The following is a 484,216-nucleotide window of genomic DNA, read 5'->3' as shown; positions in this document are numbered from 1 at the left end:
ACTCCACCTTGAACACTTAGGCTGTGGCTCTGTTCAAATCTGGCCCTGTCCTCCAGGTTGCCCCAGCATCTCAGAAATTCCTAGCCTTGCCATTTCTGTTCCTTCTCTCCAGGTAACCTTCCTCCAGCTCTCCCCAGCCTTCCTGATTGATCTCTAGTCTCCTTGACGCCTGTGTCTCCACCTTAGCGGGCCTTCTCCCTAAGGAAAGGCCTTGGTCACGTCAGCAGGGGGGCTGGGTGTGGACGACCTATGAGGTGTTTGTTGACTGAGTGGTATTTCTGCCCTTCTCGAAAAGGTGAAGCCAAAAGAATACATCACAATAGCTCAGAACTTAGGTGAGTCAGTTCAAGGCTTTGTTTGCTGTCTCCACTAGTGCAAAATGCCAGTCAGCCAGGAGACTTCTCAAGGAGGTGGTGACGTCAGGACAGGGACCCTTTAGGCAGAAGGGTGCCAGTCAGTGCCGGAGCAACCAGGGGGTGGGAAGGTGACTTTTCACACCAAAGTGTCCTGGCTCTGAATGTCTCAGATGGCCAGGGCGAGGGATAGCAGAGCTGGTGGCTTCTGAATATTTCCCCAGGTTGTGTAGAGAAAAAAGATTCAAGAGTTAGGTCGGGTGAGTGTGTGCTGGGAGTGTGCCCCCACTCGAGCCAGAAGATAGAGAGGAAATCATTTGCTGAAGGGCACCCCTCCAGGCAAATATGGGCTGCTGATGGGCTCTCTGAGTGATGTAAACATTCAGGCTCCTCAAGCCTTCCTACTCCACTCTGGGGAGGCCTGGAGACTTCACAGATGCAGAGCTGTGATTGATACCATGCGCTTGATGGCGGCTGGAGAAGTGCATGAACCGGATCAAGCAGGGAATCATGGAGATTCTTGGCCTGGGAGCAGACACGAAGGGGTAGAGAGGGGGAGGAAGAGAGAGGGCAGCTTCCCTCACAGGCCCCTCATTCACACTGTTCCTTCAGTACCCAACCCCATCATGGCATGCGGGGGAGACGACTCAGAGGTATGGCTAGCAGATTTCGAAGGGCTTGAGGCTTTGGAGCCAAAGGGGAAAAAAACTGGGGAGAGAATTGGTGAGGAGTGTAGCAAGCAGAGTGCTGAGGGGAGGGGTATAAGAGTGGGGAGAAGGAAAACAGCCCGTCGGTGGTTCTCTTTCTCTTCTTCCTCATCTTCTCCTTCACCACAAGCTGAGATCAAAGGTGATATTTTTTACAGCAACTGAAATAGAAAACCGCTGGATGCGCGGTGGGAGGCGAGTGACCAGGACACAGGCTCCTTTATGCTGCCTGTGGCCGGAGTAAGCATCCTGCCCTCTTGCCGCAGGGAGAGGGGGACAGTGTGGCAGTGACCATCCCAGCTTGGATTCAGGGAATCAGGAATAAAACAGGAATGAACCCAAGGTGTGGACTGCAGTTAGTAATGGTGGTGGCATCACAACCTAGCACCTTCCACCCATGCAACCATCTTTGTCATAGTGTTGCATGGTCTGCCATTGCGGATGTCATGTGCAAGGCCTTGAGTTGTCCAGACACAGCCCTGGAGGAAGGATTGCTAGTGGCCCCTGTTTTATGGAAGAGCCCAGCCCAGCATACAAGGGGGAAACAACCTAAGTTCTGTCCTACAAGGAGTTGGGAAGAAATTCAGAATTAGGTGCTGTGGACTCCTCAACACCCTTCACGCTCGCTGTCATCTCCCATGGCCTACTCATGCACCAAATTATCCCCATTAGCACAGCCAAGTCCCCTAGAGCAGCAGGTCCCCAGACAGCAGCATTACCTGGAACTGCATAGTCTCAGGTCCCAATCCAGACTAATAAGCAGAAATGCCGGGAGTGGAACCCAGGTCTCCAGACTTCAACAACCTGCCCCAGGGGTCCAACTGGAAGCTGAAGTTGAGACTCTGGTGCTGCACTGCCTCAGTTTCTACAAGGTTAAGCATAATAGTGGCTAACACACGGACTGGTTGTGAACTTGGGCCAGGCATCCTTTTAGCCCTATACAAATATTAACTCAGAGGACCACACAGATGACCTCGTGAGAAATTAAGGGGATGGAGGTGCACAGAGGCAGAGGAACACAGCAGGTTTGCACAGCTAAAAAGTGGGTTCTGGAGTCTGAGCTCTTCCCAGTTGAGTGGGACAAAGCCCCCAGTGGTGGGTCACAGTCTGGGCATGGCTGAGAAAGTGGCGTTGCAGGTGGCATTACCTCACCTGTGAGTGGGCTGATGACCCCTGCCAGGTCTCTGAGATCTGCTGCTTTGTCAAGACTGAGGCATGAGTCAGCTACAACCCCAGCCTCAGCGTCTGGAACCCCGGGAATGACAGCCCCGCCCTTCTCAAAGCACCATCCTGGGCTTTTGAAATGTCTTACTTTCTATAGGACACAGAGTGGGCTGTTGCGGGAGCCGGAACTCTCTCCAAACCTCTGTTTCTTCTCCTATAAACAGAAGGATGGTAGCTGTAGATCCACAGGAACAGTGACGTCTGTCACACCCATAGGTGCGCAGATCGGCAGACAGGCAAGTCAACCACCCCTCCTCCTCTCTGTCTTCTGGTCTCTTGGGGAAAATGCCAACTCCAGGTCCAGAAAAGTTCAAAAGAAAAAACCAAGCTGCTCAATGAGCCAAGTGCATTTGGCCTCCAGCCCCCTTGCTCTTCTTCCCACCTTCTGGGCGCTGAGGCTCCAGGGAGGTTTTGGGGGTTAAAACAGAGGCGCCTGCTGTGTCCCAGCAGGAACTTGGTTACCTGTGTTGGAAAGCACCGGCCCTACCACACTGTACCACACCTCACCACACCACAGCTCGCTGGCCAGGCCAGGCCAGGCTTCTGCAATCAGCGCTGTGTTTAATACAGGCTGTGTCCAGGCTGAGAACATCTGAAGCTCGTTAGCCGCCGGCTCCCTGGGGGCTGACCCCCACTTGGCTTGGCGAGAATTACCCCCAGTCAGAGATGGCGAAGGATGCAAACGAAGACCAGGTGAGGGGTGCCACGAAGGTGGGGGGTGAGGCGCATCTCCAGAGGGGCCTCTGGGGACGCAGGGGTAGGGAGGAGCACAGGAGGCTGCGGGGGAGAACCCCAGACCTGGCCCAGTTCCAGCCTATCGTGGCTCACCAGCTATACAGCCTGGGAGCAGGAGTTGGGTACTGTCTCTGGGCCTCAGTGGCCCCTTGTGTTCATCACTGGAAGAGGAGTAAGCAAGGTGTACACACAGGATTTGGCATTCTGAATTTTTGGGAGCCCCTGAGGTCTAGCTTAGTACCCCTGGGAGGTAAGCAATAGGGGGGAAGTCAGAGGGAGAGAGCCATGATTCCATTCAGCCCTGGATGTCATAGGGAAGCCAAGAGGGGAAGGCCAGGAATTGACCACATTGCTCAGAATTGTCAGCTTGGGGTTTTCGGTGCCTGAGTATGGCACAGATGATCAAGCTGGTCAGAGGCAGGGCAGACATGAACGGAACCTTCCAGAAGGAGGGCTTCCAGCAGGGTACATGATCCAGGAGCCAATGGCTTCTCTTCAGGACCCACACCCTACCCTTCTCTGCCATAGACCACAGCCAACTTTCAGTGAGGACATTTTTATTATCGTGCCAGGGTGGGTTTTAAATGCTGTGTCCACAAAACCAACTAACCTTTTCTCGGGGTGGCAGGTCCTGGTGACTGACAAGTGTGACTGGAGTGTGGCCCCCACCGGCAGTCATGACACTGGTCTCCCCCAGCGCCTCACGGGTCAGGCAGGCTGGTCCCAACATTACCCTGACCTCAGGCAGCCCCACCCCAGCCCTGTTCCCTCTTGGGACCCACATCTCTGAGAAGCTATGGCCTGGTGAGCCTGGACTCTGAGATTCACACACCCTGGTGACACAAGCTCCTCACAGAGACCCGCTGAGGGCCCCGGGGAGGGGGGTACACATCTCCCAGACGGTACAGCTGGCCTTTGGGGCTAAGGGCATGCCTTGGTGTTGCTCTGGATGCCCTGCTCCTCAGTTGCTGCCTTCTGTCTTTAGACAGGTGAGGGTCCCTCAAGCACAGGCTGCTGTGTGTCTCGGAACTGGGGAGTCTTTGATTCATTGAACTTCCAAGACATCTTCCTCTGATGATGGACACAGTCAAAGCAGGACCACTCTAAACAGACCGCCACAATCAAACACTTGATCATTGTCAAATATGAAAACTAACCAGAGGACAGTAGGAAATACAGACGGTTGTAAATATGAAAACATGCCTTTGGTTAGTTTTCCTGAGACCCCCCCCCACTTCCCCTATCCTTTCTTGCTCCATCCCTCCCCCCACAGATCTAAACCGCCCCCTCTCAACCCCAGCCATAATCAATAGCTCCCCTTTCTTTGCTAACAGCTGTTCCCTGAGGACCAATCCTTGACAGCAGATCCTGGAAGACTACCTTAGACCTGATTCTGGGAAGGTCTGGTGTCTTCAGGAACAGCAGAGTTTCCGCCCAAACGGAACTGTTTACATGCAAGACATTATAAGAAATACTCCTGGCTGCTAATCCAAAGACTGTGTCCAGGCCCCCTGCCTGTTCTGTGGATTGGCTGTGTGACCCTGCTCCTTCCTGAGCCTGTTTCATCAATTGTAAAGAATTGGGCTCGATCAGGTGGTTTCTGCCTAGCCAGTTCCAGTCGCTCAGCCTTGGCTTCTCAAGTAAGACTTACAGTCCGGAGACAGGGCTGTCCTCCTGCTCTGAGGTTTGCCTGCGGGCAGGGTATCACACCACTCTGGAGAGGCTCAGACCAGAGTGCCTGTGATGTATATCAGGTCTACATAGAGCCCCAGGAAGGCAGCCATCCAGGACCTGTGGATACAGTGTGAGGTATCTTGAGGCAGCTCCTGCTGCCCTGCACCTGGCTTCTTCCTGGCTCAGGGGTCTGGGCCCAGGCTTGCTGATAGAGTCGCCATCGGCTGCATGCTCACAAGCTCTGGAGATGAGTGGACCCTGGCCCAGTCATCCATACGAGTGTCAGTAATGTTTCCCAGAGGGCCTTGGGGCTCATGTGGCGCTCACAAAGCCAAAGCTGTTTAAAAAATGAGCAATGCTTTTTTTTTCTTTTTTCCATTTTGGCTGAGATGTGGAATGTAAGCTAAATCACTGCAGGAATTTACACAGAAAATGAACAGGCTGGAGCCAATACCCCAAGAAACCTCTAGTTCCTGGGGTCCTAATCACAATGGCAAAATCCAGAAGTTTGTCCCCTCCTTTCTTCAAACCACCCTGACTCTATTCCAGTTTCTTCTAACAATGCCAAGGTTAGGGAAAATGGTGGCCTTTAGGGTCCAGGCAGGCTCTCTCACCTCAGCTAATACCCATAAAACAAGCATAATAGTTCAACAGAACTCTGCCCCGAGACAGCACAATACCAGCGAAATATTCATCCATTCAACACTATTTACCAAACACCTTCTCTCTCCCAGGCATTGTCAAGAAGCCTCGGAACTAGAATGCGATGGAGGAGACAGAGAATAGGCCAATCATGAAGGTGTCTCTAAGGCTGCTGTTACAAAAAACCAGAGATTAATAAGGAGGCTTAATGTACTCATGATCTTAATGCCCAAGAAATGATGGTAGCCACGTCTAGTCAGCTTCTGATGAGGGCTTTGTGTTTTATCTATTGATGGTGAAGAAATGGAAATACCAAGTGGGCACGTGCAGAAGGAAGCGTGAGACAGGGCCGAGGGTGGGCTGACTTATCATCCAGCTTGAAGAGATCTAACGCCCTCTTGTGAGAACTGTTCTAATTTATTAGGAAAAACATACATCTGTTTATGAAGGTGGTGACCCACCTCCTGGTGGCCTTCCCTATCAATATCATTGCAGTGGGAATCAGCCCTCTGACAGGCCCCTTTGTAGGGCACATTATGCTCCAATACATCGGGTAGACTGTGTTCTGGGCTGTGAATGAAATTCCATCTGGAGGAGGGGTGGGGGACAGCCAGAGGGACAGTCAGGGGAACATCCAGAAGGACAGCCAGAGGGACAGTCAGGGGGACAGTATGAGGGACAGCCAGAGGGACAGTCAGGGTAACAGTCAGAGGAACAGTCAGGGGGACAGTCAGGGGGACAGTCAGGGTGACAGTCAGAGGAACAGTCAGGTGGACAGTCAGAGGGACAGTCAGGGTGACAGTCAGGGTGACAGTCAGGGGGACAGTCAGAGGGACAGTCAGAGGAACAGTCAGGGGGACAGTCAGAGGGACAGTCAGGGGGACAGTCAGAGGGACAGTCAGAGGGACAGTCAGGGTGACAGTCAGGGTGACAGTCAGAGGAACAGTCAGGGGGACAGTCAGAGGGACAGTCAGAGGAACAGTCAGGGGGACAGTCAGAGGGACAGTCAGAGGAACAGTCAGGGTGACAGTCAGGGGGACAGTCAGGGGGACAGTCAGAGGGACAGTCAGGGGGACAGTCAGAGGGCAGTCAGGGGGACAGTCAGGGTGACAGTCAGAGGAACAGTCAGGTGGACAGTCAGAGGGACAGTCAGGGTGACAGTCAGGGTGACAGTCAGAGGAACAGTCAGGGGGACAGTCAGAGGGACAGTCAGAGGAACAGTCAGGGGGACAGTCAGAGGGACAGTCAGAGGAACAGTCAGGGTGACAGTCAGAGGGACAGTCAGAGGAACAGTCAGGGGGACAGTCAGAGGAACAGTCAGGGGGACAGTCAGTGGGACAGTCAGGGTGACAGTCAGGGGGACAGTCAGAGGGACAGTCAGGGTGACAGTCAGGGGGACAGTCAGGGGGACAGTCAGAGGGACAGTCAGAGGGACAGTCAGAGGGACAGTCAGGGGGACAGTCAGTGGGACAGTCAGGGGGACAGTCAGGGGGACAGTCAGAGGGCAGTCAGAGGGACAGCCAGAGGGACAGTCAGGGGGACAGTCAGAGGGACAGTCAGGGGGACAGTCAGGGGGACAGTCAGGGGGACAGTCAGGGGGACAGTCAGAGGGCAGTCAGAGGGACAGTCAGGGGGACAGTCAGAGGACCTGACTGATGGATCAGACAATCACACCCATCTAGTTGACCCCACTCAGCAGCCTGCACTAGACACTTCTCATGGCCAGGGTACGGCACAGAGTGTGCCTGTCAATGGAGCCTGTGCCCTCTGAACATCACGGACGGGGTGTCGGAGGCCTTTGCTCTAACTTTGTTGCTGACTAACCAGCCAGTTTGAGACCCAGGGAAAGGCCTGCTCTTCTTTGGGCTCAGTTTCCCTCTCATTTAGATGATAGAAAGGATTTCTGTACAACTCTGAATAAGCTTCAGTGAATTATACACTTAACAAATTTTTTTTTCTTTTTGAAGACAGGGCTTCATGTATTTCAAACTGGTCTCCAGCTGGCTACAGAACCAAGGATGACCTTGAACTTTTGATCTTCTTGCCTTTACCTCTTAAGTGCTGGGATTACAGGTTTGCAGTGCTGGGGCTTAAACCCAGGGCTTAATGTAGCCTAGGTAAGTATTCCACCAAGTGAGCTACATCCCAGCCTGCCCCTCCATTTTTTTTTTAACGTGATTGATTGGAGAAGATGGCCTAGAAGGAGGTTGATATTTGGGGTACCTCCGGCTCCCTGGGGCAGCCTCTGAGGAAGGTTCCTGACGCCCAGTGTTCCTCTAGTTCTGACTCCAGTGATTGACCACAGCTGTTCCTGGTGTTACAGCAGCTCATACAACCCAACCTGGGTCCTGATGCAAGCCCAAGTGGGGGCCAGAAACAGGAAGGCAGGGTCTTGAGCTCTTCCTAAACGTCTCAGAGTCTGTGGAAGTGATCAGAAGTTCTCATTGCACTTAGAGATTGCTTTGGTAGGACCAGCCTTCTCTCCTTCCTTCCCTGTATACAAAAAAACCAAAGAGCACAGGACAGGCACACCACTGTGGGTCCAGGAACCCAGGGAGGTCGTATAGTAGTTTATGTACTAAGACCTTGGAGCCCGATGACCTGCACAGGATAGTGGCAAGTGACTCCCAGCCTGCCCTTAATATGAAACAATGACACCATCAGTGGGGTGTGTGTGGCGTTGAGATCAGCACCCTGCTGTGCGGAGAAAGCACACAATGATCTGTCATTCATTGATCTTTCCTCGTTGTTAGCACTGTAAGCATGTACCAATCACACTTTGCTGATTACCCAATATTTACATGGAAAAAGAATATTTGAGCTGGTCGGTGGTGGCACATGCCTTTAATCCCAGGAGGCCAGCCTGGTCTACAGAGCAAGTTCCTAGACAGCCATGACTGTTACACAGAGAAACCCTGTCTCGGAAAAACAAAAACAATTTGAATAAACATTTCTCCAAAGAAGATATAGAAACAGCCAATTATCATATAGATTGTGGCTCATTTGCATTTGTCATTGGGGAAATGCAAATCAGAACCACAGCGCAGAGCTGGGAAGTGGCTCTGTTGTTGAGTGCCTGGTTGGTATTCACACAACAGTCCTGAGTTTGATCCCTAAACTCAGGGAACTCAGTACTTGGGAAGTGGAGGCCGGGAGGATCAGAAGTCCAAGGTCATTTTTGGCTCTGTGTTGAGGCTAGCTTGGCCTCCAGATGGCTCTGTCTCAGAATACAGTTTAAAAAGCAACGAGATTCCTCTTTACACTAAGACGGCTATAATAAAAACAACAGAAAACAGCAAGCTTTGTCAAGGCTGCTGAGAAACTGGATCTCTCATGCATTGCTGATAGAAATGTGAAAAAAGACTGGCAACTTTCCCAAAGTCCTGCAGAGTTACCGTATCATCTAGCAATTCCATTCCTAGGTACATACACCAAAGAACTGAAGACATATATCTCCTACAGATGTTTGCACATGAACGTCCATAGCGACATTATCTGTAATGGCCCAGAAGGGGAAACAGTCCAGGTGCCCACTCAGCTGCTGAATGGATAAACAGAAGGCAGGGTATCCGTGCGGTGGAGTGTGGCAGAGTGACATCCATCACATGAAGAAATGGAATGTCCACATGCGTGGCTACGTGGGGAAATTACAACATGAGCTCGAAGTGTCCAAAGGAGAAAAATCTGTAAAGTTTTTGTTTCAAAGAAAATAATGCTTTTAAGAGTTTGGGATGGTGAGTCGTGTTGGGGAATTGCTACTAACAGAAGTGGGGGGTTTCAGAGGGTGGTGGGTGGAAGTGGAGATGAGGAGGTCGTGCATCAGTTTTTAACGGTTGTTGTATAGGTCTTGGGGAATCTTTAGCACACCAAGACTGGTGCCATCAAGTTAAAGAGAGGCAATTACAGTCCAGAGAGTGAGCAGCAACTTGAACCCAGAACTGCCCACACCCATCTCCACCTCCGACCATCAGTTCCTAGAGAATTGGATCCTTTGTTCGTCCCATGGCTCCTGTAGGGAGAGCCCAGCCTCGGGCACACATAGAGTCTCAGGCAGGACTGCACCCACGGACAGAAGACAGAGACCCTCATTGGGTGAGACCCAGGGAGTGAGATCCGGGGAAATGCTCAGGACCTCCAATGAGCTCCCTTCCCCACCTGGTTCTTCTCTTCCTCCTGCCTTCTCTGCTTCACCTGGGAGGAAGTGCTAAGCTGAACACTTCTCCCAGATTCACTTGCGCTACCCCAGGTAGATTGCTCAGTGTGTTCCTTCTGGGTCACATACTCCTCCTAGACCAGTTACATAGTTAGAAAGATAGAATTTTCTAGAAAACCTGGCCTTCTGTCAGGGTCCTGGGCTCTGAGGCTGGCACTTCTCCTCAGACCAACACTCAGAAGATGAGGGTGGGTAGGAGGTAAGGGTACCTTTGTCAACAGAAACAAGAGGAAGGCACACAATCCGCCACCTCTTGCCCTGGGTATTGAGGGCACTGCCGATTACCCTACCAACCAGAGAAGAAGGTAGTTATGGTGTTTTGGAGGGCAAGGGATCTGGGCTTAAGATCCAGGGTTTTTTGTTTTTTGTTTTTGCTTTCTGGCTGGGTGCAAGTGAGCAATAGCTCTTGAGCCTGTTTTCTGAACTGCAAAATAAAATTGATTTCCATAGAGTTGAAAACAGTGGAGGTTGGTGGGTGGTGGTGGCACACGTTAATCCCAGTACTCAGGAGGCAGAGGCAGGCAGATCTCCGTGAGTCTGAGGCCAGTCTGGTCTACAAAGTGAGTTCTGGAACAGCCAGAACTGTTACACAGAGAAATCCTGACTTGAGAGAGAGAGAGAAAGAGGGGGGGGGGGAGGTAATAAGATAGAGCACCAACCCACCCACAGTCTGGTGAAGAAGAGGGCATGGCTAAAGGCCATGACTACTTATGCTGTGTGTGGGGGGGTCATATTCAGTCACAGGTGAGAAGCTGGGGATTCTGGGAAAATGCTTCAGACAATGGGAGCTTCCCGGTGATAGCAGCGAGTGGAACTACCTGCCTGTCCTGAGCTCAGCGCCGTTTCTTCTCTGTGGGTTCCAAAAATGAAGTTGATTGCTGACAGCCCAGTGCCTCCCCAACCTACTGGGTGACCGGTCTGGCAATCTGCCCTTTCTGAGCTCGGTGCCCCCTCAGCCAGCGAGAGTTGCTGAGTGGCAACCCACGGCTCTTACTCATTTAAGGCCCCTGTGAATTTGACAGTATCACCGCCTCACCCCAGATAGCCTCTGTTTTGCAGAGGGACCAAGCAGCCCTCACCATAGTTACACACATCTGGTTTTTTGTAAGGCTGTGAGCTGGGCATGGGTCCTCACAGATGATTGGCCTATTCTTGTTTTCAATGTGTCTATGGACTGCCTGAACCAGGCTCAGTGCAGCTGATTGCCCCTGTGACCTAAGCACATCACTGCAACCCCCTGGAGCTCCATGAACCCCAACTGTAAGGAACAGGATTATACCTGAGAGCAAGAGCCTGAGGCTAGGCCCACAGCCCTGAAGGAGAGGCCCAACCCCCATGCTTGAGCTACATCTGGTGACATCACCCCACCTCCTCCTGTTTCCCCAGCAACTGGGGTGCCGGTGGAGGATCCCCAGAGGCCCAGACCGTCTGGATTTCCCTGCATACAACTGTGCCTCATCCACATTTGCACAATTAAATTGTCAATCTAGGTTAAGTGCTGTCTGCTGATGGCTGTCAGCCTCTCTCTGGCTCAAATCACCGAGTCCTGGGCGAATGTCTTGGCCAATCCTCAGTTCTAGGGACAGAGAGGGTGGGAGTGAGAGGCAGGAAGCCTAGATTCCAGCCCAGCTAAAGTCACGCATCTGCCGCTGGTCTAGGGCACGTCACTTCTCCTGCCTGGGCCTGCGTCTCCCCATCTTAAGAACGGGACTAATCGTGTCTACCTAGCGCTCATTCCTCTCAAAGCAGCCTGAAGGCTCACATGGGGCCTGTAACTGTGGCAGAGTTCAGAAACTGTGAACTCCCAGGACGGTGGAGGCACACGCTTCTTCCCAGCACTTGGGAGGCAGAGCAGGCAGACCTCTGAGTTGGAGGACAGCTTGGTCTACAGAGTGAGTTCAAGGACAGTCAGGGATACACAGAGAAACCCTGTTTCAAAACAAAACAAAAAACAAAACAAAAAAAGAAAAAGTTAAGGTTAGCCCACACTCTAATCTACCCTTCCCCACCATGTAGGTAAGGTTAGCTCACACTCTCATCTACCCTTTCCCCACCATGTAGGTAAGGTTAGCCCACATTCTGATCTATTGGTCTATCCTGCTCTCTGGCTGCATTTTTGACTTACCCATTTCTTCCCATCAGGAAGCCTAAATATACAGAGTAAAGGCACCAGGCTAGAAGGCCAAGAGCCTGCTTCCCACAAGTGTGGCCATCTGTACCAGCTGTCCCATGCCTTCCCCACGAACAAGACTCTCGGACCTGCCTGCCCCAGACCAGAGGCCAGCTGTACCTGACCTTGCCCCTCTGTCTGGAGACCTCCCTGTCTCCTGTGGCTGGCCCAGCCCCACAAGCCTGGTGACAGAAGGACTCCCACTCCTCTTCAGACAGACTGGCAGCTTGAGCTATGGATTCGCCCTTCCCTGACACCATGCTTCCTCATCTTGTCTGTAACTCCCCCACCCCCCGATGACCACCCCTCTCCCACTAGCCCGCTGACAGCTCCTCTCCCACCTACACATAAACCAGCAAGTTTCCCATCTGGAATAGTTTATGTACCTGGCAGAAGAGGAACTTGCCTTTATCAGGGAGCTGCTACAGCCCCGCATTTCACATCTATCATCTTGCCTAGGCCCTATTACACCCCTAGGTGGTAAAATTCATTCCCATTTTCCAGCTGAGACCCAAGACTCAGGCACAAGGGTGAGTCATACAGAGACAGCTGGCGTGGCTGAAGTTCAGAACATGGCAGAGCCCCCCGGGCTTAGGCCCTAGTGAACATACTGGTTGTGTGGAGATTGAGGCACATGACCATGTAAATACTTGCTGTTAGCAAAATTGTGCTACTTTGCCAAGGTCAGAGATCCCTGTGATGCCCCAATGGTGTCCCATTGTAAAGGGGATCCTAGGAAGAGAGCCAGCATCTTCAGCACTTACAGGGTTTGCTCTAGAAGGGATGAGGGTCCTCTTGCAGACAGAGCTATCCTATAATAGTAGAGATTGCACTGAACAATGGAAGGTGGGGGATCCTGCCTCTGGGATTTGTGAGCAAGGCTGCCTGAGGGATGTTCACTCTTTCACGTGGCACTGTGGAGGAACTGATCCTGTCTGACTCTGATGTCACACAGGGATGCAGCAGGGGCTGAGACAAAGGCTCCGCTTATCCCACGTCCCATGTCCCTCTCGGACTTCTGACCACCTTAGGGCTATGAGAGTGGCTCTCTTCTGAGATGCTGAGACTGGGAAGTAATATTACTTAATAATTACATATTTTGGCTTGCTCACTCTGTGTGTGTGTGTGTGTGCACACAGAGGCCACTACGTGTCACTCTGCCCTGTTCCTTTGCGTCAGGGTCTCTCATTTGACCCTAGGCTGGCAGCCAGCAAATCTCAGCAATCCTCCTGTCTCAGTTCCCGACAGCTGAGTTAGAGGCGCACACTACCCACCCGGCTTTATACACGGATGCTGAGGATTTGAACTCATATCCTTAATCCTCTTACCCGCTGCACTATCTTCAGCCTTATCTTTTCATCCTTAGCGTGTTCACCTCATGCAGCCCAGTGCCCACCCCGTCCCTGGGAGCTGAGAGGGAACTTTCTAGGACTTGAGGCCTGACAGAACTCCAGCTTGCCTTGGTCACACTAGACAGTCACGGGCCAGCCCAGATCAAGGGTGGAAGGACAGACTTCTCCTGTGGCAGGGTGTGTAAGTCAGCCTTCTCGTGGCTGTGGTAGCTGAGAAAACAATGTCAGGGAGGAGAGGCTTCCTTCAGCTCAGTCCCTCTAGCTTCGTACCTCTGCTCTGTATCTTTAAGTTGGTCCCAGGTTGCGACACTGGCTCGCATTCCAAGGAGGGGAATAGAAGCTGGATGACAGAAGAAACTGCACCCAGATGCATGCCTGGTGGCTCCCTGCTCCTTGGTTCTCTTCTGGTCCTTCCCAGCATCCTCTTCCTGGCTGTTAGGAAACATGACCCAAGCAGTCAACCAGCCCCTTCTCTGGGACTGACACAGAATCAGGAGAGGAAAGGCTTCTACCTGGGGCTGTCACAGCAAGGGCCAGGCTGAAGTTGGGTGGCTTCAGTGAACAGAATGAAGATACATCTCTTCCTCCAGGCCACTGGCTGCTCCTGCAGTGGCCCAAGTCCCTTGCAGGTGCACTAGCTGAAGTTCGGTTTCTCTCCTGGAGTTTACAGAGGCCTGAGAAACACTAGGGCCACTCAACAATGGGAACTGAAGGCAGCCTTTCAGAAGTGACGCCTCAGCAGACATGACCTGTGGTGTTTCCTTATGTGCACCCAGGAAAGCAACCTCTCCCCACCCTCTCCCTGGGTGCTGTAGAATAACAACACCTCCCCTGCGGCCCTGAAGGAGGAGGAGGAGGGGGAGGACAGGCCCCTCCCAGGCGGTGAGCAGAACCAGGTTTGCCGGTCTCTTGCACAACCTCTCTGCAGGCCTGGGGCTTGGTGGGCTCACATGCAGAGAGCCACGGCTGCCTCTGAGACCGAGAACAGGCCTGGGAGGTGCGTGCAGTGGCTCACACACAGTAAAGGCATATACAAGCCCTTTCTATCCATTATCCTCCAGAAGCTTTAGGGGGAGCTGGTGCTGCGTTTCCTGTTGTGCAAATGATGAAGGCAAGGAACTTGGTGGCTGAACCACTTCCTCAGAGTCCCCAGTGGGCAAGCAGAGGAAAGTGTGAGCCCTAGGCCTCGGGGCTTTGGCGACACAATGGTTACTTAGTAGCCGCCCTTTGCCTAGGGTTTAGCCTCCAGGCATGCTAAGCCTAGGGCAGGTGGCAGCCAGACTAGACCCTTCTGCTCAAACTTATGCTCCTTCGTCCCCAGACAAACCTTTCTCAATTCAGCAGAGACGAGACTGTCAGCAAGGCAGAGCAGGACACCTCTACGTCCCTCTGGAAAATGATAGTGAAGGTTTCTGTCAGTTTCATCTAGGGTTAAGATTAGGAATCCCTGGGATCAGGAGAGAGAGAGAGAGAGACAGTAGCCGCAATGTAAGCTTTCCTTCCTCCCTCCATCCCTCTTTCTTCTCTTCCCTCCCTCCCTCCCCTCTTTTGCTATAGATCAGGATTAGGACTTGGGTTCTTGGGCCAGAGGACTCTGGAGGTTACCTAGCTCAACTCTCACCCACGGATGGGGCTCAGAGAGAGCAAGTTGTTTATCTTAGAGCAAACCAGTCCTGAGTTCACTGAAACTAGCTCTCCTGGCACTTAACTGGGGGTTCCTGGAAGCAGCCATCTGACCCCCACCATCCCCACCAAGACTTTAGCCTTCAGGGAAGGAAGCAGAAGTGAGTAGAGAGGGCCAGCAGTGGCAGGGGTTCAGCATGACAGAAAGAGCTACAGTTAGTGCCTCCCTGGGTAAGGCACATGCAGGGTGGGGCTGGAAAAGTGTGAGCAGAAGGAAGCCCTCTGAAATGCTATCTTGACCTACTAGATAGCTAGTATCTCCCTGGTGACTGAGAGGGCAGGGTGAGGGAGTGCTCCCAGCAGCAAGAGTGTGATAATACCTTGTCCTGCTCTGCCTTGGGCAGTCTTGTTCCCACTGGATCAGAGCTCAAGCCCTAGGTGTCCAGCACAGGCCTGGCAGAGAAGGACTCTTGGGGAAAGTTAGACAGAGAAGGGGATGGAAAGAGTAGATAAAAAGTTAATGGGCACTGAAGATGATAAGCAACCTTCTCCCAACGAGAGCCAACGGAGCCTCTTTGAGAATGCTCCTTATTTTAGTGATGGGAGACTGGGGAGCAGAGGGGGCAGGCTGGGTCCAGATCCTTCTGATTCTCAATTCAAGCCTTTGGCATCTTTGCCTTATCATTTCTTCATCCCACCTAGAGCAAAATGTCCCACCTGAGCTGTGCCCTGTTCTCCACCCACCAGGTAGAGATGGCACAGTTAGGAGGGGCCACAGCGAGGCCATGGGAGTCCTAGAATTGACTCCTGGCCTTCTTTAGTCCCGGGGAGTCCAGAGAGTCTACCTACCCCTCCCACCTGCTTACCCCAGGCCCTGCTATATTGAACCTGGGCAGGGGATATCTGGGTCTGGCATTAGCTCCAGGCTTTCCAGCAACTTCTTTTTGAGCCTTAGCTTTCTAGTCTGGGGTGTTAATCCTGACTAGCGAGTATAGATGGTTTTGGGGGGTTCTATTATTCCTGTCTTATGGGCAAGACAGATAAGTACGGTGACATTTAAACAACTTACTCAAGGTCACACAGCTCAAAACAGAACCAGGGAAATCCTGCTAGAACCCCAAATCTATCTTGCTGTCCTTCATCTTACAACAGGTACCCCCTCTGCAGCTCAGTTTAGCCTCAAATCCTCAGTGATCCACAGGTGTGTTCCGGTTACAGGTGTGAGCTCCAGGGTTGGAATGGAATCCCAGATCTATACTGTGATTCCTAATTAGTCTCCGTTTCTATCTCAGCTGGAAGCCCCAAGATATCACGGCAGAAGTTTGGGGACTGTTGATTTGCCTCTCGGAGCAGACAGAGACCACCTGGACCAGCTCTGACTGTGACCTCTCTGGTGGCGCTGGGGGGGGGGGCACGGGCTCTTGAGCCCTTGGAGGCCTTTGTCTCCAGCCTTCCAAGAGGAACTGCCTTACTCTCCCCCCAGCACCTGAACATCCAATCCAAAGCCCCCACTGCCATTCCACTGTCTTTAAAATGGGACTGACCCAGTGCCCTGAGCTGATTGATGAAGAAGCCCCAAGATTGTGTTCTTGTGTTCGTAGACTTCTTGTTTGTATATGTAGTGTGTGTGTGTGTGTGTGTGTGTGTGTTTGCTGTTGCATGCCTGGGAACTGTATACGTATTCTCACTGTGTGTGGAAACTTGAATGTTTGTGCATGAACGGTTTGAGGGCAGTCTGTGTTGAGTGCCTATCTAATGGCATGTATATGACTACCCCACACTACTGGGCTACTGAGCAAGTGGACATGGGATATGTACAGGTATTTCCTGAGAGTATGTTTGTAGCCATTGTGATGGTTTGCCCCAGCCCAGTGTGCAAGAGGGGCTATTGGACTAGGAGGTTTCAGGGCCATTATGGATTGTGGGCACCCCATACACACCTTTGGGCGTGTGTTTGGGTATGCATGTGTGTTACCCCGGTGAAACCTGTGAACAGCACTTCATTTGCAGCTGCAAAGAATAGGAAAAGTCTAACAGACAGCTTGGAGACAGGGTTACATCTCAGGGGAAGTCCTCTCCAGTGCCCTTTAGTTTCTGAAACCTGGTCCTCCGCTGGGATCCAGCCCCTACGGACCGCTGGGTGGAGTTGCCCACAAGACTCCCCTGCAATCAAGCCGGAGTCTAAGTCGACTTGGAGTCTGTTTACAATGTGCCTCACATAGCAGAGCCCCAGCACCTCCTAGAAGCGAGAGCCCATCTGAGCTGCCTAGAAAGTTGGCCCCACGAACCTTTCAGGATCAGGGCTACGACAGAAGCACAGGACCCCCAACTCCTACTGCAAGTAAGAACGCTTTGAGACACCGGGCTCTGCACTGTGACCCAAGATAGACCCTCTGGCTGGTTTAGGCTTTCGAGGTGGGCCTTCCGCGCGCCCCGGCGCTCCGCTGGCACACAGCAGGCACGCTTTCAACACTGCCTGTGGAGAGCAAGTTCCCTTCCATACTGCAATAGGGTGCGAAGTGTCCCGGAGCGCCGGGCGGGCGCCGCGGGTCCGAGGCGTCATATGGACCCCGCCCCCGTCCCGCGCGAGCCACCGGGTGGGGATTCGGCGCGCTGACGTGGGCGGATCAAAGCGGCAGTCCGCGCCTTATAAAGCGCTTGGACCCGCGGGCGGCGCAGATCGTGGAAGGAAAGGGGAGAGCTCCGTAAATCCGTGAGCGCAGGCCGGAGAGACGAGCCTAGCCGAGAGCAGTCGACTTCAGCGCCCGAGTGCCAAGATCCCTTGCGCCCTGCTGTGCGGCGTCTGGCAGAGACTGTCCTTGCCGCTCCCTCAGGCCGGGGCCGCATTCCCAGTTCCCGAGGGCGGCCGGGAGAGCCACGAGAGTACCCCGAAGGTGAGCAGTGGCTATGGGGTGGGACCCGCTAGGGTAGGGAGAGGGGCGCCTGAACGCAAGAGACCTCCCTATTGGGCACCTACTCCTGGGGAAGCAAACCAAAGTGGCCTTCGTTGCTCTTTCCCTCACCTCTCTTGCAGCGTTCCGAGTAACTCCCCTTGGCGGAGCACAGCTGATGGAATGACTCGGGGACCAGGGGACTGGGGGGGGGGTCACCGGATGGGTTGGTTGCACGGTTCCTTCAGTTTTCCCCCAGCTCTTTCGATTTGTCCCCCATCCCAGGACTCGGTCCCCTCCCTCGCAGTCTGCGGGTTGATGAGGTCACGCCGGAGCCATCCCGGGGGTGGGGGATTTGGATACTGCGACAGAGGGTGTGTGTGAGGAGGCGGGGGGGGGGGAGGGAATAAAAGACCGAGAAGTCCGCAGCTCCCACCAGTGCCGGAGGTGGGGCTCTCCGGGTGGTAAGAAGGGCACCTAGAGGCAACTGGGAAGGGGTGGGGTGAATTTGTTTACCGACCTAAGCTCCAGGTTGGGGGGTAGTGAGGAGAGTCCTGCCTCAGCTCCGCGCCACATCTGGAGCCGCTCCCGCTCCGAACATCTGGCTGAGTTCCACCAGCCCCATATCTTCCACCCGTGGCACTGAGGTGCCTCCATGTCCCTCACGGTCTTTGGGAACGCAGGATCCGGCTCCAGCGGGTGGCAAGAGTTCCACGCTCTCCCTTTTCTACTTTCCAAACACCGCGTCTCCGCGGTGACCTGGCGCAACATAGATGATCCTGACAGAATCTCGGCTGAGTTTAAAGCCGGGTCTCACGCAGCCACGCAGGTAACCTTGAAGCTGTGGCTCGGAGTCCCTGTCTCACCCTTTCCGTTTTTAGAGCTTCGCGGCCAGGCTTCCGGAGCGGCCCGCTTGAGCGTTATACTGGTGCGGAGATTGTCCCGGCGCACAGCACCAAATCCTGGGCCAGTATGGCACATTGGGGTTGGGAAAGGTTTGGCAAATCCTCGCCGGTTAGGCCAAGAGGGGAGGCTACCTAAAGTGAAATTTCTAGAGCTTTCAACCGCTCCAAGCCTTAGGACCACCTGTTGGCGGCCAGGGCTAAAGTGCTTTTGGTGTCCAGTGTTTGCACAACCCCGGGAGGCTTGTTCCTCCGACTGCTGCAAGCTAAGTAGCTTGGACTTTTTGTCCAAGAAGAAAAAGAAAGGATTACTCTCTCTTTATCTATAAGCACCGCTGTTTTCCGCGGGCCCTTTACGAGACTGTCCCCAACGCAGGCTAGGAGCCCAAGCTGAAGTAAGAGGTTGCGTAGTCTGTTTCAGGGCTAACCAAAACAAGTCTTATGAGATAACCAGGGCCAAGAGGGAAGTCACTCTACACTTCATCCAAGACGGGAACATTAGAACCCAGGAAAAGGAGGGGACTTGCCCGAAGTCCCACTGTGTGAGGCCGGGGCAGAGCTTTCGTCGAACCCAGGTTTAGCGCCCCCTGGCGGGCCGGGGACTCCCCAAGTCGAATGCGCTCTGACCCTCAGGGCGCAAGCTGAGAGGGTGACCCAGCGGTTCGCATTGCTGGCCTGGACCTTCTTAGGCAGGACAAGAATAATGTCAGGACCCAGAGGCCCAGGCCCAAAGGTGCTTCCTCAGCAAAGCGTCGTGGTGGCGGAGGAAGTCTAGGGCCGCTGGAGCTGCTGGCAAGAGCAGGGAGTAGCTGGAGGCCTGGGTACCTGTCTGCTGTGCGATCAGGGTCACCCCTCCGCTCACTAGGAGAGTTGAGCTGGACACTGATTCCCCGCTGTAAGTCCTTGAGCTTCCTTCTGAGACCAGCCCTTGCCCTTCGCTTGCCACTCAGGAATTCTGGGCGCCTTCGGCGATCCCACATTTACGGAGGTAACAAAGAGACAACGACTGGGGTTTTGAGGCCCCCCTCCCCCCGCTCCGCCGCGATCCTGCAGATACTTTTCTGGTTTGGGGAAGTGTGTAAACTTTCAATAGTGAGGGAAAGATTTGGATACCGAAGAGATGGGAGGAGTCGGACTATAGCAAAAATTCCCCTGAGATCCCAACCTAGACTCGTTTGTGCCAAGCACTTCGGACCTGGGGGACTCTGTGGAGGACGGGAGAGGGAAAGTGTTTCAAGGTTTTTTACTTGGATTCCTCTTGATACTGCCAGAAGGCCCCAGAAAACTATGACGTCTCAAATCCCAGCGTGTGTGTGTGCGCGTGCGCGCGCGCTCACACATGTACGAAACACATACATGTGCACAGGCTACACAGGTATGCGTTATAGTGGACACAGGCAGAGAGGGTAGACGAAGATCAGGAAGCTGAAAAAAAATTCTTTGTTTTTATAAAAGGAAAAACTAAGGCTGGGGTGGTTGAGGGTTTGCCCAACCTCACAGAGTCAGATGAGAACCGCTCTTCCCTGTTCCAGCGACCTCCCCGCCAGCACCTCCCCCAAGTCTGGCACCTCCTTCTTCAGACTCCGTGGACCCTTTAGGGAGGAATCCCTTTGTCTTTGCTCCTTGGAAGGGGAGAGGGGCTGTGCATATTCGGGGCGAACGCCAGGTGTTGGTAAATTTGGAAGAAGCCGGGAAGGGAGTTAATGAGGTGAGAATGATGAGGAGGGCAAGCCTCAGAAAGCAGCTCCGCAGTCTTTAAGCGGGCGGGGTAGCGGCTCCTCCGCGGCCCTAGCTCGCCGCCTGGCGGTCCCAAGCAACCTCTTGCAGGCCTGGAGCTTCCCTGCTCCGCTAAGGAGCTCTGGGGCTACTACCTAGTCCGCTCAAGTGGGATGTCCAAAGGGGCGCTTCAGCCTCTCCAGATCCTTCAGTGTGTAAAGGGCATCCACCACCGTTCCATTTTTCCAATTTCCCTTTCCCATACTGAAAAGTAGGTGCCAAGAGAAGACAAATCTTCTGTTTTCTCCCTAACCTGACCCGCGAGGCACAGGTAGACGAGATAGCTGAACAGTCCAGCATTAGCCGGGCCGTTTTTCCCATTTCTGGACTCCGGTTTCCTCGATTGAGATGAAGGGGCTGATAATACTGATCCCAGGACTAGGAGGAGCAAAGGCGATCACACTAGGAGACTTCTCTGCAAAAGGGAAACTTGGGATGAAACATAGAATCACTAAAGCTGCAATAACTAATAATCAGTATCGTGGATTCCAATAGCCTAAATCCCTTCTCGAATCAGCTCCTTGGCCCTGCTCCCTCGTTCCTCTTTTTGCTGGGTCTCTTCCGTCAGTTTGTCTGTGTGCGTCTTGGGTGGGTGTCGCCTGCGGCTTGTGGTCCTCTCCAGGTTCTCTTCTGGGTCTCCCCCAGCACCTCCGTTCTGCGGCACCCTGTCCTTCCTGGGAGGTATAGCCCTGGACCCGGCCTGGGAGACACGCCCTCGGCCGCGCTCGGTTCTCACCTAATCCGAGCCTGACGCCGGCGGGTCTCGCGCGGTACGGGGCGGGAGCGGACGCCTACTTCGCTCGGCCTTCCCGGCCCGACCCCTCCTTTGTAATTTGAATAAAACGCCTCCCCGCCAGCGCACAGCCTTAACCCGCCGCCCCACTCTTCCCGACTGCAGGCGGCGTGCGCGCAGGACCGGCAGTGGTAGCCTGCAGACGGCGGACTTCGCAGCGGCTCCCTCAGGGTGCGACCCCCGAGAGCAGCGGGCGCGCGCGACGATGAGGGCGCGGCCGCAGGTCTGCGAGGCTCTGCTCTTCGCCCTGGCGTTCCACACTGGCGTGTGCTATGGCATCAAGTGGCTGTAAGTAGGACCCTGCCTTCACTCCAAAGGGCCATGGGGAGAGCGGCTGGAGAGGCTGGGTGAGCGCACCAAAATCTGCGAGGCTAAATTGGCTTGGATGTCGGGGACCACTGATTCTTAAGCTTTGGCCACCTCCTTTGTGAAATACTGTTCTTACTCTCTCTGGGCTTGCGAAGTGGATGAGGGGATTTTCTCATCCAGGCCAGGCTTGTGCAAAGGCCAGAAAAAGGACTTCGGAAAAATTCTCTCCAAGGGGCACAATCCAGAGGGTCTGCTCAGTGCAGAACGCAAGGGGCAGCCCAGGATCGCCAGCCCCCTGATAAGTCTGCAAAGACACTTTTGACCCCTTCACCTGGGCGACCTTGGGGGGGGGGAGTGTCATTCCAGCTCTACCTCCTGGGGCCTCGGTGTACTCGTCCGTCAGAAGGATAGTTAGTACTGGCTCTCTGGTATCAGAATGGGGGCTCCCTGGCGAGCTCCTGAACCGCCAGAGGCTGTAAATATACGCGCAGGGTGTCCTGTCGGGATTAATGGTCGCTGGAGGCAATTTCCCCCTTGGTTTCCCTGTGAAGCGGCTGCTTCTCCTGTGGTGCCTGCTAGAGGCAGCGGAGAAAGAGTGGGGTTGAGGGAAGAGCAGTCCCTTCCCGAAAGAGCTGCCCCTGGGCTGGGAGAGATAAACCCCAACTGTAAATAACTTTCCAAGCGCTTTAGGAGTGGGGGCTTGAGAGTTCAGAAGGGGGGCTGCCTGCTTGGGTTACCCACGTGGGTTACAGAGATTTCCCACGGCTTGCCACTTTCAGGCACAGAAGTGGGGAGTTCTGCACGTGGGTGGTGTGGAGGAGACTCCCAGAGGACAGAGCCAGGGTGGTGAGGGTCTAGAACGGATGGATGTGTTAAGTCTCTCCTTGCTTGGGTCATGTGTAGGGAGCCTGCAGAAAAAAACAAGGGGTGGATTATGACTCCTGAAAAGAGTCCATGGATTAGCTGAAAGAGAGGACACTGGACCTTTGGAAAAACAGTCTTGAGGTCACCGGTCCAACCCCTTCTTGTGCTGAGTTATTGATTAAATAATTCAAGAGGAATCCCATCCTCATGTCTTCTGGTTTTCAGGAGAGGTGGTCTGGCCTGTGGGTCTCCCCCCACCTGCTCCTGCTGCTCTTGGGCACCCTTACTCATTCTTGCCTCAGGCAGGACACAAGTCAGTAAGCGCACCACCACTGTTTTTCAGACCAGGAGGTGAGGGAGAATAGGAAGGCATTTGCTGAAAGGTGCAAGGGTCTTACTTCATGGCTGAGAACCAGACCTGGGTGACTCATTTTGCTCATAAAGCAGTGCCCTGGGGCCACTGCTCTTGTCCCTCTTTCCCTGTCCTACAAAGAGAATACTGAGGTTCAGTCCCAAGCTGGCATGTGCTGGGTGGGATGGGTGGTTGGCTGGGAGCACATGCAGCTTAGCTCCACCCCAAAGTCTAAGCCCTGACACAATGGGACCGTGTCCCCAGGGAGGACTTGATGGGCAGCGATGGAATGTGAAGAAGGTGTCCCAGGAGGAGAGCATGGACAGAGGCAGGAGCATCCCCTGATCCTTCTTGCTGGGGTTGCAGGGGTAGGGGCACAGTGCCTTGCAGGCAATGGTCCTGTCACCGCTCTGAGAGCTGTGGGCCTCCGTCGGATTTGTTAGCGCTCCTTGAGAGGAGTTGGTTCACAATAAGGAAGTGAAGGGCTGGAGAGGCTAAGTAACTGCCACAAGGGTCACGTGCTGGTTCTCGGTGACGATGAGATCAGAGCCCCGGCAGAGGGCTCAGGAGGCTAAACTTTGATAATGGTTGATAATTGCTGGAGCTGGAAGATAGGGAAGGAAGGACTTGGGAGGAGAGGAGAAGCTTAAGGCTGGGTGGTACAGACCAGTAGTCTCGGCTACTGAAGAAGCTGAGGCAGGAGAATCACAGATTCAACACCTACCTGGGCTACAGATGAGTTCAAAGCCACCCTGAGCAATGGAGACTCTGTCTTAAAATTTATCAACAAGGGCCTGTGAGACCCGGGATTCTCCCCCTCAGGGAAATAGTATGCATCAACAATTGTTCACACAGATGCAGTCTTGCTATGTGCTGTGTGCTGATTTCCACAAACCCACAATTGGTTTCCATCTCCCAACCTGTGCTGTGTGTTCAGTTTCCCTGAGCAGGAGGAGAGGAAGACCTTCGAGGTTCTTTTTGTTTGTTTGTTTGGTTTTTGGATTTTCGAGACAGGGTTTCTTTGTAGCTTTGGAGCCTGTCCTGGAACTAGTTCTTGTAGACTAGCCTGGCCTCAGACTCAAAGAGATCCGCCTGCCTCTGCCTCCCGAGTGCTGGAATTAAAGGCGTGCACCACCACCACCCAGGCCCTTGGAGGTTCTTAAACAGTTTCATAGTGGATGAAGAGCAGAGCAGGGCTTTGAGTTGGGCTGTTGGTAGAAGGAAGTCTCAGGGCCGTTGTGCAGTGGGGGTGGGGACTCCAAGGGCCAGCTGTCCTAGGGACCATGTGCTTGGTCTTGGAAAGTGACTTGGAGATGAAAGGGACATTTGACACAGGAACTGAAACCAGATGTGGCTCAGTGACCTGAGGTGCCCACCTGGTGGGCTTCTGGGATGGACAGCATAAACAGGTGGTATGGGGGAGAGGGGAGCAGGGTCAGAACCTGACTGCCTAGAGACACAGTGAGAGCCTCGAGGGAGGGCACTACCAAAGCCAGAGGTGGAGCAAATCATGGTGAGTCCAGTGTGTGTGTGGGGGGGAGCAGGTGTGAGCCTTTCGCCCCCTCTGGGGGAGGAGGGGGAGGAAAGACCCCTGGAGGCTGTCCTCAGAGCAGCTGACTGCACTGAACCTGCTACTCAGCAAGGGTGGGTCGTCTCTAGGAAGAGCCTGAAGAGGCTCTAGAAGGCACACAGCTGCTATGAAGTGGGGTAGAGAGTACCAGCCTTGGAATCCTTCTGTCAGGCAGACCTTGGGCAAGACTTCAGCCTCTCTGTGCCTCGGCTCTTCAGCTCTGACCTGGGCTGTTGGAGTCCTGGCCTGGAGTCTGTGACGTCTAGCTTCTAGCTGGGCTCTGCCTCTGTTGTTGCACACTGAAGGGGACAAGTCCAGCTCTCTCTCCTATGGGTAGGCAGTCCTTGAAAGCTCCTTTCCACTCTGGTTAGCAAGTATCTGAGCACGGCAACCAGTCAGGGCCCTCCTTAAGGGAGGACGGTCCAGTGAATACGGGGTGGAGCAGGGGCCTCTGCAAGGCAGGATTGGATCTCTAGTTTATAGGCTTCCTGCTCTTCATCCAATGCCCTTGACCCATCTGTGAAACAGGAAAGGAGCTGGCCTTGTTCATCAAGCCACTAAGCTCCTAAATTTCTAGGAGGAAGCCAGTCTCCTAGGGACTGATAACTTCAACCTCAACCTAACCAGGCATCCTAAAAAACTCTGGTTCTTAGACCTAACACATCACAGAGGAGTTCCAACATGTCACCAAGGGAAAAGCTTCCCAAGGCCATCCCCGGGAGCCAGATAGAAGCACCGAGAAAGGCTGACCTTGCTTAGTTGGCCTAGACATTTTTCCTGCTTCATGGTTAACAGTCTGGGATGTGGTCCAGGACAGCACAAAGCCTAGTAGCATGTGGGTTAAATAGGTTTAGGGAATAGGTTCTCCCACCTTCCTGGGGTCAGCAGGGTCCACAGAAACATAACCAAAGGACTACTTTCTCTGGCTAACTCTGAGAACCCTGAGGCAGGCCCTATCATTTTCTGAGTGAAGTTTTTGATGTCAGGCCTTGGACTGTGGCTCACAAGGAACTTCCCAGCTGTAGCCCTGGAAAACGCCCTCACCCACAGAACTGTAGGCACTGAATACTATAAACTGGGAAACTGAGGCTGGGCACTGGCAGTGACTTGCCTGGGTCACATGGTTAATAAGTAGCCTAGCCAGAGCTTAAAGCCAGAGAACCCCAACTCCTGATTGAGAGAAGTCCCTCCCAACCCATGGCATAGACTCCCCAGTGAACTCTCGGTTCCCTCTTGTCCCCTCCTGCATCCTCTCCCCCCACCTCCCCACTGCAGATAAACTGAAATGTTTCCAATTAGAGCTGTTCTGAACCAGACCTGCCTGCGAGCTGTCCACGGTGGCTCCCCCGCCTTTGCCTTAGTCCTGATTGCCTCCCCAAGGGGGCTCACTTACCCAGGTCATTACCGCTAATCAGAGGACTCCTGGGAAGCCCTCGCAATGCTTGGGGGTGGAGCAGTAGGTGTATCACTGTACCAGCTGCTCCTGGGGGTCCCATGGATGCCCGTGTCCCTCTGTCCCCAACAGTGGTCTGGCTACACTCTACCTGCCCCCTGGAAAGAGTTTCAAAGTATCCTGCTGAGTTAGCCCTCTGGGAGATACCCTCACAGATAAAATACTGTTAGCCTGGTGTGGGTTAGGCAAATGCCTGGGACTTCAGAGGGAAGGGGGAGCTAGGGAAGCAGAGTCCCCCAGATTCTCCCACTAGTTAGCCCCAGGTACTGGGGAGCACTGGGCCTGAGAGAAGCTTCAACCCTCAGGAGCTGCCTGCACTGCTCAGCAGGAAGGGCTCCATCACACCCCATTTCTTGGCTGGCACCCTACTTTTAGGTGAGCCTAGGGTAAAGCCAAGACAGCCATGGGGCTTGCATGGGCTGTGTGCCCCTGGCCCGTGGAAACCTTCCATTTCAACCATAGAAAACACAGAAGACCCAGCAAGTGAGTAGGGAGAATGGAGTTGTTGGTCACACCCACCCAGGCCCTGACAGCTTGTTAGGAAGCAGGCAAGCCTTGCTGGCCAGGTTGGGAAAGCTGGACTTCTGGGCTGTGGACACTGCTCCTCAGCAGATCCACACAGGGACCATTTGCCTCTATAGTCTGAGCCCACACAGGCGGACTTCACAGGTGATACCACCTGGCCAAATGGATCTGCTTAGGCCAGGAAGCCATTGTTTCCTCTCGATGGTTTGGACTGGTGTGGGCCAGGGTCAAAGGGAAGGACATGGCTTAGGACACTCACCTCTGATCTTAGGCTAGGCAAGGCTTCCTAACCACAAATGCCAGGCCTTCTGCCCTCAGGGGTCTACTTCCTGTGTCTATATTCTGTGTCTGTATGGAGTGGGAGCAGAGGGAGTTATATGGTGGGTGGAGTGTGGCAGACAGGCAGAAAGAAACCAACTTATCAAAAATTACCTCATTTGGCCTTCGCCAGGATTTTGTGGCTGTTCAAAAAGGAAGAGCGGTACACTCTCGTCTGCCAACATGGAGGAAACCCAGTCTCTTCAGTCCTTCGGATCTAAGATTCCCTTGGCAATGAGCTGAGGCTACCAAGTCTAGGATCACAGGCATGTGTCGCTATGCCTGACAGGAGCACGTTATCTTATTTAAGGCTCCCTGTTTTCTTTTGAAGTAGAAATGATCATTACTGCAGTTGAGGGCCGTGAGGCCCAAAGAGGTCAGGTGATTTGCCCAAGTCACACAGTAGGGCCTCAAGCTTATGCCTTTCCCTAGGCCGTCTAGGAGCTGGGGCATCTGGGGCCTTTCTGTGTCATTGCTAATGGGCCCTTGGACTAAATGTTCCCCAAGACCAGAGGGGAACAGTGATCCTTGACTGTCTGGACTAGGTATTGAATTTTCTAAATTCTGGATTGCCATAAACTTCAGTGTCCTTGAGTTGTTGATGGGCAATCCTTTGCACGGGTGTGGACTTTACAACAGTGATCAATGGTGGTAGAATCACACGCGGTAATGGTGTAAAGCTCTTAGCGCACGGTGTACAATAGCGTAAGGGTCTAATTAATAGCACGTGTAATTATTACGAGACTCCAGCCCTGGTTCTGGCACACAGCTACCGGTGCTGAACGAATGGAAGGAGCTTAGTAACTCATGGCCAGGAGGTCTGAGGCAGTGGCTGGAAGTGTTTTGCAGACTACAGATGTGTCTGTTCCTAAGACAATTATACGATTCAGGCAGGATAAAGGATGTGATTCTGTGTTAGGATTAGGGTGTAAGGCCCAGAGAGAGATAGTGTCCCGCCCAAACGGCAGGTGGTTGGGCTAGGGCAGGCAAACCGTTGCTCTGCCACGTGACTCTTGGCAAAAATGATTCTGAGTCTGTTCACGGGGAGGACTGACCTGCGGACCAAACACCTCTCACACCCTGTCTTTCTTCCATTTGGTGGTTTTCGGGGTATGCAGAGCACTGTCCAAGACGCCAGCAGCCCTCGCGCTCAACCAGACACAACACTGCAAGCAGCTGGAGGGCCTGGTGTCTGCGCAGGTGCAACTCTGCCGCAGCAACCTGGAGCTCATGCGCACCATCGTGCACGCGGCGCGGGAGGCCATGAAGGCCTGCCGCAGGGCCTTCGCCGACATGCGCTGGAACTGCTCCTCCATCGAGCTCGCCCCCAACTACCTGCTTGACCTGGAGAGAGGTATGGGCTGTGGGGCGCCGCGCTGCTGTGGCGGGAGGATCCCGGTGGAAGCTCTGTGTGTTTGGATAGGTGCATGGATTCATGGGTGGACGGATGAGCGACAAGATGGATGGTTACACAGATGGATAAGCCATGGCTGGGCAGACGCTTGAGCGGATGAGTCATTCGTAGATATGGGTTTCAGGCACGAACTGGGGAATGGATAAATATTAATGAGTGAATATATCAGCACATGCATTGGCCCGAATAACACTTCGGGACACACGTGTGCTATAATGCACGGATGAAGGAAGGATATTGCCGTAGACCACACCAAGGTGGCTCCTTGCTGTGCTGAAAGCCATGTCCATATGAGGAGACTGGTGCATAGCCCACCCCTGGGCAGGCAGGTGAACACAGGCAAACCTGGTTGGCAGGAACTGCTTTGATGCTCCAAGTAGTCCGGGCAGCAGCAGATAGCTTTGAAGCAGGCTTCCAGGAGGGAACCTGAGTGCACACGGGCTGAGTGGATACCCCACACAACCACTTTGTCAAGCATCCAGGCATTGCGGGGTCTCAGATGGCAGATGGCAGTCCCCCCCCCCAAGATGTCAGAACACCAGGGAAGGCTTGTCAGGTGGGCTCTACAGTTAACGCAACTGAGGTTCTGTAGGGGTGGTAACTGCTAGTTATGAGACAGGGCCAGGATTCAGATGTGGGGCCAGGATGGCCTGGAATGGAGTGGGACCCCAGTAGCTCTATGCTCATTCCTGGGGCTCTGTCACAGTGTCCTTGTCCTGCATACTGGCTGCCTTCAAACGATGGAAATGTCCTGTCTTCCAGCCGTGCGTAGCGCCCAGACTGTAATCCTGCACTTGAGAGACTGTGGCAGTAAAATAGCTCCAAGGCAGCCTGGGCTACATACTGTTACATTGTTCCAGAAGCCTCCAGTCTGTGAATGAGTTCTTGGCAGGGCTATGCTGTCTCCCTGGGTCCCGGGAAGCTCCAGGGGGCTGTGGGTATTCTGCAGTACCTCAACCTACAGCTGTGACAACCAGCTCACGTGTCATATGGTGCCCCCCATCTGTGTCTGTGTACCTCCAGTTCCCTCCTGCTCTGAGGACACATGACCGGGATGGCCTCATCTTAGCAGTGAAATTCCCTCGCAAAGACTGGGTTTCTAAATAGGCTCTTAGTCCTGAATTCCCACCAGGGCTCAGGGGGCTGAGGTTCTTGCTGATGTAAAGCACCCTGTGACTAGCAGAATAGTAGCCCTTGCAAGTCCGTCTCCTGCGCTGTTCTGGGGACAGCTGGGTCCCTCTGTGTTGCCCTCTGTACGGGTGGAGTAAGATGACCTCAGGCCAAGGTCTGGCCTCCTCCTGACGTCCAGCCCGGCTAACCCTCACCTCTCCCACAGGTACCCGGGAGTCAGCCTTCGTGTATGCCCTGTCGGCCGCCACCATCAGCCACACCATCGCCCGGGCCTGCACCTCTGGCGACCTGCCCGGCTGCTCCTGCGGCCCTGTCCCAGGTGAGCCACCCGGGCCCGGGAACCGCTGGGGAGGATGTGCGGACAACCTCAGCTACGGGCTCCTCATGGGGGCCAAGTTTTCCGATGCTCCTATGAAGGTGAAAAAAACGGGATCCCAAGCCAATAAACTGATGCGTCTACACAACAGTGAAGTGGGGAGACAGGTAACCACCCCCCACCCGCCCCAGAGGGTGTGCCTGGGCCACTGGCTGGAGAAGGGCCCCGCCCCCATGGTGGGCCCCATGAGGGTGTGGGAGAGGGGATGGGCTGGGACCCTGCCGCTCTCCCCTCTCTAGAGCTTGGGCTCGCCTGCCCCTTCTCCTCTCTGGGGTGCTCCAAGCAGAGGGAACAATGAGCTGGGAGCCCAGAGCTCTGAGTTCTGCCCTTGGTACTGGCCCTGACTTCCTGAAGGGTGACTTACTTCCTCTCTGGCCTTGTTCCTTCCCAGCTATAAAGCCGTGACAGGGTGGGTCCTCCTGCTAGTTCCTCAGCCTTCCCTGAGGACAGGGAGGGGGCTGGACCACAGACTTTACACTACACCCCCTCTTTGTAGTGGGGAGGGGGATTCCACGCTGCCTTGAGAGCATGGGTTCCCCAGCATCTGTTACCAGTGTCTCCCTGTTTCTTGCTTGCAACCCAAAAGGCTGGGCGAGTGTAGGAATGAACAAACCAAATTAAACTTTTACACGCATGTGTATGTGTGTGCGAGTGAGAGTATGACTTGGGGGAGCTGGTTCTCTCCCACTGGGTTCTAGGGATCCAGCTCAGGTCATCAGGGTCCGTGGCAATCACCTTTACTTCTGAATGATAAACTTCACACCAATCTGTGGTCTGAACATGTGCTCCCTGCTCTATTCTTTCTCTCCTGGGATCCCAGAACAACTCCCAGAAGGTTCGGTTGTCCCTTTCTCACTGATAGGGGAAGGCCCCAGGAAGAGTGTCCTATGTAGCAGAAGGAATCTCTCACATGGTTTAGCCCTGGTGGCTCAGCCAGAAACACGTGGCCTGAGGAAGTGGAATCTGTGCAAACCCACCCACCTTCACCTGTCCCTGGTGACTCTTGAATGTCCAGGCTGTCCTTGGACAGTCAGGGAAAACTGAGGTCAGATCACACTAGCCAGGAGCTCCTGCCTCCCAGCCCTGGGACTGGCCCCATTGTGGGAACCCAGAGAGCTTTTACCTAGCTCCACTGATACTCTGTGGTAACCTCAGCCTCCAGCTGGGTTGCTCTCCGCACCCCCTGCCCCCATGCCGGAACTCCAGTGTGGTGCAAGAGGATACTTAGTTTCCATCTCAGGACACATCAGGCCTGTTCTTGGAGCCACCTGCTAAAGGCGAATGCTGTTCCCTGTAGTCCAGAGCTGTGTGAGAATTTAAATGACATCAGGACCAGGCAATTTAGCACCTGCCCCTGAGTGTCCACACCTTTCCAGACCGGATTCAAGAAACCGAGCTTCAGCGCTCTGTCCCTGGTGCTTGTGTCTCCTTCTTCTCCCTCCTAGGTGTCTAGCAAGTTCCAGATTTTATACCTAGTGTGCTTCCTCAGTCCCCATTTCCTGTTGCCATGATAAGGATGATCCCTTGACTTTGCCTAGCTCCCCACCAACTCACTGACTGACTGAGGGACTGCAGCAAGGCCAAGCCAATCTTCACCTCAGTTTCCTCAACCATGTGATGCAGGGTGTGAATATAGGTGACCCATGACCCTTGCAGGACAAGGGAGAGGGAAGTGTCCTGTGAGCAGGGGTTTGAAGGGCCAAACAGAAGGGTCCTTAGAAGGTGTTTGACCTCTGACCCTCAGACACCAACAGGAAAATGAGGCCCAGGGAAGACTTGGGGGGAAGAGTCATTTCTCAGACCAGGGCTGGATCCTGCCTACGGGCCTGGCCCAGGGGTTTCCAGTTTCCCCCACAGCTCTGATTTAAACTGCATGTTCAGAGCCAATATTGATTTAAACTGTTATAACCCACACACCCCTTGGTACAGCTCATTTAACCCTTACCACACTCAACCAGGGAGCAGCAGCCTGCCAGCTTCAGACTTCAGAGCAGAGAGGCTGGGTGACGGCAGAGGGTCACCTGGCAGCCATGGGTGGGTCCAGAAAGAGGTGCACCCCCATACTGTCTCCTTCCTGTCTCCCCAATCCTTCCCCAGCTGCCTTCCTTCTTGCTCTTCTTGCTGCTCTTCAGGCAAGCCTCTAGTAAGTCCTGGTTTTGTGGGAGAGAGAAGGCGTGGAACAATTGAACGTCAGCTATTGGAATCACTGTCAGATGCAGGTTCAAATCCCAGCCCCGCAATCTTCTAACTGCAAACTTGGGGGTCGGGCGCAGCATATTCACGCCTTCCTGTTTAGGACAGGGCAAAAAGTGGGTCTCCCGGGTGGGCTGCGGCAGCTGTGTTAGGACATTTGTGCTGAGTGTCTATCTGCGAATACCACTCTTCCTGCCTGCCCCTCTTAGCTGCCCTGGAGTAGAAGCATGACCCCCCACCCCCCACCCTTTAGTGCCAAATGCTCCATCCCTTGAGGATCCAGTGGGACATGAACTCCCAAGAACCCACAGTCATGAAGTGGGGGGACCAGAGCCCTGACAGGCCAGGGAGGGGTTCTGGCCATCCTGCCGATACCCTGCCTGTCCGCAGGCTCTGCGTGCCTCCCTGGAAACCAAGTGTAAGTGTCATGGGGTGTCTGGCTCCTGCTCCATCCGCACCTGTTGGAAGGGGCTGCAAGAACTGCGGGATGTGGCTGCTGACCTCAAGACCCGCTACCTATCGGCCACAAAGGTGGTGCACCGGCCGATGGGCACCCGCAAGCACCTGGTGCCCAAGGACCTGGACATCAGGCCCGTGAAGGACTCAGAACTGGTGTATCTACAGAGCTCCCCTGACTTCTGTATGAAGAATGAGAAGGTGGGATCCCACGGGACCCAAGACAGGTAGGTGCCCTGTCACCTACACACACACCGCACTCAGGGCTGGGCCGAGCACAGTGGTGACTCAGCTGGCCACTGGAGAGTGGAGTCCTTGCCCAGTGTGGGGAGGAGGTTCCAGGGAGACTGAGGGGACTCTGGGATAGAGGCTGATGCCCCCACCTTCTCCCTAGACAGGAAGTAGCAGCGGGAAGTATGATAGGGACTAGGAAGAGCTGCCCAACATGAAACAGGAGCTCAGGAGATGTCACAGGGACAGGTGAGGGATAAATGCCCCTCCTGTTCATTGGACAAAGGAGGAACTGAGAGGCACAAGGAGAGATGCTGGCAGCCGAGGAAGTACCCAAAGCAGAACAGATGAGCTGTTCCCTGATAAGTGCCCACCCCTCAGACTCTAGTCCTCCCGTGTCCCCTGGGGACTACATAGGTTGGGCCTGAGGTCCACATAGCTGGCCCAACCCTGGCTCTGGATAGGGAGACAGGAAAGACAAGAAAGGGGCCCATGACCTACTGTGTGCCGGGTGGGGCTGTTAAGGAGCTAGGTGGCTGCTTTCACAAAGATGGTTCCTGGAAACCTAGGGAAGAAAGTTCTGTGATCAGATGCACCTGGGCAGCTCTCTGGCCATCCCCAAAGCTTGAGGGAGCCTCAGCTAAGGATTTGATTAAACTAAGTTTCCCAGAGGTACAGGGCCGGGGAACTCTTTTATTAAGGAGCCGTTCATAGCATTCCACGAAGCTGGTGCTCACAAGGTTAGGGAAATACGGAGCAGAGAGCGGGTGTCTGGGAACGTGTCTGGCACATAGTTGGTGCCCGGCCAGCTTCTACTTCCTCCACAGCCCACGGTCTTGCCTGTGAGAGGGGAGGGCTGGTTTGGGGCTCTGTCCCCACGGGCCGGGGCTCTGTGAGGAAGAGGCCCAGGCTCCCATCTGGAGGCCAGATTGAGGGGGTGGGCAGAGTGGAGGTGGAGTGGGTCAGGCAAAGGAGACAGGAAGGAACGCGAGTCGGCTTTGAAGCGGCAGGGTGGGTGTGAGTGGCTGAGAAGGGGAGTTGAATCTGTAACACACAGGGGCTGGGCACAGGGCCCTAGAGGACATGGAGTGAGCAGAGAATCGCAGAAGACTCTCCCCATAGGCTGTGGGTTAGCACCCTGTCTCCTCAGCGCTCTGCTGCTCTGTCCCCAGCTGTATCCCTCAGACACAGTCCCTCCTCAGCGTTCGCCCAAGGGACAGTTCACCTGAATAGATGTCCCTTTATCAGGCAGGTGGATGGCAGCAGGGAGACCTTCCTGGCTCCTCACCTCCTGCCATAGCTTAGGGGAGGAGGCTGAGCAGCGGCCTTGGCACCGGTGTTAAGAGAGAGAACTTTTGCTTGTCCCTCATTGCAGTGAGAGCAGCTGCTGCCATGCATTGCATCTGCTCCACAAACAGAAGGATGTGGAATGCCTCAGAGGTGTCACTGCCACTGCGGGCTCCCTTGGACACCTGCATGCCTGGACTCAGCAGACCCAAGTGCCCAGCCCGGCTGGCCTCCTGGGCTGTTTTCAGTGTTGCAGAATGTCTCCTGAGTTTTTTGATTGTGAAAAATGACACCTCCATTACAGCTTAATTAAAGATTAATTACAAAGGGAGGGGTCTGGGGAGGAGGTGCAGTTGATAAGGTACCTACCTGCCTTGTAAGATTGAGGATCAGCCTGGCGGTGGTGGCACACGCCTTCAATCCCAGCACTTGGGAGGAGAGACAGGCCGGTCTCTGTGAGTTTGAGGCCAGCCTGGTCAGTCTACAGAACTGGTTCCAGGACAGACAACCAGAGCTGTCACACAGAGAAACCCTCTCTTGAACCTCCCCTTGCCCGCCACAGATGAGGATCTGAGTTTATGTCCCTACCACCTGCATGATGGCATAAATCTAGAACCCTAACGGTGAGGTGAGGGCAGGGATAGGAAGGTGCCCCGGAACTCACTGGCCAGTCTTGCCAAGTGGATCCCTGAGCTCTGGGTTCAGTGAGGGACTCTTTCTCAATAGGTAGGTAGGTAGGTAGATAGGTAGATAGATAGACAGACATTCAATGTGGACCTCTGCCTCCAAATAAATGCATGCACACATTTGTGCACATGGACCATTACTACATAAATACCACATACACACATTTTTCTAAGGATTAAATATGAAGTCAGGATTAATAGATACTGATTTGAGAGTTCTTCTGGTATTTAGAAGAAGAAAAAAAAAGGACACCAGACAACTCAGGAAATAAAACAATTCCATCAGAACTTATTGTAAACACAGGGAAGTTAGGGGAGGAGCAAAGCCTCGGTTTCCCCCCAGATTGATCCCCCTTCTTGCAGGGCTGGGCCAGCTACAATGGCGAGGGTGCAGGCTGCTTGGCAGGGAGAGGCAGGTGCTGGTGGTAAGGGTGCTCACTAACCTCTCACTCCCACTCCCAGGCAGTGCAACAAAACCTCCAATGGCAGTGACAGCTGCGACCTCATGTGCTGCGGGCGCGGCTACAACCCCTACACGGACCGCGTGGTGGAGCGGTGTCACTGCAAGTACCACTGGTGTTGCTACGTCACCTGCCGCAGGTGTGAACGCACGGTGGAGCGCTACGTGTGCAAGTGAGGCTGCACGCTCCGCCCCTGTGGAGGGGCGCTGTTCCCCCACGAGGACCCACTGAAGGGCCTGGAGACCCTGTGGACTTCCCTGCTGATCCCAGATGCCAGGCATGGGAGGAGGCTTGTGCTGGGACTCCACTTGGAAGCCACCGGGAACAGGAGGCCTGGTAGCCCTGGGAGGGCTGGGGCATCAAAGGAAACCGATAGGATTAAAAATAACCTGGCAGCTTGGGGCCCGAGTGCCCACATGTTGCCTTCCAGGCTGCTCTAAGAAGCCAGGGCAGGGATGGGTAGGACTGTGTGCGTTTGACCTTTCAAGGTCAGGAAGACCAGCCTCCCAGAATGTTCTTTGGGACCCTGTGCCCACCACATGGAACCACTAACTGGGTTGTAAATTTTTATTTTTCTTTCCCCTCTCCTTTGGGATGTGGGAGTTACAGAAATATTTATAAAATATAACTTTTTCTTTGGGGTGGCTCACTTCAATTCCTCTTTATATATTATATATAAAATATATATATGATGGTTATATTTTAAACAACTGTGTGCAATGAATGCTGAGCAAGCCCCAGCCTGCCCCCCAAATCTCTAGCTCCTGGTCTGGCGGGGGGACTCTCCAGTTTCTAGACAAGGCGGCCTCCCATTGATGTCTCAACCCCACCCGGTCCCCGGACCTGGTCCTGGCCTATCTCCCTGTCTGTGATCTGTTGGTCAAGGGTGAGGACAGACGTCTTGAAACATAAACCCAGTTGGCAGTGTCTTTATTCCTCAGGGACATTCTTAATACCACAGCACGGCCGTTGGCCTTGCTTTTAGACCCATTAAGCTGGCTGCAAGAAAAGCCACCCTGGGAAGCTGGGACCTTAGCGAGGTAGCCCTGGTGGGTTTTCAGTGGGACCCCAGATAGTGGCTAGGAACTAGGCAACCAAGAAGGAGGCAGATCACTGGATCCCGGAGGGCTCCTTACCCCAGGCTTGGGGTTGAATCCTGCTGGATCCATTCAGCAGGGGGTGGGGCTTCATTTGGGTTACAGCAGCCCTGGCGTTTACTGTGTTCAGAGATATAGAACTCTGTACCCGTGGGTTTGGGAGTAAAACCTTCCATCATGCTCTGGATAGCCTGTTTGTAGCATCCTGAGTCAGGGGTGGTCATCGTAGACTCTGAACCCCTGTGCTGAACAGCTTAGACCTGTGTGGGAGGCTGGCTAGAGTCTCCGGAGACAGGCCTGGGGAGAGACAAGACGGCGGGGAGGAAACAGGAACTTTCCAAGAGAGAGAGATTACTTTGTGGGAAAGGAGAGAATGGACAGATAAGGCCCTGTAGAAAGGTGGCTCAGGCCAAAGCAACCACACCATGTGGGGCCCGGCCCAGCCCCAAATATTGCTGCTGTGTTCTGCCACAGACCAGTGAACACAGACCAGGCTCTGGACAGGAGTCCAGATGCAAGAGAAGCCAGATGTTGTACAAAGAGATCTGGCTTCACCCAGCATCCTGCTTACCCTCTTGTGTTGTGACTCCAGGCAACCTTTGGCCCTCTATGGGTTTCTGCAGCTGTTGTCTCTACTTTCTTTCTTCTTTTTTTTTTTTTTTGGTTTTTCGAGACAGGGTTTCTCTGTGGCTTTGGAGCCTGTCCTGGAACTAGCTCTGTAGACCAGGCTGGTCTCGAACTCACAGAGATCCGCCTGCCTCTGCCTCCCGAGTGCTGGGATTAAAGGCGTGCGCCACCACCGCCCGGCCTTGTCTCTACTTTCATAACTATTCTGTGGCATAGGGTCCACCACCTCTGTTTTATTCATGAGCAATCAGGCTCATAAAAGGAAAAAATAATGTGGTTTAAAGTCATGGTATACCCGTGGAAAAGTCAGGATTCAGACTCTGCTGAGCGGGGCTTGGAGGGAGGGAGAGAACAATCCAGGACTGAACAGTTTGGATGTCTGTGGCTTTACTGCCAGGCTTTCTCCAAATGAACTACTACCTGGCTGTCCCTGACTGTCCCCCAGGCCACTGCCCACCTGCAGAGATGGCTGTAGGCAGAATCATACTTTTAGCCAGTCCCCTTGCTCACATGACTATATCAGGATCCTCTCCCCAGGTTGGTGGCTGCGAAGGATGCTCTCTCTTTTTCAGTCCCTAGGTCTCCATTGCCTCATCCGCCTAGGCCTCAGGGTTAAAGTTAGGGGTGACTGAGGGAAGAGGAGCAGGGGAAAGGGGCTTGTTCACATCCACGAAGCCGATGGGGAGGGGCCTGTGGTCCAACGCTCCTGGGCAAGGGACAGAGGACATTAAGCCCCAAATGTTTATTTTATGTCCCCACTGCCTTCGCCTCCCTAAGAGTGTGCTGGGCTCAGGAGGACTGAAGAGCAAGGGGCAGGCTGGGAGGTACAGGCTGTAGACAGCAGAGTCTGTGAACTTGAAGGTTTCCTCCCAGCTCTAAGATTCACAGTCAGGGGCGTCTCCTTGACTCTGGGCCTCTTCTTGGAACCAGCCCAGGATACAGGGATGCTGATTCTCACTTTCTCCACCAGGGGCATACAGTTTGTCTTGTGCCAGCCTCACTCACGCCTCCTGCCCCAAGCCCTCTTCTCACTCCAGGGCCAGTCAATCCATCTAGCCCAAGCAGGCAGCCACCTCATGCAGACCCCATGCATGAACTCCAGAACTTACCAATGAGGATATCAGCATGGCTGCGCCAACAAGGCCCATGTCGCTGCAGCCAGGAGGACACGGGGCAGGCGTGGACCGGGGAACACCTGGACAGTGAGTGAAGGTCTCTTCAGGAGACAGGCTCGGGGACTTCATGTTTACGGAGACTCCAGCTCTGTGCCGTTCCCTGGAGGCCCGCAGAGTGGCTCTGCTCTCTGTGACAGCTGGTACTTGCTGACTACACTGAGACCGAGTCTCTGCCTTACCCGTGATGAGTCTTGAGCCCAGACTCCATTTCCAGGTTGTCTCGTCTCTATGAGGGTCTCCCGTAATACACACCTCAGGGCCCCTGTGCTCCTTAGACCGTGGACAGTGACCAATTGAACTCTGAGGATAGCATCTTGCCCACTAGAGTCTCCCAGACCCACTCCAGGCCAGAGGACACCAGTGAGGGTCAGGGCAGAGGCTGGAGTTCTTGTCTAGACTGGATGTGTGTCGCCTCCCTGATGCGGTTTACCTGGTGTTTGGAGACTTCCACGCCTCTCCTTTGAAGGGCAGTTTATAGATGAGAGACCAGAGATCCTTTCTCCACCAGAATCCCTTTGGTATTGGTCAAGGGAGGTTCAATTCTGCCAAGCCTTGCCACCTTGTCCACAGGGCTTCAGTCTCCTATGCTCCTGGTGAGTATGGGCAGTGAGGTCCCCTCTGGGGACCAGGGCCATTGAGGGATTGAAGCGGAATTAGAGGCTGGAATCCAGCATCCTTTGCCCTGGGACTCAGTATCTGGGGCCTGGACCCTTGAAACAGGACATATGTTCTAGGAGAAGCTCCCAAAGGAGGTGTGACTGGAAGGTTCTAGAAGAATTACACTCGCAGCCAGGCATGGTGACACAGGCCTGTAATCCAAGAACCTTGGGAGGTAGAGGGATGAAGATTGAGTCTGAGCATAGCATCATAGTAAGATTTTATCTCAAAAGGCCAAAGCAAGGCCAGTGAGATGCTTCAGCAGGTAAACATCCTTGCTGTGCAGAACCAGAACTTTCAGTTTGACTTCTAGAGAGAGAACTGGCAAGAATTGTCCTCTGACCTCCACACACGTCCTGTGGTATGTCAACATATGTACATGTATCATGTATATACATCTGCACAAGTGCACACATGTATACACCTAATAACAAATAAACAATAGATTAAACAACTCCCCTCCCCAAATTCCTGTCTATACACAAACTTTCCAAATCTTAGCACCTGATATCTGGGGATATGGATGCCCTGACAGAGTCACCTTCATTGGAACTGGGACCCCACAGTGACGGTGCCCCGTAATCACCTCTTCCAGAGCACTCTCTGTGTCCTAGGCTCTACCCAAGCTGGTGACTTATCGGTCAACCCATCACTGCAGAAACAAGACTCTCAGAGCCAGGCACAGACTCAGTTCTGCCCTATCATGTCTGGATGACCTCTGCCACTTTCTGTGACCCTTATGTGTAAAATGAGGACCTCCACATCCCACATCCCGCCTCTGAATTGAGGGAAGAAGCCAAGAATTTGGGTGAGCAAACCAGAGACCAAGCCTTGAGTGACAGCGTGGGATCATGGAGCCAGGATCTGCATTCTGGACTATTTGGAAAGCCCCACCCATTGGTCTTGTGACTCCCTGTCCTTTGGGTGCTGGAGACCCGTTCCCTGCGAGAGCCCTTGCCACAGTGACTTGTTTTTTTATTATGGAGGGAAGAGGGGAAAGGAGCCTAGCTGCATCTGGGTACTTTCACATGAGCCTGGTCCTCCTGTAACACTTCCTGGGGGCATCCTCTCAATGTCACTCACTGGAGGTCAGCTGTGCAGCAAGTGTCCTCAGAAGACAGAGTCAATACAAAGAGCAGGATGACATCTTGGGAGGTCTGCCCAGACCTGCTTCCAACTCCATTCTACAGATGAGGAAATGGAACCAGAGGGTAATGGCTGCCTCAGGACCTCTGCTGGGCTTGTGAAAGAGCAAGGAGGTTATATGCCATCAATCACAATACCCTCTGTGGTGGCCTCAGGGAGGCAGGACTTCCTCTTCCCCATCCAGCACCCGGCCAGGGTGATGGACAACTAGGGTATGAGCAGCCCAAATATTTAGTCTATACAGAAAGAAGCAAGGCTCAGATCCTGGCCCAGTGTCCCCAATCAGGCCCTGTGCCAAGAGTCATAGCACAAAGATCTGTGTATGGTCTCCTGTGCTGTGTCCCAGGGCCCAATCACATACTGTTAGGTGCCCAAATGCCATCCTCTGTAATGCCTGTGAATTAAGGGTGTCTTTTTCATCTCCCCCAAATAATAATAATTAGCTCAGATGCACAGGGGTATAGTTTCATGGGACCACCATATTCTGAGGTGCCCCAAATCTCTGAGAGGCCAACACTGTAGGCTGTTCTATGTGGGAAGCCAGGAGTCCGGGGGTCAGCACAAAGGAGATTAGAAAGGTACCCAACTCACACAGCTCCTTGCTTCCTCTCCCCTCTACCAAGGAGCAATGAGATAAGTCAGTCTTAGAATTTGACACTGACAATTTTCCATCGACTTCCAGGCGCCTGTGTTAGGGTTTCCTCATAAGCCTTTCTTTTATATTATCAGCAAAGCCAGTCATGACGCACACACCTTCCAGCACTCGGGAAGTTGATGCAGGGGACTATCCTTGACCACACAGGGCCTGTGAAGCCAGCCTGGGCTACATGAGACCCTGTCTCAAAAATTAACAATAGCAAAAATCTCAACTAAACTCCTCCTAGTTTTTAACCGTGCTAGAGTGGCTCTTTGGTATTTTTTTCAGTCTGTCTTTTTTCTGTTCGTGCCACTATACTAGCTGCATACCTACACTGCCCTCTTTCAGGCCCTCTCTGTCTGCTCCTGATGGGTCTGGCTGGCCTACATCTCCAGCCATGCCTGGTCTGGGTAGTGGCCGCACTCCACCTGGCCTACTCTAACCCCTATCTGGGTGCCACACTGGATGAGCGTCCCTGGCTCCAGGCTGTCTTACAGCTTCCCTCTTTTCCCTTGTCATGGCACTGTACGGAAGGTTCCTGGCAACGAGGCAAGCCCTCTCATCCCCAGGCCCCTCCCCTCGGACTTGGGGAAGGGCAGAGCAAGCAAATCTGGAAGGCTCGCAGTGTGCGTGCTCGCGCGGGCACGTTAACAGGTGGCCAAAGAGGTTTGATAAAAGCAGCTCGGGTGGCCCGGAATGCTGACGGAAGATGAAGTAGGCTTCTGGAGAGACATTCCAGGGGGAGGCAGCGTTTGGGCAGAGTTGGTATAGAGTGGTTTTGGGTTCGTGGTACCTGACAGGGAGCCAAGGCAGGGAGACGCCATGGTGAGTGGGCGGGCTGCAGTTGAAGTCCCCAGAGTGAACAGGGCGCACCTGGGGGATTTCATAGAGTGAAACCCTATGCCCTGAGCCAAGGGCATAGTGCAGGCTGCTTCGTGCCACGCTCTGAGCACCTGGCATCTAACTTCTCTTTTGATCTAGTGGCAATTCTGTGGTCTGGGCCCGATTTCCAGACCCATTTCAAAGGCAGCAGAGGCCCAAAGAGGGAAGGGACCCGGCCAAGGTCACCCAGTCGGGGACCTCTCCCTTTCTCCTGGGCCTGTGGCAAGTTAGCACCCTGGAGGAGGGGACGCTCCCTAAGACTGCCTATTTTCTTTAGCCTCAGTCAGAATCTGCCCATAAATCACTCTGACACTTGACGAGAGGGGCGGAGATAGGCAACACCACCTCCACGGGTGAGCCATTCCCAGGCCCCTGCACTCCAGTGAGCCTGTGGTTCTTGGCTCTGGACACCGGCTGTCCAACCCTGGTCTTCAAATGCTGAGCTTAGAAATAAATACCAGGGAAGACATGTTTTCCCTGGGCTGGAAGGGGGACTCAGGAGAAAGGAAGACAGCCTCCTCCCCCGGTGGGAGGCCCTGGCTACCAGCTGAAGGCTAGGAAGGCCCAGTGCTATCCAGAAGCCCTGGCCTGTGGGAGGAAGTGTGGAGGTCCCGGATGGCCCGAAGCTTCTCTTTGGTGCGCTTGCCACCAGCTGAGCGATGGCTCTGGTTAGTTCAAGAGTGAAACCCTAAGGAGGGAAAACACCCTTCCCCCTAGGCCTAACTGCCCCTCAACCTAGATCATGGAGGATAGAAACTAGGTTCTTTTCACCCAAAGTGGCTGGGGCCTGCTTGGAGAAGGCCTTGGGGCCTTCTAGGATCCCTAGAAGACACACCTTGGGGTTCAGGGTCATTTACAGAGCTCACCTGGGCTGGGAGGTGTCACGGTGCTGCACCCTGCACTCCAGAAGTCGCTCTCAACTTGACAGGTTAGACCTCAGCGCGACCTAGCCTCTGTTAAGTCCTGGAGCATAGCCCCAGACCCTGGCATCCATCCCAGCCCCCGTGGCCTGGGAGTTGCATTGCTCTGGACTCCAAATCCCATCATGCCAGCATTCCCCGGGGAGGGGTCAGGACCACGCCCATGGGGTATTTAAGTGGGTTCCCAGAGGAGAAACACATGGTTCTGGGTTTGCATGGGCTCCCCACTTTCCTGTCTCCCCACCATGCGCTTGGCCACCCGAGAGCGCCGTATTTAATAAAACGATGGGCATTTAGATTTGGTTTGATCTGGCCTAATTGGATTTCTTTGTACTGACGGAGCTGCCCTTCTTAGCAATTTTTTCCTCACAGCCACCTCTCATCCTCCTGGCTCCCCCACACCCCACCATTGTGAAACTTCTCCCTTTGCTCAGGTTGAACCCTCTACCCAGCTCTGACTCCATGCCCAGGCTTGTCCACAGGCTCCGCTTGCACCTTGCCTTGTGGCTTGGTCCCTGGTTCCAGAATGTAGGTCACACGATATGACAGAGGACAGCGTGGGCACATCATGGCTTCTGGGGGTCCAAGCTGGCCAGACCAACCTCCCATCCTCCAGGCCCAGCGTCTCCATCCTGTAACTACACCAAGGTTGTCATGGGAGAATTGTTCTACAAGGTTCACCCTGGGCTTCAGGACACTTGTCATTGGCCATATCTATAGGGTGCAGGGGGCCGCACCTCTCCTGAAGTCTCTCTGCTTTCCTTTCATCATGGCAGCCCACGTTACTCGGCAGGCAGCTGAGGGGCAGAGTCAGGAAGACGTACGTGGTGAGGCAGGTCCTTGGCACCAACAGGGATCCTGATGACCCAGCAGGGGTAAGGATCAAGGGTGGTAAGGTGAGCAGAAATGGGAAGTAGGGGTTCATGAGTGGGCTGGCAAGGGGCCACGCCCCCCCACAAGACCTCTCCTAGGCCCCTAATAGACCCCATGGAAGCTGCTTGACAAGACTTCTTGCCTAATTATCAAATTGTTCCCAGATCCCCTCCCGCAGCCTGACCCTCCGACAGAGCTAGTCAGCAAGCAGAGTGCCGATCCCATCTCCGAAAGAGCTTTGTCCTTGGCCCCACGCTCGGGGACAGCGTGAGGCTGAGCCCTTGGCTGGGTCCCCCAGCTCCTGCTTTCTTCCATCCCCACAGGGACACGGGGAATTAGTGTGTGCTGATGCCTCAGAAGCCACCGTCCCTGCCACGCCCTGATCAGACTCTGGGAGCCAGATTGGCTCGCCTCGACAGAGAGTGGGCACAGTCTGCCCTAGCCCTTATTTGACCTCAGTTCCTTTACCTCTGCGAATCCTTTCTGCTCTCTCCCTTACATGAATTCCCACCTCAGCTCAGTCTGTGTCTAACACTGGCTCTTCCTAATCACCCTGCAGAGAGATGGGAGCATCTTGCTACAGTCACAGCCTAGGGCCTTGAACTACAGAGCTGAGGCTTTGCCTTGAAGTGGCCTGCTCAGGACCCAAGGGAGTCAAGGGACAGATAAAGCAGGGACTTCCCAGGATCCTCTGTGAGCCTAGAAGAGTCAGCCATTTCTTCAGCCCCACATAAGGCTTCCTGGTGCATATGCATACTCTTGAACACACACACACACACACACACACGACCCAGTGGGGTAGCGGGGAGCTGACATCTGCAGGACAGGTGTGACCCAGCTGTGCTTGGAAGGGGCCCTGCCTAGAGACCCCCAGGGAGACGAGGGCAGCCAAAGGTTTTCCGAGGTTCTCACAGCCCCTCCCGGTGGCCACACCATGAGCCAGCAGCTTGTCAGCCCCTCTTCTGTTTCCAGATGGGAAGTAGGGATCTGGGCAGGCAAGGACTGGGTGGGGTTGGGGGCGGGGAATCACACAATTTTGGGGACAGCTGGACTCCCTACCCAACCCTGGTGGCCTGAGCCAGGACTCTCCCAACATGCAGAAGGGAGAGGAAGAGAAGGGCCCAGCAGCCCAACAAGACCTGCAGGCTGGGGAGGCTGACCCAGCTCTGCAGGAGGACACGTGGCCTCTAGATTGCTGTCCCACAAGAGTGGGGCCTGGTCTACTGTGAGTGGGCGGAGTTCCCGTTCCTGAGGCTGCCGGGAGTGTGGCAGGGTCCTCAGCGGTCCTGCTAGGTGTGGCTTTTCTGCCACTCTGTTCTGCACGGTGGGACTTCCAGAGTGGAGCGCCCCCTCTGGAGTCTCAGATAAATGCCCCTGGCCCCCACTGTGCCATCCTCTTAAGCCTAGAAGTGTCTGTGTGGATGGAGGGGAATCCAGGTTCGCGCTCAGAAAGAGTCGCCAAAGACTGTGCCTCTCCAAGCCTCATTGGCTCCACCTGCAGGCTCCATAGCCCCAGCCTCACAAGAACTGGGCTGGATTAGGCTGGATTGGACCAGGTGTTCCAGAGCCTGCCTGCACGAGGGCCTTCTAGAGGTGGTGCAGCTAAGGAAATGGCGGGGGTGGGGGTGGGGGAGGCCAGAAGGGCTGAGTGTGGGCAGGGGACCCAAACAACCTGGTGACAGTTGTGGGTGGATGGGGTGGAGAGAACTTCAGACATGGAGCAGGACCCCTGGGCCTGTGCAAGGGACCTGGGTTTTCCCAGTAAGACCCCAGTGTCCCTGAAGGCTCTGGCTCTGGTTCCAGGCGGCAGCAGATCAAAAGGCTGGGCGGGGAAGGCTAACAGCTGAGCTGCCCCCAGCTGATGGCCAGGCCTTGGGAAAGGAGCCCAGGAGAGGCCTGAGGAGGAAGCTGGAATGGCAGCTGCTGGTCCAGCCAGATACACCTCTTGTGTGCTGGACTCCAGTAGGGTTTTGCCCTCATCGAGCCGACACCCGAAGATCCATTTTACACACGACACCAAGCCCTAAGGGCTCTTCTGTCTGTGAGTTCTGCCTCTCTTCTGTCTGCATGTCCTGCCTCTATCCCTAAACACAGCAGAGATGTGAACCTAGGGGAAACTTCCAGATTTATTAGGGAGAAAGACTAGAAAGGGGTGTGAGTGAATATCCAGGGATGGTCTCGGTCAGCTCAGAGGGCACCCTGCCAGCTCAGCCTTCCCTGAGGTGTCTGGCCTCTGTCTTTCCGTCTGTGAAATGGGTAGGTCAAGGGGCCATCCAGCTCTGAAGTGGGAGGCACTGATGGACTTCCAGAAAAGAGATCCTCCTCTCTGATTTAACAAGTGCCTGTTTTGTTGGAGCTGATCAAACCCAGACGGAGGTGGAGCCGCCTCAGCAAAGCGCAGGGTCTGAAGCAGCCAAGAATTCATCCCTCCTTGTTCCGGTGAGTAGCTGGGCTCCTGTGGGATTTGCAGGGCGGGAAGGAGACTCAAGCCCAGGCCTCCGGGTGCACCACCTGGCCAGCCCGCGGGAGTGGAGGAGCTGGGACGCCATCCTCAGTATGTGCTTAGGGGTGAGGGCTCTGGCACAGATGCCAGCTGGACCCATTACCCACCTTCACGTAGTCAGCAAACCGTCAGAGAGCTCACAGAGCCGGCAGCCCTCCCCGCTTTCCCAGAGCTTTCGGGGTCACCACCTGTTCTTCTGTATGCCCTCCTAGTTTATAAACCAAGGAAATGCTGACCCCACGAGGTGACTTGGGTCAGGTGCACAGCTGCCTTCTCTCAGTTCTATGATGAGTGCCCTGCACACACACATCCACACACGTGCACACATGCACATCACATACACATAAACACCATGCACACACATGCACACACACATGTGCACAAGTACATATACACGCATGCACATCACATACACATGAACACACATGCACACACAAACACAAATACACGCATGTGCCCATACACATGCACACATACACAAACATGCACACATGTATGTACACACAAGTACATACACAAAGACTTATACCCATACACGCATGCACACACAAGGAGTCCCACCTGCCCCATCTTCCCACATTCTCACACCCCCTCTCCTCTTGAATTCCCACTTGACTTATCCACGCTGCATTTGAGCTCTCGAGGGCTAACATATGGCCAGGCAGGCCCGAGGGGCCTCTGGGACATGTACAACACTGCCTGTCTTGATGAGCTCTGGCTAGGTGGGACACATGACATCGTTCCCACCCCCAGGAGGCCATGTGTCCTCCATATGTCCACAGAACCCAGGCTGGGGACTAGGAGACTCTTCCTGAGCCAGACTTGGAAAAACAGGAAACTGAGGTCCCCTCATCACTCGGCCTCCTCTGAAGTCCTGTGCCCTGTGATTCTTGTGGACAGTCAGCCTGAACTGTGCCTCCCGTGCACACACACCTGGCTCCTGCCACGCCAGTCTCTTGCATTTCCAGCCCCCTTCCTCCAAGAGGGGACTCCTAGTGCCCCTACCCTGGGTAGATGGAATTCCTGGAGATGAACTTGTAGTCATAGCGACCTTAGAAATACGGGCACCGGGGATGGAGATGGCTCTGTGGGTGAAGTACTTGAACACAATCATGACCTGAGCTCAGATCCCTGGATCCGTGGTGCAGTATGCAATAGCTCTTGGATCTGTCCTCAGCACCCTTGCTGGGAGAAGGGAGGCAGCCAGGAGAACCCCCAGACACTTGCTAGTGGCTGACATAGTGGTCACAGAACCCTGCCTCAAACAGGGTGGAAGGTGAGGCCTATCGCTCAGATTGTCCTCTGAACACTACGTGTGTGGCACATGCCCAACGCAATACCTGCAGGTGCATGCCCACCCATGCATGACATAAACAACACCCACAAAAGACTTTTAAAACTGGGGGCCAGCAGCACCTTGTGGCACCAGGCGGTCAGCCTCTATTTATAGGGTGAGGTGTGGAAGAGAGAGACAGACAGAATGGTTCCTGTCCTGTGAAGATATGCAGATCTAAAGAGGAGAAGGCAGTGGAGTGGGCTTGCCACCTAGGGCCATGGTGATGATCTGGCTTGGGCTGCTGCTGGAGAAATGGTCCTGCCCCCCTGGCCTGCCATGTGGTGGTGTGAGTGAGAGAAAGATGCCCTCCTCCCCTTGCTACCTGCAGCAGGTGGCAGAGCTGACCCTGCCCCTCACCAACTGCAGCACTAAGCAGATCAGGCCCTGCACCTCACCTGGGCAGCACAGAGAAATGGACCCTATTGACAGGGGTGCGGATGAGCCAGCCCTGAGAATGTGACTGGTCCTACCTCTCATCTGTCATATGGTGGTGTAACTGAGGGGAAGATGCTCACCCCTGCGGCTCACCACCTGTGGCAGGTGGGAGAGCTGGCCCTGGTGCTGTGGATCCAAGGATGTGAGCTAGCCCAGCGGTGCTGGGGAGCTCACCCTGGTGGTGGGGATGAGGGAGAGCTGGTGGGCTGATCATCCCCAGCAACCACCAACACCAGAACCAGGGCTACAAACTGGCCTACTGTAACATGAGTGGGCCTGCTTGTTGGGGTTTCTGTCCTGCCCGGTACCCCACAGCCGGCAAGCCCCAAAGAAAATCACACAGAGATCTCTATAAGTTATAAAGCTGATTGGCCCATTAGCTCAGGCTACTTATTAGCTCTTGTAACTTATATTAACCCATTGTTCTTATCTATGTTAGCCATGTGGCTCAGTACCTTTTTCAGTGGGGCAGATCACATCCTGCTGCTTCGATGATCTGGTCAGCAGTGGGAGGAAGAGAGAACTTCTGCCTGCGACTAACCTTCTACCTGTTTTGCTGGGGACTTTCGAGTCCCCTGCCATGTGCACATGCATGCGTGTGTGTGTGTGTGTGTGTGTGTGTGTGTGTGTAAAACCTTGGGCTTGAGCCGAGTGAGTTCAGCATCCGTGGGGACTGAGTGGAGCCCTCTTTCTCTTGGTCCCTCAAAGTCATCAGCTCAGTAAGGAGTCAGAATGCCACCTCTAGTCACTAGCCCCAACCCTTCCCCCACCTCCTCCAGGATCCCAGTCAGACTGAGGACGATTCACAGAGCACCAAGGCCTGCCAGGGTGCTTGGGTGTGGGACTCTGGGGTTCCTTGAAATGCTGCAGGCCCCAGTGCCCCTCCCATCTGGCTGGACTGGAGCAAGGCCAGGGCTGCCTGCTGGAGATGAAAAGGCCATGGGCTCTGGGGCGGGGTTGGGAGAGTGGGGTCTGTCACCCGCCAGGCAGTGAGATGAGCGGAGTCTAAATAAATCACTGACGGAACGGGACGGAGAATTCCTTGAACAGACATCTGAGGTTATGGACGGAGGGGAGCAGGGAAAGGAGCTTCGGGTGAGTGGCCACGCAACCCCCTCATTCTCATGCACTGCTCAGCCCTCTCCCACTTCAGGGCCGGTGATTGTCTGGGGGGAGGAGGCTCAGTTGGGGGACCCTCTACTCAGGGGCCCCTTGATCCTTGCATGAGAAACTCTGACAACCCGCGTGGGTCTGAGGGGAGGGAGGTGTTGAAAGCTGTATCCTGCTCCGGGCTGGGCGTGAGCCAGAGATAATATCACAGAGCCGGGGAGCAGCGGATGGTCTCCCAGTACCCTCACTCAGCCTGGGACAGAGGGGCAGCAGAGGCCAGTCCTGGCCTGCGAGGTGGCAGGCAGGACAGAACAGAGACAACCAGGTCAGGAGAGGAGCAACAGGAGGCTGGAGTTCGGATGTCACTCACATCATTCTTCCTCTCTCTGGTGCCTTTCTGAGTCTGTTTCTACGTCTTGGAAATGGAATGCAAGAGACCACAGTCATATCTCAGGGCTTCCAGGGCCTGCCCTGGGTGGTGCCGTTCCTGCTTTAGTGGCGGCTCCAGGAGCAGGGCTTGGCAGCTGCTGGGTAAATGCATAGATGGATGGGTGGGTGGGTGGGTGGGAGGGTGGGTGGACAGACAGGTGGTTAGGTGGGTAGATGATGGGTGGATGGATGGATGGATGGATGGGTAGGTGGGTGGATAGGTGGGTGAATGGGTGGGTGGGTGGACAGACAGGTGGTTAGGTGGGTAGATGATGGGTGGATGGATGGATGGATGGATGGGTGGGTGGGTGGGTAGGTGGGTGGATAGGTGGGTGAATGGGTGGGTGGGTGGGTGGACAGACAGGTGGTTAGGTGGGTAGATGATGGATGGATGGATGGATGGATGGTTGGATGGATGGATGGATGGACGGATGGATGGATGGACAGATGGATGGGTAGGTGGGTGGATAGGTGGGTGAATGGGTGGGTGGGTGGGTGGGTGGACAGACAGGTGGTTAGGTGGGTAGATGGATTGGATGGATGGATGGATGGATGGATGGACAGATGGATGGGTAGGTGGGTGGATAGGTGGGTGAATGGGTGGGTGGGTGGGTGGACAGACAGGTGGTTAGGTGGGTAGATGGATTGGATAGATGGATGGATGGATGGATGGATGGTTGGATGGATGGATGGATGGATGGATGGATGGATGGTTGGATGGACAGATGGATGGGTAGGTGGGTGGATAGGTGGGTGAATGGGTGGGTGGGTGGACAGACAGGTGGTTAGGTGGATGGATGGATGGATGGATGGATGGATGGATGGATGGTTGGATGGATGGATGGATGGATGGATGGATGGATGGATGGATGGATGGATGGTAGAGGCTGCAATCCAAGCATGAGGGAGACTAGATCCCCAGAGGAGAGAAAGAGATCCATTCACTCAGTCCACAGAGAACCTACTGAAACCCACATCTCACTGTTTACAAAGGGGCCTCAAGGACCCCTCCCCCCAAGATAGGGTCTTGTGTCCCCTGTGACAGATGAGGAAACAAGAAAGGTCTCAGCACTAGGCAGCCTCCCGGAGCCAGTGTGACCGCTGGTCCAAAGGCCCAGGCACCATCAGCCTGGCATAATTGGTGATGGTGCATACGAATCCAGGGAGGATAGGCACAGATGCCAGAACACAGCCAGAACCAGGATGTGGGTATCTGGTCTACCTGACCCTGCCCAGGTTCTGTGTGCAGGCTATGACACCAAGGCTTGACCATGCCAAGGGTCTGGGCATGCTTGGTGCCTGAGGGAGCCGGTCCTGTCTGCAGGTTCTCGTCCCAGCTCATTTTGCTTCACCACCCCTCATGAAGAGTATGTGTATGGGGTGGGGGAGGGGGTCATGTTGCTCCCAATCTCTGTGCAAGGAAAAGTTCCCTTGCTCTGGGAGCCATAGCGTCTAGCATGTTTCCAGGCTCATCAACCCCTAAGCACACACTCAGACTTTGGATTCCCTGCCAGACCCAAAGCCCCTCGAGGCTCCCTGGCTCCCTACAAGGTATGGGAAAACATTTTCACCACCTGGGGTCTTTGACTGTGCACCCCTTCCTCTCAGCCAGGGTTTCCTCATTTGTAGAGATGCACCTTGGAGGATGTGGGTGTATTGAGAGTCAAAGCAAAAGAGAGAAACGTTCATCCTCTGCCAGCTTCCGGATGCTGTTCAGAATACAAATGAAGTAGGAGAAGGGGCCAGGTGGGCTGCCTAGGCCCACGCAGCGCACTGGGGATCTTCCCGTGTAAATCCTCTCCTCCAAGAAGACAGCCGTGGTGTGTGTGACCTGGGCCAGTGAGTGGGAGCCTCCGCAGGGAGACTGCCTGGAATCTACCCTGTGGAGACACAGCGGCCGGAACACTGGCCACAGGACACCTTCTCTGCCTGCGGGAAGTCTGGAGGGAGAGAATGGAATGGAGGCAGAATGGGATGAGCACGTTAGGTTCACCCTGCCTGCTCCTGGCCATTATTGCTAGGGAGAATGAGGTCTAGCCAGGAGCAGAGAGCGTGGCCCTGACCTGGTGCCTTCTATATTTGAGGTGGGAATTTTTTTTTTTTTCGAGACATGGTTTCTCTGTGGTTTTGAAGCCTGTCCTGGAACTAGCTCTTGTAGACCAGGCTGGTCTCGAACTCACAGAGATCCGCCTGCCTCTGCCTCCCGAGTACTGGGATTAAAGGCGTGCGCCACCACCGCCCTGCCCGAGGTGGGGATTTTGTGATACCTTAGGATGGTACTTTCCCCTCCCCCCACAGGAAGCCTCTAAATAAGGCTTTCTCAGGAAAAGAGGCTTGGCTATGGCACCCCCATGGTTCCAACAGGGGACATCTTAGCATCAGGACACTGCCCCACCCACAGTCCCCATAGCTCTGGTGAATGCCCTGTGCCTGTGAGCACCCATAGGCATCCTCCCTGCTGTGTCTGAAGTTTGTCTATTGACTTCCCAGCTTTGTTTTACCTGCAGGCAATGGGGAGCCATGGAGGGTGCTGAGTAGGGAGCAGCTGGGGGCAGGGAGAAGCTGAGTTGGTGGAGGCCTTCAGCAACTTTCCTTAGGAGCCAATGGCCTTGCGCTTCAGGCCCCTCACACCATGGGATGCCTTTCCAGACAGAGGGACAGGGTGGATACTAGTGGTGGGTTTCCATGATTAGGTCTCAGGAAACTGCAGAACAACACCTTCCTCCAGATTGCTTCAGACCCCATCCTCTGGGGAAGCCATTACAGCTTTGGGGCCCAGTGAGGAGAAGCACAGTATAGCTGTCTTCTCGTCTGGGGTCAGAAGATACATTAATGTGGCTACAGTCACTTGCATGTCCAGGTCTGTCATGGTTGCCCACAATGGTGAGGAACGGCTCATGAATATCCCCCCTTTGAGTTTGAGCTTGTAGATTCCCATCTTGAAGCATCAAGCATGTCCTCCAGATCCTGGCTGGCGGTGGCCACAGGTGGTCTGTGGTGTGCTCACAATGCCTGAACTGGAGAGAGTCGGGCATCACCTGAGCAAAAATGTCCACCATCTGACTGAGTCAACTCCAAGGGGAAGATTTGTTCTTATGGGTGTGAGCTCAGTTTGGAACTGTCCTCCACCACAGACCTGTTCAGTGAAGCATCAGGGTTAATAGGAAATCATTCACTGGATTCTTGTGTTGTTGATATAGCAGTTCTACAGATAACAAGTCTTGTCTCTTAAGCGGCCTCTAGAGTCCATTCCCAGGCATCCTGACATTGTCCTGACGCAGTGTCTCTGCCATAGATGAACAGTGGGCACATTTTTCCTCGACAAGGGCACTCCACATTGTATACGTTAGGGCCTCACAAACTCTACTGCCCTGGTCAACCCAAGAGGATGCCTACTAGCCTTGCTTACTTGGACCTACAGACCTTTCTCTGGCAGCAGATTTTGCGAGCGTTGCCATGGAGGCCCCCAGCCCAGGCAGCCCTAGGCTTGGCTGTCTTCTGGGAGCCTCTGATTATGTGCTTTCCACGGCCTCACACCTCCTCTCAGGTCTCCCCGTGCTGGGGGAGCACTTCTGCCGGCAGTCCTGAGGCAGGGAGGGGACGGGAGAGCAAGGCCTCAGAGGGAGCAGATGTGCTGCCCTAGGCCTCTGCAGCTGGATTGCACGTGGCCATGAAGTCCCCCTGGGTGGACGGTCTGGAGGAAATGAGCCCAGCAAGGCTGCAGTGAGTGTCTCTAGGTGGGGAGGGTAGGCCCAGCAGACTCTCATCCAGTCTTATTCAGCTTCAGCCAGCTCACCTACCCTCTGTGCTCAGCCCCTCTCAGGGTGAGAGAAAGCTTGAGAGGAGCCAACCTTTGCCTCTTGAGACTTCTTCCCATCCAGCTCCTGAGTGCATTCTGGGTCACGCAGGACAACTTATCAAAGGAAAACTGAACTCCTGTTCATCCTTCACGCCCCATACTCTGCTGATCTCTGAGGTTCCCTACTCCCCACTTCCACTCAAGAGCTCTGGGACTCCCACACATAGAGGGTAGCTGTCCACTCATGAGCTCTTTGGTTGGTACTCAAGGACTATGCAGCAGAGGGTGGTCACTGAGGCTGGGCACAGGGACATTTCCTAACTGCTTGCCTCCTGTGAGCATGCCTGGCCAATGGTGGCACAAGCTCAAGTCACATTTCCCAATTTCTCTGCCTGCCATCCCCTGACTAGACATTTAGACCCAGTCCTCTGATCTGAGTCTTCGTTGTTAGCGATCCCTTTTCTCAAGAGAATATCCTTCTTTTCCCTTTGAGATATGGCTTGCTATGTTGCCCAGGCTGGTGAACTCCTAGGTGCAGGTAATCCTCTTGCCTTGGCCTCCCTAAGTAGTTAGAACAATGGGTGCCTCTACCCTTTTCTCAAGATTTTTCAGTTCCTGGCTCTCAGGTCATTCCTTCTTGGTCCCCTGGGAGTCCTTCTCTCCCATCTTCTGCTCATCTCTGAAGGATGCTCGTGGCTCAGTTTGAACTGCATCTCTGAATCCCATCATCCACCAACAGTCTCTCCCAGGAACTGCTGTCTGCACCTCTAAGCGGCTGTCAGTGTTACTGGAAATTCTGGGTAGTGTTGGCAGAGACACCACATTTTCCCAGGGAAATCTGGGTCCCCTTTTGGGGTCCTGAGTCTTGTTAGTAAAATAATTTAAAAATGCCCTCCAAAAGGAAGCTTGAGGACAATTTTATTAGCGTCTAAGAGAAAAGCTCCAGTGGGGCAAGCCGCGAGTCTTGGCAGCTGCCCAGAGGAGGAGGAAGGAAAAGAGAAAGAGAAAAGGCCATACAATTTGAATTAAGCCAGCCTGGAGGATAGCCACATGGCAGACAAGCAGCCACATGGTAGGGAGGAGAACTTTAGTGCAAGGACAGAACAGAGCACCAGAGAAAGCGTACTTTGGCCCCAGTGAGCATCGGAAAGAATAAGGGAAAACTAGTCTTTCTGAGTTCTGACCCAGAGAAGCTGGCACGCACCAGCTCTCTGGAGAGACTACATCGAGGGCAGAATTCTGGGAAGGAAAGGTCCAGTATCTCATTGATCTCATCTCTTCTCTTTAGCGTGGCTTACAGCAGACCCACATTCCTGAGGGGTGGTCCTTGGTCAGGTGGTTGACCCGCCCACCTGAATGAACTGTTTAGTGTTTTGGGGAGCTTGCAATGCTGGGTCTCCCTCCACCCAGGCCAGAGAAACAGCTTTCCCTAGTGGGCTGCCCAGAGCTCTGAGCAAGACTGCTGTACTCACAGGCACGTGTACCCCGCTTTCCCTCTGCTCTCCAGGCCCCACTTGTCTCCATCCCAGTCTAAAGAGCTGGCCCATGATAGCTCCCTGTCTACCTCAGTATCCCCTACCTACTCTCCCCTTTCCTTACTCTTCCTTAGTTTTTCATATTATTTGAGTTAAGGTCTCACATAGCCCACACTTGTCTTGAACTTGCTACGTACCCAAGGATGACCTAGAACTCCTGATCCTCCTGTCTCCACTTCCCAAGTGCTGCAATTGCAGGTGAATGCCACCACATCTGGCTTGTATTTTCCTAAAAAACAAACACCAAAGTTGTATTGAGGGTTTTATGAAGGTTAGTCCATACAGAACAAACCGTGTCCACTGAAAACATGTGTCTGTTGTTCTAGAACTAGCTCTTGCTTGTGTTAGTCCTGTCTACCTCTACCTTTGGACCGGAACACATCCTCCACTTTCTGGGGTAAGATCACGACTGTTGATGTGAATGAAAATGGGTCTCTCCAGGAATCCCAGGCTGGCCTCCAGATTCAGACCCTCTGCCTCTCTGCAGAGGTTACAATGTGTGTCCTTAAAATATTTATATGCATGTTATATGCATATAGAAGTATATTTTATTAGAGGCAGTGAATTGTGTTAGGTAACATCTAGGGACGTTGCAGTAATGGGCTTGCATTTCTTCCCAGTTCTTGGTGTTATCAACATCCAATATTCTCACATACAGATTGTCAAGCAGTGTGGATGCATGCACACATGCACATATACATCTGCACATACACGCACACACACCTACACATACATGCACACACATGCACAATTGCTTGCATAGGATCACAGAGGCACACAGAAGCTGGTGCCTACTGACATCAGTCCCAGGCCTTTTTAGATCTTCAGTCTTTCAGCCTGAAGAGCCTCCTTTAGTTTTGGGGTTTTTTGTTTGTTTTTTGTCCTGCAGAATATTCTCAGCACATTGGGTGTTGCCCAACATCTTGTGTTCCCCTTATTTGGAGACACAAGCCTTGGCTTTTAACTGCACCACCTACCGCAGCATCAGGCTCCTTTTGTTAATGGCTGTTATCAAGATGTCTCGCTATCTTCACCTTTTATCAGTTTGGATCGATTTTCTTTCTGTTTATCCTGATTAATATGTGCTGGGTTCTTAGTTTTTCAAGTCTGTCTTTTTGAAAATAGCTTTAGGAAGCTTTGGGCCAGTGTGAAAACAGCCTTTTTTGCCCTTACCTCTGCGCTGCCTCTCCAATTACACTCACTTTGGAACTTTTGATACTATCTTCTGGTGTCCAGGGTTTTGTTTGCATCTGATTACATAGTATTGGTGCTGACCTGTCTCTGGTGTCCAGGGCTCTGTTTGCGTCTTGGTTACACAGTATCAGTGCTGACCCGTCTCTGGTGTCCAGGGCTCTGTTTGAGTCTGGTTACATAGTATCGGTGCTGACCTGTCTTCAATGTCCCCATCTGTATTTTTCTGCCTTCTGTATTTTACTGTTTATCCTAATTGGGGACTTTTCAATTCAGTTACTTTTAACATCTTTATAGTTTCCATTCTGCTTTCACGGACATATACATGTTCATGTTGTTCTGTTGAGAATTCCTTTTTCTTCAGTCAATACAATTACTCCCTCCTTTATGTCTCTCGTCATATTTTTCTTTTTATCATGCTTGTAAACCTTCTTTGATGTCTTTATTGTCAAGTTCAACATGTATGTCTGCTCCAGGGCGGTGTCTCCTTGTTTTTCCTATTTCTTTCCAGTTTGAGTTCTAGATATTGTAATAGTCCTCCCCCTTCCTTTTCTCTCTCTCCTCCCCATTTCCTCTCCCTTCTTTCGCGTGCTGATGACCGGTGTGGAGAGACTCAGGCCACAGTCCCGGTCTCCGGAGCAACAGCAGTGACTGGCCTATGGCTTCAGTGCTCACTGCTCTGGTGTGGCTCTGAGAGTCTCCCTGAACTCCTGGAATTTGGTTGTCGACCCAGGGCTTGGGAAATTTATGTTCAGAATCTGGGGCTCACATCTCCAGGGCCCCCTTGATCCTGGGCACACTCTCCCGCATCACCTGCTGTTCCCAACCTGGCTGCCTGCCCTCTGACCCCTGCTCCTAGAGCCGAACACAGGCACACAGGGCGGGAAACTCACCGACTTTAGAAAAGAGGCATCTGGCTTTTTTGTTCCCCAGTCTAGGCCACACCGCCTCAAGGTGGCTGCTCAGGTGCCTGTTTTTGTCATCCGGCCCTTCACATTTGGCTGAGGATTTGGGTCTTAGGCCTAAATCGGCTCTCATCCCCCTCAGTCCCCCTTCCACAACCTAAAGGGTGAGGGCTGTACTTTTCACTTACTCCAGGCTTGGGGAGGGGTTACCTTTTAGTAGCAGATTTCCAAGAACAGACTTTCCTTGACTTCTATATTTTAAAATATTTCAGTCTTTCAATAATTTGTATTAAAAATATTTATCCCGGTTTTATAACTGATGTGTACCAAGGGGTCCCTGGAATAGCTACAGCCCACCTCAATGAAGATGGCTTTCCCATGGTGGTCTTTTTAAAATACATCCTCGAGTGAGTCATGGTCACTGCTTAAGACCCTCCGAAGGTTTCCAACCACAGCGACACCAAGTACAGGGTCACTAGCAAGAGCCACGCCACAATCCACAAGTAAAGCACAGACTCCGGCCTTGGTTTGGCAGTGCTGCTGGTGGACGAAGTCCAAGCTCCGTTCATGCCAGACAGCAAGCGCTTTGCCACTGAGCCATATCCCCGCGCCGAGATTCTTTTAAGACTGAAAATCTCCTGTCCACCCCTAAGTTATTTTTGTTTGCCATATTGCCTAAATAAGGGGATGCCAGGACTACATCCTTTTCTTTACCACTCTTCCTGGGACCTGGCACGCACTAAAGCCAGAAACAGAGGGGGCAGCTGGGAACGGGCCAAGTGAAGTGAGGCAGAGCCTCTCTTGGCACAAGGCTGCCTGCCTGGCTCGGCTGAGAACATCAGCGGGATTTGAAGCCCCTTTCCTTCTGCTTGATCCTCCTCAGATGTGTGCGTGTGTGTGCTGGGGGTGTCTCCAGGGTGATGACTGTGATGACAAGTGCCAGGGGAGAGGGTCTGCCAGGCAGGGTCTACCCAGAGGGCACCCAAGGATCTAGACCCAAAGCCGGTCCAGGCTGCTGGCCTTTCCCTCTGGCTAGGAGGTGGGGGCGACGCAGCGGCCATCTGCAAGGAGGGGCTGTTCTGTATTACTGGGCCGTGCCTCATTTTCACTCTCAAACTTTTTTTAAAAAAAATCCTAAATACAAACTAAAGTGTATAACTCTTCTACAACCATAAAAAGCCAAGCAGGCTCATAAATTAAACCACAGGAGTAATACTGCAATTAAAGTCATATCAACAATATTAATGTAATGTGCTGGGTGATGTTTCACTGAAACCAAACCTTCCTCCTTCCCGTGACTCTGGCATCCCCTTGGCTGGGGGCTCATCAGCCTTCCGCAGCCTACGCAGGCGCACCAGGCGCCACGGGCAGGTCTTCTCCTTTGAACTCCCGGATTCCATTGTTTGGGCGGCAGCCCTGACATCATTCCTACTTCACCCAACAGGAATGTTTCATCCCGTGGCCTGTGGCTTGTGTCAGGCCCCTGCTTTGTCCCTGTTGTGGCAGTGAGAGCCACCCCAGGACCAAGTGAAGAACAATCCCGGGAATTGAGGCTCTAGAGGATCTCCAAAGCCAAGTGTGCACTGTAAGGCCCCGCTTCGTGGAACAAAAAAGGGATGTGGGATCTCTGAGCACACGGGGCCTGGGGGAAGGCTTTGTGTGGAGAGGAGAATAAAATGAAAAGGAAAAGAGAGGAGAGGAAGGGACAGGAGGGGGAAGGAGAGAGGAGAGGAGGGGAGGGGAGGGGAGGGGAGGGGAGGGGAGGGGAGGAGAGGAGAGGAGAGGAGAGGAGGGGAGGGGAGAGGAGGGGTGCCACACACTGTGCCCCTGTGTCTGCATTTGGTGCACTAGATCTCAGTTTGCGAGCTTCGGGCAAGGGGGCTGGAGGTTAAAATACACAGACACACACAGACAGACAGACAGCGACATGGGTCACCCTTGAATTCCCCAAGAATGCCCCCTTTATTGTGTTCAGGGACAGATTATATAGAGATAGCTACGCCCCAGCCAAACCCACCAGAAACCACTCTCCTGCCATCAGGAACTCCTGAAGGTCTCGTGCTCAGAGCAGCTGTAGGCACTCAGATCAGGGGATTACAAGAAATTCAGCATCTGGGGTCTCACTGCTCCCAACGGGGGGGGGGGGGGGAGGGGAGGAGAGAGGAGAGGAGGGGGAAGGGAGGAGAGGAGGGGAAAGGAGGGGCAATAGAGGGGTGAGGAGTTGGGAGGGGAGAGAGCAGTGGAGAGGGGAGAGGAGGGGAGGGAAGGGAAGGGGAGAGAGGCTGTTAGGGAGCTAGGAAAATGTTCTCACCTCTGAAGAGGAAGCAGAAGTTTGCACAGCTGCAGGTTTGAAAGTGAAGCTGGACCCCTGAGTCAAAGGACTGGTGGAGTCTGAGAAGTCACCTTCCATGTCCTTGTCCCCTTCTGGGCCCTAACCAGGAACCTGCTTGTCCAGGAGAAATATGCAAGCCCCTGTGGGAGACCCTGCCCAGCATGTAAACCAAGAGTCAGCACACACAGCAGTGAGGCCATGGGAGACTGGGAAGTGGCCACAAGGGCCTGAGGGCCTTGGTGAGGGAAAAGCACAGAACCCCACCCCCAATCCCCATAGAAGAAAGGCAGCACCAGCCACCCAAGGGAGTCTGCCATGGGCAGGCAGAACAGAGGGGTTCTTGCCAGAAACCTTGTACCTGGGCTGAGTGGGTGAGGCCTGGGTGACTGACCTAGGGAGGAGATGCCTGAGCCCTGCAGAAGCAAGCTGCTGGGGCACCTCTCGCCCTGGAGTTCCAGTTTTTCCGTGATAAATACCTCTCAGACTCACTCACACCTTCCTTGTTCACCTTCCTTCTTCCTCACGGAGGACAGCGTGAAGTCAGGAGTCGCTGGCCTGGGCTCTGGCACTTGAGTCCCCAGGCTACCAGAGCTGATAAAGAATATTATTGCTACACTCTGAGGGATGATTGGTCATTTGCTCAGGGCCAGACCAACAGAGGGCACCCAACCAGCCCTGAAGGAATGGATGGATGGATGGATGGATGGATGGATGGATGGATGGATGGATGGATGAATGCGGCTGTGGCTGCAGCTCTGAGGAAGAGAAAGGCCCCACAGTTTCTGGTTTGGAGTCCTTGCTGTGTCATTTGAGTTCTGTGAACTTGGTTAAAGCCAGCTTTCCTGGGCCTCGTCTGTGACCTGGGGGACTCAGCCTTCTTCTCCAGATCCATCAGGTTTTCTGGACTTTTACATAAGGGACTTGCCTCCTGGGAGCTCAGGGTGTGCTGAGTGTGTGTGTGGTATGTGGTGTATATGTGTGTGGTGTGTGTATGTGTATGAGTGCATGTGGTGTGTATATGTGTGGCGTGTGTTTGTGTGTGTGGTTGGGTGGTGTAGTGTGCCTGTGTACCAGATATACCTGCCAGTGTCTCTGAATGTTGAAAGTCAGGAGTTGGCATCAGGTGACTTCCTTATGCTCTCTATCTTGAGACAGGTTTCTCATAAAGCCTATGGAGTCCGCAGACACCTTTGGGGTACTCCTCCCATGCAGTTCTCAGACACCCTCAGGGTACTCCCCCAAATCAGGCCCATCCCAGGCTGTCTGCTTTTTGCAATCAGATGTATGCAGAGTGTGTGATGTGTGTGCGTGAATACAGGTCCTTGAATATCATGCCACATGTATGAGAAATCAGAGAGCAGCTTTCAAGGGTTGGTTTTCCTACCGTGGGATCCAGGGATCGAGTTCAGGTCACCAGGCGGGTGCAGCAAGTGCTTTGACCCCCCTGAGCCATCTTGCCAGCCCATCCACCTTGCTTTTTGGGGCAGTGTCTTTCACTGGCTTTGGACCAGGAGCCCTGCCTGCCTCCCCAGTGCTGGCACAAGCGCACCTCTGGTTTTGTGACAGGTTCTGAGGCTTGAACTCAGTCCCTGTCCTGTGTCCTGAGCATTTTCTCCACCACCATCTCCCCAGTTCCTGAGGCAACTTTGAAAAAGTCAGTACTAATTTTGTACATTTAAAATAAGATCTTGTTTGAAGGACTTTAACTGGATGGCAGGGTAGTGACTGTTCTAGTGTCTACAAACCTTGTTCAGAGGCAGGCTGCCCGCCAATTCCTAAGTTCTAGGGACTTGTGCTTCTGCGATGGATCTGTCTGGAGTAACAGATACTGTCAACTTGGCATGCTATCTTATCCCACAGGGGTCAGGCTGTGGGCCATGCCCACGAGGGGTCATCTAGCTTAGGTTAACTAGGTAGGGGCCCCACCAGCTGTGGGTGGCACCAATTCACTGAATAAAAGGAGTTGAGCATTGACACTCCCCTTTCTGATTGTGGAGTCACGTGACCAGCTACTGCTAGTGCCCGCAGCGATGATGTCTCGGCCATGATGGCCGAGTGCTGGAACTGTGAGCCAGAGTAACCCTTCTCCCTTCAGTGGCTTTTGTCACGATGGTGAGAAAGAGAACAGATCCATCCATGCTGAGTGTTTTCCAAGCGCCTCTGGACTTCCGCCCGCCTTGTGCCCTCCATCTATAACGTGACCACATATAACCTGGACCGCATCTCCATCAGTCACCACAGGGAATTTTTAGCGAATTGCTCACGTAGCTGTAACTCTCGCTGGAGGATGTGGCAGAGACGAGAACTTAGCAACCCTTGTTCGCTTTCCTTAGCTCAGTGCCACACACGAGTGTAGGGCGGGTTTGAGAATCAGTGAGTGACTGGTTGATTGCGTAAGAACAGGTTTTCGGAGTTAACTCAGCTTCGGTATGAAATTCAAAACGGGAGAAATCGCATATACTTTTAACTTTCAGGATAAATACGACTCCCATTTTATTTTATAAATACAGATGCTGAGTTTCCCTCCAATTACCAACAGACTGGCTTCACATGCCATTTATTATTGGTGGTGGTTTAAAACTTATTTAAATAACAAGTTAGGTCAGGATAAATGGCTGCCATTAGAACTGCTAAAAAGTACAGCTGGGTACAATCTTCCAACACTAATATTCTGAGGGCAAAATAAACCTCTGTAATTTGTAATGTGGTTAAGGGGAAATGGAGAGAGAAAACACAATCAAATATTCATTGTGTAATCTGTACAGGCTGTTAGAACTGTCTCAACCACGTGAAAGCTGAAGGGGCTCTTCGCCGTTCAGAAAGGGGTAGCAGCAAACCTGTCGTTCCCATTTCTGCCTCATAAGCAAATTTTGTTACGCTTTTTAGTGATGCACAAGGCTAATTAAAAGACCAGTAGGAGAGATCATCTGGGAATTTGGCCCTGGCCACTTTAAACAAAGGCAAAACACACCGTAGCTGCTGCAGGCTCCGCCCAGGTCACAGCAAGTATCAAAGGATGCTCACCCTGGCCTCAAGCTGACCAGCCCTGCAGACATCACTGACAGCGCGGGTTCTGCTAAAGGTTTGGGCAGAACCCGTCGGGCTAGAGCCGTGTGGACCCATGCAAGGGCATGGCTCCAGAGGAAGTCACTTCAGAGTCCACACTTAGGATGTTCAGAAGGGCAGAGACTGATGGTCTCTGTGCTGCTTTACAGGCTCAGGGGCAGGACAATAGACTGTGCCCAGATGCACTGGCATGAGGCCTCAGGTACATCCCAGCCCTAGGAGGTCACTGATCACCTGGCACTCACTGACCTTCCCACACCTCTACCTGCAGGAACCCACAGCATCTCTGTATCTAGGATGGCGAAGCCCTCCACCCACTCTGACTCTAAAGCCAATGAGAGGACCCTGTGTAGAAGCCTCACCCCCACAAGTGGAATAACGGACTTCTCAGACCAAGCAAAGATTTCCGATTGCAGGACAGCTGTCTGCTGTGCAGTAAGTCTGTGTGTTAGCTGTCTAGAGAAATCATGGCACGAATTAGTCCATCCGGCAGCACAGCTGCCAACTAAAGCTGTGGCCTAGGGACGCTCGGCTATAAAATGGACACAATTATGGGACTCGTGAGTTAAGGAACTATGTGGGACATCACTACTGGGGAATAAATACAGCTGGGAAGTATGTGTCGCTTTTCATAGCATGCAAACTCAAATGAAATCAGCATCGGCTCAGTAATGGTTCAGGCTAGCCTTGTCAGGATGTAACATGAAGAGATTCAAGTTTAGAGGGGGAAAATGACCCCCCCCATCCCCCAAACCCAAGCTCAACCAAACCAAACCAAACCAAAACTGGGGGTGGGGGAAGATCAGGTCAAGTGAAGCAAATTCAATTTTTATTCTATACAATACATGGATATATGGATAAATTTTTCTTTAAGAGCTTGCAACCCTGAGGCAATGTCTGTGGGTACATAATGTGTAATGTGTAATGCAACAGTAAAATGGAATCAGAATGACAATGGATTTCAAAAACATAATTTAACATTGTGAAATTGCACATTGTCTTTGCTTCATCCAGTCTCTCAGCTGCCTCGCCCCTGCAAACTGGACGTCCTGACTCCACGTAACGTCATGTATGATGGCTTCCTGCCGACTGAAACATACTAAGTTAACCTGGGGTTTACATCTAGGGGTCTTTATCTGGGGAGTGTATTGCTAGAGGTTTGCCCAATTTTGGACCACGGCATCTGCCCAAATAAAAACTTTGGCCCCAAAGGAAGCTGGCTGCCCCCTGCCTGTGGTGACCTTGAGGTTTCTGAGGGTCCCCCGGGATCCACCATGGGAAAGTTTTGCATTAGGACATGGCACACTGGACAGGACAGAGCGCCGTGTCCGCTGGTTTGGACTAGCAAATCTACTGCCCCAGCTTTCAGGGTGCGTGAGCCATCTTGAGAAAGCAGGGCCAGTGGGGTCTGCAGGCTGACTGCGGCAGTCAGGGAGGAGGGTCCTGGACAAGGACCCCCACACCGTGGGCCTCTCAGGAAGTGGAAGCTGCAGAAAGCTGTTTCTGAATATTCTGTTTTTCAAAGTTTTCCGAACAATGGCGAGGACAAATGCTTCTGAGAAACTAAAGGAGAGTTCATTCTACTACATACGTATTATCATCTTCCTTTTGGGGGAAACACCCGTGTGTAAATAAAGCGCAGACAGATGCCTGTAAGATGACTGGAGCTGTAAGCGAGAGGGTGACCCTCACCTGGAAACCACCACCAGGCCTGGACAGCAAATCTCAGAGACTGGCCCCACGGTACCCAGTGATCCCAGAGTCAGCCTTTCTGAGGAATGTCCTCCACTGATCCCCAGTGTCCAGAGTTACTAAATAGGTCAAGTGCAGCTTGGGCCTGGGGGAGGGCGGGGGCTCTGCCCAGGTCCCACCGTCTACCCCTCTCCTCACTTATCGGAACTCCTGCGTGGCCGGCGGAAGCTGGACACGTTTTCACTGAGGGCGTAGATCCTCCGGGAGAACTCCTCAAACTCTCCCAGCACCTGCTCATCACACTCCACCGCCACGGCGCTGTCCACGGGGATGCAGCTGAGTGCTTCCAGCTGGTCGCCTGAGGTGAAGCCTGTGGCTTCCAGCCCGATGATTTCCTCTGCTTGTTCCACTGCACAGCAGAGCTCAGCTGAGGGGGCAGGGAGGCAGGGGCCTGGCAGCAGGGCACCAGAGCCAGCCTGCTCGCTGGGCAGTGCTGTCCCATTCACAGCCAGGTGCCCGGGTAGGGCTTCCCCTTGCTGGCTGGAGTCCGAATTTCCATGGTCTCCACTTACACTGTTGCCCAGAACTACTCCTGTTTTCTTATTTTCTTTGGAGAAGTCCAGGGACGTATCCAAGGAGGAGGACAGCGGTGTGACCTTCCTCTCAGAGTCTCCCACGGTGGGCACGGCCACCCCGGGCTGTGTCAGTGCCGAATTGTAGCTGGGAGGAGGGGTTTTGTATTGGAGTCTCTCATTCTCTGAGCTGGCCCGTTTTCGATGTCCTTTGTCGGGTGAAGGGATACTCCCAGAGAAGCCTACATCTGCACCCCCAAACATGGAGCTCTGTCTCTTTGGAACAGGGATGGCACTGGAGGTGTGATGTCTGTCACTAGAAGACAAGTGAAAAAGAGAAGTTACTTTAGAACTCAGCTTAGATCTTCGGGGACCAGAGACATAATTTAGCATATTAGTAACTGCATATTTTAGATTTGAGATAAAAACAAAAACAAATCCCCAAACAGGATTAGATCATTATCAGTCTATGATGGTATTTGTTATAGGGTTTACAGCAAGAAACACCAGAGAACGCTTCAGGGATACAGATTTATTCAATGTATTTAAGACAGGAATGCCCAAGGTAGGAGAAGCGACAGAAACCACGTCAGTTGGGGAAAAGCTGAAGGCTATGGGCTGACTGCATCTGCGGAGAAACTCATTTCTGCGCGAACAGTGCTGGGCCCTAGCGCTCTCTGTTCTATCCGACGGCCGAGCAGGGTGAGTTTCCCAGGGCAGCCTGCTGATGGATGGTCTTTCCGACATCCACTACTTATCTCCTGGTACAGAGAACCACACGGAGAGCATCAAGGGAACCCATTACCATGGGAAACGGGTTCTCTTTCACAAGGCAGGCCACAGACATCTTCATACTACGTGGTCTTCAGTGCCTTCTCTGAGCCAGGAATAATAACCGCTGTCCAGCCACACACAACCTTAGTTTCTGAATTAATTTCACATGTATCATTTCACTCGGGCCTCGCAAACGCATTGCCAAGTAGAGTAAGTTCGAAATAATAAGTAACCATCAGTTAGTGGCCTAGAGCACCAGAGCCCGAGGCACGGGTGCAACTCTGCCAGCAAAGCCTGCAGGGAGTGCTGACTGCAGCTCGCGATGGGACCGTGCTAGTGGGATTAGCTTCAGCACAACTTCCTCGATGGCAGCACAGTGCGCCTGACTTTTGTCCGCAGCCACCAGGCAGGACTGAAACCACGTACCAACTGGCCGCTACCTATCTAGGTCTGCGGCAGGAGAGACAGAAATGGGAGGGCTCTGCCTCCAGGGAGCTTCCGAACTTGCAGAAGGGCATTTACAATGACTCCGGCAACATTTTCAAATTACATGTCAGCTAAGTTCTGACGAAGAACAAGGGAGCTACGGCGCTTCCGGTGTCCACAGACAGGCCTGCAGCTGCCTGCCGCTCATTCTCTGGGTTACGCTATGGTCTCTCATTCTCCGTAAAAGGCATCACGAGGCATCTCTCCATAGACCCGGCACATGGCACTTGGCCACAGCACGGTGTCAGTGAGCTTCATAACAAGAACAGGTTCCTGAGCTACACACCAACTGAGCAAGTGGACCAGCAAATGACTGTTTCTAGTTCTTACGACAAGACACAAAATCTGCTGGCCTCTGTCTAGATTTTCCGTCACTATGATGTCAAACCCACAGCGACTGGCTGAGCTGTATTTTGGCCAACCTTGTTTTCCTCTGTAAATAACCCTGCAGGCTGGCCAGGTAAGCACATCTAAACAGACCCAGCATCCTCGGGCTGTCGCCTCGGCATGGACAAGCCCAGGAGAGCAGAGAGCTGTAGGGCAGGTCACTGAGTGTAACCAGAAGCCGGGCACTTCACGGCTCTTGAGTGTGAAAGGTGAGGACCCTGATAGCCCTGTGTGTGGCTCTGGCATCGCCCCTCACTTTCTGCTCTGCTGACAGAGGAGACGAGGAATCAGAGACACACCACCCTTACCACGGGGCAAAGGGATTTCAGTGCCCTCACCTGTGCTTACACTCCCCAACAGCTCTCCTTGGTTTTACACAACAGGAAGATATGATTTCCCTCCCACCAGCTACACAGGGAAGGGAGCAATACTTTCCTAAACATCCATCAGTTACCTTCTTGGCCCCTGAACCCCGTGCCTCTGCCAGAGGAGCAAGTCAGGCCGGTGAGCGGGTTGTGCACCTGCCCTGGACTCAGTCTGACCCACAGCCCACACTGACCATTACATTCCAAATTCTCCTAACCCTGTCTGCATCCTAAGGCAGGTACAGCCCAGGCCAAATGCCACTGCTGAGACCTCCTCAGTAACCCAGACTCAAAGCCTGGCCGTTTACCCTCATCTCTCGAACAGATTCTAAGGCCTCCCAGGGCAGCCATAGTGACATTCTTCTCTAGGTCACTCAGGTATCGATGGGAGCTCAGGAAATGGGAGTGTCTGATATAAACGGGAGAATTATCAAAAAACATGCTCTCTTATAAATGGTAAGGGGATGAGGCCAGATGAAACACGTGGGCAGTCTTAGCACTAGGGTGGCCGAGGCAGGAGGGTCATCAGTTCAAGGTCAGCTTCAGAGACACAGTGGACCCTGTCAGTTACTCCTGACACCCAGCGAGGAGGTGTACCTACCTAGAGCTCTTGTCTCTTCCCTCTTAGGGTTGAGCTATGTGAGATGAAAAACCTTGAAAGATTTTAATATTAAGAGCTTTTATATAATTTTAAAATGCAGAAAAAAGGCATCTCTTGCTGACTAGGCTACCGATATGAACTGCATTGCTAGGTGGTGACAGACGGAAGAGCCTGCAGGGATTGCAGGGCCACTGGCACAGGGCGGGAGCTGCTCTGTGTTCCTCCTGTGGCCGCAGGACTCTGCTGACCAGTGTCTCTGCTCTTCTAAGCTGATTACTAAGGACTGTGTGCAGTGTGCACGTGAGTACACACATGGAGGCCACGTGACATTTTGTTGCGTGATCTCTGGGTGCTGAATTGCTGAAGTTCACAAACATGATATGCTTTATATGTGAACTTTGCAATGTTAATTTTAGCCGCTTGGAATAGCTAAGGTATTAAATAATGGCATTAAAATTATAATTAACTATGCATGCATTTTCAATTATCACAGTAATTTATACTCATATGAAAACAACATAAATATAAACTACATAAAAAACCCTATCATATTATTACCCATCAAGTAACTACTATTAAGTTTGGATGCTTTTCTTCCAGATTTCAATTTTATGTTTAATTAAAAAACCCACAATTTTGTGGTATATGCATAATTCTGTTTCCTGTTGTCATGTGTTATTAAAACCTCTGGGCGAGCAGCATCTTAAAAGGCTGCTTTAATGAATGAAATGTTGTAATTTATTTAATTATTCCCTCATTTTTAGGATGTTTCTAAACTTTTACTGTTAGAAAACCACCAGCTGTTGGTTATCTCTTAGAACAATGATCTGAGCTCGATCCTGGGATTCACAGGGTGGGGGTGGGCGACCAACCTAGGAAACTTGCCTAGTAAATACATACAAGCAAAAATGTCAAGGAACAGAAAGGCCAGTGATCGACTGACAGTACTGATGCTCGGGTCTGAGGTTTTACTAAAGGTTTCTTCTGTCTGCGTATAGCCTTGCTTCATGATAACTTCATCTGACTGAAGAGGCTGAAATTCACATTTACTAATTGGAACCAATTTTCAAATGCTATTGACAGTTTGCTTCTCAAGTGAAAGTTGTAAATTATATGAGCTGTGTTTAAAAAAGAATTTCTACACCTCTCTCTCTCTCTCTCTCTCTCTCTCTCTCTCTCTCTCTCTCTCTCTCTCTCTCACACACACACACACACACACACACACACACACACACACCCCACCACCAAGTGGCTTGAGGATATAGTTCAGTGATGGGAATATTCAAGTTCAACTGCAGTGTTGCCAATGAAAGGGAGGAAACAGGGTAGCTTTCCCTGACATCCAGCCCCTGCTCAGGGACGGTGTGTTCCTTACTGGGGGCAGAGGCGGAAGTTCAGGCTGCCTGAGTCCATTGCTTCTCTTTAGTCCCGAGCCCTGAAAGAGTGAATCTTCTAGCTTGCTATAGGTTCAGACTGGAAACACTGTATCTAGGGTTTAAGGTTACAATTATAAAGAATTTATTTAAAACAAAACCCCACAACAGCTCCAAGCTATCCTAACTGCAGATTTATTGGACATTGTTTAGTGGAGAAAGAGAGAGATACTGCTAAACAACCTAATTACATCACGGGCAGCTAAATGACCTAACACCAAACACTTGCTGTTTGACAGAAAGGACTTCAAAGGTCAAGCATCAGCAGGGCAACAGGCCAAGTGGCTTGGAGTTGAAAGGTCAAAGAGGACAGCTGGGTTAGGTTTGGATTCTACCACTCTCTAGGTGAAGGTGGTTGCTGTCTATCTGATTCCGGGAGCCCTCATCTACCTAGTCAGCCTCCCTGCTCTTTGCAGCTCTATCTAAAGACTTCTCTGGAGAAAGACATTCAAAGGCCTGAACTCCACTCCCAGTCTGGCTTGATTATCTCTTTATTCGGAGTTACAAGTTCCCCATTTATTAGTTATATGACCGGGGCAGTTTTTTCCTTTGCATGATAGATCATCTGACCTTGCTTAAGACTAAATAAAGTAACATACTTAAAATCCTTGGCAAAGCTGGGGGTGGTAGTGCGTGCCTGTCACCCAGCCCTTGGGAGGTGGAGGCAGAAGGATCAGGCTGCACAGCAAATTTGATACTCTGTCTCAAGAAACTCCCAACAAAAACAAAACAAAAACCAATGAAACAAGGCATCAAGGCAAAGGTAAGACAGTTCGAGAAGAAGAATCAAGGAATGAAATTTGCCTGCTAGGGATGAGCAGTTTCTTCCCTCTTGAAGTATGGGGTGGGGAAACCTTTGAATAAAACAGAAATGCTTAAAATGCCCTATTCAGATGATCTACCAACTGCGTATGAACCATAAGAATGACCCAGAAACCTCTGAGGTCTACATTCCAATTGTCCCCGAACCCCTGAAGCATAGTTTTTTCTCCATGTATTAGCTCTGTATTGGCTCCTTTCTCTGTCTTGGCTCGCGGGACCTTAAAATCTCTGCTGCTGCCGAAGTGCCTGCATTTGCTCTGGTTCCCCGAAGAGGATTGAGACTCAGGGGAGCCTGCTCACGACTTTTCTTCCTAGAGCTCCACGCACCGCACCGTCAGGCATCCACACACCAATCACGTGCAGAAGTCGTACAGAACGTGGGGCGGGGGAGAGAACCATGAAAAGGTGTCACATCGAGAGAGTCCATGAAGCTGGGCCGGTTTCATTTAAACATAATGAATCCTATTCCCTTTCAGATTCACCAAGCGATGTTTATCTGTCAGTGCAGGCTGAGGGGTGGGTGTGGGGGCTCTCGCTGTGGAGTAGTGGGGAAGGGCGCGGCTCTCAGCCTCAGGTAAGTTTTCCCGTCTCTGCAAATGTCTCCTCTGAGGGACATTATCAGATCACAGCTGGTCAAAACACTAAATCCTGATGGTCAGGATCCCAGCCAAAATCTACAGCTACAACTCAGAGGAATAGGGATACAGAGAGAGAGAGAGAGGGAGAGAGAGAAAGAGAGAAAGGGGGGAGGGAAGAGGAGGGGAGGGGAGAGGAGGAGAGGTGAGAGAGAGAGGGCTTTTAGATAACACTGGATCTTCTTTCTCTCCCTCGCAGGCCTGACCTCATGGCTCTACCTAGCGGTGTTTAGGTTGGTGTTTGGCCATCAGGCTGTTTGAAGCTCCAGGCACCGCTCTGCGCCAATATCATGTCAACTGTGCTAAAAAGCAATAATCGTTTCTCACCTTCTTAAAAATTACTGCTAAAATAATGCAGAGCAATGACGGGGCTGTGCTCGGCGCCAAAAGCAGGTTGCCAAGGCGAAGCTGAGGTAGGATTACGTCTTTTGGCAGCTAAGAAATTATGACATAAAGTTAGTTTAAAACAAAACAAAACAACCTCCATAAATTAGACTACTATTCTCTTTTCAAAATTTAGCCAGCGGTGGGATTTATCTTTCCCCTTTCCCTCTCTCTGATCAAGTGGAAGCCAAATTTAACAGCTAGATCTTATCTCCCAGGAGAGAGTGGGGTTAACAGTATTAAGCAGGGTCTCCTGGCCACAGGCGAGGGATCTAAGGGCCTCTCACCATTACCAGATAAGTAAGTGCTTAATCTTTGCCCCGAAGTTAACAAAAAACTCCAAACAAAATAAAAATAGAAACAATCTTGGGCCCAAAGCACGGGCTGAAATGTGTGCCCGTGGCCACCGTTCCCCTGGGCCCTGTGTGGAAGGATTCCTGCCAAAGTCTGACGAAAATAAGCAAACAGTGTAAAAAGGTGAAGCTGAACAAGGAGCCTCAGAAGGCTTTAACCGAGCAGTGATGCACTGGGAGAAGACAGAGTCCCACAGGCAAATGGCAAGAGGTGACCAGGGCCCAGGGTGTACTGGGAGGAGCCCCAGTGTAGGTCAGAGACATGGCAGGGAGCCTCCTGCCCGAGCTCCTCCTCAAAAATGAACTCCTGGGATGGGAAAAACAAAGAGATGATCCATGGGGCCACGGGGAGGTCCTGGACGGGTCAAGCCAGCTCCATCATCCATCAGCGTTCACATTAGGAAATTAGGACACATTAATAACACACTGAAATCTCAGTCGGGCAGCGGACATGGGGGACTATAAAATGGTTCTGTAGAAACAGACACGGCTCATCTTGATGTCACTTATGTGGCGTGCAAGTAACGTCCTATAAGAGAACATGGGAAGAGGTTCAGGAATGACAGCTGGGGACCCCGTGCAGTGTCTGGGAATAGTAAGCTGTTTATACTGAAAACGAGGAGGGAAACCCTCTACCACTTGCCAGGGAAGCCAGGGGAACAACAATCTCACAGAAGAAGCCGGCAGGGAAATTAAAGCCCTGGCCCGAGAGTGTTCTCAGAATTTAAAACCAGGCTTGGAAAGAAGCTAAAGGAAGCGTGAGGCTCCTGAGGCCAATGACAGAAACTGTGAGATGAAGTCTTTGAAAGATACTCTAGCGCTGAGCTACCATCAAGTTACTAATAAACTCTGACACAAACTAACCATGGGATTCAGCTGCATGTTACTTTAAGAGAAAACCAGATGGCTCTGCCACCACTTGGGCAGAACCCCCTGAGTCACAGTTGCCCCCCAGTGAATCACTGCTCCAGAGCAGACGGTAGACTCGAGGATTCTGTCCTGTGGGGTCCACTGCGCTACTAAAGGGGTGGGGCACATGCTTAGCAGCGGGACGGTTCATTTACTCCCCCCTCCTCCAGTAAACACCGAACATCTATCTCTACACACAGGCAAAGTGCTAGGCTTGGGATCTAACAGCAGAGGAAGCCACACTTGCTGCTCTTATGGGGCTAGACATGCACCACAGAACCCAAGACACAAATGCAAAACCTCAGATATGTACCATGTGGGTGTGAACACAGGCTAAGAATTTGTGACAGAGAAATGACCCAAAAAAGACCAAGGTCTCCAGGACGAGTAGAGTTCTTTACCAGCTGTAGGACAGGCCAATGTGCATATTCATGTGTGTGTATATGTATTTGTGTGTACGTACATGCATGCCCGTGCACCACGTGTGTGCCTTGGGCCCTCAGAGGCAGAAGACAGCACCGGATCTCCTGGGGCTGTAGTTACAGACGACTGATCTGGGAAAATGCTCTGGAGCTGCAGTTGGAAAGCAGGAAGGGCCCAGGGTGCCTGCTGAGAGGCTGTGGGCTGTGCCTGCTGAAGACGGAGGCTGCTGGAGTAAGCCTGCAGAGGATGTCTATGAGAACAAGGTGAGAAAAAAGGGGGCCCAGTCTTCACCTTTGGGAGCAGAACTCTGGTTTCTCATCCTTTTGTTCTGGGTGTACCTGGGACCAAACCCAGGGCCTCGTGTGGGGAAGGCAAGCTCTGCACTCTAGGTTTTAGTATCCAGGTGAAGAGGAAGAGCCTACAGATGCCAGCAGGGGTGCAGTCTGCAGGACGAGCAGATGCAGCGAACAGTAATGACAGGATCCCTTTTCCGGAGCAACAGATGGACGACCCCGTGTGGTGCACACTGTATTGTGAACGCAGCAAATGGCTGTGCTGGGTGAGGGTTAAAGCTGGGCTCTATACCCGCTGTTCCCACCTTGGCTTTGAAGGCTGGGCCATCCTTAAGTTAGTTCGCCCACAGACCCTCAACTTCCCCATTTTAAGTAGTGAGAGTATCATCTGCCTGGATCCCAGGGGTGTTGGAAGACAGTGGATGAGTTCCTGGGGTAGTGACAGCATCTGGTATTGGATCAGCCAACAAGGACTCACTAACCGGAGAATCACTGGATGAGCGGCATAGAGAATGGTCTTTACAGAAGCCCCGAAGTTGACAGTCTTGGAATTGTATTCTAAGCTGAGCTTAAACCCAAGGATTAAAGATCAGTGGTCAATGTTGGCTTGGGTCAGCAAAGAGCTTACCACTAAGCCTTTTTGAAATATCCTGTAATTATGAGCTCTGGAGACGGCTACCTGCCAGTCCTTGTTAGCACGTGTTAGAAGAGGAGGCCTCCTGAAATGTAGTGACCTTTAAATTGGCTTTTCTGCGAATTTTTTCCCCACTCACCTGAGCACAACCACCCTCCAAAATCCAACTCAAGTGCCACCTCCTCTCTAGCCATGCCCATCAGAACCATCTCCTGACCACACCCTGGTGGCAGGTTCCTATTGTTACCAAGTTTTCTGCAGAGGAGAGAAAAGAATAACCACAGCACCGCAGTGTGTGCCAAGCACATTTTCATAAGAAGGAAGCTGGCTGGGAGCTTTGATAGGAGAGGCACCTGGGAGGATGTTACTAAGGGAGAGAAGGGAAGGAAGCAAACATGAGAATGAGAACATAAATATAGTCATGTGTGCATGTATGCGTGCGCATGTGTGTGTGTGTAGGGGGCTAGAAAGAAAGGGAAGGGTAACATGTCATCTGTGTGTGTCCCAGCTGAGGAGCCAGGCCTTATGTAAGGGACCTAGCATCCAGTTTCCTGAACTCCAACCTTCTCCTCTGCGATTTATCACTGTACTGAGTGACTTGTACCTGGGACTTTCAATACTCCTTGGTTGATCTGAGGTACGGCAAGTCTAAGGCATGCTAGACTTAGAAGGCTTCTTGTGAAGAAAAGCAAGGTAAAATATCTTATTTTTAATCTATCTAAGGGGCTGGAGTGATGGCTCAGGGGTTAAGAGCACTTGTTGCTCTTGCCTTTGGTTCCTGTGGCTTAGAACTGCCTGCAACTCCAGCTCTGGGAATCTAGCTCCCTCTTCTGGCCTCTGCAGGAACCTGAACATGTGGTGCACATATAAATGTTCAGACACACACACACACACACAAATCTTTTAAAAATAACTCTAATGAGGATATGTTGTATTATTTTAGCTAATCTGGATTTTATTTGCATTAAATCAAATACATTAAATATTAACTTACCCGCTTCCTTTCTCCCTGCTAAAATGTGGCTGCCAGAGAACCCGTGCATTCATTCATCACTCAAGCTACGGACGGACCAAGTCCTGACACGGGGGGGGGGGGGGGGGGGGAGGGCCGGGAAGACTGGCTGCCACCACAACGTCTTCATCTCTGCCTTTCCTGGCTACTTTTTATAGCTTCTAAGTTTTATTGAGTAGATATTGCTTTATAATCAAAGGAGGAAACAGAAATTAGACAGGGCATTAAGAGCAAACATCTTCAGTCTGGATCAGCTCACGGGAGGAGAAAAAGCAGTCGGCAAGCGAAGACGTCTGTCCGAGCACAAAGGATGTCAGACAGCTGTTCTCCATCCCGACCGAAGACAGAAGAAAGCGGAAGTGGGTGTTAACCGCAGGAGGGGGGCTGTAAGTTAAATATAGGGAAGAATTTCCTGAAGTGAGGGTGTTTAAACTCTGGAATGAGTTATGGAAGGAGCCTGTCCCCCAAGGTCTTTTAAAGTTCCACAGATGCCCGTATACCTTGTGTGTTCCTGTCTAGAGACAGGGATGGCCGTCAGGCTCCTTCTGAGTAGATAACTCCAGTAAAACTTTCTTTTTCATTCACTTTCAGCCAGGTCCCGCTCTTTGTGTTAGGATGCCAGCCCAGAGCCACACTCTCAAAAGCATGTGACACTTAAGTATTACTCTTGAGACTTCAAAGACAATGTCATTTGATCTAAATTTAAAGACTATCATCAGCTAGCTGTGTTTTGTTTGTTCCTCGGAGGTCACCTGCCAGAGTCCAGTTCTGAATTTGGAATAAGCATGACTAAGAGAAGGGATGAGGGGAGATGTGTTTGTAGAAATGTGAGACTTTTAAACATTCTTACTACTGTGGCATCGATGAGATTTAAAGTGCACTGCTTGCTTACTACGCCCACACAGTAGACAATTTATTGTAATTTTACCGAAATATCTTTTCCTAAGTGTGCCAAACCTAAAGTCAGCCTGGTAGTGCAAACCTGTCACCCCAGCACCTGGAGAGGGGTGAGGCAGGAGATCAAGAGTTTAAGGATGGGGGGGCTAGAGAGATGGCTCAGAGGTTAAGAGCATTGCCTGCTTTTCCAAAGGTCCTGAGTTCAATTCCCGGCAACCACATGGTGGCTCACAACCATCTGTAATAAGGTCTGGTGCCCATTTCTGGCCTGCAGACATAAACACAGACAGAACACTGTATACATAATACATAAATAAAAAAAAAAGAGTTTAAGGACAGGTTGGGCCACACCAGACCTCCTGAGAGCAGGCACCCATATGCTAAAGATCCTAGGTAACCATCTTTTCCCTATTACTTCTAATTAAAGCAGCCAAGCTCTCGATTTTCTACACATGCAAAGGAAAGCAAGATAGCAGCACATGGGAGGCAGAGGCAGGAGGATTGCTGCTAGTTCAAGAGTAGACTACCACCCCTGAGGGAAAAGGAAAGAAAGAGTGGATAAAAAGGATCAGGGAGGATGGAGATCGGGGAGGATGGGGAGCAGGGAGTATGCGGAACAGGGAAGATGGGGGTCAGGGAGGATGGGGGGCAGGGAGGATGAAGATCAGGGAGGATGAGGAGCAGGGAGGATGGGAGCAGGAAGGATGAGGATCATGGAAGATGAAGATCGGAGAGGATGGGGAGCAGGGAGGGTGAGGAGCAGGGAGGATGAGGATCATGGAAGATGAAGATCGGAGAGGATGGGGAGCAGGAAGGGTGAGGAGCAGGGAGGATGAGGAGCAGGGAGGATGAGGATCAGGGAGGATGAGGAGCAAGGCAGCAAGGATGTGGAGAGTCATCAGTGAAGGGAAGAGGCCTCTACCATTAATCTCAGGCTCCGAGTCACAGCCACAGCCAGTGAAGGCTGAGTGAGGATGTCCTGCAGGACATGCCCTTCGAGACATTTAATCCAGCTGCTTTGGATTCAAAGCTAAAGCAATGTGAACCAGGCCCAGGCAGAACAAACTTTGCTTTTAAATTGCCTTCATCTCTTGAACAGGAGACACTCGGTGAATTGTCAAATGCAATGGAATCTACTTACTCCATTGTTGCTTCTTTTGTTTTGTTTTCTTCCAGACAGGGTTTCTCTGTGTAGCCCTGACTGTCCTGGGATCTCTTTGCAGTTCAGAGTGGCCTCAAATTCACAGAGATCCACCTGCCTCTGCCTCCCAGGTGCTGGGATTAAAGGCGTGCGCCACCACAGCCCAGCCACTCCCTTCTTAAGATTTCCTTTTATTTATGTGTGAGTGAGTGAGTGAGTGAGTGAGTGAGTGAGTGAGTGTGCCAGTCCCCTGGAGCTGGCGCCAACAGGCCGTTGTGGGCTGCCCAGTGTGCTGGGAACCGAACTTGGATCCCCTGATACAGCAGCGAGTGCTCCTAACTGCTAAGTCATCCCTCTAGCCCAACTTATTGTTTTCTATAGTTCTTTTTGGCTTATAACCGACATAGCTCATTGGTTTTACACACCTATGTTGGGGAAGCAGGGCTGGTGCTATTAATGCCATTAGAAATAACTCATTCTTAAAAATATTTATGAAATTTAAGTGATACAGCAGAAACTGACACCGGATCTTGAGAGGGGTCCTCTCTGTTGTATCACATTGTGTCACATGGAGACGACAGAGAACTTATGCTTTATGAGCAGTAAAAATTAAATTTAGAGTAAGAATTTCCTTGAATAAAGCAGGACAGACAGCTGAGACCACATTTCTGTCTTAAGAACCACAGCGCTGGGGGCTGGAGAGATGGCTCAGTGGTTAAGAGCACTGACTGCTCTTCTAGAGGTCCTGAGTTCAATTCCCAGCAACCACATGGTGGCTTATAGCCATCTATAATGAGACCTGGTGCCCCCTTCTGGCTTGTGGGCACACATGGAAGGAATGCTGCACACATAATAAATAAATAAATAAATAAATAAATAAATAAATAAATAAATATTTTTTTTTTAAAAAAAAAAGAACCACAGCGCTCACGAGATGAAGGCTACAGGTGAGTGTATCTGAGTCCGCACCCTGTGCCTCCTCCCGTTTCCTAACTGCAGAACAGGACTGGATGCTTGGATTTCGGGGTAAAAATTCCCACAGTTTTGGCCAAGCTTTATGAGGTGCCTGGGTCAGCTTCCACCAGAACACTGCCTGCTTTGCCCTGTATCTTTCTAGAAGACTCTAGATCAGCCCCTGGTGGGGTGTATCTTTTAGGGAGATACTCTCGGGAAGCTAACGGGTGTCCGGACAATGGTGACACGGTGTCGGGGGCTGGAGAGGCCTGGGGAACGTGAGAGGGAGATAGTGAATACTTCTATACCACCGGTGTTCAAGAGAGTAAGCCATTAACACAAGAACTACATGCACACCTGTTTGTAAGATAAACATGGACTTTCGGAAAAATAAAACACATCAAAGAATGAATAGCTTTTAAAAACGGCAGCCATGATGATGAGCCGCTTGGTCGTTGTACATACTAACCGCTAAGTCAGGTGGCAGGCTAGGCGCACCTGTGCTAAAATCCGGATGGTACCAGCATCAGCCGGGTCCTGCCACCCTCAGTCTTGTTCAGAGACTGAAGTCAGAGGTATTACTTAGTACACGCTCAGGAACAGCCGACGCTCTTCCAGCTGAACTGCATCACAGTGGCTTAGACCACGCCTCCCATAGCCTAGTCCTTCTGTGTTCTAGGCCTAGCAATGCCAGCTCCCCATGGAAGGTCCACGCTCCTCAGAGCAGCCAGTGAAGGAGTTCCTGCCAGGTCAGACAACTTAGTCTCTTCCTTAGAGCATCTTATACTTTTATTTTTGACTGTTTATTTTCTGTTCCTGTTTCATCACCTTGATTAGTACGTGGCGAGAATGCAGTTGTGGGTGTGGGTCCCATGAAGAGGACAGACGTGGCCTTACATTCACCGCTTTGTGCCAGGCTGACCCACAGGCAAGACAGATGCAGACACCAGCGCCATACTGCTCACAAGCCCTCTGGATGAGATTTGGTGACCCTTGCCCCACATCGGCCATGCCTGGTGGAGCGCCACCTCCATCTGTTGGAGCATCTGGTCAGGGAAGGGGTGGGCTGTTCTGGGTGGCAGGAGCTGGTTAAAGTGAACCAGTGTGGGCAGACATGTGCGGTGTGTGTTATGTCGGCTGAGATGGGTGGAGGGCTGGGGAAATATATATACAGGGCCCTGACCGCAGGCATCTCTGCAGCTCTGTGCTGGGTAAGCCACCAGCAGCTGGTGGGCACATTCCTCCCTGACCAAACTCAGCCCTCGAGGCAACACTGACCGTGTCCATCAACTTGAGTCCTGGACCACTTTGGAGTCGGTAGGAAAGGAGTTGAAAGGAAACACGGATGGTATCTAGGCACCAGTGACTTTAACCAAAGTATTTGGGAGTCCAAACCCAGTGAGAACCATGTCCGTGCAGCTGTGTGCGTGAAGATGAAAGGGCTCATGTCAGGACTGGTCAGGCAGTCCCAAACAGTAACATGTAACAGTTCAGAATTCTGTAATAGACAGGGAAAAGTCACCTCATTAAGAGAGCCTTCATCACTGCCCTTTCCTCACAAACAAAACAAGCTGTCCTGTAACTTGGACGCTTCCCCGGGGATGTTTCCTTTCCTAAACGATGCCCGTCTCCCCTAGGACGGGCTGAGTTTGTTTGGCCTTTGCCCTGAGGAGCATGAGCTGGGGGTCGGGTGTGGGAGCCCCCAGTCTACAGAGGCTGAAGCAGCTGGTTCTGGCTTTGTTTAGGTTTGCAGAGCCTGGCCTCCTGTGGTGGTCTGGACTTGGAACCCCGAGGAAGCATTTTGAGAATAGCGGCGCATTCTTCATGAGGGAATCAGAGAGTGGCCGTTACCATGCATGTGCTAATGCGCTGGCATGGCCGACACCGACGGGCACTGCGTCTCTTATTGCTCTAGGTTCATGGGTCAGTGGCACTCACAGTCGTTTCATTTCTCTGTCTTAGAACGGAGAGCCACTGAAAAGACAGTATTGTAAGAGTGGAAGGGCGGCCAAGCAGCAGGAGGAGGGACTGACATAAATATTTCAGGTAGATGACCTGCAGGTATCCCAGAAGGTCTGAATATCCACAGTGACAATTATTTGCTGTTTGCCCGCTCCCTCTTCCCGTCCAGCTCTGTTTTCTGAGACAGAGTTTCTCTGCAGACCAGGCTGGCTCTAAGCTCAGTGATCCACTGCCTCTGTGCTGGGATGGTGAGAAAGATTTCTTCCAGCTTTTGTTTCTAATGTATTCTTTTCCTTAAAAGCATGAGCTCTCAAGCTGGGCAACGGTGAAGCACGCCTTTAATCCCAGCACTGGGGAGGCAGAGCAGGTGGATCTCTGAGTTCAAGGCCAGCGTGGTCTGCAGAGTAAATTCCAGGACAGCCAGGGCTACACAGAGAGATCCTGTCTAAAAAAGAATATCAACAATAAAAAGGCAGGAGCTCTCTCATCGTCTAGTGTCTTCTGGTCTTAAATGGATGTGCACTGTAGCCGAGCGGTCTGTTCTCCACAGTGAAACTGTTGTGGTTATGAAAACGGTTCCTTTTGAGGAGCAGGGATGGTGCATTCTGGACAGGATGGAAGTAAATGGGACAACCAGGGCCATCAGCAAGGCACATCAGGCAGAGGAGCTGGGGCATCTGACGGAGGGAAGCTGGGAGAGAAAGGGATGCACTCCTCCCAGGAAGGCAAGGGTTGCAGCAAAGTCGGGGGCTGCGTGCATGCCCAACAGGTAACCCAGGACGGTGACCTGCGGGACAGAGCTCGGCAGGCCCCTAGCTGGATACAGGGAAGGTTGGCGCAAGGATAGAAGATGGAGTCAGACAGAGCAGAGAGAGTTTAAGGAGAAACTGAACATAAACACGGTAGAACACAGTCCCGTAATCGTTAGAGACATCAAACCGGTACTCCCTCAGTGAACGGAACCCACCGGGCTTTTGCTCATTTCTGTCAGACGGTTGAAACATGGATGAGCCCTATCCCATGTGAACTGAAGATGAGAGAAAGGTCGCCATTCTATTCTGTGAGGTTGTTACGGCCTCATCATGTCTGACTATGTGACAACCGAAGTCAGACAAGGAGGTTTTCTTCTTTTCCTTTCTTCTTTGTTTTGAACAAAAATTTGTCTTTTTAAAAAAATAGCATTTAAGATAGCATTTCATTTATTCGGGCTGGCCTCAAACTCACTAAGGACAAATTTGAACTAAATCCTGGCCTGCCACCATCTCTCAAGAACTGGGATTACAGGCATGAGCCTTCACACCGGCATGAGATACCATCTTTACAATTAATAAGGCTCAGTATCATTAAGCAACTACAGGACTCAATCAAAATTCTACGTCAAGATTCTGAGTTGGGCCTGGCGTTGTACAGTCCCCTCACTCACACTCTCTCACTGTGATTTAGGATCAGAATCTGTGTAATCTTGGCTCAGCATTCCCTCGATCCTGCCGGGGAGTAAGCTGACGGCTCTCTGCAGTGTGCTAAGGGCCTCCTCTGTAGGAGAGCTGCGGCTCTTCAGATCCAATGCTCAGGGTAAGCTTAAGTTTGAATGATGTCTTTGCAAACCCTTTTTATTACGGATCTAAAGCCACTTTTTCCAAGAGGCTTTATCAGTAATAAAACTGACATTCTGATTGCATTAGCCTGTCTCTTGTATCCTCTCTCTCAAATGGTTCCAAATGTCGAGGGAGACGAGGGTGCCGTTTTGTGTGCATCCTCAAGCCATAAGCAGACGCACAGCAATTACATCTTATAATAATTAAGGCGGAGGTATGGGTCTCTGGAGAGAAGTGAAAGGGCGAGGCAGGACAGGCGGTGTGGAAGTGGATGGCTGGGAACCCAGGAGTGGTGGGGCTATAGCAGAAGAGCCCCTGCTGCAAGGGATCCAGATTCCGTCCGAGTTTAAGAAGGAGCTGACACTTCTGGTGAAGAATCAGGTAGGGCTGCGGCTGCCTCCTTCCCTGCTGCTGTAGGTGACCGGCACTTGGGTTAGGTGTCACCTCAATTATATGCCCTGAAGGCAGAGATGGAGCACCACACGACCCTCCTGAGGAGGCAGGGACACACAGACATGTGCAGGCACTTTTGTCACCACAGGTATTGCTATTGTATTGTATTGTATTGATTAAACCTTGATCCTTTCCCTGTATCTGGGCACTGAGGTCAGCATCAAGCTTTGATGGCCATTTTCATATTCAGAGTAGAATTCTTTCATCAGCTGAGCACTTGCCCAAGATGACTTCTTCTTAAAGAAAGAAGTCTGGCTAGGCGGTGGTGGTGGCGCACGCCTTTAATTCCAGCACTTGGGAGGCAGAGGCAGGTGGATCTCTGGGAGTTCGAGGCCAGCCTAGTCTACAAGAGCTAGTTCCAGGACAGGCTCCAAAACCTGAGAAACCCTGTCTCCAAAAACAAAAAAAAACAAAAAAAACAAAACAAAAAAAAAAACCAAAAAAAGAAAAGATGTCTGAAACATGGGACCAGAACGAAGGCCAGAGATCAGCCAGAGATGCTATTCTCTCATTACCCTCAAGGCCTTCTTCACGGCCCAGGAGAGATGAGGTCAGTACTACGCTTTCCATCTCAGGCCTTACGCCATCCTTGCAGCAAACCGGTGAGATGAGCGGGCGAGGATCAACAATGAGGAAATCAAGTTTCAGAGACGCCAGACTCTAAACCCACGCACTGTCCAAGAACATCTGGCTCAGCCTGAGCTCCTTCCAGGAGACCAGCCAGTGCCAGTCGTCACCTTGGGGCCTGAGTTCCACTGACAGGATCTGGTAAGGTATCACCTGCTGTTCCAGGACTCAAACTTTAGGATCCCCAGACGCACGAGCCCAGTTTCCATTGACTCAGGCCACTTTAATGCTGAGACTTTACGCGACAGCCTGCCCTCGTGGGCCAGCACACAGTGACAAAAGGCACATTTTAGTAGCATCCTTGGGCTCAGATTCTAATTCTAGCCGCTGGCCTTGATGCTCATCTCAAGGCCCCATTAATCCCAGCTGAATTCTCTTATTGCTTTGCCTTTCCCCCAGAGGGTGCTCTACTGCCTGAGCCAGAGTGGAGCTTAGGTTACAAGCAGACAGGGCTGCCTGTTCTCTTCTTCAGGCGTCTCACTGCAGAAGAAAGCTCAGCAGGTGGGGGCAGAGCCATGTGGGCGTCAGACAGAAATACTCACCACCTGACCATGAGTCCGTGCTCCATGAAGTTTTTCAGGTTAGGAAGGGTTTGCCTCAAGTCTGGAGTCCCCAGGCCATGCTGGTATCTCAGCTGCAACAGGAAGAGAACAGGATTTTAATTTAAGTGTACGACGACTGTCCCAGCCGCACAGAGGGACAACATGGTTCTTCACGTGCACCTTCGACTTGAACACGTGGCCAACCTGCGTCTTGGTCTGGTCTTTTCCATTCCTAGACCTCTGTGAGCTTTCCTTATGCTATTGATACACCTCACCAGGAGTATTTAAGCTAGAAGAGATTCACTTATTTTTTTTTTTATGTGTATGACTGTGTTGCCTGTGTGTGTGCACCACATGTGGCCTAGAGCCCAGAGGCCAGAAGAGCGCGTAGGATCTTTTGGAACTGGAGTTACAGGAGGTTACGGGCTACCATGTAGGCGCCAGAAACTGAACCTGGGTCTTCTGCGAGAGCAGTAGCGCTGCTAAGCATAGAACCGCCTGCAGTTTTGTGTATATGTGGTGTCTTGTGTGTATGTTTGCACAGAACCTGCAGTTCTGTGTATATGTGGTGTGTCTGTGTGTATGTTTGCACAGAACCGCCTGCAGCTCTGTGTATATGTGGTGTGTCTGTGTGTATGTTGGCGTGCATAAGTATAAGCCCGAGGAAGCTAGGAGAGGCGCTGGGGTCCTCTGGAGCTGGAGTGGTTAGGGAGCCACCAGACACAGTGCTAGGAACCAAACCCTGGTCTCTGCTAGGGCACTCCACACTCTTCCCACTGAGCCCCTCTCCAGCCCCTCAGAGATTTTAAATCACATGTACTTATGTCATTTTCACAGGGGCTCTGGGTTTCTCTACAGCATTCACCGTGTCTTGTGTGTGAATGGGGGGGGGGCTGCTGAGTTTTGGCCTTAGTTTTATCCAAAGATAAAAGAATGAAAAATAAAGTGAATTTAAGAGTTAAGTAAGACTTTGTTACCAAAAAGATTAATTGAACACACAAGCATCTAGCACTCAGTTGATTTTTCGGAGTTTACTCTTTGGGACTGAGATGATAAAGGGAGAATCACAAAACACAGGTGAGCATCTAGGATGTTCTGAATGAACACACATCAAGTCGGGAGGCAGACGTCTATGGTGTGAGAGCTGGAAAGTGCCTGGCTATTATTTAAGCTAGTGGTAAATTTCTCCGGACCACAGGTTCATCAGGGCAGACAACACTAGTCTGGGCCTGTTTTTCACAAGTCTTTCTGTTCCATCCGCTCTGACGGCTAGGGAGAAAATTGGTAACAGCTCTTGAGAGGCCACAGGAAAATATTCTCTCCCTTTCAAACTTAGTTTGGTGACCCAAATCACCTCCTAAGATTTGCTAGCCTTGAATTATAAGATCTACTCCATATTAAATGACATCATCCCTTATATTAATATAAAAGCATTTTTTCCACACATTGATAAAAGCAAAATGGCTGATATCCCAATATGACATTCCTGAATTCATTGTTTCAATAAAAAGTGAAATTGTTTACACATGGCATAAAAATTTCACCTGTGATTCATACTGAAAAATATTAAATATTAAAAAAAAAAGCCCATGTGCACTAGCAGGAAACTGTCTCTGGGCCAGCACACAGTCAGCTGCCTGCTCAGGCTTCACAATGGGGTTGAGTTGAGACCACAGTGAAAGTTTCTAAAGTATGATTTCCAGAGCGGGGGTGGGGAACGAGACTCCAGTGAGGCCTTAACCATTTGTTACGTTGCACTACCGAGTGAGCTAGCAGGGTTTGGGGAGAACACTGGACTGTGAGCTAGCAGGATTCGGGGAGAAGACTGGACTGTGAGCTATCAGGGTTCGGGGAGAAGACTGGACTGTGAGCTAGCAGGGTTCGGGGAGAAGACTGGACTGTGAGCTAGCAGGATTCGGGGAGAAGACTGGACTGTGAGCTAGCAGGGTTCGGGGAGAAGACTGGACTGTGAGACAGATAGCAGGGTTCGGGGAGAAGACTGGACTGTGAGCTAGCAGGGTTCGGGGAGAACACTGGACTGTGAGACAGATAGCAGGGTTCGGGGAGAACACTGGACTGCCTTCCCAGCCTCGTGAATGAAGAAATCGAGGCTGACAAAGGCACCTGGCCTCTCAGCTGCTCTGCACGGCCTCCTGATTACAGCTCTGGGTTCCACCCGCCACGCTCGTGCTCAGTTCTCAGCAGAGAGAACTAAGGAGACTGTCTGTGCTGTGGTTCTGACAGTTGAGAGCTCTCCCAGCACCACATAAACTGGGTGTGGAGGCAGAGGCCTGTGATTCCAGCACTCAGGAGGCTGATGCAGGAGGACCAGAAAGAAGCTGAGGGTCATCTTGGGCTATATACAGAGTTTAGGGTTAGCCTGGGGTACACGAGACCCTGTCTTAAGAAAAAAATGTTCCTATCATATGTATTTCTGACAGGGATTCCCCTCATAATGCTGTGAATATGTTTTTATTACCATTGGTTAATAAGGAAGCTGCTTTGGGCTATGGCAGGGTAGAATATAGCACGGCAGAAAATCCAAGCATGAGGGAAGAAGGTGGAGTCAGGGAGACGCCAAGTAGTCCCTGAAGGAGAAAGATGCCAGAGCATCGCCGGTAAACCACAACCTCATTGTGATACACAGATGAGTAGAAATGGGTTAATTTGAGATGTAAAAGCTGGCTAGGAATACACCTCAGCCACTGGCCAACCAGTGTTGTAATTGATATAGTCTCTGTGTGATTATTCGGGTCTGGGTGGCCAGAAAACAGAAGGACAGTCTCTATTTACAGTTTCTATTTAAATTCAGGGTTTAATAATAAAATGCTGGGAGGACCTCAGAAACCTAAAGCACCACTGTCACCATGAGCCAATACCAACGCCTGCTCTCCAGGGACGGCCTCGGAAACCTGAAGCACCACAAGTTTGCCATGAGCCAATACCAGCGCCTGCTCTTTGGGAACAACCGCTTTCGGCTGCTCCTTCCTAAACTGCACCTTCAGCAGCACCCACCATGCTCCAGCTGTGAACGATGAGAACCCAGCCACTTCTCATTCACACAATCTTACCCACTTTCACTGCATCAGGAACTCGACTCTCCATCCACCCCACATGCTTTCCTCATACTGTCTTCAGTACAGTCAGTATCATTTTTATTATTATTGGAAACAAGGTCTTATGTAGCCCAGGTTGGCCTGAAACATGCTATGTAGTCAAGGCTGGCCTTGAATCCCCGAATTTCCTGCTCCCACCTCCCATGTGTTTGATTGCAGGCATTGCCACCATACTTGATTTCAGTATCCCACTGTTCTTAAATCAAGATTCAAAGTTGAGCCAGGCGGTCGTGGCACACAATCCCAGCACTTGGGAGGCAGAGGCATGTGGATTTCTGTGAGTTCAAGGCCAGCCTGGTCTACAGGAGCTAGTACAGGACAGGCTCCAAAGCTACCTGCTGAACTTACTATGCTTCCACAAATAATGCTCAGTTCCTTTCTCATTGCTTGTTTGAAATAAATAAGGGGCCTTTTTTTTCTGCTTGCTGAATTTGTAAGTGTACCTATCAATACATGCTCACACCGTGAAGAAACCTTAGCTCTTTCCCCATCTGACTAAGCACACCATGTCCATCCATTAAGTCCCTCCCCCCGATCCCCAGGTGTATTTTCTGGTGAGTCAGTTCACTTACTGGAGTTGCAGTTTTCTTCTGTATAAAGTGGGGATGTTTCTTGCCTCAAAGCACGCAGTGGGTCAAAGCCAGTGTCTGGCCCAGGCAAGTACCCAAGCAAACAGTCTTACTATTATTAATATGCACACACATTCTTTCTGTTTGAGCACCACTGCACCTACCACTGGGTTAAAACCCGCTCAGTAATGGCTTATTACTTTAACTAATTAGAAGGGAATTGGCAAAGGAAGAAATGAGTTACTTCCCATCAAAGGGCAAAATCTCAAGCATTAAGCTCGTATTTCAAATGCTAATTTTGGCTCTGACTGGAGAGGCAGTGGTGGAAGCACGCATGTTAATGGCTTCATGACAGCAACGCGGGAGTGGGTGACCGACACACGATGTGGGGGTTAGGCACCTGAGTGACAGCTCCAGCATGGCTCTGTGGCTAAGTGCAAACTTCCTCCCGGGTTGAGCTGGTCAAACATTTACAAGCTTTTAAAATTTCATGTTCTTTAACAAGTCACCCTGGTAAGGTACCATCAAAACAGGAAAGGGAAAGGGAAAGGGAAAGGGAAAGGAAAGGAAAGGAAAGGAAAGGAAAGGGAAGGGAAGGGAAGGGAAGGAAAGGAAAGGAAAGGAAAAGAAAAGGGCAAAGTCGGAAAGACGGCACGGAGAGAGACCTGGGCTTACTAAGCTCCGGATGTCTGGTTCAGCCGCTCACTCATCAGCACACCTGGGCGAGCCGTCTTGAGAACCACACACTTAGAACCCTCCTTACCATGTAAGCCCTCCAGTAAGTTATGGAACCAAGAGGACCAACAGCATCCTTCTGGTCTACCGTGGAGACTGATGAGCGTGGACAGTTCTTGGGTGTCTACTTGACTACATCTGGTAATAAAACCCGAGCTGTTGGCTACACCTCTAAGAGATTTTTCTTGCTTGGAGCATTTGAAGCTGGAAGATCCACCTTAAATCTGGGCTCCACCTCACTCTTGCTGATAAATTCATTTCTTCTCTGGTATTAGAGCCTTCTGACATATACTGAAGCCCATCTGAGACATCCAGTCTCTTGGGCCAAACAGCTATTCAATTCTTAGATTCTGTTGGGAGGGAGCCATTGCTGAAATAGCAGGACCACAGCCTGTAAAGCCAATCTAATAAGTTCCGTGTGTGTGTGTGTGTGTGTGTGTGTGTGTGTGTGAGAGAGAGAGAGAGAGAGAGAGAGAGAGAGTGTGAGTGTGTGTGTAGAGGGAGAGAGAGAACCTAGAGAGCCCTGATTATACACAATCTGATTACAGAGGATGGAGCCTGCCTCACAGGGTAAGCACTGGAGAGGCACAGGCAGGAGAACCAGCAGTTCAAGGGAGAGATCAGGAGATCAAGCCACCAAAACGCTCCATTCCTGTTTCCTCTCCTTGCCCCAGCTCCACCAAAGGCCACCATCACTGACCGCCATCACCCCCTGCACCCAGATACTTCCACCTCTCTTCCTATTGGGGAGGGGAAGGACAAGGGACCCAGGCCCCTCCTTCCCAAATTGCTTTGAGTCTAACCACCTCAAATTCGGCTCTGAAATAAACACCTTTCATAGCAGCCTCTTCCTGTACCACCACCCAGAGGCTGGGAAGTTCATAAATAAAATTTTGGTTTCAATTAATCTGAAGTTCAGTTTCCTTGGATTGGTCTAGGACGCTCCACGGAAGCAATTAAATTGCTCTGCAATTCAGTGGTGGGCAATAAGGATGAAAAGTGCATGCAGATAATAAAGTAGATGGGAAGTAGGCAGCGATGGTGCAGTTTCTCGGGGTGAATTAATTACAGCACTGTCTAGGAGCACAAGAAACTGGAGCAAAGGGTACATTTGGACTGCAACACCAACTACAGCCGTGCCAAGTTCCAGGAACCATTTTCTTCCCCCAAAATAAAGTACGCCGTCTCATCCCAAGGCCCATCAGGTGGCTGTTTTACCAAGTGAGGCAGTTGACCTCGATGTTAGAGCTCATGGGGCTTGGGGTAAACTGGTTTGCACAGCATGGCGAGTGTAGCCTCATCAGCAGGTCCAGAGACGGACTTAGAAGACAGAGCAAGAGTGCATCTCTATCAGTGAGTGTTCGGCTGAGTGGAGACGTTGGTTTTCACATCCAAGCATTCAATTTGAGTTTTAATTTTTAAACACAATTTTCCGAGGTCAAGAAAGACTCTGGGGGTTTAGGAACCATTTTGTCATTTAGGTTTTGGCAGAAGAGACGTTCACTTTAGACAACTTGTGTATATACACACACACACACACACACAAGTACACTCATCCACACAAGGCCACTTATTGCGTGGCATATTAGTTCCATATGGAGTCTAAGCAGAGCTGCATGATGTTTGATACAAACCGTCTGTTACCGTGAGGGAATGTGGATTAATATGTGGCTTCAATAAAGGTTACTAAGACATCAACACTTTCGTGATGGGATTACAATGAACATGACTACAAAGAGAACTGGTCTGCAGGAACTGAAAAGCGAGAAATTAAAAATGTACATATGCATCAAAGACTTAGCTTTAGAGTTCTGGCTTATGTAGTTAAAATCTCTGCAGGATTGGTTCCTAATATTTCAACTCAGGATGAAAAACTAGGGTCCCACTGACTTGAAAAGAGCTAGATTATGAGCTTTAAAAAAGGGCACTACCATGTCCAAACCTGCCCTTCTCGAAGAAAACACGACTCATTCAGAGATATGGAAAGGCTACTTTGAGAGTTCTTGGCATGAGCAACCACACTGTTTCTTAGAGTGAGTCTTGACAACATACATCTCCAAGGAAAAGCATAAAAACTTGATTATGAGCCTCTGGTTGCAAGAACAACCTAAATACTTTCCCAAGCCCATCTATAAACACATGCCAGTCTTGTCCAGGATAGATGGGCTGTAATGTAAACACTGGACACGGCCAGGCCTGCCACCCCGAGTTCTGAAGCCTCAGCATCCAGTTTAACAGCTCCACAGAGCTCCAGACACTCTACAAGGCACACACACGGTCGACGGCCCTCAGAACACGGATTAATATGAGAGCGAAACAGTACTGAAAACACCTCCCCACCTGCTTCCATCACCCCAAGGGAGGAGAGGTCCCAGCAGACCCCAGGGCAGGGGGAGGCCAAGCCTCTGGGTTCTAACTGCAGGCTTGTCTCTTGGCACTGCAATGCTTTGCTATTTTTCCATCCTTAGAGAGGGTAGGACCTCAAGTGCCCCTAGTGACCTAGCCCTGTGCAACCTCATAAGCCGTCCCCTACTCTCTGAGGGGGTGCCTGTGGACCCTATATGTCTCCTGGGGGTTAATCAGAGCTGCTCTGATCTTAAGATGGCCACAGCCATGTCATGGCCAGAGGACCCCACAACAAGCCGAGTCTCCATCACTGGCAGGCAGCCAATTCAACTTATGAGGACCAGCAATTAACATCGGAGTGGACAAGCAAAGCACACATGTGGAAGCAGCTGTAAGCAGTTTAATTAATCCCCTTCAAAGGAAGGCCATGCGCTAATAAAGGGTAACCAGAACCGTGCAGAATCCACGGGTGTGCCTGCCCACGCAGTCCAGCGGGCCCAGCCTTTACTCTGCCCCCAGTGCTGACAGACAGCACACCCTGATTTCACTCATGACCTGTTCTACCTTGATCTCTGACCCAATCAGATCCAACTCAGCATTCCTGCCTCTTGTTGATGCAATCTGGCAGCATTTGGAACTGCATATTAGATCAAAATTGCATTAGACTGTAACAGAAACCATTTTCCAGAATGTTGCAGGACAGTCACAGGGAATAATAATAGTAGTAGTAGTAAATGCAGCCTTTAGTGTTCACCTCTCTCATTATGACTGAGATCTGCACAGGCTGTTGCCCGTGGGAGGAGTTTATGTTTTCAGTTTCCAGCGATCCACTGGATGGCTGTGCCCCCAACTGCTTCCTTCTCTACACCAGCTGATGGCTACTTAGTTGTCTCTCTGTTTTGTATATTAAGTAAGTGTTTTAAGGGGGCTGGAGAGATGGCTCAGTGGGTTAAGAGCACTGGCAGTTCTTCCAGAGGACCTGGGTTCAATTCCCAGCACCCACATGGCAGCTCACAACTGTCTCTAACTCCAGTTCTAGGGGATATAATATCTCTATACCAATGCACATAAAATAAAGTTAAATAAATTATTTAAAAAAAGTAAGCGCTTTAAATATTTGGATACAGTTTTCGGTTGGATTTGCAGTTTTGTCTCCCTTGTAACAGTATCTGGGAGTGGAATTGCTATTCCAAGGGCAAATATAGGGTTAAATTCCTTTTAAAGATATACAAGTTTCTGAAAGAAGTCAACAATGTTACATTCTCTGCATTAGAGCATTATTGCTTGGGTGGCTTTGCTCACTGTCTGCAGTTGACATTGTCAGTGTGAAGACTTTTAGCGATTCTGGGGCTGGGAGAAGCCAGTGCAAAATGCAGGGTACTTCCCTAGCATGTGCAAGGTCCTAGACTCAGTCCCCGGTTCTAAATAAATAACCTACCCAGGAGACCGTGCGGCAGTGTCCCTGCTGACTAGTAGTGAGCATTTTTTTTTTTTGAGTGCTTGTTTGTCACTGTGTTTCCTCTGGCCCACCTTCATTTCCATTAGCTGAACACCTAAGACCCCACTGGTTAATCTTAATCCTTCCAGTTAGGAGCCCTGTTCAATACCACTGCTATCTAATCCAGTTACAACAGATCATGTTGATCTCAATAAACACTATCCTATACTTAATGGGGATCATCCACAGGAAGAAAGATAGAAGGTATAGAAAAATGAAAATATTACCATATATTCAGGGATCCCTTCGGAAGCAGAATGGTGGCTCTAGCCCCTAACCCAAGTGTGGCAAGACCCTGGCCCCTATCAGCAAACAGATGACTCTAAATTTCAGAGTTTCACTGGAAGAAAAAATGAACTCAGGCCTGGAGAGATGGCTCAGCTGGTGAAGTGTTTGCCACACAAGCACCTAAGGATTGAGTTTGACTTCAGCACCCATGCAGAAGCCTGGGCACGGTGGGTTGCACATGTATTCCCTGAGCTGGGGAAGCAGAGGCAGGAAGATTCCTGGGGCTTGCTGGCCGGCCAGTCAGACTGAATTGGTGAGCTTCAGGCCTGGGAGAGACTGCTTCAAAAATTAATAGGAAAGGAAAGAAGACACCAGACATCAATCTCTGGCATTTCATGTACGTACATGCACATATACAAATTACTTTAAAAAATTTATTATTATAAATTTAGGCACATAGGAGTAGCAGCACTTTCTAAATGATCTAGTAGCCACAAATACCATACCTGATCATTAATAGCAATTACTCAATCTAGTAACTATTGAGCAGTCTGTGTGTGGTGATGGTAATGAAGGCAGAAATATGTGTGTGCATAAGTGCTTATGAACACACACATATGTAGCAGGGGAAATTGGAGATAATTTGAGATTCAGAGACAGAGTTAAACTGTAGGGCTTGAATTTGCATCCCAAGTCTGTGAACCCCGCCATTTTGATTCCTAACCACCTGAGAGTAGCGATGCTTACAGACATCTTGATTCATTCTCAACCTGTTGCATGCAGCCTGAGGGTTTACATGTGCAGTTCTGTTAGTCACCAAAACAACCACACAGGATCGGTGGTGTGAATTCGGATCTAAAGCTAAGGGCACTACCCGCCATCTCCCAGGAGCAGGTGTGGGAGGTTGCCATTTGAATCCAGCTCGAGAGCTGGACACGGCACTGTTTAAATATTTACATGCTGGTGAGGAAAGATTCTCTCCGCTTGCTCCTCATTTAGCAGCAGCACTTACAGAGGAGACCACCAGTTCTCATCAAAGCAACGTTCCCAACAGTTGTGTTTCTGCTCAGACATATTTACATCATTAATTCCCATGGCATCTTTATTGTTCTTCTCATTTTCAAACCTCCTCCAGTTTTGTTTTTAAGAGAATCTGGTAATCAAGTGCTTTAAAGGCGACAGCATTCTCTGGAATACACTTTTCTTTTATTAATACATTTTCTCCTCTAAGAAAGGTTAATTTTGTTATGATACAGCTCCTTTATGTCTTTCGAGTTGTTTCACGGAAGTTCAATGACTTCACGCGTGCCCACTGTTTAGTCTCTGACTGACCCTAAATAAACAGAGCTTCAGGAACACCCGGACCAGCGGAGAGCATTGTCACTGCTCTCCTGGCTTGTTTTGGAATAATGAGTCATTGTGTGATCTAACACAACTCATTGGATATACACTTGTATTGGCCGGCTTCCTTTCAGTATAGTGAAATTCCTGAGGCAATTAATATATACAGAAAGAGGAGCTGTTTTGGCTCATGGTTTCGGAGGTTCTGGTCTGGGCTCCCCTGTCTTGGGCGTCTGGCGAGGTAACACATCATGGCGGAAGCGTGGTATAAACAAGGGCAGGACGAGGAAGACATGGTGTCCCATCATCTTCTTCAAGAACTAGCCCTCAGTGATGTTCCGCAAGAATCCACTCTCTTTAATGGTTCCCCCGCCACCAGAGGGCATCACTTAGGACCAGTGGGGGATACCCCCACGAGAGGCTAGCAGTCCTGAATGGAAGACCCGAAAAGGGATGATCATAAAATGACCATCATAAATACTCCCCAGAAAGAGATTACCCATCAAGGGAGTGACAGTTACATAAGGGAAGCTAACTTCCTTCTTTATTTGAGTTTGAAGTGGACGATAGCAGGCATAATTTTAAAATGGTCCTATCTCCTTTATTCTCCAGTGTTATTTTATGTTTACCGCAAATGGAGCTATCATTGGGTCTAATCTAATCACAAACCTTCAGAAACATTTTCCTCCCCACCCACCAGGTGGGGGACAGCAAAAGAGAAAGGAAATTGGAGGTGAGAGAAGGGTCCGATGGGACATTTCTGGCCAGAAGATGAGAAGTCACATGAGAAAAAAGATGGCCCCCGGCTGACAGCCAGCAAGAAAATGGTAACCTTAGACCTGCAGCTGAAGGGAGATGCACTCTGCCAACAATTTAAACAAGTCACAAGTGGGTAATTCCCAAGAACATCCCGCAAGAGCAAGCTGGTCCAACACCTTGATTTTGGCCCTGAGAGACCCTGAGCAGACTTCTGACCCACGCACTGTGAGATAATGCAGGCAGGTGAGATTCCATCTGTGCCTCTCTCACCACGAGGCCAGGCCTGAGCAGCTGCTGACAGATAGCGTTCAGATGCAGAACGGCCAGGTGAGAACATCTGTGTGACTCTATCCAGCACCTCACGTCTCCACGCCTCTGCCATGTGCCAGGAACCATGCGCACGCGGCTCCAGGGAAGCATGGCGGGCTGTGGTCCAATTATCCAATTACTCAGTGGCTCGTTTAGGTGTGTGTGTGGGGAAGCACTAGGGAATATCCCACTCACCTCATTGGTTTCCTAAAAGCTCTTGATAGTTTTGTTAGGGTAAGATTCAGATGTTCAAAAGTTCAGAGGATACAGGTCGGGTAACTCAAAACACATGAACAAGACAGATCCGTGGTAGCGACAGAACAGTACGGGATCTAGTTCTATACTGGGGAGGCACAACGTGGACACGCTTCTAAAAATTTCTGAGCATAATAGTCACAGTCCAAATATCATAACATGGGAGGCAGAGGCAGATGGATAGAAATCAGCATTATCCCTGGCTACAGAGTGAATTTGAGGTCAACCTGAGTCACACAAGACTGCTTCAGAAAACAAACAAATAAACACCAAGACAAAAATCAGTGTAAATGAGACAGAGGTATTCTATACTAGTCCACACTAAATAGGACTGATTTATTAGGTAAGAGACAAAGAGAGATACAAACTAGAATACAGGCAAAGTAATTTTTTTACAAATACATAAATATAAATCTGAAAATCCAAACATCAAAAACTGTAAGACAGTTACACACACACACACACACGCGGCGTGGGGTGCAGTAAAACTACCAATGCACTTTACTGCTAAATGTCCGGGGCCCCATGCAGGGTTGTCAAGCACAGGGGTGAAGTGCACTTTCCCTCCTCCCCGCTGAGATGAGATCCTGTGGGAAAAGCTTTCGTGAGGCTCAGGACTGAGCTATCACAGGACCCAAGGCGAGTAGTTAGTGGCACTGGAATCTGACCACTGGGAGGCAAGGAGCGAATGTGAGCTCTGTGTCTGGGCTACCGGGCAAGGAACTGTTTTTGCTGAATTTCACACAAAAAAGCAGGACTGCAAACATTTTCTTAATAAAAAAAATTCACTGAAATGGGCTGGCAGGTGAGAACCTAATTTTCTTTTTAAACATCACTCTCTGGTACTATTAATTTTTGGAAAAACTATGATACTAAGCTGCTAATTGAATCTATTAGTGGTTCCAAGGACTATGCCAAGGTTATTAAATAATGTGATCTTCTACCTTCAAATTACCACTTTGACATTAATTTCCCAGCTAACTCCCCACATTTCTGACTCAACAATAATATAATTAAAAGCCAGTTCAGCTGGTGGCTCTAATCCCAGGATGTGAGAGGCTGAGGCAGGACTGTCAGTTTGAGACAGACCTGAGCTACACTGAGAGACTTTTTTCTTAAATAAAAAATAAATAAATAAATAAAAAATAAAAAAAATAAAAACAAAACCAAAACCAACCAACCAAACAAACAAAAACCTAAAAATACAGTTCATGTGAAATAGCACAGACGTTTTAAAACCCAAAGGGCCCTGAAGTTGGTCTTCTGGATCCCCTGCCCCAGCCTGGCTTCTGCCCCCACAGAATGTACTCAGCAACACCTGCCCCTACCGTCATGGTGGGGCTTGAGATATAACACAGTCTGCGAGTGGCAAGAACCCCACAGATGCTAATTCTCCTCCCTCCCCTCAGTGGTCCTAAGAACACGACTGCGGCCCCAGATTAACCACTAACACCATACTTTTCTGGTTCACTCTTCACCCGTCTCTTTTCCTAAGACTCAATGTTCCTATTTGGGGGTCTTAACTGGATAAGGAATGTCTACAAAGTCGAGATGTGCTAACGGGGTCGGCTGAAGCGAGGGCATAGAAAAATGGGGTTCACAGTGGCAGGGTCACACCCTGCAGGAGTTAACTCTTTAGGGCCCAAGTTTACCAGTAACATAACCATTTCGTGAGTATCAAAGGGAACCAGCCTGGCTAGGACACTATCCTTCCCGTTCTACCTGTGGAGGTGCAGGGCGAGGGTAGCCTGACTGTATCCGTTCAGCCAGCAGATATTGAACCCTTTTTGTCGAAGGCCATGGGCTGTTACAAATATACACACAAAAAAGGCAGCTCCTGCTTTGAGAGTCATCATAACGTAAAGGAAACGCGACTTGAAAGTCAGAAACATGGTATATTAAAACATCACAACCGAGGACAGTACTCAAGCACAGAGATGCGACCCCTAACTAAATCTCGGGGGACAGGGAGGTCTGGAGAACACTGACAGCCTGCCGGGCCGAGCAGGCAATCAAGTCAGCAGGAGGGAGGGAAGCAGTGACAGGAGCTGGTGTGAGTGTGTAGATGCCTAGGGGAGAGAGAGAGAGAGAAGTTGGGACACTCCAGGCCTGGGGTGGAGGAGGGAGAGCGCGAGAGCCATGTGCCCTGCTGGAGGAGCAGCAGACTTTAACAGGGCTCCAAATTCCGAGTGTCCCAAAGGGGCTGGTGTGTCAGACAACAGTGACGGGTGTGCAGAGGAAGACAAACAAGACAGCCTCAAGAAAGGAGGGTGAATTTTATACAAAAAAGGAAAAGAGATGGAGTGGAGACACAGAGAAAAACTCCCGTCCCCCCACTCACCCACACACCACTTTCTTACTCTTGTGAACTTCCAGGAGACAATTCTCCAGTGGAAGGAGACTGCAGGGGCAAAGAGCAAAAGGGGACAGCTCTATGGCTGCCCAGTGGAGAGCTGGGAGTGTGGTAGACACTGGCCTACCCTGCCCGGAGGTATCTTAGGCTCCATGCCCCCGAGGGACACTGGCCTACCCCGCCTGGAGGTGTCTTAGGCTCCGTGCCCCTGAGGGACACTGGCCTACCCTGCCTGGAGGTGTCTTAAGTTCCATATCCCTGAGGGACATTGGCCTACCCTGCCGGGAGGTGCCTTAAGCTCCAATGCCCGAGGGCAGCGACTGAGGCTTCCTGCAGGTGGAGACAGTTCCAGTGTCCTCAGCAGGACAGGAGAGGGCCTGCCTGGGAATAAGCCTGTGGGACCATCTCTCCTGAGCAGAGTCTGGGGCCAGGGTTACAGGGCCGTGCCATAAGGAGCCTGGCCAAGCTCAGCTCCCTTACAAGGACAGCTTTGCCCCCATTGGCCCTTTGGTTTGATGGCTCCACGGAACAGGACCTATTTCCTACGTCTCTGTTCACAGTCATTGGCTTTCGGCGAGGAACTTACAGACTTAATTCATGCCCACTGCCAGGCAGTTCTACCTGTTAAAAATATTACTTCTCTGGTGAGCTAAACATTTTCCCTTTTTGATTTCTAAATATTAACCCAGAGCCTCAGCCAGGTTTGATTTCACTCCTCTTGGACAAGCTTCCAAATAGGAAGATGGTGGCTATCTCCTTCCCTTGGATATTCTTTACTTATGTTTTAAATTAGTTGCATAATGACAGATTTAACATATATTTCTGGGCTTATCAATAACTTCCATTACAGTTTTACTCTGTATCAGAGAAAGTTTTCGTGAAGCCACGGTGACATAAAGGTCAACAGAGAAGGGGTCCTTGATTCCCTGGCCGCTCTGTGTTTCGTCTACGAACACAGCTGCCTGGTGCCAGCACTGTCCCAGCCCGAGTCACTGCCAGCCCTGGGATGGGCCTCGCCTTTGACTCCTCACAGTTATGCCTACACCATACTGTTCCTTCAGCTTCCAAGAGCCTCCCAGTTCCTTCCAGCCCTGGCTGCAAGGGGCTGATGTGTGGGATCTCCTCGAAGTCCTCTCGTTTGGGACCCTGCTCTACAATGCTGTCTGGCACTGGGGTTTAGACAGGGAAGATCATGAGTGTGCAGCCCTCGGGGTGCAAAGGAAGAGAGAGCAGGTTTCCTTCCGCTCTTGTGTCTGTAAAGACACTGCCAGCCGGAACGGCCCTCACCAAGCCTGAACATCACGACAGCACCTGGTGGTTAGACTACCCAGGCTATGACGTTTTCCCCAACACACACAGGATGATCTACAAAATCTTTGTCTTGTAGATTGCAGTTCAAACCTTGCACACTGACATGGTTTTCCTGACCGAATGAACCAGTGGGAACAGCACAAACAACTGAACGACCAGCCTCCAGACACCAAGCTCTTGCCCTCCTTTCATACGGCGTGAAGTCATCGAGGTTTCTTATGTTTGCCTTAGAGACGACAGCACTGAGGTTGAGAAGGTATACAATGACCAATAAGAAGCCAAGACGATATTCAAACCCTGGCCTGCCTACTTCAGGCCGTGACTGTCTAACATTGTCATGGCCCCCATGCTAGGTCCTTTCTTTACAGCAAGCAAACCATGATGGATTAAACCATCACAGAAGGACTAAATACGCTCCAATATGAAGAACATATTCCCCTCAGTTTCCTGTGTAGACTGTCTTAGAAGGTAGTGTATTTCTCGTCCATTAGGACGTTAGGAGGAAGTGCAGAGACTGTTTCTTGGAGATTGCTACTGTCTAGTACCCAACCAAAAAACAAAACAAAACAAAACCCCCAAAACCCAACAACAAAAAACAAACAAAAAATGTTGCAGGCTTAAAGGCGGATAGGCAAGCATTAACTAACGTAGCAGACTTGAAAACACTGAATTTGAAACCAAGAGGCAATCTGAGCTGTCCCTCAATAATCTCAAAGGGTTCAGGAATCGGTGGCTCTGGGTATTTTGTGGGAACACTCATCTGGGTTTATGTGTACATGGTCATGTATGTGTGTGCGTGTGCAAGCAGAGGCCAGAGGTCAATGCTGATCACCTTCCTTAGTCACTACCTTACTTATTGTTCTGAGACAGGGTCTCTCATTGAACCTGGAGCTACTGATGAGGATGGACTTGCTGGCCAATGACCCAGGGCTGCCTCTGTCTTCTCCCCCAGCACTGGCTTATAGACTCAGACTGCTGTGCCTGCCTTTTTATGTGGATTCTGAGGATCCAAACTCCAGGTCTCATGCACGTACAACAAGTGCTTCACCCACTGAATCCCCCCACTTCCTCCACTCCTCTCTTCCCTCCTTCCCTCCCTCCCTCCCTCCCTCCCTCCCTTCTCCTTCTTTCCAGGCATGTTTTGAAATGGCAGCCTAATTGGATTAACAACAGAAGGTCGGCTAAAAGCCAGTCATACAGTCATACCCCTGAATCTGAGCTCAGTCTCCTGTATTGACACACTAGCATTTTCTTCTCTGGAGCGGGAAACACCAGGCACAACTGAAGACAAAGGTCTTGTACCAGCACCGAGACCACTGAGCCTCGCACATCAAGTGTGGAGATTCTGGTCTCCTCTCCCACTCCACTCCCACCACACAAGCAATGGCCTGTGCTTCACACTTCACAGGATGGCAAGAGGGCCCCTGACACGCTAAGAGGAAAGAGCACAGAGAAAGACATTAGCTGCTCTTTTAGATAAAGAGCCGAGCTAAATCGCCCTATAGTGAGCCTCACAATTGAGAAACCCGCCTATGCTTTCAGCGCTTCCTACACAAATGACACACTAAGACCAAGACTAAAACCAAAACCAAAACAAACCACAATAACAGCAAAAGGCCTGGGGCTTTAGACTGGTAGTGGGAGCTCACGGCTTTAATCCCAGCACCTGGGACCGAGGAAGGTGGAATCTGTGAATTTGAGGCCAGCCTGGTCTACAGAGCTGAGTTCCAGAATAGCCAGGACTCCACAGAGAAACTCTGTCTTGAAAACAAAACAAAAACAATTACCCCTAAAACAAAACAAAACAAAACAACCCCCCTCCAAAAACAAGAACAACTTAAATAATCTCTAGTATGTTAATGTAGGTAAGAGGAAATATAAATACTACACACATGGAACAAAAGGATATTAGCTAGAGAGAAAAAGGTCATAGCGTCATTAAACTAAGGAAAGCAGAAATGAAAAACACAAGGGCATAAACCAGGGGTAAAGCAAGAGCTAGTGTGATGGGCAGGAGGAAAGAGGGGCTTAGGGGACCGTCGTCTAGGAAACTGGGTGCTGAAGAACTCAAGGATGCGTCCCAGAACTTAAGGACTTGAGTTTTCTGGCCACAGGATCACTGAACAAACAACCATAAGAGATAAAAGTAAGGCACACACACGTCTCTGGACTAAAACAGACCTGGTGAAGTAGTCAAGGGAGTTGCTACACCCACCCAACTCTGAAAAGGGAAAACAGGACAATTACCCCTGCCAATCTTCAGGAGTGCTGTCAGGATCAAATCAAATAACAACACAGGAAGATCTATCCAGAAAGCATCCTGAGCCTCATTTAACGGCCATGCGAGCTGCTTCACTTTCTGAGCTTTAAGGGGCTCATCTGTAAAGCGGGGTGATTCTACCCATTATGGGTGCTGCGAGGACTGAAGCTATGTCTGACACACGGCTCTCATGCTATGACCTACGGCACCACGTCCACACACGGGTCTCATGCCATTATCTACGACAGCATCTTTGCTGCCCACGTCAGTTTTTGGAATACTGATTCGCTCACAGAGGACACGAGGCAGACGGGGTCCCGCTAAGTCAGAATCCCTAAGAAGAATAAGCAAAAACAGATTGAGAAACAACCCCGCTACAAAGTGAGCATCAATTTTAAAACCATACCTGTCAGCTGAAGTATTTCCCAGGAAGCTCACCAAGGAATTCACCCAGAATATGCCTGACTTTCTCACTGGTTATTTCTGTGTACTAGGCATATTAATAAGCATACACACCAAAGGGTGTGTAAGTGTGCACGCATGCACAGGGAGAAACATTAGAACCCACTAAGGAAAAATAAATCTCTCACACATGAAAATGAAGGAACTGCAGGGGCAGCACATTGAGAACGAGGTTGAGGCCGTGGGATATACAAGCCAATAATTTATGTTAGGGCTTCACAAAATGTAGGCACTAGGAAAGGAACCAAAATAAGTCAAATTACATCAATGAAAAGGTATGAGAAACCGGGCTGCCCTAGCTGGGATGCAGTTCCTTGCTGGAAACAGCGATGCCTGGGCTTCAGGAAGCTCTGTGACAATGAAAACAGAACCGTTCATCACGGCCGAGAGTCACGGCCATGGTGAGCAGTGCGCCCACGCCTGCTGCCATGCATGCAGTCTTGTGGGTTTCTGCTTTGTTTTTAAATTTTTTGGGAGAAAGCAAGTTCAGATCATTTCTAAACTAGCAATTTGTCTGTCTAGATTTTGTTAAGCCTGTTATGGTTACGATAAAATATGATCTTTCATATTAAATCACTTCTGACCTTGGGAAAATATTGCTTTATATTAACTGGCTCTTGGGACCCTTTAATTTTATGAACATGCACTTTAGTTTTTAAGAGTACGAAAGCAAAACTGGATATTCCTGGTCTACTACATCATGTTAACAAGCTAGCATGGATCTGGGAACACACAGAAATAAAACACAGCAAATCTCCATTGAATTAGTCTCAAACAGGAAGGGATGCTGACAATTAAACACAAAATATAGCCAGCGCTTCAAATCCCTGCATGAGGGACTGTGCCAAGCAGCTTCCTGGATTCACAGCTCCCTGCCCAAGGTCATCCCAGGGAAGAAAGTCACAAAGTGAAGGAAATTCCAGCACCCACTTTAGGGCAGGAGCCGGCCCTTTCCTGGCTGTGCGGTGACAAGTATTTCTGGAATAAGTGACGAAAAGAACGAAAACCATGTAGGCTCGTAGATCAAACAAGGGCACTCAAGGTTCAAAACGCCGCGTCTTAGATAGCAGCGGTAATGGGGTCACAGTCTTCGTTACAGAGACACAGCCAGGCGGCACGTCACCTTTGTGTGACTTAAGCAGGTTGCACTCTCGTCTTCTAGTCCTTTCTGGTCCTCTAGAAAGCCCAGGCAGAGCTGATGTGGCTGGGCACAACCAAGGGCTCAAGGAGGCACGCGGTGTCTGGCACACGGCAGGAGCTCCTGAGATGCAGAGTGAGCGGAGCCACGGAAAACAGGACAGATCTGCCGACTCTGAGGTGCGATCACGGGCCCCGATCCGAAGGATGATAAAGGCACCAGGGTCTTTCCTCGGGGACAGACCTGACACCTCACAACACAGAGGGCTTTGCCCTGCAAACACCCTCCAGGAGCCCCTCAGGCCATAAAAAGAAAAGTTGGTTTTGAAAATGATTCGCTTCTGCTTTTCTATTGCCACTGGAGAGTCACTCTCAAAGTAGCACTAAGAGCAAACGAGGAGCTGTGACAAACATCAAACATGGTGCGTCCTCACTGACAGTGCCCTCTATGAACAAAAAAAAAAGCAGTGCCTACTGATGCGGAGTAGATTCCTAATCCGACTGCAGCCCGAGAAGAAGCATCTGTGTGGACCGCAGATGGCATGCTGGCCACCTCAGAGTCACCTCTGCCTTGACCGTGTGCTCTTGGTTAGCTAAAACTAACCACGGGCTAGTGGAAAGTGGGTAGAGAGGGTAATTAATATTTATTATGACTATGTTCTAATGATTTACATGTTTTATTTATATACTTCACTTGATATCTTATTGATATATATCCTCATATTTCATATGACCCTGTGTTGACTGTATTTACCACTCTGGACCAAGTTTCAGAGAGCTTCTACACTGATATAAAGGGAACCATGAGCGTGGAAGCCAAGGTGTGCATCCTTCAGACCACCCATTACAGGACACACAATTGGTTGAAGGTCCCCGCTACAAATTCTGGATCCGTCCTGTGCTCCAGCACCCCAGCCAATGACTGTGTGGCAGAGATGCTAAATAAGACCCATGGTATGCGGGCATGCTCCAATGGGCAGGAGCTTGAGGGCTTCCTGTCAGTGTGGATGGATCTTTTTCAGAGCTGAATCACAGTCCAAAATTCCTCCTAATTAGTCCCCCTCCCTCCTCCTTTCCGTTTCTGTCTTTCCCACTCCCTTCTAATACACTGTTTTGCTGTCTAATCCACTCTTGGAATCTGCTCCTTGTTGGACCCTATACAGTCAGTGATGTGAATGCTAGTATCCTGTGTAAGGTTACTGGGAGGGGGAGAACACCAATAGAGAGCCACCCTACACTGAGTCTAAGACGCATTTCACAGTGGGAAGCCTGACACAAAGAGCAAATTCAAAAGGCATTCCGACCTAACGTCCTCCTTCTGCACCTGGGATAACACGCAGGGGTGAATGTATAATGAGCTGGAAGGAGGGAGGGGCATGCAGAGCTGTGGCTCCCCGGTACGATGCAGCTATGTAAGCTGTGAATATGTTTTATTACCATTGGTTAATGAATAAAGCTATTTCAGCTAGTGGCTTAGCAGAGCAAAGCCAGGAGGATAATCTGAACACACACACACACACACACACACACACACACACACACACACAGAGCGCAGGCACGCAGATTAGTAGAAATGGGTTAACTGAAGATATAAGAGTTAGCCAGGAATATGCTTCAGTCATTGACCAAACGGTACTGTAAGTAATGGAGTTTCTGTGTGATTACTTAGATCTGAATGGCTGGGAAACAAAAGAGCAGTCTCCACCAACAACTAACTTCCTAGCCTCTGAACTATTTGCTTTCTTTAAAAAAAAAGTAAGGATTATTAATTCTTATTTTATGTGTATATGTATTTGCCTACATGTGTGTATGTGCACAGCATATGTGCCTGGTATTCAAAGAGGCCATAAGAGGCTGTGGGATCTCCTGGAACTGGAGTTACAGATGGTTGTGAGCTGCCACGTGGGTGCTGGGAACTGAACCTGGGTCCTCAGGAGCCACAAGTGCACTGACCCACCGAGCCATCTCCGTGGCCTCTGAGCCACCCAGCCATCTCCGTGGCCTCTGAGCCACCGAGCCATCTCCGTGGCCTCTGAGCCACCCAGCCATCTCCGTGGCCTCTGACCCACCCAGCCATCTCCGCGGCCTCTGACCCACCCAGCCATCTCCGCGGCCTCTGACCCACCCAGCCATCTCCGTGGCCTCTGACCCACCCAACCATCTCCGTGGCCTCTGACCCACCCAGCCATCTCCGTGGCCTCTGACCCACCCAGCCATCTCTGTGGCCTCTGACCCACCCAGCCATCTCTGCGGCCTCTGACCCACCCAGCCATCTCCGCGGCCTCTGACCCACCCAGCCATCTCCGTGGCCTCTGACCCACCCAGCCATCTCCGTGGCCTCTGACCCACCCAGCCATCTCTGCAGCCTATGCACTATTTTTCATAAGAAAAAACTTTCGTATCACTCTGCCAAGACCCAGAACCTAGTACGGTGTATTCAATGAGTACTATCTGGCTTGTGTGTCCAAAAAGTACACAAACCTCGGTATATATGCTGAGTTTCAGTTTAAAATTAGAAAAGGAAGACACATCTTATAAAGTGTAGGGAAACTAGGGTAACACGTTTTGTTTGGAAAATGATTATACAAAAGTTATGAATTAACTTTTAAAATAAACAAAGTGAAGTACATCCTAATGACTGTGTTTCAGACGGGGCAGGGAATAAAAAGCGTAATGATGTCTCCCTTCTCCCAGCGACATTGCTCTAAAATACCTTAGACCACGACTAAAAGCCCTACATCCTCCTCGACTCTTATACTCGGCGATTAATGCCGCCTCTATGGAAATAAATAAAAACGCCCTGATGGACGACGGGAAGTGCATTAGTGTCCATGTTATCGCGCCTGGTATGAATGTAATGGGCATCTTAATAAGGAGATATAAACTCATGTCACTGATTAGAAAATGCGTCCAGTCACAGCCCTTCACATCCTCGGTGGGGCCTGACGGCCTTGTCGGGGCGGAATTACTATAAAGCAGATGATAAATTAGGGCGAGGGGCAGAGGGACACATAAATGAGCCTCGGAGACAAAGCAATTACATTCCAGGACAACTCACAAGGCAGCCCTGTCAGTTCCAAACAGGCCTGCCAACCTGGACAAGCCCGCCGCTCCGAACAGGCTGGGGCTGAGCTATTTGGATAGCTGGGCCATGGGCTTCCTTCGTCGTAATAACCCGAAAGTCACATTTACATGTTTTAGTCTTTTTTAATCTCCTAAATATCATGCAGTGATGTTCATCAGAGTTAAGACACAGGCACATTCCGCCTGGATGACGTCACGTCATCCTCGGGGGAACTTGTCATTACGAGAGCTTATTAAAAGAAAACAAAGCTTCACAAGTCTTTCGGAAGAATCCGAAGTGACATTACAAATGAAATCCAAAAAAAAATTTTTTTTGGCTTAGTTATACAAAGTAATTTCCTTCTTGTGGTTAGGTTGGCGGTCAGAGTTCAGCCATCTTTGGATAGAGTGACCGCCGCAATTAGTCTATGGATGGCACAGACACAGGTTCTCCCACTCGCTTCTAATGAGCTTTGATTTCAGTGCTCAGCACAGGGGATTGACCTGTACTCAGCAAATGCCCACAGATTTACCGCCGGCCTTTTGGGAAATCCCACACACTTGTAGGAATGTTGGAAGGAAAGACATCTGTCTAAAACCAGCCTGCTCGTCTGTGGAGAACTTATTACATGTCCTCAGGATGCCCACAAGCACTGTTTCCTACATCTCTTTCCATAATATAAAGGGGAAAATTCCAGAAATATTCCACACAGATTTCCTTCAGTCAATTTTTAAAATTTCTTCTCCATGAAAAATCAGTCCAAGCCTGCTTCCACATCTGAAAATGAACTAATAACATGGGAATATTTTATGATGACCAGGTCTATAGAACACACATAAAAACCCACTCTGCCTACATATACACTATATATACACTATTGCAACCATTAAAAGCAGATATGCTAATCTGTGATGCTAAGTAAACAAAGGGCTCTCCTTGACAATAAAACGATGCTTTCTGTCACGGTCGATGAAGTCTTCAGAGGCGACAAGCACTCACCTGGCACAGTGCTCCACGCTCCCCGGCACAGTGCTCCACGCACCCAGGCACATTGCTCCATGCCCCACGGCACAGTGCTCCACGCACCCCGGCACAGTGCTCCATGCTCCACGCACCCCGGCACAGTGCTCCACGCTCCACGCACCCCGGCACAGTGCTCCACGCTCCACGCACCCCGGCACAGTGCTCCACGCTCCACGCACCCCGGCACAGTGGTCCACGCCCCCCGGCACAGTGCTCCATGCCCCATGGCACAGTGCTCCACGCACCCCGGCACAGTGGTCCACGCACCCCGGCACAGTGTGCTCCACGCACCCCGGCACAGTGCTCCACGCTCCACGCACCCCGGCACAGTGGTCCACGCCCCCCGGCACAGTGCTCCATGCCCCATGGCACAGTGCTCCACGCACCCCGGCACAGTGGTCCACGCACCCCGGCACAGTGTGCTCCACGCACCCAGGCACAGTGTGCTCCACGCACCCCGGCACAGTGCTCCACGCACCCCGGCACAGTGTGCTCCACGCACCCAGGCACAGTGTGCTCCACGCACCCCGGCACAGTGCTCCACGCACCCCGGCACAGTGTGCTCCACGCACCCAGGCACAGTGTGCTCCACGCACCCCGGCACAGTGCTCCACGCACCCCGGCACAGTGGTCCACGCACCCCGGCACAGTGTGCTCCACGCACCCAGGCACAGTGTGCTCCACGCACCCCGGCACAGTGCTCCACGCACCCCGGCACAGTGCTCCATGCATCCTGGCACAGTGCTCCATGCACCCCGGCACTGCTGTCACATGCAGAAGCACACCACACCCGACATGCAGGTGCAAGGACCGGGACAATAAAACGCGGTGCAGTCACAGCTCAGTCTACAGACAGAAGTTTCTGGGTTCCATGGGGTCCCCAGGAGTCCCTTTCCCACTAGCAACAGAGCCACGATTTGGTGCATAGTTTCCATTGCTAAACAATACTGTTGACCTTTGTCTGGTTTTGAGCTGTGTGTGGACAGGACAGCACCGTGGGGATCTCTTACTACCACCCCACCCACCCTGGAACTCAGCGTTCGATAGTGGACTCTGTCCTCGTCTTTGCCATGGTTTCATGGTGGCAAGGTCCTCCGTATGTAAACACACTGTGATTAATGATGGACATGTTACTGACAGATTTCAGCTGGTCTCCAGCCTTTGGCTAATGTGCACACTGCTGCTATAAACACTCTCATATACAGATGTTCAGCTTCACTGGATGGTGCCAAATTCTTTCTCTTTTTGAGATGGGGGTCTCATGTATCTCAGGTTGGATTCAAACTTGCTACGTTAGCCAAGGAGAAACCAGAACTTATGATTCTTCTGCCTCCATCCCTTGAGTGCTGGGGTTACAGACATGTTCCAAAGCTAGCACATCAGTGGTTAGCAACGATATCCATGTGGTATACAGGTATGTTCACAGGTAAAACATTCATATATGTATTTTTGAAGCATAACCTCTGTGTGTGTGTGCGCGCGCACGTGTGTGTGTGCATGTGCATATGTGCATGCATCTGTGTGTGCATTTGCGTGTGTGTGCACACGCGTGTTTTAAAATCACATATGAGCTCCGAGAACAGACTGAAGGCGTAGCGGAGCAGCCCTGACCGAGGAAATGAAGACGGTATTTATTACTTCAGTCTCCTTGTCAGGGCACAATCCTGGGCTTAGAAAGACCAGCTCAGGGGTCACCCCGAGGAAGAGGCAGGCTGGCTCAGAGAAGCAGTTAGCTGCAACTCTGAGGTGAGAGTACGCCTGGAGCTCGAGGCCCTAGGCTGCCCGGGAACAAGACAGGACTGTCAGCTGTAGAGACAGACGGCTTTGGAGCAGCTCGGAAGAAGAGGAAGAGACCATGGTGCAACAGAGGCCGTGAGCCCCATCACATAAAAACAAGGAAGAAAAGTGACAGTGCCGACCAGGAAGTGAACCTGGCCTCCTTATTTGCCCAGCCACAGACTCCGCCTCAAACGGACTCAGCCCAGACAATCGTGCTCTGCTTCAGAAGGCAGGAAAAGCTAACAAATCCTAAAGATGCAGGGCAACCTCTTTAAAGCAGGAGTCTGTATCTCCTGCCGTATCTGTCCTGATGCTGGAAGCCACATAGCAGTGAGGGATGCAGAAAAAAGTCCCTACCAAGTATTTTCACCATTTTGAGAATGTCAAAAAAAAGTCAGTAGGCCTCAGTTTTAACCCAAAGAAACTATGGCTAGTTTTATATGACCACATACTGTTACCCAAGTGTGCTCAAGCCCAATCATCTCTGCTGTCTAAGATGAGTGTAATCTACAAAGCCCGATCTCCACCCCCCAGTGCCCATCTTAGCTTATGTTTCCATCAATGTGAACAACACGAAGCAATTGGTAGCTTTCGTTTCAGTAGCTTGAATACATACATTTTTCCTTCCCCTGAGGTGGGTGTCAGTTGTTAGGTAGCCCAGGCTAGCCTCAAGTTCACAGCTCTCCCGCCTCAGTCTCCTGGACATCAAATTCTCATGCTGGAAATCTCAACTCTGGTCCTCACACGTGAGAAGCAAGAGCTTTACTAACACTGTAAACAGTCTCTCCAGCCCAGCGTCTCATCTTCTTGCTCCTCCCTCCCTCCTTTCTCACAGCACTCTACAGTCTAGACTGACCTGAAACTTATGATCCAGCCCAGGCTGACCTTGAACTTATGACAGTCCTGTTTAGCCTCCCAAGTGCTGGCATCACAGGTATGAGCTACTATACTTGGCCTATATATTTATTCTTACATATAAGGTTGATATTACAGTGAAAGGATGAAGGAATACTGAAAATGACCCTAATTTCCACCAATAGGGAAGCTGTTAAATTCACTGTGGTCCATTGTACTATAGAACAACCTCCATATACTTACCAACAGAAACTGTATTTACAGTATAGTTAAATAGAAAAAAAGCAGGAAGTACAACATACTGAACAATCAAAAACTGTTTATTTAAAACTGTATCTATTTTAACTATGTACCCTGGGCACCACGGGTGCCAACCCAGGAATATCAGGAGTTTGAGACCGGTCCGATCTACACAGGTATGAGCCATGTCTCCACTTTTGAACAACAGAAACTCTGTATCAGACTGCTTGGGTTGGGCATCCATTTTTAGCTGTTATTCTATAAGCTATACATTTCCCACAAAGCACTGCTTTAATGATATCCCCCGCTTTTCCCCACCTTAAGTGGAGCCTTGCACATAGCCCAGGCTTGCCCTGAAGTCTCTACCCTGCTGTCTCATCCTTGGGAATGCTGGGATGATTACAGGAGTAGGCTGCTGTGCCCAGCTAAGTGCTTAGCCATTCAGCTATGCTGCCTTTCTATTACTCAATCTTAATCTATTTTTTTTGGCTGTTTACTTGCTAAATTTACATTAATAAGGATACTAATTTTATTCTCATTGGAAACTCAAGCTTATAAATTTCCAAATATCTTATGTCTAAGCTATGCTGGTCAGTTTGATGCCAACTAAAATCAGACCAAATTCATTTTTCATATGGCTCACGATTCATTTCATAAGACTCAATCAATCACAAAGAATCCAGCCAGGATCCTTCTTTATTTCCTTTCCGCTGAGATGCATTCCCTGCATAGCTCCCTCCCAGCAGATGTCACACGTGGTGGTGCTTTGAAAAGCCAGCCCTGCAGACTAAGAAGCTAAAATGAGTCTTGTAGAACTAGGACAGAGGAAGGAGAGGAGTCACAGATGAGAAGCCTAGCAAGATGCTGGACGTACCCCTCAGCTCCCAACCACGGGAAGAAAGCGAGGGCTATGCGACATGCCCAGTGCTGCCAGCTAGGAAGAAACCAGCGAGCATGGGCCCTGCTCAGAGTGTTCACCTAGTAGCTCTGTGGCTGAGCGATGTGAGTACGATAATGCCAATGCTGGTTGGGCTTCTGTGATCAACAGAGGAGACGGGATGTGTGAATCGGTGCTGCGTCCGGAAATAAGCGATATGAGGAGAGTTATAGTTCTGCTTTTCTAATTACAGAAGATGTTCCTGGTATGGGTTTCTCGTTTCAGTTTAAAGCTGGAAACAAAGTCCAGTGATGTAAAGTCTTATCGGTGTATCATCATTCTCCATACTTGAAGAATATGGTAATTACAGCCAAAATAATATTTGAAATGTCTAGGAAATTGCTTAATAAATGATGATAGTTCTTTTAAAAGTTAACATGTGAGTGGATAAACATTCAACCAATCATTTAAAGCACAAAACATGCAATCAACCTCTCTAAGTTCAAAATAAAAATCTTAGAGAGCCATATATATCTTTCTGTCAAAAAAATCTTCACTTAATATATATTCCCTGTATTTAAATACATATTCACTATGCATGTGTGCACCCGCATGGCCAGACAAAGAGGAAGGGAGGAAGGGAGGAAGTGCTGGGATTAAAGACGTGGGATCCCAACTTCTGGGATCACCTTTGTGTGAGCTCTGTTTCTCTTTTAGAACCAACAGAGATCTCTGCCTCTGTCTGCTGAGTTTAAAGGTGTGTGGGATTAAAGGTGTGTGCTACCACTCCCTGGCCAGCCTCTAGTGACTTAGCTCTGCACTCTGATCTTCTAGCAAGCTTTATTTGTTAAAACACAAACAAAATATCACTACAGTTCACAGCAGCAATATTATAATAAACAAAAGGTCAAAACCATTCAAATGAGTATCAGCTCATGAACCTAAGTATGGTTCACCTCTGTATGTCTTATAATAGGCAAAATGACTTGCCAATATAAAGAACATCTGATTCATGGTTCCAGCATGTTATGCTAAGCAAAAAAAGCCTGTCACAAAATACCCCAAATTTTATAATTCCATCAAGTAATGTCCAGAACAGTCAAATCCACAGAACAGAAAGTGAAAGGGGCTTTGGGAAATGGGTATAGGGTTTCTTTTGGGGAATAAAAACAAGGTCCTAAATTGACTGTGTTCGAAGGAACATTATTTGCCAAATATTAAAGGATGGTGAGGGCCGGGGAGAGGCTCAGTGGGTGAAGGGCTGGCTGTGCAAGCAGGAGGACATGTGTTCAGATCTCCACGTAAGAAGTGGGTGTGGCTGTGTGCGCCTGTAACCTCAGTGTTTAGGGAAGGCGGAGACGGAGGATCCTTGGGGCTTGTTGACCAGCGGTATAAAATAAGTGATGAGCTTTCCAGGATCACAGGGAGACTCTGTCTCAAACAACAGGAAGGAGATTAGTAGAGGAAAACATGCAGCATTGACTTTTGGCCGCCACATGTGTGTGAAACGGGTCGCTACATCAACACGTATGTGTGTGTACACCAAGCTACTGGGTTTTATGCTTTCCATGGGTGAACTGTAAGGCATGTCAATTACATCTTAGTAAAGTCTTTTTAAGAATTTTAAATATGAGCTTTCACTACATTATTGCCAAATTTTTGTTGGCAGCATGGGGGAACATTTTGACTAAGAAAATACTCTTGGAGGGCTAGGGACTGCAGCTCACGGTGGTGTGCTCGGGGAGCACGTGTGAGGTCCCATGTTCAATCCCCAGCACTAGTGGGGAAAAAGAAAGAGCAACCTTTGGAATGTGTATTCCTAATTCCCAGGAGACTCACAAAATTAAATGCATCTCTCCCTGTGTCGTATATATTGAACTGTATGTTGGAGAGGCGTGCACAGATTTAAGTCACCAATATGCAGGCTGATCCCGGCCAGCCATGTACTGTGGGCACCAGTGAGTGCTAGAGAAAGACCATGACCTCACAGGACACGGCTTGTTTAAAAGGAGAGGGTACTTCCACTTTCTATAAAGTCTATAAATTCGTGGGGACAGGAAGGGACAGAGTAACAGGGACAGCCGTGAGACCCCAGGCGAGCACACGTATGGCTGTAATGAGCACCAGTCCAAAGGTTTTAATTGTTGTTTTACTTAACCCTTGGCACAGAGATAATGGTCTATGCGGAATCCACAGAATGGCCTGAATTTTAAAAAAGGAACAATCGCCATCAAGCTAGTGGAAATACTTAATCTGGAACAATGTGACAGGTTTGTGAAGCTAGAGAAATTGCTGCACGGGCAGTTCCAGATCTCTAACCAGATATGAGATGGCTATAGGGTTGAAATCACATCAAAGTCCTTACAGCCAACTGAACCTAAGTCATCATGGATGTTTGTAAAGTGTATCCCTTAGGTCCTCAGTCCCTCAGCTTTTGGGGAGGAAAGAAGAGGGCCTGGTTTTAAAACAGCCAAAGAGATGGTGTAGAGTCCACAGGGGGCTGCCGAGCCGCTGTGTGCACCGGAACTCACGTGGGTAGGTCTGGTCTCACACCAGGCTTGACGTCTGGGGGCTGATACACGCATCTTGTCCCATTAGAGAATGAGCAGCTGAGGGCTTTCACAGGAAGTCCGCATGGCCGCAGTGTCTCGGACAGCGATTCAAAGGCTTTGGTCTCCTTTACACTCTGAAAATCAGTGAGGACTCCCAAAGACCTTTTGCTTATGTGGGCCACATCTATGCTAGCATTTGATATATTGGAAATGAGATTAAATAAGCCTTAACTATTAATTCATTAAAAAATAACAGGAGCTAGAGAGATGGCTCAGCAATTAGCAGCACTGCTGATCCCACAGAGGACCTGGGCTCAGTTCAGGCAGCTCACAACTGCAGCTCCAGCTCCGGGCACCTGATACTCTTCAGCCTCCATGTGTGCAAGGTTTACACGCACATACACATAAAAATAAATTTTAAAGAAACAATGAAATCTATTACTTTAAGTGAAAACAACTGAAGTTTGATTTTTCTGCATTCATTTTCTTACCATGTTGCTCTGTAAGAAAATCTGGCCTTTCCTAGATCTACAGCTAGAAGATAGAGGCTATCTAACAACCTTCAAAGACCTGGAGGTAATTTATGAGAAACACCGAGCCTTGTAAAAGCGGTCCACAATCTTAGACACTGTGGTTCTTTAATTGGTCTTTCTTGCTGTTGAAGGATCCTGATCCGTGCATGACTTCATATGTAAGGGCCATTTTGAAAACTTAGCTTATAGAGCATATATGTGTCCTATATAATACCTGAAAAAACAGCTGTTAGGACTGGAAAGCTGCCAGTCTTGGTGGCAAACGCAGGTCTTTTGCTGCTGCTGCTGCTGTTGAAGGCAGGGTCTTGCTATCCAGCCTCCCATGTGCTATCACGAATGTGTGCCGCCATGCCTGGCTCTGAAATGCTAATCTTTTATTCAAAATCTTGAGTTTTATCATCAGTTCATTTCCTTTAAGGGCAGGCCCACTTCATTCATTTTTGAGAAAATGTTTGTCAAATACCCAAAGTCTGAAGGACTGCTCTCCGATGCCAGAGGCTGCTGCGTGAGAAAGTGTCAGTTCAGTCGGCAACTCAAGTGCCTCTCGTGATCCTCGGCCCACACAGAGCGAGCCATGCAGGGCCCCTTCCCGTGACACAGACTATCAGGAAGGCGCATGGGGATTTTACATATCCAGCACACTCTACTGCCTCACCATGGGCATTCTTTTAAAAACTATTTTGTTTTGGAAAGACAGCTCAGCAGTTGGGAGCACTGGCTGCTCTTCAGAGGACCCAGGTTCAATTCCCAGTGCCCGCATGGTAGCTCATAACTATTTGTACCTCCAGTTCCAAAAACCCTGATGCCCTTTTCTGGCTTCCAGGGGCACGCGCATGGTATACAAGGAACACGTGTGTAAGTGCGCACATGAGTGTGGAGACCTGCAATTGATGTTAGGTGTCAGTAGCTTCCACTTGACTTCCTGTGGTGGGATCTCCTGGACAGTTTATTTAGCTAGCCAGTTTGCACAGGGGATCTAGCCTCTGCCGCCCGAGTGCTGGGATTACAGGCAGTGGCCATGCCGGGCTGGCTTTTATGTGGTTTCTGAGGTCCTCACACTTGTACAGCGTGGTATGAGCAGTAACACACACTATCCTATCCTTTATACCACACTGGCCAGTGTTCTGCAAGTGAACAAGGAGCTGGGCTTTCTCCCTGTCCCTGCCTTATGTGGAGCCGCTGTCCTCAAAGCCTCTGAGACACGGAGAGACCAGATGTTTGTTTCTGTCATCCAGAAGCATCTGTCATCCAGAAGCATCTTTTTCCATCACCTTCTTTTGGATTTGTTTTGTTTTTTTGGGAAAGGGTCTCTTGTAGCTCAGGCCTGGAACTCTCTCCTGCCTCTACCTCCCCAGTGTGGAGAAGAGAATCAGAAGTTCAAGGTTATCTCCAGCAACACACGGAGTTTGAGGCCACCCTGTTTCAATGTACCCCCAACAGCAACATCCAAAAATACAGTTCCAGGGGCTGGAGAGAATGGCTCAGTGGTTAAGAGCATTGCCTGCTCTTCCAAAGGTTCTGAGTTCAATTCCCGGCAACCACATGGTGGCTCACAACCATCTGTAATGAGGTCTGGTGCCCTCTTCTGGCCTGTAGACATACACACAAATATTGTATACATAATAAATAAATAAATATTTAAAAAAAAACAAAAAAACAAAAATACAGTTCCAGAAACCAGATTTTAACCTCCCTAATACAACCGAATAAAAGTGAGTACAGCCACAAGTTATTTCCTGAACCCCACCGTCCTCCCAGTTTGGAAGGGGAACTGGACACATTTCTGCTAGCTTCTGATCCTTCCCCGTTCACTTCCTGCTTCCGTGTGCTCCTGTGCCTCCCATATCAACTTCTTAACTGCTGGGCCGTCTCTCCAGCCCCTTTATCAGCTTCTAAGTGTGACTTCCACTGCATGTCCCCTTCTTTTCAGCTCTGTATCTTCTTCCTGTTAACCTCACCTGGTTCCATAGATCTAAACAATGCACCCAGGTTTCTTTCCCCAGATTTCCATCATAGCACTGATTACAGCAATGGATTCCAACCCATGTATCCCTTTGTCCTCTTAATGAACCTATCCTGATTTCTAAAAAGCAACTCGGACTTAACTCCCAAAGCAGATTTGCTTCCTTCATCTCTGAACTCCTCCTTTTAAAATAAATAGCATTAATTCTCGTACATAAGACCTAGACCACATTCTTGGTAATTTCTTTCTCCCTTAATTCCCGTAGTCAGTCTATGAATTCATCCCCCACATGGTATCTCCAGTCCTCTCTTCGTTTGTACCTAGCCTGCTGACCAGCAGAGTATGAATGAACAAATGCCTCGTCCCTTGTTTCCATGTGAGTTCAGAACTAGGCTGAGGCTTTCCTTGTGCCCCCTAAAGGCTCCCCTGTTCTGTGGTCCCCTATGTTTTTTGAAGTGAGGAGTTTATTGAGAGAAGGGTAAAGAGGGAAGAGAGAGGGACAGGGAAGGGGGAGCAGAGACCCGCTCGCCTCTTCAGAAGAACACTTACGATCCAGCCACACGCACCTTTTCTTTTCCCAGCCCTGGCCTTTGTCCCTGCTGTGGCCATGGCCTTACGGAACTTCCCGTCCCTTATTCTTAGCACAGCTGGTTTCTCAGCCATCATCCAGGCCTTAGCGCAACAACTACTTCCTCAATAAGGCTTACTTGGCAGCCTTGTCGAAAGCAGGTCCCTCTCAAGTTATTTTCTATTATGTTACTTAATTAATCTCTAGCACGTTACTTACTACAGTCTGAAATGCTTTTATTTACCGTATGCCTTTCCCCATTCAACTAGAAGTCAAATGAAGCAAGAATCTTTGTTTCTTGGTAGTAGTGGGCGTGGAACCCGGAGCCTTGAAACTTATTAGGCATGAGCTCCATGAACTGAGCTACACCCCCAGGCACAGACACCTCATTTTAAAATAATTAATGCTAATTATACTATGCTTGGGAGTGTTCATGGAATTTTTTTTTTTTAGATTTGTTACTAGCTCCAGCTGGCCTGGAACTTACTATGTGGTCCAAGCTGGTCTTGAGTTCACAGCGATCCTCCTGTCTCAGTCTCCCTAGCGTGAGGATTCCAGGCACGGGCTGCAAAGCAGGACTCAGGCCTGAGCATCTCCTGCTGCCCGACAGCAAAGGCTGTCTGCTACTGGGGGCACTGGCTCTGGACAGACGTGAGCGGCCGCTGCTGCCATAGACATTGTGCTGTACTGACAGCACACGCACACCTCAGACTGCGGTGGCATGCAGAGGGCAAGCGGGCTGGCTGGGCTCTCTGCTCTTCCCATGGTATTTCAGGGTTCTGCTTGAAGGCCTGTGCTTTCAGAACCCGGGCTGGCCTGATCCCAAATCCTGAAGTAACAAATATTACTAAGTTCTGTCATTTCCTCCCCCAGAAAAGTGGTTTTACTACGACTTCTGGTTGTGGTGAAAGGTCCTATTGACTATTCAAACCCTCAACCACGGTACGGATGCGGCATTAAATGACTTCACTCCTTTTCTCTGGCACTTTAACACATGCCAGCCCTTTCATCCACCTCCACTAACGTGGCCTGTAAATCACAGAGGTGGGGCTGTCTTAATGGCAGGGCTTGTTCACATCTCTAGAGATGGGGTAGAAGTGGGACTGGCCAAGAAGACAGATTCTTCTTTGACAACATGCGTTACAGTATCCAGATAATCCTTCCAAGGCTACACACACTGGATGGCTGTGAGACTGGCTTACGAACCACAGTTATTAATAGCTTTATTACAAATCGGAACGTGGAAAAGTGATGCCAGGAAGGTGAAACAAAAAGAAATTTTCCCAAATTTCTTGGGGCCACAAATTTACTAAGTTTCTTTCGTGTGCTTAAAAGTAGCTTCCTGCACAATATTTCAAAGCTACAGAAGTCTGTCTGGAAGAAACAAAAAGACACCAGGGAGCAAGCGACCATCTCCTAGGGCAGACAAGCTATTGCCTGCCCCTAAAGAACACAAAGCTGAACACACAACCACCACAGCTAGGCCACTTCTCACGCAGATGAGAACATTGGTTGACATGCACTGGGGTCTGGGCTTGGTTAGGAAGTCAGGGGCTACTTGGGAAGAGCTCCGAAGTGCTCCCTTTGTGAGCTGAAGCAGGGCGCTGACTTGCATGTTTCCGCTGCCGCACACAGGCAGCCTCCACTTGGCCTTCCAGCTGGGCTACTCTTAGTGTCTCTGTATACCACTTTCCATTTCTGCTGGGAACAAGACATGCCCGTGCAGTCTTGAGTTTGACGCTGATGTATATTTATGAGAGATTATTTATTTATTTATTTATTTATTTATTAGATCCCGGTGCTGCAGCAGGGCAGGCTGCACCTGGAAGCTTCCAATTCTAGTGCCTATACGCACAGGGCAAGACCCAGCAGCAGAAACACAGGGCAGGAGAGAACCTCTGAACTCAGACTAGAAATTCGTTCTTTTAAACAGCACTGCTTTTACTGCCAGACAAACCGTATGCTCTCTCCGTACGTACGTACGTGTGTATGCTCTCGCTCTCCGTACATACGCTCTCTCTGTACGTACGTGTGTACGCTCTCTCCGCTCTAGCTGAGCGCCCTGGACAAGCTGGTGGATTCGCGTATTTACTAATTTACTTCGTCTTCCTTGCTGTGACACCAGTGTGGTGCTTTGGGACTAGACCGGCACGCCAGTGCATGGTCTTTTCCATGGAATGACAGAACTATGACAGACGTGTGTGAGCCAGACAGCCTTGATACTAAAGTCCTGCTTATTTGACAGAAATACCTTTCTGCTGAAAACGGAGGGAGGAAAAGCATCAATGGTGGGAAGAAGGGCCTGAGGGGAGGCGAGCCACGGGCAGAGCCTGTGTGTGTGGCCGCTCGCCCTAGCATGAAGGTGAGGGTGAAGGCGGTGTGATCCCGAGCGTGTGGAGCTTGGGCTAGGAAGCAAGTGGTTAATGCAGTGTGGCAAACTAGAAACGGGATCCAATTTCAGACAAGGATAACGATCTTCATAAAAAGCACATTTCAAAAAACCCAACATTAAACTCAAGTTGTTGTGGAGAAGGAAAACGAAGATAACGCATATGGAAGAATAATTCCAGTCTGATCGGCTTTTAGACTCATATGGAGGAAAGGCCACTGAGGCTCGTAAAAGCGAAGCATCGCAAAACTTATTACTTCTGTAAAATGCAAAGGTCTGAGGGCCCAGCTGACAATGTCTTTAAGGAAGAGTGAACTATGGCTACTCCACCACGTGGTGCTGCAATCCGATGGTGTCCAAAGGCGAGGAAAGCACCCAAGCAGGCCTTCCTCTGCAGCTGAAAAATTCGTGGAACGCCGACCTCTTGGCGTAGAGCCAACTGCACTAAAGAAATGCTATGGATTGCTTTCGGGAAAACACAGACTCAGGCATCTGGTGCCCATCCTACGGTCTGAGGACAGACACGACGCGATGGGACGCTGAAGCAGCCACAAGAATCCAAGATGGGTTGGAAAGAACACAGGCTTGGTCTTTCCCCTCGGGCCCCGGATAATGAGGTGAGGAGACCATTATGGACTTGCCAAAAGCACTAAACTTTTACTTCATAAACAATAACACAAAACGAGTCCCCAGAAGTGGTCTAAGAGTAGAAAGCTATTAGCAATCAAGCAGCAGAGCCAAGGGATTATTCAGACCACACATTCAAGCCCAGGCCTTCCAGGAGGAACTTAGAAAAGGGTGGCTACAGTCAGAGATGGATTCCAACACAGACCCACTGAGTCTCCGAACTCAGGCTAACATCACAGAATAAGACAATGGCCGACAAACAGCACTGCTCTGTAACTGTTGGCTGAGGTGGGTGATTATGGAGAGAGGGTTAACAATGGAGCCAGAGAAATGAGAGGTCACTTACCTGGGCTATGTTCTTGTTCAGAAGGTAGACGCCGTAATCAAACTGCAGCTTCTCCCCTCCCTTCGGATACAGTGGAAACCTAAGGAAGGTAAACAAAGATGAGAAAGTCTCAAGAACAGGTACAATGACCTGCACACTGTTGATGGAAGCAGAAGGTTCGTAGGCGCAGCACAAACATTTTGTGATTGAACTTAACCACGGACTTGGATATGGTCGCTGCAATCTACTACTGTTGTAAGGGACAACAGCTGCCAATTTTTCATGGAGACACTGACCACAAAACAGGGATGCGGACACCAGTGACCCACACCTCCAAGGAGCTGAGCCTCTGCTTCCTGTTAAGGGCCAGGATCGCATCAGCCCACGACACAGATCCTCCAGGCATTCTTCCTAATACCTTGGCCTTGACATTTCAACTTCTAGAGCTAAATGGGAAAGGAAGATTTAGGGGAAACATCAAACTTAAGAGCAATATACAAGGTTGTTTCTCTTAAGATGTCCAGTCAAAATTAATGCCAAGGATGAGTCCAAGTTTATCTAAAATGCATCCCTATTGCAAGGCCAGCTATTTGGAATCGATGTGGGTGTGGCAATGTATTCATGCCTTGAGCTCTCAGGGATGAATGCATGTTGTGACCCATCTCACGGAGGCAACGAGGCATGGGCTTGGGAGCTCAAGATGGGGCGTTATTTGAGGGGAAGTCTTTCTCTCGCGAGTCTTCCCCGTGCACATTAGGAAGAAGTCAATGCACTTGCAGCTGTTTGCTCTCCCTTCCTGGCTCTCAAGATAAAGCCTAAGTGTGATGATCTGAAACAGAGTTCCCTGCAGAAAGATCAGGCACCAGTACTTGCTGTTTTTTCTTAACAGCAGCCATGCTATCTCATGAAAACTCAGAGTGGTTTGAATTTGTATTGCCCCGATGGCCAAGGGTGTTTGGCATTGTTTTAAACGTCTATTAGCCATTTCTAAATATTTTTTTTTTTTTTTTTGCCTTTTCAAGACAGGGTTTCTCTGTGGTTTTGGAGCCTGTCCTGGAACTAGCTTTTGTAGACCAGGCTGGTCTCGAACTCAGAGATCCGCCTGCTTCTGCCTCCCAAGTGTTGGGATTAAAGGCGTGCGCCACCACCGCCCAGCCTCTAAATCATTTTTGAGACTACCTGTTTATTAGCCCATTTTTCTACATTGCTGATAAAACTACAAATGCCCTAGCCACTACGGAACTATGGAGGATCTCAAGAAACTACATGTGCAACTGCCATTCTGGGTACATATCTGACCACCGTTAAGCCAGCACACCACAGACATGCTTCCACATCCATGTTTACTGCAGCACCACCACGACAGCCAGTGACGGGATCAGCCTAGGCGTCGGCCAGATGAACAGATAAAGAAAATCTGGTGTATGCACACGATGGGACTTTCTTCGGCCACCAAGAACAACAACATTATGCTACTTTCAGGAGAATGACTAGGACAGGAAATCACTATATTAAATTAGATAATCTAGGTACAGAAAGACAAATATCACCTCTCTGTCCATCTGTCATCCGTGACGAATAGCACGAAAGAAGAAAGGAGACTGAGGGGAGAAGGGAAGGGATGGATGGCTAGAGGAAGGAGGGGGATAAATGCGGTCAAAGTTCAGGATGTATCTGAACCCCAACACGGCAGACAATGAATATATACCAATTAAGAAGAGACCAACCACAACTCAGAGCCATGAAGCCAAAGACATCTCGCTTGGTTGTGCAATTTGGAGTCCTCTCAAGAATAACAGGACCACAGTGAAACGAAGGGCGTGGAGTAATTACTAACTTTCACTTTGATTGTCCCAACTGCCTAAAGAAAAAAAGCATTTAAAAAAAAAGCCTGGAGGGGATAATATTTTCACGTAAAATAAAAGAAGGAAGCGCAATGTAAAAGCTTGCTATTACATTCTCAAGAGCTATGGTTTCATAGGCTCTAAAAGGTAAATCTGGTGTTCTGTAAAATCATAGGCACTGGGGAGTGAGAAGGTCGTGAACTAAAACTGTACTAAAGGAAACCAAATGTTTTAGACACCCATCAAGAACGCGGCACTTGGCATTTAACTGCGACAGTAAAACAGAAACTAGAACGTGTGAGGATCCCCAGGAGAGAGGGATAAAAAGGACAGCGAAGGCAGGATGAGCAAGGCAACACCAGTTTTGTTAGTTTTGTTTCTGCAAGGTGCCTGGGAACCCTTCACACACGGTCTAGGGTGCAAGGAAACTCCCTATTTGTAGACATAACAATGAGGTCTTTAGAGGAAACTCTCCGCTGTAGGGTTTTCTATGAGCTTCCCCACGCGGGTAGCCTCTCGGAAGAGGTCTCCCAACCCAAAGTTATCCATCTCTGCTTTCAAGTTATAAATCCAGGAACTCATACACATTAGAGTGAACTGAGCTCAGCGCATGCTGAGAACCAAACCTCTACATTGGTGAAAGCTGGGTCTCACAGTATTTGACTTTATTAAGACTGCGCTGGGACTCTGTGGAAAGACCCACAGGTGTGTGTGTCACAGGAAAAGCCAGAGTGACTAGAGCCAAAGGCTGGAGTAGGGCGACTTGGAGAACGGACAGAGTTCACGTTTCATTCTCCTTCTACGTTCTTAGTGGGCCGCTTCACACGGAGCACTGTGTTTATAACTGTCACGGTCGTCTCCTGCTGCGGAGGCACATGGGTTTCTGAACCTCCTCAGCAACCTAGAAGGGTGACATCCACGGAGAACCACCAAGCCCGTCACCATCAGGGCATAAGATAGGAACCAAAGGGATTTCTACCCCAATTATATTTGTGAGCCAGGACTGCTTAGATGGGAACTCAGCCATTCAGACACAATCAGAAAAGCATCCTTAATAGCACCAAAGGACTTATTATGGGGGAATATCACAGCCAGCGTGGTGGAGCACACCTGTGAACCCAGCGTCTAGGAGGATTGCAAGTTCAAGGTCAGCATGGACTACATATCAAGACTTGCCTTAAAAAACCCAACCAAACAAACAAAAAACAGAAAGGAGAGGATAGCATTAAAAAACTGTACCACAAAGCAATACTTACTATTAATAAATTCAATGTGAATTATTAATACCACGCACAACTAAATAGCCAATATTAATTTTACAACTTATATGCATTTCCAAGTTCTATTAGGTTTGCCCCTACTGCACACAGTGAAAAATCATGGGAGCAGAAAGCAATGAACACAGCATGTGTGGAATTCATCCATCTGAGGTCACTGCCACTGCGGCCCAGTGGAGGAGGAGGTGGCTTCAGTACGGGAGCATCGCTTTGCAAGCCTAACTTTGTCTCCTATGCCTGGTCTCACCACTTTGAGGGATCAAATCATTCTAGCCCAGCCTTTCCCCGGTGACCTCAGTTTGTAATTTTGGTTGATCCATGTCTCTTAGTTCAAGGCTAGCTCTCACAGGATAGACACTGGCTCTTTGGCTGAAAAACTGACCTAAAACTTACTACAAAGCTCAGGCTGGCCTCAAACTCATGGCAATCCTCCTGATCAGCCTCCTGAGTATTAAGATTATAGGCATGAGCTTATATAAGGGGTGGACATCTTAGAGATAGGCTTGATTTTGCTCTTCTTTTGCCTTCACTAATAGACACCAAACAAATATTTTTTGAATTAAAGGAACAGATCATATGTGAAAATGATCTGGAGCTCATTATACAGACATTTCAAAATGAGGGCAAACTTGTGACAGGACTCCCCAGATGCTAATGTGACCCCAGTGGGATTAGCAGCGAGGCTAAACCTGGGGATGGACGTGCAAGTGACAACCACTTGACTTTGCAACAGTGTCACCATTATTTCAAAGAAACCCATGTCTTGGTCACCTATTTAGCAAGTGGAAGAGACATGACCTCATTTCTCGGTCGTCAGGGATAAATGCAGCATTCTCCCTTCTCTGTGTCCGTCAGAGGCACACCCAGGATGACTGATCAGGAGAACGTCAGCCAGCTGAGAGCAAGGCTGGAAGGACCAGGGGTGTTCATCTCGGAGGACAGAGCATCAGCCCCTTCACAGACACACAGTGCAAGGTCTGCTCTGTGTGGCTTCGGCCATCGGGGAGTGAAGTGCAAGCTGATTTGATCTCACCACAGCCATACAAAAATCATAAAAACCCTGGGTACAGGTGACCAGTCATAAACGGGGAACATAGAAAGGACAGAGGGTAGAACACTGGCCACCCAAAAAGTAGGTCTGGATCCCAATTCCCAGAACTTGTGAGTGTGGCCTCATTTGGGAAAGGGGTCCCCAAATATTAAAGGATCTCAGGATGAGATCACCTTTGATTATCCGGGTGGGCCTCAATCCAGCAGGCGTGCTCACACGGGTAATGGCAGAGGAGAAATCACGTGACTTTACAGCCATAGCCAGGAAATGTCTAGAAGCTTGGAAATGGGAAAAAAGGTGGGTGGCCCTACTGACACCTCAGTCTTGGACTTGGGATACATTTCTGGTCTTTTAAGCCATCATGTTTGTGGTAACTGATGAAAGCCCCAGAAACCATGGAAGGAAACACCGACTTCCACCAACGGAAGCTCTGAAACCTGCGAGTGTGGGTCTGAATGCAGAACCAGTTCATTTCCCTTCAGAAACCCAGAACGCATTCATTTCAAAACTACAACACAGAAGGGGAACTGGACAGGCATTGTGAGGGCTGGAATGCAGACCTACTGAGCGCTGCCTGGCAGGGACCTGAAAGGAATCTGCGTTTGGTCTGATGTAGAGCCCTACACCTCCTGCAGCAAGCTCATACGTACATAAAACACCACCCACAGAGCCAGGTATGAAGGCATACATGTCTGTAACTGGAGGTTTCTGTCTTGCCCCCAGGATCCGAATAACACTCTGAGGCTTAATATTAATTACAAACTGTTTTTGTGGACTATTAGGCTCAGGCTTATTATTAACTAGCTTTTACAAATAAATTAACCCATTTCTATTACTCTATTTTAACCACGAAGCTTGTGGCTTATTACCTCACATCTTGCTTCTCCAGAAGCAGCTGCTGGCGTCTCCCTGACTCTGCCTTCTTTCTCCCTGTCTCTCTGCTTGGATTTCCTGCCTGGCTCTATGCTGCCTGGCTATTGGCCAAATCACCTTCTTAATTAAAAAATGGTACTAAAACATATTCACAGCATACTGAGGGGAATCACAAACATCTTTATTCCAAGTAACCAAGGGAAAAGCAGCCTTGGGTTCAAGGCAAACCTCAGCTACTTAGAGAGACTCTTTTTCTTAAAAACAAAACAAAAAACAACATAGAGACATAATACATGAAGACTATGTGATACTAGCCTTAGGAAAATATTTTTAAAGTGATTTTTTGAAACTTTCTTGATTAAAAACATTATTATAAGCACGTACTTCTCTCAACACCAGCAATTTTTCTCTTTTGTAAACAAAGAACTCTAGATTGGGGCCAGTTTCTTGTTCCCATTCTCAGACTCACACCCAGCTTAGGTGACACAGTTGGAGGCTGAGCTACCGTGGGAACTGCTTCTGCACTCTTATTGTGCTTGTTAAGATCACACCTGTCCACTGTGTTTGTAGAAAGCATGACAACATTTAATATATTCTGAGGACATGACTTACCTCATGTGAAACAGTCTTCTGTCTATATTAGCGTTTCATCACAACTTTTCTCCTGGGCTTAAAGTGACATTTGATTCAAGTAAGTCTGACCTTACTTGAGAATTACCTGGGTGATGGGGCCATGGTGTGCCAGGGCACGCATTTAGGGGTAGGAAGAACCGTCCACTGTGGGTGGCACCATTCCCTGGCTGGGATCTTGGACTGTGTAAGTGAAGGAGTTTGAGAGACTAGACAGTCTTTTCTGTTATATCCAACTTTTAAAAACCTAATGGACTGCCTCAACTCATTTTGGTAGGCCAGTGACACAGAGAGTAATTGGCATCTCAGAAAAAAAGGACAAAGAAAAGTAGGTAAAGTAAAATTGGAGTAACAGCCCAAGAATATAAAGCTATTTTTTTAAAATTAATTTTTATTTTATTTTATGTGTATGCATGCTTTTGTCTGCTTGTATGTCTATGCTACCATGTGCAAGTCTGGTTTCCACAGAGGCCAGAAGAGGGAGTTATAGTCCTTGGAAATGGAATTAAAGAAGGTTGTGAGCTGCCATGTGGGTGCTGGGAATTAAACCTGGGTCACCTGGAAGAGCAGTGAATGCCTTTAACCACAGAGCCATCTCTCCAGGCTCAAAGCTCACTTTTAAAAAGAGATTTTGAAAGATTTATTTTCCCAAACAAGTCTTCTTAAGCGAACTACAATAATTTTGGGTCAATTCTGGCATACTTGGGCTAGTCCCTTGCATTGATTCCTGTGGAGGACAGGTAGTGACACTGGGAAGACCCCTTGGTGGATGCTAGCAGCCCTTGGTCGGCTTTGCTGAATCCTGAGGCTATAAGGACTTTGAGCAAACAACAATAATTACTACTAATAATCAAAACATAGGACTAAGACCAATTATAACAAATACTCTAGGGGAAAGAAAGGAAAAATGCCACCTGTATACCGCTATTAGAGCCTTCCTCCATTATTAGAAAGAGAACTGACCTAATGTTAAAACTACAGAGATCCACATTAAATTGGAGATCCATAGATCTATACATTGTAGCTAGAAGACATAGGCAAAGTAACAACTTGTCAATAACAAGGGATTGTTCACTTTCTAAGGCTAAGCAGAGAGCATGAGGCCTCCCCAGCTTTGCAACATGACTGATGCCTTTCTTGCCTGTGACACTGAGCTGAGGCCCTAGAGAACCTGCAGAGGTTCTGATTTTCTATGTGTTTTTTCCTCTGTCATCCCAGACAGTGTCAAGTCATTCTGAACACCGATTAAAATGACCTTTAGAGGGGCCTTAAGACCACCAAATAAAGCCATTCTTCCCGCAAGTGGGCAGATTGGAGCCGTCAGGCTTACTCATCAGCTTTAACACTGTTGACGAAAGCACAGAAGGGTACGATGACCCAAGGATCAGTAGTGCCAGGAGTGCACAATCATGGAAAAGTTTTAACCTGGTCTTATAGGAGGTTTAGGGGAAAATATATTAAATGGTAACAAAAGTAACCAGAAAAATTCAAAATATTAGGGCCTCTACTGGGAAAGTTGTGCATTATATTTCAAGAAAAAATGGGAGGGAAAGTAAAGGAGAGAAACATTAAATGAAAGCAGACTTAAGATGTGGAGCAACTGAAGGCATACATTGTAACACACACTGTGATACACTGTAATAAAAAAACTGAAGGCATACATTGTAACACGCACTGTGACACACTGTAATAAACTGAAGGCATACATTGTAACATGCGCTGTGATACACTGTAATAAACTGAAGGCATACATTGTAACACGCGCTGTGATACACTGTAATAGACTGAAGGCATACATTGTAACACATGCTGTGATACACTGTAATAAACTGAAGGCATACATTGTAACACACGCTGTGATACACTGTAATAGACTGAAGGCATACATTGTAACATGTGCCGTGATACACTGTAATACAATGGAAGGCATACATTGTAACACATGCTGTGATACACTGTAATACAATGGAAGGCATACATTGTAACACGCACTGTGATACACTGTAATAGACTGAAGGCATACATTGTAATACACTGTGGAGAAAGGCCTATTATAAAGCTAGACACAAGCACACAATGTTGAACTCTAAAGATGAATTTTACAACTGTAACCAAACGGGAAACATGTGCACATAAAAGCTGTGTAAAGAAATGTGCCCAGCAACTTGTTCACAATGTTGAAAAACAAGGATTGACAGTCATCATTAAGGTGTGGACAAACAGGCCTATTCACACAATGAAATACTACAAAAGGAAATGTGCTACCACTATACACAACAGTGTGGATGAAGCCACAAACATATCAAGTGAAAGAAGCCTTACACAAAAGGGTTCATATTGCAATCTGTGGCTGACTAATGGCTGTCTGGGGGACTGTGAAAGGCAGTGATTTATGGGAGGCAGGGGATGCTTCTGGGGAGATTTAATGTTCTGTATCTGAATAGGAATTGGATTGCACAGATATTTACATCTAAGGATCTCAGAGATAGTTCATTTAATATATGTGCATTTCACAGTATCCAAGTTATACCTCAAAAGAAAAAGAAGTAAAAGAAGTGGCCCTGTAGTAAACCACTTGCACAAGGTGGAGCAACGATGGAATGCATGGTGGCATCAGAATGAACAGACTGACAGGTAAGCAGTGGGATGGATAAGCGTGAAAGTTAATAACAGAGTAGATACAGCAAAATGTGAGCTCCAGGTGGACTGATGTCCACATAAAAAGTCTTTCAACTTTTGTGTATAATCAGTCATTTTTGTAAAAAATAATTATGGGATAAAGTATACATAAAGTGATAAATCTTTAGATAGAGGCAAATGACAAGAGAAAAATTTAAATATGACAGAGAATGGATTTCCAAACTTTGGATTTTACTTCTGTCAGTAATAAACTGAATGAATTATGCCTGCTGACATTGCTTCACAGAAGGAGGAGAGCAAGCCACTGACTCCCACCCACACATTCTGACCATTCCCTCCAGCACCTCCTAGTCACTTGGATGCAATGCTAGAGTACACGGTGGGGGTGTCATCTACTCTGGGGTGACACTTTCCTGTGGTGCAACTGCTTTGGGGTCCCCATGCTCCTGTAAGTAGCCCCTGACCATTCTCTGTAAGTTAGTCTAATAAATGCATCATTTCGCAAAAAGAAACTGAACTTGTACTCCATTGATATACATAAGTAGTATATATTCTAGTGTCATGACTCATGAGCATGGGCTATTGCACCAATACAAGATCAATACAAATTAGAAATTCATGGTAATATGAAAGTGGAAATGCTTTTATAACAAGAAATATAAAGACTCCTTTGGTTTTGAACTTGGAGAAATCAACCTTACAAAAAAGGTCATGGAATGATTAGAGAAATATGAGCTAATAGTTATTTGATAACACTAATGAACTTGTTTTTTTTTTAAATCTATGATGGTGGCAAAATATTGTATTAGAAACTTATTTTTTAGACTAGAGACAGGCTGAAGTATTTATGAATAAAATGTTACAATAACCAGGGTTTATTTAAAAATAATTCACTGTGATAGAGAAAGAATACAGATAAAAAAGATTAATGATTGTACCTAATTATTACAGCTGGGCTTAAGGGTATGTTATACCATTTCCCCTACGTTTGTCTATGTGCTTAAGGTTTTCCATAGTAAAAGTTAACTCAAAAGAAAACAATAACCCTTCAGTTCACTGTGTGTCATCTGTTTCTCATTTGAGTCCATTTCCTTCAGCCATAATACATGCTCTGGGAAGATACAGATTTTTATCTGTGTTGCTTATTATATTTCTAGTATTTAGGTTGCTTTTCTAAAGTTGAGAAATTCAATAAATGCTGTTGAAAAATGAAATCATCAAAATCCAATTATACCATGATTATCACTTGTTAACTATATTTTAGTCTTTCTTCCATATTTCACAGTTAGGATCCTGATCATGCATTGGACATCTTTATCTAAACGTCCCATAAACATGTCAGATCCTCCATGTTCAAAACTGAGCGTTAACTGATCCTAGAGGCATGAGGTAATGGCTTTTCTTCTCCATCCCTGTAGTGCCCTGTGAACAGTTACTCCCAAACTGTAGGATGAAATACGTATTCTTGCCTCCCTTCATATGGAGAACAGAGCTCTCTTGCAGAACCCAGTATGCAAATCTTGCTCTAACTCTTGCCAACATGAACGAAATCAGCTTTTTGATAATTCTTCTCCCCTTGTCTAGTGGGTCAACGAACCTCACTTAAAAGCTGACAAGTTAAAAACAATGCCTAAGTGTTTGAAAAGAGCAAGTTATAGAGGAAAAGGAAAGAAAATATAGAGGGGCTACTGCAGTACACCCAGAGAAAGGTTTGAGGCATCATGGCGGCTGCAGAAGGAGGGAAGTGGCTCACACCTCCTATGTTGAGGATGAGGCCAACACGATTTGCTGACAGACTTTATATGAGGTAACAGACAGAATGGAGGTGCTCCCCCATGCGAGTTTAGAGGACACTGGAGTGAAAGCTGGAGGCTTTATGGGGGTGTTGGGTAGCTCTGGGAATGAGGTAAGGACACGAGGCAGAACACAGATTAATATAAGTTATATAAATTAATATAAATTTAAATTACAAGAGCTAGCTGAGAACAAGTCCCAGCTAAGGCCGAGCATTCATAAATTAAGCCTCCCTGTTGTTATTTGCGAGCTAGGGGTCCGGGCGGAAGTAATGTTACAAGCTCAGTTGAGCTCAGTGAAGGACTGTAAGCCACAAGCCAAATGCACTTTCTTCCCCAGGTGTCCTTTGTTTTTACCACTGCACCAGAAAACAAACTGGGCCATGTTGGGTGTCAGGTAAAATGCTGGTGGGCAGACAGATGGGAAGCGGAGAGTCCAGGGGAGAGACAGCCACTGCTCACTTAGCCGTGCCAGGTTATTCTATGTGTAATCCGTAAAACGTTGGAGTCAAGAGACTACCTGAGAGGGGAAGGGAGGATGCAGGAGCTGAAGACAGGAATGCCCAGTCAGGGGAATGTAAAAGCAACCAGCAAAGTTGGAGAGGGGATGCCTGAGAAGGGACAGGCAGGTGAAGACAGACATGTCAGACATGACCCTGGAGACCGTGAGATCACAGTCTGACCTAGGAGGAACAAGTGCCGTAAGGGCCTGGGGAATACCAGGGACCATGTTGCCCCTCTACCTCCTTTGAGTGAAGAAGGAAAATCTAAAATGTGAAGAATTGTATGTGCCATTAGACACAGATGTGCTATGGTAGGAATTGTATGTGCTATTAGAGAGACAGATGTGCTGTGACGGGGAGAAGACACAACCCCAAACTTTTAAAGAAGAGATCAGTGATGAGCGGGCTTAAACCAGGAGCCAGGGCTAAGCAAGACCCTTTGACAGAGTTCTACTAAAAAGAGAATGAATTTCAGAGAAACCAAATTCCACACAATTTCATAAGGCTAAAAATACCCCATCCTCAAAATAACTTGGTGAAAGTGGCAGGGCTGGGGAAACTGTTAACGAACTCAATATCAATTTTCTTATAGAAGCAAGCCTCCCAGACTCCACGCCCCTCTTAGAACCTGAAAAATTGTCCAAGGCAAAGTTCAGTGAACAGAACATAATTAAAGGATGGAAAACCTGTCTTTTTTAATAGTCGGTTTTGTAAAACAAAATTTCTGCCAAGCGAATCAGAAATCACATTCCACAACGTTAACAGCTACCTTGCATTTGCCTAGACTTAGCTGCACCTGTTTCCCACAAAATCTGTACATGCTAAGAAAAATAAAAAAAGAAACTCGACAATTAAAGCATGCAAGGTACATAAACACCCAGCAACACCAGAAGACATTTCCATCTGGAACAGAAACCCAGGAGAAAAGTCATTCAGCATTTTCAGTGGCGAAGACAACCCTTCCCAATGCTGTCTGCAACGCGGGTTTGTTTGTTAAACAGCTCAAGCCTCCTAACACACGTTCACCTCGAGTCAGTTCCTTACACGGTGCTGGTAACACAACAGGGGCTTAATCCCCAGTATGAAAACTATTTCTCCAATCCCTTTTTTAAGAGGGAAAAGGAGAACGACAGAGAAGGCTCTGCGCCAGGGAGGAGCCGGTCCCAGCCTTACTTTGTCACTGGAGCGAGGGCACTCTGCTCCAAGTCGGCAACATGAACTCACGCTTCCAGATCTATGAGGCTCCAACAACAAATCCAGAGTCAAAGCCAGCACTCGGTGCCATTGCCTCCATCAGGACCAGCTTCCTTTCCCAGCTCCTGCCCCCTACAGATGCTGTGGGTGCCTCAAGGAGACAGCCCATATTTTATTCATTTTATTGCTCCTGCATTACGAGGTGTTTTCATGCACTTGGTATGTTTTAGCCTATACTTCAGTTGTTCACACAAATGTCTTGTCTCCTTAATCGGTAGAATATAATTTCTTTAAGGACATGGCTGGTTAAGCTTAAGTTCTCAGTGGGTGCTTAATGTACTCATCTAAACAAATGATAGACTGAACGCATTAGACAAACACCAACCGAGAAAAATCTAGACAATTACAGCCTGTAAATTCAAAACAAGCCGTGAGGGTCAGAAGATTTTAAGATTCGGAAAAATTTTCATCATTCATTCTTTAATACTCCTTTAGACAACCAACCTTGTTTTTACATAACACACACAGCACTTCTCTAGGACACTAGCTCTTCAGCATACACACACACACACACACACACACACTGCTGAGGGGCAGTAGCAGTGAAACTCAGCACACACTAGCACCCGCAATCCTCATCTCTCCCCACATCCGATGGTGGTCACCTGGGTCCCCGTTTGCCTGCACAAAGCCCAGTATAATTCCCAATTCAGCACCTTTCACATGTTAGTATAATTCACTTGTGGATTCCTTGAATCTTACATAGGATTGTATACCGTGAGCCACAGTCTTCCCAAGACTATCACCCGGTTTCTTGGGCCCCATGTTGGGAACACATTTTGTTTGTGTAAGGAGGGAGAGAATGTATGGATGAGGGAGGGCAGGGACGTTAGCCCACAACTAACCCCTAAAACTCTCCTCGCTGTTTTGTGTTTCCCTTTCCAGTAGAAATCTTATTTAGGATTTTTGTAACGATTCTGGAGATGTTCCTTCCTCACAAACCAGATGCTCACGCACACAACGGTCAGTAGAGTCATCGACTGATGTCTGATAAGCTGGCACTCCGAAAACCACCGACTCTTAACTTTTATGACAACATTTTGGGTTTAGGGCTAAATCAAAGAGGCAGAAATTGTCAGCACCAATAACCGTGGCCTCATTAAAGTCCTGAGAACAATACTCACACGCCATTACTTTCCAGACTTATGTAAATAAAAGGGAATAAAAGATTTGGAGATAAGTGCATAGAACTCCAGTAAATCAAGTTTTCAATAACTGTCCATAAATCTGTTAACTACTTAAGTTCTGAAGGCTAATTTTAGGTCATCTATCACAGAGGCTAAATACCTTTACCTACTTTCAGGACGTCAAAGCTCAAATTTATACACATAAGTTAGTGGACATGTTTTCCAAGGGCATATGCTGTCTAGGAACCTGTATGTATTTGAGAAAGACGTATTTCAATGAGGAAAATGAAAAAAGTAATCACTTCAGCTCATCATCTTGTGCAGTTTCTGAGCACAGAAAGGCCATTCAGAGTTCCCCAGTCACGTGATGAGCGTTACAGGCGAGGAAGCTGTGAGGATGCCTGCCTGACGTAACCGGTGTAAACACACAGGCTGTTGGAATCAGCTCCCCTTTAATTAGCGGTGGGATCTGCCCAGTTCTGACCAGTCATTTGGAGCTGACCTCTGACAAGTCCTTACAAGCCATCGAAATCTCATTTGATTTTATAGCCTCATATTTGTTATTGGGCTAATCTTTACCTGTTCTACATCACACAACAGCTCAAGTATTTGAACGGCCCAGCAATAAATTTCCATGGTCCCCCTGGGTCAGTCAGATGTTAGCTGTTAAGTAAAGCTAAAAGGATCTATGCTTCATAAATTTTCTTCAGGGTCCACATTTGCTCTTATAGGCGAGGCTTTCAAGCCCAAACATCTTTATAGCTATGTGCAGTGATTTATTAACTCCGCCTTGTTTTATCCAGAAAGATCAATCACATATGTATCAATAAGCCGGTGTGCTAGGGCTGCCTTTTATGGCACATATAACCACCTGCCTTTGATACAAGCTCCAAGCTGGAGCTTTGGTAAGAGATCGCTGGATTTGAACTACCTTCACCTGTTTCTAATTTGGTACAAAACATATGGTTTAGCTCTGTTCGCTAGCTCTAAGCCAGTTTTTCCTCTTTTGGACCCAGCCATACGAAAGAAAACAAATCCGAGGTACAAACCCCTCCATTTGAGGATGTTGCACACGCACACGCGCACACACACACCAAGTGATCTGCGCAACTGCTCTGAGCAGAATTTCCCACAAATAATAGAGCGAAGGATACTTTGGAATGTGAAATTATTACATTTCTTTGAAAAAAATTACACAACTCTTGAAAATTCTAAGTCATGTTCAAACTGAAAATGACTACTTTATCTCAGTTCCTCAAAAACAGAAAACAGCTATATTTTGCTGCCTGTGTGGCCAGGAGAAGGTGGGGGAATTTACACTGGGCCAGGTGAAACTAAGGCTTGCTTTTCCCTTCCCTCATGCCTCTCTAAATTAGACCAAAAGTTTGGACGGCAGGGAGCCAGCGGAGAGAGTACAACAACCTAACCCAGCATGGTAAAGTCAATAACAAAATTAAGAGTGTCTGGGTGCGAGGGCAGGAGAAAATCCCCAGGAAAAAGTGACTAATAGACACGTCTAGTGGAGCAGAAGTCAGCTCCGCCTCCTGCAGCTCCAGCCGTGGAGACTCAACCCTGGCCACGGTGAGCAGGGTATTCCAGATTCAGATCCTCCTCGTCTCTTCTGCAGCCCTTGCAGTCCCGAGTCAGAAGGGAGCTGCCTCTCCTGGCCAGTGTTGGCACATCACGTGGCAGCAGGCACTCATACCAGGCTTTGTTTTACGATCACACATTTACTAGGCTGTCTGGTGCCAGGTAAATGCTCATCCAACAATTTATATTAGTTTACCAACAAACTAATGAAATCATAAAACACTTAAAAAGCCATGCTTACTTGTACAAACATGACATATGTTCGTGGCTTTAAAAGTAGGAGCATTTTACAAGCCTGGTTAGATAAAAATTCGTTTGTATGTTTACTAGCTAAAATACAGGAACTCTATCCTCAGTTCCTAGATTCCAGCACCAATAACTCTCAACACTTCAATCCCCACCCTGGGTTGTACTCTATTGTTTGTAATTAATACCCTTCTAGTCCTGTTTGACTGAATGGCTTGGGAATGCTCCAAATGGGATGGGGGGCTCACTTCTTCCCCACACGCCCGCACGTCCCTTACAAACAACCACCACACTATTATAGCCATGAAGAGATTATTTTTGAGCCAAGGCACACAATGGTATGATTACTGCATGCTTCTCTTAAAGTTGGCTTCCATGAGTTCATTGGCACCTACCTAGGTTTATAGATTTCCTTTCATTTATCTTACGTTTATCTGTGTGTCTAGCTTCTTTCCAGACCTGAACGTGGTGAAATTCCCGTCTTGCTGTGATTAGAACCTTCAGTGCTCTCCTGGCTCCCTTTCTGCTGAGCCCTCCATTCCCTGGCCCTGCCGGTCCCGGGGAGCCGAGATGCTGTGCCCCTGACCCTCAGACCCCCCACCCTGCAGCACTGGGCTCTCTCCTCTTACTCAGTTCATGCCCTTGTGCTAACAAAGTCCACCTTCCAGGAGGTTCCTAGGAGAGATGTGGAGGTAGCTTCGGTCTTGCTTTGTAGTTCTGTTGAAGGAACAAAGGTCTAGCCCCTCTTTATAGGGCCCCAGGATAGAACAAAGCACAACTCTACCAAAGCTCTCTTATGGACCAGTGAGTTTACTGGCTTTAATAAGCCTCGGCGTCCCCAGAGCTGCCACACACTTGGAAAGCCTCAACCAGCACGGATGACATAGGCGGGGCCTTAGACATTTCCGAGGGTAAATTATCTCTACAGCCTAGATTTATCCGTCAAATTAATCACCACCCCAATGTACAGGTAGTGTGTATTGGGCGGGCGTTAGTTTTCAGACACATGTTGTCCACTGAGCAAAACTGCTGTCTCCATCAGAAGTGCTGGACCGACTCAAAACAGGTGACCCTCGAGGTCAGGCCCATTGAGCTCCTTCTCTTTGAGGGGTCACTGCCCCCCACCAGAGGTTCCAGCTGATCCCTTCTGCACCTCACTGCCAGCTATAGGCAACTCTGCCCCAATTGCATGTGGTATCATGGTCCTGGGAAATGCCAGAACACAGACTGTGGAGGTTAATTAAATGAAGAGAGTAGACTTTTCTTCTGTGCACACTTCTGTACACTCACTAAGTACAGTGTTTGGTTATTTATCACAGAACTAATGCTCCTTTAAATCCAGTACCCAAATCAAAAACAAAAACAAAACAACAACAACAACAACAAAAAACCGAAGTAGTGCCAGCACGCAGGTCAATGTAAAATTTCTACCAAAAGTACTCAGCAGAACTCTCTAGAACTCAATTCCCGAGTCAACTATTGGGGCAGGGGCAGAGTCACCAGGACTGGAACAAAGCCAGCTGCTGCCACCCACGGTGCCCCCATAGCTGCAGCTTTGAACACCCGAATCCCCGTGGATGTCACCTCAGGTGCTTCTGTGGGTCATGAGGCATGCACACACATCGTTCTGTGATTTACCTCCTCATTCGTGGTCTTCTGAGAATGTTTCAGATAGCAACATCTAGTCCAATCCTCTGACCTCCCAATTAGCATTTCATGGTTAGTCTATGTCTAGCTAGGACGACTCAAAGTTCTGAGTGATTGCATTGCTCTTAAAATTCATAGCTCTAGAATATAATACTACACCTGTTCACAGATTCTGGGTCACTTTGGCTAGGCTGGAAACCAACGTTCAGATGGATCCAGGTTAGTTGAGCAAAGACAACTGTAGAAGGCCGTGGGGATTGGACACAGTAGGACACAGGCTGCTGAGAGATTTGCTCTCTACGTCCCTGTTCTGCATGTAGCTCTCTCCTGCTGACTAGCAGATGCCATGCGGGTTCCTGTGGTCTCCACCTGATTTCCTCTGCGGTTCCACTCTGTGCTGGAGGGATCTACCTGCCTTCCTGGTCTCCACCTGATTTCCTCTGCGGTTCCACTCGCGCTGGAGGGATCTACCCTTCCAAACCGTGGACTGAACTGACCGTCCGCACCAGGGCTTCCACAGGGAGGGGGAGCGGTTCTTCACCAGCCCTCCGACTCCGCCTTTAGAATTTCTACCTCTGCAGCTCCCACAGCTGCACAGAACCATATTTCCATGATAAATCCGAGTACAGCAACAATTACATTGACTCTATTGTCCTGACTAAAATGTAGTTGATTTAATACCTTTGGTAATTTTCTGACAGAGCCATTCATTGCCACAACTATTTGTTCCTCCTCTCTCTTCCCCCTTTCCTACTTAGGTGCTCAAACTTTTATTCATACAAACAGAGGGAAGCTCTCTCCTGTCTGGTTTTGGATTAAACACGCAGGTGTCCTCTAAATTTTGAGCACTGTATCCCTGATATACTTTCACATAGCTGTTGGCCAGACTTCCTATGGTTGTACTAATGTGTATAGAGCTTGCTGGGAATTTGCTATTTTACACAAACCTGGCCTGCAACTTGTGGTAATCCTCCTGTCTCGGCCTCTAGAGGAGGGATTATGGTCATGTGCCGCCACTCAGTCACTTATCATTCTTAATGTCAAATGGCCTCCACCAACCGACTCTGACGGTCACCTTTTGTCTCTCCGCTTGCAAACGCAGGTTCGTGACTTTGCTCGCTGCAGATCTGGCTTTGCCGCTGTACTCGCCAGCCTCACAGGCCACGGCTGCTCTGCCTGGTGGATCGCCGATGGCATTTGATAATGCACGAGGAAAACAGGATTCCAATCCCTGTAGAGGATGACTTCAAATGCGGCTTAGAGGGAAGTGTCAGAGCGCTAACAACTCAGAGGGGTGTACGGCACATGTCGAGTGCGGCCGCTCTTCTGGGTCACACACCCACAGTTCTCTGTTTATTTCATGAACTCTCACTCGAATTTTATGAATGTTATTTCCTCTGTTATCTTCTGAGAATTCTCAATATCCTTTCTTCAGTCTTTTTTTAGAGTTCTGTTATTTCTGTCTCCGCGCTGCACGGATTCTCCTGCGCTCTAGCCCGTTCCCCATAGGCCTTGGTTTCCTCTCTGCGGTTTTATGCTTACTCCCTCCAGACAAGGAGGTGACGCTGGGTTGGACTGCCCCTAACTCACTGCCCTACAACGCTGCTCACAACAGCATCAGTGATGCGGGGTCAGATGACTCAGGAGTTTGTGGCCGCAGAAGAGGCCCTGCCCACCAGCATGTTCCCTTGCGCCCAGTCGGAGGCAGGCTGTCCCCAGCTGAGAACCACTGCTGTACTGGTACTCTGCAGTGGATTGGTGCACAGGATGGCACTTGACACCACCGGAATTCGGCTTCCTTCCCCCATCACAGGCTGAAAAGCAGATGACCTTTAGCTTTGCCCTGTCGGGGAAGCATGACCCCAGCTCTTCACCTAACAAAGGTGACTGGGCTCTGCTCACCTCATGTGTGGTTTGGTGACTGCTAGGTTTCCTCCGCTGTTCTCTCAAAAGATCAAACTCCCAGGCCCAGTGCCGTGGGGGACTGAATCTCCCTACACCCCTATGCTGGGATTGAACCCGGAAACCTCAAACACACTACACAAGTGCCCTGTCACTGAGAGGCATCACGGCCAGCTTATCTTACATGCTTCTTCACAATTTTCTCTCCATTACTGTCTACACAGAGGTAGAACCTGGGTGGGAGGGATTCTTTCAGTGAGAGGTAGCCAGTCTGCATCCTCTCCGAAAGGACCATCGTCCTCTCAGACCCTGAGGAAAAGAACATGCCATTACCACATTGTTTAACCAACTTAGGAACCTCTCATTTTGCAATTTATGCAGAAACCACAAAATAATAAAACAAATTCTTGCATCTTTCAGAAGAAATACCACCCGTCAAGTTCACTGCCGGGAGATGACTTCTAAAAGGCTTTTAGTGACAAAATTTCTAGGCGGGAAATGACAAAATCCTCAAAAATAAATAAATAAATAAATCCTAAAAAAAAGGATAAGTCAATAAATAAATTTCTAGGCTGGAAATGACAAAATCCTCAAAAATAAATATGACACTGTGGAATATTTTGCAAGAGAAGCTGCCTGGATAAATTCATGTCATCCAAACATTTAAAAAGCTCAAGCAGAGGTGTCAATCAAACTGCAAGAGAGCTGCCACTTCTCGTTAGCTTACAAAACTTATGTTTGTACAAATTAAAATAATAAAATGCTTCAGCTGCTTATTGGTGCATTTAATTAAGTTCCAACAGTGAGTTCCTACAGTTAGCACTTCTAATATTTCATCACTAGGCTCTCCAGTCTGTAAGCCTGGGAGCCATCATTTATAGTAATGGGAGTTACTAACAAGCATCATGGGAAGAATTAATTCTTTTCTAAGTCTTTAAAAAAGGTTTCTATTAATATGAGTAACACTCAACATTCTAGGCATTATTAACACCAGTGTTGGCTCAAAAGGAAATATGGAGACCTGCTACTATAAATTTAAAACCAATCCAGAAGCTAAAAGGCATATGAAAAATGTATGAGTTATGAGCAAAACTAGCCATCCACATCAGCACCATGCTCAGTGAGGGGAGGGAGAAGCTATGCCCAAGAAATGTGGGGCCTCGGCCCATGGAGGCCTCAAAATAAATAAAGCAAACAATGATGCACAGAGATGGAGGTTCTGAAGAGGTCGGTACGGATATCAGCCACGCCACTGCGTGTTAGAAGTCAGTACAGATGATATCAGCCACGCCACTGCGTGTTAGAAGTCAGTACAGATGATATCAGCCACGCCACTGCGTGTTAGAAGAGGTCGGTACGTATCAGCCACGCCACTGCGTGTTAGAAGGGGTCAGTACAGATGATATCAGCCACGCCACTGCGTGTTAGAAGAGGTCGGTACATATCAGCCACGCCACTGTGTGTGAGTCTCTGGGGAAAGCAGAGATGACCCAGGGACCACCTGCTTAAACATCCACACCACACCAGCAGTTGGTGTTCGCACACACATACATTCTGTGACAGTGGGATGTCAGGAGAGGATGTGTGTAGATTTATCTGCATTTGTTAAATTGCTCTCTCAAATACATGAAAACGTCATTACCAATGGACTGTTATCTCTCCTCCACATGCTCATTAAATTTGGCTTTAAAAAGACACTCTAGTTTTTGTCAGTTTGAGAGATATACAACAATGTTTTGTGGTTTGAAAACTATTATATTTATTTATTTGTGTGTGGGGCACATGTGTCTCTCATCATAAGGCCCTGGGGATCCAGTCAGATTCTCAGATCTTGGGGCAAGTGCCATCTTGCTGGCCTCTCCTGGGCTTAGTCTGCATTTTCTTGCTTACCAGTGTGGTTATTTTTCTTATAATATTAGATGCTGAAGGTTTGTTTTGCTATAATACCTACTTAAACACCACGTCCATATTTCACTAGGCTATTTGCTCTTATTACTTTTATGTAAAGATATGAAAAAAAATACATTCTGGAGCCAAGAGGACGGCTCAGTGGGCAAAGTGTTTGCCTCACAAGTGGGAGAACAGGAGTTTGCATCATAAAGGCAGGGGCGGTGCCCTCTGCAACCCCAGCACTGCTACAATGCGATGGGGGCGGTGACAGGACAGTAAAAGAGAAGATCTCTACCTGCAGTTTTCCTCTAACCTCCACACCAGGGCTGTAGCCAGACGCTGGGGCCTATGCACGCCCCCACAGCCATGCTGAGAGACAGACAGACAGACAGAGGGACGGACGGACGGACGGACACACACACACACACACACACACAACACATATTCCGGGCAGACCTTGGGTTACTCTGTGGGTTTAAAGTATTTCTCTTGATCTGTGGCTTGCTTTTTCATTCTGTTTTGTTTTGTTTATAAGCAAGCTGCTTTTCCTCTTAAATGCAATTAAACTTAAGGAATCTTTCTCATGGTATGGGCTGTTTCTGTGGTTGACTTAAGAAATCCTTTCTGGATTCAAAGTCAAGGAATTTTTAATTCTAAACACCTGAATCTCATTTTTACTGAAATAAAACAAGTTCAACTGGCAAGGAGCAAGACCATAACTACTGCGTGGAGTTGGCAAAGGCACAGCCATGAACCGACTACTGTGGACCTACAGTGGCCCTATTGTGGCCCTACTGTGGACCTACACTCTGCATGGACGCTATTGTGCTGCTGCTGACACTTCTTGGAGGCTGTGATCTTTGGTTTCTCAGGAGTGAACAGGAGCTGGATGGATAAAGCAAACGTTCAGAGAATGAATCTCCCCTAAGTTGTCTCTGAGACTGAAGGAGGAGAGCATGGATTCTCTGTAAGAACACACACAGCTTTTATCCTTTAAAAGCCAGGAGGAGCTGGGTGTAGTGATACACAGCACTCAGGGACTACATTGCATGACCTTATCTCAAAAAAAGAAAAAGAGACAAGAAAAAACTGAAAACTACTATCACACCACAACTCAAACATAGCTGATTTCTGTTAGGTACAGACAGGAGCAACTGTATGTTTAAATAAAGTTATGTTTATTATAAGCAATGTGATCCAAAATCAATATGTGTGTGTGTGTGTGTGTATATATATATATATATATGATATTTTGACTAAATTTACTAACTACTAAGGCTTAGTTTGAGTAAATTATTAACTATACAAGCTTCCTTTGAAGAGAATTGGAATTCTTGCTTCAAGACTAAATTAAAAATGTTTTCTTTCATCTACACCTAAAAGAAAACACCTGAGCAACTTCCAAAAGTCACTCACCAGACAGGGATGCAGAGCCCGCAGCAGCTGTTCTGGGCAGTGTGCCTGCCCTTTGGTGCCCTCTAGCCTTTGCTGGACTTCTAACCACTGCCAGAGACACTGGCTCGCATGTCTAGGGACCACTCTCTCAAGCATGCTTTTGCTGACTCTTTCCAGTCTGGCTCTGTGCTGGCATCAGCCCCTTCTGCACCAAGAATGGAAGTCTGCAGACCCAAGTGCTGCTGTATGGCACGGCTCATCTGCTAATTGAGATGTCCACTTAGTGACTCAGGGGCAGGCAGCACAGACCGTCCTGGACAGTGGCTCTCATCACAGAGAGGCCATCTATGGAGAACAGCACCTTGCTCAGGACTGACGTTCTTTGTTTGTTGTTGTTGTTGTTGTTTTCTAGACCACAGTTGCTGAGGAATATTAAAACTGCAGAACTTGAGAGAGCAGATAAAGAACAGCAACTGTAGGCTCTCCAAGACTACTCCACAGAGCACCGACTGCAGACGCTGGCTTTAGTGTCCTCGCTGCCCCATTCTTTGCTAAAAACATCAAATGCCTAAGAATGAGAGGAAACAAGAGCACGTCTCAGATGATCCTTGCCAGAGCCCACAGCACCTATTTGTCGTAGGATAATATGAAAGATTCAAAGGCCAGCCCATGGTACAACACCTCACTGCTTGCTACTCTGGGGCCACCTGTGACAAACATGATGTCATGCATTGTAATAATGTAACATGATTTCACTTATACCACAGCCCACCAGTCACTAAAGACATTATCCCTCCGTCCATCTCCCCTCGGAGACTTTCTGAACCTCTATTACGATCTGAATATATTGCAAACCGAGAAGCCGGAGTTCAGGTCGGGGCCACATGTCGTCGTCATCTGGTTTTCCTTTCAGTCCCCCTGTCCCTTCACATTACTGAACTTTAATTTAGCTGGATGCAGAAAACTGAGATGACAAAAATACTCAAGAAGACTTCCTCATCCAGATAATAACATCAGCACTGCTAAAACACACTTCATTAAAAGCGACGCACACGATAGACTTCCAAGTGTCAGCAATGAAACAGCCACGCCATTTCTTCTGGCTCCTGATGCACATTTCCCTCTCAGCGGAATGCCAGATCTTCACAAGGTGTTCATTTCCTGTCTCACCCAGCCACCACCTTCTGCATTTTTATTGTGCTGATCTCTCCTGCCTGCATTTCCATGGGGATTTCTCATTTTAAACATTCTTTGCTCTCATTCCCAACACAACACGCTTGGCGGTGCGGCCAAGACCTGGGATCACAGCAAGAGCAGAAGTGAACAGCTTGCTGTGGTCCTCAGGGACTCCATGAAATAACCGTTGTCCTGGCGATAACATCTCGACTTAAGACTGTGGCCCACAGTGCGCAGGGTCAGGTTACCTAATAGCATTTGCAAAACTGAACATCCCTTTATTCCCCCGAACTCAACTTAAAAAAAAAAAAGAAGTTTACTTTTTGAATGTCAATACAAGAATCTCAGCGTGAAATGGAAGTAGTTTAATACTTAGAAAAATATAGTTCCTACACTGTGAATATTTCAGACAAGAATAAAACAAGACAAGTGAGACCAGGCACAGTGGTACAAAATGTGACCCCAGAATTTATAAGACAGGCTGGAGGACTGAAAGTCTGATACGAGCCAGGACCTCCATACCTGCCAAAGGGGCTGCAAGGAAAAGACTAAGGACTTGGGGACACGTGTGGTGAGCCCTTTCACACTCTGGGTCACAGAACAAAGTGCTAGACCTCAGAGTAAAACATCTCTCCACCTTCATGAGAACCAGGCCCTGGGCAATAAGTATAAACTCGGCTCAGTATCATCTGAGTTTGGAGGCATCACAATTTCTCTGTTCTTAGAAATCCAGTTCCTAAAAGAAAGCAGACTCCACCAGGTAAAGAGGGAATTCCTGGGATTTGGGTGCTCCAAAAGGAATACACTTAAGTATAAAACAAAACAAACAAACAAACAAATCAAGGAAACGTGAAGAACAGCACTCACATGTCCTGGGTTCTAACAACCCCACTAGAAAAACCCTAGCTTCCCATCTTTTAGAGATCCTCAAAGTCCTTTCGTAGATGTGCCTGTTTCAAAAGTACCTGCCAATAATACCACCCCATTTCTCCAACTGAAAACAAAGCAAAGAAAAAAAGTAATGATGAAGGATACAATTTCTTTCAAAACAACTTCAAAAATTTGCATTTTAGTCCCAGGGAAGGAAGACATCCTGCAGCTGAACCTTCGTGACAGTCCTTCTGGTTCTGTGCCGAGTCTGGTGTGCCGTGCACAGCCACAGTGTGAGCAAGGCACCTCTCCAGAGCCATGCTTCTAACTGGCCAGAGAGGGAGCGTGGGTTTCCCTCCCCCACAGTGTATGAAGGACTGTGAGCTCCACTATCTCACACGCCACAGCGCGCAGAGGCAGGCAATCCGAAAGGGCAGCAGCGGAGAATCCGAGGCCTCCGGTACATTAACTATAATATGTACAATGAGTCATCCAATTCCTATTTTCCATCTCCCATGAAGGCCTGATTTCAGTTAATACCTTGGGGAAAGGTTCATATCAAGCTGACAGATAGGCAGGAAGTAAGCTGTGTCTAACCTGCTTTCTCAGTGCCTGGGATAGAGTAACCATTAGCTAACAGGTTGATTCAATCAGCGTGCATAGTCAATAAATTTATTTCTGCATCTATGAGGCTCCAAAAATGACTTGAAGGATTTTCTAAAACATCATAAAATCACCCTGAATGTTTAATAGATTACAAAAACCTAAACATCAACTCTAAAATGCACCATTAACTGAGGTAGTACTAAGTAGATACATAACCCAACATTCTACAAATTATAAGATGCAATTTACCTTTAGTGACATTAAAATGCCAAAAATGTATACATTTAGTCAACAATAACACAATGGGTTCCAGAAAAGGCAAAGCAGTAGATAACAAAGTACATTCACGAAAATGCAATGGCTGTGGCTCTCCTGGCAACACAATCGACTGAAGTCTGGTGGCCACCAGAGAACTGTTAAGTTGACCATATGCTCAGCTGTCCCTTCACAAATTAAAGCACACAGCGGAACGTCCTCAAGGGGCTCACAGAGATGCTCTTTGCAGCACCCCAGGTAAGACAGGACAGGAGGATGCGAAAAATAGACAGGATAAACAACTACTTGGAAATATTCCAAAAATTAGGAAAAGAAATTTTTATTAAGAGACCACTCAAAATAAATAAGGCACAAATGCACAAACAGTAAATCCCAGGAAATAAGTATTCACCAAAAAAGTACATAGCTTATCTAAAGAAAGAATACTGAACATTCCTCTAAGAGCCCTTCTTCAAGCTTCCAAAATGATTCACCCATATAATTCACGTTAAGTCAGATTATTATATAGCAATTTGATAAAATCTGGAGGGACATCTACTTTCAATAATATAGATACAATAATATAGATACAAGAGGGCAGAGGGAGCCGTGCTTGGTGAGATGAGGGACCTTATTGGCAGGCAAAGATGCCCACTGTTAAGTCCAGGAACTGGAAGTTGATACCCAGGGCCCTTATGGAAAGAACCGACTCCCAAATTGTTATCTGACCTTCACGTGAACATCATGGAACACAGGCACACATGTAGGTGTAATACACACACATGCATGTACACGATGCAATAAATAAATGTAAGCAGAAAAAAAGAGACTTTTAAGGTACTCTTTTTCAAGTACATATCTGGTCATGGTCATCTCTCTTGCTTAATATACAACAGAGATCCCTTCATTCCTTGTAAGTGATGCTTTTCATCACTACATTAGATGATGTCAGAGAAAACAGTGGAGGGGATTACTTGAAGGGCCTGACTCTTTAAAAAAGAAAAAAAATCACTAAAAAATTAAGCAAAAATATCAAAACTCTGGAAAATAGTCTGGTTTCCACCAGCCAAATGAACACTGCCATCAGGCAGGAAGAGGGGAGTGGGAAGGAAGTAAAGCCAATTTTACCCTACAAAAACTGGCTTATCCCGACTTGCCTAAGGGCTGCCAGTAGGACTCAGAACTCAGTGCTTAGAAGCAGCAAAGTCATCAAATCAGTTGAAAGGCAAACAACGTGTGCACAACCACTGGAGAAAAACCCAGGGCAGCGTCTCAGTGTGCCGAGGACTAACGTACAGGCAACTGCTGTAACTTGTGAGGACATGAAGTTTTCCTATATCCCAGGATAGCCAAGGATGACCCTGAACTGCTGACATTCTTACCTGTACCTTCTTGAGTGAGGGTCTTACAACAGCAACAACAACGAATCCCAACTCTACCAGGGCCAAACTAGCAAAGAAGCTCAGTGAGTAAGGGCGCCTGCTGCCTGCTCATGGCCTGATAAGCTGAGATTGATCCCTGGGATATCCCTCCCTCCCCCACTCCACTGCTGTCAAGGTAGAAGAAAAGAATTGACATAAAAATTGCCCTTTGTGGCTGAAGAGATGGCTACATGGTTAAGAACTCCGACTTCTATTCCAGAGGACCCGAGTTCAACCCTCATCACCCACAAGACAGCTCACAACTGTCTGTAACTCCAGTCCCAGTGGACTCTGGCACCCTCTTTTGGCCCTCTCAGGTACTAAATATGCATGGTTCCCAGCCATCAATCCAGGCACACCCATACACATGAAATAAAAAAATTTAAGAAATTGTCCTTTGACTTTGACGTGCAAACCATGGCACACAAAATAAATATAATTTAAAAATGTTTTTTAAAAGTGGAAAAGATAGTCCAGGCAGATGATAATTAAAAGAGAAGTAGGAGTTACCAAATTAAAAGCATAAAAAGTAGTTGTTGAGTAAAAAAAGTTGTAAGTGGGCAGATGGGTCATTATATACATCATATATATACAGTCAGTCCATATACATCATATATACAGCCAGTCCATAAATGGTCGATGACATCTAGACACATATACAGTGTACTACAGCAATGCAAACTGCAAGAAGCTAATACAGACAGAATGGAGAAAAGATGAAGCCGTTCTTTCTCCAAAGGGTTGAATGCTCAGACTAAATCTGCAGTAATGTGCAGGACATCCAGGTAGAATGTGAATAAACACACAGGAGCCTTGACGGCACTACAAGCAACCAGACTCAACAGACAATGCAGTGTGCGTACACACAAACACAAACACACATACATGCACACAGACACACACACATGCCTTAAAGATAAGGCATTTCAAAGCATGTTCTTCTTTAGTATATGTGAAACACTCCAAGATAAGTCACAAAATAACTGGTCACCATATAGTCACCATAAGTCACAAAATAACTGGTCACCATGGGATAAAAGTTGTAGAAGGAAAATAAAAAAAATCGAAAATAAGTACATAAAATCAAATAGCATTTCCTTAACTTATGAGTTAATGAAAAAAAAAATCACAAGAGAAATCAGAAAACACGCTGAGACGACACAAAACACAGCATACAAAATAAATGTAGAAATTAATAAATGCCAACACTGTTATTAAAATATCAATATAATTTTACATTAAGTAAACTAAAAAAAGAAGACAACAATAAACCACCCAGTGTTATAGAATATTATTTTAAGATGTGTTCTATTTGCTTATGCAGTGGAAATTTGTTTAATTATGCAAAGATGTGTTGCATTCCTTTATGTTGTATTTGTTTAACTCTGTGAAGCTGTGTTACTTTGCCAGTCTAAACACCTGGTTGGTCTAATAAAGAGATGAACAGCCAATAGCAAGGCAGGAGCAAGGATAGGTGGGGCTGGAAGATAGATAAATAGGAGGAAATCTGGGAGGACAGATCTAGGAGCAGGAGAAGGAGGAGTCCAGGGGCCACAGAGTAGGAAGCTGAGAAAGCTATATAGGATAGAGATAAAAGCAGAGAGGCAAAAATAGATGGGATAATTTAAGAAAACAAGACAAGCTAAGGCTGGGCATTTTTAAGTAATAATAAGTCTCCATGTATATGGGAGCTGGGTGGCGGGCCCCCCCAAAAAAGCCAAAGAATAAAAACAAAAACAAACATAATGAAGGACATTATAAAGAGTTCAGATTATAGAGTATACAAACCAATCAAATGAAGCATATTTGATAGATAGTTCTCTAAAAAGACGACAAAACCTTTAAACTATGATAAATCAGATATAAAACTAGAGGCAACAACACAGACCTCACAGAAGTAAAATGATGACAAAAACAGTATAAGCAGCCAACTGCACCAAAACATCAGACTGACAGCCGGGATGATGTGGGTACAGCCTAGACACACAGCCAACTGTACCAAGAATTCAGACGGACAGCGGGAAGATGCGGTTACAGGCTAGACACACAGCCAACTGCACCAAGAATTCAGACGGAGAGCCGGGATGATGTGGGTACAGCCTAGACACACAGCCAACTGCACCAAGGAACCAGGCAGACAGCCGGGATGATGTGGGTACAGCTTAGACACACAGCTGAGTCACAGAATAACTGCAGAGAACTGGAACAGGTGCACAATAAGAAACTTCTCAGTGACTTAGAAACCTCTTTTAAATAAAAGCTCAAGACCAGACAGCTTCACTGGTGAATTCAAACAAATATTTAAGACAGGATTAACAGAAACCTTCAAACTTTCCAAAAGTTTGAGTGGGGATCAATTCCTTCCTCATTTTAGGTCAGGTTACTCTGATTCAAAAGCCAGATGCACATTAACAAACAGAAAAGGAGAGGCTCACAAGTGCAGGTGTAAAAACTGCGCACAGAGTTCAGCGAGCTGAATCTAAGAGCATGTTCAAAGGGATTCTCGCGGGAACGCAGCCGGTGCCATGCAGCCCGAGTGTTGCACAGCGCACTAAGAGCAGAAGCCACGCAGCCCCTTGGCTGTCCCTTCTCGGCAGAACTTCCTGGGCATGGCTGGGGACACTCCTGAAGAAGCACGGGGCTCCTAGGCTGGAGACAGATGCCTTTCCCGCTGTCTCTCATTGCTCTGTTGAAGCTCTCGCAGGAACAATTAGGTAAGAAGAACAAGACAAAACAAAAAGCATCCAAGTTGGAAGGAATTCAGACTTTTTCTGTTCACAGACACGGACCGATATATAGAGAACTGAAACAATCTGCGAGAGAAATGAGGAAAACAATATAATATACCGAAATATATTTAGCCAAGGGCATGCAAGACTTGTGTATTGAAAACTATAGAACACTGCCAAGAGGAACTGAAAAGGACCTGGGTAAAGGCAAGCTCTTACTATTATTAATTGCCAATAAGATGTCAATACTTATCAATAACATGCCATCCTGCTCTGACCCATGGATTCTATACAATCCCCTTCCAAATCAAAGCGGCTTCTTTCTTTGGGGTTGGCAAGCCAGACTCTCCCATTCCTGGGGAATTGCAAAGGGCTTCAAATAGCCAAAACAGTATTGCAACGGAAAACATTTGGAGTTCTTTCCCCTCAAAACTGCAAACATTATTATGGTCCCGGCATAAACACAGATGTGTAGACAACTGGAATAGAAATAAGGGTCTAGAAATAATCCATGGCCAGTTGATTGTTTTTGCAATAAGGATGCCAAGGCCATTCAAGGGAGAAAGAACAGCTTTTCAACACACTATAAATTAAAAAAAAAATACTACAAAATGGAAGAAACAGTTACCTATAAAAATTAAAATTACAATACTAGTATAGAAAAAGAGAGGATAAATCTTTATGACCTTGGACCAAATGATGGGTTTCAGATTTGACCCGAAAAGCTGAAACAACAGAAAAACTGAACTTTATCAGGGCTAAAAGCCTTCTGTGCACCAAGGGAACTAAGAGGGCTGAGAAGCAATGGTTTTAATTGCTTCCTCTTTGCTCATTGATGGAAATTCTCACCCTAGCACTGTAGCGATGGTTAAATATGCAATATCTCATCCCGGACTGATGGGCCTAAGAACAGGTTATCAGACACGTGTGCTCACACCACCAAGGAAGAGGACACTGCACACCATGGCTAAGGGTTGCATTCAGGAAAAAAAAAAGTGAACAGTCAGAACGTTGAGGTGTGACTATGCCAGAAATGTAACCCCAATTCAACAGTGTTGGGAGGTGGAGCCTCTTCTTAAAGGGTGGTGGGGTCAGAAGGACTCTGTTGTCATGAATAGAGTAAAGCTATGGGCCTCGACAGGAGGAATCTGGTTTCTTTACATGGCTTCCATCCCTCCCCCTACACGTGAACATGACTTGCTCCTGTCTGGAGGGTGCAGCAAGAGGGACAGGCTTAGCCTCAGGGACAGAGACCATGTCAGGACCCTGAGCCTGAGCTTCCCGGCCTTCGGAGGCACAAGATGTTGGGAGCAGTGAGACCCCAGATCCTGAATTTCTTGTAATCCCCTGATCTGAGTGCCTACAGCTGCTCTGAGCACGAGACCTTCAGGAGTTCCTGATGGCAGGAGAGTGGTTTCTGGTGGGTTTGGCTGGGCCGTGGCTATCTCTATATAATCTGCCCCTGAACACAATAAAGGGGGCATTCTTGGGGAATTCAAGGATGACCCGTGTCGCTGTCTCTTTGTCTGTGTGTGTCTGTGTATTTTAACCTCCAGCCCCCTTGCCCGAAGCTCGCGAACTGGGTGCCAGCGCACAGAGCGCAGACACGGGGCGCGGTGCGTGGCAACGAGACACAAATATCTTGTTTATAAATCTCCCAGTACGTGTGCATGCCTGCACACAAGTGCACACACACACTGCTATAATAGCACAAACAGATTAGACATGGGTCTGTTTAGGCACACAAACACACCGAAGACGGAGGTGAACCCTGGCTGCTAAGTAGGATGTACACAAAGCTTTGCGACTTGAACAACAAAAACAACAACCTAATGAGAAAATGGGCAAAAGATAAGGAGATAAACACATGGTCACTGAGCGTAAGAAAAGACAATGAAAACCACGAGGGTGCTCTTCCCGTCTGGAAACACAGAATGGCGCAGCTGCCACGGACAACCCTTTGGCGTTCCTCTCAGAGATAAACAGGCTTCAGCTCTGAGTAGATATCCACGGCGACACTATTCACAGAGCCACGGGTAGAAATAACCCAGATGTCCATCAAGAGGTGAATGAAGAAACAAGATGTTCTATACACACTTGACAGAAAATTATTGGATCATAAAATGGATGAAGTACGACTGAGCTTCAGCATGGACACATATTGAAGACATTATGCTAACTGAAAGAAGCCAGGAAGAAAAAGGTCACATGCTGTATGGTCCACTTCTATAAAATATCCAGAACAGGAGAATCCACAGCGACAGGAACAGACTGACGGCTGCCAGGGACTGAGGACAGCCAGGGGTTAGGCGAAACTGTTTAATGGGCACAGGATTTTATTTGGGGTTTCAGAAGTATAGAGGTGCTAGGTGTACAATGGTGAAAATGTACTAAAATTACATTGAACACTTAAAATTTTAGATTTTTGTGTTACGTGAATTGCAAATTGATTTTTAAAAAATATCTAAGAAAGGAAAACAATGCCCTGCTCCCTTTGTCAAATGTATACATTGCAGGCTCTCACTCGGTTCTCATGCTTTATAAACGCAAAGCATACTTGGGCTCAAGTCAATCACAACATACTTAGTCAAGCGCTCCTTAGCTGAGAGCCATTGTTCTTCCAGACATACAATCATCCCTTACTATCTGAGGGAGACTGCTGCCCACCCCTTCATGGTTGCCAGAACCCGTGAGTCTCGAGTCCCTTATGTAAACGGCATGGCATGTGCATACAGCCTACGCATACTCTCTGTATGACTTAAAGTATTTCTTTTTTTTTAAATGTTTATTTATTTATTTTGTATACAATATTCTGTCTGTGTGTATACCTCATTACAGATGGTTGTGAGCCACCATGTGGTTGCTGGGAATTGAACTCAGGACCTTTGGAAGAGCAGGCAATGCTCTTAACCACTGAGCCATCTCTCCAACCCCTTAAAGTATTTCTAAGTTGCTTCTAAGCCCTACTATATGACGACAACTGCGTGCCCTCGTAACTGCCCTGCTGCACAAAAGAACAGAATGGGTACTCAACACCTGCAAACAAACAGTCAGAGCAACACTGTTGGCGTCTAACAGCTGTTATGCTGGGGCTGGCGAGATGGCTTAGCAGTTGGGGGCACACGCTGCTCTAGCCCATGGGTGGGGAACTCACATGTACGGATGGAATGCACAGATGCCAAGGGCTGGCCGCACCGCTAAGCAATCCCCCGTCGGTGCCCTCTCAGCACAGCCGGCTTTACCTCCGAAGACAGTGACGTTAAACTGCTTCCAAGAACCCCAGTATACTTAGCAAGGTCTAATTTTTCATGCCATGGAAATGAGATCTTCCCAATCTAGGACAGTGGTTCTCAATCCCATTCCACATCAGAACCACTACTCAACTGTGAGTGTGCTTCCAATAGAGTCAGGCTCTCCAGGACGGGGTTGGAAATCCAGGGGTCAAAAGCTCAGTTTTCAAGACTCTCAAATGACTTTAATGTACAGTCAGAATAGAGAATAGCTCAGCTAGAATATTTCATATCCCCATTCCCTGTCTGGTCACTGGTGCCTTAACTTCCTTCTGTTCCTCCTCTCCCCTGCCCTCCCCTTTCTTGCCCTGACCCCACCTCACAGACATGGGGGCTGCTGGGATTACAGTTCACAGAGCAGATTTGTCTCTGGTGTTTTCTAAATGCCAATTATTTATGTTGGAAAGTAGTATCTTTCTAGAAATTAAGCCATTTGACTGGAATTTCTAATGTATTAGCTTAAAGTTGCCTGCAGCATCCCCTTACTCTCCAGTGCCGGTGGACACATTTGTGCTGGTCCTCCTTTGTCCATTCCCCAAACTGTGATTCCATCTCCTCTCCTCTTTCTAAATCCATCCTTCCAGGGCCCTGGGCACTGTTCTGCTGTTCGAAGACTAGGCCTTCTGCCTGCTCTGCACCCTCCCCCCCCCCCCCACCCCGCACAGCTGATGTCCACCTTCCATGTTGTTTCCTGGGCTTTTGCTAACTGGTCTTCAGCTGTTCACTTGAGACTTAGATAATTTACTTTCAAATACATTTTCTGGTGCAGGTACTTAGGATATAAATTTCCTTGAGCCCAGATATAGCTCTATTCCACCAACTTTAAAAAACAATATTCTCATTATCATTATGATTCCATTTAAATTTTATACTTTCCTTATGGTTTCTTCTTTTACCTGTAGGTTATTTAAAACTTGTTTGTAATGCTAGGGGTCAAACCAAAACCACAACACACATTAGCCAGGCACTTTCCCACTAAGTAATACTGCCTGCCACAGCTGGCTTGTTTTGGACAGTCTCGCCATGTTGCGAGGTGTGCTTGACAAAAGTTCCAGGTCATATAGAAACTGTCCTCAATGAGAAGACACTTCTCATCCAATGTCCTCACCATTTCAACCACGTTTCCAATCAGCTTATACCCAAAACAAACAAGAAAGACACTTACTCTCGCTCCTTTTCCGTCAGCTTGTCATTGATATTATCTTTGATGGTTGATCTGGATCCCTTATGAATTATGGGATATCTGAGGGGTACTTGTAGGAAAAAGGAAATCATGGAGACCAAATGTGCTGTGTAACCAAGGGCAACGGCAATGCTTCCATCATCTTTTGCTGTAAATTAAAAAAACAGAGGCAATTAAAACAACCATTTACCTTACAAATGTAGCTCTGAGGAGATCTTATGCAAACACATGATAAATAAAACATTAGTCACTTATCTAAAATATTGAATTTATGCAAATCTAAACACATTACCAAGGCTTGAAATTTCGCCTACTAATTATTCTTAAAGCTATCTCCCAGTGTTTAGTGTGTTGAGGTCAACATGTAATACACATCTTACGCAAGAGTTCTCAGTGTGCCCGAATAGCCATTACTTTCCTTTTGTCCATTTTAAAGTGGGGAATTAATACTCGAGTCTATCACATAATGTAACACCATCAGCTCGACAGTAACAAAGACAGGGTCCAAGTGGACAACTTAGTCAAAACCACACTGGTAAAACCCGTAAGCCATAGAGGGAGAGGGAAGACTGCTTCTATGCCTCAAAAGACGCTGCTCTCCAAATATCCCAAGTCTGAAGTTGTGGCTGAGCCTGGGATGTCTTCCTGGTGGCTGAACTCTGCCTCCTGCTTTCTAGAAAGAGACTGAAACATTCCGAGGAGCAGAAGGATTGGCCTTGAGAAGAAACTCCTTTGGAGGGGAGAGGGGGTACAAGACTTACAGGGGCTCACACTCCGCAACACAGACACTACCCGTTACGGATCTAACACTCCCTTCCTATATGACAAGGTAGGAATGGAGTCGAAAATTTTAAGAAAGCAACAAAAAGCCTTTTAATGAGCCTCCCAAAGAAGTCAAATGTAAACCGCTAATGGTCAGTACCTCAGCATCTAATGCTTCTCATATTACCAAAGGACAATGGTAAGAAAAGTTACATTTGCATATTTCTGATTACATCCACATCTTTCTTAAGAGAGCAAAGACCCGATTGCGCATCACCTCCCAACAGTGGGCAAAACCAAAAGGCATCTTGAAGAGAATTGCACGACAGAAATGAAAATAAATCCAAAGGAATAGCAGACGGTAGAGTCAGGTAACACTGACCTTCCGTTCAGTCCGTCCACGCTCGGCATGGCGGCCACGATACTCCCCGCTCTCCCTATTAAACACCCTATGAAGTTTCCCGTTCCAAGCCATCGCACACCTCCAGCCTCACGGTTAAACACTGTGGTGTTGGGTTTCCAATATTGAAGCTTTACACTAAAAGGCATTTTAAAAGGACTGCGGGTGGAGCCTTACAGGGCCCAGGAGGATCTCAATGCCCTCCAAAGGAAACCCCTGCCTGGTAGGGAAGCCACCGCAGAGCCCCCAGTGGGAACATGTAAGATCATGTGGTTAATTGCGGCAATCGCAGGTCATGCAACCTCAGATGTCACATTTTGTTGCCAGTCATTTCAGCTGAAAACTGAAAGGTTTGGGGCTGGAGAGATGGCTCAGAGGTTAAGAGCATTGCCTGCTCTTCCAAAGGTCCTGAGTTCAATTCCCAGCAACCACATGGTGGCTCACAACCATCTGTAATGGAGTCTGGTGCCCTCTTCTGGCCTGCAGGCATACACACAGACAGAATATTGTATACATAATAAATAAATATTAAAAAAAAAAAAACTGAAAGGTTTAAGGTTCTCACCATTCTGAGATCTGCCAAAGCCAAACCTCTGAGGTCTGCTTTCCTGGCAGGTATTAATGATGTCCGCCACACCTAACAGAGGGGAGTATAGGTTTCCTAGGCGGCTCTGGGCAGTAGACAGGGTTGTGAATGATAGCTCTGCTGGTGCAGAGTCAGAGGGAGAGGGGCAGGTTCTGGAGCAATGGGAGGAACTGTAAGACTTAGGTATGTGAGCGGATACTAATGCAACAGGGCTCGAGGAGCTTGAGAGCAACTGAAAAACCCACAGTTCCCACATAATAGGTATTTCTGAGTTGTTTTTAAAATGTAGGACCCCATTCAAAGCCGGAGCTTTTGTGTAATTTTTATGATTAAAAAATGCACAAATATATACCAGCTACACAAACATGAATCAATTCAGTGTTCCTTTGAGCCATATGCTGAACAAACTGTTCGTGTTTCAATGCATCTGCACAGTGAGATCTCAAAGCTCTTCCCATCCTGCCTTCCCAAGCCCTGAGGCGTCTGTTAGGGAACCAAGCACCCCTTGATCCAGGAAGGACACAACAGTCAAGACTCTAATCACTGCCACGGCGTCCATGGAATCATTCCATGTTCTCAATGAGACGCTGTTTGACATATGGACTCTCCTTCCCAGGAAATCATGCCTGCATGAGGGACACAGACACAGAGGACATCTGGGTCCCATTACCACAAAAGGTTCTCGTGTTATAGATTACTTAAGAACACTCAAGCACAAACATTGGGGTTTTTTGTTTTCTGCTCCGCACGTGTCTAAGTCAATGGAACTCAGATGAACGTTCTTTCTGGACACCGTCCTCCCACTGTGCTCAGCGCTCTCTGGCATGCTCTAACCACCACTTTCCCACTCGGGGAAGCATAAATAGTGGGCCCCTTGGTGGAGTTTCGCAAACATGGCTGACCCGTGCAGTGTTAATCCCTGTCTAGCAGAGAGGCTCTAACATCGTGAGAAAATCAGCGGGAAGCCCCTTCCCTAGAACCTCTCCTAGAATGCACACTGGGTCTTTAAAGGCTTGGGAGGTCGTTATTCAAAGACCAGGGAGAAAATGACATCAGGACAGGAATAGAGGCCCTTAGGTTCAGGCAGATCAGATCGGTGCTGTCTTCAGCTTTGCCAGCAGCTGAGTCCTTAGACGGAAATTTTTAAAATTTTTTGACACTGCAATTCTCTCTCTCTCTCTCTCTCTCTCTCTCTCTCTCTCTCTCTCTCTCTCTCTCTCTCTCTCTCTAACAAACAATATGCCCAAGGCAATTCTTTGTCCCCAGAGGAGTCTCATGGAACTAAAGCAGCAATATCAAACACCACTGCACTTCTTTGCAATTTTTGAAACAAAGTCTCATGTAGTGGAAGCTAGCTTTGAACTCCTGCTCTTCCTGCCTCCGAGTGTTGGGATTACAGGTACTCGATCAATATTTGTTGATGTTACTGCATTTCCAACACCCGACCTAAATCACCCTCTTACCCTCTTTTCAACAGGGACATGAGTTGTTTCTGAAGACAGCTCATGCATTCTCTGGTTCTCTCAAGTGGTTACCTGATCCCCCACGTTGAGTCTCTAACCACTTCTTGCCTAGCCTGGTTACATATCTGATGCCCACAACAGGCCAGATCAATGACTTAATCCCCTCCATATCCCTTTGACACCTGCAATAGTAGATAACGAGGGGCATCTGTGTTGTTATACCACAGAAGTGTCCTGTAGAATGCAAACATAATACTACCGTACGTCCCTCGGGGGACACAGGGTGGACTGAAGAGGACCTTAGGCTAAAATTAAATGTTTGTTTCATCTTATCTCCCATTTCACTCTTCGGTGACTTCACTAGGGGCTACTGCGCACTTTTAAAGGACTGGAGAGTGTATTTGGCTTTGCTGAGCATTCTAAGCGTAGATAGCTGTGGAAGCCATGAGAAACACGGCACTTCAAAGAAAATCAAAATAGAACCGAGTCCCTTGCTGAGCTCCCATCAGGGAATTCCCTACTCAGCCCCGTGCAGGCCACAGCCCCTCAGAAGCCCTTGAGGCATTGGCCATATACTGGGAATGAAACAAACTGCCCCCAGCACCCTCAGGGCCCTGCTGGCCTCTCCTCCTCTCTAAGCCTCTTCCCTTGGTGCCAATAAAGACCTGATCTTCTCTCCTTCCTTCCTCTCCCATTTGCAAGAATTTCCAATTATGTTTACTGAGGACTTCCTACATGAAAAGCTCTTTCAAATATCATCTCATTCAATTGTCCCGAGGAATTGGCAATGCAAATGATCCAAGGGAGATACAAGCTCAGAGGGCACATGATTCCCTAAAATAGCAGTCTTCTCTCCATACTCCAGTGCCGAGGTTGTCAAGGGTGCCAAGGCCCTTCCAGCACGACCTCCGATCTTTGAACTTAAGCCCTCTCCAGCTATAGCCTAGTTAGTTTTCACTTTCATATTGTGTATTAAGTGTTGCTCCTTAGAGCGGTCTCCTACAAATATTTAAGGAAGCTTCCTTCCCTGTCTGACACACACTGCCTTGTTAAGTTTCTGGTTATTAATTACATCCTTATTGACTGGCTGTTTCCTTCAGCAGGCTGTAGGCTCTATGAAAGGACAGAACATGCTTGCTGTCCTTATTAATTAATGTGTATTAATGTATTCATTCCAATAATTACACCCTCAGGACTCAGCACAGTGTCTGGCATATAGGTACTTAGTAAATGTATTTTTAATTGTTATTTTATTTATGCGTATGGGTGCCCTGCCTGCATGTATCTGCTCATCATGTTCATGTCTGATGCTATGGAGCTGTTGGATCACCGTGAACTGGGGTGAGGCAGAGGGCTGTGAGCTGCCATGTTGGGAATGCAACCCGAATCTTCTGGAAGAGCAGCCAGTGCTGTTAGCTGCTAAGCCATCCCTCTAGCTCCCAGCAAATATCTTTTTAGTGAGCGGGGAAAACAGTGCACCATGAGCTTTAGGACGTCACAACTTTGCCCAGGACGAACACCAATGCACGTGTAGGAGAAACCTACCCAGATGCTCGAGGGTCCGTGTGCCTGGGGGCGCCTACCCGGATGCTGGAGGGTCAGTGTGCCTACTGGGGGACCTACCCGGATGCTGGAGGGTCAGTGTACCTGAGGAGGGGACCTACCCGGATGCTCGAGGGTCAGTGTACCTGAGGAGGGGACCTACCCGGATGCTGGAGGGTCAGTGTACCTGAGGAGGGGGACCTACCCGGATGCTCGAGGGTCAGTGTACCTGGAGGGGGACCTAACCGGATGCTCGAGGGTCAGTGTACCTGAGGAGGGGACCTACCCGGATGCTCGAGGGTCAGTGTACCTGGAGGGGGACCTACCCGGATGCTCGAGGGTCAGTGTGCCTAGGGGACCTACCCGGCAATGTCACTAACACTATCCTCAGGCTTCCTTTGCTTTCACAAGCATTAAAGATAAATCAAGACATGGTTACAGAAGGGAGCCAGAACTGGGACGGCGATTTCCCATCTCCTGGGTATCACCGTCCTGACATCAGGTCCCAGCTACCCATGTGTCCTGTGGGTGAATGGGAGACTCATTAAACCCCAGTGGAGGCTATGACCACGACAGCAATGTTCTCTAAAGGGGGTGGAAGCACCCCTGATGAGTGCTAAACACCCTCTCCCTCAGTTCCGGGATGTCCGGCTGGCCTTGGGAGCACTCTGCAAAGCTTACTGGGAGAACTGCAAGCAGCGTTTAGGCTATGGGGGGAAAGTATCAGTTTGCTAACAACGACAACGGTCTTGTGGGTTGGGGAGATGGTTCAATGGGTGAATAAGGTGTTTGCTGTGAAAACATGTGTTTGCACACTCACTGACACACACACAGTGTGCATGTATGTATGTATACATATATACATATGTGTGTGTATATGTATATATGTGTGGTATATTTTCTTTGGTGTTATTTGTACAGAAACTAGAAAACAGAAAAGATTTTAAAACATAGGAACTATTTTGAATCTGAATTCTGTAATCCCTCTAATGTAAAAATGAGAAGTGAGTATTCAACAAATTAAAGCTATGTTAACAGAAATACCACAAGATACAATTTCAAGTAGTTTTCAGAATGGAAATGGCATGATTATAAACAACAGAATGGTGCCTGCTCTGACTCTGCCCCTAGTTACACACAGATTCTCATAAAGACTAACTAGGACCAGGAAATTACTAGCCCGATATCTGAAGACCATTGAGTTTGTTTTTTTTTTTGTTTTTTTTTTTTTTTTTAATTTCAAAACAGGACTCAATAATTATTTGTTCCAGGATTAGGCTAAATATTTTGTTACATTTCCTACCGGGAACCAGATTCTATGAACTTCTAACGGGAAGAGACAGAAACTCTAAATTCCCCTTTGGACAAAGTATCCATTATCAAAATAACTCTATTCCAACACACATCACATACACCCAATCTTCAGAAGTAAAAAAGAAACAAAATACCTTGGAAGTCCTCAGAATTAGGCAACTTGACACCACATACAAAATAATCCTTATGCTCATTCTGTGAATTTAATCAAAGAACGAAATTAATTCATTGTTCTAAAAAGCAAAGAAGCCACTAAGTCAAATCTAGAGTTCAGCAGGGCCAGTGTCACCGTCTAAACGCAGAGCAGCGTGGGAACCGCTTGGACTGAGCAGGACACACGGCAACTGTCACACCACTTTCCTGCATTTCGTTACGCTTGACATTTTCATAGTAACAGCACATGTGCATACTCCAAAGAAAACGGCACGTGAAAGTAACATCATAAAATGTCTTCCTGCCAGGTATGGCGGAGCGTGTCTGTAATCCTAACGCTTGGGACAAAAAAGCAGGAAGACGCAAAGGTCATTCCTGGCTGCACAGCATGAGTGAAGAAGCCTGAATTACATGATGGCCATTTTAAAAAATAAGAAAAAGAAACATTCTCACTAACTCATATCTACTGCATAAATAATAACAAGATTTCAAATTCTATTGTTTTTTTCCAATGAAATCTAGTCTATAAAATAGATTACCATTAACAAAGACACTGTCGAATTTAGCAGACTTGGTTTTCTAAATAATAACCCTAATTAGTCTTATTTCACTACCATATTTTATATTGACTTTTGAAAATCACAGTTACCTCCGGGATACCATAACAAACACCAGTGCACATGGGTCACTTGGCAACCATGTTTCAGAGCGGAGCACACACATCAGAAGGCTCGTGGTGAAACAGTGGATAACTAGCTAAATGAAAAGGTGCTGAAGGGACCAGAAATAACTCGGCATTCTTTGTGTAGATGAAAAATCCTTTCCATCAATGTGATAAGCTGAAATATAAAACAATCGAACTATGGAATCTGAGGCCAGCTGTGTGTGTGAGAGGAAGAGAGGCCAAAGGTCAGCTCTGGGAGGTGTTCCTCAAGATGGCCGTCTGTCAACAGGACCTGGGGATAGCCAATTGGGTAGACTGGCTGGCCGTTGAGTCTTAATGTTCTCCTAAACCACGAGAGAGCACATGGAACAATAGCTTGTCAGGAATTTGGAACTTACCAGATCAATAGGGTAAATGTAAGAGAGCTCAGAGAGTAGCTGCCTGCACCGGATCGTCAGCTGAGCGTTAGTCTTCAGAAAGAGTTCTCTAGTGAGGAAAAAGGAAAAGTACATTCACTTATTTCTACCTAGTTAATACGGAGAAGATTAAATGGTCTGTTGTTGGCCAGAGGATTTCAGTAGTGGAGGCAAGAATGACAGACACCCCGAGTCCCGAGCCATTTCCAACACTGCCAACTATGTTAACTTTCTACGGCGGGCTCTGTGTGTGCCCAGCACTGTGTCAAGAGCTGTAAAGGATACGACAACTAAACACCCATGCCTTGAGCGCCCACCACTGCACACCAGAAGCACTGCACATGTGTGTTCAATTATTCCACCAACCATAGTAGGCTATCACTACACTCACTTCTAAGAAGGAAGCAAGATTCGGAGTAAACATTTAATGACCAGCAACTTAGTGAAGCTGATTTGATTTCAGGATTTGATCTACTTGGCATTTCCTTCAAAAAGAAAGGAAGGATCCTTTCACAGCTGCACGTCATAGCTGTCTCAAGAAACACCCTGCTGGGATATAAGAAAAATAATAAAATAAACTAACAGCTGAGCAAAAACCCCAAGGCATCAGACTCTGCAAATGTAGTCAACACAAAACATCCGCGGATGATGTTTCCTGCCTGTCTTAAAAACTTAGAAACAAAAGGCATTGAACAGACTGCAGGTGAGAGCAGAGGGGAGGCCAGGATGCTGCCAAGGGCCTCTGTATACTGGCTGGTGTGTGGACTTTGCTCCAATTTCTAGTCAAGAGCACCCAACTCCTCTGAAAGTTTCTGAATGATGATAATCTCATCAAGGTAATGAGGTGAGCCAGGGTAGACATCCCAAGGACAGAGCTGGTTCACTACAAAGCCCAAGCAGTAGAGGGTGAGTTTTCAGCTGCACTCTCCCCTCCTCCCATGAAGGTGCTGGATGGGCTGCAGAGCAATCCCTGCATCACTCCTGAAGGACACGGTCTGGTGCGTTCCAGGTAGGGATGGGCCTGGAGGACGGCAAGCCCAGCGAGAAGTCAGAGCCTCCTCCACCTGGCTGTCTACTTGAATTCTTGGCAACCCTTATGATAAACCGGTAAACAGTGTTTGCCTGAGTCTGTGAGGCCCTGGAGTAAATTGTCAATAAACTGAACTAAAGGATGAGTTTGTGGGAATCACTATTTATAGCTGGCTGGTGGCAAACACAGGCCACCATCTGGGGTTTGTGAAGGTTATCTCCTCACAAGTGTTAGTCTGGAGGAACTGTCAGGAGGTATCCAGGCAGTGCCAGAACTGAATTAAACCACAAGACACACAATTCTGCTTGATGGGAAAATCTGGGGTCAAAAGTATTGTGAAGTCTCCTGTCTGAAGAGTCCTTAATAACTTGATGGCTCTGCCAGCGAACTGGACAGAGCGCGTCTCAGAACCCAGCTTTCCTGTCTGCACGCTGGGGAATAGAACAGATATTCTCTCTTTTGTTGTAGGTCTAAGATTCTTGAGTCCTCCACTGCTAAAGTTCCTCAAAGGAAACTCTGACACGATAGAACCTGCCACAGGAGTGAGAAAAGGGTTGAGAAAGCCCAGGGGTGACCCTGAGCTATGGGCAGGGCAGCTAGTGTGAGGGGAAAATAAAACCAGCTACAGCTGTACAATGCCGGTTTGTCAGAGGGGATTTGAAAATTCAGCAAAGAATCACCATATTGGGAAGAGGAAAATACAGGACAAAAATGATATTTTAAGAGAAAAGCCCAAATAATAGCAGCATCGGGGCGGGGGGGGGGTAGGGAGTGGGGGAGGCTGGAAAGTTGGAGAGGCGGCAATTAGAGAAACATTCTAGGTATTGTTGAGGTAATCAAATGCAATACCAAGAAGCAGAAGCCACTGAAAGGGCATGGAAGGCTAGAGATGCTGTAAGTGGCAGTGCTGTGGCCTGGGCATGGAGAAACTGTGTTCGAGGCTTAGGCGCTAGTGTAGTACAAACATACAGTCAGTATTCACAGTATCTGTGGAGTTCCTGAACGGGGTGCTGAGACACACGGACACACAGGATGTAAGTCAGTAGCAGCCTTTTAAGACGCTGCTATTCGTAATGTCCCTGTACCGTAACACTCAGAGAAGCTGTGCTCAGCTGCGTTTACCTTTTCGCGGTGCACTCCTTCCTCAGCTCGCCCAGGGATTCCTTCTGATGCTGGAGCTTGCCATGCTCAGTCGAAAACGCGCTTCCTATAGGGGCGAAGGACAGAGACAACAATGGCAAATGAAACACTGCAGACACGATGCTCAGCCACATCCGCCCACGCAGAGCTCGACCTCACTGCGGACATGATGCTCAGCCACATCAGCACACTCAGAGCTCAGCCTCACTGCGGACGTGATGCTCAGCCACATCCGCCCACGCAGAGCTCGACCTCACTGCGGACACGACACTCAGCCTCACTGCGGACACGGTGCTCAGCCACATCCGCACACGCAGAGCTCAGCCTCACTGCGGACACGACACTCAGCCTCACTGCGGACGTGATGCTCTGCCACATCCATCCACGCAGAGCTCGACCTCACTGAGGACACAACACTCAGCCTCACTGCGGACACGGTGCTCAGCCACATCTGCCCACGCAGAGCTCGACCTCACTGCGGACACGACACTCAGCCACATCCGCACACGCAGAGCTCAGCCTCACTGCGGACCTGATGCTCAGCCACATCCGCCCACGCAAAGCTCGACCTCACTGCGGACGACACAGCCTCACTGCGGACACGGTGCTCAGCCACATCCACCTACGCAGAGCTCAGCCTCACTGCGGACGTGATGCTCAGCCACATCCGCACACACAGAGCTCAGCTCAGCCACGTCGGCCCAGGCAGAGCTCGGCCTCTGTCCTGGCTGTGAAGGGGGTAGCGAGTTAACCGGCAAAGGGACATCGGTGCAGAGGGTTTTGAGATGGGTTAACCAGACGAACTGCTATGGGCTCAGTCGACAGTGGTCCAGTCTCTAGCAGAAGCCAAGCAGCAGGACTCAGACTCTGCCCATGAGGTTCTGGACATTGACCAAGAAACCTTTATGAGACTTTCAAACTTCAGACTTCACTCCTGAAAGACGGGGTAACTCATTTTCAACCACAAACTTGACATAACATTCTTGAGAATATAAAACGCAGAACAGGAAAGTTACCTGTATTTTGACTGCTACACTACAGTTCATATAAGCAGTTTTATGAACCTTCATCTTGCTTGTATATATTTTAGTGAAAATCACAGGGCACAGGAAATGTGCATTCTGATCTTTCCACATTATGTCACAAGTGTTTTTACATGGTGACAGCTTGAGGTTATGGCTGTATAAAAACTCACCTTTATAGATGTGTTTGTAGCACGATTATACATTTTTATCTCACAGGTTCATACTTGAATCCTATTACAAAACATTTCATTTCCTCTTGGTTCTTGCTTTAGTATGTTAATGACTGGTGTGGGTTCATATGCCTGAATTCTGTGACTATATCGAGTGTCTGAAGCTCAGTCTTGTGATAATAAAATCCTTTCCCACCCTCCACTCTAAGAAAATGAGCACTGGTATTCTTGACAGCCCAGGCCTGATTACATCTCCAGGTCCTCTGGCTCCTGACACACTAAGCTGTGCATTTGTCAAAGGACTTTGCTTCATCAACTGTGATGCGGTAAGAAGAACAACTGAACTCTTCTGCATGCCTGCCCACCTAGGGAAGATCAGAGAACGGGCCGACTTGGACCTTAGCACAAAATCCACACTTAAGCAGCATTTGTTTGTTAATTTAACCAAGGACTCCAGTCATGCTAGACAAATGCGGGACCACAAAACCAAACCCCTGGCCCTAAGCAATTTATACCCAAGGGTTCTCTAAGCTCCTTTTTCTTCTCTTTCAACTATAAAGACAATAAATGGAAGACTAAGTAAGACCCCAAACTTAATCAAGGAACCCCAGTCATCTTCAGAAGCTAAATATCCTTCCTGAAACTTTCATCTTAATGATTTTAAACGACATTAGGTTCACACTCACCACCCACATATGTTAATGATCAAGTGGCCCTAGATTTAGACAGAGGACTCTCTGCGTCCTTGCTGTGGTGCCATTGTGACGGGCTGTCCCATCCTGCTTGGACTTTATCGTTGCTTTACTGCATAGGACCTGTAGTGACGCCTGATTCCTGATGCTGGTCACCTGTGCCTTCTCTCTTTGTACTTTGTTGTTCTGGATACTAGCTAATAAGATAATCAACTAATGAACTGAGACAGGGTCTCACTGTGTTGCGTTGAACTCACAGAGATCCTCCTGCCTCTGCCTCCTATGTGCTGGGATTAAAGGCGTGCATCACTATACCCAGCCTCCGTTTAAATATCCTAACAACCTCTCCAAATAACTGACTTTAGTTTCGCTGACACGCTGTGCTCATTTTCCGCTTGTGAATTTCTGTCCTTTACCAGTGCCTTCCCTCTGTCTAAAATGGGCTCAGCTTGTCTTCCTTCTCCTTGCTTAGGTTATTGATTTGAGGCCTTTCCTCTTCTTTTTAAATAGAGGTGTCAGATTTTCCTCTAAGCTTTTTTTTTGTTATTTTACATATTCCTTTAACATTCATGTTATATCTTCACTCAGTTCAAAATGCTCCCTGATTTGCCTCAGCGTTTCTTCTTTCTGACCCGTGGCTTGTAGTACATGCGTTGCATAATACCTAAGTTTTTGGAATTTTCCAGATATCTTTCTGACAGCAATTTATAGTTTATTTTTACTTTGCTGAGAAAACTACTCTGTGATTTTAATAATCTTATATTTGTGTCTTTCTTAGTGCCAGATAATATTTTTAGATTTCTTGGTTGATATGACAAAAACCACAAAGCCAGTGTGCTTGTATTCAAGAGAAATAGTTCTGCTGGGTTATTGATTCCTGGAGAGATGGAATAAACACCTCCTTACCCCAGACAGGACAACAAAGACAGACCAAGCAAATGATTTTACAGAAGTCTAGTTTGGGAAGACTTAGAGAAGCACGGGCAACTTCTGTGCAGATACACCACTCAAGAAAATGTCTCGCTCCTCCAACAACCATTAAAGGGTTACATCCTTAGGAAGGGGCGGGGCCTCCTGTGACAAGGACTCTGGCTCCTGAACCTCTAAGGGGCACCAAAGAGGGAACGTACGTGAGAGTCTCTGGGAAGTCACAGCTGTTCTGACTCCATATGGCATGGAGGACAGAGTTCCACAACAGGAATGTTAAGGTCGTTTATTTTGACCCATTTTCTCCCTGTGTTCGATCAGTAACTCAAAGATGTGTTTCACTTTCTATCTTCAATTGTGCCTGCTCATTTGTCTTTCAGGAACACGAGGGTTTTATCTGTCCCTAGAATTGCAGGGTTTTTGGCTCTTCTCCTAAGGGCGTACAGCTGCTGTTCATACAAAGGGATCCTGCCACGTCCTCAGTCTTCCTGTGACTATCACACAAGCCCAAACCCGGCCAGGAACAAGGGATAAAAGCTTCAGCTGAATTCTTCTACAGAGCCCCCGATGTCTCCCGTGTTCTGTCTGTGGTGAGCAGCATGGCTTCCTGCTTGTCTCTGAACACACCTGGATTTCAGCTGCCTGAGATTGTAGTTCTCTGATGATGTAAGAAAAGCAGTGACTTTGAGCATTGTCTCCTTTTTGTTGGCTTAGACATCAAACTCCTCTCTTCTGTTCTAGGCTGGCACAGGGTGGCCCCGTCCTGAGTACAGCCGTCTTTCCTGTGTTACTTTGGTGCTGACCTGACACAGGGTGGCCCTGCCCTGAGCAGAGTCATCTTTCCTGCTTCCTCTGAGTGCACAGTCACTTTCACCTCCACTCTTCCTGACCAGTATTCAAATGCTTATTCCATTGAACCAAACAAGGTCAAGAATTCATTACATATGGAAAGCAGTGAAAATAAATTGTTATCAAACGTTCCTTCCACAGGCCCACCTCCCTGCTACTGCCCTTCTCAACTCCTACTGATTATGCCTGGGAACTGCAAGTTTAAAATCCCAGAGGGCTCTCTGCTAGGAAGCCAGAACGCAGCCCTTCCATCTCTATCTGGGTAGCATTTTTCCTCTACTTTATTTATCCAAATGGACTTCTCTATGCTGGATCTTTGAGGACTGTTTTGTTCCCACCATGGCTATGGATTTATCCCTTATGTCTTTATCACTTCTATCAATGGGTGTTTGGAAGAGAATGAAAAAAATGATTCATTTGCCATTCCACAAACTACCTTCAGAACTGTCTCCCCATCTAGGCGTATACCAACGTTCCACCCTGCGGAGATGGAGCCTCTGTGCAATGGAACACAGGCAAGCGCTATGGTTTTAACAACCAAATGTCACTGTTGGTGCCTATAAATTTGACAGCCAAAGAATATGAACATTGCTTCCATCAAGAAAACAAAACACAGCTTCTTCAGGCTTTCTTTCACCCAGAGAATTTGGTCTCAGATTGGCCACTGGCCAGCTCCTGTCAAAGTCAGAGTTAAAACCAATAAACTATCATTTGAGTTTTACATGTGATGTCAGATGACTAAAATCAATATTCTTGGACTGCGAAAGTTCTCTCCCCACCAAGCCATATTTTCTGTACCAGAACTAGGATGCTGTCCTTTTCATAGATTAAAATTTCCTCCCTTTAAGGAACTGTTCCCTTGAAGCTGGGACGGGAAGCAACTGGTTGCTTTTATACTTCTACACAACTGTTCTGACTGATGCGGGCAACACTCACTTTAGGTCTTAGAACGGAAGCTTCGACTTTGGGGTTTTGACTCTTTGGAGAGCCCACATGATATATCTAACTAAAATATTACTTATGCTACACTCAAGCCTCTAGACAAGTCTGGACTTTGTCTAGGCTAAACAACCAGCACAAGCTTTCAGAGTGTTGGAATTACAAATATCACCACTCACCCAACAAAGTCTTAAATAGGGATGGTTTCACTTTCCCCCAACATTTGGACGCTCTGTGCATACCCCATGAAGGCCCAAGGGGGTAAGCAAAGCTACACAGCTCGCTTGAAATATTGCCTAAAATAACCACAAAGCACAAGGAGGTGCCTTGCCTCGCAAGCCTAGCTTGATTCTCTATTTTGCTTTCACACTTCTGGAGAAGACCAGTCCCTGTAATTCTCAAGCTTTTCTTCCCTAGCTCTAATAATTGGATAGTGACCTCACCTCACAGGCTAGAGAAACACTAGGATATTGTGGAATTCTGGTCATCAGTAATATGTAAGCAAACTGCCCATGCTGTAATTTTCTCAGCTTTGTCTCATTCATGGAAAAAGGAAATACTTCCAAGTCAACTCTGAACTCCTTTAAATTCAACTCCACCTTACACCAACACATCACTGGGTTCTACCTCACACCAATGCATCAAGGCACCCCCAGTTCCTCACACCAATGCATCACTGTGCTCCTTCCACTAATGGTATCTGAGTGATCTGAGTGATTGAACAAAGGTGCTCACACTGCACCCACACATGCCCACACATGCCATACCGAGCTTGTCTTGTGTCCCTTACATGCCTCGTGATCATTATTTTACTTCAACACTAAACTATCTTATTACAATGTGTTATTACTAAGTGGCACTTCCTGAAATTTGGGGGGAGCAAGTGGAAAAACTAGTAAACCAAAATATAATTCTGTCAGGTGTTTTATTTCTTTATATAAGTATCTTTACCCTTTTTATAATTCATTTGAGACAATACCAGAATAAATTGCCATAAGTATATTTAATAGTCTTGAAAGTAAGACCTGAAGCTTGCTTTGTGTCTGTGATGTGTCTTCTTCACTCCCCATCCAGAAGCTGTCTGGTTTCTACTGCCTCTTGGAAGCTGAGTACAACACCAACAGTTCCGAGGAAGACGATGCTAAGTCGGGCATTAGGAGCCGGCAAGATAGTGCCATGGGAAAATGCACTTGCTTCACAAGTCTCAAGACCTGCCTGGTTTTTTTTTTTTTTTTTTTTTAAAGATTTATTTATTAAATACAAGTGTTCTGCTTGCATGTACACCTGCATGACAGAAGAGGGCACCAGATTTCAGTACAGATGATTGTGAGCCACCATGTGGTTGCTGGGACTAGAACTCAGGACCTCTGGAGGAACAGTCACTGCTCTTAACCTCTGAGCCATCTCTCCAGCCCCAACCTGCCTGAGTTTGATTCATGAAACTCATGAAAAAAACTGTATGTGGAGGCAGGCATTTGTAATCCTAGCACTCCTTGGCTGAGATGGAGCTCAAGACAGGAGAATCACATTATCAGTACTACTGGCAGCACGCCTGCGAGGCACTCATACGGCCCCAGGTACGATCACAACCAACTCGGGGAAAAGCAGCCTCCTCCTACAAATACTGGAGAACTACACTCTTGGAAAACATCTAGTCGTAAGAGATCTGAACACCTTTCCTTAAGAACAGGGTTCCATGTTTCTTTCTGAACCTCGTTCCCAGCAGCCCGACTTTGGTAAAATGTTGGATCTATAAAGATGTACGGACTGAGTCGGACGAGAGACCTTGCCAGCAGCATAGCAGTTACTGAGAGAATTACTTGGCTTGACTCCCTAACAGGGAAACCAACTACTCATATCTTTCTGGAATAAATAAATATGCACATTAACAAACATCAGTTTTGAAGAGATCTACTCATGGCTCAGCTGAAAGCTGCTGCAGGCAAGTTGAGAACCCCTGCCTTTGAGGTGCAGGGGCTAATTAGGCCCTCAGGAGTTAAAATCACTTGGAAAGCCAACAGCAGGAACAGAAACTCTATCTCATCTCTTTCTATCATCTTGCAACGGATTTTTATCACCAAAATCAGGCAGATAGAACAGGCACTTGGTGTGTTCAAATCGTCCACACAAGTGAATCCTCATGGCTCTGTTCTATGTGGCCATGTACTGAACAGAAGATGCAGAAGCAATTCCTTTAGGGCTATCAGAAGAATAAGCAGCAAAATCAAGATCAAATATCAAACATTCCTGACCTTGTCCCCTCACCAGGCTCTCAGGCTCAGACTTGTAAGTATGTGTCTGCCTACTAAGTATGGCCTTGGTGAGCAAGAGTACCCCCAAAGTTTATCAAGACTTGGTCACTGTCTGTATCCAGCTACAGTCCAGTGCTTTACCATAGAATCAACATTAGATCCTAACTTCCTGATGCCTCGGTGTTAAAATCAACGGGTCTGATGCATCATGACAAAGAACTGTCATTATTCTGTCTTTGTAGGATCTACCTGCCTCTGCCTCTCGAGTGCTGGGATTAAAGGCTTGAGTCACCACTGCCCAAGTAAACTGAATCATTAAAAATTATTTTATTATTTGGTATGCACGGGTATTTTGCCTGCATGTATGTCTGTGTATAACATGTGTACCTTATACCCATGAAGGTCAAAAATGGGTGTTGAATTCCCCCGGAATGGAATTATGGATGGTTGTGAATCACTCTGTGGGTGCTGAGAATCAAACTCAGGTCCTCTGAAAGAGCAGTCAATGCTCTTAATCACTGAGTCGTCTCTCCTGTCAAAATTTCTTTTGAACATAATATAAAAATCAGTATCACTTTAAAGAAAAGCCAATTATAAATACCATCAGCAAATAGGAAATAAAAATCAAACAGAACTACACTAGTCTTATAAGGCACAGAGAACAGGATTAACTTCAGTTACACAGAGACCCAGCATTACAGTATGTTGTGAAGAAGATCTAACAAACAATGGCACATGGGATTTCTTGGGGTGGGAGACAAAACCTTGAGATTCCATTTCCCACAATTCTCCATATAATATAGTCCAGCCCCATTAAATTCCTAGCAAGGCTTTCTGTTTTGTCTAGAAATTCCTATGAAAATGCAAACAATCAAGATGATTTGGAAGGAAAACAACTAAATTGAGGAACTTCAACAAACAACAAACACCAGGAAAATAAAAATCTACAGAAGTGAGAGGTATTAGAATGGGCTGGAGCAGAGGGCCCTGCACAGATCTGGAGCAGGCGACCCTGACCTAACTCACACCAAAGTGAACAGGGTGCACAGTGGGTTTCCGAGGAACAGGACACTAATATTAACCATGGGCATACAACCGATTCCAGACGAGCTGATGGTGTGAATGTGGACACTAAAACCGTAAAGAGTTCTGAAGAACACACAGAAGGCCAGTGTTTCTTAAACCAGGCCCTGAAGCCTCAAACATAGACTTGAAGAATGAACGAGGCCGCGAGCTAAGGGTGGGGACCATGCTCCAGCTGCACATGCCGAAGACAGTCCCTTCATCCATAAAGAACAGCCAAAAGACATCAACTGACACCTTACCAAAGACTCATCTAAAGTGTGTACAATAGCACTGCAAGAACGGAACCCAAAACTTCAAGGGCAAACCCTACACACCTCATGAAGACCAAATGTGCACACAGACCAGGACGCAGGGCAAAGATGGAGTCAGGCAAATAAAAAGCTCTTTTGGAAAAGCTTTAAACACCATTTACTAGACCTGAAGAGAGGTAGCCAAACTACGATCCTGTGATTTACTCCTCATTTTCTAGCCAACTGAAATGCATTTTTATCTCCATTAAGAAACACGTGCTAGAACACACATGGAAGGGATAATTGTAATAGTCTCAAACTGGAGACTACCAACAGTGAAAGCAAATAAATAAATAAATAAATATGTATTTGCATAATGGCTTCAAGAGTCAATTATAGTTACAGGAAGGCAAGGATGACTCTAACAAACACATTGAAAAGCTAGCACACAAAGGTGTACATATGATTTCTATAAAGTGTATAATTAGGTAAAACCAGTCTCTGGTCTCATAAGTAAAGGTTCCTGGTTAGTGTGGTTGGAATCATGGAGGATGGTGGGAAGCACCAGAGCATGCCACAGGGTTGCCAGTCTTTAGTAATGGTTATATATAAAGATTGGTACGTGAACCGGGCAGGGGTGGCACCTGCCAAGATGTGTATTTGAACCTATGGAAAGAAGGAACATGGAGCCCAGAGGGAGGCTACTCACCCGTGTCCTGGAGAGCCACTTGCTGCTTCTGCAGGAAGGCCACCTCCCGGCCCAGGGCTTTCTTCTGTCTTTCCAGTTCGTTTCGAAGCACCAAAATTTTTAACCGCAGACATTCGCTTTCTTTTTTCTAGGTAAGTAAAATCACAGGAAAATTTATGGATATAAAGAAAGTCACAGCTATAACTGTACATCCACCATGCTTCAAACCAATAGCGGCCAAATACTCACTAACCTACAGATCTTTGTGTAATTATCAGCAGCCATGACTTAAAGACAGAAGTAAGGAAGCACAAGTAGAAACGAACCTTGTCTAGGAACTCAAATCTCTAGTGGAAGTAAGAAGCAGAGGGAACATTAACAGTGTTGGGAACACGAGCTAAACACACAAGCAGACAAAGATCACACAAAATACCAGGCAGTCAGATCTAATGGTGTAATAGAATGATGCATCACAGTCAAATGATATTTATTCCAGAGGTGCAGGCTGGTTGTCATTCAAACACATCACAATAGCAAGCTAAGGAAGAACGGCATCTGATATCAATGTGTACAGATAATATGCATACCACACACACATGCACGCATATATGTGCATGCAGGTGTGCAAAAGGGGACAATATCTTCTCTGGAACTGCTTTCACTTACAAATCTGCCATCCTGACTGAACAATGAAGGTAGTTTTTTTCCCTGCTCACACAAACATGCACTATTAGGACGTATCTTTGCTGGTCTCCATTACATGGTATCAATAATATACTTTTCATGATTTTCCATAATATGAATATTAATCAAATTGTAATTTGGCCATGCCTGGTAAATTGCTGTCTTTTCCAAAAGTATGACAAAGCTAATTATGAGTATAATAGAAAAATACACTTATTTAATAAACTAAAATTAACAAAATGTGGAATAAGCTGCTTGAAATTCTCAAAGGAAGACCTTGATGGATTTATAGACAATAAAGAAAACTGGAACTGAGTGAGAGGCATGGTGATATGACCCTATAGAAGCAAGTGCCAAAGCAAACAAACAAACAAACAAACAAACGGTTCTGGGTTTTGTGTTGAAAGCATTCTGTGGCAATCCTTTCTCACCCAGAGTGCTCTCTCCTCATCCCTGAAATAACCACTCTAAACAGATGGCACGAAAATCCACTAGCAACACACAGGCCAAGACAACAGAACAAAACCTTATTTCCTAACCATTACATTAGGCTTGAAAGATGAGGAAATATGCCCTTAAAAACAATGCCCTAAGTAATTTTTCGAGCAGTACAAACATGTGAGGGACCTACTACACAGTTTCAGCTGCTTTCTACTAACTTAGATGTCTATTATGTTTTGCCAAAACACCATGAAAACAAAGACCCAAAGATCAAGGGTGTTCTAAAACACGGAAGAGACTAAGTACCCACTTTTCACCCATTTTTTTGGTGAAAAAGCAAAATGTAGTGTGTACGTGGAATATTCTATTTGAAAAAGGGAGGAACCCTGGCACACACAATGACGTGGAAAAATCTTTAAGATTATTATGTTAAATGAAACGAACAAGGTGTAAGCAGCCCCTCTAAGTCGACTCCATTTCTGTGAGGGGATGCAGCTCAGCGGCAGAGCACATGCCGACTGCAGGCAAGGCCCTGGGTTCATCGCCAGCAGGAGTCGGGTGGTAAGGAACGAGAAGGAATGTGAACCCCAGACAGCAAGGTGGCAGGGCGTGGGAGCGAAGAGGACGGGAGTCAGTACTAAACAGCTATGAAAGCTTTGGTGACAGGTGGTAGGCGTGACTGCACAACACTATGGATGTATTAATACCAATAAACTATACATTTAAAAATGACTGAACGGGGCTGGAGAGATGGCTCAGCGGTTAATAACACTGACTGCTCTTCCAGAGGACCTGGCACCAGTTCCCAACACTCACATGGCAGCTCACAACTCTCTGTAAATCCAGTTCCAGGAGACCCAACACTGCTGGCAAAAACACCAATGCACATAAAATAAAAATAAAATATAGGGCTGGGGAGATGGTTCAAAGGTTAAGAGCGCTGGCTGCTCTTCCAGAGGCCCTGAGTTCAATTCCCAGTAACCACGTGGGTGGCTCACAACCATCAATAATGAGATCTGATGACTTCTTCTTCTGGCCTGCAGGTATGCATGCTGGCAGAATACTGTATACTTAATAAATAAATCTTTAAAATATATATGAATTAAAAAAGAAAGGAAGGGAGGGAAGGAAAGAGAGAGAAAGAGACAGAGAGAGGGAGAGAGAGAGTGGCTGATAAGCTGGCTCAGAGCCTAAGGCGCTGGCTGCTGAGCCTCGCGACAGGCGCTCAACTCCTGGAACTCACGTGGTAGGAGAGAATTCACTCCACAAACCTGTTTGGCCTCCATGTGAGTACCATGGCACATGAACAAACAAACAAATAAATAAATGGATTTTTTTAAATCACTGAGATTAGAAATGTTTTATAATTGAAATTAAAGAATTATTTGGGGGGAAAAAAGGAGCCCAGTAGGGTTTTCTTTAGTGATTAGTAGGGTTTTCTTTAGTGATCAGAAGTCTTGGGTCCTCTGACATCACTGAGGGGAAAATAAATAAACTCTTCAGAAGTTTACTTGGGCAGAGAGAGGAAGAGGGGGGAAGCATTTTTTAAGTAAACACGATGTGGCTAGTGGAGGTAACTTGCTCTGTTCCCGGGTGCACACTCAAACTGGGGATGTTTTCTTTTTTCAAAGTACAAAACTTACAAGTTAATCTAAATACAAAGTTAACATGAGGAGGCGTGAGCGCAGCGTGTTTGTGCTATGGCCCATGTGAGGATGCTGGCTCACGTACAGAAAGAGATCCATTAGCTCAAACCAGGATTGCTGGCTCTCGTTTCTGAGGAGTAAACAAACCCTGCCCGTGTGCATGGCTCTGCTTCCTTGTTCATACTTCAAAGGAGAGCTGATTGCAGCTCTTAGCACAACATAAGTACCTTCTACCGGGGGCTGCACTCCACTCAGCTCTGCCATGCACGTACAGCTAATGTCACACATCCACCCCGATGATCTATCACCTTTAATTAGACTTCGTCCACCTCTCAGAAATCACAGACATGCACGTTTGCAAGCACACATTCCTACTTAACGGGTCTTTAAAAGAAAATCATGGGAAACATTAAACAATCATTTAAAAATGGCAGCTTGATCTATAAATAATATATTAACACAAGCAAGTATTTTCTCATAGATCACACCGGAGCTGAAACTCCTCAGACATAAGTTCCGAAACGACCGTCCTGGGATTATGAAGGTTTAAAACACTGAGCGGTTGGGGCCCCTTCCATGGTCATGTTCCTCCATGTATGGCGCACGTGACCGTCTACTTGGGTGCTGCAAAGGACTCACCACCAAACTGTGATATGTATTTGTGTGTGCGCCCACGCGTGCACAAGCCAGAGCACCCGTGTCACGGTCAGAGAACATCGTTGGGAGTCAGCTCTCTCCCTGCCATCTCTGAACTCGGCTCGTCGGGTGTGGTGGCCTGTGTCTTCACCCAGCGAGCCACCTCATCATCTCTTATTAGCAAGAACTCAGTTTGATAAAGATGCAGTCAAAAAAACAAAACAAAAACTCCCCTTTTCTATTTTAAAAAAAAAGCACTAATTTCTCATAAAAATCTGCTATACTAACATAGATTTGCTACTGGCACTTTAAAATTAATTAGAAAAATCTTTCTAATTTCCCAGGTTTGACTTCTAACATAATTAATAGTACAGCCTAAATTCTTAGAGATTATCACAATTAACATATTTAAGGATCCTAAGAGCAAAACATTTGAGAAATTAGTGATTAGAGCATGTTTTATCTTATCCGTAGTCAGCGCCAGCAACTGGAAGTAATTAACAATCTAGAAAATGTCTCAGAACTGTGGAAGTTAACAAATTGCTTCCAAATGTCACTTACAGGTTGTTTTTCTTCCATCTACGAGTGGATCATTAAGAGAGAATGCTTCCTCAGAACATATTTAACCCAATTTATTAATTCCATAGACTCAGTAGCATTATCAGTCCTAGGACTCAGGTATGGGCAGAAGATTAAATTATGATAAGAGTTGAGCTTCTAAATAAGAATAAGTGCCTACAAACTAGTCTTGTAATGAATCGAATGTATGAAGAAACCGCACATTTCTTGAGTGGTCCAGGGCATGCTGCTCTGAAGAGTCCACGTCCGGATTAGGCACACGACACACGCAGGCAATCTCCTCTTTATTCTGTGGCTTTGCCCTGAAAGCCCTGGAAGTGGCTCTAGAGGCCAGCAGGATGGCAGAATCGGGGAAGACAGAAAATAGGTACCCCCAAATTCTGTTCAAATCAATGAACTCTCAGACTAACCCCAAAGGCACATGTGTGTAGATGAATACAAAACTGCTCATGGTCGAGAATGAAAAATTAAGCTGGAATGAGAGCCATGAAGGCTGGAGGCACAGCAGTTTGAGTTAAAGCGAGTGGACTACGCGCTAAAATACATCCTCCAAAGCCAAGTCTCCAGGTCACACTCAGAATGTCCGGGGTGGACTATGCACTAAAATACATCCTCCAAAGCCAAGTCTCCAGGTCACACTCAGAATGTCCGGGGTGGTGTGCAATATTGCTCAATCCATGAAGGGTCAGAGAATGTGACTCACTCTCTAGGAGAGAAGATCAATATGGGCGACCACAAGCCAGCGAAGGTGTTATAAGAACCAGATAAACACTCAAAGCCACTCAGGAATACGCTCAGATGGAAAGCAAACCACTCTAATCACGGATAAAAAAAAGATAAAATCTAGTGGAGAGCTAGAGATTAGTGAGAGGTCTAGGAGGTTTCTGTGTCTAGTCAAGATGTGACTGGGGACAAAAGGAAAACGAGCGGTGGCTATGCAAGGCCGCCCTGCCCTGTACCAGAGCCTCACTCGTCTCAGTGTCCCCAGATCAAACCTAACACGACACAAAACGCCACAAACTGTCATCAGTTCAGGGCTACTTTGGAAATGCAAGAGTAATATATGCTTAGATTCAAGCAACAGTATTGCAAAAAATATTAAAATTTGAAGCTAAAACAATGTAGCTTGCTCTATTAACAACCATGATTGCTTCATCTTATGCAGAAAACCATGTAAGCCATTCATGAGTTAAACTAGGAAGATAAATCCCGAGCCAGTGCAGGCCATTGCTGATGTCAGACCTGATGAAGCTAGAACAGCATTCTTCTCGCAGGGCCTGACTTCCTCCTCTAGCCGGGCTTTCTGGGTTGCACTCCCACACCTGGCTGAACCTGCCATGCTGCCTTGAGCTTGCCCGAACTCTAGCAAAGGAGCCTGAAGGTATGATTGAGAGAGTTAAAGGAAAGTCTGCATAAAACATAATCGTCACATTCACAGGCTGGGGACCTCCACATTGTTCAGAGGGAAACTCCACAAATCCTTGTGAAAATTCCAACAGGCTCTCTGGTAAAAACTGAAAAACTAGCTATAAAACTCATTCAGCAAAATAAAGAACCGTGTGTGTGTGTGTGTGTGTGCGCGCGCGCGCACACGTGAGAGAGAGAGAGTGTGTGAGTATTTGCCCTGCCTGGCTTTTCTGATGAACCTACAGTCATGGCAGCTCGGTGCCGAGGAAGATAGGCCAACAGGTCCATGAGATGGAGACGAAACAGATGCACACACACGCGCATGTGGTCAGCTGACTTTAGACAAACATGTCAGGGTAATTAATGGGGGGAGGAAAAGCTGCTCACCAAGTACTGTTCTGTCAACCGAACATCAGTTTGGGGGAATGTTTTACTCTTTCTTCATTAAGTTAAAAAAAATAATAACTTGAAATGGATCACAGATCTAAACACAAAGCCCAAACTCTAAAACTTCTAGAAAAAAAAAACAGCAGAAAATTCCTGTAATCTTGAATTACACAAAAGATTTTTATAAAGACCAGAGGAAAGACATAAAACATAAAGAAAAAAATACATCAGACGACTCATTTGGAAAAGTGTTCGCCATGCAAACATGAATGCCTGAGTTCAACCCCCTGAACTCATGTGAAACCTAGACCAGCTGGGCATGACGACCAGCACAAGCCTGCAGCCGCAGCGCTGGGGAGGCAGAGGCGGGTGAGCTCTGTGAGTCTGAGGCCAGCCTGCTCTACAGAGCAGTTCCAGGCCAGTCAGGGCTACACAGAGAAACCCTGTGTCAAAACCAAAAAACCCAAACCAAGGTCCAGGGTCCTGAACCTGAGGGGGTTCTCTGGCTTCCACTGCGCATCCAACACACACATACATAGGCACACACACACAGAGACACGCACACACCCACAAACACACAAACATATATACAAATACAGTAGATTTCAATCAACTTTAAGAACAACAACAAAGCGCAGGCTGGAGAGATGGCTCCATAGTTAAGAATGCTTCCTGCTCTTGCAGAGGACCTGGGTTAGGTTCTTGATACCCACACATCAGATGGTTCACAACTACCTGGAACTTCAGTCCAGGGGATCCAAAGCCCCTTCCTGACCTCTAGTGGCACCAGACATGTATGTGGTGTATACACACACACACACACACACACACACACACACACACACACACAGAGGCAAAACATTCATATCATAAAGGAAAAAATAAATAATCTTTAAAACAAATTGGTTTTTTGAGACAGGGTTTCTCTGTGGTTTTGGAGCCTGTCCTGGAACTAGCTCTTGTAGACCAGGCTGGTCTCGAACTCACAGAGATCCGCCTGCCTCTGCCTCCCGAGTGCTGGGATTAAAGGCGTGTGCCACCACCGCCCGGCTAACAAATTGTTTTCTTAAAAGAAAAAAATGCAAGCCTCAGACTTAAAGAACATTTTCCTGAAATACATATCAGGAAAAGAACTTGTAAATAGAAATAAATATACATCACATATATTATTAATAAGCACTGGAAAGACAGCTCAGCACTCAGTGCTGGATGCTCTTCCGGAAGAGCCAAGGTTGATTCTCTACACTCACATGGCGGGTCAGTTTCATGTAACTCCAATTCTATGGATCTCATGCCTTCTTCCGTTTTCCGTGGGCAACAGGCACACATGCAGTGTGTAGACACATGCAGGCGAAAAACATTTAGAAATAAATAAACAAACAAAACCCTCCAAGTAAGGCTGAAAAAAATTCTAATTAAAATTGGAAAAGAGTACTGCATGTCTTCTCTCATCAGCAAAAGCCAAAAATAAAAACAATGTAGCAGATGGCCCTAAAGAAGAACGAAGGGGGGAGGGGACTAGGAGGGGCATTTGGGAGGGCAGATATGATGAAAGCATGATACATGTATATGTGGAAATGTCACCGTGAAGTCCATTAATATAGAGATCTAATACACATTAGTAATTAAAATAACAAAACAAATGGAAAAAGAAATCGGAACCGCTTTACACATCTTTACACATATGCCAAGACTTAACAGATAAATACATTGTACTTAATGAGAGCCAGGTTTCTCACTATCAGAAAAAGATACTGCAAATAAACAAAATGAAGGAGAAAGCCAGAATAAACTCTGTGGCATTAGAACTGAAAACATTATTATGAACTCGTGTTTATTTTCCTACAGATAGGTATACATTCATACAGAGATAGCCACATCCACTGAGAGGGCGTTAAAAGCAAGAAGCACACCCAGTGACCAGATCTCGTTTCTAAATACCGTCAGCCAACCTAAAGAGCAGCATTCTGGTGAGAGATGGCTGATGCCAGGGCTAAGACAGGGCAAACACAGAGCACCACAGAGGAAAGAACACCAAACGATAGCAAAAGAGAGTATTTATCATTTATCTATCTCAGGCTGGCCTTGATCTCACTAAGTGGCGTAGGCCTGCAACTGCACACACATACATTCCACCAACACAGAAGAGATATTAAGAAAAACAAAATGCAGACCAATATTCCCCCTGAAAATAAAAACAAAACATTCTCTAAATTTTTAAACAAATTGAACACAGAAAAAGGCTAAAAATAATTTATTATGACCATGAGGATATCCCCGGGAATACAAAGTAGGGCTAACATTCTAAACTCAACCAATGTGCTCTAGCATAGAGCCACAACAAAACAAAACACTTAGAAGACATACAGTCACCGCAACAAAAGCAGCTAACAGACCCCAGACATAATGTCAAAGGCCACCGTGGTGGCATCAGACATTTCCTAGGAAATACAATTAAAAGCCAGTGCTCATGTTCGGCATGGATGTAAGGTGAGAAATTTCCAAATCTCTGCAAGACATCGACTGTAAACTCTGTATCTTACTTAAGGCTAATTGGGAAGAGGTCTGAAAAGGATGACTGCTTGATTTCAGCATCGAATACGCCTTTCACTGTGCCTCCGCTTGGGCTAACATGAAGAGTGAGTCTTATGTACTAAAAATAGTTGGGAAGGAGCAAAAGGACATGGACCAATTTACAAAGGAAGGTAACCGTACTTCTCCTATGCCACAAGTAAACTTATGGTTTATAACGAGGCACCGTGTTGGATCCATTCCTTTTCTATTTTAACTTTTATTGATGTATATATCTGAGTGTCTCTGTGTGTATGTATGCCACATGTACAAGTATGTACAAGTGCACGTGGAGGCCAGAAGAGGGTATCAGTCCCCTAGAGCTTGAGCTATAGACAGTTGTGGGTCTCCCCATGTGGCAGCTGGAGTCAACCCTGGAAGAGAATCAAGCACTCTAACTGATGAGTCTAATGGATCCGTTCTTAAATTCAATAAACACTTAATACTTACTTCACATTTACCATGAGCAAACATTTGCCTAGATTCTGGGAATCAAATGGGAGGGGAGGTTGGGTAGGAAGGAAGAAGGGAGGGAGGGGGGGAGGGAGGGAGACTGAAGGAAGAGGGAGAAGTAGGAGGGGGGTTCCTAAGCCTCACAGAGTTTAGAGAGACAAAAACATATTAAAATAGATATCATGCTACATGGTAATAAATATTACAGAGAAAAACCACGCAGGGGAGGGAACTGTACTGGGGTGTGATTTTCAGTGGGGTTATTAGGGGACTAGGTGGCTTCTAGGTTCACTTCCAGTTCAAAACTCCCTTGACTTCCTTCTGTGCAAACTCGGCAGCGTAAAAACACGGAGTGACCCTGTGAACCCGACCTTGGTAAACTCGCACATTCTATCACCTTGCCCCGTGTGTCACCACTTATATTTTAGAAAAACAGGATTAAGCATACATGTTTCCACACTGAGACAAAGCACACGCCACCACTCAATGACACAAGTCATTTCCCAGTCTTGCCTGGGAGAGAAAAGTAAGAAAAATAAGACCTAGCAAGTTCTCCCCAGGCAAGGGTCTTAAAAATGCAGTGTTTTTGTGCAGTGCAGAAAGGATTAAAACCTGATACTTTTTCCTCCCCCTACAATATACTCATGGCCTGGAATTTAGTCTTTTATTGATCCTAAGTTATAACACAAGAGACAGCTGTTTCTCTAGCATGGAGGAGTTCCCACAGGCAAAGAAGAAACAAGCAGCTAGTACAGGTATGTGGGGACCACCAGACACCTACTGTGTGTCAGGCACAGCACAAGTGCATGTATGGACAGCCAATATCAGCAAATTCCCACAGACTGAACACACACTATCAGCTCAATTCCCAGGAGAGAGAACTGCATAGGTGCCTGCACACACGCTCCCGCCCCCCCCCCCCGCCCCCGTAACTCCATGGACACGTGACTGTGTGGTCCTGGGACAGAACTGCATAGGTGCCTGCACACATGCCCCCCGTAACTCCATGGACACGTGACTGTGTGGTCCTAGGAGAGAGAACTGCATAGGTGCCTGCACACACGCCCCCCGCCTAACTCCACAGACACGTGACTGTGTGGTCCTGGGACAGAACTGCATAGGTGCCTGTATACATGACCCCCGTAACTCCATGGATACGTGACTGTGTGGTCCTAGGAGAGAGAACTGCATAGGTGCCTGCACACACGCCCCCCGCCTAACTCCACAGACACGTGACTGTGTGGTCCTAGGACAGAATTGCATAGGTGCCTGCATACATGACCCCCGTAACTCCATGGATACGTGACTGTGTGGTCCTAGGAGCGAGAACTGCATAGGTGCCTGCACACACGCCCCCCCGTAACTCCACGGACACGTGACTGTGTGGTCCTAGGAGAGAGAACTGCATAGGTGCCTGCACACACGCCCCCTCAACTCCAGGGGCACGTGACTGTGTAACAGGTGCCTTTCGATGAGCGTGCGATTGACAGCAGGAAGAGGCTGTGTATGTGAGATAATAGTTCCTGTGGGCAAAAGATTACTGTGACTTCATGGCCATTTGTGGGTTTTAAGTGTCTTTGTAACCCTGGTACATAGAAACTACGCAGAGTCACACGGATTCATCTGAAGCAAAGTGTAACTTAGTGCTCACACTGGGCTCACAGAGACAGAAGTCATTCCAAAGCGGTCACTCTCCCCCTCCTGAGGGAGAGTATAAAACAGCATCAGACTTTATGAACATCTGTAATCCAGCCAGCTGGACTGAGGTTATGATTTCTTTGGAATGCCTCACCAAACCCACATTTCTCTAAAGGTAAACATTGCTCACAAATGGGTCTCGCTGGGTGGTGGTGGCTCACAACTTTAATCCCAGCACTTGGGAGGCAGAGTCAGGTGGATCTCTGTGAGTTCGAGGATAGCCTGGTCTACAAGAGTTAGTTCCAGGACAGTCTCTAAAGCTACAGAGAAACCTTGTCTCGAAAAACCAAAAACCAGAAGCAAACAAACAAAAACGCACAAATGGGTCTCTTATATTTGATCCCATTAATTTAAAAATCCCATCTTTTAAAAGTGAATTAATCCTGGGTGAATATAATCAAAGTACAAATTAAATTTTAAGAAACTGTCTCCACTTTAAACCCAGCATTACGCATATATACCACTGAAATGGGTTTTCGTGTTTATTTATTTAGTATTTGTGAGTGCGTGTGTCATGGGAGTCAGAGGACACTGTGTAGGAATAGACTCATTCCTTCTGACAAATGAATCCCAAGGACCACACTCGAGTCGCTAGGCTTGGGGGCAGGTTTCTTAGTGGCTGAGCCACAGGCATAGACCCAAACGCTTACTTTCGGGAAATGAGTCCCTGATGCCCCACCCCGTGCTGGCAGCTCAGCTATTTTTCACTCACTATACAGTTCGTGTTTAGAGTTCACATTTATAAGACGTTAATAAAATAGTCTGCTAGTCGTCCTCCAAGTAATTATACATAATCTCAAGTTTCATCTAACAGAACACGGCAGGTTTACCTTACGCTATTAGCAGATGGGAACTTTTACTTCTAATATTTAAAATACACCAGCAGTCATCTCAATGCAACATTATTAGCGTCATTGTAGGCACTGTCTAGAGATTTTCCCCAAGAATAATATGATAATCACTTGAAGAAAACAAGGAGTTTGAACAGGTAGTTATGTAAAAACCTACCAGCTCATTGCTTGTCGATGTGAGTCTTAGTTTTTCTTCAATTTCCTTTCCAATTCTCTGAACAGTTACCTGAGTCTGTTTAATTGCACACTGGGCTCTATGAAGCCTAGAAATACAAGTGGTAGAAAAATGTAAGTGAGGTAATTACGAAGTCTAAACACAGAGAGTCACAGACATGAATTATAAATCTCCTAGGATAAATAGAACCAATCCTGAACAAACCAATTATTTTTAGATTCAAACATATAATGAAGCAACAGGAATTATAAGTCCTAAAATAACAGTGCTCTGAATGTCTACCTCTCTGCTACAACATAGCTAGGGCAAAGGACTCCAGGGGTTTAGATCACTTTAGAAAATGATCGGGCTGAAGGGCTGAGTAGACGGCTTAGTCAGAAAGGAGTCTGTTGCTCAACACGAAGACCCAAGTTCAATTCCCAGCACCCCTGAAAAAGATGGACAAGGCAGCACAAGCTTGTGATCTCACTGCTGGGAAGTAGAGACATGGGGATTCATGGGGCTTACTTTATATAAATTTATATAATTTATATAAAGGGTACAAAATCTAGAAATAACAGACCAATCTTAAATCTGTCAGATATCAAGATTTTCTATAACTGCGTGATCAAGGAAATATGCTCCTAACAAAAAGATAAAAAATAGATCAATAACCAGGTACTCTATACACACAGATGTTTTAACCAGGTACTCCTCTATACAGACAGATGTTTTAACCAGGTACTCCTCTATACAGACAGATGTTTTAACCAGGTACTCTATACACACAGATGTTTGGTTGGCAGAGGCAAGATGGCTTGAGCCCAGGATTTTGAGAAAAGTGGTGAGAGAGTAGTGAAACTCCGTCTCAGAAACAAACGAGGGGCTGGAAAGATGGCTTAGTGGTGAAGGACACTTGTTTTACAAAGGACCCAGGTTTGGTTGCCAGAATCCACAAAGTAGCTACAGCCATCTATAATTCCAATTCCAGAGGATCCAATGTCCTCTTCTGGTCTCCATGGGCACCAGGCACACGTGTGATGCACATACATACATGCATGCATACATACATATACACAAAGGTACATACATACATATATATAGAAGCATACATACACGCATGCATACATACATACATAGATAGATAGTCAGGAATGTCTGTTCACCTAGAGATGCCATGAGGAAAATGAAAATGTGTTCTCCAAACTGGGAGAAAACAGCAGAACCAAAGGACTGCGGGGCGGGGGGGGGGGGTGACATGCCAGAGGAAAGACAGACTCTTCCACACTGGTGTTGGGAGCTGGATATCCCCATAAAGGAGAATGGGGTGCTGGGAGCTGGAGAATGGAATTAGACCCCTCTCACTCTGAAAAAAACCAATTCAATGTGGATCAAAGACTTTAAGTCCTAAAATTCTGAAATTACTAGAGAAAACAAACAAAAATACTTCAGGATATAGGCACAGGCAACTTCAAGATGCAGGCAGAGGCAAAGACACTCTGCAACGACTCCAGGAGCTCAATGGGTCGGCCAACGGTGAGACAAAGCAAAGTTAAAAAGCTGCAGGACACAGCCAGCATCCGCAGGATGACGGCAGCCTACAGCCGGGAAAATCACAGTCTACCGCTGAATTAAGTCCCCATGCTGTCGAGTTTTTTTCTTTAATATGCTGTAGGTATGGATCCCATCAGCATTAAGATTTTCCCGGCTCTATTGGCTGCCTTCATCCTGTGGATGCTCACTTTGGTCCTCAATTCCAAAATAAAATAAAATAAAACAACTCCAAATTAAACACCAGTTTATTTGTTCAACGAATGGGCAAATGAACTGAATAGACAATTCTCAAAAGAAAAAATAACCAATCACCAATAAATACACACACAAAAAGTGTGTGCTCAGGAACACTGATGGTAACACAGTCTTACATCATGTGTGTGTGTGTGTGTGCTCAGGAACACTGATGGTAACACGGTCTTGCATCGTGTATGTGTGTGCTCAGGAACACTGATGGTAACACGATCTTACATCATGTATGTGTGTGCTCAGGAACACTGATGGTAACACGGTCTTACATGGTGTATGTGTGTGCTCAGGAACACTGATGGTAACACGGTCTTACATCGTGTATGTGTGTGCTCAGGAACACTGATGGTAACACGGTCTTACATCATGTGTGTGTGTGTGCTCAGGAACACTGATGGTAACACGATCTTACATCATGTGTGTGTGTGTGCTCAGGAACACTGATGGTAACATTGTCTTACATGGTGTGTGTGTGTGCTCAGGAACACTAATACTTGCATAGGCACTTCTACAGAAACCTGGACGAGGCAAGGGAAGGTCTTTGTGATACGGTACCCTTTCCATCCACAGCCTTGTCTCCCTATGTCTTCAGATTCAGAAGTACTGACCCACTGGCAGTTACCTGGACATGATCTTCCACTTCTTATCTCTGTCCCCTCACAGGTAAGTGAAGGCTTACCCTGCTAAGAGGCAGCTCAGCCACAGCCTCTGTGCTGCTGGCCTTCCTCAGCAGCTCTTTCTGAGAGGCACGAATACTCACTCATCTCACGCACATTCTAGAAGCTTCACACAGAGTGTGGTACAACAGAGGCTCTCAATGACTTTAGTTGCTAATTGTCCAGCGTTTATGAATAACATAAGCACATTCATGAGACTGGATATTTTGATTGATAGAGTAGGAGATTAACTGAAATATCACTGTTTCCTACATTTATAAGTTCAAAATAGTTTATCAAGGAAAACTACAGGCAGCGGACATAAGCAGTTTTTATAAAAACAATGGGCATCACCAACCCAGAGAGACGCCAACAAAGAGCGGCTACTTAGGGGGTGCCTGGAACTCCACTGGTACTATACAAACAACCTTGTCAATGGTAAAGACTTTAAAAATAAAAATGATTCATGACCATAATTAATGTATGACTTCAACTATTTGGCTCACACTAGCCCAGACGCTTTCTGATCTTACCTTAGGGGCTTAAAACCCACAGACAGAGTCACATTTCCTCCCGTCTTCAGTGTTATCCAAATAGACCCTCAGAGCCCTGCCACATCAAGACAGGGCTCATAACAGCCCCCTTTCAAATCCACTGGAGAATAAACGTTTCAAGTGTTTAGGCTTTTCAAAACAACAAGGCACATCCTGACCCTCCTGGAATGAGGAGGGGAAGGCCCGACAAGAGAAGAAACAACTGCCTGAAGACAGGGATGCTTCTGGAGTTCATGCCGATGAGAAGCATCTATAGAGAACCACACTTGCAGTCACCTGGGTGACTGGTCAAGGTCAGTCCTCCCGGCTGAGGTAAACTCAGCACCATGCACACTAGGAGACGAGACAAAGCAGCTACCTCACAGTCACCCTTGTGATGGAGGACAGACGTGCCTCGTCACCTGATGTTATAAACTGAGTTTAATGAAAGTTTTTATGAATATGAAGACATACATCGAATAAAAAATTGTATACCCAATAGATACTTATAAATATTGAGAACAACAATCAGATTTTCACTGAGACTTGAGAAGGCGTTTTGGTCTACTTAATGCGGCATGTGAACTGCTATATGCAAGTCTGAGAGGAATAGTGGCACCCAGGACTTCCAGGGAGGCAGTGCAGCGTGATGCCCTGCAGCCCGTGGGGAGGGATGAAGTGGGAGAAGGAAAGGTGGGGGCGACCTGAGGCTAGAAGGAAGACAGACATGACTGAGGCAAAGAAATGCCACAGCACTCCTTAGCATGTACGATTAATACATGTTAGTGATTATAAAGAAATAGAAAGCTCTGCCTTCTCACAGCAAGGTGAATGGGGTGGAGGCGGGAAACAAGAAGGCTGGCGCGTGGTTAGAGCGACCACCTGAGCAAGACAGGCGCTGTCCTGAGTGAAGCTCTGGTTTGTGCACATTAACTGTGTGCCCTAAAGGCTGACATGACAGAAAGCTCGGTCCTTGGGGTGGTGGCACTGGGAGGTAACAGAGACTTGAAAAAGTGAGGTCTAGGAGGCATCATTGGAAATGTGCTGTCAAGTGGTCCTTCCGATTCTCAGGACGAAGCCATTAAAAAAGGGACACCAGCCAGACACAGCCCACTCTGATTTAAGCCATGGTCCTTTCACAGATCCTGCACCCACTGCCATCCACCATGGGCATTACAGCCTGTGCTTGCTGTGTGGGTTCCAGAACTGCGGGCTAAGAAAGGCTCTGCTTCATGATGGCCCAGCGGCAATAGTAGCACACCATGAGGAGAATACCTCTCTGGAGATGATTTAGGCATCTGGAGGACTTAAGGGAGGGTCACAAGTAACTTCATATCAATAGGTTTAATTAGATCAAATAGTCAACCTGCCCTCAAACCCCTAGTTTCTTTATCTAAAGAAATAGAAAATATAAACCATTACTACCTGTTTAATTAGACTTAGGGGCTGGAGAGATGGCTCAGAGGTTAAGAGAGTGGCTGCTCTTCCAGAAGTCCCAAGTTCAATTCCCAGCAACCACATGGTGAATCACAATGATCTATAGTGGGATCTGATGCCCTCTTTTTGCATAGTCATACATGTAGACAGAGTACTCATATACATAAAAATAAATAAATCTTAATAAAATAGATATAATTAGAACCTTCTCAGGTTGGGAATACAGCTCAGTGGTAGTATTTGACAAGGACCTGTGAAGCCCTGCTTCAACTCATTGCACTACAAACATCAAAACAAAATCCTTGTCTGCTTACCCAAACCAAGCTCAGAGGCTTGCTGCTAAAATACTAGATGTATTAAGAATCTTTCAGAGACAAAGTATTTCAATTTGCCTAACAACACAAGTGTTGCAAAATATTTGTTTAACTATGCAAAGAAGTGCTGTATTTAACTATGTAAAGATGTGTTACATTTGTTTAACTATGTAAAGATGTGTTACATTTGTTTACGTTGTAGAATATTTACCTATATAAAGATGTGTTTCATTTGATTAACTATGTAAAGATGTGTTACATTTGTTTACGTTGTAGAATATTTTTTAACTATATAAAGATGTGTTTCATTTGATTAACTATGTAAAGATGTGTTACATTTGTTTACGTTGTAGAATATTTTTTAACTATATAAAGATGTGTTTCATTTGATTAACTATGTAAAGATGTGTTACATTTGTTTATGTTGTAGATTGCTTTTTAACTATATAAAGAAGTGCTGTATTTGTTTAACTATATAAAGATGTGTTACATTTGTTTATGTTGTAGAATATTTTTTAACTATGTAAAGATGTGTTACATTTGTTTATGTTGTAGAATGCTTTTTAACTACATAAAGATGTGTTGCCTTTGTTTAATTAAGTGAAGATGTGCTGCTGTTTTACTTTGCCTGCCTAGGGCACCTGATTGGTCTAATAAAAAGGTGGATGGCCAATAGCAAAGGAGGTATAGACTGAACTTTTGGGAAATGAGAGTAAGTAGGTGGCAGGGTTTAGGCTCAAAGAAAAAAAGCAGAAAGGAGACATCAGGGAGACACAGGGGCCAGACAGACATGGAGAAAGTAGGAAAGTAGGACCTACAGAATAAAAGAATGTTTTTTTTTTAAAAAAAGGAAAAATAAATAGAAACAGATTAATTAAGTTAAAAGAGTTAGTGGGACAAGCTTCAGCTAAAGCCGAGCATTCATGATTAATAAAAAGCTTTCTTGTCTTTATTTGGGAGCTGGTTAGTGGTCCAAAGAAAGTTCCAACTACACATAAGAGTAACACTGAAAACAAAACACAGCAGGACCATCACAAAAAACCTGAACGGTATAATAATGGTCTGCTGCTGCAGTTAGACTGAAGACCAGAAAGAGAGCAGGGCAAGACATCCATAGTTAGATTTTATTCAACACAGCCCTTGAAGTCTGAAGCAAACAAAGCAACCGAGAACAGGGCATGAAACCAAAAGAGGAAGTACTGGAGACAGGGAAGAGAAGGAGGAGATACAAAAGTAACGAAGGATTGGTGTGGTCGAAGTGTGTGCGTACACGTATGCACACAGACATAATGAAACCCTTACTTTGCAAAGTCAACACAAGCTAATTTTAAAAAGGAAAAAAGTCATAGCAACAGAAAGTAAAAATCAAAAGTATGTATTGGAAATACTACGGCTGTGAACATAGAAAATCAAAAGAGATCTATAACCCAACTCTACTAGAAATAACTTTAATCAAGTCTAAGATTCCAGAATAAATTTTATAAACTAATTGCTGCTTATATATATTATCAACAAGTAACTAAGAATAAATAGAATGAAGGATGTCAAGGATTTCAACGCAGAGACCGTAAATTGTTGCTGAGATAGTAAAGCAGAGGAAAACTGGATACATGTGGAATGAGAGCTCAGACTGTGAGTGACGACCTCCCTACCTGATCTGCAGTGGCCAAGCAACTGCAGTCAGAACCTCTGAAGCTTTGATCTGATTGTTTTCAATAAAAAATTACTGTCTCTATTTCCTTTGGAAATTGAGAGGTTCATTCTAAAAGAAATGATACAGAAACGCAAGAGAGCTAGAGTAGCCATGGAAACGTTGAAGAACTGACATTGAGGGCTTATGCTACCAGACCATGGCACCTACACAAAGCCACAGAAAGGCAGTTGCAGTCACGTGAGCCTGTCCAAACACATCAGTGAAGCACAATGCAGATTATAAAAACAGACCTTTACTCTATAACGTATCTTTAACAAGAAAAAGAAAACCCCTGTCAGTAAATGGCCCTGAAATAAGATCTGGTTGTAGGGCATTTTCTTAATTAGTGATTGATACGAGAGGGCCAGCCCATTGTGGGTGGTGTCATCCCTGGGCTACCAGAAAACAGGCTGAGCAAGCTGTGCGGAGCAAGCAAGCAGCAGCACCCTCTCCATGGTCTCTGCTCCTGCCTCCAGGTTCCTGCCCTGTTTGGGTTCCTGTCCTGAATCCCTTCAGTGGTGGGGCACGATGTGGAAGTGGGGTTTCATCACAGCAACAGTAATCCAAACTAAGACCCCGAGCACCATAGTTCACAGCTGTCCCTATTCTCACTCCCCCCCCTGCCATTAGTCACCATTATCAGCTTAGATAACTTTATTCCTACTTTCATAGCGTATATACTAGCATGTTTTTATGTTTCTATATGAAATCTAGAAACTACAATGACAGATAGCATATAAATGCTTCTCTCCAATCGAATCCACTTTTCTCTTTATGATTGAAAACAATCCCATTGTATACATATATTTTCTTCAACCATCCCTCCGTTGCTGGGCACCCAGGCTGGCACCATAACTTGGCGACTGTGAGCAGCCGTCTCCATGATGTGCTGACTCAGACCTCTGGGCGAATGGGTCATATGGAAGGCCTACTTTCAGTGCCTTCCACGGGGGCTGGACTAGTACATTTCTGCCAGCAGTGTCTAGGATTCTCTTTTGCTGCCGTCCTTGCCGACACACTGTGAACTGTTTTCTTAATGACTGTCTTTCTGACTGGGGTGGCGTGGAATTTTGGTGGTTTTGATTTGCATTTTTAGATGTCTAGAGAAGCTGAACATTTTTATCTTGTATTTATTGGCCAGTTGTATTTCATCTTTCAAGAATTGTCTGTTAATTTCACTAGCCCGTTTATTATTGATTGGGTTGTTTTTAATTCTTGCTAGTTTTCTGACTTCTTTGTATATTCTGGCAAGATGCTGTGTTACTTTTCTGTTGCTGTAAGGCACTCCATGACAAAAGGTAGCTCCATACAGAAGAAGGGGTTTATTTTGCTTTACTATTCCAGAGGGCGAGTCTGTAATGAGCAGGGGAAGCATGGTGGCAGGCAGCCAGAGCAGGAAGCTGAGGCATCACTGCCCCCCTCCCTCAAACACGCACAAAAGCTGAAGAACTGGAAGAGCCAGCAATCAACAAGCTCAGCCAGGAGTGGGGATGCCCATGTCCGAGGGGCTGCAGAGGATGGGGACTTACGGAACAATTAAGGAATCTGTGTTGTGATTGGAATGGTGACAGCACAGGTGGATGTTTTTCACATCACAGGAGGAGCCAAGACTCTGGTGATGCCACTGTGTGGGACGGGGGCATAAGAAGAGTCACTTGGACGGTTTTACTTGAGACTCAGATACCCTGTGCCACATCTATAGCAGTGTGGCTTTGACCGGGGATAAAAATGTGGCAATCATTAGCACACAGATGCTAATAATGTTATGAAGCATTACAACATTTCATAACATCATAACATGGGCAGAATGAGTGAGATCACCCTGTAAGACAGTGAGAATGAGCGAGTGAGAGAGAGCAGAGCCTACAACAGATTTCAGAGGAACATCAATATTGGGGGAATTAGAAAAGAAGAAATAAAAACCTGCCAAAACACAAAAATCCAAAGTGAGACTATGCAGAGACCCAGGACAGCTGCAGGAGTTGATGTCACGGCAGTTAGAGACAGAATGTCTCTGGGAAGCAGTGACCACTGTCTCAGAATCTAGGAGCCTGAGGTCTGGGCAGTGTCAGCAAATTTTGCAATAAGGGACTGATTTAAAACATCATTTCTACCCTGTTTGCTCTAAACCCACAGCCGTCATCATCCTCTTCCCCCAGCTAACAGCCACCCCATACTTCATGTGCTGGGCTACTCACTGTGGCTCACCTGTCCTAATCGCCTCCAGGGCCACCCTTACGCCGTATCCATGGATCCTTCCTGGCATCACCTGTATCACCAGTCGGCAATGCTCCTGGCAAATAACCCAAGACCTCAGGCTTTCCAACCAGCAACCGTCTAGACTCCAGGTTTCTCCTCTCAGAGGCCAGGAGAATTTAAGGTTCCCATTTAGACAGCAATTACAGAAGCTTTGACGCCTGCCTGGGATTCACTATACATGGACTTCTAGACACATTAGCCTGCCCACTGGTAACTAGACAGGTTATAGCCTATAAATTTTCTACATTAAATGTAAATCTCAGGATCTATTTACAACCTGCTGCATCTTCCACAGCAGTCGGGAACCACCACGCTACGGGACTGACAACCAGCAACCCCGCACTGCCCAGGGCCTGCTCTCCCCCATATTCCCCCAAACCTCCCCCAGCCTGCTGCTCAGTGCTCTAAGCTGCATCACCCTGTTTTCTCTCCCACTTACCATTCGCTCAGTGCTAATAAAAGCCTTTTCTCTTTCTGAAATCCAACGTCCTCCATCCAAATGGAACACTGCCGCCCAACTGTTCAAAACACGCATTTGAACAGTAGCCAACAGAAACCACAATGAAATGAGGCTCAAGAGATGCTTGAGGTCTTTGTGGATCAATAATCAGGACCAACAGGAAGAAAAAAGCCCTGTTCTAGAACTAAGTGATCATAGGTTCTAAAAATCTATGATTAGATGTTACCTTTTGATCAAAGGTAACCTGTCTATTTAAAAACAGATTAAAGTCATGTGTGGTGGTACTTGCCTCTAATTCCAGGAATTAGGTAAAGGAACCTGGAGATACAACGAAGGTCCCCGTTGATTATGACTTAATCAAAAAGGAGGTTATCCAGGTGCGACACACTGAATCTTGTCTGCTCAAATCCACTGCTGAGGTGGTAAATCCCCAGGTAAATGCACCAGAGATGAGGCATTTAGGCACTAAGGTTAAATGAATCCTACAGGACTGGTGCCCCTAGAACTGTCCCTCTCCATTCGCACACAGGACAAAGGCTACGGGAGGACACGGAGAGAAAGCAGCCATCTGCAGGCCAGGGAAGGAGCCTGCCCCAACACTATGTGGGCACTCTGATCTCAGACTTCCTGCTTTCAGATCTATGAGAAAACACATTTCTGCTGAAGCCACCCAGTCTCCGGAATCTTGCGGCAGCCCACGCTAGTACTCTGGCTAGGTCTGGCCTCATGAGGTAAGTTCTCAAGTGGCTGGCCCTTCCAGAAAGAAGGGGCTGAAAGAAAGACAGCACCTATGGGGCAGGGTACCTGGCAGGGAACTACAGCAGCCTCTCTGCAGTTGATAGTAGCCCCAGATGACAGCCAGCCAGAACAGGGGCCTGAGTCTTACAATCACAAAGAGGTGAACTGTGCCAGCAACCACACGAGCCTAAATAAGGACAAGAGGACACAGCTGACAGTCACCCGAGACCATCACCTGCACATCATGGTGCAATCACTTGTTCACTGGCTTTGTCCAGCACAGGCCTGCAGAGTCAACGCTAACCTACATCCTGTCATTGCTGCTATCCCGACCATCTCTGTCATGTCGGTACGCATGGGACTTTAAGAATACGGCTTCAGCAAGTATCAGTTCCCTTCCCTCCCATCTCGCTGCTGAGACCCTCACTGCACTGCAGAACAAGTCACTGCAGACTGTTGGATCCCTATTAATTCTGGTTTTCTCGGGTCCTATGAAATACAAACTGACATGTTTAGTTATGCTTTCTTACAATGTGTCAAGCATTAAAGAATGCCTGGAAAACTACCTTGGGATCATTTTTAAAAGTCAGCAGAGCAGAAAGGCCTTAACATTCTCATTCTGGATTCGGCATGTCTACGGATGTAACTGGACCTTTTCTAACAACTCGGACCTCACTGATCAACACTGACTGGTTAGTGACTAAAGGTTCTGCGTGCCTCTTCCAATAAAGCTGTTGGGGTCGCAGAGTTGGCTGGGGTTACCACACTTGCAGAGTGATAGAGTTTGATTCCTAGCACTCATGTTGGGCGGCTCATGGCACCAGAAACTCTAGTTCTGGGAAATCTGACGCCCTCTTCTGGCTTCCATGAGCACTTCACACACATGCTCCAAACCACACACAATTTGAAATAAAATACATAAACAAACAGATGAATAGGGCTGTTATCCGCATGGCACGCCCCCGTCTTATCCCAATTACATTCCATCTTGACATTTAGGGTGGGTTGAATACATCTTCCACCTTTCCAATGCTCAGAGAGCTTCACAATTATACGCTGACTCTGTTACGCATACAATCACCTCATCTACAACTTGTATCCCACTGCATTAGCCTAGCAAGTCTTCCTGGTTCAAGTGCTTACACTGTAATACACCTGAAAGGAAGAACACATCTGTTCACCATTATATCACCCCCAGCGTACTGCATTTTCCAACATGAGGTACTCAACGAACACTTCGCTGGTAAGTAGTGAAATGAGTAGACATGCTGAACAGAACTAGATCAAAACCAGAACCCTACACCATGTTATTAAAGACTTCCTTCCAGGCTGACGGTGAATCACTACGTGGTTATCAACATAGTGTCTCTGTCATTGAGCTCATACGTCTTCATCTTGCTGACAAAGCTATCACCACAACCCCTAGTCAAGCACACACTGGAGTTATGCATACGTACAAGTCTAGTTATCCTTTCAAAGCAAATACATCAGTCTGAGATAACGTGTTCTTGGAAAAGGCTTGCCTAAGAGCGGCAAGACTCAAGCTGAAATTTGAAAAAAGGGCACTCAGAACTCTGGCTGCTGTGTGCAAGGAACAGCCTCAGGGGAGATTAGGAATCTCTTCTCAAAGTCATTAAAAGAGCAGAGTGTCCTGCACATTCAGAACAGAAAGTAGGTGATGGACTAGAACAAAAGTATGTGGAGCTCTTTGCAGAGGGACAGCCCGGGAAGAGACCAGAGCATCACTGCTGTGCACTTGGTACGTCCAGAAATCATCCGCATCGCTACAGCACATACAGCAGACTCGGACTCATGGGAGGCCCTCAAACACTTGAAGAGTTTATTAAGTATTATTCCCCCAAACCAGGAATCTACCCTAAAGCCTTCTACATTCCTCTGTCTAGACCACTCACATAGTTGAAAACGCAGTCTCATGGTGATGGCATCAAATGAAACACAATGCTTGTGCTACATGGTAAATTAATGTGCTTTCATTGCGAAGTGGCCGGTAGCACTGTGGGTGGGAAGGCTCTACCTTCCGGATGGTCGGTTGTGTGAAAGCATGTGCTAATGAGGATGTCAGGTCTAAAGAAGATGTGCTCCCAGAACTGGTAACAAGAATGATGGGGCAACGGTTACAGAACAATAATCAAGTCTCCGCATCTCCAATTTACAACTCAAATAACTCATTTCAGGCAACAACCACCACACTTGGCCTAAGAATGGGCTAAATCATTCCCAGATTTGTTCCTAATACCATCCATGTGCATTTTAGCAAGTTTAATTTAAAATGTATTCATTGCACAATAAACACACTGGAGGAAGTACACAGACGAGAACGTCGGGACTGGCGATGAGAAGAGGAACAGACCGCAGATATGGACAAACCTTCAACTAAAGGAATGCAGACAGCTTTGTGCCAGTAAGTTTTAACTTATGATCCTCTAGTAAAATATAAATGAGCAAACTTTCTCAAAAATGGCTGGAAAACCTGAAAAGATCAATAATCAGAAAGAATTATGAAGAGCCACCGGAGCGGAGAAGGGGCTCAGATGGCCCTGATGTGTGTCCTTCTGAAACACTGGACTGTGGTAGCACAAGGAGGCGGACCCTTAGGCAGGGCTTAGGACAGGAGGGCTCCGCCCTTATGAATTAATCCATGATCACAGGAATGGGATCATTATAAAAGGTTGAATTTGGCCTTCTTTTCCCCCTCTGTTCCTCTCTTTGCCCTTCTCTGTGTGATGCATGCACAAGCGTGCAAACACACACACACACACACACACACGTTTCATGTGTTAGAATGTGTGTCATGTTGCATGTGGGTGCCCATGATGGCCAGGAGAAGGCACTGGACCCCTGATGCTGGAGTTATAAGTGATTGTGAGCTGCAGAATATGGGTCCTAGGAAATGAACTCAGGGCCTCTGGATGAGTAGAAAAATTCTCTTAACTGATAAGCCACCTCTCCAGAAGCAGCCAGGAAACCTACCATATGCTAGTACCTTGATCCTGGAAATTCCAGGACGCCAGTCTCTGGAATTATGAGAAATAACTTTCTGTTTGTTACAAGTTGCTAAGTCATGGATGCTCTGTTAGGGCAACCCTAAGAAACTAAGAAAACTGGGGCCAGGAAGGGAGTACCGCTGTAACATACAACTAAATATGAAAAAACTGGGGCAGGGGCGGGGTACCGCTATGGGGTACCGCTATAACATATAACCAAATGTGAGACAGCAACTTTGGAACTGGATAACAAAAGGATTTGTAGGAATAAGCTGGAAAAGACTGAGATGGATATGAAGGCAAGATTAACATTTTTGTGAATGCTCAGAAAGGAGGTGTACTAGGAGGAGCATCTGAATTCCCCTGGTGTTTAAGTGGCTGTGACCAGAATGTTGAGGGGATTGACTGTGAATGCAACAGACAACCCCATGCCAATGGGTCGCACAGGCGAGTCTTAGGAACCCTCAGGTGGGAATGCAGGTACAAGGCAACAGACACCGGAGGAACAAGCACCCTTGTTATGAATGGTAGGAATGGCTGAATTGCATCCGCGTGTTCAGTGTGCAGGAGTGCAGCGTGCAGGAGTGCAACATGGGACAGGATTTGCTAAAATGCCTGGTGAAAGACGCATCCAAGAAGGGGAGCATTCCAGTTGATGTGTGATTTCCTTTAACTGCATTGTAAAATGTAAAAGGAAATAAATGATTTTAGAAACAAAGACTTAGAAAAATCCTCAGCCTGGCCAAAATGTTCAGCAGAGATCACCAAGGATACAGTCAAGTAACTGATAAGGAGAGCAGCACGGATACGGGACGCTTGGTGCCAGTCATCAGGCTAACGAGAGAATGACCTCTGAGGGCATGTCCAAGAATGCATCCACTCATCAAGCCACAGCCGAGTGGAACGAGAGTCCCCGCCAGGGCAATGTCGTGTGGACTTGTGGGGGTGGAGCTGCCCTCAAGACTCTAGAATCATAAAGTTGTCAAAGTGAGACCTCAATTTATGGGGCCCGTTTTATGAGGTGAGCCAGGCAAAGTCATAGAAGTTGTTGGGGACCCAATTGCCAGCCAGGAGGCAACACATGGAGTAAAAACGACCATTTACAGCCAAAGGACTCAGAGCTGTTGGACTGCCGGGTACGGGACTCACTGGGGACCTGATGCCCCTTCTCTCCTCCCCCGGTTGGAAGGATGTATCTATCCCATGGCTGTCCCACCAATGAACTTCAGAAGCAGATGACTTGCTAGAGGAAGTCTGCCTTGGAACTGATCTAATTAGATGAAGCTCTGGAATCTGGAGTTGATGCTGGAATAATGAGCTAAGACTTTTGAGACCCTTGGGATGGACTGAGTGTGTTTTGCATGTGACAAACATGCAGTTTGGAGAACCAAGGGATAACGGACTGAATGTCTGCCTCAGAGTGGACAAAGACAAGCGGTGAGGCCCACACCTACATCTAAATTATATAAACGGTCTCAGATCATGGGAACGTAGACAGCATCTCAACTCACTTTACGGTAGCACAATCCGTACCAGTTTCGATTTGCACAGGAATGCACATAGGACACAGAACTATGTGTGAACCTCACTTATAGAGAACTGCAAAATAGTAAGAAGGCAGCACATCTAACCTGATGTACGAAAGGGGGAGAATCACAGCAAGCAAAATTTATCCCAGGAATACAAGAGTAGTTTAAATTTAATTAAGCTTGCGTAAATGATACTTTAAACTGGCCTGGAAAACTTAAGACTTCTCAGCCTCCATGTAGGAAATCTGACTACCCTGAGAACACCATGTGAGGGGGCTCACGCTAGCCATGTGGAAAGTCAGACATGCAGCCAGCCCCCGCTGCTCAGGAGTAACGTGAGCGAAGGCCGAGTGAGGCTCGTCTGATGGGGCCGCAGCTCTCACCGCGAGTGACACAGCTAAGCTCAAGTCATCCCACAGGACTGGGCGGGACCAGGATAAGAGGGCTGTGTTGTTATTTTTTATATTATTATTTTTCTTGAGAAAGTTCCACGGGGTACCCCAGGCTTGTTACCCAAGAAAATTTGCATTTTGACCCACCTTACACACCCCAAAGTGCAATGAAAGCCACTGTGCTCAGGCCCGGTGTGAATCTATGTGGTCCCAGCAATTCAGGAAGCTAAAGCAAGACTGCTTAGACCGGGGAGTTCTAGCCCGGCCTGGGCATCGTAGCAAGACCGGGTCTCTTTAAAAAAAAAAAAGAATAACAAAACCCCACAAAATGATGGCAACAACAGGAGGGAAAAATCATGAGTCCAAAAAGCAACTATTAGACTAAATTTAGCAAAGTAACGGTAAGCGGCCAACATGCATCATCCCAGATGCCTTTGGTATCAACATCTCAGCTGGTGAAGAGATGGCACACGTGTAGCACAGATTTTAATTTCATTGTGGCAATAGAGCTTCATTACGGATAATTTGACTTAGTTTTGGCTCCTGGCCACAGGTTGTGTCTTCGACCCTGGATAAATAGCTCACAGACCTGAATCTCTGCTCACGAGAGAGAAGGTGAGAGAAGAATGATGGTGCTCGTCCCTAAAATGCCACTTGGATCACACGGCTTCAAGACGCACTGCTGACTGCCGTGCTCTGCCTGTCCTGCCCCCTCAACCTGCTGCCTCCCCTCCCCCACGGCTTCTTCATGAACACTCCACTGTAACTGACCTCTTATCCCCGACCTCCAAACTCCCCTCCTAATCCCAGTTTTCTGCATCAACTGCCCCCAAAACTTCCCAAGTCCCATGGCTTCACTTTTTTCTAATTCTGTATTAATGCACACAAGACTACAGCTAATGAGTATTTCATATGCCGTTTTATTCAAATAAGCACGCGGCCTGAAAAGCCCAGCACTCACTCTTGACTCTTTTGTCATCTGCACCTGTCCCTCACTGCGCTGAAAAACAACCGCACAGTTAGCAACGCCGGACGACTTTAAAAATCACATTGAAACTTATTTACGTCGTATTTTCATTACCTGGACTTCATAAGAAGAGCATTTGAAAAGGAAATGACTGAATCTGGCTAAGTCCTAACAAAAGCAGTGGTGTTGAACCGTGGAGAAAAGACTGGATTTGTGAGCTGCAGAGATACTTGTCCCAGCATGAGGTCACTGCTGTGTGGGGCTGGTGAAAAGCTGCTCCACCACCACCACCACCACCACCACCACACCACTGTGCCTGGCCAGGGGCAGAGGAGTCTACCTTGGGGATAAGAAGCAAAGAAGACAGATGCACTGCATTCAGTGAGACCAACTTTACGGTCCAAGATAGAAAACTCAGACTCACTGCACAGATACAGCTGAAAGAAAGAGAGAATAAAGCGAGATCTGAGATTGACATTAACCAGGAATGGAAACGGGAAACACACCCAGCAGTTGGATGTTCTTTTGCTGACCTGTGGCTGGTACTCCAGCTATTCCAATCACCTTGCATTATGAGTACGCAGTAGTAATACAAGTAAAAGGGTCCATGGCGGCATTTCCACACATGCATCTAAGTGCGTAGATGGGACTGCCCTTCTGCGTCCCTAAGTCCCTTCTACTTTAACTTTCTCCCCATCCCCAAGATACCACACATGAGAGAAAACACAGTAATTCTCATTGTGAGACTCACCTATTTCATTCAACATGAGGTTCTCCAATTCCACCCAAATGCTTGCAAACAATCTAATTTCATTTTTCATATAATTGAATAAAACTGTGTTGTGCATAAATGCCACATTTTCTATCACACTCATCCACTCATAGACACCGAGGTTGAGTCCGTGACTGGGCTTCGGGCTTCTGTTCTGTACCGTTTGAGACAGGTTTCACACAGTCCAGGAGGCTCTCTAACCCTCCTCACTTAGTCAAGGATCGCCTTTTTCCACCTCCGAAGAGCTAGGATTAGAGGCACCTCCTACCATTTTCAGCACAACTATTATAAAAGGTTACTGTGAGGGCTAAATATTTCAAGGCAGCTATAATTTTAATCACTTGGTTTCTGCTTGCTCAAATACCAGCAATGATTCTAATTCTTACTAGTCACGCCTTCTGCTCAGTACATGTATCCCAGCAAGAACAGTCACTATTGCAAACACATTGGGGAGCTGCCCACTCAACATGCACCCCAGTCCCTGAAGGCCCCCACTGGAAGCTGTCATGTGATATTTAAGGATGATTGAAACTGGTGTGAGCCAGATCTTTTTGCGAGTTAGCTGAGTAAGCACGCGGGAAGACCTTTAACAGGTAAGGGAATGTAGTCACAGGTAAAGCTTCCATTTTCTGCTGTTAGCTCTTAGAATAAGGTAGGAACAGAGCCTCGTGTCAACTAAAGTCACTTTCAAGATAAAAAAATCTGCTGGGAGCTACTTTAGACTCCTTTAATTCAAGCTCTTACCTAACTATGGAAACAGAACCCCAGATAGAGTAAATGATTGGCCCAATGTTTCAAAGCTAATTCAGTTAGGGGGCGGGGCAAGCACTCCTTCCACAAGTTACCTTGCTGTACTCTTTGTCCCACCAGCACGCGACATTCAGCTAAGCACGTGGTCTTATGACTGGTAGAAGAGAATCTGAAACGTTCTCAGGGAACCTCCTACTGCCAATGCACGTGATTACGTTTGCTCATTTTAGTTTTGGGTGTAGTGTTTCAGAACCGGCTTAACAAATTTCTCCAGTTGGCCCACTATCTGAAGAAAGTGAGCGGGCCCAGAATTCCTTCTATTTTGGCAGTTCTGCCGTAGTTTTCACTGGACATGGATCAAAATGACTACAGTGTCTCCACAGACAAGTTCCTACCAACACGCTGTATGCACAGCTCTTGAAGTCTGTTCCAAAATGAAACCACCACACTCTCCTTTCTCTCCCTGTTCATCCCATCGGCTGAGATCATTCCTAGCCTATTCTCAAGCGCCTTGTAAGCCTTTTGATCACTGATAAGACGGAAAAAAAAATCTAACAAGGGAAAGAATTCAGACCAGTCTTGTGACTCCAGTTCCAGAGTTTCTGACACTCTCAGACAAGTATACATGCAGGCAAAACACCAGTGAACATAAAGTAAAATTTAAAAAAATAAATAAATTATATATATATTTAAAAAATAACTCAGACTGCATGCAGAGGAAGTTTCCTGAGCTATATGTACGTATATGTGTGAGTGTGTCTCCCCTGCCCACTCCTGTGTGTGTGTGTGTGTGTGTGTGTGTGTGTGTACGCGCAGGGGGCTACAGAAGTATATTTTGCTGCAGCGGGAAAAAAAATAGTCAAATGGAAGCCAAAGGATCCAAGTCAAACTTTAGTTCTCCCAATTCAGGATCTGTGCTCTAAAGGGTCCAGGCTCTGAGCTCTCCATGGAAAGGAACCGACCGTATGGCTCTAACACCCTCCACCATCCCTGCTCCACAAAGTGAGCTAGAACTTGAATCCAGCCAAGGAGGCAAAGGGAATGCTACAGGGAGGGCAAAGAAAGGGCCACAGCCTCCACAAAAGAACACTGCAAAGAAAGGTCACATGACACCCTGAATGCAGCAAAATGCTCCTCAGACATCAAAATGTTGAAGGTCAGCATAATTTACTCTATGGGCAAAACAAAAGGGGACATATTTAATTTCTACCTGAAATAACATGAAGTTCTTAATTTTTTTTAATGTTTTCATGAACTAAGAAACACAGAAAACAATGGCTCTGGCTCTTTATGACTTTACTCTTTTAAAAAAGAGTAATTGATACTGAGAGTTGGGAATCACATGACGGGAGCCCTATTACCCCAGCTCACGGCCTAGAGGAAGTTTCCAGGCTAGGACCCAGTGAGGAGGAGTCGACAGAACTAGGAGGTCTTTCTGGATGGAAGTGAGGCAGGAGCCCAGAGGACACAGGTACTATGAGTCCACAGCACACTGCACTGGAGACAGAGCTGCACACTGCACTGGATGGAAACGGAACTGTGCACTGCACTGGATGGAGACAGAGCCATGCACTGCACTGGAGATGAAGCTGCACACTGAGGAAATGTCCCAGTGCCAGAAAGAGACTATGTCAAAGGACCAGCAGAGACAACCAGTACAGATTTCTCCAAGAACAGCACCTGCTAGCTACCCCTAACCCTAGGCTTTCCAGGACCTTGGCTCCAGAAACAGGTAAGACTGGTTAGGTTAGATCTTACCCCAGATGCTGCCCTGGCCCAAGCTAATGAAGCCTAAAAGAAGAAGGCAAGCAGCAAGTGACATAACTATGTCTCGGAATAAAGCTCAAAACCCTTTATGGGAATGTAAAACAGCAAATAGTGTAGTAAGATTGATGACAGATGCCTGGAGTTCAACAGAAAATTATCACATGTACAAAGATGCAGAAAAATACAAGATAAGGAGCAAAATCATTCCACTGAAAATGACTCACAACTGATGGAGGCAGTTAGGGTACTGGACAGGCCTGACAGTTACCACCACGAAAATGTGTTGTTCGTATGCAGGGACCTGATTTATCAAGTCACAGAGGCTGGGAACGGGAGGCAGAGTTGTTGAGAAAAACAGACAGACTTCTTTTCTGAGGGATAAAGGCTTCTTTTTATTGTTCTTTCTGTTGCCGGTTTTATTTTATTCTTTTCCTGTTCTGTTTCACTCCTTTCTCCTTCCTGAGGACTTCCCTCTCACTGCTGCCTTCTACCTACTTTATTGTCTCCCTTACAGCTTATAGACCCAGCAGAATCTTCCAAGCAGTATAAAGATGACAATGCAGTTATACTATTTTTAAATGAATGACTACAATGAACACAAGTAAAAGGCAGCATGTCCCCACTACCTTTACATAATTAAACAACTTATGTATTACAGGTGAAAATGAATTATTCCCAAGGACCCACAAGCAACGTGTTATAGATTAACAAAGTGAAGGCAAGCAAAGTATTTTTCTCAGTCGGTTTTTTTATTGCAAGGCTGCATTTTGCAATTACAAAGAAAGGAACCAATCACTTTTTTTTAATCTCAAAAGGTAATCTTATTAAAATCTTAAAAGAATCACAAACCTAAACTTTTACATATGAAAAATAGTCAGTCGTTTCTACTTTAAGTCCTCAGGGTGCATACCCAGTCAGCAACAGTTTTGTATTCAATCAATCAGGAACCGGAGGGCGGAAGCAAGCGGACACAGGCATTAACCACCACAGAAAGGGGCATCAGTGGCTGCCGTTGTTCTTGTTCCCTGCCCTCAACCAGTCCCTCACGCAACCATGAAAAGTGTGCCTTTCTAAACTTTACATTGTCACCCAAGATTTTCTACCTTAAAGTCATTAACAGAAACATCTTAACCTAGCCTTACTAACAATCTACCTGTCTACATTCTTTCTAACGGTGGAGGCTGAATCCTCAATCTACTCCAGCAGCAATGCCTGCAAAAAGTCAATCCCTATTATTGTAAAAGCAGTAACGTGACCCAGGGAGGGGTTGGCAACCCCCTGAGTTTCAACATGACCATGAACCCAACAACAGGAACCATTCTCAGCAACAGCACGAGGTCCTCTTGTAGTCCTCCGGGTTTGCCTCTCCGAGGCTCACTCAGGCTTTGCTGACCGCCCAGTCATGCTTCTTTCATGAGTTCCAGTGCAGCCAACTGGTCCCCTCGTGCGGCCCTTGACACTCAGGAACTTAGAGTAGATCAACAGGGGAAAATCTGAAAGACCCCAATTGAACTTTCTTTCTTGGTGCTGGGAATTGAAGTTTATTTAGGGCTTTGCACATACTAGTTAAGTACTTCGTCCCACAACAACCTCTGCCCTTGTTTGAAGCAGATTTTAACCACGTGACCCAGGCTAGCTTAGAATTTACAATTGACCTCCCCAGGACTCTACTACAGGCACCTCCAATTACATCTGATTTCCAGTTTTGATCTTCTAAGAGATAAAAAACACAATGTCTTAAATCAGAGGCAAAGTCTGTCTGTCTGTCTGTCTGTCTGTCTGTCTCTCTCTCTCTCTCTCTCTCTCTCTCTCTCTCTCTCTCACACACACACACATGAAAACACTGTACCAAGGGACATCATAATCAAATTGCTTTCCATAGTTAAAAAAAATAAGCAAACTTAAAATAAGCCTGATAAAAGGTTTGAAACATAGAAAGAAGAATATATTAAGATGATTGGGCAATAGTGGCGCACGCCTTTAATCCCAGCAATCAGGAGGTAGGGTCAAGTGGAGCTCTTTCTAGGCCAGCCCAGTCTCCAGAATGAGTTCTAGGACAGTCAAGGCTATACAGTGAAACTTTGTCTCGCAAAACAAACAAAAACAAAACAAAAATCAAAAAGATGATTGAAAAATGAAAAAAAAAACTTTTAAAGAATTAAAATACAAAAAAAAAAAAGAAGAACTTAACCTAGATTCTATGCCCAGCAAAAATATCCTTCAAAACGAGGATGGTGTAGACATATTTTCAACAATGAAACAAAATCTTTAAAGAATTAAAAAGCAGAAACCAAAAGCTTAACCTAGATTCTATGTCCAGCAAAAATATCCTTCAAAATGAGGATGATGCAGACAAGCTTGCAGACATACTGAGTTTTCAATGACCAACTGAAACGTACCACAAAGACTGCAAAGGGAAACATTTCAGACATGAGGAAAATGATTCCAGATGGAGCTGTGTCCCTGAACGTGAGAACGAAAAGCATAAGCAGGGGTAAGGATGTGGAAGACACGACCTCTGCCAGCCTCAGTCTCAGAGCCGGGACTCCGTCAATGCGGTCCCACAGACCGTAACCGAACTGGAGACTTCTTATTGCCAAGGGACACCCTGCTACCTTGATGTTGTAGTATAATTCATGGGTGTTAATCGGGATGCTGGCCTTAAAAACAAACCCAATGCATTGTCTGTTGTACAGGAACAAACAGCACATAGAGTTACAGACAGCATGAACACCCAACTGTCATCACCAACTGGCCATCGCTGGTTCCCGCGCTCACTTTAAGAGTACACACGGGCTTACAAAAGAGTTGAGGACAGAACAGTATGCTGAGTTATGCTGGCAGCAGATCCATACACCTCACCATGTCCTGTGCATGTGGTGTGTGCGCACAGCACAACTGACTCATGCCGTGTACATTTGTGTAATATGTGATGAGTTCACAATGATGAAATCACCCGCCAACGCACAACGCGCTCCTCGGTTCATACCCACTCTGCTAAATAACGTGTGACTGCACTTACACCTCTCCCGACGTGGATCAACCACCAACAGCAACACTACTAAGTGTGCATAGGTATTCTGAGGTTTGTAACGAGGCAAAAAGTAACCGGAGTCCTGGCTTTCCGTCACTGTGACAAAACACCTGAGATGATCAAGTTCTGGAGCAGAAAGGCTCGTTTTGGAGAACCTGGGCCTCTGGAGCGGAATTACACCATGGTGGAGGCCCACAAGAGAAGAGGGTGTCACCTCATGAAAATTACAAATAAAAACGACTCTATCAACCTCTTCCACAGACATGTACATGGTGTGTTTACATACATGTAGGTAAAACACTCATTCACAGAAAATAAGTAATTCTTAGAAGAAAAATGAGTTTACTGGAAAGGGATCCCATTGAACATCAGGGACACACATACTCTGCATCACGAGAAATGTCAGGAAAACGTGAATCCTTTCCCCTCCCCCATTTTTTGCTCCTTGCTGAATGATTTAGTAGGAAAGTAAAATTCCACGCAGCACTGGTGATATGGGAGGGTGGGACCCTGGCACAGGCTGCAATGGCGCAGGGACGGGCACAAGGAGTCCAGCTGAAGAGGGCAGTAGCAACCACAGTGATGCAGAGTCTGGGAGGATGAGGCCACGTCTACGTGGTGTAAGACATGGCGGCGCCACCGAGGCTGACCATACACATGAGGAACTGACTCAGTAATGAGTGCAGTCGGGCAGGCGGAGGAGCTCCATGTGGGAGGACGGGTCATAAACACAAAGAGTGAAACAAAGACCCTCAAATAACTTCTGGAGGGCGTTATACTGGAACCAGAGATACCTGTACAAATTCAGTTTTCAACATAAGTAGATGGTGAGAAGGGCATGTGATATAAACATACAGGCATGGCTGTGCATGTCTCTATGTGTGTAGGGACATGGGAACAGAGGTAGACCAGGAGTAAAAATACAAAGGCCCGGATCCTAATTTCTTTCTTTTTCTGGTGTTTTGAGACACAGGTTTCTCTGTGTAACTCTGGCTGTCCTGGAATTCGATCTGCAGACCAGGCTGGCCCTGAACTCTGCTGGGATTAAAGGCTTGCACCCCCACTGCCTGGCTTCCAGATCCTAATTTCTAAACGGCACTAAGGCAAACTGATGCTCCTCAATGACAGGTTCCAATGTGGGACAAAGGGAAGCCCACTGCGCAGCCACAGCGTCAGGCACTGAGGAGGTAGAAGGGGGCTTGAGCATCGCAGCGCTGGTTACAGCACACACTGCTAGCCACAGGCTCAGAGTCTGCCTGTCAGCGCTGACACAAATAAACAGACTAGATATTTTCTCATAGTGGAATGTCAACTGATAAAAAGAGATGAAAGAATTAGAAAACAATCATTTGACAGTCATCATATAATAATTCAGCCAACATAAATGTGTGCCGAAACCAGTGGGTAGAATTTTGATGGAAATGATCTAAAAATATCTCCCCACAAAACTGAAAAGTCAAGGAGGTTAGCTTCACAGACGAGAAAGATGGCAGCCGTCACTGTGATCAAATGTTCCCACACGAGAACGTCTATTACGGGACAAATTGAAGTGTGCATTAGACAGGATTGACTCAGTGATCTATTATGACTTAAAATACTTATAGTCATCATGAGGAAACATCAAACAAGACTACAGGGCATTGTACAATAACTGACCTAATGGCTGACGGAAGAACTGTTTCAGACTGACAGAATAAAGAGACACAACAGTTAGTGAGTGGCCCGCGATGGAATCCCTTTGTTATGAAGGACACGGAGACAGATGGAGACACTTGAGACTTGACTTGCACAGATGGATTAGGTGTCAGTGATGCGTGAATGGGAACTTCCTGATTTCCATGGCTTCACCATGGTTATCTAGGAGAATGCTCTTGCTTGTAGACACTGCACTGATGCCATTGGCAGAGCTGGGAGGGACAGGGGCAGAGCTCTTGATACTATTTCTGCAACACTTCCATAAATTTAAAAATAATTCAAAAGAAAAATATAAAATGCTCAAGAAACCAACTGGGACACCAAGACTGCAGAATCTCAATCCAAACTTCCTGAAGACTGCACACCCACCAACAGCTAGAGAGAGACAGCACACCCACCAACAGCTAGAGAGAGACAGCACCCACCAACAGCTAGAGAGACAACACACCCACCAACAGCTAGAGAGAGACAGCACACCTACCAACAGCTAGAGAGACAGCACACCCACCAACAGCTAGAGACAGCACACCCACCAACAGCTAGAGAGAGACAGCACCCACCAACGGCTGGTGGAACACAGCACACCCACCAACAGCTAGAGAGAGAATGCACACCCACCAACAGCTAGAGGAAGACAGCACATCCACCAATGGCTGGTGGAGGTCCATTCATGCAACGTCATCCAGTGATATCACCGAGCAGGACTTATTTGTGAAGATCAGGTGTCTCCCAGTGATAATTCATAAAGTAACTCTCTTAGTTAGAACTTCTATTGCTGCGGCGAAACACCATGACCAAAAAGCAAGTTGAGGAGGAAGAGTTTATTTGGCTCACGCTTCAGCACTGCTGTTCATCACTGAAGGAAGTTAGGACAGGAACTCAAGCAGGGCAGGATCTTGGAGGCGGGAGTGAATGCAAAGGCCATGAAGGGGAACTGCTTACTGGCTTGCTTCTCATGGCTTGCTCAGCCCACCTTCTTATAGAATCCAGGACCAGCAACCCCGGAATGGCACCACCCACCATGGGTTGGCCCTCCCCGATTGGTCACTAGATGAGAACATGCCTCACAGCTGGATCTCAAGGAGGCATTTCCTCAGCTGGGTCTTCTTCCTCTGATGACTCCATAGCTTGTGTCAAATTGACACACAAACCACCCAGTACAGTGACTAATTTGAGAATGAATTTCAATGCCAGCTCTATCACTAAATTGTGATATATAAGCCACTGAGGACTTGGATCAGCACGATTTCTAGACTACTCAAGAGCCAACAGTTTCTAAGCCTAGCCTGAATGTTTTCCCTGTTAGTGACATAAAATGGCCAACTGTATACTGGCTTATTAACACTATTTAGAGAAGGAGAGTGGTGTATGAGGACTAGACACAGAGGCAGGCAATCTACATGGGTTCTGCTAAATAAAGGAGGCAATATCCTACTTCAATTTTCAAGCAAAACATACACACTTGGAATTCACATATCCAAACATGAGAAGCAGTCTTTGTCCCTTATCAATAAACAAATGAATAAAAACATAGCCAAAAAAATCTATTCAGGGGCTGGAGAGATGGCTCAGTGGTCAGGAGTATGGACTGCTCTTGCAGAGGACCCATGCTGGGGAGTTTACAACAACGTGAAGCTCCAGCACCAAGGGGATCCCATGCCTCTGGCCTCCATGGGCATCTGCACTCATATATCCAGCATGCATGTACGCATGCATGCATGCATGCGCATGTACACACATACACAGGTACATGCATAAAGGCAAACACGCATGCACACACATGCACAGGCATACAATATACATAACTAAAAATTTTAAATCTTTTAAAAAGTCTATCTTTTGTTGCAGTCCCTGGTCTGGGCTCTTTGGAAGCTGCTCTGGAGTCAGTGCATCAACATTTACTGTCGACAACGCAAGGGGCAGGGGGTCCCCGGGGCACTATTTCCACTGCGTGTACAGACAAGACAATGGTTGATTACAATATTATCGAGTGTAAAATTACTTTTAAAACTTGATTGTGTAAAACGCATGACTTTGAACAAGACGGAAGCTGAGGGAGAGACAGCGGGAGGAAGGTAAACTCACTGAATTCCTCGTCCCTGTGCTCCAAGCCGAGAGCACATTATCTAAAGTTCATTTGTCAAATAACAGAAACAGAGAAACTGGCGTCAAGTTTTCCAGATAACCACCATAAGTCAAAACAGAAGGAGTTAAAGGTGGCTGCCGCTAAGGGGTAGAAATGGGGCAAAGTGGGGGAGGGCAGGACAGGAGTCTCCATCTTTTTATTTTAGAGTCTGATTTTTTAAAAATGGTATACTATGAGTCCACTTTAATTTTTAGGGGGCAGGAGGGTGGTTTACCATTGTCTCCAGGAAGTTCCTGAGACCACCTTGGGCCTCTTCACTGCCCTGTGCGTGCGGCTTGGCTGTGAGGAAGGCCGGCATCTCATCTACACAGGAGCCAGCACAACTGCCATAATCTCTGCTCAGGGGATGAACAACACACGAAGGCCGGTGACAATCAAACTGCTCGCACCCATCAATCTTGACTTAGATAGAGGTATCGAGAGATGGGAAAATTAGAAAACAGACCTCAACTTCATCTGTGCTGCAACAAATACAACTCACAAAAATTCATTTAAAAGGAAACTTTTGATGAGAACCCACAAAAGTTTCAAAAGAAAAAAGTTGAAGGAAAACAGTGTCTTTCCCATTTGCTTCCTATCAGAGAGCCTGCGCCATCTCCTCAGCAGAGTGCAGGGCTGTAGCATGCAGGCTGACCTGCAGATGCCGGCATGCAATTTGCCTTGAAGGGCCTGGGCACATACCGTGCCTTTGGCGGGGAGAGAACACCATGCCTTGCCAGGGTATCTTTCAGACTAGTGAGTTTACTTATGTGTAAACGATGTTTCAAGTCTATTCAAATGACTCCACAAAGTAATTCCACATGACAACTTCTTTCTCCCATCAAAATCTACTTAAATTAAAAGGAAAACTGTGGCTGAAAAGCAAGCACTGAGAAGTCACGGTTTCCAAGGATACGGGACAGCTTCGTGTTGAGGCTTCAAAACTGGCAAGCCTGACAGAGTGTGGGTGAAAGGATGTGTTCTGAGAGTAATTATGCCAGTCGCTTTCTCTGTGTTCTCTGTATAAACAGTTCCGTAACAATGGTTTATGACTCGAGGGATCGGTAAGCAAGAAATTTGCTTTCAGCCTTGGAAACGCATTGTCTGAAGTCAGCTATTCACCCGCTGCAGGGTTCAGCTCTGAAGCCTGAAGAAGTGTTAGGATCACACAGCTCACAGCTCTCTGATCAAATCAACAACAACCAACTGGAGCTGTGCTGCAGTCTGAGCAGATGCAAGCACAGAGGGCACTGGACCTGTGCATCCCGGCAGAAAGAGCATGAGGCAGAGAGGAGACCTCGAGCTTTGGGAGGGACTCAGAGAATACTATTGAAGCTTGTGTAGCCAGGAGACTTCCCTGGGTGTCCCTGAGCCTCACACCTAACGTATAGAATTGCCGAAGGGGATAAAAGGGACACTGAAGCGCGTACAGAGCTTAATCTTTAAACACAACAATTCAAAATGGTGAACACCTACAGCCCCAGCTAACTGACAGACTCAGGCAAGAGATCCCTTAAGACTAGGAGACCTAGAATGAGACCAGATTTAAAAACAGAAGTAACCATTACCAAAGCACTAATGCAGCCAGCCCTAACCATTACCAAAGGACTAACGCAGCTAGCCCTAACCATTACCAAAGGACTAATGCAGCCAGGCCTGGAGGTGCACACCTTTAATCCTAGCACTCCAGAGGCAAAGGCAGGCAGATAACTGTGAGTTCAAGGCCAGCCTGGTCTACCATGTATCCAACACATCCAAGGCTATAGAGAGACCTTTTTGTGTCCAGCACATAGCAGGCTTGTAAAGACAAAAAGGTACAAAGAGTGAAGAAAGACCCTCGCAGACTTCATAGAGCAGAGGCATCCGGAGGCCTTGCCATCTTCTTGCTGCTTCCTGGCTCACTCTTCTGATCTTTGCACTGCCTGATAAGATCCCAGTTGTTTTGTGTGTGCCTACTGTATGGCAAGGAGTAAAACTGGTCCCCGTGCTCACAGAGGCTAACTGAATGGAGAATTCCATCACTGCGCGTGACTGCTCACTACTGAACTGGATGCTCCTGGAACACCAGTAAAGCTCAACTCTGGTGTGTCTGTGGGGCCAGTCCCAGAAAGAAATCCCCAACAGGGAAGACCCTGAACGTGAGTGGCACCATCCCACACCCTGGAATACACTGGAGAAAGGAGAGAATGCCTGTTAGCACAGAACATCATGTCTTTGCTTCCTGCTACCAAGAGCTTTGCTCCTCCAAGCAACCACTGTCGCCATGCCTCCCCTTGTGCTTACAGTAATGGAGTCAGTGGTCATGGACTGACACCTCTGAACCCCATAAGCCAAAATAAATCTTCCTACCCTTCAACAGTTTCTCCCAGTTATTTGATCGCAGCAATGGAAAAACTAACACAGAAGATTAGTCCTGGGAGCAGGGACACCGCTGTGACTAAGCCCTGATCACATCATGCTTTCAGCCTTTAGAACTGGTTTGCAGGAAAGGCTTAGGTAAGTGAGCAAGCACAGATGCTGCTGCAAGCAGAACTTTCAGGCTGGGATTTCACAGGGATTTCAGATGGGAACAGGACTCCTGGGAACCGAACTCGAGGACATTCAATATTATATTGTTAGAAGACCCTGGCTACATTTTTTCAGGGACTGAGACTTTTAGGCTAAACTGAAGAGTAACAGACTAATAAGGCAAGGGAAATACAGTCAGTTCATCATTCAGGTTTTGGCATTGCCATGACTACCAGATTTACTCAAGTTTATAGTGAGAACTGAGAGCAAAAAGCAGAGCAAAAGGATTTGAAAACCTTGCAGCTTGTCGATAAAGAGAGTTGGGACTGAGGAAGGTTAGGACCACTGAAAAGAAGTCATATTGCATGTGGACATTAGGAACAATGCCTTAACAACGTTTGAGAATTTGACAAAATCCTGTAGACAGGATGAAACTATGTTAGCTAATTTGGAAAGACTCTGAAGGCTAGGAGCACTTAGCATATGCGAGGCCCTAGCTTTAATCCCCATAACCAAAAACTAAAACAACTTCACTTTGAATAGACTGTTGCTGTCATGAGGCCAGCTAGCCATCTAGAAATGGCTGTGTCCAGCCACCCAGGCACTGCTGCAGCCATGGTGAAAGGGGTCTAGGCTACTCTTCAAACTGGCAACCAATGCAGATTTCATCATTACATACCTCGCCATGTATCCATATAGAATAAGAGGCTAAGAAGCTCAGAGAGAGGCTTGCTTCTAGACTTCAGAGGAAGACCTAGGAGATCAGATGGAATGTGGCAGGCTGAGGAGTCCCAAGGGAGCGATGTGTGAAGCTGTAGGAGTGACGCTAAGAAATCAGAGATGAGAGGGACACGGAACGTCAGCTGAGGAAGGCTGCAGGTAATGGTAAAGACATTTTAAGAGCATGGCTTTGAGCACTGCAAGCCTTTGGGAATTCCTATCACATCATTGTGCCTCAAATGCTGGACATGAAGCTGCAGGATTCACTGACTGCTGTGCTGGCTGGCTATCTGCCTTGCTTTGGTCCAATCCTGCCTTGTCTTAATGTTTTCCTATCCTTCCATTCCAGGATGGGAACACATACACCATGCCACTATACCCTGGATGCATGTGACTTGTCTTCTTTTTTCACAACACATCATAGCTAATCATGATCACGAGTCACGAGGAAACTTTGGACTCAGAGCTTCCGAACAATGCAAAAGCTATTAAAGATATAGGGGCCTTTGGAGATAAACTGATGCCTTTTGTGCTAAGATATGGGTATGAGTCATTTGGAGGCAGAACACTATGATTTAAGGAGATGTTTGGGATGTACCTTGACAAGGGGAGGACCTGAGATCATCCTGACTGTCAGTTCGATTCAATTTAGATGCTCCTACGGGATTAGTAAAGCAAACCTGGGTGTCCCGGAAGGAAGGCGTTTCCAGGAAGGATTAAATGAGAGGGTACACACCCTAAACGTGGATGGCACTATGCCACAGGCTTCAGGTAGAGATAATGAAAGCCGCCTCCCCTACAACCTCCTCTTCCAGCCAGAATAAGGTGAAAAGCTTCCTCGACAGCTCCCACGTCATGATGTGCCCTCCCGCAGGCCCCCGGTGATGCTGTACACAGTGGCTACAGCTGGAACTAGAACCAAAATACATTTTTCTCCCTCTGGCTACTTGTCTTTTGTCTACTTGTATTTTGTCAAGGAAAAAGAAAGACTAACACACCACTTGTAAAGTGATGCTTCCCCTCCTTCCTCTTCCTCAAAAGGATAAACTCCAAAGTAATAGAGCAAGCTGAGATCAAGAGTTAAATATAGGGCAAAGCAGGAGGCGCCATGAGGCTTAAGCCCACCTATTTACTCAGACTCCTTCCAGAGTCCCACTGGCCAAATGTGCCCTGGGGTGGGTCCTCATGAAGCAGGGCTCTCTGCTCTTTTGCTTGGGGAGAGCTTCCTGGAACAAAATGGAAAGACTGATGGCAGGAACCTAACGAAACAATGTTGCTGAACCTAATGAAACAATGTCGCTGAACCTAATGAAACAATGTTGGCGAACCTAATGAAACAATGTTGCCGAACCCAATGAAACAATGTTGCTGAGCCTAATGAAACAATGTTGCCGAACCTAATGAAACAATGTTGCTGAACCTAATGAAACAATGTTGCTAATGACACCGAATTTCACATAACCTACCAGTATTCTTTTTCTAGATTACTGGACCCTAATCCTTGGGGGGGAAAAAGAGGGACATTTGAATGATGGGATAATAGCTGGAGTTGTTCTTGAAACAAACCAAACTCCTTCCCACCCCAGGGGCTTTGATACCTGTGATCTCTCCTCTCTGGAATGATCTTCCTCCAGATACCCACTAGCTTTCTGCCTTATCTTTCTTAAGTCTTTTTTGTTCAAATTATTTTTTTCTCGGTGCAGTACTCCTTGACCTGAAACACCTCACCCAACAATCTGCACACCCCACCCTCTGCCCTAGTTTTGCTTCTCATCAGTGCCCACCATAGGAAAAATAAAAACTACCCCAAAGTTGTTTGCTTGGTTCTTAATTTCCCACTGGAATGTAACCTCGGTGAAGACAGGCAGGATCTGGTACACCTCAGGCATCGGTATGTGCAAGACTCGCTCTCAGGGACACATACCTCTGCTGTAACTTTTGGCTTCCAAGTTGTATTCCTTCAGAAGGAGCTCAAAAAAAATCTACAAATGTGAGCATGGAGGAAGAAAGAAAGAAAATCAAACCATAAGCCTTTGGCTCTGGCCCAGTGCCACTGTTGGTCACTGCTGGGTCAATTCCCAATTCTGGATCTCAGTTTCCTGAGACCTAAAGATGAGAGGGGGAAGAGGGAGAAGAAGGGAGAGGGAGGGAGTGGAAGGAACATGGAGGGAGGGAGAGGGATGAGGAGGGGCCCTTTGTGCAGAATAAATAGCATAGAGCACGTGACTTTCCTGGAAGAGAGTGCTTGCTCAACAGATGTGTATTTTATTGTTATCCAATATCAATATTAATAAAGTTATTAATCAAATAACTACGTAGAGACAGCAAGTATACCCCCCAAGTTGTTCCTTCTCCGGGCTAAATGTCCTTTATTCCAACTAGTCCTTAAAGGCTTTGAAGCAGCCATGATGCTGGCCACCTCCCCTGGCTTTTTATCATCAAAGTAAACCACCACTCTAGCAGATATTCCAATGTGATGTGATGAAGTCCAAACAGCCATTACCCCCTGATATAGACAATACATTCTCACTAATGCACCGTAACACAATCTTAGCTCCTTCTTCAATGCTGCTGAGTCAGCTGCTTGGCTCCCACCGAAGTCTTCGTGAACTCGAGGCTCCAGATACCAGCTCCACTCTGAGGCTCAAATCGGACTCTGTCACTAGAATCAAAGAATCTCAGGAAAAGAACACCAGTGCTAATGTGGAACACCAGTTTTACCTCCACAGGGAATGAAAGGAGGAGGAGCTGGAGATTAACCGGGGGAGAGCACTGGGGGATCACAGTATCAGATCACCCCACAGTGGCATGGAAGGACAAAAACACGCAACAACAAAATACAAAGGAAGACACATGGTCCTAGGGACGCCATGGCACGTGCCAGCAAAGCCCACTTTGAAAGTCTCCGTGGCACCAAGGTTCGGATGTACCACCAAAGACATTTCACTCAGGAGCGCTGCTGGAAGGAGAGGTGTGTCAGGAGAACTAAACGGAGAACCCAACAGGAAAGTCTTCGCTATCTGCCCTGCAGGCTCTCTGTGACTTCCTACCTGAATAACTTGGGACCCACATGCTCAGCTTTTCTGACCTTGAGAAAAATAAATAAATAAATAAATAAATAAATAAATAAATAAATAAATAAATAAAATAATAAGCAGAAACTAAAGAGATGGCTTAGCTTCTGCTCTTGCAAAAGACCTAGGTTTGGTTCCCAGCACCCACATGGCACCTCACAACAGTCTGTAACTCTAGTTCCAGGATTTCCGATGCTCTTGTCTGGCATCCTTGGGCAACCAGGTATGCACATAGTATACATACAGGCATTCACACAGATTTAAAAATGAAAAACAAAAGAATTAAAAATAAAAGTACGCAAAAAATTTAGCACTGAATATTGTTCATATTCTTGCTCGGATACTACTTTCCTTCCTTGACCCCTACATAGGCCTTTTGCAGGAAAAGAAAGAATTCTGATATGTCTAGAACATAAAACATTTAGAAATGATTACTAGCTTTCAATGAATGAAGAGACTGTTTGCTTGCTAGACCTGTTAATCTGTTCTCTAGCATCTAAGTCCCCGAAGTAGAACTTGGCTTCTCATGTTAATAGAGTGTTTCCAGCCATAAAGAGCCAATTGCAGGAACAAGTTTATTAGGAACTCACTGTCAACAGATAACATGTTAAGCTGATTTTCTTCAAAGGTGAAGCATTCGCCTTAGGAACATAAGGTGGTAGCAAGGCCACTGTGATGTCCTGATGCGCACAGGGGATTAAGTCTTCCACGAACTCTGATACATTCTCTTAATAAAACTGGATGTGAAAATCAAGTCATGGGCGGGGTGGTGTTTAATGGTAACTGGTTATTTTTGTTGGCACAGACACGAGGTGAAATCACTAACCTTTGGAAAGCTGCCTTAGAACATGCCTGGCACAGTGAGAATGGTCTTACAAGGCAGCCGTGAGGGGTGAGATGGAGAAGCCTTAATTCGCAGTGACATCTTAAACAAAGTCGCCTTAGTCAAGTGACCCTATGGACCCAAGCCCGGGCAGGCGCACTGGGGCAGGCGGAGACAGAGAGCTTCTCGGGCAGAGGACTCTCCACGACTTAACTGCTCCCCAACGATGTTCTTCAGCTCTTCCCGCTGATCTTCATCTTCACACCACATTAGTAACATTTGGAAACTAACTTTTATGCTGAGCCAAGAAGCCTTCACAGGGCTTTGGAACGACTCATGATTAACCCTCTGTGTTCCCACTTTCTATGAACATCCCATAGAGATCCTCTTGCCTCAGTTGTCCGAGTGCTGGCATTACAGGTAGACACTGCCATGGTCTCCAGGTGTATCCTCTCATATCCTTTAAGGACAATGTGTATCTAAGAAAACCAAGAGAGGACTTTCCTCAGAAAACAAGAAGCCACACCTGGCAATGCATGCATGTCAGGAAAAGGTTGGGAGGGGGATGAATAAGAAGATGAGTGATTGGCTATAGTAACTGAGAATCAGATTTTCTTAAAATTATAGCTTTTCCCTAAGGTAGCAATATGCACACAAGAACAGAAATGAAAGTTATAGTTAAAATAGGTATATTTTCATGCAAATGAGTGGCTATTTTATATAAAATAAAATATACAAAATTCTCTAACATACTTAAGAGCAAATTTAATACAAAGCCAAATGATCACATGAAGAAAAAAACCACAAAATGTTACTGAAGAAATGAAATATGAGCAAAAGGGGGCAAGATAAAGACATAACTTAGATAGGAATACTAACACAAGAACGATAGTTCTCCCAAAGTTAATATGAAAATTCAATTAATCAAAAATTTCCATTAAGGGAGCTGGAGAGATGGCTCAGCAGTTAAGAGCACCAACTGCTCTTCCAGAGGACCTGAGCTCAGTTCCCAGCACCCGCATGTCAGCTCACAACTGCTTGTAACTCAGCCTCCAGGGGATCCAACGCCCTCACACAAACACACATGCAGGACAAGCAAGCACCAGTGCACATAAAGTAAAAATAAATAAATAATTGAAAGAAACCCCACTCCTAAGATTCTAACACACAGAAATAAAATATCTAAAACTACGAGTGTGTGTCTGTTATGTCACACACACACACACACACACACACACACACTCAGCACTGCGGACACTGGCAGAGCAAACATTAACAAACCAGAATCAGGGCAAACATAGTAAATGTCTACCCAAGGTGGTGCGTGTTCCACTGTGTCCACTGGTGACCCTTACAGGCTCCAGGGGGTCATTCCAATCCAACGGTCACACAGATAATCCTGGTTATACTTTATAAAACAAAACAAAGTCACAAACAGGGGAAAGGGTCTGGGTAAGGAACAGGAGGAGATCAGAGAACAAGGAAAAGCAGCCAGAAAGCACTCTATAGAACAGGCACTGTCAAAACACAAAGATAATTTTATTTTTTTATTTTTTGGTTTTTCAAGACAGAGTTTCTCTGTAGCTCTGGAGCCTGTCCTGGAACTCGCTCTGTAGACTAGGCTGGCCTTGAACTCACAGAGTTTCTCCTGCCTCTGCCTCCCCAGTGCTGGGTTTAAAGGCGTGTGCCACCACCGCCCAGCTAAAAAAGCTGATTTTAAAAAGCAAACAACTAAAATAAAAATACAAACTCACAGGGGAAGACTCAACTAAAACAGCACACCCATCTACAAAATTATACTTAAATATCTATTGTCTTAAGTAGTTGAAATGGTAGCTTAAAGAAACTCTGTAAATGTTTCATTTCTTGATCCTTGGGTTGCAAAAAAAAGTTTCATTTTAAGTACATGTAAAAATAAAGAAAGGGATAACAGTGGAATAAATGTGGTTCAGCTCCACCCGGGATGATTATTAAGTCGTTAAAGAATGAATTGGGGGAGTTTGCATATGCAGCGTGGACTAAGAACACCAGGATGCAGAATCAGAGCTGTACAGACTTTCCATTCCAATTGTGTAAATCGGTAATTAAAACCATACTCACACACGATAAAATGGCATGCACACCAAGAGCATGGGAAAAACACAGACAGCTAAAGATGAGACTTGGGCTGCCGACAGTGCCGTGTGACTAGAGATCAGACGTGTTCCGAGTCTGGGTGGTTTTCTGGCAAGGAATGGGAAACGGGAGCTTAAAAGCCAAAGAGCAAAGGGGGAATCACTTAAAATCACACTGATATTAATTAAAATTTTATTTCTACAATATGTGTTCCTTTAAGAATACACATACAAGCACAGAAAATCTCTATTATGTAGAGAGAAAAGGAAAAAAATTAAAAATAAAATATGTAATTAGACATAAATACAAATTGTGTTTTACCTACGCTTGCATAGAATACCAAAACCTTATATTCTGACTGAGAATCTTTCTAAAACTTACCCTGTGCCTCTGCTCCCCCACTGTTCTTTTCCACTGGTGACTTAGCAGCCATGGGGCCTGATGGGAAAATGCACACATACTGGAACCTGGCCGATGGCTATCAAGCCGGCTTTAGCACTCAGCCAGGGACCTGATAAGCCTTTCCACTGTGGATCCCAACACAGATGCCATTAGTACAATGCCTTGAGTCAAGGATACAGGATGGAGATGAGGGCGCTGAGGGAGGGAGGAAGCCCTCTGTGTTTCTGTGTCTGCCTTCCTAACGGATGAAGTGGGGCCTCTCCCCGCCCCCATCCCTTTTCCATGATATTGTAAAGCAAGATTCTTTAAGAATCTTAATACAACCCCTCCATTCTCTGCCAGCTGACTTGACGTTAGCACAGAGACCCCGGAGAAGAGGCTCATCTCTGCCTTGGGCAGAGAAGCATGACTTTTACTGCATCGACTTTGTGGCATGTGGAGCTCTGAACTGTCTGTGGCTGTCACTGTCCCCCAGAGACGACAGCCTGATGAGAGAAAGGAAACAAGGCTTCCCCACCTAAAAGCTGAGAGTCATGTCCGCATTTAAGGACCGACTCCTATGCTCTTGCCCCACGTTCTCTGAGACTACTCGCAGAACAACTTCTATTGGACGGCTGGTCACTTCTGAAACAGAGTTTAGAGTGAAAAGAGTTCTCCAAGGAGGGAAGGGAACTTATCTCTAGAGGGCGAACGAAGGCCTTTCAGAAAACCATACAGAAAAGGGAAAGGTTACAAGTCATGGATTTCTGAAAACTCATGGGATGGTACAGGGCAGAGAGAGGAGGGGCAGTGCGGCCCTGGGTCTGAAGAGACTTTTAACACTCGCCTTGGCCTCTGTAGCCTGGAGAGCCTGAGAGCCACTCAGGAGAAACAACATTTACATCCAGGGATTGATGAAGGGTGAGGAACGAGGATAAGATACTAGAATGGCCTGGGAGAAGGTGAAGTACGTCGTAACAGGTGAGAGACCATGTGGCTGAAAGTGGAACCTAGGACAGGAATGGGAAGGTCTGAGGGAGGCAGGTGAGGGAGATGGGCAGAGGAGCTGGTAGCAGGTGGGAGAGAATCAACCAAAACTGTGAATAAAATGTCATAATGAAGCCTGCTGGTCTGTGTGCTGAGACAGTCTTCATATGTGGTACCCGTGTGTCGGGGCTGATACAACGATCAATCGAACACAGAGCTCCCGGTGTGGGGCTGCTGAGAAGGAGTGAAGGCTACCTCGAGCTCAGTACATGCTCCATAAATGACAGCTGTTAATCACAGATGAGCAGGGCACTGGAAATAAGATAATCGTTCCAAGGAGGTGTGTTCTCAGTGGCCTTTGAACACCACAGTGAGTATGAACTTCATCCTGCACATAATGGCTCAAAGTGACAGAAAGGGTGCACCCGTTGACAGACGGCTCTGGCAGGACGTGGCAGGGACCGGTACTGAAGTCGCTGGGAACTGCAAAGCGGTAAGACAGACTGCCGGCAAAGCTGGGGTCTGATCCCGAACACCTGAGTCTGAAGAGAGGCTCTCACACGAACCAGCTCTGTGACCGTGGGTAAGCTACTAACTGCCTTGTGTTTCAACTTCCTCATCTATGAAACAGGCAAAAGAGCAGATTTTACCACATAAGTGACATCGTATGGAAAAAGGGTTGGACCATCATCCTCGGTGCTGGGCCAGGCGAAGTGGTGCGCACCTTTAACTCTGGCATATCTGGCCCGGTTCTCTTTAAGATGTATTTTACGCCTGTGTGCCCGAACATGTGCGTGCATATGCATGCATGCGTGTGTGTGTGTGCGCGCGCGCGCGCGCGCGCACGTGTGTGTGCACGTACCATGTGTGTAGGAGCCCATGAAGGTCAAAAGTGGAACTGGATTTCCTAGAACTGAGTTACAGAAGATGGTTGGCCATGAGCCACCTTGTGGGTGCCGGAAACGAAACCTAGGTCCTCTGCAAGAGCAGTAAGTGATCTTAACCACTGAGCCATCTCCGACCACAGCACTTTCAGTACCAGGGCCGGGCCGGGGACCACAGTCTCACTGCGGCTCTGCCTATATTAACCTGGGAAAGGCAGCGCATTTCCAAGGTGGAAGGACACAGACTGAGTAGGCAGAAAGGCTGCCACACTACAATACAGTTCCCTCTAGAATGGGTGCAGGGACGGGGACGAGGAAGAGCAGCAGGATTAGAAGTGATTCTTCTTCCCTTACTGCAGTATCATCCCATGTCTATCCCACGGCGACATTAGGGTTAGAATTCTAGACAGTACACCTCACCAGACCCCCTCACCATAAATCCTCTCCTCTCTTATAACCATTCAGTAACTCACGACCACCGCCAAAATACAACAAAGGCAACAACAGCAACAAATCCAGCGCCCCCATGCTCCTGAAACCAGAAAGGCTAGATTTAGACAACTCCTTATTTAACAGCACGTCATAACACCGATTATGCCACCAAAGCACTCCTGCCCGTTTGCTCCCCCCAAATTGGAAAGTAAATGACATTTCAAATGTCAAAGAACAACATTGACACCTTGTGGCGAACATCCCAAAGCACGAAACACAAGCGCAAAGGGGCTAATTGTCTGTTTACTGCCACACCCAGCACGGAAGGAATCTGGAAGATGCCTCCTGCAGGGTGGAGATAACTAGCCTAGGGTCTCCGGAGTGAGCACTGTAGCTGCTTTCCCACCAAACCATATGAAACTCCCACCGTAAGTATGTAGCTTCAGTGCCCGCCCTGGTCTACGTGTTTCAAAGTCCTAACTCACTAAGATTCTCTAGTTTACAATGACACTCACAAGCAAATGTATAAAGAAACTATGCATCCTAGAAGCATAACAATATAGTGAAAGATAGACTTTTTTTTTAATTTTGAGAAAAGGTCTCACTATATAGTGCAGGCTGGCCTGAAACTCACTATGTAGCCTCAACCGTGAAACCACCTTACCTCAGTGTTAGCAAGTGTGTCCCGCTACACCTCCCAGTCAGTACAAGTTATTAATGAGACTATACTCCTAAAAAGCAGAATCAGAAGACTCGCTCTGGAGCTAAGGCTAGTAACGAACACAGGCACTGTGGGTGTTGCTGTTGTTGGAGACAGAGTCTCACGTAGCCCAGGCTGGCCTTGAATTTGACAGGTAGCCGAAGATGATTGTAAATTCCAGATCCATCTGCCTGCCCCTCCTAAGTGGCAGGATTACAGGCGCATACCACCATGCCCAGCTGTGGCTATGTTTTTAAATTATAGACCAAGTAACAAACATGTTATAAATCAAGAAGAACCAGGAAAAGAAAATATATTTTTAAAAATATCCCATTCAGGAACAATGTTAACTGAGTAAAGAAAAGAACAAAGAAAAGCAGTCTGAGAGAGACGCAAGTTTCCCAGCAAGCATTCCACATCAACCACAGCAAAAAGCTACGGGGAGAGCGATGCTTTCAATAAAGCACTGGCTGCCCACTGCTGTCTGAAAGAACTTGTACAACGTTCAGGAACTGTGGTAAGCACAACTGAGGAGTTCCTGGGTGCAGGGCGACTCACTCAGTTCAGGTGGGTAATTGGTTGATAAACAGACATTTAATCTAGCTCAGAAAAGCTGGATCTTGGACCTGAAGAAGGGTTTGGTGGGTACAGGAGGATCCTCGTGAAGTCTGGGTGCAGCTAACAGCACCGTAACCAGGACTGGGGATGGACACAGAGGACCCAGGAGCTTACTGACCAACCAGCCCAGCAGAGGTACAGGCTACAGTGAGAAACCCTGTCTGGAGCAAGCAAGTCAGGAGGGAAGTGACAAAGTAAAGCCTCCAATGCCTTCCTCTGCCCTGTGTGTGTGCATACCCATCCTGCACGCACGCATGCACGCGTGCGCACACACACACAAAATGTGATACACCACCACACCCCGTGTACACATGAAAGTGAGCCTGTGTTGTTATGAAGCAATGAGTTGCCATAATCGTGATAGGAAACACTTGTAAATTATACAAGCTACATACATAGCATATACACTTAGTAACACACTTCCTCCATCACAAGATCCAGAGGGGTTAAATGAGCTGGAGTCAATAGGGACGTCAGAGGTACCGGGGCTTGAACTCTGGACCTCGTGCACACAGGCAAGTGCTTTTCCACTGGGATATCTATGCCTGCAGCCCCACTCACACTCCCTGTGGTGTCGTATCTCTTTATTCCTGTTCTCTGCGATAACCTAGAGCCCTTGGCACCCTTTAAGGTGTCCTCTTTCCCTGTCGCACTATGCCAAACGCCTTCCTTTCCTATGGTTTGGGATTTGCTTTTCTCCGGTAAGATCACACAGTCTCATACTTAAAAAATACTCTCTTGCTATCATTTTACTGAGAAAAACAGGTCAGGAAATGTTAGCAGTTTATTGACATTTCAACCCTTTCTGAACACTCTATTAACACTCATGGTGTCCCCAATTCAACAGACTCAGAATGATGTCTGGTCAATTGGTAAAAAAAAAAAAAAGCAGGCAAATTGAAGACAACTCTCAGACACGAGTCAAACGTCAACATATGTGGTTGCTCTAGAGACATAGTCCCTGAAGAGTAATGGGACTAAGTTCTGTGTTGTCGAACAGAAGACTCGAGGCTCACAAAGGAAGGCCCCTTGCACGGTGTTTATAAAACAAGCATGCATTCTTTGAGAACCCTTCTGGACTCTTCCACCAGAAAAATCTATAGAGGATATGTAATGGTCTAAAATTTATGATGTGTTAGATAAACATTAGAAAAAACCCTACCCAAATCAAATTTCAATGAGCAGTCTTGAGTTGAGTGCGCAAGGGCTGAGTGTCACCGCTCACTGTGCCCCCCTGGGAAATGTTCCTGATCATCTACCACATGTGAAGCAAAATTTTTCAATCTTCCAAAATTAATCCCAAACATTTTACATACAGACATCTGTATACATTCAGAGAGCCGAGGTATTTAAGCCTCTGACCCTAGATTCTCCAAAGCTCCTTCGGCCTGTCATACAGGATCCTTTTAAAATGATGAGCAAGCCAACCGCCTAAGCCATGCCTAGGGCTGCTGGTGGCTTCTCCTGGGGAAGGGACGGTTGGTAAGTTCCTGGCATGTCCTTACTCTGCAGCTTCTAGGACAGACCAACGAGTACCACGGTCTCTGTTTTAAGATCCTCCAGCTTCCAACTGCTCTAACCCACTGCCCAGTGAGAGGAAATGGCTTTTTAAAGACTCTGCCAAGGAGATAAACCTAAGTCACCGGAGCTACAGAATTTATGGAGCTTTCACTAAAATATGCTAAGCCTGAGTAACGGCTTCTGGAGCTCTGACACACCCACCACAGACGTACAAAGAGGGAGATCCATCCACATCCTGGAGGCTCTAGGAGTTTCTTACCGCAGCAGAGAAAAGACGTCATAGGAATTGCGGACACAGTTCTGATCCACCTGAAGGAGGTTCTTCTGTACGTGGGAATGACCCTGAAAGACAGTGAAGAAAGTGAACAGAAAGAAGCGAAACCTATGCGCAGATCAACCATAGTGGCCTTTGGACATGGCTTACGAAAGACCGGGTCCGCTTAAAATGTCAGAGACTTCCCGAAGTTTAGTGTGGTCTCCGTGGAGCCGCTGTCGGACCTTTCAGACAAGTGCATTCAGAATAATTCTCCCTCACTGTGCTCACAGAAAGGAACAGTTCCAGCTGGGGATTATGATCAGTTTCCCAGGGACAACTGAGAAGTCCTTCAGTACATTGTGTGACTGCCCAAGGGTGTGCTATTCTTTCCACGAGGCTGAGCCCCAACAGGACTCGGAAAGATAAGAAACAAGAGTTCCAGCCAGGCGGTGGTGGCGCACGCCTTTAATCCCAGCACTCGGGAGGCAGAGGCGGGCGGATCTCTGTGAGTTCGAGACCAGCCTGGTCTACAAGAGCTAGTTCCAGGACAGGCTCCAAAACCACAGAGAAACCCTGCCTTGAAAAACCAAAAAAAAAAAAAAAAAGAAACAAGAGTTCCCACCCATGCCAGCACTGCGGTTTCTAACAAGAATATAACACAATACATAGGAACAAGGCAGGTGTCTCTGCTACTCAAGGAAGGCAGTATAAATGGTAGGTAATGAGGACACAGGCAGCAGCTGTAGCTATTGGTGCCCAGCAATGTGTGAAGCCCTGGTTCCTTCAGCAGCCCCCATAAAAGAGAGGGAGTGGTATACGTGTAACCATCACTTGGGAGGTAGAGGCAGGAGGATCAGAAGTTCAAGGTCATCCTTAGCTACAGAGCCGTTTGGGGCTAGCCTGAGCTTCCTGTGACCCTGACTCATAAGACATTCTGGACTATCAGGATTCTATCTCAAGCCCTCAATATACCAGATCTGTGATTGTCACCTAAACCTCAGTCGACTGTTTTCTCTGCATGTAACACAGAAATGACAGTAATACAGATCTCATAAATGTACAGGAAAGGTTAATATCCACAAAGTGAGAGACACACAGCCAACACTAAGTAACTGCTATAATAAATACTGGCAGAGACTGGGGAGTGAGTTAGTTAGTGTAGCCACTATGGAATTCCAGGTGGAGGTTTCTAGAAAAAGTAAAAATTTGTAGGAATGTAAGAACTACCAAAAGTGATTCAAGATGAAAAAGAAAAAATCTAAGCAGACTTCACACATAAAGAAGGGAAATCAATAACCATAAGACTAACAGGAGAAATAAAGATAAAAGTTTAAAAGTGGGGATGTAGAAGACTTGACGAGTAATCCTAGAATTACCGAAATAAGAACGACAATAACAAGGGCAATCCAGCTCCAAGTCTTAAGAGAAGAAAGGAGAGGGGAGGGCAAGGGGAGAAAGAAGAGGGTTGGAGGGACTTCTTAAGCCACTACGAGATCACTGCAAAGCTCACATCAAAGCCAAACAAAGCATAAGAAAACCAAAGACTATTTATAAATATACACACTGCAATCCTCCACAAAATATTAGCAAAACTAATCTAGTGGCAAATTAAGATGATTACTTCATGCACTCTGGCAAGTGTTTCTGGATATATCCCCAAAAGAAAGCAAGGATTTGAATCTAAGATTTGTGTATCTGTGGGCATAGTAGCCTTATTCACAATTGCCAATGAGTGGAAACAGCCCAGCAGTCCACAGACAGAGGAAAAGACAAACAAAATGTGGGCTATTCATATACTTAGCCTTGAATGAGAGAGAGAGAAAATCAAGCACATGATCCAACCCAAGTTCTAGCCAGAACAATTAGGCAGGAAATACAAAGTATACCCAAATTGGACCAAAATAAAATGGAAAAAAAATCTCCTGTTCTGGATGCTGTCAAGGCAGAAACAATACCTGAATCCATCCACAGATTCAATGCTTTCTATCAAAATCCCATCTGCTGTCTCTACAGACAGGGGAAAGCCAACTTTAGTTCACGCGGAATCAGAGGGAGCTGACAAATATGGAAAAGAGAACAAAGCAGACTCACATTTTCTGATTCCAAATGTACTGAAAGGCAACGGCAAGCAAACCAAGATGGTACAAGCAGAAGGGAGGCCAAAGGAAGGAAAGAAACTGAACTGAGAACGTAGAGATTAAAGCCACGTATCTGTGACCAACTCTCACAGTGTATCTACAGCAAGGTGCCAGGGTATTCCAGGGGAAACAAGCTCTTCGTAAACAGTGTCGAAACAACTGGATGGTGAGGAGCAAGAAGAAGACGCACCCACCCTAACAGCCAAGAGTAAAATTACCCCAAAATTAACTACAACCTTAATAATAAAGCTAGAGACCTTAAAACTAATAGAATCTTATCTATGGCAGCCAAAGTATGACCCACAAAAGAAATAAATTGGAATTTACTAAAATTTAAAACTTTATATATGATATTAACAATCCAGAGAACAGTAGAAAAGATTTCAGATATAGTTAATTAAAAGTTTAATATCCAAAATTGGTTACAATTTAACAACAACAACAACAACAAAAAATCCAACTGAATGTTAAAGTGGGCAAAGAACTGGAGGACGGATTTCTACAAAGAAAAGATACCAAAGGCCAACAGGCACACGAGGGGCACTTGCTTGGCAGTACTGATTCTAGAGAAAAGCAAAGAAAACTACAGTGAAAGGTTACTTCAGCCACAGCAGGAGGGCTATCACAGTACAGTATAGTACAGTACAGTATAGTATGGTATGGCATAGTACAGTACAGTATAGTATAGCACAGTACAGTATAGTACAGTACAGTATAGAACAATACAATATAGTATAGTACAGTACCGTACAGTGCAGCACCGTACAGTATAGTACAGTACAGCACAGTATAGTATGGTATGGTACAGTACAGTATAGTATAGTACAGCAAGTATAGTACAGTACAATACAGTATAGTACAGTACAGTGCAGCACAGTACAGTATAGTACAGTACAGCACAGTATAGTATGGCATAGTACAGTACAGTATAGTACAGTGCAGTACAGCACAGTACAATACAGTATAGTACAGTACAGTACAGCACAGTACAGTACAGTATGGTATGGCATAGTACACTACAGTACAGTATAGTACAGCACAGTACAGTATAGTAAAGTATAGCACAGTACAGTACAGTATAGTACAGTATAGCACAGTACAGTATAGTATAGTAAGTACTGTACAGTACAGTATAGTGCCGTATAGTATGGTACAGTACAGTATAGTATAGCACAGTGCAGTATAGCACAGTACAGTATAGTACCGTATAGTACGGTACAGTATAGTATGGTACAGTACAGTATAGTACAGTATAGTATAGTAGCCACATAGGACGGCTATCACAGTATAGTATAGTAGCCACATAGGACAGCTAACACCTAATATATAGTATAGTATATACTATAATTAGTATAATAATAATAGTATAATAATAATCAACAGCTTATGTTGGCAAGAGCAGAAAAATCATAACCCTTACAGACCAATGTTGTTGCCATGGAAAACAAAAATTCAGAGATGCCTCAAAAAGTTAAAGCCTAGAATTAGAGGATACCAACACAACACCTTTACTCCCAAGATCTGACCTAAGAAAACGGAACATTGGCACTCGAACAAGGAAGGATTAACCCTCAAATGTTATGACAGCACCAACAGTCAAAAGACAGAACAACACAAAGGCTCATCCAGGCCTAATGGATAAAGTAAGTGTGGTTCATCCTCAGAAGAATTGACTGCTGTTATATGTAATATGAAAACAACATACACTATGTGCAAATATAAAAACACTAAATGAAAGATGCTAGACACTAAAGTTACACACAGTAACTGTAAAATGAGACACCTCCGGGAAACGCGAATGAGACACGAATGATTGTGAACACATGCATGAGCGAGAGTCCCGTTCCACAGTCAGCTCTGCCGCCTGAAAGCTGCTGTGGGAAACGTTCGTGTCTGTCGCAGCCCAGCGACGAGGAGCTATTCTTAGCCCCACTTTAGAGCAGAGGAAACTGAGACACAGGAGGATTAAGGGGAAGAGCCACGCAGTCTGGCTCGCGGCCCCTGCTCTTAAGGGGCTAAACTTGATGATCTCCCAGACCTTTTCCGATTCTAAAATTCTCAGTCTGTGTACATTTAAAGCAGCTTAAGGACATTGTGAAGCCCTTTGGTTTCAGCCCCCACTTAGCAATTAACATTCCTCCAATGCGCTAAGAGCCTCACTCTGAACGACATCTAACCGGACCAGCTGTGTGATCCTCCTGGCTCCGGGGAGGGTTTTACTGGACAGGAATGGCTCATCGGTATCTGGTTATCTGTGGGAGATACTGTCAAGTGCCAAAGAGCCCAGGGAAGATTTGCGTGCCACTCAAAACTCTTCTGAAACCAGGCTTAAGGGTGGTTTTTCCACAGAGGGAATTGCTGTCGGCCTGGTGAGGGCCTGGTAATCTGTTAGGGAAACAGACAATTCTACATCTCCAGCGAGTAGCGAGCCCAGCAGACCAGGTGTATTTCTTGACTAGCCGTTGGCAAACTTCTTCCATAAAGGGTCAGAGGGTATTTTTGAATCTGGGAATACAGCAAAGTGGTAAATGAGGCCCTGAGTTTGATCCCCAGGGCTGAGGCAGGGGGTTGAGGAGGATGACTAAAACTCAGATAGTTTCCAGCTTTGTGCAGACACCTGCCTCTTCATTCTCTCCTCCTGCAAATTCTTGACAATGTAAAAACAAATCATTGCTGGTTACAGACCACGTACAAGGGCACCTTGAAAAACACTGAGACATTTTATCTCTCCTTAGCATCCTTACAACTACAAAAGCAATACAGGAATAACTGACTTGCTGAGCATAGCAGCACACACCTTTAATCCCAGCACCTGAGCAGGTGAATCTCTGTGAGTTCAAGGCCAGCCGGGTCTAAACAGTAAGTTCCAGGACAGCTAGTGCTACATAATAAAACACTGTCTTGAAAAAAAAAAAATAGGCACATTAAAAAAAAATTTTTAAAAAAAAGAAAAAATTCACTTGGTAGAATAACTACTTGTAATGCCAATCAGGTTACATACACATTTATTTATTTCACTTACTAAACACCTACTAGACAAAGAACATTGGGCTTGTTTCTCACCACCCTCAGAAAGTACATATGTCAGTTATAGGCCCAAGTGAAATGAATAAATACAGGGGTCATAAGACTAACTTAAGGCCAAAAGGAGCTACACAGGCATTCTGAAGTGTCGAGGATCCCATCGAGCAAGCACAGAACAGAGGCTGAGGGGGTGGCCATATTTGGGGTTGGTTAAATGGTCCTGAAAAGCTGATGGCAGAGGAGGGAAGCCCCACCTGGGCTGACAGCGGGAGTCACAAGCTGCATCCAGGGAAAATCTGTTCGGCTTCAGCAACACGGAAACTGTTCAGAACCCTAAAGATGAAGACAGTGGGCAACACGGCTGAGTGAGGAGTGGGGAGTCCTGATCCCAGGCCAGAAACGAGACAACCAATGGGCAGCAAGGCTCAGGAGGGTCTCCAAGACGGCCGTGTGACTGTCAGAGCTGCATAGAGAGGTTACTCGAATGTGATGACTGGGGGAGGTGGAATACCCAGCTACCAGCTTGTTGGCTATTATAAAAGTCCAGGGGGCCAGGGAGATGGTTCAGAAAGTAACACGGAGAACGAGGAAGATACTTGACCTCTGCCGAGATAGATGCGATTTTTCTCAGTCTAAACTTGACTAGCACTTGAAAGCACATCAGTGTCCACGTATAGGTGCTGTAGACTCAGCAAGAAGTCAGTGTCCACGTATAGGTACTGTAGACTCAGCAAGAAGTCAGTGTCCATGTATAGGTACTGTAGACTCAGCAAGAAGTCAGTGTCCACGTATAGGTACTGTAGACTCAGCATGTAGTGATTTTAGGAGTAAGCATGTTTGTATACAAACACAAATGTGTACATATGCCACACAGAGACACACAAAAATACACACATCCCATATGTATTGTGAATTCTGACCCCAATAGCGGCAGCAGTGAAAGGGTGGGGAGGGAGAGGGCAGGAGAGGGGAGCCTTCTCTGCTCTCAGAAGCTAGGGTGGAGCACAATGCGGGAAATCAGATCAGAGAAGGGAAAACGTGCACACAGGGGAGAAGACCTGATTGAATCAGAACCAGGGGGAGGCACCAGTCTCTGAGCCACCCAAGAACCTGACCAAAATCCAGCTGGCCAGAAAGGGAGACTTGGGCAAGACTTGAGCAGGATAAAACAGGCTAGAGCTGAGCTCCTAGCGCCAGGTCAGGGGCTCACAACCGTCTGTAACTCCAGCTGGGGAAATCCAATCCCTCTTCTTGCTTCCAGGGTCACCCACAAACACAAATGCATGCTTGTGCGTGCACACACACACACACACACACACAAGAAACAAATAAACTTTTTTTAAAAATTCAGATACCATGTGTCAAGGAGAACAAAGTCCAGTGGAGTCTGAAGACAAGCACAAGAGCTTCATTGCGGGTCTGTCCAGCATGAGCACAAGTGTTCCGCACACTGACTTCCTGTGGCCAGTGAGCTTCAGACAGGTCTGTCCAGTGTGAGCATGAATGTGCCGCACACTGGCTTCCCGTGGCAAGTGAGCTCTGCACAGCCGGGCCTCACCTAACTGCATGGAATAAGAGATCAGATGGGTAAGCTGGTGACTTGCCCCACGGATGGGGAAGCGATCTTTCTGCAGCACAGTGTGCATGTGGCCGGGTATCTGCTGGATCCACAGACAGTCTGTGTCCCATGTGCACATTTGCATGGACGCTAATACGCTTTCAAGTGCTGGCCAAGTTGAAACTGAGGAAAACTGCAAGTGTCCCTGCTAAGCGTCTGCAGGACGCGGACTCCTTCTGCCTGCGTTCTGATGAAGCCCAGATGCTAAGCTGCTAAAGCAGAGGGGGGACCTCTTCTCAGACACTGCGCTCAATATGGACATTCCCCTGCCTCCAATTTGGCCACAGTTTCAGACATGCTTTTCCTCTCTCTCTCTCTCTCTCTCTCTCTCTCTCTCTCTCTCTCTCTCTCTCGTGAGAAGTGCTGTGCAAGAGGGACAGCATTGTGAGCAAAGATACGAGAATCCTAAAATAAAAAATACTACTTTTCAAAGAACCTTCAGAGCAACAAGGAAGAGACTCTTGTTCTGGGGGAACTTTCAAAGTAAAAGTCACCATGTAAATACTGTCACGGAGACAGCAGACTAAGAGCCTCGGGAGCTGCTCTGTGCAGAAGGACAGAGGGACCCTACTAGGGAGGTGGTCCCTTGAGTGCGATGTCTGTGTTACAGCAGAGCGGAGTGGAGACAGAGGTGTGACTCTAGTGAGCTTCATTCACTGATGGAAAATGTGCACCAGGCAGGGAAAACACTAAATCCTGAGACCATAAAAGTGACACAGAGGTGCCTGCCAGACAAGCCTGAGGACTCGAGTCAGTTTCTTCTGGGAACATAAAAGCCAGGCACAACTGTGTGTCTGCAACTCGTTGTAGGGTGCAGAGGTAGGAGGATCATTGCCAGCCTAGCCAAATCAATGGGTTCTGGGTTCAGAGAGAGAGTCTGTGTTTGATGATGATGGTGATGGTGGTGATGGTGATGGTGATGGTGGTGATGATGATGATGGTGGTGATGGTGATGATGGTGGTGGTGATGGTGATGATGATGATGGTGATGATGATGGTGGTGGTGATGGTGATGATGGTGATGATGATGATGGTGGTGATGATGGTGATGATGATGGTGGTGATGATGGTGATGATATGATGGTGATGATGATGGTGGTGGTGATGGTGATGATGATGATGGTGATGATGGTGATGATGATGATGGTGATGATGGTGGTGGTGATGGTGATGATGATGATGGTGATGATGGTGGTAGTGATAGTGATGATGGTGATGGTGATGATGGTGGTGGTGATGGTGATGATGATGATGGTGATGATGGTGGTGGTGATGGTGATGATGATGATGGTGATGATGGTGATGATGATGATGGTGATGATGATGGTGGTGGTGATGGTAATGATGATGATGATGGTGATGATGGTGGTGGTGATGGTGATGATGATGATGGTGATGATGGTGGTAGTGATAGTGATGATGGTGATGGTGATGATGGTGGTGATGGTGGTGGTGATGGTGATGATGGTAGTGGTGATGGTGACGGTGGTGAATGATGGTGATGGTGGTGACACTGGTGATGGTGATAATGATGGTGGTGATGGTGAATGATGATGCAGAGAGCAGTGAAACAAGTTAGTCACTGACCCCAGCTTCCATACCCATACATGGGCGTGAGCACACACATACACACACACATACACACATGCACGCGCACACACACACACACAACCTCAGCTGCAAAGGAGCACATGCCTTAAAGGAAAAGAGAGCACACACAAAACGAAACCTACTGCAACCTGAGAGAAGCCAGCAAAAGTGACGGGCGGAAGAGAAGGCAACAGTGTTAGCGAGCTCACTGGCATCATTGGTCAGACGAAGAGCCGGGGTAAGGGGGCCACCAGCTTGTTGAAGAGCTTAAACTACACTGAGTCATTCCAAATCTAATCTTAAAGGGAATAGCAAAACAAGCCCCGGGACTTTAAACAAACAAAATGCTAAGCTCTGAGTCCCTGGGAGGACAAACCTCAAGCTGTTTCTGTTTATTTCTCAAGAATCTAAGACATCTCAAGGAAGAATCACACTTGGCTCTCCCTCTCCTGGCGTTAGGATTCTCAAAAGCTCAAAAACTGTGCTAAGAAGACAAGGGCCTCCAAACTCGTAGCAGGAAACGTGGCGTTTTCCCAGGTTATGTTCTGGCTTCAGGGAAGGCAGAGGATGGGGACCACACTGCAGCAGAGGATTTATAAATATAAATTACCGGATAAGACTGTTTTCCAAACATCTGTCAAAAAAGTTAATTTGATCCAAGAGAAAGGGGGAGTAGGAGAGCCAGAGGGAAGCCAAGCACAGTGCCTGATGGGTGTGACTTTAGTGGATCTGGGTGGATCCGCAGCATGAGCTCCCGTGTGCCTCCTCTTCAATAACACCTCAGTTTGTCCAGCAAGGCCCTGGCCTGAGCGTTCGCCTCCCCGTTCTCACACGGCACAGCCGGTGTGAGACGTGGGACTCTGGCACACTATCTGAGTGGAGGGGCGCGCAGATGCCACGTGGCCCAGTTCAGAAGCAGTGGTTTCTGACTGACTGAGTTAGACCAGAGCTCAAGCGGAGAGCCTGCTGCCCAACTACCGGCTGTGGAATCCTGAGTTCGCAGTTTAATGTTTTCTCCCAAGGCACTCTGCTCAGGCACTGGAGACGGCTGTCTCATGAAGCTGCTCCAGATTAAATGAAAATATGTACAGTGTCTGGTATAATGTCCGACATTACAGGTAGTCAAGGATGGTTCAGAAACAAGCTTACCCCAGGTCTACATCAGCTCAGATACCACGACAGGTTAGAATAACACAGGCAGCAAACAAACAGCCCTGAGGATCTGGCCAGTCTATATTTTTTCTACTGGGGGGTAGGAAGAAGTGATGACTGAGTAGAACATGCTGTTCCAACTTTTGGGGAACAGAGGTTCAGCAGGTAAGAACACTTACTGCTCTTTCAGAGGACCCAGGTTCAATTCCCAGTACCCACATGGTAGCTCATAACCATCTATAACTCAAGTTCCAAGTGGTGCAATCACATGTAAGACATTCATATACAAAAAAGAAAAAGAAAACTTTTGCAGCTTTCCAAAGACCTGAGCAGAAATGATCCACTGCTCGGCTCCGTGTCACTCAAACACTGGCCGAGCTCGAGACCAGACCCTGACTTCTAAGTGCTCTACTGCGTGCTGCTGGGTGGGCTGTGCTCGGCCATGACGGCCAACAACAAACCTCTACCGTTCAACTTCTCCATCCCAGGTGCCAGTTACGTGAAAACCTCTTCACTTACAGGTTCCAGCACCCCCTCGTGAGGAACACCGCCATTCCCTTTTCATGGTGACAGGCATAATGAAGAAAATAAAAAGACACTAACTCATCCTGTTATCCAGGCTTCTCTCCCTTACGGATGCTGCTTACTGCATGCTTGGCAAACGCATGCTCTGGTCCTAGTGTTAGCTGTGTTCTCTAGACAAGGAAGACAGACCCGCCTCCAAAGGCTTCTGAGGAGAAAACCTGCGCAGAGGAGGCTAAGATGCAGAGTAAACCAAGTCACTGAACCTCCGTGCTGCAAAGGCAAATAACCCAATCGAGCAGCCCCGCCCACCTCTGCAGCCGGTGCAAAGATGGAGCAAAACTGCTCTAAATCTGTAGAGACTGAAGAGATGTGGAAGTATATAGTGATTCTATTACATTACCTATAGATGTGCTAACCACATACAATGACAGCCGGGTCAGTTATCATTATAGAACAGACTCACTTGCATGGAGGCCAAAAGGCTCTCTGTGACCCAGTTATTAAAAAGTAAGGGCATCGGGCTAGATAATTCTAATGTTTTTTGCTTTTTTAAAAAAAGACAGGATCTTAGATGTAGCCCATGCTGGCTTTAAACTTGAGTTCTTCCTGCCTCAGCTTCCCAACACTGGGATGCTGCCATGCCTGGCTCCCGGCTGAGACCAGGGTGCATGCCGCCATGCCTGGCTCCATGCTGAGACCAGGGTGCACACGACCACGCCCGGCTCTCTGCTGAGACCAGGGTGCACGCCGCCATGCCCAGCTCCCTGCTGAGACCAGGGTGCACGCCGCCATGCCCGGCTCCCTGCTGAGACCAGGGTGCACACGGCTGTGCCCGGCTCCCTGCTGAGACTAGGGTGCACGCCACCATGCCCAGCTCCCTGGGGCAAACTAGGATTTCTTGACTTTTGAGATGAGGCACCCAGAACTAAGAGAGGCTACGTGATTTGTGAAACAAACACTATTGGGGAACACAGCTGGGATTACAAATCAGGGATCCTACATTTCAAAGGTGGCATGCCTTTAAAAAATGTAAAATTGATTTGCACAGGCCTCAATACAGATCTTGTTTTAGCCTTAGCCCCTCAATGCCAGCTTCAACACCTACTCGAGATGGCCTTTTAGGCGTCTACATTTGTGAAACTCATCAGTAAGTTGCTATTTCAATCTATGTTTCTTTCATTTGAAAAATATTGCTCCTTTTCACTTGAATTCCATTCTGTTCCAATTTTCTTTTCACGAAAGTGAGAAAGCAGCGCCACCTACTGGACTCCTACGGATATTGCTTCTGCAATTTTCAGTACGAGGGGAAAATAATCCCATAGTCTCAATTTTTTGCAATTTGTCAAGGTCAGATAATACCTGGGTAAAACTCAATGCCAAAAGTTACACTTAGTGGGTGGAGAGAGTACCACCCTCCCAAGATTTTAACTTCTAATACTATGGTAGACCTAAGTGAAGCTGTTGCTTGCATTCGTTGACACAGCATGCCTGGCATGGAAGAGGAACACCATGCTGATCAGAAGAGGGGGGCACGCCCATCATGGAGTTTAGAGCCTGGTGAGAGTCAGGTCCCACTCCCATGCCAGTCATGTCACAGACATGGTCATGTGTAATCCCAGTCAGCTGAGGACTGAAGTACAGACAGTTTCCTATGTATACACATGTGAAAGCAAACCCAGTTTTCCCCCAGGAAGCAGCAGTCAGCGTGGTGAAATCCACAGAAGTACGGCTCTGAAGCCGGTGTTCTCATGCCACCCATGGCGGTAGGCGGTAGTCTCCCGATAGAACGGCTGCCAAGAGGAAACCCAGGCCTGGGGAGCACACACTCAGGGAAACCCTGCATGGGCATCTCAAAGGCTGCACCAGGGAGCAGACCTGCACACACTCAGGGAAACCCTGCATGGGCATCTCAAAGGCTGCACCAGGGGAGTAGACCTGCATACACTACAGGGAAGCCCTGCATGAGCATCTCAAAGGCTGCACACACATTGGCCAAGAGCCTTTTCTATTTCCCACTATCCCCAAAGCCATGCAGCAGCCTCTCTCCCACCACTCAACACTCAAGGAACCACAGTGTTCTCAGAGACGCCAGACTTTAAAGGTCTTCAATGATTTGCTGGCCTCATCTGCAGAACCCAAGCAGCTCAGCATGGAGAACAATATTTTCATCAGTGCGGTGCAGCCGGGGTCTGAAATACATACTGTCTTGCCTCTTTAACTTAAAACATGAACGTCTGCTCATCTTTGCTTTACATTTTTTTAATCTCTCAACACTTAGTTTAATGCTTGGGTGGTGAACAGAGAGATGGAGGGGAGAATCACTTTTACGATGATAAAGATTTTAATTATCATTTACTCAAAGATCTCTTCGTGTTGCTTTAAACAGTCGCGTGCCACACGCTTGCCAAACACATTAAGTTTTACCACACAACACTATCAGGAACAAAGTAGTACTCAAAAATGCCAGCAGAAGATTAAGCAAGGGATGGAACACAGGGTCACAGCTCATAGTTTGTGGTTTTCAAAGACGTTCCCTGAGGGAGCTGCCATGCTCTGGGAGGGAGAGTGGATGTCAGTGCACAGACAGTAGAGACTGCGCTGGGGTCCCAGAAACTCTGGTCCTGAAGGCTCAGCCGTTCACAAAGGCCTGTCATCTTAGCAGGTAATTGTTTCAAATGGAAACACAGTCACTCTGCTGTGGACTCTCTATCGCCCCCATATTACCACCACCACCAAGCCAACAAAGCCTTAATTTTTCTTTCCAGTCCTCCTTGTCCCCTTTGCTAATGAGAAACTTCTAGTATTTGAATGTGTGCACGTGGGTTTCAAGTCCGCCTTTTTTACTTATTTGTTTTGAGACTGTATCTCACGTTGCTCAGGCTGTCCTCAAACTCCCTATTTAGCTTGGAACTCCTTTTGGATCTTCTTGCCTCTGCTTCCCACCATGCCTGACTGGAATTCAAATTCTTCTACCAAATCACACAGCTTTTTACTATGTCTAGCCTCCTGTCAAACAAACTGATGGCCTCGGAGACTCTCAACCTGTCACCACCGTGACATTTCACCCCCTCTGGGGAAGCAGCAGTTGTTGAAATTTTTTATTCAGTCCACTGAGAACTGATTATTTCAAAGACCATAACTTAAAATGTCACAATGATGTCTAAATTGTTTAAAATCTTTTTAGGTTTCCCCTCTACACACCCACAAACTGACGGCAGACTGTTCTTAGCGCAAAGGCTACATCAGAAGTAACAACAGTCTGGTTTGACTTGGGCGGTGGGGGGGGAGGGGTTGCTATTTGTTTTGTTTTTTGAAAAACCCTGTTTAGCTTGGGCTATCCTAGATCTGACTCTGCAGACCAGGCTGGCCTTTAGCTCCACCTACCTTGCCCCCTCCCCACCTCGAACTAGGACTACAGGCGTGTGTCACCACTGCCCAGCTCTGGTTTGATTGCTATTATACCTTACTGTGGTGGTTAACCTGCACTGCCAACTTGATTGGAACCTGCCTCCACCTCTCGAGTGCCGGGATTAAAGGTGTGTCATTATGACCAGTGTAACACGGTTTCTTAGGCTTACTGAGAACGATGAAGCATATACCTGAAGCACTTTAAGTAAACCATTCCATTTCTACAAAAGTCACCAATCTTGTTTTGGACGGAGAGCAGGAGTGGGGCTTGAGCCCAGGGCTCCCAGCGCGGTAGGTAAGCCCCACACTGCTGAGCAACACCCCCAGCCAACTAGCCTCCCCGGGAGGCCTTAAACTCACACTCAACCAGGGCAGGACCCAACCCTGTGACCCTCCTCCTGCTGCAGCCTTCTAAGTGGCCAGGATTACAAGCCTCTGACACCTTGTCCAGCTCACCACTCTTTCTTAATCCCCAAGGAATTAAGCAGAAGAAAAGAAAACAGTTAGCTTAGGTTTCCTTCAAGAGAACATAATCGGGATTTAGGGATGATTACTGGGAGGGGTTGCAGGTCAGACAAAGCAAGTTCTCGGTCGAAAAGGCTTTCGCCCTAAGTCCCCAAACAGGCTCACGGTGACACTTGAAACAAGCTTCTGTGTGCACAGACCTCCCCAGGAGATCATCTTCCCAGGTGCAAGGCACCTACACGAAGCAAAGCTCAGGCCATTGGGAGAATCCTCTTACCTTATGTTCAAACGGTGCACCGTAGTAGCCGTCGTTGAGCCCAAAAATGATTTCGTTTTGGTTGCGAGCATGAATCTAAGGAAGGAGGGAAACACACTAATTAGTTCTTATTGCAGAGGGCAGGGCAGGACAGCTGTAACTTCACCTGTTCCCATGCTGAAAAACAGACTGGCTAGACCTAAACAAAGGAGAGCAAAGAAACCAGCGCTTGAGCAGAGGTCAGGTGAGCTAAGAGTGGAGCAGAGGCCAGGTGAGAGACAGACAGTGGGGCAGGGGACAGGTGACAGACAGACAGTGGGGCAGGGGACAGGTGAGAGACAGACAGACAGTGGGGCAGGGGACAGGTGACAGACAGACAGTGGGGCAGGGGACAGGTGAGAGACAGACAGTGGGGCAGGGGACAGGTGACAGACAGACAGTGGGGCAGGGGACAGGTGAGAGTCAGGTTTTTGTAACTCAGATGTAACACTGTAAGTAACTTAAGTAGACACAGTACCACAAGCCTTGTTTTGTTGCTGGCCTGGTTCTGTTACCAGGCTCTGGCTAGACCACAGCTCCCTGTATAGACCAGGCAGAATGCCAGTTTGTGGCCTTCCTCCTGCCTGCTCCTCCTGAGTGCTGGGATTAGACACATGTCACCTTGCCTGGCAAGTAACTTTTTTTTCATTGCACAAATTTAATTACTTTTTTCTTTTCTATTAATATCCATTATAACTGAAAATGTAGAGAGAAGAGAGTCAATAGAAAAGTTATTGACAAGTTAATTTGTAGAGGACAACCCTTGAAAGCTCACTCTGAAACTTACCTGTTGACCCAAGTACTTCAGCCCATCCAAGTACACTTTCCACTCTATCAGCAGCTGGTAGGCGTCGTCCTTTCCACCCCAAATCTTCACCACAAAGCAAGACACAGATGTATCCAGGCGGTCTGGCATTATTCCAAAGTCAAGACTCCTCCACGTTGGATTCTGCAGATGGAAGTTAAGACACACTGTAGATGGGAGTTAAGACTCTAGCTTCTTTACAAGAGTTTTGATTAGATGGCATATCATTTTGTTTTTTAAAATCCATAAGGCCTGGAGAGGTGACTCAGTGGTTGAGAGCAATTCTGCTCTTCCAGGACCCAAGTCTGACACAGCACCTATGAGGCAACACACAACAGCCTGCAACTCTAATTCCAGGGCATCTGGCGCCCCCTTCTGGCCTCTGCCAGCACCAGACACACAAGTGCTATGCAGACATACTTGCAGACAAAACACCCATATACTCAAAAAACTAAAAGCTGGCAGGATAGGATGACTCAGTTGGTAAGAGCATTTGCCCCAAGCCCCCAGAGCCCACATGAAGAAGGACAAGAGTCAGCTCCTGCAAGCTGTCCTTTGGCTTCTGAACCTGGCGTGCTCAGACCCCTGCTCGCTGGCATATACAAAATAAAAGTTCGTTTTAAAGACAAAAGGTATCGTAGACAGATAACCCTGCAACTAAGTACAGAGACAATGGCACCTCCGGATTTATCGGCTCTTCGTTCTCACTGACATGGTTTCCTGTGAAACCGTCTCTCATTTATTCAACACAACGCATGACACCAACACAGTGTACAGGGACACACAACTGGTCAACATGCAAGGAATAAGAGTATGCGGAGCTCTCAGCTGGGACAACCGTAGGACAGCCCCTACCTCCAAGGACAACCGTAGGACAGCCCCTACCTCCAAGGACAACCGTAAGACAACCGTAGGACACCCCCTACCTCCAAGGACAACCGTAGGACAACCACCGTAGGACACCCCCTACCTCCAAGGACAACCGTAGGACAGCCCCTACCTCCAAGGACAACCGTAGGACAGCCCCTACCTCCAAGGACAACCGTAGGACAGCCCCTACCTCCAAGGACAACCGTAGGACAGCCCCTACCTCCAAGGACAACCGTAAGACAACCGTAGGACACCCCCTACCTCCAAGGACAACCGTAGGACAACCGTAGGACACCCCCTACCTCCAAGGACAACTGTAAGACAACCGTAGGACACCCCCTACCTCCAAGGACAACCGTAGGACAACCGTAGGACACCCCCTACCTCCAAGGACAACCGTAGGACAGCCCCTACCTCCAAGGACAACCGTAGGACACCCCCTACCTCCAAGGACAACCGTAGGACAGCCCCTACCTCCAAGGCTCAGGAATTGTCAAGGAAGAAGGGGGGGTGGATTGTAAGAGCCAAAGGTAGTGGACATCAGTACTGCCCAACATGTCAGGGCCGCTGCACAGGTGAACTCGCAGCGCTGGGACTACATGCACTAGACTGCACAGGATCAAGCTGGCCAAAATGCCAGCACAGATGGGGGGAGCGGGGAGATGCCAAGTTCCTCCCCCAGCTGAGGACAGGGAAGGAACTGGAGGAGAGGTAAAGAGGTGGGGCGGTCAAACTACGGTACGTGCACGCGTGAAACTCACAAACCATGAAAAGGGGGCAGATAGAAACAACGCCCACAGGACTCCAATTTAAATCTCCACTTAGAACAGCTGTTTCACTGGAGATACAGTCCAACAGCGCAGTGATTGCCTGGCAATGGCCCTGGGTTCAGTTCCCAGGGCCACATACACTGGAATTGTGGCAAGTCCAGTGACAGAATTGTGCTGAAGGTTACACAGCAGCGTGGAAGAGACAACCAACTCTAAGAAGCAGGGAAGACATTCACACTTGTGGGAGCTTTGAATGCACAAATAGAATCTGCAGAATAAAGTCGGGAATTCAAGGTAACGAGAACGTGATACACCAGGGCTCAAAGGTGTGAGGCAGCAGGTGTGGGCAGGGAATCACGAGCGACTGCCCAGGAGTGGCAGGCCCCGGCTGGAGAGACTCGGGGACACAAGGAAGGCCTGCAGGCCCGTGCTGCTGGTGAGGTGCCCAGGCTTCTCCTCACCGGGACGCACTCACTACCACCCTGCCTAAGTTTCATCAAGTCCTGCCAGGTGACAGTGTTTCGGGTTTTGTAACTGAAGACTCTGAGGCAGTGGACTGTGGGATTTCGCGGTGCAGCCCTAGTTATGCACCTCCTACCGCACGAGGCTTCGCTCTTAACTGACTGGGAGCTAAATGGCTACCCCTGCCAGTCCACCGCCTGTGGTCTGCTGACCGCTGACCGATGCTAACTGCAGCCCACACTTCTAGTATCGCCTCTGCAGAGCTCAGTGGTCGGCCAGTGATTGCTGAGACTTGTGTTCAAACGCCTCAAGCCAGTCAGCCCTGCCAACAGAATGGTGATTACAAAGAGACCACTGAGTGACGGGAGGGACAGCAGACTAAAGTAACCTTACAGATAAGCCAGGGAGGAGCTGGTCCTCGAGTTGCCTCAGCTCATCTAGAGCTTGAGACTCTGCAGGAGAGTTCTGGGATAACTCTAGTTCTGGAGCCTGAGACTATGCTCATGCTTCCCTCTGTTCCCCTCCCATACCCTCCCCTCTGCTCCCCCATCCTCCCCTCTGCTCCCCCATCCTCCCCTCTGCTCCCCATCCTCCCCTCTGCTCCCCTATCCTCCCCTCTGGTCCCCCATTCTCCCCTCTGGTCCCCTATCCTCCCCTCTGCTCCCCCATTCTCCCCTCTGCTCCCCTATCCTCCCCTCTAGTCCCCCATTCTCCCCTCTGCTCCCCCATCCTCCCCTCTGCTCCCCTCAGTCATTACCCTGACAACCACTATCAGCTGTGGTCCACGTACTCTGACCATTGCACCTGGTTTAATCTACACAGGCCACAGCACAAAGTAGGAAGAGCCGTGTGACAAACAAACTAGGGTGTCTCCTAGTTTATGTATTCTAGAAATATCAGAACTAAAAAAAGGACCTTTTAACCCGAGAGTCAAACACAGGTTTTGAAATGAGGAAGCAGAGGCCTCTGGGCAGAGCCCTTCTCGGTTAACACTTCTAGACCGCTAGACTTCAGGTCAAGCCCTTCTCCTGCAGGGGTGCTCCCAGTGCTTGCCCCCTAACTGCCAGCCCTACACAGACCCTCTGGAAAGCTGGGGAGTTTCTGCTACTGTTTCCCCCTCTTAGTGGCCTGGAGACACAGCCAGGATTCAAAGATTTGCTGAACAAACTAAACAATACATTACATTCCAGGTACTATGCTAAGGAGGTCCTCATCAGTTTGAGGCCCCCAAAAAAACAATCTACTACAGAGGAAGGCACAGGTTAGGGCTCCCTCATTTTCTTATCCGATGTGCACCGTGTTTTCTAAACAGGGAATAAGAACGACCCTGCTCACTCGCTTCTGGTAAAACTTTCACTGGGAAGGGGCAGGGTGAGCAGTGGTTCCCTAATGTCCATGTTCATGCTTCCTTGGGAACCTGGGGCCCAGCACACAGCACCAGGCCTCCTCAAAGGCTACGGTTTCTCCAGAGCGTTTCATGTCTCCTGCCATCCTAGTGCCAAGTCCCTACTAGCGATGTGAGCACACATTTCGACTCCTCTAACTCCAGAACCCGGGGTAAAGTAGGTAACAGGAGGAGAAGATGATGCCTGTCAGCCGTGGTCACAGCTGGAGGCCGGCCTCCATCTGAATCCTCCTGGTGTCTGCTGGGGAGTTCACAGTCGCGCCCTTTCTGAGACATAAGGACCTGCCTTGTCAGTCTAACCCTTCCTATTAGCCCTAAAAAATGTATGCCTGGTACCATTGTTACCACCTAGGGAGTTGCTGTGTCTGTGTGATATATAAACTGGGATGGGAAGAACAGCCAGGAACATCAAAAGGGGAACATCAAGGGAGCATAGAAGAATACGTGGGCCATGATAAAAAAGACTTACGTGAGTTAATTTATTTACCCCCTCAGATATCGTTAGCCAGTTTTCGCCTGCTATAGCGATTCTTCTGAATCCTGAGAGGCGTAAGGGGGTTAATGCCCCAACAAAAGCCTTGGTAACACACCAGAGAAACGCATTCTTCTTTTCAACAGAGATGAGCTTTAGATTCAGTGAATCGCGGCATGCACCAACAGTCTCACAAATATGTGGAACAAAGCAGAGCAGGCCACGTATGGGCTGAGCCACGTATGGGCTGAGCCATGTAGGGGCTGAGCTAGGCAGAGGTGCTCTTCTGTAGGAAGCCAGGAAAGGGGAGCTGTCCTCTTTGGGGTGTGTTAGTGACCGGAGGAGACACAGGAGGAAACAACTGTGTTCCTCTTCTTTTTGGTTTTTATTTGTGTGTGTATGTGGGGCCGGGTGTTGCTCTTTGTTTGAGACAGGGTGTTTCTGTGTACCCTTGACTGTAGATCAGGCTGACCTCTGCCTCCGGAGCGCTGGCATTAGCGTGCACCACCAGGCTCACTTCTTTGTTTGTTTGCATGTTTGTTTGTTTGTATAACAGTATCTCACCACTCTCACAGTCACCTTGAACTCAGAGACTTACTGGCATCAGCCTCCCAAGTGCCAGAATTAAAATTGGTGTACCACCACACCTGGCATAAAAGTAATGAAAAAAAAATTTTTTTTTTGGTTTTGTTTTATTTATAAGATTTTTAAATGGGAAAAAAAATCAACATCTTCTTTGCCTACTGTGATGTCAGTCCAAAGCCTGAAGGGCAGGAGCTGGCTTACACCGCCTGAAAAGGCAACCACATAACTCCCTACGAGACCACATCACAATAAACACATACATCATTCCAAATTCTCCCTACCCGTATGACAAGGTGCTAGAAAAAGCATGAAGTAACCACCTTCCCCCAAAGTGAAAATGGAGACTGAGCAGAGGCACCTGAGGGGCCAGGCTGCATGGTGGGGAGGGTTTGATACGGAGCATCCTCAAATGCAGCATCTAAACAAAGACTGTCAATCTTCCCAACAGCCCTTCCTCTGTATGAGGAATCTCCACGCTGGTACATGCAGACACAGACAGATACAGCCCTTCCTCTATAGGAGAAATTCCCACGCTGGTACATGCAGACACAGACAGATACAGCCCTTCCTCTGTATAAAGAATCCCCACACTGGTACATGCAGACACAGACAGATACAGCCCTTCCTCTGTACGAGGAATCCCCACGCTGGTACATGCAGACACAGACAGATACAGCCCTTCCTCTGTACGAGGAATCCCCACGCTGGTACATGAAGACACAGACAGATACAGCCTGCCACCCATTCACATTGCCTGGATCCAGACGATCTTTAAATGTTTACGAAACATACATACCAGCCCGATGGCCAGGTAAAGCAGACTGTTCAAGTAGTTACATCAGCTGACTTAATCAATCTCCACTAAATATCAGGATTTATAGTCTTAAGAGTTCACTACTTTTTATCAAAGTTTAAAAATCAAAAGTCATTTTCAGCTATGCGTAGTGGTGCATGCTTTTAATCCCAGCACTCCTGAGACAGAGGCAGGTCGATCTCTCTTAGTTTGAGGCCAGCCTGGTCTACAGAATGAGTTCCAAGACAGCGAGACCTACACAGAGAAATCCTGTCTCAAAACAAACGAACAAACACAAACAAAAAACCCAATTAACAAAAAAAAATCATTATGTATTACCAGCATGCATTTCTCTATCATTGTTTGATATCAAGATACACAGCCACAAGAAACTCAACTAAAAATGCATAAAAGCTGTACCAATTTCTTTAAAATCATGCACAAGATGTCTTACTAGAACTTATACTGACAGCGCAACTCAGGCTTCCTACCCAGCTCTGGGATGACATACCACGAGCAGCCTTGTTCTGTGCACTGAGATGGACCACACTGCAGCCTTGCTCTGTGCACTGAGATGGACCACACTGCAGCCTTCCTCTGTGCACTGAGATGGACCACACCGCAGCCTTGTTCTCTGCACTGAGATGGACCACACCGCAGCCTTCACTGCATCTTCTACCTGCCTTGCACTGTGACTGCATGTGCCAACCAGCTCAGTCTCCCGCCCACCCGTGCAGACCAGAGGAAGCTGGAAACCCCTGATGAAGGCGCAGTTTAACTCAGGGTCACACTTCTGACGTGAGCAACATACAGGCAGCTCAAGTGTTAATTTATTCAGCCACTGAATAAATTTATTCAGGTGACTTGGAATGGGTCCCTGGGGCCAGGAACTCATAAAGAGGCATTTATACAGCGCAGCTCCCTCCTCAACTGAAAACAACTCTAGTCACAAATCCAGTGATTGTTCTGGTAAGCTGGGCCTCGTGTTTTCTCTACAAACACATGCTCTAAGCTTTGTTTATGCAACAGCAAGGCTCACTGGTGAAAGTCATGCTGAGGGACAGGATGTGGGAGGCGTGGTTACAGCCTCGGACCTTCAGTTTTATGTGTCATGGACTGTGCAGCTAACATCGAGTTCCTGGCCTGTTTCCTCACTAAGGAACAGGAATACACCTAACTTTGACGCGTTGGCTTCAGTGAGAAATAATGCATAGAACACAGCTAACCCGCTCTGAGATCACAGACGGCAGGTCACAGTGACACCTCGTTATTAAGGAAACCCAAACGCCCATCAGTTCTGTGGATAAATCAACTCCAGGGCATCCAGCTGGCCTTTCCCACTCCTTCTTCAGCCGCTTCGGTCATTACCTACCCTGATGAGCTATCAGTCACAGTAAGGACGCAGCCTCCACTTGAACCAAAAATCAGTAACAACAGAAATACTAATAACTTGGGGGAGGGGTGTCTAGCTGAAGCCAAAGGTAATTAAAGCAGAATTGCCACCCTTAGCTGTTATCGGCTGAAGGAATGTGACAAAGAAACCTGATTCTGATGTATAACCTGGAGACACATTCCTATCCCTCCCCTGTCCGTCTTCCTCCCCCTCCCTCCTGCCCCTCCCTCCCACCTCCACTGTTTGTTTCCTTTGTTTGTTTGAGGGAAACAGGGATGGGGGAGGATGAGAGCAAGGGAGAATGAGAATCAATGAAGTCCTAACGTATTTAACCACCAGGTGGCGGTCTTCAAGCACACCTTTACAAGCAGCACTAACTGTTGGCGCTAAATAGTCTAAGTTTAGAATAGCTGCCTCAATAGCAAAAGAAAAAAATTCTGGTATAGGATTTCTATCAACATTTGAATTTTTAAAACTATCAAGTGTTCACAATAACGTAATCAGAATTCTCATAAAAATGTAGTGAGTATAAATGAAACCACAATATTGTAAAGGCAGCTAGAAGCTTTAGTCAATTGTGAGCAAGTTCACAGGCCTGCACACTGACACAGACTCCAGAGAAAGAAATGCACGCTCCACTAGAGGTGCCCAGAACACTTACAGGACCAAACTAGAAGCCAAATATGGTCACCAACAGGGGGAAAAATGGATTACCTATTACATTCATTCAGTAGAATACACACAAACAAATCAAATTCAGCACACAGGGTCAGCCAATCGGGGCAACCAAGTTGGCAGATGAACTCCAGTCATTAGGGCTTTTACTACAATATTTCATTCATATGAAATTCAAAAACAGGTAAAAATATCAAGACTACTGTGCATACACACACACACACTTTAAACTGAAACCTTTCCAAACAGAAAAGGTGGGACGCTTGGTTCTTGGTTGTTTTGCTTTTGTTTTTTGGTGACAGGTTCTCATGGTCCCGCCCCTTCCTCCCACACCCTGGGATTACGGGCAGGTGCACCACGCCCAGGCAGGCCCTTCAGCTGTCTCACAGAACAAAACTTTTATCCCCAAGAAATAAGGTCCTATATACAAAGCCATGAGGTATTTTTGAATTTTGCCAAAATAAATACAGAATCAAAAATAGTCAGGCCCTTTATAAGTGGAAATGATACAATTAAAGTTTTCAACATTACAGTAGAATTCAGCAACGACTGCACAACTGAGCAGATCCACCCGTGTGCCGTAACATGGGAACTGGGTCTCAGCTTACAGCGCCCCCACTTCCTGAAACGGGTACAGGCTGTGTCACACGCACCTGTCAGAAAGCAAACTTACCAAGGAATTCTTAATCACTTCACTTCTATAAAATTCTGAAAAAAAAAGAAGAAAAGGAACAATAAGTGATAATGAAAGAAAAGAGGTCATTAAACCCTGCAGAACTCTGAAAATGCATTCTAGTACAGCAGCTGAAGCACCTTGAGGGGATCTAACCCTCTATTCTTTTTTTTTTTAAGTTTTGTTTTGTTTTTTGGCTTTTTGAGATAGGGTTTCTCTGTGTAACCCTGACTGTCCTGGAATTTGCTTTATAAACCAGGCTGGCCTTGAACTCAGAGACCCTCCCTCTGACTCACCAGTTCTGGGATTAAAGGTGTGTGCTGCCACCACCCGGTGGTATTTTTTTGTTTGTTTTTTTGGTGGGGGAGGTTGGAGGGCTCTCTATTATCTTTATCAATAAAGATAAAAATAGGAACAAAGATTAAATGGAAGTGAAAACATTGGTGAAGCAGATTACAAATTTTTCAGATTTTTCCATAATTCAGCACATTCTTATTTAAACTCTTAAAAATTCAAATTTTCTTCCATGTCTTTCCACATGTACACAGTAAGTAGGTGCATACATGTGTCTCGTCATGTGGGGGTCTGAGGCTGAGGTCATGAGTATCTGCTGTTCTCTTTGAGGCAGGACGACATCTCAAGCTCCAAGCCCCTTCACACAGCTAGTGTGGCCCGCCAGCTTGCCCTGGAAATTCCACCTCTGCCTTCTGAGGCTGGATTATGAGGTAGATGGCCACACTCACCCGGATCCACAGGGGTCACAGGGATTCAAATTCCAGTTCCCGCCCACCTGTGCAGCAAGTACTTGGGCTGCTGAGCCATCTCTCCAGCCCCCTCCTCAAGCATCTGTCTCTGCGCAGACGGAGCCAGAAACCCAGCAACCCGAGCTTGACTGTCTCTAACGCTCCATCGCTTCGACTTCCTCAGGTCCAGTCTGTTTAGAGAACTACAGTTCTTCTCTGAGCACTACAATTTCATGATTCCACAAACCTTCATCCATATCAGTAAATGTAACAAAACCCAAAAGCAAAATAAAAATAGCTGGAGGTTCTGACGGGCATTCCCAACAACCTCCAGCAGTCCACAGCCACCTGGCAGAGTCGCCTCCTGCCACTGCCAGGGCACAGCCGGACTCCTGGGCTCCCTGCTGTCGCACTCCACTGGGACGTGACACACGGACAAACGCTCGTTTCTGCTAACTGAAATGTATGCCTTGCACCTCCTACTTGTAACTGGAGGCCAGTAATAACGGTGTCTGTATCCAACAACCACCATCTCCTTGTCCCTGGCACAGCGGCAAACACTGGACAGATTTTGCTTTTATGAATGAACAATGACATGCCCAGGTGCTCACGTGAAGGGTGCTTCGGGGGACAGAAAAGTGAACCTCTTCCAGCAGGCTCTTGTTGTTAAGGCAGTTCTTTCTTTCTTTTTGCTTTTGTTTTGTTTTTTAATATTTTATTTATTTATTTATTGTGTATACAGTGTTCTGTCTGTGTGTATGCCTGCAGGCCAGAAGAGGGCACCAGATCCCATTACAGATGGTTGTGAGCCACCATGTGGTTGCTGGGAATTGAACTCAGGACCTTTGGAAGAGCAGGCAATGCTCTTAACCACTGAGCCATCTCTCCAGCCCCTTTGCTTTTGTTTTTGTTTTGTTTTGGGTGGTTTTTAGAGGACAGGGTTTGTAATATCAATCATTGTCTCATTGCACCCAGGAGATAACAGGGTTGTTATAACACGCAAATAAAATACCAGATTAAAAATGCCTTGAGTCAGAATAAACTTCCACTCATTTTATTCTTTCCATTGAATAAAGACATATGCCAAGGAAATCCTCAAAGGGTCCTATGACCACATGAGCCACTGAAATCAAGAGCTTTTCCAGATAACCATACCTAAAGGACCAGACAGCCATGCCCACACCTAAAGGACCAGCAATGAAGAGACTGGCAAACCCAGGGCTCGAGGCGCATGCTGGCTGTTATGCCACATTCCTTTGTTCAATAAAAGTTTCAAGTGCCTCAACCTCACGTATAACAGAAGAAATACAAGTTTAACCCACACTGCAAAACTATTTCCACCTCCCAGACGGCAGACTCAATAGCTCACAGTCTATTGATAAGGTTGTAGGGGGAAAGACACACAAAACAATTCCCACCAAGTACAATTTCGCAATACCTGCCAAAACAACAACAACAACAACAAAAAACCCTTCTCCATGTCCCAAGAACACTCCCTAGAATTTACCCGAAAGGCTAACACCGAAGAGTGTACTTGTAAAGTTAGCAGATGCAGCGTTATGTACAAGAGACTGGAACGTCCAGTCCATCACAGACATCCTCTAGGCCACGCTGAGTGAGCACCGCTAAAAGCACAGACTCAGACACACTTGGTATCTGTGCAAGGAACCTGCTGGGAATGGAGTAAGGAGGTCTTACAAGCAGGAAACAGATCACAACAGTCACCAGGGCAGACTGGAAAGGAGGATGACGGATGTAGTGAAATCTGAACCAGACTATATTACCTACCCCCAAAAATCTAAGTTGAAAACAAATGGGGGAAGGGGAGGAGGGCTGTGCCCAGCATCCTTCAGAGTATTAGAGACAGAGCGGTTAAAGTGATCTAAAAATGTGTCTCTGTGGCACTTATGTCTACAGGAAGGAGAAACATTAACTAAACATACCAATGTCAGGTGATCTTAAATAACTATGGGGAAGAATTAAGGGGACCAGTCAGAATGTGTACAAGGGTCAGTCGGCAATGAAGGAGAGTGTGTGGAGCAAAGGCCAACAGGAATGTGGAAGGGCTTGTCAGGGAGGCACCTGGAGGAGGGTGTTCAGGCCAAAGTGCAAAATGTTCCTTACAGGGACGGAAAGGACAGAGACTGTCAGTGTGGCTGGAACAAAGAGAGCAGAAGGAGGACCAGACCTTCAGGGATAGACCCTCACGAGCAGTAGTGAGTTCTGAGGATCTTGGCCTTTTCAGAATGAGCTAAGAAACCACGAGAGCACTTTTTCCTCTTTTTGGTTTTTTTGAGACAGGGTTTCCCTGTATAGGCCTGGCTGTCCTGGAACTCACTCTGTAGGCCAGGCTGGACTCAGAGATCCGCCTGCCTCTGCCTCCCGCGTACTGGGATTAAAGGCGTGTGCCACGGCCCAGCCCCATGAGGGCATTTTTTGGAAATGGATCACATGATCTTCCTTTTGAACTGTGTCTGGGCTGAAGCTGGGCTGGGAGGGAGGGCATGGGCAGAGGTCATCAGGAGAGTACTTCTGCCACTCAGGCAAGGAAGGACGGTGATACAGGGACAAAAAGGTCCCCAGGAAAGCATCTGCTGAAAAGTGGATGTGGCGATTGAGAGGAAGAAGACAACCCAGGAGGACTCCTGGGTTTTAGCCCAGGGAAGGGAGTGGTCATTTTCTCAGAGAAAAACAAAGGTCAGTAGGCCAGCACATCTGAGACTCCATCTTGAAAACACCAGATTGAAGTCACCTACTGACTCCAAAGGGGACATAGCAGGCAGTTGGATGAAGGATATGACCTCAGAGGAAAGGTCATCAGAGGATGGAGCTGGAGTGAGCTCGCAGGAACTACACAGAGCTCTACCCTGATATAACCATGTGAGCTGGTATTCCAGAGAGGAAGGGCACTTAACACTTCACAGGTGAGAAAACAATGGTGGTGGAAACCAATGAGAGGGGCTGGAGAGGTGGCGCAGCCGCTAAGAGCACGCACCGCTGCTGCAGGAGTGGAGCTCAGCTCCAGCACCAATCGGGTTACTTACAACACTTCAGCTCCAAGAGATCTGACACCTTCTTCCAGCCTCTCAGACACCGATACTACCAGGTACACATCCCCAGACAGACACACAGACAATATACACAATTTTAAGATAATGAATCTTTAAAGACAAACAAACAAACCCTCTCACTGGGTATGGTGGCTCATACCTGCACTCAAAACACTTGTGAGGCCGGGCGGTGTGGCGCACGCCTTTAATCCCAGCACTCGGGAGGCAGAGGCAGGCGGATCTCTGGGAGTTTGAGGTCAGCCTGGTCTACAAGAGCTAGTTCCAGGCCAGGCTCCAAAGCTACAGAGAAACCCTGTCTCGAAAAACCAAAAAAAAAAAAAAAAAAACACTTGTGAGTCCAAGGCAGAACTACCGGGAATTTGAGGGACACCTTGGGTTCACAGTAAGTTCTAGGTCAGCCTGTGCTACAGAGAGAGAGAGACCTTGTCTCAAAAGTAAAATAAAATAAAATTACAAATATGAAACTTCCAAGTTAAGAGGGAGCAGGATTAGAACTGAGGCTTTGTTCTGAACGTACGTTATCTTCTCAGGATCTACTATGAATTCAGGCGAGATAAAGAGCAGTCGAGAAAGGGGATGAAACAGACAATGCAGGTGGCTTAGGAAGAAGAGCCAGTTGGTCGTTTCTCATGGTTATTCTGCACCAAAGGCCGAATAAGGACCATGAACTATTGATGACTGTCATGACAGATCCAACCAGATAAGGTAACATTAGCTAGAATTACTAGAAAGTCCACCCCCCCAGTTCCTACGATGAGAGTCACAAAAGCCCAGAAAACTCGGCTACAGTTCATTTCTTCATGACCAGCTGAAGCAGAAAGATGTCTCAGAAGCCGTCAGTAGCTCACAGGAGGAAATAGGGACCACCCAAGGGGTTTCTGAGGCAGTGGAAGGCTCCCATTGCAGACTGGGGCCTTGTACTGGTACTGCCATCCCGTTTGTAGCGATGATCTTTTCATTGGTAACCTAGGAGAGCCTAAGGACTTTCAAAAGACTGTAGTCACCGGGTCAGGGGTGGCAGTAGACACCTTTAATCCCAGCACTTGAGAGGCAGAAGCAGGCAGATCTCTGTGAGTTCAGGGCCAGCTTGATGAATGCAGTGAGCTCTAAGTCAGCCAGGAGCTGGAGGGACGGAGAGAGAGAGAGAGCGAGAGAGCGAGAGAGTAATCGGAGCCAGAAGAGACAAAAGACAAAAGAGCAAACACAGTCATTTTGTACATCATGTACTCAGTACTGCTCTTGGCCTATCAAACATTAGCGGATAGGTCTTGAAAATCAAGACTAAAACAGAGCCATAAGGCATCACACTGTCTCTCAGGAACTTACTAGAAATCTGACAGCAAAATCCATAACACGGGCAACCTCGAAAGTGCAGTGTTTACTACTTCTGCCGCCACTGGTGCAGGATCACAGTCACCAGTCAGTCCCGTGGCTGCTCTGTTTACAAACCAGTATAACAAGCCGGGCGGTGGTGGCGCACGCCTTTAATCCCAGCACTCGGGAGGCAGAGGCAGGCGGATCTCTGTGAGTTCAAGACCAGCCTGGTCTACAGAGCTAGTTCCAGGACAGGCTCCAAAGCCACAGAGAAACCCTGTCTCGAAAAAACAAAAACAAAAACAAAAAAAAAAAAACAAACCAGTATAACACTGCAATTCCAACAATAATGGCCCCCATTTTCTAAATCCCCAGAACGCACTAAGTACATTCATTATTGGCATCACAGTTGACCCTAGAGCCAGGACACAGACGTTCTAAGGTATCCGAAGTGCCCTCATCTGGCTTCCAAAGTAGTGCACAGAAAGCCATGCAGGGAAAACGCACAGGCAAGTAAAATAAAAATGAGTCTTTAAAAAAAGGAAAAAGATGACCAAGGACTGATTATATAGACACTCATCAAAAACTAAAAGTACTTGCCAGGTGGTGGTGACGCATGCCTTTAGTCCCAGCACTTGGGAAGAAGAGGCGGGTGGATCTCTGAGTTCGTGGCCTGCCTGGTCTACAGAGTGAATTCCAGGATGGATAAGGCTACATAGAGAAACCAGGACTCAGCGGGGAAAATATTCAACTGGGCCTGGTAGCACAGGCCTACGATTCCAGTCACTCGGAGACCAAAGCAAGAGAAGCAGAAGCTCAAACCCTGATTAGGTATGAAGCAAATTCAAGGGCAGCCTACACAACCTAGAAAGACCCTGTCCCAACATCAGCAGTGATGAGCGGGCACAGAGCGCACAGAACAGGAGCTAAGCACTGTATTCTGGTCCCAGTACCACACATGGGAGTTAAAATGCTCCAGCGCAGTCACATAGTGCAGTAAAGAACCAAAGGTATTAAGGTCTACGAAAAATGCTTTTCCCTAACTGCTGCCCTCTGCTTTCTGGGTACACAGGGAGACTGCATTTCCACTTCCCTCTTCACCTAAAAAGTATAATCCAACTGGTCCGTGGCCAGCATAAATGTGATGTATACATGTGAGTATAGCAACCATTTGCACTTCAAATCTCTCTCAAATAATCCTTCTCTTTCTTGTCTGCCAGAGACCACATAGACAGGAGCGTGGCATTGAGACCAAGAGAGCTAGGTCGGTACCAAGGCAGGGGTTGGCGAAAACTCATAAAGAGAACCCATTTAGCATGCCAAGTTCACCACAGTAACTACGGTAAGCCCCGAGGTCCGTGGTATTCGTCATGACAACAGTAATCGTTCAGGTTAACAGCCACTTTAAGATATGCAATGGTTAGGATGAAAAATAAGAATACAGGCTGGCTGTAGTGGCACCTGTGGGGAAGAGCACTGGCTGCTCTTGCAGAGGACCAGGTTCGATTCCCAGCACCCACACTGTGGTTTACAATCATCTGTAACTCCAGTTCCAGGGATCCGATACCATCTTCTCACCTCAAAGGGCACCAAACATACATGTGGAATGCATACATACATGCAGGTCAAATGCTCACACATAAAATAAAATCAATAAACCTAATTTTAAAAACTGAATTGGAAGAAACCGAGCCATTCTGAAAATGACTCCATATACATAAATCTCAGTATAAGAAGATACCAACTTGGTTACATAAACTTGGTCCCTGGAAAGGGCCATATTTTAAAGAAATATAAAATCAGTATGAGATAATGGACTCCCATCATTTGTTTTAAATGCTAAGGACTACAATAGCAACATTCATAAAGGGGAAACAAACTTACCTAGCAACCAGAATAGTAACAGTAACATTAGAAAGGGGAGACAAACTTACCAACTGACAGTCTAGTCCCAGAGAACTGCCCACAGGCCATGTCTCTCTCTAACAGACATCACCTACTTGAGATGTTTTCATAAAGCATAGCTGGAGAGAGAGAGGCACTACAAACCACTCCTGTTACAACAGAGCAATGTGGCGACCACCAAGTCCTTACCTTTACAAATCTTCTCATTATTACACAGATGTAGGGTGAAGTAGGTATCGAGGAGCTGGTGGCCATTTTTGTTGACGATATTCCGAGCAGCAATGTTCCGGAGATGCCGAAGACGCCGCTAAAACAGAACCACAGTGAAGAGGCATTCAGCTTTGCAGTGCTCTACACTTTGAAAGCATCCATAAATAAGTAAGTAAGTAAATAAATAAATAAACAAGTAAATGGCACGGGACAGGTCGCCCCAGGCACTGCTTGCATACATAACCCGTCTCTTATTGTGCCTCATCGTGTCCTCCGCCGTACAGGAAGCATACCTTCTCTTCTCACTTAGCGGGCAGTCACAAGCACGGAATGGAAATAGACATGAAATAATTTAGTTCTGTGTGCAACGGGGACCAAAGATCAATGGTGTCTTCCTCAGCCACTTCTTCACCTGATCTCTCCCTGAACCTGGGGCTCACTGATTCAGCCTGATGGACTGGTTGGCGAGCTCTGGGGATCTGTCTGTCTCCACCTCTCCAGAGCTGGACCACAGGAGCATAACCACCACAGGGGCATTCCACCGTACCTAGCTTTCTGTATGGCTGCTGGGAACCTAGACCCAGGACCTCATGCTAGGGTAGCAAGAGCTTTACCAACTGGAAAGGCACACAAACTATGTAAGTGAAATCCATCTGCAGGAGTTCATATCCTTGGAACATAAACTAAACGGAGACTTGGTTTTTCCCCACGGGCTTCAGGTAGTCATGACAAGCATATGCCCCTGTCGCTCAGCCTAGATGCCAGATCACTTGTACAACTACAAGAAGCCAGAAGAAGAAGAAGAAAATCTAAAGCAGTAACTCGCTGGTTGTTCCAGTCAACAGCCCCCTAGATAGCAGCCAGGCAGTTTCTATTTGCTAATCAAGGCTGATGTCCTTCAGTGTCACTAAACAAGATGCCTGAATTATGTGGAGTCCCATGTCGGGAACACAAAAGCTCTGCAAGCAGAACTCTGGTTTGTAAACTACAGAAGACAAGCTGAAGAGCTAGCCCGATCACAGCATACTGGCAGAGCCAGGCACGGGGCACACACCTGCAATCCCAGCACTTGGGAGACAAGAGACAGGATCACCCCGTGTCCAATCTAGACTACTAGCCAGGGCTACATCTGAAGACAGTTTCTCAAAAGAAAAGAAAAACAATGCCCGTGCTGAAGCCTGGGCGTATCATGTTTGCCCTTCAGAGCGAGTTCTCTTAGAGACTTAACAGAGACCAGCATGATGGCCCAGTGGATAGAGCGCTTGTTGAACAAGTCTGACAGCCTGAGACCAGTGCCCAGGACTCACATGAAGGGAGGAGGGAACAAACTCCACAAAGCGGTCCCCCGACCCTGACGTGCCCACACACATCAGACACACACACACACACATCAGACACACACACACACATCAGACACACACATACACGCACACACATCAGACACACACACACGCACATCAGACACACACACCAAACACACACACACCAGACACACACAATAATGAATTAATGTTTAATAGGCACCTAGCATTCAGTGTTAAATGCGCTTCACACCTCCCTTCCGGCTGACAGCCCATTCTCCTAAGGAACATCCATGTTCAGCTATGCAGGAAATCAGCTGAGAGGACCTAGAACTTTTGTCCATTCCCACGCCAGCCAAGTGTTTTTCTCCCTGTGTACAGTCTACAGTTCCTCGAGAAAGAAGACCCTTGTCTAGCAAGCCTCCCTATACTTAAGTATGAAAAACTCCAAATGTGTTTATGAATGTCTCCAGGGCTCATGCTTACCAGCAGCCTGACGTCCTTTCCTTTCATGCCCTAGAGTACAGCCCACTCCCTGCTACCTGTTTCATTAACTCCTTCACTCAAAGCTTTTAAATGGGAGGTAGTGGAATGGCTCAGTGGGTAGAGGAGCTTGCCACCACGTCCGATGACCTGAGTTCAATCCCAGGAACCTGCATGATGAGAAGAGAGAACCAACCATCTAAAGTTCTCTTCTGACTTCTGCAGATGTGTGCATATTAGTGCATGCGCGTGCATAACACATCTTCTGTAGCAACAATCACATGACATTTGCTGCATGGCTGCCAATGAAAAACACTGCCCAAACTTCACAATAAAGTGTATACACTCCATCATTGTCTGTGAAGCTTCTGCAGTCTGACCTCTTCCAGGACCAGCCAGAAGACATGCAGGGGGCTGGGGATGTAGTTCAGGGACAGAGTGCTTGTCTGGCGTGTCTCGTTCAATTCCCAGCACTCAAAGGATAAATAGTCGGGGCTGGAGGGGATGACTCAGCCTACTCCTCTGGCCCTGAAGCTCAGAAGGGTAAGGACTGGAGATCTGGCTGCCGCTCTGCATCACAGGGCAGCCGGAGAAGGAAGGGAGGGACAGAAGAATCCAGACTGAGATTCAGTTCCACAGCACATTGGCTCTGGAATGATCTTATCAACAAGAAGCAATTACAACCCTATGAATTCACAGTAATTTCATCCCTATGAGTCAGGCAAAGACCACAGGTTTGGAAAGGGCTTAGTACGATAACTGTTAACTAATTTATCGAGGGCTGGGCCCGTAGCTCGGTGGTACAGCACCTACTGGCCTAACACATCCACTCCCAACACAAGGTCCACAATTACATCTCCAACTCTGCAGACAAAAAGACAGTTTGTCTTTTAATCCCACAGTGTACTTAGTAGCAAAGTACAAAGAAATAATTTGATTTTGTTTGGTTTGGTCTGGTCTGGTTTTGAGCCGAGGTTATGTTGAACAGGTAGGTCTCCAACCCCAGGGGGCTCGGGAGATTCTCCTGCTTCAGTCGCAGCTCTGAGACGGCAGTCGCAAGCCACCACCAAGCCAGCTCTGAGAAACGCTTTTCCACACCCCCATTTCTGTTGGGCAAGCACCAGCACAGCACACAGGGCTTTACAGTCAGTCAGGTCACACCTTAGACTTACAGAAACCCAGAGCCACTTCAGTAGCGACAGAACTCAACTGGGCTCCTCTGTCCCTCCCCTGCGCCATCTTTCCCTTCCTGGTCCTGGGGTGTTCTGGCTTCTCAGGTGTAACGGGGCCCAAAGGAACTGAGGCATCACCATCGTGTGCCTCATCACTGACGGAGACTCACCCAGGGAGGCTGAGAACCAACCCCTTTCCTGCACTCTTGTAAAAGTCAAAGGACTGCGGGTCTTAGATATAATTACTCACAAATCCATCCCATGGGCCATTTCGATGGCTTGCATTATGGTTTGGAAATGAAGTGCCACCAAAGAGATACATGTAGTTAGTGAAGGCTTGGTCCCCAGCTAGTGCTGTATTCTAAGTGTTCTGGGGACTTTAGGAGGTACAGCCTGGAAGTACGCCACATCCTCGGGGTGTTTTATCCCTGTATCCGTCCAGTCTGTCACGAGGTGAACAGCTTCTGCCGCACACCGCTGCAGCCATAAGCATGGTCAGCCGTGGGTGCAATGGCGTCGAGAACTGTGGACTAAAACTTCTGAGTCCAATGCATCTTCCCTCCCTCTCGGTCTCCTGTCAGGCTGGACACAGTGGCCAGAGTCTAAGTGGGGACAAGCAGGAGTTTGAGGCCAGCCCTGTACCAGAAGGAGCAGGAGGAAGAAGGACAGAGGACAATTAGAATGTCCCACTAGATACTGTATCACAGCAACAAAATGTCTAACACGGTTCTCAAGTCATCACTGAGCTATTTCCAGAACAAACTTAAATCCAATGTGTTTAGTTTACAAGAGCCAGTACAGACCAACAGTACACACCACAATCGCTAATGCAAGGCCCAGCAAAGGGGAGGCAAAGGCTACGAAAAGGCAGGCCGTGGGAAAAGAAATAAGCCGTCAATGAACACACAAACAAAATGCACAATTATGACCATCATTAAACATATGAAAACCAAATGCTCCCCAAGGTGGCAGACTAGTTTCCAAACGTAGCTCTTGGGTGCACCGTGGCCATGCTCTCCTGAATACAGTGTGACGTTGCTACACCACAATGAAGAAGCATACCGTGTGTTCCCAGCAGCCGTCACGCGTGGCAGGTCTGTCACTGTGGCCCAAAGGATGCTCCATGATATGATGGCATGAAATCATAAACAGAGTATGGCCTCCCCCCTCAGCTTGGGATACTCGTCCTAGGAATCCCATGACCGCACAGCACAGGGGACAAGCAGCTGCATAGAGGGAACCTCACTGCGTTCTCAGCCCCAGCTGATCCCAGGAGGCAGCCAGACCCACAGCCTCTGACCCTCCAAAAGTGACGCCCAGCAGACACAAGTTGTTTTCACAAAGCCCTGGCCAGACTGCCGATTTAGCAGCAAAATCAATGGTTGAAGCCACTAATTTCTTTGGGTGTCACACAGCAGTGGGTGACTAGAGAGCTCTGGCTGAGCCGGCCTTTCAGCCTCTGTCAGGGTCAACACAAGTAAGATTAGCAGCAAGGACTGCTTAGTGATCACCAAAATTTTCCAGTACTGTTTAAAAAGCAAAAATTCAATAAACATGCTCAAATGGTAATATATCCATAACAGAAAACATATTACCATTTTAAAAAGGTCACTTAAGTATGGGTATGAAATGCCAAGGGGGGAAAATGTTAACTATTCATAGAAAGGAATACAATTATATTCCCTGAGTACCAGAGATCAGGGGTCTGAAGACTTAAAAGGGTCTCGGCGTGACTTCTAAGCTTTCCGGGCACGTCGGCCGCTGAAGGTTTCTTTCCAGCCTGCTCACAGCCCTTTAAGGACATAAATGCCAATCTCAGCTCGTGGACTGATAGAAAAGCCACCGCGGGCGTGCTGGCTGCTAGCACAGACCTTATGAGGTTTCTCCACAGTGTCTGCATTAGAAATGCCTTCTCATTCTCTGTCCGCATTCAGCACTCCCAGCTGCATTGCCTTCTTGGTTCAGGCGTTTATTCTCCACCTGGAACCATGCTCACTGGCAGGTAAGGCAAGGGCTAAGACCCAGGTATGCTCAGGTAAAGTTGGGTTCCTGTTCGTTCGTTTTAACTTTATGGAAGAAAATGAAACTTTGAATAAAATTTGTTTCTTACATTTCCAAAGAAGGCAAAGACACTCAATCACTGAGGCAGGATGTGAGCTATCAAGTCAGACCCTTCATTCAAAACCAGGGAAGCCCCTTGGGCACTGCGGCAATTTCCACCTGAGTCCCACCTGAAGGACCCCTGGGGAAATTCTGAGAGGTGAATGCTTTAGAGACCTCCAGCCCTAAGCAAGCAGTGCCAAGAGTCAGTCTCACAGACTTAACCCAACTACATATCGGCCATGAAACACAAGCCAGTTCCGCTGGTGCCTGAGCACTTTCACTGGCACAGATGGATCACACAGCTTCTCAACTAGAAACTTTAACCTTAACTCTGCTTTCAAATCAGCCCGAGAATTAGTTTGATGACGTCATTTTCTGAGCACTGATAAATCGTGAAACAGGCTTCGCCACGGCTAAGCCTCTGAAGGTCGGGTGTTTCTGTGCTTTCTTACTCCTCAAACCTGCCTTTCTCTTCCATTTGCCCTCCTCTGGAATAAAGTTGTACATGCAGACAGAGCACTCAAATACATAAAATAAATAAATAAATCTTAAAAAAAAAAAAAGAAGGGGGCTGGAGAGATGGCTCAGCGGTTAAGAGTATTGCCTGCTCTTTCTTTCAAAGGTCCTGAGTTCAATTCCCAGCAACCACATGGTGGCTCACAACCATCTGTAATAAGGTCTGTTGCCCTCTTCTGGCCTTCAGGCATACATGCAGACAGAATATTGTATACATAATAAATAAATAAATAAATAAATATTTTTTTTAAAAAAAAACACTACGTAGACCAGGATAGCCTCAAACTCATAGAAATCAACCTGCCTCTGTCTCCCAAGTGCTGGGATTAAGGGCGTGCGCCACCATGCCTGGCTCACTATACATCTTGAAAAGCTACAAGACAATTTTTGATGTCATAAAGAATACACACAAGTGTACTTACATCAAAACATCACACAGTACCCCATAAATATGTACAACTTTTATGTTTTTGCTAAAATATTTTTCTTTAATTTTTTTAAGCATCAATTTAAAAATACTGAAATGAGCTGGGTGTGGTGGTGCATGCCTTTAATGCCAGCACTTGGAAGGCAGAGGCAGGTGGATCTGTGAGTTCAATGCCAGCCTGGTAATTAAAAAAAAGAAAAAAAGTACCCAAAGAAACTTCTTAAGTTCAAAGATCTAGGAAAGGCACAAAATTAACTTAGCTGCAATAAGAGAAAAATAAGGTACTACATAAAAATGCTTTAGAGGTCAGGAAGACACTCAGTGGGTAAACTGAGTCACATATCCTGACAAACTGAGTTTCATCCCTAGGACCTTCAGAGGAAGGAGAAAACCAATACCCCAGAGTGGTTCGCTAACCTCCACTCATGTGCTGTAGCATGCTTATATCTGTACACTACACCACTACAACGCACATGTGTGCATGCACACACACACATACACACACACACACACACACGATAAAAAGCAAATAAAATTTAAGAAGTTTTTAAAAGGCGTACAGAGATTTTTAGTGCTTTAAAATTATACATGGCAGCGGAACACAGCAACTCACCCATCATCCCAACACAGAAGAGGCCAATCTGGGCTACACCCTGAGTTCAAGGCCAGCCTAGGCTATAGAGTGAGACTCTGTCTCAAAAAACACAAGGCAAACTTTGTGATAAAATGGCCAACTGCAAAGCAAAAGGAAGAAAATAACCTGAGGAAAATATTTAAACTCAAGCAACCAAAGCAATTTCACAGTTCCCAAGAAAATCCCAGCTACTGGGGAGGAACATGAATAGATAATCCGAAGAGTACTCAAACATGGAAATAACCTTGTGCACAAAACCAATGTAATGAAACTCTGGTGGAAGGAGCTAATATTCTGAGGCGAGGCAGGCACTCTGCAGACGGCAGCACACCTGGCAGAAGCCGTCCACCAACGCCGACCTGGCCATCTCTGGGCAACAGATGTGCATACCTTCTACATAGCTCTACTTCCCCATGCGGGGTTGGGGGCAGACAAGGTCTCACGCTGGCCTTGGACTCACTCTGCAGTCCAGGCGTCCCTCAAACCCTTGACCCTCCTGCCTCTACCAAGTAAAGTTTAGATCTGGGGTGCTCTTTCAGGTCTAGGTTTGTCCCCCAGAGTAATGCTGTAAGAGGCCGCGCGGGGCGGGGCAAGCAGAATCACTGGAGGTGTGACCCCAGGGCCTCCCCTTCCTCTTTGGCATCCTGCTGAGGGAGAAGTGACTCTCTGCTGCAGGAAGTGCTCCCTGCCATAATCGGCAGCACCCACCACAGGACCAAAGCCACCTAACCACAGACTGAGATCTCAAAATCCGTGACCCAAAATATTCCACTCTCTGTAACCTGATTATCTTAGGTACGTTGCAGTAACGTGAAGCTAACTAGTGAAAATATAACCAAGTATAGTTCGTACCAGCGGAAAACTGCAAAGAACTTTAACTGTATCCACCGGTAGCTAAGTTGGAGATCCTAGAGGGAAAAAGATAGCACGCACGGCCATGAAGAACATGAAGGACATGAAGGAATCCGTGGTGGTGCTGGAACAATGGTCGAGATGTGTTAGTCTCTCAATAGTCCACACCATCACTGTGCTGCTATGTGTGTTTCACAGAGAGAAAGGATTTCAATGATACAATTCCTGGAGAGGCTTAGGTATAAATGGTAACATCATTTGCCCCAGGAGAGAACACAGGGGTGGGGTGACTGGGCACTGTATTCTTTTATACGCATTTTACATGAGAAAGCATAGGAATTTATTCCCTACTTTTAAATGAAAAATAAATTCATACTTATAAAAAAACAGACGTCTGTGGTGGCCAATCCCTGCACGAGGGCGACTCAGTGGGAGGAGCCTAACTGCAACCAGTGACCCTGCACTCGAGGGTTGTTCTACATTCTCCAGTCAGCAAACCACTGGCCGCTTCCCTTCCATCTGTGTACCTGTGCTGGCTACTGGGGGAGAAGGCAAGGGCTGTGAGAGCTCTCTGCGAAAACGGTGAAGAAATTTACAAAGATGAGCTGATGGGTCCATGGAAAGGGGCGTGGCTATCGGTGGGAAAGGTAACCGGACCTAGGATTAACAGAAAGAGGCAGATTCAGGATTCATCTCCACAAAGACAAGAAAGGAGAATAAAACAAGGGTCTGATGCGGAAACGGTCAACGAAGAGAATCCCAGAACTGCGGGGCTGAGGTCCCTGAAGGTCACCTGAGCCCTCATCACCTGGGAACACAGTCCTATCACGGCACTGACCCCCAGAACCCTATTTTAACCAGATCCCCGGCACTTCAAATGCTTATTTTCATGGAAGCACAGATTTCCAGCAGACTCATTTTGTAATGAGAAAGTTGGGACTGAAGTAAAGGGAATACTCACATTCGCATTGTCAGTAAGAAGCAAAAGTGAAACTGGGCCACAGGCCTGATCCTTTGGATGGGTGCACCAAGCTTGCCTCCCAGACACCCTGCTTCAAAACCGAGGCCTCTTGGCCTTTCAGGTCTCCTGTGTAACCCAGCTGTAACCAGCCATGCTCAGCACTGTCTCCTCAGCATGATGGGCATCTGCTCTTCCCTTGACGTCTGTCACTCACTACCTCAAAGCTCCCGTCACACCAGGAAAAGCAGCTTCCCTCTCCTGCCTATGCATCAGCTTCATCTTCTGAAATCAGACGTCCGGCTGCAAACACAATGACAATTTCTTACCAAGGTTCACGGCACTGAGATACATGGAACTTGAACATGCTGTTCCCGGGCATAGGCTAAGCAACGTTCTAAGCCAGAACTTTGATTTCTTTACTTTCTGTGAAACAAACCCACACTCCTTTGTGTAGCGAGGTCCTCTTACTCCTCCCATTCTGGTCAAGCTTCACTAAAAGTCTGAAGGCGCCAAAGCTCAAGTGGAATCTTCAGTTTCCAAGCCCTCAGCACCCACAAACACTCTCATCTTTCAAAGCTCCCCTTGCATGCCACAGCCAAAAAATAAAAAAAACCAGAATAGTTTAGAGTCTCCTAACTACTCAGGATTCGTTAGCAACGCCTCTGAATACCACCACTACAAGAAGCAACTGAAAACCCCGAGTACTAGGATTACAGGTGTGCACCACATGACAAAGATGAGGTGTTGTGGTTGGTTGGTTACTTCTCTCTTTTTTCTCTCCTTCCTTCTACTGCTTGGAATGAAAATCCAGAGCCGCGTTGACAGTTATAAAGGCAAAGCCTGTATTCTTTATTTAAAAAAAAATAATAAGTTGACTAAATGTAATTAATACCTGGACAGCAGCTGGATGCTGACCTGAAGGGGGACCAGAGACCAGGTCTAAAGCATCTCCAAACGCCTGTGTGTTCATGGCTATGTCCCCCATTTACACCACTGGGAAGCAGAATGACCTGTAGGGGCTGAGATCTAGTGGGAATCAGGCCGTGTGCCCCTGGAAGAAAGGTGGGATGGCAGCTCCTTCCTCCCCTATTTCATATCCCAATCAAAGATGGGCAGTTTTCTGCTGCTGTGCTCAAGCCCAGACTGGTTCACCATAAGGGCAAAATAATGAGGCTAACCAATCTCGGACTGGAACCTCCAAATCTTCAAGGCAAACCTTTTCTCTTCATGAATTGATTATTTGGGGGAGGGAGGGTTGTTTGTTTTTTCTTTTAGCAGAAAGCTAATACAAGAGGAAAAGTTCTGTTAAAGGTCATTCAATCAGACAACTAGATAGGAATATGAGGCCCAGAAGCTTCCACACAAAAGACAGAGGCAGAGCCGGGCGGTGGTGGTGCACGCCTTTACGCTCAGCACTCAGGAGGCAGAGGCAGGCGGATCTCTGAGTTCAAGACCAGCCTGGTCTACAGAGGGAGTTCCAGGACAGCTCCAGCCCAACCTCTGACCTACAAAGGGACAGAAGGGCTAGAGACTGGGGCAGTCATCGTGACCGCTTAATAGGCATGCCTGTATAACAGAATTATTGTGAAGCCCTAAGTACAGGAGGTTCTGAACTGAACACACACTCGGGTCACACCCAGACCCTTCTCCAAACCTTATTCTGTGATTCTCTCCATGTGGAGCTCTTGTGCTGCAGGCTGTAATGGTGAGCTGGTTTGTAGAGTTTCAACAAACAGCTGAAACCATGGAGAGGGAGATGGGAGCTCCCTGATTACAAGGGCCCATGACTTGAAGCTACAGTCTGAAGCAGAAATCTTGTAAGAATCAATCCCCAGCTTCCAGAATCTAAGACTAACTCCAGGTAGACAGCTTCAGAACTGAGCCAAAGAACCAGGGAAATCAGCAACTATAGCTCAGTAGGGGTCAGCGGAGCAAAACCCCTTAGTTCCATCCCAGTAATACAATCATTCGATCGACAATGAAGTTTAACACCTAGACACAGTGGCAAAGGCCTGTCTGTAATCTTTGCACTAGGATGACTGAGACACGAGGACTTACAGGAATCTGAGGCCACCTTAAACTACACAGTAAGTTCCAGGTCAACAAGATGGTTCTTCCCGTGGAGGCTGACAACCCAAGTCCAATCCCCTCAGGACCCAACCGGTGGAAGAGGAGAACAGATCCTGAAAGTGGTCCTATGACCACCACATATGCACACAAAATAAATAAATACGCAACTAGAAAATATTTCTAAAAAAGAATAATTCTGCAATTCTACAAATCTAAGAACAAATTAATCTCTCCAGAGTAGCAGAGGCAGCTGGCTCTTCTATTGTCCGGAAAATCCTCCACACAGAATAAACTCCATTTAGTCACTTCGTGGAAAGAAGCCCAAAATGCCTTCCTGTGAGTGCAATCACACAGCCTACCCTCGGCCTCTCATGAACGCCCACACCCGCCTGCCCACCACGCCTGAGCCTACGAAGGAACCTGGCAGGTTCCTCGTGCACCTTTAACAGTGACAATGTTTCCAGGATTCTTCTCTTTTCAAAGGAGATGAAACTGTAAAAGCTCCTTGTGAGTCTAAACTACAGCATTTTCATCTCCAAGACTTTTGAAAGGTTTCTCAAGATTAGCTCTCATACAAAGAATGTTTGGAATTGAGGAAGGAAATAATCCATATCCTCTCCAAGGCAGTCAGGCCGACGGAATCAAAATGTCCAGTTTCAGGACCAGTGCTAGAGCAGTCAGAGACAGCACTTCACAAATACCTACCCAGGACACGGCCAACTGGTGGTCAGTCTTTCCTACCCAGTGCTCAGAACTGATTTCAACACTGGCTAGTGTAAACACACTCAACTCTTTAGAGCTCAGAGTCAATCGCTTAGTCACTAAATGTCCAGTCATGGTAAAAGTCACCAAGTTTTTCATAGAAAAACATAAATTAGGATTCCCGTTTCTTTTATTTGCTCTCTTTTTCCTTACTCAGGAACCCATGGACCACCAAAGGTAGACACTAGTTTCAGCTTCCTGATGTATCTTGTTATTTTAAAAGGTCTGGTCACATCTTTTAGAATATTCTAAACACCATAACGGGAGAGAAAATGCTACCATTTTCACGGATGGAACAGCAAGTGCTGGGTTCCAATGTTCGGATTCCGGGATATTCATCTCAGCCTCGACAAACACTGTGCACCCACAGCCATCGGCACTAAATATTACACAGCGCCAAGCTGCTGGCACAGGGGAAACCGCAGCCACCAGATGTTTGCCGTTTCCGAAACTTCAGGAGGTGGAGAGTTCACTGCTCCCAAGAACTTTCAGAAAAGGACAGACTGGGTAAAGCCAGACACAAAACAGGAAGAGCAGCCCTGGAGTCCAGGGGAGGGGCAGGGGCAGAATCTCAGTGTTCAGCCCTGCCCTTAAAGGAAAGTCTAAAGCAATGCCACCATCCCATTTTGGTTCCAGCCTAATGTCACCAAAGCTGAGGGACACTACGTTAAAGTCTAAAAAGAAGTTAAACAAATTCTCAGCACACACGTTCCTGCCCAGGCGACCCCGGGTGCTGAAGATCAGGAGCTCCTACAGATCGTCCACAGAGAACCCGAGATCTCCAGAGCACGCTCACGGCAAATATTTCACCTCTGAGAACTTCAGGGTTTGGTCTTTGGGTTTTTTTTTTTTTTTTAAATCTGTAAAATTCCATTATTCCAAAACTTGAGTCCCGGCCTCAGAGTCACATGGAAAACAGTGTTAACTACAGATTTTAAAAGACCACTATCATTTTAGATACAATCAAAAAGTAAGTAAATAAACGACTCTGGGAACACAGGACAGAAGCAACGTCATGAAACCTAAAGTATACAACCCATATTTTAAAATATATGTCTTTAATTTTTCTAAAGTAATTCAAAGTCTCTAGCTGTACACATCCCAGGACACTGGAAATGACCATTATCTGTTTGTCACAGCAGATGTCTTGGCTTTCAGGTAGAATTACCACGGTGTATTAAAAATACACATCTGGCTGGGCAGTGAGTGGTGACACACACCTTTTTAATCCCGCATTCGGGAGGCAGGAGGCCGATGGATCTCCGTGTGTTCAATGCCAGCCTGGTCAACACAGAGAGAGTCCCAGAAAAGCCAGCGCTACACAGAGAAACCTGTCTCAAAAACAAACAACTGTGGCCCATTCTGCTGCACACACCTTTGATCCCAAGACTTGGGAGGCAGAGATAGCTGAGTCTCTATGTTTTCTTTTCTTTTTCTTTTTTTTTCCCCCTTCGGTTTTTGAGACAGGGTTTCTCTGTCCTGTAACTAGCTCTTGTAGACCAGGCTGGCCTTGAACTCACCTGCCTCTGCTTCCCCAGAGCTGGGATTAAAGGGGTGCACCACCACCAGCTTGAGTTTAAGGCCAGCCTGGTCTACACAGTAACTCCCAGGACAGCCAGGGCTACACAGATGGACGCTGTCTCAAAAATAAACACAAAAGTAAGATGCACACTTAGAAACTGTGAAGATATAAATTTTGTCATCTCAGCGCTCGCTGCAGCCCCGACTTTCAATTCTGTTCTATTCCCAGTCACTTTCACTTCTGGATTTTCTACCCAAGAACTAAGAACTGTGATTCTGAGAAGAAATCTTTACATAAACACAAGTAAGAAAATAGCTTTCCCCTTCACAGAAAAGCTAAACATTTTCTCAGGAAGAACAAAAAATAACAGCAAACAAAATAGGAACTTAAATTCTTGATGGCATTCTGTCATATAAAACAGTGACTTGAAGATGTGACATCGGAAGTTCCCAAAGTTTCCTCGTGGTTTGGTTACAAGAGCCAACCCTGCTCAGAAGTTCCCGTGCTTTCATTTTACAGACACAACTATAGATTGCAGTTCCTTGCTTCGGTCAAGAGGTTTGATAAATATTTAGGAAATGAATAATGCTACAGGGCAGAGCATTGTGCTGCAAAAGGCATCTTTCCCCAGTAAGATCCAGCTTTCCCCTGTGACGACCCTGGCCTTACCAACACAACAGACTGGGAAAAAAAAAAAAAAAGAAAGAAAACAAAATGTAGCCGGGCGGTGGTGGCGCACGCCTTTAATCCCAGCACTTGGGAGGCAGAGGCAGGCGGATCTCTGTGAGTTCGAGACCAGCCTGGTCTACAAGAGCTAGTTCCAGGACAGGCTCCAAAACCACAGAGAAACCCTGTCTCGAAAAACCAAAAAAAAAAAAAAAATAAAAATAAAGTCACCTAAGACCTCTCTAGGCATGGTGGTGCATGCCTTTAATCCCAGCATACAGGAGGCAGAGGCAGGCGGATCTCTGTGAGTTCGAGGCCAGTCGAACAGAGCAGGTTCCAGAACAACAGAAGATATACACAGAAACCCTGTCTCCAAAAGGAAAAAGAAAAAGAAAGAAGGGAGGAAGGAAGGGAAAGAGAGAGGGAGGGAAGGAGGGAGTGGGGTAAGGAGGGAGAGAGAGAAAGTCAGTCACTTAGCCCTCAGGTTCCTCGTCTGTAAAAGTGTATCACTAGAAATAATTTATGTAGATACCCTGTTCCCAAGGAAGTGGGGGAACAAATCCCCACTCTTTAAGTGTGATCTTCACAGAGCAACTTGGTCCCAAGGAGCCGATTAGGGAAGAGTGGGACAGGGTGAGTGGATGTACCAACCAGGCTTTCGATTTTGGACATCAACCAGCTCCCAAATCATGATACAGAGACTTCTTAGTAATGAATATTTGCCCTAGCATTTAAAATAACTGATTTCTCTTTATCTACCTTTTGCCTTGGGGTTTCTTATTTTTCTGTGCATCTTACTTTCCTGCTGTCTCTAAGTCTGGCTGGCTGGTGTTTGCCTGGCTTCTGTCCCTGGGCGTCTTCCTCGTTTTCCCCTCTCTTCTTCCTCTGTTTTTTTGTTTGTTTGTTTTTGATTCTGATTTTTTGAGACAGGTTTGATCCAGCCCTAGCTGTCCTGGAACTAGCTCTAGTAGACCAGGCTGACCTTGAACTCACAGAGATCCACCTGCCTCTGCCTCCCAAGTTCTGAGATTAAAGGCATGCACCACCACTGCCCAGCTTCCTCTCATTCTTCTTGAGCCTAGATTTCTCCTTCTGCTTATTCTCTCTGCCTAGCTACTGGCCATTCAGCTCTTTATTAGACCAATCAGGTGCCTTAGGCAGGCAAGGTGAAACACATCCTTACATAGTTAAACAAATGCGTCATAAACAAGCATAAAAACCACACCTTTACACATTGGAAGTAATATTTCACAGCATAAACAAATACAACACATTTTTGCCTAGTTAAAATCATATTCCACAACAAACAGGCTTCCAACAGGGTGTTCTGGTGAGCACTACCTGCTGTGTGGTGATGACAATGCCTATGGGGAGCACTACCTGCTGTGTGGTGATGCCAATGCCTACGGGGGGCACTACCTGCTGTGTGGTGATGCCAATGCCTATGAGGAGCACTGCCTGCTGTATGGCGATGGCAGTGCCTATGGGGAGCACTGCCTGCTGTGTGGCGATGCCAGTGCCTATGGGGAGCACTGCCTGCTGTGTGGCGATGCCAGTGCCTATGGGGAGCACTGCCTGCTGTGTGCTGATGCCAGTGCCTATGAGGAGCACTGCCTGCTGTGTGCTGATGCACAGTAAACACTCATCTTGGTCTTCAGTCCCCAGAACTTTACCTCCTAATTTCCCCAGCAAAGGGTACAAGGGGAAATCTTTCTTTCCGGCTCAGGCATTTGTTCCTGGTTCCTCACACAGCAATCTCCTGGGAGCGCCCTCTGGTCTAGTTAAGTGATGCTGGCTCCGCTCCAGGGTAGCTAGAACTATCAGCCCCACTCATCTCAGGAAAGGAGCTGGCCATTGAGTTAATCATCAAAAGTCTCTACACAATGATCTCAGAAACCCTGAGGGTGAGCACCCCCACTTCCCCACACAGCTCTCTTCCATCTGGCTGCTCCCCATCTCCTCCACAATGAACCAGTAAACCAAAAGGTTTTCCTGGCCTTGGGAGGCCAGAAGTTCTGGAAAGCCCGGGATTGAGATAGGCATCTGAAGGGTATGGGGGCAGGGCTGAGCCTTTAATCTGTGAACTCCAGGTAGCTGGCATCACAAATTAATTATAGGTCACACTGCTGGTACCCACTGGAGAACTACACGGTTCTGGAAGAAGTCCCCACTGTGAAAAACAATTCATATTAATGTCAGCACAGAAACATCCTACAAAATATGTGACCAGTACTCAAAACAGTCAAGGGCATCAAGAAAAAAAAAGGGTTCGGAAGATGTAACTGTAAAAAGTGTAAGACTGTCACAGCTGAAAGGAAGCAGGACAATTAAATGCCACGCGGTATTTACGCACAGAAGATAGGCAGGTGAACAGCAAGGATCATGCTACCATGAAGACGGAACCCTGGAAACATTACGCTGAGGGAGATCAGGCAGACACAAAAGCACAAACACGAAGAATTCATGTACCCACAGAACCCAGATGGTCAAATTCATAGAAAGTAGAAGAGAGTTTTGCCACAAAAGGGCGAGTGTGGAGGAAAACGGAGAGCTAGCTGTGTCCTGGGTGTGCAGGCTCTGCCTGGGAGAATGAAAAAGTTCCAAGAGGCGACAGCGGTACCACACGAAACATGTTCTTGATGGTATTCAACTCCTTACCTAAAAATACTAAAATGGAGCCAGGCGGTGATGGAGCACACCTTTAATCCCAGCACTCAGGAGGCAGAGGTGGGCAGATCTCTCTGAGTTCGAGGCCAGCCTGGTCTACAAGAGCTAGTTCCAGGACAGGCTCCAAAGCTACAGAGAACCCTGTCTAGAAAAAAAAAAAAAGAATATTAAAATGGAGGGCTGGACGGATGGCTCAGAGATTAAGAGCATTGACTGTTCCTGCAGAAGACCCAGGTTCAATTCCCAGCACCCACATGGCAGCTCACAACCACCTACAACTCCCTTTTCAGGATGCTCTGCAAGTACCAGACACACCTGGGACGCACAAACATTCAAGCAAAATACTCACATGCATAAAATAAACCTAAAATATTTCTAAAATATATTTTTTTAAGTTCAAGGTCCCACTCACACGCATAAAATAAACCTAAAATATTTCTAAAATATATATTTTTTTAAGTTCAAGGTCCCTCTGGGCCTCAGACGAAGTTAATGCAAGCTTGGGCTATTTAATGAGACCTTGTCTCAAAAACAAACAAACAAAAAATAGAGAAAAGAGCTGGGTGTGTGGTGCACGCCTTTAATCCTGCATCCTGGGGAAACAGAAGCAGGTAAATATGTGAGTTCCAGGCCAACCAGAACTATACAGGAAGACCCTGTTTCAAAAAAAAAAAAAAGTAGAGAAAGGGTTGAGGCTATAATTCGGTGACAGACGACAGAGGAGTAGCTCAGCATGTGTGAGGTCCTGGCTTCAATTCCAGGTCTTCGATGACAACAATGGTACAAGTAGGGGAGATGGTGGGCAAGCACTGCCCAAGGAGTGAGAGGGCTTGAGTTCAGATCCCCAGGACCAACACAAAGCAAGGCTCGGTTACAAAATGCAGGCATCTAGCCCACCGTAAGCCTCAGGAAAACAAGGCGGAAACCAACACCAGAGGCTGTCCTCTGACCCCTAGTTTCATGCTCCCTAAAATGCAGAAGCAGAAACACACACTAAGATAAAATTAATAATAATAACAGTAATAATAATAATAAAGGCTAATAGCTCTAACTCACTTCTCTCAAAATCAAAAACAAAGAAAGTAAAAAGGAGTCTTCAAGACAATAAAAACCATAAGCAAAACAATTAGAAAAGTGGCCGGGCGGTAATGGCGCACGCCTTTAACCCCAGCACTCGTGAGGCAGAGGCAGGTGGATCTCTGTGAGTTCGAGGCCAGCCTGGTCTACAGAGTGAGTTCCAGGACAGCCAGGACTACTACACAGGGAATCCCTGTCTTGAAAAACCAAAAACAATTAGAAAAATGAATGCTAAGGACATGAACATGAGCTTCACAGAGGAAATTCAAGTAGCAAAATATGTAAATATATTAAAACTCAGAAAGCTGGGCAGGAAAACTGAGACCATGTGCTTACCATACTGTCTAATATGCAATAAAGGAAAACCAACAGCAGAAGAAATGTACATTTAAATACCAAATACATACATATGTATATGTACTGTGTACATATATATGTGTATGCACACGTATATGGTTTGACTCAATAAACTCAGGTTAGAAATATCCAAAGTTAGCAAAAATAAAGAGAAACTGGTTCTATTACAATGATATGAGTGTAAACAGAAAGATTCCTGTAGGTTTAAAAAGAGAGAGAGAGCGCCAGGAGTGGTAGCTTACGCCTTTAATCTTATCAGTAGCAGCAAATTAATCTCTGTGAGTCTGAGCTCAGTCTGATCTAAGTAGTGAGCACCAGGCAAGTCAAACATATAAGCAAACACACTACCTATCCTGTGTTTTCACTGAGCTAACTTCATCCTACGGACATCACGTGTACTCCGAGATCCTTCCGCACGGCCACGCCGTGCAGTGGAATAGAGAAGTTCTGGAAAGAGTCCCAAAACCCTACAACAGTGAGGGATGGGTGATGTCACACACCTGCTATCCTAGCACTCAGGAGCCTCAGGCAAGAGTTCCGCAGAACGTAAACTAAGACCCTGTCTCAAAAGAAGGGGCAGTGTCCCGGGGACGACACAGGAGTGGTCCATTGGCCTCCACACACTTGTGCGCCCATATGCACACAAACACACGTATATGTAGACGGATGAAAAATGTGGGTGATACACATATATATGGAAGACCATGCAAGAAAAAGTCTAATAGCTAAATTCTGTAATATTTTTAAATAAAAATGTGTAGGCCAATTAGGAACACTCAATCTTAAATTTTCCATTTAAACAAAGAAACCAAAGCCTCATGTGAGATTACGTGTTCATGTGTATTTATAAATGCATTTTCTAAGACTCTGTATCTTTTATGAATTCCTTTAAGTGTTTTATATTCTTCATTTTTTAATTAATTGTTTTTATTTTCAAGTGCACTGGTGTTTTGCCTACGTGTATGTAGGGAACTGTAGTTACAGACAGGTGTGAGCCACCACATGGGTGCTGAGAATTAAACCTGTCCTCTGGAAGAGCAGTCAGTGCTAACTACTGAACCATCTCTATTTTTAATTTTTATTTTATGTGCATTGGTGTTTTGCCTGCATGTATGTCTGTATGAGGGTATCAAGCCTCTGGAACTGGGGTTACAAACAATAAGCTGGCATGCGGAATTGAACCCAGATCCTCTGGAAGAGCAGCCAGTGCTCTTAGCTGCTGAGCCTTCTCTCCAGCCCCTTTTATAAATTCCTAAAGGAACATGTGACCTCCAAAAGGGTAATCACTAAAAGCCTCTAAAAATGTCTACATTCCAAGTATCTGAGAATGTGGCTGGGGAACTTTGGAGGAGAAAAGAAATTCTCTCAGTTAAGCATAATATTAAGGACACATTAATTTAAAGGTCTCTGCCAAAATAAGGGAGCAGGGCTGGAGAGATGGCTCAGTGGTTAAGCGTACTGACTGCTCTTCCAGAGGACCCTGGTTCAATTCCCAGCACCCACATGGCAGTTAGCAACTGTCTGTAATTCCAAGATCTGACAGACCTCACACAGACATACATATAGGCAAAACAACAATGCCTATAAAATAAAAAAATAAATTATATTTTAAAAATTATCTTAAGACTCCTAAATCCAAGTATGTACAGTTCGCTCCTCCTTGGCTGAGCCTATACCGATTCACTGAAACATGACAAACATCAACCAGAAATAAAAGAGCAGCACATCTTCAAAGTGTGTGACCACAGCTTCTCGCTTAAATAACAGTTAAACAGAGAGGACCTAGAAGCAAAGGAGACTAAAGCTCTAAGGTACGGTCACGTTAGAGCCAATGAACAGCCAATGAACGGGTGAGTGAACAGCGGCTAGACTCAACCGTGAAAAGAAAGGTTCCAGATTAGATATGTAAATTAAAATAAAACAAACTAGGCTTGGTGGCTGGGTGGCACAAGCCTGCAGTTCCAGTCAGGTGTAGTCGTGTGTTCTTGTAATCCCAGCCTCTTGGGAGGCAGAGGCAAGCATGGTGAGTTCAAGGCCAACCTAGTCTGCAGGGTGAATCTCAGGTTAAGGGCTGTGCAGTGAGATCCTGCTAAAAAATTTTTAAATTAAAATAAGAAAAGGTAAACTATGTATGTCTTATACATAATTCTGTGGGCTCTTCTAGGCAAACTCAAATCTCTTCTAGAAGCAGCTAAGGTCAACCCTATTGGAACTTGTGTTATATAGTAAATTAATATATCAGTCAACAAAATGCTTATGTTAAAAAATATTTATTTCGGCCAGACGGTGGTGGCGCACGCCGTTAATCCCAGCACTAGAAAGGCAGAGGCAGGCAGAGTTCGAGGCCAGCCTGGTCTACAGAGCTAGTTCCAGGACAGTCTCCAAAGATACAGAGAAACTCTGTCTCGAAAAAAAAAATGTTTTCCAAAACATGAATAATTTTGATCTAGAAAGCTAAATTAAAATCAACCACAGAATGAATGTGCTTTTGTTATATATGTTGCCTAACAGTTAGGACGACACTCCCAGGAAACCGTAAAGAGCATGCCAAGCTCATGCCACATTCAGCTGCAAACTTAGGCCACTAGTAGCAACCCAGAAGCCCGACAAACACATGAATTGAGTCCATGGACAGTTTGCTTGGATTATTCCCCCGAGTGTTAAACTGTGAACAACATTATTCACAGACAGAGCAGGCTTTATGCAGTAAATGATGATTTCTCTACTCCAACCCTACACGTTCTCATAGTTCCCCTAGACTAAGCCCATCTAGACCCCGAACTCCCAGCACCCCCTCGAAATCCAACTCCCACACATAGAAAAATTCACACTTGATGCCCAATCCACATACAACTCTCTTCAGCCACACTCTCAAAATGTAATCCAAACCACCTTCCAACTCTTAATATTCTCCACAAAGTCCCTGCCCAACCGCACCACAAAACCAGGGCACATGCCTTCTGATCTTTTAAGCCCTCTCCCACCACAGAGCCTTGCTTCCAGCAATTAATGATGTTTCCCTACTGGCAGGGCACCAGGCTGCGGGGGCTGGCAGTGTGGAGGGGTGTGCAACCTTTCCCTTCCTTTACGTTCCGATCCACTTCATGCCTGTCCCTCTCTAGCCTCTGCGCTCTAGTGTAGCTCCTTCCTGTCTCGGGCAAGGATGGAAAGTTACAGGAAGGGGCTAAGGAAGCTTGCTCTGTCCTGTGGACGGTGGTGGAGTCGCTGCTCAAGCCTCAAGCAAACTATGCCCGGTGCAAGGGCTGCAGTCAGACGCTGACTGAGGAAACCCAGCCCCACGATTAACAGGAAGGCAGTGGACAAGCCTGTTTCTAGAACTGAAAAATCGGGATGATAAAAACAGCTGTCTCACGGAGTTGTGAGGATTCAATGAGCACTTTGCACAGACCTAGCGCGGTAACCTCTCCGTGACTGACAGTTTCTCCCGGTCCTCTTCAGTGCTAAGGTCCCTGAACAGTCTCACCCATGAAGGACTGCGGGAGGGCAGTAGAAGACATACTCTATAGATAGGCGGGTGTCATCAAGAATTTTGTCGGATCCCCAAAGTCAGTGTTCTCTCGTCCTCCTTACACCCCTGCAACCTAAGATCCAAGATATGAATACATACTTCAGATCCTCCGTCCAGGCGCTCCCCCAAGAGAGTGAAGTGTGCCATGAGGATATGAGACTTGGGAAAGAAACCCCGACGTCCCAAATACCTTCCTCAGGAGGAGCAGAAAGAAGCACCCCATAACGCTAAGAATAAGTGCAGAAAAACCGACTCCTGGGCGCTGGAGCGAAAGGAAAAGCACGGCGTCGGCCGGCAGGGCGCAGGTCTCCCCGGCGCCTTCCCAGAGGGATGCGAAGGTCTGAGCGCGGGAACGCCCGGCTCCCCCAGCCCAGGACGCGGGGTCCTCCTCCTGTCAGCCCTCCTCAGTCCCGCGAGCCCAGCCGACCTCCTCTCCCGGCCTTCTCCGCCCCCCCGGCTCGCGGCCGCCTCACCTGCTGGGACGGCAGCTCCACATGCAGGGCCCGCGCGGGGGCACCGGGCGGCAGCGCGGCGGACGGGCCCGGGGGTGGCAGGGGCACCGGGCCCCCGAGAGAAGCACAGGAGCTCATCTGGACCCCGGGGCCGCCGAGCGGCCAGGAGGGCAGTCCTCCAGCATCCGCCGCAGCCTCCGGAGCCGCTATCCGCCGAGCCCCTGCAGCCTAGAAACGAACCACCCGAGAGCCCCGGCAGCTCGGCGCCCGGACTAGACACCGCCGCTGGCTAAGGAAGAGCCATATTACCGCAGTGCAACCCCTCTACCCGGCCCGGAGCTGGCGTGCTCATTGGTTCCGTCCCTGAGAGGGCGGGACCCGGTGGCGGCCAAGGGACGTGCTATTGGACAACGAGTCCGTCCGTCGCGGGCTCGATGGCTAGGGGCGGAGGGACTCTGTGATGGCCTCAATTGCGTCTGTCAAACCCGGGCGAAACCTGAGGCGGTCCTTCTCTTTGCCTCTGTCTAATTGGTCCCTTCCCTCTGGAGAGGTGGGGTCTCCTAAGAGAGCCTCCTAGGCCATTGCTCTAGAGCGCTGTCAGTTGTCGCTGAAAGAGGGACGGCGTCTCGATTAGGTAGAGTGCGCGCCTGGGCTCCGGTGTCACGTGCAGAAGTCTGGAGAGTCACCTGATTAGTGAGAGTCAATCTTCTAAAACCACTTCCGCCCTAACCTAGTTGCCATGGTAACAGGGCCTCCCGCGGAGGGCGGGGACCAGCTTGGCACCAAGGAGTCAGGGATGGATGGTCTGTCTTGCCCGAGTGTTCGCATCCACTTACCAAAAGGCCGTGCGTTATGGTTGAGAAGGGAGCCGCCACCGTGAGAGCACGGAGACCGGAGATCCATCGAGCAGCTCTTCAACGATCGACTCAGACCCACAAATCCACGCCCCTTCTAGCTTCTAGTACTAGTAAGCTTAGCCACGACGTGTGCCAGCCACTCAGAAGGCTGTCTCACCTCCGCGGGTGGGTTGCTTACGCTCTGCCTAAAAAGACTTTTACTGCTGGTGACTAAAGCTTGCTTAGCCATCATATTTCTGCTGTGGCAGGAGTCCTTTCTTCAGAAAGACTTCGCTCACCTCTCTGGGACTCCGAATTAGGGACCTTGCCTCGACCACCGTCCAGTTGATTCTATTGTGTTGTCTTTGTTTTGTGGGGGTGAGGGCGGCTGAGACACGGCGAGCCTGGTACTCAACATGTAGCTCAGTCTGCCTCAGCTCCCCATCCCAGTGCTGGGATTACAAGTGTGTGCCACTACACCAACCTCCACTTTGTCTTTTAATAGGCATTTACCACAAACTGCCACTTTGCCTCTCTGAACAAACACGCACGCGTGAATTCCTCAACCAGAGGACCTTGTCTGATTCCTCCCTGGATCCACATTGCCTGCATAGAGTAAGGAAATGAACGTGACGGTACAGCTCAGGCACCCTCTCTTTCCTGAGGGCTGCTTTGATCCTGGGAGCAGCTACAGCCGTTGCGTCTATAAGTAGCTCTGACTCATTCATTTTGCAGAATATTGATTTCCCCCTCCCCTTAGAGTGTGAATTTCTCCACCACCTGGACCGATATAGCAGAAAGAACACAGTGTTCAGAGCAGAGAGGCAGACACAACAGGAAGCAGGCAGTTTGGGATTCTGACGGCCACCTTCGAGCGATGTCGCTGAGCAGGTCAGCTCCCAGTCTCTCATTTATCCATCTGTAGAATAATAATAGTGTCATTGTGGGTGCTAGATAGGCCAATGTATGTGCCCATGAACCTTAGGGTATAATAGATGGGTTTAGAATCTTTTACTGGCCGGGCGGTGGTGGCACACGCCTTTAATCCCAGCTCTTGGGATGCAGAGGCAGGTGGATCTCTGTAAGTTTGAGGCCAGCCTGGTCTACAAGAGTTAGTTCCAAGACAGTGCTGTTACACAGAGAAACCCTGTCTCAAAAAATAAATTAAAAAAAAATTTTTTTTACTGGGTGGGAGGGCGTATAAGTGCAGTGGTTGAGTAGATGCTTGGTATTCACAGGCCTTGGGTTCAATTCTTAGCACCATTATTAAAAGTTGATGTGTGTATTACACGTAGGCATGTGCCCAGGTGTGCATGCACTTGTGTGTGTGCATGAAGAGGTCAGAGTTCAATCTCCAGTATTGTTCATCAGGAACCATCTCCCATGTTTTGAGACAGGGTCCCTCACTAGCCTGAAACCTACCAAGTAGGGCAAGGATGGCCGGTCAGTATCCTCCTGTCTCTGCCTCCCCAGCCCTGGGATTAAAGGTATGCACTGCCATGCTCAGCATTTTTATTAAGATACTGGTGCTAGACCTCGGGCTTTACCAACTGAGCTATCTCCACAGCACGTCCCCCGCTTCTTAAAATAGAAGGCAAGCGTATTAACTTTCAGGGGAAGACGAATTGCAGAATTGCATCTGAGCTGCTTCGATGCCGGTCTCCTGTTTTGAGACATTGAGCAGTTCCTCATGGTCGGAGCCCCACTGTAGGGTCAGGTGTCTGTTGAGAAATGAGTTATTGGGAAATTCCAAATTGTACCTAGCTCAACCCACACAGTGCCAAGACCCAGTGGAATTTCACAGAAAACATATTTCTGTTTCTGAGCTGTGCTTGTTTGCCAAGGCTGCCGTATCAAATTACCACAAACTCGGAGGCTGAAAGCAACAGAAATGTATTCTCCCACAGTTTGGGGTGTCGTTCCTCCTTGCTCTTCCAGCGTCTGTTGGCTCTCAGACTTCCCTGGCTGCATAATCCCAGTCTTTGTCTCCTCCTGGCCCTCTTCCCCTTCTTCCGGTGTCTTCTTTCTCTTATCAAGACATTGACATTGAGTTTAGATGCCCTGTCCAGACTGCATCTTGAGATTCTTCCTTCAGTGGCATCTGCAGAGCCAGGCAGTGTGGCTTATGCAACACTCAGATGGTTGCCATGAGTGGACCACACAGTGAGTTCCAGGCCAGCTACATGGGCTATAGAATAAGACCTTATCTCAAAAACTAAAAGAGAAAAGGAAGGAGAAAAGAGAAGAAAATAAATATATATGTAACTAACTTTTCCCAAATATGGTTATGATCACAGGTTCAAATGATTTGACTATCTGGGCTGTCGTTCAGCCTACAACAAAAGTAACAAGAGTCTGTGGTCCAACAAGCTGGCTCAGCAGGTAAAGGTGCTTGCTGCCAAGCCTGAGGATCTGAGTTCCATCCCTGGAACCCACCTGGCAGAGGGAGAGACCTCATCCCCGTAAGTTGTCCCCTGACTCGCGGGAGCCCACCTGCAGCACGTAGGAGCCCACACACATAAACATCAATACGTACATATAAATGTACAAAAAAAAAAAATGGGCCCACAGAGGGAACACAGAAACACTTCGTCTTCCTTCGGGGCTCCCTTCTGTCAGCTACTTTTGTTGCTTGATTCACTCAAACACGCCCAGAGACCTCCTCCGCTAGGTCCCAGGAAATCAGACCCTCACCGAGCCAGCTCCTTGGAGAAGGGTCCAATAAGCGAAGAGTCACGACCTGAGCTAGTACTAGTTTGTACCTAGTGCTGAATGAAACCCAAGGACAGTGGCGCCCAGACAGACGTCGCAGTGGTGGGGACAGCTAATCCAGGGTTCTGAAGAAGCAATGAGAGCGGAGGAGAGCATTTCCGCAAAGGCCATCTTCCCACAATCCTTCACGGGGTTCAGCGCCTCACAGGCTGCGTGCTGGATACCGGAAGTGCCTTCCTCAAATGCAATACCCTTCTCAGACTTCTCAGCCCGCATCACTCAAGCCCCAGAGGGAAACTCAGCTTGCAAAGTATTAAAGAAAATGAATCTCAGTCATGGCGGATACTACCTCGGAAACAGCACGTGTTCAAGAAACACGTCCGGTAATTATTTTCATATATGCCGTTTTATTCTGAAACACTTTGTCTTCTTTGGAACTTTGCAATGTGACCATTTCAACATGGAAAATCGTTCAAATTGCTTGGAATTATCGTGGTATTTATATAGCCCTGTGTGTGTTTCCCAGGGAAACATGCAACCAAGTCAGTGATTCTCAATCTTCCCAATGCCGTGACCCCTTACTACAGCTATGTCGTGGTGACTTCATAGCTGCAATTTTGCCAGTGTTGTGAATCATAATGTGGATATCCTGATCTAAGTGGCCAAGTCCAGCCTACCTGCCAGGGCAGGAAAGTTAAAGGTCAGGGGGTAACAACGTGACTGACTCTTCGGAGGCCAGAGGGGAAACTTTGAAAGCATGGGGTCTTAGTTACCCTTCTATCGCTGTGATAAAACACCATGACCAAATCAACTTACCAAGGAAAGCATTGAATCGGGCTTATGGTTTCAAAGGGTTCGAGTCCATGGCGGCAAAGCAAAGGAACAGCTGAGAGGTTATGTCTTGATTCACAACCAGAGTCAGAGAGAGAAACAGCAGGGACACGGTCTTTCCAAACCTCAAAGCCTGCCCCTAGTGACACACCTCCTCCAGCAAAGTCACACTTCCTGTTCCTTCCCATACAGTTCCAACAGCTGGGGACCAAATATTCAGATGTATGAGCCTATGGAAACCATTCTCACTCAACCCAAACTCAGTCAAATTAAATGTATCACCTCCTCTGCATGCCCTCATGGCTGCCTGGCATGTCTTAACAGGTTTATCCATGTGTCCAGCTATGCTGGGTAGGGTGAGTTAGTCACCTTCGCTCTGGGTTTTCCCTCTGGGTCCCCAGCACCCAGACAGAGGGAGGCGTCACAAGCATCGCTGAGCAGATGACGAAATGGATGGAGAAGGTTGAGTGTTGGGTTTGCGCAGGGGCGTCGTGCATTAGCTATGGATGGAGGCTTGAGTGTTGGGATCACGTGAGGGCCTCGTGCATTAGCTATGGATGGAGGCTTGAGTGTTGGGTTCACGCAGGGGCTTCTTGCGTTAGCTATGGATGGAGGCTTGAGTGTTGGGCTCGCGCAGGGGCTTCGTGCGTTAGCTATGGATGGAGGCTTGAGTGTTGGGATCGCGCTGGACCTCGTGCGTGTTAGCACCTCATTATGTCAGAACACCTGAAGACAGCCGGTTCAACACAAGTCAGGGGTTATTTTGCCCCGTTTCAGCCCCGTTGCTTTGGGCCCACAGCAGCCGCAGTGCATCTGTTGGACCCTAGAGTCCAAACACTGAGGAGGAGTCGTCCCCAGAGACCATCTCACACACCACAGCCGATGCAAAAGCATGAGGATTTTATTAATTCTGTCATGACAGGGTCCCCCAGCATTCGGGAAGCTGAGAGACCCCAAATAGATGGCACAGGCTACTTTTAAAGGGGCCACAGAAGCAAGGGGGTTGTTCTTTGACTATTTTGATTGGCTTATTCGAAAGGGCTATTACCAATAATTGACTGGAGAGCTGTTGGCAGATCAGGTGAGGTAAGAGGTCATTTTGACCCCGTTTCCCAGGCGACCGAATCAAAACATACGTATATGGGTAATTGTTCAGGAACTGAGTACATGCGAGTGTAGCTGTTAGGTCCTTGGTTCCCAGGGGAGGAGGGGAAGCACTATGGCACAGAGGCTGAGAGGATTCAGAATTGTCAAAATGGCTTCAGAATTGTCTTAAAGTCTTACACTTCAAGACAGGTGTGTGCGGCAGAGGAAGCCTGTTCTCTTTGCGACAGTCAAGACACAAAGAAGGGGAACTGAGAAAGGACAGGGTAACCAAATCTGCGTCAAGAGTGTATCTACAGTGGGCTAACTTCCCTCACTAGGTCCTGCCTCCTTACCACCTCCCAAAAAACCCAAATGAGCTGCCCTCAACACGTGGGCCTCTGGGGTTTCAGATCCAAACTGTAACACCTCCATGTCACCCCCAAATGGAACAGACCAGAGAGAAGAAATAAATTGTCACACAGAGAGCAGACCCCAGCAGAGACTCGGGCTGGCTACAGTTCCATGGTCATAAATGTGCTGACGTGTGCCCAGGAGCTTAGGGACATGTGGCAAGCCACCACACTGCAAGCATGTAGAAGCCCAGTGCAGATCTAGCAAGAGGTATCCAGAGAAAATATTCCTTAGGAATGGCCTTTGGCGGTAAGGCCTGAAGGGCACAGAGGCGTCGTTTGTACAAAGGCTGGAGAGAGCAAGGGGAAGGGTAGAGACTGAAGGAACCGGATCACTGGCTTGAAGAAGGGGCACGGACCACAGAACCAAAAGGGAGGCCAGGTGCAGTGGGTGGGGAGCACTCAGCACTGAGGAGTGGAAGAAGGGGAGGAGTCAGTTCTTTGTTTTTCAAGATAGAGTTTCTCTGTATAACAGCCCTGGCTGTCCTAGAACTTGCTTTGTAGATCAGGCAGGCCTTGAACTCACAGAGATCTGCCTGCCTCTACCTCCCGAGTGCTGGGATTAAAGGCGTGTGCTACAACGAGCCCGGCTGGGAGCTCAGTTTCTAAAGCAGTCTGACTTTATTACAAACTCTACATTCTACTTAATACACTGGGTTTCTTTTCATTTTCCGACACGCTCCCATACATCGGTTGCCTGTGATTGTTGCTGTGCTTCAAAGGCAGAATTAACAAAATCACAGCTACCGTTTTCTGGATAGGGCCCATGGGCTGAGCCCCAGGGTGAGCATTTTCAGCTATCTGTCAGCTCTCTCAGTATTGCATTACTCAGGAGTACAGATAAATTAATTTAAAGGTGCAGAAGCTGAGACCCTGTAAGTCACGTGACAGGGTGGTGCTGATGGTATCTGCCATGTCTTAGGTGCAGCACAACCTCAGTAGTCTACGATATTTGGAGTGAAGAAGAAAATAATTTAATTTTCAGAACTGTGGGGAAATGGGGGGCGCCTTTTAGAAATATGGGTGATTTGCCCCTAATGGTAATGTTTCAAGTGCCTAGAAACCAAGAGCGATCGGTCCTCTGGAGAAAGAGGAAACAGGCAGTGAATGCTGATTGGCTGTGTGATGGAGATTCCTTGGCCCCTCTCCACCAACTTTCCCAGTGATATATTCCAGATAGTGGCTAAGTTTCTGCCGAGTCCTCCATTTAATCTGTAGCTGCTAGCTTAGAATAGAAGCCAGGTGAGCGTCAAAACATAAGGCAGGCTGCCTTGCTATCTTTGCATTGGAACCAACGTCAGCGCCCCCTTGTGGCCATGGGAAGAATCGTGGAAACGACACTCCTCAGTAGGCTAAGGCAAACCTTCCCAACATTCACCCAGGGTCCCCCAGCTCTAGCTGAAGATCAGGCTGGCTCAGCTCTGGACACACTGTTGCTAGATGGTCCTGGGCAAGGAAACCCTTTATGCACACTGAGGTAGCTGAGTTTCACTAATAGGAAATGTAATCCTTAAGAACATTCTGGGGTAGCCAAGGTTACAGCCAGGGCTTAGCCTGGAGCCAGAGGCTTCTATATCTCTTGTCGGGTTGGCTGCACACTGGGACTGGTACTAGAAATCTAGTGTGGGCCTGAGGCTCTCACCAGAAAACAGGCCTTGCCACCACCAGAAGGAAATGGCTGGCTTCTGGCCTGAGCTTTCATGTTCTTGAGGACTGTGTGGTATAACAGAAGTCAGCAGGGGCTTCCTCTGTCCTCTCTGCCACCTGGAAACTGTAGAAATGACCTGCCTGTCCGCAACCCCTGGATCCTGAAAAGCAACAAAACAGCGTGGGGTCTCCCCATCTTTGTGCTGGCTGCTCGGCCTGCCTCCCTCCCCCGGCAAACCTCTGCTGAGGCCCAGCTTAGCCACTGCATTTTCAAGGACTCCAGGTTGGGCTACAGGGTCCTCTGCAGCCCACCAGGCCTTCGGGCAGAGGGGATGCCCTGAGGCTGGGGGATGGCAAATGAGCAGTCAGGAGGTGGGAATGAGGTCTGTGGTCTAATGGCAGGACCTCTGGCTGCTGAGAAGCCCCCAACTGAAGGAACAAGGTCACCTATTCTGAGACCTGTAACCACGGAGTGACGTCAGGCCTGATTTCCACCTTTGTAGCTTAGCTGAGAGTAAGCACAGGGAACTGTCTGAAGAGTTCGTGAAGACCCTTCCAGCTCTGCTGTTCTAGAACGTGACCACACACAGTGGTAACATGCAACAAGGCTACCTGGCCCTTGCCTCTCGGCGTTCCCCTCCTCACCTCCAATGAAAGTGAGACTAGAAAGACATTATTCTCTGTGACAGAGTTGTGGCTTATCTTGTTCTCTGCACACTGGCTCCTCTTACTGCTACACCTGAGCAGTGAGTGTACCTGTGGAAAGGTGTACAGGGCAAGGATCTGCAAATGGCCTTCTGTCAAGTCAGTGGGGGGGGGGGGTCTTGCCGTCACCTACATGAACGAGGAAAGTGGATCTCTTCATCAGACTGAGATGCTTTTAGCCCTGGCCAACACTACCAAGACCTGGACTGTGGCCTTGGCAGGGACGGTAATCAGAGGTCCCAGTGTCTGCTTTAGGATGGTAGGGGCAAATGCTTGAAGTCATTACTATTTTCTTTTTCAAAAAAATTATATGTATGGGTATTTTGCTTGTGTGTGTCTGTTACACAGCTTGTGTGCCTTAGGCCCACAACTCTCCTAAGACAGGAGTTACAGTTGTAAGCATCCATGTGGATAATTCAAAATCGAACAAAGGCCTAAGCAGCCAAGGCCCTTAACCATTGAGCCATTCTCCAGAGCTCTAGTCATTTGATTTTGAACACAGTTGTTACACAGTCAGTAAAGGCCCAAGTCTAATGGAATCCGCAGAAAGTGGGCACTGCAGTGTGCCCTGTGCAGTAGGACAGATAGTGTGTGAGTGCATAATTGAACAACGACTCACAGGTAGTTCTTGTTTCCATTTATTAATCTAGGAATATACAAAAGTGTGACATGGCACAACAATCTCATGGAAAGAAAACAGAATACACAGGAGGGGGGTGGCTCTCTTCCCAATGCCTCAGGAAGGCACACACGTGAGGCTTGGGTACGGGGCCTCCTGTCCTGGACCCAGTGTGCTACACCGAAAGCCAGGCCCCTTTTTGAACAGAAGAGAGACCCTTCCTCACACCAGACTTGGGGTGTGGCTCAGGAGAGCTCAGGTGGCTAAGAGAACATGCTCCAAGCCATGGCTGAGCTGTGCTGAATCTATGGTGCCAGCCTTCAGAGTAAAACCAGCCAACAACAGTGAGATAACCCGAGACAGTACCTGTGGGACATCCTTGTCCCTAGCACAGTATACAGGAGGCCAGCATAGGCTCAGATTGGAGAAAGGGGTAGGGTGAGGAGCAGAGAAGAGACTCCAGATGCTATCTGCCACCTTCCCCAAAGGGGGCCAACTCTGTTCTCTGCATCCTCCCCTTGGCAAGAAGAACCAGACCTTCAGTCACATGTGGGGTGGTGGGAATGGAGATGTTTGCTAAACATGGCCTCTGCCTCTTGAGAATCCCTAGAGCAAAGAGGATTATCTAAGTGGCCAAGTCATAAGGATTGTCCTTCCCCAGTTCAGCAGGGCCAGGTGTCTGTTGTTTGGGGAACCCTAGAGGGGGTGGATAAGAAACCATCAAGGCCCAGAAATGTCAGCCACCACCTTGTGCAGGACATACTAGACGTGAGAACTTAAAATACTGACTCGCCCCTTCTTACAAAAGATCTAACATGGCAATGGTTTAACAAATTATAATTTCTTTTAAATAACCCACAGACACCCATGACGCTTTCAAATTTACAGAGCAAAATGCACTTGAGAACTTGGTAGAAAAGGATTTGCAGTCGCTCCTTCCAGGAGCTGGACCCCACGGGCTGGGTCAGTTCACCTCCAGCACCTCCGTCTCCGGAAGGCCAAATTTGGTCTTGTGATTGTCAAAGAGCTTCACCAGGGCCTCCATGTACATGGTGTGGTACATGTCGATGTCCTTCTGGGTTGGGTACTCCAGCTTGGGGACGGTGATGGGCTCACCCACTGCAGAGAAGGGCAGAGCTCTGGTCAGCAAATGTCACTGAGTATCCCATCCCTGGATGCCCAGGGTGATGGGAGCCTGTGCTCCATGGTGACCATGTCCCTTGGTCCAGTTGAGAATACTAAGGCATGGCAGCATGGCAAAGACCCCACCCAAGACTGTGGCCTCTGACTTGGGGGACCCAGCTCCACACTCTGCTAAGTTCCAATGTGAGGTGTAAGACCAAGCACAGGGCTTTGCTTTTGCTTATCCAGGACAAACTCTGCCCCTAGGAGTCTCAGTTTCCCCATCTGCCACCGGGAATATCTCACAGACCTTTTCTAAGGATTCTAGGAAGATCAGAACATGCATGAGCAGCTGGTAAAGGCGTGTAGAGGGGAGAACACCCTCCTACATCTATGCTTTGCTTTATTTTCTCATCCTGCTTCATGTTCAAGGCCAGCCCATACCACAGTCCCACCAGCACTGTTCTGAGCTTTCTGCCAGACACACACACCCAGCTCCACTGCCACCCTTCCAGTCCAGGGTACTAATGGCCTTCAGCCTGGCCTCCTGCACTTGGTCCGTTCTAATCCTTTACCTTCTCCCTACCTAGCAGCCCCAGGGATCATTTAAGTTTATACATAAACATAGTTCTCATTCCTCATCAAAAAAACTCTTAGAAGCAGGCAGAGATGATTGCAGAAAGCCACAACCGGTCGAAATTTGATCCTGGGACGCTCAGCCCTGACTAACACATCTACAACGTAACCCCCATGTATAAGGCTCAGGGAACATCTCAGAAGAGACAGGCTGTAAGACTGTACAAGCCAGAGGATCAGGAGTCTGCTGAGGGATTCTGTCTCCTGAAAACACAGAGAAGCTACAACCATGATACTTCAACAATATGGCTGCCTGAACAAGACTTTTATTTTATTTTGAGACAGGGTCTCACTATGTAGCCCTAGCTGGCCTGGAACTGGCTGTATAGACCAACTGACCTCAAACTTGCAGCAATCCTCCTGTCTCTGCCTTCCACACTGGGATTACAGGTTTGTGTGACTATACCTGGCTCTTCCTCCCATCAGCCAGCAGTCTAAGAGCTGTCTTCTGCACAGACCCTCTCTGAAGAGCAGAGGAGCACATCATCCCTACAGCACCCTTGTTACAGCCACGCGGTCTCCGTGGCAACATTCTCCTAACAGGTTTGTATTCACCACTGTGTGGCTCATTGCAATAGCTCAACCTCCACCCCCCCCCCCATCACTCCCTCCAGTACCCAACTCCAGATCCTTAGGACAAGGTCTCGTTTGAGCCAGGTGACCATGTAGGCTAGGGACTCACCAACAGTGGTGATGGGCTTGGAGTAGGGCACCAGCCCCCAGGTGTCAGAGGAGAAGAGGCCTCGGCCATGGAAGATGCACGGGGCGAAACCAATATACTTCTGGAACTTCTTCTGGACCCAGCGGCCCCAGGAGCCTTCCTCAAAGATCACCTGCTTGTACACCTCATTCTCTCCAAAGGAATAGGTGGGAACCAGATCAGCTCTGCAAGAGAGAGGCCCAGATTAGCCAGACACCAGTCACTGGGCCTGGCCCTGCTGTTTGTCTGTCCAGCGGAACCCAATCCCTCTCAGCCAGATTCAACTCATCTCACAGCCGAGCACACTATCTGCTCTGCCCCTCCTATCATTGGTCTGGTCTGACTTGACAGCAGACTGTAGAAAAACCTCTCCTGAACCCCGGGGAGATCCTGGGACACAGTGAGAGCTCTGTCCACGGCTGTGCTCCAAGACTCATGGAACATGGCGGCGGATAGAACTCTCTCCCTGCCCTCAATGACTTGGACTACCGTGTTGTTGCCGTTCATCTCTCTCACAAAAGTCCATCGTTCTAGGACCCTACTCCAAGGTCTCCCAGAGTTGAGATGTGGGAGAAAAGCAGCTTGGCTCCAGACTCCAGTTCTGCCCCCAGAGCATCCCCTGCAGTGGGAAGAGGGCACTCAAGTCTCCTCACCCGCTAGGAAGTCTAAAGGAGCCTAGAAGGTAGATTTGCTTCTCAAGCAGATACGTCCCCTGGTTTGCTAGAAATACCAGGATTCCAAGCTGCCAGCACTCTCCAATAGGCAAGTTTTCCCTGATACTTCAAGTGATGCCATTTTCCTCCTGGTCTCTTGCTCCCTTTGGCTGTGTGTGTGTGTCCCCATGCACATGCATACACATGCTGAGGACTGAACCCAGGGTTCACACAAATCAAATATTTGCTCTACCACTGAGTCTCACATCTCTGACCCCGTAAGTGGTAAGTCTTCTCATATGTTCTAAATATAAGCCTGGCCTCTCAGTGATTTGCAAGTGCCCAGAGACAGGTTACACACATCTTTGCACTGCCCACACTTGGACAAGTGAAGCCATGCAGCGTGGACTCCAACCTCTTTCATTGCCTTCCTGAGTTCTGGGCACCCCCTCCAAACACCTATTGTTGGGCATCTGGGCATGGGCATTGTTCTGGAGATGCGTGTGCAGGCACTTACCCATGGCGCAGGGCCAGTTTTACAAAGCCTTTGCGGTTTCGCAGGGTGACTGCGTTCTTGCCAGGCATGGAACTCAGGGACTCGGCTGCACCTCCCACCACGATGATGATAGCATTGCCACTCCCGTTCTTTGAAAGCAAGTAGTCTATGGTGTCTCGGTTGACAGGGCAGATGCCTGGGTGAGGGGTATTCACAATCAGGACTGCTCACGGATGCATTCCCTGCCCTTATATACCACCAAGAGTAAAATAAAAACCGCTATAGACAGTCCCAGACCTGTTACCCTCTTAGAAGATACATGATCCTTTCTCCCTAAGCAATTCATTTCTTCTAAATTCAGTTTACTTATCGATAAAATGTGGGCAATGGTATGAAAGCCAAGCTGGTGGGGACCGTGGGTGGGCAGACACGGACAATCGGCAGCACAGTGGCTGGTATCTAGAGGTGGGAGGAGGTCCTTGAGGTGCCATCCACGGCGAATCCAGACCTAGCGTATCTACTGCAGGCTGTCTCTACCTGCACGGGACCAGCACCTCATGGGAAGGGCACTCCAGTTCCGTCCATCGCTTTGCTCAATGGGGAGGCGCAGGTCTTGACAGGAGAGCCCAGCAGGAGCAGCTGAAGTGGACTCTCACCTCCAGACATCAAGTACTCCCGAAGGACAGGCATCCGGAAGTTGCCAGCCAACGTGGCCAAGTAGGGCCTTATGCCGGGAAACTTCTTGCTAACTTCGGTTGCCTCCGTGCTGAAGTTGCAGAAGGCACCCAGGCCCATGATGCCATGGGGATGGTACCCAAAGATATAGTTCCTGGTGGTCAGCAGGTTGTGCGTCTTCACCAGCTATGAGAAAACGTGTGTTAGAACCGGCTGGGAGAGGAGGATGCCCACCAGGGGGGAAGGAACCTGAAGTTTCACGCCCTGATGTGCTGGGAGCCCAAAAGGCTGCACTGACTTTCCAAGCCTGTCCTCAGACCCTAGCCAGTGGCTGGCAGCTGCTGGGCTAGGAGTCCCTGGCTGGATGCTCGTCGTCTTCTTTCCCAGCCAAACACAGTCCAAACCTACTAATTCATGCTCAACCAGACCTCTGCCTTCCTGCTCCTAGGCTTTTTACCACAGTGACTCCCCTAAAACCCACACCCAAGCTGGACCTTCAGCCTTCAGTGGGTACAGTCTAGATTCTGAGTTTGGCAAGGAGAGCCATGGCTTCAGGTCTCCCACTAAGATTTTCATCGTCACTGCATCCTGCAGAATCCTCAGCAGCTCAGAGGACGAGCCCACACAGCCCACCTCCCACCTCTTTATAGTCTAGTGTGGACAAAAGGATGGTATAGCCGGACCAATACAAAATTTTTGCCAAGCAGCTAGGCTCAGCTCAGGTTCTCAAACAGGCAGGCAGGGCTGTGTGGCTGTGGCAGCTGGGTGATCTGAACTTCCTACTGTCAACAAAGCTGTCCTGTTGATAACTGGCTTCCTGAGGGTCCACCACCTGCCCTGAGGCTGGCTAAGTACCTGCAAAACCCCAAGCAAGAAGCACAATGGGGACGGAGTGCTGGGAGGGAGGGAGAAGGGGGGTTTCTATCCTGGAACTCACACTGAGGACCAGGCTGGCCTCAAACTCACAGAAATCCACCTGCCTCTGCCTCCCAAGTGCTGGGATTAAAGGCATGTGCCACCACTACCAGAATTCTTAAGTATAGGAAAGTTTAAAAAAAAAAGTCTGCATTCACTTTTTCATTCTATAGAAATAAACCACTTGGTCCTTTTCCTACTTAAACAGAAACAGGCCTTTCTTTAAAAAAAAAAAAAAAAAAAAAAAAAAAAAAAAAAAAACACATAAGCTCCAGGACAGGCTCCACAGCTACAGAGAAACCGTCTCGAAAAACCAAAAAAAAAAAAAAAAAAATCATAAAATTCCAGATTACTCTAGTCTATGTAGTGAGTTCCAGGCAAGCCAGAGCTACACAATGAGATCCTGTCAATAATCATAATATCAAAACATCCCCAAGAATGAGGCCGCAGCGTCAGTGCTGTTTCTAGGAATATGTCCTGTCTAGCTTATCATGGTCCTCGGTACCACTCTCCTCAAAGCTGCACACCCATCCGTGCCACTGTCAATCCACATGACAGCGCTCACTCGGATCCTGACTGACAGACTCCTAGAATGATGCTTTAGTAAAAAGCATCTCTATTCATATTTCCAACAGTTTTGTTTTGTTTTGTTTTTGTAAAATAAACTTCCAGAAGTGCAGTTCCTGAGTTGAGTAGCCTGCCCTGCCTCAAAGAGCGGCATTCACAGCCTCCCGCCTAAGTGCTTGCAGGTACCCATCCCTGCACCGGCACTGGCACAGAGTCCCTAACTACTGGACGAATATTAAAAGACCACATTTTCCTTTACTCCAATATAGGAACTCTTGGGTGAGTAAAGGGTCCTTCTGCTCAGTTGGAGAAGAAGATTGTTGCTGATAGCAGGGTAAGATGGAGGAGCGGGAGGACGGAACGGGGCATGCGGTGCAGTACTAGCTCTGCGGCTGCAGTGTAAATGTGAACAAGCCTCCCTGGTGTCACACCCCTGGTGTATATGACACTTGTACTTTTCTCACTTTGCCTTTGGCAAGCAGGTTAACGCTGTCTGGAAAACAACTCTCAGCTGCCCACCAAATAACCAGGGAACGGCAGTGGGCTCCGCCAGGGCCGAGGTGGAGAGTGAGAGACCCCTGAGGAGCACGGCGCATGAACCGTACAAGGCTGCAGCTGTGCTCTGTCTGCCCAGCTGGCTCTCTGTGAATTAAGGCACTGAGGGAGGAGCTGGGCAACTGGTACTGGGTTAGAAACTCTCTGGAGCAAAAGTACAGACTGGACGGGAGCCCCCTGACTATCTAGGTTGTTTCCGAGGGAAGTCACAGTGAGCCAACTCCACAAGGCCACTCCGGTTTCACTTCTCCCTGGACACTGTGAGAGCGATATGTCACCTCTTAGGAACCTAACTAGCTCTTTAAATATTTCCCTCCCTCCCCAAGACTTTTATCTGATGGGACACTGTACAGGTTAATGGCCCCAGGCAGTACCATTAGAGTCATTTGTCGTTGCTTTGATCCGTCTTCACGACACTACTCTTCCCAACTGGACAGAATGTCCACTCTGCGGGGAGGGCGAAGGTCACTGCTGCTGACTGTTCTGTTGACATGCCTGCTGGGTGGCAAAGTCCCAGCCCAGTGGTGTTCAGGCCGTGCTGGTAAGCGTCAGCCTAGGCATATTCCTGGCAGGTCACTCCCCACATCCTGCTCCCAGGCCAGGCTTATTCTACTCCTAGCCCCGTACAGAGAAACACCCAGTTCCAGAGAACAGCAGTAGCTTGCCTAGGCAGGGCATGGCAGCACAGTGTCTTGTGAACCAGGCACAGTCCCTCTTCTCTGGGCCTCAGTCTACGTATCTATGAAATCAGACAAGCTGGACAGATGGCCGATTTGAAGCCCAGAGAGCCTTTCCTAATCTCCAAAGGTCTTGCCTACCCTTCAGGGAGAGGAACCCCAGGACATGGGCCACTTCTGTTATAGATGACCGTAGTTCAGTAGCTGCTGAAGGAGCCAGCCCTACCACTCCAAAAAGGGATGCCCTCTGGGTCAGCTAGATGACTTTGGAGAAGGGAGCTCCAGTAAGAGAAATGGAGATGGGTACACAGGTCTAGCTAGAGATCTCGATGACAGAACCCACGGTAGGACCTCAGGAAAAAGGGGTGGAGCAGGCAGGTCACACAGCTCTCAGGCACAGATTATTAGACCTGTCATCAAGGGCAAGGGGCAGAGCCTGCCACTCAGGGTGGGGCCGAGGAACCTCACTGGGCATCTCACAGATGTCTGCCCTGCGCCTCAACAGAACAGAGATAGTGAGAACACAGGGCTCGGCTGGTTTTTTTTTTTTTAAGGTTTATTCATTTATTTATTTGAGGCAGAGTTATATAGCTCTGGAACTATGTATGTAGCCTGGAACTTTGCTATGTAGGCCAGGTTGGCCTTAAACACAGAAATCCAGCTGCCTTTGCCTAAGATTAAAGGTATGTGCCACCACACCCCACTAGATTTATTTTCATTTTACATGTATGGGTGTTTTACACACATGTATGTCTGTACACCATGTATGTGCAGTGCTCTCAAAGGCCAGAAGAAGGCACTGGATCCTCTGGAACTGGAGTTATAGACGGTTATTAGCTGCCATGTAGGTGCTGGGATTTGAACCTAGGTTCTCTGGAAGAGCAGCCAGACACCTTAACCATTGAGCCATCTCTCCAGTCCATCATTTGGGTCTTTTGAAAGGGTAAAGATCGGTAAAACAGCTGAATGCTTAGATCTCAGCAGCCGTCGCTTGCTGGGAGAGGGGAGCTACCAGCCTGCAGGAGGCTTCCTGAAGGCACAGTGGCAGAAGACACAGCACCTGGGGCAGAGAGACAAAGCCAGGCAGACCCAGGAGCATCTCCCATTTGCAGCGGAGACAAATGGTGCTCAGTAGAGCTGAGAAAGCCATACAGAGAGTGAGAGGGAATATAGTCAATTCATTAGGCTGACCGTAAGCCCAGGGCTAACGTTCCGTCACCCATGCCCTAGCGAAGAGCCCAGCACTAGACAGACCCCCAAATGGCAGGTGGTTAAACGGAACAGCAGAGCCAGCTCTTAAACCCTGGTTCCAACAGTCAAGCAAGTTTGGGAAGAGAGATCTGGGGCCAAGTCCCTCCCCAAGGAATGGGCAGTAGTTAGGAATCGGGGAGGACCCTGGGCTGCATGTCAGAGGGCCTGGCACCGCTGCCATGGCCTCGCTGGACATCTCGAGCAAGGCTTTGGCCCTCTGGGGAGGGAAGCCTAACTGCAGGGGACAGGAAAGTCATAGGAATGCAGGCAGTAGGCAGAGTTTGTGCACAGCCTAGGCCACTCCCACAACACAGGGCAGGGGAGGAATGCGGGGCCACCTGACCACCCAGGCAGCTCGCCTGGTGTCAAGGACTGACTCACAACATCGAGCACACCAGTCTGCGTCATGCATGGACACTTTCACACGGACACACTGCCCCCGTTTTCAGTGCTGTCACGGTTCATATCTCCATCTACTCCTGTCCTCCCAGGGCAGCACACCACGTCTTTACCTGGATGGGAAAGTAGTCTCGGAAATAGCGCCACACGGCCCAGTTCCGCACCCACTGCGATCTCCTGCCACCTTCCAGGAAACAAAGCACAGTGTTGGGAAGGAGTAGGCGGGAGGGGCATTTGAGCAATGCAGGCGAGACACAGCCAGTGTGAACCCCCCAGGGAGGTGTCTGTCAGCCCACACAGCGTTTCTGCACCTGCCCAGTGTGCCCCTTCCCACATACATTCCCTCTGCCCTCCCTAATGAAGGGTGAGCTCCTGTGAAGACACCCCAAACGGCGCCCAGCCCAGCACCCAGGAGGAGGGGCTGCAGCCCAGCAGAGGGAGGAACACAAGCAGCAGACCCAGAGAGTTTACCTTTCTTGGGCGTGTTCCAGTCAAAGGCCAGCCAGGTGAAGTAGAGCACAGCTAACAGCCAGCAGTCGGTGCAGAAGGTGTACATGAGAATAACACTGCAAGCCACTCCTGGGGGAGGGGAGACAAGAGGTCAGGCTCCCAGTCCTCCCGGCTGAGGCATGGCTTCCCCAGCACTAACCTAGGCAGAGGTCCAGACGCCCAGGCACTGGGAGAGATTCATGGGTGGCTCAAGGAGGAGAAGCAGGGCCAAGGGGCACAGGTGGGTCCTAGAGCTAGGGACACCTGGGCTTGAGCTGGCTAACACGGGGAGACTTCCGCTTCTTGTGAAGCAATTCCTGATGTCTCCTCTTGCGTGATCCCTTTGAGTCACTAAAGCATTGACTTTTCTGTTTTAGAAAACTTACTTGTCAGGACTGACTTGCCCAAGCTAACCCAGCAGGACAGAGGAGAGACAGGGTTCAAACTCAGCCTTGGAAGCAAGACCAGAGGTGAGAAATCTCAGATTGTCACCGTGGGGTTAGGGTGGGGTAAAAGGGGGTTATCTGTCACAGGAGGGCTGTCCCCAGGCAGCCCCGGAGCAGAGACAGGGCCCAGCAGGCCCCCCCTCCTCAAACACTTAGAAAGACTCTCCTGGGACACCTATTTGTGGTAACTGTCCTTGGGGCCAGCTGGCTGACCATAAGGCTGCATGGCCTGGCCCCAGAGGGAAGGAGAGCCAGCATCTCATGGTCCACCCCTAGATACGCTCACCAGGGCATCTCTTTCCATTTTCATCCAGCCTTCCAGCCCCCTCAGATCCTTGTCCCCTCCACAGGTTTATGAGTATCAAATCACCTGACCACACAATCCGAATTCTCCACACTGGAGGACTCATCTCTCACCCTGGCATTAGACCCAACTGGGGAGGGGGCAAGGACTCAGGCTCTACAGAACTTTCCAAACACAGTGCTGAGCCTGTTTCAGAAGGTGACCATGGAAAAAGTCCAGATGCAGATCTCCATGGGCTTGAGAGCAAGGAAACCGTGGTCCTCGCCATCCTCAGCCTCACTCCTGAGCTGGCCTTCCCCTGGGACAGCTAGAACTGAGCTACAGTTACCAGACAACAGCAAAACGTTTCCTAAGACAATGTAGCAGTGTACATACACCGGAGTTGAGTCTTGGGGAGCATCTGCACCCCCACACAGCCTGCTGAAGATAGTGTGGGTTCCTAAGGCAGCTGGAAAAACAGTCCTGATCATATTTAGGCTGTATACACTGCTCCAACACTTTGCCCCAGGCCCTTCCCTGGTCCTAGAAGACCATTCCAGCCCCAGCCTCCACAGGTGTCCAAGCAAAGACTCACTGCATTCCAGGTAGGCCAGGCAAGGCCCATGGTGTTCAGAGGAATGATGTGTGAATATTCTAAAGACCCTGCTGCCATCAGGGAGCCCAAACCCCAGTGCTGGAAGGCTGGTTACCATGGGGAGGAGGTATCCATACGTACCTGCCCTGTCTGCATAGCTAAGACAGAGCAGTGAGTGACAGAAGCCCAAAGTCCTGGCCCTACACAACTGGGGGGCTGCCCCTGTCCTCTCAAATGTGCATTTTCTCTCACCACCCTCTCTCCTGTCCAACAGAGCTCAGTCCCTGAGTCCCTGAGAACCTTTGGAGCTAGAACAAGGTGAGATTACTCTCCAGCCCCAGCCACCAATATAGTTTTTTTTTTAAGTCAAAGAAACAAAAAACAAAACAAACAAACGAAAAACAGAGCTGCCTGCTGGGTGTGGTAGCACATAGCACTCTGGAGGCAGAGGCAGGTGGATCTCTGTGATGGGAGGCCAGCCTGGTCTACATACATACAGACACAGGCCAATGAGGGCTACACAGTGAGCCCCTATATCAAAAAACCTCTTAGAGGGTTGGGCAGGACAACCACCCCATAAAATGCCTTCCTTCTGGGAAACCTACAACAGCTCCCTGCCCTCCATTCTCAGGTAATGAGGTTGACACCCACCAATGCCCTGGGCCCTGGACATGCAAGCACAGTGATTGAAACAGCCTGCTTGTTCCATGCAGAGAACGCTCGGGACTACCTGCATGCATCCCTTCCTGTTCCTGGGGCCACAAGCAGCTCACAACTGCAGAGCTCTGGCCCCAGGCTGGTGGTACAGGGAAAGGTGTGGGCATTCTTCAGTAGGAGCCACAGCAGTGGGGCTGTGGAGAGCAGGGACAGGACGAAGCAGACTCGGGGACGGGCCCTGCCACATCCTGGCCATTATGCATACCCAAGCCTTTACTTTCTTACAGAGTGTTGGGAAGATAAAATGACGTGATGTTGGAATTTAACACATGGTCAGGAACACTGTTAAGGGTCTATGGATTTGTATGGAGGAGCAAAGTGACATTCAAATTTTCTACTAGAACCATGTGGAGATTCAGCATTTCCTTCATTGAGGGACAAACCACGGGAATATTAGCAAAGCCTGCTGACATGGTAGCAAGAGATGGCAAAGGTGTTTTCATACTGCATTATTGCAGCCTCGCAATCTTGAAGACACTTCATTACTTAAGGTTAATATTTATTACAGTTGCTGATACTTCCTAAACAACATAATAAAAAAGCAAACATTACTAAGTGTCCAACTGGGTTTCAAAGGTTACATATTTATTTTCCAGCATTATTAGATAGATCCTTAAAAACCCCAGTGTACTTCATATTATACGATTAAAAGCACAAAGAAGGCCCACAGCTTTCACCAGAATTCTAGAGGGCTACAAGGCACATCAGAAAAACAAAACAAAAAACTGTTTAATGTGAATGGTATCCATAGCAATCTTTGCAATACAGAGTAAGCCTGTGCCAGCAGGTTTGGGACACAGTGAGAGGGAGCGGCTGGGACTGCTCATGTAGTAATTACAACAGCTTAAGCAGGGCTGATACCTGCCCAGGTCTAGCTCCCACCTACATGTTGGAAAGACACGCTGGGCCAGTTTCTGGGCTGTGGCTGGGCCTCACAGATCATTAACCTACAGCTTGGGGCCAGCCCTGTCACATGCTATATGACCTAGGATTGCACAAGTTACTCAGTGTCCCACAGCCAAGCTCTGACCCACTAAGGCAAGGTAAGTATTGACTTCTGGTGCAGATAGGTACAATAGGAACTGGCAAAGCAGGCTAGACAGAGGACCAAGAGGCTGGGGGTCGCTGCGTTCTTATCTTGGTCTCTCTTATTTTCTTCTCCTATAACCCCAGACAAGGCTCTGAACCCACTAGGTTCTTACTTCCCGACTGAACAAAGATAAGGTTATATAGCTTCTTTACCCTGGTATTCTAATCAGGGACCAAATGCAAGCCACACTCAGGGTTGGAGATCTAAGGGAGCCAATTTAACTATCTGCCCCCAAACCATTATTTCATCATCTTTCTGAGGCTGTATGACCCTGTAAGAATCTGAGGATAGCTACAGCCTTATAGCGATGAAAATGTATGCATGGCCTTGCATTTAATTTTAAGAGTTCAATGAATCCCCCAAAGCCCACCTTGGACTCTGTCCACTAATTCGGGACCCTCATGGTAAGGGAATGCACTGGGCTTTGACTCAAACTCTGACTTTCTGTTTAATGGGTGTCATGGTCAGCCACTGAACCTCTGAATTTCCATTTCCTCTTCCTTGAGTTTAAGAAAAGACACTCCAAGGGCCTCACATAACATGGGATTTGTTCCTTTTGTTCTCAATAGGGCCTCAGAGGCTCCATGCCTGCCTCAAAGACAGCTGCTCGCACTACCATGTGGATGTCTGCTGAGCTCCCACTGTCCTGGGCAGCGTGAAGAGTGAGTGGCTGGGGACCTGACCACAAGTGCTAGACACATGGATTCTGTCTGTATTCATGTGCTCAGAGACTAACCTGTGCTGAGGTTATAAGGCCTGGGAAGGAAGAGAAGGTCCCAGGAGAGCAGTGTCTATGTAAAGTCAGAAAGTCAGAGCTTGTCTGGAGTTGGTCTCAAGCCTGACTTCAGCAAAGTAGACACCTGCCTGCTCTTTGCCAGTAGACAAGGAGGCAGTTAGAAGCGTGCATCCTACAGACCCAGATTCAAGTTAACTTTGGGCAAGTTAATCTGCAAAATGAAGCCACAATATATCGCCCATGAATTCATCAAGGTTTCTGGCATGTCTACTGGTAGAATACTTGACCACGGGCCCCAAAGATGGAAGTAAATGGAAAGAGGCTGGGGAGAAGCTGATCACTGTGTCACCCCACCTCCACTCACCCCTGCCACAGCTGTGCTTACCTAGCACCAGGAAGGACAGGACCCACTGTAGAACTGAGATGACCTGGAGCTGCTTTTCCACCTTGGACCTGTTGAGCCAGGAGACAGAAAAGATGTCTTGGAGGGCCGAGAGGATGCTGGAGCCAGTGCCTGCAGAAGAAGATGTCGGTCTATAATATACTATAAACCTGTCCTCCAGTGTCCTCCAGACACCCCAACACAACCAGCCTCCCCCAAAAGCCTTCCTAGACAGGTGAATGCGGGCCACAGACTCGGAAGTAACTAAACCCTCACTCTGCCGCCTAATTTTTCCTAAAGCTGCTTTACAGCATAAGAGCCATAAAACTATGGCTTCCCTGTATCACCAGTTCTACATATAAGACAAGGTAACAGCCAAGCGGTAGTGGTGCATGCCTTTAATCCCAGCACTCAGGAGGCAGAGGCAGGCGGATCTCTGTGAGTTCGAGGCCAACCTGGTCTACAAGAGCTAGTTCCATGACAGGCTCCAAAGCCACAAAGAAACCTTGTCTTGAAAAACCAAGAAAAAAAAAAAAAAAGACAAGGCAACATGACAGCGGGGAATCTCAGAGCTAGTCCTGGGTTTGGGCCATAGGGAGGCCAGTTTTCTCCCATCTCCAGTGCCCAAACACATGTATTCCTTTATCTGATCTAGGACAAATATTTAATCTTTGCTACCTGAGGCCAAGGACAGAAGTTCAACCTCCCATTTGCAATGTTCTGTTTTGATTTTTGTCCAAGTGCCCTTTGAGCCTCCCGATCCCTGCCCCACTCCCTTTCTCCTGGACACCTCTTTCCATGAATCTGTTCGCCCTCCAACAACCAGGCTCACACCAAGCCCGCTGAAGACAGATTCACCTTCACTGTAGCACCAAGCTTGGGGCTGAGGGAGGACCCAGAGGCATCTCACTTCTCCTAAAGTGGGGGTTATGTACCCCAGACTGCAGATAGGACCCCAAGCTAGTGGTTGGAACAGTGTTTAGGGAAAGGTCCACAGGACACGGGGAGGCACCTGAGGTACGTATGTTTGCTGCTAAGCAAGTGCCAAGACCGGAAATCAGGACAAAATGTGCTCAACAAGTTGGCTTGATCTGTGCCCCCAGGACTCTAATAGCTGACAGTGTGACCATGAGGCCTGGTGCCTACAAGGGAGCTGGCAGTAGGGAAGAGCACAGGGCGAGACCCCAGACCACTCATTTCAGCCTTAGACTAAAAAGCAGAGGCCACTTCACACCCCAGCTCTGCTGAGCCCAACCATGTCCGTGTTCAGCACATCTCTGAGCTCCTATTGTGCGTCACCCCAACATTCCTTCCTACCACCCACTGATGAAGGCCCAGAACAGAAGACTCCCTCAATCTTGACCTTGAGGGTCTCCTGACCGTTCACCCCAGCTTACAAGCTAGGAGAAGGGAGAAAGGAGTCTAGGGGTCACATTTGAGCCTCTGCTTTCTGTCAAAGTTGGCAGCAGCAAGGTCACAGTCTAGTTCAGAAAGGGATATACAACCTCTCAGCTCAACGCCCGTGACTGAGTAGGAAATGGCAGACTTCAGGGGACAAACCAGTCCTTTCACCTCTCTGACCTAATAAACCAAGAGAGAGCTTGGCACTGCCCTCTTGGTTCCCCTCACTATGTGACCCCAGGGAGTAGCATGCACAGGAACCAATGCTCACGATCATCACATACTGGGTACTCAATCACACCAATGCTCTACAGGAACGGTGGGACGAAGACACAAAAACAAGACTGGATCCTGCAGCCACTCCAGAGGGTTGGCGAACTGCTCTCTTCGTAACTCTGTGATCTCAGACCCTTTTCCTCCACCAGGCATGTTCCTTAGGAATCATCCTGAGCCCTAGAGGGACATGCATTATAGTATGACCAAGGTTACCAGGTAAAAAAAAGAACCCAGTATTCCAGCCTGGTGGTGGCGGCACACGCATTTAATCCCAGCACTTGGGAGACAGAGGCCGGCGGATTTCTGTGAGTTCGAGGCCAGCATGGTCTACAGAGCGAGTTCCAGGACAGGCTCCAAAGCTATAAGAAACCCTGTCTTGGGGAAAAGAAAAAAGAAACAAACAAAAGCCAAGATTCTTGCTTCTGCTCGGGACTCCTCCTCTTTTGACACAGAGGCTAATAAATGCCAAGGACTCTGACCATTATGTGCAGAGAGTTCAAGGGTGGACCATACTCAGGGCCTGGTGTGCATGTCCACCAGCTGAGCCTAGACAAATACATTTGTCACAACCAAACCTTTAAGATATAGCCTAGACTCCCGACTAAAGGCTGGTTGGCTACATCACTGTCAGCAACAATGACCATGAGGGTTAAGCATAGGTGCCCCCAAATAAATAAATAAAAGCATAGGTGCCCACTGGCAGGTTAGGTGCTCCACTGGGCAGACTAGGTGCTCCACTGGGCAGACTAGGTGCTCACTGGGAAGACTAGGTGCTCCACTGGGCAGGCTAGGTGCTCCACTGGCAGGCTAGGTACTCACTGGGCAGACTAGGTGCTCCACTGGGCAGACTAGGTGCTCACTGGGAAGACTAGGTGCTCCACTGGGCAGGCTAGGTGCTCACTGGGCAGGTTAGGTGCTCTACTGGGCAGGCTAGGTGCTCCACTGGGCAGCCTAGGTGCTCCATTGGGCAGACTGGGTGCTCACTGGGCAGGCTAGGTGCTCCACTGGGCAGGCTAGGTGCTCCACTGGGAAGACTAGGTACTCCACTGGGCAGGCTAGGTACTCCACTGGGCAGGCTAGGTACTCCACTGGGCAGGCTAGGTGCTCCACTGGTAAAGCCTTCTGCTAGGCAGGAAATGAGTGCAGACACTAGCTGGCTTCTCTGTTAGGAGTCCCACCGCTACCGGAGGTAGACCCTCAGGCTGCAGTTTGGAGGAGTGTTTAAGGAAAGGCACACAGGACACAGGCATCTGGAGCCTGCTGGGAAGTGAGGCCCCAAGCTAAGGCCTGAACCCCTCGTCCTACGCTGGCAGACTGTGCTTTTCAGTCAGCACAGCCAACTATAGACGGTACGGTCTTCGGGGAGGCATGCAGAAACTCCTTGCTGGTCATATGCCTTACCCCAAACTGAGAAAAAACTAAGCATTTTTTTCTCCAAAATAACCCAAGTCCCCCATCTTATTAACTTACAAGTAGATAGGGTTAGAGAGTAATACCCCATTTTCCCCCTAATATTCATCCTATCATACAGACAAAACCAAGGGCCTGGGAGACTCCCCAAGTCCATACCCAAGCAGGCCAGAACCCATTCTGTCTTCCTCCTGCCTCACTAGGCCAACCACCTGCTGCCTGCCCTGCCAGTCCAACAGGAATGCAGTCCAGGGAGGACCAGCTGCATTTCTGCAGGAGGAACCACAGATCCAGGAAAGACTGGGGAGGACAGCAGCACCACGTAGCTCAGATCCACTCCCACATGACTGCTGGTCCTCTCAAGTCCAAGTTCTGCGGGGAACCAAAGGGCCTAGGAGACAGTGATTGCTCCTGCTTTGACACTTCCCCAGTGCAGAGGGCAGCTCAGGCTACAGCAGAGACACTATCTCTCCTTCCCTGGGGACCACCCTAGCCTGAAGCCACCAGCTTTCTTGCCACCCCAGGGAGCTTTTCTGTCTGACACTCCCCGCATATGCAAACTACACAGTTCAAGTTGATTGTCGCCTGAGGCCAGCCCAGTTCTGCTCCAGGTCTGGGTCCCCAGAGCTCTGATAGGGCCTGGCTGGTAAAGGGGAAAGGCATTAGACAGACTTGCTGAGAAAGGAAAACCGAAGTCAGGCCCTTAGGACTCCTTCCATTCTGGGGAGAGCAGTAAGAATGAAGCTTTGACCCTTCTGACCACTGTCCAGGCACAGAATCCTGGGTGTTCATCATCTTCACCCCATTCTGATGTCGCTCCAGGGCCTCTCAGAGTGTGGACTTAAACCTGCCCTAGTCCTGGTCTCCAAGTCCCTCCCCTCTGCTGTCATTCAGAGGGTAGGCCAGGTATAGCTTCATTTTCTTTATGTTTTGTTTTCTATTGATTAGTTTTGGTGGTGTTGAGTCTCATGCAGCCCAGGATGGCCTCAAACTTGCAGTTCTGCTGTGGCCCTCCTGAGTGCTGAATCACAGGCATGTTGCACCATGGCCACAGGAGCAGGCTTCCTAAAGAACAGGTAGGGGCAGCAGCAGGCCTTCAGGCTCTAGTCCCAACTGTGCCCCAACTCCTGTGTCAACTTGGCCAAGTGACTTCCTTCTCAGGGGTTCAGTTTCCCCATCTCTAACATGGAATGAGTTAGATCACACAGTTCATGGTCCCTAGCGTCTACCTCCTGGCCAGAATCTGAGCCCTAAAATTCAACAGCTTGCAGCAGCCCTGGGACAATCACCTGGGGAACTAGGAAGTGAGGGTTCCCTCGCATATCCCCAGGGCATAATCAGCTATGCTACCTGGTTGTCAGCACCTCCTCTACTCCAGCTTGGTTGGCAGAAGTCCAGCTGGTGAGGAAGCTACAACCAAATGCCGCCACCTCCACTCCCAACCTGTTTGACTCCTGGGTAGGGCGGCAGAGAGTCTTAGCATCCAGCCAAGCCCAGCTTCCTCATCCCTCAAGCCTTCCTGGGCCCACCCACTCTCTCATACATCACCAGTCCCACTGAGTCCCAGGTATAGCTATCTGGCAACCCCCACCCCTTGAATGGTAACTTGTGAGTACCAAGACTGGAGCAGATTTATTCATCTGTGTGTTGAATCTCACACAGGGTTGGGGTCGAGAGGGCTCTAGAGGTTTGCCGTACATCTGGGCAAATCCCACAGCGCCAGCCCAGAGAAGGCTGAATGCTCAAGTCGCACTGGGCTGCTTTTGGCCAAGCCAGCCCTGCTATGGAAACGCTGAAGCCTTTCCTGCCTTCTCTCAGTACACGTTCTCTGACACTTGCAGGTTCTGCCTTTCATTTGAAGACATCATTTTCCACAGAAGTGATGAGGCCTATATAGGGCAGAACAAAAAGACTAATCCTATGCAGCGAAGACTCACACAGGAGGCTGATCTGTGTGTTCAAATCCTTGTGTTACTCCGTGTCTGGAGGACAGAGGAAAGGGGAACACATCAGAGAGGCCCAGAGCAGGTTCCTTACCACTCTATGCCAGGCCACTTTTCTCATGGTGTTCCTTAGAAGGGCAGGCAAGGCAAGGAGGAAATGAAGGCATGGCGAGACCTCGCTGGTTAGGGTATAGGAAGCCATCACTCAAGGCAGGTACTTGGACCCCAAGTCCCTTCACCACTTAAACAATGCCATGTTACAGAGGGCTGGTCCTAACTACACACGGTAGTCCACACCCAAAACAGATAACACCTGCATGAGATAACACCTGGATGCCTGTTCTGCCCACACCAAGTCCCACTGTCATGGGACAGTTCTGTGCAGACTGGCTATGCAATGGTGAACTCCACCCACATGTGCCTATACCTGAGCTTCTGTTGTGAGGTCATGTGAGCTCACAGTGGACTCAACACAATCTCATAATCTCAGGGCCCAAGACGGGAGTGGTGAGGGCTGTGTTAGAATCTCCTTGTTCAGTATCTAATATCAGAGTAACCAAGGAGGCCACTCCCCAAGGCTGATGGAAAACAGTTTCCTGGCTTTCTCTCACCCTTGCCTAAGAATGGCAGAGTCTGAATCTAAGCCCCCAGTTCTGGGAAAAGGGCCAGCTCTGCCCCATGATGCGACCTGGGATGTGATTAAACCTCTCTGAGCATAAAAACAACCTCAGGGAGGAGGGAGGTTAGAAAAGAGTAAATGAGGAAATATTTGGAAGCCTGATGGATAAAGGTAACTGCTACCAAACCTAACGAACTGAGTTCAATCCCCGGGACCCACAGGGTGGAAGGAGAGAACCAACTCCTTCAGGCTGTGCTCTGACCTCCAGACAGGGACTGTATGTAGTGTGTGTGGTGTGTGTGTGTGTGTGTGTGTGTGTGTGTGTGTGTAAAAAAAGAACTGTTTTTAATGTGTGTAAGGTGCACATGGCCAGTGAGGTGAGGCTGTTGTTGCTTTCACCTCCCCAGAGGAGAGGGTATAATAGTGAGCAGGCGTGCGTGCATTAGGTGTGACAAGGGTGTGCATTGGGGGAAAGGTACAGAATGTGCTGTTCAGGGCTCTGAAGGCAGGCGTGGAAGGTGAGCAGAGACTGTAGGTGGTGGAACTGCCACAACAAAGAAGGAGTTCCCCACAAGGCAGGGTCAAAGCACATGACCAACAACTCAGAAATGGGGGAGGGGCATCGAACTACCCCAAAGAGGCTGAAAACAGAGAACCAGCTCTTCAAAGTGGCCCGACATAAAACCCAAAGCACAAGCACTTAGAAGGAGCCGCCAGGAAGGGAAGGTGTTGGTGGGGGCAGGAGTCGGGAGCGAATGCAGGAAATCATGCCCCCCACCTGTCTGGAAGCTCAGATACTGCTGAGAGAGAGAATGTGATTATCAGGTGGAGACCAGAGCTATAAAGGAGAAGAATTTGAGGCAATGAGTCAGAGCCAGGGGCAGAGAGTCCCCATCCACACAGTGAGAATCACGTGGCCCACAAAGCAGGCGGGAAGCCTCTGCACGGCCTGCGTGGCTTCTCCGCCACCTCCACGACATCATCTGTGGAGGGACTGCACCCAGGAGGGGTCCAAAGAACAGGAGCCAGGAGAACTCTCCTCTAACACACAGAAAGTGTGGCTCGGATGAGTCATTGCCTGTGCAAGCCTCAGTTTCCTTGCCTGTACAATGGGGCTAATTCCTACCTCTCCAGATGCTGAGGGAACTGAGATAATGTTTAGGCAAGAGCCCCATAAAAAGCGAGGATCTGTCTGAGTGGCAGGTAATTATCAAGCAAGCCTCAGTGTCCTCCCGCTGTCTTAAAGCAACACAAACCCTGGGTCTAATGCTTCTTGCAAATTGTCACCCTGCTTGGGACCCAGTGTCCTCTTTAGTGATAGGTCCCTGTGGGGAAAATCCAGTCAGAGCTGGACCAGCTATTAGGTCTGGAAAGAGTCAGAGAGCAGAGGCATGAAGGCCCCTGGGGCTCTCCAGCAGGATGGCATCCTGCCCACATTCCCAGACCCCAAGGATGCCACATCTGGGTCATCTGGACGGAAGCTTTGCCTTGGTTTGCAGAGTGAGGAAGCTACCCCTCAAGTCACTCGGGCACAAGCTGCATGGTTATGAGGAGCTGACGGTCAAGACACCCAGCCAAGTGCCAAGTGATGTGCTTCTTTGAGGCCAGAGGTGAACTAGCTGTCTTCTGGACCGCCTCAGGCAGGTACTTTCAGCCAGAGTCCACACGTGTGACGGTGACAGGGCCAGATGTGGTAGAATGCACAACCCTGGAAGGCCATGCCTGCCGTCTCCAGGGCTGGGCTGTCAATCCAAACCTCATGGGGCCTCTCCTGACCCAGCCTGCAGTGCCGCCAAGAATGGTTCTCACTTCTGAGTCTGGTCAGGTATTTAGCACACACAGAGGAACCCTGTCAGCCACTAGCCTGTCCACCTTCCCCCTGGGAAGAGTTCCTGTGCCCAGTTCAGGATGGAGTGGCCATGCCCGACAGGCTGTCTCTCACTTCTCCATCCATTTCCCATTTCATTATGGGAGGTATGTATTAATTTGCGGGAACTATGCCTCACTCTGGGTTCCTAGGCCCATACAAAGAACAAGTGCCTAGTCTACACCTGCATGCTTGAAGGCACCATGATGAATGAAAAGGGCATGGACAATAGAAGTCAGCTGACCTGGGCCAATGGGTCAAAGGAAGTATCATAGGGAAACAGGAAAGGTCTCCTCTGAGTGCAAGGGTGGGCTAAAGCCAGGGACAACACAGATGGTTCTGGAGAGAAACGTACTTCCAAAGTACCCCGAACCAAGGTGGAAGCTTCCCAGTCTCTACCTCCCTTCTGCTTCTCAGGCACCTACCAGAGGCTAGTAGTTCTTGGAGCACCCACCCCAGACACAACAGGGGACACAAGGCCATGAATTAGACACAGAAGGCTGAGCGGTCCAGGAATAGAGGGATTCCCCCAGCCTCTCCTGGGAACAGGCTATCAGATGAGGGATGGGCCCAATAAGAGGAAGGCAGAGGCCCTACAAACAGCATCTACAAAGGGAAAGGGCACATAAGTTGGAAGATTTAGGTGCAAACATCTGGCCAAACTGCAACAGAGACTGAATCTGAAAGAACAGAAAGGAAGACAGAAGGACTGGGAGGCCATGAAATGCTGCCTCCACCCGCAACACCAGGAAGAGTCAGCCAATAACCCATCCTTCCAACTTTAGACAGGGCAGTGGTCAGTCATGTACCTGGTCCCAAACACCCTGGTGAGTTCTTTCCCAGAAACATGAAGTCTCCTTTTGAGGGCTCTCATGGGAATTATATGTCCTAATATAATGCCTATAGCGACATGCGGCCGGAAAGGGAGGACAAACCATTACAGATGCTTGCGAAAGTACCTGGCCTTGCCACCAAATCCTGCATTTCAGGATCCTGCTACAGGTCTCCGTAGATTTTCTGGGACCTTTCCTGCTCTAAGGTCTCTGATTCCCCAGCGCTAAATTAAGGGGTAAGGACACAGCAGATGAGGGCTGAGGTCTTGCCAATTTAGACCTTCTGTGCTCTACTACAATTCACTAATGGCTTCTTGATCTGCAAATGATCCTTCGAATGGGAACATTGGCGCCTACAAGGGTTATCCCAGGGGTTCGGGGATTAACGTATTTAGCTTTCATTAGATACGGTAGAGTCTTGGGAGGGAAAGACAAAAGGGTAGGTCTTTTAGGATGCCAGGTTCCCAGCTCCTAACCAGAACCAGGACATGAGTGCTTGAAGACCCCAGTGGCCTGCTTTCTCCACCCCCCACTTTCAGACCTAGCACATTCAGGAATACTGGAGTAGGAGGGGCTGCCATGGCAACACCACCAGCTTGCATGTGCGTCACCAAGGAGTCCCCACAACAGGCCCTTATGGCAATCCATAAGTTCCTCTGGGGCACTTACCTGGGCCCCAAAGAGGATGCAAGCCCCATTTCTGGTAAGAATGAGGGAAAAGAGCAGGCCAGGCCTGGCAACACTCTCCAGGTGGCCTGGAAGGGACCAAAGGGACCCACCCAGCAAGTCGTCCTTCCTGCACTGAGGATCCGAGGCATGGTGGGAAGCAACGCAGCAGAACAAGGTTCCTGCGCTGGCTTGGAATGACAATCTGCTAATGAGAACAGACCCCAATGCTTCCTGCTCCTGGGGTTGGCACACGAGTCGCCAGGCTCAGCACCATGATGGGGGAAATACTTGTGCCACAACCCTGTCCATTTCACACATGAAGGGACTCGGAATCAGCAAGAGACAATGGCTTGTGAGTGCGGCTACACAGACCTTCAGTGGTAGAATAAGGACTACACATACCTAGGTCTGCCTTCCAGTCCCAAATCCCCCAAGGAGCTGACACTAGCTCATGAACATCTGCCTATCCCAGGCTCCTCTCCTGGGACTCCTAAGTCTTCCAAGGCAGATGCAGATTAATCCCACAGGTCAGGACACAACATCCTCTGTCTCATTTGTCTTTACTGAGAGGATTATGCTGGGACTGCAGCCCAGGCTAGCCCCTCCACTGGGACTGCAGCTCAGGCTGGCCCCTCCACTGGGACTGCAGCCTAGGCTGGCCCCTCAAAGATCACAGTCAGACTGTATTTTCTACCTAAACTTGTGTCTCTTTATATTATTCCTTATGCCTAGGACGTCTTTTTAAAATTTACTGCACGTGCGTGGTGGGGGCGTCCAAGGACAACTTTTGGGAATCCTAACCTTCCACGATGGGTGAAAGGCATTGAACTGGTGAGGTGATCAGGTGTCAAGGCAATACGTTTACCCCCTGGGCCATCTCACCGGTCCTACTTCTTATCTGCCTTGCTGATGCCATTTCATCCTTCACAAGTCAGACTGAGCATCCTCTCCTCTGCTAGGAAGCCTTCCCTCATCCCAAGGCGACTTAGTTCCCTATCCTCCATACCCAGTTCCTCCTCTCCTCCTGGTTACTGCTCAGCCCCCTCTGCACACCATCTCAATGTGTGCATACCCCTCTGGTCTCGCTTCCTTAAAGTCAGGTCTGCTGGCCGACACAAAAGAGGAGCTCAGCTACTCGATCTGAACCACTCCTGAGGGGAACCTGCTCCAGGAACAAGTCTTCAGCTACTCCATTTTCAGGAAGTAAGGTAGAATCTTGATGATGAGGCCAAGGAAGTAGGCCACTTAGGATACCAGGTTCCCAACATCCTGGAGTTACAACTCTGACTATAACATGACCACTAAGGTTCTCTGTCTATGGTGTTAAGACTTCCTGTATGACTTACAGATTAAAAAAGGGGCTCACTCACAAATCAGTTACCAAACACATCCCATTCACCTTAACTCAAACCCTCAGATGTTAATTTTGAGATGTCTGAATCTTTCCTGTTGCTTTTGTTTGCTTGAGATGGTTTTTCTGTGTATAGCCTTGGTTAACCTGGAACTTGGAGATCCACCTGCCTCTGCCTAAGTGCTGGGATTAAAGGCGTGCACCACTACACCTGGCTTTGAATCTATTTCAAAAATAGGAAAATAAAGTCTCCAGTGGCTGTGAACCCTTCACATCTCAGAGAAAAAAAAGGCAGGGCAGGAATCCTGGCTTTGGCCTTCTATAGTCTGGAACCACATGGGGGATCATGGTTCACCTGCTTCCACCCACTTGGCACTTAGCCCCCAAGCCAAGCTCATAATCAGACTGGGTCTCGAGGACACTTAACACATATGGGCAAAGAGACCTGGGGAAAGCTAAGGAATTCACTGAAGCTAAAGACAGGGCTTCCTGCCCAGAGGACCTGGCAAGTCCTACTAATGATTCACTCACTCAGCAAATATCTACAGGGTTCCCACTACCTGACAGCACTGTGCTGGGCACTGGCAACACAAGGCTCAGGAAGACAAACGAGGCCCCGGCTCCCAAGGGCTGAAAATAACTCAAACAGTAAGTGCATGTCACAACTAGGTAATGATAAGGTCTACAGAAGGAAAAGATCTGGGACTAGAGGATGGGGTGACGAGATCTACGAAGGGAGAGCAAGTGCAGAGACCCTGAGAGAGAACTCAATGGTGGACTATGATGGAGGGACAGAAAGACCACCAGCACATGGCATGGTGACCAGGAGGTTATCAGGTGGTGGGTATCCTGGCAGCCTCATAAATCTGAGGTTTGAAGTCCAGGGGACGGGGAGGAGGGCAGTTCATTTAGTCAGACAAAGTTATGTGGGCTATTGGTAACCCTATCCACCAAGTTTAGGGGAGTTCCCTCGAAAAACTTGGGGAGGAGATACCATGCCCGTCATGGAGTTAAGAAGCAATCAGCACTCATTTGGCAACTGCAAGGCACACATGCTGGTTAGCGCTCAGTGTTGCTGTCCCCACACCTCTAGCATGAGGAGGCTGATAGGCACCCATGGAGACAGAGCCGGGTTCTAGCAAGTCTTTCACGTCCCTGGACTAGTTCTTCTGGGAACCTGGGTTTCTCATCTGTGCTGTGGTGGTTGGGCCAGATCCAGCACCAATGGGTTTTAACTCAAGTACATGCTGCTGAATTTAGGAGCAGAAGGGTGGAGGTGGGGCAGAGTTTCCACACTTGCCACTGAGTCACCTGCTAATAAAGCATTATACTTGGTTCTCCTTTCCAAGCTTAGACGAGCCTTTGGCACAGAGCTAACTCAAAAAAGTAGTCTCTGTAGCTGGGGGGACAGCCACGCAGAACTGAGGGAGGAGGGACAAGAGAGAGGTCACAGGACTTTGTCAGACGATTGCCAACCCTCAGTTCCAGAGTTACCCCCAACAATCTGACTCCACCTAGCATATTCCCAGGGATGGGAGCTCCATCTCCACCATCCAGGCTACGAAGTCATCAACAACTGTTGGGATTCTTCTATCAAAACCCGGACTGTGACTCCACCTCTGTCCTAGGCTTTGGGGGCCACACAATGTACCAGCTCAGAACTACACTTCACTGCTTCATGCTGGGTCCTGGACAGAACCCTAAGAATAGCCACAAGCATTCAAGGACTCTACCACAAAAAGCTCCCCATCCAAGGGCAAACAAAGCAGGGACGTACATGGATTTAACTATGACTTCCAAATCACAGTCCAAGCCTGTCTTTCAGAGATTAGAAAATACCACAAGCCAGGAGTAGTGGTGCATGCCTCTAATCCCAGCACTCAGGAGACAAGCAGAGGGGCCTCTGAGTTCAGGCCAGACTGGTTTACAGAGTGAGTTTCAGGTCAGCCAGCAATGCACAGAGACACCCTGTCTTGAAAAACCAAAGGGGGAAAAAAGTACCAAAAACTCCCTCTGTTGCAACAAAGGCATACCACCCAAGCTTCAACCAAACAACAGTCGCCAAGTTATCTATGTAGTCACTCACCCATCATGGAATTTCCCTTCACAGAATCCATGCCCTCCTTCCTTGAAGACTGCCACTAACAGGGTGTTCAGTGGGAACTGATCGTCTGAGGCAAACTAGGCCACTAGGGAGTGTCTTCAAGGACCAAGGAGGTAGAGAGGCCTCTCAGAGATGTCAAGATAACAAAATTTGCTTGGGCACCCTCCCCTACCCCACCTAGTCTTTCACCAAAGATCCCAGAGAGCTAAACTGACTAGCTTGCATTTCATATTGGTCTTTGTTACAATCTATGAGGCAATTACACCCACATTTTATCCATTGTATTTTCAAGGTTGGACAACAACACGGGGAACTCTTCTGCTAGGATACTAAAGACCTGCTCAAAAATCATCCGGTGGGGAGTACAAACCTCCCCGAGTTTAAAAAAAAAAAAATGTGAAAAACATAGTTACTAGGCTTCCTGCCCCTGGAAGACAGAGGAGAGTCCAGGAAGGATATCTCCACAGGGACCACCATGGATGGCAGACCCATGACCCTGCAATGAAAACACTTAAAAGCATGCACGTGAGCAAGTCACTTCCTTCCCCATTAAGAAGGATTCTGAGAGAAGATGCTATACTGGTTCATGGGGCAGCACAAATGCTTGCCCCTGGGATGAGACCATTTCGGTACTCCTCCAGGGGTGGATAACCACAGCAACAGTCAACGGGACTAATGCTGGTGTCACTGGAATTCCAGCATGGGTTACCTCGGTTTTGACAAATGGCAAGAGATACTCATGATTTATTGTTAAGACAAAACTGGATTTAGAACTGTTATCTATAGCATGGTCTTGACTATGGACTAATAGAAGTAACCACCAGATGGCTGGTTTACCGTTTTTCTTTCTGATCACTTGTACTTTTCAATTTCCAGTTTCCCATGAACTGGAACTTGCCCTGTAGACCAGGCTGGCCTCCAACTCAATAGCTCTGACTGCCTCTGTCTTCGGGGTGCCCCACCAACTGCCCTGCTAAGGAAACCTTGAGTAGCATTTCTTCCTCCTCAGTTTCTCCAAGTACAGCTAGGGAGTGTGGGATGCTTTGCCTTGTATGGGGAAAGCTGTGGTGTGAATCTTAATTCTGCCCCCGGTTCACTGAAAGTCTCAGTTCTCCCTTGAAGGCGTACCTTCAAGAAGAAAACCAAACCAGTAGATATCTGAGTTCGAGGCCAGCCTAGTCAACAAAGTGAGCTCCAGGACAGCTAGAGCTACACACAGAGAAATGCTATCTCAAAAAAAAAAAAAAAAAAAAAAAAACCAACAACAACAAAAAAAAACCAGGGTCTCCCACCCCACTTCTAAATATGTCAGACTCAGGGCTGTTGCTGTTGAGTGGGTGCCACAGTCTGGGTTGCCACACATAAGCCGGGACAGAGGACAGTTGGGGCACACCTGTTCCAGGCAGGCATGTTCTCCATCCAGTGGCTGTTTCAGGGGATTGCAAAACCCTTACACCCTACCCCATCCAGTTTCTCCCAGCCAAATCCTGTTCCACCTTGTGAGAAGGAAGAATAACTGGGGGCTGAAGAGTAAAATATCACTAATAACAGGGGAGAGTGGGTGGTGTCGCCCTCATCAGCTGGGGGATGGGAAGTGATGTAACACATGTTGCAATATTGGTGAGCCACCAGGATGGAGAATGAACCCAGGTTTGACTAGAATACCAGGCTGCCTGGCTCAAACCGGTAACCCTCATCCCAGGCAGAAATGACAGGATGCAGAGTTGGGTTCCCCTAACGAGAAGCCAGTCGTGGTGGCACACACCTGCAGTCCCAGCCCTCGGGATGCGGAGACAGGATTCCGAGCTGGAAGCCATCCTGGGCTACTAGGTGAGATCTTTTTAAAAACTGGAAGTAGTTGTCTGGGACGCCAACCTGAAGTGGCTAACCCGTCCAGTACAGGGCAGCACTGCTAGCCAGAGTCCCTTCCTGAAAATCATCGTTGCTGTGGAAAGCTCCCAGGGTGACTGACACTCACCCCATCGCCCAGACCCCTCGCGTGACAGGGCAGATCCTCCATTCTTGTTCTCGCTGCGGGCAGCTTCGGCCCGACGCTCACCCCGCAGGACTCCGGAGTAGGCGGCGATGAGGGTCTTCATGCTGAAGTCGGTGCACGTCACGGCCGTGCAGAAAGCCGCCTCACGCCGCGCCCCTGGCCCATGCCCCGGCCGCCGGGGCCAGGGCTTCGCGCTGAGCTCGGGGAGCCGGGGAGCAGCGCCAAGGCCGTGGCGGCGACCGCACGAGAGCCGAGGCAGGCAGCCGCTGCCACCCCAGTTAAGCCTAGAAGCCAGCGAAGCGCGGCCACGGCGCTTAGCGCCGCCGAGCGCGCACTTTATAACCTCACAACGGGGCGGGTCGTGACGCAAGAGGGCGGGACTTAAGGTTCCGCCCCGGACCGTACCATGTTCTCGCAGGGGATAAATCTCCCGCGGCTAGGCTATGTGCAAATCCCGGGAAAGAGCCATGGCCTAACCGGTGTTGAACAGAGTTTAGCAAGTAAGGCAGAGGGAACTAGAGTTCTGATGCATGAAAGCACGCCTGCTTGCTCCAGAGACCACCTTGTCTTCTTCCTTCTTCCTCCCTTGCAGACATTGGTACCGTCCAGCAGCTGGAATGTGGGCCGGGAAGTTGAGCACGTGCGGTACGACTGCCAGCGTGCGTGTGCCTGTGTTCTTCCTTGGCTACGCTTGCCTTTAGTTGCAGTTGGGCAGGCTTCTCCTGTGGTCAGTAGTGTTGGGATTTGTTCGGTTACAGCTGGGCTTCACAAATCACTACCCCCCCCCCCCCCAAGCGCCCTGCCCTTCCTTTTATCAGGAAGAACCTGGAGCGGTGGAGTCTGCCGCTTGTAATTCTAGCAGTTGGTGGGGGTAGGGGGACGTGTTGAGACAAGGAGGATCGTGAGAGATCCAGAGTTTGAAGTCAGCCTGGGCTACAAAGTGAGACCCTGTCTCAAAACACAAGGCACAGAGGCAATACTGTGGAACATAGTGATGCTCTTCAAACCCAGTCCCAGTCCGCTTTTCCTCAACTTCAGGGGTTTTTGTTTACTTCTTGTTGGTTTTTTTGTTTGTTTTGTTTTTTACTTTTTTGAGACAGGGTTTCTCTACGTAGCCCTGGCTGTCCTGGAGGACAGGCTGGCCTTGAACGCAAAAGATCCACCTGCCTTTGCTTCTGGAACACTTGGACGAAAGGCAGATTGCTTGGATTAAAGGCGTGCGCCACCGTACTCGGTTTTCACTTCAGTTTTCCTGTCTGTAAGACGGGAACAAACAGATGCTTTGAGAACTAAGGGGGTGAGGGATGAAGGGCAGTTAGCTATCTACTGGCGTTTAAGGTTAGGAACTCTTTCCATCGCCCACAACTGAGTGGGAGTTTTGCAGAAGGAGGGTGTGAGGGCAAGCAGAAGGCCGGGTGTGATGTCTGAACAGTCAGCGTGTCAGGAGAACTCAAGACAACTGCATAGGATGAGGCTGCAGTAACATGGTAATATAGTAATAGGGGCTGGAGCTTGGTCCTTGAGAGTCCTGTCTCTCCAGACATTGGGGTGGGAATGGGTTCTTGGGAGAGAACCGTAATAAAGAAAATGACCACAGTGAGGTGAATTCTAGGAGCCCTCTTACAGAGTGTGAGAAATAGACAAGAGGGCACACAGAAATAAACCATAGGAGGGTTGGGTGGGGTGTGGCTCAGCATTGGGTTGCATACCTAAGGCCTGGGGTACAGGGCCTTTTGGTGGGGGAGTGGAAAAGAAAGGTGAAGTTTTTGGTTTTTTGGGGGGGGGGGTTCTCTTTCTTTCTTTCTTTCTTTTTTTTTTTTTTTTTTTTTTTTTTTTTTTTTTTTTTTTTTGAAACAGGGGTTTCTCTGTTGTTTTGGAGCCTGTCCTGGAACTAGCTCTTGTAGACCAGGCTGGCCTCAAACTCACAGAGATCCGTCTGCCTCTGACTCCCGAGTGCTGGGATTAAAGACGTGCTCCACTGCCAGGCAGAAAGGTGAGTTCCAACTGGAGTGCGAAGCATGCTAGGAGTCTCAGTCCCCAGGCACGTGACAAATGCCCTTAGTGAAACATAGAATCACTTGCATTTGTTTAACTCCTTCAAAGACTTGGTGGGTGGGTGGGATAGGAATCTCATTGAGACAATACTACCAAACCCTGAGAACTGAGTCTACCAGAAGCAGAAGGAAAATACCCCGGGGCAGAAGGATCATGGTGTGAGGATTTCTCTGCAGTAGAGCTGGGTCCTTTTAGGGAATGGGAAGGCTAGTGGGCTAGCATGTCCTTGGGAGACTCGAGATCAATGTATGCTATGTGACATCTGTGAGGAGAGAGGGCAGGAATGTATTTGGGGGACAAAGAAGAGTTCAGCTATACGGGGTTATTGGAGGCAAGCCTCCTTCCTGCTGGTTGTCTAGCACACATGAGCCTCTGGGTTCAGAGCCTAGCAACACACACCATCTCGTGTTGGCATGGAAGACCCCAGATCTAGAGCGTATGCCTGCTCTAGAGTGTTTTCTGTGGAGGAGACCTTATAATGGACAATGGCTCGCTCGCTCACCTCTGATGCTGTCTAATTGACAGAGATTAAGCTGGCTATAAGCCCGAGGTGTGATCTGTCCTCTATCAGCAAGAGTTCTTGGGTAAGTCACTAGTTTGTTCACCACAGAGTGGAGGTGGGAAGCCAGGCGTGGTTGTGAACACTTGTTATAATTCAAGCACTTTGCAGGTGGGGAGGGAGCCTCCTCCAGGAGTTCAAGGTTATCCTTGACTACCTTGGGAGTTGGAAGTTAGCCTGAGCTACAGGAGACCTTGTCTCAAAAAAGAAATAGGAGGGAGGGAAGGAGGAAGACAGAAAGAAAGAGGTGACATTTCCCATCTTACTGATATACTTACCTACTTATGGATCAACTAAAATAATATGGGAAGGGTGTTGCCATTATCCAATGCGAGTAAGATACCATTATCTTAATAACAAATGGCAAGACTTTGGGTAAACAAGGCCCATTGGAAACATTCAGATTCCAAGTTCGTGGACTTCAGCATTTTTCTGTGCACCCTCTCTGGGCCAGGTACTGATTGGAACACACAGAATCAGACCTAGTCCCTGCCTTTGTGGAGACTGAAAAAGAGCTGAGACCAGTGGTCAGAGGATGGCCAGGCTGTGGTGCTTGGAAAAGCGAAGGCCAGGCCAAGGTCAGCCCTTCCCTCCTGGCTGCTGCTGGCTGTCTCCATCGAGCTTGGAATCTGCCCAAGCTCAGGAGCCCTTGGTCTGTGCCCGTTGTGGGCCTGACTTAGCCAAGAGGCTCAGTGAGCAGTGGATTAGTCAGGAGGTGGTAAATGAGAGAGAAGGCAATATTGCTGCTGGAGGTGAGGTGAGTCTGGTTCTTTTGATCAGAAAGGAAGGGCAGCTATTCAGAAGTTCCAGCCTGAGCAGAGAACTGGGAGTGGGACCCTGGTGTGGCTAGAGAAAGAATATAGCTGGCAAAAATAAGAAGGTAGGAAGTGAATCTGAAAAACTGACAACAGATACCAAATCTGGGAGACCTCATAGTTCATCACGGGAGTCTGGCTTCATCCTGTGCAGGATAGAGCAAGGGGAGAGTGTGAGGTCCCGGCTAAGATAATAGGCTAGTCAGATAGTTGAGCTAGGAGTGTATTGGTGGGAAGCTGGGAAACAGGGCCATAAAATCTAGTCCCTAATACCAGGTGTTGCCGGTGCACGCCTTTAATCTCAGCATTAAGGAAGCAGAGGTGGGTGATCTCTGTAGGCCAGGCTGGTCTGCAGAATGAACTCCAGGACTACACAGAGCAACCCTGTCTTGAAAAAGAAATCTAGGCTGGGAGGTGGTGGCACACGCCTTTAATCCCAGCACACAGGAGGCAGAGGCAGGCGGATCTCTGTGAGTTCGAGGCCAGCCTGGCCTACAAGAGCTAGTTCTAGGACAGGCTCCAAGAGCTACAGAGAAACCCTGTCTCAAAAAACCAAAAAAAAAGAAAAAGAAAAAAAGAAAAAAGAAAGAAAGAAAATAAAAGAAATCTAATCCCTAGTTTAGACCCTTCATATGTGGGAATATGTACCAAGGGCTACAGAGGAAGTCTAAGAATCCCCTTATCCAGTTTCTATGCCTATCCCCTCTGCTTATGTGCTCTGGTTCAGATTGGATTTGGATGAAAAAATCACACCCACTGTTAGAACATTAAAAGGAGACATTGTGAGTCTGGAGAGATGACTCGGCAGGTAAGAGTATCAGCTGATCCTCCAGAGGATGCAGGTTAAATTCCCCGCATCTGCATGACAGCTCACGATTGCTCCTAACTCCAGTCCCAGGGAAGCAGACCCTCTCTCCTGGCCTCAGTAGTTGCCAGGCATGTACGTGGTGGATAGACATGCATGAAGGCAAACATCCGTACACATAAAATTAAACATTGAGAGAACATCGGCTTGGATTTTTTCCTCTGTAGGACGGTGGGTGTTGGGGTTCACAGCGGTTATTGGCTTCTGGTTTCCTGTCCACACATCGAAACACCCCTAGAATTTTGTGATCACCTGCCTGCTCTTCACAAGGGCAAACAGGTCAGCTATGAGATGTGTTCTAGACCCGTGTCTCCTTCTTTGTCACACTTCCTGGCTCATGAACACTTTGAACAACCAGAGACAGGTCAAGTCACACATCCAAGAAGGGCTTTACTAAGTGTGCAGTCTGAATGCTCCATGCAGCCACTAATGTCAGGTTGCTATTAGGTTGGTTCCTCCTCCTGCCACTGCTTGGACAGCTTTTCTCTGCGTAACACCCCTGGTTGTCCTGGAACTTGATCTGTAGATCAGGCTGACCTTGCACTCCCAGAAATCTGCCTGCCTCTGCCTCCCAAGTGCTGGGATTAAAGGTGTGTGCCACCACTGCCCGGCAGGTTGCTATTGGGCACTGTGTACATGCCCTTGTGTTTCTGTGGATCTGTGTACAGACTGGATGGAAACCGTACTCCCTCGATCACACAGAAGAAGGCAATAAGTGGGAGTTTATGGAGAAGAGAGGATGCCTGCCCTGCAGGCACAGAAAGAAAGAAAACATTTGCTAAGCACCCTGTTTTGTGCTAGGGCCCCAGCCGATGGGATCCTGTCCATTCTCACAACCGCTGCAAGAGTGATTAGCACTCAGCTCTGCGATTGAGGGCCAGAGAGGTAAAGAGAATTGCTCAGTGCTGCCCAGTAAATGTACACAGGCAGAATCTCCCTAATGAAAGATCAGAAATGCTTCTGGTTCCTAGCATTTCAGACAAGGGGTGCAAGCTGGAATTCACACCCCAGCCTCTCTAGCCTACAACCCACATGCCTTTCCTGCTCTCCCGGCCCAGCTCCCTGGAAGAGGACCCACCTTGAACACAGAACTCTTGGGTGAAAGGCTTCATCACCCATCACTCCCTTTAAGCATCTCCCACAACCTGTGAGGTTGGTCATTCCTATTTTGTAGTTTAAAAAACTAAATAAATGTCAGGGAAATGATGGATGTCGGGGACTGGGTTGGATTTAAATCAGTCTCACACCCATGGCTAGGGCCTTTGAGGTTCAACTCAGGACGGGCTCGCCTCGCTTGCAGAGAGAAGGAGGGCAGAGGTTTGGGCAAGGGGAAGGCAGCCTGGCATGGCTCACTGGCTCAGAACTCACCCATGTCCTTCTCGAGGCAGGAATTTGCCAGCTGGAGCTGCTATGTGGCAGGGCTGCACCCTCCTGGGTTTCCTTCCTCCCATTTCTAAGCCCTTCACTGTCCTTCTAGTAGATATCCCTACATGCCACTTGGTCATTAGGGGCCAGAGAGAGCGTGGTATCCATTCCCAGGTTATAGAATGTGGACTTTGTCCTCAGAGCAATGAGGAGCCATGGAGGGTTTTCAGCAAAAGTGATGCATGCTCATTTCTATGCTCTGAAAGATCACTAACAAGAACACCTTTAACCATCACCTTTATGGCATTCTTCCTGATCACCTCTGCCTCAGATTCCCTGCAGGGAACGGCCTACTCAAATTGGGTAATTTGAGGGAAGTTTAATACAAAGACTGTTTTCAAAGAAGTGGGCATGGATATGGGAGGTTTTCTCCAAAGCTATTAACATTTAAGGCCCATGGACAGGCACACCAAAAGGAGAAAGCCCTACAGAGGGGGAGCTGAGGGGAGAAGGCTGCCCAATAGGAGCTGGGGGCAAAGATGACCCATGGTAACCTGGCAGGGTTATTCTTTGCCCTTCCCTTCCTCCTCCAAGGCTAATGTCGGGGCTTCTTTCTATCCAGAGACTGATACTAGCCCCTTGGGGTCAGCATGCTATGTTTAAATAACCAGGCTAGCTAAAGATAAAACAATTGTATTTTATTTATTATAAGGAGAAAACTCACGAAACGGGAAACAAGAAATCCAAGTACAACAATGTCCCGTGGGAAAAGGTGCAGAGAGAGAGAGAGAGGGAGGGAGGGAGAGAGAGAGAGAGAGAGAGAGAGAGAGAGAGAGAGAGAGAGAGAGAGAGCGCGAGCACCTGGAGGTGCACACCTTTTACCCTGGTCCCAGCGAAGCCACGCCTTAACTAAGACCCACCTCTTAAAGATGGTTGGCTAACAAGGTTCCCCATCAATGCTGAGCACCTGGGATAGTGGAGATTAGGGCTGAGAGAAAAGGGTAGGTGTGCCACACATGGCGCTAGGAAGACCCTGTCCCCTCCTGTGTCCTTCATCAGACCTATAACATCCAATGCCTACATATTTATCTTCTCCCATGGAGAGCCTTCCATGAGGCAGAGGTACTGGTGATCTTTGCACAAAGGGACTTGGGTGATGTTGGTGGTAGGACTGGGGGAGGATGGAGGAGTGAATAATGGTGACATAGACAAAATGAAGTAGTATAAGGACCAAGAAGGGTGTTTTGAGGTATGACAAGGCTGGGAATCTCTAAGACTCAGTAACGTGTAGAGGGCAGAAGAAGGGAAGGGGCTACATGAAGGAGGCTCTGGGTTTCAAACCCAAGCCAAGAGCACACACTCCCTTAGCAAGCTCAGCAGTGGTCTGTGGCCCCTGTCTTGTGCCACAGGTCTGTCTGACAGCAGAGTAAGTAGCCCAGAGCTGATTCCCCTCGGGAAACAGCATCAAAGTAGCTCCAGGCCCCTTTTTAGAATACTCTGTTGCAATGTGTACAGAGAGCCCCCTTGCATCATTCTGTCTGCAACAGTCTTACTCAACTTGCCCAAGGCCTTTTCCCCACAGCCAAGGGGGTGGAAGACTTACACATGGTACAGAGAAGTCATGGTGCATGGGGTGGAAGATTTACACACATTACAGAGAAATCACGGTGCACGGGGTGGAAGATTTACACACATTACAGAGAAATCACGGTGCACGGGGTGGAAGATTTACACACATTACAGAGAAGTCACAGTGCACGCACTTTTCATCTGCCCTGCTAACTCACCTTGTCTGAGACCTTCCAGTAAGCTCAGATCCTAAGGAAGCTGCAGATACGTAGCTTGTTCCTGCTCTCCTGTTACTCTTGCCTTTCTGTACCCAGTCTGCCCATGGTTCCCAGTAATCCTTCTGCCACACCCTCCTTTGTTCTGAGATCACAGACATCAACCATTCTACCTGATTTATTTTGTATTTTTAAGATAGGGTGTCACAGTGTAGCTCAGGCTGGTCTCAAACCCACGCTGATATTTCTACTTTGGCCTCTCAAGTACCGGGATGTCCCTTTGTGCCTGGCAGCCCCAGCTCTTTACCACTGAAATCCTCGCTTCAAGTGCAGCTATATTCAGAAGTCCAAGAGGTGACATGGGTAACAGGGACCGTCTAGCTTAGAAAGGGTGACCCCAGAGTTCTATATGGTCACCCCCCACAATAAATGTTTAACTCTCTTGCCTGTGCCTTCAAGGGATCTGGGAAGCACTATTTGAAAACATGGGCCAGGGACATGGTGAAGGCAGATGGCGAACCCTGTGTGCCTACACAAGGCAGGTGTGATTCTAAAGCCCACAGTACCAAGTAGGAACTCAGGACGGGCCATCCGATTATTTTTATGGTAGTTCTGAGTATTCTCCAATGAAAATGCTTCCAATTTATACACACCCAGACCTTCACCAGGGTTGCCCCCTGCAAAAAACAAACAAAACCCTGCCCTTGCCCTATGTTCATGTTGCTGTTCTCACCTCAGTTTTCCTCGGTTCCTGTTCACTGGAAGTAAGGACAGCCCCCTGAGGGGCTGAAGTAAGGCATGACATTACAAACACAGGGCCTAACACAGGGCCTGGTGCACAGCTCTTGACAGTGACCCCCACAGAAAGAACGTAGTTGAAGAATGAAGAGGGACCTACAGGAACAGGACTTCCTGCCTGTAGATGCAGCAACATGTTCTAAGGGTTCTACTCAAACATGACAGACACAAAAATGGGGGAAATGTCCAGGGAAGCCACTAAGATCAAAGGAGACCAGAAATGTCAGAAACGCTTCCCTCAACCTGTAAGAGGATCACTACTCACAAAGGAAAACACAATGAGGGAGGCCTGGAAAGAGCTGATACTCTCACAACAGCCTTAGGAAGAAACTGAACTCCATTCACAACAGCCTCAGGACTTGTTCCCCAAACAAAGCCTCCTCGGTAGATTAAGTTCTGGGCTGCCCAGAGTCGCAGAGACGTGGGCAAGACCCGCCCTGCTGGCAACGCAACTCAAACCCGCAAACCTGCAACCCAGGGAAGCACCTCTGCGCATGGATGGCGTAAACACATGGAGGAAGTTAGAGATGCCAGTAAAAGGTAGGGAGGGGTGGCCTGGGAAACTGATACGTTGTGGAGGAGGGCCAAATTGAGCCAGTCTCTGTGTTCCCATGATTACTGCCACACTGTACTGTTTACCAGTACAGTGATACTGTAGGGTACCACTTTTAGGGTACATCACAATCATCCTTAAATTGGGCTGGGGGGGGGTTTGTTTCCGTTGATAAAGTACTTGTCATGCAAGCCCAAAGACTCAGCATCTACATAAAAAGTCAGGAATGTGGGGGCGGGTGTTTGTAATCTCAACACTGGGGAGGCAGAGACAAGAGGCCTGCTGGAGCTCTCTGGTCAGCCAGTCGGGTCAAATCAGTGGACTCCAGGCAAATTAAACACATCATTAAGCTTAGGTTTTCAGTGAGGGACTTTGTCAAATAACAGCAAAAGCCAAAATAAGGTGAAGAGCAGTTCTTCTGACAGCAACTTCTGGCTTCCCCCATACACACACACAATACCCACCTGTCCCCACATAACGCGGCACACCCCACCAAGTGGCTGGGCCCACTCCTAGAGTTTTTGGTTGTGTGGCTCTGAGTTGGGAACCCTTAGTGTGTTCTAACAACTTCCCAGGAATTGCTCCTGCTGATTTTGCTGGGCACCCTGTGAGAACAACTCCCTGAACTGTGCAGACTAGGAGACTATAGTGGAACATGGACTTGCTCTGTGATATCTTGTCCCAGGAAGCTGGTGACAGATCTTGTGTTTAGCCTGCCCTGAAATCCACTCCCAGCACTACTAAATAAATAAGCAAACAAATGTTCTACTGGTGTGCTGAGGACCCTACCCAGAGGTCTGTCATCTTCGGGGGAAAGTCATTCAGCTGCAGAAGCAAAGGGAGCCTGGAGGTGGTGACCTGCCCAAAAAAAGTACAACAGATGAAATCCTGGGCCCAGCACAAGATCCAGTAGAAGGTGGACATAAGCAAACATTCGTTGAATTGTTTAAGCATGAAGGATGCATCTTATCCATCTCATTGTCCACTTCAGCAATCATGTATTTTCCATGGACTGGGACCATGCCGTTTTAAATCTCACAGGACTTAGACCAGCTGATGCCATTTATCCCCTGATGTATATTCAGTCGCTCACTCACTACCAGGTTCTTTGCCAAGTTCTTTATGTGACCTTGGGAGGAAAAAGACTCCACCTCTGCCATCCTGAAGCTTCTAAAGCTCAAAGTCAAGTAGAAAGCAAGGTGTAGAGTCTGCAGTGGAGTCATCTGGGAAGACTCCTCTAGGGACGAGCTAGGGACTTACAAATTCAGATCTAACCTTGTGCTGGGCACACCAAGTGCGCATCCTGTCCTGTGACCCTCACCACAGCTTTGATGGTTTGAATTTACAACCTTAGAGTGGGGCCAGGACTGGGGCTTAGAGAGAGACTGGTTAGACAAGAAGCCCGACTTGCTTAGTCCTGGTTAGTCCAAGGCTAAGTAAGGGCTTTGCTTGCATCCTGGCACTGACTGGGGAGAGATGAGAGAATAAAGGGAGGGTTGGGGAGAAGGATTTGGGGATTTTTACAACACTGCTGTTGGGCAATCCCCAGAATTAAGTCTGCCACTATAGCTGTAACTTCTTGTGTACCTGATATTGAGAAATAGGTCCAGATCCAAGATAAACTCAGGGGAATTTGAACTCAGTTAGCTAGCCCAGTTTGTTCTCTGCCATGTCAACCTCACCCCACTTGGGACCAGAGGTTTCTTGTCCATAGAAATGGACACATTGTATCCTTCCCCTCCCTCTTGACCTGCCTCAAATTCACTGTTATACAAGGAGCAGTTGTGGAAGGAATGGCCTGACTATTCCACTCCACTAGGATATATAATCTAAAATATCAAACACACTGCTACACAGCTGTTCATAACAGGCACTTGCTATTCTGTTACTCTCCGTTGGAGCTGTGATGGTAACTTTTTATTTCTTTTGTTTGTGTGTGTATTTTATTTTAAAAGGAATGGTTTATTTGGCTACAATGGCAGGTTGCAGTTCATCATAGCAGGGAAGGCAAAGCTGAAACTTAGAGCAGCTAGTCGCATCCACGTCAGGGGGAGAGAGAGAGAGAGAAAGAGAGAAAGAGAGAGAGAGAGAGAGAGAGAGAGAGAGAGAGAGAGAGAGAGAGAGAGAGAGGAGAGATGCATACATGCCTTCACTCAGCTGGCGTTAGCTATTTTAAACAGCCCAGGAAACAACCCTAGGTAAATTGTGATGTCACTAATATACTTTCTGGAACCAGTTTAGAAGGAATTTTAAGGAAAAATGTATAGTCAGTTTTGTTATCCAGATGTTTGAACCTTAGAAGGAGATACTTAGGTGAATGTGGAGCAGAAAGGAAACATCAGTCTTCGCTTGAATATGACTTTCAGCATAAGCAAATTAGCCCCATCACTGATGAAGGGAGCTGGCATTTCTAAAAGCCTGTATTAATTTCAGTTTGTAAAGTTCATACTGGAACAAAGACAGGAGCATAAACAACATGAAAATGTCCTCATCATTGGGTATGGAAAGATAAAGCATATATATTCAATGTTCTGTATCTTTTTTATTGTGTCTTAAATTATTAGTTTCTCAATGTAACTGAAGTATCTTAAATGTCGTTAGATACCAATAACTATACACATTGCTTAACTACACAGTGTTGCTTCTAGATTGCTTCTTTTTTCTTGGCGTGAAAGATCTATTATATTAGCTCAAACCATAATGTGAAGGCCTTAATTTGATTTCTGGATTAATTCTATCGGAAAGCAATAACTATTTTTTAGTTCTTCACTCCATTTTTTTCCTTGATGAGCCTCGTAGGCCATTCTCCTAGGCCGGTCTCCTAGACTAGACTCATTTTTTTCACCTGCTTTCAATTTCATTTACTACTACTTTTACCTTAATGCCTTTCTTCGGCTGGCCTTGGCTATAATTTGCTTTTTTTCTTCGTTTTATTGATGGCAAGCCTTTCTTGCTCTTTTGGTTTGTGTGTTGTTGTTGTTGTTGTTGTTATTGTTGTTTTGAGACAGAGTCTCACTACATAGCTCTGGCTGTCCTGGAACTCACTCTGCAGACCAGGCTGACCTCAGACTCACAGAGATTCATCTGCTCTGCCTACCACGTGCTGGAATTAATGTAAGCATCTAATCCTCTCTAAAAACCTCTCTAATTATATCCCAGAAATTTTGATATGTTATGTTTACATTTTCACTCAATGGAAAATATTTAAATCTTTTCTTTGTAACTTTTTCTCTGAGCTTGTTTATTCAGAATGTGTTGTTTCCAGACGTTTGGGGAGGGACATTCAGCTTCATGTCTACTCGCTTAATTCCATTTTGGTTATAAGACATAATTTGTATGACTTTAATTTTAAAATGCTTGTTGAGAATTATTTTTTTAGGCAGAATCCTGATATATCTGTCTTGCCAAGTCTCCCTCCACCCCCACAGCAAACTGTTCTTTCAATTCAAGAACGGAGAGAAAATGGGAAGCCTTCAGTATGGGTTTGTGTATTTTTTCTTTCAACTCTATCAGGCTTTCCTTATTTTAAAGATCGGTTATTAAACTCTACATATTTAGGGTTGTTTTGACTTCTTGATACATTAGCTCTTTGTTATTACACATTACACCCTTTTTAGTCCCAATACTATTATTTGAAACCTTCTTTGTCTGATATTAATATAACTGCCTAATTTACATGTGGTCATGTGCTTGAGTAATTTTTTATATATAAATGAATGTAACACATTTCATTTTATTTTATTTTATTTTTTTTGGTTTTTTGAGACAGGGTTTCTCTGTAGCTTTTGGAGCCTTCCTGAAACTAGCTCTTGTAGACCAGGCTGGCCTCGAACTCACAGAGATCCGCCTGCCTCTGCCTCCCAAGTGCTGGGATTAAATGCATGCGCCACCACCTCCTGGCAGAGTTAATATTTTTATAATACAGCTTTTTTCCATTTTGCTCTGAACCTACCAAAAGTGGAATTCCCATAGACAGACTATACAGTTGTATCTTAAAAAAAAAATCCACCTGAACTCAGCCTTCCGTTGCTGGCATCACCCCTAGAAGACAAGTTTAAATCCACCCCTTCACTTGCTGTTGTATGATTTCCCTATGCAATTTTTAAAATCTTTTTTCCCCCTCTGTTCACACCTCCTTTTAGATTAGTCTTTTGTTCTTATGCCTTTCTGTTCCACTGCTGGGTTATTAGTTTTACCTCTTTAAAATGTTTAAGGCCAGCCTGGTTCTACAGCTGCTCCGGAGGCAAAGCCTGAGATGTCACGAGTTCAAAGACCGTTTGGGTTACAGAGAGCGTTTAGGGCCAGCTTGGGTAACACGGTGAGACCCTAACTCACAGTGGAAAGCTTGCCTAGTTTGCATGGTTGATCCCCAGTACCAACAGTAGAAGTAAGAGTTAATCTACGGTTTACACCGTGCAGCTTAAGCTATTAGTCTACCTGATGAGTAATAAGGTACAGTTTAGGATAAGCTATTTCCATTTCCTCCTTCCTCTCCTTTGTACTATGTTCTTGCATACTTCTACAGATACAATAAACGCTGCAATGTCACTATAACTTTTGGTTTAGTAGCTACCCCCTACCCCCGCCTTTTTTTCAGTGCTAGAGATCAGACCTAAGGCTTCACATATCCCAAGTAAGGGCTAAGCTACGAGGTGATTTAAAATGAAAAAATTATGGGTCTTCTTTCCACTGCTGTGACGAATATCTGGAACTGAATAATTTATTACAAAATATAGGTTTGTCTTGGTTAGTGACTCTGGATTCTGGAGAGTCCGGTATCAAGTGCCCACAGTAAGTGAGGGCTACATGCGGTCTCAAGGCATGATGGAAACTAGAACTGTAGCCAAGTGTGTTCTAAAGACATAATTCATCCCCAAAAGGAGGAGGTCCATCCATGAGAGCTCCACCTCCATAGCCCAGACACAGTCCAACGTTGTTGCATTGAGGAGTTGCAGCTCCAGATTGAATTTGGGAGGCAGGGATCCCTTGAGCAATAGCAATGGTCTTTTTTTTTTTTTTTGGTGTTTTTGTTTGTTTGTTTCATTTTTTTTTTAAAGATTTATTTATTTATTATGTATACAGTATTCTTAGTATTCTGCATGTATGCCTGCAGGCCAGAAGAGGGCGCCAGACCTCTTTACAGATGGTTGTGAGCCACCATGTGGTTGCTGGGAACTGAACTCAGGACCTTTGGAAGAGCAAGCAGTGCTCTTAACCACTGAGCCATCTCTCCAGCCCTTGTTTCATTTTTTTTCAAGACAAACTTTCTCTGTAGCTTTGGATCCTGTCCTAGAACTAGCTCTTGTAGACCAGGCTGGCCTCGACCTCATAGAGATCCACCTGCCTCTGCCTCCCGAGTGCTGGGATTAAATGTGTGTGCCACTACCACCCGGCTAGTAATGGTCTTTTATATTTACTTTCTTTTTGTTTTATTTTAGAGCTGGCAGCAGTCTCATTTCTTTGTGTAATTCTAGATTTCCATCTGCTGTCGTACATACATACACTTAACCTTTATCTTCCAAAGTGGTGTCACTGTCACCATTTTGAGACAGGGTCTCTCTGCGTAGCCCTGTCTGTCCTGGACTCGATATGTCGACCAGGCTGGTCTCCAATTTAAAGAGATGCTTCTGCCTCTGCCTCCTGAATGCTGGGATTAAAAGCGTATACCACCATGCATGGCTCAAACTCTTTTTCTTAGCCAGCCTTTTGGAATGACCTTTTCCCTGGAGTGGGGTTGTGGGATGACTGCTTCCTTGTATTGAAGATGTCACTCTGTTGTGTGTTCTGGCTTGCGAACATCTGGCAAGAGCCTGGAGTCAATATTGTCTTTGTTCTTGTGTATGTAACTTTCCCCCTGTGGTTACTTTTTAACCTGTACTTTTATTTTTGTCTTTGGCAATTTGACTACACACACACACACACACACATTATCTTTTGGGAGGTTCTGCTAGTGTTCTTGGGTCTGTGATTTGTTGTCTTTCATTGAATTTGGAAAATTCTCAGCTATTATCTCCTTTTTGGTTTGTTTGTTTTGTATTTTTTTTTTTTTTTTTTTGGATTTTCGAGACAGGGTTTCTCTGTAGTTTTTGGTGCCTGTCCTGGAACTAGCTCTTGTAGACCAGGCTGGCCTCGAACTCACAGAGATCTGCCTGCCTCTGCCTCCTGTGTGCTGGGATTAAAGGCATGCGCCACCACCGCCCAGCTTGTTTTGTATTTTTAAGACAGGGTTTCTCTGTGTAACCCTAGCTGTCCTGGAACTCATTTTGTAGACCAGGCTGGCCTCAAACTCACAGAGATCAGCCTGTCTCTGCTTCCCGAGTGCTGGGATTAAAGGCCTGTGCCACCACTGCCTGGCTAGCTATTATCTCCTTGAATATGGTCTCTCACTCCCTCCTGGGGCTCCCACTTCATGTATATTTGGACTGTTTTCTATTGCCCCACAGCTTTAGATACGTTTTCTCCCCTCCCATACATGGTCCTATTTCTCTTTGTCTTTGGGTGTAACTATTGCTATAGTGAATGTTCAGTTTCTTTCCTTAGCTGTCTCCAGTCTGCTGGTGAATGCTTCTTCCCTCTTTTTATATTTATATGTTAACTTATAAGTGCATACGGAAGAGCACTTGTGTGGAGGCCAGGGGAGAAAGCCTGCAAGGAGTTGGCTCTGTCTCCTCACCATGTGGGTTCCAGGAGTTGAACCCAGGTCGTCACACCCACTAAGTTCCTTCACCCACTAAGCCATCTGTCAGCCCACTACTTCTTTGATATATTATTTACTTCTAGCGTTTCATTTAATCATTTTTATGAACAGATTTTGTGTCTCTGTAAATTCCCCATAAGCTCATACGGGACAATTATGGTTTATCCTAGAATCATTCACGTTTAACCAGAGTTAACTTTTTATCTTACAGCTCTGACCCCCCTCCATTTGCTCTTTGTCTGACTATCTGGTTTTGCTGTACTTTATTTCTTGACAATGGGACGATTTATCCCTCCCCTTCTTCTTCTTCTTCTTCTTCTTCTTCTTCTTCTTCTTCTTCTTCTTCTTCTTCTTCTTCTTCTTCTTCCTCTTCCTCTTCCTCTTCCTCTTCCTCTTCCTCTTCTCCGCCTCCGCCTCCTCCTCCTCCTTCTTCTTGAGACAAGTTTCTCTGTAGCTTTAGAGCCTGTCCTGGAACTCACTCTGTAACCCAGGCTGACCTCAAACTCAGAGATCCACCTGCCTCTGCCTCCCAAGTGTTAGGATTAAAGGTGTGCACCACCACTGCCCCCCATGACCTCTTCTTGATGGAATGCCAAGCATCATGTACAGAACAGGAAGTAAAGCTGAGGTAAGCAGAATTTATGCCTGGAAATGGGCACTGCTGCCCCTTTTCTCAGACAGGACACAGGGACCGGAGTCACCCAGTCAGCTCTGGGCCGAGTCCATCGCTGTGTACCAGCCTACTCATTACAGTGTGGTAGCTGTTACCTTATGCTGAGGATGACCTCAGGGGATGTCTTGGTCTCCCCTACACACACACACACACACACACACACACACACCGTTTTGTGATTATTGCACTGTTAAAATCACCCAGTTCCATGGATTTTTATTATGTCACAGATTCGTTCAATCATCACGGGCTATTTTTAGAACATTTCATCACAGGGGAGAAACCCCAAACCCTACCGTTGCCAGGAACTGAAGGTAAGGACAAATCGCAGAAGAGTTTCTGTTTGTGGATTTTAAAATTCCAGGATTGGACCCAGCGTTCCTAGTGCAACAATGACTGTCGCTCACACTACTCCAGAGGCTTTCTGTGGTCAGTGTGCGGTTCCATCCATTGTACCATAATGCTTGAGCCAGAGAGAGAGAGAGAGAGAGAGAGGAGAACCCATCCATCTTTCTCTCTCACTCATTCCTCCCAACCCTGAACAAGAAGCTCTGTACACCCTACTCTCGGTTTTTTCTAGTTCTGGACATTTTCATGTCAGTCAAATCACATAATCTTGGGTGCCTCTCTCACCACGATCCGCCCACTTTAAATCACGTATGGAGCCGGGCTTCTTTTCATGATCCCATTATTTGGTGTTGTGGGTACTACCTCTTTTTAGCTGTCCGTCAGCAGATAGACATTTAGTTTCTGTCTACCTCTGGGTTACCATGAAAAACGCGGTTGTGAACATCTGCGCAAGAGATTTTAAGTGGATGTAGGCTCACTTTCCTTGCTACACGTGTGTCGTGTAGCAATTTCCTTCCAGTCAAAACAATCCGGCCTTGAAGGAGACTCCTTAAGACTCAGGAAGAAGACAACGCACAAGGCTCAGGAAGGCCCTAGAACCTTCCAGACTCACAAGGTCTCTTCCTTCCCTGGGTTTACAGAGAGACCCAGGACTGAACCCAGGGCATCACACATGCTAGCTAAGCACTCTGCCCCTGAACTACACCTCCAGCCTCCTTTTTACTTTCTAAATTTGAAACAGGGGTCTCACAAAGTTGGCCAGCTGATCCTCAAACTCCCCGGCCTCTTGCTTCTACCTCCTAAGTTACTGGGATGACAGGCCTGTGTCCCTAGACTGGCTGAGACTCACAATGTTTTCACGTCCTGTTTTTAAAATGAAGATGTGTTGATTTTTATTTTATGTGTATGAGCCTTTTCTTGCATGTATTTCTGTGTACTACATGTATGCTTGGTGCCCATAGAGACCAGAAGAGGATGTCGGATCCTTTGGAACTGGAATTATGGATGGCTGTGAGCTTCCAGGTGCTAGGAATACAACTCTGATCAGATGGAGAAGCCATCTTAACCACTGAGCTATCCCTACAGCCCCATGTCTTCACATCCCTGGCAATACTCCCTGACTTTCTGACTGGAGGCATGGAGTTGGTGTGAGTGCTGTCTGATTGTGCTTTTGATTTGTATTTCCCTGGTGAGCCATAGTGTTTTGTTTCTTTTTGTGTGGTTATTGGCCATTTGTTCATCTTCTTTAGAAAAAAAAAGTCTATTTAAAACTTTTTGTTTTATATTTGTTTATTTGTTTGAGACAGGATCTCACTATGTAGCTGTGGCTAGCCTGAGAATCACTATTTAGATCCCGCTGACCTTGAACTCATAGTCCAACTGCCTGACTCCTAAATTTCTGGGATTACACCATGTTCAGACTAGGCCATTTTTAATTAACTAATTTATTCAACTGAGTACCTTTTAATTATTGAATTCTTCATAGTTTTCATCCCAGCCCTTTAGCACCCGAGAGAACTACTTAAAAAGAATGGATTTGTTTTCACTCACGCCCAGCCCCGAATAAGCTTCCTTTACTGCCGTGGGCCTGTGACGAGGCAGACCGTCATGGTGGAAAGGACACGCTCTAGGGAAACTTGCTTATTTCATGGTGGTTAGGAAGCAGTGAACAGACAGGAAAGGGCTGAGATGCACCTTCCAAAAGCTAACCCCTTCCTCAGACCAGGTTCTTCCTTCCACTGTTCTGCTACTTATTAACAGTTCAAGATCTGGATCTCCCGGGACTGGGGAGGTAGCTCAGTTGGTAGATGCTTGCCTAGCATGGCGAGCGTCCTGGGTTTGATCCCCAGTACTACATAAACGGAGCATGTTGGCATAGACCTATAACCGTCAGACTCAGTGGAGGTCATCCTTGGGTGTCTGAGATGTCGGCTCAAAAAGAATTTAATCTACCAATGAATTAAAGCATCACTTGCCAAAGGTCTCCCATCAATTTATCTACTCACAGCCCTGCTTGGCCAGCTTCCTAAGCACCTCTCAACCCATTGAAGCTGTTGGTCAAAATGGACCATGGTAACCGCCTTTGGAATTGGCCAGCAATGTCTTTTCAAGCGCAGGAGTGTCTAGTTTTGATGCAGTCTTGCTAAGAGCTCACACTCTACGCTAGGTTTTCCATAACTGTGCCGTCACGACAGCACCCCACTTCACTTCTGTTCTTATTCAGTGGTGAACTGCTGTGGCCCAGTGGATCTGTGATAGAGTCATGATAGACACAGGGGGCTCTCTGTTAAGTGGATCAAGCTGGATCTTGGGCAGGACTGGCTTCATCTACTCAGTCTTGAAATCGGGGCTTTCTTAAAGAATTAAATTTTTTGTTTGTTTGGTTGGTTTTTCGAGACAGGGTTTCTCTGTAGCTTTGGAACCTGTCCTGGAACTAGCTCTTGTAGACCAGGCTGGCCTCGACCTCACAGAGATTCGCCTGCCCCTGCCTCCTGAGTGCTAAGATTAAAGGTGTGTGCCACCACTACCCAGCTAAGAGCACTAAACATTAAATTCAAGGCTAGGCCATACTATAGAGTGAGTTCAAGCCAGCCTGGAGCGCTTAGTGGGTTCCAGTCCCAAAGTAAAGTCAAAAGACTGGGGAGCATCTCGGGGGTAGAACGCCTATCTAACATGTACGGGGTTCTAGTTCCCATTCCTAGTGTTATATAGTGAAGGGGAAAAAAGCAGAGAAGGGGGAACGGAGGAAACAGGACCACGGAGCAGAGAAAAAGAAAAGGACGGCACCCCAGTAGGACTCTCCTAGTTGTACACCTGTGAGAACCCCTGCTGGCATGACCTCGGGGGTCCCCCTCAGCCTCCTGAGCTGTGTGGTGCAGCCCCATGGTGAGTACTCAGCACGGGCTCCGGAAAATCGGGTGCCTGGTGTGAATCTACCCTTACCGTATCCTGTAGTGCGGTCTAGCCCAGGCAAGTTATGTCACCTTTCTGTGTCGTGGTGATTTCATCTGTCCTCCTAGAGATGGTGTGAAGATTAAATAGGACCAGGGAAGACTCAAACATAAAGTCTTGGCAAGTCACCATGGCGGCTCCCTGCTGCTTCAGTAGTCTTAGTCGCTGAAGTAAAGGTATCCAATCTCCCTTGCTGAATGGCCTGCAGCACTAGCTACTAGAGGCCCCATGGCTTTTGTTTTGTTTGTTTTGGTGAGAAGATCTGGTAGGGCCAGGTAATGAAGTGACTCACTTGGGAAGAAGAAGGCAGGCCTGTTTGCTTTGTGACCTCTGGCCCAGTCCCTGCTGCCTCTGGACCATACTGTCTGTCTGTATTGTGGAGGTCAACCAGCAAGCAATCTGGGGCTGTTTGAATCTGTGTCAAGGAGCAGGCGAAGGGGCATCAAGGACATCTTTGGAGCGGTCAGGCACAGAGATGGTGGTAGCCTGTTTAAAAAACTCCCACAAATTACCATCCATAGAATGTGGAAGCCAGAGCCCCGTCTCCACCGGGCACCCCAATTGTCAGAGCTGAACCATACTCATAATTCAGTTTCACTGGGACAAGGGTGTGTGAGTAATGTGTTACTAATTCCTACTTGACTTGAAGGAGGGGGAGAAATCAATCCAACATCACAAAACTCCCGTGGAGTTGGGTTGGACCCCTAATCTGAGCTCCCAAGGCGCTGTTCTTCCCCGACATCCAGAGAACATGGTGCCCGTTGCCCAGATCTCTCTAGCAGCTGTGCCTTACTTGGCTAGGTGCTAACTCAGCAGAGAGGGATGGGGGCTCCATTATTCTGACTCCAGTCAGGAAAACCTTTGGGGTGAAGAGGCAATGGGATCTTATATTGCTATTTCTTGGTTCTGTGAGCCTGAATGGGGGTGAAGGACCAGAGGAGGTTTGTTGAATGACTAAATTTATCATACGTATTTATCTATATATGTATAGATATATACATGCATATATGTATATGTGTATCTATATGTGTATATGTATAGATATGTATAGATATGCATTGGTTTTTCAAGACAGGGTTTCTCTGTATAATAGTCCTAGCTGTCCTAGAACTAGCTCTTATAACTCAGGCTGGCCTTGAGCTCACAGAGATCTGCCTGCCTCTGCCTCCCAAGTGCTGGGATTAAAGGCATGCACTACCACTGTCCGGCTATCTTTTATATTTTTTAAAGCTCATTGACTCTTAAATCTTGAGAGCTGGTGATAACTCAGAGTCTCTCCTGAGTTCTAGGTATCAAGCATATAGGAGATGATCAACAAATAATTTTCTTTCTAACTTTTTGTGTATTTGTTTATTTGGTTGGTTGGTTTTGGTTTTTTTTTGTTTTGTTTTGTTTTGTTTGTTTTTTTTCTAGACAAGACCTTACTATGTACTCTTGGCTGTCCTGAAACTCACTACGTAGATCAGAGTGGCCTTGAACTCAGAGATCTGCTGGGATTAACCTCACCTGGTTTCAGTAAGTATTTATAAAAATATCACACACACACACATACACACACACAAGCAAAAACAAAAAATAAACAAACAAAAAAAACCAAACAGTCTTAGTGGTGCATGCATTTAATCCTAGCACTCAGGAGGCAGAGGCGGCAGATGGATCTCTAAGTTCAAGACCAGCCTGGTCTACAGAGTGAGTTACTGGACAGCTGGAGCTACATAGTGAGATCCTGTTTCAAAAAACAAAAACAAAACAAACAACAACCAAACCCAATTCTCTCATGAATGAGGAAAGCAGAAACTATGGGAAGGTGGTCTCAGTGGTTAAGAACACCTGCCGCTCTTCCAGAGGACCTGGGTTTGAGTCTCACCCACATGGCAGCTCACAGATGTCTTCAATTCCAGTTCCAGGGGATTCCATACCCTCTTCAGACCTCCTTGGACACCTGTCAAACACGTGGTACACGCAAGCAAAACACTCCAACATGTAAAATAAAATATTGAAAAAGAAGAAACAAGGGTGATGGAGAGAATGGGAAACTGCTGCCCGGTGGATGGTGGACCCAAGTTCCTGGACAACGCTAAGGTTTATGTTGCCAGTCCATTGCCATAATTAAAGACGGAAAAGTGAGATAGCTTGGTGGGTAAGGGAGCTTACCCCCGAGGTAAACTTCAGAACTCACTGGTGGAGGGGCACAGCTGACGTGTTCTGATCTTCACAAGCACACTTTGGCGTGCAGCCCCACCCCAGACACACCCACCCACCCACTGTAAATAATTATAATAAGAGATCGAGAAGAGGAATCTTATCAAAATCAATACATTTCTACCTTGAAGAAACAAAATGAAACATGACCCTGTCTGGATGAGGGCTGTCAGGGAAATAGGGGAAAGGTGAACCCTGCATGACTTCTGTTCACCTCAGCAACTAGAGGAAAACAGGGTTGGGCTGTGCCAGTCAGTGGACGCTGCAGACATGCCCACCCCAACCCCAGCGAGCTCACCTTGTTAGAGGCCAGGCAGGTCGACCAGGAAGGGAAAACCCTTTAAGACTAGTTTCCACTCGTGTGTCCTTTATGCAGTGTCCTTGGACTGTCACAGAGCCTGGGAGCCATGTCAAGTCAGTGAGGCCACAGGACAGAGTCAGTTATACAACCTCGGTTCATACCAAGAGCAAAAATAGCCACCAGATCTCCAAGTTCACAGTGTGCCAGGGACCTGCCAAGTGTTCTCTGGGCTGTATCCCACTCAATCCTCACCAGAGCCCGTGAGGTCTCTGCTGTGGGGGTCTTCATTGACAGATGAGGAAACTAAGTCGCAGGCTGGGTAAGTAATTGGTTCAGCTGTTCAAAGAGCCATGGGCAGGGGCTGTGGAAGTGAGGCTCGAGTCTCTTGTTTTGAGACAGAGGCACATGTAGCCCCTGGCGACCTTGATCTTCTGACCCTCCTGCCGTCCTCCAAGCTCTGGGAGTAAATGCATGAACCACCATGCTACGTTGTAGGCACTGGACATGAAACCTAAGGCCCCAGGCAAGACAGACACACACTCGGCCACACTCCCAGCCTGAGACTCGAGTCTTGTGCTCTGAAATCTGTGCCTCGCCACGTTTTCCTCCTGCCATTCTGCTCACAAGAGGCTGGCATGTTCCAGGGAATCGGCTGATGCTCTTAAAGCCACTCAGCCACTGGTGGGAGAGCAAAAGCTGAAATTCAAGCCTCTGCTTTCTAGAGTAGTGGCCTTCCATCTAGCAAGGCCCTCCTGGGAGTGAGGAGTTCAAAACTTCATCACCCAGAGTCCTTCAGCCTTCTTGGTAGCCATCTTGACAGCACTGTGGTGAAGATGCCTGCAGAGAAATTCTCAACTGATTTACCCAAGCCCTCTTGTTTTTCCAAGATAGGGCTTCTCTCTCTCTCTCTCTCTCAATCTCTCTCTCTCTCTCTCTCTCTCTCTCTCTCTCTCTCTCTCTTTCTCTCCCTCCCTCCCTCCCTCCCTTCTTCTTCCTTCCTTCCTTTCTCTTTTGGTGCTTCAAGACAGGGTTTCTCTGTTTAACCCTGGCCAACCTCAAACTCAGACATTCACCTGCCTCTGCCTCACAAGTGCTGGGATTATAGGCATGCGCCAACATGTCCAGCTTGTTTTTTGAGTCAAGGGTGTCTCTGTGTAGACCTGAATGTCCTGGAACTTGCTTGGTAAGTTTCAGGGTGGTTTTGAACTCAGAAATCTGCCTGCCTCTCCCTTCTGAGTGTTGGGATAAAAGGCATGTGCCACCATGCCTGGCTAAGGGACCACCCCAGTTCTGGGGGACCCCAGCTGGATCGGGAACCTTCCAAGCCCAGGGTTTTGGGGGATTGTGACCAGGATGGCCTCAGCCCTGCAGAGGAGGTGAAAGTGGGGCATACAGTGCTCAGCTGGCAGCGAGGGTCTCTAAAACCTCGCACCGATTTTGTACTTCATGTCCTTTTTGTGCAGCCCGTTGTTGGAGTCTGGGTAAGTTCTAGGCCCCTTGCTCCTGGCTTATCCAAGCAGACTGCTAAGGCGAGGAGTCCCTCGTGAGACCAGCTAACTGAGGGAATGCCCTGGCTAGCCATAGGCATGGTGGTATATGCCTATAATCCCAGCATTGCAGGGCAAAGGCAGGAAGGTCACCAGTGTCAGCCAACATGGGCTACATGGAAAGACCCTGTGACAAATAGGGCAAACAAAACAATGGAAAAGGAAATCCCTGAGAAGAACCCAGAATGGTGCCGGGAAAGCAGAGCAGGACAGGGGAGGGCAGGGCAGGAGAAGACGCTAAGCAGAATGGTTACTGAGCAAGGCCCAGAGCCTCAGTCTAACCCCAAAGGGGACCCTGGAATGTGGCGTGTGCCCTAGAATTCGTTCCAGCTTAAGTGAGACAGCAGCTTTTTTCCTTCTTGGCTGGAAGTCACCAGGCCTTTGCCATATCCTGAGTATCAAAAGTGCCTTCAGTGGTCCCAGTAAGCCAAAGAGATCAGCAGGATTGGACACATAGAACTGAATATTTAGCAATCGAAAAAGAAGTCTGAAGGTTGGGGATGTAAATTTTAGTGGCAGAACATTTGCCTGGCATGCTTAGGACCCTGGGCTTAACCTCCAGCACCGTAGAATTCCAAAAAGGGCTCGAGGGAGTCTGCTGGAACATGCCAACATTCCCTGCACCACCCAGAGATTCACCCTTGACACTTCAGGGTTCTAGTCCCTACTAACAGCACTGGGCTAGAAAATGGGATCCTCGAACATGGTGTTGAGTTGGAACACTGGGGAGGGGCACAGGGCCATTGGAGCCCCCCAAAGAACCAGTTTAACGGTTTGGAGAAACTAAGGGAACCCTACTGTTACTCATGCATAGCCATGCACACTCCTATTCCTAAGGTAGAGGAACACACTGAAGTGTGCACACTAGTGTGCAGAGACATGCACCAGACGCCTGCCCACTCAACGTGTATGCTTGTGCACACAGCAACTCTTGCCGAAGCGTCCACAGACCCGAGTACATGTTTGAACCCACGTACCCTTAGGCTAACATCTCACTTCAGAAGCCTGGACAGCCAAGGTCCTTTCCATTCCTGATTCCTGAAGTTGCGGGTGGTGGTTGGATAATATGGGACAGGTGGTAGCAGGCAGTATCCAGACCAGAGTCAGTTGCACAAGGTCACAGAGGATCGACCTTTGACTCCGATGACCCTGATCACGCCATTCGCAGGACCTGGGCTCGTGTTAGTCTGGGGTTGCCTGTGAGGGCTGACAAAAGTTGTCTGGAAGCTCAGCTGATGACACTATGGCCACACAAGGCTCCGTTTCCACCTTTGACCCAGGCTTGAGAGTCAGCAAAGGACACTCTATTCCTACTGATACCCAGGCCCAGCCCTTGCCCGCCCCTTACTCAAGTAGCAAGGGAGAGCGGGAGCCTTGTCATTGATGAGCAAAGCCATCGGTGCAGAATTGGATCAGCTGGCATTGAGGACCTCCCAGTCTAGCAGAGGCCACAGGCATTCAAAGAGTGATCACTGGGAATGGCAGGAAGCAGGTCAGCAGAGGCGCCTAAGGAGGGAAGTGGAGCTGGGGAAGCGTTCCAGAGGCAGGGCATGTTTTCAATGACCTGGAAGACCAAGAAGACTTGGCATCAGGTGGAAAATGTGTCTTAGGCAGAGGGGGAAACTTGTGCAAGGTGCTGGGGAAGATCCCCCGAAGAAGACATCCATCCTGACTGAAGGGGAGGGTGGAGTAAGGACAACCATGGCCCTGGGCATCCAGAGGGTGCTGCAGGACTCAGGCACGTTTGTTGCAGGGGACCGGTGACACCGAATAGCACCAGAAAGCAAATCAGCTTTTGGCTCTGCCATGGGAGGAAGACACAGGATGGCTTGGGTCAAGCTGGTCAAAGGGGGAGCTAGGGACTACTGGGCAAACTGACTGCCACATGGTCATGGAGGCTTCACAGGGCAACAGGGCATAGTGGGGGTGTTCTAGCAGGCAGAACAAAGGAATGCATTCCCGCCAAAATGTGACTGACTAAACTCTAAGTAAATAATCAAGTATAATTTTGTTTATTAGAGGTCGACAAATAAAATGGAATTCTCTGGTTTTGTTATTGCGTGTGTGTGTGTGTGAGAGAGAGAGAGAGAGAATGTGTGTACACATGAGTACACATGTGCGCACACAAGCATGTGTGTGTGTGAGAGAGAGATGATGTGTGTACACACATGTGCACACACAGGCATGTGAGTAGACACCGAAGGACAGCTCTCAGAAGTCCTCACTTTCCACTGTGGGTTCAGAGGATCAAACTCGGGTCATCAGGCTTGGACCGCAAACTCATCTACCTGCTAAGCCATCCTACTGGCCCTGGAGTTCTCTGTTAAAGAATGACATTCCCCTTAAGTTGGGCTCAAAGTCCTAGTTCCTGTCACCAGACTGACTGCAAGCCCTCGTTGATAACCCCTTTTCGCTCACAGTCATTCCAGAGCGGGTTGTCATTTGTTAACCCTGGCCTAGACTCGTGGCAGCTTGGGGACTCGGTGTGAAACAAGGGGACTCTTCCCTCTGCTCGTCACCCTGAAGCCATCTTGCCTGTATCATTGCCATTTCCACCATTACTAAGCATTACTCAGTTCCTGGGTGGTACCGAGACTGGCTAGAGAAAGACACTAGACGTATGAGCGTCCTGTGATGGTGACCTCTCTGGGCACGACTAACTCCGATGCGCTTCTTGAGTTGCTTTATATGCCATTATCTGGACAACGACGTCCTTGAGATTACCCTGAGAGCTGTGGGCAGCACTGAGATTTGAACTGGGGACTCAGAATTCCGTTCCCAGTTCTTTGAGCAGCCATTATGACCTAACATGGATGCCTACGATTGTGTGGGGATGGAATATGTTGAGGGGAGTGCCAGGTCTCCTGTGCCCGAGAGAGGGGAGTCTCGGGCTCCCATCTTCCCCTTTAACTAGCCCAGTGACTGATCAACTTGTCTAATTTGTGTAACTTCCTTAATGAGTCTAAGGCTCACACAGGCAGAATGAATAACTTGCATGGCGTTATAGTAAGCTAAAATATGATACCAAATGCCAATCCTAGACCCTGTAAATTGTGAATGCTTATTTTGTGTGGCAAGAAAGAAAAGTCTGTAGATACATGATTTTATTAAGGATTTGGTATGAGATTACCCTGACCTATCAGGATGGGTTTCCAATTCTGTCACTTGTGTCCCTTACAGATGAGATTTTTCTACCTGGGTTGTGGCGGCACATACCCTTAATCCCAGCACTCAGGAGGCAGAAGCAGGGGGATCTCTGAGCTCAATTCCAAATTGGTGTACAGAATGAATTCCAAGACAGCCAGGACCACACAGAGAAAGTGTCTCAAAAAACAAAGACAAAAGAACAAATGGGAAGAATTTTTATAGAAACGGAAGGCCAGAGGTGACATGCTGGCCGAGGCAGAGAGAGCTGAAGTTAGGATTACTGCTACGGAAGATGCAGAAAGGCCAGAAGCCAAGGAACACAGCTTCAGAAGATGATGAAGGAAGGCAAAGAGTCAACCCTCTAAGGCCTTGAGGGAAGGGGGCCTCCTGGAAACTCACACAAGTGACACTACAACCACCAGCTTCCGACTTCCACTCCACAGACCTGTTTTGTTCTGTCATGGTACGGTGCTGGAATTGAACCCAGACCCAGCAAATGTTAGACGAGCTCTACCACGGAACTACCCCACAGCTAATATGTGTTGAAATATAGAGTGGCGGCAGGGCTGTGTCCCCAGTATCCAGCCGCCCACATGGCTAGCTTATGTCCCGAAATAATTACATGGAAACTGTATTTTTTTAAACATTGTCTGGCCCATTAGTTTTGGCCTCTTATTGGCTAGCTCTTACATATTGATTTAACCCATTTTTAATATTTTGTGTAGCCCACGAGCTGGCTTATCAGGAAAGATCTTAACCTGTGTCTGTCTGGAGAGAGAGAATCATGGCGACCCCCGACTCGGCTTTTTTTTCCCAGCATCCTGTCTGTTTACTCCACCCACCTAAGGGCTGGCCTATAAATGGGCCTAGGCAGTTTTTTTATTATTTAACCAATGACCTTCCTCCATCAAATATGTGATGGGTTTTTCTTTTGGGGGGTTTTATTTTATTTGCTCATTTTGTGTATGTATATATGCACAGGCCACAGCTCACCTGAGGAGCTCAGAGGACAATTCTGGAGTTAGTTCCCCCCTCCTGTCATACAAGTCCTGGGGATCAAACTCAGGCAAGCTCTTTTACTCACTGAGCCATCTGCCTAGCCCCAGTCTAGGCTCCTCCACGCCCCACCTACACCACACCGAGACTCAGCTCCTCTGTGTAACCCTGGTTGTCCTGGAACTCGCTCTGTAGACCAAGCTGGCCTCAAACTCACAGAGATTCACCTGCCTCTGCCTCCCGAGTGCTGGGATTAAAGGTGTGCGCCACTACTGCCCAGCTAGTGTCTGGTATTTCAAATGACCAAGCTTGAGGTTATTTGCTGAAACAGCCCAGAAAAATAACACAGCATCCCATAGCAATGTTTTAGAATGTAAGTGAACTAATAATTTTAAAATAATTTTAGGTTTACAGAAAAGTAGTCAATACTAAACAGAAGGTTCCTACATACCTTCACCCTATTATTACATTTTACATTATTATATTTTAGTCACATGTACAGAGCCAAGACTGGTCCGTTATTATTATTGACTAAACGCCATACGTTAGTGATTGATTTTTCTGATGATTTCTATCTGCCCGGGACCTCCTGCAGTGTTGGGAGCAGTGAGATCCCAGATCCTGAATTTCTTGTAAACAACTTGTTTTCCCCTGATCTGAGTGCCTACAGCTGCTCTGAGCACGAGACCTTCAGGAGTTCCTGATGGCAGAGGAGTGGTTTCTGGTGGGTTTGGCTGGGGCGTGGCTATCTCTATATAATCTGCCCCTGAAAAGGGGGCATTCTTGGGGAATTCAAGGATGACCCGTGTCGCTGTCTCTGTGTGTCTGTGTATTTTAACCTCCAGCCCCCTTGCCGGAAGCTCGCGAACTGGGTGCCAGCGCACAGAGCGCAGACACGGGGGCGCGGTACATGACACTGCGGGATGTTCCATCTTCTCAATCTCCTCTTACACAGGAAAACTTCATTTGTCTAACTTTTTTTTCCTCGAGATTACACAGGGGTTACGAGGCTTAGGAGGAAGACCACGGTCATCCCGACATATCAAAGGAACATGCTATCAGCGTGGCTTATCACGGATCACATTAGCCATAGTCACCTGCTCAAGCTAGTGCCTGCCAGGATTTTCCATATGAAGTCACTTCCTGGGCCTCCCCACACCCAGCTCTTCGAATGTCCTACCTTCGGAAGCAGGTGTTACATCACTTCAGTTCAACTGGGAGAGCTGAGCTCCATTTCCTTAAGGGAAGCACAGCCATGCAGTATTGGGAGGGGGTCTTTCTGAAAGGGTGACTTGCCTCTTCCTCCTTGATTCTTTATGGTGTGTTTATCAGCATGTGTTCAAGGATGTCTTGGTTATACTTCAGGTTGGCATCCCAATGCTATGGTATTATTTTCTTCTGCAAATTGTCCCTGCCATGGCCTTCTGCAAATTGTCCCTGCCATGGCCACTAAATCTTCCCATTTGGCTCCTGTGTAAGATGGCTATCAGTGTGTGTGTGTGTGTGTGTGTGTGTGTGTGTGTGGAGGGGGGGTTATTGCTGTTTATTTGAATGTTTGTTTTTTTCTTCTTTGGTTGGTTCTGAGTTGGTCTTGATTTTCCGGCACTCCAAGATGCCCCAGCCTTAGGATCTGCCATTTCTTCAAGTCTCTCAAGAATCTCCTTCCTTTTCGTTGATTAATTTATTAATGCATTGATTGCATGTGTGCGTGTGAAACTATGTGTGACAATAACAATACACATATGGACGGCAGAGGTAAGCTTGTGTGAGTAGGTTTTCTCCCTCCACATGTGGACACCAAGTGCCCTTATCCACTGTGCCATCACAATGGCCCTAGAACAGCCCTTCTTTAGAGAATGGTATTAGGAACTAAAACCTGGGCTCAGGGCATGCTAGCTGCTAGTGGGTGCTGTTGCTTCTAGGCTCTCTCAGAAGCCAGAGCTGGGCAGCCCACCTGTGTGTGCTAGCCTGTGTATACACCAGTATTTTATTTTCTGTATCTGTCCATTCGAAGTGGTGAGAAAATACGATGAGTTCACATTGACTTGTCTCCTGACTGCATGAATCATTCCTTCTCCAACACTGAGAAAACTGGTTCCCGGTGACCACTTAGATGTTTGTTCCCATCTAGACTCCCAGCAGTTTCAGATACCGGGAACTTGCACCCCTGGAGGAACTCAGCATCCCCAGACACAGTGGAGGCTTGTGTCCTTTCCATTCGGATGTTAGCCCTGCAGCCTCTCCTCCATGTCCTAAGTTCTAGGGTTGCTTAAGTCTGCTCGGTCCCTAATTTCCCTACTCTGGTGACGTTTTAACATGAGATGATAAATATGTTATTAAATAACTTCTGAAACAACTCTATCATCACCACAGTCCTGGGAATCACCAAATTTAAAGCACATTTCTGTTTGTTTGCTTTTGAGACGACCTCAAACTTCTGATCCTACTGCTTCTACTTCCCAACTGTTGGGCTTGTGGATGCGAGCCATCAACCTGACTCCAATAGTTGTTCTAGTTGGTTTTCTATTGCTGCGATCAACACCATGACCAAAAGCAACTTGGGGAGGAAAGGGTTTATTTGGCTCATAAGCTCCGCTCACCATCAATCAAGGTAGGGAGGCGAGCAGGAGCAGAGTCAGGAACCATGGAGGAAGGCCGATTCTTGACTTACTTTCCATGGCTTACTCAGACTGATTTCTTCTTCAACCCAGGACTACCTGCTCAGGGATGGCACTGCCCATGGTGAGCTAGTCCCTCCACATCAACCATTAATCAAGAAAACACCCCGCAGATTTGCCTACAGGACAACCTGATGGGGGCAGTTCTTCAGTTGTGTTTCCGTCTTCCTAGATGACTCTGTTTTGCGGCAGGCTGGCAAAAACTCGCACAATAATTTAAATGTTGACACTTTTATTTGTCTGTTTGTTTTATGTGTTTATGTGTATGTGCATTCTTGTTTGTGCGTGTGTTGCATGTGCCTGTGCACGTGGCAGTCATGTGATGTCTGGTCTCTTCATCTGTCACTCTCTGCCTTAGCTTTTGAGACTGGGCATCTCACTGAACCTGGAGTTCAACATGTCTGACCAGCGAGCCCCAAGGGTTTGCTCATCTCTACCTGCCCCCATAGTGCTGGGGTTCCAGGTGGCCATTACCCCAGCTTTATATACGTGTTAGGGATCCAAACTATAGTCCTTGTGCTTTCTGGCGGATGCAAATCCTATTCCTTTTTTCAATTCAAAAACTTAAGGCAGTAGTGGTGCATACCTATAACCCCAGCACTCAGGAGGCAGAGGCAGGCTGATCCCTAGCCAGCCACGGAAGCACAGGCATGTAATTCCAGTACTAAAAGGCTAAAGAAGAAGTGAAAGTTTGAGGCAGCCAGGGCTACATAAGCAGGGGCTGCCTGCAGCGGAAGTCTTCCATTTTGTGGGTTCGTGTTTGTTCACTCTCCGCTGAAGATGAGCCTGGATGTACCCGGTACCAGCTTAGCCTGAAAGGAAAAGTTCTGGTGGGCTTTGTGTAGTGGGGAAAGGAAGCCACAGAAGCTAAGAAACACTCAGACACGGTCTGTGAGAAGCACCAATTCACACATCTGTCAAAGTCATGCTTGGAGTTCTGCAAGAAGGTTGAGTATTCCCCAGATTATCTATCTGTGGACAGCCATGACAGGTAAAGGCAGCAGGACTTGGGGGACACGGGGTGTCGACTAAGCATGAGCAGGGTGGGGTCTTTAATAAACATCTGTGTGATGGCACACACCTTTAATCCCGGCAAGCCAGCCAGGGCTACATAGTGAGACCCCATCTCTAAACAACAACGAAAACAAACAAAGAAAACTATAGATGCTCAGCTCAACCCATTCTATCTGCCCAGGTAGCCTGGTCCAGGCCCCACACCAGCTCCAGCGTCTTCCTGGTCACCTTCAACTTTATGAAGGAATTCCTGCCTCCCTAACACTGGGGTTCTATAGGACAGCCAGCAAGGAAGAGCTGGGGACTGGGTCTCCTGGGGCTAATACTTTCAATTGCAGTCCCGGGCCCATTGTGAGGGCTTGAAAGAAGTTTGCTGAACACAGACCTACCCCTCAAACACCCTCTTCAAGGTCTCACCCTTGCATTCTGACTGTATCCTTGGCCAGTATCCCCACAGGGTCCCTCCTGTTTGTCTTTGCTCAGTTAGCAGAGTGACAACCCTCCTGCCTCCTTCTGGGTCTTAAGAAAGCAGAGCCCCCAGGGTGGGGGGATGAGCCTTGACTCATATTGCAGGCTCTACCGTGCCAACTGACCCCTGGCCTATTTGCCACCCCTGTTCAGTCATCATAAAGCCGTATCAGACAGGCTGGGCCTGGGCAAGCCCTTTGCCCATCTGGGTGACGATGTCTGAGAACTTCTCCCAGGTCAAAGGGCATCCTGATTCCAGAAGAGACTCTAGGCTGTCCCCATCATTTCAGGACTTCTGACCTTCTGGTATCATGCTGATAAATCTTGTGTGTGTTTGCATGTGTGTTGAGGTGGAGGAGAGACTGCCTTCCTCCACAGAGTGGGGCACCCCAAGGGAGTCCCTGGGAGGGCCAGGTGTGGGACATGAAAAGTGGTACTTGAGAGCCGGGCGATGGTGGCGCATGCCTTTAATCCCAGCACTTGGGAGGCAGAGGCAGGCGGATCTCTGTGAGTTCGAGACCAGCCTGGTTTACAGAGCTAGTTCCAGGACAGGCTCCAAAGCCACAGAGAAACCCTGTCTCAAAAAAAAAAAAAAAAAAAAAAGTGGTACTTCAGCCCATTGTATGCGTGGAGTTAGGGACTCCAACTGCTGAAACCAATATTCTCCATCTCAGAGGCTCAGTCCATGCAAGGCAGCCTTTAAGCTGGACACACAAAGCCCTCCTCTGAGCTCAGGGCTCCACGCTTCTCCTTGCGTGTGCTGCCGGTGTCCGTAACATAGGGATTCTCAGGTCATGTGAAAGAGGGCAAGTCCTCTTCCTTCAGTCCTTCTCCTGTTTCCATCCTGGCAGTTTCAAGTCTAAAGGCCAACCTGCCCTCCATGCCAGCCAGACCGGGGGTCACGGTTATCACTCCCGTTCCCAACCTTTGCTCAGATCTACTCCACCCATCTTCAGGCTTTCCTCCTTGGTGAACTGTCTGTCCTGGATTTCCGTGTTTTCCAGGCAGGCTGCCTCGTGCCACGGCACAGGGGGCAGAAAAGCCTACCTAAATATCTGAGGACTCATTTGAGGACTCACTCCCTTACAGTGGTAGCTATGGCTCCTTCTTGTCCTCCCACCCTAGACGGAGTGTGAACAGAATGACTCACACCTCACCAACAGGCTGAGGCAGCGTAGACTCATGTGACTCAGGTCATAAAGGCAGGTGGCCCCTCTTTCCCCACTCACTGGCTCTAGGAGAGGCCCCATCTCTGACGGCCCACGGAGAGGCCCAGACCCACTTGGTAAGGGACAGAGAGGCTCTTATCAGTCATGTGAGTGAGGGTACCAGCCCAGCCTAGCCAGGAGCCTTGTTGCCACTCGGGAGGGCCCCTGAGCCACAGTACTCCCCTGTGCCTACCCTCAGCAATTTGGAGTCAGCAGAAGTGTGACTTAAAGCACATAACTTTTTTTTCAATCTTTTTTTTTCCAAGACAAATTTTCTCTTTGTAGCCCTGGCTGTCCTGGAACTAATTCTGTAGATCAGAATCTGGACTGCAATGCACAGAGCTTCACCTGCCTCTTCCTCCCAAGTGCTGGCATTAGAGGCATGCATCACCATCGTCCAGCAAACAAATAACTTGCAAAATAATTTGTTATGGGCCACAATAGGTAACAATCTTGACCACCTCCAAATATATATATAAATATATATATAAAACCCAGAATGCAATATCGGCCAATGTGTCATCTTCACTTAAGTGGATTGCTGAGGTACTCTAGACTGTGTGTGTGTGTGTGTGTGTTGTGTGTGTGTGTCTGTGTGTCTGTGTATCTGTCTTTGTGTAGATATTAAGCATGGGTATAGGTTCTCAGAGGTCCTCAAACTCTTGATAGAAAAGTCCCCTCATGTATTGGTAACCATGACCCTTTTCTGCTTCAAAACTAAAGTTCCATTCTGACTCAGGGAAGAAGGCAGAGAAGCGTAGACTGAGGGATGGCACAGGGGGTGACTCGGGGACAGAAGGTATCTAAGACAGGAATAAGCACGGCACACCCTGAAGTGCAGTACAGGGTGCAGAGGTTAAGCTGAGCCTAGCCAGGCTTGGGGGCAGATGACAAGGGGCCTCGCAGGCCGAGAGAAGAGAGACGTAGATGAGGACCTCAGAAACTTGGGTTTTATTTGAGAGAGTGGACTCATGTCCTGTCTGTGGTACCTAGTGTCCCCCTGGTGCTGAGAGCTGTGGCAAAGGAAGCCAGAGGATGCAGGAAAGCTCCGGGAGACCAGAGGACACGCTTGTCCCCCACGGGCACTGGGGAAGCTTGCTGGATTAGACGATCGCGCTGAAGGACGAGGAAGCATTATCAGGCAGCAGGGAGGTGATTCTAGACCTAGGGAAGCATCCTAGCCTGAGAAACAGCTCAGGTGAGATCACGGAGGTGGCTGAGAGTGTGGTCACGGTGTCCTTGTGACAGACGCTTAGGGCCAAGGACGAAGGTACACACCAAGGACTAGAGGGCGTGAAGAGCAGCAAGCTGACACTGGGCTTTAAGCTGGGCATCATCTGTTTTCCACTGACCCCTCCAAGCTTTGCTCCCAGGCTGCAGCTCACCTACCTGGATGCAGCCACAGGTCAGCCTCCTCTGAACTTGGGCACCAGAGACTCAGCAGGCATTTGAAGGAGGAGAGAGATGATTCCTACTTTTGTCTGACAAGTCTCTCAAAGCTGCCTGTGTCCTGGCCATCTTGGCTCGGGGACTTGATACCTCCATTTGTTTTGTGCTTCTAGGCCACTGGGTGGTGACATCGTCTGGTGACGGCTGTTGCTTACAGCACCACTCATTGTGGTTCTCAATACCTATGGGTACCTCAAGATGTTGTATCTTTTTTTTTTTTTAATGGAAGAATGGAGGCTTTTTTTTTCGAGTCAGTGTCTTGCAGCCCAGGCTGACCTTTTAATTATTTTAAATTGATTTATTTTTATTTTACACACATTGGTATTTTGCCATGGGTGTTAGGTTCCTTGGAACTGGAATTAAAGACAGTTGTGAGCTGCCATGTGGGTACTGGGAATTGAACTCAGGTTCTCTGGAAGAGTAATCAGTGCTCTTAACTACTGAGCCATCTCTCCAGCCCAAGACACTGTATCTTTAGCACAACTTCCCCAGATTGTCCTCTGGTTCCCACTGAGACCAAGACTAACATGAATCGCCTGGCACAATTTAATGTCATGGAAGGATTTTGAGTCGGGGAGAATAGCATCAGAGGGAGGGAGGGAGGGAGGGAGACAGGTCAGAGACACCAGGTCGACCGGGCAGAAAAGGGGAGAGGGCGTTCCACCATAGGTTTTTACTTTTAAAACTTTGTAGAGAGTGTACAGAGATGGACACCAGCACTCTCCAGCACCTTTGGTGTTAGGACAGCCCTCCTCTTCACACTCAGGTGGAGCCTATTTCTGAGTCTCGACCTTGTGACCATTTAGAGGCCTGGCGTGCGGTAGAATTGGCACTGCAGTCCGGGTAGTCTGGAACTCTCTTTCCTTTGGAATCCAGTCAACACTAAGGCAGTCAGGATAAAGCTGGGCCCTGTACCCTGCCATCACACCCCAGCCTCTCATGACCCAGAACTGGGAGAAATAAAAGGTCCTTGGTGGCTCTAACTCACTGGTAGGTAGCTGCTGGTGGACTCCTAATCCCCATCTTCTTTGCCGTCTTGCCCTTTCTTTGAGGCCCTTCCCACGGCCACTTCCTCAAATCTTCCTTGGACCTGAAGACAGTGTTCCCTTCTCTGAATCCTCTGCCTTCGGTTCCGAATGATGCTGTAAAACAATCCCACACCAGTTCAGAATTATTGATTATAAAAAGGGTTAGTTATTTAAGGGGAAAAACTTACAGATCGCCATCCTAAACAACAGTTCTCTAAGCACAAACAGGAAACAGAGTCTAGCAGCTGGAACGGGAGCCAGAAACAAGAGAGCAGACAGACAGACAGACAGACACACACACACACACACACACACACACACATGGTTCCTGCTGCTTTTTAAACTATAAGAGACCACCCCCAAAAGGGCTGGTATCTGAAAGGCTATTGACTGAAGGAGCAGAATGTCCTCCCACAGCATTTGGATGTGATTATTTTATTTTTTTAAAATATTTATTTATTTATTATGTATACAATATTCTGTCTGTATGCCTGACGGCCAGAAGAGGGCACCAGACCTCTTTACAGATGGTTGTGAGTCACCATGTGGTTGCTGGGAATTGAACTCAGGACCCTTGGAAGAGCAGGCAATGCTCTTAACCACTGAGTCATCTCTCCAGCCCCTGGATGTGATTATTTTATTTTGAGACAGAATCTCTCTACATAGCCCTGGTTATCCTGAATCCACTCTGTAGACCAGGCTGGCCTCAAACTCACTCACAGAAATCCACCTGCCTCTGCCTCCCACGTGCTGGAATTAAAGGCGTACACTGCCACACCCTGCTTGAGTCTAGTCCCACACCATCCCTTCTCAATCCCAGGTGCTGAGTGCCCATGTCACCGAACTCTTTATTTCTGTGTACCGTGCAGCCTGCCACGGAGGGCGTGGTATGACTCCATGGCTTGGGAACTGCTCACAACTTTTGTGTCAGATGCTAACATTGAGCTTTAGAGGTAGATGATTTACCTATGGTCACTGGAGATAGGTGGGGCTGGGATCCCAGTGGAAACTTTTCCAGTGATTATAGAAACTGCACCTACATGGAAGGGTTCTGCTTCCCGTTACAGAGGAGGGGCAGTCAGGCATTTTTCCAATCCAGCCATGCTCTGGGTTCTCCTGCAGGAGTAGTATCTCCAACCCAGGAAGCCAGGGTTGTCCTGGCCACAGTATGGCCTTACCGGGAGACACACATCCACCCATGCCATCACCTCTGACTTCCAATGTTCTGGTCTTCCCACAGGCATGTCCCTTCCTACTTGTTTCCAAGGTGAAAAACTCAGGGTGACCAGTCAGGAAAAAGGATACTACAGATACTACAACCTGTTGACCCAGCTTCTGAGGTGAGATCGGGGACACGGGACAAGGCTGGGAGCTCAAGCTGAGACTCCAGTTAATCCCATTGGTTGGGAGAAAGAAAGAGAAGGGAGATAAAACAGAATTGTTTCATTTATTGAAGTAACGTGTATGAAGCTGCCCTTTTGTGCCAAGACGGGCTGGAATTAGTTTTAATGCATGAGGAAGAGGCTCCCAGGTCATCATGGCTGGGGAAACTGAGACTCAGAAGGATAGCAAGGAGCCCTACCCTTGATCATAGCCAAGTGGCTAAGGAGGACTGGGCTCCTTTGATATCGATGTCACAGCTTGGAGGACGCAGAGTCTGGAAAAAACATAGGGTGGGTGCCAGGGCATAGTTGGCTACACCTCCTCCAGCTCAGAGTGGAAGAAGGGACATCCAGGGAGCAGGATGAGGGACAAGTACAGGGGAGGCCTGGCATGCTGGCTTCTCTTTCACCGTCTCTTGAGAGTGGGTGAAGAAGAATTTTGTTCTCTTTTGCCCCTGCTTGCCCTTTGGTCCTGTTTGAGTGACATTACAACCATGGGTAAAGACCTCAGAAATCATTCTCTGCTTGCTTCCTTCTCATCATCCTACTGATGGGCTGAAAGGCCAAGCAAGGACAGGGAGACTTCAGAACTTCAGCTGTAGGCACAAATCCTCTTCCATCCGGCCAGCTGTGGCTGGGGTCATATGAATCCGGGCTGACTGTGAAAGTCCCCTCTCATCACAGCTCTCCTGCTGGTTCTCAGATGCAGCTGTCCTCCAGCTTGAGGTTCTTAGCAGAACTCCAGATGTTGGTCAGCGGGAACATTGAACTTGAGTTTGTGTTCCTCAAAGAGCTTGCATAGTTCATTGATGTAGTGCTGGTGAAGCTGGTTCACCTCCATCTCTGAGGGCTGTGGTGTCTTCTGCACCTCGATGGGCTTCCCCACTGCAAGGAACAGAGGAGGACAGGGGCCAAGAGTGAGCACCGCTGCAGTCTCAGGAGCCCCGGGAGCAAGGTTCACCCCGTGGTCACCCTACGAGGGGTCCCACTCCTATCCCCTCCTCCCGTGATTTCAGATTCCAGATCTCCCACTCTCCCCACTTCCCCTCACTCCACGTGTGTGTTTAAGTGTAAATTCATAAGCACGCATATGCATGTGGAGGTCAGAGGTTAACCTCCGGGTACTGTTTCTCAGATGCCATCAACCATGTTTATGGACACTCAAGTCTTTCATTGGCCTGGGACTAATTGGTTAGGCTAGCCTGGCATCTAGTGAACCCTAGGGATCCTTCTGTCTCTACTTCCTAAGTGCTGGGATTAAAACATGGGCCATCCCATTCAGATTTTTTTATAGGTACTGGGTAGTTTCTCTAGCTTGCATTTCACCAACTGAGGTATCTCCCCAGCCCTCAAGTATTGAATTCTAAAGTTTTAAGACAAATCAACTCCCAGACTCTCGGTAACCTAGTAGCCAGCTTCCAATATGCTGGGCAATAGGCATTCCCTTTATTTGTGTTCTCTCCCTTAGCCCCAGGCAAACAAAACCTGTCATTATCCCTACTTGACAGGGGATACAATGAGGCTCAGAGGAGTAATTTATCCAAGTAACCAGGCGTAAGCAGCACTAGGTTTTAAACGCTGGGGGTGCACACCTCCTCCGGGGTATGTGATTCTGAGAATTCAACATTAGAGGTGTCTACACTTCTGGAATTGGGGTGGGGTGTCTCAGCCTTCCTTCACTGCCTTATGCACTGAGTGCAAAGCACCCTGGTCATAGGGAAGAATCAGGAAGAGGCTGGGAAAGCAGTGCACTCTCCTCTTGGAAATATCTCCAGAGGCAGCAACAACATTCAGATACACGAGGTCGTTGCCATACAACCCAGCAAGGCCTCAATGCAAGGATTACCAAACCTGTGCTCAACTCACAAATGGGAGGGTGGCTGGGGTTGAAGCGAACAGAGTTCTCTCTACAAATGTCAAATGAGAATCCAAGAACACAAAAGAGATACGCAAACAGCTGAAAACCTTTGCTAAGTCTAGACACCGAAGCTCATGTTACCTTCTTACAGGGAGAGCCCCCAGAGCTAATTCAGAGTCTATTGATTATTAGTTGGCACATAAATTTTAAAACATTCTTCATCTGTACACGTATGTATATGTGAAGCCCGGAGGTCAAGCATGGTGAGCGTGTTCCTCAGTCATGCTTCCTATTTTTTTGAGACAAGATTTCTCACTAAACCTGGAGCTTGCCAACCGGTAGACTGCCAGCCAGCAGTCCTACAGATCCTGTTTTATCCCCACCCCCAGGACTGGGATTACAATGCCCACTACTGGGCCGTGTGCCTTGCTTTTACCACGGGTACTGGAGGTCAAAGTCATGCTTGCTCAGCATGTCCTTACCGATCGAGTCATCTCCCCATCCTGGCATAGAATTTTAGCATTTCTGTTCTCTACCCAAGCCCCATTAGATCATCCAGATCACAATTAAACCCTCCTTCTCTGGCCTAATGAAGGTCAGATAGATCCCAGTTACAACCTCAGCTCTGTCCCTCAAAGGCAACATGACCTTGTAGAAATCATTTAACTTCTTTGGGCCTCATTTAATACCATTTAGAGATAATAGTCCCTACCTCAAAGGTTGCTAGGACAAACCAAGATGGAGTATGGCAACTGACGAATGTCTGACTTTGCTGGGAGGTGGTGGCACACGTCTTTAATCCCAGCACTCGGGAGGCAGAGGCAGGCAGATCTCTGTGAGTTCGAGGCCAGCTTGGTCTACAAGAGCTAGTTCTAGGATTCCAGGACAGGCTCCAAAGCCACAAAAAAACCCCATCTCGCAAAACAAAACAAAACAAAACCAAAAACCAATGTCCGACAAAAAGCAGGTCCCCTGCTGTCTCTTCTCGAGTATGAGTACTCAGCCACCAGTACCTCTCATTGAGAATAAATACTCAGTCATCAGTACCTCTGTGTCTGTTACAGCTCTTATCCCAGACTGCCCCTGGCAGGATTATCTGTGTGTGGCTGTGTGGGGCTGTCTAGAATGAGCCCCATAAGGATGAGGACGTATATTTCCCATCCTCAAGTTCCCTGCAGCATCCAGACCCTGTTCTTGCAACCTGCCGCAGCTGGTCTGGATCTCAGCTCACCTATGGTATTGATGGGCTGGCGGAAAGGCATGAGGCCGAAGCTGTACTGGAAGACGCCACGGCCATGGAAGAGAGGGAGGGAGATGCCCATGATCTTCTGTAGTCGGTTCTGGACGCGGCGCAGCAAGGTGCCGCAGGTGTTCTCCACTTGGTTAAACAGGTTGTTCTCCCCAAAGGAGAAGATTGGCACCAGCGCTGCCCTAGAGGGACACAGGGGAGGGAGTATGGGGGCATCCTAAGAGGCAGGGATGGACAGGTCACCCAGCAGGGCCAGCAGCCAGAACTGGACATGCCTTGACCCTTGACCTTCAGAGAGCCTTTTCAGGTTCCCACGGGTAGATCAGAATGTCCTAGGACATCTTCCTGGGTCTGAAACATTTTTACTTTTCACAAAAAAAAAAAAAAAAAGAATCTTCTTGTGCCAACTGGCTCGATTTCCTCAAAGATGCCTCTCCCATGATGGGTGAACAGTTCGGCAGTAAGCTCCCAGCCCCATCCTTCCAGATTCCCAAAGGTCTCAGAGCTCACACCAGGAAACACTGCCCATCTCACCAAGTGCCCATCGATTCCCCCAGTCTCCTTTATGGAAATGCATCTAGAAACCTGGCTGTGAGACACCAACTTACAATTTTCACTGTATGGCCTGAGAATCTCCTTGCCAAAAACAGAAGCTACAATCATCTTTGCTGTCTCCCCAACAAAACAAACCTCCAACAGTCCCACAGTGTGATTCTCCAGAGTTCCATACCCGTGTATCAGGGCGAGCCTGATGAAGCCCTTCCGATTCTTCAGCAGCAGCCTGTAGGCTCCAGGCCTGGCGTCCAGTGCTTCCTGGGAGCCCCCAATGATGATGGCTAGCAAGTTCCCGCCACCCTTCTTGCTCAGAATGTGACCAGCACTCTCCTTGTCTGATGTGACCAGCCCTAGGGAGAGAGCAAGGTAGGTCAGATACCAGGTGAAGAGACAGGGCGGTGAAGATAGGAGCAGCCCAAGAAAGAGACCATTGACATTGTCCATGGAGCCAGGATTCCCCCAACAACACCCCCACCAGCTGGGGGTCTCTGAGTCTTTCCCAGCACAGCAATATAGGAAGTTCTTCTCTGGGTCTAGCCTCTGCTGTTGCTAAACAAGTACTTGGAAGGACTGCAAAACTGTTGACAGCCCTTTCCCAGATCTCCCTGCTCACCCAGAAGCCGTGTCTTCCTGAGCTACCTGGATCCAGGTTGGAGACTCACCTACAGACATGATGTAATCCCGGATGAAGGGGGCCCGGAACCACAAAGGCAACATCATCAGGTTTGAGCGGATTCCTGGGAAGAGCGAGGAAAAGCCGGTACTTTCAGTGCACAGGTTGAGAAAGGCTCCTGCGGCCAGGACTCCATGGGGGTGGAAGCCAGCGATGTAGTTCCGGGTAGGGTCCAGCTCAGCTGTCTTGATCAACTGCAGGAGACAGCAAGCTGGTGACCATCAGAGGAACCTGTACGCCAGTCCTGGTTCTGCCGCTACTGGCTTGGGTCACTCAAGGGACTGAGAGTCTCAGGTGCCTCCGAAGCCTGAACACCCTGGATGCTTCCACAGAGAGAGCCATTGTGTGGGAGCTGGAGGCTTCACAGACTGGGCGCTGACTTTGGACAAAATGTTCACCCCCTGCCTAGGTGTGAAGTTGGAACATCTGACCCTGTCCCAGGAAGACCTGCCCCTTCTGCCGAGAGGTTCAAGTGAAAAGGGTCTGGAATTCCTGACTACCGGGTAGGATGCTGTGATAGGTCTGAATGGGAATGGCTCATTTATTTGAATGTTTGGTCCCTAGTTGGGGGTGGGGAACAGTTTTGGGAAGGACCAGGGGGTGTGGCTTTATTGGAGGAAGTGTGCAACTGGAAACAGACTGAGATTTCAAAGGCCCGCACCAGGCCCAATGCGGCTTTCTCTCTGCCCCCAACTTGAGGATAAGTTCTTGGCTTTTACTCCAGTGCCACGCCTGCCTGCATGCCGCTATACCTCCTGCCATGATGACTGCAGACCAGCCCTCCAAAACCGTGAGCGCGCCCCTAGTTAAATGTTTTGGTTGTTGTGTCTCTTCCTCGTGGTAGGAAGGTAGTGAAGACACAGGAAGGATGTGAGGGCTACATGGGTATCACCACGCTGGGGTCGTTCCATCTCAGCCTTACTGGAAAGACAAGTTGACCCGTCTACTCTAGGAGTGAGTGATCACAAGAGAGATCAGAATCAGGTTTTGATCTCGTTGACACAGCTTGTGGGCCTAAGACTGGCTCCAGTCCTGTGGATCTGGTGGGTCGTGGGAGTGTCTCTGCTGTCCCAAGGCCAGACCCTAACTCCAACTGTATTAACTCTCTCCGCTATGCCAGGGCAGAAACTTACCCTGACTGGTCACACCTGATGCATCAAGAGCCCAGAGTTACCACCAGAAAGAGAGCAAGAGCCACATGTCACTAAACAGTTCTAGGTGAAGTGGGACAAGGACATACACAGGGAGGGGGCTGAAGGGACCGCTGACTATGTAAAAGCATTGGCTGCGTAAGCACAAGGGCTTGAGTCTGGATTCCTAGAACCCATGTCAAAGTCAGATACACAGCGTGAATGGCACCTACAGTGAGATGGGCCAGCAGCAGGAGATCCCTAGAAGCTAGCCTGGCATGTTAGGGAAGAAGCAGCAGAGGCCCTGTCACAAATTAGATAGAAGGCATGGACCAATCCTTAGGTTGTTCTATGATCTCCACTGGTGGGCCATCACACGCGCATGTGCACACACACACACACACATACACACACATACACACACACACAAACACGCACACACAAACACACATGCACACACATACACGTGCGCACACATACACACACACACATACACACACACACAAACACGCACACACAAACACACATGCACACACATACACGTGCGCACACACAGACCTCTTTGCCTGAGCTATCACACGCATGCATACACACAGACACACAGACACACACACACACACACCTCTGCCTGGGTGGTAGCCAAGTCCAAAGATCATGGCTGAAGGCCATGTTGTAGGTGGGACCAGTCCCTTCCCTCTCTGCCAGAAACCTATCTCTGCTTCTCAGTGCCCTGTGCTCTGGGAGCCACAGCTACGGGAGTTAAAAGTGGCCCATCTCCCCTTGGGATCCCTGGGTTGGAGGCTTCCTGAGAGGATGGGTGGCAGGGACTCTGCACCTTCCTGGAGACGGGTAGCCCTTTCCACTGGCTAAGCTTTGCCAGGTGAACCGTCATCCTGTCAGCAAGATGCAGCTCCCAGAGGCTGCCTCCCTCAGGATTCTTCTTGCTGCCTCTGGGGCCTCAGCAGCCTGGAGGTGGAAATGAGGTCCCAGGACTATCTGCCTATGCCGACTGCAGAGTTTTCCATCCTCCTGTTCTCAGTCTTGGCTTGACCTCTGAAAACCTCTCACCACACAGAGTCCACCAAACCCCTCCAAAACACCATAGGGCCCTGCAAGGACTCAGAAGTCCCAGGCAGAGGGGCCGTTGCCTTCCCAGAAGGGGACCAAGAAAGTGATGGAAACCCCTGCAGGGTCAGAGCTGTAGCCCACACAGGTGCCTACACGGGAGGCTACCTAGGGTATTCATCCCTTGCTCCGTACATGGCAATGCTTGCTATTTAACGTCCGCACCTCTGTGAAAACAATTGGAAATTTATGAAAAGACAGAAGAGAACAGATCTCTCCTCCCAGTGGTTCCACTGCTGAGTGATTTAGCCGACAGAATTGTCTGCACTCTGGTCGAATGCCATCCAAAAAAAAAAAAATGCCATTTATGAACGCATCAGCTTTAGCTGATATCAGAAACTTGTCCACCAACAGGGCTTGTCTGGAAAAACTGGGGATGAGGCAGACAGAACGAACACAGCCACAGGAGAGTATGAAGCAAGCCAGGATAGCTTGTAAGTGAGCAGCATGGAGCAGGATAGTGTGCAGGACGTGGCAACCAAGTGGAAGTGACAGGATTAAAGCGAGCATTACAACCTGGCATTTTTACAGGCTTGTGAGGCAAGCGTGTTACTGCCTGAGCCATTCCCCAGCCCTAAAATGGAGTCTTTCACACCTGCTTTCTTGTTCTCTTGAATTTTGGACAAGAACACATTCCTATTTTAAATAAACAAATGAACAACTGTACCCTTGATAACAAAGCATTTGTGTATAAAGAAATATCCCGGTGAGGATGGGGGCCAAGTGAGCTGGCATTTGCACGCACTGGAGGGTGACTGTGGTCCCACTGAGGCCCAGTCTGCACTTTTCTACTGGTATCTTCTGTGCTAAGTGTTCCCTGTGAGGCTTAGATTCTGTGTGTCCTGCTTGCCGTGTCTCCACACATGACGGGAGAGAGGAGATGCTTCAGGAAGAATAGAACGAGGGAGAGAAGGAAGAAAGTCAGTGGGAGGGGCAGGCGTAGCTTCCTCAGAAGGTAGACACCTCCAACCCAATCCTGTACTCACTTGGATTGCGCCGCAGGTGAGAGAGCCCTAAGCTAGGGCTCTAGGAGCTCATGAGGGCTGTGCCAACTCCTGGCTCCCTGGTGTCTCAGTCACTCTTTGCTAACAGGACAGTGGTGATACCTCCCTGACAGGCTTGTTGTGGGTTCCCAAGGAAGAAAAGGGGAGTTGGTGACGTGCCCCGATCTCTCTGCAGCTCCCCCAGTTCGGCTACCAGGAGGGTAGGGTGACTGAGCAAGGTTGTGGGTGTCTGGAGAAATCCTGGCTGGGTCTGGGCCTGGGCCATGGGGGTGAGAGAAGAGGGGCAGCCAGATCACTGGACTCTGGGGTTACTCAGTTTTCACTGCTGTCACCTGTATACCATGAGGTCCAGGCTTTGAAAATGTGTGATCAAGTGCACTTTGACACAGCTGTGCAATATCACCACTGACCCTAGCGCAGACTCCCAGCTCCAGAAGGGAACCCTTATCCATGACTCATTGCTTCGTCCCCAGCCCTGGTAACCACGGATCTGTTCTTCAGCTCCCTGGGTTTGCCTGTTCTGGGCAGTGTCTAAAGGCTTCTTGGACTTACTGGTGTGTTCCCAAGGTCTCTTTCATGCTGTGTCACAAGTCAGTACTTCGTTCTATTTTTATGACCAAATAATACTCAACCACATGGACAGACTGTATTCTGTTTATCAGTGGATGAGCACTTGAGTAGTTTCTACTCTTTGGCTGTTACGAACCACGTGGGCTTGAGCGTGTGTGAACATTTTCAGTTCTGAAGGAAGGTCCTAAAATATTACCTTTAACTGCAAGGTCCTTCTCCGTGCCTGCACAGAAGACCCGAGCATCACACCGTGCACCGTTACACTAGCTTAGAGCTCAGCTCTCTCCACCCGGTCACACCACTTCTCAACCCTCCTACGGCTCACACGCTCCAGAGTCCACCTTCCTTTTGGCTCCTTTAGGGCACAGGAAGCAGCAGTCCTGCTAGCTTGTAACACTTACCAGGGCCCTAGGGAACGGCTTTAGCATGATGACGCTGTTGCACAAATGAGCACACGCGTGCAGAGGGAATGGGAAAATTGCCCAAAACCACAGGGGCGACTGGGATTTGAGACCTGCCGTCTCCTTCAGAGAGCACAGGACGGATCCAGAAAGCCTTTGCTTCGGGACGAAGGGCATTCAGGACCAGTTTTGGAACTTTCTAGTCAATCTTGCAAAATCCAGGACTCTAGGGTCCCTCCCCCAGGCTCCTGCATCAGCAGCCTACTCAACTGCCCCGGGGCAAACGGATCAATGTTCTCATAGGGAAGTGGTTCAGGGCCCTACTGTGCACCTAGATTACCTGGCAGGAAGACAGGGTTTGATCCAGTACAACTGGTGCTGGCCCTGGGGGTGAGAGCCTATTCCTTGGGTGTGTGGATTGTGCAAGTGTGTATGTATGTGTATGCATGTGTATATGGCTGGCTGGGTAGGCACGCTGTATAGTTAGGGCCTGGAGCAATTTCCCTGTATCGCAGCCAGACAGTTGGATGAAGGAAAGGCTGGGATTCTATCTGCCGCTGCTTGTAGTTCCCTCATGTGGCTCTGGGTCTAGGTTTGGCCTCCCCAGATTCTCAGTTAAATTCTCTGCCTCACCTGCCTGCCACACCATGGGGTCATCTGGCTGATGCTCACTGACATCGACGGATCCATTCCCTCATTTCTGAGCTATATCCCCCTTCCAAATGAAACATCTTGAAATATGTTTGCACATTTTAACAACCTTGCTCGGCCACCCTACCCTCCTGGTAGCCGAACTGGGGGAGCTGCAGAGAGATCGGGGCACGTCACCAACTCCCCTCTTCTTCCTTGGCCTCCTGGGAACCCACAACAAGCCTGTCAGGGAGGTGTCACCGCTGTCCTGTTAGCAAAGATGCATCCCGCGATCCTAACTGAAGATGTGTTTTATGGTCCATACAATACTGTGTGTTTTACCGAGTGTCTGAGTGGACGGACGGTCCCAGGGCCGACTTCGTGCCAGGCACAGCACACACAACAACCCACTTTGTCCTCCCTTGTCATCCCGTGACCCAGTGTACAGAGGAGGAAACTGAGACCTGTGATCATTCTCAGCTATTGAAGGAGCAGAGCCCAGCCTGAGCCCGGGCATCCAGGCTCCAAATGCAAAGCCGGGTCGGAGCTCTGTGTGAAAGGTGGTGGGGAAGAGAGCACCGTGCAAGCATGGATAATGGGGTGGGGTGGGGGGGAGCAAGCGAACCGCAGAAAAGGAGTGGTTCTCGGTTGTACTTAAGGTCCAAGGAAGGAGGGATGAGTCGGAGGGGGGGAGTTTAGGACCCAGAACACGGTTCTGGAGTAGCAGCCCTCACTAAGGGTTTTGGTTGTCACAGCTAGCACACAGTAGGGAGCTGCCAGGAGTGAGAACAGCCAGAACAAGGACTTATCAGTAGGGATTGAGAAAGCCCCCTGAAAGGGACTTACTGGGAGGGACAGGGGCAGGGACAGCGGTGGGGTGAGAGGTGATCTTGGTTATAGCGAACTGATTCTGACCGTGAGCAGTGTGGTGTGTGCAGCATTTCCTGACCCCGGGTCATGGTCCTGGTCACAGATCGTGGTCCCTACCAAGGTCCTGACCTGTGTAGAGTGTTTATTCTGGGTGATGAAATCTCCATGGGGACGTCCAGGACACACGTGATAGGGACAGCTTCCTCTAAACAAACTGCCCGATTTCTCATCATTAGCCCTTAGGGAAGCAGTAAAGATGACCTCGGTACAGCCATAATGCCCACCCTGCCGGGAAGCTACTTTATAAAAATCTTGAAAGTCATCAGAAGAAGACCACATTTGATGCAGAGGCTCTGGACGGGAGTGGGAGGGGTTAGCAGAACTGGGAAAGAAGAGTCCCCAGAAGAGAGGGATTGGATACAGTCAGTCCTCTCCTGCTGGCTCCTCTTCTAAGCCAGGCACAGCCTAGGAGACTTCATCTCTCCCTCTGCTGGCCACTCACTGGTACCGCCTGACCCTGGCTGGTACTTCTGCGTTGAGCCTGGGATAGGTAACAACACTCGAATTTCTGCACATCAGGCGGGGAGCCCCCTGGCTGTGGAAGGATCAAGAAGACCGTGGAGCCCCTCCTTATCACTTCTGCCAGCCCTGCTACCAGGGATCCAAGTGGGAAGACTTAGAGGTCCTCCAGAGTCCCGGGGCTTCTGGGACCTGGAAAATGTCAGTTATCCATCCCAGTTTGGGGAAGCGACCTCTAGGGGGCTCCACTGAACTGAGTCACCTCTCCAGCCACAGCTCAGGCTAGCTTCTGCTTTGGTCTCACTGAGAGCCCTGACCCAGGGGCTCAGGAGGTCTCCTGAGACAAACTCCTGGCCTCTGCCTGTGGGGTCCACTTTGCAGGAAGCCTCTCTTCTGCTGAGCCCAGGACTCACGAAAGGAAGCCAGAGCCAGAATGGGCAAAACTCGACAGAACCCAGAACTAACCAGGCTTCCTTTGGCTCTGTATATGATGTCACTTACACCTCCCCAGGGTAGAGGTCACAGGGTAGAGGTCACACTCTCCTGGAGAACTCTGACCTTCCTGACAGGGGCTGGAGAGAGGTGAGGCAGGGAAGAGACCAGTCACAGAGCTCAGAGGTCCAGGGGCAGGGACTAGGGCCTCCATCCAGGGCGTGTCCATGGTTGTTCTTGGGTCCCAAGGAGCTGTGCTGCGCTGTGGGGGTGAGGTGGGGTGGGGTGGGATGCTGTGTGCTGGATACTGGGAGGGGTTCCTGTAGAATAAATAAATCTGAGGGGCGGAGTGTCTGACGCTCCTCTGAGTCCCCCAAGCTAGTTCAGACTTCCTCTCTTTTGACACTAAGATGCTCAATGCCCTTGAGTGGCAATCTCTGTTAGCTCCTCTGTACTCCCTGCTGGTCTCATTCCTTGGAGGCCCTGCTTTCTAGAGAGCTAGGGGCTCCTGCATGCCTTTGTCACCCAATATGACAGCGCTTGTGCGACCTCGGGACTCTCAAAAGGGCACAGGGTATGATCCTGGATTGGAGTCGCCATGATGCAAGCAAGTTGTTTAACCTTTATGGGCCTGTTTCTCCCACCCATCCCCCTTTGAGAGCAGGGGACTTGAGTCCTGGACCAAAGGAAGAGGTGGGACTTTACACAGGGAGGAAGAAGTCGGGTGGGGGTGAAGGTCAGAGTGTCCAGGATCCAGGCAGTGTCCTACTGACTTGGTGACATGGTGTGAGAGGAGCTATTACTAAGACTGTCTGCAGACTTTGTCTGCACCGTCTGTTGGAATCCACACTGTGCAGGAAGGCATGCAGCAGCATTTCTGTCTGCTTGTTTTTGAGACAGGGTCTCTCTTCACAGCCCTGGCTGTCCTCACTACATAGACCAAGATTGCTGCAAACTCTCAGAGAAATTCCTGCCTCTGCCTTCCAAGTACTGGAATTAAAGGTGTGTACCACTATACAGTTATCTCTATCTTAAATATGCCAAAACAGAAGCATAGAGAGACTGGGCAACCCACCTCAAGGTCACACTCGCGCTACATGGCAGATATAGGTTAGGACCTAGTCCATCGAGCTCCATACGCCACGCTCTTGCATCCCCATGGTCCTTTTATCCCACCAGTAAACCAGCACTGCCTGGGCTTCTCAGGGCTGTGTCTGTCTATACCCCACGGAGGGAGCCCCAGAATCTCCTCACTCCAGTTCAGGAATCTGCTTCACCAGGACCAAGCTTCACGTCCAAGGTCACATGTTCACAATGACCTGACTTGAAAGGGCAATGAATCAAAGATGGCAGGATCTGAGGACACTCAAGGTAGGAGATGTCACAATGCTTGCTAATCCTTAGAGACACTGAAGCCAGCATGAGCAAAGCCCTGTCTAAGAACACACAGCCTGCCAGTGATAAGGCAGGACGGACTCTGAGGCAGCGCTATACCAGTGAAGAAGCATTAAGTTTAAAGTTCGCTGTGCAACTCAGGTCTCACCCTTGCGTCCCCCATCTGCCGAGTATAATGTGGGGTCTCTTAAGACCTGCTGCTTATCGTTTTCACCCAGAACTTTGACTGCTGCTGGCTTTGCCCCTATAAGATACAAATATCCCCTTCAAGACACATTTATTCATCAGTACCCATATTGGCCCCGAGTCCCATGGCCGGAAAGACAATACGCTCTTCCGCAGGCCTCTCGGGCTCCTGCCTCCCAGCCAGCCTTCTGCTCTGCAGATTCCCTGTGCTCACAGAGATGAGTGGCCCAGAGGTCCTTGGACCCCCAGAGCTCGGTACTCACATTGACAGGGAAGTAATCCCTCATGTACTTCCAGATGGTCCAGCGTCTGACGAACTGGCTGGTCCGGCCTCCCTGGCGCGGCTTGTCCCAGTCCAGGAACAACCAGGTGGCATACAGGACAGAGAAAAGCCAGAACCTTGTGAACAGGAGGCCTATGAAGATGGCGATGCAGATCTGGGCTGGGAGAGAAGCAGAGAGAGAGAGCTGCAAGGAAGGCAGTCCCAACGCCAACTTAGATCTTCCGTGACTATGCCCCCATGCCAGCAGCTCTGCCCCGTCTGGCCCACACTTCCACGCCTCGCATATCAGGACAGTCACACTGGCAAGGGGCCCAGTCTAAAGTCATCTTCCTCCTCTACACCAGGGGTCTCACCTACATGCCCTTACCACATTCATTCAGCACACACTCTATAAATGGGTCGAATTAGCTTTTGCCTTCTACTTTGAGAACCCTAGAGAAAAAGGAGACAATTTTCTTCCCGGCCCCCTTTCTGTCCACTCTCAGTCAAAGCTAAGCCCAGACTCCTTCCCAAGGCCCTACCATGGCGTCCAGCTGTTGCAAGGCACAGCCTGACAGTTCAGCCTGGCCTCAGCTCTGAGCTGGCACACCACCTTACCCACCTACGTGGCCAGGGCTCCAGCCAGAGTTCCCAAGCCTACTCTGCTCTGTGTGTCATGGGGACATGGCCTGGTTACCCTGGAGACGGCAAGGCTAGGACCAGGCTAGATGCAGATGTCTCTCTTTCCTGTGTTTCTGTCACCCTTGCGGCAAGTGAATCCCAGTCATCTCAGGTGCAGCGGGTCCACACCCCATCTTTCCCAGAGACGGGGCCACATCCCATCTGGTGGATCATCTTTCCCATAGACTGCTACCCCACCTCACCTGGGCAACACCTTTTTGGTTTTTTTTTTGTGTGTGTGTGTGGTTTTTCGAGACAGGGTTTCTCTGTGGCTTTGGAGCCTGTCCTGGAACTAGCTCTTGTAGACCAGGCTGGCCTAGAACTCCCAGAGATCCGCCTGCCTCTGCCTCCCGAGTGCTGGGATTAAAGGCGTGCGCCACCACCGCCCGGTTGGGCAACACCTTTTATTTGCTGAGTTTTCCCTTTTAGCATCACGATCAAACCCACGGATCCATACAAGCTAGGCAAGGGCTCTCCCTAGCACTGGGCTACACCCAGCCCCTGGGTTCTTTCTGTTGGGTTGCTTTTGTTGTTTTTCTTGTGAAGCAGGGCCTCAACTATCCAAGGCTAGCTTCAAACTCCTTGGGCAGCTAAGGATGACTGAACTTCCAATCCTACCTCTACCTCCCAAGTACTAGGATTATAGGTGTCCACCAAGCCTGGTTTGTGCAGTGTTGGTCCAACCCAGGGCAATTACTCTACCAACTGAGCTATATCCCCAGCCTTCAGAGTCTCAGAGTAAAGCCAGACCCAGTTGTGAGTCCACTTGGAGAGCGTAGCAGCCGTAGTTATTGGTTTGGGTTTGTTTTTAACTCTTTGGTGGCCCAACACCCAACTCTCAAACACAGAGTGATTTATTCTTACTTATGAGTGCCCGGCCTTAGCTGGATTGTTTCTAGCCAGCTTTTTTTTTTTTAAATATTTATTTATTTATTCATTATAGACACAATATTCTGTCTGTGTGTATGTCTGCAGGCCAGAAGAGGGCACCAGAACTCATTACAGATGGTTGTAAGCCACCATGGGGTTGCTGGGAATTGAACTCAGGACCTTTGGAAGAGCAGGCAATGCTCTTAACCACTAAGCCACCTCTCCAGCCCCTCGCCAGCTTTTCTAACTTAAATTATCCATTTTTGCCTCTGGGCTTTTTACCTTTCTTTATTCTATAAATCTTTCCTTCTTACTCCGTGGCTGACTGGGTGCCTGGGTGGTTGGCCCCCGGTGCTTTCCTTGCCTCCTTTTCTTGCTCCTTGCTTTCTTCCATAGATTTCTCCTCCTATTTATTCTCTCTACCTGCCATCTCTGCCTATTTCTCTCTCCTGCCTTGCTATTGGCCGTTCAGCGCTTTATTAGACCAACCAGGTGTTTTAGACAGGCACAGTAACACAGCTTCACAGAGTTAAACTAATGCAGCATGAAAGAATGCAACACATCTTTGAGCCATTAAACAAACCTCAACATAAAGCCAGCCACACTGAACCTTTAGAAGAGAAAGTGGGAAGAACACTTGAAATGCATTGGCACAGGAGACCACTTCCTAAGTATAACCCCAGCAGCACAGACACTGAGAGAAACAATTAATAAATGGGACCTCCTGAAACTGAAAAGCTTCTGTAAAGCAAAGGACACAGTCAACAAGACAAAACGACAGCCTACAGAATGAGAAAAGATCTTCACTAACCCCACATCAGACAGAGGTCTGATCTCCGAAATATACAAAGAACTCAAGAAACTTAATATCTAAAGAACAAATAATCCAATAAAAAGTGGGGCAGAGACCTAAACAGAGAACTCTCAACAGAGGAATATAAAATGGCTGAAAGACACTTAAGGAAATGTTCAACAGCCTTAGTCATCAGAGAAATGCAAATCAAAACAACTCTGAGATTCCATCTTACACCTGTAAGAATGGCCAAGATCAAAAACACTGACCACAACTTATGCTGGAGAGGTTGTGGGGAAAAGGGAACACTTCTGCATTGCTGGTGGGAATGCAAGCTGTACAACCCCTTTGGATGTCAGTGTAGTGATTTCTCAGAAAATTAGGAAACAACCTTCCTCAAGACCCACTAATACCACTTTTGGGTATATATCCAAAGGATGCTCAATCGTGCCACAAGGACACGTGCTCAACTATGTTCAAAGCAGCTTAGATTTGTCATAACCAGAACCTGGAAACAACCTAAATGCCCCTCGAATGAAGAATGGATAAGGAAAATGTGGTACATTTACACAATGGAGTACTGCACAGCAGAAAAAAAAATGACATCTTGAATTTTGCAGGAAAATGGATGGAGCTAGAAAACATTATTTTGAGTGAGGTAACCCAGACACAGAACATGACAATTATCACATGTACTCACTCATAGGTTCTTTTTAAACATAAAGCAAAGAAAGCCAGCCTACAAACCACAATCCCAGAGAACTTAGACAACAATGTGGACACTAAGAGAGACTTACATAGATCTAATCTACATGGGAAGTAGAAAGTAGAAAAAGACAAGATCTCCTGAGTAAATTGGGAGAATGGGGACCTTGGGGGAGGGTGGAATGGGGGAGGGCAGAGGCAGGGAGGGGAGCAGAGAAAAATGCAGAGCTCAATAAGTGTCAATAAAAATGTATTAAAAAGAATTATATAAAGACAAAAATACATAGACTTTTGGACACATAGAAGCATAAATAATTGATACACAATCTGTGATGAAAATTCGGCATGCATGCATGCATGCACTCCCCAAGAACCAAAAGGTAAAATGTAAAGAAGAGTGTCTAAATCTAAGTTAAAATAAAGGCACTGGAAATGAATGTCAAAAAATAAGTAAGTAAGTAAGTAAATAAATAAATAAATAAATAAATAAAACTTCAGCTACAGCTCTTTCCATTTGGGCCAACCAAAAGTCTCTGCAGTGTCTTCCACTTAATAAGACCCTCTCTCAAGAAGAAAAAACTCACTATTAATAGTTACTACCTGGAGGGGAGGATTATGGTTTACCTAAAGGTTCAAATGTTGTTTGAATGAGTTACTTTTGCAGACAGAAAAAAGAAACAAAGTTTAGGAGAAAACAAGAGCACTTTTCCCTCAATCACGAAGTTCCTACTTGGCGATCCTGACTCTCAAATTTCTCCCTCCTTCTGTTAACAGCAAGCCAGGCCGGGTCTGTCTGGTGATTTAGGGAGGTGGCCCTTGCTTCCCTTAGCCAATCTCTCCAAGCCTGCAGTTTCTTTTGCCATTCGTGGTTTGGTTTGGCATCTTTGGAAAACGGTCCAGCTGTTCTGGAGCTCACTATGTAGACCATGCTGTCCTCAAACTAACAGAGATCCCAAGTGCTGGAATCAGAGGTGTGTGCTATGATGCCCAGTTTAGCCTGAGGTTTCTTTTTTGGTTGTTTGTGTTTATTACTGTTTTATTTATCATAGCCAGAAACGAAACAACCTAGATGCCCATCAACAGATGACTAGATAAAGAAAATGTGTTAAGTTTATACAATGTAATATTAATAGCTGTTTTAGAAAAATGAAATCACAAAATTCACAGCTAAATGGATAGAGCTAGAAAAAAAATTACACTGAATGAGGTAAACCAAGCTCAAAAAGACAAATACATACGTGCTTATATGTGAATGTTAGCTTTGAAACTTTCAGTAGACAGACTACAATTCCTAAAACCACAGAGGTTAAGTATAGAGTAAGGGACTCGGGAGGAGGGAGGTTCTCCCAAGGATGGAGAAATAGAATATATAGTTCTGGAGAGACAGGAAAGAGATTGGAGTGGAAAGATTAAACAAAGAAGGGGAAAGGAGAGGGGAGAGCCTGAGGTTTCTCAACCCCCTACTGTTTAGAGACTTGGGGTATGTACACTGGCTAAGGTCACATAGCAAGCTAACAGTAAAACCTGAGAGTCAGTGCTTGGCCCATGTATGGCATTCACTCATTCAACAAATATAAAACAAAACCAGCTAAGAACAGCATAGCCCAACACTGGAGGATCTTGCTCTCCCATGAGAGGGCCGTGAGAGAGGAAAAGAAACAGAAGCAATGAACAAGCCCATCTGGAAAGCATTTGGCTCTGGGCCTGAGCCCTTGGAGCCTGGTCCTAATTGACTTTCCCAGCTACTCCATGCCATTTTGCAAAATACATCCCATATGTCCAGTTGAACTGGACATTCAGATCGCACAGTCTTTTCTTCCTCCTTCACACTGCCCTGTCTGGGAAGCTGAATACAGGCAGGCTTAGACTCACATTGTATTTTCTCTCTGTGTATTTGTGGTTTGTAAGCATGTATGTGTAAATGTATGTTCACATGTGGGCACACGTGTGTTCAGGTGCCCTTGTGGAGGAACGAGGTGTCTTCCCCTATCACTCTCTGACCTCTCTCTTTTTCTATCTATGACTCTCTGATGATGAGGCAGGGTCTCTCTCTCTCTCTTGAACCCAGGGCTCACGGGTTTGACTAGTTAGCCAGCTTGCTCTAGGGATCCTTTGTCTCCGCTTACTTTGTGTTGACATTATAGTCAGGCCACCAACCCCACCTGGTGTTTGTGCAGCCAACTTAGGCAACCTTTACCGATGAAATCATCTCCCCAGCCCCGCCCTCACTATTCTCTAAAACCTCCTTAGGAAGTACATTTGTGGAGCCTTACCCCACCTCCCCCTCATCTCCGATATGACACCTGTATATGTTCATGTGGGTGACACCTGAGGGTGGACGTGTGCATGCACATGTCTATATGTGTGTGCATGCACGTGTCTACATGTGTGTGCATGCACGTGTCTACATGTGTGTGCACGCACGTGTCTACATGTGTGTGAAGGCTAGAGGACAACCCTAGTGTCAACCTGAGGAGAGCTGTCCACCTCCTTTTGAGACGGTGCCCTTCATTAGCCTGAAGCTAACCTATGAGGCTAGGCTAGCTGGCCATCAAGAGCCAGGGATCTTCCTGGCTCTGCCTCCCCAGTGCTGAGATTACAAGTATGTGTCACCATGCCTGACTTTTTTTTCCTATTTTTTTTTTCAGTTTTTAAAATTATATGGAAAGTATATTGGTTAGAGTTAGTTGACAATAATGGGAAAGAAAATTATGTAACAAAAAATGACTGGGCTGGGGAGATGGCTCAGTGGTTAAGAGCACAGGCTGCTCTTCCAAAGGTTCTGAGTTCAGTTCCCAGCAACCACATGGTGGCTCACAACCACCTGTAATGAGGTCTGATGCCCTCTTCTGGCTTTCGGGCATACATACAGACAGAATATTGTATACATAATAAATAAATAAATATTTTAAAAAAAAGAAAAGAAAAGAAAATAAGAATAAAAAAATTAAAAAAAATGACTAAAATCTAAGGTAAAAAACTTCAAGTGAAGACTTAAAAAAACTTCAAGGAAATAAGTAACAGCATATATTGGTAAAAAGGAATATAACATCAAAAGATACAACAATCATAAATATGTATAAGTGAATATATACTGAACTATGCATACATGTTAAATCAATACATGAGTTAGTTATTTAAGGCAAAGATTTTAGCATTTGGTGCTAGTCAACTTGCTATTATTATAACAAAATTTCTGAAATAAAGAACTTAAAAGGAGCATAGGTTAATAATCATGCCTGACATTTTTACAGAGGTTGTGGGACTCAAACTCAGCTCCTTGTGCTTTCGAGGCTCTGAAGCCATTCCCTCATCATCATCATCATCAAAGAAACAAAATGAGGCAAGATAGCAAGTGTTTTAGACATTTTAGAACTTGTAAGATGCAAATTAGAAGACATTATGAAAGCATTTGAGTAGCGGTTTAAAATTTAATCTTTTAGAAATGACAGAAACTCTTGGATCTTAGACTACAAAAAAGAAAACAAACAAATAACAAAACACTCGGGCTGGTTTTGACCCATGGGCCCTGACTTGGTGACTACTGATACAGACTTCGATTGCCCTCCCTTTGATCTCCTCATTCCCACACACAGCAGAACCTCAACCGTAGGCACAGGGACCTTTATCACAAAGTTGGACTTTACCACTTCTTCCCTGCTGGGTCTCGGGTTCTCCTTTGCCCTCAGGATAAGGTAAAACCACCCACTCCTGCCATGGAAGAGCCTAGAACCCTTTTCTTGCTTCTCTCCAGCTGCTCCTGGCTCAGGGGAGCCCTGGCATCTGTCCTACGTGGTCTTGCTAGGTCTGTGTAAGAGCAGGGCCAGGCAGGTACCACAGGCTGCACGGATGGGGTGAGCTCATTCAGTCAGACAGATGCCTTCCCTCAAGGTCACAGGTGGCAGATTGAGTTTGGTGTCCCTCAGCCGCTGTGAGCATGTGGTTATGGCCTCTGTGGCCCTTGGTCTTCAGTGCCCTTTGACCCAAGCCAGCCCCAGGCTGAGGCCTCCTGCCCTCTGCTTTCTGTACCCATCAACTATTTTCTATAGCTACACTTCCTCCCAGCGCCCTCTGCCCACCCCACAGCCCTTCTTCCTCTGGAGGGAGCAGGGACCAGGCTCTTGATTTACAGCCCGGCCTTTCAAGCATGCCATTTCTCTGCTTGACTGTGCTACCAGAAGTACTTAAAATGTTTACCAACCCTGGGATAGAGGTGCAGACCAATTAAAAAGGGTGCTAGAGGCAGGGTCCTGGATGGCCCACTTTGGGAAAGAACCCTATAGCTGAAGAATTGTGAGGTGATCCTAAGGGAGCACGTACACACATGTACATGTGCATGCGTGCGTGTGCATGTGCGTGAGACTAACATGTACCCAGCACCCAGCATGTGAATAATTTAGACAGCCAGCAGTATCTGGACCCAGGATGAACCCCAGCCCTGCCAGCAAAGGAGATTACGTGAGCTCCCTGCCACTCTTTCTTCCTGGTCCACAGTAGAGCTGGAACGCAGCCACGCATCAGTGGGGTGTGGTGGATCAGGGGTCAGATCCACACCTAAGGAGGCAGGCCAGGTCTGCCTTGGGTTCCCACCTCCCTACGTTCCATCTACAAAGACCCCGTAGGGTGAGGCCGACATTCCCACCATGCAGCTGGTGAAGCTGAAGCTGGTCCCTTCTTTCCTGGCCTCAGTTCCACCTGCCTTTTTCTGAAAGGTAAAATGGAGAGCTTCCTGGTCCGAGTAGCAGGACGCAGAGAGCGCCTTTCCCAGCACTGGATGCTTCCCTGCCCCTCCGCAGCTCGCAGCAGGAGCCTGGGGGAAACTGCCCGCCCCCAATCCCGAAAACTAAAGCTTTCCCAAGATAAAGGAGCCCCTGCTTACCCACACAAGATTCTGGCAGACCCCAGGAACCTCTCTAGCCCAGCAAAGCCCCTTTCTGAATCTCTCTTATCAAGCATCCTGTGTTCCCGCTGAGGCTGCCCGGCCCTTCCCATGAGACCGTGGCTACCCTCTTACCCAAGGCCAAGAAGGAGAAGACCCACTGCAGGACTGCAAAAGTCTGCAGCCTGCGCTCCCATGGCACCGACAGGGGTGCGAACTCCACCATGCTGAGCTTGCTCCGGAGGTCCCTTCCACACACCGCTGTGCTCCAGGCCGAAGGAGCTAGCCCAGCCCAGCCCGGCCCAGCTTTAGCTAGGGCCTCCTTGCTCCGCCCACGCCAGATTTTACCTAGAGGAAATCTTGGAATCCAGCGGCTGGGACCAGAAGGAAGGAGATGGAGAGACCTGTGGAGCCCTTATCAGTCATCTGAGGCGTTGCTTTATCTACCAAACCACCCTCCTGGCGTCCGGAATCCTGCTCTAACTACAGTAAAACCCCGAAAGTTATGCAGTTGCGGGGCCCCTCACCGCCTGCTGTTTTCCTTTCTTTCTCCCAAATCCCTTCTCCCCCTCCACAAACAAGCAGCAACAGTTCCTATCGGAAGTCCTCTGCCCACATCTCCTCCATCCGCCATGCCTCTGCTTATCTAACCAGTAGAATTTGCCGAAAGGCTGTGTTCTGGACCTTCGCATCTCCCACCCACTGTGGGTAGTCTTCACACTTCACACAGGAACATTCCACAAAACTGTTCTCCCAAGTTCGCCGCTGTCGTCCATGCCGTTAAATGTTGTGGTCAGATAAGCAATCTCATCTCGGCCCATCAACAGCCTGATCGCCAAGAATCTATCACGTCCCTGAAGCCACTCTCTCTGGTTTTGCCTCCCGGTTCCCAAGCAACTGTTTCTTGGGTTCCTTTGTTCTGCCTCCTCCTCCTCCTTTTTCTCTTCCTTCTTTTCCTCCTCATCCTCTCCAGTTTGAGACATGATCACACATGCAGGCCTGGCTGGCCTGGTATTCACATATCTAGATCAGGCTGACCTCTAGTCTCCAATCCCGTTGCTGGGATTAGAGGTGGGTACAATGCCTGGCCCAATTCTTCTTGCCCCTTGAAGACTGTGCTTGGGCAAATGACTTTTTTGTCTCCATAGAAAGGACTTCCAGACCTGGAGCCCCCAGCTCTGAACTCTCCCCTAGCCTCTAGACTTGAGAACTCAGTTGGTTACTTGGCTTCTTGAACTTCCACAGCCTGCCCAGGCCAGCTCTTCCTCTACTCTTTCTTTTTTTTTTTTTTTTAAATATTTATTTATTTATTTATTATGTATACAATATTCTGTCTGTGTGTATGCCTGAAGGCCAGAAGAGGGCGCCAGACCTCTTTACAGATGGTTGTGAGCCACCATGTGGTTGCCGGGAATTGAACTCAGGACCTTTGGAAGAGCAGTCAGTGCTCTTAACCACCGAGCCATCTCTCCAGCCCCCTCTACTCTTTCTTATCTTGACAAAGAATGATTTTATTTCTGAGGCTATAGCCAGAGTCACATGAGAGTCTTGTTTTTGGTTTTTTCCCCAACCACATCTATCCATCACCACATCTGATCTTGTTCTAAATGTTTCCCCTTGGGGTGAAGAGATGGCTCAGCAGTTAAGAGTCTCACTCTTCTGGTTCTATTCCCAGTTACCCAGGTAGCCAAGTCCACAGCCACCTGCAGCTCCAGCTCCAGGGGAGCTGACTCCTCTGGCCTCCACACTTGGTTTATGCATGTATCAGATGGAACCCGGGGCTTCACGTACAATAAACAGGCAAGCGCTCTACCAACTGAGGCATACCTGAGGACTATCACTTTATTTGTTTGTTTATCTTTCAAGACAGGATTTCTTTGTGTAGCCTTGACTGTCCTGGAACTCCCTCTGTAGACTAGGCTGGTCTCTAACTCAGAGATCTACCTACCTTTGCCTCCTAGTGCTGAGATTAATGGTGTGTGTCACCACCACCTGGCTATGCCTTATTTTTAATTGGAAAAAAAAATCCCACATAATATATTCTGATCACAAGTTTCCCTTCCCCTACTCCTCCCGGATTATCCTCACCTCCCAACCTACCCAACTATTATACACCTTTTCTTTCTCTCTCTTTAAAAAACAAAACAAAAAGCAAGAAACACACAAAAAATTTTTGAAACCAAAGTAAACAAGCAAAGACCAATAAAAACATTGTCAAAACAATATGAAACAAAAGTCTACAAAAACACCACTGAGTTCATTTTGTGCTGGTCATCCATTCCTCAGCATGGGGACTGCCCTGAAGCATGATAAACAAGTCCAGTGAAACTCTCCTGGAAAAGCTTCATATTTCCTTTGTAACTGGGCATTAATTGCTGATAGGCTCTTGGTTGGAAGTAGGACCCTGTGTCTACTTCCCATCCCAGTGCTTGAACCCCAACATCGCTGTTCCTAAATTTAATTTTTGGCCTTTTTGTTGTTGTTGTTTTGTTTTGGGAGTTTTTTGTTTTTGTTTTCCAGAACAAAGTTTATCTGTGTAACAGCCCTGGCTTTCTTGGAGTTTACTTTATAGGTCAGGCTGGGCTTGAACTCAGAGATCCTCCTGCCTCTGCCTCTTGAATGGTGGCATTAAAGTTGTGCACCTCCACCAATGGCTAACTTGTCTCTCTCTTTTTTTTTTTCAGTATCTCATGAGCCCAGGTGATCTTAAACCCATAGCTAATGGTGACTCTAATATTCCTGCCTCTACTTCCCAAGCACAAGGTACAGTACCCATCCCAACCTTGTCTTGGTTTTGGACTTTACAAAAGAGGAATTATACAGTGTATACTTTCTGGAGATTGGATTACTTGGTTCAAAACTGTATATTTGAGTTATCCACGTTGTATATTGGTAGGGTACTTCTTGACTGTAGAGTATTTCATGGTGTGACCATTTTGGTTTATCTAGTTTCCTGTCAATATGTTTCTGCCTACTGTGGGTTGTGTTACTTATGCATATTTTTAGAAATTCCATGACATTATTATTTATTTTGTGTGTGTGTGTTGGTGGTGGTACATGCACGCTACAGCACATGTGTGGCAGTCAGAGGGCAACTCATCTTTACACGATGAGTTCTCTTCCACCTTTGCACGGGTGCTGGGGTTAAATTCAGGTTCAGACTCAGCAACGAGCTCCTCCAGCTGCTGAGTCATCTTGCCGGCACCTTGTACATCCTGAAGTGCACTTTCTTGTTCACCTCTGCGTGCCACATGTCTGGGAATGCAGTTGGTGGATCACGGTACAAAATTATATGGTTTTCCGACAAGCGTGATATGAATTTTCAGGTTGCTACTGGTTTGGTCTTTCTCAATGCTGTGACTCTTTTATTATTTTTTTATAGTGCTGGGATTGAACTCAGGACCTTGCCTATGCTAGGTAAGCACTGTACCACTGTGCTACGTCTCCAGTGTACTGCAACCACGTTGATAAATGTTCTCTGAGCTTGTAGTAGCATTTCCCTAACAACTGATAAGGTTTAGCATGCTGCAGTATGCTTTCTGGCCATTTGGGTATCATTTTCTGGGGATTTCTTGTTCCAGTCATTTGTTGTTAGAAATGTCCCAAACATTAAATGTCCTATTTTCTGCCCAGCTATCTTCTCCTACAGAAGTTGACTCCCAGTTCGTGATGGCTTCAGTCCTCACTTTTCCGTCCCTTTTCCACAGTCTCAAAATGTCCAGATCTGCTGCTGAATCTAAGAGGCTGTGGATAAAGTTGGGAACTGGGGTCAAACTGTTTTCCAAAATGGTTAGATACTGAATTTCTCACCCTCCTGGCACTGGCTGTGACGAATCAGGTTTGGTTTTGGTTTTGGTTTCTTTTTGAGGTTTAAAATGCTCTTATTCTGCATTTCCACATCACTGAAGTTGAATATTCCTCTTCTGTGAAAAGCTTGCTCCTAATTTTCTCCATTTCTTTACAGTGTTTCAGAACTTTCAAGAATTTAAAGACACTGTTGTTTGTTTGACAGGGTTTTGTTACGGAGCCCTGGCTAGCCAAGAGCTCACTAAGTAGCCCAGGCTGGCCTTAACTCCTGGTAGTCCTCTTACCTCAGCTCCCAGAGTAGTAGGGTTGCAGGTGTGCTCTTGCGTGTGCCAGCGTGTGTTTTCACATGTGTGTGTGGGCCCACGTGTGTGCTTATACTTACGGAAGTCAACTGCTGCCCGTCTTAGTTTTTGAGATAAGCGTAGAGTTCACTGATCCAGCTAGCCCAGACAGACAGCAAGGCGCAGGCCGCCTGCCTCTGCTCACAGGTGTGTTCTGGGGTCACAGGTGCACTCTGTTTGGTTTCTAGTGTGGGTGTTGGGGATCTTTGCACAGCAAGTATGTGACCAACTGAGCCGTCCTCCTAAATCCCTATAGACTTTTTTGAGACAGGGTTTCTCTGTAGCTTTGGAGCCTGTCCTGGAACTAGCTCTTGTAGACCAGGCTGGTCTCGAACTCCCAGAGATCCGCCTGCCTTTGTCTCCCGAGTGCTGGGATTAAAAGCGTGCACCACCACCACCTGACCCCTATAGAGTTTTTGAAATGCACTTATGGTGATACAGACTGGAAATCTCTCCATTTTGGGCTGTCTTTTAAAATATTATTTGATGAACAAATACATAAAGTTTCCATGTATTCATATAGATCATCTTTCATCAGACAGAAACTGTTTGGTCAGATGTGAGAAATCTCCTACTTCTTGTTAGGTTGGGAGCCTAGGCTCCAGTCCCAGGCCTGGTCTGGACTTCAAATCCCAGCAGAGTACTTAAGTGATCCCCCAAAAGAAAAACATGTGGTCCCCCTTTCTTCCTCCCCAGGGGTCGCTTTTCTGTGGCTTCCCGTTTCCCCCTCGGGGCCACCCGAGAGTGCAGATCTCCCATTACCTGGATATTTCTTAATTCGGCTTGTTTTGATTTGGCTTGATTGGGAATTTTTGCGTCGTCAGAGAGCTAGGTTAAGAAATATTCCTAACACTTCTGTTTTCCAATAAAAATTAAGTTTTGCAGGGCATGTTGGTGTGGGGCTCTTAATCCAGCACTTGAGAGGCAGAGTTTTAATCATGACTAGGGAACAGGTGTTGCTAAATGCGTTTTAATCATATCATTTCCTCCCCGGCAACAGGGAACTTGGTATGTAGCCCAGGCTGGGCCTGAACTCACAAAGATCAACCTGCAGTGCTGGGATTAAAGGTGTGTGCCACCACCACCGCCTGCCTGCCAGACTGACTTGTAAAGCAGAAAGAAGGTTCCGTTTGAGTCATTATTACTCATTAAAATCCAGCATTTCCTTCGTCCTTTATCACACTTTCCATTGCTTGACTAGAGCAGCACCGCTCCCCGCCCCTAAAATAACCATAAAATCCTGGAGCTCAGAAGGAGAGGGCGGGTAGAGGAGAAATTGGAAGAAGGGAGTCAGCCTTTGACCGTGAGAGCTCCTCCCTCTGGTGGTCATTATGAGAATCTGCAGGCTCAGAAGCAGGAGCCAGGGCTAGAGTTGGGGTTGGATGCCAGTTAAATGGTTCCTCGTTGATATCTTTGCCTGGAGAAGAGCTGTCTGCTCTTCTGGCAGGATGGAGGGTTCTGAGCTTCTGCCCGCTGAGGGTCAGGTACTATGAGGATGAGTTGTTGCCTAATCTTCAGGGAGAGAAGCAAACTCAAAGGTGTAAATCACTTTGTCTTAGCACAATAGTGATTCCTTTCTTTGCCTTTTGTTTGTTCTAATGAGACCATCTTGAACCCACTAGGCCCTGGCATTTTCTCTTTTCTTCACAGAGGTACCTTTGTTCTGATATTTCTCTATAGCTTTAGATCCTGACCTGGAACTTGTAGACCAGGCTGGCCTCAAACTCACAGATCCTCCTGCCTCTGCCTGCCAAGTGCTGGGATTAAAGGTGTGCAGCACCACCACCCAGCGAGACCATGTTCTTTATTGGACATTATAAGGAATTTCAAACCAGCATGGTCAATAAGTCAGGGAAAGAAACATCTTTATCTTTGAACCCAGGACCAAAGAAACATGCCCTTACTCTGAAATCAGTGCCAAAGAAACACACTTTGTCCCTAGAAGCAGAGCCAGTGAAAGAAATATGCCCTGGCCCTAAGATTAGAGTCAAAAGGCTAAAAAGGCCAGTGAAAGAAACACAGTTTGGCCCTGAAATCAGAGCCATCTCTGCCCCTGAACAACAAAACTAATCAATCCCCGAGCAGGGAAAACTAACCAATCCCTCCTCTCCCTTGGGAAAACCCTGCCCCTAAGAAACCCTATATAAGCTTCTCTGCTTGTTCAGCAGGGGGCTGCTCTTTACCCCGCTGGCAGAGGCAGCCACTCTCCTGGCCTCCTCCTTCCCAAATAAATCTCTCAGAAGAGTCTTGGGTGACTCATTCACCAGCATAGAATAGAAGAACCTGACTGGGGCGTCCCTTGTGGTGGGGGAAGCTGAGCAAGACTGAAGAGAACAGAAGAACCTTGTTGGGGCACCCCCTTAGAGGGGTTGAGCAAGGCTAAGCAGAAAAAGTAGTTAAGTTTTGGCGGGAGCCAAAGGAGATTGCTACATTTATGCAGGGGCTTCCCCTTTAGCAGAGCGTTAGCAAAAGAAGTAACATCTTGGGCCAGCAGGAGAAGAAGCAGATAGCTCAACTCGGTCGTTCCCTTAGAGGAACAGAGAAGAGCTCAGCTGTAGCAGCTCTCCAGGAGATGAGGATTGCTACATCCTTCAGGGAGACCATCCCTCACCACACCCCAACTTCAGGTAGCCTGGTTTCCTGGAAAGTCAGGACACATTCCCTCCAGGGCTGAGCTCTCCTATTGCTGCTCTACCCCAAGGGTGGCCTGGCTTCCAGATAAGTCAGGATATCTTTGCAGCTGCGGGGCTGTAACACTCACACTCCCCTACAAAGGTGAACTCCTCTGAGGCAGCCAGCAGGAATCTCTAACCCAGGGACCTCTGCTCACCTCCCACTGGGAGTTGTGCTCACTAAATGAGGAGATGCCAAACTGAGGCTCTCTCTCCCCGACTTCAACCTTCCTGAGAGCTGAAGAAAGTACCTCCACTTCTGAAGTTCTGTTTCCTCAGGCTGCACAATCAATGCAGCCGGCCGGGCTGTGCAGCAGAGTCTGCACCATAGTGGACGAAGCTGTTCATATGGCTCTAAGTTTAAAGTCGGGGAGCACGGCATGGGAGGAGCTTTGAGAAGTCTCTCAGCGCTGTTCAGCCTTGCTCTTTCCAACATCGCTGGCCTAACGGTTAGAATCTAACCAGGGGGCCCTACCGTGACAGCTACAGTGTTGGGTCTCAGGACTGAATGCAGTTCTTTCTGCCCTGGTAATGGTGTATTTCTCTCTGAAGCTAGTTTTAGCGGCTCAGGCCTTGCCCCTGTATAAACAGTTAATTCCTTGGGCTATGATCTTATGTTAACGGAAACCAGGGTGAAGAGAAAATACAGAATATTGGTAGACTGTTAAGTCAGAGCAGAAGACCAGTAGATGGCACCTTCCTGAGTCTGCTGTGTGGGGCTTCTTTCTTATCAATGAATACTGTTCGTAAATTGTGAGGGTGTAGGTTTTGGCTGTGAGAACAAAGGTTTAACTGAGTAAGTACTTTCACACCAGGGCTTCACTGTGTGGGGAAGGTATCCGGTTGTCCTTACAGGAGAAGTCAGGTTGATACACTGCTCAGATACTACAGAAGGGAGAAATGTCATGATTTCATAAAATTTTTGCAGAATGGACAGTGACTTATCCAAAGGACAGGCGTCCCCGTAACTCTTCGAGAACAGATTGCTCCGTGTGTGTGTGTGTGTGTGTGTGCGCTCACGTCCTGTGGATTAGTCTGACAGATCTGCCAGCTGTACATTTACTGTATAACACTTGTGCACTCACCACACCAACAGGCCATGAGCATCTTCAGAAGTTTCGTAGGTGGGGTAAGTGAGTTATGTATCCAATGGCATGAGGAACTTACCTGTAGGCCTCCAGAGGAAAAAATCTCTTCTCAGCTGGACCTCATGAGGCCTTCCTCTGTGCCCTGAATTTTAGGCTCATCTTCTGATATCAAAAGGTCACTGTGAGACTTGGGTAGGTTTCTCCAGATACCCTATAACCCCTCCAGGAGGCCTTCAATGCCCCAAGTGACATTTTCTGTCTCTGTGCTCCCTGACTCTGGGTGGCCCCAACTCTTTCTCCTTCCTAATCTCACATTCTGCTCTTTTTAGGGGTGCGTGTGTGTTTGTACACACGCACATGTGCATGCACATGTGTGCACCAGCATGGAGACCAGAGGTTGTCTCTGCCCCGCCAGCCCTGGAATTGCAGGAGTACGCTGCTGTGCCCGGCTTTGTGTGGGAGTGCTAGGGATCTGATCAGTTGATCATGCCTGTACAGTGGACATTTTGCTCACCTAGGCATCCCCACAGCCTCCTCTCAAACACACTTTTAGTCCTTTAGAAAGTCCAGTTATTTCTACCAGAGATACAGTTCTCAAATCTAACTTCCCGCTTCAGTCTCCCCAATCCATAACATCATCAGCTGACCACTTCTTTCCTGGCTTCGTCCTTACTCCTCTGGCCTTCACGTCCCATCTGTCCCCTCCTCCACAGAGCTGGCATTTCTGGGACCCGTTTCTAACTGTGCTGCTCTCTTGCTCACAGAATTTGTTCATGTGTGCAGCCCATGGAGCCCCCTTAGCTTTGAACCTCATCAGTGTTTCTCATGAGGCTACAACTACTGATGGATATTACGGCCCCAGCGTGACCTCACCTTTTCAACTGTGACACTCAGTTCTGTTTCCCGCTATGCCGTGACCGTAAGGGACCTTGCTCTGCTGGTCCTTCTGGGACATGAGGTCCACTTTCATCTTAATGAGTATTATAAATGTCTCCTGCATTAAGTCCTATTTACCCCAGTAAACGTTTTAAAGGGATTTTTATTATCTCCAGTTTGGGGAAGAATACATTACTCATTCTGTTTTTGAAACTTGAACTTGCTTGTATAGTCATTGAGTTGAAGCTGACCTGAGTTCCTCTTGATTAGTCGGCATAAAATTACACTTGTTGAGGCCAGAGAGATGCTTAAATATTCACAGTACTTGCTGTCTTACAAAGGACTTAGGTTCAGTTTCCAGCACCCACGTGGTGGCTCACAGCTGTCTGTGACTCCAATTCCATGGTCCAGTGCTCCCTTCTGGCCCCTGAGGGCACTAGACACTCACATGGTACACATACATACATACATACATGCAGGCACACACATATACATAAAATAAAATGTATAATATTTATTTTTATTTTATGTGCATTGATGCCTTGCCTACCTGTATGCTTGTGTGAGGATGTTGGATCCTCTGGAATTGAAGTTACAGACAGGTGTGAGCTGCCATGTGGGTGATGGGAATTGAACCCAGATCCTTTGGAAGAGCAGTCATTGCTCTTAACTGCTAATTAATTCTCCAGCCCCATAAACAAATCTTATTTTAAGAAAATGCTCTTGTAGACATTTATTTAGACATTTAATTTTTATTTGGGGACATGAGTGTTTATTGTATGTGTTTACAAGTCTGTATGTGTGCATATGTGTGCACACACATGTGGAGACCAGAGATCATTGTTGAGTAGCTTGTTTTTGTGGATTTTGGTTAGCCTGTGTCCTCCTCTCCCCATTGCTGGGATGACTGCTGTGCCTGGCTTTTTATGCGACCATCCAAACTCAGGTCCCGCTGCTGGCATGGTAAGCACTTCCTGACTGAGCCAGCTCCCTACTCCAAATGTGTGTTTATTTGGATGCTGATCACATTTTAGAACCAATACGCTCTTCCAAAAGCTTAAATAATTTAAGTTGTTGTTGTTGTTGTTGTTATTGTAAGACGGGGTCTCTCTATGTAGTAGTTCTAGCTGCCCTGGAACTCTATGTAGACCAGGCTAGCCTCAAATACACAGAAATCTATCTGCCTGCCTCTGTCTTCTGAGTGCTGGGATTAAAGGCATGAGCGGCTACTCTCTGTGTAAATTCTTGCAATGCTAAATCTGAAGCTATAAAGCAGTTGAAGTGTCTGAGTCTCTTCCAAGAGTCCTGGCCTTTGAAGTTTGTTAGGGCTTCTTTGTCATAACAGAGCTGGAGGTGTCCTAGCGCCTCATTTTCTTAGTCATCAAAGTCAATCCTGCAGTGCCGAAAGGTGCTGGGGAGTGGTCCCTTCTCAACTTCTCCAGCCTGCGTGCCTGTTGCTTTCTCACACTACTCTGGCATCTCCTCTTCACGGCTCTGTGATGCTGGCGCGGTTCCAGTTTTCTTCAAGTCTGGCTCCTCAGGGCCCCAAGCTACATGGAGCAGGCCAGATGCACAAGCTCTTGCACACTCTGGTCTCATTTTCAGTGTCCCAAGCTCACAGAACTGTGGGGTGTGGTGAGTGGCATCGGTGGAGTCAGAAGGCATGGGCTCGTATGGCATGCGATGGCTTCCTGTCCTCCGCCTATTTTTAGTCCACAGTCTGCTCAGTCACCAAGGATTGTAGTCTGGCCAGCTTCCTTTCCCACTTGCCTGGTTCTTGGCATGAGGACATCCGGGTGTCTGATCCTATGTGAGAAAGACGGGAAGCCTGTTTTCTTCACTGCTGATGGATGCTGGGGCCTCACTTAGCCTCCTGGCCGAGGTGTTCCTCCATTCCCAACAGCCTCTGCTCTTCCTTCACTATCCCTCATGTCCCCTGTCTTTCTGCAGAGGCGCAGAAGGCTAAATGTATGTGTCCTCTGGGCTGAGTTCAAGACCTCACTCTCTTATACTCACCAAATGCAAACTGACTAAATGGAATTCACCTTCCCTTGGCCCTTGTACTCAACCTAACTATTTAAGCCCAAAGAGAAAGCTTATGTTCTAAAATAGAAAAAAAATACTTAATTTGAACACCCATCGTGAAGCGGTCTGTGTCAGCAAACCAGTCCGATGAACTGGCACTGCTGTATCTTCCTTAAAGGAAGGGAATGGCTGGTGTCCAGTTTCTGTTCAAACTGCGGTCATCCTGCAAATATGGCAGCCAAACTTGGCCTGGCCTCTGTCCATCAATTTTTATATGCTACTCACATAACGATGGGCAATATTTTCTTGCTTGACAAGCAGGGAGCAGGATCTCCAAAGACTGGTCCAGTTACCATCCTTCTTATCAATGTCACCACCATCACCACCACTATCATTACCATCATTTCCATCACCACCATCAGCAGCATCACCAGTACCCCCATCACCACCACCACCATCTTCATCACCACCATCAGCAGCATCAACATCACCACGACCACTACCATCACTACCACCATCACCACCATCACTACCACCATCACCACCATCATCAGCATCACCAGTACCCCCATCACCACCACCACCATCTTCATCACCACCATCATCAGCATCAACATCACCACCACCACTACCATCACTACCACCATCACCACCACCACCACCATCACCACCACCACCACCATCACCATCACCACCACCACTACCATCACTACCACCATCACCACCACCATCAACATCACTAATACCCTCATCACCACTATCACCAAAATTATGACTGTCACTAGCATCCCTACCCCTGCCATCATCATCACTGCCACCAACACCAAAAACACTACTACTATCATCTTTACCAACACCAAAACCACTCTACTATCATCTTTACCACCACCCACCAGCACCATCATCATTGAGACCTGAGGTGGTTTGAGTAGGTATGGCCCCAGAGACTCATGTATTTGAATGCTTGCATAGGGAGTAGCACTGTTAAGAAGTGTGGCCTTGTTGGAGTAGCCGTGGCCTTGCTGAAGGAAGTGTGTCACTGTGGGGTGGGCTTTGAGGTCTCATATGCTCAAAATACACCCAACGTGGTGTACTGCAGCACAAATAATAGAAACCTAGAGACAGATATTGAGATTCAACCTGAAGATCAGAAAAGCAGAGCAGCCAATCACTAGCGAGACCTTTTACCTCTACCAGATCTTTAGACCAAAAGGGTGAGATCCTGTCTCCATGAACCCTCAGATTCCATACTCTAGTGAGTTCCTGTCTCTTCTCCATATATTCCTCTCTCCACCCAGCCATATTGCTCCTGTCTCCACCTCCCTAGTGCTGGGATTAAAGGTGTGTGACTCCTAAACACTGGGATTAAAGGTGTGAACCACCACCACCACCTGGATCTGATTATGGACTGATTTTGTGTAGCCCAGGGTAGCCTTGAACTCACAGGAATCCCTCTGCCTCTGTCTCCTGAGTCCTGGGAATAGAGGTGTGTGCCACCACTGCCTGGCCTGTATAGCTGTGACTGTTTTGCCTGTGACAGGCTTTATTTATTAAAACACAAATAATATACCACTATGGTATACAGTCTCTTCCTACTGTCTATGGATCAAGATGTAGAGCTCTCAGCTTCTTCTCCAGCACCATGTCTGCCTGCACGCCACCGTGCTTCTCGCCAGGATGATACTGGATTAAACTTCTGACTGATTTACAGCTAAGTCAATTAAATGTTTTCCTTTATAAGAGTTGCCATGGTCACTGTGTCTCTTCACAGCAATAGAATCCTAACTAAGATACCACCATCTCCATAGCCACCACCACCATTACCATTAGTACCATCATTACCACCATCACCATTATCACCATCACTACCACCAAAATTATTACCAACGCTACCATTCCTAGCCATGCTACCATCATCTCCACCACTATCCCATCTCTTTAATCCCCATCACCATCCCATCTCATCACTATTACCCCCACACTCACTAGAGCAGGTGGGTGAAGACTCGCGTCGATCAAAGTATAAGCGTAATTTTCCCGTCTGTGTGGCCAGCCATCTTCATCCTGTCTCCAAAGTTCTACCAGGATATCTCGTCTTTGCTGTGGTTAAACTCGTTCAGATGGGACATCTGTCCTAGCTAATGCTTTTCTATCTTTTTCTGACAGTGATACCAGTTTTCTTCCAGAGTGTTGTTTTTACTGATCCCCTGATTGATTCATTTGGTGAACTTTTCTTTTTCTATCTGCCTTCTGATAAATATAATTGTAAGATGGAAACAGAATAAATAAAGTCAGCAAGATCCCAGGGAACTCAGACAGTTTAGCAGCTGTGGTAGAGGGGGGCGTTATACACAAACAGGTTTTTGTTTTGGTTTGATTTTTTTTGTTTGTGTTTTGTTTTGTTTTTCAAGACAGGGTTTCTCTGTGTAACAGTAAGGCTGTCCTGGAACTCACTCTGTAGACCAGGCTGGACTCAAACTCACAGAGAACCACCTGCTTCTGCTTTCTGAGTGCTGAGGTTAAAGGCATGCGCCATCTAACAACTAGGTTTTCTAAGTGAGTAGGGTGATTCTACAGTAGAAGGGGCTACATATTAAGGAAGCAGAGTGACAGAAAAGGACCAAGGATCTCACACTAGGCTCTTTCCAATGTGTGTTTCAGCAACAGACAGGCAACAAGGCAGCTGGAGCACAGGCAACAACGGGGAACTGGGTGAGAACAGGATGCTCACTGACCCCAGCAAGCTCATGTACAGTATTGATAGCCACAGTTGGGAATGTAGATGTTGTTCCAGGGGCTGTAGGATGCTGAGTATGGGTCCTCAACAGGGGATGACATAATCCCTGTGACGGTTCACGAGGGTGCAGGGGAGTCACAGGTGGTTATATCTGGTCAACAGGAAAGGTGCAGCTAGAATCCCATTTGCCCTTCAAAGAGCTTGGGAGGAAGGCCTTGCCACACTTCTTGGAAAGCCGCACCTGACAGCGACCCTGCCGAAAAGTCCAGCAAAAGGAAAATGACAGGTCAAGCTCACTCATGAATATTAATATAATAATCCCTAACGATTTAGTAGGGCTATTTTGAAGCACATTTAAAAGTACATCACCACCAAACTGGTGTTCTATCAAAACAGCAAGCATGGCTGAATAGGATTGACTGTGATTTAATTAAATTTGTTGACGAATCAAAGTGGGAAAGATACGGTTATCTATAAAGAGACTGGAAAAGCATTTTTACAACTTCATCATCTCTCTGTGAGTTTTTTACAAGGATTTCTGAGTCAAAAAGAAGTTGATGGATAGTTTCTAAATATTTTATGTCAAAATTCACCATCATGCTTAATGGGGAGTTACTGGAACATTCTTATTAAATCCAGGAAATAAGCCAGGTGATGATGGCACATGCCTTTTAATCCTAGCACTTGGGAGACAGGGGCAGGTGGAACTTTGAGTCCAAGGCCAGTCCACAGAGTAAGTTCCAAGACAGAGAAACCCTGTCTTGAAAAACTGGGGGAAAAATTTCAGAAAAATAATTCTAGAGATATAGTAAGGGTGATTGGCTAAGTGAAAGACATGGAAGGTACAAAAATGAGAAAGGGGAGCTGGGTAGTGGTGGTGCACGCCTTTAATCCCAGCACTTGGGAGGCAGAGGCAGGCGGATCTCTGTGAGTTCGAGGCCAGCCTGGTCTACAAGAGCTAGTTCCAGGACAGACTCCAAAGCTACAGAGAAACCCTGTCTCAAAAAACTAAAAACAAAATTAAATAAAATAAACCCACAAGAAAAATATTCATGAGTAGTGTTATAAGGAAAGACTCCAGCCAGTAAATGTGGAAGGAATAACAGAGTCAGAAAAATGACCATTGGACAAACACTTGTGATAAGTGTGCTAGGGAAAAGACATCAATCATTAAAATTAACAGATTAAAATATCACGAGTAACAGAAGAGTCACGATCTTGCTAAGTGTAATATTTGGACATGATAAAGAATGACAGAATGCTTAGAAATCTGAGAAAATATGTCTTCAAAATGTTCTCATGTGGTCTCGTTCAGTTAAAAGAAGATATGTTTACTGTGTATCTTAGCCTGTTTGGGGTTGTATCAGAACACCATAGACCCGGAGCAGAAACAACATGTGTTCATTTCCCACAGCTCCAGGGCCTGGGAAACACAAGATCAAAGCGTTGATAGAAGTGGTGTCTGGTGAGGGCCCATTTCCTGCTTTACAGATGTTGCAAACATGGAACTCCAGACTCTTCCTCTTCTTATAAGGGCATTTATCTGAAGGAGAGGGTGTCCAACCTCATGACCTCATCTAAATTCCCCCAATGCTAGTCCCTTAGTGTTAGGGCTTTAGCAATATATGTGTTTGGTGGACACATACGTTCAGTCTATGAAAACCTATAGCAGCAGCCAGAGAAGAAGAGTGTGTGTGCATGTGTGTGTATTTATGTACACGTGTGTATGAGTCTGTGGTTTCTAGCTTCTAATATATGACCTAATATTCTAATATTCATTTATTCTATGATTCTGGAATGCTGTCATTTCATTGCTTTTAGATTTTAGGACACCAAATAAATGTTTTATGATACTAAAATGCTATCATTCTTTTATTTGGATTTCAGAATTCAAAGATACCGTTATCCTGCTTTCTTTTATCCCTATGTCTGATCTCACGGCAACTTCCTCAGAAGTCCTGTGAGTCCTCCAAGGCCTACATTGCTCCATCACTGAAAACTTGTAATTGTGCCTCATGGTCCCCTAGTTGGTAGTGGAAGAAGGAAAGAGCCCAGTATTTCTTGAAGCCAGGTAGGCGTCTTTGATTTATCAGGGAAGGTCTACCCTCCAGGATATTTTAAGAACTGATTATTGGGTGTCAAATATGATCATGCTCTTGAGTAGACATATGCTCTTTCCCTTTAATCTGTCGTGGGCAGAATTATATCTACACATTTCTTCTATGAAACCAGTGCTCAGTTCTAGAATGAACACTACCAATTATTAGACTTTTACATGTATTTATTTATTTTGAGTGTGCATGTGTGTGCATGAATGTGCCAAAGCATGTGTGTGGAGTTGGAGCACAACCTCTTGAACAGATCCCTCACCAGATAAGCTGTACCTGGGCAAAATGGAATAAGAGAAAAATGCTCAATATAGTATGTTGCAGAGACTTGAAAATTAAAGCAACAATGAAACCAAAATACAGACAGCCGGAATACCAGGAAGGAGTGGAGAGACAGGAGCTCTCATTGGTTAATACTGAGAACTCAACACTGATACAACTACAGTGAAAGACAGTTTGCTTTGTTACAAAACTAACCATCCTTGGGCCATGTGCTCACAATCCCGCTCCTTGGTAACCACCCAAAGGCTTTCAAAGCTTTTGTCAATAGAAAAACATACACACTGTTTTAGCAGCTTTTTTTTTTTAAAAAATAATTCTACAAACATTGAAGCAATCAGCATGCCATTCATTAGGTGAATGGATCAATAAACTATGATATATATGTCCATATAGAGAAATATTACTTAGTCCAGAAAAAAAAATGAGATACCAAGCCATGGAAATATAGGAAGGGTTCTTAGGGCTTATTCCTGAGTCAGAGCTAATCTGAAACACTGCTTACTGTTCAACCTTATCTGTATCATGAAGGATGGAATCTTGATGTGATCTTGTCTCCTCCTTAAGGGCTAATCCAGTAGGACAGGTTAGCGGCCTGATGAAGGGACCACTAGTAAGAAGGCACATTCACCTTACCACAATGTGCTCTTTCCTCCCGGAATTCTGACCTCCTAGTGCAGTTCCTTTGCTGTGCAAGCGTGAGGACTTGACTTCAAATCCTGTGCAGCGAAGTAAAATCAGGGTGTGGCCCAGTGAGCACCTGAACCCCCCCCCCCCCCCCCCCCCCCCGCGCACTGTGAGGGGCGGAGCCAGGAGAACTGCAGGGGTTTGCTGGTCGGTCAGCCTAGCTCCAGTTCAGTGAGAAGCCTTGTCTCAAGAGAAAAAGGTAGAGGTTGACAGAGTAGGACAGCCAGTGTCCTCTCCTGGACGTGTACGTACATATCACATACATACACAAATTAACTTAATTAAAAGTAAAGAAACAAGGCAGGAGGATTTTTGGTTTGAGGCCAAACCAAAAAATAATAAATAAATAAATAAATAAAATAAAAAGTAAAGAAATCGCAGAAATTTTTAGATTTTTTTTGTTTTTGAGACAGGGTTTTTCTGTTGTTTTGGAGTTCTTGTAGACCAGGCTTGCCTCGAACTCACAGAGATCTGCCTGCTTCTGCCTCCTGAGTGCTGGGATTTAAGGCGTGCGCCACCACTAACCCGGCTAGAAAATGATTTTTTTTTAAATGAGGAAGCAAGGCAAAGGGTCTCCAGGAGCAGGCTTCGGAGTCGCTTATCTGCGAGACTCTGCCTGCGGGACTCCAGGACGGGCCTTTTGAATATTAACAGTGGCCGCTGAAAGAGCCGCTGTCATATGCCAGAGGCTGCCGCTAATTATCTTCAGTGAACGGTGTCATTTTAGTTTTCACAATAACTTCGCAAGTTCAGAGTAGATACCCTCGTTCTGAGACAACATTAGGGTCAAAAGGTTGCCAGGATTTGTTTCTGGCCTTGCAGCCAGAAGTCCCGAAGCCAGGATGTGAATCCCTGAATAGCTGGTTGGACTGCTCACAGGCTTCTGCTGGGAGCGCTAGCTCCTCTCATGAAACCTGAGGCACCTATTACCTCCTCCCTTCCTCTCCAGGGGGCTGCAACCAGAGATAACCCAAGCCACAAAGAGAATATCAGAGCCAAACCAGGTCCGTTAGACCCCCATGTCTGATCCGCTCCAAAACACAAAGTAAGGCAGGAACACAACAGAGAATCCCTTTAGGGAAGGTCTTGCTCTTTCCTGGGGAACTCTCTGCCACCCCACCGCCCCCTCCTCAGGCCCCATTCCAGAATCTTCCTTCCTCATCCTCTGCCCCCCATGTAGTCTCTGGGCTGAAGAAAAATGAGTCTTTCTCTGAGAGGGTAGAGAGCACAGTTTCCTGAGGATTGCTTAGATGCTTAGAGAAGGAGCAGCCAGAACACCACTAGGTCCGCATCTCCGGATCTCATACACCTGGGGAAGCCCTGTGTATAGATGGGCGTGGTGTAGGTCAGGATCCAGCAGCACTGAGTGTAAGTACTGCCTGGTGACTGGCTACTAACAGCAGCTTCCTTTTAAAAAGTATCTGCTCAGGGACTGCAGAAATAGCTGTGTGGTTAAAAACTGTGATGCTCCAGAGGACCCGAGTTGGATCCCAGCACCCGCACAGGCTGGGATGGACGTTCTTAAGAGTAACTCTAGACCCAGGGGAACTGAACTCCTCTGGCCCTCTGACCTCAATAGGCCCCCATACCCACAGACACAAGCACATAATTAAAAGTAAAATAAAAAAAATTAAAAATGAGCAAAAGCATCTATTCTGACAGACATTTCATTGGGAGGAGGGGTTCTTATACTTTTTAATTTAATATTCTCACTCTTTCAGTGGTCGGGCCTATTTTTACCAAAGAGGAGACTCGGATCCAGGATGAGAAGTCAGCAACCCAAGGACAGCAAGTCCTCAGGAGCTTGGGACTGGAACCTACCAAGGACCCAATTCTGTCGTTGCCTAGGAACAGAGGAGGGAGGAGCTGCTGGAGAGAAGGGAGGAGGGGACAGGGAGAGGGCAACCTCTCAGCAGCGCGCGCTGACGACAGCAGGTGATTTTTTTCTGCAGCGCGCACACTCTCAGCATCTTTTCTTGATCACCCCCCACCCCTTGCAGAAAAGGGTGGGGCCGCCTCTCTGCAGCAGAGACAGCGGCGGCGGCGGTTGCGGCATCACCAGGGGTATCGAGACGGCAGAGGCAGCTGGGCTCTCTGCTCTGTCTGGGTTGGAGGTGACCGCTGCCTAGCCCTACTAGGCGGCCCACTTGAACCAGACATAAAGGAGACATGAGCTTGTTTGCGGATCCTGCCCAGTCCTTTCTCTGCGCCATGGCTTAAGCCCACAGCCTCCCTGCCAAGCATCTCCTCACTCGGCCGGGGTCTCCACGACACCGTAGACGCAGGGAGGGCGCGCCCAGACGCCCTAGGCCTGGATTCTGGAACGCCGAGCCTCGCTCCCATCTGTCGCCGGCTACAGCAGGTTCTCTGCCGAAGGCGTTTGCAGCCGGTAATCGAGGGACTTTGCAGACTTTATTTCAGCTGTACCTCGTCCCTGGGTGCTCTTTGAGGGAGGAGGAAGAGACAAACGGCTGCTAAGGGGAGGGAGCAGTGGGAACCACATTGGCGGGTCTGGGTTGGGGTTAAAGGGAGACTGGAGGTTTGATTTAGGACAACTAAAAGAGAGAGACGACCGGTTTTGCACCTAGCATCATCATGGCGTGGCCGTGCATCACAAGGGCCTGCTGCATTGCCCGCTTCTGGAACCAGCTGGACAAGGCGGACATTGCAGTGCCGTTGGTTTTCACCAAGTACTCGGAGGCCACCGAGCATCCAGGAGCCCCGCCGCAGCCGCTAGCGCCGCTGCAGTCAGCGATAGCGCCCCCCTCGCGCGCTGTCGCCATAGAGACGCAGCCGGCCCAGGGCGAGTCGGATGTAGTTGCCCGGGCAACAGGGCCAGCGCCGGGGCCCAGTGGCGACCGCGAGACTGCAACCGCCCCCGGCCGCAGCGGGCTGGGTCTGGGCGCGGCCTCTGGCTCCACTTCCGGCTCAGGCCCCGCGGACTCGGTGATGCGACAGGACTACCGCGCTTGGAAGGTGCAGCGGCCAGAACCCAGCTGCCGGCCGCGCAGCGAGTACCAGCCCTCCGACGCGCCCTTCGAGCGCGAGACCCAGTACCAGAAGGACTTTCGCGCCTGGCCACTGCCCCGCCGCGGGGACCACCCCTGGATCCCCAAGCCGGTGCAGATCCCTTCGACATCGCAACCTTCCCAGTCTATTCTTGGGGTACCCAAGCGTCGGCCGCAGAGTCAAGAGCGCGGGGCCATGCAGACCTCTGCCGAAGCCCGGGACCCGGAAGGCGCTGGAGGAGCCGGGGTGCCGGCGGCGGGAAAGGCGTCCGGTGTAGACCAGCGCGACACACGCAGAAAGGCTGGGCCCGCGTGGATGGTGACTCGCAACGAAGGGCATGAGGAGTCGCCTCTGCCCCCGGCCCAGTCCCTGACCCAGGAGGGCGGCCCTGCAGCTGGAAAGGCCTCTGGTGCAGACCCCCGCGATACACGCAGGAGGGCCGGGCCCGCGTGGATGGTGACTCGCACCGAAGGGCATGAGGAGTCGCCTCTGCCCCCGGCCCAGTCCCTGACCCAGGAGGGCGGCCCTGCAGCTGGAAAGGCCTCTGGTGCAGACCAGCGTGACACACGCAGGAAGGCGGGACCGGCCTGGATGGTGACTCGCACCGAAGGACACGATGAGTCGCCTCTGCCCCCGGCCCAGTCCCTGACCCAGGAGGGCGGCCCTGCAGCTGGAAAGGCCTCTGGTGCAGACCCCCGTGACACACGCAGGAGGGCCGGGCCCGCGTGGATGGTGACTCGCACCGAAGGGCACGATGAGTCACCTCTGCCACCGGCCCAGTCCCTGACCCAGGAGGGCGGCCCTGCTGCTGGAAAGGCCTCTGGTGCAGACGAGCGCGACACCAGGAGGAAGGCGGGACCGGCCTGGATGGTGCGTCGCTCTGAGGGGCACGAGCAGACACCCGCTGCCCATGCCCAAGCCGCAGGGCCCGAAAGTGGCAAAGGGCGCGCCGTGGCAGATGCCCTGAATAGGCAAATCCGGGAGGAGGTGACGAGTACAGTGAGCAGCTCCTACAGGTGAGACAGGGGCAGCAGGTGATGCTGGTCACCCTCATCCCCCCCCCCTCTCTAGGACTACCTAGGGTTCACTTCCCCCCACTGAAAGTCTTGCATTCAGACCACGCCCTCTCCCTAGCCACGACATTCCAGAACGCTCACTACTCAGACTTCCCTGCCCCACCCTGTAGGCTGGTCCTTAACATTTTCCACCCTGGTCTTCCCAGCTCATTTTTTTGTGCCACCCCAAGACCACACTGCCCTCCCTGCTACCTAGTTCAGCACCCCACCTGCTCCACAGAGACCTTGTCAGTTTCCTCCCAGCTGAAGTGCCCTTTCCTCCTGCCCCACCCAATTCACCTGCTACCTGAGCCTGGATCCTGCTTTCCCCCCACACCCCCACACCCCCCGCGCGCCCCAGTTGGCTCCAGTGTCAGCCATTCACTTCCCAGTTCTTCCCAAGCAATCCTTTCTCCTTCCTAGTCCATTTTTTTCTCTTGGCCTCTTATTCACTCCCTCTCCCGGTTCCTGGCTGACACTCAAGCACCACACCCTTTTGGAGATTTCCCCACACGATCCTTACAAATGACTCTCCTCAACTACTGGTACTTTGAAGGCATTTCCCTCTGGCGTCTTTAGGAGCTTTGACACGTCGGGCTAGCTTCTTAACCTTCCTGGACCTCAAGATCTTATCTGTAAGATGTAATCAATAATAGTTATCTCAGTACTGTCCACACTAGGACATTTTCTGTACAGTTTTGAGTGTTGACTATATGCCAAATATTGTGCTGGCCATTGGGAGGATGGAAAGAAGTGACTCATGAGGACTGACCATGCCTGGGACACAGTGGTGTTTTTTGTTTCCATTATAATCTCCTACACGATGCCTTTTTGGTTTCTGATTCCTAGATCTCCAGCCCTCTTACATATGGAGGCAGCTTTTTTCCTGTGTTCAGTAGATGTGTTTCTTGTCCTCTCTGGCACATACACATTCCTTGTAAATGAATGTGTTCAAGGATGGAAATGTTCCCCGTTTTACATTTACACACACACACACACACACACACACACACACACACATTTCTAGAATTATGTGGGGCAGACTCAGCCTTCCAACCTACCTTCTCACCCTCCATCCATCCAGTGTCTTTTTCTGAATGTTTAGCTTTCAATCCTTCCTTTGTGTTTCAACCAACATCACTTAGCTGGTAGATCCTGATTGATTTGAACATCTAACGCCAAACTTGGGGTTCTGGGGAAGCAGGTGGCAAGTGAGTGAGCTAGTGGCGTCCAGGCATGGCTCTTCTTGGGGCCCTTCATCAGCCACATTCAGCTAGGTGCCTTTCCCCTGCAGGTGTGGGGAAGGTCTGTTGAGATAGTGTCTTCCGCCAACACTGTATGTGGCCTCAGGTCAGAACGATGGTCTTCTTCAGTGGACATGGCAAGCACCTCTTCACACATCAGAAGACTGGGAGGTCTAGAAACTCTCTTGTTAAGGCAAAAGTCAAACCCCTGCTTCAGAATTCCATGTCTTTGCGAGTTCTGTCCCCCCGCCCCCTAGCTATCTCTCTCTGGGTTAACTGGTATCACAACCATACTGGTCTCCCAGAATGGGTACATAACTTCCTTTCAAAGCTCTGGTTCAAGCAAGGGAGAAGCTCCTTTTTCTTGGACAGCCACAGGGAAGTGGGGTTTTCACAAAAATGTTTATACTAGAAATGGATGATCAAAGGAGAGAGGGGAACAAACAAGCTGGGGCGTTAAAGAAGCTCACAAAGAAAGACATGCCTTTCTGGTTCTGCCATGGTTTTCTCGCTCACAAGTCCTGGCTCATTATCTGAGAAGCCTGTGGGTAGCCTGACATCGGATTCCAGCCCCTTTCATCTTCCTGTTTCCATTCTGCCCTGCCTGGCGGGTGGAACCTTACCCACCACCCGCCAGGATCTTCCTCCTTCTGACCTTCCTAGAGATCATGCCAACTCAAGGTTCCCACACTGCCTCGGGTGATCCCGTTCAGTTTAGGTTGAACTGGCTGGAGTTGTTCTGTTTGTGGACCCTGTGTCAGACAGTCAAAAATGAGCTTGGCTCTCAGATACACCTCACTACCCATGTTGGTCTGCGCCTTTGTTCCATAGAGCAGTCTTCCTCACAGCAGAACCTCACCTGTAGTAGGCACGCCCTGCTTCATCTTTCCAATTACACAAATACTGGATGGTCAGACAGAGTAGGGGACACTGTTGATGCCAGTGAGAATGACGGCTTTTACCAACTACCGGAAGTCTAGCAAAATCACTCTTTCTGTAAAATATATACGTACGTATGGCTCTGTAAAATGCATACATATGACTTTGTGGCCATCGATGCCCTTTTGCTGTATTTTGAAACATGAAGAAAATGAGTCTTGCTAAAAGACATTTCTTTAATGAACAGTTTGAATTTATGACAAATTAGTTGTGGAATTTACTTTGTGACTGTTGTTGTTATTCCAGAAGAAATATTAATCAATTTTAGAGGAATGGACTTTGGTGAAAGCAGCTGTAAAGAAGTAATGTATTCTATAAATTAACATATATATGCTGTAGAGAAAAAATGTTTGGGATGTATGAGCCTATTTGGAACGTTGATTTTTTTTTTTTTTTTTTTTTTTTACCTTGCCTATTGTCTGGCATTCTTTTTCTTGCTATGATTCTGGATAGTTCCTTAATTTATGTGTGTTCCACGTCTAGTGTAGAGGGGCCTAATGTCACCATAGAAACCGAATTAGGCTCCACGTCAATGACAGTTTGATTTCTAGAACCTTTTCTTCTGCCGTTCCCCATAAATCACAGTGTGTTTACGCCATGGCAGCTGGTTCCTCTCCTGGGCTTTACAAGCGACATCCATCACTTGACAGCAGGGCGAGCAGTTTGCTTAGTAAAGAGAAAAGGACATAGGATCCATCATCTTCTCTACTGGTCTGTAATGGACATTTGATGTGCAGAATCGTATATATGCTAAGTAACAGTCAGTAAGTAACATCTGCTACCCTGGAATTCTCTGGTTTTGAGACGTTGTCCTTCCTGTTCAGCAGCCCAGCTGAGTCATAACCCATCACACCAGCCTGGGATTTTCGCACTCAAGTGGTGTCTGAGGTATCTTTGTCATTATTCATAATCATGCAATTGATAAAATTTTAACATATGCCTTTTACATAGATGAAACTATAAAACTGAGAACCGTGTCTTAAAGGTGGATTTTTATTGGGACGCCATTTGTGACATTCGACCCAGCATCCTCGATTAGGAAATAAGTCAGTCATAAGCAGGGGATTAAGATCCCTCTCCTAGTCAGCCCCATTGCCCTGGCTGTCAGCTAATAGGAATGGATGGGGTAGCAGGTGCTCCCTGTAGAAATGCTAATGACAAACCCTTCCTAGATGAAATCCACGGAGGCTCTGGGAGGTGGAATTAATAAAACAGAGGCAAAACACTTGAAAAATGAATGCAATAACAGGAACTCAGAAGTAAAAAGAGCCTTCGGTGCCTGCCTTCCAGCCCTGCATGAGGGTTGGAGAAGGCCCATCTGACTTGACTTTCTCCCTATGCACCAACTACACACGTCCCTAATTTTCTACTTCCCAAGTCATAGCAATGCCTCAAGACAGCCTTAGATACTGACTCTTCAGCACCTTCCTCGGTCCTGCCTTTCAGAAGGATTCCTTCCTTTTGACTCAGAATGTATTCTATGAACTCTTCTGTCTTAGCTCACTTGAATGTGCTTGCCCCCAGCTCCCAGCCCGTGAGGACTCAAAGAGAAGGGCTTTGCTTTGTCGTGTTCGTGTGCCTAATTCTGTGCCTGGATTTGCTGATCGTACGGGATTTGGGGGGCTTAGTGAAATGTTTACCCACCTATATTTTGATAAATTCCCTGCAGTTTCACATGGTTGAACTTAGAGCATGAAATGACCTCCAAACCCTGCTATACACCAACCAAGGTGCGGGGTACCAACAAGTACACTTTAATCCTACACAAGGAAGGAGATTGTGTCTCCTTTAACTGGAATAAAGACTGAATCATGCCAAGTTACACCAGAAGGCAATGTCACCCGGGAAAGGCCAGCGGGACACACAGGCCTCTCTGCCCAAGCCTTCACCTGGGGCAAGCACCTCAACCTTGCTGCACAGATGCTGATGCAGGGCCTGGAGAGAGGCTCAGTTAGTAAAGTGATCACTGGGCAAGCAGAGAGCCTGAGTCCAGATCCCCAGAACCCACATAAAATGTCATATGGGGCAGCATGTCTCTGCAACCCCAGCCCTGGAGCAAACAGTTACAGATGCCCGGAGCGTAACGGCCAGCCAGCCTAGCTGGATTCAGGAGTTCTAGGCTCAGGGAGGGACCTGTGTCAAAAATAAGGTGGAGCAAGACCAAGGAAAACACGTGACATCAATCTCTAACCTCCACATGCACACACATGGGAACACATACATTTTTTTTAAATGCTGATGTATATGTGTCCCACTCAGAAACTCTGATGCAGTTCATCCAGGGTATGGCCGTACATCTGAACATCCAGTCCATAACATAACAGCCTCTTCCTAAGTCAGGGTTCTCAGACTTCAGGCTGTGGAAGAACTGCCTAGCGAATTTCCCAAGCCCCAGATTCCTGGGCCATGTCCTCAGACATTCTACTGGGCAAGTTTAAACTGGAGCCCCCAAATCTATTCCTGTTGCTAAGTTAGACTTAAGGCTTTCTTTGGCAAAACACTACTGTTTTTAAGGGGATGAGTTGCCCTAATGCAAGCATGGTTTTTTATTCAAGTCTGTTGCATCTTTGCTTACATAATTTTTCTCCATATGATCTTATATAGATACATAATCTTACATGTAGTTTTTTAAAGTTTTATATTATCCTTTTTGCAGTTTAGTCTGTAGTAACCTCATTGGATTTTTTTATTTTTTAAAATTGTTCTTATTCAGCTATATATTTTTCTCTGCATCCCTCCCTTCTTTCTCCCTCTCCTTCTACTGTCTCCCATGCTCCCAGTTTACTCAGATCTTGTCTTTTTCTACTTCCCATGTAGATTAGATCCATGTATGTCTCTCTTAGGGTCCTTTTTGTTGTCTAGGTTCTCTGGGATTATAAATTATAGGCTTTTTTTCTTTATGTCTGTCTAAAAACCACTTCTGAGTGAGTATATATTATATTTGTCTTTCTGGTTCTGAGTTACCTCACTCAATATAATGTTTTCTAGATCCATCTATTGCCTGCAAATTTCAAGACGTCATTTTTTCTGCTGCTGTGTAGTACTCCATTGTGTAAATGTACCACATTTTCCTTATCTAGTCTTCAGTCAAGGGGCATTCAGGATGTTTCCAGGTTCTGTCTATGACAAATGGTGCTGCTATGAACATAGTTGAGCACGTGTCCTTGTGGCACCTCATGGGATTTTTTTATTTATTTGTAGAACGACTTAGGAATCAAATCCCCTAGGACTGGAGATTGGTGTAGCTGGAGAGATGGCTTAGCAGAGCAATTGCTGCTCTTGCAATGGACCTGAATTCCCAGCACCCATATTTGGCAACTCATAAGTACCTGTAATCCAGCTCCAGGTGATCTGACATGCACATGTTTAGAGACATGCACATATGTATGCATTAATAAAAATAAAACAAACCTTTAAAAAAAGCTTTCCCCTTCCCCTCACATGTGTGTCCCATACCCTTCATAAGGCTTGCCTTCCCCATTAACAGATGATGTCTCGCCAGGCGGTGGTGGCGCACGCCTTTAATCCCAGCACTTGGGAGGCAGAGGCAGGTGAATCTCTGTGAGTTCGAGACCAGCCTGGTCTACAAGAGCTAGTTCCAGGACAGGCTCCAAAGCCACAGAGAAACCCTGTCTCGAAAAACCAAAAAAAAAAAAAAAAAAAACAGATGATGTCTCTCCTCTAGCATGGAAGCGTCCCATATACTTGGGTGTCATTTCTGGACCCCTTGTTCTGTTCCATCAGCCTGAGCTAATGCCGCACTCGCATTTCCTCTTGTTTTTCTCTACCCTTTATTTATTGTTCCTTTTGTGAGGAGCACATTGGCTACATTTGCTAACGTATCATTGGTCGGACACATTTATTTTTCTAAGTTCATCTTGTGTTCCGTAACCTTATCACACGGTGATTAGTTTGTCTAGGGGATGATTATATATTTCTAGCAAGTGGTAATCTGTTGTTACACTTGCAACATGTCCGTGTCTTGTTTGTGCTGTGTTTTGGATTCGTTAGAATGTCTGGTGTTGTTTTGAGTGGTCTGGGATCATAGCTGTCTGTCGGGGGACACAGGACTGCTTCTGACATTTTATCATGGAAGATGGAGTCTGCTCTGTTTTTCAGAGACCAGGCTAGGACGCTTCTCCTTCACCACTCAAGTGGGTGGTCGTTTGATCCTGTTGATATCAACTGATGTCTGCTTTTACTTTTTAATGTTAATAGATTTCTTCCTGATACTAAGGCCTATTTATTGTCCTGGGATAAACCCTGCTTAGAAAAAAGAAATGATTTTATTATCCTGAGCTTGACTTGCTGTTTTTAAATTAAAATATACTAGCATGTGTATTTGTAAATGAAATTGGTCTGACATTTTCAATTTTTTCTGTATTGGATTCATGTAGTATTGGGGTGAGGTTATAAGATTGGCTGAATAGACTCCCCTCTTTTAAGTGTTTGGAACAAGTTGTGTAAGAGGGGTATTCCTTCAGTATTGGATCAGCTTCTCCTATTCACCCTTTGGACCTACTTTTTTCGTGAATATATTTTACTACAGTTTAGGTATCTTCAATGCAGGCTTTTTCTTATTTCTTCTTGAGCCAATTCCAGAAGTTCATATTGATATTTTCTGGTTTCTGATTTTGAATTTTATTGACATAAACTTGATAATCGCATTCTTTCAAATTTTTAAATATCTCTACCCGTAGCTTTGTCTTTTTCATACCTAATATTAATTTGTGCCTTCTCTCCTTTTTCAAAGTTAGTCTTTGTTTGTTTGTTTGTTTGTTTGTTTTTTGAGACTGGGTTTCTCTATGTAAGAGTCCTGGCTGTCTTGGAACTCGCTCTTGTAGACCATGCTGGCTTCAAACTCACAGAGATCCACCTGCCTCTGCCTCCCAAGTGCTGGGATTAAAGGCGTATGCCACCACCGCCCAGCCAAGACTAATCTTATTGAGATTAATTTTGCTTCTTTGTCTTCCCAAAGAATGAAATTTGGTTCAGTTGAACACCACCCAGCAGAAATAGAACTGTCACTTCCGTGATGGCCCTTGACCTGTCAGGCCTTGTGTGTCCTTAGGTTTCCAGACCACTGAAAGTACAGACTTTGTGCATGTTGGTCTTTCCCTCCATTTGGTGTTCCTCTTTTCAGGTCTCATTAATGTGTATGTTTTTAAGTCACCAAATGCTTGTGTCTATTATTTCAGGGCCTGAACTAAGTAAGTCCTGGGATGATGAAGCGGCCCTGGCTCGCAAGCGCTTGTGTTTAGTAGACAGAAATGTATGTGCTGTGCAGTTACTGTGCAGGGTCGGGTAGGGCACAGAAGGAGGAATGTAGTCCCCTGCTGGAGTGTCCTGAGTTGTGTGCTGAGCGGGCACTGACTGGGGAACGCTCAAGACCGGCTCAGGCCAGCTCCTTTATCCTATAAACAAAGGGAATCAGGTGGGAATTTTAGGAAAGGTGACTTTGCCAGAGGTGGGAAGGGTGGACTTGAGGGATAAGTCTGAAACCACCAGGGGCAAGGGGAAAAAAAGAACTGTCCAGATGAGAGATGATAAGATCTTCAGCAAGGTAGGCACACGTGTTGATGGTACAGGATAAGGTACCAGTGGGCAGGCTGCGTCTAGGACGTTCACTTGACGCCTGCTCCGTATGGCAGGGAAACACCGAGCCACTGAGTGAGCTGAACAGAGCAGTTTGGACAAGTTGAGTTGGCAATGTCTTCAGAAGGTTTACAAAGAGAGTCTTAGTAGAAAATGAAAACGGAAATACTGCTGGCACAATCACGTTATAGCATTCGTTCCTTTGCCCTGTGACTGAACAGCTCCTTCCTTAGATCTCGCCTAACAGAGATGAGCACAGGAGGTGTGTGCAAAAATGCATGTAGCATCCTCGCTGGAGAAACGAGCATAGTGCAAGTGTGCAAGAGCCCGCAGGTGATGGAGAGCATTATAGCAGGGTTGAGTGAGGAGGACAGCACTTCCTTCAAGATGGCCCGCTCTAATAGCTGGAGCCTGTGGGTACATAGGCAAAGGCGACTATGTAGCTAGATCTTGCAATGGAGAGAATAGCCTGGATAATCCCAGAAGACTGAGTCTGAGCACAGAAGAGAAACAGGTCAGAGAGATTCAGGCTCATGGTCTTGCTGCCTGTTTTTAGGTTTAAAGATGGGAAAGAGTGTGTCATAAAAAGGAAGCATGCCTTGAAGCTGGGGAAAAGGGCAAATGTGGGCTGCCCTGCACAGACCCAATGAAGACCCATTATCGATGACTGAACACCAGAGCTTCCTCCATAAGTTTGTGTGGGTTCTCTTCCCTCCTCCTTTTCCTCTCTCTCCCCTTGTGCACACTAGGCAAGCACTCTACCATTGAGCTACATCATCAGCCCTATTTTTTTCAGACCAGGTCTCAGTAAGTCACCCCAGTTGGCCTTGAACTCACTGAAGAAGGCCTTCGCTTGTGATCTTCCATCCTGCCTCGGCTTCCTAAGGAGTTGGGATTACAGGTCCCTTCCTCCAGGCCCGGCCTTGTGTTCTTCCGACCATTCCATTCTGACGGCTTGTTGTGGCTGCTATAGGAGACTGATACACAGAGACTTTCCATCTCAGCGTTGAGACGTTTTCAATGGACAATTCCTTCTCATGAAAGGCTGCCTTTTGCTTTTGCAGTGCAGGGTATTTGGCAACACCCCGGCCCTATTCATGGCCTCTACCCACGTCATGCCAGAGGTATTTCCTATCCTTCCCTGCCCTGGTTGTAGCAATAAAAGTATCTCCATAAAACACCTCCATGGCAGCAAGGATTTATTCCTAACTGAGAACCGTTGCTGTGTAGCAGTGAAAAAGACCATGACACACACTGATTTAGGTAGATCACAGACATAATGGTGAGTGGGAGAAAATAAATACAGCTGCATTTACTGCATGCCCCCTTTTATATGACGTTCCCACACAAGCGGGAATCTCTGATGGTGGTTAGAGTAGCTATGCTTTCAGTGAGGCTGAGGAACCTCCTGGGGTGTTGGAAAAGTCATGTCTTCTGTATGCGTGAGAATGCATTGGCCTACATGAGTCAGTGGTTAGGACATGTAGACTTCTAGGTGTATGTGTGTGTCTATTAACCAAAATACAAAGTATCTAAGTGAAGATAAAGTTTGATGCTCGGGAGAAAGAGCAGAACAGAAAAAGAAAGATTTGAACAACATCAGCCTGTTGGTGAGAACCAAGCCCAGAGAAGTTAGTCTGGGTGGGGGAGGGGAAGGGAAGAGAAGAGAAGAGAAGAGAAGAGAAGAGAAGAGAAGAGAAGAGAAGGGGAGGGACAGGAGGGGAGGAGAGACAGAGAGAAGAGAGGAGAGGAGAGGAGAGGAGAGGAGAGGAGAGGAGAGGAGAGGAGAGGAGAGGAGAGGAGAGGAGAGAAGGAGGCTGAGACCAGAGTTCGGAGTGCATCCATCTCCAGGGGCGGGGTGGGGTGGGTCAGTGAGTGACAGGCTGCTGGTTTCCATGCTTGGCTTCCCAGCTCAGGAGAGCCAGGCCCATCGCTGGTGGTCCCTGCCTCCTAGCTTCCCCCACAAGACACATTGAGTAGCCATAGTAAATAACGGCTCTCACGTATTCCACACCGACGTGTAATTATTCGCACATGAAGGCTTTCTGCAGGGTCAAGCCTAATGTGGGGTGGAAACTGTGCCCAGACCTCAGACCACAAAACCCTCAAGAGTCAGGGAAACACTACCTCATTCATTCTGCTGTGCCCCGTGGTCACCGTCCATTTCCTAGTGATGACTTCACAATGTCGGCCCGCTTGGTGGCATTGCCTACAGTGTATTTTCTCAGGCCTCCCACCTAAGGCTTTCTCGCAATTAAATCACAGCAATTAAAAGATAGAGCGAAAACTGCGAGTGAGCAGAGGCAGCACCGTGCTTCTGTCGCATTGCTGAGTGCTTGCTCACTCGGCCACTTGCTCTTGTGTCTTTAATTAGGGGCGTGTGCACATGCATGTGTGCACGTGTGTGTGTGCACGTGTGCTGTGCTTGTGCCAAAGGACAACCTTGGATATCACAGGTGAGGCCCAGCTTTGAGACAGGGTCTCTTACTGGCACCCGGAGACTGCTAATCAGGTTGGCATAGCTCGCCAGAAAACTTTTTTTTTAAGATTTTATTTATTTATTTATTTATTTATTTATTTATTTATTTATTATATATACAGTGTTCTGCCAGCACGTATCCCTGCAGGCCAGAACAGGGTACCAGATCTCATCACAGATGGTTGTGAGTCACCATATGGGTGCTGGGAACTGAACTCAGGTCCCATGAAAGAACAACCAATGCTCTTAACCTCTGAGCCATCTCTCCAGCCCTCGCCAGAAAACGTGACGTGTACCTGGCACGCCATGGGCTTGCTGCGCACTGAACTCAAGCCCTCACGCCAGTGTGCCTCGCTGACTGAATTATAGTTTCTATTTAGGATTCTCTAGGATGTAGCCTGGCTGGCCTCTAACTCACGGAGACTCACTTGCCTTTGTGTCCTGAGTTAGCCAGACTAACATCGCCATATAAGGATGTAGAGTCAGGGAAGGTTGGGACCTGAGTTCTCATACCCGTCAGTGGCCAGACAGGCGCAGGAATTCACTTCTCCTCATTCAGAACATTCCAGACAGGAGCCCTGTCTGACACGTGCAGCTCCATCAGGTCACTTCTGTCACCCAGACCTCCAGTTCCACACACTGTTCTAGAAAGGGTTGATCTCCCTACCCTAAATCCATACGGTCACCCTCCATCAACACTATCTGTGTGTTGGGGTAGAGGGATCTCCCCACTTCTTGTCCTAACCTCTCTGTGGACCCTTCACTTTGGCTTGAGGTCACTGCTTTCCAGGATCAGGCCTAGCTTGTGTTTCCAGCCTCTCTGCCTCCTGCTCCCATGTCTGATGCTTCCCCCTCCCAGGTGGGGGTCTCAGCTCTGGTTGAACATTGAAATCACAGGGACACAGCAGGTGCTCTGACCAATTCCCATCCTGAGCTGAGTCAGGAGCCCACACTTAGGTAGTGTGCAATTTCACCCGGTTTTTCCTCTTTCTAAATCCCTGGCCTATGGGGCTTTTAGTTGTGAAAGAGGCTTATGCTGTAAAAAGCAGGGAATTAGGTTGGATTTATGTGGTCTTAATTCCATAATAGTAACGCAGGGGGATTAATAGTTTTATTCCAAGTTCAATGCAGCCATCTTAAAAGCTTGAAAGACTGGAACACTGGGCCTCTCTGTTCGTGGCAACAAGCACATGACCCCATTAGAGGGGACCGCTGTCACGAGAGAGTGACGTGAATTCATTATCTGAGTTGCCGGCAGGCCACCATGAAGGTGACCATCAGGGATGAGAGCTGTACAGGAGCCCAGCAGGGCTGGGCGATTCCATTGGAAGGCTGGAGGCGGAAGAGTGGCTTGTACCCGAGGGCTGTCCTGGCGTTTAGAGCAGGGGTTGGCGACCATCACAACCTGAAGGTTGTCCTGGCGTTTAGAGCAGGGGTTGGCGACCATCACAACCTGAGGGCTGTCCTGGCGTTTAGAGCAGGGGTTGGCTACCATCACAACCTGAGGGCTGTCCTGGTGTTTAGAGCAGGGGTTGGCGACCTTCACAACCTGAGTTTGAACCCTGCACTTTAGCTTAACGTCTGTGTGGCCTTGGGAAGGTCACAGTAACACAGTAGAGACCACAGAGTCATGGTGAACCTGGAAAAGTTAACCTTTGTACAATACAACAACCACAGCCAGTGCTGGCTGCTTTCGTTGTTATTGTTTTGACAAAGTGGAACAGAGTAGGTGAGGAGGAAGTGGTCGTTTATCCGGTCCAGACACCTGTGACCTTGGTGGTGTGGAGAAGTTACAGAGAGACCTGTCTGTGGGAGTGCTTGGTCTAGTGAGGGGCACGCATGGCAGGAAAATTACAGCCATGGAAGCCGGTCCGTAGTAGGAGTGTTCAGGACATGTTGAGGAATGTGGGGAAGTGAGATAAGCCTGGTCACAACCACTTCCTGGAGAAGCTGTGCCTATGTGGAGTTAGGATGCAGAAGCTAGCTTCACGTGGAAGGAAGGAACCAGGAGGAAGCGTCTGGCAGGGAGCTGTGGGGGCAGGCGGCCATTTAAGGCACAGTCCTTACCCCCACATCCAGTTCCTCTCTAGATTTGTCTGGGGCCTTGAGTTCCGTTGCTGTCTGTCTTGTTAACTGTAAGACGTTGGAGATGTAACGTAACCTCTTTCCTCATTGGTAACACAGAACCAGGGACACCAGTGACACCGGCTTGTCAGTTGTTGACAGACCTGACATTCCATCAGGTCCGCGTCTCTCTTTCCTGCCTTCCTCATCACTGCACTCCCAGCACCTAGCCTGGTGCTTAGTAGTTTTTTGTTTTGTTTTGTTTTGCTTTTTCAAGATAGGGTTTCTCTGTGTAGCCTTGGATATTCTAGAACTCACTCTGTAGACCAGGTTGGCCTCAAACTCCACAGAGATCTGCCTGCCTCTGCCTTCCAAGTGCTGGGATTAAAGGCATGTGCCACCACCACCCAGCCCTTAGATAGATTCTTAATAGACTATTTTTGAGACAGAGACTTGCAATGCAATCAAGGTTGGCCCCAAACTCTCAGTCCTTCCAAGCACTGGAAATACAGGCATATGTCACCATGTGCCCTGCTGCTAGATTTTTAATTTTTTTTATTCTTTAATTATGTGAATATATGTGTGTGTAGAGGAAGGAGGAATCTATGTGTATGTGAGTTCAGAAGCCTGTGGAGGCCAAAAAATGCTGAGGTACCTCGCAGCCCTCGGCTGGACTACTAGTTAAACACGTGAACAGGTGATGTGCGCAGTACTTAGCATGGGGTACAGCCTACAGTAAATAGTAAATGCGCCCCATCTTCTTCGCTTGCTGTTACCCGGGCTTGAGCGCCACTTGGCTATTTGCTTTTCTGTTTTGAGCAAGTTCTGGATTTCTGGGAAAGATCATGGGATGCTTCGGTGAGATTTTCTGTGGGTGTCCACCAGTCATCTGAGTCACTGATTCACGCTTTGTCCTTGCAAATATAAATTAAATGGGGGAGGTGAGGCCCTTGCTATTCTGTGTTCATGAAAACATTGCATACCTAAAACAGAAAATATAAAATCCGAGTCTTAATGACATCAATTAGAAATGAATGATTGTTAGCGAGCTTAAATTTACAGCAGTTTCTGTCGTTAGTAAAGCTTTATGTTCTAATTGATTCTTCATGTTTATCATTAGCATATAGTAATTGGCATTAAATGGATTTCTTTATGACATTTTGCTGCATTACCTAATGCATTTTGACCCTGTTCTCTTCCCATTACCTCCCTTGTCCTTCCCACCCGTACTGGTCCCCTTCCTCCTCCCAGCTAGTCAGGCTTTTAACTCCCTCGGGGCCACCAATCGGAGTGTGGCTAAAAACCCACTCTTTTCACTAATAGTCCTGTATTACTTAAGATTGTACTCAATCATCAACATTATTATGGAGTTTTTAATTTTGACAACAATATTTTGGGGGAATTTATTTTCTATCTCTTTTTGGAAAGACTGATTTCATTTTTATTTATGTGCCTGTGTGTGGCCTGTGGAGGTGGAAGGTGTTGGAGCCCCTGTAGCTAGAGGGACAGACAAATGGGAGCCACTAATGCGGTGCTGGGAACTGAACGCTGGTTCTCGGGAAGGGCAGCAGGGGCTTTGACCTGCCAGGTGTGGTGGCGCAGGAGGCAGAGGCAGGCAGATCTCTGTGATCCTGAGATCCACCTGACCTATAGAGCTTCTTCCAAGCCAACCAGACTTATATGGTGAGACCCTGTCTCAAAAAGAAGGAAACGAAGAAAGAGAGGGAGGGAAGGAGAGAGAGAGGGAGGGGAGGAGGGAGGGAGGGAGGGAGGGAAAGAAAGAAAGAAAAGCTGGTCAGTGGTAGCACACGCCTTTAATCCCAGCACTCAGGAGGAAGACACAGGGGGATCTCTGTGAGTTCAAAGCCAGCCTGGTCTACAGAGTTAGTTCCAGGACAGCCAGGACTAGGTAGAGAAACCCTGTCTCAAACAAACAAACAAACAAACAAATAAATAGGAAGAAAGGAGGGGAGGAAGGAAGGAGGGTGGGAAAGGTGTTTAGGGAAATAACATGGGCTGAGCTAGTTCCAGTTCCAGGACAGGCTCCAAAGCTACAGAGAAACCCTGTCTCAAAAAAAAAAAAGGAAAGTTCTGAAGAAAAGGTGAGGATCAAGAAAATTAGTATATAGTCTTCCTCTCTTCATGGTTTCAGTCACTTGTGGTTAGTGTTGGCCCAAAAGCATTAAACAGAAAATTCTACCCTCCTATTTGTCTCTGGGCGTTATCAGACTAACTGTCAGATAGCACAGAGACTTATTTTCCTTATTGAAGGCTCAGAGAACAAGAGTAGTGATGCTGGCAGTTTTATTACATTAAACTATACTTGCATGGTTATTATTATTAATAGTTGTTGTTATTGTCTTACCTTGCCTACTTTATAAATTAAAATTTGTCATAGGTACACACACACACATACACACTACACACACACCATTTAGATAGTAGATATCTACCCACAGTTTCTGGCATACTCTGAGACTCTTGGGGCATATCCCTGTGAATTGGGGGGACTACTGCAATTGCATACTGAGCTGGTAGCCGTGGTGCCGAGGATCAATAAAATGCCTTAGGATCTGAAAACATCAGCTTGAACCTAAGCCTTCCCATTATTATCTATCATATTGGTGAAAGGATTCCTCTGACCCCCTCTTTCCTCCTTTAGGAGCCTGTGGTGGTTTGAATGAGAATGCCCCATTGGCTCTTATGTTTAAATACTTGGTTGGTGGAGCTGTTTGGGAAGGATTAGGAGGTGTGTCTTTGGTGAAGAAGGTATGTCACTGGGGATGGGCTTTGAGGGTTCAAAAGCCTGGAGCTAGAGAGATGGCTCAGCAGTCAAGACCACTGGCTGCTCTTCCAGAGGTCCCGAGTCCAATTCCTACCCCCTACGTGGCAGCTCACAACCATCTATAATCCAGTTCCAGGGGCTCTGACACCTTCTTCCGGCCTTCACAGTCACCAGGTGCATACATAAAAAAGACATACATGTAGGCAAAACATTCATATGAATGAAGTAAATAAATATTTTGTCAGGTGTGGTGGTGAACATCTTTAATCCCAGCAGTCAGTGGGCAGACACAAGCGGATCCTGAGTTCAAGACCAGCCTGATCTACAGAGTGAGTTTCAAGACAGCCAGGGCCACACAATGAAACTCCATCTTGAAAAAACAAAAAGAGAAGAAGTAAAGAAAACCCATTCCCAGTTAGCGCTTCTCTCTCTCTCTTTTCTCTCTCTCTCTCTCTCTCTCTCTCTCCTCTCTCCCTTCTCCCCTCTCTCTCTCTCTCTCTCTCTCTCTCTCTCTCTTTTCTTTCTCTCTCCCTTCTCTCTCTCTTTTTTTTCTCTCTCTCTCTCCTTTTTCCCCTCTCCCCTCTCTCCTCTCTCCCTTATCCCCCCCCCCTCACTTTTGGATCAAGCTGTAAGCTCTCAGCCGCTGTTTCAGCACAGGCCTGCCTGCTTCTGCCAGGCTCCCCACTCTAACCCTCTTGAAACAGTGAGCCCCAAACAGACTGTTTCTTTGATAAGTTGCCTTGCTCATGGTGTCTTTTCATAGCAATAGAAAATACTAAGAACCTAAAATCATTCTCAATAGTCTACACTAACTCAAAAAGGTCTTGGTCCAAACAGCCATTCATGAAAGGGGTTAGGAAAAGCGAATCTATAAACTATCTTGTGTATGCAGTACACAGTGCGTGGTCAAGCAGATTATGGATGCTGTGCAAGTGTTGGACACATCAGCTCCTTGTAAAGGCCAGAGTTAAGCATGATAGTGTGTGAGTGTGTGTTTGGATGTGTGTGTGAACATATGTAGGTAAGTGTATGAATGTGTGTATATGTGTCCAAGTGTATATATGTGTGTTTGTATATTCATGAGTATGTGTGTATGTGTGTGTATATATGGGTAGGTATATGTATGTGTGTATATGAGTGTGAGTGTGTATATGTGTGTTTATGTATTCATGAGTATGTGTGTATATGTGGGTAAGTATATATGTGTGTGTATGTGAGTGTGTATATGTGTGTGTTTGGGAAGGGATAGACAGAAGAATCAGAGTACTGGGTAGTTCAGAGCTCCTGTAGTCTGGTCCCCACCCAGTGCAGGCAGCCATCTGCTCTGAGCCCTGATTGTCTGGGAGTGAAGGGTATCCATGGGAACCAGTGTAGAAGTTACCATAGGACACCATGGCAGCTGGCCACAAGGAAAAGTGGAACTCAAGTGGAACCAAGAATGACAGACTCATGTGTGCTCACTGAATGAGAAGCAGTCAGCTGTGGCCAGGGTTGGGCATCAACAGAGGTACCAGCACTGGGGCATGCAGAGGAAACCTGTGCCAGGCTGATTGTGCATATTTATGAAAACGTGAGGGACTCTAGGCACTATCAGGTCATCCCTAACATGTGTCCTCCCCGCTGAGCCTGCAGGATTCCTTCTCCATGTCTTGGGCTTTCTAAGAGACTGTTGTCCACATGGGGGAACTCCCCGACTCCTCCACTCTGTTGAACTGAAGGAAACAAGACTATTTTAGTTTTGGTGTCTTGATCTGATGCCCATAGAATTTCTAAACTAAAAGAGGCAAGAATACAATAAATAAGAGGAGAATCAGAAAAAAAAAGTCTGAATTTGATGTTAGAGGGATTGGGGTGGGGGTGGGAGTCGGCGCAGATCCAGCGACCAGCTGCTCTGACCAAAGGCTCTAAAATCAAACAAATCTCTAAAAACAAACAAATATATCCATTAGCTAGCCCAGAATAAACCAGCAGCTGTGAACCAAAACAAAGGGGAGGCCCAGGCTTGGAAAATCTCCCCAGTGTCTGCCCAGCAGACCACAGGGCAGTTGGGAAAAAGGAGTTTATGCTGGTGCCTGGCTTCAGTCCAGAGGATGCCTTCCGTCAAAGTGGATGATCCCTGGGGCCCCACACTGGATGCCAAAGCTGTCAGCACACAACACAGCTGTCACCAGAGGGGAATAAAAGATAGGGTATTCCGAGACAAATATTAAGTGATCATAGCCTGGGAACAAAGATACGGGTTTCCTTGGATAGTGTGTTTCACCATAAAAATGGTTATGTGACCTTTAGGCACAAAGAAAAAGAAATTGATAGATCAGTGTATTGACCAAACACATGAATGGGGACCACAGGTGAGGGCTACCACCAAGCAGATAAAACTAAACTGTAGGTTCAGATGTTACTGACTTTAGAAGACCATAGTCTGTCTTACCAGACAATCCAAACGGTCTTAGGTCACAGAAGTGAGCCATGAATGTCTATTAAGGGGACCGAAGATAGCCCAAGACAATGGGATCTGGATTTGTAACACTCCCAACTCCCTACAATCATGAAGTTCCAGTTAGCCGATCAGGTCTGGAGTGTCCTTAGCACAGGCGTGGCTTTTTCTGGAAACGTCTGTTTGTAGAAAACTGAGCTTCAAAGTGACATAGTGACCTGGAATAGGGCAATAGCCAGAGGCCCCGTGTGCCCCACAAATGTGGGGATAGTGAGAATGGCCTGCAGGGAAGCCAGGACGCCTTCATCTCAACTGGAGTCCTGACCACTTGCCTTTGTCATCCAGTTCTGCAGGACTCAGTGAGAGCAGCCATTGTAGGACTTGGTGGGGGTGACAGCCATTCTGAGATGGGGGAGTCTAATTCTGGGGGGCAAAACCAGAACAAACCAGGCTCAGACGGGGCCTTCTTGGCCACAATGCATTTTCCCTAGGGTACTGAAAGTATTCATTTAGGGTTGGCTGAATTCAATCCCTGAGACCCACAGGATACAAGAGAACTAACTCTGGCGCCCACATGCAAGCTGCGGCACACACACGCCTCTCCCCCCACCCTAAATAAATACATTGTTAAAATTTTTTTAAACTTTTTAAAATGTAAGTTAGCTTTTTAAAAATTACTGGTGTATATTCTTTGTGTAAAATTGGGTTTCGCTACAATGTTTTCATCCATGGTTACAACACTTACATTCTTTAGATTGTACACCATTGTATCACATGGCTCTGAAATGTATTCACCTTTCTCCTAGTGACTGGATGCTTCACTTAGATGTAGCTTTTTAATCATGGTTACTTCAAAACTAGCTTCCTTCTCCTCCATCCTCACTCCCTTTCTTTCCGGAACAGTTCCACCTTTAAAGCCACTGCTCAGGTCCTCTGGCAGTCTGGTGATCAGGGGGAGTCTTATAAGGACCTCCTTGCCCTCTGTTTCATAGATGTGACATCCGAGGCTGGCAAGCTGCATTTGTGACTTGACCCGGGGAATGGAGAGATAAATTCAGAGTAGGAAATGGATTTGTTGGAATTTCAACAAATCCTCTAAGCTCTTGGGCCTCTGGGCCTGAGCTCTGGTTTCTCCCTGGGCAGCCTCTGTAGGGCTTTGCTTGTTGCATGAGAATGTTCCATCCCAGACGGATGAATATCTGGGATTACCTTATTGGATATTTTTCTATTATTTTAAATGTTTGTGTTTGGGGCTGGTGAGAGATGGTGCAGTAAAGAGTTTGGATATTTCCAGCACCCTTATCCAGTCACAAACACATGTCACTCCAGCTCCAGGGGATCTGCACCTCTAGGATCCATGTATTCACATGTACACAGACACATAGTTAAACATAAGATGAATCTGGAACATCGTTTACGGCAAATGAGAAGGCGGGAACTGTATCTTTTTCAGCATAGCATTAGAACTTTGTATTTACGCAAAGGAGCCTGTGATAACTGTAACTCTGCATGGCCTGCGGTTCACTCTTACCGTTCTGTCTGAGAAAAGCAACACCTTTGGGAATAGTTTGATAATTGGTCTTAAGTTCTAACCCCAAAGTGAACAATTTCTAGGATAGTAGGCTTTGTTTAAGCTTGTTGACCGAGTCTTTCAACAAATTCAACAGATACTTAGAACCTCACACTGCATGAGACACTGAATTAATCCACTATTTGCTAGAGTTTGTCCTTACGTGGCTTCTAACTCAGTCTAGAGACCAGGTCAAGGGACCAGCAGGGAGTTACAGAAGAGAATTTCTCAAAAGAAGCCCCGGGCCACACAAGACCACATGTCATCGTCACCAGGGTTGTTGGGCAGTAGCAGGAGTGGGTCCATGAGCTGGGCAGAGCTTCTGCTTTGGTCCCTAAGAGGGGACAGGTGAGCGGAATTAGTGGGCCAGGGAGCTATGGGACAGCTAGTGTGAGCTCCGATTGGGACTGTCCCCCGAGGAGGCAGGGCAGGAGATGGCGGCTCAGCTGTGAGACTCTAATGAAGAAGGTCCTTGGATAGGCATGGACGGGTGGGTTTGTATACAAAAGGCAAACTCACAGAAGTTAATTACTATCTCTCTGAGTGTGGGGTGTGACCTGTTAACCTAGGGTCAGTGTCTCAATTAGGGTTACTATTGTTGCAATGAAACACCTTGACCAAAAGCAACTTGAGGAGGAAAGGGTTTATTTGACTTAACATATCCTGAACCACAGTCCTTTGAAAGAACCCAAGGTAGGAACTCAAACTGGCTGGGAACCTGGAGGCCATGGAGGTGTGCTCCTTGCTGGCTTGCTCCTCATGGCTTGCTCATCCTGCTTTCTTATAGAACCCAAGACCACCTGCCCAGGGATAGAACCACCCACAATGGGCTGTGCCCATCAATCACCAATTAAGAAAATGCCTTGTAGGTTTGCCTACAGCCCCATCTTCTGGAGGCATTTTCCCTCCTCCCAGATGTCCATAGCTTGTGTCAGCCAGCACAGCAAGGTCCCAGAAGCCCAAACATCAGACAAAGCAGCTGTTTAACTCTAGTGTGTAGGGTGACAGCTGTACATGACAGAAGAGACTCACGCTCCAGTGTCAGAGGAGATCCCTTACTGTTTCTGGCTTGGGCTTAATGGAGGAATAGTGGCTTCTGAGCAGGGCGGGTGAGGGGAAGAGCCCAGCTGCCACCATTCACTGGCAAGCTGCCCTCCTCCTAGGGCAAGTTAAAGAGACCCCCTGAACAGGATTCATTCCGTGTCTGGCCCAAGGCTGGGGCAGATCAGCAACGAAGTGTTTCTCTCAATATACATCATCATTGGCCTGTACCAGGATCACCTGGTTAAACAGCCACCCCACCCCACCCCACCCCCCGGAACCAGAGTCCACCCGACCCTGATGGCAGGAACCTGCGCTTTAACAAGTCCCTCATTCCCACCCTGGGTGATTGTTAGTGTGGGAGCCTTCGACCAGTCCCAAGAGAGCAATGCTAGCAGTTTTCCAGAATGAACTTAAAGAGCGAGATTTCACACAGCCATGGAGATTTATTTCGTGTACTTAATACCCTTACGGTGCTGGTGTTTTACACACAGGAGATCCTGTGTAGGCTGCCTCCCTCTGGCAGCCTGCTGAGCTCAGCATTAGTCACACCCTTCCTAACGCCTCCCAGGCCAGCTGTGCAGGGAGTCTAATGTTACAATGTTCTGATACCGTTCAAAGGCACGAAGCCAAGCAACCAAGCCCTCAGACTCTGAGGACGTTCCAGTCACAATTCAGCCGTGGATGCAGCTGTGTGATACAGATTCCTTATTTAGCCTTAAATGTTTCTATTTTTACCTCAGAGTTTTAAAAATACGAGCTGACAGACTAAATGAAAACAATTTGGGCCACTTAGAGGGAAAATACATGGATAAAAATAACTGAACACACGCGAAGCCCTGTGGAGTTAGGGAATGGGGTCCTCTTCTCTCTGGTGCTGTGAGCCGTGGTGACTGAGGGGCTGGATTCTAACAATGACCAAGCATCCTGGCGACACTTGTGCCTTGGTGTCGTGGTTATCAGCCCTCACAGCGCAGCTAGGAGCGTCTGTTTCCTATTTCACTGCAGAACAGTGAAGCCAAGTCATAGTCTGTCCCTTCCCTGAGACACCGTTTGAATACTGCCTGGAAGATAAATTTTAGCCAGTTCTCGAGGCTCCTTTACATCCATCCAAGTCACCCCCAAGAGGCCACCCAGCATCAGGGAGACGTGAGAGCCTCCCCCTCCACTTACCTCCCAGTCTAGCTACCCCTACAGCACTCTGAGAAACTCCCATTTTCTGAACTGAGAGCCATTCTTCCCCGACCTTCCCTGGAAGAGCCTCAGACCTCTGACTGAACACCCACATCCAGCTGCCTGCTTCACTCTGCATTTTTCTTCCTGCCTGCTTAAAATTAAGCGGCAATTATTATGCTGGCAATTACCTCATTAGGAATTTGGTGTGAGGAACTTCAATGAGATAATAATGCCTTTATAGTTCAAAATTACGAATGACAAAGCCAATTTTAATTCCCTAAGCACTCATTAAGAGGTTTCCTGTACAGTGTTTTTAAGTGTTGGCATGTTTCTTGATCAATACACGCATCTTTGACGAGGCCACGCTATTCTTATCTGGAGACTTCCAAGGAAGTTGGAAGTGCTGGTGAGAAGGACTGGCAGCCCGAGGGGATGCAGAGCCCCGTCACCTCCCTGGTCACGGTAGAGATCAGCAGAGAAGTGCAGCGACCCTGGCAGGGCTTCCCCACCACAGACCAGCGTTCAGGAGGTTAGAGCAGCAGGGTTGAGAGTGTGGGGCCACCTGGGCTGAGATGTTGAGACACTGTCTCAAAAACAACACAAACAAGACACTGTAAAGATGCTAGGCCAAGATGGAACTGCGTATCCAGGCCATGGCTCCCCAGAGTCAGCACCTCTGAGCCCTTTCTACTGAAACCAGGTTGGAAGCCCCTGGAGGCCGGCTTTGTGCTGTTCCGCCTTCCCTGGTTCCAATCACTCGGGCCCCTGACTGTAGCAGGTCCGGCTGCCCACACTCAGGCTGCATGGACAGCCATGCCACCCACCTTCCTACCTTCCAGTGGCTCCGCCCACCGTCATGGCTGGTAGAACCTATTTTCACTGCCTCATGGCTGTGACAAGCCCCACAATGCCTCCGGTTTGTGGAAAAATTATGTCACCAATCACCAAGATTGAACTTGTGGGTTTTTGGGCTTTTTTTTTTTTTGCTACTGTCCCACTTCCCTAAGTAGAATAAACCTCCCATGTGCCCTTAGTACAGTTGCACACTTCCTGTGTCCATCAGATTATTCTCCCTTTTCAGCCTCCTGCCTGGGAGTTCCCTCTGTCAAGTTGGGGTAGGTGAAGCAAGGAGCACATCAGAGGCTCATGGAAGAGAATCAGCTCCCCAGGACCTCAGAGCTGACACTGGTTCCCAAGGCCATGGTAGAAGAAATCAAAAGAAGCTCTTATAATCTTGAAGTTTGTTGATTAAGTTAATGGATTTAAAGTAAGAACTGACTGTCATGAACAAGGGTAATTTCACCATTGGTAAAAATTCACTCATTTGGGAGCTGGCACAGTGGTTAAGATCGTGCACTGCTCCTGCAGAGGACCTGGGTTGGATTCCCGGCTCATAATGCCCTGAAGCCCCAGCACCTGGGATCAAATACCCTTTTCTGGCCTCCTCGTGTACCTGAATTCCTGTGCACAAATTCCCCCACAGACAGACAGGCAGACACACACACACGCACTTAAAAATAAAAAATCTTTTTAAAAATAAAATAAATGCACTCATTCATATGCCTGGTGTCCTTATTAGCAAAGGAAAGCAGAAATGCCTTTGTTGGTGGTACCGCTAGAAGGAATTGGAGCATCCCAACTGAGTGACACAATTGGATGCTCGGTGCTTATCTCTTGGGACACCAGAAATGATCGTTTTCCTCTGATCTTCTGTAGAACTGGCCTTCGTGCCCCTTCCTGTCTCCCTCTCCAAATATCAAAGGAGATAAATGCATTTTCTTCCAATTGAATTTCCCTGGTCTCCTGCGGAGGCCTGTGAGGAGTAAGGGCGAGATCACAGCATCGCAGGCAGCCTTTGAATCTGCCTTTCTCTTCCCTTTGTCTTGTGTGAGTTTTGTTAGCTGAGACAATTACCAGAGGGCCATCCATCAATGTGGCAGCTACAGAATTCATACTGTCTCCTGCTGGCCTCGTGTTAAATGATCCCAGCTGGAAAGGGGGCAGGAATGGAGGCCGGGCTCTGAGAAAATACTTTTAGAGTCTGGGATGCAGTTTAGTGGTACAAGTATGCTCAGGACGGGGAGGCCCTGCATTTTATCCCTAATGGCCCTGAGTAAAAACAAATAAATAGGTAGACCAAAACACTTTTATAGTACTTCAGAAAACAGTAAATGACACCTCCATTTTACAGATGAGGGATATGGGGCTCAGGGAAGACAGGGGCTTTTTTCTTCAGATTTTTTTTTCTTTTTTTGTGGGGGAGGTTTCGAGATAGGGTCTCTCTGTAGCTTTGGAGCCTGTCCTGGAACTAGCTCTTGTAGACCAGCTTAGCCTCAAACTCACAGAGATCCGCCTGCCTCTGCCTCCCGAGTGCTGGAATTAAAGGCATGTGCCACCACCGTCTGGCCAGATTTTATTTTTAATAAAGTGTGTGTGTGTGTGTGTGTGTGCGCGCGTGTGTACCTGAGGCCAGAGCTATCAGATTCCCTCTGGAGCTGGAGTTATAGGCAGTCGTGTGAACTGTGTGTGCAAAGAGCTAGAACTCAGATACTCGGTAAGAGCAGTGTGTTCTTAACTGCCAAGCCGTGTCTCTGGCACCCAGAAGGGCAGTTCTTGAAGTCATACAGCTGTGAACAGCAAACTGGGTTTACAAACTCAACCCTCTCTATTCCGAACTTCATTCTGGAACTGCCCAGAGTGAAGGAGACTGGTGAGTGCCCACACGCATAGGTCTGACTGCAGCCCCAGCTGTGATGTAAGTCTGACTCACTGAGCCTCTGAATTCCAGTTCTGCTTCCCAAACCAGTTGCATTGACTCCTGAGGCATGAGCTGCCCTGAGCAGGGTCCTGTCCCAGCCACTTTTCTCTGGTTCATCACAGGGCATTGACAGCTTCAAAGTGGGCTTTCTCAGACTGTGTCCCTCTGACTGGCAGCATTAAAATCTCCAAGGACCCTGTTAAAGTATAGATTCTGGAGCTTCCTCTGCAAGCTGGAGACAGTAGAATTCATTGTTAAATTCTCCATCGTGCTGAATGTACAATTTGATAGCAATTGTTCTTGAGATAACAAATAACTCCTGTTACTAATGAAATGCTGGCCATCACTACCTTTTCAAAGCCTTTTTAAGTTAACCACTTTGGTCTCTCAACACAGGCATTGATTCCTTGCAATGAATCATGGGATTGGGAAGGATGCAGATAGGAAGCTGGAATCCAGTGTAGGGTTCAGATGAATAGATTTTCTCTGATACCCAGAGGAATCTGAGGTGTTTTATCTTGAGGATTGATGTCCAGGTCACGGCTATAAAACTCAGGTCCTGATATAAACATCCTTACCTCTGGCCTGCGGTCTTGGCTTCTGTAAAATTACATGACATCATGTATAAATCTCTTTCAGATATTTAAGTAAGGCTGGAGAGATGGCAAGGTTATAAAGAGCACTGGCTGCTCTTCCAGGAGACCCAGGTTCAATTCCCAGCACCCACATAGCAGTTCAGAAACTGCCTGTAACTCCAGCTCCAGGAGATCCAGTGCCCTCTTCTGGTTTCTGAATGTACTGGTCATTCATGTGGTGCACAGACATACAAGTTGGCAAAACACCCATATGCATAAAATAAAATTTAAAAAGTATATAGCTCTTTAAATATTTAAGTAAAATATTTGTAATAAAGTGTAGTCAATAAGGTACAAAATTACAAAAACAAGTTTATTTCTATTTGAGCTCCTTCCCAGGACATCAAGTGTACCAAAGGCACAATGGGTTCCAGAGACAAATTAGCAGGCGATTCTAACCACACTCAGAGAACCACTGCTGACTCCTCAGAAACACTTGCAAGAAGTGGAAGAGGGGAGATGCTCATCCCACAAAGGCAGCATTGCCCCAACACTCAAATGAGGCAGAGACAGAAGTTCCAGGGCAGGTGGGAGTTCAGGCTGGGGGTAGCCTGCCAGCTCTCTGCCTCTGCGGGGATCTATCAAGGGAGGTGCAGACAGGGAGGCAGTTAGACCCTGACCAGGACAGTGGAGGTATGTGGTGGTCATGACAGCAGCACACATCTCTCTGATCTACACAGATATGTCACTTATGGACAGGTGAGACCTTGCTCCTGTGTCAGTAGACTGCCTTCACGCTGTCTCCACCTGTGTCCCCAGTCGCTCTTCTCTGGTTTCCCTGACTGGCTCTGAGAACAGCTCCTTCTACATAGCGCCCATGCCAACATACAGCTCTGTTTACAAGCTTGGACTCAGACCTTCAACGAGCTATTTGGCTGTGACTATTGCAGTTTATATTAATGTTTTGACAAGAACTCAAGCGGCAGCTGCCATAGAATGAGATTTTTCTTCCCAGTCCTTTTTAATCTCCAAACAGAGGACTGCATTTTGTATTGGTACTGAGAGAAAAGCCTTTTCCTTTCTGTGGTGAAATCTTCACTGAATGCATGTGAGAAGAATGAATTCAGAATGATTACCCTGTAAATGCGTGGTGCAGCTCATAGCAGGGACTTCTCCGTTGGTTAAGTTGACACGCTAGGAAGACCCAGGCTGGAGCTGGATGGCTCACTGGTTAAGAGCATGTTTTGCTCTTTCAAGGCACTTGGGCTTGGTTCTCAGCATCCACACGGTGGCTCACAACCATCTGTTACTCCAGATTCAATGGCCTCTGCAGCGAGTCTTTCTCTGTCCCACCAGGCAGCTCCCAAATAATGACATGGAGACTTATTATTTTTTATGAAAGTTTGGCCAATAGCTTAGGTTTGTTCCTAACTGGCTCTTATAACTTAAATTAACCCATTTATTTTAATCTACATTCTGTCGCGTGGCATTACCTCATCTCTCCACACTGCCATGCTGCTTGCTTCACAGCTGGCTGGAATGGCATCTTTATGGGACCCTGGGAAAACTGGGATAATGGTCAAGTCTTGGGGGAGCTAGCGGTATTTGTTGTTTAGTCTCTGCGTGATGGGAAAGTGTAGAGCTTACCTGAAATCTTAGCTGGATAGTCTGTGAGGCTGGACCATCTCAGCTAGCAGCTTTTAAATTGTTTTGGATGCAGAATTTTGAGGCAACAGAGGCATTTGGGGAGCCATGCCTCTGTATGCCGAGCCTCCCCGAGAGACTGCTTTCTCCAGCGCTATTTGGATATTAAAGCCTCCGTGTTGGATACCAGTCCTCTTCTCTCATCCGCGGGCAGTACATGGATGTGGTGCATATACATACACAAAATAAAAATAAATAATTTTTTCTTAATGAAAGGCCCAGTTTTAGACTTCTTGGGTTTTGAAAGATAGTGCCAGTGCCAGGGTTTTGCTTGCTCTGTCACTTTAAGCAAGTCACTTGACCCCAAGCCTCCATTTTTTAATCTATTAAACAGAAATAAGAGCTTTGTCCTTGGAGATTAGTCTAAGATTAAATTACATTAAGTGTGCAAGTCCGTATCTAAAGTTTCTAGCACACAGCCTGCACTGGCTATAAATACATGCAGCAAACCCAGCATTGCGAGGTGGCTGTTTTTAATCCCTTTACGTTTTTGTAGGGGGTTGGGGGTGGCTCACACTGCTCTTGCAGAAGACCCAAGTTCAGGTCACAGTGTCCAGGTTAGGCACCTTGCAAGGGCCTGTAACTCCAGCTCCAGGGAATTCAGTGCCCTCTTTTGGCCTCTGTGGGTATTGTGCTCATATACTCACCCCCCAACACACACACACAATTTAAAATAAAATAATAGGGGCTGAAGAGATAGCCCTCTCCTGGCCTCCCTTGTCATCCCCACACATGTGACACACACACACATCAACAACAACTAATAATAATAATAATAGTAATAATAATGATAATTTATTCTGTGGTTCAAGTTATTAGTTATTTCTCTGTTCTTGATGAAGCTTGGAGCAAGTCACATTCCCTAACTGTACATTTGGGAAAGTCTCATAACTTGGTGAATCAAACTCTACTAGTAATTAATTTTTTTTTTTGAGACAGGGTTTCTCTGTGTAGCTCTGACTATCCTGGAACTCAAGATAGTCTGAGACCAGGCTGACCTAGAACTCAAGGAGATCCGCCTGCCTCTGCCTCCCAAGTGCCAGGATTAAAGGCGTGCGCCACCACTGCCTGGCTCTATTAGTAATTAAAATATCTCATCTGACTATATATAAAAAGTCAATCTATTTAAAGTTATTGCTTTTCTCCCCAGAAGAGAAGCCTACTTTGACCTTGCCTCTCTCACCAACTTTAGTCCTTTTCAGGGCTGGTCTGTGTGTTTGGGAACCAAAGCAGAGGCCCCACCACAGGAGAGCCCTTGCCGAGACTGGCACTCAGATGGACCAGCAGTGTTTAAGGTGCAGACCTATCAGAGCTGCTCCCCACCCCCGTTGCTATAATGCTCACCCTGCTATATAATCTGGTGTCAGAATGAGTCTCTCTGGCTGCTCTCATGTTCCTTCCCAACCCCTGAGCATCCCACAGCTCCTCTGGCTGGCTTCCTGATGCTGAGAGCCAATTGCTCCTGAGTTGACCTCCTGGTCACCTCTAACCCAATGGCACAGTGCTGTGCAGTTTGCTCCAACAGACAGAGCACAATTAATGCATTCCACGGCCATTGTCCTTCTCTCTGCTTCTGGGCCCATGAGCCAGCTGTCTCCCTGGCCTTTGGGTTTCCCAGATGCGTCTGATCTCAGACCATCACAGCAACCCTTAAGGCCCTTGTGCCCTTGGACTCTCTATACAGCTCCCAGAGCCACAGTGCCCTCTCTCCACCTTTGAAAACCCTGAGTGTGGAGCACAGGCCTCACGTGGAATTAATTGTCTTGGTGCCTGGGTGAATTTCTCCTTAAAAGGCCGGGATGTGGCCATTAATTGTACTATTCTTATAAAGTCCCAGAATTTCTGATTGTCCTGGCCAAGATCAGGGCACCTAACTTCCTCAGCTCCTGTCTCCTCCACCGTAACTTGACAGTAATATCATTACTATCAAGCAGTGCCTGCCTCACAGGGCCTTTGTGGGTGAGGCACAAAGACAGTGTGCAAGGTGGTTACCCAGGCTCTGTCTCTGAGAAGATTGTGAGCTGGTGGCCCTAATTGTCATCCCTCATCCCAGTGTGGCAAAGCAAATGAGCCACCTCCTGGGAAGACTTGGCTTTCATGTTTGTTACCATCCCTTCTCCTATCATTATTCAAGAAAGTACACACACACACACACACACACACACACACACACGAGCAAACTGTAATCCCAGCTACTTAGGAGGCCAAGGCAGAAGGATCGCAATTAAAACCAGCCTGGTCAACTTAAGGAGATTCTGACTCAAAACAAACAAACAAATGTAAAGTCCTGATACAGCTCGGTGGTAGAATGCTGGCCTGGGATGTGAGGTACTAGGTTCAGTCCTCAGCACTGCAAAACAGCAGTCAGCATATAAACAAGAAGGCAGCTGAAGCCAGTCCCAGACACAAGGTAATGGCCAATTGAGAAAGGCCCCACAACCTTCACTCAGGTCCCTCTATACCACCACTAATTGGTTTATCTCTTTCTACTGCCCTTGGCAGCAGCCTAATTAAAGGTTTCGCTTGTGAGAGCCAGCTGTGACTGGTTGGCCAGCCATCTTTCCCAGAATCCCCAGGGCTCCCCTAAATGGTGGAGTTTCCATGGGGAGGCAGAATCTGGGCTCCTCCAGGCTCTGTGCTGAGAGAGGGGAGTGATGAGCTGGAAGGTTGGTTGTGGTTTACACGTTTCCCTTCTGCTTCCTCTTTGCTTTTACTCAGTCAGACTTAGCTCTAAAAAGAGAAGAGACAAACAATAATAGACCTAGGGCTGGGTGTGGTGGAGCATGCTTAATCCCAGCACTCAGTAGGCAGAGGCAGGCAGATCTCTGTGAGTTCAAGGCCAGACTGGTCTATATACTGAGACTACACAAAGAGACCCAGCCAAAAAAAAAAAAAAAAAAAAAAAAAAAAAAAAAAAAAAAAAAAAAGATAGTAGACTTGCTTTCAACTTATGGCAGTTTTTTCTTATTTATTTATTTATTTATTAAAGATTTCTGCCTCCTCCCCGCCACCGCCTCCCATTTCCCTCCCCCTCCCCCAAAAAACTCCCCCTCCCTCAGCAGCCCAAAGAGCAGTCAGGGTTCCCTGCCTTGTGGAAAGCCCAGGTCTAGTAAGGTGAGCATCCAAACAGCCTAGGCTCCCACAAAGCCAGTACGTGCAGTAGGATCAAATCCCAGTGCCATTGTTCTTGACTTCTCAGCAGCCCTCATTGTCCGCTATGTTCAGCGAGTCCGGTTTTATCCCATGCTTTTTTTAGACCCAGTTCAGCTGGCCTTGGTGAGTTCCCGATAGAACATCCCCATTGTCTCAGTGTGTGGGTGCACCCCTCGCGGTCCTGAGTTCCTTGCTCGTGCTCTCTCTCCTATGACAGTTTTTTTCATGTCCTCTCACGTAAGAGTTTGCCCAGTGCCCCATACCTGGGCTTGTACTCTGTCCTGGGCCTTTTCAACTTCCTCTGTTTCCCTAGGTTATGGCAGAAGCCATACCACATGACTCAAATTGTTTGCCTTTCTGCCTTGCCCCTCACTACACTCCGAGCTCCTTGTCTCTCATGCCAGATACTGGCATAGTGCCAGGGTTTCGGAGCCCCAGAACAGTTAACTGCACCTCTGCTAGCAGCCAGGAGTCTTTTCCTTTCTAGCCTCTTACTATGCCCAAGCTCCTGAGTCACTCAACCTAAGCACCTCCCAGACCACACCCACCATCCCTCTACCCCAAGTTCTTGAGTCAGTCCCTCCCTCCAGGCTCTTGAGTCAGGCCTCCATGCTGATGATTTCATCCCCAACAGCCACCTCACTAGTCTCCGCTGCCCTTTGAATGAGATGAGAGTTTTTTGTTTTTGTTTTTGTTTGTTTGTTTGTTTGGGTGTTTTGAGACAGGGTTTCTCTGTGTATCTTTGGAGTCTGTCCTGGAACTAGCTCTTGTAGACTAGGCTGGCCTCAAACTCACCAGAGATCCACCTGCCTCTGCCTCCTGAGTGCTGGGATTAAAGGTGAGCACTACCACTAACTGGATGAAATGAGGTGTTTAGTTACTTTGTTTAACTCTCTGTGAAGGCGATGAGGGTCTTTAGTTACTTTGTTTAACTCTCTGTGAAGGCGATGAGGGTCTTTAGTTACTTTGTTTAACTCTCTGTGAATGAGATAAGGGTCTTCAATTACTTTGTTTAACTCTCTGTGAATGAAGTGAGGGTCTTCAATTACTTTGTTTAACTCTCTGTGAAGGAGATAAGAATCTTCAGGTACTGTTCAGCTTCTCACTCTGAATATCCCACACTGAGATGTTCACCCAGCAGCCCTCTCTGAGCTTTGCCCTGGCCCTGGGCAAGGTCTGGGGAATCAATGCAGCTCCTGTGCTCGAGGGCCTCCTGTCTAGAATGAGGATAGCAGCTTGTCTAAAGACAGCTAAAGCAGTTCGTGTGAGGGATGGAGGGTGGCAACTGGAGTGGACTCATAGGAGTCACATTTGAGAGCCAGCAGGATGACTCACCCACTAAGGGAGCTTGTCACCAGACCCGATGACCTGAGTTTGATCCTAAGACTCACATGGTCAAAGGAGAAAACTGACTCCTGCAAGTTTTCCTCTGACCCCCTCAGGTTCCCTGTGGTACTCAAATGGATGTGCACATTAGAAAAATGTAACTTAAAAAAAAAGATAAATCACATTTGAGTAGGTCAAGCAAAGATATGGGGACTGGGTAAGCAATCTAGAGGGAGGAAGTAATATCATCAAAACCAGAGTGTGAGAGGGTATGGCTAAGCTGTTAGGATACCAGAGTGGAAGGCAGTGGCCCTACTAGAGAGTTAAGCTAGACTGCCAACCATCTGGTTGGGGAACCTGGCCTTGGTCCTTCAGATCCTTACTGGGGCCATCTACACAGGTAGAGCATCTCTAAAGTGACCCGAAGTGGGCCTCTTTTCTGTAGCATAATTTGCAAATATGATTTTATTCATGCATTTATCTTATTTATTTAGCCATATTGAAAACTGAACCCAGGGCCTCATACATACACTAGGCAAACACCATATCACTGAGCTACATCCCCCATTTCTAAATTATGTTGATTTTTTTTCTTTCTCTCTCTCTCTCTCCCTCTCTTTTTCTCTCTCTCTTTATCTCTCTCTCTCTTTCTTTCTCTTTTTTTTTCTGATAAAAGGTCTTGTTCCATAGCCCAGTTATCAATACACTTGTAATTACTTGCCTTGGCCTCCCAAGTGCTGGGATTGCAGGTGGTCCCACCATTTATTTTGTTATTAAGAGAAACAAGATGTAGCATGTTTTGCTTTGTAAGCCTAAGAGGACAACTGTCTGCTTGGTTTTTTCCCTCTATACAGAAAGATTAATGTAGAATAATAAGAAAGTGCCGGGTTTATAGTTAACCACTTCCAAATTTGACTCCTGGTCCTACAGTTCACTAGCTGTGTGCCCTTGAGCAAATCCATTGTCTGTCTGCAGTGTGGTTTCTCAATTATTGATGAGGTAAAGTCTGTCTTAGAGCATTGTCATGGAGGTCAAAGACAAATGCGTGCTTTTGTGAGGCATCTGGCTCACTCTGGACCCCAACATCCTCTCCCCTTTCCCTCTCCCATCACAGGGCACCAACCTAAGAATACAGGATACTGGAGTGTGAACGGCTTTGTCTAATGTTCATTATTCCCTGGAAGATTAGGTATTCGGAGGCTTTGCCCAGCTGATGGCTCGGGACATGATTGTCTCTGCTCTGTCAGCCTGGAAGAGCTCAGTGGGGGCAGCACCCAGCACTGAGGTGGTGTTAGTAGGGCTGTGGGCATGACTTTCCCAGGGACAGCCGCACAAGAGGTAAGAGGCCAGGGGCAGTGCTTCCTTACCCCTTCTGTAACCACCTTTAGTTTCCTCTGTGAGGCCCTGTGGCTCTCAGGGCCCTCCATCTCAGTGCCCTATTGGACATCTTTGTCTTTGCGTTTGGCGAGGTTCACAGCCTGCCCACTGACAAGTTGTTAAAGGCCAGTTTGTGCCTTTGTGTGATTCTGAGGCGTTTCCCTGGCTTGCACAGAAGACATCAGTCGGGAGGACTTGGAGTGTGCTTAAAATGGCAGTTTTTTTGTTTGTTTGTTTGTTTTTACTTCTTTCTGTGATGCATGTAAAATAGATCTTGAAGACACAGTTTCCCCAGAAAAGAAGAACAAATCCAAGGCAGGGACAGGCTATAAAGACACAGGCTACAGAATACGTTTCAGGCTTCTGCAGGGCAGCTTTGGAGCTTAAGTTGTGCTGTTGGGCAGACCCGAGTTTCAGCGTCTGATTGGGACCCCAGTGAACGTCTTGTACTTCTGACAGAGAAGGAATCTCCAGCCTGCCTGGCTGCCCCGGGAGGTGAAAGAGTGGGTCTGTGAGCTGCCCGTCCTCCTGATATGGAGAAGGAGCAGGGTAGCCAATAGGCTGTGACCCCAGCTGGCAGTTGACCCCTAAGGGCATCCGCCATGTGGAGTCACTATTACTTGGGGTGTTATCCGAGGCAAGTGACTCAGCTTTCTGCTGTGGGTCTTTGCTGGGCTCTAGATCCCCTATAACTGGAGCTACAGATGGTTATGGGTGCAAGGACTGAACCCAGGTCCCCTGCCAGAACAGCAAATGCCCTTAGCTATTGAACCATCTCTCTAGCCCCAAGAGGAAACAACTTTATATTTTTTTGGCCTGAAAAATAGTTTCATATTTCTATTAGAGAACACAGCCCCCTCTATCCACACTATCTCCCACCCCTGCTCCCAGGTAGCCAGACCCTAAAAGAGATAGAACTGCACACAAGGTAAGGACACACCCAGGCCCCTACTACCTAAGGATCAGAGGCAGCCTGACTGTTGACTACTAAACTCCACTCTCCTGCCCACACAAAGAGTGACCCCTGTACGAAGCCTAAATCATGCATGTCCTGTTCTGTGCCTTGGTCATATAGTATAGGAAAAGTATTAACTAAGCCTGCTTCTTCATGATGTAAGACTTCTTCCCACAGAAGCCCTTAGCAGTAGGGCACCTTCTTTTGTCTGGTGGGGCTGAGTCACTTCAGGTCCTCCAAAATACTGCCCCCTGTGCTCTAATAAAGGCCTCCTTCCTGTCTTCTGAGTCCCTTCCATATCAGGAATGAGACTTCCTAGCATTTGACCTCTGCATACACAAAATGATGCTCATCCATCAGAGTGAACCGGGAACTGGGGTCCCAGGACAAAAGCCACTCCTGTGTCAAACATCCAGAGCTGTTTAAAACGGTACTGGCTCCAGACATCAAACTGTTGCAGGTCCGAAGCTGAACTATTATGGGCTGTCCTAGCCTCTGACGTAGCCCTTTGTTGACTACCTTTGTGTGTAACCTGACATCCTCGTGACAGGAACTCCAGCACCGGAGGAGCCGAGCAGCTTGCCTCAGATAGTGTGCTCCCGTGAATTCCTCCTCAGAAGACACCCCAGCTAAACAGATAAGTGATGGGGGAGCTCTGAGACACCCCCTCCTGGGTGGCAGTTTTTCTTCCGCTCCTTCTTATGCCCAATCTCTGCATGACAGACTCCTTACTTCCTTCAGGGTGGAGTCGTTCTTCTGAATGACAGGGATCCTACGCCTTCCAATGCCATGGATTTCCTAACAATCTTCCTTTTGACTCCTCAGTTCCCTCCCACACTAAAACTGCTTAAAGAACCCACTGCGTTTAGCCTAGCCAAGTGAACTGCTTGTCCCCTGAATCCTGCCCACTCTTGCTGTTTGCTTACACTTTGATACAGAGCCCCAGCACCTGCCCAAGATGGCTTGAGGACCATCTTCCAAGGAACGCATGAGGCCAATCTTTCCTGTCCTTTGTTAGTTGGGAGCTACTGGCCCAGAAACAGATTTAAGAAAATACCCAAAATGAAATGAATGAATTCCTAAAGCAGCCACAGTGATGTACGCTTCCCTGGTGGATGGTTGATCACATGTTTAATCTGTCTGTATTCAGTCAGAAGGCTCTTGGCCACAAGTGGAAAACTTTATTAATCCTTACCAATCTGTCTAATCACTCAACTGGAGTAACTTTAGAAACACTCGTTACGGGACTGGAGAGATGGCCCAGCACTTAAGAACACTGACTGCTCTTCCAGAAGGTCCTGAGTTCAATTCCCAGCAACCACATGGTGGCTCACAACCATCTGTAATGAAATCTGGTGCCCTCTTCTGGCCTGCAGGCACACATGCAGACAGAACACTCTATACACAATAAATAAATAAATAAAATTTAAAAAAAAAAAAAAGAAAAAGAAACACTTGTGACAGTCCAATTTCAAAAGCATCTTTCCTGCGGGTGTGGTGTACACTCCTTTATTCCTAGCACTTGGGAGGCGGAGGCAGGCGGATCTCCTCTGTGAGTTCAGAGCTGACACGGTGAGTGCCAGACAGCCATGGCTACATAGAGACCCTGTTGGTTTCCCCGACAACCTCCTCCATATCTTCCCTAGTTATCAAAACATCCTCTAGGAAGCTGACACGTCAAAAGCTTGGTCTCTTATACCCTGCCTCCCCTTCCTGTCATGGTGCATGTCCTCCTCCCCATCACTCTTCTCCTTCCTCAGCTCCCCCTCTTCTCGATAAACTTTTACAGTTCATATCTTCCAGAAGTCAACAAATCCCAACTCCAGATGGTTTTACAAGTGGAAAGTGCCCTCCTGATGCAGAAACACAGAAAACAGCTTCTGACCCAAAGGCCCTGAGATGGGGATCTCCAAACCCAACAGCGCCCCAGTTCAGCAGGAAGTAGCTGGACTGATTCCAACGCCCACCAATCCCTTAGGCACCTCATCTTCTCTTCTATAGCATCACCTTTCTGATTCTCTTAGATATAGACAAAAAGGCTAGAAAAGTTCGAGAACCTGAGCCTTCAAGTTATACAGGCCCCAGTGGATAGGACTTCAAATAAGGCAAGAGCACACTCAGCTTGCTTGCGTTCATGCACAGACACCTGCCACCTAGAAGTCTGAGACTGACTACCGTCATGCCAATGAATCATGCATCCCCCACTCAGAGAAAGAGTGGCCCCTGTCATGTAACCTAAGTCTTGATATCCCAGTTCCCCACCTTGACCATATAGTATAGTAGGTCACGTGTTTACTAAACCTGCCTCCTCATGGTATAAGGCCTCCCCTTTTCCCTGAAAACATTAAGTAGATGCTCTGTTTAAGACTCTCTGAGTACTGCCCTGTGATGTTAATAAATCTCTCACTTGGAGGATGATTCAACTCAGTGTCTCTCTCTTGAACTCCCTCGCTTCTCCCTTCTCAGACCCTCACAACGCGTCTCCTCAGCTGCTGACAGCACTGAGCATGTCCGTTACTTCTCTCAGAGTGAGCAGGAGACCGAAAACTTAGCAGAAGTGGAATTGCTGTGTAGAAAGAAAAACCGAGAAAGAGAAAGAAATTAAGCCATAAAAGCTTCCTTGTGCTTCATCATTTACTGATTTGAAGTCTTTGTTTTGTTTTACTCTTTGTTGTGTTTTTGAAATAGAGTCTTACTATGGTGTTCCCGCTGACCTGGGACCACTCGTGCTTTTGGTACTAGATTATGGGGCTGTGCCATTACCACAAATGCCTTTTAAAAAAAGATTTACTTTTATTTTATGTGTATCAATGTTTTGCCTGCATTCATGTATGTTCGCCACGTGTGTGCATGTTGGAGCCTCTGGAACCAGGATTATGGATGGTTGTAAGCCACCGTGTGGGTATTAGGAGTTGAAACAAGAAGCTCTCAACAGGGTTTCTTTGTGTAGCACTGGCTGTCCTGGAACTAGCTCTTGTAGACTAGGTTGACCTTGAACTCACAGAGATCCTCCTGCCTCTGCCTCCTGAGTGCTGAGATTAAAGGTGTGTGCCACCACCACTGACCACCTGGCTTTTTAAAGTGTTTGTGATTAATTTGAATTTAGCTTTCTCCCCAACCTTTTTTTATTTTTGTGTCCTACCTAGGAAATATTTGCCTTCTCTGAGGTCACAAAGATTTTCTTCTATTTTGTTTGTTTAGTTGTTTGTTTGGTTGGTTTTTTTTCTTAGAGATTGATGATTCTGAGATTTGTTTTGTTGTTTTTTGACGAATAGTCCATTTCTAATTCATTGCTGTGTACAACATGAGTGAGTGAGTAGGCGAGATTCGTGTTCCTTTCATTTGGACATCCAGCTTTCCCAACATTGTTTGCTGAGACCTTTTCTCTCTGAATTGCCTTAGAGCTTCTGTCCAGAGCAAACCTGTAAGCCACATCTATAAGCCGGAGGTTTCACAGAAATGCTTACCAAACTACTCGGAACAAAGGAAGGGCCCCAGGGGTGTTGTTGGCCGCTTTCCTGATGTGAATGGTCTCAAGTGGCTGAGAGTTACCGATCATTTAGCAGTCAGTCCACCCAGGCCCTGAGACTCTGCCAGCTCCATAGGACCACGCAGGTCAGCTTCAGCACACTGCAGTCTGCAAAGACCCACGTCTGCGCTCTCCTTCCCCGTCCCCATTCATACGCCCAAGAGGCTGCCTCATGTGCGCAACACATTTGTCTGCCATAGCAGTCTAAGGTTTGAAATCAGGTGTCATAAATCCTCAAAATTGTTTTTGTCAATTTCTTTTCATATTGTTTATAATATATATACACACACACATTAAAATCAGCTTGTCATTTTCTACAAGGAACTCTGCTAGGATATTGATAATGGTCACTTTAATTTATAGACCAATCTCTAGGTGATCATCATCTTACCAATATTGAATCTATTTATAACAGCTCTTTTGTTTCTCTCTGCAATTGTTACTGTTGTGTATTACGGGTGCAGCATGTGAGAATACTGGCTGTTGCACATCGTGTGATTTCCAGGAACCTTGCTAAATTTCATTCTTCTAGCAGCTTCTTGTTAGATCCCTGAGGAATTGAACTCATTCCCAGTTTCCATTTTCAGTTACCTATTCCAGCTGTTACGCATGCCAGATCCTTCCATGCATGAGATAATTTTGAGAGAGAGAGAGAGAGAGAGAGAGAGAGGAGAGAGAGAGAGAGAGAGAGAGAGAGAGAGAGAGAGAGAGAGAGAGAAAGAATCCTTTCCTTGTGTAGAGTACTACTAAGTCATTCTACTCAAATGGCGTAATGAGTTTGTTAGATGTTAGGGGATAAGAGAAATCCTCAGTGATCCGAGTGCTGGCATTCCCTGGCCACACCTCCCTTCTGCCGCTCACACAGAAGCCCTGAGAGATGCATGCCAGCATGCTCCCAGGCTCAGGTCCGGAAACTCCCCTCTGACCCAGCTGTTTCTGCAGGAATCAATCTTCCTTTCCCTCTAAAGAACAAAGGCTCTCCAAGCTACTCCAACCCGGGCCCAGAGTCGTCCTCTTCCTTTTAATCTACAAATCCTGCTTTCTGAACCACCTCCTGACGATAGCTTGGCAGCTGACAGTGTCTCCCTGCTGCCTGTGCCAGGGTTCATGACCGAGCTGCTTCCTTTCAAGGAGGACATGTTCATTTAGCAAATGCAGACAAGACTTCTGAACAGAGCCTTGCTATGTTTCCATGGCAACATAAATGACTTATGAAAATCTGTAGGAAGATTTGGGACCATTACGGGTTAAGTACGGTCTCCTTCCTGAATAAAGCAACTGGGAAATGTTGAAAATTTTATTGTGCAGAGGCTGGGGGACAAAATTTGATTTCCCGAGGATTTAGATACATAATAAATAAATCTGAGGCCTGTGGGGAGAGAAACAAAAGTTTTACATGATGTAATTGGCAGCAATCCATTATTCCAAGTCCCCACCATCCTGAGGAACAGTCGCTTTCCATCACAGCAGGAGAACTTGTTTCTTATACAATCCTCTTTCATTGTTACTCTAATTGTCAGTTCTGTTTAAACTGGAAACAAAACAGTGGCTTCTATCCTGTTCTGTCACAGATCACACTTTCTCCCCGTGCCCCAGGAGCTGCCCCACCCCACCCCTTTTGGGACCCCGGTGGCAGGGCTCTCACAGCTGTCTGTAGTCTGTCTCTCTGTAATTGCTCCTTCAGTCTCTGCCCTTGAGTCAGTACAGCCAATGTGCTTAGAGGGACAGGGCTTCACTAAGAGAACGCACATCTGTTTAGAGTGGGCTCAGCATCGGAGGCTCAGTTCATCAGCTGGTGGCTGAAGGCTGCTTTGTGCAGTCTGACTGGAAACTTGCTCAGCGGTAAGCCTGCTCCCGAAGCAGAGGTCAGAAATGTAACAATGGCTGAATATGTATCTAATTGTGACTGTTTTCATTTCCCCATCTGATAAGAATGCTGATCTCAAGCCTGGAACACAAACCACCGGAAATAATTTTTCTTAAATAAACAACTTTAATGAAAACCAAATGTATTTATTATCTAATTATCCACCACAGGCTTTCTGATTCTGACAGGAACCAGCCTGCATTGAGCCAGTCTTCACAAATGGCCGGAGAACTAGAGTTGGGAGGACTATGCCTCCTCCCCTTTTCCCTCCTCTTTCTTTCTTCCTGAGACAGGTTCTCACTAGTAGCCTCGGCTGTCCTTGAACTCACTATATAGACCAGGGTGGCCCTGAACTCGTGGATCTGGCCACCTCTGCCTCCATTGTGCTCATTAAAGGCACCATTACACCAAGCCTATGGACTTCTTTCTGAAGATCCCCCTCTCTGTTCTAGCTCAGGCTCAGTAGTAGTGTCTGTGTGTTTAGCTTGGCTTGCAGGTGACAGCTTTCCCTTGACAACCTGTGTGGTTGTCTACAACTGTTCAGTCCCAGACTACAGAACTGAGGAAGACTTAACCTGTGACGTGTACCAAGCCAGTCAGCAGCAGGGAGGGGCATCAGGACTCCAATGCTGTGATCTATTGGTCCAGGGAAAGGCTGTGCTGAGGGCAGGCGGGGGGCATAAGTCTAGACAGGAGGTGAAGGCAGACTTCTGTATGTGTCTGAAAACCAGATCAAACCCAGAAGTCACACTTTAGTGGATGCTCTGAATGTACCTAGCAGCCGCCCAAAGCCCAGGAAACTTGCCCCCAAGTTCGCAAACTGTCTCTGTGATTAGAGTTGGGGGCCTGGCCTGACCTCTTCTCAGTAAATCTTCCCAGCACAAAGAGCCTCATTAGAAGAGAAGTTTAAAGAGAGCTCAGTAGTGGTCGTAGGAAATGGAGTTTAGGCTTAGAGCTACAGCTAGGTCTGATACAGGATGCTCTCTTAAAAGCTCAACTGATGTACCAAGGGTGTTAAAGATTGGGGGTGACCTAGCTTCTCTCAAAGGGCCGCTTCCCAAGCTTGATACAAGAGACTCCCCAGCCACAGGATCTGTGAGGAAACAGAATGCTTCCAGGACCCTCTTGGAGGGACAGAGAAACAGCGCTTAGGGGCTGTGCTCATGTCCCTGAGACCTGGTTCTGGAAGCTTCGTGGCTGAGGAGGCTGGATCTTACCACGTCGATAGCAGGAGATCCAGGCCTGTATCCTAGGTCTGTCTAGCAGGCAGGGCTCTGTCTGAGGGGGAGGAGTCTCTAGAATCTTCCACACTACCCTGGACCAACAGCACTGACCTGCACGGAGCGCCACGCTGACGTGGGAGTCAGGTCATGAGGACCCGGGTGAAACTAAGGCAGGTGGTGAGGGAAGAGACAGAGACCCCCAAAGACCCTTGACTCCCAGGGGCTGGGGTGCCACTGAAGGAACAGGAAGCTCCCATCTGTCATTCCTTATCTTCCTCTCCTCATTTCCCCATCTACACGAGGACACAACCACCCATACGCCAGACTCCTGGCATCTCCTGGTCTCCTCCCACCACCCATGTTCATTTGTGCCCCTGACCCAGGGTCCCTTCTCTGTCCCCGCGCCCGCCTCTCTCTGGATCAGTCTCTATATTCCTTTCTGGTTTGCCGCTGTCTCCTGCCGGGCTGTCAGTAGCCATTTCTCTCCACTGTCTCTCACCCACATCTCTGCCTCAGTTCTTTTCCAGAATAAATCTGGCTACATTGTTGGCTTGAAACTCCGGGCAAAGTTGTGTTACAGAGAAGAGCTTCAGCCTAGCATGGCCAGCAGGCTCTCCATGATTGTTATAGTAGAAACACCTGGGTGAGCCGTGCAATCTTCCTGGAGCTGCTCCCTGCTCCCTCCTCTCCCTCCCATCCTCCTGATGGAGTTGATGGCCAGCTCCATCCCTCTCTGACTCTGGTCCAGATACCTCCCTTGCTTCCAGGCTGGAGCAGGAGCTCCACCATGCTCCTACTCCCTCCTCTTTCAGGGCTCCATCTTGCCCTGTAGTAACCTCAAATTCCTCTGCCTAACGCGCTTAAGTTCAGCATCTGTTTTTACTTGTCTGAGTTCTGCAGTGTTCAGTATCTCCCCAGGCACTGGGCAAAAAATATCTGAGTGAATGAACGATTTGGGTGGGAGTCCAAGAGAAGGGAAATGGCGGGAAGACCGGAGAACCTCGGTGCGGCAATGCTGAGCTGGAGGAGCCCTCGAGATGTCCAGATGAAGGCCCAGGCTGCACCAGAACAGTGGGCCTGGAGCTCTGACAAGGGTCTCCCAGAGACACTGGTCTCTCCACAGAGGAGCCGATTATCTAGAGAAATTCAGAGAGCAGATGGAAAGTGGCTCCAGTAATGAACAGGGAGGTCGGAGCTCATCAGGACCTAGTCTAGCCAGATACTCTCATCTTACAAACGAGAAAACAAAGGCCCAAAGCAGGAGGGTATAGGTGAAGCTAAATGAGCGCACAGGGCTTCACGTACAGCGCTGTGTGTGGTCCCCTGGCCTCCAGCACACCGGGCTCCATCATACAGCGCTGTGTGTGGTCCCCTGGCCTCCATGTTTGCAGTTCTCATCTCTGAGACCTAAGGAAAGGAATCACAGAGGGTGAGAGGGGCCTTGGACCAACACAGCTCCACAACTGTCCACACTAAACCCTTCTTCCAAGCACATTTGTCTATAACACCCGCAAGCTCCAAGGGACAACAGACTAAGGCCTCTTGAGCCCCAGAGCTGCTGCCCAGATGCTTCTGCCCTCAAAGTGGGGGATTGTTTGGGCCTTCAGCACCTACAGTTTTGAACTTCGTGGGTCACCTACTTTCCATTCTTATGGCAGATTAGAAAGAGCCAAGTAGCCAGGACGAATGGTGCAGGTCTGTCACCTCAGCTACTGTGAGGAGGCAGGGGTAGGATAGTTCACAGCCAGCTTGAGCAACAGTAAATTCAAATCTTGGGCAATATAATGAGATAAAATTAAGAAGAGGGCTGGGAATATAGTTGAGCTAGAGAGCGCCTGCCTGCCTAGCACACTCGAGGCCTTAGGTTCAGTGCCAGAACCACGAAAACAATAAAGTCAGATGAGAGGAAACCATGAGGTTGCGAGAGTAGAAACACTCGTGGGAGGAGATGGACGTGTCAAAAAGGGACAGAATAATAGCCATTTGTACCCATATGGTGGCCATCCTAACCACACACAGCCAGCACAAGTCCTGGCTATTCTCCGAATGATGTGGGGATGTGGTCTGCACCAAGACACATCGCTGAGCACATCACTGAGATTCCCGTCCAAAGTGACCAGGTTGCTCCTGGTCTGGCACCATAAGAAGCAAGCACGGGAGGGGTCACCCTGAAGAGTCTGGACAGCAAAGGTTCCTCACCGTGAGAAGCGGGGAGAGAAGGGCTGGAGGCTCCTGCCTCTCATACTCAGGCCCTGGGCTGATCTCCACCACCACACAGCAAGCGGCAAGGGGGCCTTGGTATTTGCTGCAAGGCTGCAGGGCACCGGTCTCCACCGAGTCCGAAGCTCTTTAGCCTCGCATATGAGGCATCCCATGCTCACTGAGCTCCCAAAGCACGGACGGGGCAGGGTGTCTCATCCCTCTTTAGAGACTGGGCGTATAAGACCTGAAGGTGAAACTAACTGTCCTGGGTCCCCGGAGTCTGGGCCTGGGAAGGATCCTGAGCTCTTCCTCTGAGACCCACACCTGGGAGAAGGAAATCTGTTGGTCTTCGTGGCGACAGCGGTGCCGGCGAGAGCCGCAGGCGTGGATCAGGAGCCAGATTCGTGTGTGGCCGGGGTGGGGACATTTCTCTGCCCTGTGATGTTTCTCATCACTGATGCTTTCTTTGACTCACAGGAACGAATTCAGAGCATGGACAGACATCAAGCCTGTGAAACCGATCAAAGCCAAGCCCCAGTACAAACCCCCAGACGACAAGATGGTTCACGAGACCAGCTACAGCGCCCAGTTCAAAGGGGAGGCCAGTAAGCCCACTGCCGCTGATAACAAGGCCATGGAGCGCAGAAGAATACGAAGCCTCTACAGTGAGCCTTTCAAGGAATCCCCGAAGGTGAGACAGCTCTTACTGAACAGCCCAGGGGAAGCAGAATAGGGGGAGGGAAGCTCTAGCTAGCCCCTCCCCCGGAGCTGCTGATGAATCATGCCTTTCTTCCTCAGCTCGTGGCCCAGGGCCATCTTCAACAGGTACCTCAGTTAAATTCAAAGGGCACATTAGAAAGGAGCCTTACATAAAAGTAGCTTAACATTTGGCTCAGCAGATTCTGTATTTGAGAAATGCAAGATAAAAACAGCGGAAAAATCTCACCTGGGTGCCAAATCCCCTTGTTCTAAAGGAGTCCTGCTCTAGCCTCTGAGCAGCTGGCCCAGGGTTGCAGCTCCTTATCTGGCCTGTTTTGCAGCTGGCATTGGCCCTGCAGCTCCTTCTCCACCCTGCTCCAACCCTGGAAAGGTCCTTCCCTCCCAGTCTCTGAAACATCCTTCTGTCATCCTTCTGCGATGAGCGCCGCCCAACAGAGTGCCAAGTGTGTCACAACACACTGAGTGCAAGAGATGTTCCTGGTTATTCATTACTGAAGTAGCGGTTTCTGAATGAGGATTTGGGGTTTGTTTGTTTTTATGCTAACACTGCTCTACCTAATTTCATCTCAGTATGAGTTCGATAACAGGAGAAGCCCCAATCCAAGCAAATCAGTTAGTGATGGCCCAGCCTGGGAAACCCATCAATAGCTCTGTCCATCCACAGATGAAATGGGCTCCAGGATATAGGTTAGCGTTGAAGGAGAGAAGATTCCTAGTGAGTGAGGAGAGGCTATTGGGGAAATTAGGGATGGTCAGCAAGGTTTAACATACTGACCCAGCAAGCCCAGTTACTCCAGAGTTTTCTGAGAAAGAAAAGGCAAGACTATGTCTTCAGAATGAGAGGCAAGATCCAGAGAAGGGGCCTGGAGACTGGAGTGACTGCCCTGGGGAAGCTGGCAAGATCCAACCAGAGATAAGCACATGGCTGGTAGTGCCTATTGCCTGGCTGGCACTCAGTTGTTCCGATGCACTCAACACCCCCGGGATCAACTATGGTTCATCTCTATGAATGCATACCTGCCCCCTTCAGTCTGGGCCCACATGATCGAGTACCTCTGCTTTCCTGCCCCCTTCAGTCTAGGGCCCCCACATGATCGAGTATCCCCTCCTTGAGATGCTCAGTGTCTTGCACTGACTACAGCGCCACATGCCCAGGCCTGAGGCGAGGGAGTGAGGCACAGCCTTCCAATGAGGAGGGGCAATAGATTCTGTAACCGCTATCTAGCCCACCACCTGGCCTGCTCTGGGGGAGAATGACAGACAGGTGACGGCGTTGCTACAGGATGCCTACAGATTCAGACGACAGAAACCAGGTGCCCAGACGTCGTGGAAACCCTGCCCTCACTCTGCCTGTCACTATCGTTATTCTGTTGCTAACGCTTCGATGTCTTTCTCTAAACCTCTCTCCCACTCCCCCCTCTTTGTGTTTCTATACGTGTGTTCTGTCTGTCTGTCTCCCCATGCAGGTAGAGAAACCTAGTGTTCAGAGTTCCAAACCAAAAAAGACCTCAACGAGCCATAAGCCCCTGAGGAAGGCCAAAGACAAGCAGGCGGTATCGGGCCAAGCCGCCAAGAAAAAGACGGCGGAGGGCCCCAGTGCCACCAAGCCTGACGACAAGGAGCAGAGCAAAGAGATGAACAATAAACTGGCTGAGGCGAAAGAGTAAATGTCCCTGCACTTTCCTCCCCCTCCCCCAGCCCTCCTTATCTAAACCAACAAACAAAAAAAGGCCACAAAATTAATTAGAGACTTCCCATCTGCCTTGGTTCCGAGTGTCACAGGAGCCCTGCAGCTGTTTTTTTTTTTTTTTTTTCTGGGAGGAATCATGTTTCACAGACTGAGGCCACTGCCTCTCCCTATGGGTGGCACAGCATCCAGCCAAGGGTCCCCAGGACACCAGGAAACATTGTGCACTGGCTATGAACTCCCTGTGGGTCTGGGTTGGACCAGGTCTCAACTGCTGCCAAGTGCGGCTCCTGGCGGAGCTGGAAGTGCCTGTGCAAGGCATCCCCCCCCCCCCCGTGCCTCCCACAGTTCGGATTTTGGACTTTAGGCAAATGTTGCTTCTCAAGTTCAGCTTGGGCTTCGACAGTTAGAATTCGTGAACATGTTCAAGACAAAGGAACAACAAACCAGCCTTGGCCTTACTGTCAATGAAATAGAATTCTGTCTGTTATCTAGAAGTAACCCTCTCCTGGAACCCTCAGTTAGGAGTGTGTGTCTGTGTTTCGTGCCTATTGGTGGGCTTTGAATAGTGTATCAAGTAACAGGCCACTGGCTGGGGCTGGCCAGAAGTGGCAGAGGGTGGGCGTTTGGGGTGCTTTAGATGCTGTAGAGGACTCTCCCAGCCATGGGAGCCCACGTCCCCTGTTTGCCTTCAGCATGCTGCCGGTGTTGCAGAGAATAGTCAGGTGTGCAGGCGGCACATAGCATACTTGTTGTGACTTTCCATTCCTAAGGCATGCAGGTGGGGTGTGTAGACACCACAGCAAATACAGTGATGCCCCCTCCCGCCCCAAGCTCTTGCTCTACTTCCCAGAGAGGCCAGCGCAATGAGCATCCAGCCAGAGTCTGGGTGGTGAGCCCTGCTAAGGGCTTAGCAAGCATCTATGCCTCATGTACCCCGTATTGCTGTGTTGCCTGTGTGTGACTGTAGCGCCCTAGAGTTGTGTTGTAGGAATTAGGGAGTGGTTATGAAAGAAACCCACCCTCCTTACTTGTGAGGGAACACCAGAAATGCTCTGGTGGCCTATAGATTGCTCCTGTCCTGGAAGTCCTTATTTGCTCAGCATTCTGAGTAGCTGGGACGGTGTACCCCAGCTTGCTTTCTCTTGTGGTAAAAGTGGTTCAGAGGGAAGGTCTCATGGCTGTCCCCCTCAGAAGTCCCTTCAGGTCCTTGTAGTTTGGGAGGGCAGAGCTCCCGCTCCGGCTCGGTTTTGCTCTGCTGACAGTGAAGGTTTCCTTTGCAGCTTTTGGGGCTGGTTGAGACACGTTTGTAAATTAACTCACCAGCGCTGTGCGAGCCTTCGTTATTCAACAGAACAGACTAGAAAGAAGCCTATGGCATCAGCTGACACCGTCTTTTCCGTCTCAGGGCGTGGACTGTGAGGGAGGCTAGAGAAGGGAGAAGACATTGAGGAGTCTCGTTGCCACGACTCACAGGTCTCGATGCCTGTCCAGAAATACCTAAAGCTCCGTACTGTTTCTGGCTACCTCTTAGCCAACCTTGCTGTTTACTGAGAACTCTGTGAAGTGCTCCAACTGTAGCCGCCAGCGCACGCTGCTCTCAAACCCTGGCAGCAGCCAGATCTGCTGCTAGCCACACTGATTTCCCTGTAGAATAGCTGTGTGTTTTGTAGATGGAGTAAGTCAGAGTTTACAATGCACAGGGGATCCTCCGTTCACCGTTCATGTTCTACCTTGTGTCGGCACTGTGCCAGGCTTGGTGGGCACACAGGTCTCTATAGCGACACTTCAGGTGCATGGCTGTCTCGCATGTGCTTTGAGTTGAGTTGGTGATGTGCACACTGTAGTTTGTTGTAGCTGACCACAAGGACCCCAGAGCCTTAGGGGCTGAATTTCTTACCCTGCCCAGCCCGAGGCTTTAGATGACCTGGATAGTGTTCCCTTCTTTTTCACACACCCATCCACGAGAACTGTTTGCAGTCACTTTGACACTTGAATGTTTCACTCCACTGACAAGAGACTTCCTCCGATTGCTACTGTTTACAAATCAAACTCAGCCGGTCTTGCTCTGTCTCCCAAACACGTCGGACAACACTGACTGTGGTTCCTCGAGCAGTGTTTGGCATTGCCTTTCTGCAGGTGACCACGCCCGTCCCTCATTCCGTACATTTCCCTACTGTTCCCTGCTCATCCTGGGCAAGAGGCCTGGCACGGAGACTTTTCTTTCGTGGCCCGCCTGCGAAACCCCCCCAAGCTGTGCCCAGGTTTCCCTTCTCCAGCCCCAGCTCCTGGACATCCAGCTGGGTCACTGAGGCAGAGAGGAAGTGTCTATGATTTTGTGGCCTGGGTTTTGTTGCATACCACAGATTGTCTATGTACCACGTAGTGCACACCTCTCTTGGTGCTATTTCATTCCTGCTGTTAGTTAAAGAATGACAAAAAAAAAAATTCATGTATAGCCAATTGATTGTGGCGTCTTGTGGTCTGTGCTTGCTCAGAAAGCAAACCAACAGGTTTTTTTCCAGTCATAAATAAATGCTAAAGACGAACACCACCTTCTCGATCGCATTTCCTTGGTGAGGCCCCGCTGAATAGGTAAAGGAAAACACCTTTGGCGTCTGAGCCTCTTTGTGCAAGATGAGCTGTGCCCTGCAGTTTTCCCGGGGTCTCCATAATGCAGCTTGCCTCTTTTAGATTGCCTCTCAGATACTAATTGCAAGCAGTCAGAGCTAAATGTTGGGAAAGGTGAAGATGGACCCGGAGGTGCCCTGGCCAACAAGGTAGTGTAACGATTTTATGCCATGTCCCCGGAACAGTGACCACCTGCGCCACTCACTGCCTCACGGGGGGCGAAAAGCTGCCGTCTAACTCTTCCCTTCCTGTGGCCAGCAGCAGTGCTGCTCCGGGCCTTTTCTCCTTGCAGGGATGGCAGAGACGCCTTCGCTTGCTCGTTTAATTCAGTCATGTCACAGATTGCACCCAGAGGTTGGCTCACTGTGTCATGCATGTGCCTGACATGAGGATTAAAAAAACAGCCACAAGAGTGGCTAAGGCAAGGGCCCAGTGAGCAGGGGACTTGGACGCTTGAGTGGAGAACAGGTTTTCCTGTGGGGGTGGGAAATAGCGGGAAGTTTTTTTGTCGGAGGGCTCTAAGGAGGGTGCCAGGATGTAGGTCCTCTGGGCACCTGGGGCAGGTGTCAAGGCAAGGGCATAGATTCAGGGAGGGGAAGGGGTGGGGTCGGTGGAGAACCACATGAGCTCACTTTGTTGTCCTTCTGGTAAAGCAGGAGACAAAGGCTTTGCTCTCATGATCCCTCCAACAAGTGTCGAGTGGATACTGTTGTGTGCCAGGCTCAATGCTGGGCTAGGGGAGCCAGGAGACTGAGACCAGCCCTCTGATCACAGTGGGCATGAAGGAGGAGTCTGTTCTAGCTGGTTCCATGGATGAGAAAGGACTCTGCAGATGGGTAGGTGCTGATCAGGTGAACAGAAGGGAACACACCCAAGGCATGCCAAACAGAGGGGATGTGCCCAAGCGAAGGTGTGGAGGGGCGGGGTGCAAAGGCCAGAGGGTGCAGAATTCCATGGTAGAAAGGGTGGCTACTAACTGGGGGTTCCATTCCACGTGCCCAGGTTGCACCCATGCCCTGCATGCGTCCGCATTCATGCTTTGTGCCTCACCATGCCACAGCCACAGGTCCTTCCTCATTCTATTTAGGAGCCCCAGGGTGGCCCTGCTTCTGAGCTTGGGAATGCAGTGTCAAAATCAATCTGTGTATTAATATTTTAAATCACTATATATTTCTTTTCAAGATGGATGGAAAACATTCTACCCATCGTCAATTTTATTTGAGGCAGGATACACAGAAACTGCTCAGTAAATAAAGACAGAGATATGTGTCAGTTATCTCTCCCCCCAGTTAAGGGAGACTACATAGGACTGGGAGATGGAACAGGGAAGGGCAGAGGTGCAAATGGAGGCAAAAGAGAGAAAGGGAGAATTACAAACACACATCAGGACACCAAGAGTAAGCCCAGACAGAGAGAGAAGAGATGCACTTGGAACCAGACCGGGTCAGGAACTGTCCCCAGGGAGGAGGTGGTCCGGAGGATGGCCTGACAGGCTTGATCTGTGCCACCAGGTGAGCCAGTTCAGCCACACACACATGTGGCTCCTGCTGCTGCCCAGGGCCCAGCACATGAATCTACACGTCAGTGATGTATCTACACGTCAGTGACGTGTCTACGCGTCAGTGACATATCTATCTACACGTCTTACTCATATCACTCTCTAAGACAACCAACAGCCAAACCACACATGCAGTTTTAGAACAGGCCACCATTGCCGAGGTAGTTAGAAATGTGTTTCAGTTCTTGCTTCAAATACATATACATTTAATGCAGTTGCACTCAGCATCAGTCCCATCTCACAAAGGCCATGGACCCCAGCAGCACCTCATGGTGGTTTCAAGGGCACTCCAAAAACAACTGCTTTGAAAGAATTCCAGCTACTGGATTCTTTGGAGTCCGTGGACCGAATAGCGTCCAAACGTTTTCTACTTCAGACAAAGCCTTCTTCCTATGAGTGCCACGAGGCAGGTAACAACAGAGAAGGCAGGAAGCTCCGAGGGGAAGGCCCTGGCCGGGTTGGCCCAGCCTGAAAAACAGGAAGCTTAGGGCTTGCTGGGGTGAATCAGGTTCCAACAACAAGTGGGACCCTTAAGGAAAATTACACCTAAAGCACTGTGGCTGGGCCATCGCAAGCCCTCCAGCGAGCTTGCCCAGCACTCTCTCTAGATATTGGGATCTGATGCAAACTGGAGAAAATCAGAATTGGACCAGGTCTTCGCACTCCTGTTACCAGCTGTGGGACGAATCCAGAGGATATTCCGTTCCTAAGCAACACATTTGGTATTGGAGGAGCCAAGATAAAACAGGCATCCCGCGTCTGCTACTGCAGACTGGAGGCCACTCCTTGGTGTTTTTATTTCCGACCCTGGAGTTGAGCTGAAATGTCTGTCTCTGTCCTCGTGTGAGTGGTTTTGGCCACTTGCCCACTAGGCATCACACTTAGCTGTCTCCACAGACGGCCTCAGGCGTCTTCGCTGGGGCCAAGGATATTTCAAGTACGCAGAAAAGTAAATTGTTGCCACTGCTGCGGGGCTGGTGCTGCTGGAGGGTTCTTGAGGCTTGCAAGCCTGACCATGTCACCCCCTGCTTGAAACCATCGGCTCCGGCTCCCACGGCCTGCGGAAGCTCCTCAGTCACCACGCTGCTTCTCACCTCCATGCCTTCCCCACGCTGTCCCTCCTACCCAGAATGCCCTTCTCCTGCTTCTTACCTGGCTAACTCATCCTTCAAGACTCGGCTCAGGGGACCGCTCCAGGATGCCTTGCCTGCACCCTCCAGGCTGGGTAAGATGCCCCCTGTGTGTATCTTCATCACGGAACTCATCACATGTCCTGTGTCATGGGCTCATACACGTGTGTGTCCCGCCCCGCCCTGCCCCGTCCCCATTGGATTGTGCTTCTCCAGGGGAAGGGTCAGCTCCTCTGTCATCTATGTCCTTGCCCCATGTCTACCACTGAGAATGTGTGGATGTCTGAAGTGTTTTCTGAGTGAGTGAGTGGGTGGGTGAGCAACCATAATCACTGTGCGCCCCACATTCGCCATGGCGCCTCCACAAGGCTTCTTTATTCTGCCTGATAACTGCCCCTGCTCTTAAGAAAGGAATGGCTGAGACACACACGTCACAGCAACAACAAAGCTGAGAGCAGCCATTTTTATGATGGCCTCTGTTTGGGTCACCAGCCCCTGGCACTTGATGTAGCCAGCCCCCGTTTTATGCATTTTCATGCACATTTTGTGATTTCATAAAACCAGGAGCTCTCAGACACAGAGTAATCTTGAGAGATGACCTTGTCCCACTCCCTGCAGGCGGAACAGAAAGGTGTCCTCCCTCCACTCCCCAGGTGACTCAGAGTTCGAGCGAGCCGTCCCGGTTTTAAATCAAAGCTCTGCCATCTGCTAGCGATGTGATGGCAATACTAGTCTGCCCTGCTCACCCTCCGAATGGACGTGGCACCCAAATTCATGAAGTGCAAGGCGGGCAGGCCAGGAATAGTACGGTGCTGGAATCTGTTTGGTGCCAGAGCTTGGTGGTAGCAGCCAGGAAGAGTGCTGATAGCTAGGTCTCTTTTCACCTCTGCCCCCTTTTATTGTGAGTAGCTGAACGGAAAGGCGGGCCACCTTTGGCAATAGATTGATTCCCGCTGCTTTGCTGCCTACCACTTCCCTCTGCCCGCTTTGAGACACAGCTGCAGCCACTTGAGGGAAAGCCACTCTCTCCACAGCAAGACTGAGATCCATACTATCTGGAGACAGCTCTCACAGTCCTACCCTCTGCAGCCCTTCATGGACGCCTTCCTCTCTGAGTGCCTCCGTAAGCCGCCCATACAGATTCCAATCTTGCAATTATAAGTTCTTTTATATCAATCCTCTCTAAACACCGGGAACGGACTTTGATTAATTGCTGAAGATCCTTTGCTTTACCTTGGGGCAGAGAGCACTAAAATATTGATCTGTAAGTTCCCAAGAGTGCGGAGTTAGGTAAGAGCTGAGCCACTGTTGTCTGGCAGCTTCCCTCGGTCCTATGCGTTATATTTTTGTTTAAAGTGTCATTAACAGGGTTATTAGGTTCTTGGCAACCCATTCAGAGGATCAACCCTGCCCTTGACTTGCCTTCTTAGAGTTAACATGACCAAATATGCTTTTTATAATACTTCTTATAGGTACAACTGGGAATTTATTCCATTCTTAGAAAATCAAATCTAGAAAAGATGTTTAATGGTTTTTAAATAAATGAGTAAATATATTTATAGGGCAATTTAGCCACTTATCCTGACTTTAGAAACTCATACCCACAAGGAGAGAAGGAGGCCCACAGTTCTAGAGGGCCCTGGGAACCAGGAATCTGCCCCGAGACTCTGGCTTTTGCAAGTTGCAGAGCTGGTCCAGCCCACAGAAAAGGAACAGGAACAAACACTGATTTGGCTCTTACACCACTTGTGCCCATAATAAGGTTCTTTTCAGATAAAGAGATGAAAACTCGGTTGATTAAATGATAAAAATCCCACAACTGAGTATGAGCCTGGGTTTGAAGTCAGTGGTTGACGCTGCAGCTCATCTGGGTCCAACCTTTGGATGCAGCCTGGATTCCTGCTATGGCAGAACAACTGCATCCTCCTGTAAACAGCTTCCCCCCTCTCGTCCCCTTCTCAGGGACTACAGTGGCCTTCCACATGGAGGCCTCAGATTCTCAACCAAACGGGGAGGGTGGGGGCACGCCCCTGGGGGTAAGCCTTGTGGATGCAGCATCTCCCTTCCTACCTGTGATTCCAGCTGCTCTGCCATGTGTTGAGCCACCATGGGTGCACTCTGCCCGACTGGTGTCCTCACGGCTACTGTGCTCAGGTAGGGCTTATGGTGCCCTTGGGTCAGGAAGCTGCTGCTTCCTGGAGCTGTTTTCTCTGTAAGGGTGCGTTGCCAACTGGAGGTAAACGTGGGGATGGCGTGATCTGGCTTGGTGGATTCAGGAAGGGCTGGGAAGATGGGCCACTGAGTTGGCACTTGCTAGGAACTGTTCTAGAAGATGTCTTTCTCGGGAGATGAAGCTGGGAGCTCAGAGCTGGGACCTGCAGAGGTCTTCAGCGCCAGTCAGGACTAGTCAGTGGCAGCACAAGCCAAACCTGGTTCTGATGCTATGCATGTATTTGGGTCTCTATGTGTGAAGAGAGGAGCAAGCTCCTCCATGGAGTCCTGGCATTGCTTGTTCTGTCTGCACAACACTAGGCAGCTCGTACTTCCCTTCTGAGCCTCCTTTCTTCTTCAATCCCAAGGTGCGGTGCCTGTGCGTTGTTTGAAAACCAAAGCCTGTGTCATATGGAAGATTCTCTAACTGAGATATCAGGGTGAAGAGGACCAGAGATTCTGAGGCGAGCATAGCTAGGAAGATGTACGTCTTATACGCGTGGTCATTAGGATTTGATCTTATGCAAGTTAGTTTTAGCTCCTCATTTAGGATGCCAGTTCTCTCGAGTGCCAGCCCGCGCCGCAGCTCCCTGGTTCCCAACTATATCCAGTGGCCACACACTCAGTAGGCATGTGTGGAATGTTAGAGGAGGGAAGAAGGGAGGAAAAGCCGGAAGGGAGGGGAGCAGCAAGCATCATCAACACCCATAGAGGGCCACTCTGGAGACAACTACAGCCTCGCTATCGCCCGCTGGGAAGGGCACGAAGTGGGACTCAGAGATAGTTCCACTGGGGAGGCAGCCATAGAGCTGAATCTTCACCTGAAGAGGATCTCCTATCCGGGCAGGCAAGGAGAGCAGGAAGGCCATATGGCAGGGGTGTGTTCGGTCTGGAGGCCATGTCTGTAGTCTAGCTTTCCAATCTAATTTGGCCCTGAGTGGTGGGAGCTGACTGAGACCCCATGCAGGACAGTGGGCAGCTGAGTTCTTGGCTGTGGGGTATAAGCTGGGTCGAGGACATGACTGCTGTCCCTTCTGGGGTAGGCAGTGTGGTGGTCCCGAGTGTCAAACCCAAGTGACCAAGACATGGATTGGGTCACTAAGGGCTATGGACCCATAACTGAGCACTAAAGGCAGTGAGGACCAGGAAGATGCCAGCAGAGAGTCAGGAGGTCTGATGGCCCCAGGTACCTCTAGTCTGGCTATGTGGGCTGTGTTTTCATGGAGCAGAGAGGGAAGGCTTCCCAGCAAAGTCATGTCTTTGATCCTAGAGAGAACGTTGAGCCTGTTTGAAAAGACGCAGGCCAATCAGGGTTAGGACCAGGCAGGGCTGGTGTGGTTCCTGTTCACTGGTGGTGATGTCGTGTTCTGAGCGTATGTCTGGGGCTGATCAGAGGACAAAGAGAAAAGGTCACACACACCCCCCCCCCCCAGCTATTGTCCTACCGCGTCTGCCAGACACTCTGCTAGATACCCTGAAAGGAAGATAAAGCAGAGCCCACAGTCTAGCAGGAGAGGCAGAACAGTTGCCAAACAACACAGAGATTACCAAAGCAGAGGCTCCCACCATGTCCTGGCAGAGAGAGAGTAGGAGAGCCCTCTCCATCTCCATGGAGTCTTCCTGAGAATAAGGAGCCTTCCAAAGATAGTCTCTCTGGCAAGGCCCCTCTGGGGCTGCATTTCCCATCTCTGAGTTTGTAACTGTTGTACCCAGGAACACGAGCGTGTCTGTGGGGACCCACAGAGCAGGCGGTGAAAAGACAAAGCCATGGTGTCAGTCTGTCTGCTGCCCTCTGTGTCCAATTCTCCCCACTCACTAAGGTGCTGGAGGATAATATTTGAGCACTCAACCTGTGCTCTGAGCGTCTCTGTGAGCAGCCTACCAGCCAATCCCCTTTTATAGATTAGGAGAGCAAGGCTTAGAGAATTAAGTGCCCATGACCTCCGCCCATGGCTAGGAAGGAGCTGGGCCAGCATTTGAGCCCGGCTCTTCTGGTCTTGAGCCAGCTCATACATGCTTACCTCTGGAGTTTGGTTCTTACATTACATGAAATAATGTAGGGTTGACGCAGCTGGCACATAGCTATTGCTCAGTTAGCAAAGGTCTTTTTCTTTCTCCTGTTTTTTTTCTGGACAGGACTCTATGCCATCAGGCACGTCGCTCATCACTGATACAATAGGAGGAAATCTAGGAAGAAAAAGGATTAGACTTTTGGAGCGGCAGAGGGAGGGAGGGAGGCCAGGAACCAGTGGCAGCTAGTGCAGTGCAGGGCAGGACTCAGTAGCCTGATCTCTAGATTCTGTGTTTTTGGAGTGTGTGTGTGTGTGTGTGTGTGTGTGTGTGTGTGGAGAGAGAGAGAGAGAGAGAGAGAGAGAGAGAGAGAGAGAGAGAGAGAGAGAGTTTGTTACTTGTTTGGTTTGGTGAGATTTTTAGTTTGTTTTTTGAGACAAGATTTCACTGTGACCCAAGCTGTCCTAATACATATCCTCAAATGGCTTTGAACTCACAGCAACCCTCCTGCCTCAGCCTCCCAATTGCTGGGACTACAGGCACACCCACTTTCATGCCCAGATTCTGGGAGAATGGATCCAGTGTCCCTGGACTCTAGAGGCATTGACTGTCTCCATGGAAACGAGAGGCAGAGAGTGCGGTGTCTGAGACTCCGTGTCTCACACAGCCTTGAAATGTTCATTTGAAATAAGAGAGCCCAATGCAGAAAATATTCCTGTTCATGCATTCACTGGACAAACACTCAGCCCTGTAGCTTGGTCCTGTCCGTGGGCGATATGGTGTGTAAAATGCAGAAGATACAATTGTGAGCAAACACTGGTCCCCGCCCTCTGGACACATCCAGATGGCATAGGAAGGGTTGGAGAGAGCTGGTGGGTTCCCTGGAGCCCTGACTGGGGTCAGGGCAGGTTCTCTAGGGCAGCTGCAGTGAGCTGAGAAATGGGTGCAGGGTGCAGAGGGAAGGGACCGTTGTGGGGGAGGGGAGATTTAGCTAGTGTGAAAGCTGGAAAATGGGAAGGAGTGGGACCCATGGGCAGGAGAGTGGCAGCCATTCAAATGTTCAAATGCATATAGCTGCATTTATTTATTTATTTATTATTTTATTTTGAGACAGGGTTTCTGTGTGTAGCTTTGGAGCCTGACCTGGCACTCGCTCTGTAGACCAGGCTGACCTCGAACTCACAGAGATCTGCCTGGCTCTGCCTCCCGAGTGCTGGGATTAAAGGTGTGTGCCACCACCACACTTGGCATTGTCCGGTTCTTGTGTGGCACTCACCAGAAGTGCTCAGGTACAGCACAGAAGTTTGTTTTTGCCTCTTGCCAATAGGAGGAAAACAGCATCCTGCTGTTGGGCTGTGTATCCGAAAGACCCACGGGCTGATCGGATGACTCATTCCCTAGAGCTGCTTTCGTTCCCAGATTTTACTTCTGATAAACTGTCAGAGACACATGCTTGGGTTTTCCTTACAAGTGTCATAAGCCAGAAGGTGGTTTTGGGTTTGTGTTTTGAGAAAGGTTTCATAAAGCCCAGGTGAGCCTCCAACTTTTAATGTAGTCAGGATAACCGTGAACTCATGGTCCTCCTGCCACCCCTCCTCCTCCTCCCAAGTGATGGGACACAGGCCTGGCTTCCGGGTCTAGTTTATACGGTTCTCAGATGGAACCCAGGCTTTGTCCATGCCACGCAAACAGGCTGCCCACTGAGGGACAGCCCCAATTCCCCAGAATTTTTAAAAATTATTTGTTTGTGTCTTGACTGAATTTGCAAAAATTATGTAAATAATCAAATAATTTATAAGTGCAACTTAGTTATTTCATTACATGCTTTATATTGGAGTAATAAGCTAATTTTAGATGGTCTAATTCACCAAACTAACTTGAACTTCTGAACTAAATCTACACAGACTTTTCTTAAAGCTAATAACAAAAAAAAAAAAAAAAAAGAAGAAGAAGAAGAGAGGCATATTTTGAGTTTATTTAGCTCATTTCTCCAATGGAGTCTTTTTTGGTTTTTCGAGACAGGGTTTCTCTGTGGCTTTGGAGTCTGTCCTGGAACTAGCTCTTGTAGACCGGGCTGGTCTCAAACTCACAAAGATCCACCTGCCCCAGCCTCCCAAGTGCTGGGATTAAAAGTGTGTGACACCACTGCCCGGCAAGCTCATTTCTAGTCTTTTAAAAACATGCAGTGTGTGTGTGTGTGTGTGTGTGTCTGAGTGTGTGTGTGTGTCTGAGTGTGTGTGTGTGTCTGAGTGTGTGTGTGTGTCTGAGTGCTTTCTGTGCATGCATGCAGGAGTCTACTGAAATCAGAAGAGGTTTCCTATCCCCTGCAACTGGAGTTACAGTCAGTTGTGAGCCACCACGTGGGTGCTAGGAACTGAACTCAGATCCTCTGGAAGAGCAGCAAATGCTCTTAACCTCTGAGACACCTTTCCAGCCCCTTTTTGTCTTTTTAAAAAAGTTATAATTACATTTATTTATGCGGGTGTGCACATGCATGTATATGGGAAAATGCACACATGTGTCAGTCAGAGAATGGACTTGTGGAAGTTGGTTCTTTCCGTTATGTGGGTTCGGGAAAATGAAGGGAGTGTCACGCTTGGAAGCAGGCTATCTTGCTGGCCACCATTTCTAATCTTAATCCTAAAACTCATAATTAAGAAGATTTAACTACTAAGGTAAAGGTTTACTGACAGATCAATATGGGGTTAGAGCCGTATTGATGAAACATGGCAGAGAAGGTTCAGGCATAGACCCAAGGCTGCAAGCACCCAGCTCGAGTTTATAAACTTTGTGTCAGCAGGGGGCGCTAATGCCCTGTTGATGGGATAGCGTCTGCAGCGGAGGTCCTGAGTTTGGCCCGGTCGTTCTTCCTGAGCTTCCTTAAGATGGCACCCAGGTCACCCAAAGATCTGAAGAGACAAATCTAACAAGGTTCCTGCTTGGGTCCCTCCTAAGTTCTTTGACGCTGGAGGGTCGTTAGTGCCCGTTTGGATTCTGCACCCTCTCACAGCCCTGCTTTGCTTTCTGCTTACTTACTCTTAGCTTCTACGGTGACAGCCTGGCCAGGGCAGCTAGGCTCCGTGTGGCGCTGAGCCAGAAGGCTGAACTGGCCTTCTCTTGCCTCTGTATTGTTCAATGATAGCAGCAGGGACAGGATAGACAGGCTACTTACATCATAACTGTGCAATCTGCTGAGACAGCCATCCCCAGGCAGTCTGAGATCCTAAACACAGCAGTGAGCTGCACTGTGGAGCAAAAATAAGCGGGATATGTGGTGTTTTGCTCCTAATTAGAGACTTATACAACTGCATGGTGCCAACCATGGTTCAACACGCTCTGTGTCCCTGCCTGCCAATCATTACGTATTCCTGCATTAATATCAGTACAAACAATGAATAGATGAGAAGCCAGAGGCCCATAGGTTATCTGTAATCAGCTGAGAAAATATCCTGAGGTAGGGAAGGGCTAGCAAAATATCAGGGGGTAGAGTACTTGCCTAGTTCCGTTCTCGAACTGTATGGAAACAAAACAAACAAAAAATGCAGCACCCCTGTGATCCTAACATTCTAGTGGTAGAGGCAGGAGGCAGACGCTCAAAGTCATCCCCAGGGATGTGGCTCAGTGGTACACCCAGCACTTACTTTATAGGACCAAAAGCCCTGTGTTCCAGCCCTAGTCCTGCAGCACCAAAAAGAAAAGGGAAACAAAAAAGAGAAATCTGACTGGGGGCACAGAGCTGACTCAGCAGCTCTTCGGGTGGAGCCAGGTTAGATTTCCAACACCTGCGAGGTGGCACGCACCCATCCGCAACTCCAGTTCCAGGAAATCTGATATATATATCCTGTCAGGGTCTATTAAAATGCTAACTTGGGTCTAACCTTACAGATTTTGTTGTTATGAAGTCTAAATGAATAATAACCGGGAAGTGTCTTGTACTAAAGACTGCTGTGAGCCAAGCCCTCGGAGAGAAAGCACAGAGGCCCCAGAAGCAGAAAGATTTAGGATCTAGTTCCTGCCGGTACCACACCTCCTTTCACCTGCTGTCTCCAGAGCTCAGCTTCTGAGCTGAACAAGCAGGGTGTGTCTCACACCCGTGTGTTTCAGAGGGCTTCTGTCTTGCCGGCATGAGCAGTAGGAAGAAGTGATCTGGCAGGTGGAATGTGCCTGGGTGTGCAAGGGTTTGTAATACGGGTTGAGCAATGCCAGTCTTGAGCGGCATCTTTCAGCCTGGCCTACGAGGAAGGTGTGTGCGGTGTAGATCAGAAGGCTCCAGAACAGCCGGGTCTGAGTTGGCGTTGTTGGCCCTCAGGTGGCGGCGTTCACGCATGCGCTCTGCAATGAGCGTGGACCGAGGGATGGGTGGGAGATAGCAGTCACATAGGGCAAGTATCCCAGGAAGGCTTTGGGGAGGGGTTTGGGCACTTGGATTTGGGGAATAAAGCAGGATCTCTAGAACCAATGAATTCAAGAGTCTGGGGAGGGAGTGGAAGTGCCGATAGAGAAAGGGTACCAGGGGCCTGGGTGGGGAGCCCCTAGTTGTCTGCTGAAGGCTGGCGTGGGGAGTGGTGCAGGCAATGTGGGGTACACTGTATGCAGAGAGCTGAGCAGCTATATTTTAAACAATTCATTTTTATTATTACCATGTGCGGACTATTCTAAACATGAATGATTACTCTTTCTCTTGTGTGTGTGTGTGGGGGGGTGGTAAGAAGGATATTCTTAACCACCCTTTCCTGATATGCCATAAACCCTTGTCCTTGCCAGTAACCACCCCTTAATAGAGTCAAGGAAGGAAAGGAACCTTGGAAAAGACTAGAAAAATGACAAAGCCGTTGGGTCTCCATAAGCATTGAGCAGATAGTTAAGACAAGGCTCCAAGGATGGATCCGGAAGTATAGGAAGAATTAGGGCTGGATGGAGTATGGATGGGGGGGCCTGCTGTGGTCCCCACTGGGCAGTTCAAATCTAGGGGCATTACTGCTGCTATCTCCCAGGCACCGTGCCCTCTGCCACATGCAGGTTATAATCAATTGGCAAACACATTGAACAACTGACTCCCTGGGCTGCCCTTCCTCCCACCCTGCACCCCCTCTGGATGCAGAAGTCTGACTTCCTCTTGATTCTCTGCTAAGAGCTACCCTGCCCAGGCCCTACGAGGCCGAGTCTCATCAGGCAATCTGTGTTCTGCCCTCTCCCTGGCCGATGCTTGACCCTCAGTGACCGCCTCTCTCTCCTTTGCAGGAGCCGGGTCCAACCCGCCAGTGATGCACAGAATCAAAGTCCTGTAGCCAAAGAACCCCACAAGGATCAAGGTCCTGTGGTCCCAGGGCTTTCGAAAGGCCAAGGTCCTGTGGTCCAAGAGCCGCTGAAGGACCAAGGCCCCATGGTGCCAGAACTGTCAAAGGATCACGGTCCCATGGCCCCAGGGTCCATAAAGGATCAAGGCCCTCCACCCCTGGGCCCTCCAAAGGATCAAGGTGCTGTACTCCTAGGGCCCATGAAGGATCTGGGTCCGGTGGCCCCAGCACCAGTCAAGGATCAAGACCACGTGGCATCCGAGCCTTTAAAGAACAAAGATTCTGTCATCTTAGCGCCAGCCAAAGCCCAAAGCCCGTTGCTGCCGGAGCCACTGAAGAATCAGAGTCCCGTGGTTCCAGCCAGAGCGAAGGATCAAAGCTCCCCAACACCCGCACTTCTCAAGGACACCAGTCCTGTGGCCCCCGAACCTGGGAAAGAGGGAACTCCCGTGGTCCCTGAGCGTAGGAAGGACCAGAATGCCACAATCACGGCGCCTTTGAAGAATGAAACCCCTGTGGTCTCTGAGTCTGTGAAGAAGCAAGGCTTAGCTGACCCAGAGCCAGTCAAAGGTATAGGTACAGATACCGTGGTCCCCGGGCAGAGGAAGGCCTATGATTCCGTGTTCATAGCACCTGTAAAGATCCAAGGTCCAGTGGCCCCTGAGTCGGTGAAGAGCCAAGACCCCATTATCCCAACACTAGCCAAGGATCAAGGTCCTGTGGTCCCAGAACCTTCAAAGAATCAAAGCCCTGTGGTCCTTGGGCCTGTAAAGAATCAAGACCCTCTTTTCCCAGTACCTCTGAAGGGTCAGGATCCCCTGGTGCCAGCCCCAACAAAGGACCAAGGTCCTGCGGCCCCTGACCCTCTGAAGATTCAAGGTCCCAGAGGCCCTCAGCTGTCCACAGTGTCACCTTCACCCCCAGTCATGATCCCAACCGTTCCCCATGCAGAATATTTTGAGGGATCCCCTTGATTCCCCTGAAATGCCATGAAGGAGCAGGCCATGGAAGAGCTCCCCTCCTGGGGAGGCAAAGACATATATTTATTCTGCATGAAACCATGCTGTATAGTCTTGCTGGAATCTAATAAAACCGGTCCCTCTGGCTCAACAGTGTCTTACTCTGGCTCTGTGTGCTGGAGCGTGTAGCGTGTATGCTTGTGTGTGTGCATGCCATGCACACCGGAGAGCGGGTCAGTCAGTCTGTGAAGTCAGAAACACACACCTGTCAGCATGACCCAGGGGTGCATGGGTGCTGGGTGGTTTTCCCTGGACAGATGGACACGGGCAGATATCCATTTGCCCCTAATGGATCCCACACATCTAGTTTAGCGACCAGTGAGTTTACTGGGCTCACTAACAGAATTGTGGGTAAGGGGTTACCTGCAGGAGAAGCTTGTCTGGCTCAAAGGGAGTTGCGTCACTCATCAGCTCAAGACTCATTAAGACTGTGTCCCTGGAGACCTCTGCATGACTTGCTGGATAATCTCCAGCTCCTGAGATCCTTACTCATGTAGCTTTGAGGTGGGGCCTTGGGAATCTTGTATGTTTCAGGAGTCTCCTGACTTTTAAATTCCATTCACCTTCTGCACATTGCAGCCTCCCTCTAGGAGGAGATGTTCCGATCCCCAGGAAATAGCCGCACATCAGTAAACAATGCCGGCTGACTAAGGGCGGGGTCCATCACATAAGTGCCAAGGTACTGCAAGGACCTGAGCCTTGAAAGCTCACCAGAGGCCAATCCCAGCAGGCTGAGCTCTGGATGAATCAGAGCTGAAGCCCACAGATGAAATAGAAGCAGGCCTTCAACTGAGCTGGGGAAGTTAGGGGTGACTCTTGTTGGTCACGGGGTCAGTGGTAAAGCTCACTGATCGTCTCAGGAGTCTCTAATGAGACTCAACACTGCTGTTGCTCACTCTGTATCCTTGGCAACTGCATATGAGATTTATAAACATTGCATTAGCTGGGGACAGTGGTACCGGACCATGGTCCCAACCGCTCAAGAGGTTGAAGAAGGAGAATAATTTGAACCCGGTGGGTAAAGTTCAGCCAGGTTACATAGTGGGGTCTTGTTGTGTAAACTGGGCTGGCCTTGAACTCAGGATCCTTCTGCCCCTGCCTTCCAAGTACTTGAATTACAGACATGTGTGAGCTACTGTGTCCATAAAATAGGTGTTTTGGGTTTTGTTTGTTTTGTTTTGTATTTTTTTGTTTATTGTTTTTGAAACGGGGTTTCTCTATGTAGCCCTGGTTGCCCTAGAACTCACTCTGTGGCCCAGGCTGACCTCATACTCAGAGATCCACCTGCCTCTTCCTCTCAAGTGCTGAGACTTAAAGGTGTGCATCACCACCGCACAGTTTTTACTTTTAAATAAATTTAAATAATCCAAGTTCCCCGCCCAGTCACACATGCAGCAGTCTCTCCCCAAAGCGTGTGCTCTGTGGAGAAGTGGGGTCTCTGCTGTAAGGAATCTCAATCCATTTTCATTGTTACTGTACAGGTCTAGGGGCTTATTTTTGTTTGTTTGCCTGTTTTGAGACAGGGTCCCCATAGCTTTGGGGAATCTTTCTGCCTCAGCCTCCTAAGTGCTGGGACTCCTGTGTCTTTTGCCATGCCTAGCAAAACAACTCTGGTCTTGTAATAATAAGATGTAAGGTGGGTTGAGGCTCAAGCTAACTCCTAGCTTCAAGAGTACAATGCGGAAAGGCACAGCCTCATATCTGGTGGGGATGAACCCTCAAGTGAGGTTCCCTCTTTCCAGGTGACTAGGTTTATATCATGGTGGCAATAAAAGCCAACCATTGTATATAGCAAGTACCGTACCGACTATGGTGGCTGAGCAGTCAGTCTTCCCTGCTTTGATGCATCTGCAAGACCTGCCACTTACTAGGACCGGGGTATAACTGATGTGGTGGGCAGAATGCTGTCCTGATCCCTACCAATAAGTCATAACAGAAAGCCAGAGATTTAAGACAAGATGAGAAAGGTGCACTGTCAGCCCCATCAAGAGGAAGAAAATTTCACCAGGATCTCCTTATAGAGAAAGAGAGGGAAATGGTCCGCTAGCTTCACACCAAGTGACAACATACGTTCTCACAAACACACCCTGTCTAGAACAGCCTGACTAAAGCCACCGTCAGAACAGGCTCACAGCAGAACCCAGAACCATGTCACCCATGTGGAAAATCACAGGAGCGAAGCCAATGTGACAGAAACCACTCCAAGGGCTGGTGGGTTGGCTCTCACCAGGTTAAAGGCTTGCAAAACCCGAGGACCTGAGCTGATCTCTGGAACCCACATAAGGGGAGGGAGCCAAAAGTTGTCCTCTGACCTCTGCACACGTGCACAAACACATACCACACACTCATCATACACGCATGCGCACACACACACACACACACGCGCGCACACACACAAACATCATACACGCACACGCACACATACAAAACAACCCCCTGCATTGTTCAAGTCTGTCTGTGATTTACCCCAAATCAGTTTTCCTTCTGACTTATGCTGGGGAGAAGACTTGGAGTGGGTTATTATTATTATCATCTTTCAGATAATCCTTTCCCCTCTAACACCTATCACATGGGCATGCCTGGAGGCTCCTGTGGGAATCAAACAGGAACTAGACGCAGCTGAGAACAGCTACCTACACAAGACTGGAGTGATCAGCATTTCATCATGATGGGGGGCGGGAGAGAGGAGGTGTAGACAGCTCATGGTTGCTGGGGAAGAGGGAGGGAGTCCTATTCCTCGGTGGTGTTGCTAGGCAACACAGAACCACTGGACCACCTCTCTTATATTAGGCAGTGTGCCGAGCACTGTGCTAGACATACAGCACAGTATCCCAATGCTTCAGAAATGAGAAAATGTAACAGAGAAGCTGGCGTAGGCATGGGACTGGCTGTGTTGCATGGCCTCTCAAGAGCAGCTGACACTCACTGCAAAGGCTTCGTTGGAATGTAGTGAGCCCTGAATGCACAAGATGGTCACTAACCCCAAGTGTCCATTTCCAGATGAAGACCCTTGAGAGTGGACATCTAATGGATTGAGTTCAAAGGACAGGTCGGGTCTGAGATTCTAAAGTTTTGTTTAAACTCGACGGGGTGGTGCTGAGAAAGGGGTATCCCTCTACAGCTCCCTCTCCACCTGGTTGACTTGTCTGGCCAAGGTAAGGGACCATCGGTGGCCCAAACCCCTCCAGGGGGACTTGGCGGTAGAGGGAACACAGAGAGAGGCGTGAGCTGCACAAGGTCATAGCCAGCAGAGGTGGAGCTCAGTGCCAGTTTCCTCTGCCTCCTCCTCTGCACTCCTATCTCCATCCTGAGGCATCCTAAGGACCACAGGAGGCAGACATGAGGACGGGGGCTGTGGGTTCCTCCTTGGTCACAAACCCAGTATGTGAGGTATCTCTGGAAGGAGGATTTTCACTAGCCTCCCCTGTACAGCTTAGACCAAGCAGTAAGCCTATTAATTGCTCATGTGCCCTCTGTGGCCCCTAGGTTGAGACCAGAGGGCTGACAAGCAAGACCCCTCCAAGTGTAGGACCGGGGTGCCCGGGTTCACTTCTCCAGGGTTTCAGAAGAGAACATAGCCCCCAGTCAGCACACAGTAGTGACCATAGGCCACTGTTCAGTCATCGGCCAGCGTTCCAGAGCTAGGTATGGCCTGCTTAAAGCACAGACTTTGTCTCTTGGAAAAAAAAAATGAAATGGGAATCTTCTTTCATCTACGTCCACGCTCCCGTAACATTTTATTGGAAAAGTTTTATTCAAAAAAAAAATTGTACAAATTAGGTTTTCATTTTGAAAGCAACACAGGCTCATGTACTCCCCTACCCTCCCCATCTTTGAAAAACTAAAAAGGGAGAAAAACACAAGTTCACCCCTGCAATGCCCAGTGTAGCGGCCCTAGAGCCGGGTTTGCCAGGAGGTCCCTCCTAGGCTCTGCCTCCCAACTCCCATCGCTGGGCAAGGATCATTTTAAGGGTGGCCAGTCTTGGGGCTGCAGCACCTAGTTCTGTGGTTAAAGGGAGTGGGAGATGAGCGAGAGAGAACTGGGGAGGGCTGAGGGGAGGGTGAGAAAGAGGGCTGCCCTGCCCCCAACTCGATTGTCTCACAGATAAGAAAGGGACTCGGCCATAAATACGAACACTGATTGACTGAGGCAGATTGGATCTAGAACTTGGAGGGCAGGGAAGGATGGCTGAGACACCCTTGAATTTGGCATCAGAGTATCTGGGCCCCATATTCTAGTGGAGTGGATTCTAGCCTGAAATGTCTATTCAGACGGACGGGAATTCTGATCTGCATTGCCAACCCCACCCCCACCCCATGGAATATTCAAGGTTGGCGCCCCCCTCCCCCCACAATAGCACCCATGTGTCTCAGGAACCGTTGACCACTTCCTGCCATGCCACGACCACTCCGGGACTCTACAACTCATCTCTCATCTTGTCTCCCTTGGGCCGGACCAGGCGCCCGATGAACAACAAGGAGCCGCTCTGATTATCTCGCACCAGGAAGATGAAGGGGTGGTCGGCATAGAACAGCTTGGGGCTGCGCAGCTCCTCACGCCCATAGATGTCTTGGTCAAAGGGGTTGCCTTCTGTGTCCCACTCGAAGGCAGTGGCGTGGAACACGCTGGCCAGGTACAGGTCCTTCTTGCCGGACATGCGAGACAAGTCTGCCTTGTTCTTGTCGATGGCCTCCGTCAGGCCCAGTCCAGCCAGATGTTTCTATGGGAGCGGTTGCTAAGTGAGGTCACGTACTCTAGGCTCTTACACCTGCATCCTCCATCCACACCACCCCGGAGGCTTCTCCAAAAGGAGACAGTCAACCCCTAGCCACATTGCTCCAGGCATGGTGGTAGAGGCTTCGAACCACGGTTCCCTTCGCTACCCTGTATACCACCAGGATCTGTACCCTCCTTTCCCCTCACTAGCTTTGTTGACTTGACACAGTCTAGGGTTATCTGCAATGAAAGCCATCGAAGAGGAATTGTCTAAGACTGAAATGGCCTATACGCACATCTGTGTGGAATTCTCTTAAGAGGGTTCAGCCCGTTATGGGCTGCAGCTGCATAGGGACAATTCCCAGCAGCTGTTCAAACTGTTTTCAGTACGAACTGTCGGAGTCGGGTGCTATCCCAGACACACTCCAGAGAGGGAGAGATTGTTTATGTTGGGGTCTAATCGAGAGAAAACAATTTAGGGTCTGGGATATCACCAGACCCCGACACAGTGGTGCCCAGACGTGGGGCTCATCCGCGAACCCTGACAACTACCCACACCATCCTCCCAAAGGCAGAGCCTACTTCTCAGTATTAGTGAAGCCCAGCACTACCTAGATGCCCCGGGAATACAGGATGGACCTGCCGAGCAACTAGGTGAAGCCCGCCCTAGCCCCTACCCCCGGCCCTCACCTGCAGGTCATGGGTCACTTCCACCACTCCCTTGGGCAGCGAGATGGCGACAGCCTTCTTCTGCATCTTCCCCATCCAGGCCTTCAGCTGCTCTTTGGTCAGCAGCTTCTCCAAGCGCTCGAGAGGCTCCACGTGGTGGGGCATGAGGATGATAAGGCTGGAGAGCTTGTGGGCCAGGGGCATCTCCAAGATCTGTAGCTTCTCCTTCTCGTCATCATAGTAGTTGTAGAGGCCTGTGTGAAAAGCAGAGGAAGGGAGGTAAGGGGCACAGCAGGTTCTGGGCACTCTGATACCCCACCCCTTGACTCTCGGTCTGACAATGCCTACCTGTCCGGTGCATCATGGTAACACCCACTGTATAGGAGCGAGTCACCATGAAGCCACGGTTGTCCACCATCTTGTGATGAAATTTCTCATCCCAGTGTGCTATGGTGGAGAAACAGGAAAAGATGTCAGTGAGCTGTGTTCCTCAGACACGATCAGTTCACAGCCGTCCCAACTATGCACCCTAGACTCTATCCATGCCACACGCTTTGTTTTCTCACGTATGGCAAGTCCTCAGTCCACGGAGCACGTGTTCCCTGCTGAGCATGCAGGTCTCTCTGATCAACTGCAAGAAGCTCGTGTCCCCACGTTTGGATGGTATCTGTCAATGTCTGGGAAACTTGCTGAGGGAGGCTTTCCTCCCTACTGGATAACTGAGGCTGGATCTGTACCTTGGCCAGGAATGAGCAAAGGTCACCCTTAATTCTTCTCCACAAGTTCAAGGCTAGACACATACACATTCAAATAGTAAATTAGTTTTAAAAACTTTCTTCTCTTTAAGTTTTGCATGGTCAGAAAGATAGCCAAAAGCATACGACAGTGGTCTAAGTCCCAACCAGACCTACATCCCAGTCCAGACAGACTAATGACAATTAATTCCTCACCTAGCATGGCCTATTTGTAAACCAGGGGTCACCTTCACCTGCCAGCAAGCTCTTAGGTCAGTCAGTCCCCCACATCTGGATACTTACACAAAACCACAAACCCCAGATCTAACCTTCAGTCAATTCAGATGCACCTGGTACCTGTCTTTTTCCACCTAGCTGGGCCTCTGTCTCCTTAACTGTGAGATGGGGCTAACCCTGCACCCGTGGTTCCTTAATTCATTTGGTTGAAGCAGAACTGATTACTGACTCAAAAAGGTTCCAACTAACACAAACAAGAACCCTAAGGTGGCGAAGTATAGTCCTATCCTAGAGACTCCTGCTGGGCTCCCAGACTGGATCTAGTTCCTCCCACGTGAAAAGGGTTTAGCAATAAGCCTTGCCTCTGACAGTTGTAGTTATCATGTTCAGACCAGAAGCCATGAAGGATTTAGTATTAGGAAAAGCAAGCTCGCGAGACTGGGAAAGGGTCCCGCCTCTCCTTCACCCCAATCCCGAGACTCACGCTTAAAGAACATGGCGTTAACGAGCAGCGCCCCATCTGTGCGCTCTACGTCCTTGGTGACCTCGGGCAGCTTGCCGTCGGTGGTCTGCGAGGCCCACTCGTTGATGGACTGCAGGGCACTGCGCTTGTCCCGGAAGTTGATCTTGGAGTGCTCACAGTTGTAGTGCTGCTTGCTGCTGTGCACAAAGTCGTCGGCGAAGTTCACGGAGCTGGGCCCGTACAGGCGGCTGCCCAGCTTCCAGGTCACGTTGCGCGCGGTGGAGTTACTGAGGGAGCGTAGCAGCTCACCCAGCCCCGAGTGCACCTCCTCATCCCGCAGCTTCTCCGCGCTCAGCACCGCCTTGGCCTGTGACGCCGTAGTGGCTTTACCACCCAGGGACACCAGACCCAGAGATGAGGCCACCACCAAGGGGGACAGGAGGATGTTCTCCACCGCCTGGTCTTTGGCCATGGCCTGATACAGGCTGAAGGCCAGACCTGTGCTGCGCTCCGCCAGGGTGGTCGCCTTGGAACTCAGCTTCTCGGCAGTACCGGGGGCTGCCGCCTCAACAGGCTTCTTCACCTCGGCTGCCAGTGCCACAGCCAAGAGGCAGAGGGTGGCCAGGAGAGAGCGCATGGCTGGGAGGTGAGCCGTGTGCACCACAGAGGACCTGAGAGGGGTACAGAGAGAGAACCACCCTGAACTTCACACCTTCTCCCTAGCCTACCCACCAAGTCACCAAGGGGACAGGGGCAAGAGAACTCAGCTCTGTAGCCCAGACCTGACTCGGGCCACACACTTTGACCTCCTTACCTAGAACAAAGTTCCTGACACATTACCAGGCCACCCGCTGCTATCTTCCACAGGATATTCAATACTTATACTTATTTAGAAGTTAATTATGAATCTAGAGCTGCCCCGGAGTAGGCTGTAGCCACCAGAGCTGGAAACCTAGTATACATATCTGGTCCCATACAACATCCCAAGGATTAGCATTTGGCATAGTTGTTCCTAAGTGTCAGGGCCACTTGGCCAGAATGGCTTCTCTCAGGGCCTCTGTCAGTTGGGAGAAGGCAGCAGCTGGGCTGGGAATCTGTAGGAAGGCCAAATGTCTGAGCAGGGGATACCACGTGAGATACTGCTGAAGGCCCGGCTCTCTCTGTGCCTTGCATTCTGCCCTGGGACATTAATAAGTCACTGCCCGGTTCACTCATTAAATTGGGGAACCCAGAGGCCTCACTTGCAGCCGCTAAAGTGACCTTGAGTGTGTATATGAACGTGTTACCACCCAGCCTCAAACTCTTTCCCGAATCCCGAGCAGGGTCTCCAGGTACCCCCAAACCTCTCTCTTAGCAGGGGCGTGGCCTGTGCATCTGCCCACACAGCCCCTGAGTCAAATGCTCTTGGGACCAGGTCTTTAGACTCGACAGGGGTTTCCTAAGATCACAGCAAGGGCAAGATCCTGAGGAAGGGGATGAGTCACTGCTCAGCAGAGCTCCGACCCTTTCCCTCCTTTCTTCAGAAAGCCACAGCCAGATCTTCCATCCTGCCTTCCCATGGGACAGCCACGGCCACATCACCATCTGTCCTAGAACCTCAAAGATGCCTTCATATCCCCTCCCCAAACTCCAGCAGTAGCATGAGTCCCAAGAGAAGCCCCATAGATGAAGAAGGTTTCTATTCCCACATCCTCCTCAGCCCATCGCTCCCTCTCTACCTCATGCAGCAGTTCAGGCGAGTAGATCACGAGGCAAAAAAAGATCAGAAAGAATCCCAGTGGAGGATGGGGGACCCTGCTCTGTAAGACCCTTGAGAGCCTAGCCGGACTGAAAAAGTATAGGATTTCTGAGATGACATGACTGCTGGCCAGTCCAGTACCCCACCTCCTCAGCTGCTTCCCTTCTGGGGACCTCGAAGGTACAACATAAAGAACAGTGGGGGAAGAGGAAATGGAGGACCATAGAGGACCACAGCCTCATATGCCTGGGGGAGGATGTGAGGCCTCACTCTTAAGAGAGGTGGGGTCCTCATGTCCAGACTATGCTCCTCCCTCATGGGACCTCGAAGACAGGGTGACCGCGTAATCCATTGTACACTCAAAGATAATTGTGAGGGTAAAATGAAGCATTATGGATTCTATCCTAGCCACAGGCACGTGGCCAACCTACTCAAAGAACCACTAATCCAGCAGAGACCACCAAGCCTGCCTAAGGAACGGGAAGAGAAGCCTAGCCCTGCCACGTGGCAGCCACCATCTTGACAGCCCCCGCGCCCAGCCAACCAGGACCTGGGAGGGGCTTCTCCAGAAAGCTCCAAATGACTAGTTTGGGATTCCTCAGGCAGCCGTGTGGCTCCTGGTGTTGACGTGGCAGGCAGAAGTTGCCTTATCTCTACAGGCCAGCAGAGCAGAAGAAACCTAGAAGCCTGGCTTGGGAATTAGGGGTGCTGAGGAACTGCTTGAAGAATCCAGGGGTCTCCTGGGTTTTATAGTTTCACACCTGCACTTCCAAAGTCTGAGGGAAGAGACAGGGCTGGGGAGAAGGGCCACCATGCTAAACCCAGTCTTAAGAATGAAAGTGGGCAAGTCTCTGCAAGCAAGCCAGCTCCCACAGCCCAGCCCTTCTGCCGCAGCTAAATGCCAGCCCTCCGGCCAAGGTTAGACAATTTATAGTCGCGAAAAAAAAAAAACAGAAACAAAACAAAACCAAGATATCAGAAAGCCAAAGGCTACACCCACCACTGGCCCTGGGAGCCTGGGATGGGGGAGAAGGGGAGCAGATGCCAGGAGGCAGGAAACAAACACCGGGGGGTTTCTCAGATACTTGAAGGGTCTAAAGTACCTTGAAACTGCCTCAGAGGGAGATCACTGCCTGCCTTTTTCATTCTGAAAGAAAACAGAAGAGTAAAGAAATGGGACCCCGCAGAGAACGTGGGGAGCAGAGGCCCGTCAGGCCCAGCCCCCAAAGGCTACGAGGAGTATGGAGGAGGATACTGCTGAGGTGGATTCTGCACAGGGAGAAAGCAGGGCCCGAATGGGGCCTCTACAGCTCAAGTAGTTCAGGATTTCTAGTGAGGGGCTCTGCCCTCGGCAAAGCTTTCCCGCCAACCACCGTGGCACTGTAGTTACTCAGCAACCCACTACCAAAAAAAAAAAAATCTCTGCAGGGAATCCCGGGACAGAGACAAAGGACCAGACGGGAATGGGGGATGGGTACAGGAACTCTGAGCAGAAGGGTGTGGCCTCGGCTCGACTTCCAGGCAGTCAAAGCCCCCAGTTTTTCCACGGTCCTCCATCCGGGCCCTGGGGCCCAGAGGGCCCAGCAGGAAACTTGGGTAGTGGAGAGCTAGGTCTTTAGACCAAACCGGGAAGGCTTTCTTCCTCTCGTCTGAGGCTGGGTACCTTGGGCCTCAGAGGAACTTGATGGCTGGACAGACGACCAGAGTGACTCAAATCACCCGGGGGCCTGGTGGACCCTGATGACTCCCCTTTCGGGTGGGGTAAAAATGGTCAAGTCCTGACATCAGTCACCTTCTGGGATGCGACTTGAAAAGTGACGGCTCCCAAAGCATGGGGTCCCTAACAGCTAGGGACTCCCACTCACGATCAAGAGAAACCGAGGCTATGGCATCTCTCGTGCTAGGGGCAGAGACCCCCTACACAGTCTGTGTGTGTACGTGTGGCGGGGAGGGAGTGGGAATGCTGGGATCGACTACTGCGGGTCCCTGGGCCTTCACCCCAGAGTAAGAAAGCTGGTCCTTCCCCACGGACGACGGGAGAATCAGGTCTTTCCCCTTTCCCTGTTGTGCAGAAGGTCATCTCTGCTCAGTCCCTGCCACCACCTTTACCCTCCCCTGAGCTGCTGGGACTCCTCCACACTTCCTCCGCTCCGTCCGCGTCCCAGACTACAGCTCCAGGGACCGCGATGTTGAACCTGGCCCCAAGCAAGACTGCTCTACGTCCGATCTTACACTGCCCTCCAGTGCCAGGACCCCAGCCCCTCCGGGAGCGATCTGATCCGATTCCCCTCGGTCAAAACGCCCGGCCGCCCCCGCCCCTCACCTGGGCCGGGCTGCTCCGGGACCGACGGGACACCGGCTCTCAGACAGGCTCTACTCAACTCACTGCCCCGGGGCCGGGATCTATATATGGCTGTCCCCACCCCCTCTTGCCTGTCCTAAGAAACTTCTGGAAAGTTGGAAACGCTTCCGGAGAGCTCCGTGGCTCCCAGAAGGAGAAAAAAATGCCAAAGACCTCCCCCAAACCGCCCCGGCTCCCGCCCCTGTGCCTGCGGGCCGCTCTCCCAGCCCCTGGGTCCTACTGCCCCCTCGTCCGGCTGGGTTGGGGGCGTTGCTCCTTAGAGCCTGGACATCCCTGGACTCCAGCTCCAAAGTTCTGCTCCCAGGGACTGGAGTCCGCTTCTCAGGTTGTCCACACAAGCGTACTCTGGTCACACATCCCTTCTCTGATCTGCCCCAGCAGATCGATTGCTCACTGTTGCCAGGTTTTAATCGGGCACCCTTTAGTCGGGGGCCCCTCTCCTTTGCTTTAGGAGAGAGAGTGAGAGACAGGGGTCAGTACCCTTCTCCAGTCCTGGGTTCAACCTTAAAACCTCCGTGGGGTGGAGAAGCCCTGAGAGTTGCAGCTGGGCCCACATCCTGGAAGCCACGTGTTGAAGTGATTTCAGAGACAAGCGCTAAGCGGTCCCCCCTGGAAATGAAGAGGTCCCCGAAATGAAGAGGGGTGTGTGTGTTAAGTTCTATGTTGTATGACCTTCTTTTCCTGGGCTAGGAACATGATGTTCTCATAACTACCCCTGTCTTCATCTCGAATTGGCCATCCCTACCCACCAGTGCTTCCCTTCCCTCTTAGGGCTCAGGGACTCACAGTTATCTCTCCCATCCGCCCCACCCCACCCTCCGACGCTGATAGCCTTCTGAGCTCTGAGTTAACCCATAGTGTTCTTTTCTTCTTTTATTCATTTTACCTGCCAAGCACAGTTCTCCTTCCCTTTCCTCCGCTCGCTCCCCAGCCCCCACTCCCATCCCCATAGCATTTTTTACTATTCTAGGTATTGTGAACAAAACCTCACACCGGGCAAAGCCCCCGCCCTCAGGGACGTCCTTTCTGAGGGGTGTGTGCAGTTAGAGAATCCCGTAGGTGAGGCGGGATGTTTTAGGATTCCCCCAGTCTTCTGATAGTGGCATAATAGACAATTGACGGTGTGCAGGGGTAGAAGGAGGAGGAGATAGAGAGGCCTTTTTCTTTTTCTTTTCAATGCTTTGGGAATCAAACCCAGGGCCTCAAGAAAAGTAGGAAAGGGTTCTGCCACTGAACCACAGGAAGCCCTGAATTAAGTCTCTCTCTCATTCATTCAAACAACCCACTCTTCTCCCAGAATTCTGACTAGAGCCAGCACCCCAAAAGATGATTTCTCTGGAGTCTTGGCATCAAACAATTACAGGGAACAGTGGGGGAGGGTTTGGGCACCCCACCCAGCTGCCCCACAGAGGTCTGGCTATCGCAGCCCAGCCTTTTGCTCTAAGGACTGAGGCAAATATTAGATCCCAATAGGTTTAGGCCTGATTCAAAGAATCAGAGAGTTAATCCCAGCACTCGGGAGGCAGAGGCAGGCGGATCTCTGTGAGTTCGAGACCAGCCTGGTCTACAGAGCTAGTTCCAGGACAGGCTCCAAAGCCACAGAGAAACCCTGTCTCGAAAAACCAAAAAAAAAAAAAAAAGAATCAGAGAGTAAGTGAATTCTCAAGTGACCACCACAGATGATAGATAATCTTACATCAAAGCCCCACAAAGTCTTCGAACCTAGTGGAGGAATCTTAGCCTGCTAGAATCTCAGTTAAAGGACCTTAGAAGGAAAATATCAAAAAGTCAAGGTGCCAGGCCTGGTGTCATACACCTGAAGTCCCAGGACTCTGGAGGCAGAGGGCAGGAGGGTGGTGAACTCCACTGAAAGTTTAGGACTTACTTCTGTCAACCTAGTATTCTCCCAAAAGTACCCCAAAGGCAACCACCTGCCTCCCTCCCTCTAAGCTCAGGGTATTGTCTCCAGGCAGCCCACCACTGTTTTGTAGAACATATCTGATCTTGAGTAAACTTTCCAGGCACAGGGTGGTGTCCCTCTCTTCACTGGTGGCTGTCCCGATTCTCCTTTGCTTCCTCCTGCATCCGTGGCACACTGCTTATGAGGATAAATCTTTGCAATGTAAGGATGCCACCTTAGTCCTAGGCCAGACCCCTCTCTATTATCATCCTCATATTGGCTCTTTGGGGTCTTTTGGAAGTCACTTGATAGGCTGTGAACCGAGGCAGTCATAGAAAGCTCACTAAAGCTGGTGGGGTGTAGTGGAAACTTGCTGGGTTCCCAGCAGGTCCAACGTAAAAATTCCCACACAGCCCGCCCGCCCCTTTTCTCTGCCCTTCCATCTCTCAGCACCCAGGCCTCACCAACGTTGGAATAGAAGCTAGGAGGGCTATGGCTTTCCCAATCGAGAGAGGGTAAATTGAGACTTGCTGTGTTAGACAAATCCAGAACCCTAGTGGGAGCAGGGGAGAAGTAGAGATGAAGGCCCCCCATTTGTAAGCAGTGAAGCTGAAACCCTAGAGTAGGGTGTGGGGGGCTAGGACACTCCTGCAGCTTCACGGACCCCTTGTGTAGTTCCGCTGGTCAGAAGCCTCCTCTATGCCTGTCAGCTGCAGTGCCTGCCTGAGCATCCATGTTATCAGCCAGAGATTGTAAGTGAATGTCACTGGGGACTTTGGAAGGGTGGGAGAGGCCTCACCCTTCTCCCCCAGTGCCCCTAGGGTCTGGCATTGAAAAAGGTACTGGGTGAAAACCGTAACCATACCCTCGAGGGACACGTGGGAAGCGGCCAACTCAATCTCCTTAGGAAAGAAAGACCATGGCTCCTTTAAATTTCCAACATCAGCAAAAAATGTCAAGAGTCTTTGCCACATTATTCTTAGCTCCGAGCCCAGCCCAGATGCAGGAGGCCCTTCCCCCACACTCCAGGCAGCCTGCCCTGAAAAAAAAAAAAAAAAAAAAAAAGCCTCTTTTTGAACCGGGTGGGAGGAGACTCTTGCGTCTGGATTCCTCCTTGGCCTGAAGCTCTGCCCCTGCCACCCTGCCCTGACCTGCGTGTAGGGACCCAGCTTGATGTTCTCAAGATCCAGGAGCAAGGCAGCTGGAAACCAAACACCTTCCAGTCCAAATATGCCCACACTTGCCCGAGAGGAAAACTGTCCCAGAGAGGGTCACACCGCACATCTGAACTGGAGATTGTGCCCTGAGCCCTTTTCCTCTATACCACCCAACACCTTTTGTCTGACCTCCCTTAAGCTGGGAGCAGTATGGCCAGGGGTTGTAGAAATAGCTTCCTTTGGCCCCTGTGACTAGATGTAGTCTTCACGTCCATGACCCGTGGACTCCCAGGACAGAAGCTAGCCTGTCATTTGAGTGTCCACACTGCCCACAGCTTCTGTCCTATCTGATCCTTCCAGAAAGTGGAAATGTTCCCATCTTAAGGCAGCATGGGAGAAGCGGTGGGGTAGTGGCCAGCACCATCAAAGCTCAGGACGGGGAAGGAACAGAGCAGAAGGATTGATCAGTAGCTGTGCTTTTGTCCCAGAACCTGGGACAGTCCCTTCGGGCTATTTTAACTTAGAAGAGGAAGTGCAATTCCCTTCTTTCACCTGAAGAAAGGTTTGACAACCAGTCCTAGCTGCCCTCTCCATGGAACTGAGGGCCCAAAGTCTGTCACTTTGTGACAGTTGTCCAGAGGCCAAGTGAGCTCTCAGCCCAGGCATGAGTCAGGAATTCTGCAATGTCTGCCTCCCACAAGAATGCCCTTTCCTCTAAGGGGGCTGTGCTGCTGGCTGCCACCAGGGAGAGAGAAGTGCAGGACCTAGGAGGACTCAGAAACTCCCTGCGCCTCCTCCAAGAGCAGGCCCCATTCCCAGCCATCTACAGCTACTCTGGATCTCTAGTGTCCTCATCCACACCACTGGCCCAATACCCAGGGACCCAAGCCCACTGAGTGCCACAGAGACGTGTGTTTCCACGTGGCTGTACAATACACACATGGCAGACCCTTCACGAGATCAGTGTGCATACACGTGTTTAATTGTCTGGAAACCCAAATGTACTACATGAGATATACATGTGTGTGCTTGATGTTGGCGGGCACACAGACTGGCACCCTGCCGCTTTCCAGCTTTCCTCTGTCCCCTTCTGGCCTGCGGTCAGGCCTGCGGGACTCCTAAGATTGGACATAGTGATTAATTCTCTTCCTTTCTCACCTTTCTCGCAGGTGGCGAGCTTGCCGGGAATTAGAGTGAGGACTAGGTTGACCACAGAATTGTCCTCCTTATCATAGCATAGCTGAGACCCAGAAATGAGCTGTGACCTGTCCCCACCCCACTCTCCAGCTCTACTGTTACCAATTGCAAGGGCCCTGGAAGTTCATCCTGGCTCTGCCACTGTTTGACGAGGTGCCCAGGACCTTGTGGTGCATGCCTGAGGGCCTCCCAGAACTCAGTAGGCAGAGACAGGCAGATCTCTGCAAGTTCAAGTCCAGCCTGGTCTGCAGAGCAAGTTTCAGGGCAGCTAAAGTCACACAGAGAAACCCTGTCTTGAAAAACAAAAACAAAGAAACAAATAAAAACAGCAACTTTAGTGAATCCTTCCTTGTAATAGCACAGATGGGGTGGGAACATCCTGAAAGGGATTGAATGTAAGAGTAGACCGAGAAAATACAGTACCGGGCTCTCCCTTGGTCCTGCATGGGGGCCATCCCTGGAAGGTCACTGGGAAGATTGACCTGTCCACTGCAACCATCGCTGCAGAGAACTGAATGGGAGGGCGGAGTGGAAGGCTTTTCTCTCCCTGGTTGTGAATTTGGGGACTTATGTGAACGCTCCACCAATCCACACACGTTGAACATGGACAATGACTTGTGTTCCTTGAGAAAAGGCTCCTGTTAGAGGAACCAATCTCGTGGAAGTGGTTTTTAGATATATGCAAGTGTGTCTGGAACTTATTTATTCATTTTTAATGTTCACCTAAGGCTTTTTTGTAGTGGATAAAAACTGGAAACAAGCCGGGCGGTGGTGGCGCACGCCTTTAATCCCAGCACTCAGGAGGCAGAGGCAAGCAGATCTCTGTGAGTTCGAGGCCAGACTGGTCTAGAAGAGCTAGTTCCAGGACAGGAACCAAAAAGCTACAGAGAAACCCTGTCTCGAAAATCAAAAAAAAAAAAAAAAAAAAAAACTGGAAACAGATGGGCACAGTGTGCTCATTTTGGAACCCAGAAGTCAGGAGAAAGAGGCAGGCAGATATCTGTGAGTTCAAGGTCAGACCCACCTACAGAGTCTGTTTCAGGACAACTAGAGAGACCCTGTCTCAAATGAACAAACAGATGGAGACAAAGTCAATGAGGAGTAGAGCATTAGCAATGTCAGAACCAGAGAGAGCTCTTCCAACCCCAGGCTGAGAAAGATAGCTTGCTGGATTGGTTTTTAAAAAAAATCCATTTATTAAGCAGTCTGCTTGTGAGCATTCCATGTTCCGAGGTAGATATCTGGAAGATGTGTTCATGCATCACAAAAAACCCAGCTTCAGCGATTGTGTGATTTCCAGTGGATTTTGAAAGCGTTTCTGCTAGTTAAAAGTCTGAGTACATTTACTTTTATTTAATTTGTTTGTTTGTTTTGAGACAGGGTCTCCCTATGTAGCCCAGGCTGGTCTGGAACTCATTACATAGACCAGGCTGGCCTTAAACTTAGATATCTGCCTGCCCCTGTCTCCTAAGTGCTGGGATTAAAGCTGTGTGCCACCCCACCCAGCCTTGTGAATTTGTTTTCCCTTTAATGAATGCACATTGTAAGTAATTAATGAAATATACATGCATACATATGTATATACATGGATGTATATAGTTTTCACAAAGAAAATCTCAAAAGAAATATTCTTAAGTGGGTTAGCACTGTCTCTGGAGTGCTATCTCCTTTTTCCTTTCTCTGCTCTGGCTTTTTTTTTTCTTTTCAATAGCATGTACTTTATGATCAAAACACCAATAAAGCAAATAAATTAAAAATAAAACACCAATAGGAGACCAAGCTTTAGCTTAAAGAGGTGCGGGAGGGTGTGTGTGGCAGGGGTAGTACTGGGGAAGCTTCTGGCCTTTGGAGACCCCTAGAATGGAACCACTTCACTGTAGCCTGGTGGCATCTGCAGGTCCCTCCAGCCAGAGCTGACTCTTCCTATTAACCCAGGCTACAACATGGAGTGGACAGGGATGTGTGTCAGGGAGCTCTTACAAGATGTCACAGAAAAGACGCAGTGACCCAGAGCGAGAGCCTGGAGCTTTGACCCTGGCAAGAATGCAGAGCTAGGGAATGTGTGGCGGTAGATTGGGCCTGGAGGCCACAAAGGAGGAAGGGGAAGCGTTCCTAGTAAGTGGCCTGGGTGAGGAGGTGCGGCAAGTGGTCCTTCCCCTGAGATGGAGATTGTACAGGGAGCTGTATGGGAAGCAGGGACCTTCCATAGTCCCCAGGAGGGGGAACTATGGTGCCAGAAGGCCTCAGGTGGAGGAGTCTGAGCGGGAGGTCAGGCAGGATGATGTGTCACAGCTGCTTCCCCTGTTCCTCCTCCCTGGACCAGGCTGCCTGGGTGAGCCTTGAATGGGTGGGGTGGGCCTGCGCTGGGGTCCGTACACTCGGCTGGGTCTCATTGGCTGTCGGGACTGGAGCTTCACAGAGACAGGCCAAGCTGATGCAACGTGGGCCTATCATTGCAAGCCCTGTGGAGGGAGGGGGATGCAGCTGTGCTGGCTGCAGCCCAGCGGTTCCAGCAAGGAGGTGGGGAATGGCTCTCGAGGCAGTCTGGGGCCTGGGACTACAGCCCAGCCAGGCCCAAAGGCCGTCGGTTGTCAGCCTGCTCTGACTCAGGAGGGAAACATGCCTTTCATGGAAGCGCCCAGATCCCTGGCTTGTGCATGCGCGTGCGCGTTTTCCACCGGGAGGAGAGTCACAGCTGATGCTGTGCTACAGCTGTTCCTCATAGCTCAGCGCTCGGGGCCAGATGGAGAGGAAGGGGAAGGGAGGAGCCTAAGGAGCAGGGCCAGGGTCTCTGTTCACCTCTTCTGTGCGGGACTTTGGGCAAGTCCTTGATCCCTCTGAGATGGAGGTTCCTCATCTCCTTAGCTGGAAGACTTGTGAATCAGAACGCAGAAGGGCAGGGGTGGAGAGGGAAGCAGATGCCCCAGAGGAAACCAAAGGGCACAGTGGACCGGTATGCGCCTCGACACAAGGACAAGAGGAAGGAAGGGACCTCTTCATTCTCCTCCCCTTTATGTAAATTGCTCCTCTCCTGTCCGCTCCCCCCGCCCCCCGTATGTTTTCTTTTAAGAAAGGGTTTCAAGTAGTCCACGCTGGCCTCAAACTCCCTATATAGCTGAGGATGACCTTTGAACTCTTAATCCCCCTACCTCAGCCTTCCATGTGCTGGGATTAAAAGGTGCCTCCGTGCCAGTTTTAAAGGATTGTCATTTGACACCCATCTTCCTGTGTCCCAGACCTTGTGTCTTCCCTGCTGGTGGCCTCAAAGGAGGTGTTTTCTCTAGCAGCCTGGAAATGACATCCGCAACTTTGAAATCAGGGCTTGGATTGGGTCCCTGGGCTACACCGGAGGACACCAGGAGGCTCATGTTGGCACTGTGCCACCAAGGCCTCTTGGTGGCTTTGTCTATAAGCTGATTGTTTTGTTAGTTAGGAAGAAACAAAGGCAAGTGGAAGATGGGGGGTGGGGGACCTCGAAATACACCAGCCACTGTGACTTGAATAGCCAAATGACATCTTCCTTTTCCTACAGCTGTTTGTCACCAACTAAGCGGCCTGCAACAACACAGTTTTACTCTTAGGGTTCTAGAGGTCAGAATACCAAATACAACACTCCGGGGGTGAGTCTGTCTTCGTTTGCTGCTTCTCTGGAGGCTGTGATGAAAGAACCCAGGAAAGGCAATGAAAGAAAGGAAGGGTTTCTCCTGTCTTGCGGCTGTGATTTGAGGGGTACAGTCCGCCATGATGGGGCTGTCATCACAGCAGGTGTGTGTTTGGCCCCTGGTTCCATTGTGTTCACAGTCGGGAAGGGGGGTGGAAGGAGGAAGGAGGTGGTTTATGCTGGTGTCCAGCTTGCTTGCTCCTTCCAGGCTCCCAGCCCGTGGGATTATTCTGCCCACGACTGGGAGACACACTCACACACACACAGAGATGTATGTCCTGAGTGATTCTAAATCCAGTCAAATGAACAAGGAAAATCAGTCATCACACTGTCCTCAGCCCCAAGATCCCTATAGTACCTGGACTCAGTCTCTGCTTCAGCCTTCAAACCCAGCATCGCAGCAGCACGGGGTCCCTTCCCTAGGACTTCTCGGTCCATCCTCTCATCTGACTTTGATGTCCCTTGTAAAGACCCTCCTGATTGTGTGGGTCTCTCTTCCCCCAAATCATAGCTTAGTTACACACGTAACCCTCTTGACTATGCAATGGAATATGTTTCTGAGTTCCATGGATTAGGACACAGGCATTTTCTTCAGGAAGCCATTGCTCTTTTTTTTTTTATTCTTTTTTTGTTGATATTTGGGAATCTCACATCATACGCCCCAATCACACTAACCTTTCGTTTTATGACCTCTCCCCAATAAAAGAAACATGTCCGTTTTGTGTTGTCTTTATATTCACTAGAGTTTAGTCCAGTTCCTGGTGGCCACCTCCCCCATGCCACCCAAGGGAGGATGAGTCTTTCTCCACCTGCATCTATGCCAGAAACCATCAGCTAAGGAGAGCCATGCAATGGCCGGAGTTGGGCAGGGCCAGCTCTCCTGCTTCAGGGACATTAACATGGCTAGACAGCAAATCCTCACAGGTGGTGGTAGTAACTCTGGCTGCAGACATCAACACAGCCCTTAGCCATGTCAGGACCATGAACCCACTCACGGCCCTCAGCCGCTACAGAGACTACAAGCCTTGACACGGCCTCAGGTTCACACATACCACTCACATCAGCGTGGTTCCTTGAGGCAGCAAAGTCTGAGGACGTCACCAAGGTATCAGGGAGCAGCATAGACTACCTGTGTCCACATGGACCTCAGGCTTCACTGGGTCTGAGACAGCAGCACGGGCCACCAACACTAACATGACCTCTGGCGGTATCACTGACCATGGTGGTCCTGCAAGGAGGTCCAATCCAGAAAGTGAGACTTTCCTCAACACAGGTCTCCGTTGTTACCCAGAGCCAGGGAGATCCTGTGGCCAGGCAGCAGGTTGAGGGACCGAGTCCATGTCTGCTTAAGCCCCATAATCATCCCCCCAACCCTGCTGGGCAAACACAATGTAAACTTCAGCCCTTCCTTGCTATCAGGTCTCCAGTTCTGCCTCTCTCCCTAGTGCACACACAGTTCTGCTTTTCTGTCTTTCCCACGGCTCCATCACACATTTCTTCCTGTAGTGGCTCCCACCCTCCTGGGCCTGGGCATTCTTCTTCTTCTTCTTCTTCTTCTTCTTCTTCTTCTTCTTCTTCTTCTTCTTCTTCTTCTTCTTCTTCTTCTTCTTCTTCTTCTTCTTCTTCTCCTTCTTCTTCTTCCTCTTCTTCTCCTCCTCCTCCTCATCCTCTTTCTCCTCCTCCTTCTTCCCTCTTCTTTCTCCTCCTCCTCCTTCTCTTCTTTCTCCTTTCCTTCCTCCTCCTCCTCTTCTTCCTCCTCTTCTTCCTCTTCCTCCTCCTCCCCCCTCTTCTTTCTCCTCCTCTTCCTCCTCCTTCTCTTCTTTCTCCTTTCCTTCCTCCTCCTCCTCTTCTTCCTCCTCTTCTTCCTCTTCCTCCTCCTCCCCCCTCTTCTCCTCTTCCTTCTGTTTTTTTGAGACAGGGTTTCTCTGTGCAACAGTGCTGACTGTCCTGGAACTCACCTGATAGACCAGGCTGGCCTTGAAGATCCTCCCACCTCAGGCTCCCAAGTGTAGGGATTAAAGATGTGCACCACCACCACCACCACCCAGAAGCCATTATTCTTATCACCAATGAAGCCAACCCCAGGCAGCTCTTGGTGGGGGAAACCGTCATCCCCTGAAGAGAGACACAAACACAGAGAAGCCAAGGCCAGAGCACTTGAGGCACGGCCTAGGGGCGGTAAGAAGGCTAGTTTTCTAGAAATCAAAGCTGGAGTCAGCTTTATCTTATCAGTCCCTTCTCGAGGCTGGTCATAGCCCTGCACACCATCATGCTGTGCTCTGGGAAGCCAGAGCATCAGGCCACCGAGGAGCTTCAGAGACATCTCAAGCCCCCTGCTCCCAACTGTCACACTTGAGTGGAGTTTACAGGAAGAGCCCCTAGATCATTGAAGGAGTCTGTGGGCGGGCACACCTCTGCCCAGACTGACTGAAGCATGCACAGCCCCTGGTACCTGGGTATAATCTTGGAATGTCTTCCTCAGTGAAGGTCAGGACTGTGTGGCTGAGGGAGGATGGGCCAAGAAATCTGCTCTGGAGCAGCGGTGGGAACCTTCAATAACTGTTTTGTTGGCTCCAGGCTGTGGCTGGAGAGGCTCCTGGGTCTATTGAATGAGTCGTCTGTGCTCTCTGAGTTGGAGTGCCCAGGTCAGGGACTCTCTTGGGAGATGCCTTTACTTCCCAACCCACCCCCAACTCACTGCAGGTCCTGGCTTGCTCTCAGGGACCGTGGCTGTAACAAGTCAGCCCTCTGTGTTACTGGCTACTGAACTGTGGTCCTCCTTGTTGGAAGGTAAGCTCTGTAGATAAGCCAGGAACTGCCTGCCTGCATCAGTACCAGCACCACCCAGCATCAGGCACTAATCCAGAGCTGTGCTCAGAGGTGTTTCGTGTATATCTGTGGTGGATCATGAATGCATGGATACATGGATGCAGAGGGTGACGGCGCTGTCATCCCTGCTTTACCTGGTCACCTCATTCTTGACTTTGCCTCTAATACTAACTTACTAGCTTCCAGTCTCCTCCACACTGTTGTCAGGGGGTTGTTCCAACACACCACCTAGTGAGAAGCTTTCTGGAATTCCAGGCAACTCTCAAGAGGTCGCCATTCCCTGCTTGGCACCAAAGCTTCTGCTATCCCTGCCAGCTTCATCAGCCCCCTCCCAGAATTCTCTCCTCCACCTCAAGCACTCTGGTATTCCCAGGATGCCCTGCGTCCTTGCTCCTCATGTGCCCATCCCCTGCCCTGGGCTTTTCTTACCTCAGCACCATCTGTGAGCCCCATTAGCATACCTGCCTGCCATCCCATAATCTGAGACCCTAATGGCAGAGACTGAGTCTGATCCATGCCTTTGCCATCCCCAGGACGCCAGGCGAGGTCACACACACCGCAAAATAAATGCTAAGCAGATGTGAAAGACCTGCCCCAAGACAGTGAGTGGGTGGGACAAGACCTGATCAGTGGACACTTCTGCCCTCTGGTGTCCATTTTGAGCCACTGCACTTTCCGGCAGCTTTCAGGATCAGTAACATGAGTTAAAAACAAATCTTTTAGAAGGGATATTTACTGGATCCCACCTTAGACCTATAAATCAGAAAGTTTAGGAGCTGTGGCCTACTGATCTCCGTGTTAACTAGCCCTCCAGGTGGTGAGGATAGAAGTTTAAACTATTCTCCTGGTGTCTTGGGTAGGAACCATACCTGAGAGGCTGAGAACGTAAGAGAAGGCAGGAGGTGCCTGGGAGCAAGGCTCAAGAAAAACAGGATGCTTAATTAAGGCTGAATTTCAAATAAACAATGCAACACTTTTGTTGCAAAATTTGCTTTAGATGCCCAAACTTTAAACAAAAATCCATTGTTTCTCTGAAATTCATTTTTAGCTAGGTGTGTTTTCTTTTTGAAGCCTTATGCATAATATAGGCATAATTCTACAATGTCACCATCTTGAATCCTTTCCATTTTAGAAATTTATTATTTAGCTGGGTGGTGGTGGTGCATGCCTTTAATCTCACAACTCATGAGGCAGAGGCAGAGGCAGAGGCAGAGGCAGATGGGTCTCTATGAGTTCCAGGCCAGTTTGATCTACAAAGCAAGTTCCAGGAGTGCCAGGGCTGCACACACACACACACACACACACACACACGCTAAATTAAATGATATATGTACACACACATACACACAAACCCCCTGTCTCGAAAAACCAAACATATATATAAAATTTGGTATGCGTGTGTGTGTGTGTGCATGTGCTCACGGCAGGTATGAGTGTGCCACGGTGTGTGTGTAAAGGTCAGGGGACAGCTCTAGGAGTTTGCTTTTTCCTTCCACCATGGATTTTGAGTTTGGGACTCAGGTTATCAAGTTTACACAGCAAGCATGTTTGCCAGCTAAACCACCTCGCCAGCCACCATTTTGAATTCTTAATAGTTTTCATTTGTAGATATTCATTGGTTTTATTTTGCTGTTGTTGTTTTAGACAGAATCTCACTGTGTAGTCCTGGTTGTCCTGGATCTGGCTATGTAAACCAGGCTGGCTTCAGGCTGACCTCAAACTCACAGAGATCTATCTGCCTTTGCCTCCTAAGTGCTGGGATTAAAGACACGCACCCCCACATCTGACCTTCATATTTTTAAGCCAACTATGGTGGCACACTCGTATAATCTCCACATTTGAGGTTTGAGAAGGGGTGGGGGCAGGATCTGCCAGGGATTTGTGGGAGAGTTGAGTGTGGACTCTGGTTAATGCCAAACTGGGCAAGAGCCACAAGGCAGGCAACCCGGGAAGGGGGCAGCACCGCTGCAGAATAAAGTATTGAGTACCTACTGTGTGCCCTGCATGGTCCTGCAGAGTGGGAACTCAAAGATGAAGGAAGCAAGTGTTGGCCCTGGCTTCCATGGAATGTCTCTTCCAGTCTGCCAGCCTGTGTCCCAGGTGTGTGCCTTGACCCTAGTGCCCCAGTCAAACAGAAGGCACAGACTCGATAAATTTTCAGAGGAAGAGGCAAGGAGAAGTCACTGCACCCTTTGGCAGAAATTTCACCAAGGAGATGGCTGAGTTGACAAAGTGTGTGATGATGAACCACCGATCCTTCTGTCTCTCCCATGACTCTCTTTGCAGCTACTTGTGGCCTGGAAGAGGTGAGGTAGAGAGGCAGAAAACACGCTTCTTGTGAGACACAGTAGAGACCTGGCATGCGGTGGCTCTCTGGGACTCGGTGGATGTTTGAGGTTGACTGACAGGGTCCCCTTCCTGGGATCATCTCATCTGTCATCTTGAGACATCTCTTGATTGAGTCTTAGCGTTTTCCTCTCTCCTTGTGTCCCCCAACTCCCATTCACAGGCCCTCACCAGGTCCACCGGTGAGCATACTCCCTCTGTCTCATCCACTCTGGCAGTGACAGCCCCTTATGGTATGCACTGACTCTGCAGTGTACCCAAACTTGGTCATCAGTCTCAGCATGTGTGGGGACCGGCCTGTTCCTGCAGTCCCTCCGCGGAGGAACACCCTCTGATAGCTCTCTTAACTCTTCCTCATTTGGCACAAAGGTGGGAGAGAGGCCAGAGCATAAAGAGGATTTCCTCTCAAAAAACCTTTTTAAGCAAAGTAAGTATCAGGCAGGGGCTGGTGGGTCAGGTCTGAGTGCACCCCCTAGTGCTCAGCTGAGAGATGTTCTGATCTCCAGCTTCTAGAGCCCCTGCTGAGACCTCAGGGACAGAAAGAGCTCTGAATTCACAGCTGGTAGAGGACAGAGTCCTGGGTTTGGAGAAGCTGCAAGAACTGTCTCCACCTCCCTGACCCTCCTAGCTACATTCTGCCCACAGGGTCCACTCACGTCTGCTCCTCGGGATTAACTCCCTGCAGGTTGAGGCTGTCTCCTCCCACACAGTACTTCCTCACTCTCCTATCCCAGCAGCTGATTCGTTTTGGAAACTGTGTCCCCACTCTGTCAGAGTGAGTGTTCCTTGAAGTGTCCCTGGGTGGGTTCTGGTGTCCGTGGACCGCCTGGTGGGAGGCGTGTAGGCTGAAAACAGCAACAGCACAGGAGCTGGGTCCTGGCCGTGAGCCAGGTACCTGCCATGTTGTCCCAGCCCTTGCTACTGCCGCCTGAGCAGGGATTATCAGCCCTGTGTGGCCGGCAATCAAGCGCAAAGGCAAACACCTCTGGCCAGAGCCTCGCTGGGAAGGAAGATGGGAGAGGCGGGCTTTGATGGGAGGGAATCTTTCTCACGCAGAAGCAAGGAGCCGACTCCGCTGTACTTGTTGGAATCTGGGTAGAAGCCCGCTCACTTCAGATCCCACCAGGCGAGGGCGCTATGCAGTCACAAAACAAGGCGGAATGTTAAGATGGGGAACTGACTTCCAAGGTGAGTGTAGGGAAAATCCAGCGTCACTTGGGCTGATACTTCTTGCTGGCAATGACAAGCTTCATCTTCCTAATGGTGCAAGCCCGGCAGTGCCAGGAAGCAAGGTCTGAAACCATCACGCAGTGGCTGAAATGGGGACAGTCTTGGGAAAACCAGAGCAGTGGGTTGTCTTATAACAGCTGTAATTTAGAGGCGTTTCTCCCGCTCATCAGAGGCATCTGGACCACGGGTAAAGGACACCTGGGAAATCAGCGGATGACGTCATGGTCCAGACCCACAGGTTCACACAGGCGGGTCAGCTTGAGAGTGGTGCTTCATAGACACAGCAGGGCCCAGTAATGATGAGCGTGACCAGGACTTAATCCCACTTCTGCTTCCCAGTGGCTGAGCAGTCTTGGATCGTCTTGGATCATCTCAGAGCCTCCTAGTCTCGGTCCTAAAATGGGGTCACATCCACCTGGCATGTTGTAAGGATGACAGTTGGGCAACTCAGGAAAAGTGAAGTGGGTTCCATTTTAACAGAACCACAGAATAACAGGGACTCAAGCAAGTGTTTCTCGCTTGCATAAAGTCTGGAAATGGGGGCTGGAAAGACGGCTCAGCAGTTAAGAGCATTGACTGCTCTTCCAGGCGACCTGGGTTCAACTCCCAGCAACCACACGGCAGCACACAACTGTCTGTAACTCCAGCTCCAGGGGACTCAAAACCCCTGGCAAAACACCAATGCAGTAAAACAAACAAAAACTCAAACAAACAAAAGTCTGGAAACAGCCGGTCCAGGGGTGAGGCAGGGGCTTTGTTTCATACATCTCTTATCCCAAAGGGTGTGGTATTGTCTCCAAAAACCACGACAGCAGCCAGAGCCCAGGCCAGCCTATCCACTTTGTAGCCTGCAGACAGAAAAAGGACGAAATAACTGCATGCTGGTCTCTCTAAGGGCTCTTGTCAGACGTCACACACACCACTTCTATCTATATTCCATTAGTTCTGACTTCAGTCCTGGGATCATAGCTGCAAGAGAATCTGTGGAGGGTGCTCTTTGTTTTGAAGGGGAAAAAAAAATCAGGAAAAAAGTCAGGAGCATCGTCATTGAGGAAGAAACAAGGCAAGGGGGATTATGAATTCCTAGCATGAAGCCTGGCCACTCCAGAAGCACACAGACAATGCAGGCTCCTTTTCCCTCTAACATTTGCTGACCTTTCCCCAACCTAAGAAAGATAGTCGCTGTGTGCCCAAGGCCAGCACATCCCATCCTGCGTGTCCTGGAAGGAATGTGGAGACAGGAGAACCTAGGACTCCTAGGAAATAAGAGGCAGGGATGCTCCCGGATGGGTCTGGCTGCTACAGTGCCCTAAGGCTCAGAATGATGAAATGAAAGGCCTTTATGAACTCTCGGGTGAACATTCAACTGTGGGGTTCCAGATGCAAAGTGTCCTCAGGAGCTGGCCAGGGCTTGAGAGGAGGCTTTGGTTAGGAGACGAGGAGGGTGCCCATTGGTACCGAGCTACACACAGCAGACTGCAAAGTGGACGGCCGTGGGTCCCCTGGGTAGGGCCCTGCTTTCGTGGAGGGCCACCTTGCAGAGAACAAACAAGAGGCACAGCCTCGCTGTTAGTTGTCCTCGTATGCCACAGTGGAACAGGGAGGGCCAGCTCTGCCTCAGTATGCAAATCCAGGCCTGTAGCTTCTCCTAGACAGACAGCCACTTACCTCATACCTGCCTGGGTCTTTGCCGCGCGGAAATGCCTTGCCCTCTGCTGAAGCCTTTGTGGCCATTCGTAGGGGCCTGCACCATTAGATCTAACTCCCAAGACATTTGCTCTCTCCCTCCAGGGCAACTTTCTCCTGCCTTCTTCTCTCCTCCATGTCTCTGCCAAACCTCGGACAGCTGGGAGTCTTATTCTGTGATTCAAAGAAACCTGAAGCTACCAGGAAGGAACTCAGACAGGCTCCGGCACCCCTGGCCTGTCCCCAGTGAGTGGACAGGTGGCCTTCCCTCCGCCTCTGCCCCGGTGTTAGTCCCAGCCTCCCACCTCCTCAAGGCCGGTGTTGCTCCTCTCATCCCACCCCTCCCATCAACAGACACACAGCTCAGTTCCTCTTTCCTCTGTATCAGTGGCTGTCCACCTTCCTAAGCTGCAACCCTTTAATATAGTTCCTCATGTCGTGGTGACCTCCACCCCACAAAATTATTTCTGTTGCTACTTCATAACTGTAACTTTGCTAATGTTATGAATCAGATGGTAAATATTTTGGAGATAGAGATTTGGCAAAGGGTCACAACCTACAGGTTGAGAACCAGTGCTCTATATCCAATCCTCTCTGAAGAGGGGTTTATGTCCCCATCTCTGGTTCTCTCCTCTTCCTCTTATCCCTGTGGCAGCCAGGGTTCATCCATGTCTTTCCACTGAACACTCATTCCTAGGTTCAAGAGGTAGCCGAGGCTCCAGATGCAGGGGTGAGGGGACCCTCCAGGCTTGTCCTGTGCACTGGCTCCTGGCCACCCCCCCTCTCTGGTCGTTCCTTTCAGGCTACCCTTTCTCCCCCTTTTCTGGTTCCTCCTCACTTGATCTTTAACCTCCTTGAGGCTCCTGGGCTTCTGCTGCCTGCTCTCCTCTGCCCTGACCCTGGGCTCTGCCTATAGCTTGTTCCCATCTCTTCTCTGGCAACCAATATTGCCTTGCCAGTTCCAACTGGTTACATTTCTCTACTCCTGGAACACCCAGATTTTAAGAACTCTCCTTTGCCCTAGACTTGTTTGTCCAATGATAGACACATTTTTTTTTCTGTGCTATCTAGAGGTCATCTGGAAATGAACATGTCCAAATGTGAGTTCTGGCTTTCCTCATCTTCCTCTTGTTTCAGCTGATTGTGGTGCCTTTGGGTCCTCCTTTTTCTCACAGCCTACTGAAGATTTTTTTTTAATTCATCAGATAATCATGGGGTTGGGGAGATAGCTCAGTCAATAAAATGTTTGCCTTGCAAGCATGCAGACCTAAGTTCAATTCCAGGATTCCTCATGCTATAATCACAGAGCCAGGGAGGTGGAGACAGGTGGATCCCTGGGACTCGTTGGCCAACCATGGTGTCTAGCCTATCTGGTGAACTCAGGCCAGTGAGAGACAAGGTGGATGGTTTCTGAGGAGCGACTCCTGAGGGTCCCCTCTGCCCTCCACAGGCACACTGATTTCCTTAATCCTACATTTCTGATTCTGAAAGACACCCAAGGATCTGCCCCCCCATCCCTGCTCTCACTGTGATCTGACCCCCTGTCCCCTCTCTGTGGTTAACACACTGACCCTCTATCCCTGCTCTCACTGTGATCTGACCACCCTGTCCCATCTCTACAGTTAACACACTGACCCTCCATCCCTGCTCTCACTGTGATCTGACCCCCTTGTCCCTTCTCTACAGTTAACACACTGACCCCTATCCCTGCTCTCACAGTGATCTGACCCCCTGTTCCGTCTCTACAGTTAACACACGGACCCTGCATCCCTGCTCTCACTGTGATCTGACCCCCTGTCCCGTCTCTACAGTTAACACATGGACCCTGCATCCCTGCTCTCACAGCGGTGACGATGCCCTGTGAAAAGGTGACCAGTTCAGCTCGCACGTTAAACCATTGCATATCACTTTCCTTGAACACAGTTGTCATAACCTTGCCTCTGTGGCAAAAGCGCTTTGTGACCCTTCCCGTGCTGTCACACACATTATGCAAATGATTTCTGAGGACTGCAAGTGACTCATTGGTTGAGCAAGGGTTTGGTTTGTGCAAGGCTCCAGATTCCTTCATGGCAACAGACAGGAGTCGGTTTATGTGTGTGTATGTGTATACGCTTGTGTGTATATACATGCATATATATGTAGGTAAGTAGATAGATAGACAGATAGATAAAGAGAGAGATTAGATAGATAGATAGATAGATAGATAGATAGATAGATAGATAGATAGATAGATACATAGATGAATGGATGGATGGATAGACAGATGGATGGATAGCTAGCTAGCTAGATGGATAGATAGATGGATGATAGAGATAGATAGATAGATAGATAGATAGATAGATAGATAGATAGATAGATGATAAATACATGAATGGATGGATAGATAGATAGATAGATAGATAGATAGATAGATAGATAGATACATGGATGGATGGATGGATGGATGGATGGATGGATGAATGGATAGCTAGATGGAGAGATGGATGATAGATGGATGGATGGATGGATGGATAGATGATAGATAAGATAGATACATATTAAAAAAAAGGCACTGAAAGGACAATGAAACATAAAGAAAAAGGAAGGAGGGAGGGGCTGAAAATTACTTGCCGTTTTCTTGCTGTCAAAGACAACCCAGCGACAGAGTAACAGAGGCAAACAATGTTTTCTTTCCTTGTTTCTTATTTAGTTTTATTTTTCAAGACAGAGTTTCTCTATGTAGCCCTGGCTGACCTGGGACTCACACTGTAGACCAGGCTGGTTTCAAACTCAGAGATCCGCCTGCCTTTGCCTCCTGAGTGCTGGGATAAAGGTGTGTGTCACCACTGCCAGTTAGTTTGTTTTTACCCAACATTTGCTCTGTGTAGCCAAAGCTAGCTTCAAGCTGACAAACACGCTTCTCTTGTTTCAGTCTCCCTCCTGAATATGGGGATTACAGACCTGCATTGCCATCTCTCTTTTTACATGAGGCTTTCATGGCATTATGAAAAGAATCTGAGGGATGGTTATATGGCTCAGCAGGTAAAGGTGCCACCAAGGCTGACTACGTGAGTTTGATCCTCGAGCGTACATGGTGAAGAGAGAGAATTGATTTCTCTGACCTCCACATGAGTGCCATGACATGTACATGCTTGGGCACAAATACACACACAGATAAAAATAAGAGAAAAACGATTTTATATATATTTTTATTATGTATACAATATTCTGTCTGCATGTATGCCTGCAGGCCAAAAGAGGGCACCAGACCTCATTACAGATGCTTGTGAGCCACCATGTGGTTGCTGGGAATTGAACTCAGGACCTCTGGAAGAGCAGGCAATGCTTTTAACCACTGAGCTATCTCTCCAGAGAAGAGCAATTTTTAAAAGAGCCCAAGCCTTGTAGATGCCCCTGCACTGTCTGGAGTGTGTGTTGTGTACCAGGTCTGGTTTAGACACTTTACACGGCCAAGTACACTCGTGTAAAGTACATACACACTGGGCTACATCATCATCATTTATTTCTGGAATGGTCCCATCTTGCTAAACTGAAGCTCTGAGCCCATTAGATAGCAAGTTCCCACCTTGCTCCCTGAACCCTTGGGCACTGTTGTTCTTACCTGTGCTTCCTGCTCTGGGTGCCTCATGCAGGAAGCATTGTCTGTCCTTCTGTGTCTGGCTTATTTCACTCAGTCTGGTAATCTCACGGTTGATCCACACTGTAGCATTATGGTTGAATCCCCTTCTAAGGCTGAAGAAAGCTGCATTGCGCATGCTCCCCCTTTCCTTACCTATTCACCTGGCTTGCTCCCACCCTTTGCCGAAGGTGAACAACACGATGGAAACGTGTTAAAGGCTCTTCTTCTGTTGTGTGTGTGTGTTTGCACTCTCAGTGAGTTGCTGGATTTTTTTTTTTTTTTGCATGTATTGTTCTGTGCACGTCTATGGGGTACATGCGTACTATTGCGTGCATGTGGCGGTCAGAGGACAACTCTCTGGAAACACTTCTCTTCTTCCTCCATGTGGGTCCTGAGAATTGAAGTCAGGCTGGCAAGCTTAGCAGCAAGCACTTTATTCGCTGACCTTATCTCATTAGCCCTCACAATCTTTTCTATTTGGGAGAATATAGTAACCTTCCCTAAAGTATGTAGTTATACTGACAACTACGCTCAATCTGAAATGACAGAAAATTAAAATTTGCCCGTTTTAATTTATAGTCATATAAACTTCAGTATATATAAATCCAGTCACCATGGTTCATTGGGGTTCTCCAACATTTTAGGTGTGAAAGAGGTCCTGAAACCATGATTCACGATCCGCTTCCTTAGCTTATATTTTGCAGTAACCAGCATCAGGCAGCAGAGGGCGGCATAGGCAGCCAAATGCAGGCTCTTGCTATCTACAGAAGAGTCAAGCATACACACCTGCTGAGGGTAACCTATGCCCTACTCTGAGGACACTGAAGTACATCTGACAAGGAGTCCATGGTCTAGAGGTTAACAGCCCTGCAATGGAGAGCAATGGGGACAAAGTAACACTGGTTCTGAAGAGCAGTCTAGGGTGCTAGTGAAGGTACAGGCAGTATGGAATCAGGATCCCCAGGCTTGGGAGACAGGCAGGACTACAGTCAGAGAGGAACAGAAGGGTTTTTAACTTCTCCAGGTAGTGTGTTCAGGAACCCAGGAGAAGAGAGAGCCAGGTAACACCTTCACTAACCTGACCCAGACTTACCAAAGCCACCTGACTCTGGGGCCCCAAGGGGCCACACATACCTTCTTCCCTAGTCCTTGAGCGAGGCCTCTGTGGTTCTCCATTCTTGACTTACCTCCTCCCCAGCCCCAAGGCTCATTCCCTTACCAGGGCCAGATTAGCCTCTTGCTCCTGTCCTTTGCACCACTCAGCTTTCGGTCCTCCTTTGGCTTCACCCTGACATGTGATCCTTTGTTGGCTGCCCTAGAGAGGGCTGGCCTGTCACCAAGGGTGCTCCTGTTTGCTCCTCTGTCTTTACCCACATCCTGTCTCCCATCATCCCCAGATATGCACAGAATTGTTTCATCCTGGGACCTTCCTGTCTTAGTCACTTTTCTTCTGCTATGAAGAGACACCATGACCATGGAAACTTATAAAGGAAAGCATGGGAGTCTGTGTACAATTTCAGAGGGTAAGTCCAGGATAGGATGGCAGGAAGCATGAAAGCATGCAGGCGTGGGGCTGGAGCAGTAGCTGAGAGCTCACATCTGATCTGCAAGTTGCTGGCAGAGAGTGTGCTAGACTGGGCCTGGCAAGAGCTTTTGAAACCTTATAGCCCACCCCAGGGACACACCTCCTCCAACAAGGCCATGCCTCCTAATCCTTCTCAATCAGTCCCACTAGCTACAAACCCAGCATCCAAATCTATGTGCCTGTGGGACCAGTTCTCATTCAAACCCCAAGCTTTCAGCTGGACATGTTTACTTTTACATTGGTCTCAGAAAGTTGAGGCTGGGAACAGGGTGCAGATTCTTACAAGGCCCTGGAGTCCTGGACCCTCCACAGCCTCCCTGCCCCCATCTTTAATAAATGGGACCATAAAGGTTTCTTGGTGTATGGGCTTATACAGATTGTAGTTGCTGGGCCACAGGAGATGTGGAAAGTTAGGGAGGTGAAGGGTCAGCAGCCTACGAGTCCTCAGAGACCCCATGCTGTGTGTAGGTGAAGACACAGGGACTATCCCAAGTGAAGCTTCCTCAGGATGGAGACCACAGTCAACCTTGGCACACCAAAGCCCATCAGCCCCTCCGTTTTCATTTAATCCATCAGGTGCCTATGTGGGGTTCATCACTTATCAACATAACCCAAATGGATAAGAAAAACTAACTCACCTGATTCCTCAAGATATCCTATGTGTCATCTCCTACCTTACAGATGAGGAAGCCAAGGCACAGAGAGATCACAGAGCTAACACAGGCAGAGTCATTATTCCAGATTGGGCCATGTGGCTCCAGAGTGGCTCTAGATAAAACCACTCCCACTATGCAGCCTCAGTTTCTCCACCTGCCCTCAGTCCTGCTCCACAAATGGATGGACTTTCTCACCCATCACAGCAGTTCCTGCGTTGATGTCTCTGTGACCGGCATCCCCTGTGTGTCTTGAGTGAGCCGCATAGCCGTAGGAACTGCATGCTTCTTGCTTTAGTTGTGGTGACAAAACACCTTACTTACAAAGGCAACTTAAGGAAGGAAGAGCGAACTTCAGCTCATCCTGTGAGGGTTCGGTCTATCACGGCAAGAAAGTCATGGATTCTGGGTCCTGCGGACAGCTGGTCACATTGCAGTGACAGTCAGGACAAAGAGTGATGGAGGAGGATCCTTGGCCTCTTCCCTTCATTATATTCAAACTGTCACTCCAGCTTACAGGATAGGGTAGGGCTTCCCACTTTCATCCAATGGAGAAATCGCTCACAGACATGACCCAGAGGCTTGTATCCCAGGTGATTGTGGATCTAGTCAGGTTGACAATATTAACCATTACTGGGACCCAGCTCTCATGATCTCCCTGTGGTGATGCTGTTGCCCCAGTCAGCTAAGTGGGCAATCGTGTTCACAGAGAACTCAACACACAGATCCATGTAGATAGCCCTGGACCAAGAGGGTGTCACTGTCCTAGCCTGGGTGTCCAATATGAGGCATAGGATTTGGTCTAGTTTAGGAAACACTGAGGAGTAGAGTGAGAAAATAAAACACACTATCTCAGGGCAGGGGGGAAATCAGGTTCCATCTCTTGTCCTTAGAAGCTCAGAATCTGGTAGAGAAACTGGCTCACCACCAGCCCTGATCCGTGGGCATCCATTTCAAGAGAGGGGCAAGAGCCTTCACAGAGACAGTGCCCAGAGTAAGACAGTGCTGTCCATTGGAAGAGCTGGGGAGGCTTCTTAGAGAAACCAGCCTGTATGCTGTTTTAAGCGATGGGACATTCATTCCCCTGGTGGGAAGGGACACACACAGGGACTATGGGCTGGTGGAACCAGAGACCAAGGTGGGAACTCTCAAGAACCTGCATGTGCGGTGTGCTCAGTTGAGATCACTGACCCCTCTGAACAGAGAGCTGCATGAAGGTAAGGTCACCACTGCCTGCTGAGCCTCGGCCCTCCCGCTGCCACCGAGCACTGTGCTTGCTCATCACACACAGAGGTTATGTAGTGGAGAAGCATTATACAACAAGGTGGCCTATTTAGAAAAGAATGCAAAGTGAATGATAACTGTCAGCCTGTGAGCAGAGTGTCCATCTGGGATGAGAACACAGAGTGCCCGAAACACGTACCCTGCAGAGCTCCTGCGAGTCTCTCCGGCTAGAGGCACAAGGTCCTCAGGAGCAGCGGGGCTCACAGAAGGCTACTGTTTCCTGTCAGCCTCCAGGCATGGGTTCCAAGCCGGTCCACGCACTGACATCCTCCCAGACAAGCCATTACCAATCATACCACTGTCAAACTGTGGCTTCCCTAGCCACAAAAGGCCAGAGTGCCCCAGAGCAGAAGAATCTGTCTCCTTCAGAGGGGCAGCCAGGGGGCAGATGTGGGTGTTTGAGACCTCAGTGCTGGTTACCGCTCGGTGACCTTGAGACGACCTCTGGAGTCACCCAGGGAGGTTATATTCTGAAAGACTTTTTTCTTTTTGACATTCTGTTCATCTGACCCCCCTGGAGGCTGCTCCAACAGGGGCAGCCAGACAGCTCTACTCTAAGACCCTCATTCATTCATTTCTTTATGTGGAGGTCTCTCAGGGGCCACCAGACATCAGAGGGGCCATGTGGGCGGGGCTGTACATCCACAGAGTAGCTCCCAGCTATGAGGAGTGGGGGGACCAAGGCATGGACATGCCTAAAGAATCTTCCGGGCAAGTGAACCAGACCAAAGGCTGCCTCGGAGTTCAGGAAGGCATCTCAGAGAGGGTGGCATTTGTTACTCAATTATTGTGTGATGGGCTAGGCTCTGAGACACAGTAGCAAAGAAAACGAGTGAGCACTGGGCCTTGAACTCTCACCTTCATCCTACAGGGAAGCCAGAATAAACCCAAGGTAGGGTGCGTGACACCCCAGGAAGACCTTAAGAGCAGCCGCTTGGAGGAACTGTGTGGAGACAGTACACCTCTCTTGTTCTTCAGTCCGAGAGAGGTGTGATATAGAGGCACAGAAAGGAGGCGGAAAGACGGGGCAGTTGGTACAGGTGGAAACAGAAGGGTTATAATAGCAGGCTAGGTGCGCAGGGCTTGGTGGTGCTGCCAGCCCAAACCTGAAGAAGGTTCCTGGCACAACGGGAAGGTATAAGGCATCGTGGCACCAATATCACCAAGTTCAACACAGGCATCTTTAGTCTTCGAGCAGGCCCTGTGACACTCATCTCTTGGGCTATGTGTTCTAAGGACACCTGTTTTCCTACAGAAAATCCTACGATCCATCGTGATCATGTCAATAGCAGACTGGAAACTTCTTGTGGCTCTCCTTACACAAAACCCATTCCAGGCTCCCCTGGCTTAACCTTCAGCACCATCTGACTGTATGCTGGACTCAGGAGGAGCCAAAGAAATATTTGGTTCTTTGGCTAAATCTGAACTCCCCATTACCTGCCTCTCTGGAGTCTCCCACATTGATTCTTCCTCCTGCCACCAGGATTCCCCCAGGAGCACATATTCCTATTAACCTTGCTAACTCCTTTTGACTTCGGCATGCCTGTCACCTGCTGGGGGAAGCCTAACTAATACAAGGCTGAGATTCCCCCACCCAAAGGTGTCCCTTCTGTCAGGAATGCCCCTCCATCTTGTAAGCCCACTGCCCTTCTGGTTCCTCGCTCACTTCCCTGTCAAGCTGCAGCATCTTCGGCTTATTTATCAGTTATTATTATGATTTGTGAGACGGAGTCTCATTCAGCCCACACTGGTTTTGAATTCTCTAAGTAGCTGAGGACGACCTTGAACTGAATGAGTGTCACCACTGGAGGCTAAAGTCACCTTTCAAAGCAGGTCTAGCCCAAGAATGTCACGTAGAGACAGATGACGGGTAGACTCATAGACCAGCAACGGGAATCTGGGGAACATCACGTGGTCTCTTCAATCTTGGTTCGCAGCAGTGACTTGGGACTCTATGCATAAGATTGGTGTGAGGCTTACAGACGAAGCTGTGATGTGCTGCCTCATGTTACAGCTCCCCAGGCCAATAAGTTACATAGGCCCCGCCCGCGCGCACTCGTAACATTCATTCATATATCAAACCCCTTCCCGCCTTTGAGGACACTGAAGCCTCAAAGACAGGGGCAGGGCGGGGAAGCCGGTGTACAGGAGACAGAAAGATTCGAGGTGAATTATCCTCACACACCTACG

General features: G+C 48.3%; 6 protein-coding genes across 9 annotated transcripts; 2 read left to right on the top strand and 4 right to left on the bottom strand.

The window, feature by feature from the left end:
- The first annotated feature begins 17,374 nt into the window (after positions 1-17,374).
- Wnt11 (Wnt family member 11) lies at positions 17,375-35,336 on the top strand. 2 transcript variants are annotated; one of them, XM_057756238.1, is made up of 6 exons: positions 17,375-17,587; positions 21,161-21,343; positions 27,565-27,800; positions 29,197-29,474; positions 31,951-32,243; positions 34,683-35,336. In XM_057756238.1, the coding sequence occupies exons 2-6, from the start codon at positions 21,261-21,263 to the stop codon at positions 34,855-34,857; spliced, it is 1,065 nt and encodes a 354-aa protein (XP_057612221.1). In that variant the 5' UTR covers positions 17,375-17,587; positions 21,161-21,260; the 3' UTR covers positions 34,858-35,336. The 2 variants fall into 2 exon arrangements, with proteins under 2 accessions (XP_057612221.1, XP_057612223.1); XM_057756240.1 differs by lacking the exons at positions 17,375-17,587; positions 21,161-21,343 and having other exon boundaries at positions 27,663-27,800; positions 29,197-29,310.
- Positions 35,337-62,112: 26,776 nt separating this feature from the next.
- On the bottom strand, positions 62,113-272,961 carry Uvrag (UV radiation resistance associated). Its single transcript, XM_057756560.1, has 15 exons — positions 272,665-272,961; positions 251,072-251,189; positions 243,850-243,884; positions 235,734-235,895; positions 234,929-235,003; positions 220,735-220,817; positions 179,787-179,892; positions 168,298-168,424; positions 159,401-159,485; positions 157,231-157,318; positions 156,150-156,210; positions 149,931-150,096; positions 116,778-116,856; positions 81,283-81,374; positions 62,113-63,916 (listed from the first exon to the last, which is right to left on the bottom strand). Exons 1-15 carry the CDS (start codon positions 272,779-272,781, stop codon positions 63,223-63,225), a joined length of 2,088 nt encoding a protein of 695 aa, XP_057612543.1. The 5' UTR covers positions 272,782-272,961; the 3' UTR covers positions 62,113-63,222.
- Positions 272,962-281,492: 8,531 nt separating this feature from the next.
- On the bottom strand, positions 281,493-309,656 carry Dgat2 (diacylglycerol O-acyltransferase 2). The gene is made up of 8 exons (XM_057756248.1): positions 309,325-309,656; positions 294,877-295,005; positions 290,607-290,714; positions 290,249-290,319; positions 285,753-285,957; positions 285,118-285,292; positions 283,930-284,132; positions 281,493-282,608 (listed from the first exon to the last, which is right to left on the bottom strand). The coding sequence occupies exons 1-8, from the start codon at positions 309,443-309,445 to the stop codon at positions 282,454-282,456; spliced, it is 1,167 nt and encodes a 388-aa protein (XP_057612231.1). The 5' UTR covers positions 309,446-309,656; the 3' UTR covers positions 281,493-282,453.
- Positions 309,657-346,956: 37,300 nt separating this feature from the next.
- On the bottom strand, positions 346,957-367,239 carry Mogat2 (monoacylglycerol O-acyltransferase 2). The gene is made up of 6 exons (XM_057756605.1): positions 367,149-367,239; positions 359,087-359,265; positions 350,551-350,755; positions 350,064-350,238; positions 349,316-349,515; positions 346,957-347,111 (listed from the first exon to the last, which is right to left on the bottom strand). Exons 1-6 carry the CDS (start codon positions 367,237-367,239, stop codon positions 346,957-346,959), a joined length of 1,005 nt encoding a protein of 334 aa, XP_057612588.1.
- An 18,339-nt stretch (positions 367,240-385,578) lies between these two features.
- Map6 (microtubule associated protein 6) lies at positions 385,579-448,031 on the top strand. Of its 2 annotated transcripts, XM_057755925.1 has the most exons (4): positions 385,581-387,658; positions 430,174-430,387; positions 431,883-432,079; positions 446,885-448,031. In XM_057755925.1, exons 1-4 carry the CDS (start codon positions 386,229-386,231, stop codon positions 447,912-447,914), a joined length of 2,871 nt encoding a protein of 956 aa, XP_057611908.1. In that variant the 5' UTR covers positions 385,581-386,228; the 3' UTR covers positions 447,915-448,031. The 2 variants fall into 2 exon arrangements, with proteins under 2 accessions (XP_057611909.1, XP_057611908.1); XM_057755926.1 differs by lacking the exon at positions 431,883-432,079 and having other exon boundaries at positions 385,579-387,658; positions 446,885-447,048.
- Positions 448,032-451,669: 3,638 nt separating this feature from the next.
- Serpinh1 (serpin family H member 1) lies at positions 451,670-458,990 on the bottom strand. Of its 2 annotated transcripts, XM_057756582.1 has the most exons (6): positions 458,841-458,990; positions 457,621-457,664; positions 454,801-455,450; positions 453,694-453,792; positions 453,367-453,599; positions 451,670-452,680 (listed from the first exon to the last, which is right to left on the bottom strand). In XM_057756582.1, exons 3-6 carry the CDS (start codon positions 455,414-455,416, stop codon positions 452,378-452,380), a joined length of 1,251 nt encoding a protein of 416 aa, XP_057612565.1. In that variant the 5' UTR covers positions 455,417-455,450; positions 457,621-457,664; positions 458,841-458,990; the 3' UTR covers positions 451,670-452,377. The 2 variants fall into 2 exon arrangements, with proteins under 2 accessions (XP_057612565.1, XP_057612564.1); XM_057756581.1 differs by lacking the exon at positions 457,621-457,664 and having other exon boundaries at positions 458,841-458,989.
- Positions 458,991-484,216: the final 25,226 nt, after the last annotated feature.

Source organism: Chionomys nivalis, chromosome 23 (genome assembly GCF_950005125.1).
Source record: "Chionomys nivalis chromosome 23, mChiNiv1.1, whole genome shotgun sequence".
NCBI lineage: Eukaryota > Metazoa > Chordata > Mammalia > Rodentia > Cricetidae > Chionomys > Chionomys nivalis.
This window is presented reverse-complemented; position numbering and strand designations above follow the sequence as displayed.

Bases quoted from the DNA above. Each gene is read 5' to 3' on its own strand.
- Mogat2 (XM_057756605.1), bottom strand. From the start codon at position 367,239: ATGGTGGAGTTCGCACCCCTGTCGGTGCCATGGGAGCGCAGGCTGCAG. The intron at 350,239-350,550 runs GTGAGTCTCCAA...CTCTCTCCCTAG, and splicing joins GGATTACATCATGTCTGTAG to GGCTGGTCACATCAGACAAG. The intron at 349,516-350,063 runs GTATGGAACTCT...GTGTCCCTCTAG, and splicing joins AGGCTCGCCCTGATACACGG to GGCAGCGCTGGTGCCAATCT.
- Dgat2 (XM_057756248.1), bottom strand. From the start codon at position 309,445: ATGAAGACCCTCATCGCCGCCTACTCCGGAGTCCTGCGGGGTGAGCGT. The intron at 290,320-290,606 runs GTAAACTCTCTG...GTTTCCTGGAAG, and splicing joins CTGGAACACGCCCAAGAAAG to GTGGCAGGAGATCGCAGTGG. The intron at 282,609-283,929 runs GTGAGTCCCTAG...CCTTCTCTGCAG, and splicing joins CAAGCCCATCACCACTGTTG to TGGGTGAGCCCATCACCGTC.
- Uvrag (XM_057756560.1), bottom strand. From the start codon at position 272,781: ATGAGCTCCTGTGCTTCTCTCGGGGGCCCGGTGCCCCTGCCACCCCCG. The intron at 235,004-235,733 runs GTAAGTTTCAGA...CTCCTTCCTTAG, and splicing joins TGAAGTACTTGGGTCAACAG to ATTCATGCTCGCAACCAAAA. The intron at 157,319-159,400 runs GTAAACGCAGCT...TTTCCTCACTAG, and splicing joins AAGGAGTGCACCGCGAAAAG to AGAACTCTTTCTGAAGACTA.
- Serpinh1 (XM_057756582.1), bottom strand. From the start codon at position 455,416: ATGCGCTCTCTCCTGGCCACCCTCTGCCTCTTGGCTGTGGCACTGGCA. The intron at 453,793-454,800 runs GTGAGTCTCGGG...TCTCCACCATAG, and splicing joins TAACGCCATGTTCTTTAAGC to CACACTGGGATGAGAAATTT. The intron at 452,681-453,366 runs GTGAGGGCCGGG...CCGCTCCCATAG, and splicing joins AAGTGACCCATGACCTGCAG to AAACATCTGGCTGGACTGGG.
- Wnt11 (XM_057756238.1), top strand. From the start codon at position 21,261: ATGAGGGCGCGGCCGCAGGTCTGCGAGGCTCTGCTCTTCGCCCTGGCG. The intron at 29,475-31,950 runs GTAACCACCCCC...GCCTGTCCGCAG, and splicing joins ACAGTGAAGTGGGGAGACAG to GCTCTGCGTGCCTCCCTGGA. The intron at 32,244-34,682 runs GTAGGTGCCCTG...TCCCACTCCCAG, and splicing joins TCCCACGGGACCCAAGACAG to GCAGTGCAACAAAACCTCCA.
- Map6 (XM_057755925.1), top strand. From the start codon at position 386,229: ATGGCGTGGCCGTGCATCACAAGGGCCTGCTGCATTGCCCGCTTCTGG. The intron at 387,659-430,173 runs GTGAGACAGGGG...TTTGACTCACAG, and splicing joins ACAGTGAGCAGCTCCTACAG to GAACGAATTCAGAGCATGGA. The intron at 432,080-446,884 runs GTAAATGTCCCT...TCTCCTTTGCAG, and splicing joins AAACTGGCTGAGGCGAAAGA to GAGCCGGGTCCAACCCGCCA.